This window comes from Poecilia reticulata, chromosome 20 (assembly GCF_904066995.2).
Source record: "Poecilia reticulata chromosome 20, P_reticulata-male-v2, whole genome shotgun sequence".
NCBI classification, from domain to species: Eukaryota; Metazoa; Chordata; class Actinopteri; order Cyprinodontiformes; family Poeciliidae; genus Poecilia; species Poecilia reticulata.
In genome coordinates, this window is record NC_088849.1 from 10,672,306 (window position 1) to 11,249,021 (window position 576,716).

Here is a 576,716-nt window from a genome sequence, read left to right on the forward strand (position 1 = left end):
TGGGACAAACACAGCATCAAGCAGAGGGACTCCATGAGTGGCTGCTGATGCCTTTTGTAACTTGTGTTTTTTTTTTTTTTTTTTTATGTGTACAGTTATACTTTTCCAGTGCATCAGGGTGCAGTTATACTTCTATTTTATGATGCAAATAGATAATTTTACGCCATACACTTACTGATGCACAGCACATAAGTGTTATTAGCTTAGTTAAAGGTGGAGAAAACATGTTTGACTTTGGTTTCTATGTCTTGACAACTCATAGCATTGCATTTAAAGAAATACACGGGAAAGAAGGTAAGTGTGGAACAACAAAGTAGTTGGATTTGAAGAAAAGGCCTCACTAAAGCCCTGGAAAATAAAAAAAATGCCCTGCTGCTCCACATAGTCATAGTGGTGAGAATTTATGATGAAGCTATTTTTTATGTAGTATATCTTATTTACTGCAAATTTGAAGCTTGTATTTTAGTTTTGTATGAGATTTTTTTGTATCCATCCTCTGACTTATACATTTCAATTACATTTTTTTTTTTTTATTTGACTGGAGCGTTTTCATGCTGTAATGGTAGCCAGGAATATTGATGAACCATTAAAATGGATCTTCCAGACACAGATGTCACACCCGCTGCGCTCAGGCGAGCCCCATTCCACTCAATGTGACACTACGAGCACCAACTGGCTGGACCTCTGATGAATTAGGTAATTCACTCTAAAGACGGTGAATGTTTATACAATCGATTCTGCTGTGTTTAATGTTTTTTCTTTATTATTATTTAATAGTCATTATTTTCTAGAAAGCATCTTTTACTTTCACATTAAATAATTTTTGTATTATTTATTTTGTTTTTAGTCACATTTTTTTGGTCATTATTGACTTGCAAAATTAATTATGACCAAAAAATTCCTTGTCTAATTTTGCCGCCTTGTTTGTTACATAAGATCTGTTAAGACTTTTCATTTTTGTACCAAAATTATATATATATATATATATATATAAAATAAAATAAATTAAAAAAAAGAAATACACGGGAAATACTTATTTATAAAATAAAAAAATTAATATATATATATATATTTTTTTTTTTTCCAATAACTAGTCATTATTATGTAACCCGTGCTCAAGCTGAGCAATGGGATGTAAAGTGTGGCGGAATGTTTTGCAAACCAGACCCAAGATAATTTACTGTTTCCTATACATATCTTCAAATGTCTCATTATGGTAATGCAAAAAATGCAGCCGTCTGGGCACAGAACCCTCCAAAAGTGGTGTTCAGTCACACCCTGGTTGGCACGCCACACAGGGCCTGTCAGAAAAAGCAAGACGAATACCCATCCCTCACCTCCCCCAGAGTGGCACCTTCCAAAGCGGATCCCCTGTCTACCCGTTCCCCAGGCCCCAGATAAGAAGCTCATCCGTCATCCGCTGGGGCCACATTAAATTTTAACTCTGGTTACTGAGTGTGGCCATTCAAACTTTTATCTCAAACCTTCTTTATCTTCTTTTCATTAAGTTCTCAAGCACTAATAGCCCTGCGAGTCTCCGCCGGGGTAAGGATGATGTTCTGAATAATGAAAGCTCATTATTTCTCCACAGAATGCTTGTTAATTCAAATGATGATATTAAAACTATAGTAGCCCTCAGCAGTCGGGTGATTTCTAGCATACTTTATCATGTATCAATATATACTCTGTTTGTCAAAACTGCCCCGAGCCTGGGCTGACATTCTCCTCCCGAGGAGTGGAGTGCTTCAGCAGGCCTGCAATACTCTAAGGTGACAACTGGCAGAGTTTGTGCCTTTAGGAAAGGAGGAGGGAAGGAGAGATGAAGGCAGTGATGGGGAGACTGATGAAACTCAAAGAGCCGTCACTGTGCTCCCATGTCTCTTCAACGTTTTTTTTTTTTTCTGTCATGCCCACATGAATCCACACACACACACACACACACACACACACACACACACACACACACACACACACACACACACACACACACACACACACACACACACACACACACGCGGTCCTGTTACACATTTATACACCCATGCACAAATGAACTCACATCTGTCATCCTCATCTGTCTTGCTTCATATCTGCTCATGTGAGCAGGCATTTCCACTTACTTACATAAGTTCATAGGAAAACACATAGACAAGTGTGTTCACTAACCTCCAAAAACACAGCTTTAATTCTTTATCTTCAAAAAAATGACATAACATGACAGTTCGTGTTGGTACAATATTTATCAATGAAATTAGATGTTTCTTTTTTTTTTTTTTGAAGATTTAAAATGATCTCCCGTGTGCACACGCCGTGTCTCACGAAAGCATTTGCACACCGTGTGCTTGTTCAAATTTTGTCATGTTGCAACTGTAAGCATTAGTGTATTTTAATAAACTGTGAAAAATACAACCCAAAATAGCATCTGGCTCATAATTCTGTGCAAAATATCTCAAGTACTCCCCCCCCCCACCAATTATTTGGTGTAAGCTCTAAAATTACACAGGACTTTTTTCTAATATTTGACAATGGTTTGATCTCAACTATTCCATTGCAACTAATTTTATTTAGTGTCACAGGGGCAGTTATACGTAGAAAAAACTTGGAAAAAAAATGTGAAAACCGTCACAGTTTTGTGTTGGTCTATCATATTTAGTTCCATTAAAATGCACTGAACCTTGTCACTATCTCGTGACTAAGTTTAAAAGACTTGAAGAAAAATGTTTACAAATCAGACTCACATTCACATAATAAAAAATATTTGTTATCTCAGGAATGTATTTATTCTGTATCCTGAAGCGTTGCATTTACAATGTCTTAGAAAATGCTTTCACTTCATCATTACAACTTTATACCTGAAGGGGTGAATGTGATGACAGTGCGACCCAAACAATAAGTGTGCTTGTTATGGGTTACTTGAGAGAGCAAAACCAAAGAAGGAGGAAGACAGCAGAGTAGATTTTTATATATATATATATAAACGTTACCCTTCAGTACAATTATGTAAAAATGTACAATTGACATTGTTTTGGTCAGGCTACTTAGAGACCGACTGATAGAAAATCAGGAGTTAAACAGTGAGGCTTCTTCACAGTAAAAGCACTACACAGGAACCAGGCGCGCAGGCCTGACTGGTTGGTTTACTGTGTTTTGACTTCCATAACCTCCTACCCCCACCCCATCCGGATGGCCCAACCCGATTATCTGTAAGCTTCCCTCCAGGCATCAGGTTTCATAAGCAAAAGCCTCTAGCACAATGTCACTAAGCCGGAGGGCCCCGAGGGCCTCAAGCAGTGCTCACATCTAGATCTCATTTTTATAACAACGCGTGGATAAAAAGTGAAAGCTTCAGCTGCGGCGTCAAGAAAACGAACGGCGCGGAGCGACAAAACAGAATTCGTTCAAGCTACGTTGACCTCAGAATTATGTTGCAGGAAATATTATTCAGCAGCAAAAGTGCGAGTGAGCATGTCAAAGGTTAGGGGTCAGAGGTGGTAAATTTCAGGTTAGGCCTTATTGCCTAAAGGCCTAGGTTATAAACAGACACAGTCCTTGTTTTTAGCATAATAGATTTAGAGGAACCTAACTATTTTAGCTATATAGTTAGCTATATTTATATGCTAACTGAGCTTTTTTTCCCCCTCTTTCTCTTCATATGTGTTTTTCTGTGTTGCTTTATGCCCCTGAACTTTTCCTTGAAAGGCTTTTAAAAGGAGCGTAGTGAGTACTCAGAGAGTGGCAGGCGGCCAAGGACAGCGGACCTGGAGGGTAGACAGCATTAGTCGTGAATTAGACACACTCACGCTCAGACTGGCACACTGGCCATCGCTACAGCTACATTTGGCCTTTAGTTTTGTCTGCTTAGTGTGTATAATGTTTGTGCATGTGCATATTTGTGAGTGGCGGTAAATGTTGCCAGTTGCCGGTGGTGCCCCGGTTTCCCGGTACCTGGTTGGTATCTCAGCGTGCACGGCTCACTGCGGAGCCAACACAACAACAACAACAACAACCAAGTGCAACTCAGCCATCGGTATCCGCTTTGCTCGTCTTCCTTGCGCAGTGACATGCACCTGGAATAAGCCGGGGAGCTGTTTTACCTTTATCCACCGAGCTGTCCAAACCCCTTCTTCCAAACATTGTTACGTCCTCTGACATCCAGTTCCTGGCATGAAAGGCACAACAGTTTGACACTAATTATGCTTCATTGGGTCTCTTCTCTGAAGTCATGCAGGTAGCATGTGGAGCTGCTCAGGTGTCAGAATGAATTACACACACTCAAAGAAACTTGAGTCTCTTTGACTTTTTGTGCTGACTTGTCTCCGTGATTTATTACTTCATGCTACACCAATAATTAACTTAAAGCTGAAACTGCGGTGAGAACATTCAGTTGTAGACAGAAGATACGCATTAACCCTTCTTGTGTGTTCTCTTTATTAAAGACCCAGATACATTATTTATACAGTATCCATGTATTTGTTGCGTTGTGAAGGTATTCACAACACATGACCTTTATTCACATTTAGTCCTGTTAAAACCCCAAACCCTTAAGTTGTTTTTTAGACTAAGTAAAGAAATGAGAAGTCCTTCAGTGCTTCATGTATGGTTTCTCCACTGACCTGGATTTCTCCAGGCCAATCAGCGAACAGAAGTTGTGAACGATTTCGTTGTTTGGGCTGTTTTAGAACTGAAGTCTGCCTGTAGTTTGGCAATGGCAGGAAGGAACCTGTTCAGCCATGCTTCCAATACATATTAATGCAAGCATTGGATATCTCAGGAAGAACTGTTCAATCCATCAGCTGAAAACAAAGAAAATATAGCACAACTGCAAACCTTCCAAGACAAGTTGTTCAACCTAAGTAAATGGATAACGCAGCATTAATAAGACAAGTAGCCAAGAGGCCCATGGCAACTCTGAATAAGCAGCAAAAATCCACAGCTTAAATGTGAGAATCTATTGAATCAGTTTTCGTTTTGTACTCCACAACGGCTGGCTTTATAAACGAGAGGCAAGAAGAAAACTGCTTTTGAAGGAAGGCAGTAATGTCTCCCATTTGTGGAAAGTGTGGACTGGGTCAGATAGGCCTAAAATCTCACTTTGTGGCCTACATGTAAATGTTATGCGTGAAGAAAAACCTACGGTTTACATCCCTGAAAACATGATCCCCATGGTGAAGGACGGTGGTGTCATGGTCGAAGTATATTTTTTTAATAGAATGGAATAGAATAAAAATGTCCATTGTAGTCCCACGATGGGGAAAATCACTTGTAACAGCAACAAACTGACAGGCAATCAAGACATGCAGATTCACATTAAGTTTTCATCAGAGATGGAAATGCTGGTCAGTCCTGATGGGCGGAGGAATGGCGCAAATAAAACCCCAGTACTGGAAGAAATGCTGTATACATCTTCCAACAGGATAACGTTCCTACAGAAACAGTGAAATGATAAAGCTCAAAGTAGAATCCACTGAATTGGAAGCAAAGGTGCATGTCACGCTTACCAGATTTTAATTGGAAGTAAAATGTGTTTTATTTGGCTTTCAATGAGCATTTTCTTTCTGTCAAGTTCCATCATGTGAAGTCCTAAAAAAATACTTGTAATGTTGAGATTCAAAAATGACAAAATTTGAAAAAGTTCAAGAAATATGATTTTTTTGTTGTTGTCGTCATCAAGACAGTGCTCTACAATAAAACAACCTTCTCATTTGCAACTATTACTTTTTTGTTTTTAATATCTGTTTCAATTGGCTCATAATCGGGTTTGAAAAGCTAGCTTTGCCTCAGCTCCCCCCCTCCTTCTCCATCCATCTCTTCCTTTTCTCGATGCCTTCCTCCCTCCATACAGCATACAGTGCAAGTGAAACAGTGTGGAAACTGTTGTCCTACCTGATAATGGATTTGGTGGCCCCCCTGCAGGCATGAACCATTGGCACATAGTGAATACTACTGCGAGATCAGGAGAGTACAGAGAAAGGAGGGAGTGGAAAAGGGAGGGAGAGAAAGAAGATGAAGAAGGCATGGGTCGGATAAAGACAGAAATCCTGTGGCTTCCCCTTTTTTTTTTTTTTTTTGCAAGTGGGGTAGGCTAAAGCTGTCGCTATAATCTGTTGTCAAGACACAAGGCCGCTGTAATGTCTTCCATCAGCAAGTGGATTATGTGCAGGGGAATTGTAATTTACACCAGCTTCACTTTTATGTGTCGCTCGGCTTAAAAGTTAATAGCATTTAGCTCAACAATAGCCCAGACACACCGAGCCCGGTCTGCAGCCATCTACAAGTGAGGCTTGATTGAGGTGTAGTCATTCTGCAGCTATGACAATAGGCTGTTCTTACCGAGCTAATTAGCGGATGCCTGCCTATCTTCACACCACACATGTCCTTTGTCACCGTCGCCGTCTAAATCTCTCTCCTAGTGTATTAGCGCAGGTTATTGTTTGCCCAGGTTCTCTTCGGTAATCCTGTGTAACGGCTGCATGTTTTGTCTTAAGGTTCCTAGATCATAGTCCTGAAATGCCATGACCAGACATGCTTTTTTACACAATATTTGATTTCCCTCTCAATTCCTCTCTTTTGGGTTTTGTGTCAAAAGGAATTAAGAGATAAAACCTTATGTCTGAAACTCAAGTTGTTGATATTAACCCTAGGAAAATGCACATTTATAATTTAAATGAGGCTGGTGCATATGTTAAAGCTGTGCCTCAGAGATTATGTTAAAGACAGTCTTAAAAAAACAACAACAAAAAAAAAAACCTTTGTCGAGTTGAACCATGCAGTGCAAAGGCAGTGTTTTTGATGGGATTCAGGCAAGATGTAGGTCACTGTCTTAAAAATAGCAACAAATTTTATGAAAACTCTGTAATTTAACACATTAACCGCCTTGTTTTAGACAGCTAAGTTGGAAACAATTTTTTGTCATGATTATCTTAAACAAGAGGTTGACCTCTGGGGTCACATTCCAAAAATATATGACGAAGTTGTTGGTAAAGAGCCAAAAGAGAGGAATTCAAGCCTTCCTCAGATTCTTTTTTTTTTTCGAGCCACGTTGCCCTTGGGGAATTCAGGTGTGATGTTTTGAGGTATCCTCTGTTTCTCTCTGGGAGCCGTTGAGTGGCTGGTGAGGGGAATTAGGAATGGAATAAGGGTGTGGGAAGGTTGAGGTGTGTACATAATCTGACAGCTAGAGTTATATGTTTATGTGTGTGTGTGTGTGTGTGTGCATGGGTGTGTGTGTGTGCGTGTGCATGTGTGTGTGTGTGTAGGTGTGTGTGTGTGTGTGTGTGTGTGGGTGTGTGTGTGTGCGTGTGTGTGTGTGTGTGTGTGTGTGCAAAAAAAAAAAAAAAAAAAGGGGGTGGGGGGCTCCTGTTAGTCAGGTGCTGCAGTAAAACAGGTGGCAGGCCCGTCCTGTCAATCATCCCTGAAAGGTAACTGAAACTTGGAGCAGATTTGCAAAGAAATACATTTTACTGTTCAAACCAGGTGCTTGCCAACAGAGTGCAGGCCGTGTTTAAGAGCAACCGTAAATCTAAAGGAGGATCCCACATAGTCGTCCTGTGATCCAGTTCTTCGATCCGCGCACTGAATTTCCCACAATACGACGACGAATCACTCTGCTGTAACATAAAAGAAAAAAATTGTTCATAGCTAAATGTTCATTGTGCTATAATGTAATTTGATGTAGTAGACAGACACAATCTCCGATTAGCTAACAGTGAATAAAGGATTCACAACTGAATGATGCTGTCACCACCAAGTATCTCCGTGGAGATGACACATTCAGCAGAATTAGGGTTTTTTTTTTGTGACACATGTAATTAAGGACTTGATGCCAAAAAGTTCAGTTTTAGTGTCTGTTAAGGTGGACAGACATGGGCACGAGTCGTATTTTTGGATGACGGATTAACGAGACCTCTGAGAGGTGCTCAACATTTTGGGTATTGTTTTTATTATAGTCCTGCTTTAAATTTTTTCACAACTTTACTCAATGGTATTTTTGCCATCTGTTCCCTCATGTTCTCCAAAATCTTCACAGAATAATTGCAGTTAGGCTCAGATTAAATGACATATGACTTTATTTACTAATTATATCACTTCTGAAACAATTGGTTGCAATTGATATATATATTTACATGTACTAAAGTAAAGCTGACTGAATACAAATGCAATGTATCATTTTCCTTGCTCTATGCAGTTATGGGCTACTTTGTGTTTATCTCTAAAACAAAAATAAAATGTTGAGGTATGTGATGTAGAAGATTACAAATACAAAAATGTGATCATGTTTAAGGGACATCAATACTTGCCCAGGGTAATGTAAATGTGAATGGGCTCTCTGAGGCTTTTTTGGTTTCAACCCCTACTTTTGCCAGATCCAATATATTCTAAAAGTATATGAGGACAAAAAGTGTAGTCTTAAATAAGTAAAACTCCATTTCAGTCCTCTGCTCTATTATTTATACAGAGCAGGCTGATCTTTGATTAAGCAACTTAAGCGTTCTTCCTGTGCGGGATTTTGATTAAATCGAGGCGGCATTTCAGAGCCAGAGCAAATGGCGGTGCTTTTGCTTCTGTCGCAACGTGTACTGCACGCTCACCGCTGTTCATCTCTTGTCCGTTTTCTACAATTTTGTGATAAGGTGAGCATGCGAATTTTCAAGAAACAACTTGTACTGTGAGTTCCGTATCCACCGTGTCAGATAAACTCGTCAGCGAAAGCCTTCTTTGCGTGCCAAGATCCCCAACCCATTATGACCCATCACTTAACTATGTTTCTTTAGAAAATGTTGCAAATTGTATACCTTCAAAGAAACTGCTGCGCTTTTATCTGATTGCAAAGGGACGGCAAACAAAGAATGTGAGCTGTTTAACTGGTTAAAACTAAACCTCCATGACAAATTCATCAGAAACTATGTTAAGTACTGGGCATGTCTTTTTAGACTTTAGTAACAAAGCTCAACCATCCATCCATTACCTAACACGTTTGTCCTTTCAGGGTCACAAGAGCGGCTGGAGTCATCAGGCGGGAGGCGGGGCGCAACCCTGGACAGAGAGCCAGTCCGCTGCAGCAAAGTGAAAAATATTAAGTGTTTCTCTTATATTTTACTCATGTAAGGTAGTAAAAACAGTAGGGTACACTTTTAATGCAGCTTCATTTTTAAGTTAACAGCTGGAGCATTTGAGTCAAATGCTACACAGTGAAAGTTTTATTAAATAAAAAATTTTTTAAAAAGTACTTTCTCGACCAAAAACTTTTCAGGTTTGTTCATTGAGTTGAAGTGATTCTCTAAGTGGTGGAAGAAAGGATGTAGAAAAACATCTAAACATCAGACAAATTCATCGTTGCAGTTGATTCGGATGGTCTGTTTATGGATCTGTGTCTCAAAATTAATGCCTTTTCGTGCTTTGCAACCAGTGTACACCTATACGAAAACACACACACACAAACTGAGACAGGCACGGAAGGGAAACGAAGGACAAATGTCAGCTTTCCCCTCCAAAGTCCTCTTCCGTCCCTTGAGGTGCTTTGAGCAACATCTCTCCACCGTGTGCTCTCCTTCTATCTTCTCACACTCGGTCTTCCCATGATCCATTTAGGAACACCACCTCATGCAAAGCCTCGTTCTCCACTTGGGGCTACTTCTGTTCCATTATGCACGGTGGCAGGATTAAAACTGTAGACGCGATAGCTTCCCCCCACCCCACCCACCTCCTCCTCTGCGTCACGTGTAGGGACCGGGGCGGCCAATGATGTGCGAGTGTGGCACGCAACAGGGCGCCCCGCTTGGCCACCCACACATTCATCGAAGTAGGGTGTGCATGCACGCATGTGTGTGTGTGTGTGTGTAAGAGAGGAGCACGGTATCAAACGGGGAACATCTGTGGCCACTGGGCTGTGGAGACCGGGGACAATGGTTGCCCCGGGGCAGCTGCAGAGCCCTGGACTGTGCAGCAAAGGCTAGACACAGGCTAGGAAGCCAACCATCCACACACACACACACACACACGCACACACACACATCCTAGGAGGTGCAAATTAATGCATACACTATCTTATTGCAGCAAGAAACAAAAAGCGAATTGTGGCAAATGTACCTACAAGTTATGCGGAATTTTTTAAACAGAAAAAAAAAAATTAAAAATCCACGCTTCTTGAACAGAATGTGCATAAAAAACTTCGAAACTGGAAGTGTAATTACATTGCATGATATCACACTTTTACACTTTGTTGGACAATGGTTTGGAGGTGAATTTCATCATCATTTCATCGTGTCCAGTGCGTGTGCCAGAACCAAGGTTTCCGCTGCTATTAACCACTACGTCCAATTCATAGTGGAAATACAATTGTGCTGCTAGTTTTGAATTGCGGGCAGAAAGGTGTGGGGGAGCCAGCTAGCAGGGACAAATCTGAAAATAGGCATTAGCTGCTTTTCACACGTCCCCATTGTGTGACGCGAGACCACCGTAATTACAATTTTCAGGAGCTGCGGCATGTGAATCTACTTAATGTTCCTTTCCCGTCTGCGGCATACATAAAATCACTGAGTCACTCGTTGCAATGCCACAGTAAATTCAGAGAGGTAAGTGATTCTCCATAAGCTCCCCGCAGAGACACATCAGTGCCGTTTATTCTTACAAGCAGAGATGATAACACAAGCACACATGCGCGTATTAATGCTGCGACACAAACGCGCGCGCGCACGCACGCACGCACGCACACGCAGGCAGTCACACGCCATTTGAATAACATATTCCACAGCTGCTGCAGCTCTCAATGGCCTCCCATGTGGCTTTTGTGTGTTGACATGTGTGAAAAAGCGTGGGGATGGAAACAGACACGGATACACGCGGACACAGGAACATTTACACACGCAGCACATCTCCTTGTGCGCCGTGATGTCACCTCGTAGGAAGAGCCCGCTCCACCCTGTCGTGTTGCGGTATCCCATGTCCACAATCTAAATGCCCACCGACGCGAAATATGAGACGAGAGAAAGGCGAGCCTCCGTGGGCATGTTTGTATGCGGATGTGTGGACTCAGGTGTATGCGCTTCTCCCCGGGGAGAGACGTGTGGGCAGAGCGTATAGCCTCATCTCGCCATACTCGTTCCTGGTGCGAACACACCGGATCACACGGACACACCTGCAAAAGCAACTGTTGTGTGACACAGATATAGGTGAGAAGTTGTTGGCTGTCGTTTTTTTTTTTTTTGTTTTGTTTTTTCCTTTTTTTAAGTATGCAGAAATTTCCTGTAGAAACGTTATGGAAAATCCTTTCTTAGAGTTAGGCTATAAATCATTCTCCAAAAGTAGGTAGCTTTTCAGGTTCCAAAGATTTCACATTTCTCTGAGAAAGTGTTCACTGGAATTTATCATCTGTGTCTTTTTATTTCTTATCAAAATTTAAATGCCTGACATTTGTCACTCATTATGCCTGGATGGTGTTTATAACAAAGGCGGTTTGACAAGACGATTCATTTTGCTCTGAGATAACGCCGTTGAAGTTGACATTTTCCCTGCCTAGTTTTTGATTTCACACCACACCCATTATCACATATGCAAACACACATCTAATCAGTGATGCGGAAGTATATCTTCAGCATTCTTATGCACACAAAGTTTTCTCACGCAGATGAGTCACTCAGAAGGTTTTTTCTTTTCTTTTATTCTTCCTGAAACAAGATGAATTTGCCTGAAAAACCCTACATTTCAAGAGTTTGACTTCTTCTTCTCTCTCTGCTTTCAATCATGCCCCTTATTACTACCCAGATTTCCCCAAATATGTATCTAAACACTGGAAAAGGGGCCCCAAATCCAATTCTTCTTGAGGCCCCGCACAATTTTTGACCAACTATGGCTGATTTTTCTACTGGTTATTGGTAAGGCTATAAGTATTTATCAACATACCATTTCTTTTTAAAGAAAAATACAAGCAGATTTTCAAATTGGCATGGGGGTATGGATAATTCTGGGATTTACAGACAAAAAAAAGGTGTATTTTCTTAAGTCATACAAGTTAGAGAGGAAGGCAACGGTGCCTTTGAGGAAAATATGGTTTAGTAAATAATGCAGCATATGTGGAGGAAAAGTGCCATTTCATTTAACCAATGCTGGAAACTGACTGACATTTGACCAATGCCATGTCTCTTTTTTCTTTTGCCCACATTAATCCCACTTCCCTGAACCAAATGCATTTTTGATCTGTTCATTAAGCCCGTCAGTCAGCGCCCGGCGCCAATAGTTCACCGATTTGAAATATAACAACAAGAAAATGTCATTTTAAGGCTCTCTCTTTGAGATCTCATAATGTAAACCTCACCTGGAGAGTGACAGACTTTGATGGATCGACTCGCGGACGCGCGCGCGCACGGGGGCCAGAAAGGGAGCAACTTCGGGAGAGACGAGGAGAGAGGGCAAAGGGCTATAAGTGGAGAGAGAGAAGGAGGCAGGAAGGAGGAAGCAGGAGGGAGGGATGGAAAGAAAGAAACGAGAGAGAGAAAGGGTTTGATATTTCTGTGGCCGTACACTTGTAAGCTCAAGCTGTTTCTTCCCTCCAAGGGACAGGGTCTGTTAAGTAGCTCTCCAGTGCCTACAGTTTAGAAAAGGACCCAGGCAATACAGGACTAATTTAATCAAAGGTTACCGGCCCAGCATAGAAACACAATATTATAGTGATTGTACAGAAAAGGGAAGGTGGGGGATATGTCATTCCACCAGGCAAGGCTTAGACCTACTACTTTATCTCAACAGCGTGATGGCTAAGTCCCCCAACAGTCTCCAACTGCTGGCACTGACGCACATTTCCATTTTAGCTAGCGGGCCAGCTCGAGAGGCGGATATCGCATGATTGGCTGGCCGGCAAGGTGAGTGACTGACTGACTGCTCAGGCTTAAAGCATCTCAGGTTGTCTCCCTGTCTGAACTCTATTAACGCATTCATTAAAAGTTTTGAAATACAAACATTCCCTCAGTTTACGTTCAAATTAAAATAGTCGCTCCAAAACTTTTTTGCCGAAATGCTTATTGAGTACGAGGGCTAATAATAGATTCAAAAAAATATTTTTCATTCATATACTATGCAACACAGATGTACATTCTTCTAAAATTAACTTGTTGCATGAGAAGAATGGTTATGCTGAGGCAATTTTTTTTTGTTTTGTTTGCTTGCTTGTAGATTAAAGAGAGAGACTGTGGCAGCTGTGCAAACAGTGGCAGCATTCAGATTGTAATCTGTTTAGTCCTGCTCACTGGCCATGCCACTCTATAATAAACTGCCATAAGTGCCAGTGTTTCACACATACAGGGGTTTGTGTGCCTGTGTGTGAATATTCTCCAGCACATCCTGTGAAAGAAAGTCTTCTGTAAATTGAGATAAAGCCCACATACAAATATCTATACCATCAAAGTGTTATGTATCAGATTCTAAATTTCATTTTAGAAGTAATAACTTACACATAATTTAGTTACAGTATCAGGCATTAGACGTGTAATAAATCTTGTGCTCTTAAGACACAATATTTCTTATCATCAATATGAGGGAAAAAAAATCTATCTTTTCTGCTTGACTTATCACTACAGTGTGGAGCTGATCTGATTACTATTTTTTGGATTAACCAATTAATAATTTTATAGTAATAGAAGATTTTTTTTTTCTTCTTTTCAGATTTTGAACCAGAAGAAGCTAAAAGTGCCACCAGAGGAGTTCTGGGAACATATTTACTGACTTTAAGAAGGTTTTTCATCTTAAATGCAAAATATTTTCTTTTCTGCAATTTTGTCTTAACTGTTGTTCCCAGGGTGTTGCTCCTTCAGCAAATAGCCAGGTTTAGAGTCTGTATACCTCAGTTAACAATTGATCGATTTCTAACGTGACTATTATATAAATAATTCAGAACAATTAATCTGATTAATTGTTTCAGCCCTACTATCAACTATTACCAGTTGCAGAGTTCTGTCTTCAATTATCAAGACTCCTTTTTCTGTCAATATAGACATTATATTGACAATATATAATGTCAATACTTATTGACATTATATATTGACATATATTGACATTATATAAGCCTTTGTCAATTTTGGCAAAAATTGACATAGGCCATTTACTTTTTTGCCTAAATTATCTTTTGGAAATAAAAAGGGGGTGATTTTTTTGGTTGTTGCCTGAGATATAACTGACCAGTGCTGTGGTCCTGCACGCATGATGGGGTTTCGAGGTGGGAACTGATGTCAAGGTTTGAGTCTATCAAAAAAAAAAAAAAAAAAACATCAGCTTGCCAGCTCTCTGGGCAGAAATGCGCATCTCGTCGGCTTTCACGGACCAAGATTGCTTTCACCTGCATTCCCTGGGGCAACACGCAAAACACAGGCCTCAGCCAGCCAGCTAGTCAGACACACTCATGCATAGACACACTCACTTATATGTGCAGAAACATACACACTCTCCCTATCTTTTATGTCTGGCTACAACAGAAACATATTAACTCTGTCCGTGGAGCCCCAAACATACACCTTTATATAAGAGCGCTGGATGATGCAGAAAATCAAAATTAGAAGCGCATACATTTAGGCTGCCTTTGTTCTTGTTCCTGTGCGTGCGTGCGTGTGTGTGTGTGTGTGTGTGTGTGTGTGTGTGTTTGTGTGTGTGGGAAAGAAAAAGAGAGAATGTGTCTGGGTGCTAGTCTAAAACAGACTGAAGACAGCATTCGTTGATCTTCCAGGAGGTGGAAAAATGATGTCAAAAAGGCAAATCTGTATTTACCAGCAGACAGGTATCCTTGACTTGACAGCTATACAGTCATTATCTGCCTGTCATGTGTCGCCCGAGGGCCACCATGCCTTCTCCCAAAGCCCACAGTTCCCATGAATCAGACGCAGCCCTATTAGCTTACCTGTTTCCAATTCAAAGGCCATCGCCAACCAAAAAGACGCCAGAAGGACAAAACAAGGTGTCATATTTATGAATGTGTCAGCACGGGCCCTCCTGAAACCCAGCTCACACCTTGAGCAATGAGCCTGACAACTCAACAGGGGCCTTTTCCAGTCAAGAGAAATGATACCTTCAAAAACCAGTGGTGGGATGAAACCAGAAGCTGTGCTTCGGCAGTGACAACACAGGTGGAAAAAACAGTAAAAAAAAAAAAAGCTCATAAATCACATTGGTATTATTCGGGGCCCAATCAGGGGAAACTCAACCTTTTAGATTGAATAAAGGAGAACGAATATCAGATGGTGGATAATGATGGGATGGGTTGAACAGGAGAAGTGAAGATGGGAGTTTGTGATGATTACTTCAATGCTTTGTGTGTGTGTGTGGGGGTGTGTGTGTGCGTGTGCGCGTGTATATGAGAGAGAAAGTGTGATGTGATGTTGACATCCCCATTTATGGAGCAGATTCATCTACAGTTACCATATCCGCATTGTGAGTGAAGGGTTGCATAATTGTGTCCAATTTACTGATCGGATTGCAAATAGAAAACCCCCCCATGCTCAGGCAAAGGAGTCATTATTAGACAATGATGGTGTTCTGTTTAAGGAGGTGTTGGTTTCCCGTTTAGACTGATTTAAAAGTAAAAGGGTTTTGTCAACAAGCCGCATGGAGGACAGTCGTGTAGAATCCTGGCCTCTTTCTTAGAAATGTGCAATACCATGGCAAATATGGCTGTTTGTCCAGAATCTATGTTGCAACTAGATAGTAGACGTAGATGTAGACATTGATGATTGATGGTAAGCACAGCCATTTCTAATACTACTTTTGTCGTTAGCTGCTAGCTACCTAGCTCTGCTTTGCAGTGCAAATAACCAGAAATAAACGTACATTTTGTTTTTTTCCCAGAGGACAATTCGAGATCTTAAATTAGTGAACTGGCATTCTTAAAGGAACAAAGCGCTGCTTTTATTTTTTAGTAAATGTGGTGCCTTACATATGGACAGACATCAAACAATGTTGTTCTAGCAACTCTGGGATTTATTGAGGTTGAAATTTGTGGCTGTTGTTCCAGCCAAAAAGAAGATATTATTTTGTATTATATTGTCATCATGCGTATTTTTCTAACTGAGGGCTGGTGAGTCTGAAATGCGTCTTCAATATTAGCATCTCGACCATCACTGTGGATTTATGAATCCTTATAAGGATAGGCATTGTTACTATTCCCAATAAAATTATTATGATAAATTCATGGACATGAAAGACTTTACTTACCCGTAAAGTCGCGGTAAAAACCAAATCACACATCCTCTGTGTTATAGAGTCATAAATATTGTTGTTGGAGTTCCTTAATTTGGTGTCAACTTTTCATTCTTGGCACGCAGAGTGACAGAGATTAAAAGCTAATATTTCTATAAATTGTTGGCTTGTGTTAGATGCCAGAGCTTTACATGCAATACAAACAGCAACCCTATCAGGCGGAGCAGCCAGTGACATTTTTCTACTTCAGTCTCATGAAGTGCAGGCTTACTACAACAGGATTTGTCAGCTCATTGGAACTATTTGTTCTGTATGTACATAGCTCTAGATAAATTAAAAGCTTGTGTAGAGCAGCAATAAATATGTTTTGAGTTTTGTTTTTACATCACAAAAATTACTTAATTAAACCAAGTTAAAATTTGTTAAAGTGACAAAAAAGGAAAAGAAAAAAAAAAAACAGTTTTCAGCATCAGGAAGCATTACAAACAACCAACGCTTTTCCTGGTAGAATGTCTAACGAGATAAATAGTTTATACTTTATCACAACCCCAAATGAACTGTACAGAATGTACAAAAGTTATTTTTACTGAAACAAGCTTGATTCAACTTTTGTCACTTTCTTGTCCTCAATTGAAGTTACTGACGATGGTAAATTTAGACAAAACAAAGCCACTACCATGCAATGACCATTATCTTTTTTTTTCTTCCTTTTTTTTAAATTCCATTGCATTTAGCTGAATAGATGTTTGTCACTGATCATGTCAAAATCTTGTAATTCCAGTTGAATTACAAGATTCAACTGGAATTACAGTTGAATCTTGTAATTCAACTTAAAGTAAATCTTTAAGAAAAGATTTACTTTTCTTAGGAAAAGTAAATCTTTTCTTAAGATATACTAAACTAAATCTTAAGAAAAATCCCAAGATTTGTCGAGAGTAAAAATCATTTCAAACTCATATGCAACAGTTCTGTCATTTTTCTCACACATGTCCTGCAGCCATGTCTGCTTGGCTTACAGAACTCTTTATCAAAGCAACAACATCACACTTTTTTTCTTTTTTTTTTTGCTGAAGCTGGTTTGCTGTCTGTCATAAAGCGCCAAAAACATTGTACCTAATCAATACAAACTGGTAGATCGGAATATATCTCATCAATAAAAGATAGGGGAGCATTTCCCACCTTTTTTTTTATATTTATTTATTTTTTTCCTAGAAAAGCAATTGATGCACAGATATTTTGTGGAAAAACATCTGAGCTACTTACTTCCTTCCACCTACATGTTGCATTGACTGTCTACCTGAGTACGTTTTGTGCAATTTAAAACTATACCACTTGAAGCAGCTGGTCAAGACGTTTTGGTTTGTCTGCACTTGCACTAAATGGTAAAACAGGGTTGCCTGCTCATCAGACATTGCTGTACTAAAAACCACCACTTTGACATATTCATTGTGTTTGCTGTCAATTAATTCATGTTTGCAATTTTTCTGCCACGAGACTTTTTTCTTTTCCTTTTACCGGCACACAAATTAAAGCAAAAAAAAAAACAAAAAAAACAAAAAAGAACCATTTATTTTCTAAGCATTTGCTTGTTAGTATTATTGCTCATTAAAACCAAAAGGGCTTGGCCACCCTAAAGCTAATAATCATGTTTGTGGCCTGAAGGATTACAGTATTTAAAGTGTTAATGAAACGTATAAACAAAGCATGGTTTCATCCCCTGCTAAAACACAACACACACATGCATTCAAAGACCCGCCGTCAATGAGAAGAGGATATTTAAGAGGATAGTTAATTTGATGTACCTAACGCCACGGCCTTCTTATCGATTCCTCCGTGAGAGTCCTCCCACTTAGTAATTAAAAATGATCACTCCTGCAGCATATTTACTGTACTCGTTGCCACATATCCACATATTTTATGGCCATATTCTCCGCGTAACATGTTCAGAGATTGTTTATTGTGTCAGAGCTCAATCAATAACGGCTACATAAAACATGAAAGTTAATAAAAGTTGAAGCTGCACTGACTTTGTTAAATTCCACGGGCTAAGTGATGGAGGAGGTGACACACTTTGATAAATGGTGACTAAAACAGAGTGACTCTGAGGTTCTGGGGATTTGTGGCCCCTGGAAGGTTTTCTTGTGTGAGTAACTCTTCTGTTCACAGAGATGGAAGTCGTTGCTTTAGGCCGACCTTTACAGCAAAGAAATGTCATTTGCAAATTCAGATTTTTTTTTTTTTTTTTGAATCAGTCTGCATCACAGCTAGTTCATCTATCCACTTGTGCAAGCGCGAAATCTATCATCAGAAAGGGAAACAGAAATAAAGAGGGAAGGGGGAAAAAAAGAAAGAAAGAAGGACAGGCATACAGAAAGAAGCTCAGCGAAAATGCTGAGCCTCTAGCTTATAGATCACCAAATGATTCGGATGTTCAGAACAGGTGCAGATTTTCCCAGGCTTTATGTCAATATAAACCCACAGAGACACAACCGCCTTAACGGAGACTGCAGCTCAGCCTATGAAATACAAAACACATCGCCAGTGATGACACTGTTGCTCCTTGAGAAGGTTCTCTCACACTTATGTTTTTTTTGTTTGTTTGTTTTCATCCCACCCTAATTAGATTTTATATTGTGAAATGGGTGAAAAAAAATATGCAAATTTGGTCAAACTATAAGGCTTTTTAAATCCAGTTTCAACATTGCATACATGATTACATAGTTTCAAAGTAGTCAGTCTTACAAAAACACACAAAAAAGAGTTTAATTGTACATTTATGCATGTCCCTTATTCTAATATTTTTATCATAGCTGTGATGGTTTTTTTTTCCCACATTTGAAAATATGTGGAAATTAGAAAGAAATAAGGTCTGTAAATATTTTTTTTTTGTTTAAGGGGCAATAAAATAACCTAAAATTTTACATTTGGATGATGAAAATTGCAGAATTTCTCTCTGAATTAAAGAATAATATCTTTATATTACCAGCATCATTCAAGAAAGTTGTACAAACTGAAACAAATGTGGCGCCTCTAAAACGCAAAAATACCAACCCCAATAAATGCTTCTTATGTGTGTGGGTGATGATATACTGCACAATTAATTAAATAAGACAAAATATGATGTTTTGTTGTTGTTTTGTTTTTTGGAAAATGCTACAACTCTTTTTATGTGGTCTGGAATAAGTCCCATCTTTCACCATCTTTCATTTGAAGAAGTTCAGTTAATTTCACCTACTCTAGTTTTTAATTACTTACTTTTTTTTTTTTATCTAATCAAGTGCAATCATATTTAAAACGAAAGCAGCAGACCTCATGATAACCCTCTGAAGCTACATTAATAAATGTGTGTGATTGCGGATATGTGTGAATGGGAGCGATCACTTCTTTTTCTGTGTGTGCGTGTGTGTGTGTGTGTGTCTGGGCTGTGTGCTGAGCTTGGCACCTGTTAACAGTGCCAAATAATGTGCTGTGTTGAAATTTTAATCACCTGCAAGTGCAAAACAAGAGCAATACAATCAGGACCTAATTAGCACAGCAATTAACACCTCTCTCTCACACACTCCGAGTGTGCCAGAGCTCGCACATTCAGCCAGTGTGATGGAAGGTTCTTCCTTTATTAGCGTTTGTGCTTTCATTGATTATGATTTATTTATCAGCAAACAACTGTTTGTTTTTGTCAGAGTGGCACTTAGAGTTTCCTCACCCCATTCAGCCGACTGTTTTTAAAATATATGTTCATTACAAATTATTATTATTATAATATTATTATTATTATTATTGTTAGTCGCCAACCGTCTTTTTTTTTGTTTTGTTTTTACGAGAACCCTCCTTTTGGTGCTAACAAAGTTGTATATTTACCACCATAGTACAACAGTATGTACAAAATGATGTAAAGAAAAGTTATGAAATATAAGTTTAAGTGTCATCTGTGCGGCTCCCAGAACCGACTGATTGTATGTCGTCACATCCTTCTGCCATCGCAGTACGCTACTGGCTACCAAACGCTGCCACAAGTGTTTTTTTTTTTTTTTTTTTCAAAATTATCATATGTTGTTGTTTTGCATCATGTGTCTTTTTATGTTTATGTGAACTATGAGCCTATTAAATAAATCACCCAAATCAAATACGAGAGGCTTTTTTCAGAGGGATGTCTGCCTGTATTTAATGTATCTGAGCCAAACTTTGTGTCGTTATTTTGTGCTGTATTTTATGATTTCATTTATGAGCAACAGCAAACAGTTTAAGAGATCAGCCATGTCTGCTGGCTCGGAATCGAGAAAGATAAAAATTTATGGAAGCCGAACGTGAACAAGCAACAGATGTTACATTTTGTCCAACGCTGTGGCATCAGAATGATCAAGAGCATAATCATCTTCAAATACACAGCAAATATATTATTGATCAACGTTCCAGTTATTAATCAAAAGGTAAAGCTAGACAGGTGGCTTTGTCGCCTTGATTTAAGGGAATTCAGTGTTTTTGGCTGTTTTGCAGTTTTCTGGAAGCTTGCTAAAGATTAGAGGAGCAAAAAAAGAATGCTGCTTCTCCATGTTTGGTTCTGGTTCTGGTTCTGCGGATGCATGCAGACCTGAACCAGATGTGGGCTGACAGATATCAACAACTGATTCCAATAAACAAAAATGGGCAGCAAAGGGAACTAAAGCCTTTCATACAGTAACTGGCCCCTTAGAATAACAAAATTGTGACTGGCATATATAGTAACTGATCAGTGACCCAGTAGTAAATTTGATTATCGTAGTTTGACACCCACTGGTTTTATTTTGTTAAAAGCAAAGGGTGAGCAATACTTTAGAAATGCATATCAGAAGCACACATTTAGGTTGTTAATGAATTCATGTGCAAATCTACACAAATGTGCCATTTGCTGACTTACTGTGTCTTACAGTCATGTTTTAAGTGAACAAGGTCACTGATGACTATTGATTGGACGGCTGCTCAACCCGCCCGCCCAGTCTGTCATGTAGGGAATGGGGATAGATTTGTGTGTCACTCTCTCTCTGTCTGACCGTAGGCCTCCTGGGGAGCGGACGTGGGTTTGTGTTTTCATTAGGAGCGCTACTGTTTGCATGCGCGCATGTGTGTTCGCGCTACATGCTGGCCTCACGGGTTATCCATTACAAGCTGTCCAGGAAACAAATAAGCTTCGCTTTAACTTGAGAAATATTAACTTTCCCCCGAATGGCAAACTAATTATTGCTGCGGAGAAAGCACACCGGGCCATTTCCGAGACGCTACGGCGTCACGACTAAAAAGTGAAGTCAGCCAAACTGGCAGCGACGAATCAATATGGTCCGTCTCATCAGACGACGGAGGTTTAGGGGGCAGGGGAGGTAGTCAGGTCAACGTTGTAAGTTACTATAGTTATTTTAAAATGTACTAAGCAATGAAATCTAAAAAAAAAAATTTTAAAAACGTCTGTTTATATGACATCATAGCATCTGTGCAGCAGTAAAGCCATCTTGGTCTTACAAGGCATTTGTGCGAGACACTTTATTAGGCCACCACTTATTCTCCCTGATGTCAAAAAGACTCGTCTTTGGTGGTATTTTGGGTTGGAGTATTTCGGGTAATTGAGTGTGCCAGGGCGCCATAGATCTAATTTGATTTGAAAAGATACAGTTTTAGACGGCGGCGTTGACATCACTTTCCTCTCAGACTGCATGCTTTGGCGTCCATGTCATCGCGCTCAGTTTAGGGATCCAACACATGACTTATTGTTGTGCGACTGGGTGTCGTGAGTTCAAGATACGTGTCTGGGGGGGATAATAATAACTGCAGTGTCACAACGCTAAACAGACATAGGGGTTACGAACAGACAACAGGGCTTTGGAGCATTTACTCCAATCGTTTACCTTTATGATTTGGTTCTGTTTGGGTTTGACCAAGTGAAATCGGAAACTTCTCAAAAGCCCACGAAACGTAAACACCACAGTGTAACGTCGACTTCTCTGGCTGTCATCTAATCTGACGCCACTGTCCGAGTTTCATCTTTCGAGAAGAAAGAAGAAGGATGAGGAAACAGACAAGAGTCTTACATATGCCACCAAATTCCCTGAGGGTGTCTATGCTTTTTTGGCATTCCAGAGCTATGCTGTGATCCGGCTTTTCTGTATGGCCACGACTCCGCGTCGACGCCTCCCTTCACTTTGCCCCAACTTTCTGGTTCAAGACCAGAGTTTGGGATGCTCCCCATTCTTCTTTTTGCACAATTTTTCCAATTTTCTGATCTACCGTGATGGGGGGGGGAAAAAAGAAAAAAAAATGTATGAAAGCACGCTCTGTGCATTTTAAAAGCTCATCCCTCACAAATGGCCTTGTGTCGAGCTTCAACCGCTTCCCCGGGACTCGCAGAGATGGAGGATGCGGAAGAGAAAATGGCGTTGTTTGAACCGAAAGCTTTAGCTTTAGTCAGACTTGAAATGTCACATGTGGTAAAAGGAGGAAGTCTTTTTCTCATTACCCATCAGATGCACTGGTGCGATTTTGACACATGGCGTCTCCGAAATGTCCGGGGGCTGTGTTTCTGTTATCACTCATTGCCTCCTCAACATTCACAAGTTTGTTCTCATGTGAAAGACAACAATAAAAGGCAGAACAGTATGAGGAACAAAGGAGGAGGAAAAAGTAAAAGAGTGACATTATGAAACACATCAGATAATATGTTCTCAAATGATTCCCCCCCCCCACCCTCCTCCTGCAAACGGATATGCCTATTCTAAGTGTATTGTGGCAGATTTGATAGATGTTTTTGAATTTAATCCAACCACATAAGATGTTATGGAAAAAACATTGTGAAATGTAATATTTCCTCTCAATGATATCTGATGCCTCAGAGGTAAATTCCATTTATGGACTCTTTTACGTTCATCAATCAACAATGTACAATCTCATGATATTTTAATATCAAGTTTAACGATTTACCTAGTTAAATCATCTACCTGACTTTAGAATCCATTCAAGCAGCCCAAAAAAAAGAAAAAAGAAAACGAAGCAAGATCTCTTGTTTGTTTTGGAAGCGCTCGCAGAAGTTCCGATTTTTCACAGCACAAGAAATTCTGATTGCCGTAGAAAGCCGGTGTATAAATATTCATAATCAGAAATTGCAACATGTGTGAAGAACGCTTTATTGGCAGTGATGTGGATTAAACTATCAGTACTTTTTGGAGACACAACAGTGATCAAAGAACAACATACACAGAGGATGTCAGTCTCATATGTGTCAGAGTTATGTGACAAACTCTGAATTGATATACGTGTTTTAATTTATATTTTTTAAATAATTTTACAGTTTTATTATTCAAGAAATTACTGACATTTGAAGGACACAATTTAGGTTTAAGGACAGGAAGGCTGGAAGTTAAAAGCCAGTCTGTCAACTAGGATGTGGGTTTTCTTTCGGTCTACAAGTCAGCAACGCAGAGATTACATTTAAATTGCTTTTTACTGATGTAAAGTTTGATGTTGGACCTCATTATGCTCCACAACTCTCATTCTGAAATTGCTGAAGATATGATCTGCTTAATGACAAATTCAATAGACTCGGTATTGAATTCAGAGCAAAGACGCTGGGGATCTCTTTTTGGTTTTTAATTTGGAGCAAATTTTCACAGGGGAAATCATGACTCTTTATCTCGTTCTCACCGGAGACTTTGCAGCTCACTTTTGAGTTTACTAACACTACTGTACAACAAGACCTGCAGAGTTGAGAGTCTTATTTCTGAGAATGTATTCAGATGCAAGCTGGACAAACTATCGTCTTGATCTTGACCATTATTTTTTGTCCATTATCCTTTGGATGGAGAAACTGCATGTCCTTATTTCTCCACTTGAAAAATGTGACATATTTTCAAATAAAAACTCTGGAAAGAAATTATTTTAAACATCTGCTCCTGTTTTTCTTTTTAACCAAATATGGTTGATTAGGCTTAGAGAGCTGCAGCTACACACAACCACCCAGAATCAAAATAGTTAGTAAATAAAAAATAGAAAAATTATCCTCACACGAATCAGAGAAACTCCTTCGCTATTAGCAAGATTAGAACAGCAAGATTTTCATTCCTTAATATGATTAGAAGTTCAACTTTGTACCTACACGCCAAAGCATCATTCCACTGTATACTTAGCTTAACAAGCTGTATGCGTTGAAGGTAAGATTGTCAAGTTTTCTTTAGATGATTCCTCTCTTCTTCCCGTCTTTCCTTCGCACCATTGGAGGTGGGTAATTAGTGTTTTTTGAGGTCGGGGATTTGGGGGGAGGGAGGTGAGAGGTCCTATAATCTTTTGCTGAGAAGGCACCTTGTCCTCTCCCCTGTTTATAACATCATCAAAGTTGTGCCTCTGGGTGCCCCCAGCTTCGTTAATAATTTAGGTATGCGCTGGCCTGCCTAGCTCTGGCAGGAAGCCCTTACTTACTGACTTTGTAAATCACGTGATGATTTACAAGAAAACCCCTGTATTTGTCATGCTCATTAAAATAAAATTGTCTCCATCTTCTTTTCTGTTTTTTTTTTTTGTAGGGTAAACAGGTTGTTGGGCAGCTTGGTGAAAAGGCAACAGGAAGAAAACAAAAGATTTTAGGTCCATAAAAATGCGCAGATGGTCAGATTTCAGTTTCAGACAAAGTAAATAGAAAATGCAGTTTTCAGCTAATCATATATTAAAGAGGCGTGAGGATGATCCAAACTCACAAGGTCTTGTATGAAATTTTTTTTTTTTTTTACCCATGGCAAATCATGAAATAAATGCTATCAAGCGATAAATATAGGCAAAAACCTTCAACAAAATGGGAACCTGTATGACACCATGAAGTATGTTCACATAATCTCAGACGGAAACTTCATTCTCTAATCTGAAGAAATTCAAGAACAGAAGAGAAACAAAATCCCTGATATATATATAAGTCTAATTTCCAAGGTTGTGGAACTTCACCAAACCACAATGAACACTTCTAATCCACAAACGCAGAAAGCGTTCAACTACGGTGGAGCGTCCCAGGAATGGCCAGTTTAGTGACTGATAAAAAAAACAAAACAGGATTTAATTATGATTGAGATGTTTGGCCACAAACTTCAACATGCTGCATACAATCATAAACCTTCCAAGAAGGCTGAATTAAAAGATTACAGAAGAGTGAGCCAAAATGTCTCCATAGTGGCAATTGTTAGATTAAGGTAACTATATACATATATACTCATGTTATGAAATGTTGTCCCATGATTTGAAGGATGTTAATGAGATAAGAAAAAGAGGATTCTAGAAATTTTAACTTTTTGCATAGCAAAAGAAATGGGGCTATAATAAAACACTGTGGCCTTCTAAATCAACATTTTGCATTAATTAGCATTTCGAACAAAGCCGTAGTAAAATCGCGTCGTCATGTCATGTTTTATACATTTATTCATTTACAATTCAACAATGTCTTGTTGTAAATTAATTCCTCATCTAAGGGCAATAATGTGTCCCAGAGCTTCCTGTAGGACTGAATAAATGGAACGGGTCAACGCGCCTTAAGCAGCTCCCAACCCACCTTAAAAAACATTTCATTAGCCTGCTGTGGCGCAAGAAGCTTTAGCCCAAATGAGAATAATTTTCTGCTGAATCCAGTAATTGTATTGGACTAAAAGGTCAAATCTAATGAATGGCAAAATGAAAATCAATACAAGAAATATAATTTTTTTTTAAAATGCAGAGACTGTCTGTTTTCATATTTGCTGTTCAAAAGATCCCCGGCTGGATGAAGCCTGTGAGTGACGGCCAGGGCCGAACGATGGGACTTTAGGGTTTTCTTTAAATACCAGGTTGGACGTGGTGAGGTGGGTAAGTGCTTCACGCTCAGATGACAGTCAAAGTGGGCTGTCTGACCTTCATACAAGCACCTTACAACTTAGCTTGGCTTAGGGAATTGAATGTGATGTGGCATGACAGAGCTGAAACGAGGGGATGGTACACAGCGAGGGGGCTAAAAGTGGAATATTTTCTCCCCTCAGGAGTTAAGGGCTTTTTAAACGTTGCTGACTATCACCAGCATGTTGACGGTAGCATGTGTGTGCTCATGTGTGTTGTAGCCAAGTCAGGAAGTGTAAATGGGGAAGGTTGGAGACTTGGAAGAGAAGTTATTGGAGAGGAAAATAAATGGAGAGGAAGTGATATGGCTGATGGTTAGGATAATAGAGTAAAATAAAAAAATAGACACAAAAAAAGCTGAGAATATTATTTGACCTTTTGCTTAACAAGTGGGTCCAAGCAGTCACCTTTGACCTTAATGCACAAGATGGCTACCAAAACATTGTAGATTATTTATTTGGGTTTGAATTATGTTTTGCTACTCCCCAAAGGCACGGCAGTTAGCCAGGTCTGTTTGTTTTACTAGCTCAGTAGTTGTTTTAGAGTCATTCAGATCACGCTGGCACCATCACATCTTTTCTTTAAACACACATTCTGTTGTTTAAACCACCCCGAGTGTGTTTGCTAAGGAAGCAATCCTCTTTCCGATCAATTATTGGAAGCATATCTCGGGAAATTTTAAGGCTAAATATTCATTCTCGTGAGTTCCTAAATGCACCTGACAGGCCTCTGTCACAAAGTTTCAATTTCTTCCCCTCTTTTCTCTCTCTCTCTCTCTCTCTCTCTCTCTCTCTCTCTCTCTCTCACTCTGTTCTTGTGTTAGGATTTAGGTGGTGTCACCCTAATGGGTTTTACAGTTTTTAAAGAGATTATACTTTAAGATGACTACCTGAGCAGGAGGGGCTTGGACAAAAAAAAAATCAGCAATGCCTTTGATGTCCCAGAGTGTAAACAAAACCTGAGGCTACACCTTGCTAGGATGGGCATCTGCTTTGTTATTCAGAGCCACGGCCCTTAATTGTGGTGGTCAGGACAAAAGAGAAAGAAAAAAAAAAAAAAGGTAATTTTTTTTTTCTCTTTCTTTTTTGAAAATACGACGTGGGAGGGGTTCATCGGATGGTCAAGAAAGGTCAGTTTTAAGAGCTGGAAATTCCTCACTAACATCACAGATCCGCAGAGCTGTCTTTATTCTGTTGTATTTGCCTTATATAATGTTTTGAAAATGTGATAAAACTGCTGCATAATTGTGAAGGAAGAGAAGAAAAACCTGAAATATCTAGTTTGCACAAGTATTCAATCCACTTTACTTTGACACCTCTGAGTAAATCTCAGTGCAGCCACTTGCCTTCAGATGTACTCACAAAACAAATACATCTGTTCTGTGAACAAATTATATTATATTGCAAGCGCATGACAAGTGCAGTGAAATATTCGGTGGTGGAGGTTCAACTTTCGCTAAGCCAGCAACCTTAAACATATAGCAAGAGACATTTCAACTGTTTAGATCAAACCATATTCAGGCGTCAGAATTGTGCAGTGGAAATTTCAGTCTTGAAAATGCAAGAAATTACTTTTTAATAGATCCCTCCACCCAATCTGGCTTAGATGTTGGAAAAAAAGAGGGAATTGATCCACTTTTCTAGCCATTCATCAACACCACTCACAGCTGTAGCTGCAGTGAAAGCAGGTTTAAGAGGACAGAATACATATCAGCAAACTTTTCGGATTTTTTATTTCTAAAAATAAAACCACGTTTCCCTTCCAATCCATTGTTATTCCCTTCTTTCTGTTGATCTGCAGCATAAACCCGCTCCCAATAAAATGCAACGTGACGCACGCTCGTGCGATATTGATCGTTTTTGCAGGACCCACCGTTGTCATTCGCCCTGCTGTGGTAATTAGCTGTTATATAGAAGCACCAGTTGCAAGGGAGAGGAAAGAATTCCAAAGAAACCTTTCATGGACATTAAGTGTTTTAAATCATCCATAACAAGCTTATCGTTGGGACTCATTATTTCTCTCTAAAGCTACATTCAATGCTCTGCTTCCCAGCAATATTTAAACCTACAGCTCCAGTGAGCCTAAGTGCAGAGCCGGGGTTCTCTGTTAGCGTTATGGACATGCAAATAGGCCTTAATGTGTCCACAAGGCCCTCTAAAGGCAAATACCTCCACCCTCACTTGCAGGGATGTGTTTCCTTCTTGGGCTCTTTGCACTAAGGTTTATTCTCTTTCAGCGAAAGCCTGTTCACGTAGTTTTAGACAACATAAGGTGCCTACAATTTTTTTTTTAAACCACAGAGAAGAAGAGATTTAAACACATCACAACATTAAAGAAAATGAAAAGCTGATGCAGAGCTAAAAATGGTAGCAGACCGGGAATGGGTCGGAAAGACAGAACATCGGGACAGTTATGGCCCCCATTACATTTGATTCTGAGCTGTTATCCTGTCCTGTCAAAAGATAAAAGTCAAATCAATATTGTCATTCACAACTTCAGATTAAACCTTTCTTGCTTTTACTGCTTCCACGTTCTTTTTTTCGGGGGCCATTCAATCTGCCGCAACAGTGACAAACGCATCTGAATCGATTGCGGGTGAGATCAGCGAATTAACAAGTGGAATGTTCTTTTTTTTTCTTTTTCCCTCTCCTATCCTATCCTTTGTTTCTTTTTTTTCCCCCTCTCAGAACGGGGCGAGGAGTGAAGCAATGGAGCAAAACACATAAAAAGACGGCAGTCATCAACAAACACAATAAAACCCTGATCTAGAAACTGCTTTCCGAGACAAAGTATTGGAGTATTGCTGTGCAAATGTTTTTGCAATTTAGAGCCAGTTGCCACAAACCACTAAATGCCCTTAAATAGTAGTGTGCAGTTAAGATTTTCAAGAGGAAAGTGGTGTCTGTGCTTTATCTGGGGCCAGACATTGGAATCACTAGGAAGGATTATACAAGGTAAAAAGGAAAACACGAGTATTAAAAATATCCTCTTTAGTTCATTCCAGACATTTGCATGTATGGAGTATGTGATTTTAATAGAACCTTACTGGTGGTTACAAAGGCACTAGAGATGCAGAAAAATAATCAGCTATGCTGTTTTTTTTTTATGATGCGGTTCACATGTGTTTACCTGAAAGAAAAGTGTGTTGGTGTTACCAGGTTTTTCCCTTACAGCATACAACGAGGATGACAACGAAGGAGAATAACTCTTGGCAGACTATTTAAAGGGCTCACAGCATGTTTCTTGAGTCGGACTCAGCAAAATTCAGGACCGTAAAAGGTTTCTAAGTTGATGACATACGGTGACGTAGGGCGACTTGTTGTGCCGTAAAGTAGCGCCGTGGCAGATTAAAGCTCAGCCTCTCTGGGTGAATATTTCACAAGGGCTCAGAAAGGGTGGATGCGTTTTTTGTTTTTTTTGGGGGGGGTGGAACAGATGGAGGTTTGGAGTCACGGGTTCACATTCTGACTGGATCGTTGCACGTTCAAGTGCCGCTGTGAGGCTTTGCTCCCACCTGCCTATGTCACAAAGTGAGGGAAGAGAGAATGCCCCGTCCACAAATCCTCCTTCTCAGACGCTAACGCCGCGTCTCCGAAAGCCGTCTGCGTCTACACGTCTCAGAGAATAATGGAGGCATTTAGCTGCTGGATGGGTGCCGATGACTGCGGCTTCGGAAGATGATGCTTGTTTGTTTCGTGAAGCTGTCTTCTGACTTTTTGACCCGAGAGGGGTCAGAAGGCTGAGAACAATGGATTGTTACTGGGGGTCATTTGACAAAAAAAAAAAAAAAAAGAAAAATGTAGATAGAGCTGATACCGAAGTTATGAAGTGAAAGCGACAAGAGGCAGACAATTTATTTAGTCTGTGGATTAACTGGGAAAATTAAAAATCCTTATTTTTTGTTCTGGAAAAATAAAAAAATAAAAATTGCAACCTTCATATTAAATAATTTGTCAGAGTACAATATTTCTTTACAGGTTTGACTATGCATATTTTTGGGTCTTCGTGTTTATTAACATTGACATTCTCCTGTTTTAATCTTTTCAAAAATGCAGTGAATGTTTCATAAGTATAAGACTTAAAGAATCCCTGTTCAGTGTAGAACAGTGGTTCTTGACCTTTTTTGAGGTACCGAACTCATCAGTTTCATATGCGCATTCACTGAACCCTTCTTTCGTGATAAAATTTTTGTTTTTTTTTTCAAAATTCAAGACATATGGGTGACTTATCTTTAAGAAGATTACTAAGTCTTCTTAAAAGGTAGAGTCTCTGAGAACAGTTCTTCAAAATATATTCAGTGTTTTCAGCAAAGTTGAGCTGACTGTCCAGGAACGACCCAAGGTATTTAAAATTTGCCACAGTTTCAACAGTTTGGCCATCGAGAGAAACTTGAACCACTTTAAGGTCTTGTTTTGATCATTTAATTAGCTCTACATTCTTAAGATAATGAAAAATTTATAATAAATAATAAAGACTTTGCGGTATTCTGATTTAGTAATATAATTAGATTAGCTGTGTTACCACCCCCACGCCACTAGAGGCAGTAGCAACCCCGAAAAGATTCGACTAAGGAGCAGATTTAGAAGTTCACCGAAAGCTACAGTATTTGGTAAAAACTGTGAGTTTTGCTGAAGTAATTAAAGACACAAGTTCAAATCCATGCTGAGAGTGGAGCTCCTTCAATCAGGGCTCCTCCGCAGCACTGATTGGCTAAGCAATGTAACGTGATCCTCTGCAGCAAGTGATGGCAAAGCGGGGCGTCATCACGACTTTACACAAGTGTGTCTTTACCACCGTGCCAGAGGCTCCGCCGAACCCCTGAGACCGACTCATCGAACCCCTGGGGTTCGATCGAACCCAAGTTAGGAACCACTGGTGTAGAGTGATATAGTTAAGATTAGATCAAATGGGAGAGGGGGGGAAGGGTGAGGGGGGTGACAGGAAGGAGGACTTTTGTTGTCTTTTTTCATGCCTGATAAATACACACACCTCCAGTCACTAGGTGGCAGCAATGCTAAAATTAGCCAATGGGCTGCCTGTTTAACACAGTAGAAGAAATCGCCTGGTGGACGGAGCATGATGAAGTTTGCGACAGTGAAAAGAAAAATGGAGGCAGAGGCAAGTAAAGAAAATACAAATGAGTATTACAGCCATACTAAGATATATGTGTATTTTTAATTATGAGAATAATGTTGTAAAATTACATGAAAAAAGTTGCTTCAGTGAGAAAAAGCCTGGATAGAGTTATCAAGATCTGACGTGACAAACTCGCCAAGTCTGAATGGTTGTCTGAAACACTCAAGTCATTTGCACAATTGTTTCAAATAACGTGCATACAATAAAAAAAAAAATGTTAGATTAGAGGTTCTAATTCCATGTCCTTACTATACACTGATTATGACAGGAAATGTGTAAGTCCAACAGGCAACGCATCATTTTATACCGTGCTAAACTTTAATATTTTGAACTCATTGTGCACTTTATTGTGACTCACTGCAAGTCTCTTTAAACTCATCCAGCTCTTAATTTCTCCACCTACAATGAGAGGAGCAGAGGTCAGACATCAAAGCTTTCAATGAAGATTGCATGAGACAGAGGCTCAGTCTAAAGAACCTGCCCGAGCTTGCTCTCCTGAATTAGGACACTTAGCGAGGGATAAATGAAAAGCTCTGGATTTCACATCCTGAGCACACTGACGCACACACACACACACACACACACACATGTGCAGTTAATTGCCTGCGTGTATAAAAGTTGCTGCGTGTTTTTTTTTGCGAGCGTCCTATAACTGCATGCACCCAGCAATCTGCGTCTTCCTTCTCATGTCTGCAAAAATGAATGTTTTACATAAAATGCCACTAAAACGAGTAAGGTTTGCTTTGTGTTTCTTCTGAAACAGTGAACGTTTGGACAGGCCGTGCTCTCACGGGGCAGCCGCCCTCTACAACCACTGATTCCCTGCTAGCTTTTGGACGGATCAGCCGCAGCAGCTAAAGCTCAGTTATCTTTGCATTGGCAGGCAGAGCTGTTGATCAAAAAAACTGAGTAGTATTTTGTGTTTACTCTTATGTGGGTTAGACAAGCTTGTATAATGTGGTATCACGCATAAAACCCTGGGCTTGTTTTTCTAAGCCGGGAGGCTCTCCTCTAGGTGAAGACTGAAGAAACAGATGAGGTTGAGTATGCATAGCGTACGAGCTGTCCTGCTTCCCTTTATCCTCCATCAAAGGTTTCAGTTAGTTTGTTTGACTTTCAGAAATATTTCATGAAACCTGGAATACAGGTGGAGCTGTGGAAGGAGATTTTTTTTCTTTCTATTATTCCACTCAGCTGCCTTTGGACAGAAAGTTATGGCCTTGTCAGTAAGGGAGGACTGTTTTGAACAGTTTGATTCTTGAAACATTCTTTAGGCATGGATTTGCTAACAGCGGGTCAGTGAGAACCCTTGATTTTAGCTGATTTAGCAATTTTGAGCAACTCGAGTTGAAAATGCCCACACTGAAGGAATACAGCACCATATAAGCCCTTCACACTCTCACAGACCTTTGTTGCCAATAGTTTCTCTGCAGCAATCGTCATCCTCAAACTAACTAAAATTCCTTTAGTGGAGTTCATTAGCTTTATGTGTCATTCTGTGCTTTTCCAAGACTTGTAGTCATTTGGAAATTGCTGACATAGTCTGTGCCCTCCACCAATGTATTTTGGCTTGAGATTTACAACGATGCCTTGCGGAGACAAAAGGAACAAATCTAACAGATTAGCTTGGAGATGTACGATGGACCCTTGCCTCGCTGCGGTTCACTGTTCGCGAACTTACCTACTTGCAATGTTTACAGAAATTATTTGCCCCCCAAAGAATGTGTCTATATGCAGATTTTTTATTTTTTTAGAGTATACAAAATATTTGAAAGAATATGCAGCTTGGGAAGCTGAAATAACTCGGCTTCCCAAGCTGCTTGGCATACTGTTGTCTGGCACTCGCAAAGCAGCCAATGCAGGCTACAAGACAGTCAACCAAATGCATTGAACGTGCATGCATTCCATCTGTTGCAGGATGCTTCAGTAACGTGGGGAATTGTTCAGAATAACGTTTATCCCCCCACATACGCTCACATGCATATGAACCCCAAGGTGTATTGTCTCCACAGCGATGTTAAAGCAGGCAGGTATATACACTCCTGCTCGGCTTATCAGATTTCAGTAGCTTCCCTAAGGCACTGTAGCACAAAAAGATAGATAGGCATCGAGGCATGACCTTAGACACACACACACACACACACACAACACAACACACATGCAGACTTGAAATGGTAGGCAGATGAGATTCCATGTGACATCACACATCATCTCTGGTTACTAGAAAGTAACTAGGTGCATAAACACAGCCGGTCTAATATTGTTGGGGACTAATAGATGAGGAACAAACAAACACATGTGTATGAGCAGAAGGGATGTGTGTGCTTTAAACATTAAAATGGCATTCACAAAATGATTGAGTAGCTCGAAAACCCACATGGTTTAATTCAATAAAGTGCTTCGAATCAAATTAGGTCCCGCCGACTTTGGTTTTACTGACGGCACCATTCAGCGTATATGACTAACCCCAGTTTTAACATGTAAAATCTGTAATTTAGTGCTGCAAGGAAAAGTTCTTCATGGTGTTGTAGCATCTCTAGGTGCGTAAAACTCCACCTAGCAGATAGCATCTGAATTCACTTCGACTGTGCCTCCAGGCCCTGATACTACGTCACCATTTATTTTGTTCCAATCATTTCGAGGAATCTTCTCTAAACCATCATCACTGAGGGGTAGATAGGAGGGCATAGGGGTTAAATAAAGTAAAAGTTAAGCAAGCTGAGAGATTTAGAGATAATTCAAATCTATCTTCAGATTCCAATCCTCAGCCTCTGTCGTCTTTGGTCCAAGTGTCTAGAGTTACAGTACATAGAAACACCAATATTACAGTGTGGTCTGCGGGGGGTAAAAAGGTCCGCAAATGTTGGTGACAGCATAGACTTTGAAGTCAGCAAGTAAACTTGCACCTCCCCTAAACTTCCATCTTCCCTCAGGACCTGTAACAATTCTCTCTTTTTTATGCTTTTCTTCAACATATGGAGCATTTCTTTACAATTCTGTTTGCAATCAAAACTTGCTTCCAAATGTCATTGTTGTTTTCATCAAACTGCATAACATTTAAATGGTTTTAGTGAGACAAAGTCTAACTATTATTATACTTACAGTGAAATATCAATAAAACCATAATCAGAAACCACACTAATGAAAAATCTAAGATTTTGTGACTGTAAAATGAATAATTTGATTTTGCACAAAGTCAATAAAAATGAAATGTGGATAGGTTAACCACTTAAGATTATCAAGTGTTAAATGTATTTCAGGCCTTTTCTGTTTAACATTTTTACAAGATTATTAAACTTCTTAGACAAGCAGTAGTGTAGTCTATGGTCTGATCATTTTCACAGGACAACAATAGTGACAATGTACTCTTTATCTGAAAAAGTTTGTCAAATCTGTAGTTTGTAAAAGTAGCAAACTAATGCATTATGCAGTTTTGTGGGTTTTATATCCATCTTTTTATTTTTTTGCATGTAGTTTGAAATCATGTCTTCAGCTAACTTTTAATTTTAATCTGCTTGTGTCTGAAATATATCCTTAAATTCCAGTTCAGTGAAGAACTGACAATCCTTAAGTAAATGATATTTGCACTGCAGTAATATAACCTCAATATATTTTTTAAAAATAATCAGCTTCAGACATCTCTTAAAAGAGTTTGTGTCATGATGTGTGAAGGTTGTAGCGGACCCATATGTTGGGAGACTAAGGAGTCTAGTGAATTAGAAGATTAAATGAAAATGATGGAAATGCAAACTTACAAAACCACGGGGAGCCAGGGCAGAACAAAAACCATAATCCACAAAGAAATAACCAGCAAGGGCATACAGAGAGTGCAGGAGGAACCAGTGAGGAGCGACTGAGAATGAGGTGCATTAAGTACTGGGAGGCTGAATGCTGAACAAAAGACCTGGACTAATGAATTAGCGGGTTGCAGGTGTGGGAGGAGAGCAGAAGGCAGGCTGAGGAGAGAAAGAAAAAGTAAGTGACATAGGGGCGATGGAGAGAACACTGGGGACTAGGGAATTAATCTAACAAAATAACTAGGTGTAAGAAACACAATAACAACTAGAGTAACTAAGAAAAAGAAATAGAAATAAACATAACTAGAATCACTAAGAAGGAACTGAGGTAAAAATAGCAACAATGCATAACTAATAGGAAGAACTAAGGAACCCAAATAACAAAACCCAAAACAAACTCAAACAACTGAAGAGCCTGACAATGTGAGAACTGTATACAGACCCATTCAATAAGCCCAGAAACCTTATCACTAAGTGAAACACATTATATAGATTAATACAGAAACATATGTTCGAAACCCTTTATTTCTGTTAAAGGTACTGATTTTCCCCTTGCTGGTAATGAAAACATGACATTTAAATTTAGAATTATTCAGACCAATAAAAACAGACATGTGGTATTAATGAACCATATGCTTACAGGTTGTTATTTTCAAAAAGGTACTTTTAATCTGAAAGCGTACTCTTACTTCGCTGAATGTGGCCGTACTTTACCTTTCTCGGTTGATCTCTGCGGGGCGGCTTGTAACTCGCAATTATAGACTTCCTGTTTTCCTGTGTAAAAATATGATGTGACCCAAAGCCCCATTTCTCTTAGCCACTCTTCAATATGGGAAAAAGAAAACACAGACAACATGCCAGTCAGGTTACTCACACTTTATTCACTCAGTCCTTACAAATCAGGAAACGGCTACTAGAAAATAGCTACTTACTCAAACGTACCTGCATAATAAAATCAGACCAGTAAATAGAAAAGTTTAACGTCTGAAGCTGTGACAAACAATGCAGGATTAGGACCTAGGTTCACCTTGTCACCATATACTGTGACAACAGTAGTAAAAGACAAAGAGCAGACAGGGGTCAGCAAGCCTCCAAAGTAAGAAAGTCATTGCTAGGCTCTTTATCTGCACTGCCAATAATTTTGGAAGGTGGTGCACTTGTGTAAAAACCTGTTCAAGGTATTACACACAATTACTGAAAGAGAAGCCATATCACATTAAACTCTCAATAAAAAAACATGGAAAGTTATGCAAAATCTGCACTTGTTCTCATAAAAAACATCCCCAAAGCTTGCCTGTTTTTTTTTCTTACATCATGCTCTACATCTCATCAATTTTCAGCTTCACACTTGAGTAGAGAATTACAACCTAAGGAGCACATAGATTGTTTGCTGAAAACACTCAGGAAGATTTTTTTTTTTTTTTTTGCCCGGGAGATGGAAGTGAGATCTGTGTGGGGCTCCCCCCTCCGGCATCAGGTGCAGGACACCCATGAGGCTCCACTCATTTATCACACATAAACTAAACAAATGTCCATGTACCTGGACGAGCACCAAAATGCCTTTTATGTACCTGATTCACTTACACATCCATGTATACTACACTCTACAGCTCTGACGCTGATGCACGACTGTTCCTGAATCAGTTTCTTCAGAGCACTTCTTCAGTGTCCCTGGAGTGCCAGGATCGCACCACACCGAGTCTTCAAAAGCAGGCATTTGTACCTGTAACTCCTTCTCTGCTGAGAACCTGTGATGCCGCCACTTCTAGCGGTTTCCTCAGCGGGTGTGAAAGTAAAAAAAAAAAAAAAGTAGAAATAAAAAAAAGTAAGCTGCAAAGAGAGGGGTGTGGATAGAAAAATGAGGAGAAGGAGTGCAGACAGAGGGAGACAGAGAAAGGGGGAAGATAGAAGCTTTTGCTTGAAGCCAAGGAGTGTGGCTGGGAAAAAAAAATTATATATATATATAATTTTATTTTTTTTTTTAAGAACTGAGGGACTATTTAGCAAAGTCTGTGCTTAGAAATTTGCATAACATGTTGTGGTCAATGGATAAAGTAAAGCAATAAAGGTGGATATTTAATAAAATACTTTAAAAGACACAAATCTGTGTCTTTTAAAGTACTCATACACCTTCAATTTGTCAACATTTTATCACAATAAAGCCACAACCCTTAATGCAATTCAGTATGTTTCTTTTTTTTATTTAGTGGATTGACACAGTGTAGAACATGATTATAAAGGGAAAGAAAGTTGATATTTTTCTAAAATGTCTATAAATGAAAATCTGAAAATGTGGCATGCATTTGTATTCAAGCACCTTTACTCTGGTACCAGTAAATAAAATCAAGAGCACATAAGTTATTGGTATGCTATCGTGAGTAAGCAGAGAGCAGTGATGTGTAATTTAATATCAGTATAAATCCAGATTTCTTTTGACTACATTTGGAAGAAGATTTCATCAAAATAACCAATTGCATGCTAATTATTTTTAAAATGTCTGGCACTCTGACAGTTTACCTTTTTCCACACAGATTAATCAAAACCACTCATTGACAATGCATGAAATTCCCCCCCCCCCCCCCCCACCACGTCTTTTGATCTAACTCTCATCCCAAAAGGGGGATAAGACTTCCTTTGAGCCTTTATTGTAACCGCAGTTGAGTAGAAAAAAAAAATATATATATATATATATTTTTTTACTTTAATTCACAGTTTGCACGTCTGATTGCGAGTTGCAGATATAATTGAGCCTCCGGGAATATTTTGGAAAGGTCTTTTCGGGGTCAATGCCGGAGGCAGACATTAGTCCCCTCAGGCAGTCTTTGTGATCACCTCTTATGCTGAAAAAGCCTCGGGGGGTTCATACAGTTATAACGTTATTAACTCATCTAAAATCTCAGCGTAAAATACTTTCTGTCAAAATTTTAGATGAAAATGTGTTAGATTTATTTCCCAATACTGAAGAAATATTCCTATTTTGATGCCTTTAAGAGCTACCAAATATATATAAAAAAAACATTTGTGCTAATGTAGGACATGTTCTTAATGAAATGTAAGAAAAAGTTGTTCATTCATCATGACATAAACGTTTATACCAACTTCCCCTGTGTATTACCCCCTTTGCAGAGGAGTGTGCATCACTCTGTTTCGGTGGCGTGTTTCGTGTTGTCCTCACACTGGACTCACTAATGGGTCATTTTTCTTCCCCTTTTTATATCTTTCTCTCTCTCTCTGCTCATGTTGTGCTTTCACTAATGGACAGATGGCATCCCATTGTTTACTGAGCCAAGGTACAATGCCTTATCGGCCATAGCGGCGGAAACTGGGCTAGCGTTTCTGCTTGACCCAGCTTAAGTGTGCCACCAAAAAAGGAGGAGGGGAAGGAAGGCAGGAAGGAGAGAAAAAAAACCAGGGAGACAGGGTCAAAGACTGACCAGTTAATTGAAGTAAAATCAGTTGATTTTGAGTTCTTTTAGTATCTTTGACTTTGCTTTTTTTCTGTATTTTGATGACCAAATCCCTCCTTTATTTTGTAACAAAAGCTCTGAAAGCCTGTTTCATATATAAAATCCCCCCCACAACACAAACAGTACATACAATTTATTGTCCCCCTTTGTGCAACAGTAAAATAATATTTCAATTCTATTCAAACATAAGCACAACAAATCAAACGATTAGACATGATTTTATTTGACAAAAACAAAAGAAGAAAAAAAAAAACCCCAGATGTTCAACAAGTCTCCCAACGCCATGTTGAAAATTGCCAGTATAAACTATTTATAGGCTCTTTTAGTTCCTATGTCATTAAACCAGTGGTGCACGGAGCTGGATAAGCTCTGTTTGAGAATCTGGTCCACTACAGTTTGCATGCCTAACATGGAGAGATCCCTTACTTCAAGATCTTCTATTGCTACTGGTAGTTAGCGCCACAACAATGAGGAAATTCTATTGATTTTCTGATTTGTGTGTGACGTCATTCCTAGATCACACTTGTGACTTTTGAGTCAACGCATAGCAGTGGTCCATATGCAACATGAGGTATAGGTGAACTTAATTCATCATAGTATTAAGGGAATGCGATGTTAACCAGAGGTGTAATGCGAGGAGCTTAGTTCCAAACACACAAATGCAGTGCTGAGTCACTTCTTTGTTCGTTAGAATGAGCAAATAAAGCTAAAAACTTCACGTTCATGGGGAAGAAATGTGGTATATTGATGGACTCGTGTTTTTCAGAGTGACCTTTAAGGATTAGAGTGCTGAGGAAAACAAAATAAAAACAAAGAAGTACAATATGGATAAGAACATTTATAAATCTCAGACAAAGGCATTTGATTTCCATCATGGGGCCAAAACCAGAATTACAATATCGCAGAAAAGAAGATAAGTTATGTGCTTGTTAACTTGAGGGTTTCAGGTGCAAAACTGATAATCCGTGAGGGTTTTCGTCATTCACCACCATATCTGCTGCACGGGATTTTCTGTTTGTGTTGGCAGATGACAAATACTCATCCGACTTTTGTTCGCTTGTACCTGACTTTCTAAAACAATAATGTAAAACAAGTGAAAAAAAACCCCACTCATGAGCCATAAACAATCACCATACACATTTATTGCTGAAGCGCAACTATTAGGGTCAAATGTGATTGTGGAGTATTTCAATAATCCATTTTTTTTTTTGGGTTGTTCCAAAATACTGACAATGCATCAGCCCTAGTTTCAGTCAGTCAAAGCTTCAGCTCCTCCCTTCCTTTTAACCCCTGAGGGCCTGAGACCTGGGGAACTTTAATTACCCACAGTCACAGCTCTCCTCTCCATTTGCCACTGAATGGTCAACAGGCTTTTTACTACCTACTGAGGCATCAGTGCCAGAATAATAATAGAAAACAAAGTCACTGTGCGGGGAGACATGTCTAGGGGGTCTAGGCTGAGGGGAGGGAAAGAGACGTAAACAGAAAGAGAGAGATAGGGGTATCATTAGATAAGCCTGTCGGTTAATTAGCCCTGCTTCAGGAGGAGGGGACCCCCCTCCTGATGCCAAGAATGGCCATCAGGCGTTATCCGTGATCGCCTATTTTTTATGGTCCTTTGCAGACTCCACTCAGGAGGTTGTTAAGCAACATGGAGGGCATATGGTGCCAGGATGGGGACATGCTGTTGTCAGTCAGTTGAACACCGACAGACAGAAAAGATAAAAGTTTTTTTTTTTTTTTTTATGTTGTTGAAGTGGTGGAACTCAATATGTTTTGTCCCAGCTGTTTGTTAGCCACGGACTGTAAAAGAAGTCCAGCCCCAAAGTTATAAAGGAGCTTGTTGGCTAACCTGGGCCCTGATGGCAATTTAAAATGTTTACATGGCTGTCAAAACCTTCCCCAAAGACTAGAATTGGCAATAGATGAAATTAAACTAGTTTAATTTTAATATTGTTTAAGAGGACGTTCATTACCAATCAAGTTGTCAGAAGGATTCAGTTTTACTGGCACCAGTTTTTAAATTGTCACAGTCAGAAACACTACAAGGAACATCTCTGCAATAAAACAGACTTCTTGACTTAAGTCAGCTTTGATTGTCACATTAAAATTCTGAACTCTTATTGAGTGAAATCAATCATTTTGTTGTGTTTGATACATCGGATCTTTATTATGTGATCTCATGCTCAAAATTGTTCTCGCAGTAGCAGTTTTTCAAGCTTAGTTTTTCAAGGGTCAGCTTAAGTGGATACTTCAGGGACAGTTTGAAGTGAAAATGTTGTAAGCAGTTTCTTACCTGCCAAAGATGACACTTTTGGCTGCTTAATTTGTTGTATTAATCCAGATTATTGGGTCCCACAGGCTAAAGCTAACAGCAAGTTTTATTTATTTATTTTTTAAGAGGGGCGAGGTCAAGTTCGAATTCAATCATCATAAAACATTTCACGCTGAAATAATATCATTGCAGCTCATACGACGTTTACGCTGCAGTCATACTGGCATTAGGGAGTCTTTTACACTGATCCTAAGTGTTATTTCTAATGTTCTCACCAGTTCATACAACAATCTATCCATCCATTTTCAAAACTCCTTTTCTTGTGCTTTGCCCGCATCTCTTCGTGCCTTCCTTCATTCCCTCTCCTCTCTCACGGATGTTGCTGAGCAGGCCGAGCCCGAGGGCAACAGAAGCACCACCGAGATCTGTTCTGTGTCGTATGACTAGTTATTTTTATCTCCAGTCACTTCCTCCGCCCAAACAACTCCATCTCCATCTCTTTCTTGTCTCCCTTTTCTCTGTCTCCGTTTTATTTTGTTTTCTTTTGCTTTCTTTTGCTTTTTATTTAGATTTTTTTTCTCTCTTTTTTTTTTGTTTGGCAGGAATCCTGGTTTACTCACCATATTGTATTTCCTCTTACAAGTAGGGTAAGATAAGATGAGTGGGCAGTGTGTGCGCGTACAAAGCCTGTGTGTGTTTTTTTGTGGGTGGGTGGGTGGGTGTGCGTGCGTGCGTGCGTGTGTGTTTGTGTCTGTGTGTAGTAAAATGATTCAACTTGCTTTTGTCATTGATGTTGACAAGCATAAGCACAAACATGTTCTGTCTGCTGCTAAATGGGCAAATGCTCCTGAAGTTCACAAGAAAAACAAATGCCATAGGTGATTACCACCGATCACCGTATTTGATAAAACACACACATTTAATTCAACAAAAAATAATAACAATAATTCTCTTAATTTGCATTTAAGGTTTAGCAAAGCATAGCTGTACCAGCATGTAAATACACCTTCAAGCATGCAGCCACATGCAGCAGAATTAGAGTTGAATATTGTCAACAAAAGGCTTACACACACACATACGTGTGTGTATATATATATATATATATATATATATATATATATATACGTGTGTGTGTATAATAGATGCACACACACACACGTACAGACATAAGGTCTACTCTCCAGGAGGAAGCTCATTGTGTGGAGAGATCGATGGAAGGGTCAGGCCATGTCAGAAGAGGTAAAACAGAAACAAGCAGAGGATTGTTTTCTGTCTCTTTCTCCTCCGCTGTCTGGAGACCCCGCTGGTCAGTGCTTTGTGCCAGGTTGCAACCTTTCAGTTCAGGGAGAAGGCACTGTTCACTTGCAAATGTTCTGTGCAAAAATGCCTTGTAAAATATGAAACGTATATCAGCGTATGACCGAAATGCACCGGCTGTCTGTTGCTGTGCGTGAATGGTTTGGGCGCTGCAGTTACAGTTTTCCTTCGGGATTCGTACAACAGCGTGTGCATTAAAGTCGAAACAGTATAAATTTGTTCATGAGACTGGTAGAAATTGTTTAGAAGCAGTGCATCGAAAACACTCTCTTAAGCATAATTGAGAAAAACAAAACGCATATCTTGAAGTATTTGGGGAAAAAGAATTAGCAAAATTGAATACAAAATTACAGCATGCAGGATGATGTTTTTCTATCACAACTGTTAATTCTCGCCATCTCTCACTGTTATTGTCTGTTATTTTCGGATGCGGGCCCCCTAACTGATAACTGTGGGAAAGGCACATGTGGTTCTCCGCAGTAGTCCTCCACCCTCACCCACAATAGCTTGCTTTGTCCCTCCTGCCCTGTCTTGAGTTGTACATAGAGGTTGGCATTGTGCTTAATAAAGTTACAGTGACCCTAAGACGCCTGACATCCCTGGGTAGCGAAAACCAGCACATAAGGGGTGAAGCCAGCTGGGACAAAGGTCTGCAACAGCCCCCCTCCCCTCTTGATGGACCAAAAAAAGCTCTCGGCACAAAAAATGAAGAGAACTATACCTACTGAGGTTACTTTGAGCCATGAAATGCAATTATCCTTTGAAAACCTAACAGCATGGTAGCCTTCTGATGTATTTAGAATAAAGGAGATTCTGTCTAGAGGGCAGATCATTGACATAGCTAATGAGTTAGCCCTGGTTGGCACCAAATCAAGCTAATGATTCACCAGAGCTTTCCGATGATGTTTCAGCCCCCATGTTACCCAGCTACCGTTTTTTTTTAAGGTATAGGCTGATCGGGCGGGGGCCATTGTGGGGCAGAGAAAATTTAAGTTAAAGTGAGAGGGTAACCTATAGGTGCTGGCACAGATTTGTAGCACTATTAAATTAGTTCTTAAGAAGTGGACCGAGCTCATAAAAATATGTGGGGTGTTGATAATGGATGGATGCTTGGGTGGACAATTTTTCTTTTTTTTCTTTTTTTTTTTCAAAATTGTACAGAGACTCTCCTGGCACATTTTTGTTTTGTGTTAATTTGTGTCAGCGGGGATTTGTGTCACATTTATGTCATTTTATTATATTTGCAAGGTTGACATGCTATGTAGTTTCCTTGCTTTCCTGCAATAAACTGTCAATAATTATCCATATTAGATGCAGAGGTAACATCATGCCATAGCCTTTAACCTCTGATCTTAGCAATTAGCATGATTAGGATGGTGTGCATTGCTAACCATTTTCCAAAACAGACCTCTGTTGTGCTTAGCCATTCTGTTGTCAAGTGAAAGTCTTTCTCTTGAAAAACAGGCATGTCTTGGCATGTCTCACAGACTATTGTATACATTTACAAGCTTTTAACTCTGTTTCTTGATTTCCAATCAAATAATAATAAAAAAAAACATTACGTCTTCCTCCTGCTGTAAAAAAAAACAAACTTTTACTCCTAAAAGTATTGTTGAGCATGATCTGTTCGTGCCAAGAGATCGCCGGTCACAAGAATAAGCTACTCGACTCAGGTTCAGGTCACCAGTCGGTTTCTTGGTGCGTCTCAGCTCATGACTCATCATTGTTTATTACCATTGAGGTATTTTCCCATGCATAACCTCAAGAGGTATGCTTTCAACACATACAACCCTTGTTCTTGTCACAACCAACACATGGCCAGCTCTTGACTAATGGCGTGCTCCCACTCCCTGGAGCTGTGAAATCCCCTGGCAGCCAGATTCCACATGCCACCGTGCTCCCTCAGGGTGTCACCATCAGTTTGTGTGTGTGTTTGTGTGTGCACTGTATCTGCCCCATTCAGGTAGCTTTCTGTGACAGCTGAGTCTACAGGTAATAGTCATTTGGCTGAGTAAAGAATCCCTTTGGGAAAATCTCAGTCCTCCAGACTTTAAGCAACAAAAATGTGAGGGGCGGGGGGCTCGGAGTTGGGTGAAAAGGTGAACTAGTGAAGCTCTTTCAGAATTGTGGAATAGTGTTGTCTTTTGACTTGCCCACAATGACTTAATCCTACCACCTTCCAAAATATGTGCCTATGGCCTTAAAAATGTGTACATGGCTATCTACATGCCTGATAGCAGTTAACTGTATAAAAGCCCAAAACATGAAAATACCAGTTTTTAAAATATGTATCTTGATATTAACTGCCATGATGAAAGCGGTGTTCTCATTGACCCATTGGATAACATCCCGGCGTTTTTGACGAAACGGTTAATAGCTTTGTTCAAGAAATCTTTCTTTGAATTTTTTCTGACATTATCTTTGAAATAACATTCACGCTAAACATACAAGCAGTAGAGTTTGACCAGGTTTAAGAAAAACATTGATCTGCAGGAGTGAATATGAATTTGGGTTTGAAACGTTGAAATTACCGGTGGGCATCCAGTGCTATTCAAAATTTTTAATTTCAACTTAATTGAAGTTGAAATTAAACAACTTCAACCAGATTCAACCTATTGAATCTGGTTGCATTCAGTTGAGTTTCTGCTAGAAGCTAGTTTAAGTAAATATTGGTTCACCCCAAATGTGACTTGAGTGCATCTATTTTCTTTCTTTACACAACTATATTTTCACAAAGGTTTGTGTCAGTTTTGACAGGTATGTTTTCAGCTTAATCGTATCACAGTAAACGGTTCCAGTACATCTGACAGCTCCCATGTACGCACATGTCTTGCCACTGATGGTTAAGCAGTTCAGATGACAGATTCAAATGGATCTGCATGGCTGCTTTTCAAAGATTTATCTCTCCCGATCAACAACTTCTTGTTTATGTTAAAGTAAGATAAGGGGAAGAAACTTACTTGATGTCCGCTCCTCAAACTAAACGCATATTTTTAAGACAGAGCTGATCATAGAAACACTCCGACTTATCTGTCACGAGGCGACGAGACCTCCCTTAACTTGTCGTATTTCAAAGGAACCTCATAAAGAAAACTCTCCAACAACACAAGACAAACAAGATTCACTTCCTCTTGACTCTTCTTGTCAGGGGTGCCCTTTATCACCCTCTCGAGCTTTTATGAAGGGAGGCCTATCTTTGGACTATCATTTGACATCATGTACACATTCCTCTTAGCAGATGCTCCCTTGTGATACTCTGCGTGTTCTTTCCCCCTTTCTATGCGACTCAATGGGCTGCATTCTTCTTCTGCAGCTTCCCCCTTTTCATCCACACACAAACATATAGACCATGTCAGCCACAAAGTCAGTTCAGCTGATGGGGACTGCTGGCGAAGAGAGGGGGAAAGCCACCACATGACAGTGTGGGTCCGGCCCCTCACAGAAAACCACCTTTTCTGTGTGAGGGGTGAAACAGACAATGCTTTGTGGGTTGCATGGAGGGAGTCTAGCGCTTCTACCAAAGGCACTGATACCCAGCTGCTTAAGCGCGTCAGCCAAACTATGGGGCATTGTTCCACGGATGCCTGCTTCAGACTCCATCCTTCCTCGATAGGATCCTAGTGATGATCAATGGCCCGGGTCCTGCCTGAGCGGCCGAAGGTCTGCGGCACCCCACAGGTCCCAATACTGGGCCCACTCTTCTTGTGACGGATTGCCTGTCACTCTCCACCCTCTCCACACCCCTGGCCTGTAAAGAGGCACTCGTCTTGTTCCCTCAATTAAACCCACACAGCAGGTCGTAGGCTCATTGCGACTGGTTGCAGCTTTGTCGGACAATACAGAAACAGCAAGCAGTATTTTTTTTTTTCCCTAAGCGAGGTATTTTTATTATTTTTTTATTAGCTTGCAGATTGTAAGAGATAAGTGTACTAGCTCTCATGTCTACTCATTTTACAAGAGCCTTTAAAAAGCTAATGTCTGTCATCTCATCTGTTTGGTGCAATTAAATTCTTTTTTAGTGGTACTGTGAGGAGGGCCTCAGCGAACATGTCCATCAAAAGAGGAGTCGTGCGACGGGAGACATGCTCAGTTAGACTCCACGGTCATAAAGGTTATATTAATGGTTTATGTACCCCCACCGCAGCATTGTTAATGGCACATGGCATTTACTCGGTGCTGCAAAAGAAGGCCATTCAATCCACCATTCGCTTTTTCTATCATGTCAAGCGCTCAATAAAAAGACCTCAGTAATATCAAAGGAGAGTCAAGACAAAGACTGTACCCCAGGGCTAGGTTTAAACCTTCTCTTGTGTTCTCCATAACAAAATGAATAGTTTGTATTTTCAAAAATCCGTCAGAAATTAATCAAATTTAATTCCTCTTTGCGCCGTGCCTAAGTACATCCAAGGACACATAGAGACAAACACACACACACAAGCACGCAGACAGACAGACAGACAGGATGCATGCACACGAGGCAGCAACGCCATTTACACACTCAGTCAAACAAACCCTATTAAAAGAATTTGTTTCTTTCAAGTCTGGCTCTTCAAAATTGTTCACGCCCGCACCAGCCGCTGCATTCACAGCCGCTTCGATTATTAGCGTCCGTAATGACGTCATCAAAACGAGGCCCCGCACAAGCGGAGAAGCACCTCACTGGCTCGGCTGAGTTAAGCAATCCCCGCAAAATGTTGGTAGACTGTAAGAGAGGATAATGATAATGATGATGGAGGTTATCGTGAGGTAATTACTGAGCATGGAGGATTCCACGCAGTGTGAATGAGTAAAACACCCAACCGTGAGGGACTGGAAGAGGGAAATGAGGAAGAAACATCGATGGGGCGGAAGGGGAGAGAAGGGGGTTCTAAATGTGTCGCTTGATTGAAGTGCGCAAGGTTTTGAGCTAATTACATTCAGAACGGCAGCCTAGGAACAGATGCCACACTTGTGCATCAATAAATGCTTATAAGTAACTTATTTAGGGCTGCCTGCCATGCAAGGAAATGGCATGACTTAAAGCACAAGTAGCCCGGGGGCTATTCCCCGGCTCTTTGTCTTGTCATCCTGCATCTTTTAAATCTATTCACCACTTCAAAACAACACAGGCAGACAGCAAGGCAGGCAAAAAAACGAGCAAAGGAAGGGTAAAAAAAAAAGAAAAAGTTCCAAATATTCACACTTTGCAGACAGTATTATGTTTGCTGTTGGAGTTGTGTCTGACATCAAAGACGTGCTGTCTTTTCTTCAGATTTGCGACTCGTAAAAGGAGCGGTGAGAGCGCCGTTTTAAGGCCAAGCTCCCGTTTGATGAGACACAGCTGTTCTTTTAAAGTTTCAAGACAAATATGCTTTGACTGGAACATAGAGGGAGATATATTAGCTTGACAAGTTGCTGCTATGTTTTATTGCACTTTTGATGGAGTAAAAAATATGTGCTGTCACAAATTAAAGGTATGCTTGGATCTGGTGTGAACGCGGTAGAGTTTTTTAGACTGATTCGTTTATCTGGCAGTGCATGCCATCGCTTTAATTGACAGCTCAGAGTTTTGCAAGCTTAAACAAGCAAGGCTGCGGCGCGGCAAAGCAAATTCGACGGAATATGTTGTCGTATTCAGACATTAAGTCTCTATCAGGAAAACAAGCAAGCTCTCCGCGGCTATAAAGGATCACTTTCCATTGCATGGTTTATCTGCTGTACGAAGGCCTGGAACACCATTTAAGTCAATGCAGTAGAACCAAAGGCAGATGTCTTGTCCTCTGAATTTTTCTGTAATTACCGTTTCCCCTGTTTTATGTCTCTCTTTCTGAACTTAAGCCATTGGGCTCATGCAATTGCAGCATTTTTGTATTTAATTGCTCTCAGCTTTGCAGTTTTATGTACATGATCGGCAGCGTTCTAGCAATGCTTTCCATGTTATCTAATCTATCTGTGGTAGTAAATCTGACATGTAGGTGGCAGTTTGACGGTTACATTTGATCATTTTTAAGAACATTTTCTCTGTCGTGCAGAGTCAGAGTTCCCGTAAGCTCCGGACGGTCTTTGCCGTTTAGCACGATTGGTCGGCATTGGTGAAACTTGAAATAAGAGAAGAAAAAAAACAAAAAAACATACAAAGTAGAACTCCATCTCTTCCCAGCACTTGTTCTCTCTTTGAATCCAAAAAGCGGCTTTGCAATTGATGATTCTTCCCCCCACGTAATTTGGCAATCTTGCATTTTTCATGAGACTAATTCATTGTTTTTAATCCTGTATGTTTTGTTCTTTCATTCTCCAAAGTGGCTGACTAATTAACATATCTGTAATATGTATGATCTTTATGGGGCATCACAAGTGCGGCGCTCAGAGCAAGTTGTGCATGTTCCAACTATGTATAAACGCAATGCAAATACATGTATATGTTTTTTCCATTTTTTTTCACAAAATGCATATTTAATCTTCATCCAAGGCTAGTCATTTCTTAAAATATAAGACATAAATCACTAATGAGCTTCTGCTAATTTTTATATATATATATATATATATATAGCAGACTTATTTGAGAGTTTAAATGTGTGGAGGTGTTTTCAGCCTGAACGCTTATGTATTTTTATTTGCTTGTATTCATAATCCGGCAGAAACTTAAATTGGGGTATAAGTACATATTTCCTCACAAAACACAATGTGCTTACTTAGCAGATTTATTTATGAAATCTCCATTATCTTATGAATAAAGGGGGAAGAGCAAAGAGAAGAGACGGTCGTGGAGTAGGTGCTGGTAAAAAACAGAAAAACATGGTAGGTTTCCATGACATCACTCAGATGGTATTAGTAACATTTACAGCTTGTGCTTCTTTCTGTTGCTCTCCATGCCACCCATTGGAGCAATATGCAGCGCAGAAAGAGTGGCTGTTGTTGTTTTATTGGCTTTCGTGTGGCCTGGTGCCAGTGTGAGCATCAGAATTCCTCTGTGTCTTTCCGTCAACGTGTGAAAGATATCTCGAAAGAAGAACGTTCAACTCCGAAAGTGCTGCCTTAGACATTTAGGACATCATTTTTGTACCGCAACCAAAAGATTTTTACCCATATTTTAGCTTTTCTTTTTTTTTTCTTTTTTTTTTTTGATGCAAGATATCCAATATGTTGCTCAAAACGTTTCTGTTTTGAGCAACAGTAAAATAAGTTGACCCGTGAGATAAAAAATCTACTTCACTTCAATGAGAATTCAGGCACTGTTATTACCGAAGCACCTGGACTTTACTTTCTCACAGCGTGATCTGAGTAATAGAGCAGAGAGAAAAAAAGAATCGCCTTCCAAGTTGGGTGATTTCACCTCCAGGGCAGGAGGTGGAGGTGAGTAGCTTTGCAGAAAGGCATCATATTTTGACTGTGTGAAAATCACCAGTCACTCTTTGCTGACTTGTTTGGGCAATGAGCAAATACTCGTGGCACATATTCCTCTTAGACCCCACCTCTCTGCTGCACCCAGAGCTGCAAACATCACCCCCGATCGTTTTGATCTAATTTCCTCCTCTTTTTTTCTACCCCCCACCCCCTTCTTCCTTTACCTTTCCTGCTGAAATTGATTTCTGCTTGTTTGGTTTGGCAGTAATAAGATCAACAGTAGGATCATGTTTCAATGGCATACTACCATGAACCCCAGGCAAATGATTTGTCCAAACTTAATAATGGAAATACTTAGGATGTATTGGGAGATGTAAACAGTAGTTGTAATAAAAAAGTGCCGGAAGGTAAGCGCTCCTTTAAGTTGCAAAGCCTTTCCACTTACACGCTGGTCCGTGCACACCTCGGGCTCTCCCTAAACACCATGAATAAAATGTATCCCCCCCATTTAGCCTGGCGAAAAGTCACCCAATAAAAGCTGTTTAGCTGAAGTGCAGTCTGGAGTGTGGCCTGCTCAGCCCGCTGCAGAGTCGGACCGCCGACGACAAAAGCCATGAGCTGAACAGGAAATGGCTAATGCTTCACCGCACAGTTAGTCACACTTTGAGGCATGCACAGAGCTGTGGTTAAGTTCTCTTTGCAGTTTCTCAGTACTGCATTACATAGTTCATCACCCAAAAAAAAAAAAAAGGACCAATAAAATCCAACAGAGAACTCTCACTCATTCGAGGTCTTTTGCGTGCTTCTACAAAGACACAGTTTTCATCCTGCAAAAGAGGAAACAGAAATGACCAAAAGTGCCTTCCAAAAGTATTCACATCCCTGAACTGTGCACATAGTTTATGCTATACACCGCGATCTTCAATGTATTTTATGGGGATCAGAATTGACAGACTAATACGTCGGGTGGATGGCTTGTTTTATTTCATTGTACAAATAAAACCAGGAGATCGAGCAAGAAAAAGCAATAACCAGAGGAGACGCAAACAGTCACAAGCCAGCATTGGGGGCGGGAGGGGTGCAAAGAGTCGAGACGTTGGTGGGTAAACCCTTTAAAAGATTAACTAGTAGACATGTGCTCCACAAGTCTAACCTTTATAAAATAGAGGAAAGAAGACAATTTACATCAATTGTTCAAGACGAGCCTTTACCCTTGTATGTAGAAATGGGGTCCAACTGACCCCACATATGTAAAACTTGTATCATTTGCCATAGTCCTCGCACCCACAAGGGTTAAAAAGATCCATCTGTGGTTGCCACATGCTGGGTAGTGGGACGCAGGAAATGAGTAAGAAGGATCCTTTGGTTAAGTGAGACCAAAATTGTGGAAAATGCTGTGTGTGCCAGAAAGCCAACACTAAAACACACAATCTTCACTGTGAAATATGGAAGTGGTAACATCATTGTGTGGCTATGCACGTCTTCTGCTGGTCAGCATCAATGGGGAAGCTGGACGAGGCCAAACATGGAGGCGTCCTGTACGGCACTGGTCCCCAACCTTTTCATTATCGCTGACCGGTCAAGACTTGAAAAATGATGCTGCGGTCGGGGGGAGGGGATGAACCGTCAGATAAGGCTTCTGCATGTTGGTGTCTATCGCAGCCTGTGGGGTTCTCCCTGACTGGGAACGAGAACACAACCTGTTGAATGTGACAGGTAGCCAATCAGAAAGCACAGTGACGTAAGAACAGAGGGGAATCCTGAACAGCTGGCATATAGCGCAACTGTGAGTCCGGTCGATATCGGAGATATGTGGAAATGTTTATTATTATATGTAAGGTCATTATTATATATGGTTATTCAGTTAAAAATGTTAACTATGAAAAAACATAGTTGCCTCCAAATCATAATCGCGTTGTTCTTGACTGGAATCGGTTCGTGTTGCTCCTGCCATGGAGACACGAACCGATCGAACCTGTTGTACTTTTATCAGCTCTGTGGTCACAATCCTTAAATCTTGCCGTCTAAACCAGACCTAAGACTCACAAGCTCTAATCATCTCCTCTCGACCACTGCCCAAACGCTCTCTGACTCTGGTCGCTATGGTAACATTTACATATCCCTTCAAAATAAGATACAGATGCGCCACAAAGACGAACATTTTACTTTCATGAAAATTTTAACTCACGATAATGACTAACGGGAGCCCTGAGCCTGTTTCTCTGCAACGAGACGGTCATCAGGGAGTGATGAGAGACAATAACACCCGAGCTGTGTTGCTTATATGCACAGCGTGCTTGGTCTTTATGTGGCGAAGCAGCTTTAAGCTTCATTGCCTCATTAGCAGCCGGTCGCCGCATGTTACGCAGAGCTGCTTGTAATGTGAGACTCACCTACCGGTCCGGGATAAATCCATTCTCCTGTCTCTTCTCTGGGCCTTTTCCTCTTTGCAAAGAAACTTTCCAAAGACATCTGATCTGTTTCTTACTCAATTTGCTGTTTGTGGCCTCAGTGTTGGCGCGCAAGTAACCGAGAGAATCCGGTTAAAGGTTTTTCAAAATAAAAGGTCCTCCAGACTCAATACATTAAACGGAAACATTTAATTATTTCTTGCGCGGCCCGGTACCAATTGGTCCACGAACCGGGGGTTGGGGACCACTGCTGTACGGAAATCTTAAAAAGCCTGCTATAAACTCCACCTTCCAACAGGAACTTGATCCTTAACGTTTAGCCAAAACAACATCGGATGGATTAGGTCAAAAGTTAATTATGTGTTAGCATGTCCTCCTCAAAAAGATCTATAAGGCTGATGGAGGCACACACCAAAGAATTTGTGAGTGTGATAACTACAAAAGGTTGCTTTACAAACTCTTGACTCATTTTTACCAACTAGGAGATTTTTATTTAAAGTTATCAAATTAAAGGGTGTTAAGTAAAAATGGAAGTCCTACTTTCCTAACTGTTTTGCAAAACATTGTGAAAACCATACGTAATTTTCCTCTCGATTCTTATCAAAGACACTAATTATTTTGGTCGATAATAAATAACAATAAATTACATGCAACATGTCGAAATGCAAAAAAAAAAAAAAAATCTTAAGGAGTGAATACTAATGCAGGAACTGTGTGGATTAAAAAAACAAAAAGACTCAATGGGTTCTTCAAACCTTTTTAAGACCGACGCAGACGTTACTTTAAACCCTCTGCAATTTGCTGACATTACTAAGGTAGCAATTTTAGGTTATATTAAGCTTTTCAAAATGGTATAGTATACATGAGTCAGTTTCTAATTAAAACCCTCAAGAGTTTTTTTGTTTACAAGCCTTGCTCTCACACCTTGTATGCATTGGCCTGCAGACATTCCTCTAAGGGAATTAGATTAGCTTCAGGATGTGCAGGATGGCAAAGTCGCTCCCCGTCTTCTGCCACAACCTGAAAACGAATCCATTCAGGAAACGCTTTAGATTCAGCCTCTCTTTTTCTTTTTCTTCTTTTTCCCCCAGAGATTCTGAGGAAAGGAAAAAAAGGGATATATAATAAAAACTCCTCTCGAGTCGCCATGTTTACGATCAGTTTCCGCGTGCAGATATTTCTTTATGTATTTTCTGCGAGTGTGTTTTTATTTACTTCACTGAGTCATCCAAGCGGAACTAAAAATACACAGCAAATGAACCTTGAATCTACACTTAACTCCTAAAATTAAAGACGAATCTCTTCAATGCAGACTGAACAGATGTGGTGGATTGAGAGAGGGGGGAAAAAAAACGTTTGAAGTATTTTTCAGCTTGACCCAGAATAGCCAGATCCATGCCATGTTTAGCTCTGTGTTGTACCAAGTGTTGTGTACCGCATGGGGTCCTTGTGATCAGGCCACAAAATTGTTCCACTTTGCTGGAGCACAACCTTCGACGTAGACACGCAGAGTTTTACGAGAACTGCTTAAAGACCGGATCGATACATTCTCAAAGATGGACTCAGAGTAAAAATGAACAAAAAGACAAACCTACATTTTAAGCACAAAATACGATCCCAAGCATCATGCTCAATCGTCTCAAACAAAGACTGCATTGAAGCTGGCAGCCAAAAGTCTTTTCCTCGCTGTGAAAAATTAAATATGTTAGACAAATTTAGCCTAAATTCAATTTGTCATTATGATGCTTTTATTCCCCCCAGTTTTTTTTTTTTCTCATCATGCTTTTAAATTGGCAAATTTGACACGAGTGATAACACAAGAAGGAAACGCAAAGCAGCCCAGGACACTGAGTGGCTTTGTTTGTTGGCATAAGTGCTGCGCTAATGACGGCGAGCCTGACGTGTTTATGCGTAAATCAATTTGTGCTGTTGCAGCTGAGGCAGAGGGAAGCCTACAATGCCATTTATTGCAATTTCAATGTTGCCCACTAATTCTTCTGTTTTTAACCTACCTACTGTCGAAGAAATAGAAAAGAGACGGGCTTCAACATGACATACTTTCACCAGATATCTCCATAGACCTCTATACTTCACTCTGTAGTTTCCTATCGCTTTTTTTCTCTTTCTCTTCTGTTACTGTTTGTCACATTTTAGCTGTCTACGTCAATGTGTGTTATTGGAATTGCAGGTGTTAGACCTATAAACCCTTTCATTGTGACTCTGGTTATATTTTTTACTGTTGTTATTATGCTGAACTTTGAATTTCTTCTTAAAGGCCAAATGTTGTGAGTACATCACAGGTATTAGGGGTGTAAGAGTAAAGGGGAGTGGGCACAATCATTAATCTGCACATAATTTTAATCTTTATGGTGCATGTTTGAGCAAAATGAACTCTTTTATTCTATGAACTACTGACAACCCGTCTCCGAAATTCCAAGCAAAGATTTAGTATTTATTTGCAGAAAACGAGAAAAAGATGCAGTGCTTCCAGACCTCAAATAATGCAAATAAGACAAGCTCATATTCATCTAGAAACAACGATACTAATGTTTTAACTCAGAAAAACATTAGGGGGGGGGGGGGCAGAAACCAGGAGGTTTTCAATGGGGTTCAATGCATCTATTTTTTTTCCTGTCAAACCTACATTGTTTTTGTCCGTCACTCAAAATTTTACTAAAACATAAAGACGTCTGCTTTTAGCAGCATGACAAAAAAGTGCAAACGGTTGGAATACTTTTAACAAGGCGATGTAAAACGAGCTCCCTAAATTAAAGCTGTCGTCCCTTCTGGTATTTCATTTTTTTAACCCTTCGCTAGGTTCAGAAACAGAATGGAAACGCTGAAATAAACAGCAGGACGTGTGTCAGCGCGGGGGCGGACTCGTAAAACACCTGTTTGCAGTGTGGGGGCACGAAAGCAGGACTTGTTAATAGCCGGCCATAAATCGCTCAGTCCGTTGTTCTGTCACCAAGTTGTAGGCCCGCATTTCTCAGTGGAATTCACGAGGCAAAACTTTGCTGAAATTATAACCTCGCCCCCACTTCGCCACTTCAACATCAAACATTTGGAAGCATCAATCACCGAGCTCTCCCTCTGAACTTGGGCGACGAGTACAATGAACCTCGGGAGTTGTGACCCCGCACGAACATGCAAATCTCCCATTTTTAACGTTGACTTTTTTGCAAACGACTTCGTTGTCTTTCAATAAATGGAAATACTTCACACATTTGAATAAAAGATTGTGCTCTCCTTTAGTGGCGCAAAATTTGACTGTTCTATGAGTTTGTCACACGCCTTTGGTAGGATGATGCTGATATTGCGATCAGTGTCTGCGGAAACACAGACACTTGTCTGAATTTCGCTGCTGTTAGCCTTTTTGTTCACGTATGGGAAAGTCGGAAGAGTTTTTCTCTTTATTTTTTTACCCCTCAATCAGTCTTTTGACAAAAAACAGCCACTGTTTGGGGTACAGAAAGCACAGATGGTATGTGAATGTGTCACCTGGACTGTTTGTGAAATCCCCGCCCTCTTTGATTTTTCTTTCTTCTTCTTCTTCTTCTTCTTTTAAATAGACTCTGAATGTGGAGCAGTCAGTTAAGGACATGTCCAGACAGGACTGTGAATTGGGCGGGGAAGGGACGGGACTTGGAGCTCCTCAGCGTCTCCTTAGAGTTAAGAGAATCAGCTCCTTGAAACCAGCCACACTAAAACAGATGACGGAGCGGGGAGGACACCCGAGATCAGATCTGTTGATGAATCTCAGCATGCATTCACCTTATCGTGAGGTGAAGACTTCCAGGGGCCAAGACATAGAGAAGCAGATGCATTGGGGCTCAACAATGGAAAAGGGCCACGTTTTTAAATGTGTTTATGGATATTTTTGTTATTTTATGGCTGAAATAACAACTGATGAGGGAAAAACGTTTCTTTTTTTGTCAGTCCTGCGGTTGCAAATTTACTTCAGTTTCAGTTTGAGATGCACCAATCAAACAGCCAGAGATGGGGAATCGACCGATTTTTACATGATCGGCTCTGAAGAGATTTGATTTCTTTTCCTTCTGTTCAAACCCATCTAATGGTAGAACTCCCATCATTTTAAGTCTTTAAATACATCAACCAGGAGCATGTTCTGGGATCCACCTTTCAGGAATGAATATCTGTTGGGAGAATCTGGTTCTCTAAACTTCTGTAGATTTCAGAACTGTAGCTCAAGTCAAATGATAAGAAACCTAAGTTGTTTTTTTCTCTCCTCTCTTTTTCCTCTTAAAAAAAACCAAGAATAAGTATCAATTAAAATCAGAACCTGAAGTTTAGAGCTCAGAGAAAGCTGATAATTTGCGTAGGTCAGTAAAAGTCTGAATGGTGGATTTCTCGATCTGTCTTTGTAGAGAATTCTGTGAGTGAAGCATTGCGCACGTCTGTTTTCGGCGAGTTAAAGACAGGGCACAGAAAAAAAAAAAAAAAGCAAAGATAAGAGTCACACCAGCCTTTCTACATTCTCAGTCTAGTCAATGTTGGGAGGCTCTAATAAAAAGCCACCATGTGCCAATTGAGCGCCTACAATTAACAGATTAGAGTGATAAAGAGGTTGCATGGCTGCGAGGCACAAGGCCGCCTCCCCGGGCCCTCAGGGCTCCATGATGGGCAGGAGCAGGAGGAGAGGAGGAGGTGTGAGGCTGAACTGCTGATGAAGGGCCCAGATAATCTCTTCCTCCTCCCCACAACCCCCCCAAAACCCCTCTTCCTCCTCCACTCCCTCCACCCCCATCACCTCCCCTCTTCCTAGCCACCCCACCCCAATCCCTCACACTCTGTGCCCTGAAGCACCTTTTGCAAATACCTGCTCAATATTCCAGTTTGGCGGCGGCGGTGGTGGAGGAGTTGGGGGACTTGGGGGGGCGCAGCAGCAGTGGTGGTGATGGGGCATGTGGTGTGTCTGCAGAGGGGAGATACAACACACAAAAAAGCAGCTTGAAACAAAAAGCGGAACATCTGCTAAAGCGATTGCGGGGTAAATATGTTTGACAATTATTGTTTACAGTGACAGTGGTAACAGTTTCAACACCAAAATCAAAACCCCGCCATTTCTCCATTTGCAGTGAAACAGATGGGCCTGCAGCAATCCATTAGCAACCTGTCAAAAGCTTCATTCTCAACTTACTTTTATGTCTTCGCCTCTTCGCGGAGGAGCGGGGCGAGATGCTCTGTTTGGGAGTAATGATTATCATCTATTTACCCGTCATTAATCAGATACCTATCGCACTCATTGTGTTTATGGTTTTCTGTGTTGTTAAATTCATACTTCTTTCAGTGTTTACTGTTCAAGGAGAGCGGCGCGAGCCCCCGCTCGCGTTCACATTATTATTGTATTATTGATGGAGATGCACCCTGTCTTTCACATGAAACAGAAGTAACGATTTCTTTTTTCTTCTCCTTCTTCTTTTTTCCACAGGTCCTGGCTTTGTTTGTTTTGCTTCGGCAGCGAGGACTTGCCGCAGTTTTGATCCGCGCTAGTCCGATAATTCGGTGATACGAATTATTAACAAGCCGCCTTCCCTCATCAGGCAGCCTGTGCTTTCACATGACCTTGACGGATCGACACAAGCTGTTATGAGCGAGCATGCAAAGTAAGAATTTGGATACTGTGATGTGAGGATCCTAATCAAATCAACTGGCAGTCGTTCTGCAACCAGAGCAGTTCAGAGCGAGACCTTTTTTTCTTTTTTCTTTTTCTTTTTTTTTTTTTTCCCTGATTCAAATTATGCCCTGGAATGTAAATCATTAAAGTTTATTACATTTTAGTGCTAAGGTTTGAATTATAAGTTGTGGTTAGAGTTGGGGCAAGTTTCCAGAGAATGAATACAATGAATGAATGCAATGCCCTGTTTGTGCTGGACACACGCTTCCTTTAAGTTTTTTTTTTTTATTTTATTTTATTTTTTTACATTTTGTCACATTATGGCCAAAGACATATATGCATTTTGCTGAGATTTGCACTGGAAAGATTTTAGCTTAACTGTTAAGTTTTTTAAAAAAATATGTAGGGCCAAAAATATATATATTTTATAAATAAAAATCTGAAAAGTGTGGTTTGCGTCTGAGTTCGGCCACTTTATTACAATGCACAAAATCCTAACACTGATGAAAGAAAGCAGTGAACCTCAGGTCAGACAGGATGAAACTTGGTTGTTTTCAGTTTTAGACCTGCCTGCAGAACACAGTGTGTAGCAAAACAAAAGCACCATAGTAATCCAAAGTCATGTGCTAGATGGGTCTAGTCAAATCCCAGATTTAAATTCAGTTGAAAATCAGTGACAAGACCCGCAGGTGAACGTTCACCAATGCCCACCATCGAACTCAAAAGTCTTTGCTAAAACAGAAGCAGCAAATATGTTCCTTGCACAGAAAAGGAAAGCAAAACTAGAAGAGGCATGCCACGGTCAGACTTGCAGCTGCAGGTGCTTCTGCAAAGAATTGGCTGATTTGGTTGCAATCTTTTCAGATTTACATCTATTTATTTATTTTTTTTGTTAAACCACCTATCGTTTACACTCCTTTTACTGCGTAATGGTGCACTGCTTTCGGCATGAAAATCCAAGTGAAAAACACTAAGTAGGTTTGAGGTGGCAGCATCGTAAAAATGTGAAAACGCTTTGGCGGTTGTGTCAGTCTGCACGGCTTGGTGTCAGCTTGGACACGTCTGTCACTGTCTGCTTGTAATCAAGAGTGCACATCAACAGTGGCGAAGCTTTTATCTACCTCTGACCCTGCTCTCTGTTTTGTTTTGTTTTTTCTCTGCACCGCTCTAAATATGCCCAATCAAATAACGTGTTTGGAATAATTAACCCCAGAGCCCCCATTGGTTCTAATTGGCACCTATTAGAGGTGGGATGGGGGCGAGTGAGGGGTGGGGGCTCTATGATTTCTTGATAAACACCGAGGAGAAGGAGCTGCTCTGGCAGCAGTGGTGGGCGGAGGTTTGATTGGTAAGCAAAGCGCGGGAGCGATGCATACCGGGGGTAACCAACATTTAATTATCAATGAGGTTTTCGCAACACTTTAGAGAGGCCCCGGGCACCGTTTCCTTCAGTAGTAGTAATGGGCTCTTTTTAATGGAACTTGTGTTAAACACGGAGCTGCCACTGCAAAGCTTTGGCGTTCAGCCCCGGCTCTTAGTTGTGGCTGCTTTAATTTAGGTGACTACAGAAAGAAGACAAAGCGCATTTGGGTTGAACATCGGCCCATGGAGGGAGTTAAAGCGGTGGGGTGGGGTCTGGGGGGTCCTTCCCCCCCCCCAATCAATGCAGCCTGCATTTCATAGCAGTGGCGTTCACAATTTTTAGGGAACTCGTTACTTTTTACGAGCTGCATTCAATAATAGCATGCTCTTACTGTAAATTTTTGCTGTTTTTTAATGATGGACATAATTTAACTACTTCCATGTTTTTTTGTTTTTTACTGGTAAGCCGCAGCAGAGGGACCGCAGTGTTTTAAATGACGTGCGGTTGAATGCGACTCTAATGTCAAACGTCACCAGCTGTCACCGCAGTCATTAATGTGGTTTCTCAGGAAGACCAGTGTGAATTTTATATGATCCATCCCTGCTTTTTTTTTTTTTTTTACCAAACAAGCTTTGCTCTATTCTGTCTTTGACTCATATATTTACGCCACAATGTTAAAAATGTTAAAATCGTGTTTCGTTTAACCTTAAATTTAAAGACTGTAAAAGACGGTTTTAAGCACTTCTCGACTTACCTGCAGTAGACAAACTCTCTTGTTAGCATAACTCTAGATTTGCTATGATGCTAATGGCTACTTTGAGATGTAGCAAGGCTAACGTCCTAAAATCTCTGAAACCTCTAGCACTATTTTCTGAACCTTGAACGTGTAGTCACTACTCCTTTGGCTGTTGTTGTAGTTGTTGTTTTTCCACTGAAGTCAAACATTGTTTGTGGGGAAAATGGAGTTTGGCGGTGGTGCGACAACAATTATCTTCCTGTGTGAAACATACTCAGAACAGAAAACAGAGAGCGCTTCTGATTGGATTAACTAATACGACAGAAAAGCAATATAGACAAATGTTAAAGCGGTTTGAGTGAACACAACTTTAGCATTTTTAAAAAGATTTACTTCTCCGTTGGCTGAATGTCCTGACCAGAAATGCTTTTTCACTTTCTGCTCTCATGTATGTTTCACACAGAAAGGTCATACAGTATCTCAAACTGCCTCCACTTTTCATGTTAATAATCCTTCATTTCTGTGTAAATAATTGCCCATTTCAAATGTGAGCAAGGTTTAAAGGTTAAGGGGGAAACGAAGTGTTTTCATGACAACCCCATGACATTTTTTAAACTGTCGTTGTAAGACAGTAAGGAGTCCACTTTGGTCTTGGATTAGCCCTTACATTCAATGTACATGAGCAACTAATCTGGATTTAGACTAAATGTAGATCCAAGGGGAGTTATCTAATGCAAGTAAGATATCAGCTTCTCGCAGTGGTTCTGAATTTTAATATGTACGTTTCCAGAAAGGCAAAAATCAGCGATTTCTGTCATGGCAAGTTTGCCGTCTTCCATGTTTGTTTGTTTTTATTAATTGCTTGTTTCAAACCCTTTTTCAACTGTTTCTTATTCAATCTACATAAATGATTCACCAAATCAAACTACAAAGTCTTTCCAATTTACTTTTTTTTTGTGGTTACTTGTAATTACCAAAACAGTGGATGCAAGTGAAATGAGCAAAGACACATTCAGAGCTAATTCATACTTGCCCTTACATTGTACCTAATTGCAAGAACTTGTCTTAATAATTTAATCATCAGCTACACTTTAAAGCCATATTTGAAGCAAGATTTTTAGGGTCAGGTTTATTCATGTATGACTTTGGCTGTGATTTTTTTTTTTTTCTCTTCTTCTTTTTGGGAAAGGCTGTGGCCTTCCATCCAAGGGCCTCAGGCCTTTCCTTTCATTCCACTAGGACTTGCATTGGGACCAGTGCTGGGGTAAAGGGGCTTGAGGCAGAGCCAAGCCCAAGTTTGACCCAGTTTCAGGGAGGGGGGCTTCCTCATAGCAGACGGCTGGAAGTCTCAGGGTAACCCTCCGTCAACACCGGCTCCTGTAATGTGGCCTAGCACGTGCCAATCAAAGCCGCCGCGATGACAAGCTCGCGATGACACGGCCATCGTCCACTCTTCTCTCTTTGCTGCCTGGACATCTCAAAGGCGAGCAAACATGCCAGTGATTATGGCATTTCAGTGTCAAGTGGCATGTTGAGTTTGGCCAAGAGCTCGAGATTGACAACCGGACAGACACCGATGTTTGGGAGCTCTGGAAAAGTTTTATTGGGGAAGGGTTGAGGGTTTTGGCACACGGGTGTCGTAGACAAACCATCACATCACATTTACACCTTTTAAAAGCTTTTTAAACAACCATGAAACAAAACTTTTCAGGGTTTTTTTTTTTTTCTTTTACAGCTACTGTTTGCTTGACATCTTTAATCAACAAAATACGCCAAGAGAAGTTTGCGTAAACATTGACAGAGAATGTGCGTGTGTGTTTTTTGGGGGGTTTTTTACGTGGTCTTTCACATTTTGCTGCTGTCAGGAGGGACTCCTCTTGTTTTTGGACACTTACACAAGTGCAATGGCGGCGAGAGGCAAAGAGAGATACTCTGTGAGAGAAGGGTGGTGAGGGGGGGGGGAGCAGCACATCTGACAATCCACTGGCATGAAAGTGAGCCCCTCAAGCGCACAAATTCAGAGAGAAAATTACAGTTTTGTGCGTTTGTGTCAATATGCATGTCAAAAGGTAATTGGGAAATTGTTCTGCAATGTCAAGTCCTGTTGGCAGTGTTTAGCCTGTGGTAAGATCAAAACCATTTCTTCACAGGGCTCCGAGAGGCCAAAACCAACCTCCCCTAACTCTCGCCGCCGTCCAAGACTCTGCTTTGAGCTAATAGCGGAGCTGTTTATCGTGAAGTTATTACGTTATTATCAGCTGCGCGCAGGATCTGCTGGAAATGACAGGAAACTTAATTGAACCTCTGCCCTGTCGTGACCGTTTTCTTCCTGCTAGAATTTTTTTTTTTTTTCGAGGCCCAAAAGATCAGCTGCTGACATCATCCGTGGTGAGCTATGAAAGCAGAGCTGCCGTGAAAAAGATGCTCACAAAATGAGGAGTGACTGATCAGGGAGTTCCTCATATCATCACCTGTCATGTCTTCAAATACAGGGAAATAGGGCGGGGGGGGAAATCCACAAAAGCGAGGCTGTGTTGTTGCCCAGCAATGTGATGAAGATCTAAAAGAAGGACCTTCCACATTTCCGATTTGAGCAACTTTCCTAAAATACATATAACAATTTTGCAGAGCTTTGGAAGGTCAAAAAGCGTTTAAACTAAAGAGATAGTTCACTTTTTTTTTCCTTTTCTTAATATTTCAATTTTTGCTTACATTATTAGTGTCGCAGTTCATAAGGGTTACCATCGAGTTCAATTCCACTGCTTAAAATTACAACCTTGTTAACTTTTCAAATTAAAGAAAAAGAAATGAATTCATCTGCAAATATGATATAATCAATAAGAGACAGGTAAAGCATGTTTTCAGAAGTTCAATCAAAAGTTGTTTTTTTTACCATCTTTGAATCTAGCGTTATTTTAATAATTATTTGAGCTCTATATTTGTTTTTATTATTAAAGATACTCCCTGTTAGAACAGTTGTTTAATAAAAATGTGCATTCTGTTTGATTGCACCAAGACAATAATAATAATAAAGAATAAAATAATAAAATGCTCGATAAATATTGGAAAGTAAAAGTTTCTAACATAGAATATTCCAAATTTGATTGCTATACTTTATATTTCTATTAAAGTGACAGGGTTCTTTTTTGTCTATTATTATTATTATTATTATTATTATTATTATTATTATTATTTATTGCACTTGCAAATAATACATGTTGGACAAAAAATTTTTTTCCCAAACTGAGCTGTAACTAACTGGGGAAAAAGAGACTGAGAAGGAAGAAAGGAGCAAGAGAGAGAGAGAGAGAGAGAGGCGGGGGGTATATACCAATCGTTAAAGGGCCGAGCCAGTGAGTTGATTAGGTTCGGGAGAGAGAGAAGCTGCTGCGGCTTTCTTCGCGCACAGACACAGTATAAGTCCTTTATCATGGGGAGGCACCGGCGTGGCCCCGAGCTATTGCTGGCCTGGAGCAAAGTACCAGGGAGAAGAGGGGAGGGGAGGGGAGGGGAGGGAGGGGGGGGGGGGAGGAGGAGGAGAGAGGGGGGCGGGGGGGGGGCGGTCTGTCATCAAACTTCATAATAACGCTTGGGGTTTGCCACAGCTGCGCGGTGACCCTTTTTATTTTGCTGTGATGGAACAGATAGCTCACTATGAAATAGTGTGAAATTATCATGTCTATTAATTCGGTCAGACATCCGCGACTCTCCGCTGCTTTCCCCACCGCCGCCGCCATCACCCACCTCTGTGCCTCTTTCTATCTTACTCCATCCTCATTTATTTTTTTATTTTTTTCTTCTTCTTCTTCTTTTTTATTTATTTATTTATTTATAATTTTTTTGTCGGAAAAATATGTGATTTCCCAGCAAATGTTTCATTTTACAACGGTAATTTTTCAGCGCTGATTCACAGAAAATAAAGCATTTTTGTACCCCCCCCCCCCTCCCTCCCTCCCACTTCTGCTTCGTGTGCGTGAACAGGACATAACCAGAGGCGATACTTCACAAACTGTTCATGCATCTACATACATATATAGTTTGCGTGACTTCAAAAGTTTAGAAACAATAAGAGTAATATTATATAGGAAATTTTTAACGAAAGTTAGTTGTAATTTGCAGGAAATGCTTATCAGAGGCCAATACAGAGTGCAGTCATTATTAAGTCTCCCTATATCGTAAGCTGGCTGCCACAATAACAACACAGAAAGGCATTCTTTAAAAAAAAAAAAAAAAAAAAAATCTGGTTTGATAAAAGGGGGTCTGGGGGCTGACGCACAGACACAGACGCACACAGAAAGAGAGTGGCAGAGCTGATTGAAATGGCGTGTGCCTGGCTGACGGGAGCCAGTGAGGGACAAAGCCCCTGCGAAGCCACGGCCACTCGAGCAATTATTCCTCCACGCTGCATTTGGATTAGTGCAATGGAAAGAAGCATATGTTTGGCCCGGGGCGACACTCCCCCCCTGGCTGACTGCAGAGGATGCAGGGAGAGACGGAGAGAGAGAGAGAGAGAGAGAGAATGACTAAAACCAGAATATAAACTGCATTAACCGAGTGAGGAAACATTAACACAAATTTAATCCGCTCATTATTCATATATTTGGTAGGATGCAAATGGTCGTTTTTTTGTGTTTTTTTTTTTTATTATTATTTATTATTATTATTTCTCAGACCTCGGTGCTTGCTTAGTGACGGGAGCGCAATTCCCAATTGACAGCGAGAAACTGTTAACAAAAGGTTCAAAGTGTGCAAAATAGACTTTAGAATATTAGCAAAGCGCGTATTCTATCGAAAATCTTGCAAAAACTTAAAATAATCGAATCCTCTCGTTTAAAAAAAGAAATAAATAAAAATAAAAATAATAATCCAAATTGTAGTCGAATTGCCGAGCTCATATGTGCCTATCAGGAGTTCCTTTGTTTATTCAAAGCCACTTAATGTTTTCTAATCGATTACCTAATGTCTCAAGTAATCAAGGCCGATTTAGTGAAGTCGTTGACCTCTCGTCGCTTCAGAGTCCTGGCCCTCAGAGTGGGCAGTGGGGGCCCTCGTGGTGTAAGGAGGGGGGTCGGGGAGCCCCAAATGACGGCTGATGTCAGAGTTGAGGACAATTATCCATTTTGCGCTCCATTGAAAACTTTAAAGTCACATAATTCGATTGCACCAATAGCCGTATCAAATGTCATTTAGAGGAAGCCAGCGTCTTGTCCAAGCCACTTATTGTTAAGCCGACACTTTTGGGGGTGGGGGGGGACGAAGTGAGGAGCTCCACTTATTTGGGAACTACGTTGATATAAAACACACTGTCAGAATTTAACCAATGAAATGCGCGCAATAGTTTCTACTTATTTTTACTTGGGTAGATAGTTTTATTTATTTTGTGAGCGGAAAACATGGAAGTTTAGCAAGTTTAAACACTTAGCACTTAAATAAACTAGTCGAATTTAAACAGATTTTTTTTTAATGATCACCCGACCAAAAACTGTTTGAGTAGAAGAGATGTAAAAGAGAACTAGCTCCCGAACAGCAGTATGCATTATATTATAGATTCATGACAGTGACAAGAATTTTTTTTTTTTTTTGTTTTTTTTTTTTCCTTCAGGAAAATTAAAAATGAAATATGTTCGATGTTTCACAAATGAACTGTATTTTACTTAGGGTTGTGTTTTTTTTAATCCAATTAATGTGTTAAACTGCTCTGAAGTTGTTATATATATTTAATTAAATATCAAACTTAGCATGAAATTATCCATGCTAAGTGTTTTTTAACAGGTACAGGTTAGCCCAAGCGGAAGGTTTCAGATTTTGATCTAAAGCTACAGAACTGCTTTCCAGATTCCTTTAAAACTGTGAAATAGCCCTTTATCTTCGCTCCAATTGAAAGCTGAAGCAGATCCTAACTTAAGCTTTTGTATTAGCTGAAGGTTACCAAGTCATTTCATTCTCATGGTACTTACAAATAGTTCTTATTTTGTCAGTCAACTTGTCTTTTTCTACCAAGTACCCAAAAAACTCTGCCAGATCCTCTATTTAAAGGCGATGACGGAAACTTTTTCCTGTCTTACTTCAAAATAAAAGCCTCCTAGGTTGTCAAGTTTGAAGCACTTTCACTTCCACATCTTGGACTAAAACAGCAATGTTTTAGTCATGCATATTTTATTAATAAAATGTGTGGGATTTTGAAATGGAGAGATCTTGTCCCATAATATATCACTACACCTCCTGCGATTAGCACGGTAAGCATTTCCTCAATGTCATTAGCCTTAATCACACTATTAAAGTTTATTCCTAAACATTTTCTCTGACATCAGCAGCTGAGATAAGAGATTGACTGGCAGAGACTGAATGGGTGATGATACTTGTTGGCTAGTTTGACTTTAGCATTAGTGCTAACGCTAAACTGGGTAAAAAGCAAAAATTGTCTCTGTGTTTCTTCATCAAAATGTAACGTATCACAACTGTTTGTTTACATTTTGCATTGCGAACGTCAACACCAGTTGACTGAAGTAAAGTTAGTTCAGTTCTAATTACAGAGTTTAGGTGCAATTCGTTATCATAATAAGAAAAAAGCTAATTTTATTATAATTTAACCATGATAGATTTTTTTTTTGTTACAACCTCTTACATTAAGATGTAATAAATTAGACAACTCAAAGTGTGCAGACTCCACAATGGGTTTTGTATAAAGCACTATTAATAAACTGACCATCTGTTTGCTGTTATCTTAGACTTTGGCCCCCATCTTAGTGTTTCTCGAACATCAACATGTTTAGTCCGCCAGAAGCCTCTATCAAAACATATCTGCTCCATCAATAAGGAGAAACTTTCCAACACTGCGTGGACGCTAATCCCCAGCTAAAGCAAACTTTTCTCCTCGTCCGAAAGCACCGTGCAATAAAAGAAATCACCCGACAATCCCTTAAATCTCCTCCAGCTTCAGATCCACTCCTCCCCCCCCCCCCCCCCCCCCTTTTTTTTTTTTTTTGCTTAAATGTCAGGGGGAAAAAAATAAATAAATAAAAAGACAGCAGGGCTTGAGTCAGATTCCAACACAGTGTCTCTGTGAGTGAAAGTGAACAGATCTAGGCCTTACTGGACAGCTTGCCCTGTATCTTCCAGTTCAGTTCCAAACAGCACTGCCTTAAACGTGGCCCAGGTTGCAGACTGAATGCAGCGATGTTGCTACGGGGCTAATTAGGGTCCCTCAGACTATACCAGTGATCTCAGCAGCATCAGCTAAACACTTCCTGACCACAGACATTCCTCCCATGATGTGTGAAGTGGATGGGACACGTTTGATTAAGGAAGCTTTGACATGCAGAGGTTTTTCAGATGAAAAGTTGTGTATCTGTGCCAGACAGGCGCTGATCATATGGCGTGGGGAAAAAAGAAAAAAAACGGTGAAGCAGTAAAGCGTGCGCTAATTCCTTTCTGCTCTTTGAGCCAATCATAAATGATGTGTTTTTTTTTAATTAATCAAAGCAAAAATGGAAAATAAAAATCTATGCAGATAAAAGTACAGAATGCCCCTTCTTACTATAAACGCCACAGTAAAATGAGTCCACTTAGCCTTCTTTAACAGAAATATAATGCAGACCTGGCCTGAGACATGAGCAAACTTTGCATTGCTTGGGGCCCTTACACATGATCCCTGAAGAGAACTTCCATATGGTGTGTGTCTTTGTCAGAGCTGTGGAAACAACACTTGTACCTTGTTACTAACTGTTTGTAAGTGAATCAAAGATTGATAATCCTTTATTTTTTCTTTCTTTCTTATTTTTGTTCCCAGTGCTTGTGAACAAAATGTTCAACTTTGCTTCTACCGAGTCTGTAATAACGCTGTGTTCAATGTGTCTCAGATGCTGGAGGAATGTCATCTAAGTTTAGCATGTTTGCAAGCTGCAAAACCAGTTGGATCTGCTAATTATAGTGGTGCTACTATTTGCATTGTAAGACAATGCTTATTTACATATTGTTCCTTTAAACATTAAAGGTTGCTTTTTCCAAAATAAAAACAAACAAGCAACAGCAAAAAAAAAGCAGCGCATCATAACTCATAATAAATGGTTCATAACTGCAGATTTCACTATGGCAGCCATTTTGGACACTGAACTCTGACCTGCTCAGAAATCTCTGACCTTCCAAGTCAGCATTCCAAACTTCAGGGAGCTTCAGTGTTGTATTTCTGACTTCTGAGCACAAAGAGAATGCACCATAACTGGAATAGGCTTGGCAGGAAGTTGGCCCCCTTAAAGAATTACTACTCTGGGCCTTTATATAATTTTGGTCCGGCCCTGGAAATATGTGGGGGAGGAGAATGGGGGGGAGGGGGGGGAGGAAATATGAATAGATACTTTTTTTTTTTCTCATCACAACCCTTGATGTATTTAGCTCCAAATATCCTCCAGAACATTTGATAACAACAGGCCTCACACTTATTAATTACTATACAAGAATCAGCTGTAATTGCTTTAGTTGAGACAAGCAGCGGGTATGGATTGAATTATCCATATTCAGCTGGGTATTGCTGACTGGCTCTTCAAATTTCAGACCCGCTTCTTTTGCAAATGACTTTTGCTGTGAGTCATTATTTCTTTAAGTAAAGAAAAAAAAAAGAGGAGGTGCAGTTCTACCTCTACCTGTTTCAGATCAAATTAGGGGAAAATTGCATTTCTGCTTTTTTGGTTGGAATCAGCATAAACAAAATGGCAACAACAACAACATAACAATGAAGTAGGGGGATTTTGGATTGCATGCATTAACAAGAGCCGCACAATTACAGGCTACACACTAATAATGTGCACAAAACAGCCGCCATTGTCATAGGATGGAAGTATTTCTAATGCATTTGTTTCACCCTCAAAAACCTGTTTTCTTCAACCCCGATAAATTTATTAAGTGACATTAGCATTAATGACACACTCTTGTTGCCCTATAATACAAATGAGTGCAGCTTTTAATACGATTGCAACCCCACCACCACCACCACCAGCACACACACACATACACCCAACCCCACCCAACAACCACCTTTAAAGTGACTATTTATGCCCCTCACATCCACCATAGCAGCAGTGCAGTCCCCCCCCCCCCCCCCCCCAACCCTCCCTCTTTTATGAGTGAGCTATTGTGCCTGAGGACAGGATCCCACACACAATCTGAGGACTGAGCCAACAAAAACAGGCCCTGACAGACAATGCCGCGCTTCACCTGCTGCGGCACTGCGCATCGCAATTATGCCAAGAACATGTACAGTTAGGCTTCAGTCACTCTCTGCCTGCCTCAGAATTAAACCCAAACCAGATAATAAATACAGCCGCTGAGGAGAAGAAGAAAGGGAGATTGGGGGATGGAGGGGGGGACTCATAGTTGCAGTGGTTTAGACAGTGAAATAGATGGGGAGGGGAGAAAGGGGGTGGGAGGGGGGGGGGGGTTACATTGCTAGGATGCACGTTATCATCAGACGAGACTGATTCCAATCCATCAATACATACAGGCAAATACCCAGACTCCAAAATGTTATGCAATGGCCCGCTCTCTGCACCAGCGGAAAAAGAAGGGAAAAAAAGGCCAAGACCCGCAACAGGACCTCGGTGAAGCGACCACGAAATTTCCAACTAAGCACCAGTTTACAGATGGAGATTCGTTAGAAAAGTCTGGCGATATACATCTATATTTAAAAAAAAACAACAACAACAAAACAGCGCAACACTGAGCGCTGATTGTTCATTGATTACACCGAGAGGCAAACAACATAACAAATATTTGATGCGCGTCTTTGAATAAGGTTCCCGCACCAAAAAAAAAATAGCCTGCAACGACTAAACATCGCACACCAGGCCTGTGCACATCTCAGAGGGTTTTAGCTGGAGGGGTGGAGCTGCGCACTTCAAACGCGAATTTGCGCGCCCGGTTTGCTGAGTGCGATATTTCGGCCTGCGAGAGATCCGCGCTGCTCTGAACCGAGGGAGTTTTTCTTCTTCTTCTTTTTCTTTTTTGTTTTCTTCTTCTTTTATTATACTTAAGGGAAACAATGAGTTCAGCTTCTTATTGCACGGAGCAATCGTCAGGGGAGGTTTAAACTCAATTACTCTAGTCGTTCAGAGTGAGAAAAGAACAGCAAATAAAAAAAATCGAGGCAGTAAATAATAGTAAATAATAATAATAATAATAATAATAATAATAATGTTTTAAAAAACGATTAAAAAAATCGAGATGAAGCGTATCAAATATTTATTTTTTTCTGGGCAACAAAGGACTATAATACATTGACAGGCATAGGAACTATTGCCAGCACATGTCTATACAATACAGCTAAAACCGCCTCCAATTTTGGACATAATCGGACATATAACAAGATAGCAGGTGGTCCCAAGAAATAATAAAAGAAAAATGTTTCTGAATGTCTTTTTGAACACTGGGGGGAAGTAGGGGGGGAGGAGGATGAAAAAGACAATATTCAATTTATTGCTTTTATGGTGCTTCAAGAAGAGAACAAGAGGTGAAACGTATTCTGATTGGCACAACACATAGAAGCTTGTATAAAAACGCAAATTAGACACACAAAATAAAGTTTTTTTTTTTCTTCTTTCCTCGGGGTCAAATATAAAACGAAGAAGAAAAACTGAATAGGTTGATATATATTGAGAGAAATTGGAAGTTTATTTCTATTAAAATTTGTTCACTTGCTTCAGTGTCACCTCAACATGCTACAAGAGGGCTGAATTGAAATATCCCAGAGAAATAAAATAATAATAATTATTAATAATAATAATAATTATAATAATAAAAATTACCCCAAAACTTCTGTTTTTCTAGAACCATAAAATCACATGAAGAACTAACCGAATATTCAAAACCCACTAAAACAGGAGGCACCAGATAAATAAAAAAAAAGAAGTTTCAACAGACGCACCATATTTACAATTCCCATTAAATTACACATAAATAAATATATACATACATGAACACTGATTCCCTTATATAACCGCGAATCGTGTTGAAATTCAAACAAACAAAACAAAAAAACAAAACAAAAAAATAGTTCAAGTTGGTCGCTCGGAGAAAGAGAGAAAGAGAGAGAGAGAGAGAGAGGGGAGTCTACAACTGAAGTCATGACATGGAGAGCTGTGGATTTTCTCTTTGCTTTTTCAAGTTTATTATTCACAATACTGATAAGAATTCATCCTCTTTTAGCTTCATTTTTTTTTCTCTCGTCACAATCGTAAAAGTGAGATATAGAGAAGGGGGTCGCTGGATTTCAGTCCATTCGTTGCAGCTCATAAAAAAAAAAAGAAAAAGAAAAACAGGAGGGGTGGTGGTACATAAAAAGTCTTCTGGCAGAGGCAGTCCACCTTTCCCCTCGCCCTGGAGCTGTTCCTCTGCAGCCTCTTTTCCTCTTTTCGTATTTTTTTTCTTCTTTTTTTTTTTTTTTTTAAATAACGTTTCATATCGTCCAGGTGTTGGAAGAAGAAGGAGAAGAAGAAGATTCTTTGCGTCGCTTCCCGTTTGAATCCAAAGTGGGATGTAAAAACAAGACACATGTAAAATCGGCGCAAGATCAGATCAGGAAGTGGCACGTTTAACTTTATCAATAATATTTATAAGGTATTTATAATATTTATATTGGATGGTTAGTGGGCGGGGCGAGGGGAGACTGTATAGGTCGGTGCAGAAGAAGGGCCCCTGGCATTTTGGCCCCCTCGGGCAGAAAGGTGAGGTGAAGAGGAAACATCACTTTCTGTGCTTCTCATCTTTGTCCCCGCCTTTAGTGCCGTTATCTGAGTGACTGTTGGGGTTGTTGTTGAGGTACATTTTGTCCATGGCTTTAATAGCCTCGGTCAGATAGTTCTGGAGGGCCGTGACGGCCGCGCACAGCGCCGGGGTCCCGAAACCGTGCGAGATGAGACTAAAGTGGGTCAAACAGCTTTGGATTCCCGGTTCGAGGATGGGCTGCGGCCGGGAGTTTCCCAGGGGCGAGCGGTCTTGGGACAGCAGGTCTGTGAACTCTTTGCAAACTTGCCTTAAAAAAAAACAACCAAACAACAAAAAACAGAAGAGATAGAACGACGGTTAGTGACCAAGTCGTGGAGTCTTAATAATGTATCCTGAGAAAAATACATAGATAAATCATAGAGAGTTCACTTTAAAAGTAACCAGCCCTGCGGTTTTAAATCACGAATTTGCTCGAGGCTAGATACTCTGACTACAGCTGCCTTAATTAATTTATTACGTTACATTTCCATACGAATAGAAAAACGCAACATTTAATCATATCTTGTTTATTTATCTTGCCGCTGTCAAAATGTAATACATAAAAAGGTAAAAAAAAAAAACGAATCCATCGAAATACGAATCCATCGAATTTATATATATATATATATATATATATATATATATACATACATAAAAATGTTGTTTTATATATATACATGTATATATAAAACAACATTTTCTTTTTTCTAAAGCGTAATAAATGAGGGCTCTGGCGCAGGTTTCAGATTCTCCGCCCCATATGACATTGGCAGCCTATCTTAACAACACTTTCAAGTCCCAGCGATAAGCTGTTATGGCTGACAGCTGTTTGATTATGGCGGCCCATCATCTGTATTAAATGCTGGCCTCTGCTGCTCTGAGCCTCGAAAGGAGTCCCCCTCCACTGAAGGCATAGTAAACAGCAATGGCACAGCGCGCTGCGTAAATAAAATGCTAAACGTTGATGTGTGAAAGACTCGGTATAGGCATCATTATGTGGAAATTATTCATAATCAGTAATCAAAGCATCAGCTGGATGTAAGAAACAAAACTCGGAACAAAATAATGTCATAATAAAGAAGAAGAATGGTCGCTATAAAGCATTTTAAATAAATTATCAATTTACTAGCTTGCCACTAGTCTGTTACTGTACCTGGTGCGTTTTAAAAACCAGCACACATAAACATCAAACAACGCGAAGCGTGAGTTTTATTAGCTTTCCGAGCAAGTGTGTGCGTGTGTGTGCGCACGCAAGCTGCCAAAAGAACAGGCAGCTATAGGCCACACATTGGGCACAGACTGACACAGTGAAGCGGGCGATGATAACACTTACTTCGTGGCCAACAGCATGTTTTTTCTTTGGACTTGTTCGTTTGGGTCGGAATGCTGACGGTTTACATATTCAGCTACTGCCTTGGCTGGAAACTCAGTCTCGCATACATAACCAAAGTCCCTGGCAAGATGCACCGCTTCGCCTGCGAGGAAAGGAAAAGGGGAGAAGAAGAAAGAAGAAAAAAAAAACACAACAACGTGAGGTTGAGAGGATTTTTTTTTTTTCATAGAAATATGGTCACATCAAATACTGAGAAGTTTGGACGATTAATCTGATCTGAATTGCTGAGCGCCCGTTGTGTTTATGCGTAAAGACAGCGGGGTTATGGCACCTGCGCATTCCCGACAACACTGCTAATGATGACAACAATAAACGCCCGGAAATAATATCGAAGCAACCCCGGGAGCTATCATTCCAGGTCAAATTCCTCAGGAGGAGAAAACTAAGTGGATATGAAATATAGACGGACCGCCATGCTTAGCACCATGTCATTGATTACCAATGCCTACACATTACTGAGAGGCCTGCACATGCATCGGGAAGCTTTTTTTTTCTTTTTCTAATACCTAAATCTCAAGTAGCTATTCCTGTAACTGTGTCATCCTCACTTCTACTTCTTGATAGTTAATGTTGTTGTTTTGTTTTGTTTTGTTTTACCACACAAAAAAAATTATCTTCGTTTTTAAGCAGTTGATCTTTACAACCGGAAGAACGCATGCGCCAACATTGCCCAACTGTAGGCTGTTTTCCATAAAATGGAGCGATGACAAACAATGACAATACAAAATGTACAACTCTCATTGGTCATCTTGCAAGCAGTGATTATAGAGATACGATAGCAGGGGCGCATCCAGATTTTTAAAGGTGTGTCCAGACAGGAATTAGGGGTCCTATTCACTTGGCATGTCACAGCAGCATCAAAAGTCTTCCTGGAATTATGTGACTTTCGTTATGCTGAAGGGAAAGGCCAGATTTTTTTTATTTATTTTGTCTGTTTTTATTATTATTATTATTATTATTATTATTATTATTATTATTAGCAGCAGCAGGTAGAGTTTCTGTTCCTATGAATTCAAATCCTTATTTTAGGACGCCACAGAAAGAGCCAGGATGACCACATATTTTTTTTCTTTATAAGGCTTGGTAGCGCTGCATCTTTTGTTGATGTGCACTGCCGGGAAGCTTGCTGAAATAAGAGTGCAGCTGATGTCCCTTATTTTCAAGACACAAAAATCGCACATAATAGAAAGCTCAACTAAATAATCCGCTAAGATCACCTTGTAACAGGTACCCCTGTTGCCATATGCAACGTCACGAAAAAGGAGCAGAATTATGCCCAACATCTTAAAAGCGAAAACATTTTGAGAAAGCAAATATAATTAGTATGAGAAAGAAGTAAGCCCACTTTTGCAAAAGTGTCAACAAATGTTGAATCTCTGCTTTAAATAAGAGCAATTGGGACATGCCTTCCAATTTTGTTTGGATTCTCTGAGGCAGTACCATTACACAGAGGTGTTTTGAGTTTATATATATATTATATATATATATATATATATATATATATATATATATATATATATATATTATAGTGGGGTGGCCAGAGATTACCCCGGTCCTCCCCCATCCTTGGTAGCGTCACTGTACAGGAACAAATTTCTGCGAAACCAGCCGAATATTGCATTTACTCCTGGTCTGCAACAATGATTAACTGGTTTAGGCCCAGTGAACCATCGCGGGTTTTCACCTTTTAGGAAACCTGCAACACACCAAAATACCACCGCGCTGAATTAATAAGGCTCAACTCTGCGAGCGGAATGGATTTATCCAGTCGCGTAAAAAGGCATCTCTTTTGTTTTTGCTCGCCATAATTGCCTAATTTATTCTTTAATAGGCCCCCAAAACATACAGCCTCCAATAGGTCAGCGCGTGCAGCGCCATTTTGCATGCAATACAAATCTTCACCGAAAAAATAAATAAGTAAAAAAAATACAAACGCATGGGGAAGCTATTGACGAAAAGAATAAAATAAAAAAAATTAAATCAAATCAAAAAAAAAATCTGCCCCGGCATGCACTGCTATATACCCAGACTGTATTAATGTTTGAAGCAACGCAGGGTTGGTAAATCAATCGACTTCTCATCCATGAGGTGAAAGAGCCTCAGCAGTGCCCAATAAACAAGCAGCACTCAATAATTAACTGGACTTCAACACAAATTAATCCAGTGGATAAACTAGGCCAGGCGTGGACCTGCGAGTGCGCTCCAGGAAGCGAAGGGCCAACGCTGCACAGCCACTAGAATCACCAGCACCATTCACTCTGTGCTGCGTGTATTTGTGGGGGTCTCTTTCACTCTTCACACACACACACACACACACACACACACACACACACACACACACACACACACACACACACACACTCACACACATCCTTCATGCTTTATTACTTGCGAGGCAAAGTCGGTCCACATTACACGGATGAGCGCATATGCTGATTTCCAACACAGAGAAAGAGAAAGAGAGAGAGAGGGGGGGGGGCGGTGGGGTAGGAGAAAAAAAGCATTTTTTTCTCCCTTTTTAAAAGTACCTGATATCGCGGGAGCAAAAATAATAATTATAACAACAATAATAATGAACGTGATTTGCGGACACTGGACTTACCTTCGACTAGTGACGTCAGCAAGGTGACGTTGGCTGCCTTGCGTCTGCCCGCAGGTAGATTCAAACCGATTTTATCCAACTTCTCCCTTAAGGATCTACCTCCGTTCTTAGACTTGGCCCTGTGGCATTAAAACACAGCAGATTACTTGATTTGAAGTGTGCGTGGTGAGCACACGCACACACACACACACACACACACGCAAAAAATTAAGATTAATACAGACGAGAAGACATATTTTAGGGTATAAAAAGCTACTGCCCAATAAACACAACATCGTTTCATCACGTCGTTGCTGTTTTAATTTGAGAGCTGCGATGCAAAACAATAAATAACGCCCAAAGAGCCTCATCAATACAGTGCAAAATGAACAAATAAAGTCCTGCTTAATAGGCAGCGCTATTACTGGCTGCGTGTCTGCAGCACTTCAGTAGACAGTTCACCAGAGACCAATGTTTCCATGTGTAATGCCTTCACTGGGCCTACAGAGCTGGGGCTTGAAACAGACTAGGCCTACATTAATTTGAGAGAGAGAGAGAGAGAGAGAGAGAGAGAGAGAGAGAGAGAGAGAGAGCGCTAAGGGAAGTTAATATGGAATTTAACAGACCCCTCCTGCTTTAAATGCAGGAGCTAGGTGTCATGGTTGGTCGATTTTAATTATTCTTGGTACAGAGGAGGGAGAGCGCGCAAGAGAGAGAGAGAGAATTGGAGTAGAGGGAGAGCGCACAAACGCGCACACAGGTAGAGGCAGGGTAAGGAGAAAGAGAGAGGGGAGAGATTTTTACACTTTCTTCCTTTTTTTTTTGCACAAACTCACCTTCTCAGCACCCCGCCCAGCAGAGAGGCGTTGAGGCACTCGGGTGGCGAGAGGCGTCTCTGCACCTCAGCCACCGTGACCTTGTACTTTGAAGTGGAGCTGAGGAGGGACAGGCGACCCGGAACCGAGCAGAACACCTCGTTCGGGTTGACCACTCCTCCGAAAAGACCGTCCTTATTTACGGGGATGGCGGAGACGCTGTTGTTCTTGGATAAAGACACGGGACCTATAGCCAGGAAGAGGTGGGCAGGGAGGGATGGATGGATGGATGGATGGATGGATGGATGGATGGATGGATGGAGAAAGAGAGAGAGAGGGGGGGAGAGAAACCGTGCTCAGTGAATTTCATGCAATACAGAGCCTTAACTAAATGAGAAGGGGAGACGTAAAGGCCCCGAATATTGAATTTCGCAAAACATGTGCACGCTTTCAGAAATAAATAAATAAAACAGTAGTAGCTTCACCAAAAAAAAATAAAAAAAATTCACATTTATGTCAAACACAAACAACTCGAGTGTGAATCTCTGCGCACACTGCTGGGAACCTGCAGCAGCTTTTAAGCTAAGACGATAACAAAGAAAAAAATCCAAATTACCAACAACTGAGATATTTAATAAAATCTACTTATTTTTGACATATCCCGTGTATCCAGGAAAAAAAGGGGGGCGGGGGGGGGGGTAATAATAAAAATAAAAAAATGAAAAAACACTGTTGGGTGCGTGTGAATTCACACCGGGTGGGGGGCGGGGGGTGGAGATTCTATGTGGGGTAGGAGGTGGGGGGCATGTGAGGCTTTACACCGTTTTGGTGTGCAGTAACCGGAGACAAAGGGGGGAACTGTGCGCCTTTGGATAGATCACTTGTGACATTAATGGCTCAAGGGAGCCTAATGGAGACAATAGGAGTTAAACGAACTCTTGAGATTACTAATATCAGAAGCCAATTATCATGTTGATATGCAGATAGACTGACTCAAAAAAAAAATAAGATGAAAATAAAACGGCAAAGTAAAGAAGAAGAAAAAAACAGAAAAAGAGCAATAACAAAAAAGAAACCAAAATATCTCCGGACTTTGAGTCTAATCTGACCTGACAAAAAGCCTTTTACACATAGCCATGAAAGACCTCCTTATGTTGTATTATCCACAATATTAATCATTACATTTTTTTTGACAGCAAATCTTAACAATAAAAAAATACACAAGTAGTCCAAAAAAAATTTAAAAAAATAAAAAATCCCCACCAACTACATACGAAAATTCCATTTAAAGATAATAAAACCAAGAAAGTGATTTTTTTTCTCTCTCTCTTTCTCTCTTCCTCCATGCCCAGTTTTGATTCCCTCTACTAAATGGCAGATTATCTTCTTGCACACACTTGGCCTGTGCTCTTTCCACCGGTACCAACTTCCATTTTACATTTGGCCATGCTGCGTGATTGCAGCTATTGGATTCTTCGTCTATATATATATATATAAATATACGCCTGGATTTTTTTTATTTATTTTTTTGACCGTCAAATAGTAGGGGCCTACAAAGCCCACCAGCTCCACTCATCTCCCCGCTGCGCTGAAACGCTGACAGTAAATTCCATCAGCGAGGAAGGGGAAGGGAGGAAAAGAAGAAGAAGAAGAAGAAGAAAAAAAAAAAGAAAAATGTGCAGCCAGTTTGATGCACTTGGAAAGCATGTAATGAAAAATAGGCTATACTGCGTATTAGGATCAGTCAGGCATCACCGCGTTGCACCGAGTTCTCTGGAGCAGAATGCGTGTAGGTGTGTGTGTGTGTGCAGCTTGGAGAGTGGTGTGTGTGTGGTGGGGGGGGGGGAATGCATGATATCTCAGAGGAAATTGCTTACCTTTTTTAATTACAGTCTGGTCGGGAATGTGTATTCCTTGATCCTCAACAGGCTATGAAACAAATGCAAAAAAAAAAAAAAAAAGTACAATTTTAGCACCGAAGCACACACACACACGCACACACACACACACACACATACAAAAAGATGTCACGTGAATGCAGCTGCACGAACAAAGCCTGACACAATTAGCAGCCACTATTATCGGCCAACATGGAGGCTCAGGAGGCCCATACCTGTTATTATTGGGGTTTCAGCGGGTTGCACCTTAACATGGCAACACAAACTCAGACTTAAATAATAAAGGCCCGCGTCGCCCCACAATCCTGACCTAATTTCGCCGTCAGATTGGCTTCGCTCACAAGGAAAGGAAAAGGAGGGGAAAAAAACCCAAAAAAAACCTCCAAATCTATGATTGGATAGTAATTACGAGAGTCACATCCTATTAAAGGCCTATATGAACTAATTAGAGAATGATCGGTGTTTGTTTCTGATGAAAAACCGCGCAGAATCGTCTCAGTAAGAGCGGTTCTTTATTGACAATCCGGGAGCTCGTTTATCACGCGTCTTTAGTAATCGCAGCTGCCTGAACTCGATGCAGAAAACTCAATTCTCTTGTTAGCGTGCATGAACAAAAAAAAATATATATATAGAAAAAGGAATAACAGGGGGGGAGCGAGTGTCATGTCGAAGGTATTGTTCGCACAGACAGAGACACAGCTTGCGTGACTTTCTTTAAATAAATGTAAAAAAATCAAATCAAAGTGGCAAGGCGGAGAGGAAAAAGGTACAACACACACGGGTTTTACCTTTTTAGTTTCAATTCCCTTACGATCTACCAGAGAAAATGGCAATGAATTTGAATTTTGAGGACAGAAATGAAATAAATGCATCTTTTGTCCTCAAAAACTCCAGTCATGTTGAAAATATCTTAGATTTTGTTTTTGCGTTGTCTTTGAAATTGTTGTGTGTGTTTTTTTGGTAATAAATCCATTCTAAAATAAACAAGCAACCCGTCAGTTTAGCCAAATATTCATTTTAAAAAGAGAATTTTATGCGTTCTAAATGTAAAAGAAATACGATTGCACCTACGAAGTGAATACACCAATTGTGATGCTTAATAATTAAATATATATATTGCACAATAGATCAAATAAATCAAATTCAATTTTAGTCACGTATGATTCACGACAAACTAGTCTTTACATTTTTTTAGGACAAAAAGAAAAAAAGAAAGAAAGAAAGAATAAAAAGTGCCTCACCTGAACGTCATCTAAAGGGTGAGGTATTCCATGGATGGGGATAGAGTCCGACAGTCCCGTGTCGATGCCGTGGCCGGACGGTAGGAGCACCTCCCTGCGGTACTCCCGGCACAGCTGGTGGGGCAGGCTGCGGTGCTGGTGCAGCAGGCCGCTCTCCTGACCCTGCCTCTGGCCCGGCCAGCCCGGGTGCTGCGACTGCGGCTGGGCGTGCAGCGAGTTCAGGGAGTACGGGTCGTTGACGTGCGAGTACGGGTCCTGAGACTGCGGGTAGATGGGCTGGTAGGGTGGGGGGAAGTACGGGGGCTGGAAGTCCGAGTTCGGCGTGTGGGAGAGCGGAGGGGCGCTCGTGTAGGGACTCTGACCCACGCCGCCCAGCTGAGGTAACCTGGCTGTCCCGTTGCTGGTGCCATCGTGGCGGTCCTGCCAAGGAAGATGGGAGAAGTTCGTTTGTTTTAGACAAAACCGACATTTAATTTTTTTTATTTTTTTTTATCATTTGTAATTTTTAAGAGAGAATCAGCCATGCACTATTTTATTGTAGCCACCAGATACACCAAAGGCGAAGACTTATAGGCACTGTGGCCTGAGTGGAGAACATTATGAGCAACATTGTTACACTTTTGACTAAGATCAAAATAAAACAGAAAACCGCTCTATTCCATAATGGCAGCTATTTTGAAATTAAAAACGTAAACCAAAAAAAAAACATTAAAAAGAAAACTTGCAAATTAGAAGAGAGGAAAAAAAAATCCACAATCCACAGCAGAAAATGTCCACTATTTGCACTATTTGAATCCTTTTCTCCCACAAAACGAGCACTGTATTTCTTTCTTTCTTTTTTGAGGCATGCAATATCCTCAAAATGAGCCAGAATTATGAAACAAAAAATGGGGAAAAAGAAAGGGGGAAAAAACGGAATGCACACCGAGGAAAGAAAAACTAGATCTAGTATGTCAAGGCTCCAACAACTTACCATCGCGGAAAAACTGTGCACTAACATCTCTAAGGATTTTTTGGTGCGATTTGGCAAAAGAAAAAAATATATATATGTTTCTTTAAAAAAAAAAAAAGAAACGAAACACTCGTTGTGCTTGAAGAGGAGAGGGAGAGAGGGTGTGGGGGTGGGGGGGCAACACAAGGGTGGAAAAAAAAAAATATATATATATATAGGCCCCCCAGAAAAGACGACTCTTCTCTCCCCGCAGGATCAGATATGTGCCTCAAAAGCAGGACGATAATCCATCAGAAAGGTGTGGTAAGATCCGAACCGGTCGTCATTTGCGTCTTAAAAAAAAAAAAAAAAAAAAAAATAGAAGAAGAAGAAGAATTGAAGATATTATTTCGGCGGTGCTGGTGGATCGGGGGGCTGCGAGTTACTCCGGCTTCTATCACAGGGCTACACCGTCCCCCTCGCGCGAGCTCATATTAGCAAGAAGAAGAAGAAGAAGAAAAAAAAGAGCCGCTTCTTCGTCCTCCCTCCTGGACTCCTAGTGGAGCGCATTCATGACTGTTAATGTTACAGGAACACTTAATAAGAAGGAAAGAATAGTCGGAAATCTGGCGTGAAGTAGAGGACGCAACTCAAGGCAGGAGTCTGTGCTTAAATGACGTCCATTGAAAGGAGGAATCAGTATATCTAATCAGAGATGGGGGAGCGAGAGAGAAAGAGGGAGTGAGAGAGGAGCAGAGAGAGGGAGAGAGAGAGAGTGGAGGGGAGTGGAAAGGGAGACAAAAAAAAGAGGGACATTCACTGGCGACTGGCGAATCAGGGAGAGGGGGTAAAAGGAGGGGGGCATTTTAAAAGCGTCCCAGGGCCAAAGCGCAAAAGTGAAAGAAAGAAAGAAAGAAAGACGTAGGAATGGAGAGAGATCTGAACCGCGGACAGGCAGGAGAAGAAGAAACCGAGCAGGGAATGGAGGAGGGGGGAAATAATTAATAATAATAATAATAATAACGTGCACCTCTGAAGTGGGTGAAAATTCATCAGACGACGCGGTCGCCTCGTTTTCGTCGCCCGTCCCTTTGTTTTCCACCTCAGACTCCGAAGAGCTGTCCTCCATGGGGCTTCTGTCTCTCATTCCGAATTGACTCACCGGTTTCCTCCTCGACTCGGAGCCACACCGGGTGACATTAACTTTGAGCCGGCAAATAAATTCCCACAGTCTTAAGATGAAGAACAAAAAAACAAACAAAAAAAACCGGGAAGGGGGGGGAGGTGGTAGTGGTGGTGGGGAAGGCTGGACCGAGAGCTCTAACCGAACTTTTCCGCACGGCTTTTTTACACACTTCCCTGCCTGCCTCCACACGCGCTTTAGAATTACGAAACACTCCAGGATTTCACATGCAAATCTGCTTGAGGTTTTGCCATCGATACCGGCCTCAAAGATCTCCCCCCGTGAACCGAAACAATCAACATGACACAAACAAGAAGATTCCCATTCTTTCTTTTTCCTCTTTCTTTCTTTCTTTCTCAATTTTGGTTTTCCATGTCCGTCTTTGCGCTCAGAGGACGCGGGCGAAAGAGAGTAAGGGAGAGAGAGAAAGAGAGAGAGAGAGAGAGAAAAAACACGTTCAACTGGCTTCTCCACTCCTAAACAAGCCTCTGATATTACTGCCAAAACTTTGACTGTGTCCAAAACAACACTCACTCGCTCAGTAAGCACTCCACACACACACGCGCGCGCGCACACACACACACACACGCGCGCGCACACACACGCAAGCAAGGCTGCTGTTCCACAAAAAAATAACAATTTAACTGCTTCAAGCTAAAGCAAGAATAGTTTTATTTTATTTTCTTTTAAAGAATTTATAAATGAAAAGAAGCACGTGGCTGTCACTTTAGCTTTAATTAAGGCGGTCATTCCCCACTCATTCTGGGGAAAAAAAAAAATAAAAAATCATATTTATTGCAATTAAAACCATGGTAAGTAAATGTTTTTTGTTTTTGTCCCCAATATTTCATATATCTGCTAATATTTTTGACATTTTCGAAGGTGGAATTAAAATGTATTCAAGCATTTCATAGCATGTTTTATTAGTATGAATTATATATGTATATATATATATATATTATATATATTATACAAGTCAATTTTAAATGTGCAAGGATCTGTAGTTAAATCTAACAGCTGTCAAGTCAGTGTTAAGCAAATGATCAAAACAACAAAACGTGTGCTTGAAAAATAATTATTCTTGCTCATCTAAAAATCTAGAATAAAATTAAATATATATAAAAAGAGAAGACAAGAAATAAAAAAAAGAAATCCCAAGAAAAAGTTTCTTACCTCGCAGTCTTCGTATTTAATGTTATCAGTTAATTTCCAAAGCATTTTCATGGATTTGTGGAAGTGCCTATATGTTGAGCAGCCTTGTTGTTTCCCACTCAGTGAAACTGTGCTTGCCCCCCCCACCCCCACCCCCTCTCTATAGTTTAAAAAAAAAAAAAAAAAAAAAAAAAGATCTACTTTTATTGAAGCTGCCTGTGAGCTGCTGCTGCTGCTGCTGCTGTCTGTCTGTCTTGCGCTCTGAGGTCTCCCTCTAATGGTGGAAGTGGAGGGCTGGAGCAGCTCTGTAATAACACTGGCACAGGGCCTCATTAGCATATCAACAGCCGTTTGATTCCCCCCCCCCCACACACACACACACACTCCCCCCCCCACCCCCCCATCTCCGTGTATATGTGCTCACACAACATCAACACCAATGGACACGCGGCGCACAGGTAACGCAAGCCGAAACGGCGAGAGGCCGCATTGCACACGGTTTGTTATCGCTTCTGCCCGCTGAGGTGCGTTTGGACTCACGCATGGAGACCTGCGTGCACCTGGGACGGCTTCTGCTGCACTTTTGACAGACTAAAATGCACAGGCGCATTACGTCTATAATTTAGGAAAAAAAAACCTCAACTGTGGAACTTATCGGTAGGATTTTTTTTTATTTATTAAAGTGTACATTTCCATACATTTTTATTATTATTATTAATATTATTATTAAATTAAATTAAATACCTTGGAGTCCCCCCCCCCCCCTCCGTGGTCTCTCCCTAACTTCTAAGCTGTGTTTTTATTCCCACTGAGAGTGGCTTTTCCTTTCATGTTAAAAAGGTGAGCCATTCTAAAAGTGTCCTACAGCTCCATTGACTCTACCTGTAAGGTAGCATGGCTTAAGAGGGGAGTGTAAATAATTAACACAACAACATGGGCCCTGTTTCATTTGAATGAGTGGCTACTGGGAGCCTGGCTCTGCCCTGTCGCCGGCCTAGCCCGTCACCTCAGCAGGTCGCGGGTCAGCAGACAGGTCGACGGCCTCTTTTAATGCCTTGGCTCCCCTTTTTGTGTGTGTGTGTGTGTGTGTGTGTGTGTGTGTGTGTGTGTGTGTGTGTGTGTGTGTGTGTATGCGTGTGTGTGTGCTAACCACGGATTACCATTTTTGGTGGAGCACCCTGTTTTTTCTTCTTCTTCTTCTTTCTTTTTTCAGGCATTTGTTATTAATGAATCCAGAGCAGCGGCTGGATTTCGTTGGGTTTAAGCGAGAGGGGAAAAAAATTTCAGATCGTTTAAAGGAGGCGCATTTTTTTTTAAAGTCATATATCTTTACCATAAAAGAAAAGTTGACTTTAAAAAAAAAACAAAAAAAAAACATGTAATCTGAAGTTTTAACTGCTGGTAGAGATTGAGGATTTGTGCGCAAAGTTTTTTGTATTTACTCGCGATTACGCAAAGAAGCCACCGAGGAGTTTACAGCGAAAACTTTTCTAGACATCTCGACATTCAGATTAAGGATTAAGTGTGTATTATGCACAATATACACTCACAGTTTTGAGGAAAAGTAAGACGAATCAAGACTAACAGACAAAGATCTTAGGAAATTCGTGAACAATTTTTGCATCATCCTGTTTGACAAAATCTATCATCCTTTATCCACAGTAGAAAACTAAACCAGCGTGCAAAAAAAAAAAAGAAAAGAAAATCTTTACAGTAGCCTCATGCCACAACAAGCCAACACTTTGACACTTTTCGTGGATTCCTTTCGCTGCAGCCTGTTTGTCCTATAAAGTATAAGCAACACATACCTGCCATTCCCCCATTTTGCCCATAATTGACATTCTTTGTCCTCTGTTGCCTTTGGTGGATTTGGTCGATTTTTTTTGTTGTGTTTTGTTTTTTTCTCTTTTTTTTTTCCTGATCCGCTCCCGGTACCGTGTCTATCTCATTGAGCCTCAGGTCCCAAAGTAAACCTTTTCCCTTTTTTTACATAGACCCGATCACCTCACCTGGCCGTAAAAAAAAAAAAGGAAAAAGGAGAAACCGTGCAGGCCCACCTGGTGACGCATGCGCACTGATGCGGGTGTGGATCAGCTTCAAATCTGAGGAATGAGCGCTGGATAAGTCAGAGGAAGGCAGAAAACAATGACGAATTTGCCTTTGAAAAGACACATTTAGCATATAAATTTATACAATTTTATACTTGTGACAACTGGGCGTCACTCTAATAAACACTTTCTAGAGACGCCCCTGTTTATTTGATGGTATATTTAGCCTAATTTGGAGTGAGTACATATTGCATAAACCTTTAGAGCATCAAACATCGCGAGGTAAAGTAAACGTGTCAAATGTCAAAACTTTGATATGAGGCAAAATTGAGACCAAAAAAAAAAAAAAAAACATGAAGTCAGTTAGCCTTCCACTGGTTGTTTTATTATCTGATTTGCTTTTGGTGTAAAACATGAATTCTCTCTGCAAATGAAACTGTGTCAATTTAAAAAGAAGAAAGAAAAAATAAAATAAAATAAAACTTGAAGGTTAACTGCCAGCGTCATTACTTCAACACGCGGGAAAGAAACAAAAAAAAAAAGCCCCGTTATTGTGAGGGTCATTATTTATTTATCCGCTGTTTATTTCTAATACATACTTATGTGACGCCCGCAGGCCAAGAGCGAATGATCTCTCCCTCTCAGACGTTCACACTCACCCACACACACCCCTACACACACACACACACACACACACGCACACACTCAACACACACAAATAGCAGAGGAACGCGTGCGCTCTCATAGGTGCTGATGGTCAAAGGTTTTAAGTCCCAAGCACCTTTTTTGTGTTTTAAACCCTCTTTTGTTTTCCTTAGATATCCTGAAGAAGCGTCTTAATGACCCTCCAAACATATAAATTAAATCCACTGATGTTGATGTCAGTACTCAACAGTTTTCAGAAATTAACGCAGTATTATTTATTTCTTTTTTTTTTTTATTTGCTTTTCTAAAGTTTGTGATGGAACTGCTGTTTTTATTATTATTATTATTATTATTATTTATTTTGAACCTTTCTACGCTTTTTTTTTTTTTGCAGTTGCATAATTCCGCGTGGAGTCTATCCATAGATTTTTCTGGTGTTAATATTTAAAACAAGATGTTTGACTTCAAAGGCGAACACGTTTAAACTACACACACACACACACACACACACACACACACACACACACACACACACACACACACACACACACACACACACACAATACCTGAAGCTATATAGCGCAGACCTGGACAAAGGAGAGGAGTAGGAGGGGGGGGGGCAGGAATGGAGAGGGAAAGGGGGGAAAAGGGAGGTAGTGATCGGATCAGAAATATTGTTTGAGGGTCTGCGCAGGAGTGGAGTAACTTTTGAAGAGGAGCCGTCAGAGGGTTGGCTCCTCTTAAAAGTGGAGCGGGGTCCCGTTTGAATATCCAGCCTGCATGTGTATGGGGCCTATGGCTCCGGGCACCTCCACACAGCAGGCAGCGGCCCTGCGGTGAGGTCTTACAACGCGAGCTCTGGTTAACACTGGTTGGCAATATAAATACATTATTATTATTATTATTATTATTATTATTATTATTATTATTAATTGATTTATTTAAAATGATACCTTTGTTATTATTGCTTATTTATATTTATTTTTTGTTTGTTTGTTGTAAGTCCCCTCATTCATTTCCATTTGTCAAACATTACAACTCATTTCTCTTGCTTTTGGATATGATAATAAATAACACATTTATGGATCTTATGAATCTGGACGGTAAATCGTCTTCTTCGTCTGCCGGTGAACAGCAGTAACAATCACGCCAACAGCTCCATGGTTCAAAAGCCTTGTGTAATTAGCTGTAATTCTTTTTGTTGTTTTTTTTGCAATAGGACGCATGAAATGAAATTGTATTCTAGCGCCACCTTTCTTTTGCGACGGAACACAACACGACAAAAGCAGGTTCCTGGAACCCAGTTGGCATGAATCTGTGCACTAAAAACGATTGAAGTAATATTAATTAATCCGTAAATCACCTTTGACCTTAATTTTGTGTAGATAAGTACCAAATATAAACCTGGTTCAAATGAGTGTCTTAGTTCGTTTTCATAAACACTCAATAAAAAAGAAGAATTTGAGTGGTAGCCTTCCACACTTGCCTGTTGCACAATTGGGGGGGAAAAAATGTTTATTTGCTACTTATTTATTTATTTAAACTCTAAACAGCCATTCGAAATTAACATAAAAAAGAGCAACCTTAAATTAAACAAGCTTATGTTCTAAACCGGATCATAGTTCTAAAATAATCCTGTGGTGCCCCCTTGTGGCCGCTAAAAGTATGACGTTTTTGATTTGACACTGCAACGGAAGAGTTTTAAGTGTTTTAAGTGTTTTAAGTGTTGTCGGTATAGCTTTTAGATGAACAGGACCGAATTAGAGGCGTTGAAGAAGTTTGAGAACTACTAGACTGTTCCTCGATGGACCAATGTCCACTTTCCAGATCAAGATTATTTCATTTCAATTTCAAATACACCGCTAAGAGGAGGAGCATAGAGGCAGCTAATCTATTTTCTTCTTCTTTTTCTTTTCTGACATACTGAATGTCAGGTTTTCAAAAGACTTCAACCACAATGACTTAAACACGTTCCGAATATAATTCCGTTTGTAATAAATCTAAATACCACGAATTTAATATGAAATACATGATTGAACAACTAACAGTCTGTAATAGTCTGTAATAACTTTACAGACTATTAGCTGTAGTTATTATTTATTTATTTTTATTATTATTTTTGCTGGATCTTGAAGTGTTTGAGGATTATACCGTCACGTCCTATTTTCTGCAGAGCTACGCCTACATTTCCCATCTGCCACCAAACTAGGTTCAGGCTTTTGTGCGCCACCTTAATCTGTGTTCGGGTGAGAACAAGCTACTGGTGGTGGAGACAGAGGACAAACACGGAGCAAGGTTGGATGTCCTTTTATAGGTTCTTTTGAATTGTATCTTATTTTATTTTTCTCTTGCCACGCTGACACATTCTGCCATTGAAAGCCGGTCTGTAGAGTTGAGCATTACTCTCTGCGTGTGTTTGCAATCCCAGCCAAAGCTACGGGAGTTCTGCTCTGTGCTGCATGTTTGTCTTATCTTTTAAGCCAAACGCGCTTACTTAAGACATGTGTCCATCTGTGCAGAGAGATCTGGTGAGTGTCTTGCATAGCAACATTTCTCAGACGGCTCATAATGTTGCCATACGTTCTGTTGGGTTACTTGGTTTTTAGCAACAGCTCCTTGTCACATGAGAAAGGCAGCTTCTTAATTAATGGCTCTGCGTGTGTGAGTATGTAATAATCGGGTCAAAACAGAGGGCTTAATTGCGCTAATTGAATGTTTGCAGCGTTTAAGTGTTTGCCGTCTCACTAACTCTGCTGGGTTTCTGTGACAGGCATCCAACATGTCTGTGGACTGGATAGGATACGGATACGCCACTCTAGTGGCGTCCGGAGGAGTCGTTGGTTATGTGAAAGCAGGTGAGAAACGTTTCCTGTTCCGCTGGGATTACTGTACCTGTCCGTTCACTTTAGTGAATATTGTGCTGTGCACAGTTCATCTTGTGTGACATGTCGCGGGTAACTTCTCAAAAGTACAATGTAAACAAATGGGGGCATGTCTATTAGTTTGTAGGAAATTAGTTTATGTCTGTTATCTTGGTTTCCTTATTGGCAGATGGTGGATGTTTGTATTTATGTAAAAGCCCTTGAAAACCAAGATTATTCACAAAAGTCTGTCAGACTTTACCTTTAATCATATTTCCATTTTGCTGGATAAAATATTTCTATTTGTCCTAAATAAATTATCTAAAAACATATTCTCCATACGTGTAATTATTGTGATATTCTCGATTTTACCTTTAAAATGTTTATGTCCTCCCATAAAAAAAAAAAAAAAAAGTCTTGAGTAATTGGTGTCGGATGTTTGCTTCCTAAATTCTTCTTCTTTCTCACACACAGGCAGTGTTCCCTCACTGGCTGCTGGCCTGCTCTTTGGGGGACTCGCAGGTTTTGGAGCCTACCAGATCTCCAACGACCCGAATAATGTTTGGGTGTCTCTAGGTATGTCAAAAATGTTGACACACACAGTGGCAAAACATTGGTTTAGGAACAACTCAGAACTAGGGGTTTAGTTCAATGTCTAGTTTTAAAATTCAGGCAATTAGTATAAAAAAATGAAAGGAACTCAAAACATAACTGAAATTACTTTCTTGTGTATAAATACGCTTGAACGAGGTTATAAACCTTTCTCGTGACTCGGTTCACTAACCATCGCTTTCAATATTGCAGCTACATCAGGAGCTTTGTCTGCCCTCATGGGGAAGAGATTCTACGGGTCGAGGAAGTTCATGCCAGCTGGTTTGATGGCAGGAGCAAGGTTTGTTCTCAATCAAATCTCTATTAGTGCATCAAACTCCAGAAACGATATTCGCAGAGTCGGTAAAATGGAAAAAAACAACAAAACAAAATGGAAAACAACTATGGATTTGGCGGTTTTTGAGTGTTCTTCGTATTTTTCAGCTAACTTGAAGTCATTTTATTTTTGTTTGAAGTGTTTTTAATGGGATCATCTCGTTTCAGCCTGCTGATGGTGGGGAAGCTTAGTTTGACGTTGCTCCAGAAACCTACAGCATCCTCATGAGGCTAAAGCTCTTCAAGAACAGTCTTCAGGTTCTGTCTGGTCATGTTATGGAGCATCCTCTATGAATTTGACATCCTGTGTTACTCTGGTCAAAAATGTTTGATAATAAAATTTATAATTTGTACAGAAATGCATGTTTTGTGTGTTTTTTTTTTTATAAATACACCTTGAACATCTACATGTTTATTAGTATAAAATAAATACAAAACGTTACATTTTTCTTTTTTCATTGCATGATACAAAGAGTCCAAGAGTTGCTCTACAGTATCAAGAGAATCCTTCACAACTGTTACCTAAAAACAAAAACAGAACTTAGCTTTACAGACTTCTTGACAAACGGTTATTTACAACAAAATAAAAAGTTTTTTAAAAAGGTACATCTCTCTGATGCATTCAAATACTTAAACATATGCAAGCATTAACAATTGGACTTGCTCATACTGGATCCCTAAAGAATACTTTGAGACTCCCTAGCAGTATTGGCAAACATGTACAAGCTGGTTTACCACATATTGGTGTGACGTATTTATCCTGCGTGGTTGACGAGTTAGGTGGCAAAAACTGCTCAGCATTTATATTTAGTTATCAAAGACGAGGACACAAACCCCAAGGACAGCAGACTGTCGTTGTGCCCCGTTTCCTTGGATTACCGGTTTCCGCCGTACTTAGACGTCCAGTCGACCCGGCCGTGAACTGGCTGCACCGCAGGAGCTCTGCTCAGGAGATTACCAGACGTCTTCCCCAATGCCGAAAAGCTGCTGCCCTTCACCTGAGTCCTGTCTGCCCGCCTCTTCCAGCCCTCGAAATCTGAAGGGAACCGGCAGACTGTTGTGTTTCTACTTACAATTTACAACAAGCAACACATAAGCGTACGTATTTGACGAGTTAGAATATTACTGAAAAGTTTAGTTAACTCAATTTATTAAGTGAGACACATTGTATAGAGTATCTACACATAGATTGACATCTCAAAGCCTTTATTCCTGTTAATTATGAGGATTTTGTTAGGCTTATGAAAACCACATTTAAGATTGGAATATTACATATGACGAAAACATTTATAATACAGAAATGTGGGCTTAATGAAAAGTATGTTTATTACCTGCTGAAAGGTTACTTTCAATAGCTACTTTTAAGCTAATCAACCTGATCAGGATCCATATTATAATTTATGGAATATAACTTTTTTTTTTATCAGAGTAGGTATATAAAATAAAAAAATATAGAAATGCGCAACTGAAATATTCAATGACTTAATAAGCCAATTAATAATTAAAAAAAAACACCACAAGTAGCTACAAAACGAGTACCTTCATTAGTTTCACTCAGTGAAGAGTTGGAAATGGGCTTGAGTTTTGTAGATTTGGTCTTTTCTTTTTTATGATCAGGAGAAGAATTAGAAGAAAGATTGACTGAAGTAAAGAAATAAGAGAAAAGGGTTGAATAACTTTTGAAAGAGAGGTGCAAAGTAATAGACTAGAAAAAGAGAACAGTGTCACTGACAAAGAAGCAAGCTTGAATCAAACAGGTGTGGAAGGTTTTTACCATCTGACAACAAATAACCGATGAAATTCTTACTCGAGTGCTGGCCAGCCAAAGGGGCGAGCTGGATTCTCTGTCCCACCGTCCCAACCTCTTTCTTCTGGAAAGAAGGGATGTAGCCGCTGGAGAGGTTGTACTTGGTGCTCACAAAGTTCCCTTTAAGAAACAAAAGACACATTTTAACAGCGTGTATTTAATCTGTGTAGCTTGATTAATACAGACTCAACTAGCCTAGACTAGAATAAAACAGACAGATGAACAATAAATGAATAAAAATATTATATACAAAAAAAAACACTGAAATCGCAGCTGTTTGAGTTACATTTATTTGAGTCTCGGTTTGAATGACTTAGGTTGGATTTGTCACAACTCTGGCTATTTAATCACACTTTCCCTAAATTGCATATAACTTTTGTACATTAATGGAATGCAAATTTGAAATGTATCTGCATTTGTATCACTATTTTTTAACTTATAAGCAATTTAATAGAAGTACCTTTAGACAGATCAATTTTCTCCAATATTCTTTCTTTGACAACAGTTTTCTCTGGGGTGCTATCCACCGATTTAGTGGCATTCTCTTCTAATCACACAGCAAAATGGAAGAGTGGAAGAAGTGATGCAGGCAGTAGGAAAGTAGAAAAACAAAGATTTAGGATAACAAAGTTGTAAAAGAAGAAATACTTTGAAATAACAGCAAAACAAAGACAGGTGAAGGAAATAATGAAAAGAGAGGTGGGTACAGTTAGTGGTCATTTAAGAAGCACTTGATCTTCAACAGTCAGACCAAATCTCATGAATACACAATGAAAGGAAAAGACAAGGTGAAAGAAAGGCAGGCAAGGTAAAGGGGGTAGATATTATGTGGCTGCTTATACTATAGACTCTAAAAAGGTAGGCATTAAGATCCCTAACACTTCTGGAGCCCTGAACCCAAAGCTTGAGTGGTGTGACAGTAGAGCTGCTAACAAGCCTTACAACTGTAGTTGAGCAACAGAACATTATAGTTTTTTTATTTGTTAATGTAAACATAACTTTATAAATGTTGTTGTTTGAAATATACATTTACTACACATTGGAGTCACAAAAGGGGACACCAAAACTGAGAAGTACAAAGGCTAAAAATGTAACTTGTGAATGTAAGAGATGAATAGCAATGCGACCATTTCAACTTTTGAAATAGCATTATTACATGTATCTACATGTTAAAGTAATTTCAGAGTCTGCAAAACACCATGTAGCATTTCTGCATTAGCCATTAGCTGTCGTTACCTGCGTTAGCTCTGGTGACGGCTAACCCTCCTCCAATAGGGCAAAGTGGTTTATTTACAGCGTTTGAGGAGTTCTCCCACAGGTCCCGCAATGTCATTGCACCCAACTCCTTCTCTCCAGAGGAAATCTGACTCTTCCCAATTAAACCTTAAAACAACAAATATTTTACATAGCATTGGTAATGACAAGCAGGTTTAGGTAATGGGTGGATGTATGGACTGATAAATGTATGTGTTAAAGTAGTGCATATGCCACAAAACTACTTATTTAATATTTGACTTTTTTTTTTTTTCATGTATTGTGCTCCTATTGGCCACAAAGAAGGCTGTCCATTTGTCTTACCTGGTAGGTAGCGAGACTGGCCAAGATAGTGCTGCCGTGCAGCTGATCCAGGAAGATTATAATCCGTTTGGCCAACTTTAACATTGCTGGGAATTTTTGTAACTGTGCTGAATGAATATAGAGGTTTTTGCTCTTTGGGCCTGCAAACAAATTCAAATATTAATAATAAAACAAAAAAAAAGTTTTTTTTTGTTTGTTTTTTCTAAATAAGCTGCATTGTTACGATTTTATCAACAATACAATGATGTGCTTCATAACTGGAATTTGCCACACGTTTAGCACATTGCAGTGCTTACTGTGAGCAGTGGTCTTGCTTCCTATCCCCCTCTGCAGTCCCCAGGGTGGGTTTCTTGGAGTTGGAGGCAGCGGTCTCCGATTGGTCGGATTCGTCCCAGCTGTCTGATGCCTTGGATACTGCCTGACCCCAGCGACGACGACCACTCTTCAGCAGCCCCATCCCGCTGCCGCCCACAGCATTTTCACTGCCCATTGATGTCGCCTTCTGATAAAAAGAAAAAAAAAAAGGGTATTATGTTTTGATCCATACAGAGGTGTTAAAGAATCATATTAGGCTACTCACTGCGAGGCTGATGCCGTCGGTTTTACTGTCAACCTGAGGCATTGGGATCTGCTGAAGAGGCTGATGCTGCGAATAGTTTCTTGGAGATGCGGAAGCTTTGGAGTCTGACGATGATTGCTGGGGATCCGTCTTTGACTCAGAGAGCTGCTTCTGAACCATCGGACGAGCTTGGACCTTCTTCGCCTCTTGGCTCTGAGGACGAGGCCCCAACACCTGGCCTACTTGGAAGTAAGGGTACCGCAAGGCCTTGCCGGGCAGAGACCAGAACGGGTAGAATATGTTAAACCGTTACTACCAATACACAATTTGAAAAGCATGAACACTGGACTGAGGCGTCAGAAGGGTTTACGTCAGCACTTTAGTTTCGCCTACCTGTACAGCGGTGGGCCTTTTCTTAGGGTCCCACTGCAGAAAGTCCTGCATCAGTGCAATAGCCTCCTTGCTGGCATTTGGAATAAGGGTCTTCAAGTTGGTCGGCACACATTGGGGGAAGCGAAAATTCATGGCAGATGCCAGTTGGTGTCCCTCTGGCCAATCCATCTAATTGTAAAGATAATCAAATCATGAAGTGCAAAAAAAACAACAAAGAAAAACTTGCCTATCACATTTTGTCTTTTTTAAGGCATTTCTAAAAGGGCATTTAACTGTTTTGTTACATAAAATATAAAATAATTCTATATTTTTTGTTACTTCCTCAAACCCAGGGGTTTGTAACCTGCAATTTTGGTGTCGCAATTAAGACCCACATTGGCTCTTAATAATTGGATAAAATGATAAAGGACCACCCCACCCTTTTAAATATAGATATTAGGGCTGATCAATGCTGTCTTAAAACATCTTCATAGTAACACCAATAAAATAGCAATAACTTTACTGGAGCAGCTAAATTAAAGGCTTGATTTAGGGCAGTCTTTTCCACCTCTTTCCGTCCAGAAATTCCTCACCTTTTTAACGGTGCCCAGAACTTGGCAGATCTTAAAGATCTCATCCACTTCACTATTTCCAGGAAAAAGAGGTCTAAGGGTGTAAAGTTCAGCCATGATGCATCCCACAGCCCATAGATCAATAGGCGAGCTGTAAGTAGACGACCTTAGCAACACCTCAGGAGCGCGGTACCTTGATGCAGACCAGAAATACCTCAATATAAAAGTTGATTTAAATCAGCATACAATTTTTAAAAATGTAAGTTTTTTGGCAAAAAAAAAAAAAACAACTGCTTTGACATCATATTTCTCCAAATGCAGGAAATCAAAATTTTTTTTACCATCTTGTTGAAACATAATCTGTGTAAGGAGGTTTGGAGCGGATCTCTCTGGCCAGTCCAAAGTCGGCTATTTTAACCAGTTCTGGACCCATGCACAGCAGGTTCTCTGGCTTCATGTCTCGATGGAAGAAACCTGGAAGAAATTATAACTCATATAATCAGGCAGCAAGATAATGATGAAATATGACAGGAAATATTTTGAATCCACTCTCTGATTAGCTGAAAAATAAAATAATTTACTCCCTGCTTAGAAAAGTTTACTACATTTCACTTTCATTCCTGCACTAGACAAATGTACTGTGTGTCAGCTGGGCTTTAAATGTGAGATAATATCTGCAAAATCCAGTTTTTATTTTCGTGTTTTGGGCCAAAACGGACAATCTTTTCATCCGCTTACCTCCAGTCTTATGAGCTTAACTCGCTTTTGATAAAATATTCAATTACAATCAAACATCACAAATTTACCTGCAAATATTTCAATCACTCCACATTTCTAGCGAAATACGAGTTCAGAAGGTTGCGTATTGTAGGAAACTGAAAAATTTCTCCCATATTTAGATAATGGAATCACCTGTTTGTAAATCAATCAAATATAGCCAAAGGGGTGAAAGTGTTTAATGACCTCAAAAGATATATTTTGCTGTACGTCTATAAATTTTATTCAAGGGAAAGCCTGGGCATACCTAGTGGCTATACCTAATAACGCCAATGTATTTGCATATGCAATGTATTCCTTCTCATGGGTCATGGTGACAAGATTGTTTACATGAAATATATCAAACCTAAAAAAGCAAAAGGTTACGTTACTTTTTTCCAAAGGAGAAAAATGACAAAGCCCCTTACCATGCTTATGCACAAAAGCCAACCCAGACAGCACTTGAAACATGATGTTCCTAATTTCATTCTCTGTGAACATCTTATTCTCTCTAACAGCACATCAAAGAGAAAGAAAAGAGAAAAAAGGATACAAGGAAAATCAAAGAAAAAATGTTAAGAAAAGAGAAGTCTGGAAAGGTGCATGCATTTTGGATGGAGGGATGCTTGGATGTTTATAGTGCTTTTATGCAATAATTTTTTGCAACCCTTGAGCTTTTTTTTGGATAACTTGTCACATTACAACCCAAAATTTCAAAGCATCTTTTGTACTTTCTGTCATGTATCGACATAAAGTAGTTCATACCTGTGAAAGGCACGGATATTATATGTGGCTTTGGACATTATTTTTTTACATACTAGTGAATACTTTGTTAACCCAATTTTTGTGGCAGTTCTTTATGCATTTGAAACATTTAGGTAGTGATGGCCCCTCTTTCTAAATCCGCTAAAACTCAAATTTGATGATTAACAACGTTGCATCATATTCTGAACTGGGTTTAGGTCAGGACTTTAACTCAGTCACTCTAACATACACTATTAAAACTACCATTACTATTACAAACCAATCCGCGGTAAATGTGGATTGTTTACACATGAGTGCTTTTGTATGAAATATTTTCTTTCTTATTTGTGATGTTGTGATGATGTCATCTAGTTAAAGCAATTAATACCTAAAGATAAAAAGTGAGAGCATCCATGCATCCTTTCATCACATAGAAAAAGAACAGATCAGAAAGTTAGACAAATGTTTCCATCAGGCAAGTTATGGAGGGTTCACATACTGCAAGAATTTGATGCACTTAAAACAATCCAGCTATTGTTCTTTGGAAAAATCACTTAATGCAGTGTCGCAATTTTCCTCTGGAATTTAGATTTGAAAATAATGCCAATACTTTCACACTGAATCTTGCAGAATGAAGCCGCTCTCACAAGATCTGAAAGCATGACCCCAGCACGGTACACCTACCGTGCTTGTGAATAAATGACAGGCCTTGCAAAATCTGATAGCTTATGTTTCTTATCACTGACTCAGGAAACAATTTTCTTCTGTAAACATACAAATTGACATTTCATTTTGAGGGGCAGGCAGACAAAAATTCATCACAAATATAGTTCTCTTGTAGAGCAATGTTTAGTTGACTATTCTTTTTGATTATAAAACACTAGGAACAGATTCTCTTGTCTATGTTTTGTATTTATTGGAAAGGCCCAACTGTGCTCTGCAAGCATACACACTAACTCGCATAAACATCAAGGTCTCTAGAGATGAGTCTCTCAAGTCTGAGGGCTGTTGATGTTTTTTTTTTTTTTTTTTTTTTTTACAATGCATTAGGAAATGGAAATATGTGACCATAGTTCCATGTGTTAAAATATTCCTAAGGAAACATAGACAACAAACACCCAATAGTAATAATACTTGTCCAGGATTTCCCCGAGAAAACTTGCTAAGGCCGGTTCTCAGGCCGCTACGGCAGTCATCCAGCCACCCGCCATGATTTCGAGTTAAAAAAAAATGTTGACAGGAAATTTGAAAATATCATTTTCATTTTTGAAAGACTGGTAGACTAATACATAAAAACCAACTATAAAGTCTTAAAAAAGGTAATCATAAAAAAAAAATTATTAATTAACAATGCTAAGCCTGGTGGGGGCACAAGTAAAGCCTGGTGGCCCGCCAGGCTTATTATACACTGAGGGAAACCCTGTTGTCTAAAACATTTTAAGATACTTTTTTGTGATCCAGATATTTCTGATGTTGTAATATCACTATAAACCGTCAGTACACAGACTGTGTTCTTCCTCTTCTTACCTGTCCTTCATGAGCTGATACAGGTTTTCTTTCATGTACTCAAAAACAAAGTAGAGGTGATCATTCTCTCTGATAACCTCCTTTAGTTTCACCACATTCGCATGGTTCAATTTCTTCAAAGACTGCAGACAGAGAGAGACAGTGTTAAAAAAAATAAATAAAAAATCATGTACATTAACAACAAATTGACAATTCTGTTAGATGGATGCACCATTCTTAGAAGATGCAATGTCAATTTTGTGGTGAACTTCAACGCTGGTTTTATAAATCTATCACCTTTTAATACGGATTTCTGATAATGTCGATTTCTCTTAAAGAGCTGTAATTAACAGCACTGAATGAATTCAATAAATATGTAAGTATCCGCAGAAAACATATTTCGCTTTTGTCCACGCTTTTTCTCTGACTTCCATCTTTAATCGGCACACTGACACCGAAGCTCCTGTAAAACCGCTTCAGTCTCAAGCAATGACACATGGTTCTTGATCAAGTGTGTCGCATTTCTTGCATCTTTCAGTGATACCAGTGACCATCCATACCTTGACTTCCCTTAGATTCATACATTCTTCCCATGAGTAGAACTTTCTCTTCATCCTAGGAAAGACGGGAAATAAACAAAAACAATGAGATGTGCAGTAAAAGAAATTATCTTATCTTGAACATGCAGCACAGCACTATTATTATCTTTACAGTAATAGCACTATGTCTTTTGTGTCACTCTCTAAATAATTTAGTCCTTTTGACCTGTCTTAAGTTGCAGCTAACATTATTCCAAGAACAAAGCTTCAAGGGTCCAAGATTTTACAGCCACAGTGACTCTTCTTGCTGTGAAACATTCCTTTTTTTTTCACATTTGGACTTCATTAATTAATTTGCCAGTGTTATTATAATAGGTTGCCAACGCATGGGAAGCAGTGTGCCAGCTGGCTCTGGTTTATCCTCTCAAATCAACAATATCTCTCCCACCCTCTGGAATTACATAAGAGCTAAAGAGTGAGCACAAATCCTTTTCTCCTCATCTGGTCCACAATATCAGGAACCTGACACGCCCCACCCTCTACTTTCACTGCCTTTCGCCGTCACCACATGTATTATCTTGCATGGTAACCAAACGATCAACAAGTGAACCCATCTCCCGGGTTTCTCGTCCATTATTGAACACCGCAGCCGCGTGTCAGACAAAGAAATGTAGGCTACTGGTTTGTTTGCACTATTGATCGCAAGAAAGCTGAAATAGAAAAATTAACCCCGGGCCTAATTCTATAGTTTTATATTACATCTGCTAACAATGACTGCTTGAGAATATCACAGATATTTCATATAACAAAAGCTCCACTTTAAAGATTTACATGTCACTGGATTTATTCGTGCTAAATTTCTGAGATTATACAGAAAACATAGCAAAGCAGTAATGTTTGGAAATATTTCTGGTTTTGAAAACATGAGGATATTCATATTATAAAAGCAAAAGGAGGGCATCTCATTACTCTTATTAAGGTAATGTTGATCTAAAACAACAATTAATATAAGTGTTGTATAAGTGAAGCATCTGCGAAGAAACCAGCTGCAGGCTCTATCTGTAGGCAAGCAGAAACATCAAATTTGCCACCTTGATGTTAGACTTACGTTACACTATAAAAGAACTTATGACAGAAAAGAATAATGTTCTGCACAATTAAAATTATGTGTTGCTGCTGTACAAGTGTCAAATATCAAAATAAAAACAATACAGATAACATCAAGACTGCAATTATCTCATTTTTACCATCAATATCAACAATTGTTGCTCGTCTGTTTTCAGATAAAAGCAATTAGAGCATGTTATACGTCTTGTTTTGAATTTTTGTGTACATTCCTGCAGTCAAAATAATCATTGTCGAAAAAATATTGATATGTGAATGTGTCATATTATTAATCTGTCTAAATATTATTCTATTCTAACTTCAGAATTTTTGCATTAGATAACCATTTCTAAGGGTTTAACAAGAAAGCGATGAAATCCCTACCTCTTGATAGCCACGAGTTCTCCAGACTCGTTGCTTCGCCCCATCAGCACGCTGCCATAGGTGCCGTCACCCAGCTGCTTCAGGGTGGTGTAGCGATTCATCTTCTCTTAAAGTTGTTTCATCAGCGTCTCGGTTCTCTTTATGCGTTAGGTGAGCAGCTCTGATATAGCAGTTCAAATTACTTCCCCGTTTTCTTCACTTGACCTAATGTTTGGTCTGACCTCCAAAAGATTTCACTTCTTCTATTCCAAAATGAAAAATCTTCAACCAGAGAAAATGTTCCACATCTACTGAGTCAGGAGTTTAAAGGTCTTCTTGTAGTTGCTTGTCCATGAATACAGGAGGCGTATCTTGGTGATGTAGTCAAGTTTGTAGTAAAGAAGCATCTGAAAATGAAAAAAAAAGCAAAAGAAATCTATTAGCAACATGTCAATTGTAAATGGAACATTATTTATAAACTCCTAATCACCTTCCACAATCTCAGAAATCTGAATTATAAGAGAGATAAAGATGATGCTCTGATCACTTCTTGTTTTTTGCCTGGAAGAGGAGGATCAGGTGTGCAGCACTTTAGTCGTGTAGGAAGATGTGACAGGATCACCCCGGGGTGATGACACAGCCAGTCCTGGAGGGATTAGTCCATGGGAGATGCAAATAGCTTGTTACATCACCAACATGCTTACCGGCATCCACAATATCCCCCAAGCTCCCTGCCTGGCAGGAGGATTTGATCGACGCCAAGGGGTATAGTGATCACGCTGTTTGGTTGTTATGTGGAGGAAAATCCCCCACCCTAAAGGTTCCTTCAGAATTACACAGACAACAACTACAGAGCCCTTACAATAAACCTCATTTTCCCTTTAAAGCTTGCGCCACAGTGCCAGAAATTAATAGTTGCTTTTATTTAAAAATGGAAACAGACTGTTGTTGAAATAACATGGAGAGGCTTGTCGTTTATAATTGTTATCAATAACATTTACGTATTATTTTGACTTGGATCCGTAGACTTCAGAACAAAAGCAAAACAGAATAAATGTTGTAGTTTTCAAGTAGTTATTGCACAGAATATTGGGCATGTTTTGCTTTCTGCTTTTTATAACATTAGGTTTTTTACTCTGGTTGGTAGCCTGCAAAGGAGGAGCAAATACACTTCATCCAATCTTAGTTGGAAAACACTGATGGCCACCCCCAGGTTAGCTGTTAGTGTTTTGTTGCAACACAAGATACTCCTGAGCAGCTAAATTTGTTCTTACTGGTCCAAACCTCAAGCTTTTTTTTTTTTTCTTAAGTATTTTAGTTTGCAGAACACATTCATATTTGACTTATCATAAAAATGTGATTTATCTGGATACAACTCAAACAAAACTTAAACTTGTATCCTGGCTAAAATAATCAGGCATGCTGAAAAATAAATTGACAGTTATTTATTGTTGTTGTTGTTTTTCTAACAGTTGCCAAGCTACAAAGAATACTGTATGTATACAAAAGAAAAAAAGTCCCAAAGTACTTATGGTCAGTCTTTCAAGGAAATAAATAAAATGTTTCTTCTATTCCACTAAAAATACACATATACTTATATAAGTTTATATGTTTATCATACACATAACTATATGCTTATCATATAACAAAGGCACCTGAAGGTCAAGAAATAACAAAAAATCTATAGTTTTTAGTGTATTTGTTTTTGTGGGAGAATCACTGTCTAATATACACTATAGGTGTTTCACAAAATTTCACTAGAATAGAGTAAACACAATGAATAGCAGTCGTGTGTTGGCTACACAATAAAAATTAACTTCAGAGAAATAAGATGTGGACAAAGGCTATGTAAAATTGATTTAATTATAAAACTCCCTACTATAGTGTGACTCATCTCCAAAATTAAGAATAATTTGTGCAACTCATCAGGAATTCAATGTATCTTTCTTATTATTATAGGTAGTCTCTCGAAACAAATTCCAGCTCTATCCTGGTCACATTGAAACAATGAGCAGCCAAAGGAGAATAAAGGCCAGAGGTCTGCTGGCCTGCAATCTGCTGTGGAGGGGATTAAAAGGAATTAAGATGTACCCAGAATACATGACATTCTGAAGCTAATCAAGGTCAGTTACACTCAGATACTAACCTGACCGCGTAATGGGGGGAGAAAACTACTTCATGTGATAATGCTCAATTAAATAAATAATATTAACGTTATTTATCAGAACTTATTCAAATTCAGTAACCATGCCTTCCTGAAAAACCGACACGTCAAACAAATAAACTGTCCTTCTTTAGACAGTTTTGTCAAGCAACTATACACAATTCATAGTGACCGCTATGAATTGCTATGAATAGCGACACACACCAGAAATTAGTTTCTGGCATGTCCGTTTCTAACAGCTCACTTTCTCCATTGCTTCTTATCAGTAAGCGGTGACTCCCTGTAGTTTTTCCTCTGTGTGTTTTTTAAACTCACCAGTCGCTCGTTTCCGCAGCCGTTGTCTGGCTCCGCTGATAGCTCCTGATAAACTGGACGAAGTATCTGTATCACAGCTCACACGATAAACTACGTGCGTGCATGTGTCCGCCTGACTCCTTTCCATGGAAACGTACACACAAACGCGACCCCTTTGTTCGGCTACCAGGTGACAAGAGGCGCAATGCTTTGTGGGGAATGTTGTCCTTCAAGGAGGGACCGGTGGGGATCGTCCGTTAGGAAATGTGTGACTGATAATTAACATTTATGTTGACATTTCATATGTATTTTTTTATTTAACCTGACGAAGATGTATTTTTAAGCAAATATGTCTAAAGTTATGCAGGAGATAGCCACCATCCCCCTTTATGACCTTTGAACGACATGTTAGAAAATGTCAAAAGTTAAAACCATTAACTAGCTTTAGCCCATTTCCATTTTTTATTTTATTTTGACGCCCTCCAACCCCTCTTAAAAAACTGCTTCGAGAACGAAGAGGAAGTGAATAGTTTTCCTACCACTAAATACACGCCTAAGGGTTAGGAAAAATTGACATATTAAGAGATTTACATCATGTGAACGCAGTACAGATTTTACACCAGTAAATGGCGCAGCGTGATTTACTTTTTAGTTTACAATGGAACCAACAGCACTATAAACTTCAGTTATTTTGACACTTTTTTTTAAAACAAATGTCATAACCATATTTTGTATGAAATCTTCTGGGCTATTTGATAAGAAGTGAAGAGTGTTACATGCCAGTAGTTAACTTATGTAATAATTATGTGCCATTAATGTATTAAAACTCTTCACTGTCCATAGATGTCTTTTTGATCCATCTTTAAATAAGTTTATTCGTAAATTGCTTATTTAAAAATGTACAATAAAGTTTTGTAAAATACATTCTTCTTTATCTTTGATTTTTTTTCTTTGCAAATATAAGTCAACAGATATTAATTAAATGTTCAGATTGAATTTAATTTAAATGTAAATCATGAACTTCTTGTCGTTTTGACGTTTCTGAACTAAATAAACTTTATTTACTGGTCAGAATAGAGAGCTGTGCAGATCATTACCAACTTCAACTGTGATCTCTACAGAAGCAGAGACGCTCAGCCATCAACGAAACCACCAGTCAGATCCACTTTTCTCTCGAAAAATCATCTCGTTTCAACCATATTTATTATCTTTCATGTCCCTTACTTGAACTATGATCCATTTACTTTAAAAAAGTTATAAAAAAAGTATAAAATTACAAAACAAAAACAGAATTTTCCTCCACTTTTCAATTTTCTCTTATCAAAATATCAACTTAAAATAGTAGTAAAGCTGAACCGATAATGTTCAGTGGTTGCATAAAACAACATAGTGATCAAATTGTGTTTTAACATGCAAACGACAGCTTAGTGTGGCTACACCACCTGAAAACCTTCTGTCAGCTATCAGCTGTTATCCTGAATTATGTCACAGCGTCATGGCAGCACAGTGCTTCCCATACATGGAGGGGAAAAAAATCACAGCAGTCTCTCAGTCCATTGAACAATACAGAATATAAGCAAGCCAAGAACTTATTTATTATATTTTTATATCATCATAAGCCACAAATAGTTTTTCTGTGTGTAACTAACGTCACATATTTTCTCCATTACACTAAAACAATAACTATGGTTGGGTTTAATTCTCTTTCAAGCTCAGTCTTTGGTGTGGGACAGTTCAGGACGCCCCCTTGTGGACTTAAATAATCCCTTCACTCTTTTCAGAGCCTAAGATTTATTGCTGGCGTGTTTTTCAGTGAAGAAAACATTTATAACCCATTACTTTAGAGCAGTAAACTGTCATGCAACAGGAGCATTACATTATTTGCAGGACAGTAGCTCTCAGGGACTGGACCTGGTCACCCCTGGTCAAGCGTCTGATGACTGCTCTGAAGGATCTGTTCACATTGCATTCAATAGACTTTTATTTATTTATTCTTGTTAAATGTTGAACACAATGTATCATTTTCTGTCCCAATGATGTACTACTTGGCGTTGATCTATCACATACAATTCCAATAGTTTAAGAAGCATCACATTTTGCGAGGCACTTTATCGAAAGTGAGTTTTCTCGAGTTTCCAAGATAGCATGGCCAGAAGAAATACGATATGTGATGATGAAATTGGGTTGGGTGTGTCATTCTACATCAACTATGTGGCTGTCTTAATCTGATCCATGTGATCAGATTAGTGCTTTATGCACAGTCATCTAACCCATCCACACATCAGTATTTGCTGACTCTGGACAATAATGAAGATCTGAGGCAATTTCCTCACCTCCAGTAGTTTTTTACCGGTGTCTGTACGTCTCATTGATGATTCTAGCACACACAAAGAACAGGTTAAGCTCAGACGCACCAGGCCGGGCGGGGAAGAGGGCTGTAACAAGTGGAAATGGACTTAAGAGGATTATTGTGGTCGTTAGTTCCCTGCCGGTCTCATTAAGGATGAGCAGCAATGCCGGTGTGAGATAGCACAAATGGTCAGGAACACCGAACGCAATCGAGTCACAACCAAAGTAGAGGTTTTTTTTTTTTTTTTTGACACTGCAATGAAATAAATTAATTGCAACATTCCATGATGACCTGCTGTGGTTGTTACCTGCTGGAAGCACACGGTGATCCGTTTGCAGGCGTGCGTTTGTACCAAAGGACAGTTTCCTGACCAGGACATTGGCAGGCAGCCTACTGAGGGACATGAGGACGAGACCTGCTGGGATTGGCAATGTCCATGCCGACTGGATGGGTTCGCTTCCCTCCATACTCAGTGCCATGCCTCTCAAGCATCTTGCTGTGCCAGGTGAGCAGAAAGAGTTAGGGATAGAACAGGAGAGAAGAGATGGAAAATTTGACAACAGGGTTGAAAGGAATGTAATTATTGCCTTGTGTATTTGGAATGACTGATGCGAAGAAGAGTTGAGCTCTTCGTCCGTTCAGGGTTTGAAGTCGTGGACCAATTATCCAGAAAAACCAAACTCCAACTCAAGCATTTTTTTTTCCTCCCGAGTTTCATTGTTTTTATCTTGTTTTATCTGCCTCGTCTGCTCCTCAGTTTCCATACAGGTGCAATTTTTCCTCTCCACGTCATGCACGTTTCGTTAGCAGCGACATGTTTCATACTTTGTTCCAGGTTCTCATGACTCCTTCACCTTCTGGGTGGATGTGCACGCCCCGGTGGGCCCTGATCAGAAATCTTATGTAAAGTACCTAGCCACCATGTTCAGCGTACTAGCCAAGAAAGTCATGGTGAAGTGGTCAATGACACAGGTACTAATCTCAAAATACAGAAAAGTTACAATTTTGAATATTTGTTCTTCCATGTACGGATTTGCAGCCTCTTCTAAAATATTCTATTTTTATTCCCCAGAACCTGACATTCAGGGAGCAATTAGATGCAGGAATTCGTTACTTCGATCTCAGGGTGTCTTCTAAACCAGGTGAGCCTGGAAATGAGATCTACTTCATCCATGGCCTCTTTGGACACAAAGTGAGTAAAGACGAGAAAGGAAAAAAAAAACAGATGCCAACACTACCTTACAATTACTGCTTAATTTATTATTTCAAATATGTTTCACCAGATAAATGTTTCACCATTTTTCAGCTTATTTTAACAGTTTGTCTTTGTTTTTGATTTCTTGTTTTTTTTTTGCAAGAGTAATGGTATTCTTGCAGTATTGTGTTCCACTAAGTAGGGCATGGAGATGAGCCTGAGTAGCGATCAAACGGCGAGCTTAGCTGTAAACATTATTTGTCTGAAATAAAATAAAAAGTCATTCAAATTGCATACAGTCACCAATTGAGAAATCAGTGACACAAATTACATTTTGTTGAGTGGCATCATCAAACTCATCAAGGAACATCAAATATGTTGGTTAACGTTAACCACCAGTTTTTTTTTTGTTGTTTTTTAGCCCCAATTTAAAGAAACTGTGTTTCAGCTGTTTTTAAATTTTCTGGAAGTTTCTTCCAGATTTGCTTCTTCCGGTTCTGGGGATGCAGAGCAGACCAAAACCAGAACACCTGAGAGTTCTGGAAGGCTGATAAAACAACAGCAGATCTTTAATGTATTGTGGTGCTGAGCCATTCAATGATTTATAAGATAACAGTATTTAAAGTCTATTCTCTGAGCTTGGCTAGGTGTCCTTTCTAAAAGATATTTCTATAAAAGGTATTATTCATTGCTGAATTTGCTTAGAAAACTGCTTATTAAATTTGAGATTTTGCCTCTACTTTTTAATTTAACGCATGACACTTTTGGAGGTTTAAAACTGTGGTCAAACAAGAAGCAGAGTTTATTCATTGCCTGCATTAGCAACAGACTTTTTGTTTCATCCATCCACTCATCATTGGCTTGTCTTCAATCTGTCTGTAAAGGTGAGAGACGGCCTGTTGGAAATTAACTCCTTTTTGAACAGACACAAGAAAGAGGTAAGAATCACTACTTTTCAGTATCTTTTTTTTATAACGCAGATAAACGCTTAGATGGATTGTTGATTCCATTCTGGATTAAGGTCGTGTTTTTGGACTTCAATCATTACTACGCGATGGATGAAGATCACCATGTGTACCTCATCCGTATGCTACAGGAAGTGTTTGGCAGCAAGCTGTGCAGCGACTGCGCAGTGGAGAACATTACTCTGAACTACCTGTGGGAGAAGAAATACCAGGTGAGACCGGAACACTGCAGCAGAACATTTAATCTGGATGTTTTTTTTTCCCTCCAGTCAAGTGCTACAACAGCTTCATTGAAAAGTGAATTTAATGCATGTATGAGAGAATCAACATGTGAGTGTGCGTGTGGTGGACAGATCAATGAATGTCAGGTAATCCCAGCTGTCTTTGACATTCCTAAGAAGGAATTAGAGGTGGGTGTCATCCCATTAACACTTGTTCTGCCTTGCAACTGTACTTTCCCTTTTCTCCGACTTTAACTTTAAGCGCAGTCGTTTCTGTTTGACTTCACTACTGATTTACAAAATCTACAAAATCTTTTCACCAAACTCTCATAGACAAGCTTTATCTTTTGGTTTTATTATTAACGTACATTGTTCTTTTTGTTTTGTTTTGTTTGTTTGTTTTTTCTTCTCCTTGTAAATGCGCAAAACATTTATACGCATGTAAATAGATATGAAAGACTGGCAACCGTTTCTGTGAAAACCCACATTTCTGCGGCTGCTACTACTGAGCGTGTCCAGGGCTCTATCAGATGAAAATAGCCTACTATCATTACTTGTCCTGTGACCCGAATCTTTTGCTTACTTAGCCTACTTGGCAGAGGTACCAGAGATAGTGCAGGAGACAAGAAAAGGAGAGGATGAGTAAACGTAGAGCTGTGCTTTAAGTACCTGAAGGGGGCAGCATTTCTCCTTGTTACGTTTGTCAAATTCAGGACACTTAATTTTCTGTATCTCATTTGTTTTCACAACTACTTCAGATGAACGTCTCATGATTAAATGCTAAGAAAAATGTACATATTGCAGAGCAGGAAATGGTAGTAATGCTTAAACAATAGAAGTGGGGTTCATTCTTTAAGACACACAAAGGAAAGGTAGGACTTAATTCAGGCATCTCATGAGAGAGTCGTAAACTAATATATTAAGGTACAAATATCTTATTAATTATTTCGCCTCTTTACAGGTCATTGTGTTCTACCATCACCCATCAGCTCAAGGTATCCCTGTGATGTGGCCTGGAAATAAAATCCCTGCTCCTTGGGCAAACACCACTGAGCCCAACAAGCTTATACAAGTAAGACCACAGTATTTCTTTTGTTGCTTCTTCACCCTCACATTAGGATAACATCACTATGCATACACAGCAGGTACAAAAGAAAAACTAAACTTGTTTTGTAAAATAAAACATAAACATATCAACCTGGAAGTAGAAAACAGAAAAATCACATATACAGGAGAATAACACCCATCAGCCCACAAACAAGTTTGCCAGGGAAAATGGTTAAATGAGAGTAAAGGTTATGTTTAGAAATGAGAAGTCAAAGTCCAGACCTAATCTAAAGAGATGCTGTACTTGAACCTGAGATGAGAGGCTCTGATAATGTTGGATTGTCCACAGTTAATGAGCAATGATGAAACGTCTCTGGAGTTAAATCTACGTTCCAAATGTCAAATCTAAGAACGAGATCATCTTCTGCCACTTTCTGGGTTTACATGGCAATCAGAACCATTTACTCTGTCTTTTCTATGTTGTCACCCAACTACAATGTTTTCTTCCCCTGCTGCATGCCTCCGTGTCTCAAACACATTGTTTCTCTGCTTACCTAAAATGAAGCCTTTGTGGCCAACGTTTGCAGCTCATCCTTGCGTAACCGTGCAAACAAAATTCGTATGCTCATTTTCTTTCTCAATAAGTTTTTTTTCCCCCTCCTTTTATTTTACTTTCTCTTAGTTTCTGGAAACCACATTAAAAGAAAGAAACAAACAGGGATCCTTCCATGTCACCCAAGCCATTCTCACTCCTACGGCCAACACTGTAGCCAAAGGTTTGGTGTGGGGACTGCGTGAATACCTGGTAGAAAGGTAAGCACCAAACTACATAAATTAGTTACATTGTTGTTGTATTTTTAAATCATGTACATCATGCTATGTGCACACATTGTCATCTTGCTTCACATAAATGGTATATTTGTCTATGCATCGATTACGATCACAAAGCAAGGCGCAGATGTTCTCATTTGCACGTCATGCCTCAGATATATCTCAGTTATTTTGTTGAGAAACGTTATGTGGCTGCACTGACTCTCCAGGGATCTACTTCCTCTAGCCTTCAAGCAAGCTCTAAATGAAGCTGAAATCCTGACACAGAGAAAGTATTCTTCATTCCTTCAGATAAGAAAAATATGAGACTAGCACGTTACGTTGCGGCGTATCATCCCGAATGGACTGTACGGAGACGGGAGGTGATCTAATTTTGCACTTCTCGGGAAGTACAATTGCGTACCGCAAGCAGATAAACACATTAGCTTCCAGGTTTTGTTCTGTTAGGCTGTGGCAGGGGGAAATACATTTGGATGTTTAAAGTGATACAGCCACATTAGGTCTGTCTCTGAATGTGTTGTGCCTGATAGGAATGAAAAACGAAGGAATGCAGAGGAGTGACTCCAAGGCAAGAGTGTGGGAGATGCAGCTTGCTTATTTTCTTTGGATAGGTTTTCTCCCACATTATCATATATTTCAGAACACCAACAGCAGGTTAAAAAAAAAGCTAAAAGGACAATACAAACAACTGACCAAATTAAAGTTTAACAGTATATACTACAACAGTTTTTACAAGTATAACTAACCAGAATGAGAAAATTAACTTTTAATTTCCTTAAAAGAAAATCAAAGGTTTATCTAAACCCATCTTCTGTTCCGACATGCTTCAAATAAAGCATGTTTGGATTTGAAGATAGCTCTAACTTTGTTGTCTCTAATAGCCTGTCTGCTTTTTATCAATCTAGAAACCTGCCAACCATAATGTCTTGGGTTCAGAGTCAACGGCCAGGAGTGGACGGAGTCAACATCGTCACCTCGGACTTTGTGGAGCTCACTGACTTTGCCAACATTGTGATTAAACTCAACAACCTGCTGCTGTCTGAGTCAGAACGCAAACCCAGATGACACATGCCCCATTTTTGACCAGAGGTCAGATGGTTTGGTTTCATGTCTTTCTCCTTGTTTGGATAAAATGGCTTCAGTAAAGCACATGATGACGTTATTGACTTTCAGGAGGTTTTGTAGCTGGCACGCAGGCAGCTTTTCTGCTGCCTGGAGAGCTTCAGTTTCTAATTTAACAACTCAAGTTAAATGCTAGGGTTTGCAGAAATTTTGTAAGCCTTTAAGTATTCCTGGAACTCTTAGATTTTACTTGCAGCCAAGAGGAGTTTGGGAAACCAGGGGTCAGGTTAGAGAGGACGAAGAATAGTTTGTATTCAGTTTTACACAAGAATATACCTCACATCGCTGCTATGAAATGTAGCTGCAACACAGACCACCCATTTCACAAACGCTCCACCTGTTACCACGGTTATAATAATCCTAGACACGCTGTTAATCTTTTACATCTAGATGTGTTATTTATCAAAATGGTGACTAAGATACGAACGCAGAATTTCTATTTACGAACATAGAGAGTAATGAGAAAATGCCCAACATGGAGATCGTAGATTTCCACAATTTCTCTGAGAATTATTTGGCCGGACTTTGGCATCTTTGGGGTTTATTGTCTGGGACGTTCATTCCTGGAAAGTTTTCTGCTGATGTTTTTTTTCATTATACAGTAATAATTTTCAAATTGTTTGTAAATCGCCTTATAACTCTACCCAAACTGATGGTGGCAAGAATTGCGCACCCAAGGTGATCACCGTCTTTCCTTCTTGGCGTCAACACTCGGCTGGCAAACTGCTGACGTTTACTGCTTTTACACAGGAAGTCACCACTGACAATGCCTTGTTACTCCAGTGCATTTGATCAGATGCAGCTGGTTGTAACTGTTCCTCCCAAATCATATAAAAGGGCCGACGTACGCAACTTTTCCATCTCAGCTTTGCATTTGTTTATTTCAAAAATAAATAAAGGTGTTAATTGTCTTTGAGAACAGATTTAAAATAATAAAACCTGGTAGAAACCACATTGGGTTTTTTGGGCGGGGGGAGGGAAATGAGACCTAAATCCCTACCATTTATAAATGGGGTGTGCTCCCTGTTTACAGTTACTGCATGTAGCAGTAAAAGGTAATGAAAAACAAATGCATTTTCAAATTGGGCCTAGCTAGGGATTTTAGCTCTTCACTTTTCCCCAGTGAAGTTTTTATTTTGTTTACTTTTTATGTCTAGGCTTTGGGCAGGGAGTCCGCTGTGTCTCAACATGAATGGCATTTAACAAGCGCTATAGACAGTAACACCTTCAGGGCGTAGATTCTGAAAGGCTAAATATGTGTGGAACTTTTTCCGCAATCCCTGTAAAGCACGTGCACCCATAAAAATAAACAGCTACACTTTTTATGGTTACGGTTTGTTGGGTTTGATGCAAAAATAGTAAAAAAAATCAAATAAAAAACAATCCCTTTGGAGAAATGTTGGGAAAGTCTCATCAGAACCTAAATATGTAGCCGTTAAACTATGCACAAGTCAATGAATGCGTATTAACTGTATAAAGTGTTTTCTGTGCATTTGAATGTTTTCTGCATCAGTATGTGTTCCTATGTGTTTTGTGCCTTGTGGATTTAGTGATTACTATGCATCTCATAGACAACAATGCTCTGAATATCTGCACTTTTATGGACACGAAAGAAAAAAAAACGGGGACCAAGACAGCAGAGAATAAGTGAGTTGCCAGAAATCTTATATGTATGGAACAACTGTGTGACAGACTGAGAAGAAGTCAGTAAGACCAAAGCTAAATATCTGAAAAGAAAAAAAACCTGTTATCCTCAGCATCAGTGGCATGTAAACGTTAACTGTGATGTTTTGTTTTATGTACAGGCTTGACCACTTCACTTCACACCCTGCCTGAGTTGTTGTTGTTGTTTTTGTTTTGTTTTTTTCATGCGAAACTGCCTGCATCTGTCCAGGCCGCGTTGTTGACACTGTTGAGTGTGGTCACCGAGCCCTATGAGGTCCTCTCTCTCACACTGAGACACAAGCAGAGGCACTTTAATTGTGGAGTAATTACACATACCATGGCAGGCGAGTGGGAGAACCGAGAGCAGCAGCGTGCCGAACTGGAAGCATTCCTCTGTTGTTTGGATTGGTCCTCTCTCTTTCTCCTCGTGTCCCGCTTTTCTGTTTTCCAGCTGGCTTCCTGGGCTTCAAAGGAGAAAATGACAGCTAATGCGAGATGTTTGTGTTTGCAATAAATAACGAGACTGCTTTTACTTGCGTGTGAACTTCGTTACTCATCTGATTATTATTATTCATTTTCCCAATCAAAGTGGAACGTTCTGGATTCGTGAGTCTCATCCAGCTCGTCAGCCCATTTCCAAACAGTCCAGTACAAACATCTCGCTCCGCATAAATCCTCGGCAGACGTCCTCATGACCAAACATGGTTGTAGTTTTATTAGCATTTCTGGCAGCAGGATTATTGTCACGGTTGGTTTTCACGGTTTGTACGTGTCGAGAGATGGGAACTGTGGCGGGAAGAGAACATCCACACTAATGGGGCTAATGGCTTAACACTAAACCGCCGAGTAAACTCGGTTTCAACCCATTTAACGTCTGCTATTTCCGCGATGTGTTAAACTGAAGCTAACCAGGTCGCTAGCATCTGTGGCGCACAAAATTGCCAGTATTCCTTGACAGACTGTAGTGACTGGGATATTTATACAGCTGTAAAAACAGCTGGAGGTGTATCTCATGACTATCTTTCCTCCAAATGAATTTCCTCCAATTCATTTGGAGGAAATTTAATTCATTTCCTCCAAATGAATTAAATTAAAATTTGACTCGGGCTAAACGAATCAAATTTGAGGAAAACTAACCTTAGTATTTTTCAGTCACTTAGTTTTCCTAAGCTATTTACTCAGACTTTACATTGTAAAAACATGCTGAATGAATGTGTCCATCCCAACGTAACGTTTTACAAAACAAGTTCCTCTGTAATAAAATAAAATATCAAGCCATGAAAATAGTCTGGAAACAAATTATTTCATATCCATGTTCTTATACTAAGACTTTGGTTTATTATTTGTTTTAGTTCCATGTTTTTTTTTTTTTTCTGTTTATGTCATATGATTAAATCTAATGTGTAAGTCTTTAAAATTCTCCTGGATGAAATGGACACCTACGAATTGCTTCCTCTAACACAGGGAAAAGAATTCCTTCCCATAAGGGTCTAGATTTCCTGCACTACCTTTTGAAAACACATGGGAAAGGGGGAATTCTTTTAGGAATGCAATCAGTCACCATGATTGCATAGCCTCAGGATGATGTAACTGGGAAATTCTTGCTAGCACTTACTTCTTACCCATGAAGATATAAGAGAGTGTAATGGGTTCTGGCAAGGCAGTTGGCAAGAAAGAATGTTAAAAGGAGCTAGGAGAAAATATATATAGTGTTAACGGTTAGCTTTGTTAGCGCTCCAATCGTCTATAGCATCAAAAGACGGCGCGCCATGTTGAACCCGTGTGAAATTTTATAAATATTGAAAGCACAGAGCATGCTGGTAGTAATACTTCCTGATTGTGGGAGACCAAAACCATTAAGAGATTTCCTTCTGGCCATGTATCTCACTCATGCATCATGAAAGGCAGTGTAAAAAGTGGAGAACAACTTCTTCTTCCTTCTAACTATAAACTCTTTTACTTTATTTGTCTGCTTTCTTGTACTGAAATTTTCACAATGCCACTTTTGTTTTACCACACACACACAACCCACCCACCCACCACCACCACCATTTTATTGCCCAACAGTTGATTTGTGAGCATGGCAAAAACCAAACTCCTCATGCCTCAAAAGTTGTTTTCGGTTACAGCTCTAAATAAATCTTCCCTTTTGTTCAATGCAGCTGCTTTTATTAAATGGCAAGAAGAGAAGAAAAGATTGCCAAATGAAACAACCCATCAGGACTGATGGCACGTACTTGTTACTCAGAATGATGCACAACTGGACATGTAGTTGAGATGTGCACAATTGTGCACGTAGCATAACACAAAAAGCAAACTATACCATTTGAATGTTCTCCACAGGAAGCGTTACATAGAGAAAAACACTGAGCGTCTGTAAACGTGATGACTGAACATGCCTCCTAATCTGAATATGCGTTGAACTCTGTGTTTTTGCCTTGATTTGTTTTCACTTTCATAAGTTCAATCTGTTTACTTTCAATTTAATTTGTTCTTTAAACATAATTAGCGCTTAGTAAACGTTTTTAAGTGTTATTTTACTTCCTATAAATTTGTTCTGTTGTGCACCACCTCTTATTTAATGTTGGATTCAGATGCAACCATAATATAAAAAGGCAATTACTGGCTGATGTGTGACAGATTACTGTGTGCGTGACATATTTTCCCAGCAAAAATGCAAAAAAAAAGTTTAAATATTTTTTATATATATGATCCAGTCATAATAACTTTTAAAACTATAAGCACACAACTGGTGTATTTGTCAACCTGTCTTTTTTAAACTTAAACTGAAAAAGTCCACTTCCACCTTAGACCACCTCTAACGCCAAACCAGCAGTCAACAGGAAACAGTGATTTTATTTTTAAAATAATGGTTTCTGAGACCTTCTTCAGCAAACACGCAACTAGCAAATTAAGGCTTCCACTTCTTCCTTTTTTTATTTTATTTTATTTTTAATAGCAAACTCCTGACAGGCCACTGGAACACAATGCCAGAACTTCAATTGCATTCTCAGTTTGTGTGCCAGAGGAGGGACAAAAAAAAGTCAATGTTTATCTGATATCCAACTCTTTGATGCTGGAACTTGAAACTTTTTATCTTTGTTTGTCCACAGGAACATTCAATTCCCCTTTTTTTAAAAATAAACCCCGAATCCTTGCAGCTGTTTGCCTTTGCGTGTTTACTAAAGACAGAAGCTGCAGAAGGAATTCCTTTCAATATTGCTATCACCCGCAGCCAGTGGTGGAGAAAGTACTCAAAAAATGTACTTAAGTACAAATACACAGACAAAAATGTACTCAAGTAAAAGTAAAACTACTACATTAACATTTGTACTTAAGTAAAAGTAAAAAAGTACTGGCTTTTAAAAATACTTAAGTATTAAAAGTAAAAGTACTTGCTGAATGGATTACCTAATCGCTAACATCATTAAGTGTACCGATCGTATTTAATTTTAATACATTAGAAAAGTGCCATTTAATGAACAATGTCACAGATAAAGCATGTTTTTATTATGTTAACTCTCTGTAACATAGTTTAGACTTAGATATGTGATTCTATGCATCATAATTTCAGGGATGGAAACATCTTGTCTCCTGTCCTAACATAACATGAACTTCACTTTTTTTTGCCACTGGTGGCATTTATTTTGAAAGAAATCCAACAGAAAGGGGATGGAAAGAAGGTGGGTGTGAGAGGACAGGCAACCAAGGAGCCACGTAGCAGAGTTGTAGTCAAGACCACCTACCCAAGAAGACCAACGTGACACAAAAAAATTTACTTTTACCTATCAAAATTGCTTCTCAAATTGATCTGAAAGATCCACATTCCCATAAAACACCTAGATATTAAATACTTAGAGCTAAAATAAATTTAATCGGTAAAGATCCGTCCAGAAGAATCAGATTGTTCCTGAATGTCATATCAATGCAGACTTTGGTCACAGCGTTGTCCAATGCACGAGTGACAACTTTTTTTCATGGCAGATACATCTTCTCCCGCTCAGAGGAAACCACTGCGCATGTCGGGAGCTTCACGTGCGAGTAAAGGTGGAGCCGACTATGAGGGGCCGTTTAGGACAAAATCTATGTTTTGTCTCTCACACACTACAAGAAACTCACGCACACTCCAAAAAAACATCACGCACACTCTAAAAAACATCACGCACACTCTAAAAAACATCACGCACACTCAGAAAAACATCACGCACACTCCAAAAAACTCACGCACACTCCAAAAAAACATCACGCACACTCTAAAAAACATCACGCACACTCTAAAAAACATCACGCACACTCTAAAAAACATCACGCACACTCAGAAAAACATCACGCACACTCCAAAAAACATCACGCACACTCTAAAAAACATCACGCACACTCTAAAAAACATCACGCACACTCTAAAAAACATCACGCACACTCAAAAAACATCACGCACACTCTAAAAAACATCACGCACACTCTAAAAAACATCACGCACACTCTGAAAAAACATCACGCACACTCAGAAAAACATCACGCACACTCCAAAAAAACATCACGCACACTCTAAAAAACATCACGCACACTCTAAAAAACATCACGCACACTCAGAAAAACATCACGCACACTCCAAAAAAACATCACGCACACTCTAAAAAACATCACGCACACTCTAAAAAAACATCACGCACACTCAAAAAAACATCACGCACACTCTAAAAAAACATCACGCACACTCTAAAAAAACATCACGCACACTCAAAAAAACATCACGCACACTCAGAAAAACATCACGCACACTCCAAAAAAACATCACGCACACTCTAAAAAACATCACGCACACTCTAAAAAACATCACGCACACTCCAAAAAAACATCACGCACACTCAAAAAAACACCACGCACACTCCAAAAAAGTATCACGCACACTCTAAAAATACTCAAATTGCGTATACATACTACTAAAATGTCTCACGCACACACATTTTATCTTTCTTGCACACATACACTGTACTAACAACTCGCACACACACACAAAAGCTATCTTTCTCGCACACATACACGGTACTAACTCGCACACACACACAAACGCTATCTTTCTCGCACACGTACATAAATGCTATCTTTCTCGCACACATACACTGTACTAACAACTCGCACACAAATGTTTCTCTCACATACACATGACTAAAGTTGCGCGCACACACTCACACACTCGTTTTATGTATGTGTGAGAGCGAGACTCTTTTTTTGAACGTGTGAGAGCGAGACTCGTTTTTCGAATGTGAGAGCGAGACTTTTTTTGAATGTGTGAGAATTGTCACGGAAGAGGCGGGGCATAATTTTTTGATCAACTGCGCATGCGTTGATCCTAAACTATAAGCTTCGATTGTTGACTCACTGTATGTTCTATTACTTAGTATATTTGTGCTTTTAAATATATATAGAACTTTAAACTTTCTTGTAACTTAAATGTACTATAGAAATAAATAAATCTGATTGATTGATTAGAAATAGCAAAATTGCTGTAGTACAATCTGTCCACTGGGTGCCAGCATTACAGCCAACTAGTGCCGAAGAAGAAAGAGTCTGCTATACCGAACATGGCTAACTCTAGTTCAAACCGAGGCGGTATTGGACCGCAGTGAAGTTAGTTTCAAGTTGGATATTCGATATTCGAGCTCCGGGGAGTAGGGGCGTTTAGCACAAGGTTGATCCGATTTATGAACGCTAATGTCGGCCGGGGGTTCTCCACAACTCCCGGCCGCAGCGCACCAAGGTTTACTCTTTCTTCTTCGGCACTAGTTGGCGCCGGTTAATAATTCCTGTAATGCTGGCACCCAGTGGACAGATTGTACTACAGCAATTTTGCTATTTCTAATCAATCAATCAGATTTATTTATTTCTATAGTACATTTAAGTTACAAGAAGGTTTAAAGTTCTATATATATTTAAAAGCACAAATATACTAAGTAATAGAACATACAGTGAGTCAACAATCGAAGCTTATAGTTTAGGATCAACGCATGCGCAGTTGATCAAAAAATTATGCTCCGCCTCTTCCGTGACAATTCTCACACATTCAAAAAAGAGTCTCGCTCTCACATTCAAAAAACGAGTCTCGCTCTCACACATTCAAAAAGAGTCTCGCTCTCACATTCAAAAAAGAGTCTCGCTCTCACACATACATAAAACGAGTGTGTGTGCGCGCAACTTTAGTCTTGTGTATGTGAGAGAAACATTTGTGTGCGAGTTGTTAGTACAGTGTATGTGTGCGAGAAAGAAAGCGTTTGTGTGTGTGTGCGAGTCAGTACCGTGTATGTGTGCGAGAAAGAAAGCGTTTGTGTGTGTGTGCGAGTTAGTACCATATATGTGTGCGAGAAAGATAGCTTTTGTGTGTGTGTGCGACTTAGTACCGTGTATGTGTGCGAGAAAGATAGCATTTGTGTGTGTGTGCGACTTAGTACCGTGTATGTGTGCGAGAAAGATAGCGTTTGTGTGTGTGTGCGACTTAGTACCGTGTATGTGTGCGAGAAAGATAGCGTTTGTGTGTGTGTGCGACTTAGTACCGTGTATGTGTGCGAGAAAGAAAGCGTTTGTGTGTGTGTGCGAGTTAGTACCGTGTATGTGTGCGAGAAAGAAAGCGTTTGTGTGTGTGTGCGAGTTAGTACCGTGTATGTGTGCGAGAAAGAAAGCGTTTGTGTGTGTGTGCGAGTTAGTACCATATATGTGTGCGAGAAAGATAGCTTTTGTGTGTGTGTGCGACTTAGTACCGTGTATGTGTGCGAGAAAGATAGCATTTGTGTGTGTGTGCGACTTAGTACCGTGTATGTGTGCGAGAAAGATAGCGTTTGTGTGTGTGTGCGACTTAGTACCGTGTATGTGTGCGAGAAAGAAAGCGTTTGTGTGTGTGTGCGAGTTAGTACCGTGTATGTGTGCGAGAAAGATAGCGTTTGTGTGTGTGTGCGACTTAGTACCGTGTATGTGTGCGAGAAAGAAAGCGTTTGTGTGTGTGTGCGACATGTTAGTAGTGTGTATGTGAGCGAGAAAGATAGCATTTGTGTGCGTGTGCGAGTTGTTAGTACAGTGTATGTGTGCGAGAAAGATAAAATGTGTGTGCGTGAGACATTTTAGTAGTATGTATACGCAATTTGAGTATTTTTTGGAGTGTGCGTGATGTTTTTTTGAGTGTGCGTGATGTTTTTTAGAGTGTGCGTGATGTTTTTTGGAGTGTGCGTGATGTTTTTTAGAGTGTGCGTGATGTTTTTTTGGAGTGTGCGTGATGTTTTTTAGAGTGTGCGTGAGTTTCTTGTAGTGTGTGAGACACAAAACATAGATTTTGTCCTAAACGGCCCCTCATAGCCGACGGGTGACAACAGACACGTAAGTCACGTTATTGCTCGGATTTTACGGCGCCACCTTAAGTCCCTGAACTTCACATTTTAACGGAAAAAAAAAGCTCAACGCGACTTGTATGTAACGAGTAACGGGCCAGTTTTGTAGAAATGTAGTGAAGTAGAAAGTACAGATACTTACTGTAAAATGTAGTGGAGTAAAAGTAGAAAGTATACATTATTAAATCTACTTAGGTAAAGTACAGATACACGAAAATTGTACTTAAGTACAGTAACAAAGTACATGTACTTCGTTACTTCCCACCACTGCCCGCAGCATCATCTGAATGTGTTTGGCTCTTTAAATCATTTACTAATAAACTGCCCGCAGCATCAGAGCTGGATTGGGTCTTGACTGCGGCTCTGTTGTAATATGATTAGTCAAAACAATCCTATCTTGGTTTCTTATCTCCAGCTGTCAAACCAAGTAAGGGTGAAGGAATGTTCCTTTTCTCTCTCTCTCTCTCTCTTTGCTCCCTCCTCCTTGTCTCCCGTAGCTACTTCGTCTGTCTCACGTTATTCTTTTTTCAGCCTTCTTCTTCGTTCATGGCGGGTCAAGTGTAGGTCTGTTAACACCTGCACATTATACTCTCGATGTGTATGAGGGTGTAAGGAAGAGAGGAGGAGAGGAGAGACTCCCTCCCCTTGTTCCCTGTCCAACTCTGCTTCCAGCTGTTGCTGCATTCCTCTACACGTCGCAGTCGGCTCAGGCCGCCGGCCTCTTTTTGTTTTTTTCCCCCAAAAACTTTTGCGTCAGTTTGTCACTGGCACCGGCGCGCGCGGATGCGACAGTGGATTATAGCGTTGGATATATAGAGTCGTACAACTTGTTCGTGTCAGTAATGTGTGTGGCTACTGCCAAGAGTATTACGACGACTAAAGGAGCAAGAAGATTAACATTTGGAAGAGCACGAGATCTTGGACTGATCGGTCCGCTTCTGCGCGATGACTGAAGTGGCCAATTGCGTGTCTGTAATGGTAAGAATGTACATAAAAAGAGATTTTGTAATATCACAAATTGTAAGAATTAGAAGCAGATAATTTTTTTTCAAATCTCACCTATTATATCGCTATTATTGTTATTATTATTATTCCCTGGCTCAAAACAGGTCATTCAAAAGTAAAGTCTGTTTCTCTTAACGATAATTAAGGAATGACTTCTCAAAATTTAAGGATGAAAATATAAAAGAAAGGAAAGTAAAAAAAAAGAAGAAAAGCGCGCTACAGTAAATTACGTCAAAATGGGTATTAAATACTCCTAACTTTTTGTTTCCAAAACAATAAAAAAAAGCAAGATTTCATAACTCAGTTCTCCCTGTGGGTACGATTACTGTTCACTTGGTCTGATTTCTTCAAGTAAATGTGGAAGAACATTTCCACGCCATTAAACAGTTTGGATTTGAACGGTGTACCCTGTAAACATGAATTAACAAATTAGTAAAATATGAAAGCAGTAAATAGTGTTAAAGGAGCATTTGTGCAGATATGTGTGCCATGCTGCACTTTTGATCCTTAATGGAAACATGTTTTAATGTCCATATGAATTATCTGTGTATTTGGTTAAAATTGAGAAACCACATCAAACCAGTCAATATTAAAACTAATGCTATCTTAACTGGTTCCTGTGCGTAACATGGATGTTAGAAATAAATTCTGCATTGTCATACGAGGAAGGCGTGGAAATCACAGTCTATATAGTGTTTGTTTCTGTGCTTAATGTCTGTCATTTGAAGGAGTTTAAAGAAAATGGTGCACAATGGTGCTGCATGCGGTCAGACTAAGGCACTTGAAACTTTCTGTGTTAAAACCGTGTTCACATTCTGTTATTTTTCTAGCTTGGGGTGACTTCTACGTAACCAATGTTTCTTTGGAGGTGACCTCCCCTCAAAACCTTGAAGTATATTGCAGATTTTTTTTTTTCCACCTCTGTCCTTCCTTGTCTCTTGGTCATTTCCTGCCCCTTTGGAAAGCAAACATCACTTGATCCTCTGCATATGGCAGAAGAAGTCATCTGGGCTTTTCTGCGGGCCACGCACACACAGTCAAGTTAGATTTCCTCCACCTTTCAGTCAGCTGCAACAACAATGTAAATAGTTTCCACCGTGACTTGACTTTCCTGTAAGAATCTTGGACTTTTCCCAATGACACAAGGAGTGTGAGAGAGTTTGAGTTTTTTTTTTCTTCTAGCAGGTCAGATTGACAAAAAACACACACTGTAGGTATATTTCACGTACATACACACACACACACACACACACACGGGGATTGGGGAGGTTGAGACATACAGAGGAGGAACGTAATCATATTAAGGCCAATGAGTTGCTGAATGTGAGGCACACTGAGACCGACTCCATATTAACCAGCATCACTGATACAATGCAGGCTTTGTCAGGTGGGAGGAGAGGGTAATGTTGGAATGCATGGGAAGGGGGCTTTATAAAATACAGAAAATGCGTAATAAGAAAGACAGAGCGTCCAGTGCACAAATCAAGAGGGAATCTTTTTTTTTCTTTTAATAATACACAAGTTATATGAATTTTAATGGAAACATTGCTTTGAAAGCCAATCAAAGTTGACAACTTTAAAAAACGACATGATCCATCCATCCATCCATCCATCCATCCATCCATCCATCCATCCATCCATCCATCCATCCATCCAGCCTATGGCCATGTCAAGCCATCCTTCAGGAAGAAAACAACATTTCTTGACACTTATATCAGGGTTCCTGTTCTTGAACTGGACCTCATAACACAGATTTTGATCTTAAACAGTAGAATCCATGTGATGAATTAAAATACATTTTTATAAGCGACATCAAACTACAGTCAGTTTTATAATATGAAACAGTATTATACAATTTTATATGATAAAACTCTACAATGTAATATAACTGTTACTGAACTATGCTGAGAAAACATCAACATTTTTTCATATGTTGAAACAAATTGCAATTTCTTTGTCGGTATACAATTAGTGCTGAGGATGATGATCATTAATGAAAAGCAAAAGGCTGAGCTGCTGAGACAGAAAGCTAAATGATGCTAATACTCTTTTAGAAGTCTTATGCATTCATATTTTTCCTCCCCTTTCACTTTCTCTTCTTTTTATTGGTCTAGATTTCTCTGTCTTCGTCTGAAATTCTCTCTCCAGATGCAGGGCAAGCAGCACGTTTCAGACTCAGCCGTTTCACAGATGGCATCAAAGAGGTTTTTTTAAGACAACTGTGGCTATACGAAGTTAATTCGTCAAGTCACGGTGGAAACTATTTACAAGGTTCTAACTCAAAAATGCAGAACACCATGCAAAATCATGTTTTAGCTTATCTTTGTAGGTCAGCCGTGATGTTTCGGTAAGATGGTGCAAAAAAAAAAAAAAAAAACTGTAGATATCCAAAAAGGGGGCTTGACACAGCTCGCTGCTTTGCTTTAACCAAGGCCAACAAAGCCACAGGCTTGTCGTGACCCGTCCTGGAAGGCGTTCACCTGGAGAAAAAAGGTGATTATGGGCTGCAGGGGGACTAATAACGAGGAAGAACAAAAGAATAAAGTGGTGCTTTTTTTGCAAAAGAGAGAGAGAAGGTGGAGCTAAGAAGCTGTGGCAGACAGAGAGGAAAATGTATTCTAACATTCTCCTTCAGGATTAAAGAAATCCTTTTGTTCCTTGCTTGACTCTGAAGTATTTTTTCTTCAAATAATGTTGCCATAACAAATGGCAGATTTGCTTTGTCTCCACCAATGGAAAAAAAAAAAAAAAGAAAGTCACAGGAATGCTCAGCCCGTATCTACACGAAAGAAGATAAAGAGCTCATATATGGGTTTATTTGTGGATGTTTGTGCACAGATGGAGGTTACGAGGGTAGCTGCAGGCACGGCCGTGTCCGTGAGACAGGGGGAATTGTCGGAGGTAGCGAGGGTGTCAAAGCAGCAAAGGAAACGTCCTCAGAAAGGAAGCTGCGGCTGAATTAGAGGAAGCCGTGCAGGGCAGTGCTCCATTTGCTTTCCCCTTTGTAACAAGTTGGAGGAAAGAATGGGAAAAGACAGGAAGCGAGATTCAAAACGACAGGAGGAGAAGAGAGCATGGTTCGGCAAAAGCACAGAACAGACAGGAGGATGATATCGACACAAGGCACCGACTTTGGGGAAACACAGATGAGGACATGACACAGTTTAAAAACCAAAAGGAAGGAAAAGAACTGAAAAAAAAACCCAATACAGTTAGTTGTTATGAAAGCTATTTCAGGTGGCTATTTTAGGCTATTAAAAGATTAGGTTGAGGACAGTACAACAGAGGAAACGGTCTGAGGTGTAAAACACAGAGTGGTTCTGGCGGTTCCCTGCTGCAACCGTTGCCGCTTTGGGGAGCAGTATTTCATATTTTAGGTTTTTATGTGTGGGCACACAAATAGTGGCAAGCTTTCTTTTTCTCTCTCTCGCTTTGCTGAATTGTAGGGTAGTTCACAGGAACTCCTTGGCACACGATCTGAGGATGTTTACAAAAAACATCCACTGCCACACTTCTGATTTCTCTCCCTCTCATCTTCCTCTCTGCCTCTTTTCCTCTTCAAAGTTTGCCATTCTCTTGCTTTCATGGCTGACTGATTTAAGATTTTTCATTTATTTTTGCATTTCACCTCCTGTTATTAGACATTGTGCCTTTCTGTTTGGAGCTGGCTTTTAATTTGCACATTTGCGCAACATAACAGTTCAAATGAGGCAAAAATATCGTCGTGAGTTACTGCCAGCAAGCAAAGATATGGTCTTGACATTTTCCGTTGTGGTTTTGCCTTTATTAGAAAGTGCCTTAACGGTCCAGTTTAGGTAAGAGCATGTTCACGTTAGAATGGTCCAGTTAAAGTCCCAGCAAAATCTGAAATTTGATTGTCACAGTTGCTCTTCGTTCAAGCTTTTGCAGACAATAATTTGCAACTGAATGTGTGTAAAGCAGGAAGAAACATAAAACCAAAGAAACGTACAACTGTTATCGTGGTGAAAGGAGGTTCTGTAAAAAGCAAGAGAAAAAAAAATGTGATATTGAAAACAAATGCACACCACACTTTCCAGATGTTAAATTGTATGTTGTTGTGAACATTTGGGAACATAATGTTTTATCATGATGAAAAGGAGAAATGTTCCTGTGGTATAAAGCACTGCAAGCTAAATTAATGTCTGCTGTGATGAGAGTTAATTCTCCAGGGGAAAAAATGAATTGGGTCAGTGACGGGCAATACAAATAAAAAAGTAATTCACCTCATTAGGGAGTCAGACAATTCCATTGTTTGTGACATTCTGTTTTAATTTAGATAATCAATGAAGGAATGTGAAACACCCATCACTGTTAAAGCTGCTTTAAGAATCTGGTGTAGTTAAAAGCACACCAGTTTTATTCTCAAATAGAGAAATAAGTGCCAAATAAGAATTTGTTTGGTTTTGATGACATGTTCTAAGACAAAGGCAACTAAAAACAAAAGTTATTATTTGGACTCATGTAAGATTTGAATAGTTTGCATGCTAGAAACCTTTGATTTTTACTGTGCTTGCATTCTCTCATAAATAACATCCCCAATTTCTCTCCTAAAGAGAACTGCATTAGCTGTTAGTTCTTAGTGGGATTGTCTGTGAGTATGTTGGTTTTGTAGTGGGCTGGCAGCCTACCAATCTTCTCATCCATAATGCCTCAAGAACTTCTAATCTCTTTCACAGAACATTGTGTTTGTATGTCCTTTCAGGAAGCCGAGATGATGTTTAAGCCAGAGTCGGATCAGATGTGTTCGCCAGAACCCAAGGTGAAATAAAACTCTCCCACAAACACGTGCTATCAGTGACACGATTGAATTTATTTTGCAGACAACGAATAGCCACCAAGAATCAGCTTTCACGTTGTGTTGTTACTTCCCTAAAATGCAATAAGTACAACTGGTTATTCCCCATTAATCCTCGCAGTCTCCACCCTTGGACCTGATAGACACGGGGAAAGGCCTGAAGGTTCAGACTGCGACGCCTCATCTGGTTAGCCTGGGCAGTGGGAGACTAAGTGTGGCTATCACCCTGCTGCCACTAAAAGAAGGTAACATGCATCACTAAAAGACAAAAAAAAAAAAAGCTTGGGATTACCAGGTTATATTTAAGCTGTTTATCTTCACTTACATCTCTAATCTACAGGATGCAGACCATTAAATCTTCTAATGTATTCTCACCTGCCATGCAAAGCTTTGACATGGAGCCGGGAGTGAAACCAGATGCCCTCTAATCTGTCTTTGCTTACGTTTGCTAAACTCCTACAACTCTCAGTATCTGCTCCATGGTTGCAGTGACAAAGAAGCTGAAATAAACGTGGAATGCTAGGAATACATGCTCTATATAAAAAGCAGCAATAAAATATTTATACAGGTGTCGGTTACAATCCCAAGCTTCAATGTGCGCTATTGAGATTTAAAGCTAGGCCGACATAAAACAGTGTGCCATTTTAATCGTAAGTAGTTTTCAAAAATTCCCTGAGTAAAAATCTGAAAAATCTGATCATATTAATTTATCCCTCTGAGTCAATACTTTTCGAAAACCACTGTTCTCTGACATTACACCTGCAAATCTCTTAGGGTTTATCACTAACATAGTCTATCAAAAATCACAATAAAGTACAAAGATTTTGAATATGTCACAAAACTTGTAAAAGTGTGTACAAATACTTTTGCCAGGCACTATAGAAAGTTTCCTCTATCTCTCTGATTGGGGTTTGTTTACCAAAGCCTTTTTTTTTTTAGTTCGTTTCATTTTGTCATAGGAAGAGAATATGACTAGATGTTTTTCTCTGCACAGTTTTATGAGAAGTGTAAATCTATAGATCTAACAGCATTACAAGAAAATGTGTTTTCAATTTGTTTGTTTATGTGCAGAATGTTCTTTTATATTCAGATAGCATTGTATAACAAACAGTTCTGCACGTGTGTGTTAATTATCCTGCTAAAATGTATTCTCCCATAAAGCTGGTTTCCTCTTTGGTATTCTAGATGGTTGCCAAAAAAAAGTGATAGTGAAGTGGTCCAAGTAGGATGTAATACAACATGAGAGGGATGCTTGTACTGCTGATGATTGTTTAATAGCCTCTGGATATTACAAGGAATGCTAATGCAAACTGACTCACAGATAGTTAATACAAAACGATCATAAGAAGTATGATGACTCTAACGCACATAAAGCTTTTTACAGAGTAATTTCACACAAGGTTTTTGTACAAAGTGAAAACATTTGCCCTGCAGTTTTTTGCTTTTATTATTATAATTTTTTTAAATTCTGTATCACAAGTAAACCCACAACTGGCCATCATTTCCATTTTGACTTGAACAGATGATGTGCAAGAGGACTCAGTTTAAACCTATGTAGGCATGTATGTCGTTAACTCAAACTGTTTGCATTTCTGCTAAACTAGTAATCATTTGTCATTGGTTTGCGTCGCAGGGGTGACACGTATAGGCCGAGAAGACGCTCCCGTCCGTCAGGACATTACGATTGAAGGGCCTGGCATTGAGGCAGAGCACTGTCATATCATCAATGAAGGTTGGCGTCAGTTCACCTTAATATAACGGCTTAAAGTGGCAAGCGATTGTATGAATGTTTATAACATACCATGTGCGTTGATCAGTAGTTTCTTATAGTTTAGTCTAGATTAGTTGGACCTGGATGCTAAAGTTAACGGTTAGAGTTAGCGGTTTGGACAGAACATTTCAAAAACCCAAAACTACCCCCTTTCATGATTTGTCCTACATTGTGTTTTTACTTGTTCTCTACTTGTCAGTAACACTTGCTTGATAATTGTTACAACAGGAGGTGTGGTGACCCTTGACCCCTGTGGTCATCTATGCAGTCTGGATGGAGTCCAGGTCACCGTCCCCACACCACTTACTCAGGGTAAGGTGTACACATTCATGTGCACATTATTATTAAACATTCCCCTTGCTTGCACACAGAAGAAGCAAGCCTTTTTTGGGGGGCGAAAATGCTTAAAATATTGCCCCCTACTGGTTAAATTTAGTACATAACTTAGAAGGAAATTCACTTCATTGGTTTGTGTTCAAGCTTTAAGTATTTCATAACTTCTGTATGTGTGTATGTGTTTGTCTGCAAAAAAAAAGAGAAAAAAAGAAGAGGGTAGTTTGTGGTTTAGTAGGCTTGCATTCCTCACTGTGTATGAGTCACATGGGCAACTGCTGACGTTATGTAGTGAAACAAACGGGTGTGCAGTGTTTTAGTGTGCGCAGAAAGATTCTCCTGGTTGTGTCTGCGTTTAACATGTGATGCATGTGTAATGGAGGCTGGAAGTGCATGTGTGGGGGGTGTATACCTCTGGTTTGGTTTAATTCACAGTGGTTTGGAGCAGCAAGGTTCTATAATAATGAGTCACTGCTTCCAGAAGCTGCAATAGCACACATAAGTCTTCACATTCTGTCATTGTGGACTGCAGAAGGGAGTCAGAGAAACACTGAAACATTCTCACAATTCCTTCTGAGAGTTCTTAACTTCCATTGCTTTTCGCCACGACCCTTGAGCACGTCTCTGTTTTCTGAGAACTACCATCCTGATCGATTCATCCGTTGCCCGTCTACCCTATCTGCTCTTTTCCCTTATCCAGTTTCTCAGAATTTTCTCTCCCGCAGAGTATTCCCTTTTTTCCTGAAAGTGTGCGCTCCTTGAAACGCTGCTGTTTTCCACTTCTGTTTCACGTAAGTCGCAGCACCGCGACTTGTCTCTCCTTTCCACTTACCTTTTTCAGACCTCCTCGTTGTGCTCTGTCAGGCCTAGCCAATTCAAGTTAAATATTGACAGGCCTATTTGTCTTTGCGGTGAGTCTTGCTGATTCAAATATTGACATCGCCTCAGAGTATGCGCAGACACAAGCCCAGGGTGCTGTGGGGTAATGGGGGGAGGAGTGAGTGACTCTAAAGGGGAGGGGGCAAAAAAGAAATTCAAAAATACTTTACTAAATACTAAATGTTCAAACTCATTTAATTAAAGAGTTGAGGTTGATGGTGACGGCTTTGGTGAGATTGCAGTAAGAGGAAAAGGGAATGTCTGGAAAAAATATGGAGAGCCTCAGAAGAGGTGCATACTTCGGGAACATCCTCTGGCTTCTCATCTCTGGGCTGAGAAACACCAACCAAAGGCTCATCAAAAATACACACGAGGGAGGCCTGGAGCCAATTAACTATGTTTAGGAAATGATCTGTTTTGGATTCTGGAATTTGGCGCTTGACCTGGAATCACATAAGCATCACTGGTAAGTCATTGGAACAGCTGGAAGGCACTTCCGATACATACAGCCCATTTAAGGAAACGATGGCAATCAAGCCGTTTGCAAAAGTATCAAATTATCCATTCGTTTTCCATAGACATGATGGGTTTGTGAGGGATCTGGTGCATTTCTTCAGCATTGGAGATGGAGTATGCCCTGAATAGATAGTCTGTCCCTCATTGGGAAACACAAAGACAAACCACCATGAATGCACACACCCTTAAGGGTAATTTAGGCCACAATAAACTTAGCGTGCATGGTTTTGGATAGTAAGGGGACATTAGAACCATGTTACAAGAACATGCAAGAAAGAGCCTGTAACAGGATTTGAGCCCAGTACTTTCGTATGGAGTGGCGACAGTGCATGTCTAACAACCATGACTGTGAAGCATATAGTCTACATATGTCACATATGAATATTGCTGAAAAAAAAATCTCTATGATTATTGTTCAGATTTCTATGCAGTCTGAAAAACTCTAGAATTTGATGTAAGCATTTAGTATGGTCTGGAGAGACATGGGAAAAAAGAGAAGAGACTTTATTTCATTGTTGCCTAAAAAGTTAGCATCTATCATGTACATTAATACCTTAAAATAAGCTAAAAAAAAAACAAGAAAAAAAGAGAATAACCCTGAAGATCCGCGTGTGGAAAAGCATATATCTTTGTCATGAAAAAATGTGTTTGGACTCTGTAACATACACGGGGCACAAAAAAAAAGAAAGAGAAAGAAAGAAACTCAACTTCACATTACTCATTCAAATCAAGGCTGCTCCACCAGCTGCTCCACTTTCGCCCTTAATGTCTTACAGCCATCCCTCATAAAAGCACTAAAACAAAGCAACGAGAGCAGACTTAGACTGAGTGTCCTCTAAAATGTAAATGATTTCGCTGCATTGTTTCCATCTTCTAACTTCTACATAAACCGCAAGCTTGTTTTGAGCACCTGGTATAAACCTTATCTTTGTCATCTTTGAAACATTTTAGAAGCCCGAAATGAGAAGACAGTTGAACGCATTAGCATGTTTGGCGCTACACTTGTCCAGTGGATTTAAAAAAGCTGAATAGAAATAGGTAGGGAGACAAAGAAAGTTGAGGGGGCGTCCTCCACATACCTCACCGTTGTACCGTCTTTGAACGTACCATCTACACACCGGGGTTGACTACATACCACGCTTTTATTGCGCACCTTATAAACTTCCATGCGTATTTTGTCTTCTCGGTGACCTGATAAAAACAAATGTATTTTTATTTATTTTTGTTTTATTTTGCCTACTTTTAAAGTTACTTCTCCAATGGCAACCAGGGATCCCCAAACCCCTCCCCCTTTTTTTATAGTGAAAGTTGGTACAGTCCCCGGGCTGAGGCTGGTGGATGGTAAATCACTGAACTTTCTCCGACACGGAGTCAGGACGGCTGGGGAGGCGTTTCATCACTGAGCAGGGAAACAAACAGCAGCTCCCAGATTTATAACGAGCTTTTATTTCAGCTTTTACTTACAGAAGAGGTTCAGTAAAAACGGGGGTCTCTATAAAACCTCTTGAGAAAAAGAGAGAGGAAAAACAATACTTGTTGTAATCGCCGAGCGTTTACTGAATGGGACTCACAAGGTTAGTAACGAATTTATTAGCTACAAAGTTGCATTTACAGCTGCGTCATTTGTTTCCAATTTCCTTCATTTTAGTAAAATGTATCTCTTTGTATATTTCAGAATGAATTGTGTTTATTTATGCTATTTTTTTTTTCTTCTGTCTAGTTGGACATAAATTACCATTATTATTTCGACGTATTAAGTGATTTTATCAAGAATTTAAAATAGTATTAGCTTCCTATAGTCTGCCATAGTGGTAGGTCCTCTACTTTTTTGTGCATATGTGTTAAATGTAATCTGTATGACTTTATTAAGCTTCCTTTTGGTTTGGTTATCTCTCTGTCTCTTTGTCTGGTAGGTCTCAAGACAGCTGGGTTTGTTATAATCTGATTTTGCTATTTTTTTTCTTTTCTTTTTGCCAGGATTACTTGTGATTGCGATCAAGCTAAAAACTTTGCGAAATACCCTTAATTAAATAGTAAGTAACTAGTTGCAGATTTATTTGGAGGTGTAAATCACTGCTGCTGCAGAGAGAAAGCAAAGCCACATAGTGTTGAAAGTCTCAGTCAGATTCCAGCTGTATTGTTTCACAATCTGTTGCGCTACATGCACTCTCTAATTGAATAAAACATTTATGTGCGGACTGTGGAGGAATAAATAAGCTTGTTAACTCTCAGGTGAGGGGTGAGCAAACAAAAGAGTACTAGCCTTATGGTAATGAAGCCAGCCACAGCCACGGTCATGTTACCTGACACCTGGTCACAAAACCTGTGAGGTTATTGTTATTGCAGGTTTCTGTCCACTGCTTGCCATTTGCACTTTTGAGCTGTTTTTTTTGTTTGTTTGTTTTTTTATCAGCCACAGAGACGTGTCGACCTCATCCTGTCTTTGTTTACAAGTTTTAGTCTACATTTCCGATTGAAAACAGATGGAAGATTGTTGATTTTCTTTTTGCTTTTTAGGCTTGGTGACAGTTGAATTGGTCAATGCGCCATGGGTACAATTTGAGAAGAAGCAGAGATGCTGTGTCACCTGAGCTGCGTAGAATTATAATCTTTTAACGTATCCCCTGAGAAAGATTCGTCTCCATCTTCATGGAGTTGCTTTTGATCCCCTCTGCTCCACTGAGGGTTAATGTGTGGCTTATTCTCCCACTGGGATCCTGTGTTTATGCATCATTTCATGAATGAATAAACTCCCTTCGAGATCCAAGTGATTTCTGCTGCATTCTAACCACAACTGTTTTTGAAAAGCTATATCTCCATTCAGACGAGAACTGGCAGGAATTTTCCTAACTGCACTTTGAAGTGTTTGAGTGATTACCTTGAACGTCAAAGCTGATAAAGACGGGTCACTCTAGCCTCACCGTGGCACTTGTTGGACATGGGATCTCGACGACCTGTTTATTTTTGCACCGTAGCCTAATTGTCTCAAATTGCCAAATCCTCCACTTATGTTAACCCAAACGGAGCGAGAGTTCCCCCTCCCATAACGCTGTAGATCTACATGGGAACAGAAATTGGCTCCAGACATGAAACGGCCCATACATCTGTGTCCTCAAAGACTCTGAGGTCTGACTTTGTAGATCACAGACTAAATTATCCTGTAAATGCATATACAGACAAATTTTAAGTTGTTTCTTGTTATGGAAGAAGGTCTTTGAATGCCATGTGTGTTGTGGGTAAAGCATGCTCCGACACGGGTAGCAAACTCAATTTCCTGGTTAACAAGGGAGCACGTGAATGAGATCAAATGGGTTTTATTGAGTAGAACAGTTGGAATCACTTCAACCTTTTAATTACAAGGGACTTAATTTTATTTCATTTAGGCAATTAAGGACTTACAGCGTCTTGGCAAAGTATTAATAAAACTTGAAAGGTCGCAGCCAGAAACTTCAATGTATTTTGTTGGAATTTTATGTGACAGGCCAAGTAGTGCAAAACTGGGAAGCAGAAGGTTAAGGATGTGTCGTTTTCTTGAAGTTGTACAGATAAAAAATCTGATCAGTGAGGTGTGTTTGTATTCAGCCTGTTTGAATCACCACTTTATCTCAGTGAGTTTCTTTCTACCAGATTTGCACAGACACAAACATGTTTGCTCGTCTTTACACAACAGTTTAAACTCGCTCATATTAAATGGTGTGTGTTTGTCAACGTCAATGTTAAGGTCCAGCTACAGATTCTCAGTTGGATTTTGGTCTGAACTTTGGTTAGACCATTCCAACACATAAACACGAGTGGATCTCAGTCATGTTTATGGACTGTGACCTCATGGATAAGCCTGTTCAGTAAGCAGTTAATCAATTAATCACATAGTAACTTAAAATGAACTTGATCATTTCTTTTCTGATTATTAATATTTTTTGAAGGGCAATTTTGTTTACAGAGACATCTTGATCCATTTTAGTTAAGGTTTCATTTGTGTGTGCTTTTTTATTTCCATTTTTATTTATTTTTTTTGTTTGTTTGTTTTTGGTTGTTGTGTTTTATTTTGAATGTTTAAAATGCCTTCCAGTTTCAGAGAAGTGTTCTGAACAAAATGTAAGTTCATTGCTCTTTGAGAGGGAGAACTTGCATTATTATGCCATTATCAATACATTATTTGAAAATGGACTCAAAACATCATTAATATAAATAAGGGGGAGCATTTAACGTCGAGTAGAATTTGTTAATATGACAGGCCTAATGGTGGAAGGTGAACCTAGTTACTAGTTTATACTTTTGCAGCATCCAACAGGTCATCTTCAAACCCAGTCAAAACTATTTTTATTTTTGTCACGTCATAAGTACTGTTTTGTGCTGATCTATTTAATAAAATTCCTATGAAATACATCCAGGTTTTGCAATGAAAGTTTTGAAAACAAAAACAGCAGTTGAGTGGATGTAAATACTTAGAAAAGGCTTTGAAAGTGTATCTTATGTTACGTGATTAACACAGATAGCATGTTTGTTTGTTTTTTTATCTTTATCCCTTTGCCTCCATCACATATCAGAGCATACTGCAATAAAGGCTGCAAAGCCATAAAAGAGAAGAGCAGGTTAGTTAATAGATTTTATAGATGAAGGAGCTGAGAGGAAATTAAAAAAGCTAAGAGGCTGTTAACAAATCAGGGCATGCTTTTTACTCCCCACTTGAAAGACGGCCCATGGTGAGGTTATTGGGGGGAGGAAATTGGATTTTCACAAGGGTTAACTTGCGAGAATCCAACTGTTGTTGATTGGAGTCTTGCTAAATTCTGAGAGGTGCTGTGATTCATTAAGCAGACACTCTAAAGACGTGTTTCCTCATACGGATGATGCACAACACGTCGAAGACTCTCATTACTCATGTCTGGCATTGACAAACATGTATTATTAGATCTGAATAGCTGCATATGTGTAGATCTGAATAGCTGCATATGTGTGCGTGTGTTTGAGTGTGCGTGACTTTTCCTTCATGTAAACTTGTCTTTATGATCTTCCTGTCTTAATGCCACTTCCTCACCGTTTGTGCCTAAACTTGCCGGGTTCTGTTTACATAGATATGGATTTGAATAGTTCACAGTCCAGCTGTGTAGACTAAACATTTCTTTCTTAACTATGTGTGTGTGTGTGTGTGGGGGGGTGTGTGTGTGTGGTGTTTGCTCCACCTCAGCACCGCATTCAGGTCTCCCTCTGTGCTAAGAATTACAACTTTGAAGGTGGGCGGGGGGTAAAAAGTGCTGTCCAAGGCAGAGTCTGGCAGATAGAACCTCTTGGATTTAATGAAGGTAAAAAAAAAATGCATTCACTCACTTTTAACCTGGAGTCGAGGCTATGAGTAGGAATAAGAACAGAGTAAATGTAAGACGCTGACAAAAAAAAAAAAGAGTAAGGAAAATAACTGACTTTTTTCCATTGAGTCTTTTTCCACTCGCCCTCTTGTTATCCCCCTCCTGCCTCAGTGTGGTGTCTGACTTCAGATCTAAGGAATCTGATGTAACTGTAACGGAGCTATTCCGGAGGTGCTTTCTCAGCCCCTTTACACATGTGCGAACATTATGGGGTTTTACAGGCTTACCTGAATCTTCTGTCCTCAGCAAATCCGGCGAGTAACTCATGGAGAAAAAGTTGCGGACAAAAGAAAAGTTGATACATTGGTTCTTTTTGTGTTGAATAACGCTTAAGTCTCGTTAAGTGTCAGCCCTGCTGTTTTTCTGTGGCTATGCGATGTATTTGGACAGCTGTGGCTGGCTGTGTATTGCAGAGGTTGCGACCCTGACGTCTTGTTTAATACCTGGCCCTCTCCGCCTAATTGATGGCCAGAGCAAACACTGTGGGACTGGGATGGCTAGCTGTGCGCGAGCATGAGCAGGAGAGAGTCTGGCTGTGAATAAATATTCCAAGCTTATTTGAATTTGAAGCCAACAGATTTGTTTCCTGAAAAGATTTAGTTTTGTCTGTGTATCTGATTATGCACTTTAGTCTTTATAGCTAATTAGTTTGCTTTTACTCACTGTAAGCTCTTCTCCAGTCGATTCTACAGCAAATCTGATGAATGCATCCCTATACCTTCCTTCCTCCAGTTTATTGTTCTTACTTGAAAACTCAAAACAGCTACAAGCCAGCTTCTCTGACTCATTGGCTTATGGTTTAAAGACTAACAAACAGTACCACGTAATTACAAAGTGCAAGGAAAAAGATTTGTGGCTTTCAAAAAAGCTTTGTCACCTACTGAGACATGGTAGGTTTACCAAAACTGACAGGTCAGGGCAATAAGAGCATTAATCATAGAAACAGCTAAGAGGCCTATACTCCTGACTACCAGGAAAAAAAATATTGTCCAATCACCATTTTTTTAAATCCCACAGTCTTTGTAAGGTAATAAAAGGTTTTATGCACTTACTTTGTCTCTTCCCATAAAATGTGTTATTACTGATAAATGCCATTTTTTATGAATTAGAAAAAGGTACGCACAAAAGTCCCACCCCTTGACATGTGGTATCATTGAAAAGCCCTAAATGTCCTCTCCAGATACCAAAAGGAATTAATTCAGTAGAATGCAGGGGGTGGGAGATATTCAAGTTTAGAAATGTCCTCTACAGAGGACAAAAATAAACTACTGGTAGTCAGGAGGCTATAGCAACTATTGAATATTTTCTGAGATCCAAAGCTTAGCTGAAGCAAACTGTCAAGAGGACAGCAATTAAATCAAGCAAGAAAAAAAATTCCTACCAATTTTGAAAGATTTGTAGGAAGAAAGCCGACATTGTTAAGAGAACGGCATACGAAATCCCATTTGCAGTTTGTTGCAAGCCATCTAAAGTTAACACCGTTTACCTTACTGTGAAACATAGAAGTGGCAGTATTATACTGTTTGGTGACAAGGTTATTGGCTAAATACAAGCCAGTCCAGGAATCTTGAGTTCAAAAACCTCAGATATTGTTCGACTGTTAAAAATCATTTGCTTTCTACTTTGCAGGTTTGGACTACTTTACATTGGTCTTTCATGTGAAATCCCCAATAAAGTGCAAAGTTTTAATGCAAAAAAAAGTTAAAGAATACTTTTTTTCATGGCACTCTAGGCACTTATTTTGTTATGTTTTTCTTCTAGGATATTCCCTGTGTCTGGGTAAGTCCTACTACTTCCGATTCAACCATCCTGCAGAGGCCAGCAGAATGAAGAGCATGCTTCCACAAAAGAGCCCAGTGTCAGCTTTAGCCTACAACACAGGTACTTACACAGAAGATTGGCGTTAAAAGTTGTAAAACCTTTCCCTGAACCGGAACTGTTCTGCTTGTATTTCTGTGCCCTCTTCTTTTTGTTGAACCTTTACTCTCTCTTAAACCACTTTGTCCATTTTAAACATTTGCACCATTCCTGGTACTCTTGTTTAAAACATACACATATGCAATCAGTAACTGGATACTGGAGTGCATTTACATCTAAGCATGTCACACATGTGCAAAAATTTTACCTTTCCAAAGTATTGGAATGTTTTTCTCATCTGGTAACCCGGTTGCCATGGTGAGACAGCTGGATTTTAGTGTCTCCTCAGAGATTGATTAGTGCAAGGTGTGTGAGCAATTGTCAGTGGAATTCCTTATCTTTTTAACCTGAGGCAAAAGCTTTACACACACACACACCGACAAAGCTGTTTTTGCTGCGAGCTACGACTACTGCCTTCAGCATCCAGTTTGTTCAGGGTCTTATTCTGACGTGAACTCTAAGGGGAAGACTCCTACACAAAGCAAGAATAGCTGGAGTACAAAAAGTGGAGAGTTACTGAGGTAAAAGCGGGTTGTTGCACACCATCATCACAGCTCTGTTTTAAATCTGCCCATGTATGGACACAAACTCCATGTGTGTGTGAGGTTCTAGATCTTATGACATCTCATGATGTCTTTCATTTTCTGCCCCATTTCTCAACACCGTGTCAAGTTTTAAACAGTTTCCCACATGGACACATTTTTGTTGCTATTTTTTTGTCCTTTTAACCTTTTAGATATTTTAGTTTATGCTTTGAAATTCTTCAACCAAGCTTAAACAATTATCTTTCCTGGTTAGAGAAACACTTTTTTATTTTGCTCTAGCAGATCCACAGTTTTGGGTAGAAGGAAAATGTTTCTGCTAGCGTGTGTGTGCGTGTGTGTGCGTGTCTGCGCGCACGTGAATGTGTGTGTGCGTGTGTGTGTGTGTTTCTGAGTAAATGTGGCATTAAAACACTGGGTGGTCTAAGCTTAAGATCGTAATAGCTTCTTTTCCACATAAAACCACAGAAGTTTTAAAAAAAGATGGGCAGGTTTTGCTCCTTCACCTAATATGTTTTCACCTGCACAGTCGATGGCTGGACATTTAAGTCTAGTTTTGGGCAGTCTTTACTGTGCATCAAACTAGGACTATAAGTCAAACATACCTCTGCTGGTCCTGCAAAAAACTAGATTTTTTTGGCATAGAGTTACGTTGAGGAAGAAGGAAGTAGAACAGGCTCAGTTGAGGTTTAGGGAAAGACCTTCAAAGACTCTGCTGCAAGTGCTCAAAATAAAAAGCCTTTGGAACGGTGGTGGGGAGGGGGGGGGGGGTCTTTTTAGGGCACTCTACAATAGTTTGTGGGCCTTTTCATTAACCAAAACCCCATTCCAAGCAACTCCGCTCAAGTTAAACTGTTTGTTTTGGATCTAATAGACAGTTCTTGTGTGTGCACTTCCACACTAAATCAAAATGTGTGTGCGAGTCAGATCCTATACTTAGATTCTCCCTTTCCACTTGTGGATTAATTTTGACTTAATGTGCTCTGCCAAAAGTCTTAATTTTTGAATACCTGTGAATTCAAGTAGACATACAATCTTTCTCCTTTGGTTTTTCTTCTTTCATTTTCTCATTCTGCACTTTTGTCTGTATTTAGCCCCAATTTTTTTTTTTTTACAAAAAGGATTACAATTCAAAGTTCTCTTTTATTTTTGTCTTTTCTTAGTTCCATAACATATCAAATATTTGCACATTGTTCCAATTTGCTTGGTTGTTTTTCTAATCTCTTTCTAATTAAGTCTGTTTTCTATGAACTTGCCTGTTAACCTATTAATTAACATATTTTCTTGCAGATTATCTAAAGTTCAGCAGTGACTACAGTCATGCAGTCGGAGGCAGTGGTAGTGCTAGAGGGATGCGATCAGCCTCTGAGCTCCGGGATTTGATGGACACCCTGCAACGCAAAAAAATAGCCCTGGAAAACAGCCTAAGAGCCAATGGGAATGCGAACCCCTCCTATTTTAGTGTCACACAGGTCAGCACTGCTTCAAGTCCAACACATGGTTTATTATCCTTGTACTGAATGCTTTCATAGACTTTAGGAAGTTTGTTTGGTTATCCTTGATATCCGCTTTAGGCTAAAAAAAACCCCAACATTTTCTCTCTAGTAGTGAAAACAACGATTGCTCGTAGGGGTTTGAATATTATCCCGGATGTTTTACTTGTGTCACTGAAAAAGAAAAAAAAACAACAACAATTCTTGTACCTTGTCATTTATTTACAAGTTTATGAGAGTCTTTTATTTTTTCCTTCCTTTTTTTCCAGTCTCCTCCCACCACACCCACTTCCAGTCCTGCCACGTCTTCATCAGCCTATCAGGAACAGGCGAGGCGTTTCTACAGCTCTGATCGTCCACCCGTCTCTTTGAAATCTGGTTCCCATCTTCCCCCTGGACGACGGTCTGACCCTTTGACCTCCTCTCGTGGTTCTGCCAGCCGCAGTCAGGACAACCGTGGCGTCCCCGACAGTCGACGACTGAACAATCCAGGCTCCTCCCCTTTATTGTCCACATGGAACGGTGGAGGCTCTTCCACTTCTGTTGCCAGTAGCGACAACGTTCTCCTCTCTCTTCCTCCCTCCTCTACGACCCGCGCTGCGTCAGCGGGAGGTGCTGTCAGCATGCCCTCAAGCCCTCGATTGGGTCGGCGTACCTATGGGAGCCAAGATCCATCGCCCACCATTCGAACCAGGAAATATTCAGCCGGGTCACTCAGCGGCCTTATGACTGGAGGACATAGCCGATCACTGCCACGTCTTTGTCCTTCCCCTTCTCCTCGAGGTGAAAGCAGTGGAACGCTGCCCTTATCAACGCTCCCACAGAGACAAGCCGATATGAATGGGAGTTACAAATTAGGCAAGGAGTCTTTCAGCCACAGTCCAAATGCCAACCCTGAATACAGCCACAGCTCCAGTAACTCATACCAGCAAGTATCTAGCAAGAGTCACATCCAGACCAATACTCATGGTGAAGGTGTTGTGTCTATTTCTCTTTCCTCCCCTAAAAGCTCTTCCTCCTCTACTTATTCCACAACTGCCCCGCCAGATGTGACAATCCCATCTAAAGCAGGGGGCTCTTCTTCTCCAAGAGTTGCCAAAAAACTCAGCCTAACCTCCACCAGCTCAATGGGCTCAATCAGCTCCACAAAATCCAGCCCTCCTGAGGCAGAATTTAACTCCACCCAAGGAGTGTCTGCAGTTATTGAGAGGTCCTTGGGGGAGAAGGATAGACGAGTTGGAGGCCTGGAGATGGGACTCGGGGAAACACGGGCTTCATTTGGGAAGGCGGGGATGGATCATGGGACGGGCCTTGGGGAGAGGAGACAGTCATTTGGAAAGGCAGGAGTGGCTCCACCTGGTGGTTTTAGGGAAAGAAGGGGAAGTATTAGCTCTCTTAGTGGGAAGGAAGAATTGACGGATTATCACCATAGACAGAAAGAGGAGCGACTTCGTGAGCAGGAGGTGGAGAGACTGGTAAGTTGCAAAGTATTTGTCTGTTAGGTTGTCTATAATTACTGTAAGTGATAAGATGTTGTTTTTTGTCTAATTACCAGTATATGTTTGAGATGCAGCTAAAAAACAAAAAGTAGTTGGTGACCATAATCACACTCTTCGGTGTGGACTCTGTTACTGAAGGGTCCAGCGTGGTTGAACTGTTGAAGCATGGTCTCGTGGTTTTGGGATGTTTGTTTTTGCACAGACCCTTCACGGTCCACAAGACGCTTCGAACCAAGCTCCTCTGAAACAGCTTCATTGCAGTGGACATCATGGTGTTTTCTCTTATGTGTGGTTTACTGCAGTATTGTAAACACAGCGTTCATGGCAGAGAGGAACGACTATTATTATGAGTTCAAAACAGTTTGGAGGATGAGGAGATAATGATTGACAAGTTGGAAAATCAAATTTTATTTTCCATGTTATCTGGGAAAAAATAGAACGGAGGGCCTTGGTGAGAAACTCTTCCATTGCATTGGATCAGAACTGAGCAGGAGGAGTTTAGTATTTCAGTATGTACTTCCTTGCGGACTTAAACAATTGCTCTTCAAGACTGCCTATTCTGCTCTCTGACTGAAAAAGCAGAATTCTATCAGTGGAATCGAAAGAGCTGTCCTGCCTTGCACAGATAAGTCAGAAAACTGGATCACAGAAGTTGAGTAGCTCTGTTTTCCACATATAAACACCCATGAAATTCAGACCAGTCTCAACAGTTTCACATACAGCAAAAAGATCGCGAAGGGCGTTGTGACAAGAAGGGCCGGAAAACATGAAGCTGAGAACAAAATTTTCCCTCAACCAACTGTGACAATGAGAACTGATTTTGGCAGACCATCTCGACCACGGTGGTCCTGTGAGTCTTTGACAAGAGTCTCAAGAGGATATTTTTTGTAAATCAGCCATGCTTGCTGATGGGTCCTGTGCTCCTAAAATGAAGGCTCTGAAGAAAAAAAAGGACGGTTGTGTTAGAAGTCATCACTGACAGTGGAAGCGTGGAATGCACATGCTCACAAATGGTCTTCAGAAATCAAGTTAGCATAGGAATGTTTGCCTCCAGAATAGCATTCTCTTTGGCCTCTCAAACATACTCTCCCAGGGAGCTTAGCACACACACATGCACACGCACACACACACACATAGTGAGGTTTACCACTCAACAGATGCTTATGGCAGTTAGCCCGCACTAACAGGACTATTCTTAACCTTACGCTTGGATTGTGTGTGTATGTGTGTACATGTTGATAGATGTTTATGTCAGTCATCTGGAGGTCCGCCCAGAGCGGTTTCAACCACTGAGTAGCCGCAGAGCCCATCATTTAGATGTGGGTCAGGGAAACCAAGATTACAGACTTAGTGTAGCAGGTGGATAAACACACAAATGCATAACACATAATAATAAGTGCGATCATAGTTATTGCTTCTCTGTCTTTATGCATCTCTCATACGTTGTCATATTTTACTAATTTAGATTAAATGCATAGATTTTAGAATTATTAAACACTTCACTTCTTTTTTGGAAAGAGACAGAGCTCATATTCTAAGAAAAACTGACTTCAAACTAAAATGGCATCAACTTACTCTTTGGTAACTCACTGATGTAATTTCTGCCTTGTTTACTCAAACACTCAGTTTCAATCTCACTTTACCAGCATGACCAGTATTTGTTGGTATTAAATCAAAAGACTGTGGACATCGAAAACCGAAATACAATTACAGATTCATATGTTTCTATGAAGTGATGCACGTGGGAACTGGGAAGAGCCATTAACAGGATTTTAGTTCAGCCTAAGGCTCAATATTGGAAATCATCTCCTATCGTCTTAACTTTTCCTGCCATCTAGTGGTTATTTTTATAAACTGCATCTAGAAATGCGAAGCTCTTGATACTCTACAATAAATTAAGTGTTCACTTCATGTTATTGAACACTAAGTAATTCTAACTTCTAAGCACTATTTGTATATTTACACTAGCTTTAGCCAGGGGTGCTACTGCTGCTTCCTTTTTGGACCGGGTACATTGATCGGAGATCAACATCATTTTATAGCGTCTATCTTTTGAATCAGTCAACGTGAAAAACTGGCATAGACTCTTTATCTCAGGTTGTGCTGTCACATTAAATGTTAGAAATGGCTCAGTGTGGTTCTATTGAAATACAGTAGAAAAAAAACAAGCTACACTCAAAAGTGTAATAGTTGTTCTGAAAAGAATTGCAATAGCTACAAAATATGTTTAGTGCCGTTTTCATCCTATGAAAACATTTCTCCTGAAGTCTGTTGGCTTCTGCTTAGAGTTGAATATCTCAACATTTTCACTTCCCCATCCTCACCAGTTCTTCCTAGATGATGTTATCCTTGAACGTGTCTTGTTTCTTATGTGGCATTACAGACATTCCCGTGTTTTGGGCGATGTCTTGTTTCCCCGCACGCTTCCCATCGGATCTGACAGCTGTCCACCTCCTCATTAGATCGCTTGGTCTCTCGCTGTGACTCGCATACACACCAAGTCTAATTCTTTCCCCCTCATCTGTTTGCTTGTAATATTACCTATGCAGGCCTGCGTTGGGGCTCATGTGCTTCTCTGTCCAGAGATTGTAGAGTGAGGGAGGTTGTTTTGACTCTTCACAGCTTCCGTAGGTCGACACTTATAGCTGCACTCTGGCAATAACAACAGCAGCAGGGGAACTCTTTCTGTGGGCATACTAACTGAGAGAAGATTCTCTTCTTTTATTTTAAATATGTTTTATTTAACTATATGTTGTTAAAAATAGATGAAAGGAATGGTACTGGGTTCAAAATAAATAATAATCAGATTGGAACTGCAGCCATCATTCCTGGAATGCTTCCCCAGGTAATTCTTATGTTATCAAGTGGAACTTAAGAATTTTATCCATAATCATGAGGTACTTTATATGTAAATGTTATGTAAAACAGTTTCTTGTATATTGTGCGTCTTTTATTTTGAAAACAACATGGTTATCCTCGACCTTTTTGTAAATAATAGAAGGATCTAATTTGCACATCCTGTGCTTCATTCAACTGACGCGTGTGTGTGGTTGCTTCAGGAGCGACAGCGGCTAGAAACCATCCTGTCTCTTTGCTCGGAACTCGGGCGTGCCGAAAGGGACGGAGGGGGACCGGCGCCGAGCTCCACGTCGGCGGTTGCGGATCTCCAGAAGATCAACCAGGAGCTGGAGAAGCTCCAGGTGAACGACGACGATGATGACACGCCGTCTGTGTTTTCGGACTCTTCAGCTGTTAACGGGATTCCGGGGAGCGGTCACATGACCTCCCCGGGATCAGAGAACGGTTACTTTGACGACGACCTGCAGGCGCGGCGGAGGCGCAGCAGCGGACACAGAGACTACAGGGCCGAATCGCCGGCAGTCAGCCTACGAAGCTTTGCTCCGTCACCCTCTTCAAGATCTCTGAGGACAAATGAGGTATCGGTTAAATATTTTATTCAAACTGTCAGTTGTTAGGGTGATTTTGAGATCATTTTGTGCCAATATTTGTGTGTTGTTTACCTTTCAAAACCCAAATTTCTTCAATATGATTCATTATAATCATTATAATCATAATCTTTGACATAAATCTGAGAGAAACAGCAAAATACATTCACTATAAATCTTGTCATCAAAAGTTTGCCTTCTATTGTGGTAAAATCATGTGTTTACGGGGCGCATTGTACGTGGATCAGCTTTATCGACCTAGATTATTATTTATGAAGTGTTTATGCTTCCCATTGTCTCTGTGTAAAGCATGAAAGTAACAAGGTTGCTTGTTGAAATACTTGGAAAAGGATTGATACCATTTGTGTCCCCAGATGGGGGATATTTACAGCTCATTTATTAGATTAGAGCAAGTGAAGTGTTACCATTTTAAGTTGACAGCTGCTGCCTGTGTCAGTGGGCTTGTATGTATAGAATTAATTCATCTAAAAAACAAAAAGGAACATAGGTAAAATAGTATATTTTTCAATATTCGATTGTAATCGACGTCTATTATTAAAGTTACAAACACATTCTTGTGTGATAGTTTTTAAAATGTTATTTAATATTTTCTCTCTATTGCTTGTTTCTTTGAGTTTGCATTGTATGTGAATGTAGTTTATTCTATTTTACTCATTTGAACTGATATGGACTGCATCTAATTTTATTCCACTTGCTTATGTAAAGGCCAATATAAGTTCTGTTCCATTTTTAAAGCTCAACATTGAAGTTTTGTGTTTCAATGAGTTCAATCAGGTATGTTTTTACCAGTCTGCAGAGGACTCAGCTTCCTGCCTAGGGCAAGACTCGATGCCTTCAGAGGAGGAAGTGAGGCGTGCAGAGGAGGAGAGAATTCAGGTGTTGAACAACATCGAGGAGCTGGAGCAAAAAATCAAGGAGCTGGACAACCAAATGGAGGAATCTGCCCAAGAGGTAGCTGACGGCTAAATCTGGCCATTTGATTTGTTTACATTCTTTTCAAAAGACATAGAACCTTGTTCTTTCTATTTCTTTGTCATTTTGTCGTGTTAAAATGTTTTATCCAAGAAAGAATAGCCAGAACATATGTCTTCAGTTTGAAACTCCGGAACTAGTCCGATTTATTTCCTAAAGGTGGAAGTTGAGCGAGCGCTGGTCGAAGCGGAGCAAGAGTCAGAAGTAGGCGCTCTGCACCGGGAGAAAGAAGCTTTGGATGAACTTCACAGCAAGGTGGAAGACTTGGAGACAAAGTCCCAACAGGAAAAAGAAAAGGTAGAAGTCTTCACTTTGAAGCTATATAATTGTCTTGACCTATGGTTTTAGATTCTGGTAAGTGATAGTGATGCAGATGCAAATCTTGTAACCTTAGTGCAGTGGTTCTTAACCTGGGTTCGATCGAACCCCAGGGGTTCGGCGGAGCCTCTGCCGCGGAGGTAAAGACACACTTGTGTAAAGTCGTAATGACGCCCCGCTTTGCCATCACTTGCTGCAGAGGATCACGTTACATTGCTTAGCCAATCAGTGCTGCGGAGGAGCCCTGATTGAAGGAGCTCCACTCTCAGCATGGATTTGAACTTGTGTCTTTAATTACTTCAGCAAAACTCACCGTTTTTACCAAATTCTATAGTCTAAATCTGCTCCTTAGTTGCATCTTTTCGGGTTTGCTACTGCCTCTAGTGGCGTGGGGGTGGTAACACAACTAATATAATTACATTACTAAATCAGAATACCGCAAAGCATTCTGTGTGTCGGCGGGGGGGTGGTGAGAAGGGTTCGGTGAATGCGCACATGAAACTGGGGGGGTTCGGTACCTCATAAAAGGTTAAGAACCACTGCCTTAGTGTAAGTTATGGAGAAGTTTTCAGCCTTTTAACAGTTGGCAGAATTTTAACCATGGAATATAATCTTACAAATATATAGGCAGCCCAGAGACTCATATGTTCAGGGGTCATGTGAGCAACTGGAAGGTGTTAATCCGTCTCATGCTTTCTCTGCTCCAAATATATATCTGCTAATACTACCCAGGATGCATCAGTCCCCAGAGCTATTCTGTCTCACACACTACTGCATTAAATCTACAAATATATACATGGGTGTAACTTTTTTTCTTATTTAAACTCCCTTAAGGTTGCACGAATAGGGAAAATGTGCAAATTGCTAGATAAACAGGTGGAATTGATATTTATGATTTTACATTTAAACACGAGTATGAAGCAAAATTACAGTTTGCTGTGTTCATTCCTTCCACCTGAGCAAAAATGTCTACCCAGCTGCAGTCGGGGAAAACGACCGAGAGAGGGAAAGACAGAGGAATCAATCAGAAACTGTTTGGAAAACTGCAGTTCAGAAATAAAGTTGAGTGCTTGTACATATTTGGGTGGCTGTTTTGTGTCGTGTATACACAGAAAGGAGCACTAATGTGCCAGTTAATCCTCTGCTGAACCATCCCTTATGTCCTTGTTTCCATTCCCACCCATTCCTTCAGTCATTGTCATGCAAACAAACTTGACAAAAGGCAGGACACGAATCTGTTGCAACGTTTATCTTACTCTCACATACCACCTCCCCGTTCCCTGTAACAAGCGCTCCATTACTCTGCCAGAGATTTTTTTTTTTTCTCCTCCGTACCGCTTGATCCCCTCCCTTCCTCTAGGCTAGTGTTACTGACTTTAAAGCCATGATAACTAACTGTCATCCTGCAAGTCCCCACTAACTCAGCCATCCTCTCTCTGTCCTGCGTGTGTATGTGTTCTTGTCTTTGTTTCTTTTTTTTTTTTATATATATATATGTACACATGCACAAATGTGTACATGGTGTCCGTGTTGTTGCGTGGGAATGTGCGTACATGTACACGTATGGAAACATGCGTGTACCAGGCGTGCGAGTTGCTGCAGGCAGAAAGGGACAGAGTAGAGAGGTTGGCTCAGATTGTGTGTGAGCAGCGCTCCCAGCTGGACAGCTGCCCTGAAGCCACCAAGGAGCCCCTACAGGAGCAGCTAGCCAGGGTCAGTACACACACACACACACACGCACACACACACACACACACACACACACACACACACACACACACACACACACACACACACACACACAACCTGCCACAGCTCTGTACAGTGCCATGCAAAAGTTATTCTTGCAGCTTGAACTTTCCTATATTTTGCAACATTGCAACCATAAACTTGTAATTGTGAAGTGGAGGGAAAATGAGAAATGATTCATAAAATTTGTATTATTTAAAATTAGAAAAACATGGTATGCATATCCATGCATCCCATTTTACTTGTATACCCCAAATAAAATCCATTACAACCACTGTTTTCAGGAGGATCTGCGTTAAGCATTTACAGCCAGGCTGTTCTTCTCAGATGCATCCCATGAAATATTACTGAACTAGAGTTATTTTTGCAACAGCACACAAATTCACACCGACCTTTTGCATATTTTTTTTAAATTAAAAAATACAAAAATATAATTTTTTTTTTGGAAAAGTTAATCATTTTCCATCTATTTCGTAAATTCCCATTAAGGGTTCTGACTGTAATATTTTTTGAAAAATGTAAACAGGTTTCAGAGTTGGGAATAAATTGCTAAGCACTGATCTTTCTTTGCTGTTTCAGCAAATTATTTTGTTTTGTAGAAGATAAAAAGCATGCAAAGGCACATTAAACTCACATCAGTTCATGCAACCCTGTGGCATTGACTAGAATATGAATGTGGGAAAGTGTTTGCGGGGTGGACTGGAAAAGGCACGGGATGCTTGCATACTTCATTATGCATGTAGAAAATCTGCACTTCTTCACCTAAATCACCCCATCTTCTCTATGGACTCACTCAAGCTGTCTACCATTCAAGTTCTCTTTTCTTACTGAATAGCTTCTGTTTGTTTCTGCTGTTGCTACTTTACCATGAAACTGATGAGATCTATTAAGGTTCTAAAATACTAAGGCTGAAACACCAGTTTGGGCATAGAATATTAGCTTTCATTTTTCATGTTTTAATTACAGCAATTCCTTGTTTAAAATTAAAGCCTGATAGGGATTTAGTTTTTGCTTTGTTTATCAATGAATGCCTAAATGTTTCTAATGTTTTGCATGTGAAGTCAAACAGCCATGGGTCAGTGTTTGCATGACTGGTAAATGTTCATGAAAGTCGGATATGTCTCTTTTACTGTTTTGCCTGCATTTGTTTTGTTTCACTAAAGTTTTTTGCTTAGATCTTAGATCACATAAGTTTGATCTGTCAGAGCAACACGTGTGCCAGTATGTAATACCTGATGTATACGTCTGGCATATTTTACACCTTTTTCGTCGTCATCTTCAAAAGTCGGTTTTAGTGGTCGTTTTGTAGACTCACTGGTTTTTACTCCTTCACCGTCTTTTCTTATTGTGCGCATTAGGACTGTGAGGTACTTGAGGCAGAGACAAAGCGCTTTGAAGACCTGGAGTTCCAGCAGCTGGAAAAGGAGAGCAGGCAGGATGAGGAGAAGGAGACCCGTACACAAGAACTTCTCCGAGAGGCTGCCGACTACCAGCGCAGCACCGTCACTCGCAAGGTAACACATCTTATTTTTACGGAACCTAAAGAGTTGCTCGAATGTGACTGATTTGAGGCTTGCGCTTTTTGTTCCTCCTTTAAGGAGCGACTCTTGGCTCTGAAGAAGCAAGCAGAGCAGATAACCGAGCAGGCTCAGAGAGAAAAGGAGAGCTTCCTGAAGGAGAGGAGCAACCTTGAAGTGATGCTGCAAAGAGTATGACGATACCCATGTTTGGATCCCTTCTAAACGGGAGAAATTTAGTGCAAGGGCTAAGTTTCTTTCTCTTTCTCTCCCCCTCCTTCTCTCTCTGTTAGGAAAAGGAAAACCTTGCAACACTGGAAAGAAAATACGCTGACCTCACTGGTGGCCGGAGTTTCTCTCTAAGAGAGGTAGGTTTGACTGACAGCGAGCAGACTTGATGAGACTCCTTAACTCCCCCCTGATTTAGTCATTTGGATCTTCTTTTCTGCTTGTTAGGCTACAGCTTCTTTAGCCGATGTGTGTCAGTCCTTTCTGTCCAATGTATTTCTCAAGAAAGCTAAGGTACTCCTGTCTTGTTGGAGTCTGCCGTGTTTCCTTCCTTTTCCTTTTGACTTGGTCTCCAGTCTCCAACGATCTCTAACGATCTCAGCGAATAATAATCTCTTGTTTATTAATGCTGAAATGATATTGACTGTCTGTTCTGATATGTATGGTAACTACCAGGTGTGTAAGTAACTTTTTTGCTGCCAACATATTAACTACTAATTTCTATATTTGCATTGGTAATGTGACTCACCCACTTCTCGCTATGCCTCACCCGTTCTCTTTCCTCTATTTTTCCTCATAATACTCCCCAGGGCTATGTCACTGTCAGTGAAATCAATGAGCTTTACTCACAGCTTGGGCAGGACCCTAACCCTGCCTCTGCCCCTTCTCTGGTCAAAACAACCCCCGAGTCTGAGGTAAACCTTTCCCCCGAGGAAGACTCCACAAAGCCGTCGGAGGACGAGGTGTGTGGAGTCATGTGACGTTTGTTTGTTTTTGCGGTGTGTAGTTTGATAGGCCAGCAGATGATGAGAGTATACTCCCCTCTCCCCACATTTATTCTTCATTGTCTTTTTCTCCTGCTCAGTTTCTGTATCTTATAGTGTTTGTTTTTCTTTTTAAAGCTCTGTCACTCTTCTTTATCAGCCGACTGTCACTGCTCTTCCTCCTCCTCCTCCTCCTCCTCCTCTTCTTCTTCTTCTTCTGCCCACGTCAATGCTCGTCCCCTCCCAAAAACTCCCTCTGTGCACTGGCCAGAGAACATGGTAACTTATCGAGACCCCTCCCCTCTTCCCGACTCTCCCCCACCTCCTCTTCCTGTCAAAAACCATCATCAGCGACACAGGCAGGTAACTTGTGTGTGGTTATGTGTGTATTGTTGCCTATAGTTGATATGTGGTTGTGACAAAAGATTTTGAGACTTAAAGAAGCTTTTATTTCTTATTCATAAACCCTAGTTTCACTGAAGTTCCATAATAATATATTTTAAGGGTTATAAAGAGAAAGACAGCAAATTAACACTAAGCACACATTTACAGTTTTGAGAACTGTGGCTGAGTCCCACACGTCAGTGATAAAAGGATGCTTCACTTTATGATACAGGACAGATGGTAGCCTTAGACTTTTCTTCTCAAGCTTTTTCAAACAGTCTGAAGGGATTTTTATTAGAGAAAATTATCCTACCCCTGTCCAGCTTTCAGAAATAGCCTCTTTTTTACCCGTCTTGACTGAGTCATACACAGAAAACTGCAAATTAGGTTTTTCTGATTAAAAATGAACTAATTGTCTTGACCTCACAAAATAACTGCATTTCATAATATGATCACATTTTCTTCTGTCCAAATTGACAACCTTAAAGTAAAGCAGGAATTATTTCTGTCAGTTTCAAAACTTTTGGCCACAGCTGTATTTAATGGCATATTATTATTAATCTTATTTTTATTTTTTTGTCTGTAATATTCTTGTTCTATGCGCAGTGTTTATGATACACACGTGAAACGACACAAAACTGTTGTATAATAAGTACTTTAATCTCTACCACCAGATGGCAGCAGAGTAAAATGTCTATGTCACATTATTGCAATGGGTAATTCTTCATGAGCTAAACAGTGACTTATCAGTTTTACTTCACTGTTTAAGTTAAATTCAACAATTGAATAGTGAATTATCGATATGCAATTCTTCCCTCTCTGTCTGTTTAATTAGCATTTCCGTTTGCTGGAAGAGAGAAAGCGCTCTGAGAGGGAAAGTGGTTCACATCTGAGTGATACTTTACCCAGGAAGAAGAACATTCCCACTCTGAATACCCAGTTCACAAGCTCGACACTTGGACGCAGCTATCAAACAAAGGTGCCCATGCGTAAACAATTTACACAAGCCTGCAGTAGCTATACAATACAGAATTTTAATAAATTGTGAAGGAAAAGTTTCTCATTCAGTCATATTGAGGTTTCTTACTGTTGGAAACTGTTTTTTTTTGTTCCTCTAGTCCCATCAGCCTCTGGTGCAAAGCTCAAGTTGTGGCAGTATTCTTCCCAGAATACTCTCTCTGTCCAGCAAGGAGACTGAATCCCGTCGTCTACAGAAAGGTACAAACACATGAAGAGTGTAACTAGAAACAACAAGCGTTAATTAAGTAATTATATTCTGCTTCAGAGAAATTGAAGTTTGTACAAACAGTCCTGGCATTTTGCTGACTTACAGCTGGCAATCCTTAAGAAAATACAAAGAATAATTTCTCCAAGTTAGGAAATTATACATAGGGGTTTGTGTTGCATGGCGTTTTGGGAAATCTAATTTTGCTCACTTATTTATTTAGGATACTGTGTGCAGGAGAGCTGCTTCTTGATTCTTTAGTAATCGGATAAAAAGCTGAAAATCCCGTTTACAAGAAACTTCCAGTCACTATTTGATCTTTTCCAACACTGACATCCACAATAGTTTCTGTAAGCCATTAGACCTCGTTAGGAAAATATGTTCACTTCCCTTGGATTTAAATCACTCAAGTAAATACATCTAATGGGCTCTGCAAAAGTCAAAAGCAACAGGTAGGTTTTGTTAAAGGGATATACAATTTTATTTTATTTTTTTGTCTGTTTGCATTGTAACGCTGCCTGCCGTTCTGGAAAGTGGCACGTGTATCTGGTCCCTCAGTCCCTTTGGTCCCTTGATCTGGCTCATCTGATGGGTGGGTCTCCTGTGCGGCTCCGATGCTATCAGATTTTGTTTGTGTGTGCCTCTTCCTTCACCCAAAGACTGAGTTAGTCTCTCTTCAAAGTATCTGCAGAGCCATTCTGTCATCGGCCCTCTATCAGAACGCATCCTGTTTGTGTCTACATATTTGTAGAGGCTAGCCCTACTTTTTGTACTTGTTTATTACTATTTTAAGTGTGATTAGGTCTTCTTGTGAACGTGCCACCGTGGCAGGCCTTTGTGATCCAAATGTAAAGCCATCTGGCCAAACTGTCCCAGATGAAACACCCGAGACAGGTATGCCGTGTGCGCAAGAAGGAGAGTAAGTACAGGTAGCAGCAGCTAAGACTTTTGCTTTTCTCCATGTGTCTGTTTATCTGTGTTCAGGTCAGTCTGGCTCCCGAGCGGCTTCCCAGACTAATGTCTACCTCGATGCCTTCGGGTACCGTGAAAACCAGCCCTTTGACACATTGAGTGTGGACAGCAGTGACTCCATCGAAACCAGCATCTCGGCTTGTTCGCCTGACAATGTCTCCAGGTAAGTTCATGCTTGTGTTATTGTTGTATTTACAGATGCATTACAGTGGATAGTGAGATAAAACAACACAGAGTTTTGTAAATCTCTCACCTGCCAATACAAATTTCACAGCACAGTTACGGCACAAAAAGCAGCTAGAATAGCTAAGTGTCTCTTCTCTGCAGAATTTCCAACTACTTACATAACTTGCTTGCAGCTCATCCCATGGAAGATAGAATCAGTCACAATCAAAAGGATAGAATGAAGCAACTTTGCTGAAATATATTAGCCTTCCTATTATCTGGCGCCATCTAATCCACTTTTAAAACCATCAGTAGCATATTTTAACATTTTAAGCACCTCCTTGTTACTAAAAATGAATTCTTCCCTTGATTAAAATGTCCACACCAAAGAGCTTTGTGATCATCTGAACCTGATCATCCTGATCATAGTGCAGGATCCAACTAATTGCTCTTTAAAAAAGAAAAAAAAAAGCATAAAACAATAGTTTTTGTTGTTAGGTGTAGCTATTATTAAAAGAAATACATTTATAATTTGACATTTAAACATTTAAAACTGTTAATAGCAGGGGGATCCGTGTTTGTAAAATTAACATCTGAATTTGGTGATTGGTGAGAGGCGTCAACCAAGAAAGACGAGAAAATTGTGTTAATGTAAAAAGCATGTGGGGAGGTTTTCCCGCCTTTCATGTTCTCCCCCTCAGAGAGTGGGATTCTTGCACTGTGTGTTGAGGGCTACTCTTGATTAGTAGTCTAGGCATCATGTTACGGAAAACGGAAAACATGAAGTTCTGTGAGTGTCTGCATGTGTGCCGTAGCAGTCAGCCCCCTCAGGTTGAAACGAGCTGAACAAAACGAATGGGGGTGGCGGCGGATTTTGGGCTTGAGCCCCCCCATCTGGACTGAAACCATGTGTGCTTGCTCTCTCTCTTGCTCTGATTTACAACACTTGCATCCGTCCCTTTTTTTTTTTTTGCCCGTGTCTTGTTTCTCTGACTTCTGCAGTTGTGTTTCAGCAGATTTGAAGCCATTTAGCAGAATGTCTTTCAGTTGGATTTAGCTTGATTTCTGTCGGATTGCGATCTACCTGCTCAGAGTGGACTGGACCTGTTTAAATTGAACCGTGAGGAACGCTGTGGAATATGAACCTGTCTTGGACGAAACGCTTACTGTGGGACTTGAGAAATTGGTTTTTGTCTTCTTGTTTTTGATTCTAAATTGAACATGGTGACTATGAGTACATTTCCCTCTCATCGATTAAGGTAGGATTTTTGTTGAGACAGGGCTGACTACAACAAAACTGAAATGCTAAGAAAAACTTCCTGAAGTTATTAACGCCATATAGAATCAGTATTTTCCACAAAAAAACATGCAATAGCTTGAAAAGCTACTGCTACTTTAAGAAATACAGACTTTCTTATATTTAACTTTAGTAATGAGTTAATTTTTATTAGCTACAGGAAACCTTTTTGTATCAAAAATTTCTGTACCAGCATATAATTTGGGCAGATTTGACTTCAAACTGGAAATTGAATGATCTATTTTGAAAAAAAAAAAAAGTTGAAACTGAGCGGGAAACAGGATTGCATGCTTTTATTTTTTTCTACGATCTTCCTTCCCTCCCACTCAGTTTTCTTTTGTCATTTCTGTTGCTACTTTTCTCCCCCACATCTCCCTGGTTTGTGTATACCGAAGTCTAATGCGGACCATGCCTCTCAACTATGTTATGACATCATCACACATCAACACGGAGTATCCATTTCCCTCTGGCTCTGCATAAAAGGAAACTGTAAATGTGCATGCAAGTTCATTACATATGTATTAGGGCCATAAATCAATCTACACCGTTTTATTGAGAGGGATCACCTCAGCTTTGGGAGGTCAAAAGTAAGTTTTTGTTAGGGTTAAGGATTTTTCGAGTTGGGATTAGCATAAGCTCCAGAAAATCAATGGAATTTACCTAATAAGGGATGGAAAGAGCGTCCATGCCTTTGCTTGGCAGAAGAACAAATGGGCAAACATAACATGAATCAGCGCAATTGAAAAAAACAACAATGGGCTTAAAGTCACAAAACCACATGCATTTAAATACCTACTGAAATGCCTTTGATGTCTGTCAAGAATGCCTGTCATGTGCGGACCATCTGCAGACTAAGAGACTGAGGATAAACTATGCCTTGTGTTCTGTCAGAGATAGAGAGAGAGAAAGCTGGAACTGTCCTAAATTTCCTTAGCATCCTGTTTTCTCTACCAGTGGCCCTGTAACATGAATAGACACAACATAAACAAGGAATCAGAATTATTCTCCAGAGAGTGCAGCTTTTGGGTTAGAAGACTAAATACAATTCTTTTCGAAATTCAACACCGTTGAGCCTCGAGTCTTTATTATTAGAAATATTAACTGATCCTTGTGTACTAATACCTGTTTGGTTTTCATTTAAACCAAGATATGTTGTTAGTTTCACTTTGTTTCTGATGTGCGACTCATTTGTCTATGGGTTGCAGCGCCAGTACTTCAAACATGGCCCGGCTAGAGGAGATGGAGCGCCTGCTGAGGGAGGCACAGGCCGAGAAGAACCGCCTCCTGGAACACAAGGTAAGACACGCCATACAAAAATGTCCACTTATTTTCACTCCTGTTAATGCTTTAAACTCAGCAATACACTTGCCCATTCATAGTTAGAAATATTTTACTTAGATTTATTATATTGAGGTTTATCCATACCTATATGTCCTTTTTTTGTTATGGTCCCTAAGGAACGAGAAATGGAGATGCGCAAGCAGGCCTTGGAAGAGGAGAGGAGGAGGAGAGAGGACCTGGAAAAAAGACTGCAGGAGGAGACGAGCAGACGTCAGAAACTCATCGATCGTGAAGTGAAGATGAGAGAGAAACAAAGGGCACAGGTGAAGAAGAAAGGAATACATTTAATCCTAAATCCTCTGGTCTTCCATCAAACAAATAAAATACATAAATAAATAAAATAGTTCTCTGCACATGTAGCTGTTTCTTATTTTGTATGTAAAGCCTATTAGCATCGGCCAGGCATGGAAGCTGCAAAAAAAAAACAACTGGTTAACTCTGAAATGGATTGCCATATGCTGAACAGACATTTTTATAATTTTTCACTCTGTATATGTTTGACAAACAGCTAATTGTATTTTAAATAATTTCAATCTTGTCTGGAATAGGTCAGCATAGGTTTGGTTGGCCTAAGTATTTCATTGTTTGAGAGAAGAATAAAGGTTGCCCAGAGTCTTTAAAACACTAAAAAAAGTTCTTTACTCAAGTGTCAAATGGTAGCTTTCTCTTATTTACTCAAGTATTGTTACTCCTTTTCTGTTTGAATGCATGTAATCCAAAGATTAGCTATCAACTTGTAGAAATCGTGCTCACACAACACTATCTATCTATGCTAATAGTTTGTAACTGGAACACATTTAATGTAGATTTTTCATCATTCCTAGATCTGAGCTCTGACTTCCCAGGCTCCGTCGTTCCCCAAGAATTCATTTAATACCGTGTTTCCCTGATAGTAAGACACCCCCAATTGTAAGACGTATCGGGGGTTTCAGTGGGGTCGGCTAATATAAGCCGTACCCCGAAAGTAAGACGTACCCCGAAAGTAATGAAAGTAAGACATACGTCTTACTTTCGGGGAAACACGGGGTATTGCCGCCTCCCTCTCATCTACCTGCGCGCCGCCTCCTGCCCACGTCCGCACTGTCCCCCTCTCCATACGTCACCGTGCTGTCCCCTGCACTTCCTTTTATAAAACTGTTTTGTGGTGAATACAATACTGTTCAGGTTGTTAATAAATGTTAATTTTATGGTTAAAACAAAAAATTCGACAATTTTTTTCCAATATAAGACATACCCCGAAAGTAAGACATAGTGGGGCTTTTGGGGATAAAAAGAAAGTAAGACACTTACTTTTGGGGAAACACGGTAGCTCCATTCAAAGAGTGGGTGCACTGTGGAACAAATCCCACTCTTTTGATTTGTGGAACAAATCAAAAGCATTTTAACCACGCAAACCAGCAATGGAGAACTTCCCAAATGATTATGCTGTTTTGATTTACATTTTAACCAACAGACAGGCATTGTAGACGGACACAAAGCTTCTTTTTTAGCCATAAAGACTGTTCCAATAGTCTGGAATTTCTACGGCTCCACCAGTTTCTCCTTCTACACTTTAATGTTTGGCCACAAATGAAATACATTTGTGCAACTATTGTGAATTATATCATCCCTTCAAGCAGTTCATTCCCTTACCGAGCTGTCCTCTCCTCCCTCTCCAGTCCCGCCCGCTGACTCGCTACCTGCCAGTGAGGAAGGACGACTTTGACCTGCGGGCTCACATTGAGTCAGCGGGTCACAACACAGACACCTGCTTCCACTTATCCATCTCGGAAAAGACCTGCCGAGGCTACCTGATCAAGATGGGAGGCAAGATCAAAACATGGAAGAAACGCTGGTTCGTCTTTGACCGCAATCGTCGCACTTTGTCCTACTACGCAGGTAGCTACAGGAAACACGCTTCTGCAAATGTATTTATGGTACTTTAAAGCTGCAATGATTAAAAGTAATAACCAAAAGATGGTGGATGTCTTAAACCAAAGAAGTTATGCAGAGGTTTTCTCGACTCAATTTACGTTTTGGCAATGTTTCTGCAATTTCTCATCTACAGACAAACATGAGGCTAAGCTGAAAGGTGTGATTTACTTCCAAGCTATTGAAGAAGTGTATTATGACCATTTGAAAAGTGCGCACAAGGTATGTGGTCACATTCATGTCTATCTATCGAACATAGCCTTGGCTTTTGACTAATTGATCTAACTAATCGTCATTCCCGAGCTTTCCTTTATTTTATTTCTTTATTCTTTTTTTGAACCATTTTTCCTCATTTTAAACCATTTTCTTTCAGAGCCCGAACCCCTCCCTCACCTTCAGCGTTAAGACTCATGACAGGGTGTACTACATGGTGGCGCCCTCTCCCGAGGCCATGAGGATCTGGATGGATGTGATTGTCACCGGGGCAGAAGGATACACACAGTTCATGGTGTAGTGGCAGGCAGGGTCCTCCTGACCGTCAATGGGAATGTCTTGGGGTTTTTGCCATTTGTGTGACCGACAGAGCATCATAAAATGCTCTTCATTCTGGCAGCTTAATTAAAAAAAAAAAATTGTATGCCCACTTATATGTAGTGGGTCTGTGTTTCTCGTCATCACTTCTGCCTGAGATATATGAATACAACATTAGAGACAGACGTTACCTGAGCAGGATCTTATAAATATTATTAACTTTTATTGTGGACCACTCATGTTGATCTGTGGACACATACAGGCTTATAATTGCTAAAATTTTATGCAAGCTATACTTCATTTAAAAAGAAAAATACACAAGTCATTCTGAAAGGTACTGTGATGCACCGCTCTTTAAAGTGAATTTCAGCTCACCTCTTAAGCAGGCCCAAATATTACGTGTCTACAGAAAACGTTCTCCACCAAGGCCTACAGAGGAGAGCACAATATTTTCTAAAAAGAATAATAATAATAAATGTATAATCCATCGAAAAGACTGAACCCTAATTCCAGTTGGAGTTGTATTTTACATCCTTCCTATCAAGACTATAGTCCATCATTGATGAGCTTCATTTTCTGTTGCTCACTCAAGACTTCAAAAGTGTTTTTCAAAAATAATTTTGAAAACAAAATGCAAGAAACACTAGTAAAGAACTGCCTTTTTAACTTGTTTTATTGCTATGGCATTCTCAGGTCTGAACTGTGCAGTGCCCATGTCTACATATGATTATGAGTGCAACATAAACATTAGGTAGATAGGTTTCTGTTTTGGGTTGCACAGTATTAATGAAGGGCTCCCAATGTAGCTCCAAAGGTGCTATTGCTGTGTCGTATTCCTTGGAACATCTTCATATATTACAAAACAACAACAAAAAAACTTAGCATTCACCCAAACAAAGCTAATTTCTTTGTTTTTTTTGTTGGGTGATTGTTATTATTGTCCTTGGCTTCACAAGAGGATCGTCATAGATCACCAAGTTTTATTTGTTAAATAAAACTTGGTGATATGAGTCACGAAGTCACAAAACATCATTATATTTGTACATTTTTGCTGGAAAGCTTTAGTTAATTTTAAAGATAATTGACAAGTGACCCTAATTTTCAACGCATGACATTTAGTTTTTGTGTATGTTACGCGGCAGTATCTTTACATGTATACACGTTCTGGATTTGTATTTATGAAGTAATCTTTCAAATCCGTGCCATGGATTGAGTGTTTACTAAGATGTGAAGCAGAGAAATCTATGGTACATTGTGCTACTTATAAAATCCGGCTCATTATTGTGCTGCTTTCATCCACTAGCTTTCATTGCATGGCATTTATTACCAATAATAAAATGTTCTGTTTTAAATGATCATGGTGATTATTAAAGCCAGTTTATAACATATATCTATGTTACGTAGCTTCCTACAGGTCACCTAGCTTTGCTTTTTCTCGATATTTTGTTGACCAAAGTTTATATCCAAGCTATATAATGTATATGTGGTTTCTTTGCTGCTTTTGAAGTAGAAAAGTATCAGAAGAATAAAAATTCAGTTTTAACATGATGAGACATGGTCATTTGTACTGTCTAATTGAACTATTTCACCAAAAGATTTCCAGAGCCTGATTTACGCTATTAGTATACATTTTATTAAATAAATATATACATGTTTGTATGTTGATTCCACCATATTTATCAAAGTATGTACATTAATTTTTGTATTTTCATATGAATAATAAATGGTATATCTATATCATTTATGTTGTTTCTTTTTGAAGAAATCATGTACTGCTGCCTTTCAAAATAGCCACCGTTACTCTATCGTGAGAATGAAGTATAATGTTTGAAATACCCAATTATTAAACAACATCAAATGTGGAATCGTATGCAATGAGAAATGCACAAAAGACGAGCTTTAAATATACATTAACGCTTCACTTTTATTTGCAGTCATCTTTTTAGCTCTTCACTGCTAGATAGTTTTTGCCGTTTGGTCACAGTTTGGTTTTAAATTCCAACAAAAGGAATAGTTGCTGAACTAAAAGACCTGGGCTGGTGAACTAACGGGTTGCAGGTGTGGGGAGAGAGCAGAAGGCAGGCTGAGGAGAGAGAAAGAAACAGGAAGTGACACAGAGGGCGAGGGAATTAATCCAACAAAATAACTAGATATAAGAAACATAAAAACAACTAGAGAAAACAAGAAAAGGACTAGACACAAGAAATAAACAGGTAAAATCACTAAGAAGGAACTGAAGTAAAAATGGAAACGATGCATATCTCATAGGAAGAACTGAGAAACACAAATAATAATAAAACCCTAAATAAACTCAAACGACCTAAGATCCTATCAGCTAACTTTCTAGAATTTTATGCAACAGCTAAACATACTGAAGAACAACACACAACGTTATTTTGAGATGAGATCTGTTCATTGGGGTCCATCCAAGTCCAGTGGCACGGACTTCGAGCACCTCCGTGTGCCATTAACCAGTACTGCATTACTGACTGCTTGAAATAAGGTTTTTGATTAAGTTTGATTCAAATGTAGTATTTTTTGGTGTGGGCGGGATGCTATACACTTCCACTCAGGCAGTGAACAGACTGAATGATTTCTGATTTTCAGTAATAAAGCCACCATATAAGAAGAAAAGATGGTCCCCCCAACACACACACACACAAACAAGCAGTCATGCAAGCAAATAAAATAAGATGATTCATTTACAAGAGCAAACAGACGTCTCAGCTTGCATGAAATTACAAAACTATTTATGTAGAAAAAAATTAATAAAGTTAGCGTCACTACCTACGTGATGCATCGCATATTTGTTGGTTAGCTAGTTTACCCATGATTCCTTGCGCGAATAAAATGCAAAAATGAGACATAATGAACGCTATTTTTGCAGGTGTGTCGCACGTACTATCTTTACAGCATAATAATCTTAAAGACTGGACTTCAACAGAGAACACGTCACAAAAACAGCAAAAATTGAAACAAAACCGCCAGAAAGAAATAGTGAGATAAGTCTCTTATAAATACTGTATGTTGGGTGGACGAAGGCTGGTTGGTCCGATGGTAGTGGAGTTTCAAACGATTGTTTCAGTCAGTAACAGTTTCTCCTCTCCCTCTCACTGCCGATCTTGACTAGCCTTTTGTTTTTTTTTGTTTTTTTTTGTTTTTTTTTGTTTCAATCTCCCCCAACATTTAAAGCTTACATCAGTACTGTCAAACGTCCAACACCGCAGGCAATGTAAGCAAAATGTTTTGCTGATAACGATCTATGGGACCTGGCAAAATGGAAACATTTAAAATTATAGTACACTTTTGCAGTATGTAATGCAAATAAAGTAATTAGAGTTTCAAAAGCATCTTCAACAATAAACATCACAAACAAACTAGGACATCAAGTGTCATGTCCACATTGATGATAACCAGTGATGGATTCTGATTTGGGGGACATGGGCAACCGCCCTGGGTGGCATCTCGTGGGGAACCGATTGATCATATCCACTTAAACTTTAAACTGTTCTGAAAGCTGTGTTGCTTGGATCTGTTACATGCAATTTGTATTTGCTTCTGTTATTCATTTACATGATATAGTTCTTCAATTACAATTCGAACAAAAAACCTAAAATATTGTATTTGAGCCTCAAAGTTACCAGCGAAACCAGAACAAATTGTACCACAACATTTTACCACTCTTTTTGTGTGTGTTTTGTTGTAAAACGGAATATGCTTTTGTTGTAACAAAAGGTGCCTGTTGTTTTGCTATTTCTATCAACATGCTGCCTTATCATAGCTGACAAAACAGACCTGACAAACTTGTCTATTTCTGACATAACCATGCAAAATGAACACGTTGCCGTGCATGTTGTCTTCACAGTCAGCTACGTCGTTGCTCAAGAAGTTAATGAAGTATGTTTAACATGTTGAACATTCTGTTCTTTCAAGCATATTTAGTTGATAGTTAAAGCTATTCAGTAGGGACGAAGGATAGAAAAAGGTCTGAAAAAGGTGAGCGGTTATTGTTACATCTATGTGTATATTCTAGGGGCTTGTGTATTGTTCTTTTTGATTATGTATGGTATGTATTTTTTTTTAATAATCAATTTTATTGAAAGGCATTAAGATTGATCCCTTTGCAGTATCCTCTCCATTTTCACCTGGTCAACTTGAATCTACCTACGTAACCAGTCCTACTGTTATTGTGGCCATTTAGAATGATGTGTTTTTAACTCATTCCACTAATCTTATTTATCCCTTGGGTTGTCGTGGTCTCGTTTCATGTTTTACTGCTTCTTTATGGGATGTTCTTCCATTATTATTACTATTATACGAAGCCAGGAAAGTCGATACTCATTTTATATAGTGTATGCGTCTTTAAGAGCTTGAATGAAACGAGAGTCCTGAGAAATAAGAGGAGAGAGTCACCTCACACTCTCGTGCGACTGAAAACACACGCCAAAACTCCACCTCCCACCCCCTCACGTACAGTCCCCCCTCCCCACCACCCCTCCAGCAGCACTTCAGTAAAGTCGAGCGTCGAGCAGCGCGATCTGCACCTCTGCAGCAGCAGTTATGCACAGTTCCTGTCGGTTAGGAGCCGCGTTAAACACAGCAGAACCTGCCGCAGGCTCCGAGCTGCGTCCCCACCGGCTGGCGTTGTCGTTGCTGTTGTCAGTGGTGAACACACGGAGCGGGAGGCTGGCTGCTTGTTTAAAATGAAACGACATGGCTGTGGCTGTGGCTCAAGCAACATACGCGGTTCGGCGTGCGACTCCTGGAAACCATAAGCAGTTGTGAGCGCGAGGGGGGAGAAAAAAAATCATCTGAATGAAAGACGCAAGGTGAGTCCGACCACCATGTTTCATATGGGCTATGTTATCTGTTTCCATGTAGCCTGTGTGAAAGGTAAGCAGAGACGCCACACTAGGCCGGTGATATTTCTCATCCTATGCCAGCATCTGGACGGGCACTGCGGTGTGAACTGGCTTTGCTATAGCTCTTGTTTACACCACCATTTTCGCGTTCTAACCGCATCTGAACAGCTCCATGACTCCGCTTCTAATCCAAGCTCATCTACGGGTGTGCACATACCAAGAACTGTATTCCTGGAACCACAATTTCCTCGTTAAAAGAGACGTTACGCAAGCGCGTTTACCAGCGCTTATAAGGAGACATGGGAGAGCACAGTGGTATTCCTGGCAACGATGTGATTCATTAATAGATATTTTTCAAGGAACCTAATAGATTGTTTTATTTTTCAGGTCAATGTTTGTTCCAGAAGGTACAAGCTGACAAACTGAAGTAACGTGATTTTCCAATTGCGATTCATGCATTTACATGTTTATTTAAAAAACTTAACCACACCATAATCGCTTTGACTTCTGCATGAAATTTTATCCACCTCTCCAATCACTTACTCTGAAGAAATCTAACAGGAAGTGTGTAAGCAATTGCCTCGTTATGATTTCCTGATTTCATTTTAACACTTTGGTCATTTTCACTTTTAGTTCATTGCACCTATAATCAGCTGATGTGATTTATTGGCCAGCTTTGGCTCTTTTTTTTCTTTCTCTGCACCCTAATGTTGAACTTTGCCACCATTCACCCTTGGTAACAGGGTCCTGTGTTTCACTGGGAGGCCTCAGGCATGCACGTGTGTATGTAAAGCAACCCTCCTCAGTTCACATTAAGCATACCAGGAGGTGGCTTCTCTCAGATCTCTTAAAAGTCCGTTTAGATACTTTGCACCATGTAATGTTCAAATTGGAGAGCACACTATAGAAATGGACTTTTGTTATTTTTTTATTTTTTAGTAAAGTGCACATTTAGATTCCTTTAATGCTAAAACTCATGCAGCCAATATGTGTTTATGATATTGCTTGGAAGACTGGCTACATTTTTCTCTCTTTTGTTTTTTTGGAAAAATGTCAAATTATTTTTACTTACTTATTTTCTACTTACTTAAGAATTGAATAACCCAGTAAATAACCCACTTGTATTGAAGAAAAAAAAAAAAAAGGGCAATGGCCTCTATGGACTTCTGTCCCTGGCATACATTGACAAGCCAGAGCACATATAGGGCCGCTAATTTTAGATCTGTTTGCGTTCTGGAGAACATCGATCTAGAAGCAAGGGTTATGAGAGCAGGATTCTCTGATATACTTTTTTAGTACCTAGATTGTAAGCTGAAGCGTATGTGATAACCATTTGCTCCAGTTCCCACCCCCTCCCCCTCACACGCAGTAACAGACAGGTTTATATTTATATAGCAGATTTTTAAACTGTCACTTCAGTTAAGCCATTATTATTGGTCTTTTATTGTGACAACAAATGGAAAAAAAAAACCCGTCCCATCCAAGGTAGCTTAGCTTTAAAGATATTAAAATATTCAGAGTTGAAGGGGGAAAAAATGTAGCAGTCGTGCTCAGAAATAAAATATTAGTGAGCTTATAATAAAGCCCTGACCCTCTATCAATGTGAGATGTGCTCTCTTGTTTATTATTTTACTCAAATTCATTCCTTACTCAAAGATTTACAGCTCATATGAAGTGAACAGAAAAGTCCCATTCGTATGTTTGTACCAGGTCATCACAAGTATTTTAGAACTAATTTAAATGCTTTGCTTTGTTAGCAAAGCTCACCCATTAAAATAGAGTTTCCTGGTTTTTATTGGAACGTAATTCACTACTACATCGGTGTCATAAAGAGACAGTTTCACATCAGCAACATTTCATTCTGTAAACTTTCGACGCACAGTGCACAACTTTCATTTCCAGGTTTAAAAAACGATGGAAAATCTGATATGGATGTGGAAGTACTGATGGTTTGCCATTAAATTTTTACAGATGACCTCAGCTCTCATAGTATGGATTAGCTTTCTGGCATCATAAGCAGGTCAGATTTCCGGGATGCACTGAGCTCTGTTATAACGTGCAGTTTTATTTTGATACCACCTACCCCAAGATTTTGTGAAATTATGCTACCAAATTACAATAACAAATTCACATCTGATCAGAGTGAATTAGAATCGTTTTAGTATTGGGCGCATTTTAAACTATTGCACTATGCAGCTAAAATCAGAGATAAAAAGACACAAAGGTTCCCCCCCTTCTGGTCACGATGACTGTACTGAAAGAAAAGAGTGAAAGCTAAAACCACAGTGAGACTTGAAGACCATAGAACACTATCCAAATTGTTGCGTACTGGGGTGGCAGCGTCATGTTTTGGATGTGTTTTGCAGTACGAGGGAATGGTGCACTTCACAAAACAGATGGAATCATGTGCAAAGAAATTTTTGTGGAAATATTGAAGTAACGACGCAGTCGCATCACAATCTCTAACCTGAGTCCCATCAAAAACTTTGTAGGCAAAACGTCAAACCATTGTGACATATTTGTGGAAAGATACCCAAAATAATTGATCCAAACTATGTAAAATTCTTAAGCTGAAAATGGTTTAAAAATATGTCTAAAAATTATAATTTTTTTCTCTCGTTATTGTTCGCAGGTAGAGATAATTTTGGCAGGCCTGCCTGACCTAAAGTAGAACATATTTACTCTAATTTGAAGTCAGAATAAGAGCACAGTGTATTTCAGTATTACTTCAAATGTAACTCTGATATTCGTTCTATCAGACATCTCCTTGTACGAATATGCTTAACATACCTGCGGCTGAAGCGTCCAACCAGCCACAGGATAACGCCACTGTGCACAGTGGCGTTATTGATACATGGTGCAATCCTCCATCATCCTCTGTTGTAATTCTGCGGCAGCAATTCAAAGAGCAAAACTGACTACACTTGAGCCCTTGCCTGTGGACATGTCATGCCTTCTCCGAGGTTATCATTCAGCGCACAAGTGTCTCATAGTGACTCAGTGACTTTCACAGCCTCTGACAGTGAATGAGGCCAGATTCGAAAGACGAATATTCACCAGCAGCAGCAGCAGCTCCATCTGTAGCTTTTGAGAACATTTCAGTGACATGTTGTGTGCAGGCCATGTGTCAGTACGTGCACAGCAGGCTGTATCTGTTTTCCCTTCTGTGCAGACAGTTTGTCCCCGACCCCCATTTTTTTTTTTTCTTTTTTTTTTTTTTACACCGCTCTGGTGTCTGTTGTTAATGCTAATATGGTGTTAAACACAAGGCCCTTGAATGATCAAACTATTTGTAATCTATAGACGCTGTTGCAACTTTATCCTAAAGACTTAATACCAGCTAGGATTCAGGGGAAAAAAACAGTGAGTTATTATAAGTGCACGGTATTGTGTGTTCTAACTGATTACCATCGTAATAATAATTATGTAATATGTATAGAGATACGTGAAAGTGTTTGCGTTTTCCTTGAAGACAGAGTCTGCTGTGAAGTGCTATGGTGGAACTGTACACTACTTGCAAGTCATTTGTGCTGTTATGTAACAGATACTACAGTTGTAAAATAATAGGTCATTGGTATGTTTTTAGATTTCAGAGTCCAAGGTGAGTAAAAGTTATCTTTTTAAATTAGATCCAGGTCTTTATTGCTATTTATGATGTCCTGGTAACTATCCTTTTCTTCTTTTTTTTGTTTTTGATCCTGATTCCTTTCTTTGTCCTTCCACAGTGGGGTTGGGTGGCCATGGACCCATTCAGCCAGCTTATCCTCACCATCTCGGTGACCAGCTTCCTCACCTTCCAGTGGCTGTTCCACAGAGTCAGCCCCTGGATGTCCATGCGCATCAGCCCCGGCTTCTTGGGCCTCAGTGACAAGCAGAAGGTGGAGTGGAACTCAAGGTGACCAGAGATTAGTTCACGTCTGTTGTGACTGTTGTTGTGAGGTGTTTTGTCCGCATCCCAGTTGTGCAGCGGAGACGGTAATGTTGCTCTTTGCGTTCATGCTGGCCAGAAGGAGGTGTGCGTTCACTGGATCCAAAAAGATATGAGTTGACATTCAGCCCACAGATTTCCTGCGACACCAGTATCTGACTCATACATTTGATTTTCTGTGTGTTTGTTGTGCAGTGTTTCTGCATCTCACTCTTTCAAACAGCTAGAAGCATTTAAATTGTGATGTTTCTTATTATTTTTTTTCTTTTTGGGTTGGTTTGTGTTACACATTTCTAAAGCTGTGTTTGACTACTTTAGCCTTTTTTCAAAAAGTTAAAAATATCCCTTCTGCATCTATTTTTCATGCAATACCTTGCCAAAGTACTCATGCTCTTTGAACTTTTCCCAGTTTGTCACAATACAACAAACTGTGACACATTTTAGACTAGTGTAAATGAAAGTACGGCATATATGGGTTTCAAAACTTTTAGTAATAACAATTGTTGTGCTTTTGTACAAGTCAATTACCTAAACATGGAATGGGTTTGGCACAACAGCAAATGTGGAGGAACTGCCGAAATAGGTCAAACCTCAAAGTATGTCATTGAACACTTCATCTCCACTACGAAACACAGTGGGGGCAACACCATGTCCTTGTTTTTGTAAACCACAATTTTCAGCCCTTTTCAGTTCATAATCATTTTCATCATAATAATAATTGTTTGATTTATTTACTGTTTTTAAATGAAAAATGAAAAGGCTAAAAAAAAATGTCTTCTGTGTGCAAAATGATGTTTGATGGGAAGTTCACAGCTACACCAGAGATTGTGGTGTGATTGTGTTTTGAAGAACCGTGAAATGAATGCCACGCAATACTCGCCTCAAAAGCTTGATCGGTTTGATCCTCATTTTTCCAATTTCTTTTCATCCTCAGTTTATTACTCAGGAGAGCTCTTTATAAATTGAATCAGCCTTGTGGGCGATGAGCAAATGAAACGCAATGATTAGTGGTGATGAATCCCAGCTTTGGGGATCCCTGTAGAAATCCCCTACTTTACAGATTCAAATTGAGCAGTCTTTCAGTGAAAGTTGCTGTCTTTTCGTCTCACCGAGTGACTGCTGAGAACTGCTGGACTGTCTGGCAACATGGATGAATCCCTGGGACTCAGTGTCACTCTGGCCGACCCTTCAGCAGTATTTAATCTTTCAGTCTAATTGGCTTGAGTCAGTGTGCAGCCATGACAAGCAATTAGTTGATCCACCATGAATGCTAAAAACTCCCCTTTCAAAAACCAAAGAGCAGCTTAAAGGCGAATTTACTAAATGGAAGATCTTCATGTGCTACTTCTTTTGAAGGTCCTTGACATATCCACATTTTCTTTTGACAGTGAAAAGATTTGAATGTTGGTGTGTATTTCATATCCCCCCTCAGGACTGTGTCAACATTCCATGCACTGTTGGTGGGAATCTTCTGTCTCTGCATCTTGTTCTTTGATGATGCCGTCAACGAAGATCCAGTCTGGTGAGACGACAGATCTCATGTTTCTACCGCTGTATTAGCAAGATTTTTGCTCTGTGTTTTTTTTTTTTTTTGACAAGTAGGAGAAGCCATTGCAGGGACACTGGGTCAACTAGACTTTGAATTTAATGTAACAACTATTATGGTATGGGTGTAGGGTATAAGGTCACCAACACGTTTGGAAGTCAGTGCCTCTTTTCGACTCCTTCCAAAACCGTAAAGATCCTGATAAATGCATAGTGTGTTAAACTAATGGATTGCCTGCTTTATATTGAAACATAAACAGTACATATTGTATTTTAAATGTATGTAAAAGAAGGTAAATAAACAACTGAATTCTCATTGCAAAGATCTGATTCTCGTCAAAGTTCTTGGCTATAAAAGGAATGCTACCCTACAGGATTAGCTGTCACCCTCGACTAGCATGTCACAACCTGTTTGACGTCGCCATTGGTGCTGAGGTACACTGTGCCATGATCTGTTTGAGTGCATAGGTCTAAAAAGGCTGGATGATTTTTCGAGGGCAGCCCAATGCCGTTGGATGAGCCTGAGCACATTGGAACCTTTATTTGCTGCTTGTCGAAGATGAAGGCGAATAAGCTCTGAGTTCCCTGCGTTACACGACGCAATTACAGCTGGATTGAAGAAGCAATCGCTGTGCTTCTATGTCATTTAGCAAATTACATCGGGCATGGTCCCCTAAGACGTTCAAGAGCACCAGTAAAACTGGTCCATCTGTTTAAACTCAAATGACAAATGTATTGTAGATTTTGTTGGGAATAACTGAAGTTTATTTGTTTTATTTCCCTGGCTTGCTGCCATGTTGAAGTTGTCTAACCAAGGACATAATTCCAGGATGATGCTTTAGCAAAAACATATATTCCCAAGTTTAAGGTCATCAGTCAGAAAACCAGCACTTTAAAATGACCAAGAAACAGCAGTGTTGAGCTACCAGCCTTTTGGAATTTTGAAATCCTTCAAGAAATGTTTACGACTAATTAAAGTTAAAACACTATTTTATGTTGTTGTTGTCTAACATGTAGCTAGTGAACCTTAGCTGCTAATGTGTATTAGCTACTAGATTTAAACTGGTTTGAACTTGCTTGAAGTTCTTTGCATTTGCCACTTTGTAAGCTTGCATTTTGCATGCGATTATGAAGAATTTCTCTCTCATTACGAGGTGTCTGAAAATATGCTAGACGAAAGGCGATATTTGGAAATGTAAATTCTTAAATCCAGTGCGTCTCTTTGTGTTATTAGGGGGGATCCTACACTGGTGAAGACAAATGTTGCAATCACAACAGGCTACCTCATATCAGGTAAAAGAAAAAGATGCATCTTTGAAGTATTGGAAACCATTTAGTTTTTACTAAAAAAAAAACCAAACTTTTTTTGGCTGTATGTTATGTCATTTACAGCAGCTTTAAATGAGCTATCATGGTAATGAACCTTTTTTTGTGTTTTTCAGATCTGCTGCTTATATTTTACTATTGGAAGGCGATAGGGGACAAGTTTTTTGTAATTCACCATCTGGCAGCACTGTATGCTTACTACTATGTACTGGTGAGTGCCCTATTGTCCAATAGCAGAATGTGCAGGCAAGATGGGAAGGAGACAACCAAGGGTGAACAGCTGTGTACCATTTAACTGGGTGGTAGAGCTAATAACATCAACACACATTAGGTGTCCGCAATATACAGCATTGTGTCACTTATTGTAAGTATGATGAGAGTGATTATTATCTATGCAACTGATAAGTCCGCAGAGAAAAAAAATCTGAAACTTTTGGAACTACTGACTGCTTTTACTGTGAATTTAACAAAAAAAAAGATATACTGCAAGTAAGTGAGAATAATCAATCTGTCAGTGTTTGACCTCTCATAGCAGCCCAGTTTGTGACAATCTTAATCTCTCAGTTTATTCAGTTCAAGTTTATTTATGGACCAAAAAAATATATATATATCAACAGCAAAGCACATCTCAGGGCACGTCAAATTCAAGTCCAGAGACTATTTCAGCTCTATTAGAGCTACACTCATAACAAGAATGATTATTTTCGTGGTGAATAACCTCCAGTATAAATGTTTATGCTTTCATCGATGACACTGTATCTGTTGGTATTTGGTGTGTCAATAACTAAACCCATCCAGCCTTTATTAGCGCTGCTGTTCACTCTTGGTGCAGTCTGAAACCCTCTAGGTCGACAGGGTCTGACGCATAATTACAGGAAATGGATGACTATGGTAATTTTTGCATGGAATGCTCCGTGATGTTACTGGCTGATGCCTCTCTCCCCCCCCCTCCCAAGTCCTCCTCCCCTCTCACACTTTGCCTTTACAATTTCTGTCCTCTTCTGTTTTATTTTACTGACCCCTTCTGGTGGTTTTGATGTGTCAGATGAACTTTCCCGAGCTTAAAACAGATGAAGGCTGATCTGTACTCACTGTTTTGCATGCTGGCAGCTCTGACCATCCTACGCAGGCAGGGTCCCTTTTTCCTGTTCCTGTGCATGCCAGCAAGCCGTATTCAGCTTTCTTAATTACTCACCTGCTTATGTACGATACCTTATGCCTGTCGTGTTTTCTGTGCCAGAGTCTAGTTCTCCTTTGTACTTCTTCTACTTATCGCTCTCTGAGGTAGTTAGATCTCTTCACAGAAACAATGGTGGATGGATTTATTCAGGTTTAAGATGCTTTTGAAAGCATTAAATACCTTTTAATGATTCCAACATCCAGTTTTTGCTTCTCTATTAGAGGCAATTACAGTTTAGTTTGCTCCAGAACAGCAAAAAGGTGTGGATTTTTTTTTTAAAGGCAAAAATGGCAGAAGGACATACAGCGTGCATTGCTCTGCTTTTGAGTCTTGACGCAACTTTTAAACAAGGATCCACGCTTTACGTTGCTACAAATGTAGATCGTAGCACATCTCTACTCTTTCATTTTTGTTTTAATACATTAGGTTTTCCGTTTTAGCTTCTCTTGGCATCAAAGCACCTCTTCCTGTTTTGATGAAAAGAAAAAAAAAAAAGTTGCCCTGAAAGTAAAACAAAACAAATTCATTTTTCATCAGCAGAAACGGAGCAAGCACCTGTATTTTAAAAAGTACTATAATGAGATTAAGTTGGCCATACTGTCACTGGACACTCATCGCTGTCTTCTCAGGTTACATCTAAACTGCTGAAGGAAAGTCTTACATTTGGCAATACCAATAATAAAAATAATTATAAAAAAGTCAAGAGCAATTTGCACTGGAGTTTTGTAGCCATCTGGCATTTCTTGTAAACGTTAAAGCACAATTGGCTAATTCTCTGTCATTTTCATTTTATTTAATTGTGTTCTCAGTCAGACCTGTCACATGTTGTCTCATTAGTTAACATGTTTAATGTGTTTCTGTTGTTCAAGCCAAAAAAATTCCAAAACTGAACATTTTAATACCAAAAAATATTGACACGAGAAACTTCAGCTGAAGTTAGCGCATCTTTCTAAGTCAAAGCAAGTGTAGTTTTGATCTTGTTGCAATGTTTTTTATTATGTATCAGTCAGTCCCAAATGGCTTGACCTGAATGTTGTTCAAGTCATTTATTTCATTTGTCTGACCGTAGCCTAATCTGTGTTTTGTGTATGTGTGTGTGTTTCAACTGTCAAATAAAGTCTAATCAATAACTAGTCGACAAGTCGATGCATGCTCTCTTCTCAGTGTCGTAAGTGTTCCTTCTTCTTTGCTTCCAGTTTTCTCTTGCTTTTTTTTTCCTTCTAATATATCTGTCTGTCTCTGTGTCCTTTGCTGACTTAAGCAAGAGCAGCCCCTCTTCAAACCTCACATGCAAAAAGCTACCAAAACACTGAAGCTGGGGTGGGTCACCTTTGTTCATGCAAAAACTACCAGGCGGTTATGTGTCATTTAGTAAACACAGAGCAGGCCACGATCTAGATGGGGACTACTTTATTCCTGTCTTGTCTGCTGTTATTGCTGTTGTGTTGTACTGAGCAGATATGATGCCCAGTCACAGTATGGACTTACCAGTTCCTAGGGGTACTAGCATGCTCATGCTAGGCGGATGACTTGAAACCATACATAAAACGTAATGCAAACGTGCCCTCTAGGTAACACATAGTAAGTATGTTTCAATCACCAACTTCTGTTTCAGCCACCATGGTAAGTATTTCACGTGCTTGTGAAAGTCATGGTAGCCTTTGAATTTTTTTTTTGCTTTTGTCACATCACAACAAACTTCAGAATATTTCATTTGGATTTTATTCGACAAGTCCATACATATAAAAAATAGTGTGGCGTAAAATTGAAGGAAATGGACACATGGTTTTCAAAAGTCAGAGGAAGTCCTGAATACGTATGTAGGCCGCACTTTTTAGATTTTTAATAATGAAAAATATCAAACATCTTCCCTTTCAATTGCTACTATGTGCTGGCCTGTCGTAAAATTCTAATAATTAGGTGGTTTTTTTTTTCCTGCTATGGATAGCATAGCATGGGTAAGTAAAAACACAGGAAATGAGCTTTGCTGTGCCGTCTCCATGGTGAAATACGGTGGTGGCTTCATCATGCTGTGGAAATGCTTTTCTTTAACAGGAACAGAGAATCAGAGAGTAGTGGTTGCAGGAGTTCACCTTCCAACATCACAACAACCCTAACAACCCAAGCTATTTTGTGTCCAAAAATGGGACACAAAATAGTTGGGGTTGGACCATTTTTTCAGGATACGATTTGAAATGAGAAATTGACTTTATTTATTGTTGAATAGAAAACATGTTGTGTAAAGCACAACATGTTTATTTTTTGCTTTCATTCTAATTTCATACTAAGTAGGCTACAAACACTAGTAGCCCTACTAGTAGTTGTATTTATCTTACTAAACTAGGATAAATACAACAAAGGGTTTCTTTTATTAAAAAAAAGTGTCTGAGTCACTTTTTTCAGACCTTTTTCCAGTTTTTTTTTTTACCATGTTTAATTCAATTTCATGTTTAATTTTTAATTTCAAAGTTCAAACTTAAATCCACGATTAAAGTTTATGTTATGAAAGCAAATTTATGTTTAAAGTTGCTTTCCATCCACTCTGTCTGCGCTTGAACAATTTTGCTTGAAGCTTTTGGAGGCATACCCTACAAGAGCTATAAGGCAAAAAAAAGTGGTTCTCCAGTGTATTTCCTCAGACCGCCTGAATACATGTGCAGGCCACACTTTTCAGATTTTTAATAGTGAAAAATGTTAAAAACCATGTGCAATTTATCTTCCCTTTCATGTGTTGGCCTATCCCGTAAAATCCCATTAAAATAAATCGAAGTTTGTGGTTCTAATGTGACAAAAGTGTAAAACATAAAAGTTAGATGGGTATGAATACTTTTGCAGTACGCTATAAAAGTCAATCTGCTTGGCAGGTAACATTAATAAATGTTTTTGTTTTGGGGGTTCATGTTGAAACTGACTAATGTGTTTTTTTTGTTTAGTTTAGTTTTTTGCTGCACTTTAACACTCTCTTTAACTTACGGTCTCAATCAGACCAGTCAGGGCTTGTTGTTCCAGCGGTTACTTACCACATCTGTTCTCACCCGTGAGCATCGTTCAGTCAGAACTTGATATTGAAAATGGTGTACCTTTAGCATCATTGTATCAGGAGAAGCATTCCAGACTGTATGTCTAATTAGCACGGAGAAGACTGGCCTGCAAATATAATGCAACTTATTCTGCATGGCTTTTGATTGCTCCCTCGCTAGTGGCTGGCTCAGTGTTTGTATTTATCTAAAAGACACCTATCATCACCCGTGTTGATATCTTTTCACTGTCGCATTGTATCGATTTTTTTCTTCCCCCTTATGAATGAAATATAGAATGTTTGTGCAACGTTTAGTTAATCTATGTGCAAAAATGCTCGATTTTCTCAGCATTTTTATATTTTTTGGGGGGGGGGGTGTTTGCATCTTGCCTCTTGTGTTTACAGGTTTTCAGAGGCTACTCGATCACAATTTGGTCGCTGATTATCTGTGATATTTGGAAACCCTGTGTGAGGCAAGACACTTTATTGCCTCAGTAGAAGTGATGCCAAGGGGTTGCCTGGTGAATCTGCCCTTTGTGTCTTGATCCTGTATGACGCTTCTGTTTGTGGAGGCTGTCTTGTCATCACTTTTCCAGTTGACTAACATTTTACTCCGCCAAAGGTTATCAAAAGGCCTTATTGGCTTAAATCTGCTGGAGTACTCAAATTTCACGATGAATAAATTAGTTTTATTTACTTACGCCATGTAGAATTTGCTGCTAAGAGAATAGGCTTCTTCATTTTACAGATTTAAAAAATGTCTTTATTTACCTAATATGTGTTACTGTGAGCTTAGTATAGTGCAGTTCAATTTCTCCAGTACATATGTCATGTTTACTTCCTTCAGACTGAAATGTAATATGAAAGACTTCTTCAGTAAATAAAGAGATCCTTTATGGAAGAGAATTAGAGATGACAGTCTAATTTTGACTTGCCAAGATTAAGAAAATATCTTGGGCCCTGAAGGGAAGCCTTTTTATAAATCAGTCAGATGGATGTTTTTTTTTTTTGTAAGTTTTCCATGCAATAGCAGTATTTTTCATCTGTTTTGTGGACATTAAAATGTGCCCATATGTTCAAATCGGGTATTTCTCAAGCGTTTTACCCGCAGTTGTCCTTTGACGACTCCTCAGATAAATGGTGTTTGTGTGGAGAAAGTCACGCATGGGCTTCATGGCTGCTGATCCAAGTGATTCCATGTTTCGTGTTTGTCCCTTTCACGCTTTATCTTCTTGTGCCTACCTTGTTTTTCCAGGGCGAAGGAATGTTGCCTTATTTTGCTAACTTCCGTCTGCTTGCTGAGTTTTCCACACCATGTGTGAACCAGCGGTATGTATTCGCTCACTTTTAAACCTGGTTTCTCAGGCCATTCCATTTTTCACAGTTGTTCATTTTACACTTGCTGTTATTTCTGGAATATACGAAACAAACTGCACAATTAGAGGCTTGCACTATTTGATTTTCAAGCTAAAAGTTTGATACTTTAATACACCAATCCTCCATAATTTAGATTTATGTGTTTGTATTGTTCTCTACCTTAAAGGTGGAATTCAAATAATTTTCATTTTCACTGAAATGCCTAGATTCTTGTTTATGTCTGATATAACATCATGATGTAATTGACTTGCTTACATCACCACACTACTATGGAGTGTTAAGTGATAAAACCCCTCGCCAGGTTTCAATTTCAATTATTTTCACTTTTAAAAATATTAAATGATCGCTTTGTTTCCATTTTTTTCATATACTGGCCTTACTGAAAATATATTATTATTTACATAAAAAATTTTTAAAGTCTCACCTATACATATATTTTTTTTTTTACGTCAGAGCTGTAATAACTCTCAGTCGAAAGAGTTAATTGACTCTCTTGACTTTTCACAGTCACAGTCTTGACTTAGTTTACGCAATACAGTGGTATTGTGTAAACATAAAATGTTTCCTTGTTGACTGCACGAGTCCCAGACAGTTAAAAAAAAAAATCACACATTTTAACATTTCCATTTCTCTTCCCCGTCACTCGGCGTTCTCATAAAAATGTGTTTCATTTCAGTTGGTTCTTTGAGGTACTAGGATATCCCAAGTCGTCCCGGCCCAACATGGCAAACGGCGTCGCCATGGCAGTTGTCTTTTTCATGGTCCGCGTCGCCGTCATGCCGGTCTACTACAGCCGCATGTACGCGGTGTACGGCACCGAGGCCTTCTACCTGGTGCCCTGGGGGGGCCGCGTGGCCTGGATTTGCTCCAGTATCTGTTTGGACATCATGAACATCATGTGGATGCATAAGATTGCACGCGGCTGCTATAAGGTGCTGCGATCCGCGCGCCAGAGCAAAGCCGCAGCACCTCAGGAGAACGGGAAGACGGACTAACAGAACCAGGATGTCAGCGGAGTGAAAACGCCGCAACAAAAAGAGACAATTCTCTCGATGCACTGCCAGTAGCGGTTTGGACCCTCAGGTTGCTACCGTGGCAGCAGAAGCAGGACTTAACCCTGCAGGACCGAATGTAATGAGTTTTTTTTTCTTCTTCTTCTTTTTGAGGGTGAGGAAAGCAGAGAGCCTCCTAGATGTTCCAATGGACCAGTGAAGTGGTCGTACCTAAGCCATGATTAAGACTTTCAAGCAATACTTTATGTGCATGGCCAATTTATTTCTCATGAACAATTCACAAGTACTGAACAGCTCCTCCGTGAACAAAAAAAAGGACTGTTAGCCCAACTGCAAATTGTCAAAAAGTATGTCATTTTTTATTTTTATTTTTTCACTCTTCTTACTCAACAGAAGATTCTGTTTTGTTTTAATACCGCTGTTCGAGTGGCACACAGAAAACGGGGAAACGTGAGTTAACATTTATGAAAAAGTCAGGATTTGAGGTGGTTCGGTTGCTCAGCAATGACGGTCATTGCCATAGGTTTGTTGCAAGATGCCCGTCGGCGAAGATTTAGACACAAACTGAATGAGCTGCGTTCGCAAGAGAGGGGTAGAAACGCATTTCGTCTCTCCTCTTGTTTACCTTCGCAGGGGTGTTAAAACAAGAAGCTTGGTTGAAAGGGCATTTTGTTCGTAGTTTATTTGTGTTGTCTTGCTGGTGTCAGGGCAAATTAGTTTTATAAAAACTATAATTTTGACTGCTATGTGATAGAACAAAAAAAAGATTTGTAAAGCACTTTTTGTAAAGCTTTAAGGGGAAACTTAAAGCGGACGGTTGCGTTTGCGATTCAAGGTTAGAAATGGAAAATTATGAGGTCACACTGATCTGTTTAGCCAAATGATGCATGAAAACCACCTGATGTTACTCAAAATGAAAGGGAGAGTATTGCACTGCTTAAATAAATGTTTTTAAAATTATTTTTGGCACTTTTCTTTGCATTCTGTTCATCACTTTAAGAAATACGTATGTAATTGTGAGGCTGATCCAATAGAGAGCTAGTATGGAATTGGTTTGGATGATTTTAAAAATCAAGATATTATGATGAAGAGTATATAATTAGCTTTTTTTTTGTACATGATATTTTTAAATACAGGTAAAAAAAAAAAGACAACAAATGATTGAATCATCTGTTACACCATTTTATTTGTATGTAAAAGAGGAAGTTTGTAATCTGTTTCATACAGGAGAAGCTTTAAATTGTTTTGACAGATGGCTTCAGATTCAAGGTATCTTTGATTTCTACTTGTGCTTTTTATTTTCCTGATCAAAGATTGTTTGCTTTTTAACGCACAAAAAAAAAAATATATATATATAAAAAAAATATTGGGGAGAATTTAGATTTAACTGTAATAATTTTGCTAAAAAAATAAATAAATAAAAACAACCGTTCGATGCTAAGAGAAGATTAGGAGCATTCCCTGAGTGTAATGTGTCGTCGGTTTATATAAAGGTTTCAGCCCACTCATGATTTTCAGTACATTCTTGAAATTCTGTGAGCTGTACAGAAAAAAAACAAGATCCCATCAGATTTTTACTTAGGCAGAGATAAGGATTGTTACATATTTTTTACGTATGCCTTGCTGTTCTCAGTGTTCAATTTTGTTGCCTTTGTAGAACAACCTATGACTGCACGGCGGATATTTTTTCTGACACTCATCACAAAAACTGCAAACTTTCCCAGTCTGATACCCCTCTAATGTGATTGCTTCGCCTTTCTTGTACTGTACTTTTTTTTTTCTTTTTTTTTTTTTAACAAAAGCTACAAATGGAGTTTCTGTTCGGTTGAGTTTTCTTAATTTCTTTTTGTATGTATGTGGAGTTCTTTGTTTTTTCCTTCTGAGATTCCTTCTCTCTGCATTATGTATACTGGCACAGTAAAGCATTTGACTTTTTTCTTAATTTTCTTTTAAGTTGGCTTTTTTTTTTTTTTTTTTTTTAATAACAGCATGAAATGCTTACGCCGTTTGTTCATTGGTGGCAAAGTGCTCGGACGAAATTTGGCAGTGGTGAATGTGCCGGATGTCATCTTCAAGTGAATAATCGTTAAAAGGAAGAATGTGTTGACGGCTGATTTATCAGCTGGATTCAGTGGAAACAGCAGCATGCTCTTTCCGAATGGAAACAGGGTGAACTTAACGTGCAAACTCGTGTACGCCTCAGTACGGCCGTCTTCATGCACCTTCTGTAACTGCATGTGGGGGTTTATTTTGCATGGGGACTGCATTGTAAACAAATTAGCATATACATTTGTGAAGACCGGTTTTGTTCTCTTTTCTTACAACATGTAGATAATGTTTACTTAAACTTTACTCTTGTACTGTGCCACAAAGTGTAGTCCACAGGAAATGGTGATAACGATGTGATGCTAACATGAACAAAGCCGACATTTAGACTAGTATCCAGCACAGAAATATACAGTAAGGGAATACTTGAATACTAATCAGCACAGTTTATAACAGTCTGGGCAGTGCAAAATAAACATGAATCTTACAAGCATCCTGCATCATACGTGTTGCATTGTTTTTTTGTTTTTTATGTTATTCCAACTGGAGTTGACATAATAGGAAGGTGGTGCATTTTAAACAGAAGCTGTTGCTTCTTAGCAGCTGTGTCTTGGTGTTTCTGTTTTCAATGCCTTTTGAGGAAACGTGTCGGAGTAGTTGGAGTGTTTTGTGACATTCTATGAATGTACTGGAGATAGAAATTTGTCAAATCACATTTTCAGTTCTTCTTGAAAATAAAAACCAAATTAACTTGTGATGTGTCTTATTTAGTGAAAGTACTTTTGGCAAGCCTGGCCTGTCCACTGAAGAGCAAGACCTTTATGACATGATGCTTTGCTAACATAAAACAACTGTTCTCCAAGAGATATTCCTACGTGTCTTTTGCAAATATGTTTTTTTAAACAACTTTTAATGTGGTTGGCTAGCATAACAATGTCTCCAAGTTATGTTTTTCATACTTGTAATATCTGTGCAAGGTAAGTCGTATTTTATTTTAGAATATTGCAGACTGTCATAGCAGAAATTAGTAGATAACGTCGAGATTTTGCTAACCAGTGAAAGCTCAATTCTCATCAGGTTATGTCATCTACTAGTCACTAGAGGGCAGTGATGCGCATCATTTATGACTCCTTGGTCTCGATTGAAAATCATAATCTTAAATCATTTAGAGAACGAAACACTTATTAAAAAACTTCTTAACAAAAATGTTTTTCTCTTTCATCTCATGCGACTTTGTTGCTCAGAGTACGCTTTCCTTCCTCTCAAATTGGCGAGAAACTTCTAAAACATTTATAAGTGACTTTTATAATGTAAAGGTGTATAGACCAAGTGGAAAAATACATGCAGACATATACAACAAACCACTGGTGCTGCAAACAAACTACTCAGCAATTGAGAAACATCACTGATATCATTTTGGAAAGGGCAGAAGTCATTTCTAAGGTCTATCTATCTATCTATCTATCTATCTATCTATCTATCTATCTATCTATCTATCTATCTATCTATCTATCTATCTATCTATCTATCTAAGTACCTCTGCAATATATTATCTGCAGATAGACTGAAGTGCCACCCTAAGTCATAAATGTATTTCTTTTCTAATCCTGATCCAAAACATTAAGGTCCAGACTGTACCTGATAATCATTCGGTGTTCTAGTCTTTGGATCACTCCACCTCATTCAAAGAACCTCGTCACACCAGATGGACTTTACAAGCGTGATATGGACAATTTTTAAGGCGCACAGTGTTCCTGGGAACAATTAGACCTATGGTGTAATGCCATATAGTACCTTTGCCTTCTTTCCAAGGGCAGATAAAACCAAAGACTCGATCTTGCTGGAGCTAATGTTGCCATGTCTGATCAAATCCTTTATTTGAGTTGATACAGTGATTATTAGCTGATTTGTCTTAAGAGAAATACACACAAATGAGCATAACAATGTAAAATTGAATAGACAATATCACAGTCTGATGTGATTTTGAGCTAAAGAAAACCGAAGTGGTCTGTGTAGGCAGGGCTTATGAGTTTAGAAAAAGAAAATGCAAATTGAGCATTTTTATTATTTTCGCAGAAATTGAGCGGTGGAATTTACGTTGAATACAATGACACTCCGATAAGGAGGATAAGATAATGCATGTTTTGGCAAACCCCCTCACAAGACTAGAGCTATAAAAGAAGCTCAAGCACATCGAAGTAATTCAATGCGCTTCCTCGGATACCACGGTGCCTTCCTGCTCTCCAGTAGTAAACATGGACTTCTCCAAAAGCGCAACAGAGAGACCAGAGCCTTGCAAGGCGGAAGTCAAAGGTTAATATGGGTTATTTTAATGTTCAAAAGGTAGTTGATTCACAACTACCGAGGATGATTTCATAAAGTTTTATGTCTTAATTTTAAACAGGGACGATTCCAAATTGGCTGCAAGGAACTCTGCTGCGTAACGGACCTGGGATTTTCTCTGTGGGGGAAACCAGCTATGATCACTGGTTTGACGGGATGTCCTTAATGACCAGCTTCTCATTCGAGGATGGTTCGTTGAGCAATTAAGCTATTATTATTATTATTATTTAAATCTTGTGCTCTGCTTTAAATTTAAATATCTTTTTTCTCTCTCTCTCTGCCCTTGCAGGAGAGATGACCCATAGGAGCAGATTCCTTAGAAGTGACACCTACAACTCTAACATGAGTGCAAACAGAATAGTGGTGTCTGAAATGGGGACGATGGCATATCCAGACCCAAGCAAAAACTTTATTGTTAAGTAAGAGTACATTTATTTATTTTTTTTAGTTATTATGACTATTATTATTGTTATTATTTTGATCATTCTTGTATTTTTGCTCTGTAATTTCCTATAACAGAGCTCTGTTTAGGCTGCTGTGCTTTAATTACAATGACCATAAACAGCTGGTATCCGTGAGGCTACGACTTTATTAACATTTTTTGACATTGTTATGGAAGGTAAAAACATTGAAAGTTTCACACTTCACAAAAGTGACACGACCTTGCTTTGCAGGGCGATCACTTTCCTGAACCACACGGTGCCAGATTTTACTGACAACGGTTCTAGCAACATCATAAAATACGGAGATGACTACTATGCCACTTCTGAAACCAACTACATCCGCAAAATTGACCCGGTTACTCTTGAGACTCAAGACAAGGTAACCCTACAGTGTCCTCTTTACTGTGAAAATGGCAGTAAGTGAAACATTTTCAACTGATGGTTTTGTTTTTTGGATCATTAAGGTAGATTACATGAAGTACCTGCCAGTTAATCTGGCTACATCTCATCCGCACTATGACAAAGAAGGCAATGCCTACAACATTGGAATTTCGATAGCAGAGAAGGGAAAGACCAAATACATCCTGTTCAAAGTCCCAAATGTTTCACCCAAAGGTAGGTTGTGACATCTTCTTCTCAGACACCTCTGGGACTTCTTTCTCCTTTCAGATTTGCTACTTATTTCTCGTCAGCTTCACAATGTAGGCAAATCAAACAGTAAAGATTGTGTGTTATATTACATTCAGCCTTTATTATTGAAATCAAGTGGCTTGCTGCTACTCCAGTCTTGTCAAGTCAAGCCGAAGTTTATTTTTACAGCAAACTGAAAAGAACAGCAGACCAAAGGGTATGAAACTGCCAGTAGCAGTTAAACATAAAGCACAATAAAACTATATAACAATAAAATATATCCAGATACAACAAGTAGTGAAAGAAATAAAATACATTCATAACTAACATGATAAATGTGAAAATATTCTTCTCAACATGGGCTTAAAAAAAGAGAATAGAAATGTTTTTTTTTTTTTTTTTTTATTCTTATAATGATCAGCTATTGTCTAATATCCAAAAACAAGTTGCTCCAGAGGATTAGATGCCAATACTAAGAAAACTTATTTGAGCAATGATCGAGGAATGTCTAAAAAATATTGACTGTTGGACTTAAATCTCTGGATAGAATATAAGTGTGCAGCAGTTCAGATAAACATGGTGGTGCCATACCAGTAACACTATTAAAGACATGCAATAAAATTTTAAACAGAATCCTGGCTGTTTGCTGAAGTGGGTAGGTTGCTTTAAAGGTCGTCAGCAAAACAGTGTAAATTGACGTTATGATTTTTGAAAGTATACCTCAAAGTAAATGTTTACAAAGAAAAGCGAATGTCAATGCTAAATAGATCCTTGAGGTATCCAAAGGTTAAAGTGAACATGGAAGAAAAATGCTTTCCTAAATCAATCAGAAAAAAATTATCCAGGAATGACTTGAAAAACAATCTGAGACATGAATCTACTGTGCTCTGCAGTATCAGGGCCAGTAAACAGATCCCAAAGCAGAATAAACTGCCAAAAGCAAATCATTAAAAGCCCTCAGGACACCTATCTCTGTTCTTGTGAGGCGATCAAACCCAGACTGAAATGTTATTTTTCTCCAATGCTACTTAAATCCATAAAAGTAACTGCTCATAAGATATCTTTTGCAACACTTTTGATTGAAAAGTGAGTTTTGAGATGGCTTTCAAAGTAAAGAGAACACACAGATGTAGGTTAGCCTTTTTGATGAGATCTTGTACCACAACTTGCTTAGAGCCAGCTGGGCCACAACCAGAATGAGCGAGGAGTTTATTATACATGAAGTACATGTACCGACTGCATAAAAACAGATAAAAAAAAAAACAAAATCAGATGGGAGGGAGCACAAGGAGGTCTGCAGGTGGCAAACTATTTCAGTCCGTGAGGAGAGAGAAACTAGGTTAAGTTTTCTTTACAAAGCCCAGGATGAAGGTGAGGTACATGGATCTATTGTAGTGGAAAGCACGGAACAAAGGTTAGAAATCTTATCTTTCAAAACATAAATAGGCTGTTGTGGGCTAAGGCACAATACAATATTACTCACAAGGCTTTATTATGGAGTTCAGAGAACTCAAATGGAAATGAGAGTTGTAACGTACATTGTGACATCAGCAATGGAAACCTTTAAACCAAAGAAATGAGTGACATTCTGTGAGAGCCTTTTGTTAAGCATTGGGATTTTGACAAACTGTGTGACATTAAGAGAATTAATAACATTCATTCACCATAGTTTATAAAAAAAACCTGTAATCCAGAGACCAATTTCTCTTGGCCCCTCATCAAGATGGGATAGAAAAAGAAAAAAAACATATCTTGCCAGCAAAGTACAATTGGGTTTATGTTGTAAAGTCAGAAAAGTAGCAAGAGATTAATTGATAATTAAATGTCTAGGACATAACCTACTTTTATGTTACTACAACACAAAATGAGGGTTGCTAAGGGAATGTAAGAGAAAATAAAATACCCAAACCTACTTTTGATAAAGCGCAGCATAAAGTGTTATGTTGCGGTAACCAGGTCTCCACAAAACCAAATAGGCTACATTTTTCCTTCACACCTGAACATTTTTTATGTACAACAAGCCATAAAAAGGCTTTTTAAGTCTTCCTAGCACAAAGGTTTACATTCAGAGTTAGCTTTTAAAAAAAGAGACTACTAAAAGCCATTCCTACTGCACAAGACACCAAACTGATTTGCTGCTGCAGAATTACGTCCAAAAGGTTTGACAGAGGTATTAGTCCATCAGTGATTGGCTAGCATGTGATAAACTCTTAGATTTGGGGGTTAAATGACAATGTAGAGGATTAGGGATAAGGAGAAAGCAGTAGAAACGATACCAACTGAGGTCCAAACAATAATATAATGTGAACCTGGGTTAAGATTGAGCGTTTTGTTAAAAACATCCACTAGGCCCAATGCCACGTACAGCTCCCAACCTTTGTGAAAAGAATATTTCTCTTGCCTGAGTTTATACATGGACTCTGGGAAATTATGTATAAACAATTTGCTTGGTCATACATAATAAAAATATAAATGTGTCAAATCTGGGATCTGTGCCCAGAATCAAAAGTTGTCGGATTGTTTGTTTTTCTGGCCAACAAGCACAAATAGTTCTAATGTTATCAGTTCAAAAGTCTTAATCAGCGTGAGTGTAAGAGCGCAGTTGGATTGCCAAATGGATATACAACTTTCACTGTTAGGTAGGCACCAGTAATACTGAATGATGTAGCGATGTAGAATGCTACAAGCTGTCACAAGACTGGTCCTAGCTCATGTAAATGCATTTTATTTACATAGCACATTTCTGAAATACTTCAAGAAAGAAAAATAATAATAATTATCAGTTTTTTGGGAGTTTGTTCAAGATTAAATGTAAGATTTTTAAACTAACAGAAGTATTTTAAAGTTTCTATGTGCATTAGGGCAGCAGTGTAAGGTATGAGAACTGGGACGACTTGTTCTGTTTTCCTAGTTTTAGTGAGGATGTGAGCAGCAGCATTCCTGATCAGCTGAAGCTGGATAATTGACTTTTTAGGTACACCTATGATGACACTCTTAAAGTAATCAATTCAATTAAAGATAAAAGCATGGAGTTTTTTTTTCAAGATCTTGGTGGGATGTTAGCTCTTTAATCCTCAAAATGTTCTTCAGGGGGATGGAAGGCTGACTTTGTAGCTGTCTTTATGCGTGTCTGAAAGCTCAGGTCTGAGTGCATCAGGACACCCAGATTTCGGGCCTGATCACTGGTTTCTTGATTTAATCATTGAAGCTGTGTGCCGACTCTCGATTGCTTATCATTTCTTACATTTTATCCAACTGAAGAAATTCATAACCCATCCATTCATTGACTAGTTCTACGCATCGACACGACACTTGAAAACAAGTGACAAGATTAATAAGTTTATTATTAGAATTGTAAAATAGACAGAACAAAAGTGGGATTGATTATCAATGAACATTCACATATTGAATGATAAATTATTCCAAATACAGTCAATTGATGTAAAAATACCAACCGGCTAAGTTAATGGCTCCAGGTGTCCATCACAACCAAAAATCCTGTTCAAATAAATCAAAGGAGGCCCTGATTACAGGATGAAAGAATTGGTCAGACGAAATAAGTTTGTCTCCTCGGCTAAAACACAATTATTAAACATGTTTGTCTCGTTTTAGACAAAGGCAAGACTGTTCCTGCTCTGAAGAATGTGGAGGCGATTTCCACTGTTTCCTGCCGGTCTCTTTTCACACCGAGCTACTGCCACAGCATCGGCTTCACAGACAATTACATCATCTTCGTCGAGCAGCCTTTCAAGTTGGACATTCTCAAGATGGCCACGGCCTACATGAGGGGAGTCAACTGGGCGAGCTGCATGAAGTTTTGCCCTGATGAAAATGTAAGGAGTCACAGCAGTTTTGAGGCCTTGCATTCTGTTCATATATTTCTCCTAGAGCAAAGTAAAAAAAAAAAAAAAGGAGCTTTTTCTGCTCATATTATAAACCTTGGAAAAAGTGGGAGGGTAAAAGTACGATCCGAACTCTTTCTTAATGTCTTCTCCTTTCTGCGTCAGACTCTGATCCACTTGATCGACAAAAGAACCGGCAAAGAGGTCGAAATGAAATTCACCACTGGACCAATGGTCATTTATCATCATGTGAATGCCTTTGAAGACAAAGACCATGTGGTGTTTGACGCCATCGCCTACGACGACAGCAAGCTTTATGACATGTTCTACCTGAAAAACCTCAAAGATGCCGCTAGTTCTCAGAGCAGCGAGTACTCCAAACCAAGTTTCAGAAGGTTTGCGCTTCCTGTCAAGTCGGACAAGGTACGGTATGAAAATAAATCTTGAATTTTAAGCTGTAGCTTGAAAACGGCTTGAGATTTCTTACGGTCTGGGTCATCCTTCGGTTTTGCAGGGCGTTGGGGTTGGAGAGAATCTTGTGAAACTCAGTTACACAACAGCCAGCGCTGTAAAGGAGAAAGAGGGCAAATGCACATGCCAGTCAGAGGTGCTCTGTGAAGGTAAAGCCAAAGTCCTGTCATACAATGCTTTGTAAAAGTACTTGTGCTCTACCCTTATTTCTATCGCATAAACATCGGTTTATGTCATAATGTCCCTGCTGAAGAAAGTTATTCCTAAAACTTGTTTAGTTGTTCCTAAAATATACTATCACCACAGATGGACTCTTTTAACCAGGTCATTTCTGATAAAAATTGGTAGCACTTGACATTATTTTTGAATTAAAGAGAGATGAATAATAAAAAAAAATGTTTGCCACAGTTATCAAGTTTTAATTTAAAAAAAAAAAACATTTGACCTTTTTCGCTACCTTGTATTTATCAATGCAAACCACATAAAATAAAAGTCATGTTTGTTCCTCCAATATGACAAATTGTGAAAACATCCAAGGGTTTCAGATACCTTGGAGAATCACTTTGAATGGACACTCAAACAGCGTCAAATCTTAACAGTGTTTCTCAGCTAGTTTGTGAGCTTTGTCACTGATTTGCTTTGCAATTCATTCAGTGTTTACATGACCCCTTTTCACATGCCAGCCACACTCGGCCTGTTCCTGCTGCAGCACTTTATCTTCCCCACCTTCCAAGAAACCTCCTCTGTTTATTTCTTTTGTCTGTACTTTGGAATCTGATTAAGCTTCATCCCTGTGCTAAGTTAATATCCAAGTTTTTTCAGCCTAAATCTGCCTTTAGCGAGTAAGAATTTGTTTAGCTCATTTCGTCCTGCTTATTGAAGCTTCAAATAAGTACCATGCTACTATGTTCTTCCTATCCAGGTTTTGAATTACCCAGGATCAATTATGATTTTAATGGGAAGAAGTACAAGTTTGTCTATGGGAACATTGTGGACCAATCTGCATTGTCGAAACAGGTAAATTTCCTTCCTTTTTTCTTTGATTTGGACGTTGTGAAGTTCAGTTTGTAGGAACATCTGGATTTCATATTTCTTATGACATACTGCCAGGTTCTCAAGAGAGTTGTGTTCCTTGCAGAATGCTTCACAAAATATATTTTTAAAGTTTTTGGGAAACAGACTCTTCCTGTCAACACTGTTTCACTGATGCAGAAAGGAAATTCCAGTTGTAAAAGTACAACTACCTGCTAGGGCATCACAATGTCCTTAACGCTTTGATGTCTGAAGACCCTGTTGCAGGGTCTTCAGAATAAATTAGAATAGGTCCATTGGGCCCAGTTGTACATTGAGACACAATGAAAAGTGGAAAAAACAACTTCAATGTACGGAATGAGATGGCGTGAGATGATGACGTCTACAAAACGCGGATATATCAGCTGTTATCACCATGCAGTCAGATAAGAGTTCAAAGTAAAGCTGATTGAAAACCTAAAGACCTCTCCCCTTTAGTATCTGGAAGTCCTAAATATAGTCATCATGCAGTGGAGGGTTTATTACAGGGCATTTGTGTTGGACTGAGATAGAGATGTCTCCCAGTTCATCGTATTTCAACATCATGAAAGCCGTCCGAGTCAGCAAAGAGTCACAAGTCCATCTTCCGCAAAAAAAAAAAAAAAAAGGGAATCCCGATTGTCTGGAATGGGTGTTTGTATGACTGATAAAAGTCCTCCAACATTTTTAATTCACAAATAAAATATCCAAGACAAGATGGTGGGAAATCTTTAAAGAGAAGCTAGTAGGAAAGGAAAAAGCTAAGTGGACATTAAAACATGTAATATCCTTGGACATTAGTAATTAAATAAAGGGTGAATTAGCATTTTTCAAAGACGTTAAAACATACTCTAAATGTATATGTGGATCCATCTTGTGGTCGACGAGTCATTAGGGTGTGACATTCTGTCATACACGGTTTATTATTAGAAAAAAAGCTAAAAAGTATTCAAGAGTATTCATATTTTGCAAGTTCTTACATTTTTTTGTAATATTAAAAGTACAAACCTCAATGTATCTTAAATCAGGTTTGTGGTATAACACGCTACACAAGTTGTGTGGCGCATAACGAATGTTCAACAGTTTCAAAGCTTCTTAGAAATAGAAATCTGACAAATGTGCCATGCATATATCTCAGAATGTGGAGGAGCACCTTTCTCTACAGTTAGTCACAAGTCTTTTCGGGGAACAGAATGATTCTGCTACCTAAGTTTTTCTTCATGGATTTTGTGTGGGGCTGCACAGTGGTGCAGTCGGAAGCACTGTTGCCTTGCAGCAAGGATGTCCTGGGTTCGATTCCCGACCTGGGGGCCTTTCTGCTTGGAGCTTGGATGTTTTCCCAGTGCATGCATAGGTTCTCTCCGGGTACTCCAGCTGCCTCCCACAGTCCAAAAACAACTTAATTCCTGACTGCATCGTAAGGATCTTTACGATGCAGTTTATTCACTAAAGTTGTTTAAAAAGACACGGGTCCCTTCTATTGCAGTTGAGCTCAATTCAATTTAGTGTACTTATAAAATACCAATTCATAACACGTCATCTGATGGCACTTTGCAGAAAAAAATCACTTTTATCCAATCATACATTTATTCCAATCAATCCTAGTTCAAACTACAGCTTCCGAGATCCATTATTGCCCATATAAGTTTTCGCCAGTAAGAGTTGGTTCAAATACTCATTAACGTTTATTTGTTGTTGTTTTTTTTACATCTCCATTAGGTTGCAAAGTTTGACACAGAGACAAAGGCTATGCTTTACTGGAATGAAGAAAACTGCTGGCCGTCAGAGCCGATTTTTGTTCCCAGACCAAATGGAGAGTCAGAGGACGATGGTGAGTGTATGGATGAGCAAAAGTAAACCTGGGCGTTGAACATCAGCCTACACTGGATTGTGCGCTCTTAATCTGTGCACCTACAAAGACTTGGCAAAAGCAGACGTCTTTTTTTGTCACTGTACTACTTGGTTAATTGGTATGAATTTAAATTCTAACTCTACTTTGCAGGAGTGGTCCTGTCATCTGTCATCAACTCCAATCCAGGCCAGTCTGGTTTTCTTGTGATCCTTGACGGAAAAACGTTCAAGGAAGTTGCCAGGGCGTATGTCAACGCTGACCTCTACAAGGACATGCATGGGATTTTTATTCCGAAAGGGAACTAATCAACATGCGACATGTTTGAAGTTCACTACAACCCCCACATGCTTTTGGCCTGACTTTGCAAAATCACACACCATCGTTTATCTTACTTCCCCTGTTACCATGACAGCTTATGTGCTGGGTTAAACTGTATCTAAATATAGTAAGCTTGTGAAATGATATTCTCGTGCAATATTATATTGTTTCTGTTTTAGAGATATGTTCGGCTTGAGCACATGCATGTGTGCTTGTATCATTGCTGTTGAATATTTGCATATCACTCCATTAAAGACCGATGTAAACGCTAAGTTTGGAGTTGTACTAGTCATTGTACCACGCAGAGAAATAAGACAGGAGCTAGTAAAGGTGATTTTTACGGCCAATCAGAGACCTTGTAATGTTACTATCATCACTTACAGCACAAACATGTCATAACCTTTTTGAAGCTTTTATCCAAAGAAAAATGAGACCATAAAAGGTAAGGCTAAAATCTCACCTAGCTCTACAGAGACTGCTCTAAGACAAAATGCTGGAGAGCTGAACAAAAAAGGAAGCACATCCAGTGAACTGTTCATGACAACATGTAGAAGCAACCATTTAAACTAATGAACAGTGCAATGAAGCCAGGTGGGAGACGTTATCTAATTATTTCTCAGACTTGATAATACCAGAACAATCCTGAACTCCCTTTGTTCTCCTTTTAATAAATCAGATACCTCCTCCTTCTATGTCGTAAAGAATCAGCTGTCAACTCATTCTTTCAATATGTTTGTAACCATCTTTCAAAAAAAAAAATGAAAGCCATAAAACTAGTCGTTATAGCTATTCCCTCTCTCACAGAATTACTTTTGATGATGGGCTTTTCAATCATTGACCTGGATATGTTTTTTGAGGAGGGTTGTTTGTCAGATGCATTCGGTAAATGGAAAGAATTCATACCGTGCCTTTCTAGTCATGTCCACCACTCAACATACCGGTACTTAAAACTACAGATATTCACCCATTTTCACCTAGAAAAACACTGACATACCCGTGTCCACTCATCGTTGTGTTAGCCCACCAGTCTGTCACAGAACACCAAAATAACACAAATGAATTAAAAATATAGAGTTAAAACACCACATCAAGCATCATGTGTTGCATGTGTTTTATTTTTGACTCGTCACGCTTCAGCACAACTATAAGTGAACATAATCTCATAATTCATAGTCTCTAAACAGTTTGTGTCACATGGCTCTTTATTAGTGAAGATTAGGTCTCGCTGATGACCAGAGGGAAGCAGTGACCATGCTATTTCTCCACACACAAGCTTCTCCTCCAGTCGTCATATCACACATGATGACTTAAAAGTGTCAAAGCTGCTGTAAGTAAACTGAAAACATTTCAGAACAGTGAAATGCCTTTTCCGTGGTGTGCCCGAGTTCCTGAAGACGATAATATAGAAAAATCAACATGGGTGATGTCAGTCACCGACGTCGCAACAGTTCTGGTCATTAAAACAAACTACACCTGAGTCGCTGTACAGTACAAACAATTTTTTTTATCCACAAATATTCTGAATAATACCTCAAATTATACAAATGACTTTGTAAAATTGATGCTGTGAAATTCTTTCATTCAGTGGTATTATGGTATCAGAATTTTTTTTTTTTCCTTCTTAAAAAGTCATTTTTTGAGAGTGCATCTTCATGTTTTTGGTTTAGTTATACAAGGCAAAAATACCTTTATAGTATTAAAGTTGTTTTACTATGAAAAGGTTTATGAGCAGAGTATACAGGTCCAAGAGTCATCCCATCAAAAGTAAGTAAGTAAATAAATTATAATCCATGCATGGTTAGATCTGAGTGGAACTCAGTAGTGCAATTTCTAATAATAACCAAGCAGCAAATATCGGTTATACTCTTGGGGCAGCACGAGATCACACGTTACATTTGAAACAAGGTAACATACAAAAATGATGAGAATATAATGCATGGCAGTGTGTTACTGTATGGAGACCAGTGAAGAATGTGGATTTCAGAGGAAAATTTGTTCGTCACAAGACAGCGAAAGTTGTGACGGTAAGAAAAATCTTAGTCCAGAGCGTTTCATCCTCCAAACGCAACTGCAAAACCAATACTAAAAATATCAATTCATTACCTATTAGTGCAAAATATTCAATTTTTAAGTGATGCGTTACACAATCCTTTACGTGGCAGAAAACCATAACTTCATGTGCACATCTTGAAGAAAAGGTGCTGAAATATTTGAACAACAGCATGACCTCTAACCTGCACGTTGCCTCAGAAGCGGTGCAGACTTTACTTTCCAGGGGTTAACAGTGTGTTACCTAATCATCATTTGAATCAGCTGCGTCTGAGATTACCTAAGGCAGACGGACAAATAGAAAGTCAACAAAGCCAATTAGCTAAACTAGGTCTATGATCCAGAGGGGGGGAAAAAATCATGCAGAAAATTATTGAGCGCAAGGGAACAGCTGACAGGAGACATTAAGGGAGGGCTCCTGTGTGCAGGACTTGCAAGAGAAGATGACGAAGAGGAGGAGTGAGTATTTTCAGGCCCTGGTCACATTTTCCTGGGAGTGTTTCAGAGAAATGAGTAAAGGCAGAACAAGGGGAAGGTAAACATGCTTAGACTTAGTGGCAACTCTTAAGAACTTGCCTCAAAACCTCCTAAGGGGGCCTTTTTCGTTTTGATGTTTGTTGCCTTCCTCTTTCTGCACACCCGGGAATTGTAAAAACACATTGATTTCAGGTGCTCACATAGTTGATCACCAAACGCGGCAAGAAAACTCTGTCCTGCTGGGACGACGGCGGTAGAGGGGTTTGCTTGAGTTTCTCTCTTGGTTACAAACGGTGAGCTGAAAGCTGGTGAGTCCTGGGATTATTCTGGGCCCCTCGAGTCCATGCTTGGTCCCCATTTCAATTTAAGAGTCCTCAGCTTTAGTCTCCTCTTCTTTCGTGGAATCGTCCTGGCCTTTCTCTGCGTCCACTTCCTCGTCCCCTTACAAACAGAAACGGGAATGGTTAGACAAGACGTTTGACGAGTGGGGCACCTTTTCATTCCCATTACATTTCAGGGCCATCTTTTTCCTAGAGGATGTCGCCTGGTTTGACCTTGATGGAGCTCTGCTTTGAAATAAAGTAGCTATGCACAGGTGTAGCACTGAAAATCTGATATTTGGCTTCATCGCAGACAAAACAGCCAGATAAATCCTTGGGTGCCATTCCTTACACCGCAGGGAGGACTCGAGGGGGACGTGGATAGTTTTTGAACACACAGGATCGAAAATTGTACCCCTACGCAGATACATGCATTCCTTTCGTATTTGTCATAGAAAGTAGCAAAATACTGGACAATTTTTTTCAATTCCAGTCCAAACTGAAATCTTAGTTCTCACCAGATTTGTTGATGTTAAGCTGTGCCAGGGTTTGGGACAGGTCGGCGGCCCCCTGCGCCTCCTGGCCTGCCGGGATCTCGTGGATGGCGTTCCTGCGGCCGGATCGTCGAGAAGCGATGAAGTCCTCGTAAGTGGCCTCCACATCAGTCATCGCTGGCACGCTTTCACCATAGCATTGCCTTTTTACACACACACACACACACACGCACGCACACACAGCAACAAACCTAACGCTAGCTCCAGGCGCACACGGGTGTAAACGTGTGCAGCATTTAGGTAGAATGACGAAACTCAGAGACGTCTCGGAGGTTGTTTTTTTTTTTTGTGAGTAAAAGTGTGTGAGGAGGACACATCAGAAGAAGGCGAGACGCACTCCAGACGCTCGTTCAATACATCCCTCCCTCCTCCCCCTCTTATTTCACAACCTAATCCCCGATTAATCTGTTTTAATCTCAGTCCAGGGTACAGGCGACTCTACAGAGATGAAGATGTGCGCTGTGGTGGGGAATACTATGGAGAACTTGCAGAAAGACGTTGCTGAACCAATGCAGAGCTCAACTAAAAATGCTCAGTCAAAGGGGTAATTAACGAGGAAGTCAGTTTGCACACTGGATTACATTGACAGCTGCATAGCACTGAGATGTAGGTTAAATCTCTCTGTTGACACTCCAGCTCTCTGTATCAACCCAGCTGGATGAATCTGCCCTTTAGCAATATCAGGCTCAGGCTTTGTTTTACCTTCTCTGCTTCTTCAAATATGTCAATCACAGATTTCTTTTTTTACTATGCCAAACCGGAAATACTTCATAAGACAAAAAAAAAAAAACTTTGCAATCTAGAACCATAATTTAAAAAAAAAATCAAGGTTTCCTAAGACTTTGTTTTAAAGGGTTTTTTTTTTTTGCTCTAATGAGCTTTATTTGATAGTTAATTGACAGGAAGGTGGGTAATGAGAGAGGGGGAGGACATGCATCGAGGGTCGTCAAGGCCGGGAATCGAATCTGCGACAGCTGCATCGACCACTAATGCCTCTATATGTGGGTTGTGCTTAACCCCTGCGCCACCACAGCACACCCGAAGGTTTCCTGAGACTCTTGCATTGACTCAAAAGAGTCAATACACAAAAAAGGAGAGAGAAATTTCAGAAATTAAAAGAAGCGCACAAAGGAGTCCTGCTTCCAGATCAATCCATGGCCAGCAATAGCCGCAAAGGCGTTGACTGACCAACGCAATATTTGAACGTCTCATCTGTCATCAGCCGAGCGCACTCCCACTCAGCTGTCACTCTCAACGTGGTGTCAAAATTGGCAAAACCCAGCAGATGCCGTGAGTGCCCAACAGACAGACTGAACACAGGGAAAGGGGAGCCGCTACAGACAGCATGTAGGAATGTGGACAGTCAAATCAGGGATGATAAAGTGGTCCTGACCTTTCAGAGTCTTTTGCCCTCACTCCAGCTAAAAAAATGATGAATATCCTGTTACATTAAAAAAATTGTCGCATTTTCACACATCTGCTATGTCTCTATATTGTTAGTTGACACTTTATGCAGTTTGCAGGCTGGCCTGGACACACATATAGCTCCAAACTAATGATCAAAGCACAGCAAAACACAAGAGCCAAGATGGCCTCTCTGCCTTCTATAGTCCTGACAAAATCTGCTGGTCGTTGAAACCATTTCATTTGCTGCACTGCCAAACACTGGTAGCATTAGTAAAGAGGAGAGTTAATGAAATGGAGACCCAGAATAACCTTTGCCAGCTATTCGATTCCCCACAGAGGCTAGTGGTCTTATACAGAGCTTCCTACTGCTGGTGCGTTGGAGCCCAAAGATCCCCAAGAGCCATTTAATGCTCACACGGAAAATTTAAAGAAAGTGCTTTTATTCTTTGCTCACAAGTTTATCAAAACCCCACTAAGTTGTGTGTATTTATTTACTTATTTTTACACTTACAAGGATACTATGATTTGAACTACAGATGATCAAATGCGCTTATATTTCTTTAAAAAAACAAAAGAAACTCAAGGATTTGACAGCCACTAATGCTGTGGTGTCCTGGGAAATGAACTGTAACACACATCCACAAACACCACTGTGTGAAAATAAATCCTAACAAGTAGCTGTGACATCTTTCTAAACAGTTCCGCAAGCTGATCCAGGCAATTTCCCTTATCTCTAAGGATTCTGCTTTGGACTTGAGGGCAAGAGCAAATGATAAAGTCACAGAAATCACCCAATTACCAAACTTTTACCTTCCACAACACTTTACCACTTGTGCTTTTTTTTTTTTTATTTAATTTTATTTTTTTAGAAAATTACACCAACAAAATAAGACTGATGGGACAATTCAGTGGGAAGTCAGTGTTGCAGTTATAGCTATCTCTAAAGTCAGTTGTGCAAACAATTAACCAGGCAGGTAGATAACAAGTCTTATCTCCAAGTGGGAATTCAACTTAGGGCCCCATTCGACTTTGATCCTGTCAGATAATTTATATTTATGGTAATACTTTCACAAATTAATATTTTGTCTCTTTTTTCAGTTGGAACTAACAGTATCTAAATTTGTAACGCACACCATTATTCGATGCTTTCATTCAGTAAAACACTATACATCTTACAATTACTCATTTAAAAAAAACAAAACAAAAAAAAAACAATTGCGAATCATTGCTGTGCTTGTTATTTAGGGTTCTAAATATATAAAAAAAAAACTTACAATGAGGCTTAATAAATATGCGCTACTATAAATACCGCGGCACAATCGTGAGTCTCCAGTTGATTTCACTGATAATATCTGTCTCCGTCTCTGCGTCGCTGATGACAAAGACCCCAATCAGGCAGAGCTAGGTCAGTGTCACACAAACGGCATGCAAACTCGTTCTGCGTACGATTTCCTCCACATGCGCTCTGTGCATGGTGTGATCCCTGTCGTGATCAGAAATTTACCTGTCTGGGCTCAACGGATTCCGAATATTCGCAAGGGTCAGTCTATCCAGAAGGAGTCCGGGTACCTCGGTTCATCTACAAGGGTTCACGGCGTGAAGCTGAAGCAAGACTCATTTTAGTTCCGGGTGTTTGTTTCAAAATAAAATCCAAAACAAACGTATCTTTGTGGATCACTTTATTTGTGCAAATAGTGTAAGCTAAGGCGTGGAAGCTGTGCCATATTTAGATGCAAAATGAAAAATTAAAACAGGCGGCTAAAGACAAAGTCCCAAACTGTGTAAGACTGCTTTAAGACTCTGCCATTGGCGATTTTTGAAACGAGCGATATGGCTCACTGCTCAGGGTGCCATTGTGTAAGGGGGCAGCCCCAGTACTTATAAAACATTGTTGCTTTTTCCTCATAAAATTTCCCGTCAGTTTTTGTGATTTCCAGTGAACGGGGTCTGGGCGCCCCCTTGTGTTGTGTGTTATGAAAGCACCGTAAAATGGGGGCTGTCTATGAAGTTGGCAAGTGATTCCAGATAGTTGGCAAGTGATTGGATAATATGCTTAACAAACATTCTAAATAATAATAATAATAATAATAATAATAATAATAATAATAATAATAATAATTAAAAACTCATAGTGAAATTCATGATTTTGTGATTCTACTTTTGAAATTCCCCCCAAAATATTTTTTGATTCTGTTTCTTGGCTTTTAAACAACTTTATATTAGCGCAAGCATCAAAACCACAACATATTTGCTGTTCAAACCTGGACTGAATTATTTTCCAGTGCTTGCAGATGCTTTGATGCGCCTTTCCCACTCCTCTCCTCCAGACTAGCAGCAGCAGCAATTAGGAAACACCTGGTGGAACTGTGAATCTGCTGAGCTTATCATGCAAACTACTTCTCACCCCAAGACTCCTAAGAATGGTTGTAAACGGCTTTGGTTGTAATTAAGGTGGCGTATCAGAAAGAGTATCAGAACGAGCCGGAGCTTCTTAAAAAGAGAGGCCAGTTTCGTAGGCATCAAATTGCAATTTCTTTTAAGTCATGTTTGATACATAAAGCATTTTTAAACTTTAGGTTTCAACAATACCTTTTATCCAAAAATATTACACTACTTCCTGTTTTGTTCACATTTCCAAATCAAGAGGCTGTAGAGATTCTCTTAATGGCTAAAAATGCAGAAGAATTTTTTTTATAAGAACAAAAAAAGAAATGAAGGAAAGAGAATATATTTCCTTCGATACTTGAATTAAAAGTACAAGGAAGTCAAAGTCTGGCTGCTACTAGCAATAGTTGTTTGTTTACATAGAAACGTGTTTGTATCTGTGTGAAACAGAGGACAGAAATTACAGCCAGTTTTAGAACAGTGGTCTTATTGTAATGAACGGAGGAGATGCATTCTTTCAATTCTATGCAGCTGTTTGTGAAGCGGTTCTTTCAGATGACACATGTTCCCCATCTGGCAAACTGTGAACTCCCAAGTGTTTGAATAGAGCCAAATGTTTGACCCAGCATATGTCAGCAGGGCAACACTGATTCTCTTAGTCTGGGAATTAAAGCAATGTTACATAATATATTATTCGTACATGAAATGTCAGTTCAGGCTATTTGTATACCTCTGTTTCACAACAAGTCACATTCCATTGGATTTTAGAAGACAAACAGGGATTCACAGTCGCAACAAGCAACAGTCTCAGTGCCGCTTTATTAATTACGAAGTACCAGCACTTTTTTTATTAACTAATGTAGAAAAACAGGCACACACATATTATATCACTGCAATTGACAATGTTTGCTTTTTTTTTTGTTAAAGTAAGAAGGAATACATGCTTGATTCCCGTGTACTAACAGGCCACTTGACCAATATATTTTTTGAATTAAATGAATAAATAAAAACTCTGAGGTCATAATTCCTTCCACGCCCCGTCTGTTGTAGTGCTAAAGCAAAGCAGTACGGTACAGCAGATGTAGTGCTTTGGTTTTCTATTGGTTGTACCTGATTTAGCAACCAATAGAAAACGCTGACGTTAAAATGTTAGTCACTATTTGTAGCCAAAGATAAGTACTGTCAAGATAGTTATTCCACAAGCCATTGGTTGGATTATTATTATTATTATTATTATTATTATTATTATTATTATTATTATTATTATTATTATTATTATTATTATTATTATTATTATTATTATTATAGTACCGGATCATGACGTTAAAGAACGAACTAAATAAAAAAGTAAAAAAAAAAAAAGAAAAAACACAAACAAAATATGTAAACGTTGTAATTGGACGAAACTTTGCAGTAACAAAAACTTTAAACTTACTATTATGTTATTTACTAGTTAATTAATAAATTTATTTATTTATTAGTTTTGCTAAAATGTGGTTTTCGCTATAAATTCTTGACTGTTTCGGTCATTTTTGCGAAACCGGAAAAGATACGGAGGGAATGCTCTTTATTGCCCAGGCTACGTTGGGCCGTTTGGCGTCAACGGCAGCAGCATCAGACAGGAGAATAACCTAATAATGGAAGAATTTCAAGGTAAACTAAATAGATGTCCCTTTCCTCCTTTGTGTAATTTTTATTTTTGCCAAACTCGAACTTGCAGCATCTCAGCGTTACACATTCAGAATTACCATTTTAAATGTTATTGCTGCGTTTGCTTTACCGTTTTTTTTTTTTTGACAGCGACCTCTTTTGTTTGGGATTTAGCCCAAGTACAGCTAAGGTAATGTTGGGATAAAAAGCAAGCTAGCTGCTAACTGGGTGGGTATGATTTATCACCACAAAAGTGGCCCTGTGTTAGCTTTACTGCTATCGATGGAACATTTTAATGAATGAACTGGACTGGGGCGTCGTCAAAAATGCATTTCATTGAACAAACTTGAATCATTATTCTTTGTACAGTTTTTAATGTGTTTGTTATTCATTGCATTTAAAAAAAAACATGTATATAATACGTCTTGTTAAGAGCACAGTATCAGAGTAATGAAGAGTTAGCATTGTTTCATTTGTTTATCTGGTCTTCTTACAGATGGTCAGACTCCTGGTGAGGAACTGTCTCAGTGCAAAACCTGTAAAAGATTTTTCTTGCCCAATGTTCTGGTAAATAAAACAACTTTCTTCCAAATACTTTGTAAGATTTGTATCGATTCAGTGTCGTAAAAATACACTCATTTGGAAGATGGTGTGGTTTTACCCCCAGCTAAACCTTGTCAGGAAGGGTTTAGGCCCTTCAAGCATTGAAAGTTTTAAAGTTGCTAGACGATCACATTTTCCTCTGTCCGTCAGCTGACTCGAGCAACAGGATTTTGGTAAAGAAAAAAAGAGAAAAAAAAGCTTCTATAGAGAAGGGTTCAGGTTTTAAGGAAGCAGTGGAATAGAATCACATTTGATTTATAATCTTTGCATCAGATCAATTGACATTTTCACAGACCTGCGTTAAAATAATCAAAATAATTGTTCAACATCTTCAGGTTTCGTAGGGATCTTGTATAGGAACCATGTTCCTCATTAATGTATTTATCTTTCCTCCAATAGGAGAAACATGGTAGAATTTGCCAAAAGGCAGCGGTTAAAAGGAGAAAAGTTTTCGATTCGAGCCGACAGAGAGCTGAGGGCACAGACATCCCCGTACTAAAACCGATGAAACCAGTGGTAAGTCGTGAGATGAAGGGCATAACATTCCAACACCTTTTTATTTTATTTATTTTAGCAAATTCAATTGGAGCCATTTTTAATCAGGCTCTGGACAAATGTTATAAATTTGAGATTTTATTTTAAATTTGTCAGAGACTATTTAGTCAGCATTGGTTCATTTATTTTTGCAATACATTTGTGCACACTTTAAAGATATTTAGTCAACCATGTAAGCTAAAACCCCAACGATGTGTAGCATTAACATTCGAACTGTTCAGAAAAATGAGTTTATGTACGATGGTGTATTATAGCCATTGTAGATGAAGGGAAAACAAAATATGGTCACGGAGGAAAAATCTCGTAAACGTGTCAATATTTTTTGACGGCAGTTTTAAATGACTATAACGGCATAAATTTCCATTAAAACTAAGAAACACTATGACATTGCAATGTCAGAAAACACCAGTTTTTCTGACTTTCAGAGAATATCTTAGTTTTAATATTGTAAATGTATGCCTTTGGTCGTAGAATTTTTTTTTCTCGGAAATGTATAATTTTTCGACAGAGGATATCTGCATTTTTTTTTGTCCGAAATTTGTGTATTCTATAAATGTTTACGTTTTTTGGTGGGAATTTACTCCCTAGTGATCATGTTATTTATTTATTTTTTCTATCTACAATGGCGCTAATACTCTTATCGTATGTCATGTTAAAACTTGCTCTCTGCACTGGATCAGTGCTTGATCCCAGTACTAAATTAATTGTTAGAATATTCTCAGCATTCTGATCTTCACTCTGATGAACAACTTGTACATAAATCTTTGCGTTTATTTTCAAATGTGAAACATTGTCAATTGTATTTCAGTCACAAACCTCAGCTGCCGCACAGAAAGTAAGTTCACTTGCTTTACTTTTTTTTTTTTTTTGCCTTCTTTTCTATATACGGTTGTTTTGCATTTGCTCACACTTTCTGGCCTTCTGAATACTCACATATACCCTTGGAGCAAACGGTAGTTGAAAGCATGTCAACTCATGTTTGTGATGTCAGTATAACGAGAAAAATCAGCAGATTGTTTTTAGTGTCGTTTCAGTTTTTGAACTCTGCGTGTAGTCAAGTCTTGTGCTGTGACTCTTAATGCTGATGTCTTCTGCTTGCAACTCTGCAGTCCCTTCAGGCTTGTCAAATAAAGGGGATTTCTCTCAATAGCTTCCTTAAAATGTTTAATTTGTTCTCTGTCATGCCTTACGGTTTCTAATGAGGTCAATCTGAGTTGCATAAACTCTCGCGCTTGATCTTAAATTGACTCAGGAATCTGTTTGTCTTAATGCCATCTAGCTTTCAACTCGCATCTTCAATGTGGCTTCTGGTTAATCAGTATTAATAGGACAAACTTTAGTTAAATAAACCCGTCACTGGCATTTTGAAAAGTCTTGAGAAATAAAAAAAAAAAAAAAAACATGTCATGAAAGTTACATTGAAAGTGCAGAAAAATAAGGAGGGCTCCTACTAACGATTATTTTAGTAATTGATTATTCAGATGAGTGGTCAGTTAATTAGGATATAGAAACTGGCACATTCCACAGATTTTTCATTGAACCTCTAAAGCTGTATTTTATATAAAATATTAGAAGAACATTCTAACAAATGGACTTAATGCAGTTGAACAGTGCAGCTGTAGGACGAAATAGGAAGTCAGGCCAACCCAGACAGTGCACTGAACTACTTCTGTCATAAATGATTAGCTTTAGATAACACTTGGACTGCAGCTATGAAGTATTTATTTATTTATTTTTTAATCCTAGTACTCTAAAAAGCAAGTCTGATGTATCCATTGCTCATATTCACTGTATCAGAGCAGTGGTGGAAATTCCAGGCTTAAAAGATTCCAGATAAGCAAGAACTTTGGACCTCAGGGCTGCGTAGAAACATTTTCTTAGTGTCACGTTCTAAAACCGTGACTACAGAGACGTACCGATCAAAAGCAATCTGTGCTAACAAAATCGTTTCCCGCCAGGCCGAACCTCCGAAGAAGCCGTCCAACTGGCGCAAGAAACACGAAGATTTCATCGCCACCATTCGAGCCGCCAAGGCCGCCACTCTGGCAATGAGGGAGGGGGGACCTCTACCCCCGCCTCCTCCCCCGACTTACGATCCAGGTAACAAACAGGTGGATTTTTATTCATTTTAGTTTGTTTTTTTTTTACATAAAAAAAAAAAAGTACACATCATGTAATCTGTGTACCAAACCTGCTTTGTAGATTACATCCAGTGTCCTTACTGTCAGCGGAGGTTCAATGAGAACGCCGCCGACAGACACATCAATTTCTGCCGGGAGCAAGCCGCTCGCATGACCAATAAAAACAAGCTAGTAGATGCCAAGAAGACTCCGCTTCGCACACAGGTACGCACACGCACGACAATAACCAAATCAGTCGGAGCGCATACCGCTCGTCTCTTTTGGTAGAAAGTTTGTCTGGCGTAATTGGATGTTAAACACAGAAACTTCATGAAAAGACTCCCCCGTCAACCATATCCAAAAACCCCCCAAAAAACTGCTATGCTACTACTAATAAACTTAACTTTTAGCTAAGTTAGCAAGATTCCAGGAAGTGCACGTCATTTTGCAATTCAACCGTAAGGAAGAGTTAAGATCAGCTGTACGTTGGAACAACTTGTGAAATGACTTTGAGGTAGTGTGATGGTCTGGTCATGCATAACATGAGTGTTATCCTGACTGACGATTTGATGAAGGGATAATGCATCTGGACGCATTCTCAAGTGTCAGTTGATTCATTCAAATGTCACGGAAGAAGAATGAAAAGGACAAAGTGAATGACCTGTTGTTGCTCGGTTGATTCTTTTGTTTTCATTTCTTTAAAAGTTTTTTTTTTTTTCCTGGCACTAGATCATGAAAGGAAAAGGATAAAGAGACAAGTGGGGAAGGTGTGAAGCAAAGCTTTCAGAGTCGGGAATTGAACCGCGGGTCGCTACGTTGAGGACTAATAGGCTCTGAACACGCTCTACCCCTACACACACTTTCATTTTAGCCCATTGAAGCAGTGTGTGTGTTTGTTTTTTTTTTCCCTCTAAAGGTGAAGACAGCAGGCAGAAGATTTGCAAATATAAATTCTGAAGATATTGTGATTTGGCTTCCTTTTTAAATTATGATTATATTTTTTATTTTTTTTTAGCTTTTACCTGCTGATTTCATCATTTTATTTTTTACCATAACACATATTAGAAAAAAATACTGCTTCAAGTTCTTTGATGGCAATAGTAGTTTCGAATTCTTATCTAAATTTATGGATCAAAGCATATGACCCCAACCTTTATCTGATTTATACTGAACTTAAAAAAAAAAAAAGCACATCAGAATGCCCGATGTTTGAAATTTAGTTTTTGCAGCATTTATAGAATACCAAAAATGTTTTATGCCTTTTTTTTTATTTAACAGTTGATTGGTACGTTTCCTTGTTTTTGTTTTAAAAATGTATTGCAAACAGCTCATGACTAAAGGTTTTATGATTCTTTTCAACTGTGATACCAACATTTTCATTGAATTGTTTAAATTTCATTGAAAAAAACACTTGAAAATCAAATCAGTGAGATTGAACATGAGGCTTTTCCTGGTACAGAGTTAAACTCCTCAGATACACTTCAAGCATTGTATTTTACGTGACTGCCACTGTATGTTGAAACTTTACCATATGAAATTCCTGGCCAGACGCTTGAGTATTTCAAGTTGTCATGCCTCCGTTCTGTCCTCAGTTTAAGCCTCCTGGTCCTGTAAAAAAAACAACCCCTCCTGGTACATCAGCACTCCCCTCAACTTCTTCTCGTGTGCCCCCGAGACCCCTGGGACAGTCCGCTGGTAAGGCAGCACGGCTGTGTTCATCTGTAAGCATAAGCTGCTGTATTCACACTGAACAAATATGTATGTAGTGGATTTTATAGTAGAATTACTTGCCCAAGAGCCCGATGTCCAGACTTCTTTTTATCCTCTGTTTTCCCCCTTTTTGTGACTTCCATAAAAGAGATTGTGTGTGTCTGTCTGAAGGAAAGCAACCTTTTTCTTTTTTTTTTTTTTGCATGATTCTAGTTCCTTAAATTTCTCAGTGGGGTGTTACGGTGCCACATTTTTTCTTGTGATTAATTGGGTATGTAGAGCTTGTAAAATAAACTTGTTCTTGTTCCACGAGAGACGGAAATAATAAAGATAAAAAAATAGAAGCCGGTTTATGTGAGCTGGGATTGTGTGTGTGTATGTGTGTGTGTGTGTGTGTGGTGTGTGTATGTGTGTGTGTGGGACTATGCTAATGTAATAAATAAAAACAAACATTTTCTTTAAGATTATTTACACATCTTTACCAGAACGCCAATAAATATACACTGTATATCACCTCCATTAGCTCCTCCCGGTAAAAGAAAATGTATTGTTAACGGAAAACTAAAGTTTATTATAAAACGGGAGTTACATTTGAAATATTTTAAAATGCCAAACAGGTTGTTCCCTTAGCGATCAAAACCTTGTTTGTAGGAACTTCTTCACAATGCTCTACAGACGCACATCCATCCAGAAAAAAAAAAGCTCTATTCATGCATCTCTTAAGTTTACTATGTGATCCACAGATATACATACAGATATTCTCCCTGTCATATTAATCATGTCCCTTTTCTTTACCTTATCATTTCACTCGCTTAAGTAAGCCCATCAGGTAAGACAAACTCAGCAGGACCAGTGAGGAGGAATCTCTCTGGAATCCCAAGCCCACCTTCAGGGTGAGTCTGTTAACTCACATGCTTCAGTTTAGAGGTGCACTGATAAACTGGCTCTGACTCCCCTAATATTTAGATTGACTTTGTTGAAATATTTAGCGACTTTTCAGAGAAAATAAGAAAGGACGATATATGTTTGTCAGAAATAACATACCTTTTCCAAAATAACCTCTTGATTAATATCATATTTTCATTATGGTAGTGAAAAATCATAATTAACAGAGATAAAGACTTGAAAACGACCATCATCAGTATGCGTGCAGTCACATCTTTAAAATGTGTTTCAGCTCCACACACGGTTTATTGCTTAGATCATTTTTGTTTGGATGAAGGCTTGAGTAAAATATTTGGATGTGAAAACACTGATGAGCACTCTTGCATATTTACTGTTTTAGTTATTTCTCTTTTAAGTGTGTCTGTACAGGAATACTTCACTTTCCATTAAAAACATGTCAATGAAGGGGGGGGGGGGCAAAAAAGCTCAATAACTAAAATGTAATCATTACATAAGAGCATATCATCTTGCTTTAAAATGTATAGTTTATTGAAATGGTATTCTCACCTCTTGAGCTGAAGACATGTAATCCAGACTGTACTGATAGCCATATAAATGTGGGACTGTAGGTGATTTTGTAACTAATTGTTTTAGGCCAGAATTAGTTTGGGTAGATGTCTTGCAGTGGAGATCGGTGTCTCCAAATCCAGTCCTCACTGTCATCTGCTTTTGTTGTCGTTCTCTCTCAGTGTGGGAAATAAGGCCAGAGGTGTAAGCTCAGGCTACGGAGGTGTGAGGAACTCTCAGGTTGGAATAGGAGCCAACAAAAAGCAAGCTGACGCCAACATGTCCGGGTAAATTACCTCCAGCTTCTCAAGAGGTCACTGGGAGAAGTACTCTCCAACCTTCACCTCCCTCTTGTGGTGTTTCTGGTGAATTGCAGCCATCTTAAACTGCAGCAGCTACAAATTTAAAATTTCTTTTCTCCCTGTTTATCATTTTCCTTTTTACCTAAAATGTCACTTGCTACTTTTATTTGGTATTCTAATCCTGCAGGACTGCGGTTATTAATACATTTTTAACTTTCTGCTTTTCAGGAATGACGTTGACATCGGTAACGGCACCGTGAAGAGCAAGTTCTGCCACGCCTGTGGCGCCAAGTACCCTGTTGACTCAGCTAATTTCTGCTGTGAATGTGGGATTCGGAGGATATGCATCTGACAGAGGTCAAAAGTCGGTGAAGGGACAGGAAAGTAGGGATGTGTCTGTGCTTAGTTAGCAGTGAAGAATATCACCAAAGTTAATAAAGACTAAGAACAGATTTTCCATCTGACCCACGTTGTTGCCGGTTTCCTGTTAGCTTGAGGGGCATGGCTAAGATAAAAGCTATACTGCTCTATGCAACAATATGGTAGTGATATTCCTCAGTATGTTGCTGAATTATTTTCTTTGAGCGGTCTCGATGGTAAACTACAAAGCTTTAAATATCTTAAACCCCTTAACTGTCGAGAGGACACCGGCGCCTCCAATTGTCTGAAGTGTAAAGGTTTCTGGTGACAGTTAAGGGGTTAATGCATGTCGGCTCCTTTCTTGGGGGGGGAACCCATCCAATTCATCTTACCTTCCTTCTCACTACTTCCTATGTAAGTATCAAAAACAAAGTTCCTGCCCTGGGATTAGCAAGTGTGCAGAAATTCACACAGAGAAGTGCGTAGTAAAACTGGGAAGAGAGTGTTAGATGAAGCTTGTTGGAGATGGCTGTGATTGCTGCAGAGTTTCTACCCTGACCTGAAGCGCATTCAGTCAGTCTTCTCTTCTCAAACAGAAGGTTTTCATATCAAAGTGCAATATAATTGACTACTGAGGGAAAATAGGTTGGAACTTTTCTCTTACCGCCCTGTTTAGACAGAGGTCACTCCCTATAGAAACCAGTTTTTAAAGCTGTCACTTTACAGGCAACATGTCCCGTAACACTACTGCTACTGGCAAATGTAGCTTTTAACTGTTTTTTTCCCCCCTTACTTTATAAAGTGAAATTTATTTATTTTCTTAATCCATTTAATTTATGCTGAATAATATGAGATATGATTCACAGACTTTTTTTTTATTTTTATTAAGTGTAATTGTTTGTTTTTTTTCTAATCATTATTCAACACATTACGGATTGTAGAATCACAACTACGGTGACACTAGATTGTATATTTCCATGGGTCTTGTCGGCGCTTATCCGAGTTCTTTCCTTTCTGCTCTTAAAGTCATTGTCTACTCTTAGCAATGATTTGAGTTGTTTTGTTTTCCAAACAAGATTTAAAAACTAACATGTCTCAGAAGGAGAAATATTTAAGCCGAGCAAAAAAATTAGATTTTTTTTTGCATTAAATATGGTTGTGCACTTAATGTCATGTATGTCAACCACATAAATAAACTTCTTTGAAGACACCAGTGATTTATTTCTGACTTGCATAAGAAAGTTGATGCCTAAAGGGATGTCATAGAAAGTGCATTAGAGTCGTAGGTGCAAAGTAATTTCTTTAATTATAAATATAGATGGGGAAACCCATGCAATGTCATACATAACACATATACTTCACTTGCTTAAAAACAGGCCTTTTAAGCACAAGGCCGAAATCAGCAGCACTGAAAGGAGGAGAGAGAAGGAACAAAGGCTGCGTGTTTCAACTTTTTTTTTTTTGTTACAAGTCTGATCGTTGAGCATAGCTGGCTCTTTTTCTTTTTTTTTTTTGTATGATAAAAGTATCTTTAATCACAACATCGACCAAAAGCGGTGGGAAAGGCATCTTCGATGTCTCCCACATAAGTAATGAGGCCTGTGAACCGAGCTCAGCCATCTGTGTCAGAATATGCTTTTAATATATCAATCATTCCGAGCGACTAATGAATACATTGTCACCAAAGACGGCAATGATGACTTGACACACAGCCTAAAACAACCGGCTTCAGATAACCAAGATAACAAAAATATGTCTGGACTAGTCGGGTCATTCTTTTTCCGAAGTGAAAGCAAAACTGCATTTGAGCACCATAACATTTCCAGTTTGTACTTCAGGAGCCATTTCTGAGAACGAGTAAAAACCAGAGCATTTCTTTTTTTTTACACAAATATATACATGTATATATATTTAACTTAGTCTCTGGAAGTAGATTCTTCACTAATCGCCCCTTCAAACACTAGCTATATGCATTCTGAAGGCCTTTAGTTTTTGTCTTAAGTGAATTCCTCTTTGTAGCAGTAGATCTGTACAGCACACAGCTCATCCATGTAGCGTGGGAGAGTCCAGTCTGCTTCCTTCTGCTAAATGACTTGTTTCTGTGTAGCTTGGAAACTGATCTCAAGAGTCAGCAGTTGTCCAACACCTAAAGCAGCCGCAAGACAAATATACTTTACAGGAAAGCTTGAATTAACTGGAAGCGTCTTCTTGCATAATCCGAAACGACAGCACAGTTCAGACAAACTGGCAGCACATTGGTTTTTTTTTTGTTGCTGTTTTTTTTTTTCCCTGTTTGGTTTCATGCTGTGCTTCAGCTTAGTTTCGAGCATCTGTTTGCTGAGTGTCCAGCCTCTGGTAGCATACAGTCATGGAAGACAGAATTGCTTTAGCTTTGCAACGTTTTTTCATCTTCTTCCCCGTGTTTCTTGGAATCCTCCGTCGCTGTGACCTCACACTGGGGTCTTTTGTCTGTGAAACAAAGATAGACATACTAATTGGTGTTAGCATAAATAATTTGATCACTAAAGCAGATTTTGTGGAACTGTTGGAAAAACTGCATAAGTACCCCGACATAATATGTATGCCTCACATGTTTGCCACTCTTACAGACTCAACTCAACTGCTTCTCAAATATTGCTGCTCTGACTCGATATTGCTTGACCTCGCGCTGCGCTATGCAGATGCTTTGTCTGCGCCGACGAAGACGCACTTCCCTCGGTGTGCCAGATACCAGAAAGCGTGACCTAGTAAATGATTAGACTAGATAAAAGCTGTGGTAGAGGTTTGAACTTATCTAGGCCGTTGGTGAGTTGATAATTTAAAATTACAGTCACATTACAGCAAAAGTAATTTCCTGATGAGATTTACACACCCTTTATTGTGATACGAAGTGCTGTTCAAACCAGTGGAGGATCAGAGGTCACACGCGCATTTTAAAGATGTGGCAGAAAGTTATGTTCCTCAAAATCCTTTGAAGATCAATTTATACCATAGTCAAGATATTTTTTGTCGCCCAATAAATGCAAGTATTCCAAATGCTCTCAAAGCATGTTTTTTTTTTCTCAAGCTTATTGTACCATGAGAGTCTCATGGTACAATACCATGAGACTCATGGTATTGTCTCAATGTCATTTTATTACATTGAGACAATGTCATTTTATTAACCTCACAGGCAATCAAAGATACATTTATATCTGGTTAATGTAATCAACAAAACCAGGTGAACCAACTCCACACCTTAAAAATGCGGAGTTGGTTCCTAACCGTGTTCATTACTTTGACCGAGAGCAAATAAAAAAAAAAAAAGATTTTTTCTAAACTATGCGAGAATGTGAAGCAATAATATAAAGCCCGTCGAAGTACAAAGGCCTTGATTATGACTCAGACTTTTAACAATCAGCCTGAATCATCAAATCTCACTGAGATCCTGCGCAGCTAAAGCAGAAGTGTACATGACAGTGTAAAGAGAGGTTATCCAGGAACAATTAAAGTGTTATTTTTACCCTTGACGTGTATACTCAATACTATGTAGTTGGTATGTTAACTTATGGCTGCCAATGAAGTAAAGATCACACACACACACAAAATTATCACACGAACAAAAAGGCTGAGAAAATGATTTAAATTTTGATCCACTGCTCCTGCTACTTAACTGTCACTTCCATGGTGAGAATCGACTGCTAGTTCTATCTGACCTCACGTCAAGTTAGACTTGGCAGCAAACAGGCATCATATTTGAATGCACTGTCAGAATGAGCTGACAGTGAGTCACCTTCTTGACAAAGTGAAGAATAAAAACCTGCCAACATTCCTAGGTAGATTATAAATTCCACATCTCATGAAGAGATAAAAGCAAAAGAAACCCCTTCCTATGCCTTGTTTCCTGTTTCCCCAAAATAATAGAACATTAAAAACATAACAATAATGAGAAAGGAGCACTGAATTCTGCGGTACACTTACCACGTTTGCAGGACAAGTGCATCGTATCGAAGTTTGGACAGTATCGGCCAGCTTTGTCATGTTCTGAAGGTTTAGCCTCTGCATTTCACAGGCTTGACGGAGCAAGGTTTCCACAATATCCTGCGGGAATATAACATGAGTCATGGTCAAGGCGGATACTAAAAAAAGCTCAGATCTGCTTTTAAACACACAAGGAAAATACCCAGCTTTCCCTCCAGATATAGGGAAATGGAGAAAGTGAGAGGTTTGGACACTAATGCGTGCATGCTGCTATTGGCAGATTCACTGGAAAAGTGTCTGCTTGTATTGCGGTACTAGAGCTGCTTTGCACAAAAGTAGAAATACATAAGTGTGCTTTTATGTTCTGTGTCCCTATTTACATTTGAAGCAATGGACAGTAAGTCCAAAATTAGGACACACTGTTACGTAACAGTCAAAAAAAAAAAAAAAAAAATCAGTCACACCTATTCAGGGAACACCAAAAGGTGTGCCCAAATCTCTTGGGTGACACAGAAAATAACCATTACTCACAGCGTTCTCTGTTGTGCAGTTTGCTATTTTGTATTTCCGTTCTCGGCAGGGTAGGTTTTGCAGCTCGTCTCTCTTAAATGAATGAGAACACAACAGTGTTAGCATTACAAAAAAACAAAAAACAAAAAAAAAAACATTGGCTTTACATTGGCTCATGGTACAGTTTGTGAAAACGACACTTTTTCAGTTATATCCCTTTAGTCTGGTTTGTATTAATCTCCTAGCTGAAACAACATGACCCAGACAACATGATCCCATTCCAAGTGTCCTAACTGCATAACCTGTAAGTAGGCCTGTCGCAATAAACAATAAATCAATTAATTGCATGATGAATTAAAACAATCATTTTCATTTAACTTTAATCTCTTATCTCTACCAAAAATGGTTTTCAGTCTGGTTCGTTGCTCTCAACCAGAAATGGTTTCGAATGACTATTTTGTCTACATAGAGACTTTGTAATTCATTTTAGTTGTTGTGTCTGTTGTTTTGTTTGTTTGTTTTGCGTATTTCAAATGTCTTCTGGTTCCAGTGTTGAAATGCCCATGAGAATTTAAAGTTTATCGATATCTGAGAATGTGTTCTTGCATTATTTTGCCATTACCGTTACACTACTTAAAAATGGTCTCAAAACAATATTATTGTTCAACGCAAAAGGTACAGGGCCAACGTATTATCCAGCGGGATTTAGCGTGTTATGCCTGTAAGCAAAGCTTTAGTTTCCTTCATAACAAGTAGTGTGAAAAAAAATAAATCACCTGAACCTGAAATGTGTAATATTATGTTACATATGCTATTGTGAGTCTCTTCTTCAGCCTCAGCTCATGTGCTCCAACTTGTCTGCTGGTGTATTTTTTTGTTTTTTGTTCATGGAAACTACATTTCATAAAAAAAGGATTTATTAATTACAAATGTCACTGGGCTACGGCCTTGTGCTATTCTGGCTTTCTGATGCACAGACAATATACTTTACTTTAAAACAGCTCTGCCTGTGTGTAAGTGCCTTTGTTGTCCTGACAGAAAAATCCAAGCTGAAAACATTTTTTTTAATGTCTAATTGAATTTGACAACTATTTCCCCTTGTTTCTCATTTGTTTTCTCTTGTTTCTTGTATGTCTGTGTTTTTAAGCTCTAATTTCAAATTCTTACTCTTGACTTTTACGCAAAGCCCTTTGAACTGTCTTGTATGTGAAATGTGCTATACAAATAAATATAAAAGTAGAGGTTTTGTTAGGAGAGGCCACAATTGAATAGCAAAATAAATGTAAACAGGATGATTTTGATAACAGCTACAGCAAGATTTATAACGACAAAGCATTGAAATTTGAAACTAACAGTAAAAAAAAAAAAAATAAGTGGAAAGCACTTTGGTACTTATGCACAGGGTATTTTTTTTGGTATGTATTCTCTAAATCTGGAGAAACCTGGAGTTTATATATATATATATATATATGCACAGGGTATTTTTTTGGTATGTATTCTCTAAATCTGGAGAAACCTGGAGTTTACTATTATATATATATATATATATATATATATATATATATATATATATATATATATTGTTTTGTTTTTTTTTTACAAGCAGACGTTGCATGAATAACTTCCATAATTCTGTCAACACATTTACAGAATGACAGCTTCTGGAGTCCATCCATTTCCCCCCCATTCAAACTAGTTATTGCAGAGGAAAAAAATGTGTTTTTTCCATTGAAACACTGATAGACCAGATTACTCGTATTTCACCTTTCATATTCTAAATGTGACATAAAATACCCAAGCTGTTGAGAGGTCATGTTAGGTAAAAGTGGGAAAACGTATCACTTTCAGATTAATTAAATAGATCTTCCTTCTTACAAAGCAAAGAAACGGATAAGGCCATGCAGCGTTTGTCCCATTTTTGTATTTTCCTTGAAAGTGAGAGCCGATAACTCAAAATAAATAAAAAATATAAAAGCCCTAATTAAAGCTGCTCTTCTTTTCCTCTTTTTTTTTTTTTTTTAAATGCTTCATTTGTTTTTGCAAAACGACTTAATTCATACTTACAATATTGTCCATGTCCGTTTTCACAAATGCAATGAAATGGTTTCGAACTGCAGCCGGTTCAGCTTTACCCTCACAGGAGAGTGACGACGGTAGAAGCACAAGAACTAGGAGATTGATGCAAAGAAGATGCTGCATGGACAAAGTGTAGGGAAAAATGGGGAAGAAAGAAAGAAAGAGAAAGGTTAGTGTACAAGCAATGGGCCAAAAATACAGGTTGAAAACTGCCTTTTTATTAAATGTGCTGAGTGGAAGAAAGGGAAATTTCACATAGACGGTATCAATGCATGAATAAATAATGAATGGAACAGTTAGTAACCATCAAATGATGTCCAGGTGTTGCAAACTGCATTTACTGCATACTGGGAAGCCGGGAAGCGGAGAAAGCTGTTTGCAGTGAAAAACCCAAGTAAGCGCTGAAATATCAGGACATTATTTCTGTCAGTTAGCCTCTTGAAGTTCACTCAACCATGTTCAGATGAATGAAACACCCTCAGCACCATGCTCCCGAGAAAACGTGATGTACAAAAACTCCTCAAAGCAAGTCAACGTCTTCAAATATTTATCATTTCTAAAAAGAAGTTTGTCTTGCGAGGAATGCTAAATTAAACCTGACAGGACGAATTTATTCATTTTAATGCAGGGTTGCATGTGGAAAATAATAGATAATAATAAAAGACACATATTGCTCACTGTTTACAAAACTGACCCAAGGTTTCAAGTGACCTAAGCTGCTGTCCAAGTATGTCAGGCCAGCAGGGGGCCACCGAGTCCTCTGTAATTCTTAAACAGTACAGTAGCTCAGTACTTGTTTAGTCTGTAATGAAGTTAAAAACAAATATAATGCACATATACCTATGTCTATCTATATCTATATATCTTTACTTTCTGTTGTGTCTGAGGTGAGGTCATATTTCATGCTTACTGTAAATATTTGCATATAGCTCCACATTCAGCCTTAGGCCAACCCTAATAATTTATCATGTCAAGGCAGTACCATTTCATTCTTATGCAATGTTCTGCACAGCTACCAAAGCAAACTACAATATATGTATGTATCCAATAACTCAAGAAACGGTGCTATAAAAGGGATACAAGCTACGCAAACCAAAAAGAACAAAAAGTTAAATTTTGAAAAATATATTCTGTGGACTGACAAGGCAAAGTTGAACTTTTTTTTTTTTTTTTTTTACAGATGGAGAAAAATTAACTCAGCATTTGTGTTTAAAGCACATGCCTACATTTAAACATGATGGTGGTAATCATAAAACTGTGACTGCCCTGTTTGTGCTCAAAACCCCCACTGGAGGTATAACAAACAGTTCTACAAAAAAAAAAAAGTGAACCAACATTCCTCCATATCAATGAAAAAAAAAAAGACTCTAGTTTTTCCAAACGGTTAGTGACAGTAGTTGCTACCCAGGGTGGCAAAACCAGTTTTTCGGATAAAATTACAGTCAGATTAGTTCAGACACCCGTACTCCTCTAATAAGCACAATCATCATACGAAGACTGCTTTTCTTTTTATTTACAGTTTTTTTTGTCTTATAGCTCAATAGGAAAAGAGGAGAAATTGTGAAGTGGGCCCCATACGTGCAGCCGTTCCGTACGTCTTTACACCTCGATGTAAACTTAAAGACTTAAGCGCACTTAAGACAACGACCTTACACTGCAAACTGTCCTAAACGTGAAGGTAGCTCAACACTCTCATTCATATCATGAGAACATAACTTTGGCAGGACAGCCACGACGTTCCAGCAGTTAAAAAAATATACTCCTAATCTTCCCGAGGTGTGCGGTAATGACTTTAATGAGGCTTTCAGTCTCAAACGGAAACTGCGCACATATTAATCTGCTCCGCCTATCTGACTGTGTGACTTTGAATTGACAGTTGTTTCTGTTTCCCCCACAATGAACAAAAAATAAATCAAAGATTTTTCATTGCTCCTTTCACGCAAATATCTACCTGTGTGATTGTCTTATAACTTCAGGGTCGTAAATCTCAGCTGGTGAGGGTTATCAGTTGCGTCCACTATTCCGGTAAGCCGGCTAACGACATTTCCGTAAGCCAAATCCTGAAACTATCGGTTTCCTTCTGACTGGTAGATGGGAAGTTATTCATACGGAATTCCCCCGTTTAGAAAGCCACTTAAGTCGGCAATATATAGCGACTGCGCCAGTCGCTCGCCGGAGAAGTCTGGGAGACGGTTGCGCACGCTGGCGGCTCCGGGTAAGTTTCGCCTCTCTCGTTCTAAGTGCAAGTTTTCACCTAGCTAGACTTTGAGTGAGGAGTGTTTTCCTCATTTAAATCTCCGCTGTAACATAATGGTAACTTTGTCTGTTTTTTTTTTTTTTTTTTTTTTTTTTTGCTGCGCAACCATGAGCTATTCGGCTCTGTGCGTCACCACCAAATTGGTTTAGAGCGCTCGAGAAGCCCGGGCTTTACTCACCATTGGTCATTCCTCATTCATAGTCTCTGCGTGCTAAAGCTGGAAACGGACCCTGCTGGGCGCCTCTTCATTGCTGCTCAGATGATGAACCTGGGTGGCCTCAGAGAGTAGAAAGAAAAAAAAAAGAAAATAAAATAATAAAAAAAATGTCCTCATGACATTTCCCGTACGCAGTTCAGGAAATTACTGTCCGTTCCCACGATCTCCATTACGCAGCTCTCCAACTCGACAACGCGCATGTGACTGAACTTCCGTCCTCACTAGGAGAGAACTTTACAACCACATGCATAAGGTTCATCCTCCGAGTACAACAGTCTCTGCTGACATCACGATTTGATCTGCGAGAGAAATGAGTTTTGAGTGCCTCTGAGACTGTCATCGGCTCATGTTACGGGCTCCTGTCTTACTCTGAGCAAGCTGCAGGCGCTTTGCTGATGAACCGAGTGCTGAACGTGAGCCAAAAACCTTCATAAATCACACTCGTAGAGGATACAGGCGCTGCTGCGGAGTCCCACGCTGCACTATAAAATTAGTAATGCATTGTAATTCCTTTTCGGTCAAGTGTCATTCATTCATTAACCCGTGTAAGCATTATGTAATAGCAGACTATCTTATTATCATGATCAGTGCATGTTTTGGTTTGAAGCTTTCGTTTTATTTTATTTTATTTTTTTATTTTTGTGTAGCCTATGCACTCGGATCTTGAAAACGTGTAACATTTGCTGCTTCACGTCATAGTTCGCAAATTTCATGTCTGTAATATCCTGCTATTAATCAGGCATTGAAATATTATGTAAAAAAAAAAAAGGAAAAACCCTTTACAAGCTGGCAATGTGCAGAGTTCCTTATAAATCTAATGTACTCCATTGGACATTTATATTGTAGACCAAGTACTGTACTACATAATAGAGGAAGAAAAACATACATCTTCAAATTTGCTTTGGCAGCGCAGTATTCTGAGATTGGTGGAATAATTCTAATTCTTTGATTCTTTGATGTTCATCGTTCCGGTGGAGTCCTGGGTATGTCCATGGTTGCTGCCCTGCTGGAAACCAAGCCTCTGCCTCATGCTCAAGTCTTCTGCCGTCTCCAACGTGACTGCCCAGTGATTAGCTCCAGTCATCTTCCCAGCAACTTTTCTCCTATTGATGAATAGGAGAAAAGTTGATTCTGCCACTACCGTGTTTTAGAGTGCGTTTGTGATAAGGGTTTTAGGGTGCGTTTGAGATAAGGGTTTTAGGGTGCGTTTGAGATAATATGCTGTGTATGTTTTCTGTTACAAATAGGACAGAAAGTTTGACAAGTTTGCTGTGTCTTCTTTAAAAAAACACACAAAAAAACTCACCTGGTTAGAAAGCCTAAATATTTTTTAAGCACAGAATATAAAGTATTTAATAATGCCCAACTAATGTTGATGTTACAAAAACTCTAAACTTGTGTTTTCTCTTAAGAGCTGAGTCAGCGAAGTGATGAGTCATGAACGACGGAGGTAGCGGTTCAACGAATGGCAGACAGAGCATGAGAGACGGCCAGTGGCGCAAAAAGTGGGTATGCAGGGTATGCAACGCATAGGGGCGCAGCACCAGAGGGGGCGCCAAAACCCCGTCTGGAGGGGGCGGCGCGCCGATGATGTTTTCCCGTACACTAATGCGCGCCTTACGCTCCTTCACCTCGCGCACATAACGAGGTAAATGTAGCGAGTTTTACCCTTCACGTATCGTCGCCTCGGGGGGGGGGTGCTGAGTGAGCGTCGCTCCTTCACCCTGACGTTCCGTCCCTCGGTCGGGGGGGGGGCGCCGATCTATGTTTTTGCATCCACCTGAATAATGTGTAGTTGCGCCACTGGAGACGGCCACATAGATGCATCTCTGACCAACCAAGACACACCCACCAAAAACTCTGGCCGATCAAGACAACAAATGGGTTTGATCCGTAAAACAAAAAATCCTTTAATCTTTCTGCGAGGAAGATGTTTTGGATTGTTTACATTCCTTGGCAAATTCCAAGGCAGGAACAGCCAAACATCAAAACAATCCTCCAGCCTCAGAGTGAACTTTCACTCTGGACTAAGACCACCAGATTTTTTGTAAAATGCAGAGCTAAGAGTCGAGCTTGTCAGTAGATTATCCCACTCAGTTTTAGTGAGTCTAGGAAAGATGACGTCCTCAATTGCGTGTGTGAAACATGTACTGTAGGCCACCTTCAAATGTACGATGGTACAGCAAGTACAGAAATGTTTATTGGAACATTTTTGGGTGTCGTACATTACATACGTTGTCTTTCACTCAGAGACTCAACACAGAGCAGCTGAGTCAGATCAATCCAGAAGACAACAAGAGCAAACTGAAGTACATTTCTCTAAAATATGTTAGTTACTGGTAGAAGATTCAAGATTTTAGTTTTATGTTCCTAAACTACAGTAAATATAAAATCAAATTAAAAAAAATACAACGATAAAATTATTGTGCTTAATGTGTTAAAAGTGAGGTTTGCAGGAGTTCATCTCCTCTTTCATGTTCATTTACAACATAAGAAAACTTAGATACTAAACATAAACTTGAGCTCACTTTGTTTAAGATTCCTCTGCAGTGAAAAGTTCACATCTTTTAACAGAGGTGGAACAAGTCGTCGCACTGCATGTCTCAGGTTTTTCCACCCAAGTGTGGAGCTACGTGCAAAGTAAAAAGCACGAATGTTCCAAGTTAAGTTCAAAGTCAAAGTATGCGTGCCTCCAGTCAAAATCACAGTCCTAAGCTTTTCATTTTCGAGTTATTTGATCAGGTATGTCGATTTTCTGATATTTTTGAGATTTTAAAAGCGATATCAAAGTAAATGAATGTTTTGTAAAGAGGAATCATCAGAACATATGTTCTGAAGATGTTTTTTTTTTTTTTTTACAGTAAAAAAAATATCCAATTGAAAGGCCTCCAGTAGTTAGAAAATAATAAGAAAAATGATCCACAAGCAAAATAATCAAGTTTCTGTACAAAATAAATGTTGGCCAAGTGCAACAGTAAGAGCCTGTCAGCTCAGTGCTGTTTTACTATTTTTGGTTCGGGCTCAGAATCCAGAGACTTGGCATTTAGACAGTGGACTCTGTGACTTTCCAGACTCCATAACCAAATGAGTGAGAACAAAAACAATCTTTTATTACATTAACATTAGATCTTTTATTAGCTTTCACTCATCGTTCTTTGTGTAAGAAAGTCAGATGTTGCATCTTCACTTAAGATTTGAGCCTAGATGTTTTCCTCACTCTGATATTAATTCTTTGATGACGTTGTAGTTTTGGCGAGTAAATTAAGTCAATGCTCATTTTGTTGTGTTAGATGCATGAGTTATGAGAATGTACAAAAAAAAATTACTACAATTTAAGAAATCTAACTTTAACTGACTGAATACATGAATAAGCGATACTAAAAATAAAAGTGGCTCATCTGAACGAAATAATTTTAAAAAATGGTAACAGTTTGCCTCTTACAAATTTATACATACATACATATATATATTGCTCAAAAAAATAAAGCGAACACTTAAACAACACAATATAACTCCAAGTAAATCAAACTTCTGTGAAATCAAACTGTCCACTTAGGAAGCAACACTGATTGACCCGACGAGGGTCCCCGTTGTCAATCAGTGTTGCTTCCTAAGTGGACAGTTTGATTTCACAGAAGTTTGATTTACTTGGAGTTATATTGTGTTGTTTAAGTGTTCCCTTTATTTTTTTGAGCAGTGTATATATACAAATAAATAAATATATATCCTATAACCTGACAATAACATAAAAAAGCAAATATTGCATCTATGGCATATTAACTAAATCAAATAAAGAGCACACAAACATATATTGTTATGTTTTTTGTTAATTTGCTCTTATCTGACTTATATAAATTTTCTGCATTGTGTGTCGCTCATTCTTCTTTTTCCAACTTTGTGCCTACCTACCTTGTAGAAGTGGATGGCAGAACCTCTCCCCTCCCTTTGGCTTCGTTGGTGTCATTGTAGCATGCAGAAGAAAACCAGGTAAATAATACGGCACATCCAACATTCTTGTAGCAATAGGAGAAGGAAAGAGGAGGAAAGTTGTTAAATAGTGGAGGATAACCCATTCTAGGACACTTAATGCTTTTCCCTGACACACCTTTTTTTTATTTGGTTAAGATATTTAGTGGTATAAAAAAGAAAGTGTTTTTTTTTTTTTTTTGTGACTTAATAATAATAATAAACACCTGGATTTAAAAACTGCGTTTTGTGTTCGCTTGTGTTCTCTTTGAGTAAATTGATTTGGTGCTCCAAACACTCATATGTGACAAACATGGATAAAAACAAGGTCAGGAAGGTGACAAACACTTTTTCACACCACTGTAAATCTTTTCAAGTCAAAGTAAAGTCACGAATTATTGGCGTAAAAGTCTTAAGTCAAGTCCAAAGTATTTTGCATCAATCAAGTCTAAAGTCATTGAATTTGTGACTCACCTTTGGTTATTAGCAATAATCATTTTGAGTATCCAGTATAACTTTTTACACTGGCAAAGGCAGATGTTGTTGTTGGCATCTGCCAACAACAAAACATCTGTATTTAAAATATTAAATATTTAAAATATTAAACTACAATAAACAAGATCAGTTCTTAATATTGTTTTTTTTCTTGATTTAATGATTTTGACCTTTGATCTGCTCTCCTGAAGTCATTCATTTGTCCTTTGGAGCGATTCAAATAATAAAATAGTGAACTTAAGCAGATAACAGCCATGAAAGCTAAAGCAATAAATACCAATAATGCGTGACAGTCGGTGAGTCTTTTTGTGTCACATGTTGAAGTGAGTGCACACGTCATTAGCTCTGTTTTTTGAATCAAAACTCAACATATTAATTTGATGCAGCCAGTCTTAGCTTATGAATCCATCTGGAAGAGCTTCACTATGGTTAGCTTTTTTAGAAAAAAAAAAAAAAAAGACTTGGAGTCTGAGTATAGTTGGATTATGCTGTGTTTATCAATGTCTGAATGGAAATTATGGCTAATTGTAGATTTGCTAAACAATGTCAGGGTTGGAGAAATAAAAAAACAAAAAAAAAAAGATATCTTAGATTTTGGATGATTTTCATGGACTTTAAACTGATTCATCTTCTAATACAACATGAATATTCAGGAAGATGTGCTTTAACATCTGTCATTCTAAGACACTTGAATTTTAAGAGCCATGAGTGCAGATCTGATAAATCTTTCACCCTGCAACTCCCTGCTATTATTAACTTCCATGTCCCTTGGCCTGGAAGTGTAACTACATGTGAACGGATTACAAATGGCATTTTTGCAGAGAGCGAATACGTTGTTGGAATAAAAAACGTGCTACGTGGTTGGAGCCAAGTATAACATCTGGAAAGTAATAACTCAAAAGGTTGTTAAACTGTTATATAATTTGATTGTGTCCTCTGCAAGGCCAAGCGTTATTCCAGAGTCCTCCTACTAATGCAGAGCAATACTGTTTTTATGTTGTTTTTTTTAGTTTTGTAAAGGATTAATAATGTTTTGGCTTCTGAATTCAAACAGGTGGGATGGTGCAGATTTTAACCATGATAAAGGCTCTTTGACACTGCAGCAGACTTTCTGTCTCCCACTGTGTTTGTCTAGAGATACACGAGAACTTCCTTGAATTCAGCAATTTAGGATGTTTTCACTGTATTTGATGCAGCCAGAACAAAGGTCATTGCTTCTATCTGCTGTCTTTAAACGTGGAGCGCTCGAGCCGCTGATGAATTACTGAGAGAGCGCAACGGGTCTGCATCGTTTCCTGTCGGCTTTGTTTAAAAATAGTTATGCTTTTGACAAGGAAAAAAAGAAAAGGCATAGATTTAGTTTGACCAAGACAAGAAGGATCAGATGTTTTCCCAAAGCGACCCCTGTTCATTGTAATATCCTTGCTGTATTTTCTTTTTTTTTAGGAAGCCATGCTGCCTATTAACATACCAGCATTTGTCTCCTGGTGATTATACTTTGCTGATCTTCAATAAATAGAGTTATTAAAGTGTGCGCCGCGTGCACGCCCGTGTGAGCCGGGGTGGCGCGTTTGATGTGAGTTAGAGTATCACAGGCTGCAGTAATTAAAGACATCCATCAGATTATGACAAGAGTTGCCAGAAAGCGGGTGCATCGTGGGACCCGAAACGTGACCGGCGTAACCAAGAAAGCAAACATCCTGAAGATGTTCCCCAGCAAGATACGTCTTGTTTCCTTGTGTGTCGTGATTCATTTAGAAACTATGTGCGGGATTTTGCACAGTGATGGAGCGACTCTAAAGGTGCTCAGAATCGCTCCGTGGCGGCTCGGATTCATTCTGCGTTTCCCTTGTTACGTTTCTTTTCTCGTTGTGCAGCGCCGAGTTTGTAGAGCAGAGAGTTTTCTAAGACGTTTGAGAGTTATAACTGTTCCCTGGCGTTTGCTTTGGGTACAGTTATGTTCTAGATGGACGCGTGCTGGTTGTGTATTAAAGGGGGCAGATGTTGATGGTTTACACGTTGCCGTACATGCTGCACTGCATGTGCTGTGGGCTTTCTATGTCTGGAATTCTATCTGTTCATCAACACCTGCACAAGATCTATGACCAAACATAAAGTATTTAAAATAAGATAAAGATGCTACATTTAGGGCTGCTGGTACAAGAGGGAATTTTTTATTTATTTTTTTCTAAAGAAACTTGTCGGAAGTAATCTAAGAAAACAAACTCTCAGTGAAAGGATTTAAGACGCATTCTCAAGTCAGAAGTGTCGGATAGCTCTTTGGCTCAAGGCCTATTTTCACTTTAACCAATGTCATTATGCTGGGAAATGTCTAATACGAAAGCAAATTGTAATCGGAAACTGATCTGAGTATTATAATTTATATAACTTATCGTTTAGTCTGGACTCTGGCCACCTTGACTAAATACTCGACAATGATTTTCAGGAAGAATCAGGCTGAGAACAGGTCTGTTGTCTAAAAGGTCTCTCAGGTGTGCACTGCGTTTGTGTTTCAGTTTGTTTGTGACGGTGCTTCTTGTTGCCTTCCGGTTTGGTTTGCTTAATTGTCCGTGCTCGAGTAAAGCTTGTTTTATCTCATGAGATCAAGAGTGAGCAGCGACTTGCACATGGTTGGACTTTGTGTTTTAGGGATCTCGTTCAAATGAATGGCTGACTACTTGATGGTCTCATGTCAAACCTACTAAACTGAAGGTGGCAAAACAGAAAACAAGTAGATAAATAAAGCACCTAGAGTCTTTGATGCAGTAAAACCTTTTTGTTGTGGATAAAATTTGCCTCTGATCTTAAGCAAAAGCGAAGCCAAACTTTGAAGGCATCAATTAATCACAGAGTTTGGTATAGGGAAACTTTTATACAGGAACTAATCTCCAAGCAATGGCTGATATGCAGTCTTGCTACATATTTTTTTTGATTTTGGTTTCTTATGTTTAACGATTCCTGCTTTCAGAGAAATTGTTCCTGTTAAAAAATACAGTAAATGAAAAAGGCAAGTGGGTTAAAAAAAGAAAAAAAGGGGGGAGGTGGGAGCTAGTGTTAAGGTAAAAAAAATATTTGAAATCCCAGTACTTTATTCTTACTCGATTTTAGTGAACGCATTTGAGCTTTTGCGAACAGGGAACTGAGGGATATCTCTACAAAGCTTTGTAGGTTATTTGCTATGCACTCATTAGTCACGATGAGGTCCACATATAATTCTTACAGTGAAAACAGTGACCTGTCTTTTGAAGTATTCTTACTACATAGTTAGCCCCCATATGCACAAGCAATGAGGGTGTGAAATGGCTCCTTTGGACACGTTCTCCTTTATAGTTTGCAGCTGCAGTTCTGCATCCAACCTGACGCATGAGAAGCAAAACAAGCCTTGGAATGTTTTATCTTGGTCTTACAAAAAGTGTGGTAATTTTACCAGGGCGGTATAAATTCTTTAACCACACTGAAACAACACCTCCCTTACTCCCTGCTTACGGGACTTTGTCTGGTGGCCGGCGTACGCCATCATGTCAGCCTCTAATAATGTACACCGTGTTGATAAATGACGGTTAAGTAACTAAGTGTTTTGCTTGGTTATTTGCTTCATTTTTAAACGTGTGTACTTTTTCACTTACTCAGCTCTGAGTGGCATGTGTTTGGAGTGTGAGCTGGACGTGTTTGTTTACCTGTTGCCTGAGTTGCAGACCTTCCACCTGGGGGTGGGTGTGGCTTTGGCAGAGCGTTGCAGTCGCACCTGTTTGCAATCTCCTAATCCGCCTCTGAGTATATAAGGAGCTGTCTGACAATCTCGCCATGCCTCATGGCCAAACATGCTGGTTAGAAATGAGGTCATATGCTAACCTTTTCTAAATCCTACTTGAGCAGTCCAATGTTATCCCGTTCTCCATATTTTTTCTGAGCTAAAGGTCAAAGGAAAGACTCCCGGTTCTATCTGAAGCCCCAGACCCAAGGCGCTTACGTTTCTGAGCCAGACTCGGATCTTTCTCTCAATGAGCAACAGCCGTCTTGCAGGTGTGCTGAGCCAGAGATCATCCTCTTACCCAAAACACCTCCTTTAGTTATCACTTTGAGAGAACTTTTTCCTTTTCACAGCCAGAACAAACCCAAACACTGATAATCTCTTCAATAAACTATTTAAAGATGGGTTTTCTTCTGTGGGTTTGTCCTGCATGCGGATCAGGGAATGACCTCCAATCGTGATGGAGTGATTGCATCTGTAGTTTTCTTTAACAGGAAAATTTTTTAGCACACACATCTCTCCACCCTGTCTAAATACAACATTTTGTTTTGATTTATATATGTAATGAAGTTGCAACCTATGGAGAAATGTTGTGGTCTAAACTGTTTGAAATTTTTTTTTTACATTTTCTTTGCAAACAATTAAATCTGAACATACAAAGGCAAATATGCACAGGGAAATTTTTTAAATTGAAGGTTGGCAAACTAAAAACTAGGCAATCATTAAATGCACAGCTAATGGAAACGGAGAACTCCAGTGTGCCTGGTGTGCACAGCAAGAGAGGTTCTGTATGCAGCTTTTGATAGCGAGAGACAGGAAGGCGTGACTTTACTGGAATGCATTGTTGCCCAAGTTTCCAAAATGAAAACTACATCTCTGTGACCATTTCCCGTAAGCTGTGGCGCAACATATTTTATGAATGAGAGGTCTGACACTTTTTTTTTTTTTTTAAAGGTTTTTCAAGGTGAAGCTTTATTGGAACCAATGCTCCATTTAGCAGAATTAAAAAAATTTTTGTCTGCTGAAGACAAATCTGGTCTGCTACTGAGTAATGGCTTGGAAGGAAAAAAAAAAAGTTTGTGTGCATATACATTTCATCTTTAAAAGCTAAAAGTTTCTGTGCATACATTGTACTGTATGTTCAACTCACATGCCACACTAACTTTCTGCTGCAGGTGCAGCGCCTGGCGCTGTGTGGAAAAGTTCAAGTAGACTTGCGTCACTGCACTTGACGGAAGTCTGCATGCTTCCCACTCGAGGATTCTCCTCCTGCAAAAAGCAAACTCATGCACCTATTGCAAACCTCCTCACTCAGTCCAATTATGCTCTGCAAAGAGCTTATCCACATAAGTAAGTCTGCTGATATTATTTGCAATACTTTTTGTTTTTTGCAGCCCCTCTCCCATACATCCTACCAAAAGTTTTTTTCGAATATCTATTTCATTGTGTGGGAACCATGCCCAGCTTGCTAAGTTTGCGCAAGTATTTCTTCTAAGTTAAGAAAAAAAAGGAAAACTTTTTTTTCTTTTTTATGTTCCTCATTCTTTTTCTTGTTTCGTTATATGGAGCATACCTTCATGTTTCAGTCACGCTGAACTGTCTTTATAACTTGGTATGTGAAAGTGTTCTGCATGGATTAAACCAAATGCATCAGGTTATGCCTTGGCATGATGGTTTGCTAAATAATTCATCATTCCACTATGACTTAATGTCTCCTTTTTTTTTTCTTTTTTTTTTGAATAAGTGTTAATGAAATAATAAAACTTTAATGTCTTTGTGTGCAATTGAATCAAAGTAAAGTGTGTTGAGTCTTTTTTTTTTGGGTCAATTAGTGCACAAAATAAAGCGTCTCTATGGAAACAGCTTTTGTCTTCCTTTGTTATAGCATTTAGCACATGCTTGATGAAGTGGATTCACCCACCGGTGCACAGCAGTATGGAAGGCATCGTTTTATGTCCATGTATTTGCTCTTTGTAATAATGGCGTATATTTACCTTTCTATAAGCGATTTACGCTTTGACTGGAAAAGATTTTACAGAGAAGTTTGCTCATTTTGACACGACGCGTGGCGCCATCTAGTGGTGAAAGATCGGAAATTAAGATCAATACTTTAATACAGCTGAACGAATTGGAAAGAATCAGACAAATATAAGTAAAAATGGGTAGATACACAAACATCAAATAGTGTTAATTTTAATATAAGTACAGATATTAAAAAATGTTTCTACTAATAGTAATACAAATTTTACTGCATGCATTATTCTGTCTGCCGACTATTGCAGTGTTATAGTGAAAAAAAATAACAAGTGCTTAATAAAAAGTCATTTAGAAAGACAAGAAAATGAAATCTCCTGTTGGACTGCAGTCAAGTCCTCACACTCCCCTCGTTCAGGTACAGAAAAGAAAACAGATCTTTGTTTTTGTGCTGCAGGTAAAATACCGTCGGGGATCATGATGTTCCTGACAGTGAATGGTGCACACCTTGTTGCACAATTACTCTAACTTACCTCCATAGTAGAAATAAACTAGGACAAAGACGTTTTCATAACAGACATGATATTTAACACTGCCAATCCTGACTGAGTAATAGATTTTGAATACTCTTTAGGGTTTCTTTTCAGAATCGCTATATGCTGTCTTCTGTATATATCAGTTTTTCTACTCCTTTTGCCACCATGCAGTTCTCCCCCCCCCCCCCCCCCCCCCACTACTCTGCTTCAGTAATTCACACCTGCTGTGTTGGATGTGACCAAGTTTAAGTTGGTGTTTATTCGTGTTGGTTTTAGGACAAATCAGGAAAATGTTCCTTTGCGCTATCTGAATTGACAATGGATGTTTTTAAAGAATTCTACAATTGTTGAACTGACATTGGAAGAATGTTAGCGAGATGGCTTGGACTATCTGCTGCAGGATTCACAGGTTAGTTAAAAATAATACACTTTTGTTCTTTTAAAGGTTTTTTGGGGGTTAAAATAAAAAGAAAAACAGAAATTGGCCACAAAAGGAAAATAAATAAATAAAGAACAAGTCCACCCATCTGAGTCAGCAGCTTTGACATGATACAGCCACGCATCTGAAACACTCAGCAAATGATGGGCCTTGTGAAGCCATGGTGGAGGTGTAATAGGCAGACAAATCCAGAAATCCAGAGGTTGGATTGGGGCTGTGGAAGGATGATGGAGTAGGTCAGGTGATATTATCATCTTTATAACCATAACTGGGATCTGGTTGCCATGGAGTGTGTAGGAGGAGAGTTGGGAGAGGGGAGGGGGGTGACATGGGGGGGAGGCTTGGGAAGTGGAAGTGTGCCAAAACACAGGTGGGGGGTGGAAGCAGTTGTGATGCAGTATTTTGTTAAGAGAATCTCCTTCAAAACGTCATATCACGTGATCCAAATGCTCTAAACAGCACTAAAATTAGGATGTAACTATATGTTTAAGTTTTATTGGAGGATCTTGGATCTTGTATTAATCAAAGTAAAAAAATAAATAACAAAAATACATATACAATAAAGATAAAACAGTTAATTGCATGTGCACATGTCCGGCACAAAGCAGGGAAACAGTCCTCGGTTGGAGTAACTGGCTCCTGTTGTGTTACGGAACAGTGCAGTCACGATCCACACATTAAGGGATTTTTAAAAAGGCGCTGCTATGTGCGTTAGGCGTCTCCCCAGCCCGTCTTCTTTCTGGCCTGAAGATGTCGCTCTGTCACCTCCTATGAAAACCGCCGCTGCACGCGCGGGCGTGTGCGCGAGCGACGGGCGAGAGCGAGACGGAGCGCCTCTGTCTGCCTCCTCTCCGGTGGCGTTGCCTCCGTGTCGCTGCAGTGCTTTTGCTGCGCTCCTTTCCTATCCGTCTTTCTTTCTTTCTTCTCCTCTGCTACACGCGGGCTCATCTCTTCCTTCTTTCTCACCTGCATCTCCTTTCCCCTCCTCCCCGTTTTCTTTCTCCCCCACCCCCCTCCTCCCTGCGGATGCCTTTAGCCTCTCGCACCCCACCCGCACGCAGCATCCCGGCAAATGGTCCTTCCATCCACAGCGACTGTGGACGCAGGACGCAGAGAAGAGGCGCACCTTTCCGTTTTGATCTGATCTGAGCGCCACTGCGGATTGACTTGGAAGCGGGGCGGATCGGACACCGTTGGGTAACGAGCAGAAGCTTGAAAGCGCGGCCAAAAAAAAAAAAAAAAGAAAAAAGAAAAAAAAAATCTTATTTGGGTAAGTCATCGCGCTTATCTCCCAGCTATGAGATTGACTGGAAAGAAGCTGTCAGCTCAATAAACGCGTGTGTTTGAAGTCTGCTGTTTGGTTCTCGCAGTCTAGAAATCCGACCTGAGTTCAGGATCATTTACTAAAGGTGATTTATAGACACTGCGTTTGCATGCATGGTGCTGGTGTTTTTTTTTCTTGTAACAGCTTTACTGTGAAGCCTCTCTCGGTGAAATGCATCCAAACCTACTCAGGTTGTGTTCAAGACACGATATATTTTGGCTCCACATGGATGCTGACCTAAATCTACAACTGGATGTGCGTAAAAGTGCTCCGAAGCCTGAGAAGACGCCATGTAAACAAAGGGGGGGTCGCTTATTCATGCTCTTCCAGTTGACCAAATTCAGGTAAAAGCCTCTTTCATAGTCAGAAGTGATGTTGCTCAAATCTTTAGAGTTCTCTGCTGTCGTAAATGTTTGCACAGTTATCCTCACTTATGGCTGGGAAGTTTTGTGTGGATCTGTCGTAGATTAAAGCAGAGCTTTGAATCTGTACCTTCACCCACTCTTTGCTTGTGGCTCTCTGATCAATAGACATTTCCAGGAGGGGGACTGAGCACTGGCAGTTTGTCAAGGGCACACAGCATATCTAGAAGATGAGGTGGCGGAGAGGAGGAGGAGGAGGAGGAAGAGGGTTCAGCTGCTGTGAGGACATGATGCAGGTCCACGTTCAAACTGATGTATGTCAGATCCTGGGATAGAGAGTGATTGATGACTGATACGTGGATACGGAAGGAGTGAAAACGGTGACAGTGAAGTGCATTCTCCTTTCTGTCTTTTGTTTTTTTTGTTTCCCCCCCCCTGTGTTGGTATAAACTTTGAGCCGATATCTGCAGATGAAGCAACTTTCTCCCTGCCAGGTAAGCAGCTGTGAGACCAGGAGAATGCAGTCATGTTCGATTCTCCTCAAACTGACCTCTGATGATGCCATGAGGGGACAGAGCTCCTCGATCTGCTTAAAAACAGCATGTCGGCGCTTTTCTTAGCACTTCAAGAGACGACCCTGACATTACCCCCTCCCCGAGCAACACGTCTTCAAGGAACTTCTGATTTATTATTATTATTTATTTTTTCTTCTTATTGTTAAAAGGGTAAGGAGCAGTACAAAGGAGCCTATCACTGTGGGAACTGTCTCAACAGTTCTCGTGCAATCGTTCTCCTTTAAAACCACAGGCATAGACACTTCGCCCTTTCTCCAAATTTCCTAAAGATTAGCGTCTTTTATGTCCCGTAAATGTCTCCAGTGGGCATGAAAAGCCTCGTCCTTCATCGCGGACACAGATTAAGCTAATTCACACAGCAGCGCAGGCCTAATGCCTAATCACTATGCTGCGCTGGCAGAACAGAACAGTCTTTCTACTGTGGCTGCCAGGAAGGGAGAGAGAGCGAGAGGGAGTAAAAGAGGGAAGGAAGGCTTGCCGCCAGTGCCTATTGATCGGATGGAGGGGATACTGTCAGGCGACCACGGGATGGAGTGCTGACGACGGTCCAACGAGCCACTGTGATGAGCTGGCCCGGCAGTAGCTTTTACACACCGAATAATGCTGATGTTAGGGGAAGAGTTTAAATTATAGTTGTCCTCCAGAACAGGGTCAGGAAGGATTTGGAAAATGCTGCATTTTAGTCATGAAAAGGGATGTATTTAATCGACGAAAAAATAAATAGTCAAAGTCAGGTCTGGCGCGTTGCTCTGATCATGACCAATCTTTTGTCAGCGTTAAACCACATCTGGTCCTCAAGGCTGACTATTTGTCAAGTCAGTAAACAGTGAGCTCAGTGTGAAATATTCATTATTTCAGCCTTGATTTTTTTGCCCTTGAGGAACTGAAAGCTGCAGTAGAGCTTTACTTATTCTTTATATATATATATTTTGTAACCATATCATATTTAACTTGTGTTCAAAAGACTAATGGGTTCCCAACTGTGCTCAAAGCTTTGAAATGACTGAACACCAACCTATAATTTTCAGTGTGACTTTTTTTTTTTGCCACATCAAGAACTTCTGGCATTCATTAAAAGCTTGGCCTTTCACCAAAGTTCAAAGAGGCCATATGGTTATCCTACTTCGTGTTTCAGTCAAGATACAAGCTTCCCTCCAACCTAATTTGATTTGGAAATACTCTTGAAACTTTCAACTAAAAAAAAGCCAAAAAAAACAAACAAAAAGCAAACAGGGTTGAAATATTAATAGATAAGTGCAGTTGCATCAATGAGATTTTAAAGCTACACGACACAAATATTCACTCCTTTCATTGAGTTGGACATTCCGTACAACTTAAACAATTCACTCACGAAAGACAGAACTCTGACAGGAGAACAAATGTTGAACTTTTTGATGCCGGTGAGCTGAGTTATCTGCTTTTTGTTCTTTCATCTTTCTCCCAACGTTTCACTTTTGTGTGATGTTTTCTAGCCCGAGGCGGCTAGCTGGCATTTAATCCACACTCGCAGACTTTATTGATTGCATATTCATGGGACTAGGCCGGATGCTAATTGGCAGCCACAATGTGATCTTTAATCAGATAAAGTGATGCTTATGTTAGTCATGAGTGGCTAAAAAGGTTGGGTTATTAGTCACTTCTACAATGTTTGGATTACGCCGAGCTATTAAAATATTACATTCATGGTTTTTCACCGGTGAAGATGTAAAAATGTATTTGAGTTTGGGGCCTTTGAGATTTTCAATCAAATTTGCCCATGTAGGTCATTGATAATAACTCAACCTATTCCTGTTTACTTTACTGTTAATGTTCAGATTATTGGTTAAACAGTCAGTTCACACTGAGATAAGAGCCTTGGTATTTAAAAGACAGACAGCAATGACATTTAAGATATTGGACAGAAATTTACATACGCTCATCATATCGCTAATTTTGGGCTTTCAATGATGCATTTGGACTTATTTTTCCGTAGTTTAACAACATGCAAAATCCATACATTTTAAAAACAAAAACTGAATCAATTGGTATGAGACTATGGCACAAGAATCAAATTAGTAGACAGAGAAACAATGCACTTTGTGTCTCTAACAGCAAGCGTTTTTTTTTTTGTTTGTTTGTTTGTTTGTTTGTTTCATAAGCCACAAATCTTCAATAGGGTTTAGGTTGGAACCTTCCCACAAATAAATGCCTGATTAACCCATTCCAAAAGCAGTTTTAATGTGTTTGAGATCCTTTTCCTGTAGTTTTCAACGTCCAACCATGTAGTTTATTGTTGATGAAAATAAGCATTTTGGAGAAAGTCGCTCGTCTCCATTTTTTCCGTCTTCTTGACGAAACGCACAAGAACCGTCGGCGCCCGAACAGAACGTCAAAACAACGCTACCACCGCAGTGCATGACAGCCGCTGCACAGGTCTCTGGTTTGAAAGCTTCACCTTTGTATCTCATTTTCAAGATGACCCTAACAACAACAACAACAACAACAACAACAACAACAGAAAAACACAATAAAAAACTGATTCCTCTAAACATTCTACTTGCCATAGTAGCTCAAACTTTGTTTCCTCTGACCACCAGACGTTCCTCTGGAACACATTTGCGTTGTCCGCATGGGGCAGGTGCAAATTGCAGTTGCGCATGAAGGTGCTGATAGTGGAACATGCATGTCTTTGTTGGTCTTGCATCCCCTCAGTCTAGGTTGATTTTCACTTTACTTTGCTGTGAACTGTATTGCAACAACTTCAAGTTTGACTGTTCCTATAATGTCTGAGGCACAAGAAAGTTGGATGGGAATATATACTTTTTAAAAATATTATTTTCACGCAAGCAAATCTACATTTGAATAAAACTTCTGCACCAAGTCTCGCTGTTTAAACGTTAAATATTATGATATTTCTCTACAAGCATAGTTCAGATACAAATTTGTGACATTCATGCCTTTGATGAGTGTGTGGAAATTTCTGACCTGTACCGCACATATTTACACAAGATGATTACAGTGCATGTACAGATTACATTAAACCAACAAAAGAGTCATCAGCAAGAGGAGTGAGTCATTCCAGCTTTTCGGATAAGTTAGAAGGCAAACAATGTAATTCCAAGCTGAGAGCTTTAGCGAATGTAAGTTTATATTGTTAAATAAATACAGGAACAGCCTGTTACCTGTAATGTCGCGAATCAATCAGCTTGAAAGGATGCGTAAACAGTACGGTATTCGTACCTTAGCGCTTTCAGAATAACGATTTCAAAATGTGTCCAGAATAAACAGAACTTTGTGTAAATGTAATCTTTTACAAACAGCTGACTGGAAATGTTTCTTTTGGGGCGGTACGAAAAGCAACAAGTGATTATATAAAATGTTGGGACATGGTCAAGAGATATGGAAAATATAGTAGTATGGAAGATATAGTGTATATATATATATATATATATATATATATATATATATATATATATATATATATATATATATATATATATATATATATATATATACAGTCAAATTTGCTTAGGCCCATCCTCAACGTGAGGTTGAGGATCAACCTGACTTAAAAGGATTTGTGGGCATTTTTTGTTACAATATTTTTTTTCTTATTTGTGAATGAGAAATAGAGCAACAATAGATCTCTTAAATCAGTCAATGAAGATAAGATTCCTTTAGGTTTATTTTCTATAGCTGCATACTCTTCCAACCAGCATGCTAACAATACAAAGAGACTTCATTCTAAAGCAGACTTTGGCAGATTAGGTGAGTTAAAATGAAAAACCAAAAAAAAAACTCAGAGGTGAAGGAATGGGCGATTGCAATTTAGCCATGTTTTAAAAAATTGTTTAATTAATTTCATATTGGAATGAACAAAAAACTTAGTAAACATGATTGGTAAAATCTCCTTAAATGGAAAAAGTAAGGGAGGAGCAGATGCTCGTCGTGCTCCTCTTGTTCAGGTGTTTACACGCCTGCTGCTTTCATGTGGCTGTTTGAAAAATACTGCCAAATTTCTTTAGGAAATCAAACTTGAAGGAATTTTCCTTTACCAGCTTTTAATCAATGTGGATGCAGATGCATTTGCCAATTCATGGAGATGATCGCTGTCCTACTGGAACCCCTTGATGACACTATTGATTATTTGTGGTGTACCGTTTAGATTTTTTTCCCCCCACAAAGCAATTGGAGCCTGAGGCAGCCCTCCTTTAAAGTGGACAGAGAATCCATAACATGTCAAAAGTGCTACCATTTTTCTGTGTCACTTTTGGCTTTTTGTGAGGAATTTTACCATATTATAGCGACGGCAGTGCCATTTTTAACTTGGCAAATAACTTTTGTAAGCTTTCTGTCGATGTGACACGCGCTCCTCTTTTAGTGAGTGTCTGCTCCACTTATGTTTGCTCACCATCTGCTGACCTTTACTTTAAAGCCAGAAGAGATATGGAAACTGTTTGTCATGTAAAAGGTCAGTGGGAAGTGTTATTAGGTTATGGCTGAGCAGAATGGATCACACAGCTGGCACATTGTGCCTGTGAAAAAAAAACAACAAAAAAGCAAAACACTTTTAGTCACTTTCAGACACTCGGTATGAATATTCCTGGCAGATAAAGTGCATGGGCAATAGGTACAGTTCTCTTTTCCTGCAAAAAAACAAACAAAACAAACAAACATCTATCTCTAAAAGAGCTCCGTCACCTTTTTGTTGGACCTTTAATCTTCTTTTTCAGTCACATGGGCGCATATTAGTTTTCAAGGAAACGGATAATGAGTTGTCCAGGGTTAACAATGCTTCAGATGCACACGACGCATGTAGTTTTGTAATATATCGCCTCGCAAGCACTGCAAGGTGGTAAAAAGGTAAAACTATTCAAGCGCCGCGTGTTGTGTTTCGCAGTGATTAATGAGAGAGGGGCGTTGAGGAGCACAGCAGGAGGACAGCACAAAAATATGGAGGAGGCAGTGATGTGTCGGAACAAGTCCAGAAAAAGCAGCAATATGTGTTCGAGAGACAGAAAGGGAGAGAAGCAGACACACACAGAGAGAGAGAGAGAGAGAGAGAGAGAGGGCTGTGTGCATGCCTACCAGTGTGTCCCCTCTGCTGACTCTCCTCCCATCTTCTAATGAGCATGCTGCAGATGGGACTCCCTCTGTCAGCCCATTGCCCTTCTCCTTCCTCCTCCACTTCGTTATCTATCCTACATCCCTTCACTTTTATTTTTATTTTTTAGCTTTTTAAAAAAAACAACCAAAAAAACAGTGACATAAAGGAAGGAGGCAGGACATCGGATATGGGTGATGCAGCACAAAAAAAAACAGCAGAGGACGGGTGTGAAGGATGCGGATAAGTTAGGGAATTCTCTGGAAGCGGTGGGAAAGCGGCTGTGAAAGAGCGGGAGAGAAAGAGGCTTTTTATGCAACGAGGAGGAAAAGTAGCAGACAGGCCGGGCGGGAGACAGAGAATCATCGATATCAAGAAACGACGGCCACGTGTGAGAAGGAAGCGAAGGCAGCGGGATGTGACAAAGAAAACGACTGAACTGCAAATGTGTCCAAAACATGCAGAAGCAAAAGAAAAAAAAAGCTATCAATGAGTGGCGTTTCTGTGCAGGCGGCCTTGCAGAACAAGCTGAATGCCCATGGTTGCCTAGCCATGACATCATATATGTGCATGTAACCCTGCACTTTTAAATCTGAATTAATAATTGGCTCAGCTATAGCCAAGTCTGCCAGAGTTAATTGAGCATCAAAGAGATACGGTTGCAGGACTGTAGATCAACTTGATTTTCCCGGCTAATGGCGGGATGTTGCCTAGAGTTGGTGTGTAAGTGTGTGCGTGTGTGTGTATGACAGGATGACTGGTGTGGTGACACATTTGTTAGTTTTGCTCATATGAATATGCATGATTGTGACCTTTTTACATGTACCGAGATCTGTAATTGGATTTTAAACGTGGCCTAAGGTCATAGCTTGCGTGTGCATGCGCTGCTGCTCATGTGTGTGTGCGGCGCCCTGCTAAAGTGTCACAGTCCCTTAAGGTCGTCCACAGTGCGTCTCAATTAATGAATCGAGTGGCCAAACGTTTATTAATGGACTGTTTCAAATTTGATTTGATTTCTATTTTTGACAACAGTTCACTGCTTTGTGTTGATGCATCATGAAGAAATCCTAATGAAAGGCATTGAGTGTGTGGTGGTAAAGATGGAGAGGAAGGGGGGGGGAGGGGGAGGGGAAGCTGGAACTGATTTATTTTTAATTGTATTTTGCATGTGAGTTTGCATTATTTCCTCTCTAGATTTCATGCACACTCTTTACTTTTTATTGAAGCTTTTTTCTGAAGTGGATTGGTGGTGTTGATCAGGGTAAAGGGTGCTGAAAACATGTGCTCACATCACCATGTATCCTTATCCTTCATTTTCATAATAATAATAATAATAATAATAATAATAATAATAATAATAATAATAAAATGTGCGTTGAAGTTCAAAGTGTGTTTTTGTGAGGGGGGTGGGGGTGTTCTGTTTCTTTGCGCTCTCTGTTGCCTGGAGTTGTCTGCAGTGCTTCCTGACTGCCTCTCAGTTCATTTCTGGGAGATGATTACGCCTTCTCTTTCAGCATTATCCTCCTCTTTGACCCATCAGGTTAAATCTGTTTGTGAGAAAGCAATTAGGCTGCTTCCTCCGTGCGGCTGGTGTGCTCTAATTTTCACGGGCGCTTGAAAAGAAAAAGAAAAAGAAAAAGAAAAAAAAAGCGTAGTTTGCAGCAAATGCCAGAATTGAAAGGACCTTATGTGTTGGCTAATTAAAAAAAAAAACCCACTGGAGCTGCTGTCTGAGGGACAGACAAGAAAGACTTGGCATAATGACATGTTACATGGCAAAAAAGCAGCCTGGGTGTATTGTTGTCGGTCTCATCTCTAGTCGCAGCGACAGCAACGTGGTATTATCTCGCTGGCTGGTCAAGTGAGTAATGATATGTTTGATGAGGTATGAACACCTGTGCCTGAGTGTGCGTGGGTGAGCATGTGCGTGCTTCTTTTCCAGTCTTTTCTTTTAACCCACTCGTCATTCCCGGCTTTATCTAAATAGGAGTAGAAGGGAAAAAAAAAAGAAACATTTACATAAAATCAAGACAGTCTACCCCAATTGTGAGGCAGACGGGTGTTTCTGAGCATTTAGCTCCCCAAGTGCAACCTGAAAGCTACCCGAAAGGATTAGCAGCTGCAGAGCTGAGCCAGTTATACCTGGAGGCAGAAACTAGTAATATTAAGTAATAATTGAACTCTTCTTGTTGTTATTGTATATAAGCAAGTGTTACACGTATGAGTTTCCCAGGAAGGGTAAGTAAGAAGAAGGAATCAGCTCTGTGCTTGTGTTTGTGACATTTTATTAGATCAAGAGACATGAGGAGATAAGCTTGATGTGTTCTCATTAGACTACCTGCTGCACGGTTAAATTGAACAGTGTAGCTGGTGTTCAGCAGCTGGATAAAAGGGGCACCGGTGGCAGGATGACTGTGATCGTCTGGCAGTCATAACTCGTTTGCTGAAGATAGATTTTCTTCTTTTCTTATTGCAATGTTTTGTTTTGTTGTTCCCCCCCTCCCCTCTCTGCTTTGCACCTTGGGATTTTATAAATATTTATCCCTCATCTAGTTTCTTTGTATAACACAGAATACATTTTTGTAGTTAAAGTACCTTTCTGAGAGCGTGAATTATTTAGAGTTACTGCATTGATTTGCTCATGATCTCAGAGGTGCTCTGACTCCACTTTTTCTTTTTTTCTTTTTCTTTGTCATTTAGACACTTTCTGAGGATTTTCAGAGATTAATAAACTGTTTAAGATGATGCCACAGAATTTAAGTCAAAGTCAAATCCAGACTTTGGCTTGACCCACTTGCCAAAACCTTCATTTCAATACTTTCTGGCCAGAACTTGCCCGTGTGCTTTGTATGATTGTCTAGCTGAAGAACCCAGGTCCATTTGCACTTAAGATTCCAAACTGATGGCTGGACTTTCTCCTTCAGGATTTTCCAGGTTGAGAGGAGGTTTCATGGTTCTGTCAGTTACAGCAACTTTTGGAGATATTCAATATTTTATATTTTTTTGGTCAATCTGAGTCAGATTTGTTTGTTTTGTAAGCTTAAACGTCCAGTATAGATGGATTTATCAAAATATGACCAGCCTGGATTGGTGGCATAAGTTCAATATGCAATCCAAGACTGACATCAGTATAGGATTGGATAGTGATCTAAAATTTTTACTTGTAAGAATTTACAGTCTATCAAAGGGTTTTTGCTATCTAGCCTCATCAAGAGTGAAATGCGTTTCTTTTTCCACCCAATTGCACTAAATAACCTTTAGCTGTAAAGTGAATCCAACTTGCACTCCAGGGCAGGCTTTCTTAAATAAAACATTTCTAATTTTATTTATTTATTTATTTATTTACATTTATTTAATTTTTTTTAAATCCTCACATAATGATGAAATAATAAATTATTTGCAACAGGAATCGAGAGATCTTGGTGAGTCTGCTCATGCAGTTCCAAAAAAAGAGCCAGCAGAATTTTCTGAATTTATGCAAAGCAAATCGGCTATAATTTGGCAAGGTTGCGTTGCATGAACACATTTGGTCTTTTCCGTAAGTGTTCACAGCAATGGTTTTACCAATAAAATATGGTGTTGCCACTGGTGACAGTAACTCACTTAACCACTCACCCGTCACAGCAGATTGCAGCTTATGTTTCAAACCAATGTTAGTGACTAAGTCTGAGCAATTTAGTGGAAAAGATTGAGATTGTGGTGCTAATATTGCTAAATGTGACTCCAAAATAGTTGTATGCTATAAATGCCATAAATGTAAACATTATTACATCCTTTTTTTAAAAAAAAAATAGCAAAAAATAAATAAACTGTTCATTGTATGAAATAAAATCTTAAGTATCTTTTCAAACTGTCTACAACCACTATCGTCCCCTGACAAACACTCACACAGAGTGATCTTTCTGTCTTAGAAGCTTCCAGTCAGCCAAGTGGGATAAATGCCTGGCCAGATGCCTGTGATCGAATCAGCTACCCATCAGCAGCACTCTCAGATCCTTATCAGTTATGGCTATTTCCCTTTGCCAATCAAAGTCTTTCTCACATCTGGTCCGATATGATGGAAATGATGGCAAGGACAAGAATCGGAAAACGATGAGCACCAGACCATGTCCGGATTGAGCTTTTTCATTTCTATTGATCTTATGAGTTTATTCAGGGGTGCAGATTAGTGTCCACTTGGATTTGCAAAGATAAATATAGAAGGAGGGAGCCACCAGGTGAGAAAGACCAAATGTCAAGTCAGGACTGCTCTTGCAAAAGAATAATAATAAAAAAAAATGGATATATGAAGAGGAACCACGTCCACCGGTAAAACCCGGATCACAGAGAGAAGAGGATTTAGCTGCGAGAGTTATAGCACATCTAAAAGAAGAACAGCAGCTGAAATAATGTTTTGACCATGAGGTGTTTTATTAGTTCGCTTATTGATGTGTGTTGACAGTGGAGAGATACACCCGCAGCCGAGCCCCGGCTCCTGCTGTCCACATTATTCGATTTCATTTCACAGTCTCTGAGCTAACAAAGGCAGCTTTTCTCTTCAGCTACACAATGTGCTTGTTCAGTGCAAAGCCCATGTCGGTGTGAGCTGCATATACGCCGTCCTGGCATTCAGCATTTTTATTTATTCGCGGCTCCTCCCGTGGCAGCCTTTGTTACATACAGCTGCTCACCTGACAACAAAACATGTGCTGTTAACTCAGCACTATTGGATCTGGTGTCCTCCTTTTGGAGGGATCCGGATTGAAACGGAGCCGCGGCTCACGTACGTAGGTTGCGTGGACATACGAGCAGCCTTTACCCAATAACAAACTATTGTGATGAAAGCGTTTGCATTGTCCGTACGCCGCCCCCAGTCAGAAACAACTAATCAGAGCCGCGAGGTGGCTCGTAGCGCTGTCGATCATGCTCATGTACGCCCTTCTCGGCGGTGGAGAAACAACTTACCATTCATCAAAAGGTCTATGACATCATAACAAGTTTGGTTTGCAAACCTTGTCCCTTTGTGCACCTATAACCGTGCAGCACCACATGACCGATTTTTACAGTTAAATCAATTAAATAAAAGCAACATTAGGCTACTAAGCGTCTGTTTTTTTTTTGTTTTTGTTTTTTTTTACAAGTCTCATTGGAGTTGACATGCACATGAGTTGCTTCGACATCTGTCATGGTGGAGTGGGAGTGGGTCAGTGTTTTGCAAGCTTGAAGTCAGAGCTGGCCCCCAGGCATAGGCAGATCAACCCCGCACCTCCTCCCGAAACCATCAGAGGGCTCCAGTGGGTGCTGGGATTATAACTCGGATGATGAGTCTGTTTTGAAGCACTCTCAATCGGGGTGATGTCCTGAACAAGAAGAGGCTCTAGTTCAATACTCTGCTTAAGGCCCAATAAGACTTCAGGCCAGCCCTGCTTGAAACGAAAGGTTTGAAGTAATGAATTCGGTTAATTAAGGTTATGGATCGCTAAGTAAAGTTGGGCCAGTAATTCTGTGTTGATTGTTAGAGGGATTTACTTCTTGAGCTGACCTACTTATTCCTTACACCAGATTGCTGTCAAATCTAGTTCCAAATCAGAAGGTATTGCTTCTGATTAAGAATGTTAAGAACTCATAAGAGTGGAGATACCCTTTTTGGTAACAAACAGCTTAGAAATACCACTGGCTTGTTCCCCTTTTAGGACTTTTTAGTTCTCCTGCGTGGGTTACGCAGATTTCAATCAGAGCCAGATTACAGAATGGCAAGCTCACATCGACTTCACTCATCTTCTGTGGGCTGTATGTGCAGTGTATAATTCATCAAGTGACTCCCCGTTTATGTTACCCGCATGTAAATTAACTTTGGTAATGTGCAGCTCGTGAATTTCTAACGACGTGTGTACATGACAACATGACAGATGTGCATCAGTTCTGCTGTCTCTTGCATGTGAGCAGTGAAGGGGAAAAAAAGATATTTAGTGTTGCCATCAAATTGCAAGGAAAAGTGACTTATTGTTAAAATGCCATACAGTGGAGCTGCTACGTGCTGCTGGGACCACCAATTATCGCTGGAATCTGTTGATCTGATCTGTACGTTTTGTAGCAGAGACCACGAATAGAAGAGGTCTGCGAGGGCGCGTCTGTGCCTTTAGTGTTCGATGGTAAAAGACTCGACAGAAGCTCCACTGATCCACATAAGAGCAGAAATACTGATTTGATAATCATAGCCAAAGACCAGCTCAGTGGAAGAGTGAAAGGATGACTGCTTTAATTGTAATTCTTGAGTTTTCGTGTTATAACTGACACATCTGCATGTGTGAAGTTTATGACTTGAAATTTTTCATTTTTGAATGCGTTCTGGATAAACCAGATAAATCTGCTTGAACTGAAAAGCTTTAGTCATTTGGTAAGACAAGAAGCCCCATGCTGCCATTTAGACCAATTAGGCTCAAAAATCTGCTGTGTTTGGGCCTGTGCCAGAAATTTGGAGCAAAGTCTGTATATGTCAAAGAAAGGCTTTCAAAGGAATTGAGGACAAAAAAAAGGACTTGCTGATCCTCTCCTCCCACCAAACCCCCACCAACAAAATATTGCTGAGAAATGGCGACGCTCACGCAGAGACACAAGCGCACCCTTTCTGTCACTCTTTTGTCTCTTTTTCTCCTCTGGCTTTTTCTCTGCGGATTGTAGGCAGACAAGTTGATACAAACTCAAAAACCGAGAGACAAACAATTGATCATGAGAGCAACGAAAAATACGCCTGGCAGACGAGACCTCAAGCACACACACACGCACGCGCGCACGCACGCAGTCTCGGAAACAAACTACAAAATTCAAAGAGCCAGAAAAGTCCAAACTGAGCTGCATTGTACTTGGACTGATTTGAACTGTATGCAGTTGGATTTTAATTGGAGCTCTTTTCTTTTTCAATAAAGGCTGTATGGGATAACTTTTCTTGTGAACTTGCACAATATAAATAGATCTAGTAGCAGACAGTTTTAGAGTGTAGTTCATTGCTGCTGCGGGTTTGCTTGTGTGATTTTAGTCCTGATAATCAGAACTGTTCTGCGACATGAGATGATGGAAGATGTTTTTGCAGTGGGGCCTCTGGCTCAGAAAGGTTTTTTTTTAAATTTTTTTTATCCTAAGGTAGACTGTATATTTTTCTCCATTAGATGAAAATAAAATGATATTGATTTCACAGACACTGCAAGCAAGCCTGGGGATTACTTTTATTGCAGGTGGGCTTCCTAATCCGTATCATTACTCTCTGTGGATGGTCAGTATTAGTGTTTCCACAAAAGCTCACTTTTAAATGACAGTAATTTTCACTGTGTGGCTTTTGCCGTTTATAAATCCCACTGGGTGTTCGGTCAGAGACTGTTTTAAAGTGATACATTTTGCACCAGCATTTTACTGCACTTGCTCAAGACGTTCGGACCAGTTCAGAGGAGCGCTGGATGGATGCAGCTGTCTTTACTGCTTCCTTCACGAGCCGTTTTTCCATTCAGTGCCGTGTCTTATGGCCGTGCTAATTAGTTACACTCCACCATATCCTGGCAGAAAGCATTTTTTGGCATTTTTTTTAAAGAATGTGAATGATAAAAACTTTCATTTCCCCTCAAGGATGACATTTGTTTTTAAAAAGATTAATTATCAAACAGTTCTGTTTGCTATTTTTGAGTCACAACAACGGAAACAACTCAAATGGCCCTTGCTTCATATGACTTCCTATGTGTGAAAAGTAAATGGGAAACAAAAGTTTCTGTTGAAATCCAATCGGTCCTGCTGTCAAAATAAAGCAATCACTACGCCGTCGCTGCCAAACAAGCCTCATTATGCACCAAACATCACAGAGAAAAGCTGCAAATGTTTACGAGAGCAAAGTAGAACTTTATGGTCAAAACCGCCAACACTACATTTGGAGATTAGTCTACAAACCCTATGACTAAACTACATAGATTTTTACATATTTTTCTTAAATCTGCTACTATGTTCAGATTTGAGACAAATAATCTTTCAGTAAAAAAAAAGGGATTCGGAGTCTTCTCCCTGTGGTCCTACTGCCATCTACAGAAAATGCACCGCCCCCAGTCAGAAACAGCCAATCAGAGCCAGGAGGAGGGACTTAGCACTGTCAAATCTGCTGGCCAGACTTCCTAATATTGATCAATTAAAGTCAGAGCAAGAGGAACATTTATGGGGTTGTTTACAGTGTACTCAATTTGCTTAATTGAGCTTACCACATTACACACATCACAGTCAAGCGTTAGTGATTGGGTAAAATCAGATCCAATCACTTAAAACTTCAGCAGAGTGCACACCTACGGAAAGCCATTGTTTCTCAATACCTGAAGATTCAGACCCTCTGTATGAGGCAAAGGGCTGTTTTTTTTGTTTTTGTTTTTTTTTACCAGGCTAGTAGTATACCTCTACCCTCCTCATGCCTAATTTTCTATAATTGTGTTCTGCAAGAAAATAAATCACAACATTTTCTATGCAGTTTTATCTTTCAAGCTTGCGAATAGCTAAGTATCACAGAGTATAATTAAAGCATCAGTAGTCAAGTGTCTTACTTTGATCTTTTCGAGATTCACAGGCCTCCCCAGCAGGAAAAGCCTAAAACTGTTATGGCAAAAGGGCGAGGTGTAGTTGGCGAGAGTGTCAGGCTGATTTTTTAAATCTTGTGCCCTAAAGTGTTTCAGAGCGTTACATCAGGACCACGTCTTTGACCAGGAGACTACCGCAGCCCCTGTGTTTGGAGGAATCGATTTCTTTTTGTTCCATGCGGCGTGATTTAGATGGGTCGTCGAAGCAAAGGCGAAGCAGGCGCATACGCGTTCTGCCGTGACACCTAATGCTCTGACCACATACAGAAAGATGACGGGCGAGTAAGCGCTCATTTCCTTTTTTTTCTCTTTTTTTCCTGTTTTGTATACAGCGTGGGGTGCTGTGCCCTCCTGCTGTGTGGCAAATTGATTTTCCATTTTCTCGTGGGAAGTCAGACAGTGTTACTTTTTCTCCCATTAGGGCACATTCACTACGACAGCGGGAGGTCAAAGACAGCCGGGGTCTCCTCCAGGTTCTCCAGTAGAGGCCTGCTGCCCTCAGCTGCCCGCCCAGCAGCGGACGCTGTTTGTTAGCTGACTGGTGTGGCCGGACGAGATAGCTCCCAGCTGTGTGTGTGGCTCATGGACATATTGTTGCTGTAGATATGTTACACAAACACACACACAAAAGTGAATGTATCCTGGTGCAATCATTTGACAAAAGGCACAATGTGTGTATTGGATGCACCACAGGACACATTGTGGGTCAGCAGGGTTACCAACAGAGTCTGTGGAGCAAATAAGCTCCACTTGTTGAGAAACCATGGTAACTATTAGCTCAGTAGTGATTCGGTTACTATGACAGCTGAAGTATCACAAAGCAGAGCAAAGTATTATGCTGTAGTGAACCAGTAGAAGAATAAGATTGTGTGTGGATGAGATGTTGATGTTTTCAGAAGCTAATTAAAACAGACCTGCTTTTAGTTGAACTTTTCTTATGGCACAGAACATTAGATTATTTATTTATTTTATCTGTTCATTAATGTTATTTGGACTTCCAGAATCTGCAACATTCGTCTTTTTAATGTCATTTTTACATTACAATTTAATGTTTCAATTTGATCAAAAATGAAACACAGTTTTAACGTAATTTAGAACTTTAATGTTTCGATGTGTTGCTTGGAGTTCCTGAGGTTTTCGCTTTGCACTTTCTATGTTTAATGATTTCAATGACACTGACCTATTTTTTGCAGCAATTATTATTATTCTATTGACTGGGTTTAACATTTTCTGGTGTGAATAAGTGTTAATCATTTTTTTAACCTTGATAAAGTACTTGGTGTTACTTATATATTATGAAATGCTTTATAAATAATATAGCTTGCGTTGGAAGCAAAACTGGGGAACAGAACTATAGAGGAACATAGAACATGCAGACACTCTGCTGTTCTTACAGCTGTAATCAGTAGAAACATCTGGTTTTGTCCCTTTTCTTGTGCGGGCTACAATAAATCTTATGGATTTTCATACTCCACATTGCTGAAAGAATTTCAACAATTTCTTTTTGTCATGGATTCAGTTCAGACAAACTTATTGCCCATTGTTTCTGTGAAAATAACAATGATCGATACAGATCATTGGAACTATTGTTGGGCAAATGTAGCAAAAAAAAAAAAAAAAAGTCTGTAGTTTTAAATATACTTTTTAGATATGCTAGTAAATAATTGCATCTTTCTTTCTCATGTTTTTGCGATGAAAAAGTTCTTAAAACCCTAACCCTCTTAAGCTCAATATTTGTGTCATCTTCATCTGTTTGACTTAATCTTATTATTTTATTCTATATATTTTTTCATCCAGCTTTTCTGATTTATCCTTTTTAGCCCTTCTCTGGCATCTGCGACAAATTAGCATTTGCTTTGAAGCAACAAAACTCACATTGGAGAGCTCATTCATGTGTTTTGCATCTCTCACTATTCAATAAACCAAATCAAATTAAATAAAGATTTATACAACGTCGGCTTGTCTTGCACAGTCTGAGGGTATGAGAGAGAAATTTGAGGTTATTACAGCGCGACTACAATTGCTTACAATCTGTGAAGCAATCCTGTGGTCAAAGCAAAATCAATAATGCCATTAAATGGCAGTCTACCAGTGTAAAGAAAGGTGATCTGATGCTTTCGACTCAGAAATGCATCGATAGCTGTGTCTTGCATGTATGTTTTACAGGCTAACAAAAAAAAAAAAATCCATCTGCTTCTTGACCAAAATCTAGCAAAGGATTCATTTAGAAGCCTCAGGGTGAATTTAATGTTTAACAAACTCAGTGAGGATGGAGCTGCTAATCACAGATTTAGACTGAGGTAATTGCACAAAACACACTCTCACTGAAGCACATCTGTTCATTGGCTTGTTGGGAGAGTCGCATGGCAGCGACTCAATATATTTATTCATTTAAATGTGGTGAAGATGACTCGCTAAAGTTGAGTATGAGCATTAGAAAATGGATTCAAATGACTTTGAATGTGGCGTAGTTGTCAATGCCAGACATGCTGGTCCAAGTGGTTCAGAAAATGATTCATCTTATATAGTTTTAACACACAACCATCTCTCAGGTTTGCAGGGAAGGGCCCAGGGAAAGAGAAGGTGTCCCGTGAGCTGCAGTTGTGAGTTGAGGTTAGAAGAGAAAAGGTGCGTGTTTGAGAAAATAGAAAGGAGACAATCGCTTACATACCCAGTCGCTGGATCGTAGGTGTATGGAATATAGCATCTCTAAACCAGTCCTGAAGCCAACGACTGTCACTCCTTTCCGCCACATTTGACATTTGGTTTAAACAAGATGAATGCCGTTTTTGAACTTTTTGATAGTTATATATCCACAGGAACTTCAGTTTCCTTAGTACCAACAGTTTTGGTGGCAGAGTCTTTCTGAGTATCGTCACTGACCATTTCCATGGTTATACTGACCATTCTGCATAACCATCATCTTCAGGATTATGGAGGATAATGCACCATGTCACAAATCTCAAGTAATCTCAAACTGGTGTGTAGTCAGTGAAATGACTGTACTACAGTTTGTATTTCTCAGTCCAGCTGAACCTTTTTTTTATATATATATATATGTTTTATTATGTTACTACAGCCATCAATATATTTTATTCTGCTTTGACGTAGCTCAAGATGTAGACTGACACAAACTGGCACAGAGTTGTTGGAAGTACATGTTTTTGTATTCTGTCTCTCTTTTTACTGATTTTTCCTCTTAGAAATGTATTTATAGCTGTCGGCAAAGCACAAGGAAAACTTGAGATGGTTATTCCCAACTGTAATATACTTGGGTCATCAGCGGGGGGCGTCATGCTGTGTCGGTCTCGGTTTTCAGGTCTGTGGGCTAACGTTTTTTTATTTTTCCCTTTGATTGGATTACGCTGATAATAGCTGTAGCTGCGAAAGCTCTCAGGATCAAGACGTTTTCCTTTTAGCTTCTGTGGACATGTCAGCCGCTGTGTGTCACACACACACCCACAACCACACATTCAATGAGCATGATCACACCTTGAACAATTGTCTGGAAAGACGGTAAGAGGAAAACTGCTGTGATTACTGAAAAACACAGCCTGGATTCGACACAGCTTCGCGGAAAAGTCACACTTGGAACATTGCTCACTTGGCCAGACAAAGAGTTTTGTCTCCGGTTGCCAATTTTTAATCAAGCACATGTATTTACAAATGCACACAGCTTCATTTTCTTTCTTTCTTTCTTTCTCTCTTTCTTTCTTTTCTTTTCTTTTTTTTTTTGTTCCCCCACACACTTAGACAGACTAACCAGCTGCCCCAAGGCCTTTTGGCTTGCGAATAAGGACAGAGTGCTCCATTGTTTTCACTGTGATTCAGTTATTACACAGAGATTAACACTGTGAAACTCCTCTGTGCCACCCAGGGGCTTTGGATCCAAAGAGAATTTGCACTAAATGCCTTTATCTTTCTCTCTCTCCTCTTCTTCTCCCTTCGTCTCCCGTCCCATCTCCCTCTATTTCACGCTCCTTACACACACACACACAGACTTGCGCATAATGTTGCACACACACCTACTCGAGCATCTCGCCAGACAAACAGTCACAATTATGGCTGAACGTGTTTCACCCAGACGCGGACGCGCACACACACACACTCCCCGCTCTCGCACTGGACTGGAGGAATGTGTTCAGCGCCTGATAAGACGGAGAATGGGACGACATTAGAACAGAAATGCCAGCGCAGCAGCATTTCTGTCACAAACACACACCTGATGCGCATGTCTGAACAATGTATGCAGACACGCACGCGTGCATTTATTTCAGAAATACAAAGTTCTTTTATTATGCTGCTAGCTAAGCTTGCTGCTACTTGTTTTTGTAAAGTAGTTATTACTATTACTACTATGTTATTACATAGTTACATAGTTATTACTATACAGTCATTTCTAAGCTACTTACTGTTGCTGACTATTATTTATACATTTAAGTTCTTTATATCTGATGTGGTGCTTCCTCTTTATCCTAATAACTTTAATAACTTACCAAATGTAAGTTGAACCATATTTCCAAAAGCATTAAAGCTGCGGATTTAGTACCAATATCACTGTGGGTAGGTTTTGGTCAAAGCCAAATGGGGGGAAAAAAAGAGAAAAATGGAGGGCACTGACCTTTATGATTTATATTTAAATATGCAAGTATGCTTCTACCTACAGCGCTGGTGGCTCTGGAAGAATTTTTTTCTACTAAAGAAGCAGAAAAGTTATTTGTACCGAAGATGAAATCTCAGAGGACGATATATGTAACGGTGTGTAACACGTACACAGAAGGAAAGGGAACAGGGAACAGAAAGTGGCGCGAGCTGATGGATTGGGGGGGGTGGGCTTTGTGGGAGTGAAAGAAAGAAGGAGGAGGAAGATGGAAGGAAGGGAGGGAGAGGTGAGCGAGCGGTAGGATGACATCATGCCGATACGACTGAGGCAGCAGGGTCCCAGTGGGATCTCCCCCGCCTTTGACAGATGTACAGCATCTCACTGGGATCAAACACAAGCAGCAGGCAGACTTCAGCTCAGAGCAGCTGGAGGAGCATGAAATTAACATCCGAGCTTTTCTCGCGGGTCCGCTCATGTGGGTGCTGCCACCGCGACTTTTAGCTTTGTGTCTTGCTGGATGCGTACAGCAGAATTTATTTATCCTCTTCATAGACTTGTAAGAATTACTGTACATTGTATTTGATGAAGCCGTTTTCTCTCCCCAGGGGGTGGCGGGTCATGTTCTCCAATAGGAAAGGTGACAGGAGACTATTCTCAGCCTCCCTGGGTGAGGCAAGGCTTCGGATCCAGGAGAAACGGTGTGGCGTTCATCCTGGTCAGGGAATCGCAGTCCAGATTGTTACACTTGTAGAGTGTTGTGGGAATTTTCAAGCCGTGTTCTTTGGAATGCACCGGAGAAAGTTAGTCTGTGGTCATGGTTCTCAACAGGAAACAAGCGTTTGCTGTTTCCTCCGAGAATGGGATAAGTCTCTGCTTTAAGCGTAAAGCTTCGAGCATCTTGATGCTTTGCTCATGAGTGAAGATGGAGCGGTTATGGACAGGGGGATTTGCAGGCTTGGTAATTCAGCCTCTTGTGGTAAATAAATATCTGCAGTGACAAGAGATCTTATAAATTTACATAATAAATTCTCAGACAGCTGATGATATGAAACTATTTGCTTGATATAAAATTGCTAAAACATTGAAACTGCTTGCAATCAAACAAAAGAAAACATCATTTACACAAAAATTTGAGAATCTACTGTGAGTCTATGCTTTTAGGATGAGGCTGGACTTTCAATTACAGCAGTCAAATCAAGTTAAGGAGCTAAGGAATGCTTTGTGCCACAGAGGTGTGCATCTGTGTGCCTGCTAGAGCTGCCATCTCGTATAAATTATGGATGCATTAACTGTCAAGACTGTGAGAGATGGCCATCTTGATGTCCACACTTCCAATCTTACCTTTTCGGTTCTCGGGGGGTGGATTCTGTCATGCCGCCTCACAGCAACTGTGGTTTTATACGTCCCATGTTTTACTTCTGGTGAGTTTTATAGCCGAGAGAGGCCACTACTCTGGATGGGAGTAGTAAATTTTTATATTGCGGTAAGCTGTGGGAGCACCATAAACAGGAAATGGTCACAGAGGAGGGAGTGGAAACGGTATGGTCAGCGTCTGAGTTGATGTCCGAGCAGATGTGCGCTCACAGTCTCGTTTGAGGTTGACCGTGTTACTTGCATGCGGTCTTGATCAAATTAATCAAAAAAAGCATTATGTCACTACTGTTTTCATTTATTAAAAGCATGCCATTTTGCTCTTGAATGTGTCTCTGCAGACGTGTATTTTTTTGTGTGCAAAATTGTGCAATTAGTTGCCTATATTAGTTGCTGGCATGAACATATCAACGGTTTGATTTACAGAAATGTTTGAACTTAAATCTGCAGTTAAATGCCTTCTAGCCATTTTTTTCCAAGAGCTTGTCTTGTATCTAAATTGACAAGAAAGTTTTTTTTTTTATTTGTTTGTTTTTTCCCCAGAAATGCACTTATGAGGTTTTTCCAGGTCAATAATATTTTTTAACATCTGTATTTATTTATTAATCGTTTTGTAGGACTACAAGAGAAGAAATGTCCAGCCATTTTTAAAAAAGGATTTTAGAGTGTCCATTCTCCATTCCTTTCTGAATAGGACAAAAACATCAGATTTCTCTGTGGTTTGCAGTCTGAGCACTGATCAGTTCTGATCAAGGGAAAAATTGGGAGATTAATTGTTGCATTGGTAAGTTGTTTCTCTTAGTGTGGATTTAACTCACATGGAAACTGACCATGACTCATTTCCACAGCTGTGTTTTCATCTTTTCTGTTCTCTTTTTTTCTTACCCTGCTGTTATTTATAGTTTCACCCTATTTTCTCTGTATCTATCCACCTTTTGGACAGAACTGACCTGTCACTTTTGATCTCTTTCTTTTTTTTTGAGTGGCTGCTCCAAAAACACTTGGGGGGAATCGAAAGGATACAGCAGGAATATTAAAGTCTCTTGCTTTTTTTTTTTTTTTTTTTTCTGGTGCATGTCACAGTTGCCAGTGGCATCTGCGAATTTGTTTAATGTTTACAATAGTATGTGAAAGTAATAATAGTTTTAAGAAAATCAATAAATCAAACAAACAGAAAGGAAAAACAAACAACATTCAGATAGAAAATGACCACCCGTTCTTCTTTTACAGATTTATCTTCCTTCTCATTTTGTCGCTGTCGCAGAGTTTTATTAGATCACAAGCCGACTCATGTCTGCTGTCTCAGAGATAACGCCCAGGTAAATGTTGCTCCTTATTCCCTTTGAATGTCAGTCATATCTCCACATGCAGGAAAGCGCATAATGAAAGTTATGGTCAAGGTTATCAAATGGACCCCACCGTGTGCTCTTTGCTCCCCTTCTGAGTCCTCCTTCACACAGTTTCACCTTTCCTCTCCTCTGTGTGTCCACGTTTTTTTTTTTTTTTTTTTTTTTAAGATAGAAGGTATTGATGCTGGTTTTTGAATTGCTTTCTAAAACTGCTCTCTCCACCTGCCACGGTTGCTCTGAATGCATGTCATCTTTGGCTTTAGCAGATTAGGGGGCTCTGCAAAAGTCACCTGAACGATAACGTCGCCTAGATGAGAGAGGAATGACTGAAGGATAATGCATTCTGACGCCTCATGAATAATACAATGCGCCGTGATCGTGCAATTCACCTGGGAAGTAGACATTTCTCTACATTGAATACAGTTGATAAATTGACACGTTCGATCCCGTCGCGATTGACCGTAATTGACCCGCTTTGTTCGTGTGGGAAGAAAGTTTTTCTTCATCTGAAGTTTTTCTCTACACTTTGCATTTGCTTTGTCAAAGACCTCTCTGTTTTTGTTTTTTTTCCCCCTAAAGGTGGAATAAAATCGTATTAGGGAGAAAACAAATTAAGGGGATAGAGAAACTCTTAACAGCGTTAAAAAAAGAAGAAAAAAAAAGCCAAGTCTTTTTCAGCACCATGGACAGCTGCCTGATGCAACAAACCTTAAAATCAAAGGCTTTGCGTTTCTAAATCCGTCTCCTTTCCTCTAATAGACCAGCTAAAATCTCATGACTTTAAAAATGTATATAAGATAGGGCAACACTGACCCTGAAAACAAATAACTAAGTTGGTTTTTAGACGTGCTTCTCACAGCAACAATACAATATTCTCTGTCACATTGGCAAAGGTTTGTGAACTGCACGCAAATTTTGATTTTGAACATCTGAATGCTGATGCATAATTTTTTTCCATTAGCACCTGCTTGATAATTATGTATTAAGACAAAGGCGTCATTGTAATATTTTATTATTTCTTCATACAAAAGTGATTTGTGTTTATTTCTCCCTGACTAACAGGCTAGACTCTTAATTAGGAAATGAAAAGACCATGTTTCTGAATGTTGTTTAACATCTAAGCCAGAAAACACTATGAGGACAATCATTAACTGGAGGTTGCACAGTTTGTCAACATTACATTATAAAGGACAATATGAAACATCAGGGTTGTTTTAGGTTTATGTTTTTATTATAGTCTTATAGGGACTATGTCATCTTTGACGGAAGTTCTAAAGAAATGAGGATAAAAACAAAAATAAAAGTTGTTTAAGTTTAGGACATAAATAGTATTTTGTGAAAAGTTTCGTAAAGATACAGCATGTCTAATTCATTTGGAAATATTCAACTCTTTAAAAACACTATAAAATGCAGACAGCTTTGTTGTTCTTTTATAGAACAATGCTATTTTAGCCCGGTGAGGCTCGTCCCCTCTGGAAACCTTCTATTGAAATCTGTCAGAGAATGAGCGGACTGGGAAAACGGGACATCACTCTCTGAAATATATTTATCACAGTTGCTGGCGCAATAAAATATAAATATTGTTTATATGTGTGGTTGCAAAACTGAGTTTGTTTATATTTTTTTGCACATTTATGTGTGTGGATTTAGATTTCTACTTAATATTTATGGGATATTGTGTTTTTTTTTTTTGTCTTTTTTTCCCCCCTCCTTCTGTGACAACTGCAATAAATAATAAAAGTTGTGGTTTTATTTTCACCAAGTGTGAAAACATTAAAAGGAGTATGGATGCTTTGTCAAGGCACTGTGCAAGACATGTCAATAGATGGGGTGGAAAACAAACAAACAAAACACATAATTCAAATTTATGTTTAAATATAATATCCCCCACACACACATTGTTAGTCCTGTATGTTATCGATGCATGTAACTTTCATTGCCTTCATCACCTTCCTAAAGATTATCCCCCTCATTTTTTTTTCTTTTTTTTCACAAAAACCTTTAAATGGTACTAAACTGTCAAAAGAGATTATGGTATGAATGTTACTCTGACATGTCAGGAAAAAAAGACAAGTAGTGATTGATTTTTATCACCCCACGCACACACAATTGCTGTTAGCTTCTCCCTTGTTTCCAGCCTCATTCTCATCCCCTGTCTGCTGTTTAAACTGTAGTTCTTATCCTCTTTAGCGCTCGGCCTCTCCTGCTCATTCATTTATCCATTAGCTACGCCCACGTTATCCCAGAGGGTGCTGCAGGAGGCTGGAGATGAGATCTCAGCAGAACTCGAGTGAGAGTCGGGCAACTCCCTGAGCCGTGCTGCCGGCACGTCGGCAGGCTTTTCCCATCGATAGACAATTTTATGCGCGCTGTTTAATCCGATTCGTCTTTATTGTTGAGAGGGCTGAGTTTCTACAACTTCCTGTGTCGCACATCCTTGATTTGAAAAGCGAGAGTGACATTTCTGGCAAACTGGCTTCCTGCTGACAGCTGCGGCTCTGGGAAGCGACGGCGTCATTTTAAACGTGTTAATGAGCCCGCAAACATAATAGGTTGTCAGTAAATTTGATGAAACTAGCCTAGTTTCTTGATTTTTGGGTTTTTTTCCATACCACAAGGTGTTGCTGCATTTGTTATCACCAGTGGTAAAATACTGGTCTTTGCTAGAAAGATTTAGTTACTTTTGAAGTCCAGAGAGTCACCACCAAGACTTAGGAGAGTTTTATTTTTTTTAATTATTTATTTATGTTTCATTTGGTCAAATGTATTGCTTAATACTTTACTTAGTTAAGTTTCAATTGTGATGAGAGTTAGGGAACAACTGATTAGTATTGACCTCAGTCCTGGCTACATTTGATATGGTTTAAAACAATGTGGTTAAGAAGCAACAACCAAGACAGTTTGAGTCATTCATATCAAGTTGTCAAATAATTTTGTCCTGTATATACATGGGTTGTTCTGCTACCATGTTAAATGACAAGATGGCTTCCTATATCCAATATATTTGCCTTTCTGGCTTATTAACTTCAGTAAAAAAAAAAAAAAGATGTCTAAAATGAACAATTTCAGAAGTTGGAAACTCAAAAGCAGTATTATTTCACTCCTGTTTCCCTGACGTCTTGCACTGTTAGAGTAGAGACTTCTGACTCTTTATGCATATGGTTCCTTTTGCCTTCAAACCCAGCACCAATCTAGGTCAACCATTGCACTGCTTCCCAGCTGTCTGACTGAAGTCGGTCCATATGTGTGTGTTGGCATGCACAGCACTCCAGGCTGCAAGCACAACAATCTGCAAAAGACCTTCCTATATTTCTCTCCTTTATTGAAGCCAATTGCATATTCATATTTTCAAGAGGAGACCTTGAACTAACTGGTGTTCTTTGGTTAATACGGAGATGAATATGACAGAGATGCTAAAGCAGGAATGGTTAGGGGGTATTGATTGAAAGAATCAATGTTACTGTCTCTGTTGACTGCTTTGCGCTGGGATTTTTTCAAAGCCTGCGAAACAGGCCTCGGGCATCGGATCGCAGATGTCTGTGACCAGCCTCCCGAATCACTGAGGCTGCAGGAGACTGGGGTTACACCCATCTCTACCTCATCTTGTGATTTTTGCACTTTTTATAGATCTTTGACTTTGTTTTTATTTGTTTTGTTTTTTTTTTTATAAATAATATAAAAATTTGTCCAACCACAACACAGTGCAGAGTTACAAATATTGGGGTTACAATATTATTTTCACACAACTTAATGCATTTAGTTCCCTGGACACGTTAAGTGAAGCCAACCTACCAATAAAACAAAAGTATACGTGAAGTATTTTTTCAACAGTAACCAAAAATGTAAAATCATTACATATTTAGTTTGAATATCAAGGCATCTCTCCAATGGAACGATATTCTATCTAATCTATAACAAAGTACCAGGTCAGATTGTGTTTATTTTTTATTTTTTTATCAGCACCATAGCAGTTTCTAACAAAATTCACAACAAAACATGTCATGCATGTTTGTCAATGTGCATTTGTATCATGAATGCACCATGCACTTTCCCTGGCTCCCAGCTCTGCTAACCGAATTATACATTATTCAGAGATTCATATTAGATGTTTCGTGGAGGTAAATTAGAGCTATCAATCATCCCAGACAATCATACGCGCAACACTTTGGGAATAATTCTTGAATGGCAGAGCAGCCTGTGCAAGACAGAAATGATTGGCTGGGGAAATTAGGTATGAAAATTATAATTATTATTTCTTCATTTTCTAAGCTTTGCTTCGTTCTGCTGACATTAACATTATTAGCCATATGTTTGGAATAAATGAAATGTAGGCACCTGAGGATCTCGGGACGGTGCACGTAATGAGCAACGATTTATTCCAAACTCTTTATCTAACATTTCTGCCAAAATCTATTTGACGCGTATATCATTTTTAACCTTTAAAATTGAAGAAAGCATTATATATGAGTCACTATTTAATAGCATGTCAGTAGGCCTGATAGCAATCAGGTTGTGCTTAAAATTCCAGTCAAATTTACAGGCTGGCATATATATTCTATAGCCTATAGGAGAGTGAAAAAAAGCATATACTTCTCAGGTGTGGTATATAAAATCAGCCTAATATTAAAGTTTAATAATGTAAATAATAATAGCATAAGTCTATATTTGTGTGCAATTTACTGCTTATAGCTTTCCTTAATCCTCAAATCCTTGCAGGGTCAATAAGCCCCCTTGAGAAAGTATTATTTTTCAAAGAGTAGCTTTGTGTCATCCCTAATGTGAACAAATAGCTGTGTTGCAGGCAGCCATTATTAAAAGAAATTGTCTTTGAAATTTGTCACAGCATATTAGCTCGTTTTAGACCTCCTTCTAAACACTTCAAAGTGATACTAAGTGTGTGCGCAGCGACGTTCTGCCGTTTGTTTTCCTAAAGCTTTTACAAGGAGCGTTTTGCACGGGAATGACAAATGGGGTCATTTGAAAAAAAAAAAAAAAAAGCACAATAATTAGTGTAAAGTAGTCAGAATCTAAATGACATTATACTGTAGTGAACCATGATATTTGCATTTATGTTGCTAATTAGAGAGCATCAAATGTTGAAAGGCTGACATGATAAACGTCAATCCTTGTAACGTATATGAGACAAACCTGACTGATATTTCCTTGAACATTGAAAATGTTTGCCTTCTCTCACCTAAATAGCTCTTACCCTTCCAAGCAAATATTTCTGCACAAAAAAGAATCTCTTTAGATACTTCTAAGCAGCTTTTTAACAAATTCTTTGCCTGGCCGCAATGAAATATTTAATAATTACACTTATGTTTAAGATGTGGCACATTTTGAATGCTCAAATTTAGGGAATTACGACATTCTTAACATTTGTCTCACTTTTGTGGATACTGATGATTTGCCATATGCTTGATCTCCCTAAACATTATGCTCAAACAGGAAATTGGAGGATGACGCAGACATTTTAAACACCCTGAGGAATTAGGAGCATTACCATTGTTTGTTGTGGATGAAATTAGACGGCAGTGTGAACTTGAACCACCGGGACTAAATCATGCTACTGTTGAGTGGATAACTGGATGCGTTTGTGGATTGTTCTTGATAAGGTTCTGCCTTTTGATTGATTAAGATTTGTATTTACCAGCAAACAGATTAGCCACATTACATGAGGAAATTGAGCTTTGAAGCGAGATAATGTGAACGGATAAGTTACAGGAGGAGGGCGACCTTTCACATGCCATGTCGGGATAATCCTTTTTTTTTTTTTTTTTTGAAGACTTTCAAGCAGCTTCCCTCAGGCAATCAGCCTAAAGTGTCTGCAGTGAAGACCAAGAGAGACAGAGTTTATGTTGTACCTCCTGCTACTGTTATGTCTAATAGCATGAAATCTTGGTGTGTGTTGCTTAAAGCACCGAACACTGAGTCTCCTGGTTGCTGGAGCAGGCTGTTCTGGGTTTTTCCCCGCCTTAAATTCAGCACTACTCTGTTGGATTTTGGTCCTTGAGCACAACTGGCACCACCTTAATTAGTATTAATTACAGGTGTTGCAGTCTTCATATACAGTCAGGCTAAATGGGTGTTAGCCTACATTATACCTTGCATCAGCTGTAAGCCTTTTTCCTACTTTTGCAGTTGGTGAAGGTGCTTCAGCTCTCCCTTTAGGTTTAAGTGACAGATATGTTTTGCTTTAAAAGACAGCACTAACAAAAAAAAAAAGGTAAGCCCAGTAAGAGTCATAAATCTGTTATAAAGAAATATTGTCATGTTGAATTGTTCTTTAATTTACCTTGTTTACTCTAGTATTTTTTCCCTTTAGAAATACAAAAAAAGAGAGACATTTTAACCAAAGCACAGTAAACAGATACAATAAAATGTTATTGTTTCCTCAGTTTGAACAATAGGTCCACTTGTTCCCAAAGAATTCATGCAATGTTATTACATTCCCTAATCCAAAGACTTTATTGCTTCTGTTACAGGAATTATATTGTTTTTGTATTGCGTTTAATTACTTTCAAAACCCGAATAAATGAAAACCAAGCATGGATGGAATAGATTTGACAAAGAAGTAATAAAAATGCATACTAGAGGAGGGGAGGGAAAAAAATCAAAGCACCTTTAATGCAATTGATAGTCAGTTATTGTTAAGCTATAATATTTCATCAATATGATATTCAACCTATATTTTTATTAATGGTATTTATTTATTAACAAATAAACTAATTGTATTTTAGAAGGGGAGAAAGTGAAAACAGACAAACAGGTGTTAAGACAGAAGAAAGTGTCACAAGAAGATCAGATGATAGGTTACAGGCCACAGAATCTCAGAGGAAAAGAGGAAAGCGTGTGCATGTAATTAATACTTAGGTCTGGGTGAGCGTAGAAATGTTCTTTTGGAAAGACGCAGCTTTGAGCTCAGGTCAGGCACACAGGTCTCCAAACTCAGAGTATGACTGACCTCTTTGCACCTTTGAATTATCATGAATGCATTTTGATCAGTCTATATTTCTTTATTCTTTTGTGCAGATTCAAAAGGTTAAAGCAAGCCAAATGCCTGAATGTAATATGAATACCCAACCCTACTTGCATCTGTAAATATCTTTTAGTTTATCTTTGAAACCCAGGTTTGATCATTTATAAGCTATTTTCAGCTAGGCATTTTTGTAAATAAATATTTTGATGTTTTATTAAATGTGAATATGTTTTCTAGCAGCTGTGAAGTCCAACATTAATCTTTGGAGCAACAGAAACTGTTAAAAATATTTGTTTTGGAAAGTTTGCATGTTCCTTTTTTTTGTGGAGATGTTTCCCAGGTACTGAAGTGTCCAAAAATACATGCATAATGTGGGGTAGTATAGTCAAACGATCAAAACAGGTAAATAAAAACCAGCGTCAGCCGCCTGGTCCACGTTCTTCTGATGAATTCTATTGTTTACCATTCATTTTAGGCTCTGAGAACCTGAAATCATGCTGGTCATCTAACAAATTGGCAACTCAGGTGCAGTTCATTAGACCATACCATAATAGAAAAGGTCAAACCAAACGACACAATTTAACTAAACAGAAAAAAACAGGAATAAGATTAGTAATCTAATTTACAGATTTATTTACATAACTGAATGGTCTGCAAAATGAAACATGTAATACAGGGCAACTCAAAAGATTACTTTAAAGGAAAAAACAAACAATAGAAAAAAAAATACAGTGACGTCATAGAACAATTTAAGCAGGAAATGCGGCGCTGGCCCCTCCCATACACCTACTCAGGCAGTAGCAACTATAATGGAACAAACAATGTGAGTAAAAAAAAAAAAAAGAAAAAAAAAAAAATTTTTCCAAAAATGTGTCTTGATAGAAAATAAACATTTCTATTCATCCAATTATCCAGAAGTGTAGCTTCAACTAAAACGCATACATAGATGTAAACTGCAACATAAAGCTACCACAAACTAACCCGGTATAGTGAGTGAAGTTGCAACAACGTTTAAGTTAAAACATTATGACCAACTATAGACAGATTAAATAAATCAAAAATAAGAATAAGGGACAAGTGGTAAACACAAACTGAACCACTTTGTCACATATGCGTAGTGGGAATAAAACCTTAATTCCATGACAAAGTGGTATTTAGTGCAGGGTTTAGCCAACCTGTTGCTAAGTGGCAACAGAAAAACCTGAAATTTTCCCTGAAATTTTCCCTGGCTATTGATATAAACAAGATCAAATCAATGTCTAAATCAAATGTTTAGAGTGGAGTTCATTGTTTATACCAATAGCTCTGACTAGGATCTTTTAAATTGCATCATTTGTTCATCACCTTTCCCTGCTTTTCACATAAATCTGTGTATGTGAATTGGTGAGTCTGAGTTTGCTTACCATTATTTCCCCCCACCGCCCCCCATTTTTTTCAGTTAATTCGGATAAGGTTAAATCTTTATACATACTGCCTAAAACAAGCTACGCCTGTGTTTTTCCATCTCTCAATTGGACTATATATACCAATGAAAGTGTCAATCATTCCTCACCAGTTCAATGAAAAGTCAAACTTTATTCTAATCAGCAAGAATATGATATTATTGAAAGTTCCCTCAGAGGTACAAAAACCCAATTTAAGGTTTTTGTGACTTTGTATCCTGCAGGATTGAAAATGTCTGTTGAACAACAGCTTTTCTGTGCACGTTAACAATAGCCCGGGAAGGTTATTGGGAGTGTCTGAGTATTATAACTTATGATGGCAAATTTGTTGGCACCGGGCCCCTGCAGCCGCCAATGAACACTGAGCCAACTATGCAATTTTCCGAGCACAGCACCTGCTGGATGCTAATCACCCAGAGTTTGTGTGTGTGCTTTATATATTGAATTACTGGCTTCCACGGGCAATAGATGTTTTGATGCATGCAAAGTCTCCAAAGTGCAATTACTGCAGCGTTGAGGTTTTTTGTGTCTTAGTCATTCAGGTAATCCTGTCTTACAAGGCAGCATTTCTCAAGGACAAAAAAGGCTTGTAATTGCTTGCTAATATAGCCTACTGAACACTGTAATTATTCATGATGTAGCATGTGCTCGAGTTTGATCTAAGGAGCTAATGTTATAGTTAGTGATGGGTCCAGCAACACCGACGCGCCGGCGCATGCATGAAGCCCATAGAACAACACCCGTGTCGGTGCGCGTATTGGTTTCAGCAAGTCACGTGACCAATACAGGAACTGTTTCGAAATGCCACTGGATGCCAAACTGTGTTTATAAGGAAGCGAATCTGTGAAAAGCATTTGCCAAACAAATTCTTTTTTTTTTTTACATTGTCATCTATGGAGCAGCTTCAAATGAAATGTTTCTGCAGTGTGGGACCATTTTGATCTTATATTGGAAAATAAATTTGTTTTCATTTTTGTCGTTTCATCCGGTTCTTGTCAGTTTCTACTTAATCTATATGAACCCAAATTCAGCTGAAACTGACTTTTAGTTAACCTGCAGAACATAATATGAAAGTAAAGTGTCGCATATGTTTAACTAAACTGTCTTATTTAAATAAATCTACCTTTTCAATGCTGAGGCATTATGAGGCCAGGCATGAGAATGAAGTCCCAGATTCACCTAGACAAACTCAGATATGCAGCCATTGTAGAAATTACTCAGTTGCATTTCATAAATTATTTCATATAGCCTACAGTGAACCCTCGCTGCAACGCGGTTCACTTTTCACGGTATCGCTGCTTCGCAGATTTTTTGTGTGCAGTTTTTTCCCCACATTGTTCTTCGTCCTAATTGACCATATGATTGGTGAGAGCAGTCTCCGCGCTACCTGAGTGCCAATAACGTTACGGTGTTTAATACAGACTGGCCACTCAGGAGATGGAAACTGAAACTTTCAATGTCTGCTGGGAAAAAAAAACTGTGGCCAGAGGCAGCGCAGAACTCGACCGGAGGCTCGTTTGATGAGATCCATCGCTCTGCCGTAGATACAGCCGTGAATCTGGCGGGGCAGCTTGGAGGAGGCGCTTTAATGACATGACTGCTGATCACATTAATGCCCGATTGACGCACATCCGCTGACCTGAAAACAGGTTTTGTTCTTTGGTTTCAATGTAGAGTATGTATTTATGCTGTGTAATAACTGTAAAAAATAAAGGTAACTACTTAACGGATTTCGCTTATCACGGGTTATTTTCGGAACGCGATCCCTAAGAAAAACAAGGGTTCGCTGTAAATGTAGTGTTTACTTAATTTGTTTCTACAGCAGAAGTTTTGTCAAAAAAGCGTAACAGGCTTAATTTCAAAAAGTTGTAAAAACTTTTTTTTTAAATAAAAATGTGTGGGAAAAAAAACAGTCCATGGATCCTCATTCCAAACACATTCACTTACATTTTCACTTTATGGTACATGTTCACATTCTTTATTGACTGTATATAAAACATATTTTAAATATAACTGAAGATATGACATATAATATTCAATAAAATACAAGGACTTAAATCTTATTGTACAGACTTGGTCATCAAATCACAACGTTGCTTGTAGGAATTTTTAATGTCCAGCAGGAGTCAGTATTGAGTGACACAGTATAGACACAGTATCAATACAGTGTTGCTATGAGTCGAAACGCCTCATGTCGCCTCATTTACCCATCACTAGTTATAGTTCTTCTATGTCAATAACTGCCAATACAATGAAGTTTTCAAAGTTGTTTAAATCTTATCTGAGCAGTTTAGTGCATCAACTACACCAGAGATGAGCAACTCCAGGCCTCGAGGGCCGGTGTCCTGCAACTTTTAGATGTATCTCTACTGCAACACACCTGAGTCAAATAATAAGGTTTTTAGCAGGACTCTGGAGAACCTGACTGCACTTAGGAGGCGATTCAGCTATTGGGTTCAAGTGTGTTGGACCAGGGAGACGTCTAAGAGTGTCAGGACACCGGCCCTCGAGGACCAAGTTTGCCCACTCCTGAACTACACTGTAGAATATAAACCTAGCTTAATCTGTCTTTGCTACCACTGTTACTGTTGTAAAAAAAAAAAAAAAATCCTTATTTAAAATAAATAAACAAACTATGCTTAGCCTGGCACAGTGCCTAGTAGAGCCCACCAGGGTGTAAACACTGCATTGTGATATATCCAACTAAAGAATAATACAATTACATTCAGCCCCAACTATTTAGGATTAGATAGGAATTATTTCAATAAGGTCATTCTGTTTTCTGCCTTGCTTTTGAAAACAAATGTAGGAGTTCACAAAGGTGGTAAAAATCAGTCAGCTGCTCAGTGACTTCCATATTGGTCTATTTCATTGAGGAAAAAAAAAAGCAAAAAACGTGAGCGCCAGCCAGCACATCTAATCTGCTCTTTGTTGGGGTTTCTGGTTGTTCAGGAGCCAAGCTCTGGTGACTCATCATCACTTAGGAGGGTAGATGCCAGACATAGAAGTGGTGTTTGTCAGCGAGAGTGAAAATTACTATCTGCAGGGCCTCTCACCAGCATGTTTTATTTACAAACATCATCCCGACTTGCTAGCTGCCTGTTTTTTCAGTTAGGTTGCTGGCTAATACAGTGGCTGGGTATTTGATTTGCAGACAAACCATATTGTCCAACACTCGGTGTAATGTGTATGTATGCATAGTGCTTACATGTGTATTTAAAGTGTGTGTGTTTATGTAAATTTCTGGAAAAAGTGATCCCACTCAGTTGCACATCCATTGGATTGCAAGTCCATTATGCCCATTTCTAATAATTGTACAGCTTCTTCTGCTACAGTCTGATTGTACTTTGTCATGGTTGGGGAAGTGATGCTTCACTACCTCAGCCTTGATGAAGACCCGCATGCAATGTGCGTTTCTTTTTCCCCCCTAGATACCAATCTCTAGAGAGAATCGTGTCTTGAAATCAATTTTCTGACGAGTATCACTTGCCCAGATACAGTACATAAAACTGTGATAAGTGGGGCATCACATTTTAACAAGTCTACCAGGACCTCTGTTTGTAAAGCAACATATTGAAAGTGACAAGTCTAGCTGTTTGCATTGCAGATTAATTAATGTGTTAGTTTCTTTTAAGAACTCATTATTTATAGCTTGGTCGTTTTTTTTTTTTTTCTTTTTTTTAAAGAGTTGTGTTTTAGAGTTCCTGGAGTTGTGATGTAAAATAAATGTTAGGTTTTAACCTATTGTAAACATATTTGGTTTTGTGCTTGCCTTTTGTTATCAGCAATGCCGGTGCCAGACCAACCAGCAGAACAGGAGAAGGGGGCGATGGTCGCCCCTGTGATGCCTGCCTCCAACGGCGACAGACCCGAGTCGGAGACCACCTCATCCATCCTCGCGTCTGTCAAAGAGCAGGTAATAACCCATTCAAGTATATATCAAATATATGTGTGCTGAAGTAGTTCCAGGTCTTGTTAATGTTTAATTATTCATGGATTGGGGAATTTTTTTCCCCTCCATTTTTCTATTTCTTGCCCTTGGTCATCTTCTCTCACCTCACAGCTTGTGAACAGCTTGCTAGGAGACAGGGCTAAAGGCTGTCAATGTTATTCGGAGAAACAGGCGGTGTGCAGGAAACCAGGGATTGATTGGTGCCAAGGGACTGGAAATGTAATTGAAGGAAATGATGGAGATTACGGGGTGAGAGCTGTATTTAGTATAGACATAATTCAAAGGGCTATTTAAATCAAGGCAGTTGCTTTGCAGCAGGTGTTGGAAGGTGACTGTACTGTTGGAAACCCCCCTGGGCCCCCCCCCAAAAAAACAAAAAAAACAGGCTTGTTGCAGGAATAGTAGAGGTAGCTTTTAGGATTCATGTCATGCTGTGTTTAACTGCATTAAAATGCAGATAAACACTGAATTATATTTTGCTAGCTCCAGTTTTCTGCTGCTGTTACTCTGATGTGACATGTTGGGTCAGTAGGATGGAAGAAGGCAGCATTTTGATACAGATTTTAATGAGACAGATGATAATTTTCAGAGGAGAGATATAATTTGATTTAGTCCTGGAATTGTAAGACCTTACCTGAAAGGAATCTATCTTAACTTGGCATGAAGGTTACAAAGTGAAGAATCTACCTACTTTATGTTACAGGTCACTCGGGGAACAATGTTTGCTTTTATTCAACCTGTCTTTACAGTTACAACCTCAAAGTGCACCGGTAGGTTAACTGATTTATTCCAGAAAACATCCTTAGTCTTCAGAAAACAGACATTTTTGGGAAACTACCATTGCAAAATGTCATTGACTGAAACCGTAATGCTTGTTCTTTTTGACCAAATAAATACCCACGTTAAGCAGATTAGGATTTCATGCATGGCGGTGAAAATGGCGTTCAGATAATGGTTCAGAACAAAATGCTGCTTCGTAGAAAAGAAAAAGACTTGAGATTTAGCCAGCTATAGATTCAACCGTGTATCACATAAAATTATCTTCTGATTAAAAAAAATCGTTTTTTTTTAGCATCAGACAGACGATGTGAATGTGTTTGCAATGCTAACTGCTGTGTCATGGCTGCTTGTATATGTTCATGTGGCGTATCTTTACTAGAGTGCTGCTGCACTGCAGCACCACTTGTCTGTAAAGTCTTTGTCTTATTCCATGTTGATACCTTGTGGAGTGGCCAAAACTCCTGCTCAGCCCAAAATCATCCATACCCCCGACAAAGTTTACATAACTAGATTTACTCAGAAAAATACTGTTCCACTTTACATACACTTGTGTTATTCTGTGCAACATAATCATATTAAATGGTGTTGCTCTGATCATTTGATGGTTTTCCCTAGCACTGTTGAAATGGAGGGTGCTCTTTGTTGCTCATTTGTCATTCTGTAACCAGAGATACCAGATATTTGCTCATTCAGGTTTAACTGTACTGCTTTTAAATCTAACCCAGTCATATAATAAATAAGTAAAAAAGAAAGCACAGCCCATTTTATACATTACTGCAAAAATAACATTTTTTTTCTTTCCTTTTTTTTTACCATTACTTGGCAATTTATGCCAAAACAAGATTTTCACAAACTTACATTTTAGCTGTGTCTTGATTTTTATCTGTGTTGTGTGCTTTTGTACAAGAACGTACAAAAGCACACAGTGAGATTATATGGTGATGTTGTATTTTACCCAGCTAGCTGATGAGGTTGTTTCATATATATATATATATATATATATATATATATATATATATATATATATATATATATATATATATATATATATATATATATATATATATATATATATAATGTATATATAAGTTTTTTGCACTATTATAGTAAAAGAGAGGTTTATGTCAAAGCTATGCTATGTGTGATTGAGAAAATAAACCACCAATCTCTGAAATAAACACTAGCAGTTGCTCCAAAATGACGAAAACCAAAACAAAATGTATGCTAATCCTGAATAAAATCATATGCCGTTTGTGATGTATCTAATTTTCCGCAAACCTTTCCATCTGGCTTCATCATCTTCATCTTAGTGGTGTCTGTGTTGTGTAGATCTATGTAGGCATATATGTGCATATGTGCAAGTACTTGCTGCTGTTGCAGAAGGATGATGTAAATGAGTGATAAAGGATTTTTTTTTTCTATAGAGCTCACAGAATCTCTTAACACTGACTGCCCAGGAGCGCAGTCCTTTTTGTATTGCTCCAGTAACCCAGCAGTCTTACTCCCACCATGGCACATCATCATGCCTGACCGGCACCTCTCTCTGTGGTGTCGCTTTTCGTGTGCACACATCCGAGCAATACATGCATGACTTTGAATTCATGGATATCCGCAATTTGTGCATATCTTTGTGTTTACATCAATTTAAATTTTTGTTGCAAACAGTGGACAAGAAATAAAATAAAAAAATAAAAAAAACATCAATCGGTAAATCAAAGTTTTTCAGAAAAAAAACTGAAAAACTGCGGAAAAACCGGTATTTTTTTTTCCGCAGTTGGGAATGAATAATTTCTGTTCTTAATTACCTTTAAGTCACATCTTTTAGGATATAAAAATATATAGGTCATGTCCTGGGTTGTTTTTGTGGTTTGATTATTCTGTGTTCCTTTGTCTCTTTCTATAATTACATCAGTCTCCTTTCTGTTTTACTTTAGTTCAGTCCTTATTGGTGTTTCTAGATGCTATAAAAAATGAATTAAAAACTAAACAACATTTTGACAAAATGTTCACCACTAGTATTCATCAATATTTTTGGTGCAGGTACACAAAGTGGAAGTCAAATCCCTGTAAAGACTAAGATACACATGCAGTTGTGGAGGCCCTGCTGACAGCAACATTTCTTTGTATTCTGCTGCAGGTAAACTTAAAATATTAATTGAACCCCTGACACCCCTCAATCAAAGAACAAAGAAGGCTGTGTTTGCCCATAGAAATGGAATTTGTAGCTTCTAAGAATTTCACAACAAGCCTGCAGCATGCCGAGTGTAAATATAAATATATGCTGTTGTGGGGCAAATTGAAGGCTACTTTATCTCAGTTAGGGACTTTGGTAAAGTAGGGTTTGCTTCGCTTTACAATGTGCTTAACTGGCATAGCTGACAATATCTGATTATTTCATAACTGTATCACATAATCCTTCAAACTGTTTTGCCTAGCCTTGCAGATATCTTTTTTTTTTCTCAAATGAGATTTAATTGTTGATTATCTTCAACCAGCGTGGATAAAATGTTGTGATGTGCCGTCTTGTAATAGCAGATCTTTGCTTTAGATGGATAACCTTGATTTGGATTTTTCATCCTTTCGTGCGATGGATATACTTCTTTGGCAGCTGGTTTTTAGGGTTGTTCCGTGCAAACAAATGGGTTGTTTTCCTGCAATTACTTCCACCAAGTTAACTAATATATGACATAATTTGATCTGGCAAAACATGACACACATTGAACATTTGAGAATAGAACATTAAGATGGCAAATACTTATTCTCGTCACGAAGCAATGCTGTGCTGAAATAGAACATCCCCATTATTGCCTTGACATTCACATGAACGATTTTGAATATAATTCCTTCAATAGCACACCTTGACATGGGTAGCTATTGATGTAAAGGACATCAGCCAGATCCCACAAGTTCTTGGAATGATTGAAATGGTATGGGATTATTTTAAAAAGTCAGATATTTTGTGTAAATTTGATTTTAAAATGGATATTTTGATGCCCACATTTTCTGATTCCTTTTTTTTTATTGCCATTACACCATGTCCTTACCAGTTTCTCTGACATTTAGTGCCTCAGTTCGAGTCCATCCAACTGGCCAGATTTACAATCAGTTTGCAGTGTGAATACATGGCGCTGGAGTGTAGCATCACCATCGCAGTCATTTGAAATTGTGATACTGCACGCAGTGATTGTGACGACGATTGCAATCCGATGTTTTATACAACTCTAAATACGAAGGACACTGATGTGATCTGCTGGAAATAGAGAAAGCATAATATACTCCTTATGATCTATTTCACGAACCAAACGATTTTTGCTAGCTCTGCAGTGTCAGACACCAGCGGAAATCTGGAACCAAGTATTCAGATTTTTTTTAAACTCTTGCATTATGACCACCAATGAAATGAGTCATACTGGTTATCTCTTCACCACAGCTTTTGACCTCAAGTCAGAATTGTTTGGCAGAAAATTGGCATTTTGTTCTCAAAATAGATGCATTAGAAGCTTGAAACCCAGGAATAGAGGAATTTTGACAGGGGCCAGTTTGTGATTGCCAGACGTCTTCCCTGTCTGCAGGGCCAGCATCCATAAAAAGGAAGGAACAGTGATAAACTGGAGACAGGATCACTGCTCATTAATGCAAATTGGGAGAAAAAGCTGAGTCATGTAGTCCAACAGAAGAGTCTCTGATGTGAATGCTACAGTGACAAATACCTAAGCGTTGTGCTGACCACGTTCATCCTGATTGACAAAGTAATATTTGGTGATGGTGTTGGTTTCCTGTATTAAGGTGATGCACTTATTGCATGTGCATTGTCTAATACATATTGATTAAAGAGCATGCTGTATTTTTAATGTTTTGAAATCGAATATCTATAAAACTTTGTCACTTAATCACTAAAAGATGTGCTCCACATTTTCTGAAGAACATTAGAAGGTTTTCTCCCCTTCTTTTTTTTTCTTTTTCTTATTATTAAGATTATTTAAGAGCTCTATTACTGCACCAAGTAAAGCCTTTTGAGTTTTTCTAGACGCTTTGCACCGTCTTGCATCATATCATAAGTTGCCTGAGGAGAGCTCCAGTATAACCAATTTAGCTGGTGCTGTTAGGCTCTCAAATCTATCGGTTTTCTGGAAGGTCCTGCTTTACGTCTGGAACATGGTCTTGCAATGTAACCTTGTACATGACAAAGTTTTGTTTTCATATTTGGCCTTAATTTAATACTGAGATACAATAATTGGCTTCCTAGTTAGATTGATGGTATTTTTCTGTTTGAAAATGTCAGGTAATTTTTCCAAAGGTAAGCTATTCAGAAAGGCATGCTTTTCATTCTTCATATTATATTTTGCGTTCAAGTTTTTGGATGTTTTTATAGTTCACTTTTTTGTGTTTTGGTATTAAGTATACCAGTAGAAAGCCATGGGAAATGTCCATGTATAAAATGAAAAATAAGTAACAAAGGCAGAATTGGATAGAAAGTTTTTTCTTTTTTCTTTTTTTCAATGGTTGTATTCTGGAAGTCTCATGATTTCTATTTTCATAGTTTAAATTTTTTGTGGTAGTCAATATTCTATTGGAGATTATTAGTATTGTCAGTACTGTATATAACCAGTACTCGTATGTTTGCGTTCTTAAACAATGTCATTGGTTTCACATTTTATGAAAGGTATGTTTTCAGAAAGCAAAATATGATTTGGTAAGGTTTTTTTTTTTTTAGTAAACAACTTGTAGCCTAAATCAAATTATACAGTAAAAGGAGGTTTCTTTTGAATCTTCTTTTTTTAACTTGTGAAGTTCATTTAGAAATAAAAAAGCACTTGTTCTTTATGTTATTATTGATTCTCAAATTGGACTTTATAAAATGTAAGTATTCATATCCTTGAGCTTTCAAGTACAGCAGATGGAAGCAATTAGTGTGCTTGAAAGAAGCGATGTTTTCTCACAGCTGAGTGGTAACGTTTTCTGCCCTTTAAAATGCAGTCTAATATCTAAAGTGCACTCCACTGGACTTTACAGTCTTGGTAAAAACTTAAAAATTGCCCTCGCAGAACTTGAATACTACTGATGCTGATTATTAAGTCAATATGTTAACTCTTTTTCAAGACATTGTTTTAAAATGAAATGTATGAAATGACACAAGTTTATAACTTAAACAGAGATTTTAAAAGAGAATTTGTAATTTCAGTGAAACAACCTATATGAATAAAGGTCACATAAAAAATAATTACTTTCTCTAAAATTAATTAACATTTCTTTGACATTACTGTGTTTTAACACGCAACTCAAATGTCTTTGGTGTTATAAATGATCCGTTTTAAGGTCAAATTGAAAGAGGAAAAATGACTCCAACTACAGAGTATGTTCAAAATATGAGTATTTGTTGAATTATTGAATTAGACCTGAAATATGTTAGAGAATCAAACCTTCACCATTAGAAATTGTAGGCCTGTCACAACAATACCATGTAAAGCTTGCATTTGGCTTGTTAAACCATATGTTTTGTTCTCTTTGAACTTCCAGCTTATGGTTTTAGTTTGAAACTATGTTTAGTCCTTTTGATAATGTTTTGTCCTTTGTGTCCTACAGTATTTATCAAGCTAACATTGCAAGTGAGGGACTGAACCATTTTAGCTGGTGTGCAGACGTGCAGTTTCTGTATATGCGAGACTAATTGATTGCACAAGTTCAGTATGTGTGCAGTATGTGCATTCAGTATAACTCTGTATGCCCTTGTGTTTGCTTGGTTTGCTCTGAATGGATGTAAAAGGATCTAAACCATCTGGATAAACTTGGCTAAAATCTAATGGAAGTGTTGATGGTTTGCTACACAAGAAATCGGTTCAGTTCTAAGAGAAGATATATTCAGCAGGGACATAGGAAAACACACACCTTTTTTTTAAGAGGAAAAAAAAGTTATACCTAAATCTAAACCGATGTCAGATGTCCTGTTTTTCAGCAGTTGCCTAGTCAGTTAAGCGTTTATTGCAAAGCAGGATTGTGTGTGACATACGTTTTTTTTTACTCTGTGTCGGTAGTCTTTAATGATTCACTCAAATGCCAGGTGCGATTTTAACAGTTGAGACACATCCTTGATGGTGACTTATGGCTTTTAGATGATGCTAAAAGCTTCCAAGGTGATTTCTAATGATTTTGTGCAGCTTTGAGTAGGAGGTATGTCACAGCACCAGGATTGCCTTATTCATTGAAAAAGCATTTGTGGGAGACCGGGGCACAAAAAGGATGGTATTAAGTTGCTTTCATTGTGGCTGTGAAGTAATGTGGCTGGGGAAAAATTATTTGCCCAAAGGCTGTTTTGCTCTTTGGCACAGTTATTGCATGTGTTGGTGTGTGTGTCTCCCAGCGGCTCTGCACTTTCTCATTTAGTCAACCTCACCCCAGCCGGCAACCCGACTTTTCCGTCACGATCGTCATAGCTACCAACTTGTAGGCGGTATCCTTTGCGACTATTCGTCTTGTAAAGAGATAACAAGACTTATCTTAGAGACTTGATGGAAGAAATAAATAGTTCTGAGTTAAGAAAAAAAATGGATGGGAGCAAGTCGCAAAGAGAAAAGATGTTTTTGTAGAAATGCCCAGAGGAGTACAATAAAAAAAAAAAATATATATATATATTTTACAGTAAAGATAGGACATTAGAAACGGTTGTTGAGTTGGAGTTGTAACAAGGCACAAGAAACTCCTGGTAGACTAGAAAGCCAGTTGTTTAATTTATTACCATGAGAGAAATCTTAATTAATCAATACTATGGTATTTTGGTTCCTTCGTTCATAAAGATTCAAACTTCATGTTATCATGATTGACATATTGTTTATGAGGTTAATATGTTGGTTGTTGGGTAGAAATCTTTGACCTTGTCATTTACATGCCTTCTTAAGCCCAAATTAAACGTCTTTGTGAATAAAACTTCAACTGCTGGGCAGCTGTTTGTTTTTGTGACGTCGCTTTTGTTTTCTGAGCTTTCCTACTCAAGTTCTATTTTTACTTTTAAGTGCTGCTTGTTACATGCAAGTTTTCAAAATAAACTTTTGTTTGTCTTTTAAAAATGGCTATATAAAGAAAGAAATAATGAAATAAATATTCAAATTTTAGTAATGTAAATTTTCAGACATCTTGTAAAGCTGAATTAAGCGTTTACTTCTGTATACTTAGTACTGTTTGACTTATAAATTCAGAAAAAAAAGAATGATGCTATTCTTTGATACTCATGTTGCAACTAATATATGTTAATATGGCTCAAAATAAAAGCCTAATTGAAAACAAGAATAATTCTGTATTCAGCCAAATTCAGTTAAAATGTACAACATGTGCATTAATAGTTAATCTCATGTCATCAGCCCTTATTTATTTTGTTTTATGCTTCTTGCACTATCATTTTGAACATTCATGAGGGAAATTATGGGACACCTGGAATATTTCTTGCCAACAATTTTATATTTTATCACTCGCATTAGATGCAGTGTGTACCATGATATCATATTTGATATAAACATGGGTTTTCATCAGTTTTGTCTCTTGCACTATTTATAATAGCTTTTCATAAAGAATTATTGTGCTGACATTCTTGACATGTAGAATAGCATTTTTTTTCTGAGGCAAATGATATATGGCTTTGCGCATACTTTATGCAACATTAGATCTCCATATGCTGTTCTTGGAATTTCTGTTCAGTTACCTCCACAGTCACACTGAGTATAATATGTCACCACACAACATTGCACAACCCAGCAGGATAGCTCAGCTAATAGCCTTGCAGGCACTCTAGTCTTCTCCCTTCCACATTCTAAATAGATAAATTATGATCACACTCCTCTGCGGTTCTCTGGCTGCTAGGGTTGACATATACACTGTTAAGACACTGGTTAATGAGGAATTGCCACTGAATTCAACTTGAAAATAAGGCAAGTCACTCAGTCTCTTTCTCTTCTCCCATTCTTTCAGTCCTTCCTTTATTCATCTGGTCCTGTACTGTTGCACTTATCATCCATCCATTTTGTTGCTTCTCTCATTGCATTATGTGTGTGAGGAATAAATTAGTTTTTGGTCTTGTAAATTAATCAAACACTGACAGGGACACACACACACGCACACACGCACACATGCGCATGCACTTAGCAGCCATCTGAACTATTCACAATATGTTTTGTGTGTGTTGCTGTTTTTTGAAACAAAGTAGCATGTTTTGTTTCTCCAGATTATTTTAAACAATGTCTGTTATTGGGCGTGGCAGTGAGTTCGAGTCGTGGACGTTGACCTTTGCCCTGTGTCCTCTACCCTCTCTCCTAAACCACTGAACTGTCATTCTACTGTTAAATGAAGGCCATTAGTGCCAAAACTCCTAAAAAAAAAGTTTTATTACTTTATACTTAAAGTACAATCATTGCCCATGGATTAAAGGCAGGACGATACATTTGAATGGTAAAATTTTATATATCTTTGTAAGAGGATGATGAAACTGTTCCTCTTTACAATTTTAGATAAATTAACCAGAATTACTCCAAGAGTGAATGTATCAATTTGAATGCCCGGAGGACCACCATCTTTGTATTTTCCATACCTCTATGCTCTATGAGCACTTATTAGGTTTCTGGTCTCTCGGGTTACATTAAAATGAATAGTGAGCTTTCTGTCAAGTGATGGAACAAAGAAAAACATTCCTTTGACCAAGTCTGACAACCACAGTGAATCAAGCAATATATGGAGCACATGGGAGGTGTAGACGTTTGTGACCGAAAGGCTTCGAGAGGATCAAGTGTCCTGCAACTTTTAGATGTGTCCCTACTCCAGCACACCTAAGTCAGATGGCTGAAATGCCTCCCCAATATGTAGTCAAGTTCTCCAGAGTCCTGTGAATGACCTCCTTATTTTACTCAGGCTTGTTGAAGCAGAGACGCATCTAGAAGTTGCAGGACACTGGGCTCCTGAGGCCTGAGGTCGAAGACAGGTCAACCAGAAACTAGTCAGAACCCATGGCAACTCTTGCTCATCACCGTAAAGAAAATAATAAAACATTTCTCTGAGTGCAGCTATTCACCAGGACTGCTGCTGAATACACTTGAATGTAGCAGGTGCTTGTATACACTGCCTACAATAACTTGTTTATCCAAATGAAGCCACACACTTCACAAATTAACACCAGCAAGTATATCTTGTCTGGTGCAGTAGAACTCAGCTTCTATCACTCTTGTTCCTATTTGAAATGGATCAGTTACTCCTCTTACCCAGTCTTCTGTACCTACCTAGATTTCTGAATATCCGTCTCTTACTGAATATTTCCAGAATAGTGCATGCCATTCAGGGGTTTATACATCCGTGATTGGTGCTATTTTCCCTTTTCACATCGAGTTCTTGTTGCATGAGACAGTATTTAGCAATACATGTTTATACTTGTCCTTTCATAAACTTCATTGATAGCAAGAAGAGGTAGATGTGCAGTGAGATGAATGTTATGAAAGGTGGCCTTTAAGTCCCCTCTGTCTTTTCTGTGAACGATCAGCTTTTCTTTACAAGTCGTGTCATCATCCAGAAATTCTCTTAACCAAGGACTTGAATAATTTAGAGACAGAAGAGGATGAAACATCATTTGCTATATTTTTTTTCCCTTTTCTTTTCTACCAATTTGGAGTCGAAATGTCATATTGTCAGTGGGTTATGCCCATGGTAGCAGCTCTACCCAGTCTGGCCTAAATATAACTGTCACAAGAGATGTTCTAAAAATGTACTGTTCTGTCTGTCTCTCTGCACTCTCTCCTTTATTTTTATCGGTCCTCTGATTATTTAACGTTTTTATTTTCATATTTTATTGTTTTTCTGCTTTTCTTTTTTGATTGATTTTCTTTGCCAATTTCTTTGTACCTTTTCTCCTATCAATGTCCTTTCTCATTATCTTGCTTTCGATCTCCCATTCACTCCTTGGCCTCTAACCACAATTATTTGTATTCTTGTCCTACCAGTGTCTTCTTTAACCTCTGTGCCTTATCAGTCTCTCATTTCTACCTCCCACTCAGCTGTTCTTCTCATTGCTGTTCTCAGTCTGTCTTATGTCTCCGTGGTACCACTGCTTCGGGGGCAGACAAAAACCTGCCAGTCATCTGTCACTTTTGTTGCATTTTTTATTTAACTTATCTTCATCACTTTTTCTTCCGTCCTACTTGTCTGACTTAGCCCCACGGTTTGGATTAAACTTGGTATGCTTTTTGTTTACTGACATTAACGCATCTTGTATTCCTAATTATTCCCAATGGCTTTCAATTATTTTTTCGGTGTTTTTTCCCATATATATATATATATATATATATATATATATATATATATATATATATATATATCATCTTCCTTCTCCTTTCATCTCTCTCTGTTATAATTTTGTGGCTTTCTTTGTTGCCATTCTCAGTTTTGTATTCTCTTTTTTTCCCCTTTTGTGCTTTGTCTGCCTACCGCAGTGCTTTTCTGTCATTTTACCCCCCTCTGTAGCTTTGCACTTTTCCCCCTTAGGTGCCATGACTTTTTCCCAACTTTGCCCCTTCACCTCTGCTGCAGTATGGGGTGGAAAGGCTAAAACAACCTTCCTGTCAAGACAGATTTATACCCTCACCCTTTGCAGCCCTCAATCATTGTCTCTGTGCATCTGTAATCTGCCCCTGAAAGGTGAAGCATTTACCCCACACTGCTCTGCTCTGGCTCTTCTGGAGCTCTAGATTCTCTCTGGGTCTGTCAACCTAGCATTAAATATTTAGAACGCAGCCTGTAGATTACTCCAGGCATAGCAATAGATGTGAGATAGCTAGACAGAGCAGATTTAAATAGCATCGAGTTATTATCCTTTAACACATTCACTGCTCTCATGTACGCACTGCCGTTCTTGTGCAAACAGAAGTGTTTAAATGTTGCTGGAGGGACCAAATTGATAGATATATTCTTGATCCTAAAATAAACTGAGAGCTGTTTTATTTATTTTTTTCCTGTGGGTCTGTTGGGACTGCCCTGTAACACTTGAGGTCAATGTCAACACTATTTTTCACTTCCTCATATGTGGTCAGATCTCAACTCATTACTTTTCCCTAACTTTTCCTGCCACAACACTACTTCTGGTTCTTTATTTTTCTTCCTCGTTGTCACCCTGTTCTTCCTCCGACTATGTTTGCCTCATACCTTTGACCTTGTCATTCTCTTAATAAGCACTCCAGACTGTTTGGGTGTCTAGCTCTGGTCTCAAGCATTGTACAAGGATTCTGGTTAACACATGGTACGACTGACAGTCATCCGACTCCAGCGAGGGCCCCTTAACTGTGAGAACTCAGTAGTGGTTATTCACCCCCTTGCTGTAATTTGAGTCTCAATTTTAGATCTAAGTCAAGTGATTGACTAGGCAATTCATGCAGTTTTACATCTCTCTCTGAAACCATGTAAGAATGTCCTTGGTTCTCTGTTTGGACTAATGATTTGCTTTGAAATCCATACATCCATTAATGGGTTTTTATTTTAAAAAATGCAGTACATTTTTTCATTCTTACTTTTTATGATGTACAGAAGAACCATACTTCTTCCAGGTATGGTGTGTGCATTTACATCCAGAAGTTAAGCTTTCATCTCTGAACAGAACAGACGGACATCATTGAATCGAGTTAACTTTAATGTTACCTTTTCCTCTAAAATAATCTCTGTCATTTTATGGTTCAAGTCATTATTATAAATTTTGTGAAAATCTACCATTATCCAGGTCTTGACATTTACACAAAAATGATATAAATTGGATGTAGACTCAATAAAGCTGAATAATCGTATATTCTTCTTCAGGCTAAAATGTGCTCAACTCACAGTGACATTTCAATAAACCTTTCAAAGACCTCAGTCTAGCTATCTTAACCTTGTCCATATATCATCTGCCTGGGTTTTCAAAGCAATAACCCAGTGTACCATTGCGGTCAACCCTCAACCTGAAGGAAAACGTATTCTATTTGCTTCAATGTGTGTGAAAGACAATTTTTATTGATTCATAAATGTTAGACTGCATTTATTGTTTCTTAAGAATTGGCTTTTTTCAAATAACACTGAGAGAAAGGGGCCATCACAAGCTTGGACGTAGTCTAAACACTGAAATTTGCACTGACATGGAAGCGCACGCTTGCACGCTCGCACGCTCGCACGCACACACACACACACACGCACACACGCACACCCCAAACAAAACTTATCTTTCGGTTCCAGCATAAATGGTCACAGTTCATCGTGGGCCCACACACGTTATTCCTGCCTCAGTTGTCAAATTCACCATACAGTAAATACATTACACAGGTTCTCCATTTTTTTTTCATCAGAAAATGAATGTAAAGAAACACCCCTTGAAGTTGAACTATACCATTGGCATTTCATATTTAGCCAAGTCATAATAGAGCTCCATCACACACTTAATAAAATTAAGTGGTTGACAAAAATACAACAAAAAACCCTTCACTTAATTTGGGCACTTCAGCTTACATAGATTGTGTTTTCAGTAACATTTTACCTGTTGCAGTGAATGGGTGTACTACCACGTTTTTATTTTACTCTTGTATGGGTTGTTCTAGCACGGTGTTATGTATAATAATGAAATATTGCTTTTGAACTTTTTGTGGTGTGTTACCGACATTAGCAGGAAAAAGAAAGTAAATAATCCAAAGGCTGTTGAATCATGGATTGCATTTTTAACTTTGCTTTTTTTTGTCATAACTACATTATACTATTTGCAAGAAAAGTAATTTCTTTTTATTTATACATACATGTATTTTGTTTGTCTGGAGAAATATACAGTATTTTTTTGTGCTCATATTGGCCTGTCTCAATTCTGAGGTATTATTCCTCTGCCAACATCTTTCCCTGTTCACAGTAGGATTACTTCTCTTTTGTCCCTCCCTTTCACATTTTATACAAGGATGGAAGTACTCAGCAGTCCATCTCTGCAAAAAGTGCTGACTAGGACGGGTGTCAGGTAGCAACTCTTTGGGACAAACTGCATCTCAAGCTGATTTCTTTCTAGTTTATCCTTCATCCCTCAGCTGTTTTTAAAAACTGTTTTAATCTGTCCATTTTCTCCCTTCTCTGTCAAATCTGTTTGACAATGAATGTTACATATGTGGATATGGACAGAATTATTATTCTACTGTCCTGATGTTTGCTCCTCTGCCTTGGCTCATTTATCAAATTGATTATCTCTCCTCAGCATGACACAAAGACAGAAGTAATGCTATGTTGTGCATCAAAGAAATCACAGTGACCCATCAGCCCGCCCCCAATAATTACTGACAGAACATTGCACATCTTTTTCAGTGCTTGACAGGCTTACAAAGCCATTCTTTGCTCACATGTACCCACATGTACATATTCACAATTATGGTAAAAAAAAAAAAAAAAAAGTAAGCCTCTCAAATTTTAGGCTTTATGCCTAATGGAAAAAAAAAATTCTAAACCATATCAGGAATTTGAAATGATTTTAAAGAATATCCACTAATCTTAGACTGCTTTCAAAACCGTTCTGTATTTTTGTGGGAAGTATTTTTTCTAATTATTAGAAGTGTATTAGTATAGGCCTTCCACATTTTTATGTGTTGTAACAAACAATGTGATCTTCGGCTATTGCGTGAATGACAACTCAGTCATACAGACTTCATATTACTGCTACTAAATGTATGTAAGCGCTACTCAAATGCAGTAGCAACACGATGCTTAGTCTATCTAATCTTATTCTGCCCCTGGAGATGCTCTCTATGATCTGTTGAAGATCTACTAACCTTGATGTACCTCGGTATGGCCGGCTGTTTGACCCAGTATTCTTATTTAATTCTGCTAATAATTATTTCAGTACTATTTGTCACCAAAACTCTGTCTTTTATGAGTCAAAAGACAAATACAAGATGGTGACAGTATGGCAAATATTTAAGTTCTCCATCTTTATGCATGTAGACTTTACACCCTTGATCACGACACTAATTTGTAATCGTCATATGGGTGTGAGAAGCAAGTGCATGCAGACATGTGGCAGATTTGATGTGTAAATAACAAAACAAAAAATCTGAATCCAGTAGAAGTGAGATGTGGGGGAATCTAGTGAACAGAGCTCACCGAGACTTTAGACTAGAAAATATGACTCAGTTCTTTGTGTTTCATGGGCAGGATGAAAATCACAGTGCTACAGAAGTAATTTTTTTAAAAACGTTTTTGTAATCACCTTGGTGACCTCAGTACCAGAGATCAAAGAGCCCCGCCCAAAGCTCCCAGCTTAGGCTTCGACAACAGAAGACTTGCTGGTGGGATTCAGGAGGTCTTCGAAATTCTCTGCCCACCATGACCCGGGTGGAGGTCAGCAGCACACCATCCCCACCATAAACGGAGTTGGTGGTTCCACGCCTATTTTTACCTCAACTACCACCCAAACCAAGTCAATTGTCGAAGATTAAAATAGCAAGATTTGTTTTTTTCGTTTACTTTTCTCCATTTTCTGCATGCAACATAGGCTTTTTTTTCTATCAGGCGAACTTTTCAAAGTATTTTTTTCCAAGTATATTTATTAGATTGAATTATTTAAGGGAATGATAGCGTAGATCAAATCCTACTGAGGAAAAAATGTTGTTCTGGAGTTTAAGCAGCTGTTTATGCAGATGCATTTGTTTTTCATCTGTGTTGAATAGTTTCAGTCAGAAATTAATACCATGAAGAAGTCATGTTGCTTTCAACTTCAGCTGCATCCTCTCCAGGTGTATTTTTGGCTTCTGGTTTATGTCAGGCTTCTTTCTGTTTTGCTTTCTTGCATCTGATCTGTATACATAACCCCCCTGCTGTCATCCACTGCAGTTTTTCCTCCCCTTTATTTTCCTCTGTTTTTAATCATTTTGCCTCTGTCATCTTCTATCACTCCTCCCGTCAATTCCCTCTAGCCTTCATTTTTCTCAGAGGGGGGCCGGGAGCCGTGTTTCTACCTAATGATGCATTGCCAAGAGGGGAAAGAATTTGACAGTAACAACATCCACACACATTCACGCACATTCTGTATTGGTGCTGGAGTTATTGATGGACAGGAATATACAATATCTGGATTTCTACAATAATTTTAACTATTATCGCTGAATGCAAAAAAAACAACAACAAAAAACAGAGGAAACCCAATCTTGTATTCATCAACATACAGTGTGAATGTGTTTCTCTAAACAAGACTTCTGCAGAGCTAACGCTGATGACTTTCTTGTCGTTACTCATTGGTAAAGCAACACAAGGAAACATTGAGCAATGTTTTATGTGGTTCGTTGAACTTGATAAAGATGGAAATACATTAACTGATTTCATAACATTATTACATCTGTGGGTATTTGTTAATGTTTTGGCCATCACTCATTTTCTTCTGTATATATATTGTTGAGTAAATTAATGTGGTCTTAGAAAACCGTATTTCTTCCTCTGCTGTCTTTTGCCTCGTCTTCTCAGTTTTTCATCGCTTTCTCGCTACCTAATGAGATGACATGGCTACAGTGTTCTTCTGCCCTGTGACAGCTTCTCTGTTGCCAATTAGAGGTGGAGGTCAGCCACTTAGCGATAACATCTCTGTTTATGTGCACAACCCACAAATGAGAATATCTGCTCAAATGCTTAAGATGTGCTGAATTTTTTTATTTATTTTTTCACTTAAAGCAATTTATGACAGCGTTGGAATGCATGTATATCTACCTAATTGCTAGAAAATAAATTAAAACGGTGTTTTAATGCTTTAAAAGAAAAGATTTGGACATGCTGAAAATCAATTATAAAGCCCACATAAAAGCTCCAGCCATTTTAATTGAATCTATTTCTTTTAAACTTATTTTTCCAAATGACAAATTGTCGAAGATCTCAATCTAGGGTTGCTTCAGACGTCATTATGGATATTCTGTGTGCGCAAAGGATCTCCTGACGCTCTGGACCCATAAATCCCTCTAACTGAAGTGTACTAATGCTTAGGATTGTCTGATGTGTTTTTAGTTTTTACACCCCTTTTATAACATGTGTAACAGCGAACATCTCTGTGCGCCACAGAGATTGGCAGTCATGATGCATATTCTCGGGGCAGGTTGTCTCCAAACCACATCAGCTGGTTGTCGCACACACTTGATGTCAACACTGACCGAGCAGTTCACTGTGTGACACCATAAAACTGACCTTTGCATGGACATGTCCTACGGACGTCTGCTGTAAGTCCGCCTCGAATCCACTTCTACACAACAATATCCAGGAAGTGAAGTATGCCTGAGTCTGAGGGATGCCTTAAGTGTGCCAGGTAGTCATTAATCCAAGAGAATGTGGAGGCATCCATCTGTTTGTTCTGGAAGTTTCTGATGTTATAAATTAGTTTGAAGTGTTTTAAATGTCCTGAAGAAATTTAAGAACATGATCCTCACAAACAGCCTACTTTGTCCAGTTGGGTATATTGAAGCAGGTAAATGATTGCATCTCCAACTCCACAGCTAGAGGCAAACTACTGGGGATCCTGAAAGGTGCCTATTAGCCTTCTCTTATGGGCCAACAGGAGTCTTTACATGACTTGTAATGACGTGTAATGTTAGGGCAACAAGGTCAGTTTCTCATTTTTGGCAAAAATTGCAAATTAGAAATTTTTCTTAATGTTTTGCCTGGTGAAATCAAGGTTTAACTAATTGCAGATTAGTTTAACCCGTTATCTGATATGAACAATGGTATTGTTGTCTTGTTCTTTGAAATACATTTATTTTAAGTTTTATTTGAAGTAAAGTTTTGTGATTTATTTAGTACCAATAAACAAAAAAGTAAATGATCACACTTTGAAAAATCAGTGAGGAAACTCTAATATAATCAGGTTACATTTACACGGACATAGCGAGATGTTACCTAAGAGCATTTTCTTTAACTTGTTTTTTTCTTTAGCCTGGAAAATGGACTTAACATTATATGCAATCAGTTTGTTGAAAGAGTGTGAAGAGTAAGAGCTATTCACAAGTAGAAAACTTTTAAAACAACTCGGGAACAAATTATCTAATGCTCAGAGAAATGACATTACCGTGACATTACTGTGAGCATTACTCTGCACAGTAATGCTCGGTGCACAGAGACTGATCTGTTATTTCTCACCACTAAAAGAAGATCTCTTATTTCTTCAATGGTTCTCATTTTGTTAAGTCGTGAGAAGGTGATAGAGATAATAAAATGAATTTATCTCTGTGATTACCTTAGCAAAAAACTAAAAAATTGTGTTTCCACGAGGGAGCAGAGTGGACAGTGTTTCTCCAGAATGCTTCTGTAGCAAACATGTCTGCAGGTTTGTGATGTGGAATGCTACATGGTTTGCTGTAAGTAACCTGTTGGGACAGTGGCATCACAGTTTCTAGTTCAAAGAAGCTCGTTAAACTGATTAACACCACACATGTTGTAAATAGGAGACACTTGTAAAAATATTTTAAGACGCATCAAAAACCTTTAACTTTACAACTTGTTCAAAAAAATATGTGCATCTGTACAATTGTGGACAGACATTTTTAGGACAATTTATTTGGATTCAAGATTTATGTTCTGTCTAACTCATTATACTATGAAATGCTTATATCAGCCTAGAATCATTTCACCCTATTCTATAAGTTGGAGAATTAACTTATAAAATACATGTTAAAAAATTAATACATCAAGGTTTTACTTTGTGTGTTTTCCTTCAATAAAAAACACAATTGGGGAAATCAGTTGAATTTGTTTCAATATAATATTTAATGAACAGATTAATAAACACTTACTTGGTCAGGCTGAATGATACAAAATCAAATTACTTAAAGAAATTATTCCTAGTCTGCATTTTATGAACTAAAAACTTTGACTGTTAACTGTCGTTGGAATCGAATTGAACTGTATTTAATTGGAGAATGATCTGAAAAAGGGGACTGGACTGGACTAAAATGAATTCTATTGATCTGCACTGAATTTTGATCATATTGGATTCTGCAAAGCTGGATTTGAACTGGATCTGTTTGCTTTCTAACGTACCTTAAGATGACATTTGTCGTAAATTAGAGTAACATAAAATCCTCCATTGAACTAATTTTCACTTTGACAAGCGCTGCATCTAACATGCAGCACGCGCAAAAATGATGTCAGCATCTATATATTCTTGAATTCATTGCAGTTGCCGAGGCAGAGTTAACCAGTCAGTTATGGGAGATTAAACCCTGATGGAAATGGCTTGTGTTTGCACAATAATGAATGCTTTTCACTGACTAATACATTTTAATAAAATGACTCTACATTCTGATATGATAATCAGCTTAGCTTCAAGTCATCCTGTTTTCAAACTTTAGTTGGATTTAGCCATGGAGTAGTCAAAGCTATGCTTAAAGTCATACTTTAGTTTGGCAAAACTATTTGACTATAAGCACCTAAAGAATCCATTATTCCATTTATCTTTATTTAGCTTGATATCTCTTCTTGTATGTACCAATGCGTTCTTGTAGACACAATACATGTTCAATTAGTAAGAGGTGGATTTTAATTGTATGAATGGATTTCAGATGAAGAAGCTTGACAGATTGTTGAGCATTTTATTAATCTTAGAATTTAGCCTGAGGGTTTGTGTGTGATTTTTTATTAACTCCATGCTTGTCACTTTAGTTTATGCTTAGTGACTTGCATACTGTATCTGGCATGCACACACACACCAGTTTTGCTTAGATGCACACTAGGTTTTTCACACACCTCCATACACACTCGAGCAATTTGAAATCCATTTTGGAAAATAAATAAAAAACATTTTTACTCTTAAACCCACAGTGACTCGGTTCAATTTGGAACATGGCGCGTTTACATTTTTCTTTGTGGACATATCTGAACGAGGCTCCAACAGGACGACAGACGTTTCAGTTTACTTGCACCAACTAATCTATCAAAACAAGTGGTTGTGAGTTCTAGAGGAAGAGAGACCTTTGGGGTTGCTCTGGAGTCGTCTGCCACGTTATGTTGCGGAGATGGGAGAACACACTCAGAAAACGTTGACATGGAAGCTAGTAACCGGATTTTAAATCCATCTTCCATGGGATACTTTTTTTTTGCATGCATCCATGCTTGTTCTTTTGTAGAATCAGTTTTTCACGTTTCTGCATTAGCCACATTTCATATCAGAGATGATGCACTGGGGAAAAAAAAGGGAGTGAGTTTCCTGCTCAGGGGCTTTGCACAAGCAAGTCTTGAAAAAGAGTGTTAACATATTCAGCTTTTTTTTTGGCAAGAATTTTGCTCCTGGTCAGAGGAAGTCAAATTTGTTCTAATTTTTTTTTAAAAAAAAAGCTGCCATCACCTCCCTCAGTTGAAATATTAAATTGTCTATGAAATATATATTCTTCTTCCCTAAAGCCCCTCAATCCTGTCTGTGATCTTTATTTTGAGATACTTGAAGCAGCTAAATTAGACATTTTAATGTAGTCAATTTTAAAATAACCATAACAGGAATCTGATATCAAAATGACCCAAAAAGATTAACGAGAAACTAGGAGCGCTTTCTGAGTGCATGCTTAAGATGCATGTCAAAATAGCTTGTAGATGATGTTGAGAAACTTTTTGGCCCCTATTCTGTCAGTCTGATTTATTATTATTTCTGTTACTATTATTTCTATGGTATGCACAGTGCTTACAGGGTTTAAACAAACCTTTTCTACCAGCGCTTCTCTGCATCCACATAGAAAGTTATTTTAGCAATTAAGTTGCATAAAGTTTATTTTATGTATACTTTATAGTTACACACTTTTTGTGTTATGGGGTAAAAGTGAGTGCACCAACTGTTATTCACACACATGCCCGCGCGCACGCACACACACACACACACACACACAAATCAACACTCTAAGAGGCGCAGGGAGCTGCATTGGCATTTAAACAGTGACATTTTCGAAATGACATTTTGTCTGTTGCTAAACCCACACTCACTGAGCATGAACCCAATCCTTCTGTCTTATAAATTTATAAAAGCTAGCTTCAACTTTAACATTGAATGCGTGTTGTTGCACATCTATGTGTAAACCCATGTAGCTGAGAACAGAGGGCTGTCCGGTTGGAACATTTCGATTCAGATATTATAGCAATAATATGTTTTTTGCTTTAAAAAAGTGCTTAAACATGTTGTTTGCCTCATGGAAAATCCCACTTAACAGGAGTTGGAAAAAATCTGCAGAAAAGAAGCAAAAAAAAAAAAAAGGCTCGTAGCAACATAGAACAGTTTAATTATGTCTTTCTTGATTATTTTTCTGAGATATAAACCAACCAAGAATGACATTTTTATTTGTCTTGCCATTATCCATGTTTTACAAGATGGGATTCATTCCATTTTTGTCCTGTTTCCTTGTCAGTTTAAATGGATTACAAACCTGTTTGTTTTTCATTGTTCTTTAGTTGGGGAGGTTCATGGCCTCTCTCTCAGCTGCAGAACATCAGGGTAATCTCTTACCTGTTTAATCACTGCTCTTCAAGCCTCCAGTTTTCAGTCATTGCTAGCTGTTGTGGTTTTATTGCTCCTGTGGCTCCCTTGTTAATGTTGTTCACCATAATTCCTGACTCCTCCTGGGCTGCTGTCTGTGATTTCAGTTTGCAATTTATTGTCCTTTATTTCTTTAATCACCTCAAAGTTATTCTTTCTGCGTTCTGTCTTAGGTTCCTCTACTAATGACCCTGCTGGCATTAGTAGAGGATGGTGGTGAGATAAAATTAATGTTGATCCTACGCAGGAACATATGAGAGCGTTTCAGTGTAAAACCGCAACCTGAGGCGATACCTATCTAATAGGATAGTACAGTATGTGACAAGTCTAAAAGTGTTGCTACTAAAGCAAATTTCTCAGCTGTATAAACACGTTTCCTTTCCTGCCTCTCTTAACTCTGTTAAATCTGCAGTGGAAATGAAAATTATCATAATTTTGTTATTATGACATTTAAAAACATAGTCAAACAAAGACAAAGTAACAAAAGTCTGAAGAAAATTACTTGCCAGTTATTATTTGCCAATATGGGAGCAACAGAAAACTCGGCTTCCTTTGACATGTTTTTTTAATGAATTTATTCATTTATTTTTTATCTGAGCTCATTACATCTAATAAGTCAGTCCAATGTTTGTGCTAGTCCATTCTCTGTCTCTTACTGTTTTGTATTGGTTCTCTAGCCGAAAAAGACTAAATCATAGTTAATATATACCCACAATTGTTGCATCAACCTTGCAAAATTCAAATCATTAAAATCCAAACTATTTAACTGCCTAAAATTGATGTTGAATTGTGGAACGTTAACAAACCGACATTTTTCCTTTGTTGCGCTATGTGACCAAAGAGACGGCTGTGCTCAGACAAAACAGCTCCACAGTGAGAAAAGAAAGAATTTGCAGACTAAAAGAGAGTTGATTTCATTTTGCCCACAGATCCCTTAAATAATTTAACGTGGGAGAGATCTGTCAGAGTACTGCTGTGTTTGTGTGTTGAATATTTATAATGCATATAAAACTGTTATAGGCCAGCTGTTGGCGATCATATATCTCAGGTCTGGATAATGTTTTTTTTTTTTTTTTGCTTATTTTTTTCTTTTTATGGCGCTCTAGAATTCAAGATGCTTATTCTAGACATGACTTGTTTACCTATAATAAACATTAAAAGAGATAGTGTAAGGTATATGTTTTTTTTGTTTTGTTTTGTTTTTTTCTTTATGGGTGTGTTTGAAAGTTTCATAAAATACAGAAGACGGATAAAATACGACTGTGAAGCCCTTTTTAAAAAATCCAGGCTGTCAAAGCAAAAGGCCAGTCATCACTGCTACAGGTATGAGTTTTGTCTCTAGTGTGCAGCAGCATGTTGCAAGAAAGGACAGGTGGTCGTGTGCACAACTGATGCAGAATAAAACAAGCTTGAGTTGTGCATTGGTAAGATCATTATTTTCACAATTTCAGAATTCATGGGCTTTAATCCAATATTAATTTTGAGCTTTTAAAAATATATCTGGATTTTTTCACGGACAAAGATTCTACAACAAAGACCTTAAGCTGAGCAAAAAAATAAATAAATAAATAAATGAGTCGAAAATGTTCATGCTCTCTCAAACATATACAGAAACTCTATCTTTACTTTTTTAAATGGTCCATCAGGAATGGCATACTGAATCATTTGTGTAGGCATCGACAGGCTTGTTGACAAACTGGCTAGATGACCACTCCTGTTTAAAAAAAAAAAGGTTATTTTAAAACCATTGGTCAAAAAATATATTCTTTTTTTCTCTTTTTTTTGATTTGAGATTATTGTCCACCTGCTTTATTCATTCCAAAATCAGTTTTATTGATCTTTAACTTGTTGCAACACATATTTGTGTCCGACTTTCAACCTTTTAGGTTTTGACTTGAGGAGAAGTTGACGTCTTTGGACATAGTCCTTCTTCTTTTATGTTCCACCTACTTTGTGCCATGCATGAAGCTCTAATGTTGACAGGACAATGTTCTCTGGGTTGAAAACCTCACTCTGATAAATCCAAATATGACTCTTGTCACAGTCAGTGACGTATCGTAAAATAATTTTGCTGAAGGTGCCATGCTGGAAAAAAGTTCAAACGCATAATTAAAAATTAACAACATTCATGCTCATGATAAGTATATATGACCTCTTGCCTGGAACTATATTAAAGAATTTGATGTTCATGCTTTAAATTGTCGGGGTAAATTAGGTGTCTAGATTACTTTGTAACTTTTTTTTTTTTCAAAGGTAAGGTTGAGACCTGTGCTCTCAACCTTGAAAACGGCAGTACTCATGCTTTATGTAGAAATTCATCACTGAATACAAAATATCTAACGCAGTGATCATGCTATTGCCTTCGATAGCATGCACACTGATATAAATCTGGAGTTTTTATGTTTGCCCGAGCTCAATCTCTCTTAATGGACTCATTCGATCAAATATGTGCTGTTTGCCAGTTTTGTGGCTCACATAGTGTAGAGCATGTAAAGTGAGCGGTGGAGGGAATGCTATCACACAAGGAATAGATGAGCAGCATGTCTACATTATTTTGTGTGATAATGCAAGAAATATATAAAAAAAGTGATGGATGAGGGCTTTCAGAACAAGCTGCACGACAAACACTTCAGCTGGTATGGAGTCCTCTGTAAGCAGCGCACACCAGACATAGCTCCTGACTGTATTGATTTTAAAAATGTGAATGTAGTGTTTAGTGTTCAAATATTTAGACGTATAACTGTTATGTTATTAGCATGGGAAAAAAATGCATTCCCTATAAAACCCGTAGGCAAGAATCAGGTTGACATGTTACACTGTCTCTTACAATAACGCCATCATTTTCTATAAACAATTCCATTATTTTTGCATAAACCCGTACGATCTTCCCCCTATTTTCATAAAGTGGTTGGTTCTCTAAGTTCAAAAAAACCTCATAAGATTAAATGCTCCTAATTTTAAGAGGTGGTGTGGATCAACTTACCTCTCATCACATTTAGATTTAAAGTAAATTTTGATTTAAACAATTCTTTTTTTTTAGATGCTTTTTGTGTAGCAGTCAGTGATGCACCTTTCTTGGGAGACTTAAACAACCTTCTCCTTTTTTGGCACACCCATGCAGAAAAGATACGTTGAAGTGGATCAGGTTTCCCCTCCTTTGGGCATCATTTCATGTGGCATTCATCAGCAGTCGTCTCGGTCTCTGTTGGATTCCTTTCTCTTTTCTCTTTCTTTCCCGTCCTCCAGCCTTCCCTTTCAGAGATCTATTCCTGATAGGGTTTTACATGCTCATTAAAGTGACAGACAGGACAAACATGGGGAGGGCAAGCAGAAACGGTTCTCTGCTAAATCCTAAACTGGCTACATGAGCTTCAGTTGTTCTTTTTGAAAGCACTAAAGCTGATTTTAATATCCAGTTGTGACAAAGAAGTGGCAAGTAATCCTGGTGCTGTTTCCCCTTCATATTATCCTCTAAGTATTGTACTTTGAATTATCTTATTTTTGAAGAAAACCTGAAAAAAGACCAAGTACATGAAGGGAAATCAACATTAAACATGATTTTTTACAAGACAGTTTCTCTCTGCATATCTTCTTTGAAGAAGATGATGTCTAAGATTTTGCACATATTTCCTGTCTATGGAGGATAGTGCAATTCCCTCCACTTTTCACTCTTCTTAGGCTGGATCAAAGAAGTAGTGAAAATGCTTTCTTATTTATTTATTCGGAGAATTGCACCATGTGATCTCAAGAATAACTCTCTCAGATAATCTACACCTGGAAAGAACAGCATTTATACACATCACTGGACTCCAAATTGTTTCAGCATGGAGTTTTAACCCATTAATAACAGATAGGCAGCAAGAGAGGCTCTTCAAAATTCATTGCCGATGTCTTTGCTATTGGGATAGTCTAAGTCATTCATGCACTTGCATCTTTCAGACCAACCTAGAAGTTGAGAACATTTTGTCTTTTTTTTTTTCATTCCAAAGCCTTATGATAATTCCCTGCACTGCATTGTATAATTAATACATCAGCAGAAACCCTGTGAGAGTGATCCAGGTTTGTAAATAGGCGAGGGCTGTACAGGGGGAGTTTGGACTCATTGTGTAATGCTCGGGTTAGATGGGGTTCTGCAGTTGCCAGAGAGATCTGTGTGGCTAATTGGGGGCTTTGCTTCCCATGTTTTGTTTGTTCTAGACTTTAAGACCTGTGCAACATTGAAAGCGTTGTATTATTTGCCTTTAGAGAAACATAAATATTAATTTATTTAAATACAGGGATTGGAATATGAGTCAGCGAAGTCCCAGCTCGTCCATTGTGGCCCTGCCAAATTGTGACATATGTAAATATCCGGACAAGTAAACAAGTAATCATGTTTTAATACGTGGGATGTGAACTAAGATTGTAATTTTTCAAGATTTAGATAGATCCTAAAAACACATGTTTCTAAATTGCCTTTATGTAATAGATAAATGTCCCCACCCTAAACCCTGCCCCACTTCCCTGTATAGGAATAAGCAAATTTAGCCTATGTGTGGATTATCTGTACTGATCTCGTATTCGTCACTATTATGTCTTTGAGACTTTGTTTTATGTTTTTAGTATCCAATATAATAATTCTAAAAACTTAAGTATCAGTTTCAACATAACAATAAAATAGTTAACTTTTCAGACTGTCAGACAGTCCAGAAGGCCTGCTGCTTTGTAAAGAAAAATAAGTTGAATAATAATTTTTAGAAATCCTGCTAAATACTAGATACAAATTAAAACTTGGTACATTCTGTCTGCTTCAGACTGTACTTATTGAGTATGTATTACATATTGCTAGTTTCATTCAAGCCTTCATAATTCCAGAGATGATTTAAAAGGGTGTCTTAGTAAAATTGTGTATCCGTTTTCAATAACTTGCACACTGACAATTGTTACTTCCCTTTCTAAGACGAGAGTAATAAACTTCCCTTTTGTTTGACTTTCAGCAAATTCAGTAGGCATTTTACTCAAAGGCTTCAATCCTACAATAATCAAAGGTACGCTTATCTAAAAATAACTCTACACACTTTTACCAGTCATTCCAGTCCTACCATCTCAATCCAGCTCATGAAACTTCACTAATACAGGCAGAGATGAGGAAGTTTAACTGGGGCTGCCCGTCATTGGGACTGAAGTTTTAGAGGTACCTAAACAAATTCATGATGGCAGTGGCCTGAAATGGATGAGCCACTCAAAACACCCAACATCTGTGTGTTCAATTATGGGGTAATATTCGTTTGCTTCCCTGAAAAAGCCTATGTCAAGACGCTATAGGCAGAGGAGTCCAGTCAGTCCTTGATCCTTGGATTTAGGAGGGGTAGTATAGTTTTGGTTGTAGCTATAAAGCAAAGGATTATCTTTTTTCTATCCTGAAGGGTGCATCACATTTGCCCAACTTTTTATGTATTGTAAAGACCTAGAAAAGACTTTTCACTGCATCCTTACAAACTTATGAACATAAAGTACTGCAAATCTAACAATAAAATTGCCATTATTTCTTGTCAGGTTCACAAATAAAGCACTAGCCAGGTGCTATTTATCAACACTTTCTTGTTTAAAGTGTTCAAAATGAATCCAAGCTTTGAAGACAGGCTATATAACACTGAACAGTTCTCTCTCCCGATGCAAAACCTGTCTACTGTGTCACACATCTGTTCCAGACATCACCTTGTTGCCTTAGAAGCCAGAAAATAAATTTGGTCATTGACGCATTATAACTAATCAATTAGCATAATGACACTCTGGGTTTAGGGATTTACATTTTTACACCTTGAGGATTTAAATAATTTGTGACTGCTGCAAACCAGGTGACAACACAGTGTGCTATGAAAAGCAGAGCCGAGCTTTGAAGTGAGGCAGCTCTTTGTAAAACAAAGCTGCAATTCACAAGCGGAGGTCCTCAGGGTGTAATAGAAACTCTCTCTGTCCCTTACTTTAAAGACAAGCAAGTGTTGATAAAACCTGTTTCTTTGTTCACATATCTGAGATTTATCTTACTGTGGTTTTGAAGATATGAAATTTATACAAGAGTTCCTGACAGGAAGAATACCAATAAACAAAGCAAGGCACAAAGTCGGACAGAAGGAATTGTAATAGAATTTGTGCCACTAGTATTCTCGTGGGATGTGATATTGCTTTTAATTAGTTTCTATGTTGCCTTATATAGCATGAGCAGTGAACTAATGAGCTTAATGCACCGTTGTATATACAAGTAGTGCACATAATATACAATATCCTTCTGGAGTTTTAATAATAAAAAGAAAACATTAACAAACAGGTAACAATTTGAATGGAAAACAGGTAAAAGGGAGAGTGTGCATATTTATGAGCGAGCTGTTGCACGTTGCAAATAGATGCATGGGAAAGACAGAGAGGGAGGTGAATTGCACTGTGCTGTGTTTTGTTGGTGGGGGTGCGATTGAAGTTGGAAACCCAAGATATCGACTGGGAATCAGCTCATTCAGAGCTTCAAATGACTTTGACAAAACCAATCAAACCAGCATTCACTCTCTCTTCTTCTTGTTCCAACTCTCTTTCTTTTCTCAGGATTTTCACACTTGTGCTCACATACTATGCAGAACATCTCTAGCGTGGTACCGTTCCCTGCACTCTTGATCCACCTTCACACTGTTATGAACTACAGCAACACATGCTTGTGCATGCACACGCACACACACACACACACACACACACACACACACACACACACACACACACACACACACACACGCGCGCGCACATGCACACACACACACACACTTATGCCTTTATCTAGGGTTCAGGGTGAAAATGACCTTTTTCAAAGTCAATTCAATGAATAAATCCCCTGGTCAGCAAATGCCTACTATTACAATTCATCCGGTGGAAAGTTCCACCATAGGTTTCACACACACACACACGCACGCATGCACACATATATGTGTGTATATATTCATATATATATATATATATAAGACTGTGAATAAGAATAAGACTGTCATGACACTGTCATAAACATGACAAAACACCTGTTATGAACATGAATAAGCCTTCATGAATATTTATGATTGTTGTCAAAGTCATTCGGTAAATTATGACACTTTTAATACAAAGTTGACATTATTCAAAATGTCTTTATGACAACTTGACATTAACCAAGAAATCATTACTGATATAAATTTGTTATAAAAGTATTACTGATTGCACTTTAAAAATTAAGTAACTATATGTTCTTAAAGGTAAAGTTTAAACAGTAATGATTTCTTGGTTAATGTCAAGTTGTCATTACAAAGATATTTTGAATAATGTCAACTTTGTATTAAGTGTCATAATTTACTGAATGACGCTTTATGACAACAGTCATAAATATTCATGAAGGATTATTCATGTTCATGACATGTTTTATGTCATGTTTATGACAGTGTCATGTCAGTCTTATTCACCCCCCTTCAAATAAAGTGTTACCATTTATTTTAGGGAGCTTAGAAAGTACTTGCTTGTTTCCACGTTTTAAAAATTCCCTCATAATTGCAGAGTCTTTTGACATCTTGTGGATTCATGGACAGCAAGAATTGCAAATTGTTACTTTAATAATGTCATAGTTTTCTTCTTGGCCTGTAAATTATTTTAAACAACAAAACCGAAATAAGAAAAATACTTTTTTCATTTCCTTTTATTGTTGTGCTGAGATTTTTTGAGCATTGTTTGGTCAAATAGTGTAAGAGGGCTACGTCGCCTCATGACTTCGTAGGTCAAAGAATATTAGTTATTTTTTCATAAACTGCTTCTGCATTTGTTTTTTTAGATTTAAAAAAAATAATGCTTTTAATTTTTTTAGTGAGATACTTACAAATGAGTATAATAAAAAAATTCTATTATACTTTTCAAGACGTCACAAGGACCAGATAATATTCTATCTTTGTAAAAGTCATAAACTTAGTAAATGAAAGTAGGACTGGACAATAAATTAATAATTGACAGGAAATTATCGATACTGACTGATGTGAAACACACATCATGTTATGCCACATTGTCCAGCCCTAAGTGAAAGCTGCTGTTTCTCACTGTGCAGATTAGGGAAATGGATGTGTGGATGTCACACTACTGTCTTGTAATATATATTATTGCTGTTTGTGCTATTTTGATCTTTCTCCCTTTTACACTTCAAATAAAAGTTGAGTATTTCTACCAAAATATGTGATGCATATACATAGAAATACAGTCCCTAGTATGCCTTAAAGGATATTGATTGCTGAAGCTCAGACTGTGTATCTTTTATCTCACCAGGAGCTTCAGTTTGAACGTCTGACCAGAGAACTTGAAGCTGAACGTCAGATTGTTGCCACCCAGCTGGAGAGATGCAAGCTGGGATCAGACGCAGGCAGCATGAGCAGCATCAGGTAACACAGAAATGCCTTTTTATACGCTTGTGTGTCTCTGGCAGTGTGATGCTTTGCGATAATTAAGTGAATAGCAGTTTTTGTGTAGCTTGGATAAAGATTTGATCATATGAGGACAGTTGCTGTTGTTCCCCTCAGGCTGTGCTTAGTTAAAATACAGATGAGGACTTTGATTTACGAGCCAGGTGTTTGTGCTTTTAAAGAGCACCCAATTTTTTTTCCTATTATCATTTAAGCTTTGCTGCTGAGTCCTGCGATATACTTTTGGAAAATAACTACACATATTATGTTATATTCCTGTTATAAAATGTATTTCTACATTTATATTGCATCTTCTTCAAGATCATTTTTGCTTTGCAATAGCCTCTCTTAGTAAGAGTTCTCAAAATTCACATCCAACAGTGTTGGATCACTAACATGCTTACAGTACCCATATCTCACAGATAGGTAATGCATCATAAACCATTATTTGCTCAAACGCTAACTGAACTGAAATAATAGTTAAAATGATTTCTGGTATCCTTAAGATTTCTTATGCCACACAAACAATAAACTGTATTAAACATACTGTGTGTTTGATAGCTCTTTGTCAACTTTATCTTGCGCATCTTCATAATGTTTGAGAACTAACTATTGCTCAAGTGTCAGCAGCAGAGAGTATTTCTAGTCCTGTGGTACTTAAATTTTATGTTGAAATCCAGTACCTTGCACATGCAAATTAGACTTGGCAATAAAACAACTCACTGCTTTAGCTAAGACTTTTGCCTTAACTAACCTTTTACTGACAGGCTGCTTAAAACTCAGGAAAATATTCTTCTTTGCTCTCTCTAGTTTGTGTTGTCAATCAATAACCCACTGCGTCTATGCATATGAGCTAACAAACTGGATGTGTTGCTCCTAGCCTCATCAACATAATATTACACAGTTTGCACAAAATTGTAGATATATTCATTGTGAATACTTGCTCAATGGCAGGATTAAATTATGAACTGACCAAGTTGGAAATAAAAGAGAGAGAGAAAATAGTACAATGGCATAAGTGATGTGGGGTTCTCTCATAGTGAAGACCATTTACATAGGCTAGCTTGAAGGGGACTTCAAGTAATAGTATAGTTTATTTTGCACAATTAAAATCCAGATAAAAAATAAAAACATATAATGACAATGTAGGGGGAGGCAAAAGCCCAGTGGGATTATATAAAACCTGCACCCAAATAGTATAAATAATAAAAAATATTAAAATCCAACAATACAATGCTTCATCAGTTGATCATACACATATACAAACACAAATAGAACACATAAAAACACATCTACAAAGTATTAAAGGGAATTTAAAGTCACTTTTTTCATTGTTACAAATCCAATCACAACTTTTTAAATGTGTACAATCTTAAATAAGGCTTTAACTCTTTTTTTTTCTTTTTCGTTTTTTTATATCATTGAATTAAATGACTAACTGACTAAATGACTAGCCGTATTCGACCTGTGCTAAAGAGACCTGAGACAAGTGAACCAGATGATTTAGATTGATTTCATGAACTGTTCCACCTCTCCTAATTAATTGTGTGTTACTCATTTTGGATCTTTGTTTATCAAAAGATGTGGTTCAACCCTCATCTGTTGTGCCACTGGGTTGATTTATGTATTAGATGTAAACAGATGCTTTTTTCTTAATATTCAAAGATCAAAAAGTATTTTTTTTATGCATATGAATGCATAAAAGCCACTAGGGCCTTTATTCATTTATCTGCAGTAGATGACCTGGGGCTGGGAATCAAACTTAGGAGAGCTGCGTCGAGGACTGGAGCCTCTGTAATGTGCACTTCTTCCACCGAGTCACCCAGGTCTCAGTGGGCAAAATATTTTTAAACTATTAAAATGTTGTGTGGTGTTCATGTCTGTTTCAACAGGATTCTGTATTTCAGTAAATAAGTCAAAATCGATTAAAAAAAAAAAAAAATCAAATACAGCATGAGGAGTTAAATAATGTGCAAACTAGCACTCATTTTATTAGCCATAAAGTTGTCACGACATATGGAGTTATTGTAATGAGGCGGTAACAGGAAGGGAATAACCCTGCTATACTTCACAAGGTTCTACTTTATGTTGTCTAACCTTAAGTGTAGAAAAGCACACACATATTTATTTATTTATTTATCAACAATATTTTAGCACTAGTGGCCTTTGTTCAGCAGTAATCTGACAGGAAAGGAACAGAGGACAGGAAGTTTGTTCTGGATTTGTAAACTAATTCCTGTTACTTTAAAAATGTTCTTTTCCTACTATTGTATGTCCAAATAACCCTTGATAGGGACACGACAGTGTGCAGTTTGCAACTAACATGAATATCAACCCAAAAATACTGAAAACCCCCTCTTACATAATAATATCAATCAACATATTAACTACAGCATCATAGCCCTTTAAATATCAATTCCATTATAAATATGACCTTTGCACCGCCAACATAATTTCCAGATAAAGGAAAAAGAACGCTTTAGGCAAAAACGAGAAGCAGAGAGGAATGACTGGGGGAGGGATGAAGGAGAGAAGATGTATGTGACTTCAATGCGAATTTATTTTATGCCAGCAGCTCAAATGTTAAGCCCGGTTAGACTAGACGACTATCCAGCATTCTTTCTCTCACAAGCTTCGCTTCCTGTAAATAAAACTGGGTAAAAGTAAAGTTTGGTGGAAAGTTGTGATAAATTATTCACTCCTCTTGGGTTGCAGATGTGTCTATGCCTGTTTGTGTGTCTGTTTTTGTGTTTTGCGAATTCTTCTGTCATGTCAAAGAGTGTGGTTCATATAAATTCAGCATGCTACTGACTCCCTCAGGCAGATTGTTGCGTAAGTACACAAACCTGAGGAGGGCAGGGAAACTGCTCACCGAAAGAAAGGCATTTGAATTTCCCCAACTCATTCTGTTTACTCTGTTTTCTCCAGGTGATTCACCCTACTTTGGTATAGTATCTGTAAAAATTACTTAAGCACTGTATGTGTCATTTATTTAGCTCATGGCTTTAGTATTTTAACTTACTAGTATAACAAAATGTCAGTTCATATGTGCAAATATGTTCTTTCTGTTTCTATAGAATATTTTGTTGTTGAAACTTGAACGCGATTAAAGTGAAATCAAACATTTTCTAACAAGAAAAACTAACTTAACCTCCTGAAAACGTCCTCAGAATGTAGGCTTCTGACGTGTTTAGTGTTTTATTTACGCAGTCACATTTTCAGTCAATTCTTAACAACTTCTCATAGTTATCTTTACTGACTGTTTTCCTCAGAGAAAAAAAATATCGGATTATGTACTTTTACATTTTATTTTAAACTTATTTTTCTTCAAATTGTTATTATTTATTTTTAGCTTACAGTTGTTCAGCTGGGGGATTGGGCTGGCATTTGTGTTGTCAAAATCATTACACGCCCCTCAGAACTATGTTCTGATGAAGAATAGCTAAAATACAAGCAAATAAATTGCAGTGTTGAATTTGGTGAAAATCGGGAATCTTTTAATAAACAACTGTCTGCTGACTTAATAAAACACCTCAAAATCTGTTTTCTCACAGATTGTGTTTATACATTATTAGTACAAATATGTGAATTGCTACGGTTCCCCTCCTCTCGGCTTTGTGTCGTTTATGTTCTCAGCTAATTTGTTTTTGCATGTCTCTGTGTATTTTTAGCTGCTGCTTGACCCTGCATGCCCTCAGTTGGGTTCCACTCAATAAAGCAATTTAGACATCAACGGAGTTCTCCTAAGACCAGAGGATGCTTAAAAAAAAAAAAACACTGTGGTGTAGAAACCAAAGGCAACACTGATGAACATCTGTTCACACTGTGAACTGTTGGCTTGTTGCACAACAATTTACAGGATGGTGGAACAAACTGGCACACAAGCAGACGTTCATGCAAACACGCAGCATTCACCGTTCTAATCTATCATTTCTACAACATTAGCGGTAAACACCAGTCGGGTCAAGCACTGGCTCCTGCTGTTTTTTCTCTGTTAGCGGCTGCGAGGTGCAAACTTGACAGCTTTAAGGGCATATCACAGAATTTTTGTTGTTGTCATGGCAAAAAGTAAATACACCTATCTGTCTGGTGTAACACAATTAAATGAGTGATAATGCTTCATTCCAAGTGAGTTTCCTAGCACTAAAACTATTTAGTTGTTTGTTGTAAAGAAGTTTTTTTTTTCTCAGTGCCTGAGTCAAGATCATTAATCAGATCTGTTCATGAGGAAGCTGGCCATTGAGTTAATGATGACGTGTGACTGTCAGCAGGCTCCTCCAGGTTATAGTGTCGCATACATTTCTGCCTAATGGCTAAATTTGATTGTTTTGTTGGCATATGCAATTCGCTGCAAACAGGAATAATGTGTACAGCTAGAAGACGTGCGGTTTGAGATGAAGAAAACGTTACACAAAACCCCATTTTTACCCGTCTGAAACTGTAGCATAATGAGATGCAATCTCAAAATAAGCCAACATTAAATTTGCCTTTGGGCTAAATAATTTTGTTTTCAATTGAATTGCAAACAATATTGAACAAACAATTGTGATATTCAATAAAGTTGGTGATTGTTGGGATTGCGAGTTAACTTAATGTGACTTACTCTACTTAGACAAATACTTTACTAAACATCGTTTTGGTTACTGTCTTTCTGCTTCTGATTCAGTCCAAATAGTGAGTAATCTATACAGTTACAGTGGAAACAACCTAAGATAGTTTCAACATGGTTTTATTTGAATAAAAGTTTCATAGAGACTAGATCTCATGTTTTATGAACAAAATAACTTGGTTATGGCTTCCTAATGCCCTCCTAAAGCCTTTAATACATGCAACACTAAATCACTCAATATTTTTTATTAGCGAGTGTTTATTGAAGTCCAAGCAGCTCTTTGCAATGTTGATATTCTTTACAACATCAACAAAACTTTGTTGCATGCAATACTGATATATGGCAGCATTATTCCGAGCACCTACGTGCATAAGTGCTATGCGGTTATTGTTGCAACGATAATATAACACCAGTACTTATCACATGCTATTCTGTGCAGACACCCTACTGAATGGACGAGGATTTACTCTCCTCAGCAAGTCTTTTCCTGGGACTGACTGCAATGGCAGGGAACCTAGCCCTATCTTCAGAGTAATTCAGCAAATAATTATCTGACAACTTGTGGGATCTCGTAAATTATGTAGAGTACTGAGGCATGTGTAGATTACTGTAGTGCTGGCCTTACTGGCAGCCATTCACATATGCACAGAAAGCAGAGAGAGTGTTGGCATCTTACAGACAGGGCAGTATTTACACTGTCTGGAGTCAAGAACTAGACAGCTTTGCCTCCCTTTCTGCTCTAGGGTCATTAAGTAGCAGTATTTGATCCCAGAAAATAAAAAAATAAATAAAAAAGTGTTCTCTATTTGCAGTGATTCTGGTCTCAAAATTTCTGAAGCATCTGTAAATGTTATTTTTGAAACTGTTTGATGTGATTTACTTGTAGCTGTTTCAGTACCATGATGTGTTCAAAGGTTTGTATGAAACCATTCATATATATTATTATCCTGTAGATTGGCGGGGAGGGGATGTTGAACAACTTCTAAGCAATTTTTAAATGTTAAGGAAACATTGGAAATTGGTCTGTAATACAAGTTCACAACAGGTAAAAATAAACAAGTTGTTCAAATTGATTTGAAATATGTTGATAAACTGCAAAAGCTCCTTTTTTTAAATACTCTATGATACATGTTGATGGTTTAAAGGCCTTAATTGATGACGTATCTAATCAAAAGCAATATGGACTTTAGCTAAGGACTTTTATGCTGTCCTAAAACCAAGACTTGAGACATTGACATTGTGCTGGCCATGGGAAAGGTTTGGTACTGTGTCGACTGGTAAATTTGAAAGGCTTACTTTCAATGTCACATCATCTAGTTCATGTGTTTTCAACTCCAGTCCTCAAGGACAGGTGTGCTGCAACTTTTAGATTTTTCTCTGGCTTAACAAAGCTGAATAAATGGCAGAACCAATTCAGTATGCAGTCAAGTTCAATGTATTTGCTTTGGAGAACATAATGTGGTTCATGAAATATAGAGACAAACGAGATACACTTTTATTTGTTTGTCTGCCATAACAAATATGAAAATGATATCTTTGTTTGTACCCTGTTATTTACAAGCTCTAACACATTGCTGCTGAGCTGGTATATCAAATAGCTCTATATGTGTGTGAATGTGTGTGTAAAGGGGAAACTGAGAGCAAGAAGGAGGATGTTGAGGTGTAAAGTTCATGTCCTGAGGCACTAACAGCTTTCTGATTGTGTTGTTCAGGCTTAGACATCTGTCCAAAGACTAGCCGGGTAGGTCAGGAAGAGATAGAACCAGACTGTTTAAGAGAGTGAATGTGTGTGTGTGTGTGGGGTGTGTGTGTGTGTGTGTGTGTGCGTGTGTGTGTGTGTGTGTGTGTGTGTGTGTGTGTGTGTGCGTGTGTGTGTGTGTGTGAGTGTGTGTGCGTGTGTGCGCGTGTGCGTGCGTGTGTGTGCGTGTGTGTGTGCGTGTGTCCGTGTGTGTGTGGGGGTGTGTGCGTGCGTGTGTGTGTGTGTGTGTTCTTGTGTGCGTGTTCAACTCAGGGAGACTGCTAAAATAAGAATAAAAGGCGGAAATTAAGCAAAAGTTGCAAGTGTTCTAAGTGTTTGAATGAATGTCGAGTGAAATTGTAGATGTAATTTTTTTTTTTTTTTGTCTGCGTCAATTGCTTGACACATTAAACATTAAACATTTTCCCACAAGTAAAACCTACTACTAGTAATATCAGGTGTTGATATAGAGTGGACTGTGAAGGATACACTAGACCCATCCTTCAAATCCAGTGAAAAAATGGCGCATTTGAGGGTCACGTTTGGAGGAACCTTTGAATTTCAACAAACATCATTGTGACATAATCTGACTTCAAACTCTTCTGATTTTGGACACACTTATTGTTGTTAGCAAGTTCTTCCACATTAAAAGTCATTGTTCTACACCTAATACCACCCCCATGTTTTACTGTAATACATTAGTACGGTTAAATAAGAGTAAGTTGTACTATATTAACTCAGTACAGCCGTAGCTGAGTTGAAATCCGTTTGGAAGACACTCTTTGAATCCATGCAATCAGCAATTCTTGTGTTGTGAATTTTTGTCTCGGATTGTCTTTATGAACAGCTTTATGGCTTGATCGTGCCATTATCACTTCACAATTTTGTTCCAGCTTTTCTTTTGTCAGTCTGTCCTCCTGTTTTCTGCTACTAATATACTATCCAATTACATTCCTTTATCCCACTGTACCTCACTCTTCTTTCCTGTGTTGGGTGATAATAGAAGGATCCATCACACCATTAGCTGCAGGCGGTTTTATAAGCTCAGCAAAATGCTGCAGAGAGAACTCAAATTATAGGCTGTGACATTATACCTTAAAATACGCCTTGTGTTTGGGCTTGAGTCTGCGTGCGTGTGTGTGTGTGTGTGTGAGAGAGAGAGAGAGAGAGAGAGAGAGAGAGAGAGAGAGAGAGAGAGAGTGAGAATGATGATGATACTGCAAGTTATGCTCCCCCTTAATGACTGATGATGCATTTCCAAGAGGCGAGGAGAAAAATGATGGCAGGTGGCAACATCTCTCACAGCGCTGTCACCCTCACTGTCTATCTGTCTCACAGCCTTTCTCTGTGTTGTTTCAACTCTCCCCTCATCTATCTGTCTTTTACTCCTAATTTGTGCCTTGGCTTTTTCCATATTAAAATATATAAGGAAAGTCCACCTTTGTGAGATTATGTTCTACAAACACATCTGGTATCATTATTAGGTCAGGGTTCTCAATACAAACGGATCAGCTGACTTCTTTTTTTGTAACCTAATAAATATAAGAACTCGTGCATTGCTGATGCTTATACATATTAACTACGTGAACAGGATATCAGAAGTCAAAATCAAATTTAGAAGCACATTTTAAATACGCTATATATTTATAGGGTATTTAAAATGTGTAAAAAATGAATATGAACATCTAAAATATATTATGTGCTTCAATGTTTGAACTTACCTTTCATATAATCTTACAAAAAGATTTGTGAAGAACATAGGGCTTTTCTCAGTAGTACGTTCTTGGGCTTTTCAAGTACCTACTTGGACAGTACAGATAAAGGTATATTCTAGGACCCAGTTCGGTAGTTATGCAATTGAGACAAAGCATACTTGATGGTGTCACTGCACAGTGACACTGTTTTGTAATTATTTGTAGTGGATACCAGTGGAAGAATTTTTCTACTTTTTTATTTTTACAAGATATATATAATTTACCAAGAAGTGTTTGTTCAAAACTAAACTTCCTTCCTGAACCTCTGTACCTGGTGAAACAGGACTATCAAAAAAACGTGAGAAACTTTATTACCTTTACTAATTGCTTATGCCACATCTTATGTATCATCTGTCTTAATCGATGAATTGAAGAATTGCACTGGATCCATAAGCTAGGAAAAGTTCAAGACTCTATAGATTTAATTTTTATCAACAGGCATCTAGTCGCCATTTTGCAATTTGTGTGATCAATTTACAACAGCCATTAAAAATGATTAAACTTTTTTTTTTCTGTTTATCATCATCATCATCAGATAAACTTGTATCAGATATTTACAGCACAAATAAATACGATATTATTGTAAAACATCTATTAGAATAAAACACAAAATGGATAATCTACCGACAGGTACAGCGAATTAATACAATGACTATCAAATCATCAGCAACTTTTAATATAATTTAAAATCCCAAATGTAGCGAACCAAGGCAAATGTGTTTATACAGTAACGAAAAATTGTGATGACACTTAATAAAACACCTAAATTTAACTTAAAATGTGAACACTTTCAGCTGGAAAATAACATGTTTTATTTATTTAATGTCCACTCTATTGAAGTGCTTTACATTTCACTTTGAGCGGCTACAAACGGATAACAGGTAGTGGGAAATGACAGAGCAGCGGTGGGGAAAATGGTCAGAGGGGAAAACACAGCACGCTCCAATCAGGTGCTGAGCCTGAAGCCACAGCAACCTGTCATGCATTGGCTCGTTCATAATGAGCCAACTGCATTGATAAGCTTTTCAGGTTTACTTTCTAACCCTAACTAAAAACATCTTAAAGCTTTCTCTTCATAAGTACGGAGGTATTTAAGTACCAACAATTGTATATATTTTAAATCAGTTATTCTCTTAACTAATGATAGAGCTATATATAAAATCTTCTTAAACGTGTTGGGGATGACGACAAAGACCCAAGCAGCGTCAGATCCTTTCTTTTTTTTTTTCTTTAGACTGTGACCATGCTAAATAAAGGCTCTCTTCTCATTGCTGCTCCATTTGTTATTTATATTTGTTCCTGAAGGTGTCAGCAGCTGGTGACTCTGTCAGCTGCAAGGAGACAGGGGCCTTCAGGGCCAGGAGCAGCGGCATATTTGTGTTGCTGTGCCCATGTGCATGTGTGTTTCTTCATGCTGAAGGGAATCGGGGGTGTTTGGTTCATTAAACATGCAAATGCAAGCTTATCTTCCCCCAACACCAGATAGTGGTGAGAATAGATAAGAAACAAACCCTGCCAGAGTGGCAGACAGAGTACTTTCAGTGTGATGTAGGAAAAGAGAAGGGAAGGGTGCATTGAGACAAGAACCCAGATTGAAACGGAATGGAGAACTGAAGAAATGTATAAAGAGGACACCAGTGTACTTCGTTTATATGGACTAGGGGAGGTGGTGTCCCTGAAAACAAACACCTGTAATCGCATTAATGTAAATTCAACATGTTCATCCTTTGGTTTTTGAAATTGCTTAGAATAATTAAGCTCCGCAAAAGTAAATGAAAAATTATCCACTTACAGATTAACAGTATATTGTGAGAATTCAGTGTCACTCATATTTTCTCACTCATAGTTTACAGGTGTCCTTCTAGTCAAATGAACTGCTTTTTTTTAGCCAGCTGTGCTTATTTATAATAAATGTGTTAAGAGACTTCGTGCTACATTATTGTTACCCAGAACTCATTATATCAACCTCTCATTATAACTAAGGACAGACAAAACATGCTTCCTACACTGTGGTTGTTTTGTCATGTCAGCAGAAAAAAGTTCAGCTGTTGTGTTGGATAGTAATAAATAAAAAATAAAAAATAGGATTGGCTTATGTGCAGCAAAATGTAAAATCAGCTGAACTACTGGCAGCATTTATGGTTAGCATGGGATTGTCTACTAGAGACAATAGAAATGATCTTTTTTTTTGTCACTCAGTGGGGAAATCTATACCAGCAGCATTTATATATATATATATAAACTAAGAATTACAGACTACTATAAGGATAGATTTATGCAATTTTTATAGATCCAATGAGGAAGAGAAGATTAATGGTATAGTGTGAAATGGAAGTGGTAAGGTGCAGGGATAATAGTAAGGTAGAAATGCTTAGAGAAGTCAGTGGGAGGCAAATGGATGAACTAGATAAGAGGTTTGGAAAACTGGAGTGCAATGAGACAGGTTATTGAGAGTGTTAAGGTTGTAGTGATGGCTGGGCAGCTGGTGGTTTGTTAAACAATCAGAAGGCAGGAAAATTCCTTCTGAGCCATCTACACACACACACACACACACACACACACACACACACACACACACGCACGCACGCGCACGCACACACACACACACACACACACACACACACAGGGCAAACAAAAATACAAGTTTTTAGACTTTTAAAACTAGACCTCCTTTTTCACAGAATTCAGTCTTTAAATTTGATTTGTATGAACAAACTTTAATCACCTGTACTTTCAAATAAAGCTTGCGTTGCTTGGTTTTAAAAGTATTTAACCTGATTTATTTTAAATTTTTGCTTTTAATCAGGAATGAATGATATGACAATCAGGAATGATATAACTACCTGTTAGTAATTTAGGAAGTAAATTGGTCAAATTAGACAGGTGTGTCAACTTAGAAACAACCATAGAGCTGGAGGACATGAAGAACAACTTTCCCCATGAGTGACAGACAATGTTAGGACATGTGGAGGAAAAAATAAAAATAAAAGCAAAGGGCAACACACCAGGACAATGATACATCTTGCTGTTGACAGTTTTTATTGTTCCTTCCCCCACAAGCTAAATAGACTGTTCGGATGGGACGGTAGCTTTTCTGAGTTGCATGCTTATGAGTGTTTTATTTAATGGCCTGTCTGTTTTCCATCTTGTACTAGTTTTGTTTGCAAGCGGCCAGAGCAAGGTATTTAGATTTTGTGAGTGTGCACAAAACTTAGATGAGTTAAATATCATGGTTGGAGTGTACGGGAAAAGCTTTGTGTGATGCATGGAATGAGCATGGGTGGAGTGGTAGCAGTGTAGATGTTGCGTGGAGCTTCTGTGTCGCTTGGGTATCAAGATTTTGAAGCAGGATTGATTACACTGTTATGGCTTGACTTGGACAACATCACATATGTCAACTCTTCATTGTGACACTGCTGTGGTGGTTCTGCTCCACCTCAACTTTCACTGAAACCAAAATGGCCAGGCCAGGCTTCCACTCCGTACTTAGCACACAGATGCAGCAACTAAGCATTTATTTACATGCACGAAAAGGTTTCTTCACAGTTGGGTCACTTGCTCATGTTCAAGTCAGATGTTGCATGCTTGACTTTGGAAGAGCACATTGAACTTTGAAGATGAACTGTGCGTCATAAAGATTGTTGTTGAAGTAAGTGTTACATTTATACTGCAGCATGCAAATGTCAGGTGTGTACAGTGAATAAGCTCTGGTTTTACATTCACCAGTGAGGTGAAGACTGAGCTGTGGCTAGAAAGAGACTGAGTAGAAATAAATTTGGCAGTTAGTTGGCGATTGTGGGACAGTTGAACTCGCATTTGTCAAGCGCAGTAGCAGTACAGCATGCTCTCTGCTGGATTAAAGAAATCGATAAATTCTCTCATGTAGCTAAGTAGATGAAAACACTTCCTCCTCCCCGTTATTTTATAACATCCCATGCTGAAATAATTTAAAAGCACCCCGATTATGGAAAAATATTTCCTGGTTTATTTTTATTAGAAGAATAGCATTGTGATGTGTTGTGAAAATGATAATCTGTGACTATTGATGTTTGCAAAGTCTAAAACCTAAAGGTGTTGTCTGGACTACTCCTTTTAGTGCTTTTTTCTGTTTTTTACTGGTTGGTTGGTTTCATCAGAAATAATTCATGTATTCAAATCAAATGAATTGTTATAGCTAAGTGCAGTTATTTTGTGCTGTTTAGCTGCGCAGTTGTACCACTTAATGTGGTGTACTCAGTTTTATTTTTAACAGCACTATGTGCGTCGGTGGAGCTCTGACTAAATGCAGTGACATACAGTAAGAGACCTACTATCTCAAAAGCAACGAGGGATTTAAAAAAAAACAATTATGTTGTTTTATTATTGTCACAAAAATACTGTGATAAAAGTTTGTATCACCCGTTCTTACTGCTGTCCTAGCAGGGTGAGGGTGCCACTCACCCTCTCTGTATAGCAATGATTTTGCTGAAACTAATAGAATTTGTTTTCAGTGAATTACTTTTTTTTCAGTACTTAATTGTCATTTTAAGTCAAAGATCAATTTGTTGACTATTTTGCTGTGTTCTCTTTGTAATACCGGGGTTGTTTGAGATTTGGTGGGATGATTCTGCCAAGGTGTTATAAATATAACTAAGAAGAAAGTTGAAATCATCAGAACTTATTTGAGCCTCTGCATTTGCCTTCACAGCAAAGGAGGATGTTACAATTTGCTACAGTCCACCCATGTCCTAATTGGTTGTGTATCCTGTGTAAAGCTTAGCAAGATCTCAGTCCTTTGTGAAAAGGATTTTGCATATGCATCGCTTTGTTAGACTTGACTGGTGTTTGAGTGAAGTACACACTAATTTGAAGTTTTATTTTAAGTACAAATATGTACTAACAATGAACAGTCGAACTTGCATTTGTCAAGCAGTAGCAGTACAGCATGCTCTCTGCTGGATTAAAGAAATTGATCAATTATCTTATGTTGCAAAGACAAAAACGAGTGACATAAAAAATATCACCTGTTCTTTTACTTTTTAGCATTAATTCATCACCAGCTGTTTGACCAAATATGGAATTGATTTATTAGATTTTGTTTTAGAACATAAAATTTAACTTTGTAAGTCTGCCATGTAAGAGGCTTAGATTAAAATAATAGCGCTAAAAATAGTATTCCCTTTGGGTAATAAGTTGCCTATTTTTTAAGCAAAGCTGAGTATATTGGATATATTTTCTTGGCAATGTTCTGTCGTCATGCTTACAAATCAGCTATAATATCCAAAGGAGTTGATGACAGAAAACCGTGACAATCTTAATGCATCCTTATATTTAATGTTTGTTTTATGCGAATATTACAAATAACTGGAGAGCAGTTAGTTTAGTATAAGTTTGAATGTGTTTACTAAATGCATGTGCTTTATTAGAGCTTTGTGTGTAATCTGGAGTGATCTTTTAATATCATTGAATACTTGTGTATAACATTTTTACAATGTTTTTAAATGTCTTTTTAATTGCTTTACATCCATATTTTTTGTGAGTATATGAAGAAACGGTGTGTGTAAATGATACCCACCTACATATATTCCACTCACCACACAAGCAATGTACTGAATAAGAAAGGATTTTCTTATTCAGGCCTTTCTTACCCTTTTACATGTGGAAATTGCTGTGAGCATTTCTGCCTGTACGCACATTTTGATGACTACCCCGTATGGTAGTGCGTGGTATTTTATGTGTGAGTTCTCAGATTTTACTGCGTTTCCAGCTGTAGGTATTTCACATAAACATCTAAAATTGCCGTTGTGAGGTGACTAATTTCATTAGTTATGTCAGTCATAGCTTTTATTTTCTCCGTTCTACCAGTGTTGCCTATTTTCTGTATGAAAAATAACTTCTTTGTCTTCTAAAGCCAGCATTTAGACTATTTTTTTTGTGCGTGGGATGCAATTTTCCTCTCATTATATATATCGAAGCATGAAAGTGAGATTTTGACTGAATAGAGCTGTACATTAAAACTAAAACAGTAAAACTTCCATATGTTTTGTTTCACTTTAAATGAAGTGTACCAGACTATATCTGAGTAATTTACATATTTTTACAAATTCAGATATAACATGGAAACCAAAACAAAGAAATAAATATGCAAGAAAAAAATACCAAGAGTTGTCACATTCTTCAATGTTATTTTAAACCAACCAACAATTAAGTTGTGGTATATTTTCACTGATTCCTCTAGATTGTACAATCGACAAATTTGGTAAAAACTTATAAAACACTTGCATGCGTCGCACTGAAACATTTTCATCATTCAGTTCATTAATACATTCTGTCACACATGAAAAAGGTACACTTATACCTACGCTTGTTCATTTTCGTCTTGGAGAGGCAATACCATTGTCTTCCATACTAATTTCAAGCTACTAATGAAAGAAATAAAAATAGAAACTGATGCATACTCAAGTTTGCATTGTATTCAAGCACATCATTACAGTAAGTGGTAATAAACAGGGAAATTGCATTTGTTAAAAAACATTGATTACGCATAACTCTGGTCTAATTAAAGCAGAGAGAGTTGAGGGAAAAATAAAGTGTTATTCTTTACAGTTAAAGCTCAGTATAAAACATCTTTAGTTCCACTTGTCTCTCCTGGCTAATATTTGCATTATCTTCTAATTTGACATGCTGAATGCCAAAGTAAATGTGGCTGAGCGTTTCCTGTTGTTGTGTGTACGTATGCGTGGGTTTTATTTATTAACTACCATGCAGTGATTGCCATAAAATCCTGAGTATTGAGAATATCAAGCTCATGTGGAGCCATTCTGCTCATCACAGACTGAGTGGGGAAACGTGCTTCTTCCTGCTTGGATTTAAATCGCAAGTGTGGGTTTGTGTACCGTTGTGTTATGTGGTGGTGGACAGAGTATCAGCAGTCGATCTAATGTGGCTCTCCAAAGATAAACACGTAAAAAGAATAACCTTTATCACTACAAATGCCATCCAAACACTGAATCCAGTAATTTCTCTTATTCACTCCAGAAGTGTGCACTGAAAATGAGACTCTGTTTGGTCTAAAATGTTGCTTTATCTAGAAAATAAAACTGAGCGTTAGGGTTCTCTTGTATTAATTAAGTGTGTTGTGATAACGTATAGTATTGATACCTTAAAACTAGGCACTATATTGTATTTATATGTTTTATTTATTTATTTTTTGATATGAGTGCAATAATCTAACCAGTCAAGTTGAAGTTGACAATTTGAAGCATAATCCTTTTCAGAGTTGAGCCTATTGCTCTAGGACAGGTAGAAAAGAGGTCGTCATGATCTAATGCAAAATTAATCGGGTAATCCTTTACCAGCATGTCTGAACACAGTGTAAGAACAGGTTGTTCCTCAATCATTTGATCAAAGGGGTGAAACTAAATCAAAACTGTTAAACTGACAGGATGCCACAAAAGATTCCTTAAATTCGTAAAGTGGTGTCATGCAGAGCTGAAAGATATAATTTTCAGAGCACAATTCTTTCTGCTGCACAGTTGCTCAGCAGTAAGAAGGTCTTTGGTTTGACTCCTGACCTGGAGGACTCCTGCTTCATCCCACACTCCAAAAACATGGTTGCTCTGAATTACCCTTGGGCATGAATGTGTGTCGCCCAATAATGGACTGGCAAGCTGTCCAGGGTGTACCCTCCTTCCTGTTCAGTGACCACTGGAGATATTTGCCAGCCCCCTCTTTGAGACCCTAGAATGAGACACATGTATAGACAATGGATGAACAAATATTAGTTACACGTCATTCAAAACATATTGGATTTGGTGTTTGTATGTTATTCAAGAGAGTTCAATACACTTCTAGATGGTCTGCCCACTACCTGGACCTTTATAGTTTTTACATTTAGATTCAATTTTATTCACCAAGTTTAGCCCACAAACAAGGAATTTGACATCTCAAAGGTTTAAAAGGAAAATACAAATATTTTTTTCTTGATTTTCTATATATATATATATATATATATATATATATATATATATATATATATATATATATATATAGAAGAATATTTACAAAAGAGGAATACCTGATTGGTTTAGTCCAATATGCTTGGTATCAACCTGTCAGTTTAGTGTTCATGAGAGAGACATCCCGGGGAAAGAAACTGTTTTTTTTTTGCAAATAATGCTCTGTTTTAAATGCAGAATATGCAAAGCCAGTAGTGAGCTAGCAGACTGCACCTTGGAATCCTGCAACTGCTGGGTTAGAGGCGTATTAGATGATGATTTGATGTGAAAATAGTTATCTCAGTTGTCTGACATTCAGGACTTAACTCTGAATTGGGAGGTAAGGGCTCGAGACACGACTTGAACTTGGAAAGAAATGTCTTGTAAACATCTGACATTTCACTGTATTCCGTTCATATTAGGAAGCAAACACATGAAGACACATCTGCTATCACTGCTACTTTCTGGAAAGGCTAAATGGCTTTTTATGTGCAGTTTGAAGACCGTCAAAATTCAGATGAGCCAGTTGTCTCCTTAGGAATTTCTCCTTACATCTTCACACCTTCAACTTCGCCTTTGTTATTCCTTGAGCGTACACACATTTCATAATTCATTTCACTAAGCTTAAGTGATGATCTAATTTTTGAATGCTCTAGTGGATTTCAGATGACTCAAAAAAATGGATTTTGACAGTGTGTGTCGTTACCTGTGGGTAAAGAGACTCCAGAATAATGACTGTGTTTTTCACATTAAATATCACAGGACTGGTTTGCTTAGAACTCTGGTTGCTGTAGAAGCAAAGGTACCATCATTTTAAGTATCAACTAAGTACTTCTATAAATGCTAGATTTTCTCCTTCAGAGCAGTAAATATAGAGATAAAATTACAAAGTAATGAAAAATGCCATAACATATTTTTAACAGCTGCTAAGTCTATAATGGCACAGTGGAATATGAAGTTTAGTGTAAATCCAAGAATGTCTTCAATTCATTTTAAAACGAGGTCAAGATTCAACTTTTTAACCTGCTTCTATGTGACAAAACCCTAGATTTTAATAGGTTCTCCTTTCTTCTATTCCTAACAGTCCACAGTAAATAAAATCAAAATTCTAAATACTATTTTATTAGACACAGAGAGGAGTATTTAGTCTCTGGTTGAATAATATGTCACAACATGTGTGTTGCAGGCAGCCTTGCAAAATGAGCATAAATATTAGACCAGCCCTGTCTGTTTGGAGCACAATAACACAGTACAGCAAGTGTCAGACCATTCATCCCTGGTAAATTATGCATGGAGTTATTCTGTTATTATCTATGTCAGTGCAAAATGGCCATTATCCCCCCTATCATAATATGAGTATTAGGTTGGTGAATTGACAGTGGTCCACAGATAATTTTTTTTTCCTGAGTAGAATTAGTTTGACCAACATTTTCTGGATTCATATACAGATTAAGGAAGTTTAAAAGCTGTATAACCCACTTATGCACACAGAATGGGTGTTTGATTGTATCTTTATTTCCTATAGTAAATCTTTTTGCATATATATTATATGAATGTGCTATATTCAAGTGGATTTGTATGTATGCTGAAATGGGAAGAAACCTTTGTGAAGAAAATGATCTTATGCTGGTATTTTCCTTCCATCCATAAAGAGAAAATTGAAGATGGTATAGCAAAGGTCACTTATGTCGGACATAAACTTTAGCCTAGCCAACTCTTTGTTTTTGTTTTTATTTTTTTATCGCGAGTCACTTCAAATGATCTCGTAGGATTATAGATGTAGTCAGACTTGCAGCAGATTGTAAGATTATTTGTGCAGGTGGCGTGCTTAGATTTAAAAAAAGAAACATAAGGAGTCTTTGATCTTGCTAGGTTATTACTGTCCATTTGTTTATCTGAATCTTCTGCAGCACAAGTGAGAGTTTCTCACATATGATTCATTCAGTTTTTTGAAAACACCATGTTACTGACGTATCTGAGCACATTAAAAGTAAATTGCAGTGCAAATTCTTTTAGCCTAAACATTTGCCCTGCATTATGTGGGGCTTGAAATACTGAATGGGAAAGAAGAAAGTTTTAGTGTTTCATTTTGTTTATTGGAGTTTTCAATACCATGATGCATTGTTATAGGGGTTTTGTTGCAGCTGTCAGACATTAGAAGTTATTTCAGAACACTTTGACTGTAGACAATTGTTCTCTATCCCAGCTGTTGAACTGTCATTCAGCTGTCATATTTACAAAAGTATGTTCCCAGCCTTGTTCTGAGGACAATAGACCGGCTTCTGAATAAACCATCAGAAACTGTGAACACACAGATGAGCATGCACAAACCCACATACTGTGAAACACCAGCCATATAGTCATCCATATAAACAAAACACACTATGCCTTTCACCTTTGGAGATTTGACACATTTTGTTGGTCGGAGTGAGTGTGAATTTATTCTTTTATTCCACAATGTCATCTCATCCTCTCTCAACACAAAGGCATTTTCAGAAAATCTCTTCCTCTCACTCGCGTACATGCGCACGCAGCAGCACACTGATTACACCCACTTCCTAAGCAGAACATAAAAGCATTTCCCCTCTACGATGACTGACATGCTAATGTTGTGGTGTCACACAGTCGTGCTCATGATGAGGATGAGGGGCATCAATATTTCCACCGTGGTAACCACAAAAGCAATGATATACATCTATGCTACAGTGAGATTGACAAAAATGATAGTCCTCCTGTTTCCTTTGCTATGGCGTTCTACAGGTACAAATGCACAGCAGGACAGCAAAACACTCATATGATAACATGAGATATTCCCAACATGCACAACATTTTGGCTTAATCCCTGTATGTATTTGTGATATAAAAAATATAAACAAGCTGAACAAGCATGCCACTCAATGCAAGATCAGTGTGATAGCAACTCCCATACTGCTGCACTATGCAGAATTTCATCAGACATATCCAACAGAGATAAGAGTATGTGATTAAATGGCAAAAAAAACAGTCCTTGGCATTACCTTTATTATTAGTTGGATGCTAAAACAAGGGAAGGGAGATAAGGTTGAGGGAAAGAAGATAATGGCAGAAGCACACAAAGCTGGACAGAACAGGGTACATGATAATTATTCAAATATTACATTGCCCCATTTTGCCAGAAACTGAGATACTATTTCATATTTTTCACAAGTCATTTATGTTTAGAAGTATGTTAGTATAGAGATTGGTCCACCTGTCACGCTGAATAACCAAAGACTATAAATAGTTTTATTTAGATTCATATGTAAAAGTAGGAGTAGGTATATTTGCTCACTGTAGAGTGACTCCTTTCCACACTGAAGAGCAATAAAGTCAATAAGAGTCATGTTGCTCTTCAGTAATTCAAACTGAGTCCTAGTGACTCAATAGTAGAGTTTTACTCCTAATTTTAGCAAAAGATTTAAAATCGGCTCTCACTGGCATAGTGTGTGGAAGGACTTTCATTTACATGTTTTTTATGTCTCTTGTATATTAAGAAGTTGGGAAAAAATTGTTTTACTGTATTTACATCAAAATAGTCTTGCTACAGTACATGTACATATTTCACAGTGTGTGCACATATGCGTGCGTGTTAAGTTCTCAAGCAACGGTAGAGGACGCTGTCTGTCGATCTCGGGGTTGGGTTGTGCTTTAAAGCAGTCCTGTGAATTTAAACTGTCTCATGAATACCGACTTGCTGTTCGATGTGAGGCGCTGCCTCGCGGGGTGTGCTGTTGTGGCATAGCTGCTGAAGATGCGATCTTGTGGAATAATGCTGCAGTTATTAAATCTCTCTTGGGTCTGTTGGTATTGTGAGGTTCTCATGAAAAGATTTTCCTCTCTCGCCTCTCTCTGTCTCTTTTACCAGCGACACTGTATCACAGTGTTACTCTGCTGTCTGTAGTGCTTTTGAAATTCATTAAGTTCATTACAGGACATGGAACTACAATTTACCACAGCTTGATGATCATTATCATGATCAGTGTCGTCCACTGTAACCTTTGTAATAAGTGAGATCTTGTCTTTAAGAGCTTGTTTTTTTTTCATTTGGTTGGGTTTTATGAAAAGTTATGGATTTAAATTCACTGGTGCAAAGAAAGTAAGACCATTTATGTAAACCCAGAGTTACATAACGTAAACTTTCCACTTAAGACAAAGACCAAGAGCAAGCTTAAATTTAATACTTAACCAACAACTCCAAATCAATGGAGTTTGTCAGAAGAAGACAAATAATTATTTGAGCAAAATGTACAGAGGATGCAGACTAAATTAAAAACTATCAATTCACAAATTTGTTGCATTCTGCTCAAAACCTAGTGTTCCATTATAAAGTATGTCAAAGGAAGGCAAAGGTATTTTTTCAAATATTCATTTGCATATATTCTATTTTAATACGCAGATTAAATTAAACAGAAATACAAGATAAATGTTAACTGCTTTTTTCCTTTTTGTTCAAGATAAGAGTTAAATATATTTTGAAACAGTCAGTAGTAGATTCTACCAGGAGCTCTAAAAAGAATGTATTCTAAGATTAGTTTTTTTTTTTTTTTTTGCACATCTCTGCCAGGAGTGTCAATAAATGTGTCTGGAAGTGTAGCTTGTGACCACTTTTAAGTGTTCAACAAACAGTCTGACTACAATCGACTCTGACCTTTCTAGTTCTCACTGTGGCTGGAAATCAGCTCACCTAAAAGATACCGCAGTTCCCGAGGACAGTCGGGATAGCATAAATCCACATTATATTTCAAACGCCAACCGATCCGAAATCCACTGAGCTAAGCTTATCTTATCTTGTTTGCCAACATTACATTATTCTTAATTAGGTTTGATGGTAATTGTTCTGTAGCTCCAAGGTCCTAAAACTTGCATTAAAAGGTATTAAACCCCAAGGTCAATAACTTATTATATTCGCTGTAAACAATTGTACAAGTAACTCCAAAGTTGGCAACTCAGTAAATGTCAGTTGTAGTTTTACCAGGTGGAATACTAAGCAGTTTAATCAGGACACACACACACACACACACACACACACACACACACACGCACACACACATGAACCCACAACCAGATGGAATAATGATGTAGATGAAGTCAGATGAAAGAATCTATATGTGTCTGTTAGTCTGTCCGTGTCGACATTGATTAGTCGGCAGACAGCTCAATAGTTCTCTCTGGCTTTCTCGTTCAACCTCTCTGTTTTCTCCTGTCCTCTTTGTTCCCCCCACCCCTTTTCAACAAGTATCAATCACTTGTGAATTGACAGTGATAAAGAGAATGTTTGCACTTTGCAGTTATAATAGTCAACATCATCTGTTTTGACTTAAATGAATGTTGTTTTCAGAATAGGATGCTATAAAAATAGAGAATTAAGTGGGGGGAATTATTCAAAATTGCCTATTTGTTTTAGCATTGTATCATATCATTATGATGTTCTCTCATAAAAAAAACATACTTGATTAATTCATGTGTTTGAGAAATCTTTGAATCTGCTGGGACGGCCATTTGGAAGACTAATCGATATATAAGATTTAACTTCCTGACTGCTATTATTTGATGTTGCTTCCATTTTTCTACATAATGATGTAGAAAAATTGGTGCCACCCATTGTACCAGCTCCTCCTGCAGCAAAACAGCCCCACAACATGATGCTGCCACCCCCATGCTTCAGTTAGGACGGCAGAAGCACCCTGTTTTTTCCTCCAATGTAACAATGGTGCCCAAACAGTTCCACTTCAATTTCATCAGACCATAGGACACGTCTCCAAAAATGAAGATCTTTATCCCTGTGTGGATTTGCAAACTGAAATCTAGCTTTTCAACTGAAGGTTTCTCCATATACAAACCATATCTACAGATTTTCTGAGCAGACTGAAGCTAAGAAAGCGCTGCTGTTGACTGACATTTTGTTTTCAAATTTCTTCCTCTGTAATGACATAGATTGTTGTCCACTGAACTGATGGATCATCATTTGACTTTTACACGGAACGCATTCTGTGAAGTCCGCGTGTTTTGACACTTTGGGAGAAATCTTTGCTAGTGTGTTTGTGTTGATTTGTATGCCCCAAATCCTTTTCTTAGGGGGGATGAAATTGAGTCAGACAGATATCAGTGTGCAATCTCATTCAATCACAGCTGAGCCCTCAGCCTCTCAAGGGGGGACATCTTTATTCATAATCACACTACTGATCTGGTGCTAATGGTTACAGTTTTTTCCTATTTTTTCAATCTGTTTTTCACATCGTGTTCACAAATGCTTTTAAAGAAAAATGAATTTGCGTGTACTGTCTCTATGCTTCTCTTACAGTTTTTAACACTTTTTGGGGGCCTATTTGTAATATGACTTTTTTTTTTAACTTTAACTGTCATTTGACTTTGTAGGAATCTTACCAGTAATTTGTCTCTTTTTTTCAGCTCCACAGATGAACAATTTCGCTGGAATGCTCAAGGTAAAAATCTCTGTGAAAGTTTGTAGTATTTTCTGTCTTTGTTTTCATCTTGTTAGCTAGCAAGACCTTGCATTGTACATTACATGAATTCTATTACAGCTAAAAAAATATTTTCTCATTTTCAAAGAGTTTTGAATTCAAATTTCAGATAATCAACTTAATTTTGATACCTGACAAAAAAAACCTGGGTGGACACAAAATGCATTTTTGACTGATTAACTTAGGAAAAACAGCTGATTGTCTCACCCTTGGAGATCTGGTTGATGTTTAAATGTTGTTTTCTAAAAATGTTTTTTTAGTTTTGAAGCCCATGTGAACAGGATGCATACCGTTCAAAATTCTACTCAGTTTAGAAAATATTTTTCCCCAAAGATATTTTTTCTTTTTGTTGAGTAATGAATGCTGACCTTAGCTGAAGAAAGCAAGGACTCCTCCAGATTTTGTTCTGGGTCCTTTTGTGACCTGAATGACCTGAATGTGGTCAATGGAGTCTTTAAGTGTAGCAGGCCAGCCACTTTGGCTTCACAACTTTATATTTATTTATTTTTCCGTTTGAGAAATGGTGACTAATGTGGTTCACTGTAGTTTGTTCTAAACTTGTTGTTAATGGCTAGATGGATGAAATCTCTTGGCCTACTTGATGTGTCAGAAAGGTTTAAGTGATTTTATGATTGAACAAATCAGGCAGTAAACACACGTAGATGTGACTTGTGAAATTGAACTAAAATGTGTTTAATCACAATTTATTTTATTTTATTTTTTTTTGTACATTAGGTGAGGTTGGTTTGGAGAGCCGTTTATTCCATAATAAATCTCCTTGTCCTTTGAAACTACATTTTATACTGACTCAGGTTATTTTGGTCTGATATTAAAATACCATTTTAAATGGCAAAAATAAATAAATAAATAAATAAATAAATAAATAAATAAATAAATAAATAAATAAATAAATAAAATAAAGATGCCCAAAGAGTCCAGTAAAAATCAATTTAGGTATACACTTTCACAGAAAAACACAGTAAAATACACTTTTGTAGGTTATAAAAGCACACAGGGGATTATGGTTGGTTCACAAAGACACTTTTCTCTATGTAGAAAGGGGGCAAACACGTTTTGCACAGATTCTTAAGTGCGCATGTACATGACACCAGCATCATTTTTTCCCTTATTGTCTTATTTAACTATTGTCTCCTGTATTTTCTTGTGTGTATTTGTAACTATGGATAAATGGTTTAGTTGTCTAATATATTAAATACTCCCACATCTCATAATTATCTGTTGTGGGTAATGCTGTTATATGAGAGAGCCTGGAGTCCTGAGAGATCTCAGTTAGTCTCTTTCTCTTTCTAGTTTGGTTTCTTTTCCCCCGATCGTCTTCCACTGAATTTTTTTTATTTTTTATCCACAGCAGATGGACAAAAGGACATCGAGGATGAGTTAACGACTGGTTTAGAGTTAGTGGATTCTTGCATTCGTTCTCTACAGGAATCAGGAATTCTTGACAGCGGAGAACGTAAGTAAACTTAATCACCTTGTTTTTTTGGGGGTTTTTTTGTTTTTTTTACTGTGTTTATATTTGGCCTGTGTGATTTACTTGGTTAAGACCTAAAGCAACATGTGTTCATCAGTTCTGCATATTTTAAATACACTTCAGTTTTAAAAGTGTATTTAATGACACAGTAATGACACTCAATCTGTGTCATTACTGTTGTAATGTTGAGTCAGGCAGTTCACCTTGTCAACAACAGAACAATTAGAGAAGAACAGAACATGCAGTTCCAGGAAAAATTATTAGGCCACTTTTTCCAGAATTTGGACTTTTTCGTAACAATTAAATCAACAAGTAATTGAAATAACAACATCTAATCATGATTCAAATGCAGCCATTGTGCTGTATAAGATCTTGTACGGTGTAAAGTCTAAGATTGGATACATGTAGTTCCAGGAGTAATCACGACATAACTCTTCGTAATGTTAGACTTTGACTTAAAATGATATCAAAGAAATACATGAAATGACAATAAAATCAAAATCTTATTGAAGGGCAGCTCCTGTGCTTTGTAAGGTCCTGTTAAATGTTCCGGGCATTTTCTTTTCAGGTCATTGCTTTTGGAACAAGGCATTCCCATTTCGCTTATTGTCTGCTGACCTTTTGGATGGCTGATTTTGCTGCAACAAACTCCATCTTAAAAGCACCACAGTATGAAGACTTGCATATAAAAAACATAAAATATGTGCTTTTTCATGCTTCTAGAATAACATGCATATTAAGCAGTAAATATCTTTTTATTTCACGTGTTAGAGGTTAGAAAACACCAGCTTGTATGATTTTAAAAAGGCAGATCTGTTAACTCTCGAACACCTGATTTTGCTAGATTTACTTCATTTGTTTCCATTTTGCTTTAATAAGAAAATGATTGTTCAAATACATCCTTAACAGTGGGGAGACATTTCTGATAATTAGATTATTATCTTGTCTGCAGGAAGTGTTAGTCTTTGACACTCATTGTATGCACTTTTGTTGTCGATGTCACAAACCCCTGACTTTAGTTTCAAATCAAAATGGGTGAATTAAGATACACTTAGTCAAGCTTTTCCTGTGGGATTATGTGCATTTTATTTCCAGTGTAAAAGATCTACAAATTTTCCGGCAGTAGAGAAATGAAACCCTGACATGTTAATGTTTTCACTCAAAGGTTGCACACAAAGAATCATTTGTGTTTAGCTTGCTAGACAGGGGCTGGTCCAGGGTGATGCAGCACATAATTAATTCTGCACAGACACATAATAAAACCTTCCTGTCAAACCAATTTCTACCTCTACACCAGCCTTTTCATACTTTGGTGTGTTTACTGGCTATGCATGTTTATATTAGCCTAATTTTTTTTCAGTTTTTTTTTTTATTAAAAGTGTTCAACGTACATAAAGCTACCCATTTTTTATAGAGATACTTGTTGAACTTTCTAGTTTCTAGCTACTCTTACGCACAGATGTTATAAGCAAATTAGTTCTGTGTTTAAAAAGCAGCTTTCAAATTTTCTGTACATATCAGGTGTCAAGACTGTTCTATGTATGCAAGATTTTGAAACAGCCATTCAAGACTTCATTACCTGCCTTGCAGATTGTTGCAATGCACATTACGTTGGTCGGTCCTCTGAAATATATATTCTTTTCAGCCTTGCCTTAGGTTGGCACATTCACATCCTACCTTGCTTGTATTGTGTTTTCTTTGATGATTCGCCAGCGACAGGGTGCAGAGCAACAATAGTTCACACAGCAGTTGCAGATGATCAAAGCAAATGCTGTATAAAAATAGCATTGCTGCTTTTTTTTTCGTTAGAGTTGTGTGGATAAGACTGCTAATAAGTCTGCTGGAAAAAATGTTTTTAGGACTTAAGCTTTGTTTTTGTTTTTTTTTTTAGAGGAGCACATTTAGAGAAGCATCATATTTAGGCCATATTTACACATGGAGACGAGCACAATTTATTTTTGTAAATGATGGAGAAAAAAAATGTGCATCCATCCACACGAAAGGATACAGCATCACAAAAAAAGGGTGTAATAGGTATGCCGGGCCAAATGGTGGCACTGTGAGTGCCAGAAACAAACAAACAACTACAAAAAAACAGCAGCAAAAAACTCCAAAACAAAACAAAAACCACCATGGCGCCATGTTTATTTGTGAGAGTGAGACACAATAAGGATAAAGAAAGAGATAAAGCTTCAAAGTTATTGCAAGGTGCAAAGCAGACACTCTGCACCTTCCAGGATTCTGTTATGAGATCCTAAATCAATTCTTCATGTACGTCACACATTTTTGTGTTGTTATATAAAAGTCTCAAAGGCACAAATATAAAAGTCTCAAAGGCACAAATTTTCATAGGCTACATTGCAATTTATCATAGTTATTTTGATGATTGAGAGACCTTTGCCGTATGATTATTTCCCTCCGTCTTATTAAACTAATCTGAATTAATTTGAGTCTAAATTCAGCCAAAGATGTTGAATTTCCTTCACTGGCATGTTAAAAGACACTCTATATGAAAGCAACATATATGTTTGGCATCTGCCAATCGTAATGCCAAACAGACTTCACATTGCAGGTTTGATGGCTAAGAGAAAGCATATGCACCATTTCTGTCTCATAACACAGAACATAACAAGCACCAAAGCTCAGTGACGATGAGTTTAGGAGTTCCTACTCTGACTGCGTAACACAAAAGTGCTGTATTAATAATTCATAAAAAGCCAGGGATGAATCATGATGAAAGAAGACAAGTCTTATGAAGGCGAGAGGCAGAGGAGTTGATCCTGGCTCACAGCGCACAGAGGGAAAAGCATCCTGGGGAGAGAGGAAAAGAGCAATACCGAGCAAGCAAATAGAAAGGGGAAAGAAATGAGAAATGGTAAAAAAAAAATACTTATTTCTCTATTTATTTTGTGATAACAGATACTCAGAGTTTGAGGAACTAAACCCTGGTTTTATGCCACCTTATTTATGACATTTTTTTAAAACCCCAGTTTGGCATCTTTACATACAAAACATGTAGAATTGTTGAAACTGCCTTCAATAGAGTATCTACAACTACATACAACATTCTAATCAAATGTTATATTTACTCACCTTTCATTGCTGCAAGGCTTTCTTAACCGTAGCACCCCAGCTTATAATATTTCCTATTTTGATAAAAAATCCTTTAGATTTTTCTATTTTACTTGTTATAAGTAAATATGTGCTATAGGGTACAAAAAATAGACAGTAGATTTTCTACTGTAGCTGCGACAGTGACAAGAGGAGGAAGCTCACTCTTATGAAGCTAATGATGATTACGAACTATTATTAAAGTCGTAGTCAAGATTGACCAGGGGGGGATATTTCTAAATCGTTTTCTGCATTAACACTTTAGTGATGTTTAAATTGTCATACTGCATTCATTTAGCAAAACATGTTTTATTATCTGCAAATCTCGTCACCAACAGTAAAGGGGGGGGGGGGGGAAAGTTGCCAAAGAGATTCTTCCTTTACTTACCTGTTTCACACTTTGGCTGAGTGAAATTTTCAAACGGTATCAGTGGGAAGGTAAACAAGAAGCTCTGTCGACGCTGTTAGACCTTCCCTCCATCATTACTTTTCGACTCAACCCTCCTTTTCCCTTCCACTACATTTCTCTGCTCCTCCTTCTTTGCCCATTCTCTGTGTTCTCCTCTGTTTCTCCCTTCCTCGGCTAATAAATTATGTATGCCATCTCCAACTCACAGAGTGCTGCACTGCTGCACTATCTGCTCTAAATTGCTGCTCTCTCTCTCTCTTCCCCATTTCACTTTTTGCCTCTCAATCTCTCCTCTTTCACGCCCCCTCTCTTTCTCACTCTTAATCTCTCACTCTCTTCCTCGCACACAAACTCAACTCCGAACCCCCTCTCCGCCTACCCAACCGTGCACCACAACGGCCTCAATCGGTAGGACCGGCTCTTCTTTCCCAGAGTTCCTTGCAGCTCAACTCCACCCCGGAGGCTTCGCTCCAGTACTCTGCCAGCTACCATAGCAACCAGACCCTCGCCCTTAGCGACAGCATTTCTGCAGCAACTCCTCAGCGCAGCGGGCAGGTTGGAGGAGCCGTGCACAGCTACAACCAGGTAGGAAACACTGCTGTGAAATGACGGTGATGTGGCAAGTGGCGGAAAAACCTCGGGAGCGGATTGTGTTTGAACTTTTAAGTGTTTCCGAGAACTTTTGGTTTGTGCAACTGCTTGATGGGGCGAAGCATGTTTGTGGCTGTCTTCAGAAGCCTGTGAAGCTACATCTTCTGAAGTGTCTGCCGCCTGACCGTGCAGCTGCACAATTTACAAATTTAAACTTGTAAGAGACTTCATGTCGTATAGTTCAGAAGGATGTTTTTTTTTTTTTTTCTCTGTTCCTCGCTGATCCATTTCTGTTTCACTAGTGCTGAGTCTCACAGCATGTTGATCAGTTTGACATCATAGTTATTGAGTCCATTTCATGAGTGTTTAATTATATGTTTGTAAAGGACCCAATTTCATTAGCCTTGCTGAAGTCCAGCAACCCCAATCCTCCTCCTTCATACATGAACTGGATTTTGACACAGTTTTGATGACAAATTCATCGAAGCGGTTTAATGGAAGACCGGTAATTAGACAGAAACGAGGAAAAAAAAATACATAAATGCATGCTGAGAAATCTCAGCACGTGTCTTGTTTAGAACTTGAGAGCGAACGCGAGAATCGGTCACATACGAATCACAGCAGTGTGTGCTGCAAGAGACAAACCCACCAAATTACTTTAGAGCCTACAGCAGCCAATTATTTCTCATTTTCAAGTCACTACCATATCAATGGCAATACTGTGCCTGGAAACACAGTTACAGTACGCACACACGTAAACGTGCAGACACCCATGCATCTGGTTAATCAGTGAGCAGCTGCAGTGCTTTGTTAAAAAAAAAAAAAAGAAAATAAAAATATTTCCTCTGTCAGGAACAAATGTTTCATTTGCCAAAGATGATTGGGACACAAAAGTAATCAAAAATATTTAATATTTGCCGATTTTAAACTAGTGATCAAACTAAGAGGCACCTATCAAACTTTTGGGAATTCGTTTTACTCGTTTGACTTTTGTTGCATTCTCGCCGTCTTGCAAACACAGAAGGGGACGCCCTTTGCTTCAGATGAAGCTCAGACTTCTCCCCTATTTGAATACGTAACACTTGAGGAAAAAGATGGAAGGAAAAAGCAATGGCGAGAGGGATGAGTGTCAAAGATTTTTTCCGCCCCTTTCTGCAGTGTTCCTGTCCTCCTTTCCCACCTCTCATCCTCCTTCCCCTGTCCTTTCTCCTCACCATCTCTGTCCATGTGAGCGTGTGTGTTTGTGTGCTCTTTCCTCTGATGTTTGGGCTTGTCAGTGTAATGGGGATACTGCTGTCAGCAGAGTTTTGTTGCTCATGAATAGCTTTATGTATGCTAGAACTGGGAGATAGGGAGGTTCAGCTTGCATACGTGTACTGTACAAGAATTGCTACGTGTAACGCAGCTTTGTGTGCACAACAGGGGTTGTTACTATTACATGTAATTATTCAACCGTGTGTGTACAAGGATAGATTTGTTTGAGTGACTGTTTAAAGAATAGGGAAAGAGTAAGACAAAGGGTCTATCATGTTTCTTCTCTGTTGTCAGATATTTTTAACCCAAAGTGTTCTTGCTTTAATAATGCATGGCTGCATGGCACCTAAAACGTCCCAGTCTTTTACTGATGTGAGGAGGAGATGAAGTGAAATCACAAAGTTTTTGGGATTTTTTTTTTTTCTGTTAGTTCAACTTTTACTTACTATTTGTTTACACATTTGTTTAAATATTGATCCACTCATCCATCACTCCGGACACTATTCCTTACTGGGCTTTCTGACTTATGAGCAAACCTGGAGCTTGAAACTGTTTTGAACTCTGCTTTTTCAAAGTAATTTATAAATAGTTGATAGAATATTTAAGCAGTTTTCTGAGCTTTATGTCACCAGCTTCATATCTTCAACTTGGCTTTACGACCCATTAAACAATTCTGAAGACTTAGGGAGCTCCTCAAACCTGAAGCCCATAATCTTCTCTTCACTGTTGAAACTGGGACTTGCTTACTCTGACCATTGACTATTGAGCTGTTCTTGAAGCTGTTATCACGAGAGCCATCTATCATGAAAGCTGTTAACTCTCAAAAATAAGTCCTCTTGATTCATTTGTAGCTTTGGGTCTGTCAGACCTCTCTTCCCGTTCCAGTTTCTCAGTTCTTCTTGATGGTGAAGGAAACTGTGCTCACTGACACCTTGACTTTCCTTGCAATTTCTCAAAAGATCTACATTAATAAAGGCTCTGATGTTCTGTCTCTTAATTGCTCTTTTGTAGCTGCACACTACTTTCTGCTGCACACACTGTTCAATAGATGCTCATGAAACATCTATTCCAACTCTACTTTTATGCAGACACTTGAATTAGTACCACATCAACTTTCAAGGCTTGATCAACCTCCAATGCTGCAGAACAGTTGTGGATCATTTTGTGTTCCCTGAAAGATATCTTGCATTTCTTTAACCAGCACTGACCTCTGCACTATTTCATATAGATATGCACACAAATTGAGTTCAGAGTTGGAACAGAGTTGGTTGACACGATGGAACAAAAGACAAAAGTGGGAGAAAAATATTGCCCTGCGACAGACTGGCGACCTGTCCAGGGTGTACCCCGCCTCTCGCCCGAAACATTGGCTGGAGATGGGCACCAGCACCCCTCCTGACCCCACTGAGGGAAAAAGGGTGCAAGAAAATAGATGGATGGATGGATGGGAGAAAAATATGTAGTAAATAGTCTATTAAGAACAAAACATTGGCCCGATCAGAGTTGTGAACATAGTGACGATCATAGGGCAGTCTTATTTTGACAAAAGATAATAATGCAACAAAAGCCTAATTTTTACCTGAAAAGAAGAGACAATGTTAAGACACACTAAACTTTTAGGTTTCATCCTGATTAAGAAGTTTTCATCGGATTATAAAAGATTATCCTCGATTGTCCTTGAAAATGATGAATGTGACTTATAAAAGTAAACAGAAAATACATACTAACCTGAATACTAAGGTTTACCACATTTTGTCATTGAGCTTCTGCTCTTATGTATGAATAACAATGTCTTCCTTAACTATGTCGCACTTAAGAATCATTACCTTACATTTTACTTGCTTACATTACTCTGAATCTCAGAGCTTCTGGAACTGAATCGTGTTTTGAATAATACATTTTTTGAGCTTCATTATCATGACAACTTGTGGATTGGAATTGTAAAAAAAAAATTGTGTTTCAAGTGAAAAGAAAACAAAATTATCGCACTATATTGTGAACATGTTCAAATGATAAAACATATGAATGTGGAAAAACATTTAAGTAAATATGAACCCTTGGGGATCATACACTTATGAGCCAGCACCTTTTCCATTTTCCCCCTTCCTCTCTCTCTTCCTAAACAACTGGGGCAACAGTGGCTCAGGGGTCAGGGGGTTTGTCCAGTTCAAACCCCCGCTCTGTTCATCTCAGCTGTTGTGTCCTTGGGAATAACACTTCACCCACATTGCTTGCTGGTGGTCAGAGGGTGATGCCGTTTGATTGGCAGCCTCGCTTCTGTCATTCTGCCCCAGGCCAGCTACAACGAAGCTCACGACCATCAGTGTTAATGTGTCAGCGACTGGTGTGTGTGTGCATATGTGTGTGTGTAAGGTGCTCTGGAGTTTTCATACTTGGCAAAGTGCTATGCAAATGCTGGTCACTTAGCATTGACATAGTCAGTTTCTGTTTTTTGTCTCATCTCTGCCCATCTTCTTGTTTTATGAGCCATTTGTCAAAAAATTAAGATAGCTATAGAACAATTTGTTATAATTACGTCTTAAAAAAACAAATGAACAACAACAAAACATCTATGCTGGAACCACATGTTTGCTTTCTACAAGAAATGCATTGCAACTTATTGTAAGGTGGAAAACATAACCAGAAAGAGCCTCTGGAAAAATAATGGAAGCCCTGAGTCTGTTCATCCTGCTATATTTGTCTCAGGAAGAGTTGCTGAGCAGGCAGGATTTCTTTCCTCTTAAGTGTGGCTACACAGCAGAGTAGCTGCAGATATTAACACCTGGAAACAATGTACAAATGTAACCTTCAGACACAAAGCTTTTGTGTGTGTGCACACGCAGACATCATTAGCGGCTTTATGTTATCAGGCGCTTATCAAAAGGTTTTAAAAGTGTGTTTTTATTTGTGCATCTGTTGTAAAATAAAAGTACAATTGAAAGATAATGGAGCAGATTCTCACAGGTCATGCAGTGTTTTTTAATAGTATGTCAAGAAGGAAATTTTCACTACATTTGAAGAACAACATAGACAAACTTCCTTAATTTGTAAAATAAGTATTAATAATTTATTTTGATTTTTAATCTTTGATTTTAGAGAACTCATTTCTGAATTTTTATTCTGTTCCTCCGACAACAGTACTAAATGTTCTAATGTGAATTATTGACTATTTGCTTACATGGATGTTGTGTCATGCCAGCAGTAACATAGTTTAAATATATATTCAGCTAAATTAAGTTGAAACTGTTGAGAGTCTGTGAGGTGATTTGGGTTTTGTTGTATTGCCTTTGGAGCGGATTGAGCAGATATTTTGATAGATCGTTTTCGATCCTTGGTAAAACTTTTTACTGCGTCCAGGGGGAAAACAACTTCTGCTTGTGTGTAGTTCATAGGGGTCAAAGCTGTGAGAAAGTTTTCAAAATGTCTTTTGAAAATGGAGTTAGTAACTGATACTCATTTTCATGTACAACATTGCCATAAAATAAGAATTTTGTATACAAAAATCAAAGGAAGAAATGATGAGAATATGACTTCTGTAATCCTTTCTTCTACACTGAGCATGTGGTGCAACCAGGTTTTAAGAGAAATTACGTCATTTATCAAAACTCGATGGACTCTTCATTGACCTTTAATAATATAGTCTCATTATTAGCTACTTTATATTATTTAGTTTTACCCCTCAGAGGATTAAATGCTCTTACTATACGTAAAGTTTTTAATGATGACTATAAGCTACATGCAAATGCTGTTTGAACTCTTGTTTGATCCTTCTTCAGTTTCAGCTCCCCTCCCCCTTCCGCCTCCCTGTTACGGCTGTTCTCTTCTAACTTGCTTTGTGCTTCTTTTTATCTCTTCAGGTGACATCTAGTCGTGCAGCCCAGCAGCAACAATCACAAACTGGAGCAGGATCAGGTAGGCATTTACTTCTTTTTTTTCTTAATTTTTTCCCTTATTAGTTTCCCTTCTTTGAAATGTATTTTCCTCATGATACATGTATAGCATTCATTTCCTTTGTACTACTGATACTCAGGGATGAGACTTTTTAATATTTGCGATAAATACTTTCTCTTCCATTTTGCAGTTTTAGCTGCTGAGTTATTTTTCTTGTCTCGTTAACTGCTTTTGATCTTTTTGCTGACTTTTATACACTATTTGGTGGCCCTCTGTTTGGAAGTCAGGCATCAGCCTTATAACAATCTCACCCATTTTCTCTCTTCCCCTAAGGAATTTACTACTCCAGCTCTACTTTACCTGCTCAGCGGGTCAGTTCCCCCCTTTCTGGGGGAGGAGGCTCAGGGTCAGGTTCTCCCAGTAAACACCAGCGTTTGGGATCAGCCTCCGACACCTCCGGATATTCCACCACCCAGCGCCTGCCTTCCTCTTCCCCGTCCTCCTCTCCCAGCAAACAGTCTCCTGCTAACCGACTGGCCAAGTCATACAGGTAGACCATCACACTCATTGGGTGTCTAATGTTGGGTTCTTTGTGTTGTTAATGATACGGAAGCATGTAAATTTAAGATATGGACACACTCACGCTTATCCAACTAAATTCAGTTTTGTTTTGTTACTTTGTTGTTGTTTTTTCTTCTTCTTTCTTTTTATTCCAGTACTACGGTTGCTGTGACAACAGCAGGAGGTGGGTCACCACTGAGGGTGGCATCTCCGTCAAATTCTACGGCAACAGGAGGAGGGAACAGTTCATCATCGTCCCCTCTTCACCAGGTAACAAACTGTATCTTCTTGAAGAGTGCGTTAACTTTTAATGCATCCATATAGGAGTCATTTTTTCAAAGCATGTGCCAGAAATAATAAAATGTGTATCTATTAAAGTTTGTGGTGAGAATGAAGGGTTTTTCTATAGGCTGTGTGCTCCTTCAGTCTGTTGAGATATGTTTGTGGGATCTGAAGTTAAATATTTATGTACCATGTCTTAGTCAGCTCTATATCAGAACTGACCAACCAGCTCTGATATAGAGCTGACCATAGAGTCTGATATGACTGGTCAGCTCTATATCAGAACCTCAGGACTAAATACACCACAAGTTTGATTGTCATTATTTGCAGACAAAGTCAATATGGGAGACATTTTACTGTGTGATATGAGAAAATTCTTGTTGCAAATGTGTTATGTTGTAATTTGACACTTTGTCACAGACCAATCGGACATAATGTTATGACAAGGATGGGCATTTTGACTGGTCACAAAGCAACTAAATCTGAAGTACTGAGAAGTAGAACGCCTTTTTACAACAACCAATATCAAGTCCTTCAGCAAATTCAGCTACGGTAGCTTGCCCATTGGATCATACCATACACTCTGGCCTTTTTCCATATGCATCAATGAACCTTGGCAACCCAAGGTAACTCTGGTGGCTTTATGTTTATTCCTTTCCTCCCCTGAATTGGTTTTTACAGATACAGACCAATGAAAAGTGTGAACAACCCACAATAACTGCAGTTTTGGAGAAGCTGTATCCAGCTATTACAAATGGTTCCCTGTGAAAGTCACCGAAATTATTACGGGTGCCCATTTTTCCAGCCTTAAAATGTTAATGCTAATTTGGCGCCTAATGCTGCTGATGCTCAGTAAAATTAGGTGTTACTGCAAATTAGTGGTACAATTGTAAAACTTATTTTTACTATTGTACAGGTAAAGGTACAGTGGTGAAACAATAATTAGTTTCATTTATTTCACATTGTCAGAAGTTATAATATTATGTCCAATCGGTGTATTTTATTCTAAATATAATCTTGGTGATTGTGTCCCATCTGGATAGATGAAAAGTAGTTTTCATATGTTTTTGCTTATGAAAACATAAGCAAAATTGTTTTGCTTATGGACATTAATGGACATTAATGGACATTAATGTCCATTAATGTCCATTCATGACATGAATGGACATTAGGCCCATTCATGAAAAAAAGATTGAATAAATCTGTGCATACAAATTTTACTTTAAAATTAAGGAGTTGTGTATTTTATTCAACTGTTTTTTTTTTTTTTTGTTAAACCGAGTTACTGCAGTAGACTGCACTGAGTTGTAGTGTGCTATTATTTGCTCCTTTTTTGTAGGAGGCTGTTGTATACAAAGCAATGTTGTTATTTGCGTATTTTGTTGAATTACATTGGTTGTATTTTTCCCATCCATAATGGTCTCTCCTCAAGATATTGACATCAACCTTAAGAAAACTTGACTGAAAGAAATGAAAAGAGAGAAATGCTACTTATATCACTTAGCCGTTACAGTTTTGGCTGCCAGCACATAGCAATTGCTCCAGCACAACCTGGGCATAAACAATCATACCATTCTGTTTTTGAGTACAGCAAATCAAAACAAACCGTAGCCAATAAAAATGGCTTGTGTTTGCAGATGAGTTCTGGCATAGGGAGCTATGCCACTTTGTCTCCTAAGCGTCTGGCAGCTCACCACGCTTCTGACCAATACAAGATCTCACACGAGCTCTACGCTACTGCTACACTACAGAGGCCTGGCAGTCTGGCAGGTGAGAATTTACTCATTTACCCAGTTTAAAATGGTATATTTTTAGATAAAACCCAACGTGCTCAGTTTTGTTTATTTTTTTTAGTTTTTTTTTTTATCGTCACCTGTTGCAATGACTTAGCTTAGCCAAAACACAGGGGGTTTATTGCTCAATTTTCTTGTTTTTTGATGTTTGAGACTTTGTTTTGAGTTTTAGACACCACTTAAAAGCCTTCATGCATTTTAAAAATCATTCTTCTCTTTTCTGTTGAATTCTTGTCTGAGAGCTTTTGATCGTTATCCTTCCCTCGGCGGTTCAGATTGATTGATTCACTTTACTAATGTTTTAGTCTTCTTGGATGAAATTAGCATTCTGAAGTAGTGATTATTTTGTTATTGATTAGTCATTTAAACTTGGAAATAAATCAATGAAACGTCTGCTTGCAGGTAACTTCGGGAACACTTTTGGTTTTCACTTACTTGAAGACTGAAAGGCAATATGAAAAAAAATCTTTACCTTTAATATCTTGAAATCTATACATAGTGCGTTAATTATGAAGAATAAAAATTAAACTGAAAAATGTGTTTTTGGTGCAACTTATGCAAAGCAAAATTAATAGAATGTATTAGTAGATAAGTAGATCTAATAATACCAATATGAACAGTTGCAATTGTTAAGATGGGTGGTAATATATTTCCCAGATGTAGTGATAATGATGCATTGTAAGTTTAGTTCATTTTAGCATACACACAGATTTGTAAGGCATCATAGGACAACATTCAGTTTTTACACATCCTTTTCTAATATTTCAGCAAGTGAAATATTTTAGAAAAGAATATTTATCTTTTATTACATTTTTTTTAAATCCCCTTTCCCTTGAAAGAAAGAGGTCATTACTTAAGCAAGTGGGCTCTTGTGAGACACAAAATAAATGAATAGCGAAATAAAACCAACTCTAAGATGAAAGGCATGGGTGGAAGGAAAAGAACTGGGATGAGTCATAGTATTAATGGGTGTGTCTACGACTTCAATTCTTGATCCTTCATAAATATTCGAATTTAGTCCAGCTTCTTTTTTACCCACTCTTTTTTTCTGTTTTTAGTTTGAAGTTATTAGAGTATCCTTCTAATGCATGTTTCATATTTTTACTCCATTTTTGACTCTTGATATTCAATTTGTTCTCTCAGTAACTACGGCCAGTCATGCTTTGTCTCCTGTTGAGGTTAATAGGCTGCTTAGTTAAACTGAGCATGTCAGTGAAAGAGTAATCTTGATACTAGCACGCAAGATATACATCATAAGGCTCCATTACAGCATTTGATGTTGTCCAAGCCTGACAGTGCAGGCATGCTCTGGTATAAGGCTTCTTGTTTCACTTTATTACAAAGATCGTTCAAGAAATTAGATTCGGGGTAATCACTATGTTCTGTCTGAGTGTATATTGCATTCAGTCGTAACCTCTGCTTTGGAAGTACCTACAAACTACTGTATCTGCTTGATTCTTCTTACATGACAAAACGCTTCACATGCTTCGATTTCTGATAAGACTTGTCAGCCTGAGTGACTTTATTTATTTTGGAGCTCCGGATCTTGAAGCACTGCCCTTTCCTTCTTTGGAAAATGCCCAGCACACAACTTGCACTCCTCTGAGAACTAATGTGATATGATAAGACATTAGTTCCATTGGACCGTTTCTTTCTCTGTCAGTCAGAGCTTTTGTACGCGTGTGGTTGTGTGATCTCATTTTATCTCCTGCCATGTCAGCTTAGCCCCTCTGACTTGTCTTTGGGTTTCCTGAGTGTGCCCCTTTTCAACTGTTTTCTAATTGTATTTTTTGTTGTTTTGCTTTCAGAGGAAGGCTACCCTCTTGCATTTGTTCTGCTGTATTATGAACAAATGCCTGTTGTCAGTTATTCTTTTTCCCTTGCCCTCTGTCTGTGGGATTCCTGCCAAACACAGGAGGCGAGGGGACATTGCATCTCATTACTTCCCAGCTGACAAAAAGCAATGTGTACTATGCAGATTAAAACAATGAAAAACAGACACATCATTCTCTCGCTTTCCTTCTCTCTCAATCTCTGTGTCTCTTCTCCTATCTGTTTTGTCTGGTATGCATGTTTTTGTTTGCGCGTGTGTGTGCGTGTGTCTGTGTGTGGGTGTGTGCGCGTGTGCATGCGTATGCGTGTGTGTGTGTGTGTGTGTCCTAGCTCACTTGTTTTCATATAAATTGTGCCATTTATTCTCAAACACACACAATCTCAGCTTTTCATACCAGCAAAACTAAATTACAGGTTACAAATGTGCAGCTTCATTTTAGAAATGTTTGGCTGTCAGGGGTCAAAGTTGTTGTTTTTTTGTCATTGCCCGTAATGTTTAATCAACTATTATCCAATATTTCCAACTTCTGTCCTCTTTTTCTCACCTCCTCAATCCCTTTGCTGCTATATTCATTTGTGATTAATTAGATATTTTCTTTTCAGACCAACTCTGTCTTGCTTGCCTCTTTACATCATTTTAGATTTCGCTCCTTTATTCTTCCTTGCTCTGTCTCAATTACTGTGTATGTCATGAAAAAATTTACAGTGTGCTCCTCGACTTTCTTTACTTTCATGTGGTAAGATTGATCAACTGACCTCACACAGACATCTTACAGTGTCATAAAACAGCAGGAGGTTGGTCCTGGGACGAATCCTCCTGCTACTTTCCTGTACCCAGAACTTATCTCAATCAAAGTCGTGTTCTTCAACATCAAACAAAGACCGCTTCTCTTCACAAAAGACAAATGGCGAGACCATCCGTGCTGAGCTCGCCACAACATTTGGTGCATAACAATCCACAACTTCACACCTGTAGTTCAATCAACCTTTCCTTTTCTTTTGTTGGGAAACACCCACACACAGTGACAGCTTTCTGTAGCAAGATCTACTGACCAGAACTGATAAAAGACAGCCAGGATGAGCGGTTAGCTAAATCAGACTTGACAGACTCCTTTAACCAAATGTATTTCACTTTGTGTCATCCCTTTCATCTCGTCAATTTAAATCGTACAATTTTCCCCCTCTTTCATACAGGCTCTCGTGGCTCCTACAGTAGTCAACACGGTCAAGAAGCTCTTCGGCCCTTAGGGTCCCCCGAGCACCACATAGATCCTATCTATGAGGAACGTGTCTATCACAACAAGGGCCCTATGAGGAGCCTTAGTCAGAGCCAGGGACCAGATACAGGCCCCTACCGCAACAACACTGGTAAAAGACTACTTCATTTGACTACTTCATTTATAAAAACAGTTATGTTATCTCAGAGTGTTTTTTTATATATATATTCACCATGTGTTTAATGTTTGAATGTTTTTGTTCTGATTATATTTTTGTCCTAAACAAACACATTGAACAATAGCAACTGAATAACTTATATCAGGTAGAAATAAAATAAATTATATATTTTTGTTGGCTGAATTTTAATCAAGAATCTGGCTAGAAATAAAAATGAAAGGAACTGAAATTAACTTTGGTAAACATAGTTTACATTATTTCTTAATTCATTTAATTTGTTTGTTTTTTTTAAATGAATGCAGTTGTGTTAAGACCCTTTGGGTTTTTGTTTAACTGTTTTTTTATATATTTTTATATATATATATATAAAAATATGGATTTTTATCTGAATTTGTTTCTAAAAATATTGTAGCTGAATTTTGGCTGAGATACGGCCAAAGGTGGCTTGAAGTCAGTTTAGTGTTACTAGCAAGTATGTTTCTTTTATTTAATTTTTGAGGACATTGGGCAGGCTGGAAGTCGAAACAAAGTTTTCTGAGTAAAACCTACAAACGCACGTTTGTAGGTGCGTACTTGCTAGTGCAAGTACGCATAATATTACTTCTGCAATACTATGCGTACTTGCTACAAATGAATAGTTTCTAAATATTGTCACCTTGATTCTGCAAACGTCTTTTCAGAAATATGGTCTCAGATTAGATATGTGATAACCAGATTCAGTTTGTTTGCTGTCAGATGTTTGTGTCAGGAATTTGGTGGTAAATAAAAGAATACCCTGAATCGCTTCCTTCCACAATACAAGTCTTTTGTATGTGTTCTAAAGGAAATATTTGTTAAACAGAAACATCCCAAGGACAAGAAAGATTAGCTATAAAGGCAGTGTAGTTCTTTTCCAAGAGCAGCTTCTTTAGTTTGTTCATAAAGTATCTCTAGCGTCCATTTGTATATCTCAAAACAGAGAGGACACATGTCCTGATGAATGGCATTTTAATCGTGCTCTTCAATTTGTTAAGGTATTTCTGTGATAAAAAAAAAAAGCATTAAACATCTAAAGCATCCACCAATCTCTCTCTGTCCCTTTTCTGCAAACCTGGCTCCAGTAAGGGTGCCACAGTTTTTTTTTGTCTAAGGAAGGTTCACCTCTTTCTGTGTACTATCATTTAATCTTAGTCTGACCCCTACCCTGAGGAAGATTTGCCACGAGAGACTCTGCTTGGATCTGAAGCGTAAGACAACATAGCTCCTAGGATTATACGGATACCAAAACCCCTCCACATCCTCAAGGCGGATATTTGCCACTTAAAAACTTTTTCTACAACCCGGATGTCCATTCTAGCATCACTTTACTTTTCTTTTCTGTCACTCTCACCCATTTCCAGAAACTGCACCCAATGGTAAACTTTAAAAAAGACATAATAGAGAAATGGAGCTATATAAAATTCCCTAAGAAAATACTTGTAATGAAAAACAGTAGGACACATTTTCTACCAAATACGCACTGCCATCTTTACAGCTTTCTCTACAATTTCTTTGTTGCCTGCAATGTGTTTTTAATAGACCTTCAATGAGCTTATCTCAATGTGGCTTTAGGTACGCCATGTTAATCCCATTATGGCATAAAAACACCCAAGTCTGTCATGCTACATTCACATGTTCCTCTGTGTCATTAACCAGCCTTGACAAAATAGCTATCATCATCATTTGGGTCACAATTACAGCAACAGATATGCAGACGTAGCGTTTGCCAATCTTTGTCTCAATAGAAAGGAGTGATCTTTAAATCCTTATAATGCTTTTTCTAAAATGCATGTTAGATTTCAGTTCCTCTATCCTTTAGCAGGATTCACACACTGCAAGTCACTTTCTGAAGAAAATTGACTTGCGGTGGTATTGGCAATCAAACAGCAGTGAATTAAATAAATTGAAGAGAAAAATATGCAGGGAGGATGTAGTTTTATGTTATTTAGCTTGGCCTTTAATGATAAGAAAATGTGTTGAAATTTGTTTGAATTCAATTTACTGGAAGACTGCGTTGCCATAAGCCTTATTTACTGCAACTCTTGTACTTTTTTGCTCGTATCAACGCAGTGGAAAACAAACAAACCAAAGATGAGCGTCACTTTGTATTCACCATGCCACTAAATTAAGATTTGGTCTTGTTTAAAAGTCACGTGCATTCTATGTGCAATGAACAGAGGTTGTCTAATAGGGATTCATAATGCACTGACTGATGGCACATAATGAACTGATAAGGGTTGTGCTGACATAGTGAGCGGTAAGTCATTAATTATGTCACAGTGCCTTTTCTTGGCACTGGCAAGCTCACATTATTGGTTCATTAAGCTGGCATGGATCAATGTAATTAATGCTATAAGTCATTCTCTTGCTGAAGAGGAATGGGAGATGTTTCTGTGGGTGTTCTGCATCAAAAATCACCACATTGTAATCGGTGGGTCTATATTTCTCCCTCATATTTATTTATTTTTTTTCAAAGTGTTTTGAGACCCTTTTAAAATGTTATATTCATTATATAATTAACAAAAAAAAGATTCTGAAAGAGAAACGGTAGACAGAATATCTAAGATAATTTTTTTGTCAATACGCAGTATCAATGCTTGAAAATCTATTTTCTGATTTAAGTTTTATTTAGCTGTGAGTTCCAGATATTCCAAAGGAAACCGCTTCCCCTCTGCCTTTCACCAACCTCCTGTTTTCTTGACCACCAAGTTTTTTTCAATATGGCAGAGTTAGTTTGATCTTTATTGCCTGATTTAAAAAATGATGATAAAACAATGTGCAGATAATGCTCATATACATTTTGAATGAATAAAAAAAATGAAGGAGCTCTCTTACTTGGAATAACAAAAGTATTTTAACATTTCAGTGACAAATTCTGGAGGGGAAACAAAAGATATGAGGCAAAACTTAGAATCTTTTTCTATGCAATGCATTCTTTACTCACCTAGTCTTTCCTATGGGCCATACTTAAAAACTAGAGGTGTGCCGATCGATTGGCCACCGATCATAATCAGCCGATTTCGGAGAAAAAGTGTATGATTGGTGATCGCCGATCACGGTCTCTTGTTGCCGATCACACAAACCGATCACTTGCATCTCATTTCGCAGCCTGCCTGTGCAGCTGGTCTCCTCTTTCCTTCACACTGCTCAAAAGTGCAGCAACAAATCCTAAGTGATGTGGAACTATAACGCACTGAGTGACTGGGGAAGTTTGCGTGTTGCGGCGGAACATTGAAGCAAGTCAAAATGCATCTACACGACGAATCTAATATGGCATAAAAACAATGCCATACTTGACGGAGACTCACTGCAGTAAAAAAGACATATGGAGGATCAGATAGCAGGTAAAGCAGCGCACAGCTACAAACAGTCACCCGGATTAGCATGACGGTCAGAAAGCTAAACAAATAACCCGCAAAATTATTTAAGTCTTCGAGCTGCGATGTAAGATGCTGGTTCTGCTCTCGCTGTTGAACCGCTGCTACGTGCTACAGGTAGTACTATTTTACAGATGGAGCGCCACTTCTGCTCCCCTTGGAAGTGACTCTCACACCGAACCTCAAATAATCGATCTCTTCTCTGTTCTGCATAATTACTCCACTCAGTCAGAAACAGCCACTCAGAACTACCAGTAATCAGCTAGCCGCCATACTATCAGGAAGTTTTCATGCAATAACTCAGGATTGTTTATTGTAATGCAACCTGTATTTGCCTTTGAATGTTAAGTTTTATACTTGCATTTTTTGGCAATATTGAGAGGTTTTATTTTGACCCTTTGCATTATTTAGCCTCTTCAGAGCCTTCATAGCCTTCAGAGTTTTCAGTCTGTTAAAGATAGTATTATCAATAGCAGTACAATTTGCAGAATGCCTGTTTTTTTTTTTTGTCTTGGAAAAAGTTATTAAAAACAAGTTTTTGTCCAAATTAAGGTGAATTTATGGTTCCCTTTTCCATATAATGTAACCGGTAGTGCTTATGATTAAAAAATAATAATAATTATGTGATCGGTATCGGTGATCGGTATCGGTGATCGGCCCTCATGGGTGATCGGAATCGGAATCGGCAGGAAAAAACCTGATCGGCACATCTCTATTGAAAACTACTACTTTAGTGGCAAGATGAGCAAGATTTGCATTGCCTTTCCAAGGTTCTGCTACTTGTTGGTATTAGATAAGCAAAACATTGAAGTCATGTTTTCTTTTTTGTTTTTTTTTTGCAGTTGGACACAGTTTGCAACGCTAACTGTGTCTCTTTAATGTCAATGTTTTGTTGCATGAATAAGTGTCTGTGTGGTTTTGTGACATACATGTCATATGCATGTGTGTAGGCTACAGTGCATGCATTTCATTCTCGAATAAAACTAGGGCAGTGCCCAAGAGGACCACAGGTTAATGTGGCCTATTTTAAGCAATTATTCCTTCTCGGCCACAGTGTCTCCAATGTACACATGCATTCAAATGATGCTGATTCACTGCAGGATGACTGATGCGTCTTCTGCAAGGCCTCGTGTGTTCCAAAAGGCTTTTGTTTTTATTTCCACATATATGCAAATCTTACAGTCCACGACCATACAAGTAGTGAGCTCATGATTGTTGCTGCTACTTGTATTTTTTTCCCCCCTCTTTCTACTTGTTTTTGCTGTAATCCACAGTGTCTTGTCCTGTCTTGTCCTTGTTTCTTACCTTTTACTGTTTTCTGACTTGTTTTTTTATTTTTTTTTTCAAATGTTCTTCTTGCATTGTCTTTGTGCATCCTATTTTTACATTACGAACGTCGCCTCGGCTCGTATTAATGACTCTGACCACCGGGAATAACTGCCATAAGAATAAATGTGGCTCTTTTTCTCCTTAATAGCTTAACATTAGGTCTGTGTGCGGCCCAGGTTGTGGCAGTTTGAATTAGCTGTTCGAGTGCACCGGCTATTTATCAGGTCCCTCCTTTAACAAGATTGAACTACTACTGACAAAATTTCCGTATTTAAGACCACTCCCCACAGTATCTTTAAAGGAGATGGATACACGTTCTTTAACAATTTGTTACCCATAAGATGTTTTAAAGTGGTGGTATTATCTCCAGGCACACAGTGCCATTTTAGAGCACAATCAAGTAACTATGTTACCCTCAGTAGTTAAAAAATGCAGTTTATGTCAAACATAATTTAAAAGAAGTTTGACTTTAAAATTTCATGCATTGAAATTGGCCTCTGTCTCTTTAAGAACCTCCTGCTCTTTCCGACACTCCGCCACCTGTGTTGCCATCACAACAAGGACTTTCCATAATTCCTTCAACCGTTCCCACTAGTGTTGGACTGACAAGTAGTTTGTATAATAAGCTCAGCAGACTTGCATTTCCTCCAGGTGTTTGCTAACTGCTGCAGCCACTAGTCTGATGGAGCCGATGATAGAAAGAGGGTTTGATGCAACTCTTTTTCCTGCAATGTACAGTCAACTCCTTTACATTCAAGATGAAATATGATCCTTTAAACAACTTGAAAATATTTATATCTTATTGTCTCGATGTCTGTTATTTATGATAAGAATGCATTTGCCAGAGAAGTGCATATATATTATATAGGACGAAATCAACTATAAATTGTGCTATATAAACTGAAGACTGGGTGTTCAGATCCCATTTTATGCATGCAGAAGTTCTCAAGTGTTTGTAAATATTAATCTTTTTGCCCCACACATTTCACATTCTTCCTTTCATTGCTCTGTGGCATAATTCTCTAATCTAACTTTTGTAATCAAATTAAACAGCTTCCTAAGCAGAATATCATCTCTCCTACACGAGTGCAAGATTGTGTGTGTCATAACCGAGCCATTGTGTGCTGTTGGAATAATTTTTTGATTGCATGTGGAGCACACTCACTGGTGTGATTGTGCACAAATAAAGAGAGACAAAAATTATGTGGAGGATTTTTACATCAGGCAATTAAACCAAACTCCTTTCCCCTCTAAATTCTGTTTTCCTTCTTTAATGAGATCTAACATCCTAATGAGGGGGACAGAAAAGAGAGGTTGATAGAGAAGGGAGATGAAAGAGAGAAAACAAGCCCATGAGAGCATCAGCTTAGAACAGCGGAAAAGGTGCACACATCTAACATGCATCTTCTGGCCAGGAGGCAGAGAAAGTTCAAAACTTCTCCTAAACATGGGAAGTGACGGATCTCTGCGTTGAAAACAAAGATGAAGGAAAGGCTCACTTTCATGTGGCACACGTCATTTGGTGCCCAAGCGTGATTCATCATACTAATTACGGTCAATGAAGCTTGTGTGTCTTTGAATATATTTGTGTCCCTTCTTTTTAGTGGTTTAAAGATTCGAGGAGGCCTCAGTCATTTCATATGCATCCACCAGCCACATGTATGTACATTTGTTAATATAATGTACATACACCTTTCAACAACAATCAACTACATGGAAATCTCATTATTGGGCTTTAACAGTAGAACAAACTGTGTAAAAAGAGATATCGCATGTGAATTTGTATGTCGTGATTTTGCAAATGCAAAAATGATGGTTCTTATTGCCTACTCTTATTTACAGCACATACATATCAAGTGTAGGTTCTTGAGAAGCAGTAACATCTTAGTTTCATGTCAAAAAAAGTCTATAATAAAACCAAAAAGACAATGAAGTGTTACGAAAGTTGTTTTTAATCAAATGATTAATTCTGAATTTACAAGACTACAGCAGAATTGATCACTGCTACATCTGCTAAGCCAAAATGTGCCACTAAAGATCGGGTTAATGCAGCCATAACAAATTGGAATTGGTCAAAATAAAGTTATCCTTTTGTCACAGTTTCGACTGCAGTCTGCCTCGGGCTTGTTGAATGGCTGTGCCGGTCTCCAGAACTATAGCCAGGTTTTTAATGTTGTGTATGCGATTGCAAAAATATCTCTAGTCATTGGATGAGCAATTTTAATTTTTTGTATTAAGGCCAGTAGCTGTGAGAGTAATTTGATGACAGGCCAACAAAAGGTTTTATATTATTAATCTGTTCCTTGCTGTCTGCTCTGAGTGTGTATGACGTAAAGTAATCATCAGGATTTGACTGCAAAATTGTTTGTTAGGGTTCAAATAAATCTTTGGATTGTTGCACATTTTATTAATATCAACTGAACACCAGAGCAATTGATATGTTAACAATTATTTGTTAGTTGATCTGCAGAGCATTTACTGAATGAGTCCTCCTTGCATAAATAAGTAAATATTCTGTACTAAATATGGCTCTGGGTCAATTCACCCATTCTGAAATTCCTACTACAGTTTCATAACAACGCTTTATTTCATCCCAGCCTTTTTCTTTATATACCTTTTAATGAACTGTTGAGATAGAAAGGAATACAAATGCTAAACATTTGCTTAGAATTTGATTTAATTTGTATTATTTTTGAAGATTTTATTTTATACCTTCTTTGATCTTTTGACTTTGGATTTGATCTTCTTTTGAGTCAGTCCATTGCATGTAAAATATGACAGATTATGTCCATTTATCAAACCATAACGGTGGGATCGAGCATGTGTTGGTGGATCTAAAATTATTGAAGCGAGATCATGCCCTTGCAGTAGACTGAGTAAATTATACAAAATAGCTTCAGATTATATGATGAATAAAATTTTGAAATCTCCCCAGGGTGTGTAATAAATGCAATGCCTCTTTGTGCCCAAATAAACAAAACTGCAAAAAGTCAAAGGCTCACAATGACTACTTAAATATCTCTACACTAAACTGTTTATTTTCTGTGCATAAACCACAGTTAATTGGATATTACAAAGTATGAGCTGGCTGTCAGTATGAAACACTACATTTTTTATAACATGTTCTTATAAATAATGTACATTTTTAAAGTTGAGAGTACTTTTTCATAGGGTGAGATGCACTAAATTGTAAAGGACTCTGTTGACGAAATGCCCGTTTTAATGAAACATACAGGGAACACACTTTTATGTTAATTGAGTGTGTTAGTGTTCTGTTGTCGGTGTGTGTTTGTGGCAAAGAGACCACCGAACACTCAAAAGTGCACTGCACAACAATTTTGGCTCCAATACCTCATTAGTCACTTCAGTGTTTCTCTTACTTGGTTTTCAGTTTCAGCCAATCATATTTTACTTGTTGTTTTTTTTCCTGTAAAACATTTTAAAATAGCCAGTTTTATGAAATGAGCTTCATGTTAAATGTTCAGCAGTAAAAAGAGCATTTGGCTTTATTTGGAAAGCTCTTGAACTCACTGAATGCTCACATTGTAGTAATGCAGTTTTGTTTTTACTAAAACTCTCAGTCCAACCTCATATATTGTGACAAAAAATAAATGGGTAAGAAGAAGAAAATACATGAGTTAAACATGGGGAGTTTAATTGCTATGTATTAAGCAAATGAGACATATTTAGTAGCAGTATGTTTTTAAATTTTAGTGCTATATGCATATCAGTTCTTATTGAATCCAGGTGACTTACTATTCTGCGGTAAATACTTGTACAGTAACACAAGTTTCTGCTGAGGACTCGAAGCCTAATTACAAGCTCAATGTAATTCTGACTTACATGACAGATCAACACAATTTTTCACCCCTGGGAAAACTTCTGACATTTTTCATCACCCTACCCAACTCTGTCATAATGGAATATAAATTTTAGATACAAGCATATGACAGTAACAATAAACGTATGCACAAAGCAGAAACAAAAATGAGCTAGAAGGAATATGTTTATGTTTTTACTCTGAGATTTTTCAGCTCTTTTCTGTTCAATGGTTTTTGTACAGTGTGTTATATACACTGTAAAGTATAATGTCAGTTCTCTCAATATCAGCCCAGTGTTATATGCAACCCTCCTTGCCTCGCATTGGCATTATACCAAACGTTTGGGTTTTGTTTAGAAAACCTACTTTTATATATTGAATGCAGGGCAAACAAAAATACACAAAACAAAACCAAGGTTAAAGTCTTTACGCTCACATTTAACTTTATTTTAAGTTGATCTAATCAGCTTGTGCCCAAGTCCAGTCCTCATGAGCTACCATCCTGCAACTTTTAGATGCATACTGCTCCAACACCCCTGAATCAAGTATCTGAACTCCCTCATCAGCAGTCAGCCAGCTCTGCAGAGGCCCAGTAGAGAGCCATTCAGTTGCTTCAGATGTGTTGGAGAAGAGACACATCTGAAAGTTGCAGCATGGTAGTTTCTGAGGACAAGACTTGGGCATCTCTTGATTAAATCTTTTTTCTTCATTCATTTCCTGTACCCAGTTTACTCCAGCATTCAATTATCAAGCGGCAGGGTTCATGCTGCAAAAGTATTTATTCACAAAGACACACCAACCAAACGACCGTTGTTGTGTTATTCCGTTCGATTCAAATTTTGTTTGTAACTCACTCTGAGCTTTCTCCAGTCCACTTGGATTAATCCAGTAGAATTTCAGACGTTCTGAACCATGGTGTCAATTTTCTACACTGTTTTAGAATTGTAGTCTGCCTGTAGTTTTATCAATGCGGAGGACGTGACGGAAGATGTTCAGTCCATGTTGGTCATGCTTCCAAATATTGGGTTAACATTACCAGCTGCCTTGTTCGGCTCGGCACTTCTCTCTTCGCAGTACAGAACTGTTGCTTACAGCACAGGCAGCTTCCAGTAAGTTTCATAGCATTAAATTGGCGCATTACATGTCATGGACAAACGTTAGCGATTGGGTAAAATTTCAAATCTCAATGGCGTCCGTGCCTCCAGGAAGCAATCGTTTGTCAACAGCTGAGAGCCCGGAACTTCTGTACGAAGCAAACCGTAGCACAAGGGACTGTTTTTTACCAGGCTAATGTAAGATTAGAATAACCATTGATTTTGGGGAGGTGCGGGGGAACTTAACTATTGCATACCAAAAGCATGACTATCTGGCAGAAAACCCATGTCCTAACCAGGGGTTTGTACAGGTTTAACTTTGCAAAATATAGTATTCTTATTGCAGTGTAATTGCAAGAGAGGACATTTCCGTCTGTGCACATGTTTGCGCATGTGGATCTTCCAGTGCCTCCAGCTTAGGAACATCAAGAGCTGTGTGTTGGCTGGAAGGCTCCCCCAGGGATAAAAAGAGGGAGAAACTAATCCCTATTCCCTTACACATCCAAACTGTGTGTGTGCATGCATGTGTAACTGTCTGCTGGTCTCACTTTGCTTTGGCAAGCACACTCCATGGCTACTTTAGCAAAAGGCTGTTTGTACACATTAAATGACCTATGTGCTACAAGCATGCAGATTCTGTTAACGTCAGTCACATGCATGTTTAGAAACCCCTGTTAGTTCGGTCTAAGATTGATGGGAATTTCTGTGAGACATATAAACTCTACCGAGGGTTTTTGTGTAATCGTGCTGAGCAGTGAAGCGTGTCGAGAGGAAGGGCATGTCCTCAGCTCTGATCACATAGGCTGCTACAACCAAAACAGAGGAGGAGAGGCAGAAAGATAGATGGACAGGAGGGTGTTGGAAAAGAGGGGAATATAAACATGAAATAAACTGATGGCGGACTGAGGACGACGGACAAAAAGCGTGAGAGCAGAGAGTGTGTAAGTCACAGCAGAAAGGAGGGGTGTAACTCAGAGGGGAGAATTAGAGAGAGATCTGTGGGGAAAGTGGATCGAGGTGAGGAACGGAAAGCACCAACACAAAGGGTAATGGTGGAAAAAGGAGTGACGGAGAGTACAGCTGAAAGGAATGGAAGCAGAGATGAAAGAATGAGAAGTTAACATCACACAAAAAGCTTTCAGGATTGGCTTGATCCCTTATTAGTTGTTTTTTTCGCCCCTTCTCTCCTACTCTCCATCACTTGTACATGGGAACAAGGGCTCCTTCGTCTCAACTGCAGCCCGCAGGAAAGTCGGCCTTGCTCTAAGCGAGGCGGCCCCTCCGCTGACTGGCTAATTGCAGAGGTATCACTGTGTCAAATGACTAATAGAGTTTCCCTTTCTGTCGCAAATCTGCCAGCAGGAGCGCAGCCACAATTTGTTTACTCCATGCCCAAGCCAAGGGAATACAAAGATAGACCAGCCTCTTTATTTATTCTCAAACACAATTTCACGCTGCTCAGTGTTAGGTGTGAGAGGTGTTAATGAAACATGCATGTGTTTATGTGACTGCTGGCACATGCATGCACACGCACACACACACACACACACATGCGCCACGCTTCATGATGTACCTAATATTTTGTCAAACAGTAAAGTAAGTTTTAGTTTTGCTAGCTTTCAGCAAAATTTTCATGCCAATGTATGTTTTAATAAACTCAACTGATTTTTGAGATATAAAAAAATAACTAACATGGCTAAACTACTAATTTACTTAGAATTTTACTTTAGTAAGTGGAACAGCTTACTGTAAGATTTTCTGATAAAAGAAAGGCTCCCTGCAACTTCTTGAGAATAATACAGCTGAACCCAGTGACTCTTTGCTCAAGGACAGAAACATTTTCAGAGGGCGAAGAGGCACACACACACACACACTACACACACGTGTGAATTCTTTTGTATCTGAAAGATATTTGCACCTTTGTGATTGATACAAAGTTGAAGGCTTTAGCTAAGTCAACCTTCATATTGGTGTATCCACTGTTTGATAGTTTTGATGTGACATTAAAAAGTTTGGCACCTGCTTCATACCATCTTTCTTTGAAAAAGGGATTTGTGATTAAATATAGGCCTGTTTTTACGGTATTTACATTTTGCACCAAACTTGTTTTATCGGGATGTTATGTCATAGAGCAACACAAAAAATGGCATATTTGGATAGTGGAAGGAAAATGTCATTTGTGTATAATAATTTAGTCCCTTTGTCTTCTGAAGTCACATAGTTAGTAAATAGACTACACTTGAGTAATTTAATCTTTTAACTGTCACCCCAAAAAAACACTTACATGGAAATCAGTGGGTTCATGAGGTCACCAGTGTCATCATGACAGTAGAGAGACTTTAATCTTAGTATAAAATTGGCTGTTCTTCAAAGGCCTCGGGGATTTTCTTACAGAACATGTATAAACAAACAAGGAACATAGCAAACGACTCAGAAGGAAATTGTATTAATGTTTAATGTTGTGGCACAAAATAATAAATGTTTTAAAACCTTGTATGGAACAGTTTGCTCCATTGTCTTAATACGGAAAAAGTCACGGCTCTCCATCTAAATCAACAAGCTAGGCAAGAAGAGCAGTGATGAGAATTGATGATTGAAAGGGGGGGAAATATAATAACTGAAGTCATTATTTGCTACAATTGATGCGGGGGAGACGGATTTTTTTTTTTAAGGAGAGGCTCTTGTAAGATAAGACCAAAATGTAACCTTATTGGCTGACATGTAAAATACAATTACTAGGTCACGGTAAAAACACCACTAATCACAAGATAGTGATAGTTATTTTCCTAAAAAAGAAGTGATTGAAAGATAGATTGAACTAAACAAAAAAGTGGAATCCTGGAAGGGAACCTATGAGAGGCTGCAAAAGAGTTGATATCAAGACTCATCTTTCAGCAGGACAGCAACACTTTGGATCAAGCCATATTTATGTGGATGAATGGCACAGAGTTCAGACCGAAATTTAATTGGGAATCTATGGCCAGACTTGAAAAATGATGCTCACATCTAACCCGATTGAGCATGAGCTCCAAAGAAGAATGGGTAGATTGTGTAAAACTCATAGAAGCATAAGCTAAAAGACTTCCAGCTGTATCTGGTGGTTCAGCTAACTACCTAAGATAAAGGAATATGACACTTTACAGTTTTATTTGTTAATGAGTTTAAAACTTTTTTGTTGCAGCATAAAATGTGGCAAGGTTCATGCCATGTGAATCATTTTGCAAGGCATTGTAAGATGTTTCTATCTTGTTTTATTATCAGAGACAAACAGTTACAGTGACACAAATCCCAATGAAGGTTTCAATAGCTTTAAAGGTCAACTCATTTGTCAGAAGACTTTGTCAAATCAAATAGTACTGTCAGTTTTATATGGAATATAAATGACTAGAAAAAAAAGTAGTAGCTGGAAGTTGCATGCACATTAACCACATCCAAAAACCAAAACCAATGAGCTAAGAAAAATGTCATGGCTGTGTTTCTTTCCCCTTCCATATCTACATTTTACCCCCACTTGCCTACTTAGTTTCCTTTTTCACTCTTTAACCAATAATATTCCTTTCCACTGGTCACAGCTCAAGCTACTGGATAAAAATATTTGACAGGCCACTTTTTTCTGTGTGAGACTTCTTTTTTTTTGCCTACTCCTCCTCTTGCCATTCTTCCATGCCTTCTTTTGCTCTGGGGTTTGTCCTATTTGGCTGTCACGTCTCTTGGTGAGTGCACACTGAAACTGGTAGTGTTAGCCTAAAGCCCTGGCTACTAATGAGACGTTGAGAAGGACAGACTCGCCACGGACACTATTTAAAGAGTATAAAGAGAATTTGCCCCTTATGAGAGTGACTCTGCCCCATTACCTTCATATTCCACTGTTCTCTCTCACCACTGTTAGCCTTTTCAAGATGCTCTTCTATCCCTCAGTTTTTAGCTGAAACATTTTTTTTTTCCTGCCAAGTTGTTTAGATCTTTTATCAAATTTAGGGCAAAAATACAATACCGGAAGCAACAATTATTCTCCTTTCATGTTGAGGAAAATTAAGAGACACCAGTTAACTTAACAGTTACATTTTCGGATTGAGGGAACCTCAAGTGAACCCCAGGTTTTCTCACTGCAAGGCAACAGTGCTAACAACTCTGCCGTTCAGCCCTGCCAGCATAACTCAATGACTGAAAATATTTGTTGACTTAATCAAAAATCAACAAGAAGCGGCTTGTTATGTGTTTGTGATAGAGGGTGTCCTCATGTCTCTTACAGATGAGGCAGGTCAGAAATGTGTGTGCTTGTGTGAGTGAGAGGGCTGAAATAGAGCTGTATCAGGGCTGTGAAGGTCAAACAAATGCCAGCTCTCAAGACAGCACTAAAGAGCAAGTTTGTCGGCCACATGATGATGAGACACTCAGCCTTAGCACACACACTCACACACACGCACAACACGACGGTCTTTCATTTTTTTTTTAATTCATGGTCTTTGTGTGCATGTGTTTAAGGTGAAGTGTTTGCGCCCCATTCTGTGCGATTACTGTTGGTCAATCAGACATTCCCTCTGATTGTGAGACCAGACTCGTTGGCTGGTGTTAAAAGTGTTAATCACATGACCACACATTGATTTCCATGCTGCGAGTTATCACTCAGTTCCTGAAGAACAGATTTCCGTTGCTTTTATGTGTGTGTGTGTGTGCGCGTGTGTGTGTGGGCATATGTTGCGCGCCTGTGTGTGTGTATGTATCTATGTCGTGGTCTGCAGATAGCTTGGTCTGAATGACAGATGAGAGGTTCCTCCTTCACACAGTTTGTCTCCCTGTTTACAGCCGGAGCAACAAAAGCCCCTAGACCCACATTAACATCTTGATATATCACCGATCCATAAACAATGTAGAGGGAAGAGGAAAGCTGCTGTGTCTGCGCTGGCTGTTTACATCTCTAAGCAAAACCAGATTTGATTTGCAGCTCTAATGAACTATTATGTTATGATTTATTATTCTTAAACGTACAATTTTGCATATTTTTTTCCAGGTTATTCTCATTTTGTGAATACCCTAAAATGCATTCTTTCTAGGTGATAATTGGTTCTTAAAATGATGCCATTGAAAAAAGGATGCTGAGGAAATATTAAATCTAATCACATCAAATCTTAAACTAGGGATTTTTAAGTGTATTTTCTCATTAATAATTATTCAGAGGTTTAAAATCGACTCTTCTTTCAATTAACCTGTTGAAACCTGCATTTCCTCTCCTTTCCTATACTTGCCTTTTTGTCCTTTCTTCCTCTCCTTCTGCTCCCTCCTTTCCTGTCCTGTATAGAGCTGATGATGCATGTCCATAGCCACGTCCGTGACCTAAGTTATGTACTTTGTCCCTACTTTGCCCCCTTAGCACCCTCTTCCCCTGGTGTCGACTCCACCCCTTTGCAGCGAACAGGAAGTCACGGCACAGGCAGCTACAGCCGTGGCGGGACCAACAACTATGCCACGGTGGGGCCAGGATACACTTCAAGCGCCGGTGGAGGAGGCGGAGATGTTTACGGGTCGGACCCTTACGTGGCGGACCCTTACCGCACCCTGCAGTACTGCCCCTCGGTGGTGGAATCTCCTTACAGCAAGTCCGGGCCAGCCCTACCGCCTGAAGGAAGCCTGCAGCGTTCACCTTCCATCGACTCCATTCAGAAAGACCCAAGGTAGGATGAAAGCCGTGATGTCCAGTGAGCTCCAGTATATGCGAGTGTGAAGAGAAAGTTTAAACATCACATATGAAATTGTACTAACATTTTACAATATTTTTCTAGGCGTACAGGTGCATCTCAGAGAATAGGGATGTGTGTTCCAGTGAGGCCTGTTTGTTGGATTTTGCAGTTAAGCTATGTTTCATTAAACCCGCCTTTTTGAATGAAAATTAGTTTTTATTGGTCTGTTGTAATGTTCCAATCTTCAAAAAAATTAAATGTCCCATTAGCCGTAAGTTGAAAATCACGGCAATTACCAGAAACAGAGGGGTAAAAACACCAGAGTGTACTAATCAAAATGATGTGTTGTTTAATTTAGTGAATTAATTTCCTAAAATTAATGCATTTTTCAACAATATTCCAATTTTCTGAGATGCACCTGCATATGCTAATCATAGCCACGGTTGACGTGGGAGAAGAAAATGTAATCCCATAACCAAAACATTATTTTCACATCAACCAGCTTTTGAACAACAGTGACTCACTGCATCAGCATGAAAATGATAGAATAACTAACTTGCAGAATGATGTGTTACTCTGCAAGCTGGAAAATCTTTGCCAAATGCGTGATTGAACCAATCAAAAATCCTTATTTCATAAAATACAAAAACATATTTTTTACAACACACAGAGGGGGCAGAAAACCACCAAACTGCAGTGTTTTTATATAGAAGATATGTTTTTGTTGCAGAGTGTATGTATGCAAATGCATTTAATTTGGAAGGATAACTCCTAAGTACACACCAATTAATTTTTTAAGGTACAATAAGGTGCATTGATATATTAAACGGAACAGGTTGTGTTAAGAGGTATCCTGAAGAAGTAAAAGTAAAATAAAAAAACAAAGCTGAGCATTTCAGAGTGTAAGAAACATGCTTGAAGTGCCCTGGTTAGAATAATTCAGTTAAAAAGTAAGAAATCAGTTAAAAAGTAAAGACTTCCCAATCACGATATTTTGTCCCCAAGACTGAATCATTTAAGTTGTTTACCAAGTCAGTCGCATTCTGGTATCTGCATTTCTGCAAAGAACCTACTTCCAAATTTGCACAAAACAGCTTAGTATGCAACATTGTATATAACTTTATTAAAGTGCAACTGGTATAAAATCATAAAAAGTAGAATGACGCGAGAGAAAAGATGTTTAAATCATTCAACTAATATAATAATGACCCTAAAGCCAGTGCTTGAGATCAGAGCATGGCGTTGCTGTTAAGAGCGCTCATGTGTTTATTTCCATACAATGAACTTTGCCATGAAACAAATCCTTGCGTGATATCAAGCTTCACTGTTAAGTGTACAGTAGTTCATATAGACAAAAAAAAACCTAATGCATCACAGTGTGTTGCTTCCAGTCACACACCAGTAGCTATAGAAGCTCCTTTCATCTTCCTTAATGTCATGCTGGGTGTAAAAGAGCCCTACTGGGCTGTGATCACTTTTATCCTCTTGTCTCCTCAATTAAGCAAAGCTCCATCTCCATCTTTATTTATATATATTTCACTGGACTCTTGATGTATAATTCCTTTAATTAAAGCGGGAGAGTGAGTGAGACGTGTGGATCAAATTTCAGCAGCAGCTATCAGTCACAGGAAGAGGCAAAGAATGGGGAGTCGGAGAATGAACAGGATCAAAAGACAGGAAAGTGTCTGCAAAATGTATGCGAAGAATGACTGAAGGATATCCATGTAGCACAAAAAAGATTTAATCGCCTGCAAAATTTGTAGGTCCTCTAAATAAATAAATGTTTTACTGATATAAATTTTTATGAATTGTGATAAAGATACAATAAATGCCACTATCTAAAAGGGTATTTGTAGGATTGATCAAAATATAAATTGTTTTTATTGAATAAAATGTATACAAGATATCATGGACACAAAATGTGCTATTTCTTTTCTTTGATTTTTTTTTTTTGCACAAAGAAAAACTCAATGTTTGCTCTTTTAGCTGAAGAAAAAAAAAACGATACAGTTTAGGGCTTGCAGAATGAAATTTATTTAGTAGTCATATTGTAATTTTCATTTCATTACAGATGCATCTCAGTAAATTAGAATATTATTGAAATGTTAATTTTATCCACAAACTCTGTTCACAAGGTGAAAAAAATATCTATAGATGAATAAAACACAGATAGATGTTTCCAAGTCTTTGGTTCTGTTGGCTATGATGATTTTCCACTTATAACTAAACGATTAGAATATTCCACCAGTCAAAAAAAAACAAACATTTTAATACAGAAATGTGGCCCTAATAAAAATGAAGGTTTAATACTTGCCTTAAAGGTTGCTGTTTTCAAAAGTTATATTTAATTTGACAGACAGGCATCATCAAATTTGCGAAGATGTTTTTGCAAATATTGGAAAAACTGAATGTAAACTATTCTACACCCTTACAATTTTTGCTCAGAAATAGCTGTTTTGTGTGGACACATCCCACAGAGCTCATTAATTTCACATTGTATTAACAGTTAAATCATAATAAAGATGGAACCACATGACGAGCAGTTGGCTTGGATTTGTTGCATCGTCTTATTAATTTTGGCCTCCCATGAACTGCAAGGGAAAGACAGAGCACAGGAAAGTTGAAAAATAAGCTCTTGTTTATTTATTAACAAATAAGAAATCCAGGGAATTGGGGTTATATCTGGAGATAAAAAATAAAAATGAGCAACTCGACAGGAAAAAGAATCTGCTTGTGTTATAAAATGTGATATTTGGAAACGGCAACATTTTCATTTATCTCACAAATAACACAATTATCTGTGTGCATCGTTTATGAGTTTTCTGGTTTAGATTTGATTTATTTGGATATTTACATTATCTCCATAGCTAGGCAGATTTAAAATACAATGAAGCAAAATGGACTTGTTTGACTTTACAAGATCAGCAAACATGCATTTAAATGTTTCCATAAGCACTTCTGCAGGACAACAAAAACAAACATATCAAACAGGAAATGTGTCCAACCTTATAAAGAGAATTTAACAGCTTTAAAAGATTATGATAGACTTGTCTATACCCTTTGGTCTTTATCTGTGCAGATGCTAATCATGTCTCAAGGATTGGGTGGGGAGATCTGTCATTTAAATGGTGGCTTTGCTCCTCCACATTGAAGGGAGCGAGTTAAGATGGTTTGAGCATCTAATCGGGATTCCTTCTGGATGTCTCCCTCCCAGGATTTCAATGCTCATCTCATCTAGAGAAGAACCTGGTGCAGACATAGAACTTCCTAGGGGGACTACATGTACCTTTTAGCATTGGAATGCTTCGATGATCCCCTAGAATGAGCAAAAGACGACGGATGGATAGAGGGATGAAGGACTGGATGGCCCTTTAACTAATTTGGTTTTTATCATCTTATTCCTTCTATTGTAGGGTTTTCTAGACATCACCTTGACCTCCATGTTTATCATGTTGCTCCTTGTGCGCTGAATTTTGACTTGAGAAAAACAAACTAAAATCATATTGCCATACACCTCTATTTTTTTCTTCATTTGCTGATATTTGATCCCACTTTTCTTTATTTTAGGGTGTTTCTGTGAGAACTTTGTGACTCCCTCGGTGTTATGAGTAAGATAAAGCCTCGCGAACATTTGACTTCAGACCCATTGAGGATAACCGTCATCTGGAAAAAACCTGGGTCTCTGCCTAAACTTTTGCATTCCACTGCACAATTCTGTTAGCGTGCTTAATATTATTGAATCGGAGCCATGTGTTACAGTTCTCTTTGTCATGAGGTTAAATTGCCTCCCACTCAGACTTCACTCTTACTCTTGCCGTAATTGGATCTGGCTGAGCTAACATGAAATGCTAAATGAGTTAGCAGATATTAGAGACGAGGAATACTCGTCTAGTTAGGGCAGAGGTTATGTGTGCGTCGAGCAATGTGTTTGTGCTCCTAAGACCGTGAGAAAGAGTGGAAGATGTGTCTTTAGGACGAAATTGGGTTTAATATGGTTTTTCAGTGTCCTCTGTGTATTTTTGTGTATTGCACTGAAATGTCTAAGTGTGTATTGTAATCAATTCAAACTGTACATCAGTAGGCATGATGACAGCAAAGCAAAAACAATAACAACCACTGATGGGTTGGAGTGAAAAAGAGAGACTATAAAGACGGAGGGGTAACATGGATAAGAATAAGATAGGAGGAGGATGGAAGGAATTGGGGAAAACGAAACCAGAGGGTGGGAAGAAGAAGAAGGTAGGGGAAAAAAAACGAAGAAAGTAGATCTTTTGCTGAGGGAAAGTCGGAAACATGGGGGAGGATTTTAAAAGGGCTGCAGATAAAATAAAAGCTGATAGCTAGATGACGATCACAACTTGAAGAACTTGGGTAAACACAAAAAGTGAGGAGATACTTGTGCAAATGACTGTCTTTCTGATGTTTTTTTACGCGTTCCCCCTTCCGGTGCATCCTATCGAAATAGATGTTATAAATGATGCGGAGAATGAGATTTATTTTCTCATTTAGCCAATATACAAAACTGTTATTGAAAATTTGCTAAACCAATAAAGAGTAATAAAATAATGACGCTTCACTCAGTGACGTTAAGTTAGAATGAGAAGTGGAGATGGAAATATGTGTAGGAAAGAAGATTGACCTTGGCAGATGGAAAGTATGGACAGTAAAAATGACAAACATAAAGGGAGAACAAGGTTAACATCAGCTCAGGGACGATGGGAATTGGGGACCAAAGATATGGATATCTGGTTTATTGTTTCAAAACTTGGGAGCTTGAGGGGGATGTATCACCTTCTCCCAAAAACATCATAAGGAAAATAAGGAAAGCCACCGGACTTCCTGATTTCCATAATATAAACCAATTTGGATTATTACGTCTGTCAATGTAAAAATATGTGCAGAACAGCAGTACTCATGTAAAATCAAGAAAAAAAATAATTCTGTAGCAACATTCGTCAATCATTAAAACCGAAAGAAACTCCACATGCTCCATAAAACTATAGTGCTGACAACAAATTGCTATTTACGGTGTCGTGATATGATGTGATCTTCCGTGACATGTCATTGTCACCGCTTGCTATTTATTGTCAGTGTCTGTTGGCTCGGAGCCGAAACGCTCTTCTCTATTTATGGAAAATTGTCAGTGGTCAGCGGCGACTCTCTGCACAACGGTGTGAGACGTATACGCGTGGAGTCGTTCAAGACTAATTAAATGCGATATCACGAATATGAAAAATAGACACAGGTACACGTGCTTCGATTAAAAGAATCGGGAAGACTGAAAAAGGAGACATTGAGTCAGTGTGGCTTTTATGGCCAGTTTTGATAAATGACAGAGCGAGCGTATGCTTCTCTTACAGTTGGCGCAGAAGTAGATTGTTTGGTGTGTTTTATTGACATTTATGTAAAACTCCTGTAAAGGTATAGAAGTCAAAGATAGAATGTTCTTACCTTTAGGAACTCCTTTAGATCAGTGTAAGAATAAATGTTAATAAAGAAGATATTTGTGTAATATAGAATCATCCTTAAATGTGTAAGTTAAGTGTGTAAGTTTCAGAGAGAAATATTACAGTTTGGATTTTTTTTATTTTTTTTTTATTGAAGTGACTTTTTAAAGTAGGTTTCTAAAATCATTTGCAAGAACGAGCAAATATAACAAAACTTCACATGTAATGACTTGTTGCATGCTAAAGGAAAGTGTCATACATTTGTGGAAGTTGCAAGGATAACAGATCTAAAATTAAGTAGTTATTAACTTAATTTTAAGTTAATATTAAAATTAACTTAATTTTAATTTTAAGTTAATAGTGGATCAAGCAACTATTTGCTTGATCCACTCAAGCAAATAGTTTATTTGCTTGAGTGGATCACAGTGAGCCACTTTAGTGGACAGAGACAATCGGGGATGCTGCTTGAATCATAGTGACCATGCATGTTCTTCATTAATAGATGGTTGATTTATGAAAAAAAAAAGTTGTAAAATAGTTTTAAATATTTATATAAATGAATGAAGAATGCACTCGTGTCCTTTGCTTAGTAACAGTTATTTACAGCAGTCATAAAAATAGCAGATGAATGGTATTATTTTGGTGATTCTGTAGATAGTTGAGTGTGAGGCTATTAAGTACAAGCCAGAGTGAAAAGCTGAGTTCTGTCCATTTTTCTCAGTTTTTTTTTAAATTTTTTTGTTAGGTCAACATTTAGTTGTCCCCTAAGCGTTACCTGCTTGACTTACAGGCCAGACGCCATCAGTACCATCAGACAAAGGACGACAAGAGAGGGAAGCTGAAGTGTCATTGAGAGAATGATAAAAGAACGTGTTGATAAGTGGGTAGCTCAAGTCCAAGAGAGCAGCGGAGGGGAGGGTGGTGAGTGTGTGACAGTCACAGGGTGAACAAGGGATTTGAAGAAGGCAAAAAAGAAGGGAAAGACAGAGACAGAGGAAGGAGGACACACTCTGCTGGCTCTCAGCACGGCCCAGGGGTAATTTCCTCTCCACATGAGAAATGCATGCTGGGATATGAAATCACCTCCAAGGGAGGGTAATGATGCATTGCCAGAACCTTGGCCCTGAGGCACAGCTGTGTGGATGCGCCAGTGTTCCTGTGTGCGCGCTCACACAAATCTGTGTCCTGGCCGTCATCCCTGCCTGTTCTGGGTAAATTGCCCATTGTAGTTATTTTCCTTTTCCGAGGTGGCCTATCTGTGTGCGTGTTTGTGGGAGTGCGCGCCTGACCTTGGGATAATAACAAGACTCTGTGCCTATCCCTTTGCTTGCTATGGGGAACTTCCATCTTAAATCTGAAGCCAGAGAGGGGAAGGAAGAGCAGAGAGAAAGTGTGATAAATGTGCTTGGGGTGGCCATAATGCAGTAATAGTGAGAGGCACATCCCCTCCCAATAGATCTTAATGTTTGACCTTATTCAAATTAAGCATGAACTTTAAACCAACAAAAAAAAAAGTCTGAATGTATTTAGTAGAGTTCAGTTGATTTCTTTTTGGGAACACAAGGTACATCTCGGTAAATTGGAACTTGTGTTTTAGGCTTGTTTCTCAAATTAAAAGTAACGTTTGCAAATTGCAATCCCTAACCAGAAATTGTATTTTATATTTTCATTAGCTTTAGATGCAATTCATCATAATTAATTGGGAGAAAGTCTGGAAAACATCAGTATGCATGTAAAAAAAAATATATATATATATATATATTTAAATATTATATATATATATATATATATATATATATAAACGTGATTTGCTTTTATGTTGCTAAAGCAAACTTTCAATATTTAAATATTTTGTGGGAATTACTTGTATAAATGTCAACAACATAAGGTTTTTCTACTTTCCTGTTAATTTCACGTTTGTTACATTTTGGATCAGCACTTACAGCAGCATTTCAAACGTTGGTCTCCTCCTGTATTTTCTGTAGCTTAAATAAACCAAGATAAACTCTAAGATTGCCAAAAGGCTGTCAGCGTTTCGTAATCTGGCGTGTCCCACGGTAGACTGACCTGTACTCTCCAAAAATGTTAAAACAGAGTCTGTTTTATTATATTTGGCTTACTGTTATTTGCTGGAGTCTTACTGTCCAATATGGCAGCCTGAACGAACAACCAAGCCTGCTGTTTTCTTTTTTTTTTTAACAACTTTTGTCCTTCCTTTCTTGTACTGAAAATAGCTGGGGGTCTTTTCCCTGAAGTTACAACTTTGACATTAAAGATTATCATCAGATTGACCTGTTAATCACTGACATGGTTCATTCACTGAACAGGAAATAGATCAGACTGTTGGTGTCCAACCCACTGATCAATGATCATTGATCAATGATCAATGATCCATCCAGCATAATCAATTTGCTGGATTCCAGTCACCAGCTGATTTCTTTGCAAATCTTTATTATTTTACAGAATTTCTACACGTACAGCAGCTAAACATCAATTTCTTATTTCTTGTGATGTGTTGGTAAACAACCATAATCTGTTTATAACTCAATTATTTCATAGTTATTTGATGATAGTTAATGACATTAAGGTTCCTTTTATCTACATTCAATCCTCTTTACATACATTTACAAAAAAAGACAGGAAAGTGACACATGAAATAAATATTAATACGCGATTATACCACTCTGTCACGCTTAGCAATTTTGTTGGGGGGTAAAATGCTTTCCATTCCTCTTCCTCCTACCGTCCCAGTTGCTGGCCTGTCTGCTGCCTCTGATGGTATTTGGGAGGGATTATATGAAAATGTCACAGCAGCAGAACTACTGTATATGTTCTCACCACACTGTGCTTCATCTTGCTTCCTCTTAAGCTCTCACTTGAGAGCATCATAGCCGAGTTCTTACATGTTCGCAGAAAAAAAACGTTACACTGTCGAAACCAAGTCACAGCCACACCAGTCAATGTTAATTTTAGTCAACAGAAGCACCTTACATATAGATATGGATTGGATTTGATGGAAACAAAGGTAATAATAGTTTAATATTTTGAGTTAAGCAAAATTTAAACGTATTTGATGAAGCTGTTATGGCTGTGTGTTTTTTTTATTTAGCAGACACGTTCACCAGTTTAATTCGGCTTTCGCGTCCGCTTACTACAATCTTTTTCTTTAAGCAAGGCTTTCTGGCAAATATGCTGCAGTTGTAAAATAGTCTTTGGACAGGGGTGCAGATTTAAAGGTCAATGAGTTGTGCATCTCTTGTGCTGGAAAGGGATGTTGACCTTTCAGCTAAATTGCTTGCTGAAAATCAAGCACTGCACCTCTTAGCAGGCTGATAAAGTACTGACCAGCAAAATTAAAGCCGGATTTGACAGAGGAGTTCGACAGAAGTTAATAGAATCAGCACATCTGGAGCCATTAGGAGGAAGTCAGGTTTGTTAAATAAATCCTCACAGAAAAGAGAAGGGAGAGAAAAAAAAGGTTCATTATTGTTGCCGTGTTCATTTAAAATTATAACTCTAGCAGTTTCTTGTTGAAGATAATCACATTTATCTGTGCAGCTGTGTCGGTATTCACCAGCTGCGGTGGCACAAAAGCACCTGCACATTGCAATTATCTCATAATACATCCCTGTGGAAGTGCGCGCACTAAAATAAAACACTTAATGCCCACTCACAGTGATGCGCACATGTGCCCACGGAAGCTCAAGTCAATATTTGTTGCGGACTAAATTTCTCTTTGTCATGCTCATTAAAGGAGCCTGGCAGGTATGATGGCAAACGGTTTACAAAAACAATAAAGCTTGAGATCAGCCATGAGTAGAATAAGTCATCCATATTTCAGTTTGCATGTTTCATTCATCAACACATAAAAAAAAACTGGACATTAAAATAAGATAATTACAACCTCAGAAGAGTGTTTATGTGTGGCATGTTACGCTGTGACGTTTTTTTTTAATAAGCTTGCAGTAAGACAAAATGCAGCCACAAGTGAAAAGTGTTTGTGCAGTCCTTGACTTAAACGTAGGAGAGCCATAACTTAGCAAGCAGACATCCAGTATCGCTGTGGTCTACCTGGGGGTGTGAGCAAAGCAGCGAAGGCCTCTTCAGTGATGAGGCCTCAAGGTCGAGCCTCTTGAGCAAAGGGTTCTATAAAACATAATGTGAAGCTCTGAAAAGGAGGTCTTGCCACTACAATGGTCTGAGTGCAGATACTCTTAGGAGACCAAAGATGTCTTTATAGTTGAAAATCACTGTTAAGGCACATCTCAGTTATTTAAAACACCATAAAAATGTCAATTTACTTCACTGTTATAGTTAAAATTGTTTTAAAGGGCATGAATGAATTTGTGGTTTACCTAATACAGAGGACCACAAAAGATCATGTTTAAAGGAACTGACTGAGACTTATGCAAGTAAGCATATTAATAGAAAGTTGAGTGGAAGGAAAAAGGTACGTTTAGAAGAAGGTGCACAGGAAACGGTAGTAACTGCAGCCTGCAATAGATTGCAAAGCAAAGGCAATTTGAGAATTTGGGGTAGATTTGCAAAGTGTGGATTTTAAAGTTAAAATGAGAAAAAAGATCACAGGAACACATAACTAAATACAATTTAAACATTACATATTCATTCTTGCCAAGATGCCAAGTAGCAGACTTGTGCGTAGAAGCTTCAGTTTCTAAGCTAACCTCGACCCCTATTTATTTAGCAGTGCGTTACCTAACCATCATCTAGAATGTTAAAAATGTTTAGTATATCAAGAAGCTCTGCTTTTGACTATGTAAAAAAAAATGTGTTGGTGTGCGACATTATTTACTTTCATTCCAAGAATAAATTTCTTGTGATGCAGAAATTAAATCACTGATTCATGGAAAACAAAAATAACACTGACGCACCCCAAGAGTTCTGACTTGATTTAGAAACATTCCTCCAAATGTATCCATCTCTCTGTCTCTCTTCCTCTCCTCTCTCCATCCCACCATAATACTTCTGCAAGCAGAGACCGCCTGACAGTGAAAATGGGTGGAGAGGTGCAGGCATTCATCCAGCGTCTGAAGTGTTTTCTCCCTCTGCTTTCAGTCTAAACACACGGTTCTCCTACTCTCCCTCCTGCTGTCCTTTGTGTCTATTTAGGTGGCAGGTCTCCTCTTTTCTTTAAATCCCCTCACTTCCATTACTCTCTTTGTCTCCATCAATCCTTTCTCATTCCTCCTCGCTGCACACTGTGAAGTGATTCGAGCATGCAACAATAGTCCAATGTTGTTTGTCTGAATCCGAGTGTACATTCCTCTTTGTGTGCATGTTTTTCCACCTCATATAAGCAACAAAGCCCACCGTGTCAGCCAGACACATGCTTCACTGTGTGTCGAGCCAAACATTGGTCTTGATCGAATGATTACAGGAGTGGAGTGAAAGACAAAAAAAAAAATAAAAAAATGGTGAATTGAGATAAAGAAGCAGGGCAGCCCCTCCTCTGAGTCTTTAAATAGTATTGTTTCTGCCCCTTTAGTGAAGGTGTGAGTGTGTTGAATGCTGCCTGTGCTTCCATGGTCATTCACTCTAACCGCCACAAGTAAGTGAATTCATGCGTGATCGCGTTTTGCTTTTCCCCAAGTGTGCATTTTGCGCATTTTGAGTGCTGCTTGCATCAGTTCGCTGAGTTTTGCAGTCTTGAAATGCCATTTGTTAATGCCTGGGTCTGAATTTTATACATGCTTCTTATCACATGTATTTATAATGAGCACCACAGTGACACAGTCCCGATTTTTAATTAGTTATTTGACATTATATGCAATAAACTGCAACCATTCATGCTGCCGTGACTGTTGCCAAGTTCAGCTGTGTGTTTTCACCTTATTGTTTCAGAGAAGCTAAACAAGCTGCGGGCTGTCATGCAAGCATTGCTCCGGCTAGGTAGTCATTTCCTTCCTACTCCATTTTGTGTATTACTTTCACTTTGCAAGGATGAGTGAGCTGTAGAAAATAAAAGTTTTATTACCAAATGATACCACTTCAGAGGATGCAGTCATTTGTGTCATTGAAACATTGCTCAGTGAATATCAGGCAAGCACCAAATAAACAGACAACTCTGATCATTTGAATCAAAGAGGTGGAAAATGAAATTTCATAGCTGCCATCAAGCATTTTTTTTTCTTTTTAGAAAAAGTGTTGAATATGAGCTGGCATAAAGTTTCCCATCCTTATATTTATTTATTTGTTTGTTTATTTATTTATTAACCCGGGGAGAAAATTGAGTGTTAAGTCTGTCATGTTGTGTGATCTCAGTCACGTTGGTATGCCTGTTCCTGGCCACTTCTTCTTGCACCACCATTTTTGTTCTTTCTTTAATGGAACAGTTGCTGTTTTAATTGTCATAACTAACTTTTAAAATGTTGTGAGGAATTTTCAAAGAAAACAAAATCAGTCTTGCTAAGGGTACAGCTGCTGTTTTCCCTCATAATATACAACTACATGCATGTACTACTGGGCAGTGTATCTACTGTATTAATACTTGGGTTAATTTCACAATAATATTTCATTTAAGTCCTCAATGTTTTTCTTTGACAGTTACACAGTTCTTTCAACATCCTCCAAATGTTTACTAATCTGCCTCCATAAAATCAGATGATGTCATGAAAATCCATGTAGTCAAAAACATACCTGGATTGTTGCTCTGAATCATTGAATCAGTCGTGGCCTCTATTCAAAGGTGCCTAAACTTCTGCTCGTAAAACAGCTGCCTAAATACCCCAAATCTCTGCTTGAATTTCAGTCCTCAGCCAATTGTAGGTAAATATGTTTTTTTTGCCATAATAGCTGAAGGTAACAGGTATTTAAAAATGCCACTATGTACCAAGAGAATACATTATAACCCCATGTTTAAGACGAGGCTTGAAACTTTCCCTTTTGAGAAAGCTTGTAGTTTTTCTTTTTTTTTCATTTAACCTTTATTTAACCAGGAAAGTCCCATTGAGATTAAAATCCTCCTTTCCAAGGGAATCCTGGATTATTGTGGTTTAGGTTATCATGACAGTTAAGCTGCTATAGCCTATGCTGCTGGAGGACATCATACTGACCAGTTTTCTTCTGCTACTCTGCAACTATATGCATCATCTGCAGTTATTACTGACATTTACATTATCTTCTTCCTCTACTTTCCTATCCATAGACATTACATATGGGCTGGCATTCCATTCAAATTTGACACCTTCCTAGATGAGGCCATCAGTAGAGCTACTGCTGCCAATTACTTTATATGTTCTATATATAAATGACCCTGTCTGTGTTTAGCCTTCTTTCTCCGAGACAAAGCAAGTGAAGGAGCTGTTGCTGTCATCTACAAACACAGGATCCATGCTAGAAAGAATTCAACTTAAAGCTTTAAGGAAGCAAGATGGTTGGAGATGAGTCGCATAGGATGTATTGTTGAGTTATCTGGAGAGACTTGTTGGAGGATCAGGAAGAGGAGATTCTTTATCTATGACTGTTCTCAGGGAAATTACTTTTGCTTAGAAAACTTGGGACCCCCAATGGAACCTAGAATAAGATGCCGGTCAACACAAAAGTATTGTGCAGGAAGTATGGGAAGATGGATTAGGATAATGAGGTAGATGAGGAAGAGGCAACAGATCAAATCTACTGTACATCTCTGCATAGACTCACTTTTTTATTATTTTTTGCATGGTGGATTGGGATGACATTTGTTGTGAATTGGTGCTATACAAAGAAACTTAATAAGAGAAACCAACCATGTGTTGGCATTTACAACTGAGGGATTGCTGTATAAGTCTTCAGCTTCTGCACATATAGTCCTTGTATTTTTTTTGTATTTCCACTAACTGACACTGTTATTAGCAGGGATGCAATTTAATATCCACGAAAGAAGAAATCACAGTGGGTCTTATCAAATCCGACCATTAATCTTTGTAAGCACGGCCTTGGGTATAAAGCAACTGTTAGGCAGGGCTGAATGCTATTCAGTTATTTGTTATTTGAAGGGAGTTGTTGAGACTCATGGTCATGGCTATTTATTTCAGCAAGCGCATACGGGAAGAAGAGCTCTTCGAATTGAAGAGAGGATGAGGAGAGTGATGAGTAGCAGTCTAAGGAGAGTGAAATTTACCTCATGAAATTACCCCTACTCTGCCTGCACTCCTTGGCAGGTCTCCCAGCACTTAGAGGAGCATTTTTCTCCAGAAAGATGGGGGTTTGTGTCAGACATCTCCTTTGACTGGCAGTAGGCATCCCAGTCGAAATGGTCTGTTAGGTTGATGGTCTGCAAGTAGAGTTTCCGTCCATTTTAAGCGTAACTTGCCACAACTTTTACCTTCTGTCAGAAGATGGTCTGTGAAAGCTTTCCAAACATTCTTCATATGGTAAAGAACAAACTGAAAATGACTTTGCTTTCTAGGCAGCTTCTCTCTTGGCCGTCTGTTATTTGCAATTTTGTGAGTGAAACTTTAAACTCTTGCTCATGTTTGCGCCACAATTCCTTCAGCTCCTCATCTCTCATGAGATTTTCAGAGCAGCACTAAAATGACAACACTTTGAGGCCAACAGTAGTGAATACTCGCACGTTTAGTTGTGTTTTGTTGTAGTGTTAAGAATTAAAAGCACTTAGCTGTTCTTGTCGTGTCCATCAATAATTTACAACAATAAAAAAACTAAAAATGGGATAAAAACCTCATTCGAAATGAAGCATGTTTTCAGAAGTTGATTGTAATTTTACATGTGTATTTCCCAGCCATCAGTGTCAGAAAAAGTAAGTTTTTATTTTAGTTTGATTGAAAAATGCAACCTCAAAGCACTTTGAAAGTATTTTCTTCCATTTTAGGATGTAATCACAGTGATTGTGTCTTGGACTCAAGTTTAACGCTGATTTCTTTGCCTGAATGGATGCGATGTTCGACCCACAGGAAATGGAACACTTAAGCCGCCGAGCGGCTAATGTGGTGTAAATGTCAGTCACGGCCAGCTATCTGTTTCAACTTCATCTTTATCCTTCCATCATTATTATTCTGCCAAGGCAACAGACAAGCCAGAGGTCTGTGTTTATTGTTGTTTATCTTTGGGCCTGTTTCGAGCAAGATTGTGCAAAACACTGACAAGTCAAATTTCAAGAAATATAGGCAAGAGAAGGACAGAAGCTCTGTGCATTGTGTGAGATTTACTTGTCTAATGTAAATGTAGGTTCCTCACCCCTGTCGTACGTGTCCGCGTCTGCATTGTACGTTTAACATTTAGCGAACGATATTCATGCGTGTGAATGCACAAACGCGTGCACACAGAGACGGCGCTAATATCGCGCCTGACCTTATCACTGTGATATTCACTTGACAGAATAATTCTGGATAATTTGCGCTTGCCTGACGTACATGGACACATGCTGACACTGTAGAACCTTCATTAGCGACGAGGCCTGAGGGAGCATTTCCTGGACACAGACACACACATCTTCATTGGCTGGAAACACTCATTAGCATTGTCACAATGAAATGGCTCACCTTTTTTCTTTTTTTTGTTTGCCACTCAACGGCCAGTTCAGATGATTGTACAAGCCTCCGAATCAACGGACAGTGGGTTAGTAATTTCTTAGCAATCTTCTCTTCATTTGCCATCTTAAACTAGGTTATGCAGTCTGATTGAATGAGTGTATAAGATAGGGATTTGATTGGTCAATTTTGTCATAATTGTTCCCTGATATGTGATTAGTTTAAAGACTCATCCTGGTCTAAAGGAGACTTGATTTAGTCACTTTAGAATTAGTGAGAATAGAAAGACGAAAATCGGCTTCCCCACAGGCGACCATGTGATACCATTTGCAAGGATAAAATGGGTGCAAATATGCATAAGGAAAAAGAAAGGCTCTAAATAGTTTAATTCATTACCACTCCCCTCTTTATTGTTGTAACAAGGCTGCATATTTGCAGCAGCCTCATCTGCATGTGGGTCTTTGCAAGCAAAGCAGTGGGGGACAAGGAGGAATGAGCAAAATGTAATTTAATTTCAAACCACTTTTTGTTACAAAGTTCAACTTTGATTTGTTTAATTTCATCCTGTTGAAGTCACGCAACTGTTTTGAAGTACAAAAAGAAACATCTTCCTCCTCTGAAATTGTTCATTTCATACTGGTAACGAATACTATTCATTTGAATGTCAAAGGATTTATTTTTTCCTTTCTGGTCAACATAACAGGTTTTCATTCTTGATGGTTGTAGCTACATTGTTCCTCTATTTTTCAGTTTTAATTAGCGTAGAGTGCGATACAGTGTAATGGCCTAGATAACCTCAGTGTCTCTTTTTTTTTTTGACCCTTCCAAATAATGACTTGAGAGTGTATTTCACAAGCCTATTGTTTGGTTGCGCAAGCATCCAGTAATTGCGCTGTGCAATCGGCGAACAGTGCCACTTGGCTGAAAATTAATGATCAGCAAATGCTGGATAATAGCTCTTTGAATGCATGTGTGTTTGTATATAGGAGAGCGTTTGTTTGCGTGGTTTCACTGCAAACACTATTTGCGAGGGCTTGCAGTTGTGCGGGTACGTGTGCGCACATGATTACTGCTTTATGTGCACGTGAGCGTACACTCCGCTTCGCTGCAGTGTGTTAATAAATTCCATAGGCTGTGTAAGTGCATGTTTGCACTTACCCGGGGTATGTGTATATTAATGAACACCTGTCTGTCAGCTTAATGTCCTTTTCGATTAGTCCTTCAATTTTGTGTGTTCAGCTAATTGCAAAGATTTGGGCTGGTGCTTGTGTTTTCCTGAGGTTGGCAAATCGCTCCATGGTACTGCACACTAATGTTTCCCCCTTGACCAGCCCCAGCACATGGGCAGCCTTACAAATGCACAGTTATACACACACACTTACACGCATACACACAAATACAGTGCAGGGTTTATGTTTTCTTTGTTGTTGGTTCTGTTTTCTGAGAAAAGCAAGAAAACTCTTGATATCATTAAAACCGCAAATCTAATATTACAGAAAAATCAGGTTTTATAGGCTTTACCACAGTTCTACGATAACTGAGTTATAGTTTTATTTCATACCTTTAGTATTGTATTTCTATTTATTTTTATTCTAGACTTATTATAACAACTTTGGGAAAAAAAGGGGACACTTCACAAGAGTTGCAGAAGAAGTATAAAATTTCATATCCATGCTCTTGCCACTTTAGGTAAAATAGTTTATCTGTTCTTGTGGGCTTTTTATTGGCATTAACTCCTAAAATAGTTGTAAAACATGCATCGAGTATCCATGAGTTTAAATGAATGCATTCATTTAACGTATTAGAAATCTTCAGATCTAATTCTGGAGTTTTTCTTTACATGATGAATTTGATCTGAGCCTCATAATACATAAACTGAAGCCTTGTGCCCTAACTATATAAGTTGCACCTAATTTCTGTCTGATGCAGACAAGGAGGGAGAGTTTACACCAGATCAATTAGAAAAGACTTTACTTGGTGATGACCAAGTGGGTAGGCAATCAGTGTTAGTTTTAACCAAAATAACATCAGAGAGTTGGACTTCAAACTACCGACAAATATAATGTTTTAAAATTGTGTTTTAATGGATTTAGAGGGACAGTAGCCTTATAGTTCTTCAATGTGTTATTTCTATTGGCAAACTATCAAAATTGCTCTCACTTGCTTTCTGAGAAGTAAAACATCTCAGATGTGGGTGAGAGAAACCTTTTTGAGCTTGTCTGCATTTAAATTAAATTTATGTCAGCAAAAAGAACAGGAAAAAATAAATTGGATTTGAATAAGCTGGCAAATACTAGTCAATGACATAACAAATAATGCATGACGCTATGATCAATATGTTATTAGAGGCTTTTTCTGATTAAAAAAACCAAAAAAAAAGTTTGATAAACAGGAATTAGTTCATGTAGGGACTGCAGACTTGCGCTCAACTACGTGAAAGCATTCCGTTTTAACAACATGATTTGAACATCAGTATTAGTATTGTGACAAATATGAACTATACTGGTAAATGTGTCTAAAATAGAGACCACACTGTATTCAGACAGGATCTGTAGTAATGGAGCCTGCTTGCTTTGAGACAACAGCTATCAACTACAGCACCTCGCTGCCGACCTTATCGCAGTGAACAAAGATTTAATAACGCTTGCTTAAATTCTGCTCTTCATCAGCTCTTCCCCTCTGCTTCCTCTTTCTGCTCCATTCCACGTAAGTCTCATTCAACACCTCTCATTCTACTCACTAAATCCTTTCTTCGCTTTTATTCAACCTCCTGAGCCTCTTATACCCAGCTGGAAGATGCCACAGAGAACGCATATTGATTTTTTTTTTTTTTCTCTTCGTCTGTGTGGTTGCTCGGAGCAGTGAGTGGGAAAAAAAAAAAAAAAAAGAAAAGAAAAAAGTCCAGACAGGGAGGGGCAGAGAGAAAGTGACGAACAGTGAGGTGGTATGAGCAGACAAAAGGAAGAGAGGAGGGTGTAGAAAGTCACAGGAAGCCTTCAGCGTGTTATAGATGAGCTAAGGGGTCCACTCCATTCTTTATTTCTCCTCTCTCAACTTCTTTGCCTTATATTTACTTTGCCAGCGTCTGATTTTGCGCTTTATTTTTTTGTGCTTAACCTGTACTGAGCAAACAACTCTCCTCGCTTTGTCCAAATGAAGCAGTTGATGTGTGATCACCTAAATCATTTCCATCTGCCGGTCATTTACAGAGCAGCAGTAGGTAAGGCATGTGGGAAGAGGACGGCGGCAGAAGATGAAGTGTTTTCATTGTCGCTGACTCAGATTGTTGTCCACTGTTTATTTTCGGGATGGATTTCATCCCGGGTTTCCTCCACCCATTTCTGTCTATCCATTTGTCTGCCCAGCTATTACGAGCACCACATTCATTCCTCCGCCCTCTCCTCCTTACTTCATTGATCCTCTTTAACTGAGGCTGTGCCATGCCATTTGTTTGCTGCTTGCAGAGGCTGCAGAGCGCCACTCTGAGATTTCTTTCAAACTGAAATTGGGCAAACATCCAATATTGCGAAAAGGCTATTCGGACACAGCGACTCCGAAAACCCAGCATAGTTGACTTTATAGTCCTTTGTCATATTTTTTGTAACATTTGAGGGCATGTTTAACTTTTTTTCAACATGAACTTGAAATGTATTACTTTTAAATAATTTTCAAGGCCTCTGTATTTACTTAATGAGGAGTTGTATGGCCTCTGCTTGCTATGGCAGGGTGTGCATAAAAAGCAGCAGGATGTATTTTTGAGTCAAATCAAAGCAGGGTGAGGAGACACACTGGTTTGTGCAGCTGTAATTAGCAGTGACTTTGTTGGATCTTGTTTTGACCTGGCTGTTTGGCCTGAAGCATAAAACGAAGGCAGAGACATAAATTTAGTTAAAAAATACAATTTCAAAACAACTTAATTGAAAAAGTTTAAATTAAAGGGGGTAGAAAAAACAGCAAAATACACACACTTTATGTCCTCAGTAACCTAAAATACACCTGTTTTTATCTCAGCTTATAATGCCTGAGAAACTAATTAGGCAGTTTCATCCACCTCACCTCTCAAAGGTTATAAGGATGCAAGGATGCAGCGGGATGAAAGATTATTTTTAAATTCCTGACAGGAGGGTTCCTATGAAATTTTTAAAAGTCTGGAATTTTATTTCAGTAAACTCCAGATCTAGATGGAAAAAACAAAAGTATGAAAACAAAAAATCAAGACATTATTCCCAATGTCCCTCACCTCTTTCTTCCATGTATGTGTCCTTACTTCCTTCCTTCTTTCTACTCATCTCTTCCTCCTTTCTTCCTGTAGTCATGCACTTCTTCCTTACACATTTTCCTTCCTCCTTTGTACACTTTCTTCTGTATTTCCTTTCCCCTCCATTGTGTCCATCCTTCTTTATGTCCTACTTTCATATCAAAGTAGTCTTATGTTGGTTCCTTTCTTTGTCTCTTTGCTTCTTTGTGTCCTTGTCTTTCCTTATTTTTTCCTTCCTTTTCTTAATTGTGACATTTCTTCCCTTTCTTTCTTCCCCTATATTCATTGTGTACTTCTTTCCTTCCTTGTACCCATATGTCCTCCCTTCCTTACTTCCTTACGTGTAAACTTTCACCCTTCCCTCTTTGTATACTTTCTACCTTCTTTCCTTCCTGTCTTTCTCACGCACTTCTATCTCATTCACCTTCATGCGATTGGTAAAAGCAAAAAATACGACAAAAAAAGTTTGCGATGTTGCAAAACACACTAATTACAACAGTTACCCCCCATTTATACAATTGTGAATGTCCAAATGAGCAACCTTGGAGTTGCCATCTGGAAGTCGATCACGTCTTGGATCTAATTGAATAACCATGAATAACTTAGGATGTAAGTGAATAGAAGTGGCTCCCAGAACCTTTAAGGTTTAAAGATAGATTTTGAGGAAAAAAATGGGTCAAAATCACAAAAGGCATCAGATCACTGTTTATTGTCCTCACTTGTATTTCTGCCTTTGGGCAATCTGCTTTGTGAACATCTCAAGCTGTGTTCCATTCAGCACAGGTCTAACAGCTCTGTGCACCTTAAACTCCTTCCCAATTAGACTCGGTGCTGAGTTGAGTTGTACTTTTACCTAATCCCAAGTAGGTGTTTGGCAACTATATTCTCAAGCATTTGCCAGTAGGGGACATTGACGGGGCTTGTTTTCTTCACTGGATATAATCTTAATTAACATGCACTTTTAATTACACTGAGCTGAAAAACACTTAGGGCTACTATTTGGGCATCTTCCTCTACAATCTATGTATGCTGTTGTTTATCTGTTAAATTGGTGAAATGTGTTATTGACTTTAACTCCACAATTTACTTTACCTGAAAAAAGGAGCCTTCTAAATGCAAGATGTAAAGAGCATATATCTGTATATATTTATATATCCCTTTCTATCATAAATAGAAAGGGATTTTACAAAGAGCTATTTTTTTCTTACCTCCCTCTGCTTTCTTATGTTTTCTAAATGTTTTCTATCTTCTCTGTTCAACATTTATAAAGATTGATGCTCTGATGTTAATTAGTCTCTGCTTTGGTATGCACACTGCGATGCTGCCCATTCCTGACCCTCCAATCAGTTACCAGACATGACAGGCCTTGTCCAATCAGATTAAGGCCAGCGGGACAGGCTTCCTGTGTGGAGCTGTCAGTCAGATTCATTGTGGTCAGTGTTGATGGATGTGAATGGGCCTCAGAGACCTAAATGATTAATGTTTAAAATGTGATTTACTATCATGCATCATATTAGGTGGGGGGAAAAAAAAGGGATAAGAGCAAGTGTTGCTCTACATAATGTTGTTTATTTATCCTGTTGAAACGTCTATTGGTCCTTGTTGAATTTTCAAAACCATTGATAGCTGAAGCTATTCATTTACAAAAGTACTTGGATATTTTAATCAATAGCCAAAGCTCAACAGCTGTATCTGCCTTTAATATATTCCTTACAACCTTTGGTATTTATTTTTGAGAAGCAGTAGAGTTATCTGTAGCAGCAGTCAAGAAATACTTTGCTTTGAATGTGTGCATGAGAGAAATACTTTGTATATGTGTCCTGAAGATAAACCTGTTACTTCTTTAGTGATCTGATTTGTCTTGGTCCTGCAACTATTTGTTTACTGAGCAGCAACAGCATTAGAAAAGTTCCAACGTGGGATTTTTGTCTCCAACACAGATCTGAGTACCTTGTCTGGTATTTATTGACATTAAGGAAATCTGATGACATTTAAATGCCTAAAAATGCTTTGACTTTACAGTGTAATAAAGCATCACACTAGATTTCACCAGTATTACTCTAAACTCACTCACCGGTGATGTTAAGGATTCTGCAGGCTCTCTAATTCTTCCTTTTCATCATTTCTTTCAGAAAACTCACATTCTGGCTCTTACAGATTTTGTGCTTTAATGCTAGGCTAATGTTAGCCAGGATTGCTAAAAGTTAGCAGTGTTAAAAAGGGGTAATGCAGAGATAATTATAGACCAACAATAGATATCAGGAGATGAGTTTCATCAAGGACTCTAGGCACTCATGATGAATAGCCATGAACTGTTTGCCAAGCAGTTGTTTTCTACCAGCAGTTTCACACATTTTAACATTCCAAGGTTTTTCCATCATACAATTACCTAAATTTGAGGGGGTGGGGGGATTCTGGTGATCTAATTGTGTCAAATGCGTGCTACGCTGTGAAATGTGTAGGAAGGTGATGTGAGGAGTGCTACATTCTTATGGCATCGTGTCTTATAATTTCACAGAAATGAAAACTTAATACACAATCGGGTGATGGGTGTATTGGTTTCTCCTAAAAATACATGTTTTATGCTGTTGCATTTTAAAAGCTGTAAAATCTCCAAAACACTTTCTGAGCATATTTATTGACTCAAAACGAATTTACTCCACTTAGTCGACATAGAAACTTTTATTCCGCTAGCTGAGGCTCTTCACACAATGTTGATGTTTTGGCTGATTATTTTGTTCGGTGATGTGCCCCCATCAAGGGACACGATGATGTTTCAGAGTTGCGTTCAACTGTCTGCCAAATAATGCAGTAGTGCGAGAGTTTGGAAGATTGGTTTTGAAAAGAGAGACGTATTGTTTTAAAATTATGTTTCAAAATCCTGGACAACAATGACTGCATTTCATTTAAAAACCTTAACTTTCTAATCTGTGTAATACCCTTTTTCATCCGTCATTCTCTAAGTGTTGTCTGTTGACCTGAAAAAGCCCAACATCCATAGAATCTTCTTCACTTTGTGCCAGTTCCATCACACTGTTTCTAGCTCCACCTTTTTTCCCCCACCGTCCTCCCTTGCCACCTGCCTTATCTACTCGCTTTGTAAGACTGCTCTTCTGCCACACCTAATTTTTTTTTTTTTCTAAAGTATTTTGCTGCATCACGCCTCCGCACGCCTCAAGAAATTGCAAAACATACCCGTCTCACCGGGAACACGGAGCTCTGTGCGGCATCAGAGGCTGACTTCATTTTCGTTCCCACCAGTCCATTGAGAACTCAAACCTCAAAGCGTACGCTATAAGGTGATAAAGTTATATAAAGAATGTGCCACGCAGGAAGCAATGCATTGTGATGCAGATTTCTCAGAAGTAATCTGAAATGTTTGTCCCAAACTTTTTCCACAACTCTGTTTTATGCAATTGTTGCTCTCTGCAGGCATTTTTTTTTCTTTCTTTCTGCTGTTTCACATCAGTGGCTTGTCACCTGGGTTTGCATAAACCAAGGTAATTGTTCTTATTGGCACCTGTGCAAGCATGACGGTCCTCTTGTTTGAGGGTTAGTTTCCTTTTTTTTTTCTTTTTTCTTTTTTTTTAACATACCCCTTCCTGTCAGCTTCTTCTTGCCAGATGAACCCCTGAACGCTCTGGTACTCTCTTTCCAATTCTCCCTCTGTGTTTCACTCTCTCTCTCTTCTCCTTTCCTCTGCTCTTCCCCGCTTGCCGTCTCCATCCCTACCAGGGGTTTTTAATTAATGGCGAGCCATGATGCTTATCTTATCAGCAGATCACTCTGCTTTCTATTAACTACACTGACAGAGCTGAAAGGCTGCAGGGGATGGATGACACGCGCACGCAAACACAAGCAAACAGCAGCACACATCAGCACATCTCCCTATGGTTGCATTCTCTTAAGTCAAGACACAAATGAATATAAATAGATCTGCAAATACACAAACACACACAGGAAGCATAGCAGACACCAATGGGTAGTGATGCAGCTATGCTCACAAAAGAAACACACACATAATGATGCTGTCTTAAACTTGCTACACACCCATCACACACACATAAACAAACAACCTGCCCTGATGCTATCTGGCTCTGTGATTTAAGGAGACCTGTTTGAGGGTCTCTCCTCCTAAATCCCTTAAACGCCTTGGGAATCCCTTCTCCTCCTCCCTCGCTCTCCTTCAGTCGTGTTTTCTTGCTGAAATAACACTTATCATTTGGCAGATAAAGAGCTGTCCACGCTGCAGCTTGCTTTATCTTTGAGAGCCATGTTTACTCCCTGTGAATGTGGCACTTTTTTACAGACATTTCATAAACCGCGCTGGCTTGATCCGCCAGAATTGAGAGCGCCGGGGCTTTATTTTCCCGCTGGATGCAAAGTTTCACATCGTCCTTTACCCCATCAATTTTCACTCTCTAGGCAGGTCAGTTCGCCCATTTTTTTTTTTTTTTCATGTTTGGGTGAGCTGGGCTTGGGGGTAAAACAAATCATTATAGCTTGATGGGAATTACAGAGCCCACATTTTGTCACAGAACTGTAACCACAAAGGCAGAAACGGCAAAATCAATCCTCAAACACTTCAATCGATGAGGGCTGTGAAGTTTCAACATACGTGGCTTTGTTTTTTTTATTTATTTTTTCAAATCACCTTAAAAGTACTGACCAATGGGCAGAATAGTTATTGGAGAAAATATTTCACTAGGTGGAGGAAACACTGCCACGCGTGTTACCTCCGTGCGTGTGTGTGTGTGTGTGCGGGGGGGTGTGTGTGTGTGCGCGCACACTTATAATTTCCTCATTTGGGGGCCTGTAGCAAAACAAATATTAACACAGAATAACACAATAAAGCAGGCCATTTCCTGAGTACTACCGAGGGACAAAACATTTATTTCACTTTGTCCACTGTGTTCAGAGATGTGTAAACTTCTAATGGCTGAGAGTACAGAACATAACTCAACCTGCCCCCTCAGCAGACAGTCTTCTAGCAGTGGTAATACTGTGCTGTGCAAGTTTTGCTTTTTTTCCTCTTTTTTTTTTTGGTTTGGTTCTTGCTCATAAAACAATACATTTCTAATTACACAGGCGGCAATTAGCTTGTTCCATTTGTAGTTCGGAGGTAGTTTACCAAAGTTTTTTTCTTAAAGAAGTAGTGTACACAATTATGTTCTTGGCTTGCCCACTTGTTTCCTCTTGCTTAACATGTTAAATGATTTTTACATTAGCGTTCCAGACGTGGATATGAGTCAGAAAATTATCATGCATGTTTTTAGGTAATAAGCTGTATGTCTTTCCTCTGAGAACTTTTTGAATGAAGCCCTCATCTTTGATCCAAGATGGAGCTGAGGAAACGGCATGAGTTTTTTCTTTTTTTAAATTCTATTTAATTATTTTTTTTCCCTTCCTGTTTACTTCTAAGTGTTGAAGTCGCTACTTGTTTAACCTGCTGGGCTCATTGTTTTATCTATCATCTCCTGTGTGTCGGATGGAAATGAACGTGTTTTGGTCGACTGCTAATTCATCAAGTAATGTCTGTGATTTAAGTCACACTCTGTTGCTTTCTTTAAAAGCACTCTCTTTTAAAAATGCATTTGTTTGACAAAAGAGAGAAAGAGATAATTTATTTTCCTTTCTGTCTTTTCGATTTCCTGAGTTTCCTTGTGTGTGCTGTGTAAACATGGGAGTGAATAGCTGAGTCTCCAGCTTTTGTGATGTTGGGAGGAAAATCTGTGAGTCACTTGGACCTGTCTCGGGTAATCTCTTGTGTTTCAGCTGGATGCCTTGTTTAATGCGCTAAAGAAATCAAAGTGCCTCTGTCTGTTGCTCCGCAGAGAGTTTGGGTGGAGAGATCCGGAGCTGCCAGAGGTGATCCAGATGTTACAACACCAGTTCCCATCGGTGCAGTCCAATGCTGCAGCTTACCTGCAGCATCTGTGCTTCGGAGACAACAAGATTAAAGCTGAGGTATGCTGGTTTTGTCGGGCGTGTGTGTGTTTGCTGTCTTTTAGTTTTTGGTGAATTTTTGATGACTGATGTTGCAGAGACAGAGAATCTAAAATGAATGATAAAAAAAACATGAAAATCTGTTGACAAGGAAACAAGTGAATGCCATCTTCTAAAGATTATGCAGAAAAAGCATTGGAGCATTGGAGGTTTATTATTCACCAGTCAATTCTCTGGTGATGTTATACATAATAACACTTAACACAATTCCCATGCTGGAAACGTACATCTTACTGCACTGGATATATTGAAACAATAAGGTTCAATTGAATCTAGAGCTGGTGGTTTGTCTCCCAGAAGCAATTTCTTTAAAGTTCTTTAAAGCAGCCTTTAATAGAAGTGGAGGTACTAAAAACCAATCATAATGCCTCATTCAAATTCTCTAAAATTCAGATTTCTAGCACTCCAACCTCTGTTACTACTTAATATACACTTTGCACATTATTCTGCCTCAAACATTTGATTCACCAGTAAATGCTGGCACGGTCATTGATGCCTTTTTTCTCACTATGTAAAATATATTTTTGAGAAGAATGCCCAACTCATTAGAAAAATAAAATAAAATCAGTGCAGCACACTAATTTATTATGTGTATGTACAACTGAAAGCAAGTACTTACACAATAAAACAAAAAGATGCAACCTTTTTTCTCTGTCAGACTTAAAATCTAACAAAACATTTTCTAATTTAAGTTTAAATTAGTTGTGTTTCTTAAATGTCAACAAAAAGTGGAAACAACTTCTCAGAAGTCTCACAATAGTCTGCTCTTTATTTCTGATAAACCTTTTGTACCAAGTCAGGTTTTCACATCTCTTTTCAGAACTGTTCAGAAGTCTTCTGTCCTTGAGATTTGAGTCTCAGGCAAAACATTCCCTTTTCTGTTAAGTCACTGCATAACTAATTTGGTGGTAGACTTGGGGTCTCTATCCTTTTAGAGGACCCATTTGTGGCCAAGCTTTAAGGATCCGACTGATATCTTGAAATGTCATTTTCATTTGTACTTTTGCAAAATGTTTGAAGTGTAAAAGCCAATACATTTTAAACTTAAGAGTTTAAAGAAAGTGTAAAAAATTCTTTGATGTCAGATAGTGAGGAAAAACTTGTTTTTTTAAATACTGTAAATAGCCAGCTTCAGTTGTAAATAAGCATACAATAGTTTCTAGAATCACACTTGATATAGTGTTTATATTTAAAAACAGTGGAAAAATAAGTTTAAACCTTTGATGAATGAAACAAACTTGAACATATAAATTGGAAGACATAGCTTCAATTCAATTACTAGTTACTACTGCCCACCTACACACATTCACAGACATGTTCAGGTACAAAAATGTAATCACTTTTAATACATCACATTTCATTACACTCCCACACACTGTCCCTTACTACTCTGAAAGAAACACAAGTATTTATTTAATTTTTTTTTTTATTGATGTAATTACTGACGGAATTCAAGTACTTAATGTAAATTGTTTAAATGACTTTTTGTGTACATCTTACCAATATCTTAAGAGACATGAGTGCTTTAACCATATTTGTAAAAGATGAGAAATCATTATGAATAACACACAATGCATCTGTATCAATGCAGTCTTTGCTGCATGTTGATAAAAAAAACAGATGACACGTCACAGACCTACCAAGTTGAGCATTCAAGTTCACTCGTCTCGTGAACAGACCTTAATTTTAAAAAAATCACATTGACTAATGAGTGCCAAGCTAGATATGGGATATTAATTTGGTTAAAGATCCATCCAGTGAGTGGTTATACGAACATAAATCTATGCTGTGGTGTCGGTGAAAATTCTTTGGTTTAAAAAAGCAAACTTTGCCCTGAAAATGAACTATTCCAATGGACTGTGTTAACTTTAAGCTTTTAATCTCTGAGCTTCCTTATATATGAAAAGATTAAGATGTATTTCTTAAAATTAAAGAAAGCTTTCTAAATATGCCCCTTATGTTGACTGAATCTAGACCTATTGTCAATATTTTAACCAGGATTAAAGATTCAAAATGTATGTCATCTTTGAGCAATTTCTTATAAAAGGTTGTTAGGATATGAGATCCTTTCTGAGGTAAAATCGGACAAAATCGGACAAAAGTCACATGACTTTTTTAAACTATCTACAAATGTTTTGGCTTTTGAACATCTCTTACGGTTTTTTTCACAATTGTGATTTAAGTTTTATGCATATTTTTGAATGTTTTCAGGTTTACAATGTAATCCTATGGTGGAATTTTCTAACTGTTGTCAGTTACTTTTTTGTGCACTCTAGTGACTGTACAGAAATAATTTATGCATCAACACGTAGCCACATATGTCTACTTTAAAGAACTATGACTTTCATTGCGACAGGTCTTTTTTTTTTGTCAAACTCTTCTGGAGCACAGACATGTCACACCTTCTCTTATTTCTTCAATGTTTCTCTCTTGTGCTCTGTTTCTTTCTGTGTGTCAGCATTCTTGTCTTCCTTTCTCCAGATGCCTTCTGCTTTTACTGGTTTTACTGTCTACAAAGGTTTTCTGCAAACTTATCATCAATTTTAGCAATTCATGTCAAATATTGATTTGACATGAATTGTTTGGACAATTTGTTGTCCAGATGTTCGGGGTCACCAATGTGGAAGTCAGCAGAAAAAGACGAAAAAGATTTGAGTCTTGTTTAATTCTCAATGTCTTCCAACATAAAACCAAAAATCGAATGAACCACAACCGTTGGTCACTTCACACCTCACCTTCTCTCCTTCAAAATAAAAGCATACATTCTGGTGTGAAATATATACATTGTATCCGCCACAATATCAAAATTTTGTGCCTCTCCTTCTGAAATATGCTATATCTTGTTAAATTTTACTATTGCCCTTTTTCAAACATTTTTCAAAAATTTCTACTTCTGCTGAATTATGCTACATGTTTTGCTAAATTTCACTATTTAGCACAATTTTTCTACAATGTATGACTGTAGCTTTCTTCTGCTTTTTTCCCTATTTCTTAATAATTGTCTGTGTGCAACGTTGTTTCTATGTTGTTTTATCTAAATGTTATATGATCACACATTTTAATGTGCAACAGGAAATTATAAATAGGAAGTAGATTGCTATGTTCAATGTGCTTGATTAGTAGGATAAAGAGTCTAGGAAACTCAAAATATGTTTGTAACTCCTACACTTTTGTCTTTGACCCTGATCAAACAAAACTTCTACGATGAAAAGAGGAGCAAAGAGGTTTTTTTTTTCTTCTTTACTTTATTTCTTAAAACAAGTAAGTAAAACCTCTCTGCTAGCTTTTCAAAGCTGCGAATTTTCTTATTGGTGATCCGAAGACTCTTTTGTGTCCTGTCCTCAGAGCCTTGTTGGGCAGCTGTAGGTTAATACTCTGGTTGCCCCAGTTTAGAATTGTCAAGAGAGAAATGTTAGCCAAGAGTCAAAAACCCAATTAGCCCATGGTTGAAAGACACTAAAAAGCAGTTGGCCTTGGGAAAATGTCAGGTAAAGAAAAAAAAACTCTACTGATATCTGCAAGGATGCCAGAAGACGATGCTATTCAAACTTTTTACAGTCTTCTATTTGATTGTCTTCAGAAAGAAGACAATCAAATAGGACCTGGATGTTTTAAACATGTCCTAGTTATTGAGCCACTAGTTTATGTTAAAATCAATAAAGCCGTTGGTGTAATTAAACGAGATGCCAAGTTTTATATTTTATTTTGGTATGCTGTGATTTGAAATGTTTTATTTTACAAAATAACTTTTTTATTTATTCTCTCTGCAAATATAATTTCACATTTTGGTCAGAACTCAAAACTGTGGTCATGTGTGAGTCATATTTTATATATTTAGTATGCATAGTTTACATGTAGCATCACACTTCCAGAAACACATTGACAGCCATGTTGGTAGACAGTTGCTAACTTTCTAACCCCATATCAACTTTCTAACCCCTGAGGGGTTCTAAGGAACCTCTCATTCCTTTCTAACTTGTGAAAATGATGTATTATTATTATTCAGTCACAGTTTTTGAGTACTGTACTCGCCTCTGTGTAATACTAAGATAAATATCACTTTAGTACTTATTGCCAAACTAGCTACAGCATGTTGTGTACTTACTCTGCCAGTCCCAAAAGCAGTGATTTACTGTATCTTTCACTTGCATGTTGGTCAAGAGTATCCGTATACTTTCTATTTGTTGGTCTTGAAGCCACAGTTCAGCTATGCTTTGTGCTACGCTTGCCTACCAGGATGGCTTCTGGTTAAGATTTGTGGGAACTATGTGTAGAGATGTAAGAAATTCAACAGTGTCATTAGTGTTGAGTAGTACTGTGAAATTTTACAGAACGTCAAAAGATGTGACACATGCTTAAAATATCTCCGTGATGTTTGATAGAATGTAACTGAAGCATCCTTTTTAAAGTATTCTGCTGTCCCAGACACTGTACCATGTGTTTCCAATTTCCACGCTTTATGCTTGCTACACCTCTGATTCCCACATTACCAACTGTCACCTCTGCTAACTGTTACCAAGCAATGTTGTCGCTATGGGTTACCAATAGGTGTGACCACCGCTGAACAGCAGAAGACAAAGACAAATCAATCTGCACCTCTAATCCCTGCTAGATGAAATAGAATAAAAGGTGCACACGTTTTTGGAAGTTCTCTTAGCTTTTTGCTAGGTCTTTTCATAAGTAACGTATTAACAGTACCACAAACATAAAGAGGACACAAGTAGGTATGCCTAGATGAGCAAATTCTCATGTCAGTCATAGTTCAAAAAAGGACTAGTTCCTTAATTTGGGTGTGTTATGTAATAAAATTACATTAAATCTGTCCTCCAGCGTACAGAAAACACCCAACAGATTCTACACCGTCATTTATGAAAAAAAAAAGGTTAAATATGAAGCTTTTTAAGTGGAATTTAAGGTAGAAAAAAGCATTCAGTGGCAGTGGCAGCTACTACTTGTATCAGTTGATTAAATAATCATCAGGAAGTTTGACCAGATATATAAAAGCAAATATATCAGAGAAACTGCATAAAAATAGAAGCCATTTCAGATACTACAAATGTCATTTAGAATGTCAAATCTTGAAGTTCAGAACAGTTAGTAAACAGTTAGGAATTAGTAAATGACTGAAGCAGAATTACTTCTCTAAAATTAATCTGGCTGCACATCTTGGCTTAGAAAGTTGCATCTAAAAGAACAACGTTTGGAAAAACATCCAGTGTCAAGTAAGTGACAAAATCGCATCCATTAGGCGTTCATCATCTTTTTGGTCAGAGTAAAAAGAGACACTTCATTTCAACAAATCACACAATTTATCAGTAATACTGCAAACAGATTCCAGAATGTCATCATTTGTCATCAATGTCATCATAGTCACATTTTTCAAAAGCAGCGTTCACGACAGCTTCACAAAGCAAGACCAGCTGATCAGTGATCAGTACAAGCAGCACTGGCATGCAGGTGTAAAGCAGGAAACAAGAAGCTTTAAAAGTATTTGACATTTGGAGTGGGCAGCAGCCTTTGTAGATTGAGTTTAAAGTATGATTTGAAAGTACAACTCTATGCAGGATAATGATCTGTTTAACTTCTGACAGTTGATGTGAAAGTGGCAACAGTGAGAAAATGTCCTCATGCTAATCTGACTTTTTAGTTAGGTGGGAAATTACTATATTTTAACTGGGCAGATCAGGAGTGAACCTTTCTCAACAGTTTCCCAAGCACAGCATTTTTATTTGTTTCTAATCTCCATGAACATGTCTTCTGTTCCTGATGCAAACAGTTCTTCCTTTTGAACCAGGTCAACGTTAGTCATAAGAAAGCAACAGCTTGTGCCAGTGGTTGCACTAAGAACTGGTGCTAATCAGCGACTATCTTAGATGTGAGGCCATCGGTCAACAGCCTGTTGGGTCATACAAGGGAACAATGCCCAAGCAATGTACAATAGAAAAGCTTTAAAAGGAAGAAAAAGAAGTCAGAGTTGTTGCAAAAGCCCAGTCAAAGCCCACGTATGAGCTCTATAAATCCTCTTGAAGCTTCATCTCCTGCCCAGATTTGATTTAAGATTGGATTCTGGAGACTAGCTAGACCACTGCTTGACTTTAATGTGCTTTTTCTTAGGGCACTTTGTTTACAGTACTTTTTAAGTGACAGACAGGCTGTAGGACTCACCCATGGCTCGCTGTCCTAAAGGTTGCCATCCAAAATGATGTCAAACTTGGCCCTATCTAGTTAATCCTCAATTCACTAAACTTTACATTTATTCTTATCTGAACAACACAGCCCCAAACCATAATGCTTTTACCTCATTTGAGAAATTTTGACATAGTAGTTTATGTAACATACTGTATAGATACTCAAAAACATCTATCTATCAAAATCTATCCAACTAGTGTTGCAGAAGGACATACTGTCACACTACCCACACAAGTTATTTTCTGGGTTTCATGATCAATATCTGGTGACGGCCACTGGGATAATAATACAGAAGTGGTTTGATGATGATGGAAGTAACTTTGAAAAATCTGATATTTTTATTTTACTTTTTTTTGCCACATGCAGTCCAATTCAAGAGAGTGGAAAAAACCCTGAAGCCATAAAAATACTGGTTTCTTCTTTACCATTTTGTGATGCCTTGCAATAGTTAATTTATCCATCTTCCAACAAGTCACCTGGTGATAACAGCTGCCTGTCTTGATGATTAGCCCTACACCCCTGTTGATTGGACCAAACACATGCTGTTTCGACTCTTTGACTCCCCGTGGTTGATAAAAATCCCTGCAGTGGAGAAGTGATGTGGGAAGATTTAAAAATCAACATAGGAAGAAAGCCTATGTTAAGAACCATAGACTGCAGGCAATATGTGTTCCACCATGGGCGGAAAGCATTATGTGTTGCACCATAGGGGGAAGGCTTTATGCGCAACGCCAGATTGCCTTCATTGTGCTTCCCACTGGGCTAATAGCATCAGCTGTTTTGTCCTCTCAGAGATTCGGGGCACAATCATAAATTTTTTACAGATTGGTTTGCTTAATTCTCTAAATTTGGGAATGTTTGCGACTTTGTGTGTATTTAGCAAAATGTCTTATGTTACACGGAAAGCCAATGAAGTGAGGCGGCATCTGGTGTTAATTGGTCATGCTTTCTCACTTCTTTTAAAAGAGGAAAAGTTGCATTTTCCATCTGCCACAGATTCAGCATCACATGGAGTGTCATATCAGCAGAAAATAATAACCTGTCACGGGCAAAGTGTCCAACTGGATCTTTTAACATTCTTTTCTATTTTAAGTGATGATCCCACACTGTTTGAAGATTTCGATAATAATTTTGGACACTTATTTAATAACAGTAAAATAACAAAATTGTGAACATATCATGTTTTTCACTTCATTTATTTGTATTTAAACTGCTGACTTATAAACGTGCAATAACAGCAATTACAATTTCTTTTGAAATCCAGCTGTTCTTTTGGTCTGCAATCATAGAAAATGCACTGCATCAAATTTAGTATTTTTAACTGTAAATTAGCTGATATTTACCAAATTATGAAATTATCTAATTCTAGCTTAAACCTTGCAAAGTCGCACAACACAAAGTTAACAGAGATCAATTTAACGTGGCACTTTGTGGCAAACTAATTATACCCTTAAATCCTCACATTCAAAAATGCCAAATAAATCCCTAGAATTTAAAGGGACTGTAGATAGTTTTATTTATTTATTTATTTATTTTTTCAAGTACTCTGTGTGACCCTGAATTTAGCAGATGCAAAAATATTTACACCCATAAGCACATTGAGTTGTACTGTAATAGCACAGCAAAACCTTGTAACCTAGTTAAATCTTGGACGAATCTGATTATTTTGCACAATGTCATGCAACCAAAACTCTTAGAAAATCACAAGTGCTTACTGTTTACCTTCACCATATGTTCCACATTTTGGACATCTACAATTATGTGAAGAAATCTAATAAATTGAGAAGATATTTGTTGTCAAATACTAATAAAAAAAAGGGAAAAGAAACAAGCATGCCAAATTAGGAAAATATTTAAAAGCAGAAAGGGATTCTGATTTTTATTTTACTAAATCAAAACTCCTTTTCCTTCCTTCATCAGTGTAATTAAGTGTTAGTTTTGTCAAGGCAAAGCCATTAGCTGTGTCATGTTATGTTTAATTAGCCCACATTGGGTTGTTAATCTGATTGGCGAGAGTGGCAGATACTGGAGGCTAATTACACACATATATGCACACACACCTGCGCACACTCACACACAAGCAAACACACACTCAATTCTATAGATAGCTCTGTGGACTCTGTTTACTAAAAGGGATATGCACACTTTTTACCATTACCTTCCTCTCAAATCTGACACCACTCCACGTTTGTTTACATTTCAGAAAGAAGGAAGTCGTGCTCATGGTCTTATTCAGAGGCTTGTTTGTGTTTGTTTTCTGCAGTGGTTCTTGGGGCAGTGCCGTCACAAGCGAGGCGTTAAACAGGTTGCTCAAAGGGTTTGGTTTGTTTATCACAGTGCAACGTGAAAGCAAATGTCACGCTACCTAAAAATGTAACAAATGTTGCAGTTTCGGTCCTCAATCGTACAGAGTACTGATCTATATCAAAAACAACTTTAAAGAAATATGTCTTTGCATTATAACTGTATCTATTGCTTTGAAATTGGCCCCTGTCTTTGATTATGCCATTGTAAGTTTATGTGTTGAAGTCAATGATTATAGAACATTTTGGTGCCATTGTAGATGGTAGACTTTCTTAGAACTCCATGCAGATTACACAGATGAAAAGAGATTTGAGAAGCTTTGATAACAGTAAACACAGTAAGAATTTATTATTGGTATGTTAAATAACGTCTCAGTGGAGCAATATTTATGTAAAAAAAAGGCACTGAATAAGGTGATTAGTCAGGGCAGTAAAATTACTGGCTAAATAAGACTGTCACTTCAGAAATTATATAATTGATTAATGCATAAGAAAGCCACTCATGTCTATAAAGACTTTTTATATGCTTTACTCATTGTTTTAATTGAGGCCATTTGTTAGAAAACTGTACCTTTGTGTGGAAATATTGCTTTTATTAATTCAGTTGTATTTTTTTTAAACAAGGAAATGTTTCACTTCCACCAATGCTGTTAAATATCCTTTTTGAATTCTGTTTTCAGATATAAATGTGTTTGTTTATGCAACTTGGGCTTTTGTGATTAATCTTTTTTTTTTTTGGCTGTGTGCTTTGTGCATTCAGTGATGTATTTACATGGAATTTTCTTGCTAGATTTCAAATGTATGTATATTTGTTGGACATAAATTATCTTATCTGTTATCTTTACCGATAAATAATGACTTCCATTTATTGGTGGTTATTTTTAATCGTTTGTGACAAAATATTATTTTTATGAATTTTAACTGAATCTCTGTCTTTAAATCTCAGATCCGTAGACAGGGAGGCATCCAGCTGCTGGTTGATCTGCTGGATCACAGGATGAGTGAAGTCCACCGGAGCGCTTGTGGAGCTTTAAGGAATCTGGTATATGGCAAAGCCAATGATGAGAACAAAGTGACCCTGAAGAACTGTGGGGGGATTCCTGCTTTGGTCCGTCTTCTTAGGAAGACTGGGGATGTGGAAATCAGAGAGCTTGTAACAGGTACAGTGTTTGCAATTAACTTGTTTTTCACCTCCTGGCACTGGTGCTAGGTATGCTCCAGAATGACAGCAACCTTAGGAGCGGATATAATTGTGAGTGTGTGAGTGTGTGCGTGCGTGCGTGCGTGCGTGCGTGCGTGCGTGCGTGCGTGCGTGCGTGCGTGCGTGCGTGCGTGCGTGCGTGCGTGCGTGCGTGCGTGCGTGCGTGTGTGTGTGTGTAAGACTTTTCAGTTTTATATTAACCCATTGGTATTTTCATGCAAGTGTATGAAAATAAACTGCATGCTGATGTGTGGATTTGCTAAGTACTCTATATTGACTTGATCCTTACTGTACCTGTTAATTTTGACTGCAGTCACAACCTCCCAGTCAAGCAATGGTTGGCACCACAAAAAATGTTAAAAGAATGGGTACTAGTCTGGTGTTCACCTGAATTCTAAACTCTATACATTAGATGAAACAAAACTCAGAAAGACCCCACCTTATGGCACCAAGTGCATTACTGAAATCATGACTTGAAAACCCTCGCAGCAGCCTTACATGTTCTTTGACTGTGATTGTAATTGTTTGATTCTGTTTTAGTAGAGAGAAAAAAGATTAGTTTTGTGTAGTATAACTTAAGACAGACATATATGAACCTAGTAAAAGTCATGCATCTTTACATAAATGTAATCCCATTACTTGTATATATTGCTTACTTGATAAATCCTTGATGGTAATTGCTAACTTTTGAAGCTGAATTATTTCTACGAGGAATTAATTCCATTCATCTTTAACAGAATTAAAATACTTCAGAAAAGTTTTCTCTTTACTTAAAAGAAACCAAGGTTATAGAACTTGATCACTGAAGCTTATAAACAATTTGGCAATGAACCTGAGGATTTATTTTAAAAAAACGGTTAGTTTTCAAGCAAGAAAGTTAATAAAGTAACTGAAATAACAATGTTAGGAAAGGTAGTTCTTCCTTTATGGTCTGGTATGCATCCTCCCTTTTTTATTAATTGATCATTAATGTTTCTGAGACACAGAACATTCATTTAGTTTTTCTGCGCTTGTTATGTTATTTTTAAAGCACTTCATTTTGCTTTAAAAATATAACTTTGCCTTTCTCAAATTCAAGATTTTACCAGCAAGTACGGAGTCTGACATTTATTGGCCAATCATGTTTTAACCTTGAGGGTAAGGAAAGTTATCTGTTTGGTATACACACCCACACACACAAACTCAGAAACACGAACACACATATATTAACTAATCTTAATGCTCCAAGAAATATGTGCAAGCAAAAGGTGTATAGAATACATTTAGACTCCCACACAGACATTGCATGACCTCGGATAGTTCAGTGAGTGTTATTTTCAGAATTCTTCGAGAGATTTTTTTTTTTTTTTTACTTTCCCTCTTTTTTTTTTTCTTTTGTAATCTTTATAGTTTCGGAAAGTCAGTAGCTACATTCTTTTTCATGCATAAACAAATGTTCACGATAACCTAAAACCCTGTTTTGCATGTCTGAGTTTTGTACAGTACTTGTCACAGGAGGTATTCTTCTAAAACCTAACAATTTGTAATCCCACGACAATAAACATGTGAGAATTCATATTGAGGTGATATTTGAGTGAGTGAGTTGCTGTTGCATGTATCAGCACTTCAAAATTTCTTATAATCACATCCTGCTGGTGAGGCCATAACAACAGAATAAAGCTAAACTATTATTATTCCACTCCCTGTTACTTACAACATCTTCTCTCTAGTTTCTCATTGTCTGTTCTTATGTTTCGTGTTCTTCCTTTATCGCATTTTCCGCTTTTGTCTCTGTGTGTATTCCATTGTGCTGGTGCTGTGTTTTTGCACTTGTATAACCATTGTTTCCCTCTTTGCATTTTGTGTCACCTGACACCAGGCTAGGCCAAAGATAAGAAAGACACGTGTAGCTCATAGACTAGGACATTCCCGGAGATAAAGAACGAGTGCAGCCATTCAGTAAAAGACAATGTTTCGGATGCCATAAATCCACCCAAGCCGTTCACACGGTCGTACATAAATAAAGCTAAAAGAAGCCCTTCATCTTCACTTTGACCTTCAACCCCGCTGTATCCGCAATGGGACAAAGCTCATCAAGCACACACATGCATACTTAAACATCCTTAGAGGAATTCCCACCGTGGTCACTTGCTGAGAGAGGGGGGTGGACTTCAGAGAGAGCCAGAGTAAACGAAAAATTTACTGTTTTTGAGTAATGCAGCAGGAAACTACAAAATAGAGGAAGTGACTTGTCTTTTAAAAGCTTTTATGAAAGCAGCGTAAATGCCATTACTTTGTTATAAGCGCATGAAATGCAATGATATGGCTTTTAGTTTGGAGGTCATTATTGCTTTCTTTACGTGATCTCTACGCTTACGTGCCTTTGCAAATGTGGTTAACGGCTTTCAAGAAATGAGGTCCGAGCACTTAGATATGTCAGCTAAGAGTAAAGGAGAAAAAAACTGACATCGAATGCAGAGTCTCTAGCAAAGCGTAAACTCCTAAATATTTTTCTGAATTCGCCCACGAAGCTGTGTACATAGTGTCCATCCATCCATCCATCCATCCATCCATCCATCCATCCATCCATCCATCCATCCATCCATCCATCCATCCATCTTCTTACACCCTTGTCCCTTAGTGGGGTCGGGAGAGGTGCTGGTGCCTATCTCCATCTAACGTTCTGGGCGAGAGGGTTCACCCTGGACAGGTTGCCAGTCTGTCGTAGGGCAACACAGAGACACACAACCATGCACACACACATTCACATCTAGGGACAATTTAGACAGATCACTAACTTAACAGTCATGTTTTTGGACTGTGGGAGGAAACCGGAGTACCCGGAGAAAACCCACGCATGCACAGGGAGAACATGCAAACTCCATGCAGAAAGTCCAGGGCCGGGAATTGAACCCAGAACCTTCTTGCTGCAAGGAAGGCAACAGCTCTACCAACTGCGCCACTGTGCAGCCCCTGTACTTAGTGTAAAAAGGAATATATACATATTTTAGTGGTGTTTTAGGGTTAGAGTTGTAACCGTCATGATTACGATGGTGATGTTGAACACAAAAGCAGTATAAGAATCAGGCTGATTCTTATTCTGTGGAGAGAAGTATCACAAGACATCTGGCTGAACTTGGAAAGCGACAAAGACTTTTTTTGTTTGTTTCCAATACTCCACTCTCTAAGGGATGCAGCAGTCAGGACCAGCTTGATATTGTAACTTATCCTATGATTGGGAGTTTGAAGGAGTCCGCAGCACTAATTTACCCTGAGAAACAAGGCGAGTTTGCAAACATGTCTCTCTCTCTGTCTAGTCATTGTAACGACATCAAGAACGCTGCAAGGAACTTGGTGCTTCAGCTGCAAAAGAAAACAGACAATTTTGAAATGCTTTTCTTGGTTCTGGATGAGAGTTGCGATGTCTGCGATACTGCCCACTTACTTATTTTTGTCCGTGGATTAGCGGAAGACTGTGAGATGACGGAGGAGTTTGCAGATATGCAGCCAATGCACGACACTATGATAGGAAGTGATTTGTTCACGGACTCAAATGCGTCCATGGAGACACTCTGACTTAAACGGGACAAGCTGGCAGATGTACAAATGGGCTGTCCAAATCTGACGGGGAAAAATGTTGGCCTTTTGAAGTGGACTCAAGTAAATGACTGCAGAACAGAAACTAGCATCATTGATCAGGAGATGTTGTGCAAGTCACTGATGCAAATTAGCCATTTTGTTGATGTACAGTAAGTAAAACAGTTAATTTCATCAGAGCGATTTTGCTGAATCGCATGCAGTTTGTTTCAATGTTGGAAGAACAAGACTGTGAACATGGTGACAAAAGTTCAAGAAATCCCTGAGCTTGTAATAAATAGTGGATGGCAGATATGGCCTTTACTGTTGATGTGAATGGATTCACTGAATGAGTGTCCTAACACTAGTAATGCAGATTAAAAAAACACTGGATGCACATTTAGATAATGATGTTGGTCTTTGAAAAACTGTTAAGCAATTATATGATATATTATCGCACATTTCTGGTATGCCCATAAATCTGACACACAAGCGACATTTGCCAACAACGTTGAATGATGAAGCTGCTTTTGTGGCCTACTGGGATCGTTTTTTGCTAGAAATGACAGTTGTTGTCTGTTATTATTCAGATTTCATGTTTCAGCTTTGGAAAAGTAAGAGCCTCCCGTGCTCTATATATTAGTGATATGTTAGGAATAGCATCCAGTAGATTTGGCCTCTTGAGGAAAATTCATTGACACTATGGAGAAACGAATGTCCCAAAAATAGCTTGGAGTTGAAGTACTTCAGTGTGTGTATTTGCATTTTGGTCTAAAACCAGGTGAAATTTACTACAGGTCACATTAGATGATGTTTTTATAAATAGCCATCATCATCTCGCTCCACCAGACACACACTATGAAATTTGATCTTCCCTTCTTTCTGGCTCTTCCTGTCTCTGCCCTTATCTGTCCAGTTTGCCCCTGCTGCAGGCAGCGTGATTCTTTGTCACACATGTTCTGCCGTCTGTTTATTCTGGGGCTAAGCATTGAACCTCACATTTTGCACGCTTCTGTGCCAGGCACTGCCGTATTTCAAAGACTGTCTTCATTTAACATCGCGCCGGTGCTGCGATTCACCTCTCAAAACCACTGCTGTAATTTCATTTCATTTGTGTTTTAATTTCTTACAGATCATTATGTAGATGATGTGTGCAACGATTTAATTCTATCATTTCTGCGTAATGCTGCTTTGACTGTAGACACATTTCTTCCCATTCAGCGGTGGTTTTATTAAAATATGCTCAATTTCCTACAGAGATGCTCCACAGTTCTTGCATTATGTTGACTATTTCCGTTTTAGGCACAGACTGTAGAGGCATTAGAAGTAAAATCTAAAAGCCGAGGCTGAAATAGTCTTAATTGGTCAAGTCAGAAAAAAGACATTTTATAAATTATTATTAAGAAAAAGGTCCTTAAACCGGCCAACAGAAAATCATTTGAACTAGTGAAATGTTTGGCTGAAGTACTTAATTGTCTATGTTTAAGTGTGCAATTTGTGTCATTAGGCCAAATTTATGTTGCGGTGTGACTTTTTATGCCAATGTAAATCTATACAAAGTCCTTTAAAGCGCTACAGAAATCATCCAAGTGTGTGAATAAAGAGTAAATGAGAACTATAAAGATCAGCTCCTTCTTGCTCTTCTGTGTTTTTATAGCAAGAAGGCATTAAAGGCATGACTTTACCAGATTACATTGCACTCAATGTCTGACCTTCAGTACTAGTGGTCAGTTAAATGACTTAATGGTAAGCCATTGAAGGGACTCTCAAAGGTTCATTGAGACCATAGCGTTTACTAAAATGACACCAACAGGCATGGTCCTTGTGTAATGGTCTCTTATAGAAGCGATTGTTTTTGAGACGAAAACTCATCCTTCTCATTATTTGAGTGATGCTGTTACTTCAGTGATCTTTCTCCCTTCTGTGTGATTTAAGTACCTTTTTAAGTCTAAGAAAATAGTAAAGGGCATAGTTTTTTTTTGTTTTTTTTTAACGTCAACCAGAAAAACCTTTCTGTAACAGTTTACCCTTTATTGGCTCCCTGGGTCTCGGTGTGAGATAGATAGCATGGGGCCAAGGCTTCCGGGCCTGTCAGTCAAAGTCTGGTCGATGCAAAGGCTTTCTGTGTCAATAGGAAATGCTATCCCAACTCCTCGTCTCACCTTGATGCAGTGGACCATGGCTGCATTTGCTACTGCTATATATATATATATATATATATATATATATATATATATATATATATATATATATATATATATGCTCCTAAATGTTTGCATTGAGTAGCAATCCCCACTTCCTCAACACACAACTACCACTTTAGAGTAAATTGTATTTCTTTTCAACATTTTGATCCCATCACTTCCTTTTACCTCAAACTAAAAAAATACGTTTGTGCTTCTGTAAAACCAAATGTATGCTATGACTCTGCTACTGTGAATTCTGTTATTTTATTATTGATTTGACCTTTATAAAATGTCAAAAAAAAAAAAAAAAAGCAAAACAGAGCTAGATGTTGGGACTTTTGACTGACTTAAAACAGATGATTACACTTTCAAGACAATTCATATATAAGTGTGAGATCATCAAGTGGCATCTGTCATGTAAAAGCATTTAGAGATTTTTAGTGCAGCACTCAAATAAAATAGCACTTCTCCAGGAATCTGTTAAATGGGAATAAATGCTTCCTTTTCAAAACACAAGTCCAGGAATGCACAACAGCACTTTTTTTAAGATAGAAAATTAATGAAAAGTTAGGTCATTTGTAAATATAACTTGAATACAATGGAGAACATAAGTATTTGATAAACCACTGATTGCCCAAGTTTCCCCACTTATCAAGAAGAGAGGTTTGTAATTTCCCTCAACTATGAGAGACATAATCATCCCAAAAATCCAGTAAATAGCATTGTGTAATTTTTTTATAACAACTTACTTGCATTTGATTGCATGGAATAAATATTTAACACAATATTAAAATATAGAACTTAATATTTGGTACAGAAACATTTGATTACCATTAAAGAGGTCAGATGTTTCCTGTGTGTCTTGACCAGTTTTAGGCACACTGTGGACAAATTTAGCTTTTCAAGGATATTCAAATTTATTTGAACACACTCGTATTTCTGCCAGTGTAAGCTAAATTGCTAAGTCTTTAATTTACTGATTTTAACACCAAATACAAAATTTTGTCATAGTCATTTTAAGCTGTTGCAAAACACCTTCTGTCCATCTCTGCAGGTTTTGTAAGAGGAACGAGGTGCCTAGTAGGGGGCGGGGGATTGAACCAAACCCACTGCTGTCACATTTCCAAGTGCAGATGAGGTGATGATAGCCTTGCAACGGCTAACTTAGACAAGACAGGACTCCCTGGAAGAACAGATGTTGTATCTTAATGGGAACACACTGGCTAAACGAAGTCTTTAATATTTATTATCAAAACAAGTTGCATGGGACAATGAAGAGGCCAAAGGCAGAACAGCTTAAGCAGTTGTGGCGCTTAAAAATAAATTACACACTGATGTGATTCATCATTTTGACCATGCTAGTGTTACTCAAGAACTCCATTGGCTTTTGTGATGCCAGTATAGCCAGCTTTATTGGTTATTTGTTATCTTAAAACAAGGTTAGCTCTGTGGATTTAGAATGGAAATGCTTAGTGAAAGAGGTTATAATGACATTGGTGAGAGAAAAAAAATGCTCTATTTCTATTGAACAATACTCTTCTGGACACATTATGCAGGAATGACCTGGTAACAAACATTACGTGCTGTTAAAAACTGTTTCCAAAGCAATGTTTCTCCTAGTGGGATTTGTAAACCAGCCGACCTCCTGGAGGAAAATTGGATTCAATTTAGGTAAAGTCATCAGTTTCTCACCAGAACAAAATTGTTGACCATTGGTTTCCTTTTTTTTCCTCCATATTCTGTTTTATTTATTTTTTTGTTACATTGATTGTGTAATATGCCGTCTGTGGCTTTACTCATCACCAGGTCCTGACCCGATGGCTAAGTAATTCTTACTGAGCTGAAAAGATGAAAGCTGTTTAATAAAACATAGCCACTAGAGGACTAACAGGTCTCACTCTCCCCTTTGCAAGTCACACTCTCATTTATTCATGAATTCATGCAATCATCTCCCCTTTTCCCCAAACCACCCAGTTCCTAGGAAACTGTCTGTCAAGTATATGAAGACAACTATTCATAGGAGAGGCATTAAGCTGTAAAGACGGAGAGACTGGACGAATGCGCTGGCACAAAGGCTTGAGTGTGATGTCATTGAGTTTAATTCACAAGATTTTATATCCTGAAGGACACACAGTTTAGCAGAGCATTACAGATTTATGTTTCTGGAACAGGAAAGTGTGCGAGAGAGTTGGTGGGCATATGTCAGCCTCACAATTGCCCAATATCACTTCATGGCAGACGCATTGATCTTCTTCTCAGAAAGAAACCGAGCTTTGTTCTACAAATTGTATATGGTTGTTTTCGGTGGCGGGGAGAGATTTCCAAAATAATACAAACCAGAACCCCTTCCTCTTGCATTTGTGAATCGTGTCTTGCACAAGTACATACAAATGTGTTCAAATTTGTGCAGGTAAAGAAACCCAACCCAAGCCGGGAGTCAGGATTCTTGCTCTTGCTAATCAAAGGCAACACAGTCTTAATGTGATTGCAATCATACCCTAATCAGCACTTGACAAATTGCCCTACACAGAAACCATCAGAGAAACAGATGGACAGAAAGAGACACAATTTAACCGAGGTCAAGTGTCCTGCTGAATCTGTGTGTATGTTTGCATATATATATATATATATATATTTTGCATTAGATTGAAAATACCAAGTTGTTGGCAAGCAAAGAGACGAGCAGCAAAACAACAGGCTTAATAGAAACAGAAAAGACGAATGCTGCAGCCGTCATCTCACAGATAAACCCTCTGCACAAGCACTTGATTGCTGTCTAACAACTGACGAGGTCACAGTTATCATCCGGTTTCTCTTGTCCTCCCAATGTCTCACACAAAGATACGTTTTTACCGTTTGCTTTCAGTAATCTCTTTTCCTTTTTTCCTCATAGATGTTCTCTTTGTTTTTAATGTCCTTTAAAACATTTTGCTGAATATTTGCCTTATCTTCTCCACTTTTGAATTTTCTCTCCTTTCAAAAAAGAGATCTGACGATGCTTTAAATTCTCCACCTAATTATGAAATAGAAACCAAAGCCTAGGAATGCAATGTGATTTTTTTTTATGTTATTCATTTACATTCATCAAGTATAAAGATATTGATGAGCACAACTCCTATTGGTTTTGATCGTCCAAGTTTGCGACATCCACTTTTGTAGAGCTTATCCAGTTTGTTACCCAGAAGAACTATTGGTTGTTTACTGCTTGACAATAAAAAAAAACAATTCCTAGGTAAACTTTAGATAAACTTTATTCAGCTGAAGTCTGAGTCCTGACTAATTCAAAGCAAGACTTTTACCAAGGAACTCTTGTGACATTTTGTTAAAATGTAAACCTTAAGCCAAGTATGAGTGGACTGGAAACTATGTTCACTTATACGGCATCCACCTCCACACTGTCCAATGCCTGTCAGAACAAACAAAGGAAATCACTCACTCTCTTCGGTCAGACAGCCTGATGGCCATTGTAGAATGTAGAGGGTGCTGTGCATGAGAGAAAAATATATGGTGTCAAAGATTTTCAACAGATCTCTCCCTCTTGTTATATAGTGTAATGTTCACATATATTAAAATTCTTTGAACCTTTAAATTTAGTTTGGAAATCTGTTGTTCCGATTTTGCGTCTCGAATATATAAGATGTTAGACCCACTCCACAAGGGTCTAACATCTGTGAGAAGGGACATCGATGTCAGGTGTTTTATCTTTGGGGTTCTGATTGTTGTCTATGCTTATGAACTAGAAACTAGATTAGATCTTGGAGTCTTCAGGTGGTGTCCTGAATCTGGGGTTTTCATTGTGCTCATAGAGAACTTCAGTGCCAGTGTAGCCAAAATTGGAGCTACCTGGAAGGGTTTGATTAGTAGTAACCTTCCTGTTTCTTCTATAAGAGGTTCTTAGTTATTAGATTTCTATTCAAGGCATGCCATGTCTCAAAAAAAAAAAAAGAAGGGGAGAAAAAAAAGATTTCCAATAGGTGTACTTGGTAACAAGTCACCTTGGGTCAAAGGTCGATAAAGATTTTGCTTTTATGTAGTCAGACCTGCATCAGAGCTGTCAAGTGACTACTACCTGATGGTAAATAGCATCTGGTAGTAGGGGAGACTCCACAATAGACTTGATAAACTCTTGTAGAATCCAGATGGACCTTGGTCAGAACCTCCAATGCAGACACAGTGGCTTGAAGATCTCTGGTGCCTGTTGTGATGGCAAGCAGATGACTTGTTGGAGTAAACTGTCGTCTGAAGAAATAGTCTCTATGGGCTACAACATCTTCAATAATAACCTTTCAACATTGCTTGCATTTTAGACAACCAGACTTAAAGTAGTATGCTTTGTTTACATTTTAATTGCCCCAGCTTTAAGCGATTTAATGAGAAAATCACTTTCCCTATATCTCTGACAGCATTAACAAATGATGAATAAATACAATTCTGTAGTATGTTTCAAATGGCAAATAGCACTGTGTGAGGCCGTCCGCTGTTTGAATGGTAGTTGACACTAAATGACACGTGTCACGTTGACCCTGTAACATCTGGTGCCTGACACCAAACCAGCCTTTAGTCGCAACATGGCTCTTTTAGTGTGCCATGGTAAATGAAGCGGTGTAAGCTTTTTTTTCCCTCTGTTCTGGTTGACATTTTCTCATAGCCATCACTCATCGCCTCCAGCCTCTCTTTTACTTTTGTCATACTTTTCATTTTTTCTACTTTTCGCCCTTTTTTCTATGTGTACCGACTCCAAAGTTTTTCATTCATGGCTATGTGTGCGCCTGTTCTCTGCTGCTTTCATCCTGGTCAAAAATAATGGGTTCAATCATCAAGTGCTAACTACTACGTTTAAGATGATGATGGTGTTTGTTTGTAGGTTTACTGCATACGACGGTGCCTCAGTTGTCAAAAGTAACTAGGGGCTATCACTTGCCTTCAAAGAGCTTCTGGCACACCATCTGACAAGTAGATGAGAAAATGTGCGCACGTGCGTCTATAATGTTTGCGATTAGATTATATAACATAATTCAGATGGCTGGATAACTCTTCTTATGCAGTTATAGTCACTTTTTTTGGGTACTGCTGCATTGCTTCCTAGGGGGTATTAGTGCTCTTGAGGGAAAAGTGCAGTAAGTAATGCAGACAACTCTCATTTTAAATTTGCAGTAAGATTCCACAGTAAAAGTCAAATTGACAAACTAAAATGCAGTCAAGCCAAGTACCAACAACTAATCTACTTTAAAAAAAAATCTAATGGAAACATAAAATCTTAACTGTTAATTAAACTGGTTCTTTTCTTCATTAATATCCAACATCAGAATAAAAATGTATTCGTTGTAGCTTCTTTTTTGATCCGGTCAAAAAAGTAGATCAGAAAGGAGCAGTTTCTTTATCTAGAAACTGCTCCTTTCTGATCTACTTTTTTCAGTTTCTAGATTTTCTTTTACAACTGTTGTTGTACAACCTTGCATACAAATGAAGATTTTATATTCTTCATAATATCTTGTTTCTTTGAAATACCTGTTTTCTTTTAAAACGAAACAAGAAATTGATATTTTGAAATCAATAGTTTTCTCAAAATCATGAACAAATGTAATTTTTTTTTTTTTTTTTTTTTTTGCAGAATTGAGAACACGCTTCCTGATGCCTATTTTGTTTTCAACGACATTACATGCAGGTGTGCTGTGGAACCTGTCATCGTGCGACGCCCTGAAGATGCCGATTATCCAAGATGCACTTGCAGTTCTGACCAACAGCGTCATCATCCCGCACTCCAACTGGGACTCATCTCCTGGTCACCTCGATGACCGCAAACTCCACCTTCATACCTCCCAGGTGCTGCGCAATGCCACAGGCTGTCTCAGGTAAGAGATGCAATTTGCATCGCTACCGCTGCTAAAACGTCTTAAGGCATCCATTATAGTTTATAATTTGTTTATGTGCAATGAAAACGTGTGTGTTAATGCATTAAAGACATAATCATGGCAGAGTAAATTTATTTACAAGCAAAGGAACACATTATTAATAAATGTACATGAGTTAATGTAGTGGAAAGTATATAAAACTGCAAGATACAGAGGTCTGCAAGATACAGAGGTCTGTGAACCACAGAAAATGAGTTTTGTACCTAAACGAGTGTTATGAGCTACAGTTGGTAAACGTCTAAACTGAACTCATTAACTCAAATTACCTTAGATATTTTTTAATGGAATAAGATGTTTTTCATTGCAAATATTACATAGTGATCATGCTGCCGTGTGTGTCATTTTTAATTATGGCACCACTAAGAGATTAGATCACTAATTCACAGCTAAAAAATAACTTTGTCATGGTGTCAGACTCTAAAATTGCCTATTAAGGCAGATTTAGTTAAATGAACTCTTTATACCTAACGCAGAGAAAGTGTTGGGTTCAAATCTCTGCCCTGCCTGTTTTTATTGTGTGTGTTTAGTGTTTGAATGTGCTCCGGTTCATATACAGTTTTCTTTAGGTGTGTGCGTGCGTGTGTGTGTGGTTGTCTGGGATTGACTGGGACCTGTTTGATGTGTATCTCACCTTTCCTCAATGACTAAAAAAAAATAATAATGTTTTTTTTTTTCCTACTTTTACCATGGAGTGTTCCACCTTAAGTCACAAAATTGTTTATAGGAGCTTTGTGCCTGTGTGTCGGTACGTAAAGATGCGGGGGAAGATAGATGATGCTGTCACTGCACTGTTCACCACTCTGAAGCTACAGATGAAATGTTAAAGGAGAGGATGAACTGGAAGCAGAGGAGAAGGTAAAAATTGAAGGAAGGATTTAGCTGCGGTAAACACTGAAGGGGGATAAAGGAGGTGTGTATAGCTGCTCACCAGCGTTGTATCCCATCTCACTATCTTTTCGAAGGGTTAATGTAACATTAGACTACAGTGTTCAGGTCTTTGTGTTTCACAGCTCAATTTCAGACCTCTCACCTATCTCATTATTCCTTTGTTGTGAGCGCTTGTGCTGTTGTGTATTGCATGGGCACTCTTGCATATGTTTCTGTACAACTCTGTCTATTTTTCCTGAGTGTTTGTGTTTGAGCTCGTATGTACAACAACCCTAAGTGGCACACACACACACACACACGCACACACGTACAACACACACATCAAAACAGACATGCAAAATTCAAGTGTTAGAAACACTAACAACAGAAAGCACACCTGGAAGGAAGTCACAGTGAGTCAACTGTTTCCTATTATTGGTTTGCGTCTTTGTGTGCTCACTTTCTGCACACCTTCAGAAGTGTGTTCATGCTGTTGTGGTAATACTGCTCATTAAACCGAGTCACTCCTCAAGGGGGTGAGGGGGTGACTAATTCACGATGACTTCTATATGCAAATGTAGTCAACTAAAAAGTCATAGAGCTCTTTTGTTCGCCATTTCTCTCGCAACCCTTTTCCTTGTATTAAACTGAAAGGCTTTACTGACCACTTGCACTACGAGAACCGGGATTGTGTTCTCCGAGTTTGTCCTCAGCCAGATACTGATTGTAGGTGTTTGAACACGGTATAAAAGAAAGCATTATTCTGTGTGGTTTCCATATCTTTCAGTAAAAAACGCTTTAAGTGCCCACAGATTGCTGGATTTTTTTATTTTTTGCCAAGCAAGAGACGATTCACAGTCTGCTCTTTATGAATTACACACACTGTATGTTATTTATGTATTTTTTCTGTACACATTATGCACCCAGCAAAGGTTGATTCCTTTCAAAAATTCACATTTAAGCCAGTTGTGGTTTTTCTTATTGAACAATTATCAGGACGCATGGTCAGAAACAGCTGCGTTTCCGCATTGCTTTCCTTCATATTCATATCAATTTCATGCATTTGCACTGTCATCCGGTTATCGCCTTCTGCCGCCATTGTGCTCTCAGTCACATAGAGACATACACACACAGTCAGACACTCGCACAGCGCCACCACACACCAGTTGTTTGAGACAGCCGTCAGACTGACATTGTCTGCTCGCCATCTGTCTCGGATTCACTCGTAATCTCATTGTCTTTTGTTTCATTTTGCTAAATTGCTACGAGTAAATTTGATTGATTTTCTTTTACATTATTTGTCGGTGCATCCATGAAAAGAAAATATGTCTGATTTAAAAAGTGTAATAGAAAAACGTATGTAACTGATGGCAATCCAGCTTTTGCAAAAACAGAATATTTTTTTCCCTCAGTTTTATATTCTGAAAAATAGATGTTTTCCACACTTTAAGCTCATTTGTCAGAAGTCCTAGGAGTTAACTGACACATAAATAGTTACTCATCAAATATTTTCTGACACTCATACGTGCACTAGGATTTTTTAATATTTTTTTTATCTAGTTGCCCATAGCAAAATTCATCAGAGTAAAACAAAGTCACCCTTATCTTGAAATTTGAGAAATTCATTTCATAAATCCATTGCCAGTTTTGAAGAGGTTAGCTGTTTACACCACCAGAGCAGCATACTAATCCCTCCTGTTTAATAAATTTCTTATTACCTTATTCTGCTGATTGTAATCACTGCTAATGGGTCACGCAGCAAAAACGCATTCAGTCGAAGTAAGCAGCTGGATCTAATCAACTGCTGAGCAGTTGTGTTCAGTCTGACACCTTTGCTTGTAAAAGTAGTCTTGCTGTTTTTTGAATTGAAAACCAAAAATATGTGATCTAAAAATGTGGAACTTTATTTGAATTCCTTAGCAGGAACGTTGTCCTAATTTCCAAAAGAATGATGATGTTTTTTTATGCAAAATCCCAGACTTATTATTTCAGTGCTGTCATACTTAACATCATGTTTTAATATATTTGTTTTGGTTCAGTCATGTCGATATGTTTCAGTCTTTTATATGTTATGTTTTATAATAGGTGCTAGTTCTCTTGGGACTGTGATTACTGGTATTCTAAAGCTGTTTTGTTCATGATTCAACTGGACATTTTAGTTTCCAGTCTAATTGGTTACAAAATGCATTATATAACCTTTTAGAAAGAACAGAAAGATGCACTCTATTGTGATCATCACAGGCCAAGAGACTGAAGTCAGCCATTCAAATATATTTATGTCTATATGGTAAAATAATAATAATAATAGTCTGCCTAAAATTGGTTTGCCCTTTTCCTGGTGTTATTAGTAGAGCTTTTAGCTTTGTTAGTGAAGTCATGTGATGCAAACTGTTTTACCAAGAAACACTTTTTGCTTCATGCATTCATCAGTTTTCTTCATTTTGAATGAGAGGAAACTCTGCAACTATGTGGAAGCAATAGCATTTTACGTTTTATGCTATCTGTCCATTCATATAAAAAAAACATCGAGCAACTCTTTACGTCATCATTGGACTGTCTTGCTATTATAAAGGCACTCAAGCTTCCTTCACCTAAAAAATAATAAAACTGAGGTTTTGGTACTTGGGAGATGAGATCTTCCCAATACCTCTCTGTCATACAACATCTCTCGTGTGAGAAATCTTGGCATATTCTTTGACAACTTATTTAAAATCACAAAGCAAGTTCAGTTGTCAAGATGAGCTTTGTCCAGCAACAAAGTTGAAGCCTCATCTTTTTCCTTTGGATATTGAAAGATTGATGTGGCTTGTTCAAAATACTACTGCTCACCTGTTAACAGGAACCTGAAAATAGGAACAACTGCAATAATAGTTTTTCTCAATCCATCCATCCATCCATCCATCCATCCATCCATCCATCCATCCATCCATCCATCCATCCATCCATCCATAAGGTCACAATCGTTTTGTTGCATCATGTTTAAAGAATCTTCTAAAGCACCATACGCCCATAGGAACAATTAGGTCCAACAACCAGTTGCTCTCATATGTCCTACCAAAAAAAGTAAGAGGTGATCATGTCTTCTCTGTTGCAGCAGAAAAACGGTGGAAAAAATTACCAGTTAATATAAGTGCTGCTCATAATATCTTGACTGTTTCTATTTTTTACAATATTTCTTATTTTTTAAAACGATGAATTACTTTAATCTTGTCTCCTGCGTGTGTTTTTACCAACTCCCTTCAGTTATTTGGTCATGCTGTGCAGCTCTATACTTGTTTGTGCTTTATAAATAAAGTTAACCCACTGACAGTTCAAATCAAAGTAAACGATACATTTTGTTGCTCAATAGCTTAAAGAGTCTGAAATGTAAATTTATTAGCCATGCAAGATCTTCCTGTGCTTCTCTACTTTCAATGAGGAATTTGAGAAAATACGAATCATAAACATGTACTGCGTATACGTATTTGGATGACATCGCATGCCTTTTTTTCCCCTGTCTCATTTAGCTTTAATGCTGTCTGCTGTGGTATCAGTCCAACCGTTTCACCTTAACAGCCCTGCTTTATTTGGACGCCAAACAAACGACTGCAGGGTTTCCTGTACTCCCAGCTTCATATCTTGGATGAGGCTTATTTTGATTTGTTATATATATGGATGAATGACGTGGTTTCAGATTACAATCAGATGAGTTTTGAATCATGATCAACAAGCCTTGCTCTGGTGTTAGCTGGCTCTAGGCACTCCCGGGCACTGTGGTGGCCAGACACAACTCTCTGCCTTCAGCAAGCGCCATGTCCTCTGGCCAAATGTCTTTCAACATTGAAGGTTTTTGGCAAAAAAAAAAGAAAAAAAGAAAAGTGTTGTAACGAGACAATTAGCCAACATTTTGTGAAACAAGTAAAATTTTTCCATTTGATATGCTGGTCATAAAACTGAAAATACATGCTGCTTTGTTCAGAACACATTAGCATTAAAACTTATCTCAAGTATTTCTTATAATTGCATCAGTTCTGTTTGAAATACCCCTATTTACTTCTGGGCACCGAGCCCTACCCATTCGGTCTTTTGGATGACTTCCTGAGTTGAATATCTACGTGTCATCACCAGTGCATGTTTGTGCATCTATAATAATTTAACAGATATGTAACCTACCATGTACATCTCCAGCATAACAAAACCACACATTCAAACAGTACCTCCATTTTCTTGCTCTTCTATCCACCTCCTGTCTTTGTTGCTTAAACATTTACTAAGATGAAGTGTTTGCACTGTTCTGTTGTTTAATATTGACTCGACAGACACTTGTTACTGCTGAGCACCATTTCATGGTATGCTTCGTTGTCCATTAGCATTCAAAGCGAGGGGAAGTAATTTGACCTTCTCTCGGAAGTGGGAAGCCACGAACGTGACGTTTTAATTGAGTTCTTTCTCTCTTCTCTGTGTTTCTTTTTTATTTATTTATTTTTGTCGGCACAGTTTCTGAATAACCTAATTTCATAGACTGGCAAAAACAGCTGTGATCTTTATTGTGCCAGCATGACAGATTTGCCTCTTTGTTCACACCACATTGTCTCATCTGTTCTGTTAAATTTTATCTTAAGAGAATAATATTTGAACTGCTCTGACTAAATGTTAATGATTCCTCTGTTTATTCCCTTCCGTTGCTTGCGTGTCGCTTTAGCAGAGGTCTGCAGCGTAGATGGAAATTAATTACTGTTTTCTTTGATTTGAAGCTAAGCTCTAAGATGTCTATGGAGTCTTTTATCTACATTCAGGTCTTCAACCTAAGAAATAGCTGACTTGTTAGTGCAAATCCACATTCAGCTGCTCTGCATTACCCTGATTTACTGTATAATTAACCAACATGTACATCTGAAGATGTGATTTGTGACCCTTAAAGTAGAAATGCGATTACTTGGCACCTTATCATTTATCTTAATTTTACAAGACCGAATTGCGCTGTTTGATTTTGCTGTGCGGCAGAGTTGACAATAATTGATTCTGCTACATAAAACCATGCAGAGGAGGTATATTGAGTGGCTGTGGCATTTAGGTTTTCAGATTGCTTGGAGTCATTTATCTCCAAAGTATTCTTTCAAGACAGTCACTTACATTTTGATCTCCTCAACGGGTGCCAAAGGCATGATTTGCAAACTGACATTATTAGACGGTTCTAGTGCATGTTTTGCTCAAGTTGTGTGAAAGGAACTTGTCTTTTTTTCTTATTTTTCTTTTTTTTTTCCCCTGTACAATGGATGTTTTCACCTTAAATAAAACCAAATATGTATTCCTTTTAAAGTTTCACTACTGCTTTGTTATAGTCAGAACGATATTTGTGGCTTGAGAAGTTTGACTCGAAATTTTATGCCTTCTGTCCTGAAAGTACATCAGTCATATGTAATACTTTTTAAGTCATGTATAACATAGTTTGTGGAAGCACAGGGTTTTGTAAGATAACAAAAATATTCATTGTAATGCTTGTTAGTTTCATGTGTCTAAAACTGAAAAATTCTATCCATTATTTCCAGAGATTTTTGTTGTCGTTTCATTTTTTTTTTTTGGAAAGTATTGACCTGCCAATTATAGGACCAATCAGAATTCTCTTCAAGAATTATAACAAATTATATGAATTACATTTAAAATATTATGTCAGGTAGGAATTTGTTGTGTAACCAATGGGTTGCCGGTTCGAAACCCACTTGCTTTACCTCCTAGTGGTGACTTCTGTTAGTCTTCCCAGTGCAGTTGTGGCTACATTGTGTCATACACATATTTCAGCATCTGAAATGTGTGTGAAATGTGTGTATGCTTTGGAGTCCTCTGACTTGATAAAGTGCTGTTGAAGAGCAGGCTATTTAGTAGGGAATGTCATGCTATTTGTGTAACGTCAGAGTTGAAAAACGGCTATGGTTAAGGAGTTTACATTGTAACTCTTTAGCTTCTAATGTTGGAAAATAGCATGGTTAGAATTTGCAACATTAAACAGCAGCAAATGTATGCATTCCCTAGAAAATATAGATCCTTACCCTAAATCCTGAAGGCTGCCATCCTTTTCAAATCCTTCATGCCTGATAAGCTCAGCAGGACAAACAGAACAACCTTCCTGCAGTATATTCTGTCTTCTTGTTATCTGCCTAAGCCTGGATCTTTGCCGCGGCACCATTAATGGCCTGCAGACACATTTCCTTGGAAAATACAATTTCGTTTTAAATAACATCTGGCAATTTTGTGCTTCATCTGACTTCAATTTTAGACGCCTTAAAATAGCTACCTTTAAATAGCTACCTTTAAATTATCCTACCTTAGAATTATTTTTTTATACCAATGAGTGTCGGTGCGACGTGGTGTGTTCACTGACCATCGACCAGTAAAACAAATTGCGCGGTTACCAGTCTGTTTCTCTGTGTATTTCTTTTTTTTTCTATAGATCATAAAAGCAAGGCTTCCACTAATAATAGGATACATAAAACTATCAAATTACTCTAACATTATATGGTGTGTGTCTTTTTGAATTAAGTGACTTTTTCCCTTTTTTCTCTTCAAGTGTTTTAAACTTAGATATAGGCCTGTATGGATAGTCTGAGATGTTTGTTTTTCTGTCTTTTGACAAGTTTTAATAACAGAATAGAAATATATTTTTTGTCCCACAGTGGGACATTCAGGTGAAACAGCAGCAAGTGACAGGATATTAAAACGTGTAGGTTCGCACAATGGTAAACGTATTAAAATGTATAGATTTTAAAATTAGGAGTAATGAGGGAAAGATTATAACATAAAATACTCTGCAGTTATCAAAAGTAGCATGCGCCGATCCAAAGACTACAGACCACAACATTCGAAAATAAAAAGTGAGATGTGTAAATTCCAACAAAAATATTCAAAATCAGTATAACTTTGCAAATACCAGTATGGATGTAAATTCTTGAGTTTACTGGGAGCAGTGATGGTTACAGAGTCGAACAGCTGCTGGGAGGAAGAATCTGTGATCATATTTAAAATTTGATCAATCTTATATTTTAATCTTTTTCTTGTTTTTTTTTACATGGCTTGTTTTTGGTGTGTTTCAGAAACGTAAGCTCAGCAGGTGAGGAGGCGCGACGGAGAATGAGAGAGTGTGACGGCCTTACAGATGCTCTACTCTACGTTATTCAGATCTCCTTGGGGAGCAGTGAGATCGACAGCAAGGTATTTATTAGTTTTCCTCTGAAAATGTTGGCTTTTTTATGCACAAACTCTGCATTTCATTCTGAAACATTAATCATTTAGTCAGGGAAGCAAAGAGTCTTTACACTACTTTGTCATACCAGAAACACTTGTACAACCTTCAGAGTAACCTTTGAATAAAACGAAAGTACAGCTGAATGTCCCCTCATTTGCCAATTACCACTAAGATAGCTTTTTTTGTTTGTTTGTTTGTTTTAAAGGAGTTTATAGTTCAGCAAGCCAAGTTACAGTTTTTATATGTAAAGTATTAGAGCATTTGCTCCAGCCTATTAATTTAGCAGTCAAAGTTGAGTGAATTTGTGTACATTCTGCATTTTTCTGTCTCAGAACACATTCATGTTGGCGTGCAGTATATATAAGTGTGTGGAGGCCAGTCAATATTACATAAATAGTGCTTTGGTTGGCTGACTTTTCAAGGTCTCCCTGTCTTCCAGCCTTTTCTAAATGGCCATCCTTAATCACTGTTTAACCATCCTCCCCTCACCACTGTTTGACTGCAGTCGCCAGAGGACTGTCGTTGCCTCAGTAACAAAGACTGATTGGCAGATCAGCCGTCTAATGGTTTCTGCTACAACAAACATGGACAAACTCTGTTTGTCCTCCAGTTCCATTTTCTTGTTTTTTCGTCTTATTCTGGATCATACGTTGTGCTACTCGAGCTGTTGTAGAGTTTGGTGTGCCTTGTAAATTACTTACAAGGAATAAAACATCACAGTGACTAAAAATCTCAATTTCCTCAATTGCAGGAAATTCATATAAATTCAAACTGTAGTAATTTCAAATTAAATGTATTTTATTTACATGAAATGCTATGTTCTTTAGAGTCTTTAGTTGAGTTTAGTTTTGAATGGGAGCTCGATCAATAAATCAGAACAAACATTCAGGGTTCCTAACTATGCAAACATTTTCAGACATTTTAATGAAATTGTACATCAGGATCAAAAAAGGGTATTCAATCGACAACTATAAACTGCCAAAAAATAAATTTCTTTTCTTTTTTTTCATTAAACACGTGGCATAAAAATAAAAGCTGTTCTACACTAGTATATTTGTATATTTGTACAAAGTAAGACAAAGTGTCCTAACGATATCCTAACAATGTATCAATTGTTTCCTTCAGTACTTTTTCCAACCACTTACTCTGAATTTTGATGAAGATATTTAACATTAACTTCCTTCTATGCCATGTGTGTTTCTTTATAAAACCCTTCCTTTTTGATAATGATAATCTCTAGACGAATTCAGAAACTAGTAACATACGTTTCTCAAGTTTGACCCGTTCATCCTCAATATATTTGGCTTCATATGACCAGACTGCATTCCCTCGTCTTTGTATTTAATCGCAGGAGCAATTAAAACAGAAGGACCCAGAAGCCGAGTACAACATTGTCTGTCCATCGCATTATTGCTTTCGTTATTGTTTGTGTACACACGTATTATGTGTATGGTTTCGTGACTCATGGGAATGTAAGGACAAAAAAGAATGTGAGGGTATAGATTCATAAACAAGGACACGCAATAAAAAAGACCAACATGTAAACAAGTAGCAAACTTATTTTCCTGAGAATCCGATAAATGTTGCACATGGTAGCTATGCCGATCCATACGTGACCCCGGTTTACTCAGCTTCGAGTAACACAGAACCGTCCGCAAGTGTCTTTGCACTCTATAGACCTTGTATGCTATAATAAAGGAGTTCAGAATAAACGTGAAACAACAGATCGAAATATGAAATGTCACCGTAAATTGTAAATTAAACACAACTTCTCCAACATCATTCTGTAATAGACTGTGAATAGAATTTCAGACATGACTGCAGCTCACTGGAGTGAGACATTGTTTTTCTTTGTTGCATCTCTTGAGGCTGTTCAATTACACTCCTTAGTCGTCTTTGTGTAAACCAACGGTCAGACTGCGAGAAGATTGATTATTCGTCTTTGATCATTTCCACTCCGCTGATTTGATGACTCCCCTTTCTCAGCGATACACAAACGCGCGCGGCTACGCAAAGTCTCGGAAGCGCGCTTTTAAGAATAGACATCAAGCGTTGTAAGACATGGTTTGTCCGTGTACGGGGGGACACACACTTCCTCACAGGCACGGCGACTTTAGGGTTTGCCTCTGCACCGAGTGTTAAATGAGCTGTGTGATAATATATTGGGTTTGTCATTTTTCCTCATTTACTTGAGTTTTTCTAATCTCATTTCAAAGTCAGAGCTAACAAAATGCAGAAAACATATTACCTGTGAGATTATGGACGTCGTTTGGTTTCCCATCTGTCTTTCTCATGGGTGTTGCCTGAGGGTTTATATTATATATGAGTGGATTTTTTTTTTTCTTTCTTTCTTTCTTCCTTTCAAGCGATGCCTTGTTTTTGAACTTCCTTTTATTGTTTTCAAACAGATCTTTCATTTCAACTTTTGGACTTTAACCATTTATCTTTTCTTCGTCTCATCTTCCTTCTCCCCACACCATTTCTCTTCCTCCTGCGTTTGCTTTATCTCTAGACTGTAGAGAACTGTGTTTGTATTCTGAGGAATCTGTCATACAGACTGGCTGCTGAGACATCCCACGGCCAGCAAGGTGGTCTCGAAGAGCTGGATGGGCTGCTTTGTGATGCAAATGGATGTGAAGGGGAGAGCTCCGGTTGCTGGGGGAAGAAGAAAAAGAAAAAGAAGGGAGCTGAGCAGGTAAAGGGCAGAAGTAACAAAGTGATTTGGGTTCAAATGGTACATTAAACATGTTTTTTGTCGTCATGTCAGTGTAAAGAAACGCGTGTTTGGGCGACTCACGGAAGTTCATCACGGCTCTGTGTTTCATGCAAGCAGATGGAAGTGGCGATTGGCTTTAAAGCAGTTTTGACATTTTGACATCAGGTTTAGTTTAAACCCATCTATACTGTTTCAGTTCCACCTTGGTTCTTTTTTTTTGGTGTTTTCCTCAGATATTTGGGTAACACACTGTACATGGTGGTGTACATGGTGTACATGTACATGTACCATGTACTGCTGCGGAACACAGCAGTACATGGGCTACCACCACATTGATTTTGTAATTTAGTTGTAATTAGACTGCAAGAACTTTCCCCAGGGACAAAAGAATTTTGCGGGGCCTTTTACCTCACCATCTGTGTTTCTGAATGAGGAGCAAAATAAAATACTTTGATCCATCTGAGGAAGATTTTTTTGGGGGGGGGTAAGAAAGACTTGATACTCTGCTTCCCTGTAGGACAACGATTTTTAAATGAGTTTGCTTTTAAGGATCTATACTAAGATTATTCCAGAAATAGATTATTTTCCTCCCAGCTATTTAACTCTTGTGATGATAGTTTTAATAGAAGCAGACAGAGTTCCTGACATATGATTGAATTCACAGCTTATAATGTTGAAAAATAAATAGATGTGTCTTGCATAATTTGTTCCCTCATACATCGAGTTGTTTGTTCTCTTAACAGCCTCTTACCTCCTTCTTCATTTTTTGTCAAACAGACATGTAAGAGCAGCTTTATATGATAAAACAGAAAGATGCTGTGATCGACTGTCCTTCTTTTAACAGGGACATGAAGTAAATAACAAAAAATAGAATGAAAATGCCGGATCGCTGTGTACCCTTCAAGCTGAGTTTGAAAGACTTGGCTTTTTAAATAATTAAAACCAGTTTTGCACAGTTAGTTATACTTTACATTATTAAACATTTTGAATCTGAGCTTTTGTAATAGGATTATATTCCTCAAATGTATCCATTATTTCCACAGTTCATGCATTTCTTATCCACGCTGTGAATGTGGTCTGCCGTTTTTGGGGACACCCACAACGTCAGGCTTATTTTTTATTTTTTCCACTTTTTTGTTCATATTTAAAGTCAAAGGCTTTAATTTGTAATTGTTTTTAACATTAGTGGTTACCTCTAGTTTTGCATTTACGAACATTTCGCCTGCATAACTCTGATATATGTGACCCAAAATATATGCAACTAATTATGCCACCCATTTCCTATACAGTTATTTTTTTTTATGAAGAGAATTGCTTATTAAATACGCTAAAATTAAGCATTAAGAATAAATGGCAACTTTGCTTCAGGTATTTATGGTTGAAAATGATCAGCACAGTTGACCTTTCTTGAAGCTTTTAAGTTGCATGAAAACATAAAACAAGCCCCGGCAAGAGGGCTGACAGTAAGTTTGTTTTTGTTTAGGGTTCACATTTCAGTTTCATTTTTTTGAAGCACCGACAGTTTGCTCCAGGGAGGTACATGAGGCATCAGTGTAAACCTTTCTTCAAAGAAGGTTCTAAGGGTGAGGAGCTGATGACAGACATTCAGTGTTGACATATGAGGGATAGAAACTAAGAGACTGGATTGGTTATAATTATAATTTGGTTTTGGAACCAATTACATTACTGCTCTAAAACTATAGGAAAAAAGCCTGTTGCTCTTGTTCTGTTTTCATTTTGACCAGTACTGTCAACTCGACCAACTAACGAGACTAATCAGAGGTTCAGAACATATTCAGCAGGAAGCAATGAATGTCTTTTAAGAATCTGCGCTGATTGATTCTAGCAATATTTGATTTGGAATGAAAAAATAATAATTTCATTTAAATATTAGCAACAGTTGGTCCATAGCAAGTTCTTGCATGAACTTCTGCACCCAAATACAACTGCTGGACTTCACGGAAATTTTGAAACAAATGTTATTCCAAGAGTTCAACAATAGCATCACCAGAACTTCTTGAATCAAGTCAGCAGTTATTTGCTGGTTATTAAACCACACAAAGGAATAATTCCACTTTTCATGAGTGTGTTGCCTCTGTCAGAAGCCTTCCCCGATTGAAAACAAAAATATGCAATCTGCAACTGTTAGCTAGGCCATGCTTCTGCCCATTAGTGCAGCATATTTCCCTTTCCGTTTTGAATCCATGATGCAAACATCCACACATACGCTTCTGGTTTGCAAAGACATAATCTGTTCAAATGTCCCTGTGGCTTTTCCCTTTACCCGTTAACTGCCAACATTGCAGCAAGAATGCTCTGGGTTTGAATCCCAGTTTGGAGTCTTTCTGCATGGAGTTTGCATGTTCACCTTTTGCACGTGAGGATTCTCTCCAAAACCCAAAACATGACTGTTCCATCTGATTCGTCTCTCTAAATTGCTATGAGTGCGTGGTTGTTTTTTCCCTGTGTGTTCACGTGTTGCGTTGCGATGGACCGGCAGCCTGTGCAGGAGGCTACCGGAGATGGGCCGTCCCACCCCCCACCCCCACCCCCCGTGACCCTGCAAGGTTGAATGGGTATAGACAATGGACGGATGAACTTCCCTTAACATAGCACTGAGGCTCTGTCTAGATAAAGGCATTGAGGACATCACCGGTTTACTTCTGCTCCACTCCACCCGGGTTCAGTTTGACTGACAGCTCAGCCATACCTGGAGAAAACCTATCAGATGTCTGGCAAGGGAAATTGCTGTGCAGCTTAATCATGTGACCTGCTCTGTCTGTCAGCAGCTAACAGGGTGCACCTACTCAACACAGCAGGGCATCAACCCCCGATTGTCTGCACACACACAAAGTGCAAAGCAAAAATCATTCAGGGCATAGCTAAGAGGTACAAAGGCACTTTGGTTTTTTGGAGGGTTTTTTTGTTGTTGTTGTTTTATTATCACTCATTGCCCACCCCGGTTTGATGATTCCAAGGGCAACTGCCCACTTTGCCTCCATCAAAAGCATTCCTGTATACAATACCATCTCGGACACAGAACAATGTGAATTACTTAACATTTTCTGCACACATTAGACTTTCACACGCCTTTTGATTTTTTTTTTCACGATCAGAGAATCTATGTATAGAAAAAAAATAAACGCATTCCCCGTCTTGCGCACTCGATAGAAACTCTCTGAAGTCGCACACTTGCCCAGTTTACCTGGAGACAAAGAGGAGAAGGGAAATCAGTAGAGCAAAGCCGAAAGTGTTGACAGAAAGATGAAAAACGCAGCAGTCTGAGGGGTAAGGGTTAGAATAAAAACAGGGAAGCAAGGACGTAGAGATCCAAGCAGAGAATTGGGAAAGGCAGACGGAGAAAAAGGGACAACATAATAAAGAAATATGAATAAAGTGGAGGCAGTGAGGTTTCTCCTTGTCTGACAGAGGTGTGGGAAGAAAAACCAAGGCAAAAAGAAACAGAATTACAATGGGTCGGAGTAATGTTTTCAAGAGATAATCTAGCTGTTCGGAGAATCATAATAGATGTTTTGGTTATGTTTTTTTTCTTCTGGAATTTGTTCAATTCCAGTAAAACTACACTGCTCAAAAACATAAAGGGAACACTTAAACAACACAATATAACTCCAAGTAAATCAAACTTCTGTGAAATCAAACTGTCCACTTAGGAAGCAACACTGATTGACAACGGGGACCCTCGTCGGGTCAATCAGTGTTGCTTCCTAAGTGGACAGTTTGATTTCACAGAAGTTTGATTTACTTGGAGTTATATTGTGTTGTTTAAGTGTTCCCTTTATTTTTTTGAGCAGTATATATATTTACAGACTTAAGAAAAGTCTTCCTGCAACTGAAAAAATCTCAAGATTGAGACATGGTAAAACTGGCCTGTTTGTACAAATGAGTACCTCCATTTCCAGCAGTGCAATTCAGCCAATAAGAAACAGATATGACTGTTGGTTCTTAAGTATATTTGCTGTCATCTTTTGTTTTCCTATATCCTAGTATGTCATGTTGCAGCACTGTGTGCAGCTGCCTCTGTACCAGACTGTCCTGGATGCCTTTTAGGTGACTGTAAGGAACAATATTTTTCAAGTTGCTAAAGACGACGAATGACACTCTCCTGTTTTTTTTTTTCTTTTCTTAAGTCAAAAACCTCTTTAGCTTTCCAGCAACAAAAGCAATGCAATGTATTCCTTCCCAGCACAGAAGAGCTGTTATTTGTTCAAAAACACTGCAGCAGTACAGTTACAATTTTGTATTATTAAGGAATGTTACTATGTCTAATAACAACCTTCTTCAATAATACAACATTGTTGTTATTGAAGAATGTCATTAAATAATGGCACATCCAATGAATTTCGTATCAGCAGGCTAAGCACACAGTAATTATGGTAAACATAGAAACCGCAGACAGAAGCTGCTAAAAACATTGGTGTGCAACACGTATGTTGAAAATGAAACGTTTTCCATGTGAAACATGCAAAACAGATGGCAACCGTCACTGTTGCTTGTTTGTTACAATTAAAATTTCACTAAACACACACAAATGTCATTTACATAAAAGCTGGAGCTGCTTTAAAAAGGTCTGATCATGACTGACGCACCAGTCAGAGATTCTTCTGATCACCGATTTCTGTGAAGCTCTGACCTGCAAATACTGATTGCTGATCATCATTTCTCTGTAATCACTATAGGCAACAAGAGGACACTTTTATTTATGTCTTAGCAATAACATGGTTACCGTAAAATAAAACTGTATTTTAAAAACAGCCCAAAATTACAGAACTCTGTCGGTGTCTCTCAAAATGTACAAACACAGCAAAATCGTTTAAGTTATGGGAGCAGTCAGTCTTGCAACTAAACTAAAGAGGCCTCTGACTGAAGGCTGCTGCTGTATGGATTAAGAAGCATGCTTAGCTTCCTGTTTTCTGCTGACTTGTAGCATCGTGTATTGTGACAGCCTTTGGATGCTTCCACACAGCAACAAGCTGGCCAGTATGAGCAGCGAACACCGTTTCTTGCTAAATATGAACTTAAATTACAACTTTGTATCATTTGCTCTGATCTTTCGCAGTGGGATGGCGTGAGTCCCTTTCCCGACACAGCCGAGCCTCCCAAAGGGGTTCAGATGTTGTGGCACCCCACCATTGTCAAGCCATACCTCACTCTGCTTTCTGAATGCTCCAATCCCGACACGCTCGAAGGCGCCGCCGGAGCCCTACAGAACCTCGCTGCAGGCAGCTGGAAGGTATCCACAGGCCCGAAATAGGAGTTCAGACATATTTTTCTTTGTACTCGAAATCGATATCTACTTCCCATTTGATTTATTAAAATAAGATAGTGCTTTTCATTAGCTTAATCTCCTCTTCGAACCCATTTTCCATTGTTTTAAAATGCCACGTGTGTAGAAGGGATTATCGGCGAGAGGTGTGATGAAAATTAGAATTAGAATGGTCATGCTGAGCAGGATAAATACATTTTTTTTGTGGGGGGGGGATTTCAAAGTCCTATTGTTTCATAAGGGGTCACGTAAACAAGCACGCTTAGACAGGGGTGAGGATTTGTTCTTGAATGAAACGGTGTTTCCTTTTACTCCCGCAGAGCAGAAAGAACTTCCACTTATGACAAAGTCTGTCAAAACAATATTGCATTCGCCCGACAGCAGCACCCGGCTGTTTTATTAGATCTTAATCTCGGGGATTTTGCGTTATGAACCTTGTAATATTATTCCGAGGCAATGCACACGTTTGTTATTGTTGCTTGCTGTTTAAAATGCATCAGGGACTGGAGGAAGACTCCACAAGGAGTGAACCGAGGAAGGAGACTTCATGACTATAATGGATGACTCAAGTGGCCATGGTACTGTCAGGGCAACTTGTGCCTCCAGGAAGAGATATGAGGGTTAAAGACGGAGTATAAGTGTACCACTGTAGGGCGGCCTTGGATATTTATATAACTGCATCGTATGGCTGTTTATAAGCACCCTGGCTGTCCGATAAGGAAGAGAATGCATTAAAATATGGTCGGTCAACGAAAGAAAATGAACACAAAAGGGAAAAGCAAGAAGGGTTGCAGCTGAGAGTATTCTTCACCAGTCTTGTCGAGATGCCTGCGAGGTGTTTGGAACTGATTTTGATTTGATAAGGACTTCCAACGACAGCAGAGTGGACAAAGAGAGCGTAAGAGGCTGAATAGGATGGCTTTTGAAAAATCAGCAGAAGAAAGGAAAATTGCAGGAGCAGGTGGTTCTTGTGTGTGTGTATACTTTTTCATTAAATAAGATCTGTCTCTGTGTTTTGAGAGCAGATTTGCTGACAATGTTGGCACACTCTCTTAGCTCTGCACGTTTAGGTCTAAGCCAAGACATACGATTGTCGATATCTTATGATGAATCAGTTCCTCAAATCCCTAGCGGGGGGAGGAACTGATTCCCTATTTCTGCTATAAAGATGACGAATACTGTGAGTTTATTTCATTGCAACAGTCTGGAGAAGCTAAACGAATCTGCATTTTACCATCACAGATCAGCATCGTTTAAAAAGGTGTCATAGATTCTGACTTAGATTGTTGTTGGAGGTCTTTAACCATCTTCTTGTCATCTTCTTCCCGGAAGTGGTCAGTGTACATTCGGGCCGCTGTCCGTAAGGAGAAAGGCCTTCCCATTCTGGTGGAGCTACTGAGGATAGACAACGACAAAGTAGTATGTGCCGTCGCCACAGCTCTCCGAAACATGGCCCTGGACATCAGGAACAAGGAGCTTATAGGTGAGTTATGATAATTGGATTACTCCAACAAGGATTTATTCCACTACCTCTCGTTATTGCTTAGATTACCAACACTTCTATTCTCGTTTTTTTAAGGGATTTAGTAGAATTTGAAGTAGAATGTGGTGGCTGATCTCTGCTTTTTGCAAAGCTTTGACTCACTCATACCAGTTTTATGAGATTCCTGATTTAAGCGTTAAAATGCAAGAAGATTTAAGATTAAAATTCATAATATTGTTCTAGCTTCCCTGGCATGTGCAGTTATTGCACTTGGAGCAGAGGTGACATCACACCACCATGTGACAGAGTAAAACAGAGTTTCTGGGTTTTTTGGGTTTTTTTAAACAAAGACCGATATTTTGGCTGGGTTTAGCGTTTTGTGTTTGCACAACAATTACAAAAACATTTGTCTCTTTGCATATATTCTACATAGAGAATGTAGATTTGTACTTCAATCATGAAGTTCCCAGCAAGCGGCCAATGTTTCGGGAATGTCCTAACGCAGAGCTGGTCATTTTCTGCTCTTTCTGTGACTTCATTTTTAAACAACTTGCCGAGTTTAAAAAAGTGACATTTGAGTCTTCTTTCCTCAGTAACACCATCCACACCAAAGTTTGTGGCCAGTAGGAACTGGTAGTGCTTATTAGGGTGTGTTCACTGATCAGAAAAAAAAAAGGTTGGATTTTTAGCTAATTCGAGTCACCAGATGATTTTTATATACGTTTCTACTTTTAGGTCAGAAAGATAGTTGCACATTTGTTTGTGTGTGTATGTTTGAAAAATGCATGTATGAAACTACAATTGCCTTTTTGCAGACTCAATGTGGATAGAAGTGAGAGGATAGCATTAAGATTAATGTCAAATTTGTATGACCTACCGAATATGTTTTGCTTTTACCTTTATTTTCTTGTGATCTTGTAAAGTTATCATTTTCATATTTTTCCATCCAGCATAATGATTTTTATCTCGCCATCAGTTTAACTGAGACCATTACATGTTGGTCTCTGAGAGACTGAGATTAATAAAGATTGCACTGTGCCAGCTGTGAGTTCAGAAAATAACATGAATAATGTGTAATTGAGAAGGAAACGCTGAAGAGAGTGGGCGAGAGTGGTGGCAGATCAAAGGCTCACATTAGTCTTTGAAAAGTACACTGGGTAATGAGTGAGCCCCAGTCAGTCTGGTAGAATCAACACATCTAGAGATCATTAGCTAACCTGACTCATATACACTGAGTGTGTGTGCATTTCCTTTTGTGCCTTCAAGTGTTTTCATGTATTAGACACATCCTTTTTTCTTTGTGGCTGTCCTCTCTTTGCTGCTGCCAGGCTAGTGCAGCAATAACAGGTCAATCATGTCGACCGAAAACCAAAAACATCTTTATCTCTCTAAACAGACACCTTACACACACACACACACACATGGACGATTTTATGTATGTGCGTGTGCGTGCATGTTTTTTTTCTCTCTATCTCTAATATCTCTGACAATCTTAGCTTGTTGGTGGGCTCAACGGTTTCTATAGCAACTCTGGCACCCACTGTTTCACGCTGGAGGCTTTTGAAACATATCTTGGTTTTGCAGCAAGTTGTTGTTGTTCCTTATTGCGGAACAACAAGGAACGCCGCCGCCAAGGCTCAACACGCCCCCCTACTACGCTCTGGCTGACGCACAGCAGCAGATTAAAGGATAATTAGAGCTCTCGCGCAGGCGCTTTGCTGGCTGTGAGTGAGCTCCCTTTTGTGATTTTGTTTGTTTGTTTGTTTGTTTGTTTTATATAGTCTATCTGCAGACAAATTACCACGGCAGATTAAAATAAACAAACTATAATTATATTTAAAAAAATTTAAATGTGAAAACATATCAGCTTAACAAAACTTGGACATACTACAGCAAGTAGAATACTTTGGAGCAACAAAAGTTGAATAGTTTGACCCTGCAAAAACTGACCAAGCGTAACTGCAGACATTGTTGCGATCTATTTTATTCTGCATGCAAAGGAACAAACATGCAGTAGTTGGGGGACTGCTAAAGCTTTTACTCAAATGATTATCACCTGAATGCACAAGTTGTACGATGTTTGTAATTGTATAAATATCCAGGTGTTATTTTTGAAATATTTTGCGGGTGATAATCTACAGCCCTGAGCAAAATGCCAAAAGGTTCAGTCCAATAAGTGAAAAATCCCGTGAGGTCATTTAAGCCCGTCTGTTTTCCCTTGTAGGACGGTGATGTGGATGGCGTTTTTGATCACGGTGTTGTGTAAAAGAAAATTTGGAGTCACTTCTGAAAGGCCATCTTGTCTCGTTGGTTGTTATGTTGCCTGCCTCCGTGACCGCTCAACTTGTCTAACAACAACGGCCTTTGCACTCTTCCAGACGTGGAACAAATCTCTGTTCATGTATGATTAGCTTGGCTGTTTTATGAAGTTGGTGCTAACCAGGAGGTTACCATACCTGTAAACTAAAATCAGGTTCCATCCATCCATCCATCCATTTTCTTCTGCTTATCCGGGGTCGGGTCGCGGGGGCAGCAGCTTCAGAAGGGAGGCCCAGACTTCCCTCTCCCCAGCCACTTCTTCCAGCTCCTCCGGGGGAATCCCAAGGCGTTCCCAGGCCAGCCGAGAGACGTAATCCCTCCAGCGTGTCCTGGGTCTTCCCCGAGGCCTCCTCCCGGTGGGACGTGCCCGGAACACCTCACCAGGAAGGCGTCCAGGAGGCATCCTTACCAGATGCCCGAGCCACCTCAACTGGCTCCTCTCGACGTGGAGGAGCAGCGGCTCTACTCTGAGTCCCTCCCGGATGACCGAGCTTCTCACCCTATCTCTAAGGGAGAGCCCAGCCACCCTGCGGAGGAAACCCATTTCGGCCGCTTGTACCCGTGATCTCGTTCTTTCGTTCATGACCCAAAGCTCATGACCATAGATGAGGGTGGGAACGTAGATCGACCGGTAAATCGAGAGCTTTGCTTTTTGGCTCAGCTCTCTCTTCACCACGACGGACCGGTACAGCGCCCGCTTCACAGTAGACGCTGCCCCAATCCGCCTGTCGATCTCCCGTTCTCTTCTTCCCTCATTCGTGAACAAGATCCCCAGATACTTAAACTCCTCCACTTGAGGCAGGACGACCCCCCTGACCCGGAGAAGGCACTCTACCCTTTTCCGGCTCAAGACCATGGCCTCGGATTTGGAGGCACTGAGCCTCATCCCGGCCGCTTCACACTCGGCTGCAAACCGCTCCAGTGAGAGCTGCAGATCACGTTCCGATGAAGCCAACAGGACCACATCATCCGCAAAAAGCAGAGATGCGATCCTAAGGCCACCAAAACCAAATCAGGTTGAGGTGTTCAAATTCAGAGCTCCCCTCCACAACTACGTACTGTTAAAAATGCTCGGTATTTTTGGTTTTAAAGCTAATCTTAATCATTAGGATTAGCTGTTTTCATTTGTCTTGCCCGAGCAAAATAAATGAAGGTAAATTAGTTTTATCAGTGTTGCGGATTTTTTTTTAAATCAGTCTTTTTTATTATTGACCTTTTCACTAATTAAAGTGGAGCGTTTTGACTAAGACCACTAAAATGTTCTTTGTTTATAAATATTGCATGTAAAAAATGAGAATTGTAATTTTTAGCAGCCATTAGCTTTCCTGAGCAAAAGCAGAATGAGGTAAACATTTTAATGGACTGACATTCAGATGAAGTGAGAGCAGGAGTCAATTAAATAAACATTGCACAAATTCATAAAGAAATAATTCCCCCTTTTTTTTTTTTTGTTTCACGATTTTTGATTAAACTGCAACATGACTCACTTATAGTTGAGATGTGCCACGTTCCACATGTTTTTGATTTGAGTGTGTTTCTCCATCTTAAAGAGTCATTAGAGCTGGACAGGGAAATACTTCAGAAAATGTGCAGATTACTTTATAATTACGCATACAGATTAAGTACACATTACAGCAGCAATTTTTAATATATTTTATTGTGATTTTATGTTAAAGAGCATAACAAAGTAACACGCTAGTGACGTTCAAGGCGAATGATGCGCTTCTGAAAAGGTTCTACAAACATAAAAACTTAGATTATAGTTTTTATGTTCGCATTGAACCACACCTATGAGAAGCAAAGAAGAATCCGAGACGTGCGTGGTAACTATGGATGAGTTGCTATTTTTAAACCCTCTCAATCATCCTCTCCGCAAAATTGACCTTTATGGAAGAGTGGTAAAAAAAAAAAAAACGTTGTTGAAAAGAGACCACCAAAATAATATTTAATTCTTCCTGCAAGGACACACACCCATTATGTGGAAACGGATGATCATAAAATCCTCATAATTAACAGAAATTAAGGCTAATTGATCTACGTAATGTTTTGCTTTGTTACGCTACAGAAATAAATGAACATTGCAGTGATATCCTAATTCACTAAATATGACTATGGCTTGAAATACAGACTGGAATGTAACTGAAATTTTTCTAAGACTTAAAAATAGACGCTCTTAAAAGTTAACAGAGTTCAGTCTGACTGTGATTAGGTTATTTTGCAAAGAAATCTTGGCAAACAATTTAGTCTCGAGATGTGAAAAGCTGGTAGAGACATATCCATAATACTTGGAACTGTAATTGCACAGAAAAGCGGTTGTGCGAGGTATTGACTAACAGGGACTGAATGTAGCACACTGCACTTCCCAGATTGTCATTTGTAAAAATAATAATAATAATAATAATAATAATAATAATAATAATAATAATAATCAGAAAACCTTGTCTCATTCTTCTTCCGTTTCAGAGTTATGCTTTATTTTATGATTGTCTGCCTCATAAAAATCCCAATAAAATACACCAAAGTCTGTGGCTGTGGTTTGGTAAGGTCACATATATTTTTTTTCTTAAATTTATTTAATTTAAATAATAGTTTAGCAGAAGACAACTGGTGTTCATTGGAAGCAAGCTGCCTTCCTTCTGTTGGAAGAATGCAGTCGCTCGTGTTTAACCACAGAATCTTACATGGAGCAGCTCTAATTTTCTTTTTTAGAGACTAGTGAGGTAGCTGTAGCCTTTCAGTACGACTCCCTGTGTTTAACATGCACAGCATCATTCTGGGTTCTCCTCCTTGTGCAAACAGGAGGCTTGGGAGCAACCAAAGTGCAATCAAGGCGTCAGAGCTTCTTAATCACACAGTCTGACTATCTCAACTGTAAACACAATGGCACAAATAATTAACATGGTTGTAACATAAAAATTAGTTTTTATTTCCTGTGACAAACCCAAACTTTTAAAAAATGCGCATGTCAGCGCTATACTGTATATGTGAATAGCAATTTTTTTGTGTCCAATTTCTGACCAAGACTAGGTCAGTTTTGTGATTGGTTTTAAGTTGTAAACATTGCCAAATTTTTAAAAAATGTGGTTTTAGCTTTGCTATATGCTTCTAACACTTTCATCTGACTTCCTTGCATCCTGTTGTCAGGCACATTGTCAAAAGGTCGTTCTGATTCATTTTCTTCTTTACATACTTTTTCCTCTACGCATGTAACCTCTTATGTAACCTCATTTGGAATCCTCTGAGGCCCAAATATACCTTTGGCAGGAAAGGATCAAAGGAGAGACGATCCCTCTGTAAGGCTCAAGAAAGAGGAACTGCAGGTGAATCCTGGCATAATCTTTCCTGACCTTGTTGGCACAAGCAGAACGAAGAAAGAGACGATAGTAAGAGAAGAGTCACTCCATCAGCACATCTCCATGAAGAGTACAAGTAGCTCTCTAGAGCTTCACAATATTGGCTTGACTTTCAGACGTCAAGCTAATATTGTGCAGTTTTTTGAATGGAAGAAATAAGTTTATTATTTTTCAGTAAGCTGCTGGCTTACATGTAAAAAAAAAATAAATACATTTGCTAAAAACAAAAAAAAACAAGAAAAGAGAGGTCGATCAGTATGGTTTGAGCTTTTTTTTTGTTTTTTGCTCACTCTCAGCCGATTAAGATGGATAAGAAAGAAGCGAAGGCCAAGCTTTTAGGAAAGACAAGTCCAAATATTCTCCATCCTCCGATGTTTTGTCTGTGCGATTTCACAGATTTAGCTGATTTGTTTTTGCAAGATCAAAGTTGCACCTAATTACAATACAATCCCGCATGACAAATCTCCTCAAACATCACCTCGTTCTGAAAAGCAGAAACTGAATCCCCCCCTCACCCCCTCGACTCCATCTTCGAAAACTGCTGCAAGAGTGTGTCATAAGCCGTTAGTGCCGGTGAGTTTGGCATGATCACCATGGGGGAATGGTAGTCTGCATGAGAGCTCATCAGGGGTAGAGGAGGATCATCTTTCACACACTACAACCTTTGTGTCAAATCCTCTGGAAAGCTCTCTATGATTGGATACCGGGGAGACAAGCAGGAGGAAAAGAGCAAGAAGTGGCACAAGACTAGAGAGGGATAAAAGGGAAAAAGTATAGTGAAGCCAAGTCAGCCTAAGAATATAGAGCGATGGAAGAGGAAAGAGATGAGAGAGCAGTGACAGCTGAGTCTTAACTGCATATGTATGCTTACTCTGAAATCCCTCAGTAATGTGATTTTGTGCTATATTGATGTCTCTGCGACTCCTTCTTTTCATCTCTGTGTTTTGGGTCTCTCCTGATTTCACCTCCTTTATGGCTTTGATTTGCATATTATAGTCTATGGTCGTGTAGCGATACGTGCACTTCATTCATCGCTGTACTATCTGTCAGGGCAATTCTTACCGTTGACTTAAAAATGGTAATTTGACACACATGAATTTGGAACAGCACTTTAATGCCTGAAAGCCTGTTTCTTGTTCTCGTAAGAGAGAGAGAGAGAGAGAGAGAGAGGCAGCTCCCATTTACGCAGAATAAATTTGTTTCATGAAAATCAAGGAACCTTGTTTTACTTTGGTAGATGGTACAAATCAAAATTTGCTTAGAATTAGAAAACAGGATATGTGTGTTCATTCAGGACGCCTAATAGGTGGAAGGGACCTGTTAATCTGACCAAACAGGATTCTTCTCTCTGGAAATAACAGTAACATTTGTACATTCCCCCAATCAGAGTCCTGAGTCGAACCCAACAGAGAATCTGTAAAGGCAGCAGCAGATTAGGGTAATTGCAAAGATGATTTCCATCCTCAAAGACTTGGAGCTCATCACGAAAGGTGAATTATAATTTCTGGGATATTTTTTTTTTTTTTTTTTTGGAAAGAGGCTCATGAATGTTTGGGGTTGAATTCTGGGCTGTGGAACCTTGGAATCAGAAAACACCACTGTTGCCCTGTGCTGTGCAACCATTTGCACAGCACAGTGTGCATTTGGAAACGCAGGGAGCAAAACTCGGTTTGTCATTTCTGGGCTAGTTTATTTTGCGCATCTGACTCTTCCACTGCTACAACCTGTGTGCCTCCATTTGTTAGCCACATGTAGCTGTGGTATGCATTATGAGATATGCACAAGGTACAAGTGCTAGGAAAACTTCTGGCAGGCCATTAATAATAGATATGAAAATATCTCATGGGGGAGAAGGTGGCCGTATTTTTTACCTTGAGCTTGAATATGATTTCCACCTTTGATGTTGAAGTGCGATTGGGTGTACATTCTGCAACTTTTGAAAATTAACATTTGGTGATTCATTTATTTTTTTCCCTTTCAAACTTAAAATTAATGGCAGAATATTTATGGGGTTATTTAAAACTTCTCAAACCATTTTGCACTTCTTGGAACCTGAGCTTAAAATACTGTGTGTGTGTGTATATATATACATATATATATATATATATATTTTTTTTTTTTTTGCAATCCCTTCTGTTGGATCTATCTATGTACGCAATTCTACAGTGACAAAGTATTGGCTGTACGTGTTATTGGATAGCCCACTATGTTTAATATGCTTTGCTTTGCATGACTAGTTCCATGAACTTTTATTGTCTTTCGTGTCCACACTTGATCTCAGTAACCCTGACAGAGCTCAGAGAAAGTCCTGGCAACATCGTAACCTTAGAAAAGAGAGTGGTCAGATCAATGTGATTGACTGCAACAGATGTCATATTGTAATTTTCTACAATAATGTTTTAATGGGATATTTTTATATGGGCACACTCATGATAGTCATGTTTGCACATAAAATGTGGATTGAAATCATCCCTCCGTCTGCAGGGTCACATGGGACTGATGCCCATCTCCAGCAGTCATTGGGCGAAAGGACGGGTACACCATGGAGAGCTGTTTCATTCATTCAAAATTAAATGCATGAATAAATATCGTTATTAATAAATAATATATAAATTCCCCCAATGAAATAAAAATATGTACTCATGGAAAAAAAATACGAAAATATATTTTTCAATGGAGAGTTGTTTTTTTTTTTATTCATTTATTTAGTAAGTAACTTATTTACTGTTCATTTATTTATTAATCTGTTTATTTAAATTTTTATTTTGCAATGGTGTTTTTATTTTGTGACTTTTATTTTGCAAACCCACTTCCGGGACTTTGTTTTTATTTCAGGTTTCTTTTCTTTTTCATGTTCTTATATTCAAATCACGGAACGATTTTTGTTTTTGTTTTGTTTCTGCTGATCCCTTTGCAAAGTCTGTTCACTTCTGTATCGAACAAAGCGGCCCTCAAATCTTTATGAATCAAAGTTTTCCTGCTCCTGAAAAAAAATCTGAATATTCATTTAGTTTTTATTTCGTGGGGACATTTATTTGATAGAGTATTTATTATTTATTTGTTGCGATTTATTTATTTACCTTGCCAGTACATCATAGCATAAAATGCTTTTTTTTATGTAAAAAAATCACTGAATATCAGTTTCTATTGGACTATATCAAAATAGCTGTTTGTTAGCATGCTTGTTTCGAACTGAGAGCAGTGCACAATCACTTTTTGTGGGCATGTTTCACTTAATGTTTGAACAGAGAAAATTGAGCGATACAATATTGCTAAAATAAAATAAGACTCACTGGATTGGGAAATAATTCTCTGGTCCGTTGGGATCATCCTGTTTTTCTACTGCCCCCCCCTCTCCCCCCCTCCCCCGCCTTCTCGGTGCAGTTTGTCACTTTTTCTGTCTTCCATTTCCTTACCTCATCTCCTACTCTTTTTTTTTTTTTTTTTGTTCTTCCTTCTCCGACACGCCCCTCTCTGTCTTTCTCCCCCAGACATGAGCTCATAACGCCTTATATCTCTCATTCTTTGTGTGTCGCGTTGATGACATCAGTCTCAAGGAGTGTTACTGTGGAAACCAAAATAGTGCAGCACAGGGATGTCACTAATTGCATGACTAAGTGTGTGCACGTCAGAGTGTGTTTATGATGGATGTCGGGCACCGTGTTGCAAATAATTAAAAACATGACAAAAACTGAAATATGTCCATTTTTTTACATTTTTTAAATTATTATTCTTTTACTCTCACACATGCTCTCAGAAAACGTGTCAGAATCAGCGTGTTATGAGCAACTAAAGTTGCCAGCCAGCCAAGGCAACATTTTTTTTTGCTGCCCTCGCACACGCCAGATTCTACATATTTTGTCTTCTCGGCTGTCAACAGACTGCACAGTCCTAGACATAAACTTTGCACGGCGAGCAGGCTGAGAGACGGTGCGGCCTGGTCCGCTGACTCACACAGTGTTGACACACACTTCTCCGTCTCTTCTGCGACACTACTTTCTGAAATTTCTCTGTCGCCTGTGGGATGAATTTCTCATGTGTGCGGGCATGGCATGTCTTTTATCAGCATACTTTGTTCTCTCTGGCATTCCTCGTTCTGTGCGTCTCTGAACCCAACAGGGAGCCCGACAGCAAGAGAAAAATGGAGAACAATAAAGAGAGACAGAGATGGGGACAGAAAGTGCTGCCGTGTGATTATGAGATTTTTTTTTTTTTTTCACAGCTTTTATATCATCAGTCTAACTCAAGCTGAGGAACCCTTATGAGTTGCACAAAAAAACATCAAGCTGAAGATTTCAAATGATCTGTTCATGGCCAAGAGCTTGGGATTTTCTTCACAAAGCAGTTCATTAAGAAGAGTATTGTCACTCTGAAACTTTACTAAATGTTCTGTAACCATAATGGAACAATTATTTATCCTTTATTCCTCTAACGGAGGTGCAGGTTTCATACATTTGGAAATTATTCCTGCCTTTTTTATCCCCCTGTTCCCTTCCCTGGCAGCTCCTGCTGTAAACTCGTCATCTGCAGACATCAGAGGCAGACGCCGAGTGTGAGGTATAACTGCTGTGAAAAGCACCCAGCTCGGGAAGTCTGACTATTTTCTAACTCGGAAAGAAATTTCTCTCATTTTCAAACCTTTTCGAGAGCTGCTGCATATCAGATGGGTATTCTTCATTTAACTTCTGAAAAAAATAAAGGGATAGACTCAGCAATCAGATTGAGGATGGTGGTCCATATTGACTTTGGGATGCTCTACTGTGTCCATTAAATAAAACATAAATGCTGCATCTCTTAATGCTTTGCAATATTATACGATAAAGTGATTGTCTATGGCTGCCCGAATGCCATGTGATCCTTTTCAGCGTCAATGAAACTACAAGCATTTTAATATTTCTGTGTGTTCTTCAGAATGACTGCCTTCAAAGGGTGTCACTCAAATGTGTTTCATGTTTTCAGTAAAGGAGAAGCATCCTGTTGCTTTGAATATGGCACCACCTGTCAGGGCAATGATGAATTGCAGTCACATATGGAGAAAACTGATTCTTATCATACAGAGGAGCTGAAACAGTCATTCCCCAGAACAGACGACGGCCGAAATTGTTTTGGATTGTTTGTACCGTCACATAAACAGTCGACGACATAAACAAATAAAAGCCTGGATTGCCTAATTCCAACCACTTGTTCAGTTTTAATGGTCAACATAAAAACGAGCACGGCATCCGAAAATCATCTTTACGTTTTAGGCGAAAGTCTCTGCACTTAGACAAAAATGCTTCACTGCTCGACGTCGAGGTTTGTCCCTTTCTCAGCAGTTTGACTTTTACAGTTAGAGCTCCGACCGTCTTATGAGCTTTAATTGAAGTTCAGAAAATGCTCCAGCAACCCTGAAAGCCACTGGCTTCTGATGCCATTAAGCATATAGGCAATCAGACGACACCACAAACAATCAAGCTGTTTCATCTTCCCCCATCTCTCCCTGAGACAATTACCTCCAATTTCACTTCAATAACATTCTCCCTTCTCCGTCAGTAAACAATCAAATCACTCCATTGTTGAGGGTAATTGGATCCTTTTAAATCAAATCAGCCGTTATGGCCATGATGAAGCATGGCCTGCGCTGCAGCGGCTGGTGACATGAGGGAATGCAGCGCAGGAATACATTACTGTCTCTGCCCCTCAGGTAAAGATAGCTATATTGGAAGAGCTGTGTAATACAGGTTTATTAGGCTGTGCAGTGATCAGCACAAGGCTCGTCTCTGTCCTTGAGGACGTGTTCCACTTGTAGCTCGCGTTCCAGAAACAAAGACGGCGGATGTAGTAGGAAGGCTGACGTGCACGTTACGCTTTGTGTGATGCAGCTTTAAGACACGTTAATTTGTCAAATCTCATAAAAAAGAAACGTTGACGTAAACACGTCCCTCGCTTTTTATCTCTCATAAAGTGTACTGATACCACCGCAAGCTTCGGCATACTTTATGTGGAGTTTTTTTTTTTTTTTTGGAAGATGGCAACCCTGCCCCTGAATTTGGGTTTCTATCTTAATCTTAATAATAAATGTGCTTTGACCTAAACTGGTCCATTGCATCTCTGAATGTATGTTTAGGTTTAATGTAGGTGTGGTACAGCGAGCTGAATGTTTGCCCCAGCCTCAAGACGTTTGCAGCACTCAACAGGTTTTCCTTGAAACTCCTCAGCTTACCTTACCTTGCAGTCCCACAGCATGCACCTGCTGCCACCATGTTTCACCTCTGAGTTTGTGTGAAGGCTTTGGTACAGCATTTGTAAATTAACTTGTCACTTTTGAAGACCGCAGACTAATAGGACTGAACGGTGTACAACCCTGCTGATCTTTCTGGTGCGTTTTCTTGCGTTGATGTTGGCGTTTGATTGCAAATGTTCTCCATCCCATAGATTCTCAACTGTGGTTGTCAGAGCCCACACTACGTGTTTCAAGTATTTCCCTTGACTAAAGGTGTGTATCTAAAGGACTGGGCAATTAACCGGCTTAGGGAACACTTGATGGCATGCTGAGGAGGTAATGCAATCATTTGAATCAGGTGTGCTATAGGACAGAGACGGATTTAAGACAAGACGGTGAGCCCTGAGGACCAGGATTAAGAAACCCTGCTCTTGCAAACTTCTGAACCCTTCACAGAACAGCTGCAATTGCACTGAGTATAAATAAATAACATGGATTATTGGGAGAAATCTGAAGCCAGATGGTGGCCATGTTTTGAAGATTTTCCTTCCACTTTGCAATCGTGTCGCTTTGTCAGTCTTTCACTGATAGAGTACACTGATTTTTTTTTTGGGGGGGGGGATGGAGGAGGGAGGGGGTTGTAATGTGGCATAATGCGGAAAAAGTTCATAAATGCCTTCGCAAGGGACTATCATGTTTTAAGCGTAGCGGCCTTTGAGGAGACTGTGATGGGAACATCAAAAGCTTGAGCTTGGAATTTGCTGAATCTTAAACTAATTTTGGGGAAAGCACATCAACTACTTCTCATTTAGCTTAATCTATTATTCATCAATAAACATCTTACACTCTCTGAAATTATCCTGTGTACATGTAGGAAAGTGTCAGATTGTAATGGCTAATAGGATCTTTGCTTTGCTTTTTATTTTTTACCTTTTATGTATATTTACATACTCTAATAGGATATCTCTTCTGTTGAATTGTCAACTAAAAACGGAGGCAGCGAAAACTATAGAGTTGTGTGTATGTAAAGATTTTTTTTGGATCATTCAGGTGACGTGTGCTTGGGAGTCAAACTTTCTCTAATGTCTTTTTTTTTTTGTTTTTTTTTATATGAAAACATTTGGGAAATTTTAAAAGAACTTTCCATCTGATTCTGCAAGTACCGAGGCAATTCATCTTCCATTCGTCTCTAAGCTTATGCTAATGTCAGCACTGGTTAAATCCTGCCCTTTATTCCAAAGCTTCCTATTCATCTTCTGTCCTCTCTCATGGGTGACCAATACTCTGCTGCATCCTCCTTGCTCCCCGTCCTTATTATTCTCTCCTTTCTGAGCTTGGTCCCCCAAGGAAAAAAGATGTGATGATGTTGTGACGACTGAAAGGCATCCGCACAGAGGCGGCTGTGTACCCCACACACCGCACGCCGAATATGCTGGTGGCAGCTTATCAGCACGTTTTGTTGATAAGCAAAAGGAAAAAATATATATATTTATGGCTCTTTTAATTTCTCAAGCCTCCGCTGCGTATCAGGTGTTGCTGTTATTACCTGCAGTCAGTCGGTTGATAAATTAGTCGCTTCATTGGTCAGTCAGAGGAGCAAGTGATCCATCAGTCCGTCAGTAAATTAGCAAGTCGCTAAATCATCCGTACCCTTAATCAGTAAATAATTCGGTCCTTCACTCAGGAATTTGTCAGATCTTCAAATAAGTTAAGTAAATTAACCGTTCTTCAGTTGGTAAATCAGCCAGGAAATTATTCACTTGACTCAAGTCACTCACATAATGAGTCATCCTCCAAGGGTTCAGCTTAACTTTGTATTCAAAGCCAAAAGACAATGGCTGCTTAACCTCTGCCGAGCCTGCCAACCTCTGATAACACTCGGCCAATTAGCTCGCAACTTTTATCCTTACAGATGGACTTTTTCAGAGTGTGTACGTGAGCGTGCATTAGATTTCCCCGTGCATCAATGCGTGTCCATGTTTAAAGCATCAGCATATGCTCCTGTGTCTGACTTCCAAGCTTGAAAGGATGCACTCAAGTCACAGGGTTGTGCGATTTAGCTTTTCAGTGGGGAGAACGAAGCAATGTTTCATACGCCACCCGATAGAGAAAAGAGGAACGTTTTGAGAGAAAAGGGGGAAAAAAATGTCTTGCTTCAAAGAACAAATTGTAATATTGTAAGGATATTTTATTCCTGCTTTTACCCTCTGTAATTCTTTTATGAACTCAAAGTTAGCGGCAGAATATCGGTCAGCGGATACAAAGTGGCCATTAAAAAGGCAAATCGTACTTTTGTTCTGGGCTGTGAAAATGAGTAACTTAAAAGGTGTTATTTTACAACCAGTAAAAGAAACACTCAGTGAAAACCAAAAGTGTGGCGCCGTACAGTGCAAACCAAAAGCCTTTTGTTATAAAATAATTTTTTCTTCGGTCTTCTCTGTCTCGAAAAAGGATGCAAAAGATTGTGTGAGAAGAGAAAGCAATAGAATCCCTGCTTCGTTTTCCTATGTTTTAAATTAATTTTGATGTAATTTAGAGATGGACTTAATAGTTATCAGGGTTAACTTAATAGTTTGTTGTTCTTTAAACAGTAAACCTGACGCATAATCATTTTTTGGCTTCCTATTTTCGTATGGAAGTTGATATCAACAACATTTGGTTGCTGTCTGTGGTGAGGCAGTGGCTGTCGGGTTGTCAATAATCTAATTTGGAATGAATATACATGCTTATTTCACTGCAATTAGTACATTTCTGTGAGCATAAAAAAAACTAAATATCTAAATGCGACATTCTTAATAACTAAAGCCGTTTACTCAGATATATGCCAGTTTTCAGAGTGGATTTGTGGGAAGTTGTTGTTTTTAGTTATTATTTCAGCCCAGAGATTAAACTATTCTCAGTTTAAGAGAAGAAGCAAATGCCAGAAAGAGCACAGAGGGCAGAGATGCCCTTCTGATAACAAATGGATCCAATGAAGACCAGTAGTTTAGTTGAAGCACATCTGCGCTATAGATGAAAAGCGGATACTCACAGTATCTGCTGCCTCAGAGACGCCATGGGAGGCCCTGAGGTTTGAAGTAAACATCTTGGCAACCATCATTTTCACTTAGCGTTTTATTTTATTTTATATTTTTTTTATTAAAATAGATGTTGGATTCTTAAATTTGTAAGTCCAATAAAAATAAAAAAATAAAAACTTATTGAGCACTGCACTCGACAGTTTCTTGCTGCTTGTTATTTCTGCATAGGAGACAAGCATCAACAGCACAGCAGCCCATGGGCTAACCCACGCTGTTTACAAAGAGGCAGAAGTTACTGCCTGCCACATCTTGTGCTTTTTCAACTCACAGTGCCTTTTTTTTTTATTGTTTCTGCTTAGCAGAGTCGGGTAAAGCTGTTTATGCACTTAGCACAAATGGATAAAACGTTGACCTTTCCTAGAAAAAGTGCTGGCTTATTTGGAGTGTTTTTGAATGCTGCTGAACTAGCGTGAAGTGAGAAAAGGAAATGAACATAATTTCTTGGAAAGCGCATCCTCTGAGCTGGAGTTCGGCATGTTATCTGCCTCATTTCTCATATCTGATTTGGATTGTAAAATGATGACAAAGTGACATTTAAACCATCATATTAATATATGTCCAGCAACCAAAAAAATTTGCATATTTGATTAGTATATTTGTTTAAGTTTTTTACATTTGATTCGGCTGAGACCACTGGCCTCGGCTTGGCTCCACTTTCTGCATCTATTGGAAATGCGCGGAACATTTTCATTTGCGGCTATACTTCGGCTGTGGCTGTTCAACATTCACCGCCAAGTCCAAAATGATTGTTCTTTACCTGAAACTTGACCTGTGGGCTTCGCTCCTGAAAGCACAAGACGATTCAAGTGTAATTGACAGGTTTTATGATGGTTGGGACATCTCTTCCCCCCACTAGGCTGCCTCTCATGTTTGATTCATTTCTACATTGCTCCTTAGTCAGCACAATCACACATTTCATCAGTTCAGTTTCCCCACTGTCTTCTGTTCTCGCTACCGATTCGCTGTGATCTCTCTGGCCCCTTCGCCTCAGTCCTCTCTGCCTCCTAATCTCATGGGAAACTCCTCAGCATGACTGAGACAACTTAGGAAATCACTCACTCGCTACCTGACTCCGAATGAGCCTTATTAGTTTCATAGTGACAGTGATGGACCCCTTTCATCCTAATTAAACCAGGTTTTTTTCTTTTCATAAAAAAACACATCTATTTTGAATTGAATGTGTGACAGTAATTTGCTTATTTGTAAGCCAGGTTGAACAATATTTTAGGGATGTTAGTAGTGGCATGAGGTTAATTGTTCTTGCTCTTCTCTTCTTTTTTTTTTTTTTTCTCCACAAAAATTAGGAAAGTATGCCATGAGAGATTTGATCCATCGGCTACCGGGCAGTAGTAGCAGCAGCAACAATAACACCACCAGCATTGGAACGTCGGGCAATACAGGCACTCCCAGCAAGGCCATGTCAGACGATACGGTAACTGCCATATGCTGCGCACTACATGAAGTGATAACCAAGAACATGGAGAATGCAAAAGCTCTACGCGACTCTGGCGGGATTGAAAAACTCATCGGCATCGCCCGCAGCAAAGGAGACAAGTAAGTAGGTCGTGGTCAAGAATAGTTTTGTCTGCGACTGTGAAATAACTGACACTTGAAATGTCTCGCAGATCTCCATTGTCATTTCAAATCAGGAAACGCTAAATATTTAATGCGTCTTCGACATTAAACGTCTTCAAAGAAGGATTTTCTATTCCTGCCTTGTTTCCGAGAAGAAGTCTAATGTTAGCTGTTAAATAAATGATGGGGTATTTGATTAACATCATTTGCCTCCCAGAAAGCCTTTATTATTTGGTTAAGTTCTGAAGTGAAATGTTTAATCTACACAGGGTTACGATATTAAAGAGTTCATTTTGGCTATTAGACCTAGACCCACTGCATGCAGGAAGGTCTCAGTCCAATTCCTGGAGACTTTTTGATGTCCAGAGTTATTCAGCACAACTCTGAACACCATCTGAAGCTGGTGCTGAGTTGTGCGGCGGTAAAAGAAACCTTCTGTTTTGCAGTCTTGGCTGCAAAACTTTGCAGACCTTATTATGAACTCAACAATGCTGTTTTTATGCGGTCTTCAATTATGTGGCGACCAAAGGTTTTACACTGTATTTCTTTTGCAAACTTTAGATATTTCATGCATGTGTTTGCCTCTCCCCTTTGCATTAAAAGTAATTATGATGCAGTTGAATTGTCTTTATACTTAAGGATATAAGTTAAAGGCTCCTGTTGTAACCATTCCAACTTATAGATTAAACAAAGATTTTGTGACTGATTTTATTTTTTACACTTCTAATTTTTCACAGAGGAGACCATCGTTAAAGTAAGGATAGCTGAAATGTAGTCACAGATTATATTCATTTGCAGAATTAAATATTGTTGTCATCTAATTTGTTCAAACGAAATTAAATAAGAGCATTTTTAAAAGTGATTAAGATCTCACTTTGATGAAAATATTTATGTTTGAGCATGAGCAGCTGTTTTCGAAGTATAAATAGTTTGTGTGGGGAAATAAAACGGAATGAAGCAGATGCAAAGTTGGTTACTGATGCATGGTGATGACCTCACTGATTTACTAATTGGTGGTCTGAACTCAGTGCAGGATGCCTTAGGTCAGGGGTCCCCAAACTTTTTCCTGTGAGGGCCACATAACGTTTTCCTTCTCTGGTGGGGGGTCGGAGTCAGTTTGTAAGAGAAAAAGTGTGACAATTGCAGGAGTACCTAAATATAAATATATATTGTTTTCCAGAAAGCAATCAAATAACCCTCTTTGGGTTCTTCACAGAATAAATCCAAGGATTATAGTCCGTATTTTCCGAACTATGAGCCGCACTGGACCATAAGCCACAACCCCAAAGTTGTTTTTTTTTTTTGTTTTTTAATCAGTAAACATACATCTAAGCCTCAGATATCTCTGCCGGTTTTCCACAACGATGCAACAGCAGCAGAGGGGGGCGGACACCCAAAATTTGAGTCATAACAGGTCAATTGAATATCACATGTATTATGGTTGAAAAAGAAAAAGTTGCCAAGATTAGATTTAACAGAACTGATAACGGTAGTTTCCGAACGGTAACTGTAACAGTAAAAGTGCTAATCCTTCGTGTTGCTACTAGCATGTGCTAAATCAGTGGTCCCCAACCTTTTTATTACCGCGGACCGGTCAAGACTTGGAAATTTTGTTGCGGCCCGGGGGAGAGGGGGAGCCGGAGGGGGGATGAACAGTCAGATAAGGCTTCTGCATGTTGGTGTTCCCACTAAATACTGAATATGCCCTATTTGGGTTGTCTTGGCCCTTTTATCGCAGCCTGTGGGGTTTTCCCTGACTGGGAACGAGAATACGACCTGCTGAATGTGACAGGTAGCCAATCAGAAAGCGCGGTGACGTCAGAACAGAGGGGAATCCCAAACAGCTGACATATCGCGCAACTGTGAGTCCGGTGGATATCGGAGATGATATGTGGAAATGTTTATTATTAAATCTAAAAGGTCATTATTGTTTATTCAGTTAACAATGTTAACTATGAAAAAACATATTCACCTCCAATTCATAGTGAAGCAAATAGAGCGGCTGCTCCCGTCATCTTTTATCCACCGCCTTTTCTTTTTATTACGTCTTTTATCTCTTAAAATGACTCCACAAACTATCACTATTGCTTCTACATCGTCATCCGTGTTTGGTTATTCTAAATTCCCGCTATGTTGGGGGTTTTACTGGATTATCCTCTGGAATCGGGATGTTCGTGACTGGAATCGGTTCGTGTTGCTCCTGGACACACGAACCGATCGAATCTTTTATACTTTATCACCTCTGTGGTCACAGAGGTTTGGAGAATCGGCCGACAATCCTTAAATCTTTCTGTCTAAACCAAACTTAAGACTCACAAGCTCAACTCCTCTCCTCTCGACCACTGCCCAAACGCTCTGACTCTGGTCGCTATGGTAACGTTTATATATCCCTTCAAAATAACAGAAGCGCCACAAAAACGAACATTTTACTTTCGTGAAAATTTTAACTCACGATAATGACTAACGGACCCCTGAGCTTGTTTCTCTGCAACGAGACGGTCATCAGGGAGTGATGAGAGACAATAACACCCCAAGTGTTGCTTATATGCACAGCCTGCTTGGTCTCTACGTGACAAAGCAGCTTGAAGCTTCATTGCCTCATTAGCAGCCGGTTACGCAGAGCTGCTTGTAATGTGAGACTCACCTACCGGTCCGGGATAAATCCATTCTCCTGTCTCTTCTCTGGGCCTTTTCCCCTTTGCAAAGAAACTTTCCAAAGACATCTGATCTGTTTCTTACTCATTTTGCTGCTTGTGGGCTCAATGTTGGCGCGCAAGTAACCAGACTTCCAATGATTCACTTCCTGCTAAAGAGCCCCCTGGTGGTTGAAGAAAAATCCACATATAAACGGCTTATAGTCCGGAAAATACGGTATATGAAAAAAAAAAATCTGAATATTCTCAGGTATTGTTCAGGGGGCCGGACCAAATGTGGAGGCGTGCCGGATCCGGCCCGCGGGCCGTAGTTTGGAGATCCCTGCCTTAGGTGCTGAACTTTTATTATTAATCGATTCATTTTCACCTGGTTTAATTCAATTTTTAACTACTTCCCTGCTGAACATGAACTAGCTCAACACAGTTTTTAAAAAAATTCAAAATAATTAATTAAATTACAATTAGGTCAGTCAACCTAACTGAATGGGGAGCCGACTTGGAAAATGTGTTTGTAGTAAATCAACCAGAGAACGTGTGTGATATTCCAGTTCTGAAACAATGGATGCAAAGTAACAATGGGTGACGTTATGTCGAAGCAAAGAAAAAACAAATATCAGGGAGAAGTGATAAAGTAAATGGAAGAATAGAGTCCTGACTTGAGTTATCTCGCTCACTTGTGGGACAGAGCTTTGCTTCATTTTACCCGGCGGGCGCAAAATGATTTTTATCATAGAAACAGATTAAACACAAAAGGCTCTACACCGACTCTGTCAATGAAGTTGCCTGTTTATTTCCCTCACATTTCTTTGACTCTCATGTCCTCATTATTGTCTAGAAACACTAATCAAGAACTGTAGATAATGTTCCCTTAATAATCCTTCATTTGTCTGGATAAATGTTGCTCAGACAGGAGAAATAATTCTGCCACTAAAATATACAAAAGAGAGAAAAAAAAAATTAGAAAGCTCCCTAATGGTTGTCATCTTGGTTAACGACATATTTTGTGAAAATTTTAAAATGTAGCGTAAATTCTTGTAAGAGGAGCTCAGCGTATTGCACACTTCATCACACACCATGTCTCTCTCTGTGTGACCAGCGGGGAGCCTGGCCTTTATGCAGCCGTTATCTCTCATTCATAGCTGCACCTGTGTTCCCTGTGATCATTCATCTAAGAAAAACAAAACAGAGCAACAAGGAAGACCAAGCTAAAATAGACCTTCTTTACCACGGGAGACCAAGCAGGGCGTTCTGCCTTGCTGCTATAGCAACCAGCAGGTCAGGGGTTGCCATGACACCGAAGTGTTATCAGACTGAGGTCAAATGTTGATTTATTGTGGAGTGAGCGAGACTAAGTCTATTTAGGGAACTGTGCTCCGGGGTGCCATTACACAGAGAGATGAGGTGCTGACAGAAGCCTCCATAAATGCAAATTTCACAGCGAGAGTAGTTATCTGCTAATAATTCACACCTCTTCATTGTCTTATAGGCTCATAATTAAGCAGTACTACATAGCTGATTTACGCGATTACACACGGCAGAGTTTCCGGAAACACCGCCTACATTTAAATCAAATGTGGCTGTTGATCAGTTGCACAACATGGGCTGAAAAAGGACTGGGATAACATTGTGAGTGATTCAGAGGGTCGGGACAAATGACTGCTGAAACACGTCCCCGCCGTCTACAAAACATACAAAATATTTGTTCAGCCTGTAGCGTCAGCTTTCATTTCAAAAAACACGATTTGGCACATTGCAGGTCATTGTGGCTTTCAAAGATCATTTATCCACTAGAAATCCCTGAGGAAATAATAACATTAATGTTTCCATTAAATTAAATGACAGTGTTCGTTGTGATTTGGGAGACTTAAAACCATCAAGACACGTACGAATTTACACTGAAAACAATTGCTCCGATCTTCCAGTTTTGCAAATAAGTTATGGTCTCTTTATTTTCAAACGATCTAAATCGTTGTGTTTTCTTCGGGACAAAGAGAATTCCTGTCACTTCTGCCTGTTGTCAGTAGGCTGGGGCTCATAAAGTCACTTCGTAACGTTTCATCTGGGTGGCAAGGAGGAAACCATTAGCTTGGCAGACTGGGTCATTTTAAGCTCACACAAGAACTCTGCTTTTCCTCCGGAATAAAAAAGCAAAAATCATTCTCCTTTGAAGAGAGTAATAGTCTTCTTGAAGCCATTACAAATTTCACTGGTCTACACATGTCTTGTGCAGCTGGTAAGAATGGGAGACAAAGTAACTACACAGCTTCACAATAAATGGGGTCCTGTGGAAAATAACTCCGTATGTTTTTCTCAATCTCTTTCCAGACACTCAGCAAAAGTGGTAAAAGCGGCCTCTCAAGTCCTCAGCAGTATGTGGCAGTACAGAGACCTGCGCTCCCTCTACAAAAAGGTAGGTGTGTGTGGCGAACTGTGTGTGTCCTGCTTCATTTGTGGGTTCTGAATCACGCTGTGCCACTTTTGTTGTGTTAAAAATCTTTAGTTTCAATTTGAGGTGAGCGTGGGATATTGTTTTCTTGCCAGATTTAAATCTCAAATGACTTGCATCTCTTCCTGCCGTTCTACAGACATTTGTCTCATGACAAACAAATATCAAAAGCTAAGTCAGAACCACACCACAGATCTAGGTTGGCGGTGATGGCACTTCTGTGTAATGGATTTCTCGACAACATAATAATTAGGAAAAATTGTTATGTTTAGAAATCTGGCCTTGGAGCCTGATGGCTTTTCGCTAAAGCAGATGGCGAGGCCGACTTCTCTATAGAAACATGTTAATGAAGCTAATGAAATCCACATATCCGTCCTGCATTTCGTTGGACGGACAGCGAATTATTTGCTTTTCTAGGCTTTTCTATTCTTTGATGAATTTCTGCTTGATTTTGTTTTCTATTCAGGAACAATTTATTTGTAGTTAAACTGTGAAACTGTGCAATTATGAGTGACTGATGAGCTTTGATTTATGTATAAAATCTCAGCAACACATCATCAAAGAAGGTTTTATATAATCTGTTTGGGGCTTCAGAATTCAGCCAGAAAGGCCTAATAGGAAAACATAGCAATACATAGGAAATGGAGGCATGTCAAGTCAAATACAACTTCATTATTATTACTATTATTATTATCGCTGACTTTGAGCATCATAGGAAATTTATTTCATACTTAGTTGAGGAAATAATTTTGCATTTAAGCAAATGTGCTTGATGTTCTGATTGCCCGCCATGCTGTCTTAAAGCATTATTGTGAAACAGTGATGGGACACAGATGTTTACCTCCAATATGGTTCCTTGAAAGAAGGCCAAATTAGTTACGATTCCAACGAAATGTGTGCCATGTCTGGAAGCTCTGTGAACGAGAGGGAGCTTTCGATTTGCAAAGACGAGGGCTACTTAGGCTGAAGAGTAATATTCCAGGATAAAGATGAGATCAAGAAAGCTTTGTCTCATTAAAGTTTCGTCATGATATTAAAGTATCAACTTTTAACTATGTGGTTTAAGAAAATATTCCCAAAAATTCTGCCTACGATGAAACGAAAATAAACTTGTAATTTAGTCCAGAGTACATCAATGAAGTTCTCTTGTTTTTTTTTTCTCAAATTGTGGTAACTTCACTTGGGAAGGGATCAGCATTTATTTTATCTTTTGACATTCAAGTAGCAGATAGACATATTGAAGAAAGTCCTATTTTATGGATGCTCTACCGGAGTTGAATATATTACCTGCGATCCCAGCAGCTTCTCCTGAATAACAAGCATATCTTTACTTCCATACGTCGTCGAGACTTATTTTCATCATCATCAAAAAGCAGCACAAAACCCAACATAATAGCCAAAAATAGACTTATTTTTCCTGGGGCAAGACAGGCCGCGGTAAATGTAGAGGATCATGATTAGTCTGTTTTCAAAAGTTATTCAGCAACGGGACGTTTGCGTGTCCATGGTGATGTGTACATTTTGAATTGACTTTGATCTCCAAATATAACATCTTGCAAAGTGCTTCTGATTTACAGTAGTTAGAATATGGTAAAGTGGTAAAGGAAGGGAACTTAATGATTGTTAGAGCCATGTGCCAGAAGGCAAAATATACCAAACCTTTCCCAAGTAAAATTTGCAATGCTGAGCATGTTCACCTACTTGCTGACACTAAAAGCAGTGGGGTTATTAAAATGGGTTGCCTTTGGTATCATGTAGACAACTGGGAAAGATGAAGCCACACAGATATTGATGCAAGGTGCAAAAGGCTGCAGGTAAACTTCCTGCCTCAGCAGTTTGTAACCTGCATGTCCTGCCGCCACATTGTCATTTTGTACCAACCTATTTCCATTTTGTACCTGTAGACAAACTAGGTGTACTTCGCATTAAGTACTCTCTTGCTATTCAAGAATTTTTTGTGTATTGTTGAGAAATAGAATTTTAAAAAATTGTCAAATTTGACATCTAATTTAATTCTGCTGTTTATTATATTTGGTGAGCTTTTATACTCTACATGTTTTCCAACGTTTTGATGCTTTGATTCCTGTTGGTATCTCTCAAGTCAAATGAATTATGACAGATAATGGCCTTAAATCAATCTAAAACATCAACATTCAACCTTTAGATATTAATGAACTCAAAGAACCATATGATGGATACTTTATTATCAGTATAAATACATGAGATGAATACACTCATTCAGACAACACACCATTGCACTTATCCCATAATAATGCTGCGTGAGAACACCGACACGTGTGACATTAGAGATGCTTTCAGGAGATGAAAGAAATTCACTGTAAGGCATCAGCTGTCAAAGTACAAACAGGAATCGATACATTGCCGGTGTGAAACGTGGAAGACGGCTCCCTTTTGGATCTTAACAAGTCCCACGCAGCAAAAATATGTAAGAATTGACAAACAATTTAAAATGAGGAAAACTGTTTCTTTGGTTGTCATTCAAACACTTCGGCCAATGAAAAGTGTTTTTATTTGAAGTGTTCAACCAGCATTTACAGAGGCGCCATGATCAATCACTTCATGTTAATCTTTCGAGTCCATTGTGTTGTATTGCTCTTTTGTATTTTTTTTTTTTTAAATTATGCACACATATGCACTTACTCACACTAAATGCAGGCTCATTGTTATTTAGCCAATTACGCAGACTGAATGGTGCAAAAACTGCAAGCTAATGAATACAGCATGTAAGAGTAGTTCATAGAGAATGGCTCAGACTGTCGAAATGCAAGATAGGCTTATAAACCCATGCATTTCTGGTGCATGATTTAAATAGTTGCATGCTTAATTTTTTTTAGCAGAATCACATTATTGGAGTCCATGTGTCTTATGAGACACTTTTGTTTCTCTTCAGATCACAAGAGATGTTTATCTGCCTTTCAGCTTCACTAAAACTTCAACACTGTAATCACATAATTTTGAAGTACTATTTGACATATTAAGTGGGAAATGCATGTTCTTTGTACATGCATGTTTGAGCTGCATGTTTGCACGCTCAATTAATTTTAATAGCACCTCCCAGCTTATTGTAAGTTTCATTGTTTAATTTCCAGGCATTTTGCTTGGCTGAATATTAAAACATAGACATAGACAACCAGATAAGTTTGAACCAAGTCAGCAGCAGCTTAAAGGTGCATTCATACCAGCCACACTGGTCCGCTTTAATCAAACTCTAATCTGTTCGCCTTGAAAGTCCAGTTGGTTTGAGCATGTGTGAATGTGCAATCAAACTCTGATTCGGAGGGGAAAGAAGAACACTGCTCTGCCCAAAAACCCTAAGTCTCTGTTCCATTTTTGTGTAGAAGAAGGATGTTACACTCAGCATCATTTTCAGAGATTTCCGTGTCATTTCCTTCAGTGATTCTTAGTGCAGCGACACCACAGACGAGGAGGTAAACGGGTTTTTCAAAGGGTTTGGTTCGTTTGACACCAGAGCAGTGTGATAGCGGATGGCATCAGCTGAAAATGTATAACAAATGTTGCAGTTTTGGTCTCCAGTCAAACAGAGTCTACCAGAGTAGGAGGTGTGAAAACACCCTAAAAGTTGCACATATTTCTAGCTCCTTTCTTTCTTTCGTTCTTTCTTTCTGTCTTTTTTATTTAACAATGAAGTAGAGGCTCATTCAATGTGTCTGAGAGTCAAAAATACCTGAATTTTGTACTCTTTAAGAAACCAGTGTGCTTCCCCACACCAGAATTTTGGTTAAAAAAACAACCAAAGAAACACTGGATTCTCAAATTTATGCTGTGCAAAGTCTACTATATATATACACTGCTCAAAAAAAATAAAGGGAACACTTTAACATTTAAGTGAACACTGAAGTGTTCCCTTTATTTTTATTTTTTTTAGCAGTATATATATATATATATATATATATATATATATATATATATATATATATATATATATATATATATATATATATATATATATATATATATATATATGTGTGTGTGTGTGTGTGTGTGTGTGTGTGTGTGTGTGTGTATTCAAACTGCTGTTTTATGCATTTCAAGTTTTATAGACAAAATACCTGAGAATGGATTTTATGCAGTCCAATTCTGTAACTGTGGAAATTGTTGTGCTAGAGGACTTTATCACAAGAGTCCAGAGCTCAAAATAAGTGACTTCACTGCTAGTATCCTTGCATGACATATTAGGTCATGGGTGTTAGCTGCTAGAAAAAATCCTATTAGTCTCCAATCCAAACATGGATTAACATGGAGTTTAGACAGGAGTGGAGAGGAATGTCACTGGGAAGTGTTTGGAAGCAAACCCAGAGGAGCAAAAAGGTGCAGGTTATGACATTGTGAAGTGGATTTCATGATTCATATATATTTTTTTATATACAGTTCAAAGACGAGAATGCTAGAGGTAGCATATTTGTAGTTGTTTTGATGAGGAGAAATCGTTTAATCTGCAATGATTCAGTCAGTTTGAGATGTGTCTCTAAGAGCTGTGTGCTTTGAGGTCTTGAGGTAATGAAAAAGTTTTGAAAAACACTGTCAAACAGCATGGAAGTGGATGTTTGTTTCTATGCGAGTGCGTGTCTTTGAAAATGTGGGCTTTAAAAAAAATAAAAAAATTGCAGTAAGAAGAGTTAATCACATCCTGCAGCGTTACCAGGCTGAAAGAGAAGGGTGAAAGAAAAGAGAATCGCCTCATATCGGATGGCAGGCCTGCATAACAGCGTTTGAACTTGAAGGAGAAGTTGGAAACCTATGAATAAACACTAACTCTGTATGAAAATACCATCTGAGATCACTTGAAAGACCTCTGATGCAAGAGTCATTAATAAACCAAATGTGTTTGTACCAACACAAACACTGACTTTAGGATAAATCATGTATAATAGTCTCCAGAGTGCAGTAAAGCACTACTTTTACCAGTTAATTTGAGCTCTTTGACAGAATGTGTGTGTGTGTGTGTGTGCGCGTGCGTGCGTGCGTGCGTGCGTGCGTGCGTGTGTGTGTGTGTTGGGTGTAGCTGTGCGTGTCACATCTAATCTCCAGCTTCTAGGAGGGTAGCTGTGGGTCATCTTTTAAGTAAACAACAAATGAGCAGTCCTGTTCAACGGGGGATTTCCACTGAAAACAGTTAACCGAAGCATGGTCACTTTGTAAATAAACCTACCGTGCTAATAGGACCAGAAGGAGCAAATTCTCTGAATCATCCCAAGCAAACATATGTGCCCTTCCTCCCTCTCATAACACTGAATTTCATATTCACACAGTTGCACTTTGTCATGTCCCTGTTCAGCGAATTTTCCTGTGTTGGCGTGGTGAGCCTCATTTGTTGATGAACGATCCGTCTCGGACGCTTAATCAGACACGTTCGCTCTCACGCACGTAGAAATGTCCATATATCATGCATACATCGCAAACTCGCACAACTCAGACCCACACATGTGACAGATGGAGTTCAGGGTCAGGGATATGCTATGTTTGTCATACGTGTGACAGATTTACAATACGTTTTCGGGGATTCATAATTTATTATGCGCTTGTGCCATTTGAGTTGAGTGAGAAATTAGTGTTTGATGTCTGTGTGTGAGGTCACTGATTGCAGTCCAGAATGCTCGAGATGTTCCTGTTAAATTGAACAAATGCATCCTTTTTGAATGCAGAGCTGTTCACATATGGTCATGTTATTGTCACGGCACAAGCACAAAGTTACTTCATTGTGTGCAGCTACTAAGCCTCCAACCTCCTTTTCAGTTTTGTAGATTGCAATCTGACATACTTTGAATAAACAGTGAAAAAATTCACCTTTAAAATCCTCAGCAGATGTCAAAGCAACCATAGATCCAATAAGTAACTTTTTTCTGCTTTTTCTCTGATGTTCAACCTGTCTGTGTTAGGTGAACAGAGACAGAGCTAACCCCACGCTAACATTGAGTTAACCCCAATGTTAGGGTGGGGTTAGTACACGACTACTTAGAAAGTCAGAAAGGCAATATTGTGGTCTACTAAGGATGTCTGCAAAAAAAAAAAAAGGTACAACTGTGGTATCTAGGTCAATCTCTTAAAGAGTAAAAAACAGGCAACAACGCAGAGAGATGTAAAGGTCAGAGGCACATAGATCCTGCGAGAGCAGGCGGAACATGTGTGAGTAAATCACTCACAACTGTAAATCTCACAATCTTAGTGTGAAGTGAGTAGGAGGGCACGCATGAATTGGAGGAATGAACAATAAATAAAAAAAATAATCTTCAATGGTCAGTGAGATCCAGAGGGAATCCACCTCTTACTGTGCGTAACCTTTTTTACAATTTGTGCCATAATGGCTTTCTGGCATTAGTGGTGCTAGACCCCCCCCCACACGCACGCACTCACCCCCACACGCACTCACACTCACCTCATTTGTTAAGGCACTAATCGCTTTTTACCTCACAGTCCTGTGACCTTCAGCTGACTATCCAGTGATGGTGAGAGCAACAGGCAGACTGGTTGCCTAGAAACCCACTTTCTTTGTGTTTTCCAGTTCTTACAGTGGGAGCTGAAAGAAGGTGGGTGGGAGGAGAAGAAAAAAAAAACTGATGAAAATTGTAAAATAGGTGAGAATTAGTGAGACCTACACTCAGAGAATTAATTGGCTATTTTTGCAAGGCATAACAGGTACTGTATGTGGGTTTCGTTGTTGTTTCCATCTCTCTTTGTTTTATTTTTTTAATTAATTCATTTTTTTTTAAACTGCTAGATTTGCGTCTTAGGGTTGAGTTTTACCCGGCTTGTTTCTCGTTCTTTCACCCACCACCAGAGCCTTGTTTCGGAAAAAAATATATATATTTTCAGTCGGCACTACTGCTGCTTTTTCTGGTTGACCTTTTGTTTATCCATAAGTATTGATGTTTTCTGCCAATCATTCAGAGTGAATCTACAATAACTTACCAACTCTGGGTGGAAAAAGAAAACGTTAAATTAACTTTGTCAGTATCTGCTAAATAAAAACTATTTTATAGGAGATTTTTTGTTTGGTCATCTATTTGCCCTAAATGGGACATAAACATCCTAAAAAACACACACACACACAATTATTATGTAGTTCAGGTATTGCTTGTTTTGCTCTTAGAGGACCTCAAGGAACCCTGTGGCTCATTCCCCATTTGTGAGGTACATCTGTCATCTGCACACTACATATATCACTCTGCAAAATACATTTATTATTCAATATTCAGCGACCGTGTTCACTTGAGTGGCCTGACAGTCTGACAGTATCCAGCAGTCCAGAGTGCCGCAAGAAGGTTACATTGTGTTTAATGAGATTTGTTGTTGGGGCAAAGGAGAACCAAAATGTGAAATGAGGCGAGGGAGAAGACTGAAGGACTGCTGGGGGGAAAAAAAGGAGAGGTAAAGAAAAAAAGAGTGGTAGGAACTACCTTTGAACTACTATGCATCATAAGATCCAGTTTTCTATTAGTTGTTAGAGCTCTGTCAGAAAATAGGGCTGCATGAACTTCAGCCCACTTTTCACTCTCATGTTATGTCTGCACCTCTATGCATATTGTTACACTTTTTCTCATCACCTCTTTCCTTCCTTACTCCACTACTTTCACCTACCCCAAAACCTCCTCTCTCTCTCTCTCTCTCTCTCCACTTTGTGCCATAGTTTCTGTCTTCCTCAGCTGTTACCCTGTTTCTCCTACATTCTGCGCCGTCTGTCTCATCGTCTCCACCTCTGAGTTGTCGTCTTCTCCTTCCATCCATCTCCTTTCACACAGCTGCATTGTACTGAAGTGATTCACCTCTCCACTGTCCTTACAGTCACCACTTTCCCACATCTGAGAGCTGCAGACGTTAAAGCCGATGAAGGGACATGTCCACGTAATCTTCAATCATCTGCTTGTTTAGTTTTTTTTTAGTTTTTTTAGCTTTAGTTTTTTTTTTTTTTTTTAGGTAGCCAATTATCTTAATGCTAAATTAAATTTGGTTCCAGCTCTGTGATTGTTGTTGACTCTTATAATCCGTTTTCATGAGAACTGTTCTGCTCCCATCAATGTTAAACTAACACAAAGTCACCGGCTTAGCTGTAACAATGCTTGAGCGAGTATTGTTTGTTCCATTTTTCTTTCCCGCTGTGGTGCTTTGATGCTTTCTGACCTAAGAGTTTATACAAATGTTTGAATGCGTACGCGTTTATGGGAACTTGTGAAATGCTTATAACATGTCGGATCATTTCAAATCTGATATTTCAGTTTCATTATAAATCGCTCCGAGTCATCTCTTCTGAATCATTGTTGAAGCCATTGTGGAAGTGCCACCACCTGCTGCAGACTAATCAAATGTTCTGCTCGAAATACCCCATGGTAGTTTGAACTCTTTTCTTTTGACGGAAGATCAAAATCAGCTTGATTTCAGTTTGTTACACTTTAATGATTCCTTTGCGTAGTTGTACCACAAACATGAAAAATATACATGCCTCTAACAACATGTAATGCTCTCAATACTGTTGGTTGGTGCAAATAAACTCTAACCAGTCCTTTTTTTTTTCCTCTGTTGTGTGTTTATTTTCTAGGACGGTTACTCCCAGCATCATTTTGTGGGTTCTGCCTCAACAATAGAGAGAGACAGACAGAGGCCCTACTCTTCTTCACGAACTCCCTCCGTTTCTCCTGTCAGGACGTCCCCAAATAACCGCTCCGGTGAGGAAAACATGCTGCATACATGCATACTTACAGCATCACATTCCAGTTTGTTTAAATTAAGAGTTTGATTTGGTCCATAATCACTTTCAGACTAACTTTCACGCCAGCCCAAAAGAAGCGTATGATCCACAGAAACAAACTCTTGTCCGTTCAAAGGGAACCAAACATCCTTGGTGTCATTGTCCATTAGGAAGGACTCGTCTGTGTCTCAGGTGTAGCTTCCTGGCTGATGTCCTGACATTGTTGTTTCAATATTTCCACCTACTGTTCTTTACCTGTTATGCTATTGATGTTATGAAGTGTACCAGTCCATTCTGTAACTACAAATCCCCACAAAATTATGCTGCCGTCCCCCATGCTCCATAGTTTGGATGGTCTTCTCAGACTTTTTTTTTCTCCAATTGTAATAATAGTCATCACTCCTAAACACTTCAATTTCAGTTACATGAGATCACCGGGCTTGTCATCAAAATTAGAGAACTTAGTCGTTGAGTGAAATTGCAGTTGTATTATTGTTTATGTTGTTGCAGTTGTATTGTTCTATTTGGAATAGAATAGAGTAGAATGAAAACATTCTTTCATGTTTCACAATGGGACAACTTATGTGCAATCAGAGCTGTAAACAAAGGTAGGAGTACACACAATACAAAAACAGAATAATAAAAAACGACATACTGTACAATAAGGACAAAATTTCAACATAACTAAAAGATAGTGTACTCCACTCCAAAAGAATGTCCGACTGCGTGGGTTAATCTAAAAATGTTCAAAATATAATGCGTATTTGATCATTACAAAGACAAAATGAAATAATTTTTCATTACTACGGCATTTAGAAAATAGTAATATTTGTGCACATTCTAAACCAGAACAGTTTAAACTTTCAATCAACAGAGCTAAGAAGGTGAAACATGTTTTCATACCGTGCATGTAAATATCACATTCAGACCGTATCTGTGTCACATCTAAATTTATTTACATTTGTGAATTTTTTTATATTTTTTTGCAACAAAATACAAAAAAAGCAAATATGTAAAACCTGACATGCAGACACATCGATTAGCCAGTAGCATCAACATTCACCAGTCCATCAGTTTTATACTAAGACTAAAAGTAGCTCCTGGCATCAGTGCTTGCCATCTATTGGCTGTCATGCTATGAACTATGATTATCATTAGCCTTTAGCCTGAGCCCATTGGCCTTCATGCTTTGCAAGAGTGCTTTAGCATTAGCTGTTAGCATTGGTAGTGGAAGAGCCTTTAGGTGTTCTTTCTCCACACCGGGCTTAGCAAGCTGATGAGGCAGAAAAGTACTTTTCCTTCCTCCCGGCTTAGAGAGGTCTTCAAGGACCCTGCTGAGAGACGGAGAGAGAGAGAAGTGAGGGACAGAATAAGTGTGTGTTGTGTGCAAGCATTAGGAAACAGAGACGGAGGAAGGGATGCGATAAACAGAGAGGGAGATAAAAAGAAGGAAAAACAACCAACACGCAGACGAGAAGAATTGAGGATTGAGGGATGGTGCAGGGAGGAGGCTGTGAAGACTCTGGATTTGACTTTGGCAAGCGACATTGGGAGTGGTTTTGTGTTTATGATACCGTGGAGTTGAGGGAGTAAAACTCTAAATCACTGGATGCGACTCTTGATCCTCCTTCCTCTGCTTTTTACGCACCCTGACTCCCACTCCCCTCTCATGCTTTTAACTCATCGTCTCACTTGCTCCTCTTGTCCTTCTCCACCTGCACCTGTTCGCAGCAATATCCTCACCTCTTGCTTCTAATCTCTTACTCCTTCTCGACCACACACTCGCCCAGGAACGCACACACACACACACACACACACACGCACACACACCTACACACACGCACACGCACACACACATACAAACCCACATGCATTAGTATCTCCTCACTGCATATGCTCCAGACTGCAATCCGAGTCCTCAGAGATGGATCAAAGCAAAAGGGTGTAATGAAAGCATGCAGGCGCATTGGGAAAGGAGGAATGAAAGAGTTGATGTGAGAAGAGAATGATAAAGCCGTGAAAGAGGAGCTGAGTTAAGGGGCTGAAGGAGAGAGAGGGCAGCAAGGAATACAGAGGGAGAGACCTATGTCTCCCCCATGGCGACCACAGGGTACCAGAATGTTTTACCCTCGTACAGTCAGACTGAAGGCCATGACAACCAGACACTACTGGCCAACCTCCTTTGGTCACTGTAACCAATGATGACCTTTTCCTTGTGGGAAACCAGCAGGTTTATTATTTAAACTTTTGAAATCCGACAGTAATGATGGAATTGGTGTAAACACCAAATGTCTTACAGCACAAAAAGCTTTGGGCGAAAAATAATCCAAAATACATAATACACATGCATGTATTTTTTCAATATCTAAAACAAGAATACTACAAAAATAAAAATAACATCAAGTAATATGCACTGTTAAAAATGAACTCTAGACTCCTGATTCCAAACAAATTTACCGGCTATCTGCTTCAATGGCAGTCAAATTCAAGCATGTTCATCAGATTAAATAACTACAAAAACTTAGAAGATGTTAAACACACTTTTCAGTAAGCCGACATTCCTGTACTTAAAAAAAAAAGTATTTTTATTAGTCTGATGTAAGATATTAATCTTAAATCATCGTAGCCTACAGAAAAAAAGACTTGAAAACATCAAGTCTTTGTGATTAATGTGTTTCACACTTACTGAAATAAATTAACTTTTCAACAATATTTAACCGCCTTTTGATATTTTGTGTGATACATAGTGGAAGAACCTGTATATATTTACAGATAGGTGTAAATATTTTCTATAAATTACTCTTTATATTGATATTGGATTGAAATTCAGTAAAAATAAGGTTAAACACCACTATTGGAACTGACTAACAGATAATGTATTAAAAAGGACGTATTGATTGATGCCTTCACGTTAAGATTCAGTGAACATTTCTATAGCTGGATTCCTTCTGTGTTTTATTGCTTTGAGTGTGTTTTATCTGCGGCAGGGTTTGGGCTCCGTTTGTGGCCTGTCAAGATAATGTTCAAGGCCTCCTTATGTGATAATTTGGTATTGCATAATTCAGGACTTGACCCAGCTGTTGGCAAGCCTGTTTTCTTGATCAATATCTCGACAGTTTCAGATTTGTGTAATTTACAGGAGCTTTGCACACACAAAGAACACAAGGAAATTGAATATGTTGCGCAGACTGAGGAGGTATTGCACACCAGATGCAAAATTTGATATTCCAATAACATGCCCCATAAGCGTGCGCTTGAATTCCCAGACGTTCCTTAACGCGCTGGAGGTGACCCTTTCTGCTGACAAGCTAAATGATGAATAATGAGCGTGCACCTTGAAAGACCAAGAGAAGACACACGCACACACACACGCGTGCAAACACAAGCAGGCAAAATGCGAAGGCTTCTGCTGTTCTGGGTTTATTGCTCTCATTAATGTCTGCATCCGTTTGTGTGTGTGTGTGTGTGTGTGTGTGTGTGTGTGTGTGTGTGTGCGTGCGCGCACGTGTGCAGCAAGCGCTCCTGCCTCCCCCAGAGAGATGACGAGTCTGAAGGAACGCAAGATAGACTATGATTCCACGGCAACCAACGCTGGTTTCCATAGCAACAAAGGAGAGCATACATCCCGGAAAGACGGCATGGCAGGTGCGTGTGCACATAGAGAGAGAGACAAAGTAGAATTAAATTATTTTATTTTAATCGCCTGATTCATCTTTTTTATTCCATTTCCCCTTTCACCTATCAGTTATATTTCCTTTTTAACCTTTTTTTTTCCACGTTTATATTTTTACTTATTGCGTTCTTCAATCTTGAACACACTTTGCTTTGTCCCTACACCTATAAATTAGTTCTGTCCTTGCCTTCCAACCAGCTGCTGCTATCACTAATACTCCCCTCTTCTCTTCTGTGATTACCATTCTCTGTAAGCCTCTTATGTTTCACCTTTAATTTGTACTTCCAATATCTCTGTTATTCTGTTGGGGATTTTTTTACATATAATGCCAGACTTTTAAATAAGCTGCCTGAAGTATTTTTTGCCTTACTTGTTTGTAATTAGTTTATGCAACAACAGAGTTTTTTTTGTTGTTGTTGTTTTTTGCTTAAAAACAAAAAAAGAAAGCAGAAAGATATGAATGGTTAGCAGTGGTGATGGTAGATGTAATTTAACAAATGTGTGTGTTTTTTTTATCATCCATAAAGTTCAAGTGTCCTGCGGGTCGTCCACGTTGTTCCGAAACTCTTACCTGACTGCCAGCGATGAAATCAAGCAAAACCAGGTGAGTTTATAGACACAAGTGCACAGTTTTATTTACATCCAAGATTTTTCAGTCTTTGAGAAATGCACGTATTTCATCACAGCTCTCCTAAACTGGCAAACGCTGTCATAATAAGGTGCTTATTAGGAAAGATTACAGCAGAATGGAGGAGGCACAGCAGATCAAAATAAAAAGGTGTCTCGCTGTGATAAGAGATGCCCTGGCAGAGTTTGCAACGGATGTTCACCCTCAGCTCAGGCGTTCTTAAACCACCCCAACCAGGAACAATACCCGACTGGCAATTAAAGCTGTTATCCCGTTTGATTGCACTAATTATTTGCCTCTGTTTAATGTCTCTCCTCGGTGAGGAGGGAGGGATAACAGAAAGCATCTCCGTCTTTGAGTTGGGAGAATTAAAAGTAAAAGAAAATAAGTAAATAAAATTGGGTTGGATCTCTTAAAATTCTAATTAAAGTTTGAGTTCGTTCAAGTTTCACCGTTACCGGTTGAGCTGAAGTGAATAAGCGTAATGAGCTTTTGAAGCGATGGGGTTTTTTTACGCAACACCGACGCGCACAGACATAGCTTGCCCGTGTGAGAGCCGGTGTTGGATGTAAATTGCCCCATCACTGCCTGCCTGTAATAGAGAATTCACAGCATGAGTTCTTGTCCCTCTTCTGCCTGCTTTTTAAACCCTCTTTCCTTTGTTTTTCCTTTCCACCTGACCCCCTGCTTTCCATTTTGCTTTACTTCTCTCCTGGTTTTCACTTTGCTCCCAACTACTTCGACTCCCGCGACTCTGTCCGCGCCCTCTGCACTTACCCCACTTGCCACGTCCAAACCTCTCTGCCCCACCAGAGTCCAGCCCCGTCCTGCGTGGTGCCCCCTCAGCCCCAGCAGGACAGCCCGTCAGCAACCATGCTAAAAGACTACGACCTCTACCCCCCTCCTCCTTCCTTCCCCCAGCCGCAGCCGCCGCAGCCTCCACCTCATAGCCAGAGTCGGAGCTTCGACGAGGCCTACTACGACGACCCGGGACCGCCGCAGCCGCAGCTGCAGGCGCAGGCGCAGGCCCAGCCTCAGGTCCAACCCCAGCCGCCTCCAAACGCCACCGGACCACCGCGAGACCCCCGGGAGGACCTTCGAATGCACCTGGGCCTCAAGTCGACTGGCAACTACGTAGACTTCTACTCAGCCTCACGGCCGTACAGCGAACTGAACTACGAGACGAGCCACTACCCGGCTTCACCTGATTCCTGGGTGTAGTTTGACCGTGACCATGGGAGGGAGGGGGCAAGAGACGGTCTGTGTGTGCTTGTGTGACAGGGATTTTTTTTTTTTTTTCAGGAGATTAGCAGACTAAAACAAGGTTAATCTAAGTGGCAGTTTGGAAAAGGGGGGGGGAAAAAGACCTTAAAATATGATAGGAAATTTGTGTTTTTAAAAAAAATTGTTGTGAATGAATTTGACGGAGCAAGAAGGGAAATCAATCAGTGACAAAGAGAAACTGCATGTGCATGCCTACATTTTTTTTTTTATTTATTATTTTTTCTAGACCACCTTACCTTTTTTAAAGTTAGCTCCATTTCATCCCAAATTGGGTTAAGTGGGAGTTGATATGAAGAAGTACAGCGTGTATAAGAAGTGGGGGGAAAAACGTGGGAGTGTATGTAAATGCCTTGAGTGGAGGGATCAAGAAATAATAGGGTGCTGATGAGGAAAGGCTCTCACTCTGTGGAAGCAGGAAGTGGTCTGACCTTCTATCACCGTCGAAGATAAAGAGAGATGAGAGACCGAGATGGCATGAGCGTTTTCAAGGAGGTGAGGGAAAATAAAAGCACAGCGAAAGATGAAAGCACACCAGCCTCAAGGGAAGAAGTGGATGTTTACCATTTCACCAAAGTGACAAACGTAGCACTGCTTTTATTCAATACTTTTTTTTTTGTTGCCAAGACCTTGCTGTGTGTAGAGTCTTTGGAATTTGTTTTCAAAGAATGTCATTTCCAAGAGACCGTAGGTCTTTTTTTTTTTTTATTTTATTTTACATTTGTTGTTTTTCTTTCTACTTTTTTATATTTACACTTTCGGACACATTCTTATTTCCTGCGTACGCCTAAAAATGGGATTTAATGTGTATATTACACATTTTGGATGGACTGCTCACAAAAATCCAGATTTTTATTTTCCGACTGACTGAAACAACAAGCGAATTAAAAAAAAAAAATTTAAAAAAAGCGAAACATGAACACGGCAATCAGGAACGACGGGGCTAGCTGTGAGTGGACAAATGATTTTTATTTTTTTTTATTCCCTCATTTTATCCCGGGCCTGAGAGGAATCCCTGCAATGTTTGTGATTTTGCTCACTTCATCAATTGCAATTTCTCAAGTGGACATAATCAAACGTCAAGAGCATCTTAAAGGCTGCAAGAGCATGGAACTGGCAGAGCAGCGGCACTCGGAGTCCCAATCAAGAAAAGTGCTTTTTTTTGTTCACTGCCAAAAGAGTATATAGTTGTATGTTTAAAGCACACTCTTATGTCTTTGGAAAGGACTGCTGTTTGACTTTGGGTGGGGTGGGTGGGGGGAGGGGTAATACTTTCGACAGTGTTAAAATTCAGTAAATCCTTTGGTATCAAAACTCGTCCGTTTGGCCAAATCCACCTGTTTATGTCAGTGTACAGTAGAAGTAAAGAAAAGGAGACACATCACATTGTGCCAAACTTTGACAGATCAAGGTCCCAGAAGACTTCCCGGGGAGTTTTGTCCAGGTTTACAGACATTAACTCGGTGGCCGTCTCTTCTGTTTGTAACTTTGGTTTTCTTGTGCTTTAATCAGGTGAAGCCGTACTTATTGCTGGGGGATTTGTGGGCACCTTCTCCCTCCCGTAGTTGTACAGATCTGCCTCTCCGTTCCGGCCGAGCATGTGTGGGCGTGCGTTTGGGACACGTGTGTGTTTACGTATACGTGCATGTGTGTGACTAAGAATGCGTGGCCCCCGTTGAGTGTGCTCATGTGAACCATGAGCGAGTGTATCTATGCATGCATGTGTGTAGTAGTGTGCGTATGCCTCCGTTTGGGGGGGGTGTATGTGTGTGAGCGTTCCTGTGAAAAAAAAGATCAATGTCCAAACAAGGCATTCCTACTGACAGTTTGTCCAGTTTTACAGCATAAAAATAAAGGTACAAAATAAAAATAAAAAACGAAAAAAAAAATCACTAGAATGATTGTTGAGACAGCAGACAAATCTATAAATACATGAACATAAATATAAATATATAATTATATAGATATATAATTTTTATGTGCTGATGTCGATGTCACTAATTGCAACAAATGTTCGCCGAAAAAAACAATTCTGTTGTGTAAAACAGGACTCTTGTTCACTTGATCCAAACCGTAAAAATGCTGATACCCCCCCACACACACCCTCCACCGTTTACACACACACACACCCACACACACACACATGCACCTCTACAGTCTAATCGAGACAAAACAGAAGTTTCACCTGAAGATGCGCTGGCTCGAGTTGTGTGTTATCGTGTGTCCATGCTTCTTAGATGAACCTGCTGAGTGAGGACCGTACTTGAAACAGAAGGGGAAAAAAAAAAAAGAAATAAAAGACTCTTTTCAAAAACTATAGTCTCTGCTTCTCTCAATCTCTACAACAAATTTCCTTTTCACCGAGTTGTCTTCTTGTTTCCCTTACATTATTCACGGTAGGAACCGTTTTCCCACACGCTTGATTTTCTCAGAACTCACAAGTCGGTGAATGGGACGGATGGTGTTGACTGATCTAAAATGCTTTGATGTGCTTTATAACCCACACTTTTTGCGTCTCTCTTGGGATTCAAGTGTGTTAAAAGATCTAACAGACTTAAAAAAAATAAATAAATAAATAAGGTATTGAAACTTTTTCCCACACTAGCTTAATTTTATATGCATTCCTTAAAAAAAATTTGTCAGTTTTTCTAAATGCTGAGAAGTCATTTACTGTGCCAAAGAGGAAGACTTGTTTAAAGAGGTAGATCTGTGATACAATTATTAGGCTCTACTGGGAAAATGTTACAACGCTAAATGACTAGTTTGAGTCACTTCAAGGACTTATGAGCTGCTCTTTTTGCCAAAGGCCTCAGAACGTTATTTTGATCCTAGCATAGCGTCTTGACTCACTTCAAGACAGAAGAACACCAAACTAAATTTTCGATCTCTAAACATCTTTATGTCCAGTCATGTTGGAAAAACACCCATACTTTAGGTGAATGTCTTTTTCACCTTTGTAATTGATTTGTAGTTGTGTACATCTTTCTTTCAAGTGTTTTACTGACAGATCAGAGGGGACGTGGAGCGCCCCTTTGCCATTAGGTTATGGCAGATTTTGTGAATAATCAAACAGTGACATTATATTTAGTCTTGATTCGCCATTGCATATGTTTACACATCTAATTTTTTTTTTTTTTCTCACTGGTGAAATTCATATCAATCCAAGATTCAGAAACTTCAGGACTGCCTGATAAAGGGTTAGAACTTGCTTTTTGTATGTTGCATAAATAATTAGATGTGCATAAGCATTTTTTTTTCAAATCACATTTTAGTTTCAAGAGAATGAATGAACTTTAAAACTATTCTAGCATGGAGTCCATCATAATAGCTTTTACACAAGCAGGCAATTTGTTAGCATTGTCTTTGTGAAACAGCAGTGCTGACATATTAATATAAATTTTCCTACAAAAAAAAAAAGTACTAGGGGCTTAAATGACATGTTGTATTAGAAGGCTTTGTATAATAGGCATGTTAACACTCCTGCTCATAATGATGCCTTTCAGATACCCTATAGTTAATGTACTTACCCAGCGCAGACATGATAGGCACGAGCCACGACACGCAATTTTATATTTTCTATGAAGCAACCCCAAGTGACAGCAGTGGGATGCAGTTAGAGCAGTCTCCATAACAGATGCACAGAGATGCAAAGGCTTTTACACACACACACCAGTCATTGTCACAGTATTGTCTGGAATAGGTTTAAAGATTTAGTAATGGAATTTCCCATTTTCCCAATCATGTTCATTTTTTTTTTTTGCTTTGCCCAAATAGGTTGGGTTCCATTTATCCAGATATCCATTTGGATCGAGTTAAATTTCAAGCAAATAAAACGAATGGATTTGTACTGAAGACAGTCACATTTGTTACAATCCATTGGTATTCATGTCTGCCCCTCCTCCTCCTTTTCTCGCCTTCCTTTCTTTGAGGCTGTCTAGCTTGGCCTGTGAATTGCAGTGTTGGGTAATAAGTCCATTGCGTTGATTATTAGCCTTTACAATAGAGGCACGGCTTCTCTGCCTGAATGTAGTCCCACAGTGAAAGGCTGGCATGACTTAATGTGGCGTGAAAATAGCTCTTCAATTTTCCTGTGCACAGCCTTTCTAGAAACTGCTCTGTTTCACCCCGCGGATGCCTCCGGCCTTCTCTGTTTCATTCCGTCTTTGCCAGTGTTCCCTCTCGACTCTCATTGCACCCGTGCCCATTAAGTCATGGCAAAACTCCAGCTATGTGGCTGCTGGTGTGTGTATATGTGTGTGTGTGTGTGTGCGTGTGTCTACCCATGCACATTCATGCAGCTGCGTGTCAGCAAAGAGTCGGAGAGGATTGGATTGAAGGGGGAGGTCAGACAAAGTGAGATGTAAGGGGAAAAGGAGAAGATAGAGTGGTAGGGTGTGGGGGGGGCTGTAATTTATACGATGAAAGTTTTTGTGAGAAATTGTCTGTACTTACGAAGATGTGAAGCAACCAGGTCTACTGTGTGTTATAGATGGAACTTCCCATTTCCCAGCTCTTTTAGTCTGGGCTCAAGAGATGTTTAAATGTCAGGTCTAGTAGTCAAAAGACTTTTTGAAAATAAAGTACCAAGCAAAAGTGTCCTTGAACATTTTTTTTTTTTTTTGATATTCCAAACAAAGCCTTTCAGAGGAATTTTATTCCTTTAGAGTGACACAGTAGTGCTACATAACTGTGAAGTTGACTGAAAATGTCACATGGTTTATATATCCATTTTCTATACCTGCTTGTCCAGGCAGGGTGACGAGGGTGGCTGGTGCCCATCTCCAGTGGTCATTGGCCAAGAAAAGGGGTACGCACTGTACAGGTTACCTGTCCATCATACTTTTCCTCCAATTTTTCCTCATCCCTAAGGAAAAATTGGAGACATCTATTAAACTAAAAATCATGTGTTTGGACTGTGGGAGGAAGGAGGATTACATGGAGAAAATCCAGTCCATCACCAAAACAAACGAGAAGTGGCTTAGAGTCAATCCTTAATGCAGTAACACCTCCGGCTTGAATTCCTCTGCAGCTCCTACAGCACACCTCACTGCTGCCTCACAGGTCCTGCATCTCTCTGACATAATTATCTTCCACTCCAGACCTTCTTTCTTATGCAATACCACATCGGCTCTCTCGTAACCCTATCGCGCACTTTCTCTAAATCTACAAAAACGCAATTTTGTTCTCTTTTCTGTACGTCTCCATCAGCGGCCTTTAAGCAAAAATTAGCATCTGTCGTAGTCTTGCTCGGCATGAAGCCACACTGCTGCTCATTAACTTCTGATCTAAGCCTATAGCTTCCACCACTCTTTCCCACAGCTTCATTCACTTATTAGCTTTATTCCTCTGTAGTTGCTACAGTTCTGTACATCTCTCCCGTTGTTAAAAATCAGCACCAGAACGCCTTTCCACCCTCTACTACAACCTTCCCTAGACACTTCCATACCTCCATTAGGAACAACTGCCTTTCCCATCTCCATCCTCTCCCAAAGCTTGCCTCACATCTCCCTTACTAATCTTAGCTGCTTCCTGACCCGCAACAGTCACCTCTTATACTCTTTGCACCTGTTGGTACATTTCCATCCCTATCCTCAATCCCCCTAATCTGCTGCACATCCGTTTCATCTCTTCTCTCCCTCTGTACTATCTGCCCAGCATACAGGTCATTGCGCACCATTTGGTTAGCCTTTGCCACCTCTACCTTCTCCATATGCTGCGTCCTCCTTTGCTTCTGTCCAGTCTTCTCAGTCCTTTCAGTGCTCCACCTGTTCTCAGCTAACTTTTTTTTTCTGTGTGTGATCCTGGACGTTTTTGTTCCACCACCAAGTCTCATTATCTACTTTACTCCTTCCAGATGACACACCAAGTACCCTCCCTACCTGTCTTCCTAATCACATTAGCTGTAGCTGCCCAGTCATCTGGAAGCACCTCCTGACCGCCCACTCTCAACTCCTTCCTGAAAACCCCCCACTTTTTTTTTTTTTTACTTACTTACTTACTAGTTGGAAGGGTGAGCAGATGGATGGAAGAATGGGTTGATATTCTTTCAGTGTTTAAATTACATTTAAGGTTTCAAAAATGTAAGAAATTCTTAGCACTAAGTCACCTGTTTAGAAAGATTGCTTTTTACTACTGTGGTCCATTCTCCTGAAGGCAGCACAGAGCTGCACCACCAGAGTCTGACAAACACTGAAGAGAAGAAGAGCTATGATTAATGTAGTTACAGTTCTATCCATGTTTTAATGTTGCAGAGCTCAGTCGTTATGCAAATAGTTCAAAGTTTAAACTGGCATTGCTGTACATCTTTTATCTGGTCATTTTGTGCAACATTTAACAACTAGAAAATGACACAAAATATTTTTTCCACTCTGGCTGCTGATAGGCCTACCAATTTTAACTTGAATGTTCATTGCATTTTTCGTAGACACCTGTGAAAATAATTTCTATTCCCATGGCTTTTTTGTTCTCTGGGAAATTATTTCTGATGATAAATACAGAAACAAGAATAAAAATCAAAACATCTACAATAGTGATAGTAATATTAATGATAAAATAATGGTCAGCGCAAAGTAGCCTGCAAATTCTTTGGTGGGGGGCAGTGAGGGACCTGGATCAAGGGTAGGGGGACGCTGGTCCAAAAAAGGTTGAGCAACACTGAGCTAAACCCAAAGGAGTTTAGATCCTTTCTAATATTTTTTTATGGAGAGGTTTTCAGTCATTCAATGCATTCAATTACATAACCTCGTAATGCTACATCCAGTCTTAAGAGTTTAAGTAACTTTCTAGAAATCCTCTCTGAAGAGCTTGTACATTATACACTATTGATGACATGAGTGGCTAAGTGCAAGGTTTGTGTTTGAATAGTAATGGTTTCCTTAGCGTTTGAAATTACCATAAAGATTCACGGTGTCAAAGGAAAGCATGAAGGGTTATGACGCAAAACGAAGCAGGAAAAAAAAATAAAAATCTGTGATGACAGCAGAGCAACAGAACGGGCAGAAAAACGAGCAAAAATGATAATTTTCCCAAATCCGCTTTTATTCAGATCGTGTCTTTGTTGCCTTCACTTTTCATTTGCCTTTCTGTCATAAAATGTGCTGTAACTGCTGGCTCAACCACAAAAAAGACAACACACATCCGTAAGCCTTTTTCCACAGCAAGATGCGGTAAACCTGTGAAAAACATCAAGATGCTTAAATTTTTTTCTTACCAAGTTTTTTTTTTTTTTACTTTATTAAACCACCTGAACATAGTTGTCACGAAAACCTTTTGAATAAACAGCTAAGAAAAACACTCCACAAGTCCAAATATTTCACGTGTTGCCGAGTTAAAAAGTGTAGACATGTCTGACAGATCTTTTTATGCTGTTTGAAAATCATCCTTTTTAATGACATTGAACAAAATTGCCCCTGACTGGCTAATATTGGTGGATTAGGCAACTCCTGTCAGACTGCTAATTGATGTTGGACGCCATCATGCAGGAATACGCAGGAACACAGCCTGTCTGTAAGACCACGGCATGATGAACACTGATCATCGGGTAATGTGATCTACATGATTAATGTTCCGAAATGAAACGGTGTCAAATTCCAGTCCTCGAGGGCTGGCGTCGTACGACTTTATCATGTGTCCAAAATGCAAAATAAAATCAAATGACTAAGTTACGTTCTCTTGGAGTCAAGTTTGACTGAGTCCTGCTAACGCCCTAATTATATGTGATTCAGGTGTGTTGATAGAGAGACGCATCCAAACGTTGCAGGACGTCGGCCCCAGAGGACTGGAGTTTGACTCCTGCGGAGATCAAAGCATAACCATGTGTTAAAATGGCCTAGTTAAAAAAAGAATAGGCAAGAAATTCAATCTGTTCAAAGTTGGTAGGGATACGCCTCATGCAGCTGAACTTACCTGTGCTGGCTGGATCTTAAAAATGTCGACACTACGTAGCTGAATAAAAAAAAAAAAGCCAAGCTTTTTTTTTTTTTTTTAACGTTGTCTATCCATTTTGCTATTTTTCTCTAATTTGTACTGCTGCAGTGGAATATTTAATAATTGAGTGACTTGTAAACCAAATTTCTTGACCTGGATTTTTTTTTATTATTATTTTTACTATTTTAGCAGAAGAGTCACAGTAAATGCAACCGAAACATCAATACACAGCGCATCTTTTGGAGATTCATTTGGAAAACATTTTCAAACCATGTATTGTTTTCCCAAACCATGTCCAGATTTGTGTTCACGAATCAGGTAGCATCCCAATAATTGACTGTTATTGTGACTGGATGAACCTGGCTATGAAAACTGTTGATGATTGTGTAAGTTATAGCTTCATGGCAACACTCCACTAATAACTCCAACAAAAAACACACAGATGTGAATATTTTTGCTCAGTTACGTTTGCAGTTTGACAAAGGCAATCTGCAATCTGAGATGAAAATGACAAACGGGATGTTTCCTTGACAAGTGAGGAGAGTTTCTTCTAACTCTCACTTTTACCCTTTTTAATATGACAGTGATTGATATGGACACATGTAACTAAGGGCAAGCCCATGCACACGCCAGGAATACACACACGCACACACACATAGAGACTACCCACCATAAGGCGCCCTGTCAGGTATTGAATAGCCAATGCTGCAGAGCAGAGGAGAAGCCTTGGTTATTCATGTGTGATAGTGCTGCTGCAGAAGCCCCAGCTGGCCCCCACAGAGCTACGGCAGTACACGTGTGTGTGTGTGTGTGTGTGTGTGTGTGTGTGTGTGTGTGTGTGTGTGTGTGTGTGTGTGTGTGTGTGTGTGTGTGTGTGTGTGAGAAGCAAAACGAGAGCACAGCTATGTGTGTCAAGAGATATAACCCTGCGTGCGTATGTGTGCAAGAGAGAGAGAAAATACGTGCATGCACATCTGTCAGTTCGAACAAATTCATTCACCTGTGACGTCCTCATTCTGTCTCTGTAAGCCGTCACTGAGAGTGCTCCTCTCATAGGGCAAGGCCCCCCACACACACACGCATACACACACAGAAACAGGGAAAGAGGGAGTCATATCAGCCATGGGCAGGTGTTGAGATCACTGACTTCTGAAGAGGATTTTCACCTATGGCTGTTTGAACCTGTGCCATCTATTTTCACGCAATGGTAATGAACGCTCTTCCCTTGCTCTCCTAATGTGTGTATGAGTGTGTAAGTTTGAAAGGGGGAGGGGGGGCGTGGAAGAGAAAATAGGGTGGATGGAAAATCACAAAAGTCAGAGGGAAGAAAAGTGAGCTGGATCCGGGGCTCTGATATTTGTCCTTTTCCCTTCCGAGTTGTGCAGGTTGTGTCTGGGGTTTTTTTGCTGGAACATCGCAAACTAAGCTTCATCTGAGTGACGGGTGATGATGAATCTGCAGGACCAAAGACTCCTACACGTTCTACCTTGACAAAGTGAAGTTGCGTTCTTCCATCTAGTGGCCATACTGACGTATTTGTGAATTGTGCACGAAGTAGCGGTCGTAAAGTAACATACTTGAGAATACATGAGTGAAAGACAATTACTTAGGATTTTCAGCTGTACCTACAAATCCACGGACAAATCGACCCTCTGGGGCTTTTCTTCAGACTTTGTAGTACTCAAATACAGCAGTGTGTAATGCATTTAATCTTGGATTCTAAATATTATTTAACAGCTTATGAATCCAGAGTTAGGTGTTTCCTTTTGCAAAAATATTGACAAAGACCAACTATCTGCAACTTTTACAATCAAAAGAGCCCTCTTTTTCTTTTTTTTTTTTTTACCTCAGTCCGACTAAATAAAACTCATATAGATCCACAAATGTTATGTGTCATCTCTTTATAATATGTAGGCATTGGATATTAGGAGATGTTGTGTGGAAAATCCAAAGAGCCACTTGCGGCTCCGGGGCCACAGGATTCAGACCTCTGGTAAAGGTAAGCCAACTCTCGTACGCTTATGTCTTCTTATGATATATTTTTAAAAGTTGCAAAACCTTTTCAAACTTTCTCTCTTTGAAAGCATTCTCTGTGGCGCAAACAAGATCTAATCTTGATCACCGTGTCTTACTGAGTTAGAGGATTATGGTAGAATTCATCCTGACCTCAGTCTGAACTCTTGGTCCATTTGATTGACCGTCAACACCTCCCTCAGAGACTCGTGCCTCGGCAACAGATTCTACTCCACTGCAGATGCAAATCAGTGCGGACAGCTTCTCCACTGCCAAGTCCCCTCATCATGTGTGTTTACGGTTACTTATATCTAGTGCAAAATAAAGGATTGTCCAATTTTAGCTATTTTTCCCCCTTGTGTATTTCAATGGATAATTCATATTTGTGTGTGTTGAATGTCATGCACTCATGTCCTGGGTGGAGCATGCAGCTGCCTCTTCATGCAACAATTATATCATTATGGAGCTGCTAACTGGCCTGCCTGCAGCACTGTGAAAACACACACGTACACACACTCTTCATGACCAAACATGCAAGTATGTAAATGCATGCACGTATTGCACCCGGCGTTCTTCCCGACTTATTGCGCCGATTTGAATATTTTAATTGTGCTAAATGTCCTCTTCCACAGGTATCCATGTATGGAATCGGGCACAAATGCGTAACTTGAAACTTTTATCCTTGGGCTCGTTAAAACCTTTTTCAGTCTCATCCTAATTAGCTGCTAAGTTATCTTCGCCTGCAGATCTTAGTTCACACTCCTGTGACAGCCAGTTAATGAACAACTGTGGTGTAGTGGTGTGAAAACAGAAAGTATGCGGTCATGAGGTCACCCCAAGTCTCTCCATCACACACAGATGCAGAAGATTTTTTCTTTTCTTTCGGATTTTACTGCTCATCCCGCTGTTGCTTTGGCATGTCGGCGGTGCGTCGGGTGGGAGATGGAAATAGGCTGCTTCATTAGGGGAGATCACTCCATAAGAAATGCTTCTTTCTTGTGTAGGCAGAGATGGTCTTCAATTCATTTCTGCTTCCAGTGACATCTGAGCCTGTGGCTTAAGACATTTTTTTTCCCCTTGGTGTTAAATATGGAGACATTCCTGTTGAACGGTTTTCGTACTTTTTGTCACGAAGCCATCGGTTTTCTCATCAGTTGGTTGCTCTGGAGGGAACTCGTTCGGTTCCATTTCTAAAATTAATATTGGGAATTTTAGCAGTGCTCATAGATTCTGTAAACCTTTTCACAAGGTTTTATGAAAAGGAAGATATCTGCCTTGAGATGCTATGCATTGCTAATAAAAAATAAATCCAAAAAACTAAGGCACATGTTGTGAAAATGATAATTAAATTCAGGAAAATTCAATTGATATTTAATTAAAAAAATTTTTTTCTAAATTGCAATTTAGGCTTGATATAAAGTCAATCTGAAACAAAGTAGGTTTTGGTTTTCTGTTGTGCTATTTCATGTAACCTATATGGAATTTGCCAAAACTAATCAAATGTTGCTAAAGATAATCTGACATACTTTTTTTGCTGTTTAGTTTTTAACAGTGGTGGAGAAAGTACTCAAAAAATGTACTTAAGTAAAAGTACAAATACACAGACAAAAACGTACTGAAGTAAAAGGAAAACCTACCACATTAACATTTGTACTTAAGTAAAAGTAAAAAAGTACTGGCTTTTAAAAATACTTAAGTATTAAAAGTAAAAGTACTTGCTGACTGCAGTGGCTAATACAATATTAATTGTATTTAATTTTAATACATCAGTAATGTGCCATTTTAATGAACAATGCCACAGATAAAGCATGTTTTTATTATGTTAACTCTCTGTAACATTGTTTAGACTTAGATATCCGATTCTATGCATCATAATTTCAGGGATGGAAACATCTGGTCTCCTGTAATAACATAACATGAACTTCATTTTTTGCCACTAGTGGCATTTATTTTTAAAGAAATCCGACAGAAAGGGGATGGAAAGAAGGAGGGTCGGGGAGGACATGCAACCGAGGAGCCAAGACCAAGTCAAGACCAGCACCCCGCGCTACGTGACACAAAGAAATTTACTTTTACCTATCAAAATTGCTTCTCAAATTGATCTGAAAGATCCACATTCCCATAAAAAAACTAGATATTAAATACTGAAATAAATTTAATCAGTAAAGATCAGTCCAGAAGAATCGGATTGTTCCTGAATGACATCACTTTATTGCACTTTGGTCACAGCGCTGTCCCATATTTGCAACACCTCAGTTAACACCTCCACACAATAATTCATCTGCATGAGTGACTTTTTTTCATCGCAGATGTAACATGTGTCTCAGTACAGCTAGCTTTGCTAGCAACACGTCCACAGATCTTACCTTTCTTAAGCTTTTCTTCCAAGTGACGCTAAAAGTTGGACGAAGTCCCCACCATCTGTGAAGCGAAGCGCTGCTGATTTTACATGTTGCCATATCTTATGATTTATGCAGCGCTATTATATAACTGACGATTAAACAGACATCTTCTCCCGCTTAGAGGAAACCACTGCGCATGTCTGGAGCTCCGCGTGCGAGTAAAGGGGGAGGCGATGGGTGACAACAGACACTAAGTCACGTTATTGCTCGGATTTTACGGCGCCACCTTAAGTCCCTGAACTTCACATTTTAACGGAAAAAAAGAGCAACGCGACTTGGATGTAACGAGTAACGTGGCAGTTTTGTAGAAATGTAGTGAAGTAGAAAGTACAGATACTTACCGTAAAATGTAGTGGAGTAAAAGTAGAAAGTATACATTATTAAATCTACTTAGGTAAAGTACAGATACACGAAAATTGTACTTAAGTACAGTAACGAAGTACTTGTACTTTACTTCCCACCGCTGCTAGTTGGGTCATGATGGGTCAGGGTACCTATCTCCAGAGGTCAATAGGCCAGAAGCAGGGTACGCCCTGAACAGATCTCGAGCCAATCGTAGATGAATATGAATATATCTCACAATCCTAAACTTCTTCAGTGGATTAAGGGCTTAACATAATGCTTTACTACTAAAATCTGATACTTGTACATTTGAACACAACAGATCAGTGACATGCGGTCAGGGAAGGCAGAGCCTCAGCTGTCATCATGGAACAATAATATAACGATAAGATAATTTATTTAGCTATTTTCACCAGTGGTGGAGAAAGTACTCAAAAAATGTACTTAAGTAAAAGTACAAATACACAGACAAAAATGTACTTAAGTAAAAGTCAAAGTACCACATTAACATTTTACTTAAGTAAAAGTAAAAAAGTACTGGCTTTTAAAAATACTTAAGTATTAAAAGTAAAAGTACTTGCCGAATGCATTGCCTAATCACTAATATCATTAAGTGTACCAATCGTATTTAATTTTAATACATCAGTAATGTGCCATTTTAATGAACAATGCCACAGATAAAGCCTGTTTTTATTGAGTTTACTCTGTAATATAGTTTAGACTTAGATATTTGATTTTATGCATTATAATTTCAGGGATGGAAAAATTTGGTCTCCTGTCCTAATATAACATGAACTTCACCTTTTTTTTTTTTCCACTAGTGGCTTTTATTTTGAAAGAAATCCAACTGGCAGAGGAGGACATGGAACCAAGGAGCCTCGTAGCAGAGTTGTAGTCTAGACCACTGAACCCAAGACCAAATCAAAACCAGCACCCCGTGCTACATGACAATAAAATTAAGTGCACCTATCAAAATTGCTTCTCAAATTGATCTGAAAGATTTACTTTCCCATAAAAACACCTAGATATTAAACACTTAGAGCTGAAATAAATTATCCAGTGACAATTCAAACTCTTCTTCATTCCATTTTGCTTTCATCTCTGTGCCACAATACACAGAGGTCTCCTGCCATCCCTAAAAAAATAACGCCCTGGGCGGTTGCCCATATTGCCAATGTCAGAAATTGCACCATTACACATAGCAATTAACAACACTCAACTATGAACACTATCCAAGGCCCAATAAGCAAGAAGTAACCAAGCAGAAGGAGCACTGACTGTTCTCATCCTCCCTCCTGCTGCAATGTCTTCCACCATGACAGGTGACGAAAACAAAGAGCAATGAGCATGCTCTGTGTTCCTACGTTCTTGTTTTATTTATTTGCCAATTAAATATAAAGATATGTTAATGAAATAAAATAGCTACTGCAGTGTACGCAGAGCATTACAAGAACAAAGAACGGCTCTCAGTGAGGCTTCAGTACTATAGGACTTGGTCAAGATCCGTCCAGAAGAATCGGATTGTCCATGAATGTCATATTACAATATTGCACTTTGGTCACAGCGTTGTCCCATATATGCAACACGTCAGCCAACACCTCCACACAGTAAATCAGCCATGAGTGACAACTTTTTTTCATCGCAGATGCAACATGTGTTTCAGTCAATACAGCTATCTTTGCTAGCATCACGTCCACAGATCTTACCTTTCTTTAAGCTTTCCTTCCAAGTGACGTTAAAAATTGGACGAAGTCCTCACCGTCTGTGAAAGCGAAGCGCTGCTGATTTTATATGTCGCCATATCTTATGATTTATGCAGCGCTATTATATTACTGACGCTCAGAGGAAACCACTGCGCATGTCTTGGAGCTCCACTTGCGAGTAAAGGTGGAGCCGATGGGTGACAACAGACACTACGTCACGTTATTGCTTGGATTTTACGGCGCCACCTTAAATCCCTGAACTTCACATTTTAACGGAAAAAAAGAGCAACGCGACTTGGATGTAACGAGTAACGCGACAGTTTTGTAGAAATGTAGTGAAGTAGAAAGTACAGATACTTACTGTAAAATGTAGTGGAGTAAAAGTAGAAAGTATCCATTATTAAATCTACTTAAGTAAAGTACAGATACACGAAAATTGTACTTAAGTACAGTAACGACGTACTTGTACTTCGTTACTTCCCACCACTGATTTTCACCCTGTGTTTCCATAGGTAAACAATGACATGCAGGAGATCTTGTGATTTTGATTAAGTCAGTGCCTCACCAGCCATGAACCCCACCGCATATCACTGAAACAGATGTTCCGTAACAACTGGAATTATAATAAAAATATAAAATACAAATCAGCTCAAAGTTGCAAAAAAAAAACTGCCACACATGCGTACTACCACAGTGAAGTTAGTTTCAAGTCGTATATTCGATATTCGAGCTCCTCGGAGTAAGCGGCGTTTAGCTCAAGGTTGATCCGATTTATGAACACTAATGTCGGCCAGCGGTTCTCCACCGCTCACGAGCGCTCGAAGGTTCACTTAGGGACTGTCAGCAAATTACCGAAATACTTAATAAATAAATGCCTTGAAACGTGACAAACTAACAAATTGTTGGTGCTAATTCATGCTTTTACATGACACAATATCCTCCATTAAATTTTAAAGTCATATAGAATATTATTAATTATTTAATAATTTTAATATTAAATATGTTTTCTTCAATAGCTTCGAAGTCATCTGATCTACTACTAAGAATCACTTTGAAATAGTTCTACAAATCAGTAGAAATGAAGCACAGTCATTTGTTTTCCCTTTTAAATCATTTTCCTTTTTATAGGAATTTCTTTGGTCAAAATTGAGTTTTTCTTCAATAGCTTCCAGGTCATGTGACCTATTGACCCAGAATCAGTGTGAAATAATTATTCTAGTCTGCATAGATAAGGCACAGTCATTTGTTGGGCTGGAGATTGATGGCGGCCATCTTTTTTCCAGCTTTGAAAAGCCCAAGAGTTCCTCCTCCTTGCAGCCACAAATACATCAGCCAGTTCAGCAGCCTCTTTTGCAGTCTTTGGATTATGTTATTTTATCCACACCTAAAGTTCTGGTGACAACATTCTTAAATACTGTTCAAAAATAATTATTTCATTGATTTGTTTGACTGTTTTGCCCTTAGGTTGCACCCATTTGACATACAGCTCCTTCAGCCTTATGTAGAGCTATTCTGGAGTTTCTTCTAGCTCAGGGGTGGGCAAACTTGGTCCTCGAGGGCCGGTGTCCTGCAACTCTTAGATGTCTCCCTGGTCCAACACACTTGAATCCAGTAGCTTAATCAACGCCTAAGTGCGGTCAAGTTCTTCAGAGTCCTGCTAACAACCTCATTATTTGACTCAGGTGTGTTGAAGTAGAGATGCATCTAAAAGTTGCAGGAGACTGGCCTTCGAGACTTGGAGTTGCCCACCCCTGTTCTAGCTCCACCTGAAGCGAGCGGAATCTTTGTTTGTAGGTTAATGTCATACTTCTGCAAAACAGCTAGTTTAACTTGATCATAATTCATAGACAAATCAACATCCATGTGCACAAAGGCACTTCTGGCTTTGCCTGTTAGAAATCGTATTAAATGAAAAGCCCAGTCAGTTCTTTGCCACCTGCAGGCAGAAGCTGTTCTTTCAAAAGTAATGAGAAAATGTTCAATGTCATCTTCTTCATTCAATTTTTGCAATTTAGGTGCATGAGAAACAGATGACTGTGCATAAAAGTCAACTGATTGACTGTGCTGAGGTGAAGCTGCTACTCCAGGGTCTGGTGGTTGTGTAGACCGCACTGGTGGTGTTGTCTGAAGAGCAGAGGGCGTGGTCTGGGACTGGCTCTCCCTTTTAAACAATTTGAACTGTTGGTGTAGCTCCTCTTGTTCGTCCTCTTCCCCTTCCAGGCATTTTGGAAGCCTTTCTCAGAAATGAAGCATCCCACTCCTGACACTAACTGTGAGGGACCAAGCTCAAACGAGGACAAAAAATGTTCAAAGTAGAAAAAGGTTTCAATTTAATTTTTAAAAAAATTATTTACAAAGCTTAAAGATTTAAAGCAAGAATAAATCAAAGGATATGTAACAAATGTGGATCCAAATTAACTGAGGTCAACTGAACTCTAACTGAACACAAACAAAACTGACCTGCAAACAGAACAAAAGGCTGCTTAAATAGGGGTGGAGTAACCTAAATCTACCACATGAGGGAGGCCTGACCTAACAAAAGAACAAATAAATACAAAATTAACTAAAGCATTCTATAAACAAATAAAGCAAAACTAACTTTAACTTGGCACAAACAATAAGTGAATATTTCAGTGACAAAATGAAATAAACATCAATTTGAAGTCTCCCCCCTTCAGTCTTTCAGAAAATGGTCAATGGTTCCTCCTCCAGCTGGTTCCTATCAGCGGCACATGATGCGGTGGTGGTAGGAGCATCCACCACAAGCACCATCCAAATTCAGAACAGTGTTTAGGACAGGAGTTTACAACACAAAGTCAGTACAATGCCAGCAGGTGTACCGAAACCCAAGCCAAAACTGAGGCCGCTCATGAACGTCTCTCCCCAATCAGTCAAAAAAATCCACATACTCCATGGTGGACGCTGCGGCTTCTTTACTTCTGGGCTCAGATGTTGCATTATAGCCTCCACTATTTCATCTTCATCAGTCTTCCAAATCGTAAAATCTTTTAAGTTTCTTCATCAGTACTGCAATTTCATCTAGTAATTCCTCTGTATTCAAAAGTTGTAACCTCTTTCTTGGTATCCTGAGATAAAATTCCTGAAGTTCCTCAATAAACTCTAGATCCTCCATTGTACAACTTTTAGAACAAGTTGCCAGTCTTTCTTCAGTCCTCGAATGAAAGATCTTGGGAAAGTTCAAGTACTTAATACTGTTTTATGATGTCATAACAAAAGAGAATGATATTATGATAATGATATATTAGCTGACATATATTTGCATTTGCATATATTTATGTATTTTATAAAAGATAGTCTTCTTGTTTGCATATTATTGAAATATGTTTAATCTAGATCATGCTAGTTCTGCTATTATATTGTTTTTGTCGTGTTTTAGAAGTGGTTTAGTTCGTGTGGTGGAAATTTCCCACGCGGTAACATTATGGCTCCTCTTTGCAGAAACTTGTTTTATGCCAGACACTGACCTTACCTCGATGCCCTGTTGTGTTTTACCAAATCTCTTTATTGTTGCTACAGTTTTATACAAAATATGGTTCATTTATGTTCTTGCATTGTTCCAAAATGCTAGTTTATATAAACTAAAATATAGAAATGGCATCCAGTAAATAAAAGGTCAGTATTTAATTTTATTTTCAGAACATTTTAATTACTTTCTTTACTTTCTTTGAAAAGGATAAGAAGGGTGGTCATGTTTTATTTTATTTCTTCAGCTCACTTCCACTGGATGCAGGATTATTGCTTGTATCTTATTCTGAAGATTGGAATTTTGATTGTGGAGTCCCTTTTTTCATCGCATTCTTTTATTTTATTTTTTATTTCTTTATTTTATAACTAAGTTTTTCTGACATGACACGGTTCAGCTTTTATGCTCCCTTCTGAGCCCTGCCAAGAGCTGGAATTGTTCAATCAGATGGGAACTACAAACTTGTCTGCCACTTTTACCCAGAATGCACTGCAGTTAGTTGATTGCTTCTCTGAAAGCTGAGTGCTGTCTTTAAAACTCCCCTTTTTCACGGAGCTCTTTTGATTTGTTTTCAGACTCCTTTTCCTGATATGAAGCTTCATTCAGCTTTTAACCTCACTTCTGAGCTTCTGCCGACAGCTGGAACCAGGGGCGTCGCCAGGAATTTTGGGTCTCCTGACAAAATATTAGATTGGGCATTTTATTCATGCTGCAGTATATAACTTTAATAAAAAAAAATATGTTTTCTCCATATTTGTTAAAACTGTGTCACCGTGTCGTGACAGTTTATGAGACCGATAATCATTGAAAACAATCTCCTCCACCTCCTTCCTGAACTACTATTACTATCTAAAGTACTGCATTGTTCTGACCAAAAACAAGCAATCAGAAACAGTAGGAGCGTCTTAGTGTTGTCATTCAACTTCATTCACTCGCTGCTAAATATGCTAAGGATGGAGAAACAACTTATAATTACAGGGAAATCATTTATCTGCCGTCATTGGCAGCTATGCTAACATTCTTCTATAAAACATGCTTTGCTCAACCGTCTGTGAAAGCGAAGCGCTGCTGATTTTACATGTCGACATATCTTATGTTGCGCTATTATATTACTGACCATAGACATAAAGAGATGGAGTTATAACTCCAGCTATATATGTAAATGTATACTATAATATACATAAATTATGTCTATGTTACTGACCATTAGACGGACATCTTCTCCCGCTCAGAGGAAACCACTGCGCATGTCTGTAGCTCCGCGTGCGAGTAAAGGGGGAGGCGATGGGTGACAACAGACACGTAAGTCACGTTATTGCTTGGATTTTACGGCGCCATTTTAAGTCCCTGAACTTCACATTTAAACGGAAAAAAACCAATGCGACTTGGTTGTAACGAGTAACGCGACAGTTTTGTAGAAATGTAGTGAAGTAGAAAGTACAGATTGTGTAAAATGTAGTGGAGTAAAAGTAGAAATTATTCATTATTAAATCTACTTAAGTAAAGTACAGATACACAAAAATTGTACTTAAGTACAGTAACGAAGTACTTATACTTCGTTACTTACCACCACTGGTTTTTAACATTTTAATTTGAAACAAATTATGCTTTTGTGTTAAGCCACAACCTTCAAATGCATTAATACCAAATTTAGTCTGCCTGGAAAATGATTTTCGAGATGTTCCGCTAGGGATATTTAAATGGCACCTAATTTTCAATAAAATAAATAAATTAATTTTAAAATAGAAAGAAAGAAAAGAAAAGAGAGGTTGCAATTGTGTTGTTGAAAACATTGTAGCTGTCTCTTTATTCGATTTGATTTTATTTTTGGGGTTTTTTTGCCATTTTTTTTTTAATATTAAGTGGAAAAAATATCTTTCAGAAGGGCGCCTCAGTTTGTTTATTTTTTATTTTTTTACAAAGGCGCGTACAGCTACACGTCACCGCGCTTTTGCGCGGCGGTTTCACGTGACGTCATCACGCATCATTTCTAAACAATGCTCAGGAAAAAGCCACGTTGACGATACAGACTGAAGAGTAGTGGACAGTTTTTGAGGCAGAATAAAGCAGAGGTTTGCTTTGTTTGGACGGTTCGGTTCCTGCCGGCAGCAGACTGCACATCGGAGCAGGCATGTCGTCGCCCCCCAAGGAGAAGGTGGAAACCAAAGGCGGACATCTCCCTGCAGGTAAACTTCCCTGTCTGGTTGTGCTGCCTTTTTTTAAAAAAAAAATATTTTTAAATGCTTCCCATAGACCAGAGGGCCCGTGTTTCTGCACAGCCTCCAACCAAGAATCACATGATTCCGGATATTACTCATGCAATCCGTTGTGCTGGCAGCTCTCAGCTCTTCACACATCCAGACTGCTGTGCTGTAATGATCTGCCATATTCCTCTTGTTTTGCACATTTCCCTACTTCCTGATTGGCCTAAGATCTTACAGGATCACCCAGAGTTGGAGCCACCGCAATGAGCAATCACTGCGAAACGTTGCACATCTTTAAATTGCGGGGCTGAGAAGATACGGATGGCTGCGAGGTAGGCTCAGGGGGAGAAGAAAGGGGGGGACAAAACGATAAAGCATACGTGGACAAGAGCAGTGTGGCAGTGGGCCACAGCAGCTGCTTCAGCGCTGACCGATATCACAGTAAGATAAAGAATGGCCCTCGGACCCGACCTGTGATCAGTAGGTGCCCCATAAAGGAAATCCAGGTCACAGTGTCTCGGTTATTCACAAACACGCAGGTATTTTAATGTGTATCTGTTTACAAAAGGTAGCCTAGTAGTTAAGTTGAAGGGCGAGGTCAAGCTGTTGTGCATTTGCCAGAAATACAGAGTCTTCTGTCGTTTTAATTTTGGCAACATATAGTTTTTAGATTATCCCAAATTCTTAGGTTGCAAATTAAAATGTCGATACATTAGTGAACTTTTCTAAAGTTGTATTTGATGGTAAATTGTTTCATCTAAAGGATGGCTCCTAAGGAATGCTTACATGATGCCAGGATCATGGAGTTAAGACGCTTACAGCGTTTTAAAAGAATACAATTCTAGTGAAATGTTTTACCCTTAAGTTAAAGTCTGTGAGAAGTTGCAACCTACAAAAATAAACACTTAATTAAAAAAATGGCATAAAATATTAATTAAATGATCTCTTAATAATTAGGTTTAATATTACATAATTAAGTGCAACAGTCCCTTTATTAAGTGAAAGGATCACACTCCTCACTGTAGAATAGTTTGGGAAAAAAAAACATTTCCAATTTATAAATCCAGACCCTGCATATCAAATCTTTTTTATTTATTTATTTTATTAGGTCCTGAAATCATAAACTATATCTTTGACCTTGAAAATGTAACTTTTCGAGTGTTTTTTGAATTATTAAAGCTTCAACACGAAGTCAAAGAAAATACACAGTGAAAGAATTTCCATTGTTGATGTTATCGAAATGTCTCGAAACTAAAACGTACAGAAGTTCGTTTTGCTTTCATTTACCAGTCACAGTTATGCCAGTGACTGCTAATCACTAGTTAAGCAACAGGGACACAACTAGCCGTTAAAGAATCGCCAACAGCAACACAACTTGCTGTCTAGTTAAAGGAAAACAAAATGTAATTTTTTTGCTAATTCTCAAGATGCAAGTGATGGACTTGAAATGTAGGCTTTCAACCCAGTAAAAATGATAAAAATACACAGTTGCGGTTTAAGAGGCTTGTAAAGCAATAGAAAACACAAGTGGACGGCAGCGTTGAGAAACTCATCTAAATGCTATGCTTCGACCATGTTTTATGTTGATGTCAATAAATGCAAGACGCACAATTATTCATAAGCTGACTGTCGGTGTCTGGTTGATAAAACAAGCAAATTGTTTTATCACCTGACGTCGGCGCGTGTGGTTCATGGACATCGAATTCCACCCACAATCTACGACAAATGTCAGTCTTCAGTTTTGACAAAACCTTTCCGTAGCGACGCATTTAGTGTTATTCTGTATTAGATTCCTGCTTGTCGTGGTTAAGTATCGGGGTAATAATTTTTTTATTTTTTTTTTTGCATGTGTGTGTTTCAGTGAAAGCAGGGGGAATGAGGATAGTGCAGAAACATCAGCCGACTCCTGCACCTGAGCCGCCTCAGAAAGACGACGACGAGGAGGAGTACGTCAGCAGCAGGTAAGGCAGCTTTTGACAAAAGCTATCAGTAGAAATAGGTGGTTGGTTTGATCTCATTCAAAGGTGCCAACACTAACTTGAAACATTAATCGTTAAAAAAAAAAAAAGGTTAGTAAAGAAAAATGTAGTGTAGGTTTAATGTTAATATTAAATATAGTGACACTTAGCAAAAAAATAAATAAAAAAATAAGATTAACATAAACAATTTATTTTGCTCACTATGCCCAGGACCTTTTTAGACGAAATGAAAGTGCAAGTAAAAAGAATAGGAGTGTAATCAGCGTCGGTGAGGACTGGAACTGGAATGGACTCAGATCATTTTATTCCTCCCATTATTGTAAGAGCTACATGTTCACAGCATTAGAAGCAATTCACTTTAGAATTTAGACGTTCTTTTCTAACTAAAAAAAACTTTTAAAAAAACCTTAAATTATGCTTTTTTTTTTTTCTTTCATCATAGAGGAAGGTTTTCAGCTTTGTCCGTTGGAAGTCCTTAAAGTGACTTCTATCTTACCCGATGGAAATGGAAAATATGCTCGGGAATGGGGGAAAAAAAGTCCAAAGAGATGTGAAAGAAAACAACAAAACAAGGACATACACAGTGCTCTATATAGTGGAACTATGAAGTAATGTATATGTTCACAGCTTCCTTCTTATGAGATGTTAGTGAATGCATAACAGATTGAGAAGATGTTCAAGCAAGGCGTAAATGTGGTGATTTGTAGGTTGGTAATCAAACACAGGGCCTATAATTGCTACCAAGCAATTTAGCAGCTTTCTCTTTTCTATAAGCCGGGCTGTACGCATTTAGCTCCAGAACTCTTTTTTTTTTTGCCCTCTTGCTTGCTAATTTAGTAAACAACATGATTACGGCATAATTACTGCATTAACACGGAGCAGCCTATTCAGCGGTGACTTTTGTTTGCCGTAACCGGCCTTGGTTTGCATGTTTTACATCGCGCAGAGTTCTTTTCGGAGCAACAGTCAGCGTTCCGCTCCCGCGCCTGCAAAGTTCGGCTTTTGTTGCCTTAAAATGTTTTTCCTTTTTGTTGGCTGGTCACAGCTTTCTGTTTGGTAGGTGTTGCTGCGTGTGCTGCTTCTGATCTTCTCCCCAAAAAAAAAATCTCCTATCTGAGCTTACTCAATATTCATAAGTCGTGTAAGCTATGTGCATATTGGTACAGGTGCTGCGTTCGCACAACGTGTTTGTGTGTGTGTGTGTGTGTGTTAATGAGTGGTGATAAATGGCAAGTGACAAGCACTACACAGCAGAGAGCAGGGTTCAAGAACATTGCCAACTGTTGTGAAATTTTCTGAGGCTGTTCTTCACAGAAGCAGCGTTGCCGACCACAATGCCCCCCCCGTTCTTAATCCACTGTGGTTGTTCTTTGACAGTTTTTCTGTAAATTAGAGCAAGCGTGTCAGACGGTGTTGTCATTGCCAGTCATTAACTATCTTTTGTCCCAGTTTTCTTTGTAGCAAGACAAGTGGCAAAAAAAAACATAAACAGACATCAGTATGCATGGAAGAGGAAAAAAAGAACAAAATTAAAGATACTTTAGTCTCAGAATTCTGACTTTAATGCAGATGGGCACCTGGTTCCAGGCAAACTCACTTTCTCGAGGAAACGTTGTCGAGTTTAATTGATTTTCTTACGTGACCGCTTAAAGTCGGAATTCTTTTTTTCCTTTCGCCTTCAGTGACTCTAACCCTCTTCCATAGTGTCTGGATCGAGAAAGAGAGGAAAAGCAAACTTGAGCGCTCTGTTTCTTTTGTTGTTTTTTTTTTTTACAGTCTGGTAGAGAAGAGGTTGCATTGTAAAAAATGTCAGAAGGAACTTAGTCAGGTCAGGGTGTGGCAGCCATTCCATTCCTATAAATACATACTTCCTTATTTTGAGATGCTTGTTCAGAGGGCAAGGACTTATGCCAAGTGTATTAAAAATGTGAGGCTGTTGTTGTTTTCCACTTTTAAATTTGCCCTGAACTTTGAGATCTTTGGCAAAAAATTGTTTTACTATGATTTTTTATGTTAGCAGCTGTTCTTACTGTCATACAGTTAGTGAAACGCTAAGAACTTAATCATTTTTTGCTTAGGGTGGGGGAATAAACTTTTTGTGTTCATTATCACTTTATAATTGAATCAGGCTTAAAAACAATATCGGGTAGGAAATACACTCCAGAATCCCACAGATGGATACTTTATTCGCACTTTTAAAAAAACCCCACCAATACCGTGGCCACATTTATTACCACACGTTGTAAAGATGTGGAAAAATACCTTCAGTTCAATTCATCCTAGATTGAATATTGAGTTTTTTGGGTTCATAATACGTCAAACCGCTGTTGTCGTCGCAGAATCAGAAGAGAAAATCGTTCCTTGAGCCGTGTCAGCAAATTAAACATGTAGTAGATCGTAATCACAGAGGAATCCCCTCCCGACTCATCTTTTCAGCCTTTAAAAAAAGAAAAACACAGCATTTGCTTCACTGCGATATGTTTATCTTTTTTTTTTTTTTTAACCTGAAAATTACCTGCTAGCATGTTCCCAGAACATAGGTTATCACACTGAGAACCACGGAGGAGGTGAGGCGGGGAGGGGGGAGCTTCAGGTGTCTGCACTGTACATTCTGCGTCAGAAGCAGGCAGCGAAGCATCATAGTCAGGGGAACCCTCGCTGTAACCAATCTAACCGACACATGGACGGACAGGCCACAGAGGGAGGAAGAGAGGGATGCATGGATGGATGGATGGATGGATGAATGAGGGATTATGGTGGGGAGGAGGATTATTATTATGGCACTGGGAGTGTCGTGAAAATATTGTAGATATAAATGTGTCAGGTAAGTAATGGAGGGGATGGGCTGAAGAGAAGGGAGTGCGGGGGAACGCACACAGGAGACCCAGGAGAGAGATCCTGCTTAGAGACTGTCAGATGAATTTGCCACTCAAACACACCAGCAGTAAATCTGCTGCACAGTCGAGCAAAGTGTCTTCATTTTCCTGTAGAATATTGGTGAAGAAATGCAAGAGCTAATCAGGTTTTATTTTTTGGTTTTTTTGGTTTTGTTTTTTGTCCACTGTCTGTGGAAACGCCTATTCAGGTGCTTCTGAATAGGCCTGAAAAGATGAATCGTGATTAATCGATTGTCCGTGTAATTGTCAACTAATTTAGCAATCAATTAATCATTAACTGGAATATACAGACTCAAAAAAAATACAATTTTGGTGGGGAAAAAATGACATTCAAGATAAAAACACCATTGTCTGTAAATATATTTTAGTCAAAACTCTTTAAGTGGCATAATTATAGATTCACCCTGTCCACATTTACTGAAGGAATCCAGATATTGCATTTTAGGGAATAAAATGTTTATTTTCTTATTTAAAAAAAACACCAATTCATTATTTATTTACATCTTTTAATTCATTTCTGATATTGTATAAAAAAGACTTAATTGATTAAATGAAAAGTCTATAGAGTGTGCAAATTCTTTCATCCGATTAATAGATTAATCACCACAATAACAGATTAATCGATTACTAAAACGATCGTTTGTTGCAGCCCTACTTGCGAACTTGCATCCAGCAGCTATGAAAAAAATGTTCAGTTAGCTGACAGCTCATGGTGGAAAAAAAAAAAAAAGTTGCAGGGAGAAAAAGAAGAAAAGATGGGAGGAGGACAAGCAACAGGCATCTGTTTCCAGGGCAACCACCACCTCGCCCACGGCAACAAACTTCCCGCTCTGCTGAAGCAGGGAGGGTTGGGTGGGGTGGAGTGGAATGGGGTGGGTGAAGCTGGAGCTTTAATGCTAACAGCAGAGAAGGAGAGAAATACCCAACAATAAACTCATGATCATTTTACCCTTTGTCTTGTTGGTTTAGATTTGCTTTGTGTAGCTCTGTCTCCTTTTTTTTTGTGTGTCCCCCCCCCTCTCTCTTTTGTTGTAAACTCTTCCTCATCGACTGTGACGGTGCAACTCCCTTAATGGATGCAGCACGGCTCTCTGCTGCCCCCTGCAGCCTCGCGCCGCTTCAGCAATGCTGCCACGTCTTCCTGGGATCATAAAGCCAAAACCGCAGCAGATTGTGGTCTCTATCTTTCAATGCCTGTCTTCTCTTTCACTCAACTCCTGTTTTATCGCATCGACTATAAATGAAAAAAAAACAAAAACAATGTGATGAGGATCATCTGAAGATTTTTGGAAGGTATTAAGTGTGTTTTTTTTATGTTCTAAAACACCCACTGCCACTCAAGTTTTTTCGTGCAGTATTTCTGAGATATATACTGCAATTAAAATATTCTTCTTACGGCTTGGTTAGACCGTTAACATACTGTGCGTGTGTATTATTTTTTTCAGTCAGCTGTCACATTCGTAATGCGAGCATATTCCTTTTGCCCGCCTGCAGTTTAGCTGACACGTTCATTCGCATAAACAAATAGAGTAAGTTGCCAAATAAGCACTTATTTTTTTCTGACAGCACCTGATGTATTCCCCTTAGCTTGAAATGTTTCAGACTCCAAATTTTATTTTTTTCCCCACCGACGCCTCGTGGAGTTTTTTTTTTTTTTTGCATGGACGAGGGGACATTTGTGCTGCTTAAATGCCATGTTTTAGCTAATTGAATTGCTAATAAAGAGACACTCAACTTCACATTTTTGACAAGTGCCAAGCCAGCGCAAGATTTGCAAAATTCTAACATATGCAGCCATTGAGTTTCTGCCAGGAGGTAAATATTCTCATTAATACGAGTAGCAGGAGAGTTTTTTTTATTATTTTTTTTATGCCAGGACGTTAATTGCAGAGATCTACGTTAGACCGATGTGAGTGAAACACTTAGCCGTACAGGAAATTCAGAGTGATTAAAAACAAGTTGAGTCCATTCCTCCAAGTAAACAGCAGATGCTTTCAGAGGTGCAGAAGTTGTAACTTTTCATCTTTTAGGTTGTTGAAAGGCGAAAGGGAAAACATTTTAGTTGAACTTGTTTGCTGCTGTACTCTGTGTCTTTGAGGGGAGTTTGAAGGTGGCTAACTGTACCCCCGCCGCCGTAAAATTAGACTGCACTCGTTTGTCACACCAAGGTCGATACTCACTTCAGGTTCCGCCTTCCTCCTCCTCATCTTTTTCTCGGCCTCCATCCTTTTTCCCCTCGGTGTGTGAGCGAGCGCTCCCCTCTCTCCTTCAGTCCGTTCCATCTTCTCTAACAGTCGGTTATTATAAAAGCATTTGGCTCCCTGTTCTCACTGCCAGCTTCCTTTTCCCCAACCCTTCTCTGCCTCACGTTTCCTGCTCCGACCTGCATTTGCACCTCGTGTCCCTTCTTTCCTCCCCTGAATGTTGGCTTTTTATCCCCCCACCTCTCACCTCTTCCAGTCTTTCATCGCCCTCCTCCTCCTTGTAGTTCTCTCCATTTCTCTGGTAGCGTTGGTTTTCCCGCTGCTTCTCCTCTCCTGCTCTCCATCTGCAGGCTGTGAAAACCAGCGTTTGGCCAGAATGAATGGGGCTATTTAAGCTGCTGGCAGGTCCATCCGCTGTGTGACTGTGTGTGTGTGTAGATCTGTGTGTGTGTGCGTGTGTTTTCGCTGCCAGAGTGTGTAAAACTGCAGGTGTTTTGACAGCTTGGGATGTCCGTATTTTGGCACAGCGTCACAATGGGGTTTTCTGCATCTAGCCGGTGGGCGCGCTTGTGTTTGGATTAGTTTTACCTGTAACCGTCAGACTTTCTCATATTTACTCATTCCAAAAGCATTTTTCTTAATGAAGCTCTATTTGTTTTTCTCTTCTTTTTTTTTTTAGCCCTCCGAAGGCCCCGGTGATTGTTTCCGGAGTGGTCACAAAGGTAAGACTTTTTAGTTAAAAACAGAAAGCTGGCTTTCTATCCATCCATCCTCATCTCAGTTTAAATTGGTTCTATTGATGGAACCAAACTATTCAAGCAGATTGTAGACTTTAGCTGTTATTATTATTTTTTTTAAGATGGTGCTTTGAATTAGTCCATTACTGCCCTTCCCCTACCTGCTGCGATACCCTTTTTGCATTCCTGGTATTTTATTTCTTTGTTTTTTTTAATGAATGCATTCAGAATCTTGTCATGAATCTTATTTTTAATCAACGTTATCGAATGTGAATCTCATATTCTCATTACAGCTGTCTCGCCAGGAGCTGTGTCTTGTCCTTATTGGTGTTTGTGCAATATAAGGTGCAATATTGTCAAGAGAGAAAAAAAACTAAGGGAAATAAAACGAATGAAATCCACTCTGACCACCAGTAGATTTTAAAATGGGCTTCATTCACCTGGTGATTTTATTCTGGGAGAGGAGCGGAAAAGCTCAAAGGCTTTGAGAATCAGAATCAAGAAGAAGTCTGGGATTTAAGGGGAAGCATAGATATTATCAGTCATATCGGGGAAAGAGTGTGATCACATGAAGATGCGATAGGGTCACTAATCTTCTTGCTGCGTAACCAAAGCATACATTTACTTTTCTGCAACAAAGTTTTTCTCCTGCAAACGTTAAACGTTACCGTCTTCCTCGTAGCACATATATCTCTGTGTCTGCCGCCTTTTGTTTGTTTTTGTTTTGTTTTTTTTCATTTTTCTGCACTGTTTCTTTATTTCCTTTTGTGTTGGAGTGTCCTTGACAGCCCGGATGGCTCCATTCCCCGCCTTTCCACGTGCCTCTGTCAGACCAGGCGGATTGTTTGCGGAAGATTGCGGTGATATCAGAATGTGGCAGGCATCCCATTTATCCCTCAATCCTCCTCGAGCCTTCCCATTCGCCCCTATCGCTGCCATCAAACCTGCTGGCTAGCCGTGCACAAAGCCCCAGGAAAGCCTTTTAGGGGGCTAAGTGAAACACTTCAGAGTATGTGTGTGTGTGTGTTTGGAAAAGTCCACCGCTATGTGTGTGTGTGTGTGTGGAGTTTTTTCTGATTGTGTTCCACAGCTCCCAATATGTTTATAAAATGTTGTTCTGACACTTTCTTTCACAGTTTCTTATATATAGCCTTGATTTTATGTTGAAGGATTTGTACTTACTTAGCTACTTCGTGCATTTAATTTGTTTCATCCCCACCCACATCTGTGCATCAGCTGGAAAAAGAGTTGAAAGAAAGCTTTGAGAATCAGATGAAAGAAGGAGGATTGTTGGAGGTCAATTCAATCTCCGTCTCTCACCGTTAGCGGTGGGCGTACCTCTAAATGAATAATACACACACATACACAGTAACATACACACACACACACACACACACGCTGTTAAACTACCGCGCTGCCACGCCAGTAGTACAAACTCGACACTTGCGTATGAAAGGAAAAACATATCTCCGGCAAAGGCTCAGCGAGAAGTTGCAGAGATTTGATTAAAATACTAATGAAATTTCAGTAGTGATAAAATAAGTTTCAAAGAAGAACTTTGGAAAGAGAATTAAAAATCACGGAGAGATAAAAAAATAAAAAAAACTCGAGAAAAATAAATGAAATGAGGATTTTTTGTCATGACTGTATTAAAATGCTGATTAAAATTCTGCGAACAATCACATCCCTGCTTTGATTTAACAAGCATGGCCGCCGCCGTGCGCCGAAGCAAGACACGAGGCCTAGTTGCTGTGCAGATCGGTTGTTCTCCTCATACTCTTTGCTCACTTTAGGGAGTTCCTCGGCGTTATGTGTGTTTTAGGGGAGAGCTTTAAAAGTGGGTCAAACAATACACCCACTGTCTGCTGGCAAACACACCTCTAAATAAGTGCTTATGTTGACACACGGAGGATGTTTAACAAAGCACTCTCTCAAGAGCACTCAACGTTCCTGTAGGGGATGTTTTGTCTATAATAATACAGTTTCATGGCCATGCACAGTCTTGCACAGCACTGTTTTTTTTTTTTTTTTTTTTTTTGTTTTTTTTTTTTTGGTTATTGCCAGTAATAGTCAGTAAATGTTCTCCACTGCCAAACGTAGACATAAAATGCAAATGAGTGTCTTATGGGTTCAGTTTGAGCCCTTTGGAGCCATTAAAACATTTGGGAGACTCCAAATTACTGAACCCAGCTCTCATGCAAGTTTTATATGCAAGCGTCCCACAGAGAGTTTAGCCATTCTGTCTGTATCTACAGACAGGGAGGAAGTGAAGTGAGGCAGGAGGTGACTGGAAGCAAGTTTGACCCTTTCCTGTTGACGTTGGTGGTAGAGGTGGGCAGATAGTTTATATATATATATATCGATACCAGGTTAACCCTAACCCTTTCTCTGGGTACTCCGGTTTCCTCCCACGGTCCAAAAACATCACTGTCAGGTTAATTGACCTCTCCAAATTGCCCCTAGGTGTGAGAGTGTGTGTGCATGGTTGTGTGTCTCTTGTGTTGCCCTGCGACAGACTGGTGACATGTCCAGGGTGACCCCGCCTCTCGCCCAGAACGTTAGCTGAAGATAGGCACCAGCAATCCTCCCGACCCCACTGAGGGACAAGGGTGAAAGAAAATGGATATATATTTATTTATCTTATGTGATAAAACTGAGAAACTCTTAAGTCAGTGTAGGGAATGTTTTGTCATTTTTGCTCTGCTCTTGCCATGAAAACTGTCGATGTAGTCACAGACAAAGGCATTACACTTTTACTCATAGAGAGATGTATCCCCTACTCCTGGAGAGAATCACAGCGCTAAATCTTGAGCTGGAATAAAATGTTTGTACCCATTTTGGATTGTTTTTTTCCCCCTTTTAGATTCTATGCACCACAAATCTGGAACAAACTTCCGGAAAGCTGCAAAGGCACTCAAAAGGCTAAAAATCCACCTGTTTAGAGCAGCCTTTGGTTACCTGTAATCAGAACATTGATCCATATCTGATGTGTATTTGCTTGATCATTTCGATGATGGCATTTGATTAAATGTAATGTCTGTTGCTTGTTTCTTAGTGTTTCCATGGAGTGAAACACTTTGCCTTGCCTTGCTCCTGAAGTGTGCTGTATAAATAAACATGACTTTCTTCAGTGCTGAGTGCATCACTGACTGACCGTGTTGTTTCCAGGGCGATAAAGACTTCACGCCCGCAGCCGCTCAGGTGGCCCACCAGAAGCCCCAGCCTGGTGTCCCCAAGCTGCCCCCTGCGCAGCACATCAACCAGCACATCCACCAGCCCCGCAAGTGAGCGGGACCAGCGGGGCTCCAGCAGCTCTGCTTTTACTCCACCAGCCAGCCTTCCCAATGGAACACGTAGGATGAAGATGGTTCCCAACCGGGTGCACAAACCTCTGCTAAATGATACCAGTAATTTTTTTTGTTTTGTTTTAATTTGCTTCTTGCTTTACATATCGAGAAATATTTCAGCAGCTGATGCCACATGTCAGTGCAAGTATCGTAGAAGTCCTGCTTGTACCCTGCTGCGTCGGTGCTGCACTACTGTTTCTGCACTTTCATGACCTGACCTCTCCTTCGCAGGGATTGTTCAATCGCTCATCAGTCTTAACTTGAAATAAACCGAGCTTTTCTAGCAGCAGGGTGGGGGGAGGGGGGAAAGAAAATGATTGTGGGTTTGGCTCTCTTCGAGCTAAAACGGCCAATCACAACCGAGCAAAACCCAACAGGTCAGCGGAGCCTCAGCTCCAGGATTTCCTCCAGTAAACCATATAGACCAAACGAGTGAATGCAACACGTCACGTCGTCACAGTTTAACTGCAGAGCCAACCAGTGCATCAAAGATAAACAGAGAAAGTCAAACTAATTACTGTGTAATAGGCAGTATTAACCTATCAGAGCATGTGCAAGCAATTTGAGCGCATTATGTTTGTTCCTGTGTGCCATTTAATGCAAGAAATAATGCAAGAAATTGTAGAAAGTGGTTTAGTGGATCACAAAATTGAGCTTAAAATCAACATTGTACACGTAGGATGAAGATGGTTCCCAACCGGGTGCACAAACCCAGTTGGGGTTTTCTTGTCTTTTTTTTTTTTTTTTTTTATTAAAGACAAGAAATAAAGCATAATATCTCTGATATCTTAGCATTTGTAGCTTTTGGACCATCACAAAGCCCATTAGGTTTATTCCCATTTAATTATTTCTTACTCTTCCTTTTTAAGTGAGTTTGAACGCCTCATTCCAGTCTGTGTTATATGACTTCTGTTTAATCCATGGTGCAGCGGAAATGATGCCAAAAAACCTTAAGAAAACTGCAGCTTCTGGGAAACAACTGAAGGATGCTTTGTGTTTGGTCTAAACATCAAATAAGCCGTTTATTGAATACAAAGATGAACTATCAGGTCAAGGTAATGATGTGCTAATATTAGGATAATTACACAACATTCCATGCTAAGAGAATTTGTTTGGGCTGCAGCATAGCGATTTATTTGCACATCGGCAACAGAAACCCCATAATTCAATTTTTTTTTTTTTATTTAATAAAACCAAATCACTGCATTTTTTTTTATTACTCATTTTCTTACAATTCAAATCATTTGATGCAACACTAATTTTCAGGAGACAACAAAAAAATGTATCTTATGAAGAAATCATTATCTGTGTTCATGTAATTAAATTGAAAAGGTTTCCGTTTTGTTCTGTGCTTCTTTTTTTTCTTTTTCTTTTTTTTTAAGTGAATCACTTTAAATGTTAAAATCTTGAGTCATTGAAGTGGACTTGGGTGTTAGGTGTGGTTGTCGTAGTAAATAAAGGTTTGGAATATCTTGAATGAAACCTTCTCCAGCTGTTTTTTTTTAATTTATTTATTTATTTATCTGCAACACTGTGAAAACGTTTCACAACTCAGGCCACATTACAAAATTTCCAGTTAGATAAAGTTGGGACATTCGGTCTTGGAAGAAAAAAAAACGCTACCTAGTCCGACCTGATGCATCATCTCGGGTTTCTCACCTGGAGCATCATGGCGTCCTGTGGTGAATTAGCACTCTGCACCGGGGGGGGATAAGGGCTCAGGTGGCGCTGTGAAATGAAACAGAATCATCTCTCCTGGAGCTGTTTTCCCCTCCACACACACACATACGCACACACACACACACATATACAGTGTGCACCAGGTGTTGGGCGCATGTAATCCATCTTTACACAAGCATCTGCAACCAGGTGTTCTGTCAGCTTATGTTAGGCCAATAAAGCAGTCACTGCAGGGCCGAGCCTCGATCTGCACACTGAAACTCCCCCAATAAAGCAGACCCAATCTCCTTGACTGTCTCATCCTCTTGCCAGACCTTATTACACTGGCTGGATGAAAAGAGTCCGGACGACGACAGGCATGCAAAGATGTATGCTCCGCATTTCAGAAACCGCCCTGTGCACAAAACGGGGAGGCGGCGAGAATCACGTTCAGTGCTCCGTCTGGACTTTTCTGTCGTTCACCTGGATTTCTCCGGTAGAATGTCAACCGAACCGATCAGTGAACAGAAGAAGCTGTATACGATGACGTTTATTTTCTGTGCTGTTTTAAGAATTATAGTACCGTAGTTTTTTTTTTTTTTTTTTCCCCACAATGATGGGGAGTGAACAAAGCCATTCTTGGTCACGCTTCCAGATAATTAATTCATATTAACAGCCGTCTCGGTCAGCTGGGCACTTCTCTCTACGCAGCGAGAGACGGTTGTTTAAGTCGCAGACTGATTTCCGGTCACAAGACCGGTAAGCTTCATAGTCTCGAACTGGTGCATTAAACACGGCACGGCTAAAACATTAGCAACTGGGTAAAATGTAAAACTTAAAACAGAATTCATACCAAAAAATATTCACTCCGATCCACATCATTTTTTTTTTCTTCCTTTCTTGTGGATACTTTGATAACGCACCTGGGATAAAATGTCAAAATTATCATGACATTTTGGCTCCAGTTTAACTAGAACTAGCTGAAACGGTGTTATCCCCAGCTGGAGCTGCAGCACCAGCTCATGAAGGTGCAAAGATGTTTTTTTTTTTTTTTTTTCAAACTCAAAGGGAAAGATTTTCTTTTCAGAGCTGCTCTCATCCAAGTGTCCTTCGCGTTTTTTTTTTTTTTTTATCAGCACAGTCTACATTTCCCTCAATGCATACAATTTAAATCTGCTATTTTTCATGCTGATTGCAAAGTTAAGACAATCATTTATTCATACTGTTCATTAGGAAATATCTACTTCATTTTTGATTGCATCGCAGTAATTATTCAACCCTCCCAACCTCAGCAGAGTGATGTAACGAATACGGTTTGTGCTAAAAGAAAAAAAAATTGGTGAAAGAATAATGAAGTATGATATTAACAGAATTTACCTTTTTTTTTTTTTTTTTTACAAGAAAGCCATCTTATTGGGCAATCTACATTTAATCAACACTCAACACTCTTCCATCACTGTTGTTGAATTAAACTCAGTGGATTTATATTATCATCTCTCTGTTTTCTGTAATCAAATGTTTATCGAAATTAGACGAGAATGTTTACTTTATTCTTTATAATTTAATTGAAACTGACAGCAATTGTTTTATATGAGCAAAGAAAATGCCTGGTTCAAAAATGATTTGAAATCAGCCTTTCTGAAATGGCTCCTTGTGAAATTATTCATACCACATGACTTCTTTCATTTTATCAGTTTATAACCACAAACTTGTGATTACTTTCTCAGATTTTTATTTGAGAAAGAAACACAAAATGGTGTACTTATAAAGTAAAAAGCAAAGGATATACAATATATTTTACAAATGTAAGTCTCAGAAATGTGGCTTATATTGTATGTTGCTTTCAGTGCCCTTGAAACAATATTTTGTAGAGCTATGTTTCCCTGTAATTACAGCTTTAAGCCATTTCCTGGTTCTCTCTCTCTGCCAGTTCTGCGCATCTAGAAACTAAAATTTATGTCTGAATTTAAAAAAAAAAAATACACAAGTTTAGTCACTTTGGATCAGAAATACTTGAAAAAACTCTATTCTCCAGTCTTCTTAAGTGGATTTGTGTCTGGATGAATATGCACCTTGTTGTGTTGGTTTATCACAAAACATGTCAGAACATGGGACAATTGAATGAGTCTGAATACATTTAAAATGCATTTGTGATTCTCATTTAATATATATAATTAGCATGTTGCCTTCTTCCAAAACAACCCAGCAGAGGGCGCCAGCAAAGGATTTCCCCCTCTGAGTTTTGAAGCCTGGACAAAAGCGCTCGGTTTGTGTCCAACCACAGTAAAATCAGGTCACCCTGTTTAAACCCCAGCCTGAATCATCACAGTGTGACATAACAGCTGCCACACGTTGAGTGGAAGGTTATTTTGCTGCATCTAAATTTCACTGAGCGATTTGGGTTAAAGTGGGAGGGTGGGAATAAGAGGAGGGGCGGCCGGGAAGGCTAGAGATGGATTGCTGACCAAGCCAGTGACGCTTTATAATCCCAGGCTGGAATCTAAGCCAACAGCTGTTTGAGACACGATGACCTAAATATTATCCGATGCCTTCAGCGGCTAACAGGTTTTGTCCCGCTCACTAACGTGTGAACCAGAGTTTATTTCTCTGCATTCTGCTAAATAAAAAGTGGAAGTCGCGGCAAAAGCCAGATGAAATAACAATAAGCGTATCAAGAGTTCATCTGCAAATGAATGTCGCTTCAGTTCACCGTCAGTGGAAGTTCTGCACGTCGAAATAACTTGTGATTACCGTACATAATAGCGTCGAGTGTATATTACAGCACACAGCATTGCTTTTATGGATTTCGTTAATCCTGCGTGCCCTGAAATGTGCTGTCTGCTCATCTTTTGTCTTGTTCAGCTGATTTCCTTTGGGCAGTGTCTAAGCACATTGCCACTCTGAATTCAGTGAATTTTGTTTGATGAAACCGTTTGGCTGTGCAGAACCCTTGTAACCCCTTAGCAACTCATCACCATGTATATTAGACACACGCTCTTGGATGGCACTTAAACCGCAATCGCCGTGAGGAGTAAGGACCGTGAAATTGTGCTCTCAGAATTCCAGCCGATGTTATATTGCGGCTCTGCGTGCTTAAATCAAGCTTATTTTCGCCCCATTATTCTAACTGTTTTAAAGTTCAACCAGCAAAGTGACCTCGTGCGGTTCAATGGCTTGTCTGGTCTAAATCAGAAGCGCAATTTGTCAGAAACGGCTCAGCTTGATACTAACAAAGACTCGGCTGCTAATTTTAGATAATTTCCAGAATTTTACACGTTGGCTCTTAACAGATACGTACGGTACTTGGTTTAAATGCCATTTGGCACACTTAGTAGAAAGCTGACTTTTGTCCTGGCATGATTCTGGCTGGATATTTGACCACTCTTCTTGTAACAAATGATAGAGCTTGTTAAAATTGGCTAGTTTTCTTGTCCAGATGCCATCTTTAGCATAGACTGGTGTTCAAGTTTTACATCAACACTGGGAGGCTGCAGAACAAAACACTTTTTATGTTGCTACTCGCATGGACTAGCCAAATCTGGAGAAAAAAATGGTCAGGACGGACAGTTTAGCTGTTTGGACACAATAACAGAAAGATTGTTCAACAGTGGTTAAACTTTAAACTTAAGAACTATGTACCAACAGTTAAGCATAGTCATCATGCTGAATTCAGCACCTTACATGGACTTGTGGAAAAAGCTGGTCTAATTCTTCAACTTTACATCAACTGAGTCAGAGAATTTCAATCAGATTGAAATTCGAATACATCTGGTTGCTTGAACAGTTCAATAATCCTAAGCAGTGAACTGGTCTGAAATGGATAAAGCAGGCTAAAACGAGCTTTTTAAACTTGTATTAAGCCACATGGAAAAATGATGGAACGTGCATGACGGACAAGTGTGTGTGAACTAATTTAGATCATTTCACATTCGTGCCCATATAATGACCGTATGTTACTTTTTTGACGCTCTCTGTATTGCGATTAAGCTCTGTTTAATTATCTATAAACAGGCAAAACAGCACTGCGGTTGACATAAACGGTTACCTTTTCTTACTTTCAAATGCAGCACATATTGGATCCAATGGTGGTGAGCAACAAATGTTTATTTCACATCATCCATACCCTTCATACCTCAACGTCACATATCTCTCATTGCATAATAGTTTATCTGAAACATAAATTTGGTTTTGTCTTGTAAACATGTGGAGAATATTTGAATGTTTTATTTGATCTTATTGCTTTAAAGGTTTTTTTTCCCCCCAATAATTCTGCCTTTGACTCAAACGTCAAAACTAGAAAACACGTATGCAAATCAATGTACACACTGAATAAAAATACCTTCGAAAAGCAATCATATCTCTAGTACAAAATATATATGTATGTATTCAAAATACATTCAGACTAAGGCTTTAAAGCAGTAAGCATTCTAAAAATATATATGTATATATATCCTGCAAATGCATTTAGGTCCTTGTATTTGTGTTTCAATTTCTCGGCCGACACAAGACGCTTAATCCGTAAATGTTTCAAAGACATGATTCCAGAATATTGCCATCCAGGCGATTCCCCTTTTCGAGGCAGGAAGAGATGAACGTGTTTCTGCAGTAGGAGAGAACGTCTCTTCCTGTCGTCTGTTCTACAGTGTGCCAAACTAAAAGTGCATTGCTGATGCGACAACTCAACAACTCACAACTCATCGAAGCAAAGTGTTGGCCGTCCATTTGAAAGCAATAAATATTACAAAATAAATTATCTAAGAACAAGTTAATGTGCCAGGTCTGCAGGGTGAGTCTCTGACCACAATAAAGCTCTCAAAGTAGTGTTTAAGTAAAGTGTCTCGATGTATAATCTGTATGGTTCAAAATATTCCATCCAAATCTTTCTGGCTTTGTGATCTGTCCAGGTGTTGTTGTTGTTGTTGTTGTTGTGAGGATTTGAAAAGAAGCTTCCCTGAGGTAATTGTATTATTTCCTTTTCCCAGCTGCGATGTGTCTCCTAGTAACAGCCTCCAGCCTTTTTCTCTCCGCTTCCTCTGCCTTCCTTCTCTCTTCTTTCAGCTCCTTGTAGCGCCACTTGGGGATCTGCAGCAGGTTCCCCCCTCCGTCTTTGGCGCTGCTTTTCCTCCTAATCGGTTCTGGTTCATAGGTGGTGGAGGGGGCCTTTGAAATCCTCACCTTGGGGATGCTTAACCCTGGCCTGACGCTGCTCCTCCTCAGCACCATGTGCAGCGGCAGCAGGCTGGTTCTCCGCAGCTCCAGGGCCTGCATGTGAGAGACCGTGCCCAGGCTGGAGCTCCTGTGTCGAGGCACCGCTCTCTGGACTTGAAGGCTCGACCGGCGGTCCTCGGAGTTCTTTGCCACCAGGGTGACCCGTGAGTTTTGGAAAAGTTTGCGGTGGCTGTCCACCCTGTCGGGGTTGGCGCACAGGAGCTCTTTGGCACGCTGCTTGCGGACGATCTCTGGGACTGCGTAGCGACGTTTGCCCACGCTTGGAGGACTATCGGGACACACCTGAAAAAAAACAACAACAAAAAAAAACAGAGTGTTTTATGATTAGTAGAAATAGCTGTGCAGCACACAGTGCAGAAGCATCAGTCATAATTCTGGATGTTCTTTTTTTTTAACAAGGCTCAATTACTCTTTTGTATTTTGCTGTACCGGTAATCCTGCATGGATAAACTGCTTATGGGATAATGACGGAATTAATTATGTCCTGTCATTAATAAGAACAGAGAAATTATTGATAACACAAAAAGATAAATCAGACCAAGACTCATCCTTTAAAGTCTAATTACCTCAATTCTTTAAGCAGGCAGCAGAGAAACATAAATTTTGAAGGCATGCTGTATGTATATCCTTACTCCTTATGAGCTAATTGCGCCGCTTATCACTGTTTTTAAAGTGCCTGGCAAACACATGGAAAGCCCTTGAACTTTTTCTTCTTTTGTGACGTTGCAGCATCAAATTTCAGGGACGTTTTATTGGAACGCAGGAAATTAATGTCACGTGGAAGCAAAAGTGATTCATGTTTTTCAAAATCGTTTCCAAATAACAATGTGAAAGAACTTTCATTAATCCTGCTTGGTCGATATTTCACGGAACCACACTTCAAATATGGCTTCTACCAGCTACAAGCACCTAGAGACAGACATTTTTAGTCATTCATATTTGCAGAAAAGCTCAAGCTCAATTAGGATTGATGCTATCTGACCAGTGCAATTTCTACATGGTTTGTGGAAATCTTTAAATGGAACTTCAACAATAGCTTTTCTGTTTGGTAGTCTTTTTTAAAGGCCAGATTGGTAGACTGCATAAATAATATTTATTCCATCAACACATCATCTTATCTGAGCTGTGAATTTCTGCAGCTCTTCCAGAGTAACCATGGAGCTCTTGGTTGCTTCTCCCATTCATCCTCTCCTTACTTAGCCTTTCAGTTTGTTTGGGTAGGTTTAGAGTACATGTTACTCCTTCCATTTCTTAAATAAATATTGGATACTGTAAGATGTTCAAGGCTTGGGGTATGGTAACATGACCTAATCCTGTTTTAAACGTCTTTTGAAATGTTTTCCTGACCTCTCTCCAGTGTTCCTTTGTCTTACACTGATAGTGTTTGTCCTCTAATGTCATCTAAGAAAACGTCGGAGGCCTTTACAGAACAGCTGTATGTTACGGTATGTGTATACCGAGTTAACTCATTTTCTCTGTTGACTATTTACTAATTAGGTGACTTCTGAATGCAGTTGGTTTACTTTGACATCGGAGTAAAGGCAAAGTAAAAGTACACCACACTGGTTCATTTTTATTAGTTTAAAAAAAAAAAAGCTAACCATATTTACATTCCACTTTACAGTTATTCCCTGCTTCGTGTTGGTCTGTCACATACAATCTAATAAAACATACTGGAGTTCGACACAGTAACGTGAAAAAATACAAAAACCTAAGGGGGAGGGTGAACACTTTTATAAGTAATCATATGACTTCAATTTGAAAACTTTTGCCATTTTTGTGAGAAGAGAATGTAATAAGGACACAAGACTGTAAAAAACTATACACGTCGACGAGATATTCTCATAATTTAAACACTCACGGTGCGACACGCCACAGCAATAAAAGGGCTTCTCATGGCAGTAGTGACAGACACCAGGTGGTCGATAACGCCTTCTTCCTCGGGGTTGGTGACATTTGCGATGTTGAAGACGTTGCGCACCGTGTCCGAGAGGCGCTTCAGACAGCCGCGGGGCTCCTGGGCTCTGGCTACCAGGGACGCCAGTGGGGGCCACTCTAGACTGAAGGGAGTATATTTTTATTACAATCCACAGCACCATCCACACCAAGCGATTTATATTTATTATAAATGCATTATATAGAAGTTTTCTATATTGCATGGTTTCCTTATAGTTGAGGATTCTGTTCTGTGTTTTGTGTCTTTCGGGCCAAGCCCAGTGCGTGTGCGCAGCACCAAACAGTCAGAGATTCGTCTGGCGTCGTTTCTCCTAAAACTGCAGTCGCAGTCACTTCTGCGAAATCACAAAGCTAAAGAGCTGTCAGCACAGTTCAGTTTATATATAACCATCTGGCGCAGATTGAGGTTCTTCAAAATAAAGATGCTGATTTGTAAAGCTTTTGAAATACATTAAGTCAGCTCCTCGAGGGAATAAGAACTGATTTGCATTAAGTTCTCCACAGGTTTTTGATGGTACAACCCTGTCGAGTTTGAAAGAAAATATACACCAGGCAGTCAGAGATTTTTTTTTTCTTTCTTTGCTTTGAGTCTTGCTTACATCCATAATATTTTGTTTGTACAAGTGACCTCCTCACTTTGCATTCACTGTGGGGGAGGAATTTTTGCAATATGACAGTTTAAGTGTGCCTTTTACCTGTATGTGTCACAGTACTGGAAGGGATAGGGCCGCTCCATAAGACGTGTCATCACCCAGGCCGTTTCGTAACGACCCGTAAACAAGGCCCATTCCCTGGCAGTCAGGTTCCGACCAAAGTCCCTTGCATCCAGGGAAGCTCCTAGGGGAAGAAGAGGGAGAAGGACGAAGCTCAGTGGACAATACTTAAACTACAGTGTCACAATGTTATGTTGCAACCGCAAACCTCAGTGGATTTTATTTCCGAGATGGATACCTAGCACTGGATGAACAAACCTTCTCTGCAGTGAAACGCGTACAATGCAGGGGTGAAAGTAAGGGGGTACGGTCGGGTACTGCGTACCCCTAAAAGATTTAGCGGGGGTACGCAGTACCTGCAAGAGAGGGGAGCGGCTGTCTGCTGTAAAACATGAATGGGTTCACTGTGCAGCCGTGAGTTCACCCACTAATCAGCCGTGACTGATTAGATTTTCAAGAACAATCTAAAACACGACTTAATCAGTTAATAAATAACTTTTTTTCCCATTTCATATTGTTTCTGAACTGTTCGTGCTTTGCTAGAGCAGCGGTGCAATATGTCGATCGCGGAAGGTTTTGAGTTGACTTCGGCATTTGGTGACAAACTGAACGCCGCCAGGACGCTGACACCAGCACGTCCTCCTCTGATTGGCTTATCAAACCATTCATAACTTTAGAACAACAACAACAAAAAAACCAACAAAACATGTTCAAATTAATGACCCAACAGCAACAATAATCTCAGTGATTATTGTTTCAACAAGGTGTTGCGCAATTCTGTGCGTTTCGGTTCCATTACCAAAATAACCAGCAGAGCGGGAGTTTAAAATTAACTAGTCAACTACCGCTGTGTTCATGAGAGGATTATTAATGACCGCAAAATAAATATCAAGCCTGAAAACCTGATATCGTAACGGACTCAATGTTATATTTTTAACGTAATCTCGGGTTGGCTTGTGGAGCGCAGGAGGTTGCCATGGAAACGGGTGTGCTTAAGTGAGAGAGAGAGAAAATGTGCGAGTGGTTTTGAGTTGATCACCTGTTCGGGTTGTTTTACCTTTGCTGTGGCTCTTTGCAGCCGCTGTAGTTTCTGAACGTTCAATAAACGACAAACTTAGACTAATTAGCTCGTTCTTTGTGAGTATACGTCATTTACAACAAACATCAAACACGGTAAATATGTTTTATTAAATATTTAACAAACAAATGGCTTCTACCGCGATAATTGTGTGAAATTAAATTAATTGTCTAATACAAAAAAATTGTTTGGTGCTGTTGGGCTCAGAATCTAAGAGGTTTTTCCTTTATATCAAACAATTTTTTTTGGCCTCTTTTTTAGTGGAAATATTGATGTTGATGATACTTTCTCCAAAATAACTTTTTTCAACTTTTACAGTTCCACTGTTGAAAATAAGGCTCTAACATTCACAAATGACATTGAAATAAAATCCAGTCCAACATCTGGTTTGAGGTGATTCCTCTGGATCCTGTTGGAGGAAAAATATCCCCAACTTCAGAAGATGAGCTTTTAACCTAACAGAGCTCTGTGGTTCCTCCTGTCAGTATGAGAGTCAGGGTGACGAGGCGCCATGTTAGGAAGAGAAATGGAAGCTGCAGGATCTTCAGAACAAACACGTCATGATGCTAGGCTACTGATTATCCCTCTGTCTGGACACAGGATCAATATAACCAGTTTAAAAGCTAAAATGAATGGTTATATGCCAGACATGGAAAACTGGGATGCTCTCCATGTCATGATGTTCAGGATTTAGGTCTCATGGCATCTCAAGGTGTCAACATTCAACATTGAAGTCAGTGGGCTGAAGGAAATACAGCTTTATTTTGTAGCAATTCAAGAGCTACCAGCTTTTATCGCTTCGCAAAAAAATTAATCAGCACAGAAACTCTAAAGCAAACAAAGAATCTATATATATATATATATATATATATATATATATATATATATATATATATATGTGTGTATATATATATATATATATATATATATATATATATATATATATATATATATATATATATATGTACTATGACAACTATATATATATATATGTCATAGTACACATATAGTTGTCATAGTACACATATAGTTGTCATAGTACACAACCTCCAAGTCTTTTTTGTATTGTGTCTACATTTAGCTCCATTCATCACCCTAGCAGTTTTGGACTGGCTTTCATTTACATTGTACCAGGGGTGAAAGTAGTTTTAAATTGGGGGTACTATGACAACTATATATATATATATATATATATATATATATATATATATATATATATATATATATATATATATATATATATATCCTGTCAATACTCTCATATTGACAGGAGGAACCACAGAGCTCTGTTAGGTTAAAAGCTCATCTTCTGAAGTTGGGATATATGGAAGGTTCTCCTTCCATTACAAAACTAAACATAGAGCCAAAGCTACGAAAAGGAACGTTTAGCGTCAAGGCTTTCAGAATGTAGCACAAGTAGCGCCGCTGGAACATGGGTCGCCTTAAATCATTCTCAGAAAAAGCGTAAGCGATTAAATACTCAAGCACGTTGATCCCTTTTCCAACACAATTCTTCTCAAAAAAGAAGAACCTATTTCAAGATCTCCACGTTCTAATGGTTAAGAATGACGTCTTTCATTTTCCTCTAAAGTCAAACCGGGAGAATGAGAACTACATCCGTCCCCAGCTTTACCATTTTCCTCTTGCAGGCCCAAAAGTCAGTGGGATATGCAAACAGTACAACCTCACTAATATTAGAACACAAAAAAAGCCTAATGGAAAACTCCAGGCATAGTCTTCACAAGACTACGACAACGTCTTCATTCCACCCAACCGTAGCCATCACCATCGATGATGACTCTTTGAAAAGCTTAAGGTTGTGAAAGCTGCAGCAGAATTCTAATTCAAATTCATTATACATTTTTGAGTAAAGTTTAAGAGCTACATAAGCTGAAGAAACTCTTATTATTTTGCATCCACCCAAGGCTGAAGGATATGAAGGGGAGTATTGTAAGGCTCGTGACTCATGTTCACAGCCGCATTCAGAAACACTCTCACAGCACTGACTATTAGATGTGTACAAAATGAAATTTTGACAGTAAAATGTTGCCAGGCACTGTTATTCTGGCAAATTCCTTCATCACTCGTTTTTAAAATGATCTGAAAATTTTATTTTCGTGTCTTTTAAACGTATTAAAAATATTGTTCCAACTGGAATGAGAAGTCTAGTTCAAGGTCCAGACATCTTATTCAGAGGGAATAAAAATTCAAGTAGTTTATCCCATCGCAGGTTTAAAGATATAAATGTAGTAATTATGGATCACCTCAAAAACATATTGAGTTCTTAAAGTAGCAGAATCAGATCATTCACTTTAGGAAACACTTTGGCATGTCTCCGCTTTTCCGTTTCTGAATATAACCAAGGATTAGAATTTAAGGAAGATGATACGAAGAAGACAAAAGGCCATCTGCGTCCGTCTTGGTCAGAGTGTGCATACATACGAATGCATGTGTGAATGTGTCATAAATATAAGTTCTGTGCTCACCTGCCATCATGAGCGAGCGCACGCACTCCACCCTGCCCTGCATGGAAGCTTTCATCAGAGCAGTAAAGCCGTGACAATTTCTTCTCTCTATGTCCAGCCCACAGTAGTAGTTCAGCAAATAGTTGGTGATTGTTATGTGGCCTTTAAGAACAGAGGAGAGAAAATAGCAGGTTCCGCTTACAGACATCAACTGACTATATATAAAAATGTTCTTGTCTTCTACAGAGGCTAGGGAAATGCTTGCCGGGGCCAAAAATCACATTTTGTTTGCAGTGTTTTGCATACGAAGGACCTGGGCCAATACGGACACCGAGACAACACACTTATCACTTCTGTTCTAGCCCGAGTGGCGCTAAAGCAAACTAGTCTGCGCATTTGTCTGTGTCAGCATCAGTGCCAAAGTGCCCATTTGCTGCATTTGTGCGAGCATGTGTCAGACAGTGCTGTGACGCAGCCTGGAATTATGTGTGTGTTAATGGTTTGTTAATGTGAAACCAGCCATTCGCACGTGTGTTTCTGCCTGCGTGCTACCTGCTTGCGCTGCGGTGATGAGAGCCGTGTTTCCCTCGCTGTCCTGCCAGTTGACGTTCAGGTACGGACACTGAGACAGCGCTATGACGACGTCCACGAATCCTTGGTAACATGCCACCAGCAGCCCTATCTGAGGAGACAAAGTGACAGGAGTAGAGGAGAAAACCAGGGGTGGGGGGAACAGGAAGGAGGAAAGACTAAAGGTTACAATCAACAAAAATAAATAAATAAATAAAAATTCTGGAGGTGAAGCAAAGCACAAGTGCTGACTTCCAGAGTGTTGAGGAAATATAATCAAGGCTGTATGAGAGGTAGTCGCAAAAGACAAGAGGACCTTTGTGCAGCTTCAGAGAAGCAATGTCTCTGGTTGAATCTGGCATCTGATGTGCTTTCACTGTGAGACCCCGAGGTCAAAGGAAAAACAAGTTGTGCAACCTCATGTTGACATGTACTTTTATGATGTGTTTTCATGCCGTTGCCAGCAGAGGTGTCCTTTTACACGTATGTGTGGACAAACGTGTAAATGTTTGTTTTTGAGCAAGAATGTCTGAGCACGGTAACCTGGGAAACTCCTGTAAAAGTTGTCCGCTCTCTGGCGGGTAGGTGGTCACCCCGGGAAATCAAAGAGGGCTCTTAGCAGGCACCCTATAGCTTTACCGTATACTTTTACAGACGTCCCTGCAGAAATATTTTCAGTTTGATCTTAAGAATCTGTAGGATTTCTGTCATGACTCATGGCTGGCTCTACGAAACTCTTGCCTGGTTTGAAGGTCAAAGGTAATAAGTGGATAGATTTGCTGAAATTAATGACACGTTGACGGCCTATAACATCATATCTTAAAGACTGTGGCTGCAGGGTAGGGAGACTTCATGTTGGTGAAGCTTAGAAGACTGAAGGGAAACTGCAATGGATATGTTTTCTGCAAATGTATCAAGTTGGAGAAAAATCAAAAAATGTACTAAATTCAGACAAGTGATTTGATCACCTTACAACCCCAAAGCTCAATGTATATTAATTGGATTTTATGTGACAAACTAGTAAAAAGTAAGACACGATTGTGAGGAGGAGCAAAAATGATTTCAGATTTGTTCTGACAGTCAGGATTTTTTGTTTTCTTCCATTTTCTTTAAACAAGCTTTGAGTTCATGCACTTCGTGCACCACAAACGCAGGAGTTTGGAGGCAAGTCTCAACCAGCTCTGCCCACCTGGAGACTGAATTCTTCACACGAGTTCTGCAGAATGGATGAAGAACATCTGTAAACAGCAGCATTGAAGTCTCACAATAGATCCTCAATTGAATTTATCGATTTTATTTAAAACAATATGATTTGATCTTAAACAGCACCTTATAAATCTAGCTAGTTCAGGGTTGCCGCCCCAGTTTGTTAAAGGCAAATGCACACCGCACATGTTTTAGACTGTCATTTGTTAAAAAACAAAAAAACAAAAAACAAAAGCCTGGGATTATTTTTGTTCCACTTTACAACTATGTGATGAGGTTTTGTTGGTCTAGCACATACAATTCCAAAATGTGGAAAAAGGTCAAAGCGAGTGTAAGGGATCTGATCATTCATAACAGAATTTTATTAAAAATGTTTGTACGTTCATCTGAAATGTCTAAATGTAATACATAAATTATGCCCTACAGATGATTTTTTATTTTTTAAGACAAAACATTCTATATGATTCACCTATAACACAACCCAAACTGCAAACAAGCAAGGATGTCAGCCAGCAGATGATGTAGTAACTGTAATGTCAGCCTGAGGGCAAGGATTCACTGAGACTGCCGGACAGCTTGGAAGACTCATACCTACACTGGCACAGTTTCAAATAATTCTGTTTAGACACTCTCTTGTCTTACTCTCGTTCACACTTTCACACCAACACACAGAAACACACATCCTTGGCAGTCCTCCAGCCTTGCTGTGATGTACTTAAACAGCATGCCCTGCAGCACGTCTAGAGCAATCTCGGTCGTCTGCCTTTACTCTGTTTGCCTGTGAATCTCTCTCACAAACACACATGCAAGTATGTCACCTTTTTTTTTTTCTTTTTTTTTTTTTTTATCGTTTCCGGTCTGATGAGTTGTACTCAGCGAATTTCTCCTGTCACCAGTTTTTGCACTATACAGAACACAACTCGAGACAACACTCCCATCCCTAACCCCCAAAGCCTCCAGCAACCCCCCCCCCCACCCCACAAGAAACACAGCAGATAAATCAGCGAGGAGTCCAAAAATATAGTTTGTTTGTGCCAATATTTACAGGCACTTTGTGAAAAGAAACGTAACTTTATTTTCTCACAATCTGATATTAAATTAGACTAAATCAAAAGAAATAACAGAAAGAAAACTGTAGATGCCCACAAGTAAGGTTGATTCTGGTCTTCATTCCAGAGACGTAAAGGTTCCAAAATTCAAACGTATTAATCCTCAGAGGAGACAAATGTTGTGGTGCAAAATACGTGTACTGATCTCTAGAAAAGAAAAGAAAAAAGGTGAAAAATGCTGACTTAAGCTGATGGGAAAGTCTCCATATTTACAGCAAAACAACATGGGGTGATAGGCCACTCAGCAAGCAAGAAGCAGTTACTCCAAAAGCAACGTAAAAAGTCAGGTCACAGTTTGCAAATTCACTATTAAACAAAGGCCTTAGGTTTGATCTCAAGAAACCTGAACCAAGACAACACTCATTTTGAGCATAGTGGCCATTGTTACATTAAATAGCATCATGAGGTCAGACCACTAGGAAGTACTGAAGCAACATTTAAGCATTAGCATCAGCCAAGAAGATAACACTTTGCAACAAATAGGCATCCTAAATGGACGGTGATGCTAAACATACCTCCACATTGGCTACCATAAAACTGAAATAACCAGTCTACATTTGGAATGAATATTATGCCCAAGAGGCACAAATACATGGATCAATACCAGCCTGATGTAAGGAATGAGAGGAATGACGATAAACAGGAAACAGGTGTACGGCAGAAACAAAAAAGTGAAAGCACTAAAAAAAGAAGTGCTATGTTCTGTACTTCAACATTTTTCGTATCATTGAAAACGGAAGATATAAAATGCCTAATAACAACAAATGTTGCTAAAAGATTAAAGACAACGCTTCCAAACACGCCAGCTAATAGATAAAAAGTATTTCTAACACACACATATGCGTGTTGATCCACTAGATGTGATATGAGCTTGGCTCGTATCAGATCTCTGCTGAACTTAATTAGGCAAATATCGACTGGTTCAGATACAAAAGAGACTTTTTTTCCCAAGTAGTTTCTGATTATGTCACTGAATATATACCTTCCATAACTCTGATCTAATTCCAAGTTCATGGGCATGGTCCTTCTTCCCCTTCTGTTTTTTTTTTTTTTTTTTTACTTATTTCAGCTTTCCTGATTATGCTTTTACTGCTTAGATGTGGTTCACCATTTTGGCCAGGCTTTGTCATTATTGTTATTTCCTTCAGTTTTCAGTGGTATTAGAACTCTTAGATACTCCTACATAATGTGGCCTCAGACTAAACAAGTTGTAAAGCAGCCTCCCGTGGCTATGTTTCATCACTGATCCTGAACACAGTCTATCGCAGCTGCCAGAGGGCAACACACAGGGTACATCATGTACAGGTCAGCAATCTATCACAAGGTTAGAACAAAGAGACTGAAAATAAGCAATTTTACCCACGGTCAATTTAGTATCACAGTAGCAACTAACTTGATCCTAAATTGAGTGTACGACTGAGTGCAACTGTAATAGTCCCAGTCAAGATCATTTTTTATGACATTACAGTGCTTCGGAAAGCAGCGAAGAAACTGCCCATAATTTGAGCTATTTCATCAAAACCATCATCAGCTGATACCAGATGTTCAGAGATCGCTGAGGCACCAGGCACTGTCACACTATGGAAACAAATAAAACTCCACCATCTGCCTCAATGCAGATCTATGCAAATGTGTGAACAGGTCATTGCTTTATATATATATATATATATATATATATATATATATATATATATATATATATATATATATATATAATCTTCTGTAAAGATTTGTTATTAACCACATGCATGCATTAAAATGTGTGAAACTGTGGGTTGAACAAATTATACACACATGAAGTCGTAAACACACTCACTAAGTAATCTGGGGAATATCCAGAGCTTAGAATAGAAAGGCTTAGTTCCATCAGTCAGAATGACACGGAGAGAGGGGGAAGGGAGGGGGATTGGAACTTTGCATCCACATTTCATGTTGTTAAACTGCTTGCAAAAAGAGTGAACCAACACTGGAGTTGTCAAAAACTATAGTTTAGCCCAATATATTTGCTAAAAGTCCATACATACAGGTGTTGTAAGCGTAAGCACTGCTCCATTTCAACTGGTGCTGAAAGCGGTTTGAATCGGAATTTTGGGTTCTGTTTGTAAATTCAGACCGGAGTTAAATATGCAATTGTTGGAGCCAATCAATTTTTATTGATTTAATTTGCTCGTATCAGTAAGTTGCCCACCTGTCTTATAATGACACTCACAGGAACACTTAGCAAATTGTAAGAAACAAGGGTCGGTTTAACATCACTGTCTGATGCAGGAAAATAAAGGCAAAGGCAAAATGTGCTTGAAAATCCTGCTGATTGTGCTGAACCTCCACTCCAGAGGAAACCAACCGCTTGCCTTGTAGGCTTCTTCCTCTGCCACAAACCATTCTAACTTCCTCCTTATCTTCTACATCAATACTTCCCCACATTTGTTTTGCACGTGTTCAAATTAAGCATCGGTGAGAGCTACGGACGACTAACATCTCTGCAGCCTGCATGTCCAGTGACTAGAATGTGACATTTGTTTTAGGAAACTGCTCTGCAGGGAAACAAACTCTCCATGTTGTCCTCAATCACATACATCAGTAGCACCACTGACACAAATGCACCAGGCCACATTTCTGTCAATACCACCCCGTTAAATGTCTTGCTTTCCACAGCTGAGCTTTTACATGGCCATATCAAATCTGATGTGTATGACTGTCGCTTTGATTTTTCCACTTGTCTGTATTTGCTCGGAGCATTGTGCTCGCTACCATCTGCAGTGCCAGATTTCTGTTTCTATTTGCCCATGCCTCATTTGTCTCTCTTCCACTTTGCCAGCTGGTTGATTTCTGTGTTGGTCAGCTGATTTTCAGGTTTGCAGCACAAGCTGCGGTTTGGTTTGTCGCCTGTGGTCTCACAGCTCAAGCCTGCTGTGTCAGTTTTAGTATCAGTCAGCATGAGTCACCTAATATCAAAGTATTTTTAAAAAATGAAAATAAAATGGTTGTGTTCTGATGGACGTCTCTGTGTGTGGGTAGTGGGGTGGGGAAAGCAACATAGAAGCTGCTAAAAGGCTTGTGGCCTAATTTAAGCTGATAGCTTTCTGTGTTTGTGTGTCTCCTGTGTTTTGATTAGAACATGACAACCTGACCAACTGAAGGAGGCAGCGTCTTAAACAGAAGCACATGTGCCTGTGGGTGTTTACCATTCCGCTTCTCACAGATTATCTGTGTCCATTTATTAAGTTTTAACATACGCAAATATTGGTGGAAAGCAAAATGTCGCGCACTGAGTTGAAACACGGCGCCGGTTTGCAACGGTTGGGGCGAAGAATTCAAATCTGCTCTGAAGTTTCATCAAAAAGATGCCCAAAAAATAGTCCTTGGTGCCTCCTCTGCCTGTCAAGTTTCCACCACAACCGCAAAAGTCTAACTTAACAGAGACAGCATTTGTTTTATTTATCGCATTGTCACCATTTATCCTTCTGTCTCTCAATACTACACACCAATCTGGACCTGGGCAGAAACTCAGTGATAAATCCTAACAAATAACTACTTTATAAAAGAATCCGCTGAAACTCTGGCAACTTCACAAAGTGTGAGCATCGCATTTCTGGAGTGAGAAGTTTTGGTTGGAGCAAGCCAATTAGTGCTTTATCTTTGCATTGCTGTTGTTAGTGTTTGTTTATTTATTTATTTATTTATTTATTTATTTATTTATTTATTTATTTATTTATTTATTCGCCCACTGGGTCCGGTTAAAGCAATGCAGGATTTGCTTTTTTTTTCACACAACTATTTTGATGGTTTGTCAGCATACAGTACAGAGAAAATGCATGAATAGCCATAGAAGCAATATATTATCACTTGTGCTTTTTTAAGACACTTAAAACTTTGTTCAGATATAAGATCCAACAGAATATGGGAAAATCTGTAAAAACATAATAATAATAATAATAATAATAATAATAATAATAATAATAATAATAATAATAATAATAATAATAATAATAATAATAATAATAAAAATAGGGGTGCCAGCAATCAAACAAAGCATCTTTCTGGTCCTGTTATTGAGCAACTTCTACCACTAACACCATTAAACAGATACAATTGAAACCAGTAAGAATAGAATGTAGTTGCTGTTCAACCTAAAGGAATCACACAACCATGGGAAAAGAATGCTGACAGGTGCAAATGCATGCATTTGTATTGCAAGCAGATAGCTTTGAGCCACAGAATGTAGTGCCTAAAATAGAGCTATGAAAAATAATTATTTAAGCACAGAAACTAAACATTGTGAGTTACATCAGCTGGTACACGAGTCATTATTATTCTACAAACTAATGCATTCAATTGCTATTCAAATTGTTTTTTCAGATACCATGCTGTTTAAATTATGTGCATGCAGCCATATATAATGTTTGATATATATATATATATATATATATATATATATATATATATATATATATATATATATATATATATATGGATATATATAGATATATATATATAATCTACTACCTAATACAGTGTGCTGCAACAGAGACATCCATCCATCACCCCTGTGGGATTTATGGCATTACAATGCATGAATGGTTAAATTGCTCTTGAGCAATCTAATAGTACCGTATTGTGGATATGTAATGTGCTTACCCAAAAGCTATTACATTTTATCTGTAATACGATGTTATGTCCAATGCGTACGTTATGTGCACGTGAGAACCCAAAGCTCATAAAGGATGCAAAGTTAGACTGAAAATGGGAAGCGATGCGAGTTCGTCTCCTTTCCATAAAATGAGCTGTCATGCATGAGTGCATGCGCTATCACTGCAAACGATTTGTGAAATGTTTCAGACTGTGAACGGTTGGGGGGGGGATTGTTCAGATCTGAATTATCCAAAAAAATACAACATAGAAACTAGGACTTTTTATAAAAAAAGCTTGAAGGAAGAAGTGCTTGTCGAGTCATCACCCCTTTTGAGCAATAAAGTGAGCCACAGCTTGACTTAGTGTCTTTCTGAGATCCTAAAGGTTTGGTGACCTCGAGTAAAAGTATTGCTAAAGTACAAATCCAAAACATTATGTGTTATAATGGCGTAGCAAGTATCTGTTATTCTGATGCTTTTTAGATGGTCTTAGCAAAAGTACGGAAGAATACGCATCAAGTAATTTGATCTGTAATTTGCAAGTGCATATACCAAGCCCAAACAGGTAGGAGGGTGAAGCAAAGGCAGGAACTCCGAAAATATTTGGCAGGAGATGGCTTTCCATGTAAACTCGGCAAGCTTGGGCCTCCTTGGGTAACGCTGAAAGATTTGTTGCAGGTGAAAGGGGGAGGTGGAGGGTGTGTTGATTCGACATGTTTCTGTGCTGGAATGAGGTATCGTGACTTCGTAAAGTACTGGCAGCTCAGGGAGGATTTTTCTCGCAAAATCTTAGATGGTTTACAATTTTACGTAGAGTGCTCATTGCACAAAATATTCTAGAGTCTTTTCATATTCAGTGACATACGTCTCAACGCATGTTTGCCGCTTGATTAGCTGGGCTTTCTGATTCAGCAGAGGCTGATTTTAGCCACTTCACAGATAAGTTCCTGATTTGCCAACTGCGGCTGCCAAAGTGTTACCTTAATAAGACTGTGTGGCGTTCCTGTTTGTGACTATCAATATTTTTGTAGCTCAAAATATTTCAGAATTCAATATATTTCTGTGTGGCATGCAAGCAGAACGTGAAAAATATGTGATCATTTCTTTGAGCCATCTAGCCAGCAACAAGTGGGGGTGGGGGGGAGCAGAGGGGAAAGATCCCTGATGCATACAGGCCTAGTTATAAGTCAGTGGTTACCTAGAGATTTTACCCTGCATCTCATTAAAATGCCTTTAAACCGCAGCATCAGTAAGATGGAAAATGTTCAGGGTTTTGAAACCGTGTTTTTATAACTCCGGTATATATATCTCAATAACCAGCCCATGCCTTGTCCTTCTCACATCCTTAGACAACGAATGTCAAGGTTGCACATGACATTCGTTGGATGTAATAAAAAGTCTGACCGGATACTTAGCAAAAGCCTGGAAACAAGTAAGTAACCCAGAGCAGAAAGCTTAGGCTTAATTATCTCAACACCTTCTGAACCTGATGCTCCTTAACTACACATGCTGCACTGTAAGGCCAAGGTGTATCTCTAGACATTTGTAAGATAAACTCTCCCACTGAATGCAAAAACTTCAACAAGGTTATCAATTTGTTTTTCTAATAAATTAAAAAAAAAACAACTTTGTGTGCACCGGTTCTGAGGAGTGCAAGAGGCCTGGCATGTGCTTCATACCCGGTTATTCCTGTCGGTCTCCTTGACCTCCTCTTCCTTCACACCGTGTCGTATCATTATCCGGACAATCGCCGCGTTGTTAGTGCAGCACGCCTTGAAAAAGGACAGCGGCTCCGGGCTCTCCGGAGACGGGGAGCGCTCCGAGTCCGCGAACGCATCATCCGGAGGATAGAAAGAGTCGTCCGACGCGATGCTCCGACAGTCCTCCAAGTCCTCAAAGTCAACCTCCTCGAACTCATCGCCGTCCTCCTCGCTCCCCTCTTCGTCCTCGCCGTCCTCTTCGCAGGACCCCAGGTAGTCCTCCTCGGAGTTGGACTGGGGCTCCTCGGTTATCGTCGGGTGGACATGGCCGATGTTCCCCCCAACTTTTTTCTGCTGCTGCAGCTGTTTGACGCGCAGCGACGAGGCGCTTCCTCCATCCCTGTCGTCCGTGATCAGCACCATCTAACCCCCGAGCCCAGGGCACTGTCCGCGCGGTGGAGTGCAGCCTGGCTCACGGTACGCGGGCATAACAAACAAACAAACAACAACAAAAAAGTCACTTATATCGCACACGACAGCCTAAATGCACACCAGTTTTAAATATTTGCTTTTAAATAGACTGCACTGCTTGAAAAAAAGACAAAAAGTTGCGCCTTGATTCAATGAAACCGTTAATCATTCTCCGCACATGAAATGATGTTGCAGTGGCACAGATGATCAGTAAAACGTCCCCCCTCGAAGTTCGATTTCCCGTTTCTCCTTCCGAAAGCGAAAGCACGCTCTTTCAAACTTATATATTTGGAGAGCACGCAGAAGACTAGTTAGGGTCTGGGTATATTTCTTCTCTTTCTTTCTTTTTTTCAAAATAAACGGCGTTTTCAGCAGAAAGTAAAAATACTGCGCCGAAGAGACGTGTCCCAGGCAGGGCGGAGAGAGCCGCCAGCCTGTTAACCCATAGTCACCTAATCCGATTAGACGCAACTGGGACCTCTCTCTCTCTCTCTCTCTCTCTCTCTCTCTCTCTCTCTCTCTCTCTCTCTCTCTCTCTGTGTGTGTGTGTGCGTGTGTGTGTGTGTGTGTGTGTGTGTGTGTGTGTGTGTGTGTGTGTGTGTGTGTGTGTGTGTGTGTATGTGGGGTATGTTTTCTAGTAAGAGATAATTCGACTGGACCCAACCGACACTGTTGTCAAGCATGGGTATTTTTAGGGTTTTCCAGTCTGAAGATTTACATCTTTGTTTTTATTTGCTAGTTCCTTTACTTATTTGTTTTTGGTATAACATTACACGCATATGTAACCCACCAGGTTTCCTCTGAAAGGATGCTGAATGATATATGGTCTAGAATTTTTAGGTGACTTTCTTGTCCCCCCCCCTACTCCCCCCAATATTTCAATTTAAATCTAACTTTGAAAAAGAAAAAAAAAAACATTGTCATGCACTATTAAAATTGTTGTGTTAAGTAAATGCAGTTTTGTTTGGTTTTTTTCGTTTGTTTGTTTAGTTTTTTCATAAAACAGAATCACATCTGCACTGATTTCACACAACTGGGATCTGGTTTTGGGTTTGACCCAGTGTTCTGAGTGGGTTATGCATTCGGATCAGAAAATGGGTCAGCAAGTGTGTTGAGGTTTTTGTTGAAAAGAAAATAAATCTCTTAACTTATTGAACACGTAGACTTAATATTTAATTTTAAACTGGGAATTGTAGTTGGGCTGCAGTCAGTAACACAACCCACTGACACTAATAATATTATGATTTTGCCACCCTGCCATTTCGTATTTGATGCCATGAAAACTATTCAGTGAAGCCTGATTAGGTTGTTGTGTAGCACAGAATTGGGGTTTGGGAAGAAACTATTGAAGCAACGTCTAGTCCTCTCTAATTGAACAAAAATAGCCACAATTTCTGCACAATGTTTGGCGAAAACTACCAAACGTCTTTCCCAGCGGCGTTGGGGTTAAACACACAACTCAAGTTCAAGCAAGGCTTAATATTTAATTTTAAACTGGGAATTGTAATACTGACAAGATACTGCATGTGTGTTATTAAAGATACGGTTGGAAAACATCTACCCTGTGTGAACCAGCCCAGGAAGTTGTATGGCGTGGGGAAAAAAAACAAACAAAACAGGCCCGCAGTGGCCCGTAAGCCTGAAAGGCAAACTGGGTTTGGGTGAGGTGATAAACATAAGAGGCCCACCAGTTACATTCAGTACCACGAGTACATGCTGAGTACAATTTTGAGATAACTCAACAAAAAAAAAAAAACTTTGTAGTAGCATGTTTTTCATATCTTGCTCATATTTTCAACCACCATGGCATGCCTTTGTAAATCATTGTAAAAGTATGTTGGAATTTTTCTTTCTTTTTTTTTTTTTTTTCATTCGGTAGGAAAAACCATCCACCTGGGGCCACTCAAAGTTACATAAAGGTTATCAAAACAAGATATGAATTTGGTCCCCTGATACCACACAATGGGGAACTATTGGGTGTTTACTGTCATACAGTTGATGTTACTGGTTTCACTCTTATTATTTTTAGCACACCAAGCATCAGTTTGTGCTGGATGTCCCAGGGTGATCTTCCTATTTACATGTGAGATAGACAAACTGTTGACACCCAATGAGGGTTTTTCATGATACACGTTAGATTTTCAACCAGTGTTACAAAAATGTCTTTTTCAGAATTTTATCTCAGTTGTGGCCAAATTTAAATAGGGCGACATTTTAGGCACATAACTGAGTAATATGTAGGTACCTGGACTGCGAACCCTCTTAAAAATTACTTTGTTGTAGTATAATAAACTTATTCAAAAATATTGAATGAGTTTCAGTATTTTAAGTGGGGTGTACAATCTTGACAGTACCGTTCTATTCTGCTCGGAATAAAATTCTTGTCTGAAGTGCCCGTAAAAGTGCAGCAGTCATTCAGGATTCCTTATGCATTAGTATTACAATTTGTGCAAAACACAAATGTTTACTCTTACGCTGCACAGTAAAAAGTTGTACATTTTTTCCCCCATTATGTGCCATTTAGATAAATGAATTATGCTAAGTTGAACTGGCAGTCTTCTAAATTGACTTAGTGAACACTTGGTGAAGCCAGGGAGGGTTGGGGGGGGTGGGGTGGGGGGGGGCATTTTGCTTGTCTCAAAATGAATGATTATGATGAATGCTGATTAAGACCAGAAGCTGATTAGAGATAAGAGCTCTTTAGCACTTACATTTTCACTTTAGTACTGAGCCAGTGCTCAATTCTTGTTGCAGTCAAGAATACATTGTGTGCAGCAGATGTTGGCTTGAAATTGAAATGTGGTCTCTGATAATCTTAGGTGTATATATTTTCCCACAGAGCACATTGCGTCACTGTTAGTTATGTGATTAATTGTCATGTACAAGCAACAGTCGAACAATGTGATGATCCAGCCTCTCGGTATCACGTAGCGAATGTACAATTGGCTATAAGAAACAACTAAAACAAGGATCTGAACAATGCATTGCTTAAGAATTAAAACAATATCTGAATACTACTACTAATAATTATAATGTACTGAAGTAACCGCAGTGCATAGGTGTTAGACGTTTAGATTTAAAAGTCAAAGTGTGAATGTAAAAATAATACCGAGTGATTGTGCAGGGGTTCGGTTTTTCAGCAGATGGCCAGAGCAGGAACCGCGTGCAGCTGGGAGGTCAGAGATGATCTTCTGCACCTTCCTTCCACAGCACTTTGAAAGGTACAGACAGTTATGTTCTGGTAATGCACTGGGCTGATCTAATCATCCTCTGTAAAGCTTTGTAATCCAGGGTGTTACAGCTGCCAAACAAGGTTATGATAGAGCCTGCCAGAATACTCTCGTTGGGGCACCTGTGGAAAATAATCAATATCCTGGAGCACATTCTGAACCTTTCCCTTTGCCGATGAAAAACAATCTGGGTCGTGAGAATTTGGTTATTACTCTGACGTGAGGTGTCAAGCTCAGACGTACCTAAAAACTCAAAGTAGCTACCTTTCTCCACCTCTCACTTCTCAATGCAAACCGGGCCTAGTGCCCTGCAGGTTGTTGTTCTGGTATAACGATGACATGGGACGATAGTGGCGATGGTGGCAAGAGTTTGTCCCGCAGTCAGTCCGATTCCCATTCCACCCGCCTTCTGTCGTTGTGATCTTGGGCAAGACACTTCACCTGGCCTTGCCTGCTGGTGGTGGTGTGAAGCGCGACTGAATGGAGTGCGAAGTGCTTCGTTCAATGACTGAAGTGTGAAGGGCTTTGCTTAATAAAGCACTAAGCAAGTACAGGCCATGTACCATGATTTCTATATCTTCTCTGTAGACAGACTCATCACCCTTTTCATCTTTCGCTGTAAAATCCCCCGTGAGCAAGGTTTCACACAGGTGGCTAAGCACACATCCCTGAGGAGTCTCAGTGCTGACTGTCAGCGTGCTTATGATGCTTCATGATGAGTGTCAATGGGAATGTGATATTCAAAACACAGCTGCGATCATATATATGAAATTGTAGAGGACACAAAATCTTGTGCGTCCTCTACAATTCTGTTTGACCTAAACTGAAGTGGGTCAAGCATAGCAAGTAGAAAGGATTTAACGGGATGCAATTTGGGCTTTTGGTGCTTAAATCACTTCATGCCGTTGCTGGTGAGAGCAACACGTCACATTAGCGACTTACTCTGCGGGGTTTCGAGACAGAGATGATGGTGTTCTTTGGAAGGCAAATGGGAACTTTTTTAATGTGTCAACTTTTCTCAAGAGTTTTCCCTTTCAGTACAGAATTGTTGCTAACTTTTAGAATTGATAAAAAGTTATGTTTTTTTAAAAAAAATTGTGTTTACTTAGAAAGCTGAAGGGTTAAGACAAGAACCAAGTTTATATGTCAATCAAAGGGTTTGGTTGATCAGAGAGCAATTTCCTCCATTTCACACTTCTTAGTAGAGAGCCTGCACACATCTGAGCACAGCATAATATTCCCACAGGGTTTAGACAAGCTCTTATATGCCTCCTCTCTTTCAGTCATGCATTTATACCCCCTAAAACCACAAACTACCAAAACACCCACCCACACACACACACATCATGCTCTCCGCTATGGCATGTAGCAGCTACACGTAGCACAAAGATCTCCTGTGAGTCTCCTCTCGACACAAGCACGCAACTGTTAGGTTTGTGTTTGCATGCGTGATGAAGCAAAAATGTGACCAAAATCATTTGTTTATCTAAGCGCTTGTAACACAAGCATCTCTGTCTAAAATTTGACGGGAAATGCAGCTTTTTTCCTTTAAACCAAAGGCAGAATGACTGATTGTGTAAGCGTTATTAGACACTCCTGGCGTTATTGTTTAATCCGTGAGTGAGGCCAATACAGAGAAGTCATCTACTCCAAAGCCAAGAGTAACACTCACATTCAAGGCTAAACAAAACGTCTATTGGCAGCTCTAATTCAGAAAAAATTCAATTGTCCACAAGTTGTAATTAACTAACCTCAATCAGCTGGAAAGGGTCTTTAATTAAGTCTCCTTTTGATGAATGGAAAGAAAAAAAACTGTGCTAAATACAACCTGGTTGAAACAACTTCATTTATTGGTATCACATTCCAGAAATTGTCCAGAGGCTAACACAAAATATGTTTTAATAATAAATAGAACATTTAATGGAAACATAATTAGAGGATAGTACCCCAAAGTGAGACTGAGAAAAAGAATTCAAGTCTCCTAGAAGAGGCACTGATGCTTGCACACTCTTAGATTTGGTCCAGTACATAAAATCATTGCAAATGAGAGACTGAGGCAAAAAAAAAAAAAAAAGGAACTGCAGACGGATCGTAAATGCTAATGACTGCTGGAATGTGGCTTAAAGACATTGCAAAAAGTGATGAAAGCTGTGAAAACAGTCCCAGTTTTGTCCTGGAATAATAATAATTTAAAAAAAAATACATACATTTTCTTTTTCTCATTTAAAGTCTAGAACACAATTTTTCACTGGCTAATGTGTATCATGTTTAGAAATGTTAAATAATCTGCTCTATGACAAAAATAATAAGCCTAAAAGATAAAAAAAAAAAAGAAATGGATGCTATCTCAATTGACTGTCACACAGCTGAGGTAGTTTTTTACTTTCTCTTACCCCCATCTGCATTTAAGGAAGTGTTGGTTTGTTTGAAGTGGGTTTGAATGAGGTGCTTTCACACACTATCAGCCACTTATAATGGATGGCTGCTTGGGAAGGGCCTAATTTAGAGGAGCAGGCAGAAGAATCATTCACTGTAAATAGTCAGCAGTAAAATTAGCATTTTTTTGTCATTTCTTTTTTTAACCAAAAATGCATCAACAAAAAAAAAGAAAGAGAGAAATGCCTCATCGGCAAATTTCATCCCTTGAAAAAGGATGCAATTTTTCTCTATTACTGTCTATGCGGTGACATCAATGTTATTACCTAATATTGGAGTTTTTATTAATCTAGGACTATTTTGTTCCACAGTGCTTATTTATACTTTTTGAACTTTTGGTTATGTTACAACCAAAACCTTAAGCATATTTGTCTTACTGTTAAGCTGTTAAATGCTAAACTACTACAAGATGTACTTGTAGTAGAAGTACTTTTGCAATAAAAGATGTACATCAACATAGTCAAACCATAATTTTTCTCCAGACTTTCCAGTTGCAGTAGGCAAGCTGAGTCAGACGTTTTGCCTGAAAACAAAAGCTAGATGTGATGACTGTGCTCCTACTTAGCTCCTGACATTGTTCTGGAGAAAATCTAGAAGTGATGGAGTAGTGGAGCTGTTATGTGGGTGAAGTTCGCAGGTTTTATCATCCCATCCTGGATCGCCCTGCAAAAGACACATTTGAAGTATGTTAACTACTTTTTTAGGCAAAGTCTCCCACATTCACCAGACGCAAACGTATACAAAAAAAAAAAAGAAAAGAAAAAAGAGCTATCTCTCACCACGGAGCAGCTAGATATGCTCAACACCATCAGAAGACAGCATGAATCATGTTTTCCCTTTTCCTTACCCTTAGAACTGTTACACAACAGCTACACACAAGAACACTTAACATGGGGTCTGTGTGTCCGTTTTCTCTCCTCCTGCCTGTTACACGCTGTTCTGCAACTTTCCCTGATTCCCCTGAGCTGTGATCTTATAGGCAAAGCTTCGAAAAACAAAAAGAAACAATAAAAATGGTGCAACAAGGTCCACCCTGCAGCAGAGATTCCTACAGGGCTGACATATTTGCAATGACATCATATTCTTTCCATGTTTCAACACCTCTAAAACAATGGGGCTTACAGGACCGGAGCTGTAAATGCGACCATTGTTTTCTCGAAGATGAATCCTGAAAATAGAAGTGAGTTGCACAGACTAGAAATTAGGTATACACATCAGGAAACTAAGGGATATGAAAACAGATGTTCAGCTGATAGCATCCCGGGGGCGGAAGGTATCAGAACACCAAAAGGTCAGTAAATACAGGAATACATCTTCATGTTAAAACAACAAGTTCATGGGGTATTGCTTTGAGTGAATTATTCATGAATAACAGCATAATCTACTTTACCAGGGCAATCGACAAGGACAGGTTTTACCTGACGAGGTGCGTCTCTTTAATTGTAAGAATGCACACTTGGTTTTTGCTTGAAATATATATATATATATATATATATATATATATATATATATATATATATATATATATATTTGAACATGTAAATGTTTTGTTTTCACCAGCAGAAGAAATATCAAACATGAAAGTCTCTCAACAAGGGTAAACGATCACTTCCCTGATTACTGAAACACCAATTTCCTCTGTTATTCATATACCTCAGAGTCACAGTGCAACAATATCCAATATCTACTTCCTAAGCAACAAAATGAACCTATAGGTCCCAACAGAAGTGAATCATACTCTTACTAGGAACAGAGTTATAGCTTCATTGAACTGAGACAGTGTTTAGCTTTTCTGCATTCTTATATATAGAAAACAGAAATATGCAAGTTCAAGTCTCTATTTCTGAATGTTTTTCATATAGTTAGTTATTTTACAAATTGGTATTAATATATATTTCTGCAGTTCAACCTTAGTTATCTACAGTCATAACTCTTGAATTTTTCACATTTTTGTTTTTCTGTAAATTATGGGACAATTTAATGTGATATACCATCACCACATAGCACGTCATTGCAAAGTCTAAGAATGTTCTTTGTGTGTCTCCGTTTTGCCCTGTGCTGAACTGGTGACCTTCCCAGGTTGCATGCACCCCACCTCTCGCCCAATTAGCTTTCTGTACAGACAATGGATCAATGGATTTTTCTTCCATATCATAATTATGCATTACTTTGAGTTAAAGCTAGTTCAAAAACAATGTTGTTGTACCTGTAATGTGACACAATGCGAACAATGTTTGAGGGGTATGAATACATTTGCCTGACATTATATAAATTTTTTTTTAATGTAATGCAGCTCAGTTTCCTGAATGACATTAACTCATTCAAGAAGTTTCTTTGCTAACATTTTTGTATCTGTATGTTTTATACGATAAAAGCAATTTTACAAACAGAGTGGCTTTCTGGGCAGATCCCAAAGAATTGAATTTGTTGTTGTCAAGACACTGCCAGACTATTTCTCTGGGGGTCATCCTGAGCATGACTGTTTTAAGACCTGACAACATTCCTTCTGTGTTGTGTCACATGGGTGGAGAGACCGCTGTTATTAAGTTATCGGTCGTTCCATCTGCCCTTCAGTCGCCTCGAATTGATCACAGCTGCAGCCCTGCAAGAGGCAGTGTTCGGTGCATGTAAGAGCGGAGGATGCTTTCAGAGGAAAACGGAGTCTCTGTTTGCCACACGAGAACCCGTCTTCGGAATATGCTTTTGCGTGACGACCCAAAGGTGAACAAAACGCAAGCCTCTGAACTGAGCTGGAAATTGTGCTCTGATGCTAATCTCTCCCTCTTTTTCGTTTGCTCAGGAACAATGAATACCCAAGATGAAAGGCCAGTAATAGTGAGACTGTAAGATGATAGGTTGCGTGGATGATGAATGAACTTAGGCGAAAGAAAACGAGGAATAAAACAGGCGGTGAGGCAGTTGTGTAGCTCTGCTCATGCTCAGAAGAAAAAAGCAATCGCATTAGCCCTGACATTAGCTGCTTCACCTTTACATCAACATTTAGACAGAGTGAGTATTTCTAACAATTAACGGGACGGGTTGGAGTACTCATGGGTTCTTTTAATAATTCACCACAATGACTCTCTTCCTGTCCTCTGTTGCTTCTTTTAGTCTTCCACAGCCATATGTTTGAGCACAACCTTCCTCCTGGGGTAGAAGTTGGAAACTTGAATCATGCCGTTCTGCTTGTTGCTGTCGGGCAGAGACACCAGCGCATTAAGGCAACACTGAGGATTTTCGCAACAGTGAATATCACAATCTCACAAACATCATCTGAGGCAGAGAGGAACTGGCTGAGCTCATAAACTGCCTGTGCTTCTTAGCCAACTGACACTGACTGTCACAAATGGTGGACCAAGCTGAACTGAAAGCAGAGTGTGTGTTTTCTGCACTGTCAACACTGCACAGAAAAAAAACAAAACATACTGGCAGCTCTCTCTCAGCATTTTTAAGACAATGTGATGCATTTTTTTTTTTCATCATGGTGCGTTTATTTCAGCATAAATGTCATCAGTCCACACACAATCCCACATAAAAGCAAAGTAAATTCACATTTTACATGTATTTGGATACGGTGTGGTAAAATTTAAACAATCTGATGCATTATGTGAAATCGTTTGTGATGAGACCCTGAGCTCATCTTATTGCTGGACATGAGAAGATTCAATGTGTGAAGTGTAAATGTACTCATCAGGATCAGATTAGCTTAGTATTTACTTGCCAGAATGAACTTCAGTGATTTTTAAAACTAGAACTGGAAGTGCAGGTTTGTGTCTTAACCTAATGACAATTAAGCTTTGAGCAGGCTTCTGGAATAATTCTACCTGGATATCTGTTGTTCCCATCAGAGATTTTAGGATTCATTTAAATTATCATTGTTAAATTTAGAATTCAAATTTATACTCTTAAATTTTGAAATCCATTTAAGTTCTTTGCTGCTTTAAATGCCATAAATTTTGATACTGCATTTTAATTATAGCATAATGGAGAATTGTGCATAATTCAGTGTAATAAAAGTGGTTTGAAATTATTTAAGGTATGTAACATAAACATGTAAGTGCAAAAAACAAAACCCCAAAAAAACCTACGCTTGTTGCTGCAGGAGGTGGAGGAAGTTCTCAGTCTGGTCCTCTGGTTCTTCTCCGTCTATTTTAGCCAAGTAGGTGTAGAGATGGTAGAAGGTATCGTATGGGATCCTCGAAGGGCCACCCTCCTCATCAGTTGTCAGGATCTCACAGGCGTGCTTCATAGAGCTTGTAAGAGACTGGGGAGACGCCGACGACGGAAGCACAGACAAAGGAGTTCCATGCAAAATAAGGGAAAAATAAATTGGCAAGAAAATTAATATGCATTCAGCTTTGAAAAGCAATTACATGCCACATGTTAATGTGTAGAAGGAAACAGATAAGAGCCCAATGATATAAAATAAATAAATAAGTGAACGAGTGTAGATCGAGACTGCCCTCATGTGGTTTAGGTGTTCAACAGACTTGAACGCATCTTTTCCAAAACTACACAGGACTTTCCTGATTCCTGGTTGCTGTTTTTATCGTCTTTCTTTCGTCTGTTGCAGACACAAACACATCTCCTAGGAATATCTATATGCTGAAATAAATTCTCTTTGATCTGTCTCCAGTGCTGTTTTTCCTTGGTGGAAAAACGATTGGCTTAACTGGAGAAAATTGATTCATGTTAAAAAAATAAAAAAAAAAATAAAAAAAAGAGGCTTATGGAATCCTGTCAGCAACATGTGAGGCCAAAAAAAAAAAAAAAAACCTGGACCAAAGATCTCTGAGTCTGGTTTGTTCCACTAGATGAGGAGATGAAGAAACACAACAACTCCTAAGGTTCTCCTTCTGTGCTTTAACCTTTAGATTAAGTAAGAAGCAGCATTAGAAATTAGATTGTGCCTTACCCCTCCAAGAGCACTACAGCCCAGGGCAAAAAACTCCATCCAGTTGATTTCCAAACCAAAGCCCCCCAACGACAGCAGAGCCTCCAGTTGTTCCATGGGAAGACAGAGAGCCTTCCATTTCAGCTGCACATTCTCTTTGCTGCAAGTTCCCTTTGGAGACAACTGCGATAGCGCGGGAAAAGAAGAGAGATGCAAATACGTAGGTGAAAACTGTGAGCGTACGTGCATCCTTATTGGAATATCCTAAACAGTAATATACAGCACTGCTTTTAGTGGACATGTCTAGTTGCAACGTCAGCATAAGTGAAATCTCAACAGAGACGGAAAGAGGGATTTTCATTAAAGTTAAAATACAAAGAAGGTAAAAAATAATTTAACAATGATGCATAACAACAAGAGTTTTGAGCAAACTCTTCCTACCTGCTTATGGAGGACCTTCAGTAGACCTGGAGTCAGTCCAGTGTCAGTCTTCTGAGTGGCAACATTCATTTCCAGCCTCTCCTTTACTGGAAGACACTCCCCTTTGGCCAGCGCATGAAAGTATCTGGGAAGTAGTTATGGCATGTAATAACCACACATTAAATTGATATAGTGTGACAGTGTAAAAATGAGCATGTGCACCTCAACCAGCTTAATAATATACTGCTAAAAAAAATCAAGGGAACACTTAAACAACACAATATAACTCCAAGTAAATCAAACTTCTGTGAAATCAAACTGTCCACTTAGGAAGCAACACTGATTGACCCGACGAGGGTCCCCGTTGTCAATCAGTGTTGCTTCCTAAGTGGACAGCTTGATTTCACAGAAGTTTGATTTACTTGGAGTTATATTGTGTTGTTTAAGTGTTCCCTTGATTTTTTTTAGCAGTGTATTTCATACTATCAGCTGGATGCAATAGAGGAGTTGTACTCATGTATTGTTTGTGACACCTCTCCCTGTTTGATCTTGATCTTATTTGAACAATATTTTGATATGAATTTACAGGCAGGGGTGGCTTTAAGTATCTCTCAAAGGAAGCAGAGCTTTGTGTTACCTCAATTATTTTTTTCCACAAAGGAAATTTAGAACATGTTGCTCGATTTTAGGTTTTCCTAAAAGCTCTGTAGGTTCACACAATAGTAGACAGGACGATCCTTAGGGCAGAAAAACAAACACCCTGTAATGCTTCCAATTCAGCCAGTATATGTTCAACTTTATTTAATTTATTTTTTTACTTTGTTAAGAGAAGGCATTTAGTTTAACCACAGAAACTGCTTGGAAGCCTCTGGGAGCTAATTACAGCCTGTCAGTAGTAAGGGAGAGAGGCGCACAGATGAAAGGTAGCTTAGAGACACTTTTTTTTGTGAATTATTTGACGTAATAAATAAACCACAGCAAAGTCACACACGTCTATCCATAATCCCAAACGATGTTGACGACTTTTAACACTTACGCTGAACACCACTGCAGCAGATCTTTGGGCTGTGTTCGGATAGCTGCCTTGGTGAAGCTTTTGAGGATGTCTGGTAGCTCGGGAGGGATGTTGATTTGCTGGGAACAATAGAATGTGTCTGGAAGAGGCATGCCTACAGTGTGTACACATTGCAATACAGTCAGTCAGGTTAGCAGATAAACAAGATCACTGCCTGCATGCCCAGGTGGGCCCCATGTGGGGGAAAGGAGGGCTGATATATGGGTCCCATATGGGTTTGTCCGCGGGTTCCACGATGGCCCCACATGGGTTTGCCCATGTAGGGTCACAGCCTACGTGGGCCCTACATGGGCCCTAAATGAACAAACCCATGTGGGCCCACCACCATGTAGGGCCCATGTGGGCTCTGCCCCTACATGGGCACATCCATGTGGGGCCATCGTGGAACCCGCGGACAAACCCACATGGGGCCCATTTAATATGCCCTCCTTTTCCCCACATGGGGCCCACCTAGTCATGCTGACAAAATGATGGCATATTCTTGACTTGGAAGCATGACTAATTTTGGTAGGCACAGTAATGTCCACAACAATACATAGTAGTATTAAGTAAAAAAGTTTAAGTATAAGGTAAAGCCACCCGAATCTATCCAATTAAAAGAAAATAGTAATAGGAAAAAAAAAATTACATTTAAATAAGAAATAATATAGATTTTTGATCAGTTATTTGCTCAATTCAATTCGGCTCATCTTTCTTCACTTAGACGTTTTGTTATTTTCAGTTCTTTCCAGGTGATTAAAACAATGACGAAAAATGTTAAGTTACCGACCTGGAGAATAACGACTGTGGACAAAGACTAAAATTAAAGGCGTTTAAATTAAAGGCGAGCCGAGAGGTTAAAATGCAGCTATTTCAAACATACAGTATTGTAGTATGTTTGTCGCCTGGCAACGGAGTTCTTCTTCAGCGGTAAGGAGTGAAGAATGTCGTCATGTCGCCCTCTTTCTTCCTTCTGCCTGTGTAAAAATCGTGTCAGATTAATACATCGCACTTTCATGGTAATGATTGAGTGGATGTTATACTTTGAGGCAAAATGTGGTTCATTATTTCCACGATCAAACACACACGTATATAGTTTACATTTTGGTATATATAAAAGATTTTTGGGCGTGTTCATAGGACAGCTTCGAATTTCTTTTTTGACTTTGGGGTTGGGGGGGAATGGACGCGGTTAAATGTAAAGCACGTTAACTTAAAAACTTCTTCCACAAAATTTACGCCAAAGTTACTCTACTGTTGTATGCAAATGCCATGTTGTGAAAAAAGTACTAGTAAAACAAATAGCACTCTGGAAACCAGCTAAAATATTTTATGGTACAGCTGCCCAGGTCTCTCACATTTCTTTACTAAGAAATAAATAAATCTAAACTAAAAAGATCACCAAGAAGTCGTAGATAGAATATTAAATGTAATTTTGAAAAATCTATATCAGTTATTACAATTCAGGGGAATCGGATAATTTACTGACCAATATTGTAATTTGAGCTCAAAATCAATTTTTCAGATCTCCATTTTGATTTCCTAAAAAATTAAAATTGGAAAATGCATTGGGGTGTATTGGAAAATGTATTATCATTTCCTCCACAATATATCCCTTGTAATCAAAAGGAAAGCCATCTGCAAATTATCTTAGAAAACATTCTGCAGAAACTCATCTGTGGCAGCCGAAAATTCAACAGTGACACTATAAACAGGCAAAAGATTTTATTATTAAACAGCATCTCAAAAATACAGATCTCCACAGACCGAATAGAAAACAACAATACAACTACAATTATTTGGTAGTAACCAAAGAGACACGGACAAAAAGAGACGTAGTTCTTAACCCAACGCTCAACAGAAGCATGATAGCTGAGTGACAGGCAGATTTACACATTCATACGATCACCATCAGATCACATACACCGGATAGTGCAAACTTTATCTAGCACATGTATAAAATGAGCAAGCTGAATATGCTTGAGAAACTGTCAGAATAAACTTAACATTTTATAGGCCCATGGAGGACAAGGAGCACAGTATTTTTCCCCATAGACTTAACAACACATTGGTGAAGAGGCAAAGAGAAATTCTGTCTATGAGAAATGATCAAACAATTTGAATGGATCTCAGTAAAAACAGATTTTGTGGACATGACATCGGAAAACCCACAAGAAGTTTGTGTTATTTTTTTATTTTTCTGAATGTCGTAGCTTTCTTCACTTGATACAAAAATAAAATGGCATCTTCCTAAAGACACATTGGACAGTCTGGGACCTAAACTCTAGGATCAAATGTTCACTGACACTGGTAGACTCCAACTATACTGTTTCCTTTTCCCTTTATCTCTTTAAAAAAAAAAACAAAAAAAAAACAACTCCTCTTTGGACGCAACTTGAGGGAAGTCAATTGCACAGCAGCTATGTTCTGAAAGACTTTTTGAGGCAATGGAGAGAAAACTAGTTCATCAGAAAGCACAAGACATGTTTATCTTATACAATAATTAGACAAAACAAGAAATCTCAAAATAACTGAGCAATTTGTTGTTAAACCAACTGTTTTTGCCTTAGCCTTTCCCAAAGCATTGTTACACCACAGACAAGAGTGAGAAACAAACTGTTAGAGGAAATTCTAATGGGCATAATCAGGCTTCATAGCTTCATCTCGCCATCTGACACTGTGCTGATGGGATTTGTTGCCTCTTTGCTCACATCAGCTATGGCATAATAACAGAATAATGATAAACAAAACAGGACAAATTATGCCAGATTGTCCACAGGATTCGTTCTTTCCAGGTTGAAATAACATAACTCAAAATAGTCTGTAACATGATAGAATCTTCTCCCTCAAAACGATGTTCCTTGTTTTTTAAGGTAACAATTCATCTTAGCACTGTTTCTACGCTTTAAAGGAGGCCAAGCTGTTCTTTGCTACAAGCCACTAGTTGGTCAGATGCTGTATTATTCTTTTCGTAATCTGTTTCTATCTTTTCCCCCTTTTATTCCCAGCGGGGGGCTTCTTCAGCTGGAGAGCTGGGGTTGTGCCAAAGGCGCCTGGCTGGTTGGAAACGCCAAACGTCAGCCCAGCAGACTGGTTGATGCCGGGGTTGCTGAAGTTGAAGCCGGAGCTGCTGGTGCTGCCAAACCCTAAGGATGCAAGAGGGTCGGACAAAACGATGACGTAGGAGGTTTCACATAAATATTTTAGGACACTTAAAAGGTAAGACATGGAAAGACTGATTTTTGATGATTGCTTTTTACATACGGACTTCAACGTCTGAATTTAAAACAGACAATATTAGAGATTAAGGTCTGCCCGGGGTGTGCGGACATGCATTCGAACACATCCTGTCGAGAAAAACGTTGTGAAGCTTAAAAACACTTTATCCTCTATCCGTTACTTAGATTACTAAAGAGCAGAAAATGAAATAAAAAATAAAAAAAACAGACTGGTTGTACTTTTATTAGATGCTGCCTTTATTAAAGCTTGTTTACTGAGGCATGTGTGATGCAGATTTCCATATACCTGCACTCAGACTGCCCCCTGCAGGCTTATTGGTGGAGGAGAAGCCAAAAGAAGACCCCCCAGTTCCAACGCCACCAAACCCTGGCCCGCCTCCAAAACCTGTGGGAGAGAACAACAAGGATGTCAGACCAAGGTAGGTGTGCAGCCTGCACTGAGAGCAAACAATGAGCAGCGTCTCAGGAGTGCACACAGACAGGCATAAGCAAGCGTAAGCAAAAAAAAAAAAAAACTCAGCTGGATCATTAAGCATTATGTAGATCTCAGCGTTTAACTACAGATTACAAAGCAATGTTCTGCAATGCACTGCAAACTGAAGACAAAGGGGAAATGATATGGTCAAGTTTCACAAAATACACTCCTAACAAGGCAAAACATCAACACTGTGCGCTCAAACCACCTGCTCCCAAACTCTTAAAGGGATTTGTCTTTAATTTGCAAAAAAAAAAAAAACGTTTAGTGAGATTCCTTTCGCAGAATGACAAATCAGCGACACATTTAAACCAAACCCCTCCGTTTTTGTTTTTTTAGACCGATACACAAAAACAACGCAGTGGTTTTTCCTGTGGTGTGAACGCACATTACAGCTGAGAAGGAAGAATAAAGAGCAGAAGGTTGGGGGAATAAGATTCTGAGCCTGCACAAGTCAGGCCTGCCTCCCTCTCTCTCAAGCACACACATGAAATTTTATAGTAAAAAAAAACCCCAAAACAGACAAAAAACATTTGGCATTTGGGAAATTGTAGACTATGCAAGATAATGGGGATAATAGAGGGGAGTATATCCAACTTATAACAGGCAGAGGTAATACCTCCAAGTGTAGAAGAGCCCAAACTAGTGCCTACTGCTGAGGCAAAGGGGTTTCCAAACCCTGCCCCCAAAGGTGCCTGGGTACCTAAGGTACAAAAAGACAGGATTTGTTTTACTTTTATAAATGTGCCTTTAGAGTGCAAGTTAAAAACCAAAACAGCAAAATTTGCACAGCCATTATACTGAAGAAATTATTTTTCTTCTAAAACTCCATTAAAAAAATGACTAACTTTTAAAATACAGCAGAAAAGCAGCAATCTGGATTTTTTTTTTCATTTAGGCCTAACTTGTTTCAACTGACTTTCACAGATTAGATTTTTTTTATCTGTTAGCAGGTTTGAAACTAAGAGAATGAATTACATCTCTTACTCTTATCCGACTTTTTTTTTTTTTTCCATTAAACTCGAGGTGCACATGGTGTTGGTCGACGTGCTCATCAGGGGAAAAATTATAATCCTTAGTTTTGCTGCATTCAATAAGCTGGGGAAAGAAACTGATCAAAGATGATGAAGGGGACAATATATCAATTTCATTGTTTGGCCTGTTGATTGCAGAACTAATTTATACACCAATGCTTGAACTAATTCATGTATAGTGTAATATAACAGATTTAGCTTTTCTTCCCCCTTTAAAACAAAAGCTACAGTAGACATTTTTTTACAGTTCATAAGTAGAAGTATGATGAATAAGAAAATTCAAGATCTTCTACTACTCTACTCTAGATATGATTATAAACATCAATTCCACTTTTTAAAAAATGCTACAGTTTATAAATGAAGAAAAAAAAACAGATTGCTAGTTCTTTCACTCAGAAACTTGTCCTTTTTCCCTTTTTATGCAGTTGTTTCTTTCTGTACTGCCCGGTTAGCCTCCACTGCTAAAACAACTTCAGTCAAAAAGAAACAAGAACAAACGTTTCTCTGTTTAAAAACTGATTTATTGTCAATTTAAATGCAATTCCACTTACATAAACACAAACATTTAGGAACAGAATTGGCTATTATTTGCTAACTGCTACTGCATTTGACAAGTTTCCAAATCTTGAAGATTTCTGAGAGTGAATGAACTAGCATGTCCCTCCTAACAAAATGCACCACACAATTATTGTATATAGTTTATAAAGGCACACCATATTATATATTAATGTATTGTTATGAACAGGCATTGGATATATAGGTTTAAACATACCATTACAAGAACTAGAGATTACGATTAAACAAAATCTGAAATTGGCATTTGTGATTTAGCTTCAGTGTAAACTGGTCAAAAAGAAAACTGTGGAAATTAATGTACAACGTTCTGTAAATTCCCAGAGATATTAACAAGTATAATTTTGATGTTTGAAGCTCTAATAAGTAAAAAAAAAGAAACCTACATGTGATTGTTTCAGGCCAAAAATGTTGGCAATAAAGTATAGAAACACAAAGAATAAAATAGAGTAAATTTAAACATAATAAAAAAAATGAGGCTCAGTTTTATGCACTGTTGTGCCAAACCTGAAGAAAAAGGAAAACTGAGAGGAGTTTGTCATTAATTAAGCAGGTCAAGAACAGAAAAAAATTCTGATAATCAAAAAAATAAAGAACTTCACATTTTCCCCCTGTATCATCAAAAAAGAAAAAAGGGGGAGTAGATGGGATAACACCTGCCTTACCAATAACATTCAAAACGATAACAGCATTCAAATAGAGAGAACTGTCAGACACTCAATATAAGAAATAAGGCCAGTAAATATCCAGTTAAAAACTTCAAAGTCCAAACACCTTATGAAAGGTCGGTTCGTGTTCTGTATTTTCAGTGTTCTTGCGCCAACTATAACTATGGAAGACGGCGTGTTAAAATGTTAATGGAAGAATACACAAAAATGAATAGAAGAGAATATTTTAGCAGTCTGACTTCACAAATTATTAGGTTTAATAAATAAGGAATGAAATATTCAAAGTTGTGTGATTTTTTTTTCTTGATGCAAAGTGACCATTGAGAAACAGAGTGGCTCACTCACCGCTATGACTTGCAGCAACATTAATACTATTGTGTTCATTGGCTTAAAAAAAGTAGTTGTTTTTTTTTACTATTATGCTCACCAGGTCAAAAACATAACCTTACATGGCGCAATGAAACATGGCAATCCATAAATATGAATAAACAATGAGACCTCCCTGACCTCTCCGTTTCATTTTGGCACCAATCGTAGATCACTGGTAGCTATGGACCAGCGTGAGCAGCAAATACTTTCTTCTAACAATTAAAGAAGCCTAAATACGATCTCACCTGACTCGGAACCAGCTGAGACCAACAAAGTGTTCAGTCTAGAAAAGTGAGAATTGTTCATAGGAGGTAATCCAAAGGGAGTACTACTACGTTTAAAAAAAATTTTAATAAAAAATACAGCTGACAGCTTTCAGTGAAGTGAAAGTAATTTTAAAATGGACCAGCCCTGTTAAGCCGACAGTAGCCCTTAGGTGAAACAGCTTTCATCAAGTAACAGTGGTATGGCCTCCATGTGAAGCAACCCTACCAAATGGATTAAACTGAGAAAAAGAGCATCTTTGTGACTGATGAGCAGGATTTCCAGTTTAGGCAATTAATTGGTTCATATTCTAGTCCTGAGTCTTTTTGGCATGTTCCCCCTTCGAAAGATTCAAGTCTAAACAATACCAGGTCAACACAATCATTGGGACACTGTCAAGTATTTAGGTAAAACAATATTTTAGAGGTAAGTGCCAGCCAGTAGCACATTTAGTGTTGCGCCTGCTGTGAAACTAAACATCTCTTAATGTTATCCGTAGCTCGCACTAAATTAAGCACATGAAAAACAGATTAAATAAATAGTTTAATAATAAATACGATGTGTGATTAGGATTAGATTAACATTTTTTGTTCAGAGAAAAAAAAAAATTAACGCATTGAGAAAAGATGACAATATTGCTAAAGTCCATCACTGAAAAAAGGTCATCCCTCACAAATATGCAACAACTTTAAGTGAAAAAACAATCTGGAGCGCATTTAAAACTGCCCAACATTGGGCAGCAAGAACATACAAGGTTGCAATTATCCAGTTAATCTGTATCAATTTAGCTTTACATCAAAAGAGCAAAAAATGACTGGAAGCAGGCAACAAGGTGGCTTTTTACTCCTACCACACATGTGAATCTCACACACAGCTTCTATCGTTGCAGGAGATGTTTGAAATGTTTTGTTGCGTAAATAGTGAAAAAGCAATGGATTCCTCCTTGGCACGTATGATCAAATGTGGTTGGATTGTTAATACAATTTATACTAACATTTAAAGCGAGGCTTATTGTGATTCATAAACAGTCCAAGAGCAGCTGAAGATCTTTTTTGGAAAAGAGAACAGCTGAAGTTTACAGATGTTTGCGTTTCTGCCATTTGTGACGTTAGTTCAACTTTTTAAACTCAACCAAGTATTAGCTTTACAAATCTACAGACTGTTAAATTATCATACATCAGAAACCCCGATATGCCTGTTTATGCTCATCAGATGTCACTTTTAACATCTCAGATGTGACTGCACATATAATAGATGATTGTTATTCGACTTGTAAAATATTTGTTTTTGTAAAAGAGATGAAATAAATACTTGAGGATATCACTGAAAACAGACAAAGCTGATTTGTTGGGATACCGCAAAGGATTATTAAATCAGCATTATTAATTAGTCTGCTCATGTACCAAAACAACTGCTATATTTGTCTGAAATATTTGATAAAAAAATAAACATGTAATTAGGAACCTTTAAAGAACATTTGGGAATTATCTGTTTCCATTAAAACTGAGCTAAGGATTCACACTAGCCATTAGGAGCCAGGTTTCTCTGAACCGGGCATTTTAATGTATATTTTTAAGATTTTCCTTTTCAAAACAGCAGCAGAGCCACGTTGTCAACTCTGCTTAAAATTTCTACTTTGAGTGCCAGAAAGCTTGATCAACCAGAGACCCCTCATAAGAAAAAGCTGGGCTTTTGAAATTTAACATTTTAATATATAAACAAAACATCAACAGCTCGCCTAATTAAACGTAGATCTACAGCGCTGCGCCGTATTTCAATAGCTCGGTCGACAAGTTCATTTGTCATCTAAATATAAATCACAGCAAATTTCTGATCCCAACTCCACCTCATAACATTCACATGTCAGGCTCCTTTGGATTGTTTGAATAAAAGAGGATCCCTAGTGATTTACAAACTGGAATATTTTGTTGTAGGCCTAAAAAAAGAAAAGAAATAAATACTACAGGGTCTGGTGTTCGTTGTGCACATGTATTACACTTCCTTACTTTACTTTTTGTAAGGTGCATAAAATAAGTATCTATAACCCATAAAGCGTTTTTAAATTAGCAATAAGGCAGCACAAAGGTTTCCTGTCAGAACTGTGCAGCAGATTTTTTTTTTTCCTTTTCATTCTCCCTTTTCTTTGATAGTCACTCATATTTTAGAACCAGCTACATATGTTTTAGTCCAGTTATTTTCAAATAATTCTGCCTGTCATATTTTGAATGTTTTGCTCCCAAAATGTAGTAAATATAAAAACACACAATCATCCCGTCTACAACGCTCTAAGACTTAACAGTCTCCTTTGCCTCATTGAACATCTTAAAACAAGGTGAAGGTGAGGAGAACTTTCTAAAACTTGAAGGCAGTCAGACCTGGAGTTGGCTGCTGTTGCTGGGTCAACGTGGCTGCCATAGCAACAGCTGCGGCATTGGGTACACTGGAGAACGGGGCAGGTCCGGTTGTGACTTGTGGCGTGCTCTGCCATTTCCTGTTGGAGGCTCGTTTGGACTCAAAGATGTCAGTAGAGTCTTCCAGGAAGGCTCTCCGGTAAGAAAGGTACTGATGTTTCAAGATCTATTGTGGAGAATAGTAGTAGAAAAAAATTACTTGCAGATGACAAATCCAAATGATCACATTTTCTTAAAATACACAAACATTTTGGAAAATAATACATTATACACAAAAATATATTTTTACTGCTGGATCTTTTTGGAAGAAATTCACACGTTACAAAAGAAGAAAAAAACTGACCTTAACATTTTCATGGACAGACTGAAGCTGAGCAGCTTGTGCAACAAACGTTTGGTATAACTTCTGCATGGCCAGAGTCAGATCTGTAAATGGAAAACAGACAAAAAAAGAACATTATAATCACATTTTATGTCAATCAATAGGCACAAAAAGCAAAACCATTTAAAATAACAATGCTGTCCAGATTCCACTCTTGCCTTGAGGGGTGATGTGAGAGCCATTGCTCTGAGTGGTCAGGTGGTTCTCCAGTTCCTCTATCTGCTGCCGGAACTGTTGCAACTGCACCTCAAATTGGTCCACCAGGCTACGAAAATAACTGAACAGGACAAAAAAAAACTGAGGTGAGAACCACCACAACAGAGGAACGAGGTTCTGCTTGTCATTTCGTAGTCAAATGTTCTAGCTGTATGACACCTTCACACAATTTTACAATCTACAATTCAAAAACATTGGTGATAGAGATTAATTTGCTTACAGTCGTGCATTCTTGCACTGGATTTACTCAATAACTCACTCTGATGGAGCCGTGTTTTCATGCTGAAGTCCAGGGGGCGTCTTTTGTGTGCGCAGTGCTATGTCAGCATTTTTAAGCTCCTAACAAACAAAATAAGAACAGTCAACAGAATGCAGACCAGTTGCATCATCACTCTGCCCTCATCGTCCACAGAGGAATATGCAACATTAATTACTGACACCCTAGAAAATTACAATTGGCATTAGAGCACAGATGAACCTTCGTTTCCATCAGATTCATCCTACAGTGATTTTTTTTAGAAACAGCTAGTGCATTTTCATTATTTTTTTTTCCCTTTACCTGTGCTGTCTCCAACTTCAATTTGTCAATAGCCAGAGCTTGGCGCTGCAGACCGCTGGCGCAGACAGAGAGAAGTTGTTTGAGGCTCTTGATGTCATCTTGGACTTTAGAAATAGTCTTTGATGACATCCTGCTTATGTCTTCCTGAACCTGCTTCTGCTCTTTCACAAATTTTCTGTTAAAGTAGATAGAGAGCTGACACTTAGAAATCTCTTGCAAATGACAAATCAACATTTAAACATTTTGTTGATGTTTCTACATATATCAAGTACTTACTGAAAATTTTCAACATCTTGGCAAATGAACGGTGGCAAGTTCTCATCTTTTAAAGCCTTGCTGTCCCTAAGAGAAGAATTTACATTTTCTTAATAAATGCTAATAAGGTAAACATCACCATGACAAATGGCTGTTGAGTGCCTTTTTCATATTTAAAAATAATTTACGATCAAGTAAAAAAAAAAAAATAATTTAATACAATTAGTTAAGTAGGACATACTGAGCATTGGTTCCTGATGAGGTGTCACTCTTATTCTCAGAGGAAGTGCTGAAGTCAACTCCACCCAGACCAATACTTGGAGCAGGAGCAGCTGATGCTGCTGTAGAGGTAGCCAATATTGACCCCAAGGTAAGCCCGGTTCCTCCACCAAGAGTCTGACCCAAACCTGGAAAACCAAATTTAGAGCAGCTTTGAACATTATGAAACACATTTAAATGTATTCTCAGTCATTATGTTGTCCAAACCAACAAAAACGTTTGCAGGCTGAAGTACTCCCGGCCCACCTGAGGTTCCAGTGCTGGAGAAGAGACCACCGCCTAGCGATGGCACCATTGAGGCTGCAGTGGAGGCTGTTGTACCACCAAGACCAAGCGTGAACCCCGTGGCTGGAGGCTGCTGTGGAGCCGTCGATGTCAGGATGGAGCCAAAACTTAAACCCGCCCCAGTAGTGGAGGAGGTGGTGGTGGTGAGCGAAAAAGGAGTTGCAGACGCAGTGGGCTTGTTGAAGGCCAAACTAAAGCCGGTGGCTGCAGATGTAGTGGCAGGGGCGCCTAAAAGACCATTTACAAGAAGAGATAAAAAAATAAAATAAAATCTAACTTAAAAAGGCTCTAAGCTTAATGATAAATCAAACCTTTGTCATTTTTTTTTTAATATACATACCTAATGTAAGACCTGTGGCGACAGCAGAGGATGCTAAAACAATAAAATTCCAAAGACGGTTATTACGTGATGGATAACTTTCAAAACAATTATGTCAACAACTTCTTGTAATTTTCTGCAATATAAAAGTAATGCTTACTTGAGGCAGGTGTGTTGAAAGAGAAACCTCCCGCAGGTTTCTGAGCAAAAAGAACACCTCCAAGACCAAGAGATGGGGTGCTACTCGTGGTCGAAGCAGGGGTGGCAGCTGCTGTTCCCAGAGGAGTCCCAAACGAAAGGCCACCGGTATTGGCCGCAGGTGTACTTAAAAAAAAAAATCATAAATTTAGTCAACCATTTCCCTTGAATAATAATAATAAAAAATGTGATTAAAACGAAGTCTGCTATCTGCACAAAATTAAGCATTCTTAGAGTAAACTTTGAAAATAGTTGTAACAAATTAGTTGGGTAAAGATAAAAAATAGGAACAATCTATAATGACGAGCTTTCGTTTTGTCCCCTCGTTATTATATAGATGCATCAATTTATTTTTGCACACAAGTAGTAGCACAACCAAGAAACCTAAAACTAACACAAAAAAGAGGAGGAAACATATTATACCACGCTTTTAGCTAATCTCGTGCTAAAGAGAGTTCTGGAGTACAACATACTTTGGACTTACAATAAAAAGTAACGCACGCTTTCTACAAAGTAAAAATTAAACAATGCTAACGTTAGCCACGTCGGCTATTTAAATATATGTATTACCTTGTGACACCACCAAATGTGAATCCTCCACCCGTGTTGGTGGAGCCCAGATTCCCACCGCCAAAGTTAAAACCAGACATTTTGCTATAAAGGGCAAACAATTTGCATTAATAAGCCGTAGGATAGAGAGCTCAAGCGTTAACTGTTAGCAAGCGTCAGTTAGCTCGCATGCCCGCGCGAGAGCAAAATAAGCGGTCTTATCTTTGCTCAAAACATTAGAAAATGAGAATGTCTTATCTTCCCAATGATGCCGGAGCTATTTCACTGCTGAATACTGATATTTTACTCCATACGGTATTGTTCTTACACTCAAAAAAGCTATAAATATCGTACTTTCCGCATGGTATTACTTTTCTATTGCCCGCCTGGTATTTCCCGAATGCAAGTGCATTTTGGGTATTCTTTTTTTTAAACTACATTGCCCATCGTTCCCACTTTACTTCCGGTTAAAGATTGTACATGCGCAGAATGCCACCGTTGGTGCAGTCATGACAAATCTTATTCCGACATAGTTTTCCAAATAAAAACTACAACTTTTCTACCTTAGAAAAGTTGTAGTTTTTATTTGGCTTGTTGTAACGTTAAAACGAATTAGGAAGAAAGCACATTTAAGCAAGTCACTAATAGATACGTTTGGTGGAATTAAACGAAATTATATACATAGTTTGCGGCCATTGTCTCAAGACAGCTGTTTAATGTTGCCCACTGAGTAGTGGAAATTTTAGTAATTAGTTGTTTATTATTATTATTATTATTATTATTATTATTATTATTATTATTATTATTATTATTGTGCATCTAAAGTAATGTGAGGTCCTAGCAGGACATAAAGTATTGATAAAGAATTAAGGAAACTAATAAATACATGTAATAGTTTTATAATTTCACACAAAATGTAAAATCGTAACCTAGCAGCCCGTTTCTGCCACTGAGATACTATATGATGAGATAATATCTCAATGTAATACGACCTCATTATATTGAGTTGGTATCTCGTCTTGCAGGGTTCACTTTAATATCAGTATTCCTTCTCGAAGCAATTTAACAACACAGCATTTTTTTTGCCAACCGCCAAATAATAATTAAAAAAAACCCAAGAAGAAATCTTCCATTGGAGCCCGCCTCCCCAGTCCCAAAGCACGTTTTCTGCAGAAATGCTCCGTGCCCTTATTTTGAAATTCTCATATCCCATGTCTTGGCGTTACGGTGGGGGACTTTACGCGGATGGAGGACCGAAATAATTGACAATAAACTCATATCGGGTACCACCGAAAAAGTAAAGGGGCTAATTCCACCGTTAAGGCTATCAACAATCAATGATAGAGTTATCTCAAGAGGGCATCGTGTGAACCCTTGCAGCCGCTGACAGTCTTCTGTACTCGGAGAAATGGAACATATCCGAACGCCTAAGGTAGCTAACATTTTTTGCTATTTGCAGTTGGATGGGGTACAGTCAGCAGTCGGGCCCTGTCTTTCTGGTTTGTTTGCAGAGCTTGAATGTCGCTACATTCAGCATTATGCAGATGTTGAATTGAATATGTTTGTATTGACGTTTTAGTGGGACGACGAGCAGGTGTCGCTCAACAGCTCCAGGTGGCAGACGTGACGAGCATCAATTAGCTGTTTGTTTTTTCTTTCCATATAACAGATAGCATGACACCCAGATCGTAATATAAGTAGCTACCACCTGTATTATTGATTTGGGTAATGATCCTCGGTGGATCTATTGAGATAGAAACCCCAAGGCAAGATGAAGTTCCATAGAGACAGACTGGCAGACTGATGGGCCTTTTTGCAAAGCAGCTGATCGTATGTCGGAGCTGTAGATCTTTAGCTTTTCTATAACCTTAGCAGATTTATGTTTATTATAACAATGTCCTGGCAAATAATACATTCTTTTTCTGGAAATTATGACAAATAAATAGCCCACAGATATAGTCCAGAGATAAACAGGTTGTTCAGTTTAGCTTTGCCAGGCATTTGAAGCTGAAAAGATGTTGACAATATGGCAGGTGTTGTATGTTATATTTCAGTATTAAGTCATTTCTGGCCAGACAAAAAACTCAATAACTGGTTTTTTCTAGTAAGTGACCCAGATTTCTTTGTAACAGCGGAGAAGGTAAGTGAAACCCATACAGATTAAATCCGATATTTAATACTTTCAAGGCTTTTACTAGAGATGCACCGATCAGGTTTTTACTGGTTTATACCAATTTCTGATCATCTTAAAGGTGCAACCTGATGTTTGTCGTAATTGGTCATAATCTGTAGAGATTACGACCAATTCCTTTTTTTGTTTTTGTTTTGCAAAAGTTTAATAGCTATAACATGTACAGGAGAGGGAAAAAGCTCAGTCTTTTTTGATAAAGGTAATGGCTTTGGATGACACAGAAAATGACGGAATTACAATATTACTCAGCTTACGAATCAAAACATTTCCCTAACACATAACACATATCTTTTTAGTTTTTGGTTAAACCTTTGGTATACAAAGGCACAAAACGCATGCTTTTTGGTTAGACTATTTCTAGAAAGAAAATGGTGCAAACTCTTAGTACTAAATCGCTTAAAATATAATAAATGGATAAACTGGATCGCCGATCAGAGTCAGTCGAGGGAAATTAAAAAAAATAAAATTCCTGTCTGATAATTTCTTTATTATTACCCAGTCAAGTAGGCTTGACGATGTGAGCTAAAGAAGATTACTTTTTAGTTTAGTTAGGGTGTGGATTTTGGATATTTCATCATACAAGTCATGGTTTGACTTTTTTTTTCCCTCTTAACTTGAAGCCAGTTGAATACACAAAACATTGCAGAAAAGAAAAGATGAACACTGGGATTAAGAGGGTGTGATCACCGGCAGACAAGGTGTGTCCCAACTCTTTGTTAATCTAGAAAACCTGGTATCTAAAATCAGTACTGAGAAACTGTTGAGAATCTTTTGTGCAAAGTCTATACCACATATTCTCAGTTGGAGTATTAACAAAGGATTGTGTTAGTGACTGATTATTTTCCAAAAGAAATGCATTACATTCTCTCTGTCCCTCCACCTCTTTTTTTTTTTTCTTGCTAACTTCTACCTTCAGCTAAACACAACCCTGACTTCCTGTATCTAATGGGAGCCTTATTTATGACAAAACTCTGACCCTCGGGTTGCTTGGAGACAGACAGGCTTCGTTACGACATCGTATCATTGAACAACAGCATAACAGCAGGAAGGAAGAGGAAGTCTGAGTCAACACTGACAGAGTTAATGTGGTGTAACGCAGTTTTGGATATTTAGCAGCAATGGCAAGAAATGGAGACTCACATTCAGGCAAAAAAAAATCTCATTGCCCCTTCAGCATTTCCACTTTTTGTCATCTAACAACAGCAAACCTTAGTTTACCAAAGCAAGATAACGTTGGATCCTCTTAAAAAAAAAAAAAGCTGATTTTAGGTATTTTTATACTATAACAGATAAGGTACATGCTTTTTTTTTTTAATTAATTGGATATGAGAGTTTCCTATCAGAAAAAATAAATCTGTGACATTCCTACAAAATTAATCGGTTAATGGTTAAACTTTTGTTCTCTATTTTTAAGTCACTGTTGTCTGTATTATAAAATATCTGGCAGCCGATAGCAACGCCAGGTGGTCAGCGTCATGTAATAGACCTGCACCAAGTGCTACCCACCTTATGTTCTGTTTTCTCAGGTGTTCATAATTCATCTCTTTGTCTTTAACACGGCCGATGTGCAGCCAAAGAAGCAGACTTTCCTGCTGAGGGCTCACACACTTGTGTGTCTGCAGGTGGAGCAGGTGCGGCTGGTGGATCGCTTCAGCAACAAATCCACAAATGGCACACTGTACCTCACCGCTACGCATCTCATTTTCGTGGAAAGCGGCTCCAACAACACAGCCTCTGCTGGCCAGGAGATCTGGGTGAGTAGGTTGAGCGGCGAGGCGTCTGCTTGTCTTTTATGTGTTCACAAGTTTGGATCCGACTCCACGGTTAGGATTCTCAAAGAGTCGTTGGGGGATGGCGGTGCAGTCGGTGCAGGATGCCTACTGGTTTTAAACTAAGATAACGGGATTTGTCTGAGCCGGTAAGGCTCCAAATGGTGCGCAGATAGATGGTTAAAAAGAGAAACTGCACAAATCATTTCTCACAATCTCATAATGTAAAGGTAAAAAGTAACAACTTGGTCCTATTTGTTCTACGTTCTTAGAAATATTTCAGTCACTTTCACACAAATATGTTATCTTAAGACGGCACTGCAGCTGCAACCGTGCAGACAAGAAGGCCTGCGGCGGTCGTTACAGTTTCTCTGCCATCTGAGTTTCTACACTCTGCCAGTCTTTCAGTAGAGGAACAACATATACAGTGCTGCTTGAAAGTTTGTGAACCACCCAAACATGTATATTGTGTTCCAAAGAAAAATGATAATAATCATGTGAAATGAACATCCAAAGCTCAAATTGTAATGCGGACCTTCCAAATAAGGAACACAAAGAAAAAAAAGATACACATTTTCATTATTTATTCAACAAAAGTATTTTATCTGTGAAAAACGGACAACCTGCCAAGTGCAAAAGTATGTGAACTCTTTCAGTTAGTACCTTGTGGCTCGTCCTTTTGCAGCCATTACTTCAATCAAACATCTTCAGTTACTATAGATGAGTGTCTCACATCTGCTTTTTGGGATTTTTGTCCACTCCTCCTTGCAGAACTCTGTCAGTTGAGAGAGGTTGGAGGGACATCTGGCACATACTGCCCGTTTCAGATCTTGCCACAGCATTTCTATGGAATTGAGATCCGGACGTTGACTGGGCCAATCTAGAGTGCAAATCTTCTGTATCTTAAGCCATTCCTTGGTACTTTTGCTGGAATGCTTTGGGTCATTGTCTTGTTGCATAATCCATTTCTGTCCCAGCTTCAACTCCCTGACTGATGGCAGGAGATTCTGGTCAAGAATTTGTTGATAGTCCTGGGAACTGATGGTTCGTCCAGGTGGAGTCGTCCAGGTCAGGAGGCAGAAAAGCAGGCCCAGATTTTCACATTTCCACCACCATGCTTCACTGTAGGGAGGAGGTACTTTTTTGTAAGTGCAATGTTGACTTTTCTCCAAACATGGCACTTTTGATTGAGGCCAAATAATTACATTTTGGACTCATCCATCCAGAGAATGGACTTCCAGAAAGCCTCTGGTTTGTCCAAGTGCTCTCTGGCAAAGTTTAAACGGGCAACTTTGTTCTTTCTTGAGAGCAGAGCCTTTTTTCTAGAAGCTCTCCCATGAATACCATGTCTATTGTTATTTTGCCTGATTGTAGATGCATGTACACTTATCCCAGACGCTGACAGAGAGGTCTGCAACTCTCTAGAGGTGATGCGTGGGTTGGCCTTTAACTGCATTATTATTTTTCTGGTGTTTCTTTGTGGACGTTTTGGTGGCTGTCCACTTCTGGGCAGAGTTGCGGTGATGTCTAGTGCCTTCCATTTGTAAATGGTTTGTCTTACAGTGGATGGATGAAGCTGGAATCTTTTAGTGATGTTCCTGTAGCTTTCCCCAGACTGATGGGCTGTCACCACCTTCTTCCTGATGTCCTCAGACGTCTCCTTTCCTCTCAGCGTTGTCGATCTGTTCTTTATGCCTTGACACAACCAACCAAACCACTTTGGTCCTCTCCCTTTTAACCAGTGTGGCCCAAAACCTTTCCCAAGGATGTCTCATTTGATTTGTCTGTTTAACTGATTACTTGAGCGCTCTGATGTGTTTCACCTGAGTCTTTTTTACCTAGTTGACTTTACCAGTGCAGCTGTGGTTCATTTACTTTTGCAGATGCTCTGATTCCATTTTTCAGTTAGTTTGCTTTCAACTCGCACATTTTCCTCAAAACAAGTGAATAGAATTGATGAACAACATAAACCTGACATTTCATATTTAAAAACTGGTAATGAGAAAATAAGAAAATCATGGTAAAAATAATGAAAAATATAAACTGCTCAACTAGTTCACAAACTTTCAAGCAGCACTGTATGTTGTTCTATACCAGGGGTGAGCAATACTACCCTAATCCTTTTTCCTCAAATGGACCCGGAGAAAACCTTTGCATTTAAAGAGTGTCTCCAACAGTTAGTGAGCGAGAGACAAAGGTAAATTTAAAAGAGACCAAATAGCCTAATTAGTTTAGACTATTTTAGTTTAGATGCTTCAGTTGCAATCCAAGTCCATAAATGACAATTTTACTGAAACAGTAAAATAAAGGAGCCTCAGTGTCCCACTGCTTTTATCTCTCCTTAACAGAGACATTGCAAAGCAAGCCCGCAGACTACCTGTGGTTAGAGTTTCATAATAACACCTAAGAAGCAGTAGCACGTTTTCCATTCGGGCTTTTCTGCGTACTGGAGAGGAGGAGGTGTGTGTGTGTGTGTGTATGTGTATGTGCGCGCGCGTGTGTGTGTGTGTGTTTTCATTCGTGATCTGAAAGACGATCTCAGATGATTCCGATAAGATTTTTAAAAAAAATATAATTTACTGTTTTTGTGCATAAGCAGTGTGAGGGTATAAAGAAGGATGTTGAAACACTTTAGGAAGGAAATCATTAGAGCTCTAATGAGCCCAGAGCAATAACAGGATCTATTTCAGCAGTTCATCCTTTTCCAATTGCATTTTAATGCGCAATTTCCTATGAGCAGTGTGCAGTGCTGATTTTTCAATCTTTAACAATTTTATAAATAGCCTATATCACTAATTTTATTTAAATGCTCTCTACTAATACAGCCTTTAGTTTGCCGATTGACGCAAGAGCTTGGTCCTGAACTGCATTGTGGGAAAGGGTTTGTGTGGTTTAAAATGCTCTGTGCAGCAAAAATCCAAAATCTCACCTCATTCTGGCCCTGTTTCCTGCTCATTGTGCTGAGAGATGGAAACGGTTTCTGTTTTTTTTTTTTTTTTTTTGTTATTTTACAAATTTAAACATATCCGCGTCCTTCCGTGTCTGCTGCTTCCTGTGTGTGTCTTTAGACACGAAAAGTGCATGACACTGCATGTGTGAGTTGTGTGGGAAGTCATTTTGTGATCAGTCTGCAGGGTCCAGGGGAGAAATTTTATCAGAGTTCAACAGGAACCTCCTAAAATATTAAACAGCATGTGAGAGAATGCCTTAACAGCTGGTGCTGTCAACATTAAGGCTGCACAAGTGTGTGTGTGTATGTTTCTGTTTATCTCAGTGTCCTCTATTTATCATTACCCTATGCAGATGAGTCTATGTTTTAATTATTCCCTATGAGGGGTGGGGAACAAACTACACCGAGGAATATAATCTGCTGCGTATTAAGAGTTTATGAAAGCCTGCTTGTGTTGAGCACATTTCAGAACAGTTTCAGACGTGCTCTTGAGGGTTTACCCGACATCCTGCGCAGGGAGGATCATTCGGGTTTTTCCGACATCTGCTGAAAATAATCAAATGTCGTCCTCTCCTTTTTTTCTTGTTTTTTTCTCCCCAGATTTTGCACCACCATATAGCCTCGGTGGAGAAGCAGAGCTTGACCACCTCGGGCTGCCCGCTGGTCATCCAGTGTCGGAACTTCAGGGTGGTTAATTTTGTAGTACAGAGGGAAAGAGACTGCCATGACATCTATAGTTCACTGCTGCGTCTGCTGCGGCCAGGTGATTTTCACCGTCCGGTCTCCTGATTTTTTTTTTTATTTATTTACTTAATTTTTTGTATGTGCTTGTAAAAGGTCTCGCTGATTTTCACTGTGGAAATGTGTTTTAGTATCAAAGATAACCTGAATACATTCGAAAAGCAGTTTCGGAAGTACGATTTTCTGTGTTCAAGGGGGAAAGGGCTACCAAAGCCTGCCTGGGTCTATATGAAAATTTAATCACCCCCAACTGTTAAATCCTTAATTATCTCTGATTAGTCGCTTGTTTTAGTTTAGTTTCACTTGCTCTCCAGCAAAAGATCCTGGAGGAGAATATGCTGCCATAATTTTGTGACTCTAAGCTCAACAAGACAATGATCCAAAAGACACCAGCAAAATTTGTCTCTCAGTGTTTAGATAAAAACAACATAAAGTTTTGAGTGCATTAGAAAGTCTCTGGAATTACTTCCAGTTACAATGCTGTGGCTTGACCTTAAAAAGCATGACATTGTGCTTGACAATCTTCCAGTTTAGCCAAGAACTCTGCAAAAGAGGAGCTGGTTAAAGATTCCTCAGCAAGGATGGAAAAGACTCTCTGCCTACGAAAACAATTGCAGCTGTTGCTGTCAAAGATATCACAAGCGGTTATTTGGTATCGGGTGGAATTTTAGGGGAAAAAAAAGAAAAATAAAAGAAGGAACTTTGTAAAGAGAGAAGAAAAGCATAAGAAATCCTATTTGGCCTGCTGGCACTTTTTCATAGTAGTGGAAGTCGGAGATTGTAGTTTTCAAAATGTTTTAAGCAATAAAGTATTTTTTTTTATTTGGGAGAAGAGTGAACTCAAATGCTGGAAATAATAAACCAGTAAGTAATGTAAATTTCTACCCTGGTAATCCGATGTTCCTGAATCTTGCAGTGGAAATGGATCAGTGTGAGAAAATAATACCCAGAAAACCTCCTTGAACAGGTTTCTGTGGACAAAGTACGCTTAAAACTACATACCGACTGGAATTTGGGACATGCATTTTCTATTTGTCTCAGTGCATTACGAGGAACTCTACGCTTTCTCCTACAACCCCAAGCAAAACGATCAGCAGAGAGAGGAGGGCTGGCAGCTCATCGACCTGGGGGCGGAGTTTGAGAGGATGGGCGTCCCCAATGACCAATGGCAGCACACTGACGTCAACAGAGACTACAAGGTAGACCATTAACTAAAGTAATTTAAAAAAATCTTTGATATAATCGCTCACAGAAGTTGTTGGCACATTTACCCATTTTTGTTGCATCTCATATTTGGTGCCTTCTACTCTGGTAGAATGATTATCTAGGTCAGCTTAGGATTTGTTGGCCTTGAAGCCTGAAAGATGCAGCTGGCGAAAAATGCTGTGTGATTGTGTTTGATTGGCTGTATGAAAAAGTTCAGAACGCAGTATTATGGAGGGTTATGGCAAATTAAAGGTTAAAAATTCAACCACATAAGGTTCAAGACTGTTTCAACCTTTGGACCATCATAAACTCAACCTTCCATAAGGAAACAGAAGCATCAGCAGTCCGACCACGTGTTTACTCTAAAGTCATTTCCGACTTCCCGAATGCCAACTCTGCATTATTAGTTGCAGTTGACTTTGTTGTTTCATGTTTGACACAGTGTATTAGTGAAGTATTCTTTTTTTTTTATTATTATTATTATAGGAACACATTTTTCCCAAAGGTTGTGGGCTATATATGCGCTGCAGCCTTTTTAATTTGTAACGCAGCAGAAAAATGAACAATTGTTGCACATTTGGAAAGATTGTACCTTGGTTGTCCACTAGAGGGGGATAAACCTTCACTTTTAGTGTTGCTTTTGAGCTCCAGCAGTAACGTGGCAAACGTCTGCTCAGGACGCAGAACAGAACATCGTTCGCCCTACGTTTTCTCGTATTTAAACAAAACGGCTTGTTAAGCTGGAAGAGTTTGAAATTTCTCTCTGTTTCGTTAATATCTATAAATTTTTCTGTTGGTTTTCTAGGTGTGTGAGACATATCCACGCGACCTGTACGTTCCCATCACAGCCAGTAAGCCCATCATCGTCGGCAGCTCCAAGTTCCGAAGCAAAGGACGCTTTCCTGTGCTCACATACTTTTACCAAGAGAAAAAGGTACTTTCTGTTGGAGCATAGTTCTGTTTTTCGGAGCTTTTCAGTTGATGTTGTTTTGTATTTGACATTGTATGTCAAATATAACATGTATCATATGTGTCAATGTTACAAAAGTCTAGTTTGGCCTTTTTGGATGCTTTAAATATACAATGCCTATACAGTGGGGGGAACAAAAAGAGAAGAGCAAGAAAACCAAAAGCCTAGATCACAGTCAGATTGCAGTACTTGCATCAATGTGCAAGCCACGTTTCATGCAAATCCACTCAGAATTTATTTGAGGATTCTTTGTCTGTTTTTAATGAAGGCACATTAAAGAAATTGTCCTTCATAAGGGCCTTTTCTATCGATTAAAAAAACATCCTTTTAAATTAGCTCAATATTACAAAAATATGCCACAGTCACCTTAAATGACCTCTAAGTGGAAATTCAGACAGAAACCTTCTGTGGCATACTGACTGACAAGCTTGCCCCCGAGTTAGCTGGATTTTCTTGCGAGGTAAAGGTGAAAGGCAAGAAGTGAAGATATGCTTGGTCTTTCATCACATCGGCTTTACAGCATGGGAAAAAAAATGAGATTGGAATTTAAATGAAGGCTTTAAAATGTTAATCCATGACTATAAATAACAGGTAACTCATGGAGCGTAGTCGAAATGTCGTCACATTTGGCCATTTCTGTCATTTTGTGCGACAGGCGGCAGTGTGTCGCTGCAGTCAGCCTCTCTCTGGGTTCAGCGCGCGGTGCCTTGAAGATGAGAGCATGCTGCAGGCCATCAGTAAGGCCAATCACAACAGTCGCTTTGTTTACGTCATGGACACGAGGCCAAAGGTAAAGTTGTAATGTTTTAGTTATTTTCTTTAAAAAAAACAAACAAAAAAAATAAACAAATGGTTTACGTGAGTTTAAAGACTGGAATTTTCCTGCAGCTGAACGCGCTGGCCAACCGCGCTGCAGGCAAAGGCTACGAGAACGAGGACAACTACTCCAACATCCGCTTTCAGTTTGTTGGGATCGAAAATATCCACGTAATGAGGTCAAGCCTGCAGAAATTACTGGAAGGTAAGGGAGCTGCTATGAACATCAAGACACCTCTTTGCTTTAATATGCTGACTGACTGTCTTTCTCTTTTTCTCTCTCCCTCTCTCTCTTTCTCTCTCTCTCGTAGTTATTGGCACTCGGTCTCTCACCATGAGCGACTACCTGGTGGGACTGGAAAACAGCGGCTGGCTGCGACATATCAAAGCTGTAGTAGATGCAGCTGTGTTTCTTACAAAGGTAACTATTTGTCTTTTCATTAATATTGTCCTGTTTCTCATAGTAAAAGCCTAATTCCTCTAAACACACTCACTCCTTAGGCGGTGACAGTAGAAGGGGCCAGTGTGTTAGTTCACTGCTCAGACGGATGGGACAGAACTGCCCAAGTTTGCGCCCTGGGGTCACTGCTCATGGACCCCTATTATCGCACCATCAAGGGCTTTATGGTATGAATATTGGTATAAATCTCCTCTATCCGGCTGAGTTGCTGTTGTTTCAATCTTATGTTATATAATCATTTGTCTTGTCAGGTGCTGATAGAGAAAGACTGGATTTCCTTTGGTCACAAGTTTGCAGACAGGTAAAGGCTAACTCAGCTTCCAAGATATTTCCTTCTTCATTAAATGTGTTTACTTGAGTACATTGTCAATCAAGTTTCAATCATTCAACCCGGTTTATTTGTGCAGCACATTTCAGTAACAAGGCAGTTCAAATTGCTTTACGTCATGAAAACATAGAAAACATGATGGACACATCACACGATCAACAATTGTGAAAACCAGTGGCAGACGTTGCATTTTGTCGAGTGCCATCGTTGTTGGTCGTTACCAAACTCATCTTTGTCTTTTATAACTTTTTGGATATTTCACAGTTATTACACTGAACCACAGGGGCTATGTTTTTGCTCCCTTATTTTTATTGTATTTTTTTAACCGAAAAATATTTTATCACTGCTTTCAGTTAAACAAATGTATAATACTTTTTTTTAATGATTTGAAAACAACATTCAAATTGTCTGTTGAAATGAAGCTTTCTAAGATTTGTAGAAACAAATTCCAAGTGACTAAACTTAGTCACTTAAATAGGTTTATTAAATGAGAATAAAGGAGATATGGCAAAAAAAAAAAAAAAAACTGGTGCAATCTTCTTTTCATGGAGAAAAAGCAGAAACGGGAGCCCACGGTTGGATGTTATTTTCTTTTTTGACCATCAATTTAATTCTGTATTTCAAGGTGTGACCAGCTGGACGGGGATCCAAAGGAAGTGTCTCCGATCTTCACTCAGTTTCTCGAGTGTGTTTACCAGCTGACTGAGCAGTTCCCGCAAGTATGAGCGAATCTGCTGACAGCATAACGGATTTGCATTACCTCCTTTCAATGTGCTTGATTGTCTTTCATCTAATAATGGCACTCTCATTAGGCCTTTGAGTACAGCGAGTGGTTCCTGCTGCAGATCCATGAGCATGTGCACTCTTGTCAGTATGGAAACTTCCTAGGGAACAATCAGAGGCAGAGAGAGGAGCTGCAGTAAGTGTAAACATCTCTACTTGTATTTGTACCCCTTTGAGACACTTTGAAACAGACTATTGGAAAAAACAAAAACCCCTTTCTTTTTTTTTTTTCTTTTTTTTTTTTTGCCTTGTCAGATTTATCAAAGCAAATATGTTGCAAAAGTTTAAGGACACTAAATTAAGAGCTTTACAGACGGACTGCATGTCTGCATTTTCTTTTGTATTGTTTAAACTTTATAGTTTAAATTCAATACAATGTATTTAAAGGTTTTACTAAAATCGGTAGTAAAATTGCATTTGAAGTCAGATGTTTCGGACAAACTGGTGTGTAAACGACTGCTGTTGCTAACCGTCGCTCCGTGTCTTAGGCTTAGAGAGCGAACTCACTCACTCTGGGCCTATCTGATGAGTGAAAAGCAGAACTACTTGAATCCATTCTACAAGCCTTCATACTCTGAAGCACATCCTGTGCTGGAGCCCTCCACCTTGCCATACCATTTCAAGTCAGTACCAGACACACGACTTGCCAGCGTTTGCCGTATTGCACTTTTACAGGTCTCCTACTTTGTATTTATTTCTGAATATTGCCTCTATGCCTTTTTAATCCTGTGCTCCCAAGGTTCTGGAGGAACATGTACCACCAGTTCGATCGGTCCATGCATCCACGGCAGTCCATCCTCAAAACCACTCTGACGCTGAAGGAGAACAGCCGCCAAGCAGAGAGCACATTGCGAGCTCTGGAGACTGTGAGTTGAATTCCCTTGTTGTACATTTACATGTATACTGAGAAATGTTTAGCTTAAAGCGGTTAGTCTGTGAACTTCTATTGATTTTGACCCTTAAAAAAAATAACACTGGAAGACATTTGTGACCTTCCATAATTGTCAGGGCTTGGAACACATTGATAACTTCTTGTAGTTCTAATTATTATTTGAGTTTACAAGTCTTAGTAGGCTGGGCAATAAATCAATAACAATATATATTGTGATAGGTGCGTTATCGGTATCAGTACAATATACGTCCATTGGAACGTTCAATGATTTCAATGCACTTCCTTCCAGAACTGCATAGCATTCTGGTGGATGTAGGCAGAGGAGAAGCTTTAGCCTCTCGACCTCTCTCAGCTCAACTAAGCAAGGCTGGTGGCATAAACTAACTAACCAACTTGTAACCTAGCAAACACACTTTTTAGTAACTTGTGCAGCAGCTAGTCAGTTTTAGGTTTTCCACATAAAGCCTCATGAGTGCTTAAAAATGGAAAACAATGGCATGGAGTGAAAGGAGAAAAAAAGTAGTGGTGTAAAATGATTACAAGTTGACATCTGCTGATCATGTTATATTAAATGCTTGTGAACTCTCACCCAAAAGAACCTGTCTGGGCTACACACACAAGTTGTTTTGCTGCAGCTGCATCAGAGCCAGATACTATCTCACCCCCTTGTTTTGAATCCCTCATCCTTGGTAAAAAAAAAAAACTCAGGTGTTGTCTCTGCCTGGCAGAGCTTTTCACCCAGAACTGCTTCGTTATTGGTTGTCCTATAAGCTCTCTGTTTTGTGCACAATATATGAGTAATCCTGATTGAGTGATTTCACCTGACAGTGCTTGGTAATAGTTTTTTCTTTCTTTTTTTTCTTTTTACACAAAAAAGTATAGCAGCTTGAGAGGAAATTGTGAATCGGAACAGGAAATATCACATCACCGGTTCTGCTGTATTTAAAGCAAAAACCTAATTAATGATCAATTTATTGACTAATATGAAACGCTTATCATGACACTACAGCCAATATCTAGTTCGATTTTTACACATTTAGTTTGATGTCTGATTAGGATTTACTTAAGGAAACTCTGTTTTAAATGATCCTTTCTTTCTTCTGCAAGTAAATAAACAAATGTCACAATGTGTGTGCTAACTCGTTAACACTGGTTTGGATTGTGTTTGGAGTGTAATTCCTATTTACATGGCTTAAGTTGATTGTTTGAAAGATTTTAAGGAAAGTACAGTAAAGACATGACGGGTTTCCTTTTGTCAGCTGAATTTACAAAAAGTCTGTGTGTTCCTTTCTGTAAGAACAGACCACAAAACTACGTCTCTGTTGATCATTCATTTGGCTTCCTAAGCAGTACTTGCACCTCACTGTAAGCATTGGCACCTCCAACCCCCCGCCCCCCTACCCCCCAACTTCCTTTTGACATTTTTTTCACCATATCACAGCACATAGGTGGAGAGAGGAGAAAGTTGTTCAGGCTTGTTTGATTTGCATCACTTTGAATCATTACCTCTAGGCAAATGTGAACTCTAATACCCTCACAAGTTTGAGCCTCAACAGGCAGCTCTGAATTTGCTCTAATCTCCTAAGCTATCCCACTTTACACATTGGTTTCCTTTTCAGCATTTTGTATTTGTGTTTCAGTAATGATGCACAAATTCTTAAAGACGTTTAGGCGTTTCAACTTCAGTCACTTCGGGGGTTGGTTTATTATTTACTTGCGTAATTAATTTAAGATTAAATTTGAGCGCAGGATTCTGTCTGCAATACTGGATTCTGATATTTTTGATTTAGATTTTGTACATACAGACATTGACACAGGCTTAAGTTTATTTCATGTTTTTTTTTTTTTTTTTTGAGGAAAAAAATTGAGGAAACTCTGTGGTTAATTTGAGCACATTTATTGATTCCTTCTCCTATGCTGGCTCAGGTTGGAGCACACAGATTCATTTAACACTGTCTCCAGATTTAAACTTTCCAAAAAATCATTTGACATATAGGTACTGTCAACTTTGTTGTAGTAACCTGGTGCTAACTACAGCTGCGTCTCTCATTTAATAAGCTTTGAAGATCTGTTTCTTTTTTTTTTCCGCCCCCCCCGCACTATCAAGATAAATACGTTGGGTCGTAAACAGGAAGCCGTGAATTACTAATTCAGTTTCCTTGATGAACTCTGATGAACCTAAAAACAAGCCTTGCATAGACAAGAAAAGGTTGATTCAAATTCCTTTTAAAGTGACTTTTTTTTTTTTTTGTCAGTGTTGGTCCTTGAATAAAGTCCACAGAATAGTGAGATATTCCTATTAGATTGTAAATACTTTGTTACTTTAATAAATGTTTAGCTTGCCATAGGGTTCCCTACAGATCTTTATGGTTTAGATCTGTCAGTACTGAGTTTAAAATGTTCTGGAGTTATTCAAGTATCTTTAGTAGCTTGTGTTGAATTAGACTATTGATTTAAATGGCATATAAGAGCGATATCACCTCAGAATCTGCTTCATTAGCCAAGTCGATGCTCACGATTGAGAAATTTGACTTCACTTTAACTCACTATCATACATATATTTAAATATACATGTATGAACTTTAGAGAAGCTGTCTGACTTCAGTCAAACCTTTTGGGTTTCTTTCCACAAACTTCTCACAATAGTTTGTTCTGACCCATTCCTCCTAACAACTTTGTCTCTGTCAGGTTTGTTGGCTGCGTCACTCTCACACGCCTTGTCGGATCTATTCGCAAATTCGATGTTGTGTGATGCTGCCACCGCCGTGCTCCGCGGCTCCTCCTCATGCGACGATGATCATTATGGCCAAGCGGTTCCGCTTTAGTTTCTTCAGACCTCGAGACATGTCTCCAAAAACGAATGCCTTAATCTGGCATTTTGTCCTTGTGTTCATCTGCAAACCATAATCTGGGATGTCGTATTTCTTTTGGAGTAATGGCTTCTTCCTCGCTGAGTGGCATTTCAGCCCATGTTGGTACGGAACCTGTTTTACTGTGGATAATGACCAAAATACTTTCATCTCTGGGACACAGAGCCTGTCTCCTTCCTGATGGTGGTCGGACATTCGCATCATGTCTATACTTTAAAATGATCGTTTCAGCACATGAATGCGAAACCTACAAAGCGTCTCAAGATTGCTCCGAAGGATAAACCAGGCTCGTGCAGCTACACAGTTCTCTTCCTGATTTCTTATGTGTTTCTAATCTTGTCAAACAAGAGAGCAGTGTGTTCCAGGCGTGGCCTTAAAATACATCAATTTTGGTGCAATTGAATTTAAAAATACTTTTTAGAAGTCTTGTTTATTCAGCGTATGTGAACTTCCGGTTTCCACTGTACTCCGCCATTTGTTCCTGTTGCAAAATCAGGCACAAGGGTGAAAAATGAATCCAACCAGGTTGAATAAAATGTATCTTTTTGTCCCACACTATCCATTCAGAGACTCCAACAGCTTGGTGTGACCCCCGTTACGACCTCTGACCCCCCGGCACCTCCTCCAACCAGAGACCAACGCACCAACCCCCTGCCACCGCGGCCCGACTCCCTCATCCTAGGCGCACCCATCAACCACAAAGAGGTGCAGCGTCGCGAGGAGGAGGACGAGCAAGACGAAGTGGGCGAGGAGGCCATGGAGAGTACAGACACGGAGCGGACAGTAGAGGGCAGCAGCGGCAGCGAGAGCAGGAAGCAGAGCTACGGAGAACTGGAAGGGACATGCAACGGTGAACTTGCCAAAGAGGAGCCAGCTGTTGTCAGTCTGGAGCTTGGCGTGGCACGAATGACCTGCTGAAGCCAAAGCAGGAGTGTTTTTGGATGGAGAGACTGGTGTGGATGAGTGAGGGGGGCTTTACCGAAGGGGTGTGCGTGTGTGTGTGTGTGCGTGTGTGTGTGTGTGTGCGTGTGCGCGTCTGCGTGTGGACAGGAAGCTGTCATTCTGTTTGTGATTACACTCTGATTACGCAATGCTAGTGGCTGATATTGTCTGTACAGTTTAAATCTCAGTGGAAGGCCTCATAAATATCACATACTTATCCTACCATTAAAAAGCTGTTTTTTGTTTTTTTAAAGAATCTTGTAAAGCCTAATAGAGGAAAAAAAAGAAAATAAATTCATTCAAAACCAAATCATCTTGTTACTTTTTTTCAGCTATTGACACATTTTTAAAGACATGACCTAGATATTTTAAACAGCTGTTTATCCTGGTTAAATACGTGGCAAATCAAAGATTTTGGCTCTGGACATATTTAATTTCATTTAAAGGCAAGAGGCCAACCTAATCTGATGCTGTTGGTCTGAATTTGCTCTGATTTGATTGGCAGATAAAAAAATATAAATAAAATAAACATCGTAGCAGATGAAAAATGGCACCGGAAATGTAGTTCTGCTTGCTTTATGCACTGGTTTTCTCAACTCTCCTCGACAGTCTCTTCTCTTTTATCCCTACGTTATTGTCTGGAAGTTGCATATTTTCATTAATTCACTGCAAAATATATCTTATCCTGATTCCACCGTGCATCCATTAATCTGTCATCAAACATTCACCTATATTCATCCATCTTATTATAATCCTGCATCCATCCATCAATTTGTCCTCTTCCATCTATCCATAAAACATCCATCTATCCAGCCAGCTAGCTTGCCATGTTTTGTTTTTTGTAGGTTTCATGTTAATTTAGAACAGTATTTTGTAATATTAACAAATGGGTTTTTATTTTTTTTCTCGTTGTTTACTGTTTATTCACACAGAGATGATGTACATTTCATTAACCTTTTGAAAGGACGGCTGCGTGGTACCAGGTCGCATCAAAAAATACTGATGAAAGGCTGATGAAATCAAGTATAATTTTAACAGGCTATGAATTGGTGAAAAGATTAAGAACTCTGGAGTTTTACGTGGGGGAAAAAGTGTGGATTTGACTGGAAAGCATTTGTAGAAAGACGCCCTAAATTCTTCCGCTTTATTTTTTTTTATCTACACTTACTAAAACAGAATATGAAGTTCAGGAAAAATATTAATCTTAAAGTGACTGACTTACATTTACTGGCAAGAAGAGCCAAACACATGTACCCTTTCTGGATTTAGGGATACACTTGACCTAAATGTAAATGATGTAAATCTATGTTTTGGACTAGTAGTGTGATGTTTACTTAAGACATCCCAGTAAAGTCTGTGTATTTTTGGCTTGGCTGAAAATGCCTCGATTTTGAAGGAGTTTGGCGTTAATTCCAGACTAATGTAACTTTGCTTCATATTGGAGCTCAGAAAGGATCAAATCTACTCTGGATTAGAATCTACCCTTCAAATACACAACTTCTCCAATTTTTTTTTTTTTTTACATGATGTAAAACTTAGAGGATGCCAGAATATACAAAGGTAAAGGGCGATGTCAAACTAAGCTGTGTTTCTTTCAGTCAGTGTGCCTTTAAATACTTTATGGAATTTGTGCAAGCAGCATTCGCAGTGGCCTCACTCCTCACCTCTTGCTTAATTCCGCCTCCACACGCTGTTGGAATGAACAGAGATCTGTGCTTGCACACAGCAACCACACAGGGTGACATTTAGAATCAGACAATTCGGTATCTATTGGCAAATAAGGCCATCGTTGTTCATTTGTAAGATCTCGGAATAAAGATAGGCTGGCAGCGCGCTGTGTTATGATGTGTGAAGATGTTGTGTCAGCTCTCTGTAAATGCTGGTATATTCGCACAGAATGACAAATATGAAAGAAAAAAAAAATAAGGCTTGCTAAAAAAACTAATTCAATTCACATTTGTTTTTTTCTGCTGGCTTTTAGCTGCCATTTCTCCTGGTCTGAGATACAGTTTTTCAACTTTTCACATAAGAATAGTATTAAATATTTGAGATTTATCAATAGCAATGCCTAGGGGAGGCTGACTTATTATAAATAAATATTAATAGTTTGACATGGAGATGTTTGTAATACCTCCTGTATTATGTGCTCCTTTCTTGCAGCCTTCTTGTGCATGCTATTGTACATTAAACATTAAGAAGCCTTTTCCCGAGACAAGCTACTGAGGGCTCTCCAAAGGTTTTGAATCATTCAGATGAATGCTGCTGCACGCTGTGCACTCCTTGATGCGAGATAAGAATGTTGTACAGTAAACACAAATGGATCCAACATGTTGGAAGAGATTTCTGTACTGTGTGCATAACACTGAGCATGCTGGTGGAATTTGTCCACTCTCCTGTCCTTGACTTCTCATTAAAATATCCTTGCAGCTAATGGTATCCCGCTCAGGGCTAATCTAATTTTTATTAGGAATATCAGGGAGTATTTAAAACTAATGTGATTAGTTTACATTTTCTTCTGAATACCGGAGCACTGTGAAGATGCGTCAAATTGAATTTGGAAGTGGTTTGGTTGGGTTAAAACTCTAATGACTCTTTTTAATTGAGCGCCACTGCTGCTCTGTTTATTCTCTGACCTCAATGTCCCTCGTGTGTCATGGGATATGCTCAGGCTCAGGCAGTTTGCGTGGACAAGAAGGCCGTGAACGATTCACAAGTCACAGACTCTTAATCGCATTCAGATCTGGATTTGATCTAGCTTTCATCTAAGCCATCCATTATGTTTGCGGTTGTTGCCCAGCTAGAAACCGAACCACGCTCAGGTTTTTTTTTCAGACTCTCCAACAGGTTTCGCATTAGGATTTCCCTGTTTTCCGCTCCATATGTTTTCCCATCAACTCCGAACAGCTTGCCTGTCATCCCAGCTGAAGTAAAGGCTCCCCAGAGCACACTTCTACATCTGCCATGTGTTGTTGTTGGGGATGGTGAGTTATAGCCATAATGTGCAGTGTTATTTTGCAACCACACCTTCTCCCACATGATTGCTGGGTTCCATACATGGCTTGCAGGAACCTGCAAGTTGAACTTCTGATTACCTTTTTCTTTCAACAATAGCTGTCATTTTGTCTTTTGTGAAAGATGTGTGGAATGAATAACTATTCGTTTCCTGTTAGCATAGCTAATTCCAACCTGAACTGTGGCTCTCTTCTTTTCCAGTCTTTCAGCTTAGGTGTACTTAGTACGTTTGCTGTCGTGTCATGTGGGTTCTGTTTTCTGATAATGCATTGAACGGTGCTCTGACATGTTCAAAGATTGGGATACTGTTTTATGACCCCGCCCTGCTTTAAATGTGAGCGTGACTTTATCACTGAACTTCAAAGTGCTGCGTGTTCCTTGGTGTTTGTGTTACTAATCACTAAAGTTTATCATTTTTGAGGCCTTCACATGCCGATAAAATCATATTTGTTAATTAGGTTGCTTTTGTAGATAACTGACGTTAAAGATGTTTATTCATGACAAGTTTGGAAACCCGTGATGTCCTTCCAATTGTGCAACATTTGTGTTGGTCTATTAGATAAAATGCTAAGAAATGACATTTAATTTTGTGCTTTTAATGTCTCACTCTGTGTGGAAAAAAAAATCGAGTAGTATGAAGACCTTTGCAAGGCACTGTCCTTACTGAGGTAGGTGGCTGCAAACAAATCAGTTTGCATAATGAGGGTGATGGACAAGCTAGAATTCTCTGACCAAGAAAGGGTGAAATGAATTATCAAACAGGACCAATAGAAACCACAAAGTCTTTGAGATTCAGACGTGTTTCAGAAGCCTTGTCTTAGACAGCTTAATAACAGTTCGTACCACCCCCTGTTGTTTCCTTGAGCAACAAAAGACCTCAGGCAGTAATCCAGGGGGTTTTAATACTGTACACACATATGTGAATGTGTGAATTCACACACACGCGCACTCGCACACACTTGTACATGCTGTGGCTTAGTTTAATCCAGAGCTGGAAGACCCTCTGTCCGGAAACCTGGCCAGCAGGACATTGGTGGTGATGAGGAAAAACGTGGGTTTTGATTTATGCGTGCCCGTTTTAATCTGTTCCTTTGCAACAACGCCAAAGCCAGCTTGTTTGTATTGCACTGGCTCTCAGTCGTGAATAACCAGCCACACCCGTGTTTTGTTTGTCTGTCTGTCTTGCGCCTTTAGTCCTACAGATACAAAGTGAAGGCTGTAAAAGTTAAACTGACACGCAAAAATCTATTCACTTTTGGTAAAATCAGTTCAAGGTGGAAATCAACACCACTCTGAGCCATGTTAGTAAGAGTCAAGACCACGCACACCTTACATTAAGTGTTTCTCTTAGTGAGTGTTGAACCTGCAGGCAGTTAACATCTGATACAAGAAGAACACCATTGCTCTTGGTTTTTTTTTCTGTGGAAAAATTTCTGAGTTGGAAAACAAATATGGTGGAAAGAAATTTGGTTAAAGGCAAGTTCTCTGAAAAGCAGTGTGTGTGTGCTTAGAGAGGTTGTTTGTCTGACCTGCCCTTTTTAACCAGTAATGAAAAGACTACAGTTGATTAAATAGACAAAAGATTGGTTGGCTGAGACATAATACTGTTTGCTTTTGCTACTAGTGACGCTAGTAGCTGACAGTATCATGGAAATATGTTAATTAAAGATGGACGATAAGGACAAAGCCCGGTAATAAACCCTGATGATTGAGTCTTAATGACAAAAAAGTGGAAATCTGTTCAAATCAAGCTAACATTGGATTAGTAAGAGTTAATAACAAAGGCATTTAATTGTATAATCACGATCATTTTCAATGAAAACAAGAGCATAAACAAAGAAGCTAATTACAGTCTCTGCTATAGTCAGAATTTGAATTCAAATGCATTATTTTCTTATCCAAACATATTAACCTTTTAATTTCATTCTTTGTCCCAGGCAGTAAAAAGTGTTTTTTTAGTGTAAATGAGACTGCACACTGAACAGCAAAGAAAACATGCGTTACAGACAAAAAAAAAAAAAAAAGCCATTTCAATAGGCAACCATGATGGAGGCAGAGACAGAAAATGTCCTCTAACTGTCCCACTTAGTGCTAAGCTTCACTCAAGGGGCTGAAACGGGAACCCTAGTTAGGCTGCGTGGGTGGGGGGGAACCAGGCGTGTGCTTTTTCTGTTGCATGCATCTGTCTCTTTTCTTCTTAACACTAGGAAAGCAATGAACCGACCATCAGAAGACAGCACATGTTGCATTTTCCAAGAATCCAAGAAAACCTGTTTGTGCCAACAGCTGTTTTTCTCAGCTCACAATGCACATAAGTGCACCTTTTTTCAATATTCTAATACCTGATAATTAAACTCACTTCTTTCTACACATATGAATCAACATTTATGATAATGGTCCTGAGCGTGTAATGCACTTGCGTTGCTATTTTCTTTAATAATTTACCGGCAGTTAAGCAGCCTAAGTAGGGTACATTTCCGTCCTAATAGCTGATCAGAATCCTCTGTCTCATCATGCAGTAGCTGAAGTTACTTGTCAGTCTCCGCTTATCAATCCACCAGCCATCTGCTGCTCGGTCCAAGTCCATCCATTAGCCAGCTGACTTACAGATAAGTCTGCACAACATTCTGCCCTACGTGTCTGCTGTACCTGAAAACCTGGGTGAGCAGACAGATTCTCTTGTCTTTTTAAGGTTGAAAGCAAAGGAGGGATGCGCTTTAGCGCTTCGCTGCGGGGAAGCCCTGAAAATGTGCTTGTGTAGGTGTGTGTTGCCTTGGGCTCATGAATGCGCACATTGTTTCATTGTGGTCGTCTGGAAGATGGGAGCCTGTGGCTGCAGACGCTGAAGAGCAAGAGGGGGAGGAGGAAGAGAAAGAGAAAAGGAATAGAGAAGGGATGTAGGGATGGGAGAGAAGGTATATAAGTGGGTCGGGGTACCGGGGAGATTCACGGGGGGTTGGGAGACAAAAATAGGCAGTGAAAAGAGGAACCACAAAGAGTCACATCAGAGCTGCAAACTGGATTTTTTATTTTATTTTTTTACAGGCCTAAAATACATTGGGATTATTTACAAAGATTATCAAAAACAACCTAATTTAACCAGTAGGACATTTTGTGTTTATAGTGTTTGCTTGGTAAATAGTAGAATGAGGAAAGTATCAAAGTTCAAGGAGTTGAACTTGTAAATTATGTTTTCCTAGGCAGCTGATTGTTGTGCATGCTCACAGAAGCTCTACTGGTTGTCAAGGAACCAATGAGGCTTCATGACCAGTAACACAAACCTTGATTTAGGTTGACAGGGGGGCAGTTAAAAGCGTTGCCATAGCTTCAGACACCTGGCCCTGGGTGTCCATATGGGGGACCAGAGGCCATATGGCTTTTACGTGTGCCCAAACTGTACAAAAGGCTGTGATGTGTGTGAGGGTGTGTATCTGTGTGTGTGTGTGTGTGCTACTTTTATAAGTCTATCATATGCAGTTAAAATGGGGAAACCTGATCTCTTCCAATGCAACTTGTTAAATTTTAGACCAGTGTTTCTCAAAACTTGAGAAGACAGTACCGCCTCGGTAAATAAGACACTTTTGATTTTAAAGCACTACTGTAATTTCTTGTGGTACAGCATAAAATCCAGGGATAATTGTTTGAAAGATGCGCTTTGTCAATGTGTAAAATAGTTTATGCTCAATTACATTGCATAGGGAGCATCAGGGAACAGCACTTTTTGAATTGGTTGTCATCCTTCTGTAAGGTGGTTCTCCACACCAGTCTAATGTCTTTAACACGCTTTTGTAGGTTTGTCTCATATTATCTCCATCCATTTTTGCTTCAGCCCTGACTGGTCATCTTCTTTATCGGATGAAAACCCTCCTCATACCATACTGGTGCCACCACCATTTGTCATTGTTAAGATGGTATGTTCATTGAAATGGGCAGTGTTAGTTTTAGATCATACCTAGTCTTTCAGCATGTTAATTTCATCGGACTACAGCACTGGACCTCCACATGTTTGACACGTTCCCTAGATGGTTTTGATACCAAAAGAAAAGAATTCTTATGATTTTTCTTTTTTACATTCACTTGAGCCAGATTTTTGGTCAACTGATAACCGTCTTATCAACAGATTCTCCCAACTAAGTGTGGATCTCACAGCTCCTAAAGAGTAGCTATGAACCTGTTGGCTGCTTTTGTGATTAACCTGTCATTTCAAGGGGATGACGGGTTTTGTAGTTTTATACTTGCTTCATACTCTCCAATTTGGGATGAAAAACTTAACACTTCTCAATGAAGCTGTGGATGTTGTTCTGTCAAATATGTGACCATATCTGACATTTCTTCATGACTGTATCACTGGTTTGTTGCTTTGAGTTTGTGATGGTGCTTTATTTTTTGCATAATTTCTGTAGCTAGAACAGCTGTATTTATTCTGAGATTAAGTAATTAGTTAAATTCTTGTTGGGCTGGATATGATTTAGAAAAATTAGAAAAAAAGGGGGATGAATACAATTGAATGCCATATTTAAATTTTAATTAGTAACGCAAAAAAAAAAAAATTAATTTCATGTTTTATTTTTTTGTTTCTTTTTATTTTTTCAAATTGTGCCTGTTACGGAGTGAAGCTTCTTCAAACAAAACGGAGGCTCGTATGTCTTTTACTGAACCTTTCTGTTCAGTTCTTTATTGAAGAGCGAAAACGGCGACAGCTGATAAGGGCAACAGCTGTTCGTAACCAAGCCAACCAAAATATCAACAAAGCAAGATAGTGACAAAACAGAACCAGATACTTAAGCATTCTTCAAAATAAAAGACTTCTTCTATTCAAATAAATCATGTCTTGCACTTAAATATATGTCACTTCATCCTTGTAATTATATACAATCATGTTCAATTCAATTAATAATAATCATGTAATTTATGCTTAACATATAATTGTAAATCAGTCACTTATCATACTGAACAACATATAAGTGTAAAAAAGTCACAACAGTGCCCTAATTTATTACACAAAATCTCAATGAAATACTCTGAGGTTTGTGGGTGTTTCCTGACAAAGTGTGAAAAGTGTGTAAACTCAACTTTATAACCATTTGAAAGATTTGAAATCCATCCATCCATCCATCCATCCATCCATCCATCCATCCATCCATCCATCCATCCATCCATCCATCCATCCATCCATCCATCCATCCATCCATCCATCCATCCATCCATCCATTTTCTTACACCCTTGTCACTCAGTGGGGTCGGGAGGGTTGCTGGTGCCCATCTCCAGCTAGAGCACCGGGCGAGAGGCGGGGTACACCCTGGACAGGTCGCCAGTCTGTCGCAGGGCAGATTTGAAATTCCTTAGACAAAAATGGAAACAAACACAGCAATATACAAAGGGGTTCTTTTGTCTTCGGCAGTGTTTTCATTCACGTTTGTCTTGCCATTGTGGCACCTATTATACATGTAAATTAATAAAACATACTGAAAGTATGAGCATTATCAAGCTTTATCTGTGGACCAGAAGGAACAATGAAACAAACACATCCAAACACACACAAGAGGAGTCCTATCTAAGTAAAGCATCTATGTAAATGAAAGGGCCACATGTCCTGGAACATGCACAGTAAACCTGTATAACGTAGGATGCAAGCAGTGAATTGTGGGAGTTTGAATAAGTTGTCTGTTTAACAAATAGTGCAAACAGCGAATTGGTAACAAGCAAGGTGGAGGAGGAGGAGAGAAAAGGGATGGGGGAGGGAGTGGAGGACAGACGCTGGCGCCTTGCCAAAGCTGACGAAAGCCTCTTAGCCCACCCTGTTGCTATGGCTACATCGAGGAGTAGCACCCTCCATGCATGTGTGTGCCTGCCTAGGAGAGAGAGAAAGAAAGAGAGACAGGAGTGAGAGAGAGGGAGGGAGGGAGGCAGAGAAAACCAGCAGGCAGGCGTTAAAGCAAGGCAGAGTGGGAGTGAGGGACCACCAGAAAGTAGGGTGGAGGGTAAAAGAGAGAGAGTGCAAGTGTGTGTCAGAAGGGGAAAGGACATAAAGGCAGCCAGAGAAACTAGAAGGAAGCAACCCTGTGGAAGCAACGGAGTGTTGGATAATGGAGGTGCAGTCGGATTGTGTGGAGCCTCCTGTGGCTCCACAGTGTGACACACAGCCTGCAGGGAAGATCAACAAAGCTGCCTTTAAACTCTTTGGGAAACGACGCACTGGCTCTGGAATGGCCAGCTTCTTCTCCTTCAGGAACAAAGCTGCTGCAAACGGTGGGAACAACGGGAATTCTGACAACGGGAATTCTTTGAATGGAAACAGCTCGGCGGCATCAGCGGAGCTTGTGAGGAGCAAAACACATGACGGGCTAACAGGCTCCAACAACGATGCTGTGGGTCCGAGAGGGGAGGGCCTTACTAGCCTGGAGGCAGGGCCAGTAAGGTCGCTCAGCAAATCGTTGAGTTTCTTTTCCTTTCTCCGACGTGGGAGTTTTAGGACAAGTGAAAATGGTGGGACAGGAATTGTGAGAAGAGGGAGGGGCCTGAAGGGCTTTTTCAGCAGCATGCGATGGAGACGTAAAGAGAAAACAAACGAGGCCGAGGCAGAAGAGGTGGAAGGTAAGAAAGCAAGGGACACACATGCTACAGAATCTGAGACCCCGAAGGACATTACTCTTACCCTTGAGCCGCCTCCACATCATCACCAGGAGGACTGTGCAAGTGCAGAGACAGGATCTAACCTACAAGCATCGGACACTCCCACCACTAGTGTTACCATGACACCCACACACTGTGTTGCCATGCCAGGACCATCTGGTGAGCCAGACTCTCCTTTTCCTTACACACCCACCGACTCACCACTGCGCCCATCTATTCAAAAAGCCAAAGCCTCAATATCTAGCCTCACCCCCTCCCTTACTACACCCCCTTTGGACCGCTGCAGCATAGGTGACCAACCCTCAGAGCCCTCTGTAGATCGACTCTGTTCCATCCTTTTCACTGATGTCACATCTCTGAAGAGCTTTGACTCACTGACCGGCTGCGGTGATATTATTGCTGATGCAGATGAGGAAGGACCAGGGGGTAATGGTGGCAGTGGAACGAGTAGTAGTAGCAGTGGAGGTGGAGGAGGAAGTCTGAGCACAAATGTTGGGAGAGCTGTTGGTTTAACTAGTGCAACAACTCATGCTTCCCCAACCAAACCTCCAATTCCCTCACAGATTACCCAGCCAATGTTCTCCGTTCCCCAGAGTTCGGCTCCTGTCTGTCTCCCCGCTCGGACCCGAGTGCCTCCTCCACCACAGCAGCATTCTGCTGGAAGTGGTGTAGTGGCCTACATGGGAGGAGGGGAAGAAATGGCAAGTCCAGAAGGAGTGGACGATGCGGACATGCAGGGGCTTTGGCACATGTTGCCTTCTGCAGGAGAAAGCTCCCCTGCGTTGCCCCGACAGTACCAGCCTTCTTCCAGTACCCTTACTTCCACTTATCCCCCTCGCAGCAACTCCCCCGGTGCACTTCGTCCCTCAGCTCAAAGAAGCGCAGAGAGAAAAGCTCCTCAGGTGAAGGCGCTGGGCCTCAGCAAGATTCCAGTGGTTGGTGGAGCAGGTAGCCGGGCAGGTAAACCCCCTCTGCCTCACGCACACGGCCGCCATCCTGCATCACCTGGTGAAAAAGAACTTCTCAGTGACGAAGGTTACTGGGATACTCCCTCAGCAACACCTACAGCAACTCCTGATGAGAGTGGGTTGCAGCGTAACCAGAAGATTGCCCTATCGCGCGATAGCTGCTCGGGAGACCACCTTTATGACTTGTACAATGATCCTGAAGAGGAAGGAGAAGATCAGAGGGGAGACAATGATGTAAACAGTACCCCCTCTCCATCTGCAGAATTCAAAATGAGTCCCACCTCCCAAAAAAGTCCCCTTTCAACCTCCTCTTCCTCTTCCTTTCAATCACTGAAAGGCAGCGCCAGCCTTCCCCGAGACTCCAAGATCCCAGTAAGTACCAGACAGACCTCGCCTCCCCACTCTGTAAGCCAGTCTGCTCTGTCCTCTGTACTGGAGGCAGAGACCCCTCCGCCAAAGACCCATGCACCCCAACCAGCCCGCACCAGAATCCCTGTGTCAAAGGTGCCAGTTCGCCGATCTGGAAGCAAACCTGCCACCAGCACAAGCGGAGGAGCTGCATCCAAGAAGTAGATCTTTTTGACAAACATTTAAGCTTCGCCTTCTAAGATACTACAGGACTGGTTGTTCAGAGCCAAACGTTTTGTGTGTTCAAGAAAATGTTGAGCTGTAGAATCATCAGCTTAAAAATTCCATTTCAGATCTTAGAATTTCCCCTAGATTCCCTTTGGCCAGCTGGACTGTCTGTGTCAGTGGCTCTGACACACAGACGCTCAAAAAAGCTGGGTTCATACATTACTGACCTTACTCGCACTTTGGAGGCTGACTATTGACAATCCCTTTTCACAGAGACAATTCATTCTTCAAGTTCTCGGAAAAAGCTACTGACCTGTTGAATTTGACAGTTACCTTGAGAAAAGAACAGAGCACCTTTTTATTTTTGACATTTTTGTATGGAATTCAATGTGACACTATTCAGTTTGATAGGACCTAATCCAATCAAGGTTTTCTGTTATTGTGTTGTTGTTTTTTTAATCTGCCTAATTTGTTATATATTACCTCCTAATCTTGTGATTTTTAGAGCCAAAGCTAAAGAAAAAAACAAACTCAGAAAAGCTTAGATGTTTTTTTCCTGTGAACTTCTGGAACAGACTCAACAATATGCTTTTTACTGACATTCACTTTTTAAAAACGGTTTTCTCTGGACCGCTCACTGATTTCAAACCTGTATGTTTTAGATATACAAATACAAAGAGAACTGATGCAGTTTTATAACTTACTTACTTTGCAGCAAAAAAAGCTACACCGGAGAAAGCCACATAATATCTGCTTTGTTTTTGGAGACGTCCTCTTTTATGGGCTTGTTAATTTTGGCATGTTTCATTGTGTGGATCCCACTTCTACCACACAACTTAAATGACATACGTTATTTGAATTTCTCTGGGATTTACACTGATTTCACTGCTAATGTAAACCTATAAAGTCTTTGCAATATAACACAGGAGAGATCCTTTGCACTAATGCATCCTCATCCAATGCAAGCTAAGCAATTCAACATTCAGAATAAAACAAAAAAACAAAAAACATGCACGCTCATATTGTCAGTTGCTCTCTGCATGCAGTGCACCAGAGGCACAAAAGTCAGGGAAGATCATGTAGAGATGAAAAGATTTTCGGCATGCACACTGTACTACATTTGTCATTCTCTTCGTAGCTTACACTGGTCAACTTTATCCTTCAATGACACGTGAAAAAAAACAAAACAACTTTTTATAAGTAAATATTTTTTTCTCATGTTTTCATACTTTTTTATAGACTACTCTGTGAAAAAAACGGCTCAGATCTCAAACTGTGATTGCATCAGTGTCTTAGAGCAACTTCCTCTGTTTCTGCTTTTTCTTTTTTTTTTTTAAGTTTTGATGTAACGGAATGATAAGGAGGTATTATTTCTACATGCCAGCCATTTCTAAAGAGCTAAGACAGAATGCAAAGCAAACTAGTGAGTTGACCTTTCTTTCTTCACCTGCTAACTCTTCTGCTGATGCTGTATAATATGATTTTAGGATCCACCGCAGCTGTTTGTAAATCTGAATGTAGCTCAATATCATCAGAGATCCTATACTCTTTATTTAAAGGTGATGAGCGCAAGGCAAAAGCCAAATTTGCCTATTTCCTACTAACGCTCTGGAAGACAAACGACTGCTAAGTGTGTCTAGCTTCACAGAGCAGCATGTGTTTATAAGTGAGGGCGTCGATTGTGGTTTTCTGAAGCATTTGTCAGATACTCAGAGACACATGTTAAAAGCATAATTTTTTTTTTTTTTGTTTTTACTTTCAAAGCATAGGTACAGTGTTGATAATTGAGGGTCATGCTGGTTGAAGTTAGAATATTACCGACATTAAACTGACAGGTTTGGTAGCAAAGCACCTTTTTAATGTCTGACATTTTGATATGTTTGATATGTACCTTAATGTTTTCCATTACTTACTTTGTTGATATGGACCTAATCTAATCAAACGTTGTTGTTATTATTATTGGGTTTTTTTTTCCCGTTTTTTTTTTTAAGGTTTTTGCAATAGATCTTGGAACATATGGTAGTCCATAAGTGTCACGATTCAACAAATAAATCATTAAATCATTGTGAAAAGTGTCAATAATTTATATTGAATTCAAGATATAAATTATTTAGTTTAATATATATGACATTAAATAATTAATAGCTAGTCATTAATTGATTTTGCTTGACAACAGTATCCATCAAAATGAGTGCGGGGGACCAACATGGTTTTACTCCATTGGTGTTAAGTGGACTGATTACAGGTTAAACAATCTGAAATTGAGGTCTGTTTGATAAGCCACACTTATCACACTGCATTTCAGCAAGTACACAAAAAACCCTGAAAAATTTAGAAATAATTATGTATAATTTTAATTATGCAAAATCTTAGCCAAATAATTTCTTTAATCATTTGTAAATTCATATACTATGGCTTAAATTATTTATTTGTATACTATATTTATTTATTTATTATGAATGGGTTAAATAATAATTTAATGATTTATTTCATTTTGGCCCTGGGAAGGATTAACTGTCCTGTGGTCACAGCACAGCGGTCAAAAGGAGCGCAGCTGATGTCACGGCCGGACAGTGGAGAAGCAGGTGGGGGATTGTCCTGTCAAACCGTCAGTTCCCAAAAACACAGACACACAAAAAAAAAAACTTGCAAAAGCCCAAAAAGAGCACTGGGTATAAACATTGTGGGTTCCAAATGACCTCATCTTTTAAGACCATGCGAGGGTTAAAAAGATGGATTTTGGATTAATGAAATTGGATTAATGAATTTAATGAAATCAAATTAATTGGATTAATTTAACTATGCTAAGGATAAATCCAGGTGACTAAAATTCCCACCTCAAGCAAATCAAATTAGTTCACAGATTCCCCACCCATGTTGTGTTTTTTTTCCCACTTTAATTTAGTCTTATTCCTTATGCTATTTTTAAATCTCACTTTCCCTAAAGTGATGATTTGCAACAGAGGATAGGGATATTTTTTAACAAAAATATCTATTTTACCAAAAAGGTTCTCTGACATATTTTACATCAGGGGTCACCAACTCCAGCCCTCGAGGGCTACCGTCCTGCAACTTTTAGATGTGTCTCTGCTCAAACACACCTGGATCAAATAAACTGCTCATTTCCAGCCTATTGCAGAGAGGAATGAATGCTGGTGAGGAAATTCAGACATTTTGGAGCATCTAAAAGCTGCAGGATGGTAGTCCTTGAGGACTGGAGTTGGTGACCCCTGTTTTACATGAACATAAAAACGACCCTACATCTTACACATAATATCAGTGTTAAAAACAAACAAATGTAGATGACAGGGATCTGAACTTGAACGGACTACCAAAAATGATTTATCCTTCTTAGCTGATCTAATTCTGTTTTCCCATGCCAGAGCCTGAGTTTCAGTCGAACCTGTGTGGTATGATACTCATTGCTTTGATCTGACATGCACGGACTCCTGAGGCAACCAAACCACTGCCAAATTGAGTTCCAAGTATTTATTGCAGCCTGAAACATTCTCTCCTTCTCTTCGTAAATATGGGATTTCGTGCGAGCGCTGCAGCAAGACAAAAATAATTCAACAATAAAAATAAAACCCAGCAAGTTGTTTTTCCCACTGTGTCGCTGTTTTTTTTCTGTGGACAGTGCCATGCTGTTGTACCATCTGTTTTTCATTAATTAAACTCTTTTTGCACTAATAGATCAGTGCTTGGCTCTTCATACATCAATTTCTGGCAAATTCCCTAGGACATGTGATATTTTTGTGCTTATTTTGATGTTAGAAAATAAAAAAAATAAAAATAAAATATTTCTGTAACTTAACTTTTATCTTGTTTTCTAAGGAACAGAGAGGATGAGAAAAAAATGGTTTGCTATAAAGCTGCTGCATCACATTTAGAAATAGGTCAGCTTTGCACGACGGTCTTAGGCAATCGATATTTTTTAACGACTGTTAAAGCATTTGTCCCTCTCTTGCTCTCTACTAGAAAAAGGCTACTTAGGGTCATGATGATGCAAGCAAATTTACAACTTCTATGTGATTCCATGGGTTCTTAAACTTCATGGAATATATTAACTCATTGTTTCAGGGAATATGGGTATCTCTATAACAAAAGCACATATAGTTGACGAGGTGTGTAAATGCATGAGGAGAAGGATTTGGTGCAGTGCAAGTCCTCTTTATAATGGTGCAGCAGCTCCCCCTTCTCTCTCTCTCTTGTTTTGCACGCTGAGATTTATATAAAAGCCTTACGTAAGACATTCACTTCTACCGGCCCACTTCGTCAAAGCCAGGGATGCTGACAGTGAGAAGGGCGAGTGGCGGAGCATGCGCATATGTGTCGGCTGATCTTGTCATTAATCTGCTGGATGAGAGCGTTTGCTCTCAATGTTTGCCATCAGTGCATAAACCCGATGAAAGTGTTCAAGAGAGAGATTTTAGTGCTGTGCTGACCTGCAAGGTTCGTGTTCAGATTAGCAAAAGGTAGAACAAGGCGTCGTGATGAGATGCAAAGCAAAAGCTATGGAACTTTGCAACGATGCTTCAGGAACTTTTGTAACTTTCATTGAACATCTCGCCCGACTAAAATTGTCGTGCCGCTCCATTAAACGTGAATATGAAAGAAATTCACTGAGTTATGTGAACACTAGCACTGTGGTTGGATTAAAATAAGCGAGCAGTCAGCTTTCTTTAGTGCTGGATGAAAGTTGACCTCCACACTTGTGTGTTGCGGTAACCCGATCAAGCTGCAGCACCAGTCGACCGTACTTGGGAGTGCCTGAAACCAAGAGATACACAAGTTACTTGAAGAGCTGCGTATTATGTTTCAGTTTCGACTCTGTTATTGACGGAGACTGTGCCACGTTTACGGACACAGAACATGTGAGGAGCCTCTGTGCTCCTATACATATTCATGTGTATAATTTAATGTTGCTCAAAGTAATTAAATGGTTCATTTCTCGTACACTTTACTATCTCGGCTAAAATCTCTATACCGTTTCAATAAATTCCGGTGCACCTGATGAAATTAATTCATGTCCGTCAACCAATTCATCAGTGAAAACAGAATTTTCTACTTCTCAGAAAATTTCAATATTACGTAAGACAAATGAAAAGTATTTTTAATATAGAAATGCCAGTCAAGTATCTTCTTGGAAGTTGTTCAATCCAATATGGCCGACAGACAAAAAGCATGCCAACCGACCCGGTCCCCGCTCCTACTGCAGACGACTCTTGCAGGTAAAAAAAATATTGTGACTAAAGAACAATACTACTGATGTATTTTTCAAATAACTGTATTTGGAGAAAATTACAATTGATCACCTAAAAAAAATGTAATTTTTTTTTTACAAATTTTTTTCCTACCTTTTTTTCACGCCTTAAGAAAAAATAAATAAAAAATTTGAAAAAAATCCTGACACAAAGGATCATAATTCATGCATGAAAGGGTTAAGGTTACTATGATTATTAACTGAATCTATGCATAGCAGCACTATGATTCTTGTGTGATGCATGAGCTCATGAAAAAGACTTCTGAAGGAGTTTCTCTGGCCTTAGCATATAATTAAGTCATTAGCCTTAACACTACAGTGAAGTCATTGGGTTGTTTTATCTCTCATGGCTCCTGGTGAAAGAAGACGTGTGCTTGCTGTCTGTTATCTGTTCTGTAACCAAGTAGATTATCAAACTATGCGATCGGAATAAACCTCTCCCTATAAATCTGTAAGCTGTGTTCTGTTCGAGGTTCTTTCTCCTTACTGCGTTCAGTGAGCAGAGACTTGGAACGCTGCAAAGCCTTCGAATAAATACCAATTAAGAATACATTCTTTCTCTGGTTCTTGAAGCAGTTTTGCCTCACTCTTTGTTGAAGGAAAATTTCCACAACAGTTTGGCGTCGCGAATGGGATCTGGCGAGTTGGAGAGGGCGACGAGAGATCGAATGCATTGGCCAACCTGAGGAGTTTGTCTTCAGTTCACCTAAAATTGGACGAGGGGAGTCCGAGGTCTCGTCCTTGCGACTGCCGACTGGCTGGATCCATAAGAACCTTAATAGCTTTATCAGGTGAGGACTGTTTCAATTTGGTTGTTTTTTTTGTTTTTGTTTTTTCTTTTCATATCTGCTGGGACAGGCTGGGACTGCTGGTGAACTAAAATTAACTATCTAAAAGGTAGATAGTGGGTATTTTTAAATCTTTTTTTTCACTTTTAAGTAAAGAAAGTAACTATCTAAAAGGTAGATAGTGGGTATTTTTAATCTTTTTTCACCTCCAAGAGAGAAAGTAAAGAAAGTATCGGAAGGTAGTGGCGTTTTTATTCTTTTTTCTCGCCTAAAGAAACAAAGTAACTATCCAAGGGAAGATAGTGGGTGGTTTTTAGCATTGCTACACCTTCAAGGAAAGAAAAGCCTTGAAGCTGTTTTTCAAGAGTGAGAGACATCTCACTGTAAAAAAAAAAAAAAGGGTTCTGGAACCTCACAGAAAAGTTCGGAGCGGTTTGATCCTGGGCCTAGCTGTTATATTTCTGACCTAACGACAAAAAAATAAATCAAATGAAATTAATGTGTTCAAAATGAAACAAAATAATGACTTTCCTTAAGGGGGAAGCTTAGGTTTAAATCAATTGAAACAGATGCAAACACAACTTGATGAAAAATGGAGAGAAACAAAAAAAAGCAGAGAAAATAAAAATTAAAGCACTAGAGGATAAAGAAAAACATGGCAAATGTATGGCTGTGTGGATGAAAGAAGCTCTTTCAGACAGCGAAAGGCAACTTTTAGGAGTTTGGCAGGGGGAAAAGATTTGAGCAGGGCAGTAGTGTTCCACACTGACAATGTGGGTGCCCTTTTCTCTCTTTAAGACAAAAGGATACTTCACCCCCTTTTTCTACTTCCCAGGTGAAGATCCAGGCTCTCCAGGCAGATCTGGATTTGGACTCCCATCCCCCGGTCCGGAGAGCCACTCCAGCAGGCCCACAAGACCCTGGAAAGACAACACTGCCTCCTCCCCTGGAGAGAAGCAGCAAAGCTTCATCATAAGCCCGATTCAAGACCGCCCTGCAGTCTACGTCCACTCCCAGCAGAGAGCAGAAACATGGATGCCCCTTGTAGGCCCTCTCTCTGCCCACACCAGATCCAAAACACATGAAGGGGGCGTGGCGGCTGAGGGTGCACGACGACTCCATCCACTTACATTTGCCCTATGATGGAAGTGGCAGGCACCAGAGCAGGAGCAATGTTAATTCAACGCCCCTGGACTGGTGCTGACATCACATCAGCAGCCTCCCTCCTTCCTGAACCGAGGGAAGATGGTGTCAAGTTTGCCATAGAACTGAAGGCCCTGTGCAATGAAATGCGTCCCACTGTGCTGAAATATGACGCATGGCTGCAAAAATCAAACCCAGTGATCTTTCCTGCCTGACTGAATATCTCCCTGCCTCTGATGTCCGTCTCAGAAATGTGGAATGCAGAAATGAGAGTTCCAGCGTTGACCCCAACGCCCCTTATAATCTGTCCATAGAGGTGCTACAAAAACAGTTTCCACAGTTCACTAATAACACCATCCTGCAGACAATAAAGCAACGCCCTGATGAAGCAGCTGAAGATTTCCTTCACTGCATGGAAGAAGCATTTAACAAATACTCTGGGTTTGGCCCAGCCTCCTCATTCTCTACCAAACCCTGCGGCTGGACTCCTGCCTGAGGTTGCAGCTCAAACCAAAGCTTCATATGTGGGTTGGCGGTTTGGCGTGAGGCTGGCTGATCTAAAACAAAACAGTTTTGCCTCACCCTTTGTTAAAGGAAAATTTCCACAACAACGTCTTGCACATTTCACTCATATTCATCAGTTGAATATGAGTCGGTGATTAAACCCAATTGCTTGTGTACATTTTCCTTCCACTCAGCTTTCCATCAAAAATCGTCTGAAAAGCTATCCTCAGAAAAGCTAACAGAGAAGACCGGTAGCTTCTAATGGATGTAAACATGAAAATATGAAATAGTGTGAACGTTCAAATGGATTTAATTCACAGTGGTTCTCAAAAATATATGCAACAGCGGTTATAGGTCAAGTTTGGAAGAAAAATTTGAAAACCTTTTCTGCTTATGTGACTTGCATCTTAACTCGAGACAGTAAGGGCGTGTTTTTGTTTATGATACAAAAACTGAAGATACAATGAGACAAAGTTTTGAATGATATTACACTTGCGCTAAATTTCAGAAAAAATAAACCAGTTTGTTGCAGGTGGATTTCATGTGAGCACACGAGAAAAGTGATAGTCATTGTCACGCCTTTTGAAACTGATATAATTGTGGTAGGTAGGGTTTCCTGACCTCAATAAATATGCGGCTGTTAGTGCATGATGGAGCACCGTTTGAAAGAAGCACCCCACACTCTGCATGGCAGCCTCTTGGCAGTCGTTCCCATAGCAACTCCAGTAGGTCAACCAATGGGAAGAGGGGGCTGGGCAGGAAGGAGGATAGGAAGATGGGGACGGGAACGGTGGGCGGAAGAAAAAGGGGGTGACGGAATGGGGGTGGGGTTCTTAACACAGAATGCAATAGGAGTCGAGCCGGTGCAGAAAAGCACTCATACAAAAACCCACTGACTCCAAATCACGTGGTGACACACACATTCAAATGTGCTAACAATAAATCCACCTGCTTTTGTCTGTGTAAACACGTAAAACAATCACTCTTGAGACTCAGAGTGAAAAAAACAAAAAACAAAGCCAACAAAAAAAATAAATAAATAAACATAAAATAAACTAGACTGATAAAAAAGAAGGATCAATACAGTTTTCGTTTTCTTAACTCCAATTTGACTTCTAGCGTTCATATCAGATTTTATCGATTTCACTGTCTGTCACCACTTTGTTTCTCTTTCTGTGAGTATTTCTTTTTCTTACTTAACATCTCAGTCCTAGGCATTCCTCTTAACACATTATTGTATCAGTCTTCCCTCTTATGGATAACTTGACAGCAAATATGTTTTTGATTCAGTGATCAAACACAACTGATACTCTAGACATAAACAGGGAAAATAGATTTCTTTTGCAGGACATATGAATCTGGATTATGTTATTACCTCACTGATGGGATTTTTTTAGCTTTTGAACAATAATTTTAGTGTCTTTTGAAAGAGTCATTAAAAAGTCACATGGCTCTGAGTGAGGAATATAGCAAGCATGTGTTTCCTTATTGTAAGAAACTCAACTGTTGCTCAAAGAATAAAGCAGAAAGTCTCAAATCGTATTAAATTCCAGTTTGTGAGCAGGAAAACAAAATTAGATTATGAATCACAAGATGAGTGCCGAGACCAAAAAAGTCAAAATATGAAAGCTAAAATAACAACTTATACTTTAATAACTTAGGAACTAGATGTTTAACAAATGTCTTGTTATGATGCTGTCAGATCTGCATCTTGAACAGATGAGCCACAGCATAAGTTATTGTAAAAAGTCATGTCACAAGATCCTAGATTTTTACTTTTTATTCCTTATTTACCCTGGGTATATAAATATTTCTAATTGTATGTGACCAATGTGACCAGAGTAAAAGGAAGTTGTTGAAAAATACTTTGTTTCTGATGCCTGGGATTTCCACCTGTATATAAAGATGTTTGATGTTAAAACTCAGATTAAAGTTGAACTTGTTTTATTGAAAAAAAGGGCAATATGAAATCAATGTTTTTTAGAGTTGCTAAACTGTGATGGTGAAGCCCAAATGAGGAATTAAATGTTAGTGAATGTCTTTATCTCTTTACATTCTAATAACATTCTAGTAATATAATTTTGTATAACCTCACTTAGAAATATATATACATAAAAAAACACACACACACACAACAGAAAGAAAGTAACAGTACGATCTGTTCTGCAAGACAAAGTTGCATCCATCAGGAGGTTCAGCAATCCCAGCGCTTTTAGCAGATTTTTTTTACATGACGAGTTTGAGCTAAATCCAGCTTGCCCTGGCAGCATGAAGCTGCTGGAATCAAAAGGAATCAACAGAAAGTTGTAAATTTCAGAAGTGCTTGCAATAAAGACAGTCCTGTTGGGCAAACATTTCAACTTCAACTCCAGCAGGAAAATGTCAGTATTTTTTGTTTTCTATTTCTGCTCATTTAAAAATATGGTATACATGGGGTAAACAGGACAGGAGATAATTAAACCAATGTAAATAAGTTGGTACTGACCAGGTTACAAATGCTGTTCAATGATTAGAGTTATTAATATCTTAACTTTTCTTCTCGCAGAAGAATCCTTGAACACTCTTCTTGCAGAAGAACTGATTTATGAATAGATAGGTATTCATAAAACATTAACAGAAACTGAAAGACTGAAAGGTCTCTGATGTTGTGTCATAGATTTATGAATAGACAGGTATTCATAAATCATTAACAGAAACTGAAAGGTACTTGATAATAATTGTCTTTAGTGCTTGTTAATATTTACTCACTGCCATACCAAACCTATTGTTTCACAACGATCACAAGTGGGTAGAAAATCCAAAATTGTAATCAAGTGGAAGGATTTGCGTTTTCTGCGTGTTTATTTAAGTTTCAGTGTCGGTTGAGTTTCCTGTTGTTTGTCCACCCTTGATTGATCCCAGCTGTGGCTAGTTCCCTCGATTACCCTCTGCGTATTTAAATCCACCTGTGTCTCTTGTTTCTGGTCGAGTCCTTGTCTGATGTCATTGTTTCTAGCCGAGTTACCAGTTGCTGCCAGTGTCTGAGCTCTAAGCCTTCTGTGCTGCCTGGATTTAATGCTTTATTCTTCATTATACCATCATTTTCTCTACTACCTGGGTCCACCACTCTACTACCGCAAATCACGACATCAAGTAGAAGTAGCTCCACTTTAACACATTTATGCTCAACTAAATGTAAAAAGTAGCCGTCCCGAGAATTTACTCAAGTAAGAGTAAAAAGTATTTGGTTAAACAGGTTACTCAAATACGGATGAACTGACCAGAACACCTGACTCAATATTTTAAAGTGATGTCATCAGACGGACAGAAGCATAAATACATTTGTTTACAAATTCTGGCACTTTGAAGATTAAACTTCAGTTCAATTGAAAAACACTCTACTGATCCCAAAAGGAAATTAAATGCTGTTGTAACTCAAATTATTCAAGATTCTTCAAAATAACAAAAATCAAACAAACAAAAACGAATAAGTACAAAATAACAGAGATTTAGGCAGAGAGAAGACCTTTCCAAGTCATTGTTTTCAAACTTAAAATAGTAACTACAGTGGATGTTATAGGTCTCCCTTTAACTGGAACTGTAGATGTATGGCTGTGTCTCATACGTTTCTGGTCAAAATATGTTCTTCATTCCTTGAAGATACTTGCGGTGGACAGAGATTTTACTCAGGAAAGAGTGGTGATACTTCAAAATAATATTTCAGAAATAAAAAATAAAAAGTACAGTGTCTTAAAACTACTCTTAAAAGTATTTCCCCCCCCCCCCCGCCCCAAAAAGGTACACAGGTAAATTTAACCGGGAAAATGCAACTAGCTTCTAACTCTGAAAACAATAACAGTGCTGGAACCCATTACTAAAATACCAATGGTGTTTGCAAAAAAATACAAGATGTACATGCTCTCTGCCAGGTGGGAAATTTGCATGTGACTTGCGCTTTCACATAACACATATTTTTGTTCATGCCTAAGCAGATGCCAAAGCTGGGGGCAAACCAGCAATGAGGAGCTTATAGAACTAGTAAAGCTGTATTTAAGTTTATTATTGTTTTTTATTTTTTTTAAATCAGTGCTGACATTTATCCACCTTAATTATCATGTTCTGCTGAGGTCATTTCAGGTAGTTATGTGGCAGATTAGCACAGCTATCATTTGAAAGACATAAAATCCAGTGCGATGCACTATATGAAGTCTACAAGGTGTGGAAGCAACTACGTGCAGGTTAATTTTGTAACCTGCACACAGCTACACAACAAACATTTGTAATTAGTGACCTGCTTTTGGATCCTTCATATGGATGGATTATTCCATTGACTGGTTCTACTGGACTTAATTAAGTCCCTTTGTCTTAAGGGAGAAGGTGTTCCCTGTGTGTGTTCCAGGACAAGGTGTTCCAGGTGTGGGAAAACCAAGTTTCCACACCTGGGAACTTGGTGTGCTGGTTCTGCTGGCTTTGGCATGTAAAAATCCAATCCAAATACAGTTCATGGGTGTTACCACAGTTGCACAGAGTACTGGTAAATGCAACAGCTGAACAATGTGAATAAAACCACATAAAATTGGTGTCTTATAACACTGTCAAAGGAACATTTCACTCATTTAAATAGTGATTGACAAAGTCAAGATGATAAAAGGGCTAGCTTAGAGCTTTTGATATGACGGTCAGTAAAGTTATGCAGACTTTCCATCTTTATTATAGAGATTTCACGTCCCCCAGTTTGTTGGAAACTAGATACATTTTTAGAGTGGCACAGTACAGCTTGCTACATTGCCAGCTTCAAGTGTCTGTCTGCTACAGTTCTGCAACAGCTTGGTATTTTGTGCTTTAAACGTTTTGTGGTTTGGAATGTTTTCCAGCAGAAACACAATCAGCTGGTTCATCAGATCAGCTGATGAAGTGGATTAATTCACTGTATTAATTTGGACTACTTCGTTAGCTTTTGCTATCTCCTGGGAAAAAAATATTTTTGTCAATGCTCATTGTGAAGACAGGTTTAGGGCAGGGTTAAGAATCTCACTTAAAATATTCCAAAGTTATTTAAAATTATACAATGACCTCCATGCAGGGTAATAGTCCTGTCTGTCAAAAGAGACACGCACAAGCTTTTTTTTTTTTTTTTTTACTTGCTGGTGTACTGCTAAAAACATGTAATATACATTTCTAATTCAAGTCATCTGGTCATGTAACAGATTCCAAGGGAATTTCAAGAGATTTATTCAACTTGCTCTACGCAGCAATTGTAACTTACACGCAAAGGATTAATGATCTATTAAAAAACCTTATTTAATTCTCAATCATTAAACTACAAAATGAGAACACAGAGAGAGCTCTTATTAAATATGAATTTATATTTGTGATGTAAATTAAGACAATTAAGTGCAAATGAGGAATGTATTGGAAAAACAAAGAGACTAAATTTTGCAACCTGCATGTAGCTACACAACAGACATCATTGGTTTCAAAGATGTGTCAATTATGTACGTCACATAGGCACCTAAGCTATTTGGTACTGATGGAACTGACAAACTTGTCAGACAGCTACAAACGACAAATGTTTAGGCTTCTTTTGTCATGCCATTCCTAACATTGAAAAAAATAGAAAAAATTAAAAATCTGCTTAATCTGAAGGCTATTATAATTTTCACAATTCCAGCCACAAATTTCACGCTCCCTTTATGGCTAATCTGGAGACATTCATACAGAGATGGTTTTCATAAATACCCCTTCACCAAAGCTACCAGCCATTCACAGCCATCACACACACCAGCTTCATAAATGTTTTGCCATGTTTTACAGATCACCAGTGAACCTGAAACCACACTCTGTCTTTCACCCATATTCTACAACATCCATCAACTTGCTGGAGCTTGAATGTCCACAGTAATAAAAGTAAACAATAAATCCTTTGTGATCTCCTTGACGCTGTAGCTGAGGGAATTTAGTCCATCCTTGTCCATGGTCTGCCTCGTTCTACTAAGTTTTCCAGGATTCTTTGGATTAGGCTCATTGTGTTTGTCTCTTTGATGCCTGATCATCCGGTACTTCCCAGTCACTCCGTCTGGTCGAGAAATGGACATTCCACGGTAGGTGATGCGCCTGTAAATGTCGTCGTCCTCGCCGCCCCAGCCCCAGTAAGTGTTTGGACAGCCATTTATTTTAGAGAACTGCTGCTTCGACAGCGAGGAGACCCCGCCAAAGTAGGTATTGTAGGGTAGATGAAAGTTGAACTTGTCCATGGCCACAGCCAAATGTCTGGGATTGTCATAGCATCTGTAGATGTTACGGTCATCGAGAGGCACCAGGTCAACGTCAGAGAAGACGAAGCAGTCGTAATCGTATTCCTTCTGTACTTCTACAAATCCGACATTCATCAGTTTAGCTCGGTTGAAGATTCCTTCCCCGTCCTGGTTGATGACGTACACGCCGTAGTCCAGCTGCTGTCGCATCAAGATAGGATGCAAGTAATAAAGCCAATGCACCAGGTGCTCATGTCGATTTCGGAATGGGATGATAATTGCCACCTGAAAAAAAAAAAAATCATGCGTGAAATTACTTTACACATACACTCATGGTTGTCATGACAAAATGTAGATTTTTTTTATTTTCTTGCTTGCTATTGAAATACGGTAACAAATGGTAAGATTCTCCGATGTGAGTTGGGTTACGTCTAACAAATATGGCGTAAAGTGATAGTAAAAAAGGTTCCAACTCCCGTTTAGCACTTCAGGTTTGACACCGGGTTCATAACTGAATAGGCCTTTTAGATGAGAATCTATGGTAGGAGGACATTATTTTTAGAAGTGTGCTCAAGAAACAAGGGAGGAAGCCGAGTTGCCTTCTACTTAAGCCGCAGGAAGTTCATTTCTCCACTATTTTGTGGAGTGTTGTAATAATCATAAAATAACTTCAACAATGAAAGAGAGCTTGTTTTTTTCTAGTTTTTCTTCTCATCTTCTTTACCTTTTACTTGCAAATACAAAGTCTTAAACTGTTCATACACCTAACCTTTTCCACATTTGACCATGCTACCACAACAGTCTTTCATGTTTTTATTTGCAGTACTTTTATGCAGTACTTTTACAAGCCTCTGTGTATTGGAAAATAGTTGAAAGTACAGAAACTCAATACACCAAACAAACATGTAGAACTTGTACAGTTATAGATACTGAATAACCTATCAAACTCCCTAAACAAAGGACATAGCAGAGAAATAGGATCAGATTTTTGACTAATACATATCAGTAGAATTTTCACTGTTGTCTATTTTGTGTAACATTTTGTATCATTTTTCAGAAATGATTTGCCTAAACATGGGAATAGGTTGTTTTTTTAACATTCTGAATTAATTCAGTCCTTCATGAATAAAAAGCTTATGTTTTGTGACATAAAACATCGTCATATCAATTTTGCTATTTGCTTTTAATTGAAGAGTTATAGGTTTTTTCCTACCTTGTGTTGGGAGATACAGTCAGATGGCTTGTACCGTCCTCCCATCTGAAGAGGACTTGCCTCCGCTTTCACGCTCTCTAACGTCCGTTGTGTATTGAACTCCACGTTCAGAGGCCCCACAAGTTTTGGTGGCGATTCGGGACACGGCTCCAAAGTCTTTTTTGAGGTGATTGGCATCCTTGTGGTTTCATGACTGACCTCAGCCACCTTTAAATTATCTAGTAACTTCCAGGAGAATGTCTGGTTTCCATTTGCAACAAGGCGTTGAACAGCAGCAAAACCATAATAAACATTCTGATTGTAGTATAACACTACAGAGTAAAAGAGAAGGCTAAGGAAGGCAAAAAGTGACAAGCAGGCCAAGAGTTGTTTCAGCATTTTTTAAAATCCCCGATGTTCTGCGCTTGCATGTAGAAGTGACCTTTCACAGCTCTGCTTCCTGTAGTTCTCCCTTTGCAAGTCAAACCTCACCTAAAAACACGAGTAACCAGATCTGTTTTTTTTTTTTTCTGTCATCAACTTCCTTGTTTAACGCAGCAGATCAGGTTTGGCTACATGCCCGTGTGTAATAATCATTAAGATTTAAGATTTCAAATTTAAAATGGTCAAAACCATTTTTATGAGTTCAAATTTAAATAGCAGTTCAGTTTTGTGATAATTATCACAAATTTAATTGTATATAAAACAAGTACAGTGTTCACTCCTTTCAAGTGTTTTTTTCAACAAAAAATTTAATCAGGAATAGTAAGTCCTAAGGGAATATTTGCTTGACTTACTAAGACAATTTCACTAGGAATAAAATAAAAAATAAAATAAAAAAAAAACTAACTCAATGCAGGAGCAATAATAATGCCAAGACAAACCTTAATTAAACAATATTTTGTCAGATTGTGCCCTCTACTGGCATGTATTTGATGGTGCCGAGTCCTCAACAGGCCAAACTCGAAACGCTGTCAGGAAGCTTTCATAGAAAAAAAATCTGCCAGACATCTTCAACTTGATGAATTAATGTCTGTTCTGCTACCTGTGGCGCGGAGCTGTCCATGTAAATCCAGTCTGTTTACGTCTTTGCTCTGTCTCAAAAAGGCAACACCACAGCGAAGGACTGGCTCGCACTCAATAGAACAGAAATGAGTGTATTTCCTCTTAGAGCAACTTTCGGAACTGGAATGTCACTGATAAGTAACCAGCACTGCAGACTTCCCTTTTACCAGAAGGCTGGCCAATCACAGAATCGGTTAGGGGAGTGCCGTCAAACACAATCTGAACACTGGGCCCAGGCGGAAAAAAAAAGACAACAGGGTGTTGTCACAGCATACAAACAACCAGTAAAAAACAATACTTTTTTGTAGAGAAAAAGAAGTGCGACAAGGTTTCAAACGTTTCCTCACCCAAAAGAACCTCAGGTTTAATCCCAAAGATTCTTGCTTACAGAGTTATGCAAATATATCTCCTCAGGTATTCATTTGCAAAAAACTAAATAACAAAAAAAACAAAGGTCAGCTTATCAAACAATATTGTTTTGCAATGTAAAACAGGCAGAATTAAATTTAGCATCCTGCAAGAGAGTTCCAATGTCAACAAGGCTTGAAAAACATGTGAACTAACCCTGAATTTTGATATGTGAGTACTATAACGGTGGCTGTTCAGCTGCAGAACATGTGACAAGACATGTAGAAACAAGATCAGCAGAGAAACTTTGCCAAGTAGCTTGTGGGAAATTGCAGCGTTTCTATTTCCGCAATACGAGACACCTTTTTTGTGGTTAGCAGAAACAATACGGAAACAAAGAAAGCTCATGTGCTTATGTGTCTGATTATGCATTTGTTAATTATTTTATGAAAGTTTCAAAAAGTTTAAATTCCTGATCTTATATGTGCTTTCAGCTACATTGGTGATTTTGTATCCTCTACTGTTAACTATCAAACAAAAGTTATCCTTTTATTTGGGAGTTATCGGCTCTGACACCTGAGAAAGGCTATTCTGCAGCCACCTTCTGGAACTTAGTGCCCCAGTTGCTCTGTATGTGCTCTGATCTCCCCACTTTCAAGAAAGAACTCAAAACACACCTGTTTAAAATTGCTTTTGTTGTTTAAATCTGCCCTTTTTGATTGTCTTTACATGTAGTGTTACATTGTTTGATTTCACATTGTTGTACTCCTGTAAAAAGTCTTTTGAGTACTTATAAAAGCTCTTTAAAATAAAATGTATTATTATTATTATTATCATCAAATGTCATGTTATCTCCAAAAGAGTCAGATATGGAATCACAAAATAGACTAATTCACTAAATAATTTCAACTTTCATTCACAGTGCTTAATCTTGTCATGTACACTAATTTTAATCTGCCGTCCCCACAGCTTCAAACAAAAATAAAACAACTTTTGATTATGAAAAGTAAACATCTTCATAAACCTTGGAAGATTCCATTCATATTCCGGTTTCACAGTTGTGATCTGGCAATCATATACTACTAAGTTCCTTCCAGAGATTTAAAGGGACAGTATTAGGTATTCTTCAGGCACCTAGTGCCATTTTATGGCATAATCAAGTAACTATGTTACCTTCAGGTAATATAAAAATACCATATATATATAAATATATCAAACAAAACGTAAAAGAAAAAATCCTTGAAATTGGGCCTCTGTCTCATTAAGAAGTCCATTTTCTTTCGGACACTCCGTCATCAGCCCGTCTTCACAACAACATTTACTAAAGTTCTTCAGAGCATTGGACTGATAAATAGATCATATAAGCTCTGCAAATTCGCACTTCCACCGGGTGTCTGCTAACTGCTGAAGGTGTGTGTGTGTGTGGGGGGGGGAGAGGGGGCACCCCAAAAAGTTGCCACCGAGTTTTCAAACATGCATGAAAAAATGAAAGAAACACTCCAGGTATGGTTTTGATGAGGGTGTAGCATTACAACATGATGTAAAGTTCAATAAAGTCTAATGTTTACCTGTGCTGTCAGTTTTGATGAAGGACAATGGGTCCCTTTTGTTTGCACATAAAGTCTGCACAGAGGAATAAGCCTCCAAACAGTGGATGTTATTTTGAGCTAAATAGGAGAACAGATGCATTTATTTCCATCAAGATTGGACCACAAAAGAACACTGTTATGAGTGCAGATACAGTTTTTAGCACTAGATGGTACTAAAGTACAGCCAGTAAAACAACATCCAGACAACATGGTAGGGTGATGTGAGGGGAATCTACCTGTTTATTTTATACAACACACATATCTAAAGAAAAACATGTTAAACTAGAAAGAGATTTTCATGAATAAGTCTTAAACGATTAGTTCTTTAAGAAGTTTGTATTGAAAATGAGGCAGGTGAAGTTAGGTGCAGTTAATCTCAAACTCAATCTGTAATCCTCATTGGACGAATGTAAATAACTTCCCATTTATATTTTTGTTGATGTGTAGACTAAAATGGTCTAGAAAGCACTTCATAAATCAGAAAGTGCCGGACTGCAATAGTGCCGGGACAAGGAACAGATAAAGAAATTAAAGGGTTAAATACGGACCTGATTGTTAAATGTTTTATGAAATCTTCTTCCTTGTGTGTTTTAATGTAATTTATTTGTTTTTGTAATTCCAAATTGATATTCTGAAGGGGAAAAAATAGCAGAGAAGAATATCTATATACATTCTATTTGAAATTATTTAGATTGCATACATCCCTTCTGTGCAGGCGTACACACAGAGGTACGTACATGTACTAAAACAACCCTAGTTCCAGCTTAGAGAACTCAGCGGTTTAGTGAAACGTGATGCCCAGACCGCACTAGTGTATGTGTTTGTGGGCATATATGATTGTGTGCGCATGTGTGCAGTTTTGAGTGGTCTCAGCTGTGTAGAAGGGAGTGCAATGACAGCCAATCAGAGTTAATTCAAAATCAGAGTGGTTCTGACGGCTCCACGGTCTACCCCGGGGAACAAAGCGCTTTGTGTGCGTGCGTGTATGTGTGAATGTCGGCGTGTGTACGCACACACCTCTTCAACCTTCCTCTTACACTCCACCTGCTTCTCATTGCCCAAATGGCCTGACAAAATCTGTTTTTTGATATGTATTCACTACTCAGCACTTGCATTCCACCGCTTTTATTCCACAGATGCAAAATGATGGAAATGTGTGGAGGTTTGATCTCGGAGATATAATGCAATAGGCTGTCTTTGGGCTTCTTTAGAAAACGCCTTGGTGCTTACCGTGTTTCTTTTCTCAGGTTTACAACCCATAGTTTAAATTCCTTGAGAAATTTTCCCTGAAGCGATCAGCTAACTCATTCAGTCTAAATCAACCCTCCAAGCTTTGGGAAAGCTCACTTTTAAGTGAATGGAAGAGATGATACCCTTCCTGCACCTATTTTCCCCTCTCCTGCAATGGATTTTGGTTATTTTATACAGCTAAAATGTTCCTTTAAGGCCTTCCAACAGTTGCAGCTTTGAGATTCAGTTTGTATCAATTTCATACACATTTTAAGCTAAAAATATCTGTGTGGATTATCTATTTCGCAACTTGGCTACATTCTTGGCGTAGCCAAGTTCTACAGCAAGTGTGCTGAATGCATAGCTGAATGCATATCTGTGACAAAAAAATAAATAAATCTTTGACTTCAAAAATACATTACTAAGCTAACACATGAGAGAAAGATATTCTTGGGATCGGCTATTGGACTTTCGGGACTGGTTGTAAGACAGACTGTTTAATTTTTGTTTTGAACTCCTGTGTTAGCTTTGACTGATAGAGGCAAAACAATAAGGTCAAATAATTTATGTACTGCACATCATGTGTTCGCCAACACATTGCACACTAAGAAAACCAGTGATTTACAGGAAGGAACCATGAGAAGGGGTAGTCAGAAAACAAATAAAAAAACAATATCAAACAAATCTAACACCTATAACAATAAACTAGGATGAGGTGTTTTTTCAAATAATATAATAATATTGTTAAACTCACGAGTTAAACCAACAGAAGATTAAACACAAATTGATAATATTGTTCTGCATTCTCTATATACATGAAGGATGGCTGATCCATCTGCTTCTTTAAAAGGTCTCTCTAAACATTTGAACTTATCTAAAATCAAGAACTCAAAAAAAAAAAAGGCATTTGATTTTCAGCTCGGATACATTGCACAGACTCAACAATCGTACTTCGTAAGTAATGCGACTCTTTGCAATTTATTCAACCTTTGCTTTCATAGTTTTGTGGTTAGCATATCGACCTCAGTCAGAATGGATGTAGAGGCTCTGTCAATATCTTGCTGCAGATTTCTTGTTGGATTTAGGTCAATAAGATGGTTTGACCGTCTTACCTGTGCCTGCAGAAGGAAAAGCAGTAAGTTCCCAATACATAAGCATTCTGGTTCCTGGTTTGACAAGGTGAACTGTACCCATCCTTAAAAAATAAGTATTGCTGCTCATGTCTTCTGATTGAAAATTGCCCCCTAGGCTGAAAGCAGAATTAAATATCTAGCAATGCAAATGCATTGGCGGTGAGAACTATTTTTAAATTACCTAAACGTTAGCGTCTGGTTTTCCCTCGGTGCTAGTACCCGCTCTGCCAAGTTTGTCGTATTAGCAGTCTGGCTTCACAGCAGAGCAGTAGCACCAGATTACTCCTCCTTGCCTGAGTTTTTCCCCCCCAACACCAGTTCAAGAATTTGATATCGGTTTAGTTGTCAGCAGTTTGCCACACTTTCCTTCAACCGGCATGCATTTTGCAGTCTTTAAGTGTTGGTGACTTCAGTACCTCAAAAGTTGGAGAAACTCAGCCCAACAGTGAGTCACGAGGGCCGTGGGTGCGAAGCCAGGGAAGGAGAGATGACAAGCTCCGTCCTCTGCTCCCGTTATCATTCATCGCTCTCGTTTTCTACATGACGTGAAGTCGGTGTTCTCCCAATGGACCTGGGGGCGACGTGTCAGTTGCAAGTGGGGAATGAAGGAAAGACACTCAATTAGGACCAATTGACGTATGGTCTTCACTCCGAGCTATCTTATTCTCCCTTCCCGGATAGGTAGCTTTGTTGAGTCTCACTTTCCATCACTTGTTTGCTCAGGCCCACAGCTGCTGCCTCGAACAGCTGTCTCACTTACTCGCACATTTGTTCGCTTATTTCTACCTTCATTACTGCCACTCCTTTCCATCTCAGTTAAATAGACTTCAAAAGTAATTTCCTTGCTTGTCTGAATCGTAGAACGTGGTCTTGTGCACTTCACTCCTCTGAGAGCTTTGGAAATAACCCTGATGGCAAATGACTTTATTAGAAAATAATTAAAAACTGACCATAGAATCAAGCCCACTGACAAGTAAAATGAGTAACTGCAAGTTTCAACGATTTTTTTTTTTTTTTAGGCTGGCAAAGTCTACATTCTGACACCCATGTCACTGTTTGACAGTTTTTGCTGGGGAAACTCAACCTGCTGAACACATGCAGAAGGTTTTTGCGGATAAAGTGTATGGTCTGTTCGACTATAAAAATTGCCATCAAAATGAACCGAGTGAACTCTCAGCTTTCGCTACAAGTCTGTTTTTTTTGTTTTTTTTAAGAAACACTAGGGTTCTGTTAGTTACAATAAAATAAGTGAATCAAAGGTTTTTCATAATCTTTACACTTTTTATTTACTCATCAGAAACAACTTAAAGTTAAATGTTTACATCACTTGTACTGGAGAAAATGTAAAAAAAAAATCTCAAAACATAAATTTTCAGGTGGCTTGGTTGTATTGTCCAGACATTGCCTAAATCTTTTTATCTTCTATAAAATACAAGACACTTTTTTAACTTCTACAACATAACTTTGCTTAAAGCACAATAAAGTGAGTCTTTAGCAAATCTATGAAGCACATTCAGATGCAATGTCTATTAAGCATGAACTTTTTTTTCAGTTCACCCCACAAATTGTCACAATGAGATTCAAGTCGTGGTTTTGTGCAGGTCAGTTGGTGCAGCTTATGTTTTGGGTTGTGTTGGAAGACGGACGGACGGCGGAGACACAACTTTGTGTTATTCCGTGGTGTTATCCTCTCCATAGCTTTCCTGGGTTTTTGGAAAAAATGGCTTCCTTCCAGGCTTGTTCTGTGACGTGGGTCCTTTTAAATTTCTTGATGCTACTTTTAAGGGTGTTCTTCACCCTTGGAAAATGTTTTTGACACTGTTCTACTGCTTTGTGGGCATCAGCAACGCTTTTTTTACAAATCTAAGCTGATCTTTGTTTTTGGCATGATAATGTCTGAATTAAAAGATCAAGCCCTCACTCAAGTCCTTATACGACGACAGAGGTTGTAAATTGTCATACTGCATTCATCTTGTTTAGTATTCCACGGCGGTAAATGAAAACGCATTAAATTTTTATACAAAAAAAAAATCAAGTTACTAATGTCCTTCAATTTATTAAAACATTTGAAAAGATATTGACGATAAAACATAAAAAAAAAAAAATTGTGCCTTTATTATTTTAGATGTTGCCAATGAACTCATGGCCTCATTCCTTGATGACTGTTTTCGTAAGCGATTGAAAGAAATATTGTACATTTAATTGACTTATGACCTTTATTCATTGAAAAGGTCATATTTTGAAGTTAAAGTTTCGTAGACTAAAGTACATTTATTTGAAAAATAAATGTTCTTAGTTTTTGAAAATGATTTGTTTGGAGCGTATTAGTATTCTCAGCATTTAATTGATTCCGGCTCTTGCTTTGGTTAGAAACATTTATGCTCTCACATAAAAGGGTTGATTCGCCCCAATGATGTTTGAAGACATTTACTGAAAGGCCTCTGAATCTATCGCTAAAAAAAACCACACTTCTGCTCACCTTTTAAATGAATCTAAACATTTTGTTTGAAAAAATGTTTGACATGCCACTGATGCGTTGCTAGCAGAATGAAAATGGATAATTGAAATTCTGGGTATGTTTTTTGAATTTTGTTTATTTTGCTCATTTAATAAGTGGAAAGCCTTGCAATTTAAGTTGCAAACATAAATGTGTTGAAGACAGTACAGTTAGTAGAATAATCAAAAGTTGCATGCTATGTCGGAAAGACCAATTCTACTTGTAACCGTTTCCTGTATGGTGGGAACAGCCTGAAATGTGAATAGTTATAATTACAGCTAAGTTACATGTAAAAAAAAATTTTTTAATATTAAAAAAAAAATTTTGCATTGCATTTAGTAACACTCTTCTGTGTTTAAAATGCCACTGCCTTGTTGTTTACCTAACATTGCAGGTTTGCGAAGGTTCTAGAGATGCGCAGGTTTGATAATAAATTTATCAGCTACACATTTTCAGAATTATTCTTCTCCCTCTATTTTTCCTTTTTTTTTGTTACAAAACACAATGATGGAAGTTTTACCTGTGCATCTGTGTAGTAAAAAAAAAACACATCTTGCAGTTTTTGGTGCCCATCGCAGGGGACCGTTGTCATTTGCTGTCCAAACATTTCAACTGGGATGTTTCTTTAGATACTTTAAGGATTATCACATTTGAAGTAACCTTTGTTTTTTTTAAACCAGTTTGAGATCTTAAAGCACGAAATAGACAAAGAAGACAAACATTGAGTTATTTGCCAGCCGTATTCATATTTTCATTATTTACTGAGGTTAATAAGATACAAAACTGAGTTTAAATTACAAAAATATTCCTGCTGCTTTTGTTATTGCGTGCATCAGTAACTATTTCTAACACAAATTGGGTTGCTGTTTTTTTTGCCGACTTAAGTTCAAATAATTAGTGTGAACTGCTTTGCATCTACAGAATTACCAATGCATTTAAAATCAGTTTGGAGTCTCTGTCTCATACTTCCACTGCTGTTTCTCCTCTTCAGTGTTTCAGCTCCTTCCTTCCTCCTGACACGTGTCACATTTTGGGCTTCTGCTCTCGAGGGATAAATGCCAGATTACATGGTGTAGTATTTTTATCCGTAGTACATTAACCGGCAGAGCTTACAGCATCAAAGCCTGGTGGAGATCATCACGCTAGCGCATACGCATGCATATACACACACGCAGACAGAAACGCATGCTTGCAGACACCCACTCTTATCAGAACTGAAACGTAGGGTGCAAACTGCCTCCTTTGATCTCTCCTTCCTTCCTATTCCTAATTACCCTGGCGACACACGTGCATGGAAACACACACACACACATGCACAATGCACTGATGTCGTGGCACCTATACAAGCTTACAAAGAAATTAACCACGTTCTAGGAAATTTTTGTTGATAAAATCTTGAATTTCTCAAATTTTCATTGTTTCTGACACAAGATATGATGCATGTAGGAGCAGAGAACCAGAGTTGAAAAGCCTTTCTACAATGGCTCAGTCTATCCATCATGTGTTTTATATTGTGATGGACTATTTTGGCATACTTGCACAGACATCTGTGTAGGTTACAAGTAAAACTGATTTCACAACGTATCACTGCTCTGCACAAAGTTATTCTCCCACTAACTTTGACATAAGCAAGAGCAAAGATGGTGGTGTTAACCTGAAAGACAGTTGCTTCCTTTTACAGGCCTATTTGATTTTTGCAACATTGTCTGTGCAGTCATACAGGCTGCAGTGATTTATTTATTGTAATATATGCAATCCGATGAAGAACAAATGCTCCAATCAGAATATCGTGACCTATATCTGCTCTCTTTTGTTTGCTGGTGTTTTTGTTTTTTTTTGTGATGGTCATTTGCATACTTGTGTGGAAAAAATGGTTGCCATAGAATACAACTTTATGAAATATTCAAATGATTAAATCTTTAATATGAAAAAATAAATACATATTTGTTAGTATAACAATCTTCTTTAAAAAATGTATCTCCTCTGCCTTCTTTCTGTGGTCCAATTATCTGTAGAAGTCAGAAACGACCAATTAGAGCCAGGGGAAGGGTCTTGGTGCCGTCAATCAAGCTTGCCTATGCCCGCACCCTCGCGCTCTGATACGCTACAACTTCTTCTCCACACCTGAGCTTGCCATGAATGTGCAGGCTAGCTAGCAAACGGTTGATAAACGGTTATGCTCTCCAGGCTATGAAATGACTCGCCTGGTTTTTAGCTCCCATCTTTGAAGCACTCTGTGGTTTCTCACTGGTTCAGCATTTGGCCAAAAGGGTTTGATTCAAGCCATTCATCCTGAGCAGTACACTGACTTGTTGACCTTTGGGTGCTGTCAGTGGATCAATGAGGGTGATATTTTGCTCGATTTACACCATTATTGGGTAACGAACCTCACCGTACTTCATGAGGTCGTTTAGGGGAGCTTGGAGTGGTGTGGAGGACCTTGGCTGAGTGTGACTCTAAAAAATTTAAAGTGTGCGTGTTATGATGTTTATGGTCAGTGGCTTGTTTGGGAGGTGCGTTACATTTGAGTTGCTCAGGGCTGAATTGGTTCTGGAGTACATATTGTTTGGGTGAAATCAAAAAAGTAACCAATCTATTCAGTGCCTTATTCCAGGTATGTTTCTCTCATCCAATAGGAAGAGCAGAAGCAGTATTTTGAACATGTGGGGAGTATTTTCATGCATTTCTGGCTGTACAGCACAATAAATTACTTTTAATATTTTTTAATTCTAGTTTGACCTCTCACCAGTTCACTGAGATCAACTCATTGTTTTACTTTGTACCCCTGTAACACTGTTTTATAACTATTGATTATATAAGTAATAAAAGAAACGTTCACCTTTCTGCTATTGTAACACTGGATTATAAACAGTTTAATTAAGTAAGTCAGGCTGCCTCAACTGTTTCGGACATGTCAAATTTCGCTGCATCAGAGCTGCTGTTCACAAACGTGTAATCCACATGTGTACCGCTGACACCGTATGGATGTAGCTGCGCCTCAACTGTCAACTGAGACACAATATTACTTAATCTCATGCAACGCTGTGGAAACACTTGGCTCACTTGGACACACTATGTTTCTGAACAAGGTCTGACGTACTTTCTGATTTATTCAGTTGAAAATTGTCACGCCAGGAGGAACTCGTAGCATTTAAGTTTAATTTCCACATGCTCGGTTGATATTTGATATGGAACAATTAAGAGAAGTGGCAGAAAAGTAATGTACCTGATCACAATGCAGAGGAACACTGTGAATACCAACCTATGCTCTCGGTCGACGCACACTATTCTGAACAATGCATGTCAAAAGTAATGTACAAATTTCAGAAATGACAGGATATTATCTTCCACAAAAAGCACTTACTTTCATTCTCTTTATACTCGTGTCACATTTTTGAATGCTTTTTCTTCATTGTAATAAGATGTTTTAGTGTAATTTATTGCGCAGTTTCAGTCTACCTAGTCATAGAAGTAAGACGTTCTCAAAACGGCCCAAATTTAAAAGTATTTGTAGCATATTGTGTTATGTCCACATTCTCTTATCAAGCTTGGTGTGGTAGCCAAGACTGTTTTGTGAAGTTTGGAATTGAAACAAAAGCCTTTTAAAATACTTGATTCAGGGATTGAAAAGTCTCAAATTTTCTGGCTATATTCTGCCCCTGGGATTTTGACATTCTGCTGTCCTGCTGATAATATGCTGAGAAAATTCTTGACAAGTCTTTAAATTGTAACCAGCGTTGTAGTACTCGAGACCTGTCTTGGTCTCGAGACCATTTTTTGATGGTCTCAGTCTCATCTCGGACTCGATCGCATTTGGTCTCGAGCGCTGAGGACTCGGGATTTTATTTCAAGACCAGTCAAGACCGCAACTGTGGAAATATCACTAAACCTACAGCAATACTGTCCAAGATTAGTTAACATCTTTGTTTTCACTGGATGCAAAAACGCACTGATTAAAATCCAAGCAATTGCTGGGTTTCAGATGACGTAGCACTGACGTCACCCAATGCACATGGAAGGCCAGAAGTAAATTCAGCCCATTTATTTGATCCAGCATCAAAATGTTTAAAGTCTGTGTCCTGTATGGCTATTCCAACCGTTCAAATAGAGAGAAAGATCAACTTTATTTTTTGTGTTTCGAAATAACACAAAAATAACTTACTGAAAAAAGAGGAGAAATGTGGCTCACATTGGTGAGCTAAAAGCAGGAGGTGCGGAAACAATGCATTCATATGTATGGTAAGATATATTATTTTTATGCCCTAGCATGGTTGTCCTCAGAGCGCTAATGTTGTTAGCAGCTAGCTCAGTGCCGAGTCACGGACAGAAAATATGTTTATTCTTGGGACTTTCATACTAAAAAAATTAAAATTAAAAAGCTAAATAAATTAAATATAACCTATCGAGCCATACAGTCACAGTGAGCGGTTACTATTCCCCCCACATGCTTTGTGTCTGGCCACGAACAGACACAAACACGGGGGGTTTCTGTAGATCGATCCAGCATCCTATAACGACTCAACATTAACGTACAACTCCAGCGTGAATTTGGGTTTACAGAAGCTAAACAAAGTATTTACCAGGAGACGCAAGCTCATAAAATAACATGGGTTAGTTCGTTGTTGATAGCATCGTTATAGACTAATTACTTAAAATAGCACAATTCACTACTCACCCAGAAACAAGTGACAGCCAATAAATGCTTCTTTTGATCCTAAGTGCTTGACCCAACTTGAAACTAAATGATTGTATTCTCCAGGCTTTTGAAAGCTTTCTTCTGGCTCATTGTACAATATGAGGTCTGCAGCTCTAGGTAGTTAGTTTTGTGGATCGCCTTGACACTGGGTAAATCTTCAAGATTATAAGAGAAGTCTTTTTTTTTTTTACCGAGATACTATGGATCATACCCTAAATATACACATATTTTTTCGAAATATCTCGGCTGTTCCAGCCTATTTAGGGCATTAGCATACTCGTGATCAACTTTGCTTTGTTTTGAACCGGAGAAACCCCCTTCTGGAATCTCCATCTGAATTTCGGGTCACGTGTCTGAAACCCAGCAATAACGTGACTTACCAATTACGTGTTTGTTGCTCAATTTGATTAGCAATTTTGATCATGTTTCACATTTTATCGTGTCATGTAGCACGGAGCGCTGGTCTTGGTCTTGACTCGGTCTTGGTCTTGACTTGGGTTAGTTGGTCT

The 576,716-nt window shown here is 38.9% G+C and overlaps 18 protein-coding genes and 4 long non-coding RNA genes across 49 annotated transcripts; 12 read left to right on the forward strand and 10 right to left on the reverse strand.

The window, feature by feature from the left end:
• Window positions 1-7,308: 7,308 nt before the first annotated feature.
• LOC108165701 (uncharacterized) lies at window positions 7,309-10,982 on the reverse strand. Its single transcript, XR_001776026.2, has 3 exons — window positions 10,895-10,982; window positions 8,966-9,053; window positions 7,309-7,607 (listed from the first exon to the last, which is right to left on the reverse strand). It is a non-coding gene; the product is annotated as an uncharacterized LOC108165701 (long non-coding RNA).
• A 64-nt stretch (window positions 10,983-11,046) lies between these two features.
• Window positions 11,047-17,924, forward strand: LOC108165702 (uncharacterized). Its single transcript, XR_014085388.1, has 2 exons — window positions 11,047-12,854; window positions 13,654-17,924. It is a non-coding gene; the product is annotated as an uncharacterized LOC108165702 (long non-coding RNA).
• A 51,792-nt stretch (window positions 17,925-69,716) lies between these two features.
• Window positions 69,717-84,403, reverse strand: tfap2a (transcription factor AP-2 alpha). 4 transcript variants are annotated; one of them, XM_008438720.3, is made up of 7 exons: window positions 84,257-84,403; window positions 79,183-79,602; window positions 77,921-77,972; window positions 76,065-76,290; window positions 75,250-75,368; window positions 72,588-72,729; window positions 69,717-71,522 (listed from the first exon to the last, which is right to left on the reverse strand). In XM_008438720.3, exons 1-7 carry the CDS (start codon window positions 84,287-84,289, stop codon window positions 71,234-71,236), a joined length of 1,281 nt encoding a protein of 426 aa, XP_008436942.1. In that variant the 5' UTR covers window positions 84,290-84,403; the 3' UTR covers window positions 69,717-71,233. The 4 variants fall into 4 exon arrangements, with proteins under 4 accessions (XP_008436942.1, XP_008436941.1, XP_008436940.1 ...); XM_008438719.3 differs by lacking the exon at window positions 84,257-84,403 and adding an exon at window positions 82,470-82,609; XM_008438718.3 differs by lacking the exon at window positions 84,257-84,403 and adding an exon at window positions 81,144-81,828.
• Window positions 84,404-87,299: 2,896 nt separating this feature from the next.
• Window positions 87,300-89,288, forward strand: tmem14ca (transmembrane protein 14Ca). Of its 4 annotated transcripts, XM_008438715.3 has the most exons (6): window positions 87,348-87,436; window positions 87,570-87,669; window positions 87,912-87,996; window positions 88,477-88,578; window positions 88,807-88,894; window positions 89,098-89,288. In XM_008438715.3, the coding sequence occupies exons 2-6, from the start codon at window positions 87,643-87,645 to the stop codon at window positions 89,156-89,158; spliced, it is 363 nt and encodes a 120-aa protein (XP_008436937.2). In that variant the 5' UTR covers window positions 87,348-87,436; window positions 87,570-87,642; the 3' UTR covers window positions 89,159-89,288. The 4 variants fall into 4 exon arrangements, with proteins under 4 accessions (XP_008436939.2, XP_008436937.2, XP_008436936.2 ...); XM_008438717.3 differs by lacking the exon at window positions 87,570-87,669 and having other exon boundaries at window positions 87,300-87,436; XM_008438714.2 differs by lacking the exon at window positions 87,348-87,436 and having other exon boundaries at window positions 87,443-87,669.
• Window positions 89,289-89,325: 37 nt separating this feature from the next.
• mak (male germ cell-associated kinase) lies at window positions 89,326-101,501 on the reverse strand. 4 transcript variants are annotated; one of them, XM_008438707.2, is made up of 17 exons: window positions 101,309-101,501; window positions 98,851-99,236; window positions 97,384-97,438; window positions 96,845-96,966; window positions 95,002-95,084; window positions 94,159-94,291; window positions 93,839-94,010; window positions 93,267-93,434; window positions 92,895-93,140; window positions 92,611-92,816; window positions 92,315-92,454; window positions 91,973-92,119; window positions 91,197-91,283; window positions 90,737-90,856; window positions 90,469-90,570; window positions 89,809-89,965; window positions 89,326-89,451 (listed from the first exon to the last, which is right to left on the reverse strand). In XM_008438707.2, the coding sequence occupies exons 2-17, from the start codon at window positions 98,949-98,951 to the stop codon at window positions 89,448-89,450; spliced, it is 2,043 nt and encodes a 680-aa protein (XP_008436929.1). In that variant the 5' UTR covers window positions 98,952-99,236; window positions 101,309-101,501; the 3' UTR covers window positions 89,326-89,447. The 4 variants fall into 4 exon arrangements, with proteins under 4 accessions (XP_008436929.1, XP_008436927.1, XP_017157426.1 ...); XM_008438705.2 differs by having other exon boundaries at window positions 89,764-89,965; window positions 101,309-101,498; XM_017301937.2 differs by lacking the exon at window positions 95,002-95,084 and adding an exon at window positions 96,002-96,081 and having other exon boundaries at window positions 89,326-89,965; window positions 101,309-101,496.
• Window positions 101,502-102,861: 1,360 nt separating this feature from the next.
• plcxd2 (phosphatidylinositol-specific phospholipase C, X domain containing 2) lies at window positions 102,862-111,215 on the forward strand. The gene is made up of 8 exons (XM_008438702.3): window positions 102,862-104,142; window positions 104,473-104,609; window positions 104,710-104,829; window positions 105,717-105,770; window positions 105,854-106,009; window positions 106,980-107,090; window positions 107,748-107,878; window positions 108,802-111,215. The coding sequence occupies exons 1-8, from the start codon at window positions 104,040-104,042 to the stop codon at window positions 108,959-108,961; spliced, it is 972 nt and encodes a 323-aa protein (XP_008436924.1). The 5' UTR covers window positions 102,862-104,039; the 3' UTR covers window positions 108,962-111,215.
• A 7,379-nt stretch (window positions 111,216-118,594) lies between these two features.
• phldb2b (pleckstrin homology-like domain, family B, member 2b) lies at window positions 118,595-156,777 on the forward strand. Of its 7 annotated transcripts, XM_008438722.3 has the most exons (26): window positions 118,595-119,037; window positions 123,788-123,844; window positions 124,002-124,125; window positions 125,514-125,612; window positions 125,880-125,963; window positions 134,507-134,626; window positions 136,495-136,676; window positions 136,967-138,172; window positions 141,256-141,633; window positions 142,453-142,614; window positions 142,795-142,932; window positions 144,538-144,666; window positions 146,061-146,216; window positions 146,301-146,411; window positions 146,513-146,587; window positions 146,676-146,741; window positions 147,038-147,190; window positions 147,350-147,574; window positions 148,431-148,574; window positions 148,714-148,813; window positions 149,805-149,955; window positions 152,460-152,550; window positions 152,712-152,858; window positions 154,254-154,473; window positions 154,643-154,728; window positions 154,880-156,777. In XM_008438722.3, the coding sequence occupies exons 1-26, from the start codon at window positions 119,005-119,007 to the stop codon at window positions 155,018-155,020; spliced, it is 4,578 nt and encodes a 1,525-aa protein (XP_008436944.2). In that variant the 5' UTR covers window positions 118,595-119,004; the 3' UTR covers window positions 155,021-156,777. The 7 variants fall into 7 exon arrangements, with proteins under 7 accessions (XP_008436944.2, XP_008436945.2, XP_008436946.2 ...); XM_008438723.3 differs by lacking the exon at window positions 146,676-146,741; XM_008438724.3 differs by lacking the exon at window positions 144,538-144,666.
• Window positions 156,778-159,506: 2,729 nt separating this feature from the next.
• LOC103482516 (TLC domain-containing protein 4-B) lies at window positions 159,507-176,088 on the forward strand. 2 transcript variants are annotated; one of them, XM_008438729.3, is made up of 7 exons: window positions 159,507-159,866; window positions 163,625-163,794; window positions 165,260-165,349; window positions 166,607-166,665; window positions 166,815-166,909; window positions 172,153-172,226; window positions 172,951-176,088. In XM_008438729.3, exons 2-7 carry the CDS (start codon window positions 163,640-163,642, stop codon window positions 173,267-173,269), a joined length of 792 nt encoding a protein of 263 aa, XP_008436951.1. In that variant the 5' UTR covers window positions 159,507-159,866; window positions 163,625-163,639; the 3' UTR covers window positions 173,270-176,088. The 2 variants fall into 2 exon arrangements, with proteins under 2 accessions (XP_008436951.1, XP_081458071.1); XM_081601945.1 differs by lacking the exon at window positions 159,507-159,866 and adding an exon at window positions 160,291-160,306.
• A 90-nt stretch (window positions 176,089-176,178) lies between these two features.
• On the forward strand, window positions 176,179-186,554 carry bco1 (beta-carotene oxygenase 1). The gene is made up of 11 exons (XM_008438732.3): window positions 176,179-177,646; window positions 177,738-177,866; window positions 177,966-178,095; window positions 178,351-178,498; window positions 178,584-178,734; window positions 182,362-182,582; window positions 182,757-183,014; window positions 183,106-183,211; window positions 183,985-184,079; window positions 185,832-185,943; window positions 186,115-186,554. The coding sequence occupies exons 1-11, from the start codon at window positions 177,589-177,591 to the stop codon at window positions 186,267-186,269; spliced, it is 1,563 nt and encodes a 520-aa protein (XP_008436954.2). The 5' UTR covers window positions 176,179-177,588; the 3' UTR covers window positions 186,270-186,554.
• An 822-nt stretch (window positions 186,555-187,376) lies between these two features.
• Window positions 187,377-192,765, reverse strand: pkia (cAMP-dependent protein kinase inhibitor alpha). Its single transcript, XM_008438733.3, has 3 exons — window positions 192,594-192,765; window positions 189,647-189,825; window positions 187,377-189,249 (listed from the first exon to the last, which is right to left on the reverse strand). The coding sequence occupies exons 2-3, from the start codon at window positions 189,795-189,797 to the stop codon at window positions 189,173-189,175; spliced, it is 228 nt and encodes a 75-aa protein (XP_008436955.1). The 5' UTR covers window positions 189,798-189,825; window positions 192,594-192,765; the 3' UTR covers window positions 187,377-189,172.
• Window positions 192,766-194,998: 2,233 nt separating this feature from the next.
• On the forward strand, window positions 194,999-202,330 carry zc2hc1a (zinc finger, C2HC-type containing 1A). Of its 2 annotated transcripts, XM_008438735.2 has the most exons (10): window positions 195,007-195,127; window positions 195,621-195,691; window positions 196,127-196,243; window positions 197,091-197,117; window positions 198,241-198,382; window positions 198,485-198,627; window positions 199,995-200,097; window positions 200,930-201,005; window positions 201,747-201,851; window positions 202,095-202,330. In XM_008438735.2, the coding sequence occupies exons 1-10, from the start codon at window positions 195,112-195,114 to the stop codon at window positions 202,216-202,218; spliced, it is 924 nt and encodes a 307-aa protein (XP_008436957.2). In that variant the 5' UTR covers window positions 195,007-195,111; the 3' UTR covers window positions 202,219-202,330. The 2 variants fall into 2 exon arrangements, with proteins under 2 accessions (XP_008436958.2, XP_008436957.2); XM_008438736.2 differs by lacking the exon at window positions 197,091-197,117 and having other exon boundaries at window positions 194,999-195,127.
• Window positions 202,331-203,513: 1,183 nt separating this feature from the next.
• Window positions 203,514-210,834, reverse strand: LOC103482520 (uncharacterized). Its single transcript, XM_081601617.1, has 5 exons — window positions 210,724-210,834; window positions 208,761-208,889; window positions 206,718-206,789; window positions 206,187-206,306; window positions 203,514-204,695 (listed from the first exon to the last, which is right to left on the reverse strand). The coding sequence occupies exons 2-5, from the start codon at window positions 208,770-208,772 to the stop codon at window positions 204,543-204,545; spliced, it is 357 nt and encodes a 118-aa protein (XP_081457743.1). The 5' UTR covers window positions 208,773-208,889; window positions 210,724-210,834; the 3' UTR covers window positions 203,514-204,542.
• Window positions 210,835-213,047: 2,213 nt separating this feature from the next.
• On the forward strand, window positions 213,048-221,318 carry LOC145549380 (uncharacterized). Its single transcript, XR_014085331.1, has 2 exons — window positions 213,048-213,130; window positions 215,163-221,318. It is a non-coding gene; the product is annotated as an uncharacterized LOC145549380 (long non-coding RNA).
• Window positions 221,319-222,918: 1,600 nt separating this feature from the next.
• Window positions 222,919-452,565, forward strand: ctnnd2a (catenin (cadherin-associated protein), delta 2a). 7 transcript variants are annotated; one of them, XM_081601622.1, is made up of 26 exons: window positions 222,920-223,677; window positions 257,860-257,990; window positions 287,599-287,711; window positions 310,236-310,270; window positions 311,679-311,783; window positions 315,734-315,906; window positions 321,024-321,078; window positions 321,391-321,607; window positions 321,774-321,888; window positions 323,538-323,670; window positions 326,721-326,894; window positions 341,931-342,231; window positions 367,265-367,397; window positions 376,875-377,088; window positions 388,536-388,722; window positions 396,717-396,834; window positions 399,381-399,563; window positions 404,662-404,835; window positions 406,201-406,351; window positions 422,610-422,859; window positions 427,860-427,944; window positions 436,553-436,679; window positions 440,216-440,347; window positions 440,903-440,979; window positions 452,125-452,209; window positions 452,295-452,565. In XM_081601622.1, exons 2-26 carry the CDS (start codon window positions 257,862-257,864, stop codon window positions 452,348-452,350), a joined length of 3,522 nt encoding a protein of 1,173 aa, XP_081457748.1. In that variant the 5' UTR covers window positions 222,920-223,677; window positions 257,860-257,861; the 3' UTR covers window positions 452,351-452,565. The 7 variants fall into 7 exon arrangements, with proteins under 7 accessions (XP_081457747.1, XP_081457748.1, XP_081457744.1 ...); XM_081601618.1 differs by lacking the exons at window positions 452,125-452,209; window positions 452,295-452,565 and adding an exon at window positions 441,817-444,598 and having other exon boundaries at window positions 222,921-223,677; XM_081601623.1 differs by lacking the exons at window positions 452,125-452,209; window positions 452,295-452,565 and adding an exon at window positions 441,062-441,280 and having other exon boundaries at window positions 222,922-223,677.
• Window positions 313,930-315,472, reverse strand: LOC108165708 (uncharacterized). Its single transcript, XR_001776043.2, has 2 exons — window positions 315,301-315,472; window positions 313,930-314,612 (listed from the first exon to the last, which is right to left on the reverse strand). It is a non-coding gene; the product is annotated as an uncharacterized LOC108165708 (long non-coding RNA).
• Window positions 452,566-462,104: 9,539 nt separating the features above from the next.
• dap (death-associated protein) lies at window positions 462,105-474,278 on the forward strand. The gene is made up of 4 exons (XM_008396112.3): window positions 462,105-462,340; window positions 464,220-464,319; window positions 470,118-470,160; window positions 473,344-474,278. Exons 1-4 carry the CDS (start codon window positions 462,286-462,288, stop codon window positions 473,461-473,463), a joined length of 318 nt encoding a protein of 105 aa, XP_008394334.1. The 5' UTR covers window positions 462,105-462,285; the 3' UTR covers window positions 473,464-474,278.
• Window positions 474,279-474,874: 596 nt separating this feature from the next.
• On the reverse strand, window positions 474,875-496,782 carry ankrd33ba (ankyrin repeat domain 33ba). Of its 2 annotated transcripts, XM_008396114.2 has the most exons (7): window positions 496,488-496,782; window positions 495,818-496,305; window positions 487,175-487,304; window positions 486,644-486,784; window positions 483,062-483,203; window positions 482,272-482,470; window positions 474,875-480,692 (listed from the first exon to the last, which is right to left on the reverse strand). In XM_008396114.2, exons 2-7 carry the CDS (start codon window positions 496,259-496,261, stop codon window positions 480,147-480,149), a joined length of 1,602 nt encoding a protein of 533 aa, XP_008394336.1. In that variant the 5' UTR covers window positions 496,262-496,305; window positions 496,488-496,782; the 3' UTR covers window positions 474,875-480,146. The 2 variants fall into 2 exon arrangements, with proteins under 2 accessions (XP_008394336.1, XP_081457640.1); XM_081601514.1 differs by having other exon boundaries at window positions 495,818-496,782.
• Window positions 496,783-500,629: 3,847 nt separating this feature from the next.
• ropn1l (rhophilin associated tail protein 1-like) lies at window positions 500,630-509,306 on the reverse strand. 3 transcript variants are annotated; one of them, XM_081601570.1, is made up of 6 exons: window positions 509,134-509,291; window positions 508,326-508,458; window positions 507,311-507,434; window positions 506,891-507,052; window positions 506,064-506,239; window positions 500,630-502,638 (listed from the first exon to the last, which is right to left on the reverse strand). In XM_081601570.1, exons 2-6 carry the CDS (start codon window positions 508,454-508,456, stop codon window positions 502,566-502,568), a joined length of 666 nt encoding a protein of 221 aa, XP_081457696.1. In that variant the 5' UTR covers window positions 508,457-508,458; window positions 509,134-509,291; the 3' UTR covers window positions 500,630-502,565. The 3 variants fall into 3 exon arrangements, with proteins under 3 accessions (XP_081457696.1, XP_081457695.1, XP_008394337.1); XM_081601569.1 differs by lacking the exon at window positions 500,630-502,638 and adding an exon at window positions 505,015-505,167 and having other exon boundaries at window positions 509,227-509,306; XM_008396115.2 differs by lacking the exon at window positions 500,630-502,638 and adding an exon at window positions 505,015-505,167.
• A 747-nt stretch (window positions 509,307-510,053) lies between these two features.
• nup58 (nucleoporin 58) lies at window positions 510,054-520,847 on the reverse strand. Of its 2 annotated transcripts, XM_008396116.3 has the most exons (14): window positions 520,440-520,847; window positions 519,832-519,995; window positions 519,693-519,725; window positions 519,314-519,580; window positions 519,030-519,195; window positions 518,810-518,875; window positions 518,534-518,708; window positions 518,234-518,313; window positions 517,917-518,035; window positions 517,720-517,802; window positions 517,341-517,542; window positions 512,677-512,760; window positions 511,869-511,967; window positions 510,054-511,489 (listed from the first exon to the last, which is right to left on the reverse strand). In XM_008396116.3, the coding sequence occupies exons 1-14, from the start codon at window positions 520,517-520,519 to the stop codon at window positions 511,326-511,328; spliced, it is 1,782 nt and encodes a 593-aa protein (XP_008394338.2). In that variant the 5' UTR covers window positions 520,520-520,847; the 3' UTR covers window positions 510,054-511,325. The 2 variants fall into 2 exon arrangements, with proteins under 2 accessions (XP_008394338.2, XP_008394339.2); XM_008396117.3 differs by lacking the exon at window positions 512,677-512,760 and having other exon boundaries at window positions 520,440-520,846.
• A 779-nt stretch (window positions 520,848-521,626) lies between these two features.
• Window positions 521,627-537,646, forward strand: mtmr6 (myotubularin related protein 6). Its single transcript, XM_008396118.3, has 15 exons — window positions 521,627-521,850; window positions 524,232-524,363; window positions 527,929-528,091; window positions 529,111-529,268; window positions 530,081-530,209; window positions 530,901-531,035; window positions 531,134-531,266; window positions 531,373-531,482; window positions 531,563-531,688; window positions 531,773-531,822; window positions 532,475-532,568; window positions 532,662-532,768; window positions 533,121-533,255; window positions 533,372-533,498; window positions 536,962-537,646. Exons 1-15 carry the CDS (start codon window positions 521,827-521,829, stop codon window positions 537,310-537,312), a joined length of 1,974 nt encoding a protein of 657 aa, XP_008394340.2. The 5' UTR covers window positions 521,627-521,826; the 3' UTR covers window positions 537,313-537,646.
• An 8,473-nt stretch (window positions 537,647-546,119) lies between these two features.
• On the forward strand, window positions 546,120-550,598 carry amer2 (APC membrane recruitment protein 2). Its single transcript, XM_008396119.3, has one exon. It carries the CDS (start codon window positions 546,436-546,438, stop codon window positions 548,521-548,523), a length of 2,088 nt encoding a protein of 695 aa, XP_008394341.1. The 5' UTR covers window positions 546,120-546,435; the 3' UTR covers window positions 548,524-550,598.
• Window positions 550,599-561,549: 10,951 nt separating this feature from the next.
• Window positions 561,550-564,954, reverse strand: LOC103456521 (beta-1,4-galactosyltransferase 1-like). Its single transcript, XM_008396120.2, has 2 exons — window positions 563,671-564,954; window positions 561,550-562,742 (listed from the first exon to the last, which is right to left on the reverse strand). Exons 1-2 carry the CDS (start codon window positions 564,046-564,048, stop codon window positions 562,074-562,076), a joined length of 1,047 nt encoding a protein of 348 aa, XP_008394342.1. The 5' UTR covers window positions 564,049-564,954; the 3' UTR covers window positions 561,550-562,073.
• Between the last annotated feature and the right edge of the window lie 11,762 nt (window positions 564,955-576,716).

Bases quoted from the DNA above. Each gene is read 5' to 3' on its own strand.
- bco1 (XM_008438732.3), top strand. From the start codon at position 177,589: ATGGACTTCTCCAAAAGCGCAACAGAGAGACCAGAGCCTTGCAAGGCG. The intron at 178,096-178,350 runs GTAAGAGTACAT...CTTGCTTTGCAG, and splicing joins AGCAAAAACTTTATTGTTAA to GGCGATCACTTTCCTGAACC. The intron at 178,499-178,583 runs GTAACCCTACAG...TGGATCATTAAG, and splicing joins CTCTTGAGACTCAAGACAAG to GTAGATTACATGAAGTACCT.
- amer2 (XM_008396119.3), top strand. From the start codon at position 546,436: ATGGAGGTGCAGTCGGATTGTGTGGAGCCTCCTGTGGCTCCACAGTGT.
- mtmr6 (XM_008396118.3), top strand. From the start codon at position 521,827: ATGGAACATATCCGAACGCCTAAG. The intron at 532,569-532,661 runs GTATGAGCGAAT...CACTCTCATTAG, and splicing joins TGACTGAGCAGTTCCCGCAA to GCCTTTGAGTACAGCGAGTG. The intron at 533,256-533,371 runs GTCAGTACCAGA...TGTGCTCCCAAG, and splicing joins ACCTTGCCATACCATTTCAA to GTTCTGGAGGAACATGTACC.
- LOC103482520 (XM_081601617.1), bottom strand. The intron at 206,307-206,717 runs GTGAGTAATGGT...ATATTCCCGCAG, and splicing joins ACTGCACAACAGAGAACGCT to GATATTGTGGAAACCTTGCT. The intron at 204,696-206,186 runs GTAAGTGTACCG...TTTGTTTCACAG, and splicing joins GCACTTGTCCTGCAAACGTG to ACAAAAGACCCCAGTGTGAG.
- pkia (XM_008438733.3), bottom strand. From the start codon at position 189,797: ATGACTGATGTGGAGGCCACTTACGAGGACTTCATCGCTTCTCGACGA. The intron at 189,250-189,646 runs GTGAGAACTAAG...TCTGTTTGTAAG, and splicing joins GCTTAACATCAACAAATCTG to GGGACGAGGAAGTGGACGCA.
- phldb2b (XM_008438722.3), top strand. From the start codon at position 119,005: ATGACTGAAGTGGCCAATTGCGTGTCTGTAATG. The intron at 146,217-146,300 runs GTAACACATCTT...TCCTCCTTTAAG, and splicing joins GCAGCACCGTCACTCGCAAG to GAGCGACTCTTGGCTCTGAA. The intron at 152,551-152,711 runs GTAAGACACGCC...ATGGTCCCTAAG, and splicing joins ACCGCCTCCTGGAACACAAG to GAACGAGAAATGGAGATGCG.
- tfap2a (XM_008438718.3), bottom strand. From the start codon at position 81,260: ATGAGAGACAGAAGCCCCATGGAGGACAGCTCTTCGGAGTCTGAGGTG. The intron at 77,973-79,182 runs GTGAGGCACTTT...TTTGTTTCATAG, and splicing joins ACCCTTTAGATGACGTTCAG to CCTGTTGAGGATCAAGGAAT. The intron at 75,369-76,064 runs GTGAGTTTGTGC...TTAATGCCACAG, and splicing joins CTGGGCGGGGTGCTGAGAAG to GGCCAAGTCTAAGAACGGAG.
- plcxd2 (XM_008438702.3), top strand. From the start codon at position 104,040: ATGAGGACGAGACCTGCTGGGATTGGCAATGTCCATGCCGACTGGATG. The intron at 104,143-104,472 runs GTGAGCAGAAAG...ACTTTGTTCCAG, and splicing joins CAAGCATCTTGCTGTGCCAG to GTTCTCATGACTCCTTCACC. The intron at 106,010-106,979 runs GTGAGACCGGAA...GCCTCTTTACAG, and splicing joins TGTGGGAGAAGAAATACCAG to GTCATTGTGTTCTACCATCA.
- mak (XM_008438707.2), bottom strand. From the start codon at position 98,951: ATGAATCGCTACACCACCCTGAAGCAGCTGGGTGACGGCACCTATGGC. The intron at 93,435-93,838 runs GTGAGGAATTTC...CTTTACAATTAG, and splicing joins TTCTGGGCACCGTTAAAAAG to ATGGATTGGCCAGAGGGACA. The intron at 89,966-90,468 runs GTACTCGTTTTG...GGTTCCCTTCAG, and splicing joins ACTGAGTGAAACTAATGAAG to ATTTCGAGGGCTGGAAGAGG.
- LOC103456521 (XM_008396120.2), bottom strand. From the start codon at position 564,048: ATGCTGAAACAACTCTTGGCCTGCTTGTCACTTTTTGCCTTCCTTAGC. The intron at 562,743-563,670 runs GTAGGAAAAAAC...TTTTTTTTTCAG, and splicing joins ACTGTATCTCCCAACACAAG to GTGGCAATTATCATCCCATT.
- nup58 (XM_008396116.3), bottom strand. From the start codon at position 520,519: ATGTCTGGTTTTAACTTTGGCGGTGGGAATCTGGGCTCCACCAACACG. The intron at 518,709-518,809 runs GTAAGTACTTGA...CTACTTTAACAG, and splicing joins CAAGATGTTGAAAATTTTCA to AAAATTTGTGAAAGAGCAGA. The intron at 517,803-517,916 runs GCAAGAGTGGAA...TTCCATTTACAG, and splicing joins CTCTCACATCACCCCTCAAG to ATCTGACTCTGGCCATGCAG.
- ankrd33ba (XM_008396114.2), bottom strand. From the start codon at position 496,261: ATGGTGCTGATCACGGACGACAGGGATGGAGGAAGCGCCTCGTCGCTG. The intron at 486,785-487,174 runs GTAGCACGCAGG...CTGTTCTTAAAG, and splicing joins CATCACCGCAGCGCAAGCAG to GCCACATAACAATCACCAAC. The intron at 482,471-483,061 runs GTAAAAGGCACA...TACTCCCTTCAG, and splicing joins CAGTACTGTGACACATACAG to TCTAGAGTGGCCCCCACTGG.
- zc2hc1a (XM_008438735.2), top strand. The intron at 197,118-198,240 runs GTAAGTTCACTT...GTTTCCCGCCAG, and splicing joins CCTCAGCTGCCGCACAGAAA to GCCGAACCTCCGAAGAAGCC. The intron at 198,383-198,484 runs GTAACAAACAGG...CCTGCTTTGTAG, and splicing joins TCCCCCGACTTACGATCCAG to ATTACATCCAGTGTCCTTAC.
- tmem14ca (XM_008438713.2), top strand. From the start codon at position 87,710: ATGTTGCCATACGTTCTGTTGGGTTACTTGGTTTTTAGCAACAGCTCC. The intron at 88,579-88,806 runs GTATGTCAAAAA...TCAATATTGCAG, and splicing joins TAATGTTTGGGTGTCTCTAG to CTACATCAGGAGCTTTGTCT. The intron at 88,895-89,097 runs GTTTGTTCTCAA...ATCTCGTTTCAG, and splicing joins GGTTTGATGGCAGGAGCAAG to CCTGCTGATGGTGGGGAAGC.
- dap (XM_008396112.3), top strand. From the start codon at position 462,286: ATGTCGTCGCCCCCCAAGGAGAAGGTGGAAACCAAAGGCGGACATCTC. The intron at 462,341-464,219 runs GTAAACTTCCCT...TGTGTGTTTCAG, and splicing joins AGGCGGACATCTCCCTGCAG to TGAAAGCAGGGGGAATGAGG. The intron at 464,320-470,117 runs GTAAGGCAGCTT...TTTTTTTTTTAG, and splicing joins GAGGAGTACGTCAGCAGCAG to CCCTCCGAAGGCCCCGGTGA.
- ropn1l (XM_081601569.1), bottom strand. From the start codon at position 508,456: ATGCCTCTTCCAGACACATTCTATTGTTCCCAGCAAATCAACATCCCT. The intron at 507,435-508,325 runs GTAAGTGTTAAA...ACTACTTCCCAG, and splicing joins CTGCTGCAGTGGTGTTCAGC to ATACTTTCATGCGCTGGCCA. The intron at 506,240-506,890 runs GTAAGGCACAAT...GCGTCTCCCCAG, and splicing joins GCTGTAGTGCTCTTGGAGGG to TCTCTTACAAGCTCTATGAA.
- LOC103482516 (XM_008438729.3), top strand. From the start codon at position 163,640: ATGGACCCATTCAGCCAGCTTATCCTCACCATCTCGGTGACCAGCTTC. The intron at 165,350-166,606 runs GTGAGACGACAG...TTGTGTTATTAG, and splicing joins GTCAACGAAGATCCAGTCTG to GGGGGATCCTACACTGGTGA. The intron at 166,910-172,152 runs GTGAGTGCCCTA...TTGTTTTTCCAG, and splicing joins ATGCTTACTACTATGTACTG to GGCGAAGGAATGTTGCCTTA.
- ctnnd2a (XM_081601624.1), top strand. From the start codon at position 253,393: ATGCGGCGCTGGCCCCTCCCATACACCTACTCAGGCAGTAGCAACTAT. The intron at 315,907-321,023 runs GTAGGAAACACT...TTATCTCTTCAG, and splicing joins CCGTGCACAGCTACAACCAG to GTGACATCTAGTCGTGCAGC. The intron at 422,860-427,859 runs GTAAGTAGGTCG...ATCTCTTTCCAG, and splicing joins GCCCGCAGCAAAGGAGACAA to ACACTCAGCAAAAGTGGTAA.